Raw genomic sequence first — 576,716 nt, forward strand, 5'->3', positions numbered from 1 at the left:
TTCTTGCAAATAAGTTGTATCCTTCTAGTCTTGTATTCCAATCATGTGTATTGTCCCACCAAGTTTCAGTGATTCCAATGACATCATATTTCTTTTCCTGTGTTAGTAGTTCCAATTCTCCTTGTTTGTTGCCCATGCTTTGTGCATTAGTATAGAAACATTTTAGTTTGTGATTGGTTTCTCTTTCTCCAATATTTGTATTAATTAGATTCTTTCGTCTTTGTTCTTCCTTTCCACTTCTAATAGCAGAGTTCTCAATAGCATTTGTCAGGAGTATGGCTTTTTCTGGTCTTTTGCTTCCCTTCCCATGTTGTTCTAGTTTAAAGCTCTCCTTACAAGTGTAGCAAGGCGACTTCCAAATACCTGCTTTCCAGTCTTCGTAAGGTGCACCCCATCTCTAGCAAGTAGTCCATCGTATAAGTGGGACTTGCTCCCGGTCTAAACCTTGTTCTCGCTCTAGTGGCTTGTTGATGCCTTTGCCGGTGCCCAGGAGGCCATGGACTCATATTTCAATGGATTTTATCTCTGATATGCCTGTCTCTCAGAGAATGACTGTTATTTGGGTCATTTGTGATAGATTCTCTAAGATGGTCCATCTTGTACCACTCCCTAAGTTGCCATCTTCCTCTGAGTTGGTGCCCTTGTTTTTGCAACAGGTGGTTCGCTTGCACGGGATTCCTGAGAACATTGTATCTGACAGAGGAGTTCAGTTTGTGTCTAGATTTTGGAGGACTTTCTGTTTCAAGCTGGGAATTCAGTTGTCCTTCTCCTCTGCGTTTCACCCTCAGACCAATGGGCAGACGGAGAGAACAAACCAGACTTTGGAGTCGTATTTGAGATGTTTTATTTCTGCCGATCAGGATGATTGGGTTTCATTTTTGCCCTTAGCCGAATTTGCTTTAAATAATAGAGCTAGTTCTGCCACTTTGATGTCACCTTTTTTTTTGTAACTTTGGGTTTCACCCTCGATTTTCTTCAGGGCAGGTGGAGCCTTCTGCCTGCCCAGGTGTTGACACTGTGGTGGAGAGAATGCACCAGATCTGGGACCAAGTAGTGGATAAGTTGTCTCTCTCCCAGGAAAAGGCCCAGCGGTTTTCTAACCGGCGTAGGACCGTTGGTCCCCAGTTTAAGGTGGGTGATATGGTTTGGTTGTCATCAAAAAATATCGCTATGAAGGTGGCTTCTCCTAAGTTTAAGCCTAGATTTATTGGACCTTACAAGATTTTGGAGATTATTAATCCGGTCTCTTTTCGGTTGGCTCTTCCTGTCACATTTAAAATTCATAATGTGTTTCATAAGTTCTTGTTGAAGAGGTTTGTTGAACCAGTAGTTCCTGTGTTGGCACCTCCTGACCCTGTATTGGTTGAAGGTAACATGGAATATGAGGTAGAGAAGATACTGGATTCCCGTCTGGCTAGACGGAGACTCCAGTATTTGGTTAAGTGGAAGGGTTATGGTCAGGAGGATAATTCCTGGGTCTCTGCCTCTGATATTCATGCCGAAAGATTGGTGCGTGCCTTTCATCAGGCTCACCCGGATTGCCCTGGTGGCATGGATGAGGGTTCGGTGACCCCTCCTCAAGGGGGAGGTACAGTTGTGAGTTCATTTTTCCCTTCACCGTTGAGGTCTGATGAACTCCCTCCTCTGGTGAAGGAAGGTAGTGAGGCTGATTACCAAACACCTGGGCAGCTAGATGATGACTGGGTGGCTGGAATTGAGGACTGGATATAAGGCAGCCGACGCCCTTCTGCCTTGCTGGTGACCCTGCTGGATTCTTGGAGACCAGTCTGATTCCTGCGTCTCAAAGCTAAGTTTTTCTGCTCTGCTTTGTACACTTCAGTTTTGTTTTTGTTTTGCCTTGTTTTTTGGGAGTTCTGCCATCCCCGGTCGGGGTTGAGCTGAACTCCATTTTTGTCTCTGATCTGTTGATATTTTGCTCTGTCTTCAGAATATACCTGAGTGCTGATATAGTCTTTTGAAGCCTAGCGACTTCAGGGCCTGTTTTTCCTATCATTCGGTTGGCTCATTTTGATAGGGTTTTTGCGGATGGCAGACAGCAGCTTTCCTATCCAGGCCTATGTAGTTAGCTTGGGCCCCATCATTTGCTCAACCTATCTTTCTATCTGTGTTAGTGTTTTCATCTTGCTTCACCGTCATTATATGTTGGGGGCTGTCTATTGCTTTGGGGTCTGCTCTGGGGCAGTTTAGTTTTTCCCCTTTCTGTCTTTAGGCTATATAGTTCTCCGGCTGTGATTTAGGGGTCTAGGGCACCGTAGAAACCCCCCACGGCTACTGCTAGTTGTTGTGGATAGGTTCAGGGGTCTGCAATCCGATAGCTGCCAACCTCTCTGGTTTTTCTGGACTTAGCTGGTATTTTGTTTTTTCCTCCTTCGGTGACTAATCATAACAGAATCACCAGCCATACCGCAGATCCTAGGGTACTCAATAGCAGGAGAGAATTGTAAAAAAAAAAAGGAAAAAAAAGTGTCAGAATTTTTTTTTTTTTTGTGTGCATATTTTTTCCTCTATATCTCTGAGGCCGTAGGGGGAATTTTTCTCTCAATAGAGATGAAGCAATTGTCTGATCGTGTGGAGCAGCTCGCTGCTGAAGTGCGGGGAGTTTCCGCCTATCTTGCTTATTCACATGCTGCTGAACCAAAGATTCCTACTCGTGATGTATTTTTGGGGGATCGGTCTAAATTCTTGAATTTCAAGAATAATTGTAAATAATTTTTTGCCTTGAAGCCTAACTCGTCGGGGAACTCCGCGCAGCAGGTTAAAATTGTCATCTCTTTGCTGCGTGGCGATCCCCAGGATTGGGCGTTTTCTTTAAACCTGATGATCCTATTCTGAATAATGTGAACGCATTTTTTCAAGCCTTGGGGTTGTTGTATGATGAACCTAATGCTATTGATCAGGCTGAAAAGACCCTGTTGGCATTAAGCCAGGGTCGGGATTCGGCAGAGTTGTACTGTCAAAAATTCCGAAAGTGGGCGGTCATTACTACCTGGAATGATGGTGCCTTGGCAGCCCTCTTTCGGAAGGGTTTGTCAGAAACTGTAAAAGATACTATGGTGGGATTTCCTGTTCCCTCTGGTCTTGACGATTCTATGTCAGTAGCCATTCAGGTGGATCGGCGTTTACGTGAACGCAAAACTACACGAGAGATGTTACCACCTGTTGAACAAATGTCTGAACCTATGCAATGTGATAGAGTTTTGTCTAGGGCGCAACATCAGGAGTTCAGAAGGCGTAATAAGCTGTGTTTTTTTTGTGGCGATGCCTCGCATATTATTTCTGTCTGCCCTAAACGAGAGAAACGTTGTGCACACACGTTTTCTGTGGGTGGTGTGCAACCTAAGTTTCTTCTGGCAATTACTCTGATCTGCTCCCTGTCCACATTTTCCGCTAAGGCTTTTGTGGATTCGTGAGCAGCTCTGAACCTGATGGACTTGGATTTTGCTAAATGTTGTGGATTTCCTATGACACCTCTGCGGATGCCTATCCCTTTGAGGGGTATTGATGCTACTCTTTTGGCGAAAAATAAACCTCAGTTTTGGACCCAGGTGGTAATGCGGGTCGCCCCAGACCATCAAGAAAATTGCAGATTTTTGGTGTTGCATAATTTGCATGATACCATTGTTCTGGGGTTTCCCTGGTTGCAAATCCATAATCCAGTTCTGGATTAGAAATCTTTGTCTGTGGTGAGTTGGGGTTGTCGGTGTGCCCTTAGTGATGCTCCTGTTTTCTCCACCTCTCCCCAGTCGCATGATGTTCCTGACTATTTGGCAGACTTTTATGATGTATTTAGTGAGAATGAGTCTGCGTCTTTGCCTCCTCATAGGAGTTATGACTGTGCAATTGAGCTGAACCCGGGGTGTAAATTCCACAAGGGTCGGCTTTTCAATTTATCTGTACCCGAGCACGAGGCTATGCGATCCTATATTAAGGAGGCATTGGAGAAGGGTCATATTAGACCATCCTCTTCACCCTTAGGTGCTGGGTTTTTTTTCGTGGCTAAAAAGGATGGTTCATTAAGGCCTTGTATTGACTATCGTGCCCTCAACAAAATTACTGTTAAATATCAGTATCCGTTACCCCTTATTTCTGATCTATTCTCCAGAGTTAAAGGTGCTTGCTGGTTTACCAAGCTTGACCTCAGGGGGGCGTATAATCTTATTCGCATTAAGCATGGGGATGAATGGAAGACGGCGTTTAATACTCCGGAGGGACATTTTGAGTACCTGGTGATGCCTTTTGGGCTCACTAATGCCCCTTCTGTCTTCCAGTGCTTCATGAATGATATATTCTGAGACTTTGTGGATACATTTTTGATTATCTATCTGAATGATATTTTGACCTTCTCCAAGAATAGGGACTCTCATGTGGAACATGTTCGTACTGTGTTCCGGATTATGAGGGAGAATTCCTTGTATGTCAAGGGATCGAAATGCCTTTTTGGGGTACAGAGGATTTCATTTTTGGGATTTATTTTGTCTCCGTCAACTATTGAAATGGACCCGGCCAAGGTACAGGCCATTTATGATTGGGTTCAGCCCACTTCTTTGAAGGCCCTCCAGAAGTTTTTGGGTTTTGCTAATTTTTATCGGAAATTTATAGCTAATTTTTCTGGTAATGCCAAGCCATTGACGGATTTGACTAGGAAGGGTGCTGATGTGCTGAATTGGTCTCCGGAGGCTGTTTCTTCCTTTCAGGAGCTGAAGCGAAGATTCACTTCTGTTCCGGTTTTGCGGCAACCTGATGTCTCACTCCCGTTTCAGGTGGAGGTGGACGCTTCTGAGATTGGTGCAGGAGTGGTGTTGTCCCAAAAAGATCCTGTGACATCTAAAATGAATCCTTGTGCTTTCTTTTCCCGAAAGTTCTCCCCATCCGAACGTAACTATGATGTGGGGAATCGGGAACTGTTGGCCATGAAATGGGCATTTGAGGAGTGGAAACATTGGTTGGAGGGAGCCAAACACCAAGTCGTGGTCCTTACTGACCACAAGAATTTGATTTACCTGGAGTCGGCCAAGCGCTTGAATCCTAGACAGGCTAGGTGGGCCTTGTTTTTCACACGTTTTGATTTTGTGGTCTCTTTTCTTCCGGGCACTAAGAATGTCAAGGCAGACGCCCTCTCTAGGAGTTTCCTTGCTGATTCTCCTGTTGTGACTAAGCCTGCTACCATCTTAGGCGAGGGGGTAGTTCTTTCTGCCATCTCGCCCGATTTGAGACGTGCTCTGGAAGAGTTTCAGGAGGACAAACCTGAGCGTTGTCCCAGTGGAAAGTTGTATGTTCCTGACCAGTGGAGGAAGAGAGTGATGTCTGAAGTTCATTGCTCTGCATTGGCTGGTCATCCAGGTATTTTTGGTATTTTTAGAGATCTGGTGAGTCGGTCTTTTTGGTGGCCCGCCTTGTCTCATGATGTCAGGAATTTTGTGCAGTCCTGTGGGACTTGCTCCAGGTCTAAACCTTGTTCTCGCTCTAGTGGCTTGTTGATGCCTTTGCCGCTGCCCAGGAGGCCATGGACCCATATTTCAATGGATTTTATCTCTGATATGCCTGTCTCTCAGAGAATGACTGTTATTTGGGTGATTTGTGATAGATTCTCTAAGATGGTCCATCTTGTACCACTCCCTAAGTTGCCATCTTCCTCTGAGTTGGTGTCCTTGTTTTTGCAACAGGTGGTTCGCTTGCACGGGATTCCTGAGAACATTGTATCTGACAGAGGAGTTCAGTTTGTGTCTAGATTTTGGAGGACTTTCTGTTCCAAGCTGGGAATTCAGTTGTCCTTCTCCTCTGCGTTTTACCCTCAGTCCAATGGGCAGACGGAGAGAACAAACCAGACTTTGGAGTCGTATTTGAGATGTGTTATTTCTGCCGATCAGGATGATTGGGTTTCATTTTTGCCCTTAGCCGAATTTGCTTTAAATAATAGAGCTAGTTCTGCCACTCTGATGTCACCTCTTTTTTGTAACTTTGGTTTTCACCCTCGATTTTCTTCAGGGCAGGTGGAGCCTTCTGCCTGCCCAGGTGTTGACACTGTGGTGGAGAGAATGCAGCAGATCTGGGACCAAGTAGTGGATAAGTTGTCTCTCTCCCAGGAAAAGGCCCAGCAGTTTTCCAACCTGCGTAGGACCATTGGTCCCCAGTTTAAGGTGGGTGATATGGTTTGGTTGTCATTAAAAAATATCGCTATGAAGGTGGCTTCTCCTAAGTTTAAGCCTAGATTTATTGGACCTTACAAGATTTTGGAGATTATTAATCCGGTCTCTTTTCGGTTGGCTCTTCCTGTCACATTTAAAATTCATAATGTGTTTCATAAGTCCTTGTTGAAGAGGTTTGTTGAACCAGTAGTTCCTGTGGTGGCACCTCCTGACCCTATATTGGTTGAAGGTAACATGGAATATGAGGTAGAGAAGATACTGGATTCCCGTCTGGCTAGACGGAGACTCCAGTATTTGGTTAAGTGGAAGGGTTATGGTCAGGAGGATAATTCCTGGGTCTCTGCCTCTGATATTCATGCCGAAAGATTGGTGCGTGCCTTTCATCGGGCTCACCCGGATCGCCCTGGTGGCATGGATGAGGGTTCGGTGACCCCTCCTCAAGGGGGAGGTACTGTTGTGAGTTCATTTTTCCCTTCACCATTGAGGTCTGATGAACTCCCTCCTCTGGTGAAGGAAGGTAGTGAGGCTGATTACCAAACACCTGGGCAGCTAGATGATGACTGGGTGGCTGGAATTGAGGACTGGATATAAGGCTGCCGACGCCCTTCTTCCTGGCTGGTGATTTTCCTGCTGGATTCTTGGAGACCAGTCTGATTCCTGCATCTCAAAGCTAAGTTTTTCTGCTCTTCTTTGTACTCTTCAGTTTTGTTTTTGTTTTGCCTTGTTTTTTGGGAGTTCTGCCATCCCCGGCCGGGGGTGAGCTGAACTCCATTTTTGTCTCTGATCTGTTGATATTTTGCTCTGACTTCAGAATATACCTGAGTGCTGATATAGTCTTTTGAAGCCTAGCGACTTCAGGGCCTGTTTTTCCTATCATTCGGTTGGCTCATTTTGATAGGGTTTTTGCGGATGGCAGACAGCAGCTTTCCTATCCTGTCCTATGTAGTTAGCTTGGGCCCCATCATTTGCTCAACCTATCTTTCTATCTGTGTTAGTGTTTTCATCTTGCTTCACCGTCATTATATGTTGGGGGCTGCCTATTGCTTTGGGGTCTGCTCTGGGGCAGTTTAGTTTTTCCCCTTTCTGTCTTTTGGCTATATAGTTCTCCGGCTGTGATCGAGGGGTCTAGGGCACCGTAGGAACCCCCCACGGCTACTGCTAGTTGTTGTGGATAGGTTCAGGGGTCTGCAATCCGATAGCTGCCAACCTCTCTGGTTTTTCTGGACTTAGCTGGTATTTTGTTTTTTCCTCCTTCGGTGACTCATCATAACAAAGACCGGGCTGTGGGCACCTGTACTGCACTGGGTCCATAACCATCAAGGTTTTGTCTCAAGTTGTCCTGGGGAAGGAATAGGGGACTGGACAGACCCTTTCACCCGGAAGCAGGGGGCGTGGCAAAGGGAAAAGTGCGCAAAGTGACGAGAAGTTTCCCTCCTGCAGACACAGGGCAGATGTGTGCACAGCATACTCCGTTGGATGTGCGACAGCCCCGCAACGTATCGCAGTCGGCTGTGCATGAGTGCGTTGCTGAGCCCAGTAGCATAGGAAGAGCCGTGGGCTCTGCAAAGCTCAGTGACACACATGCATGCATAGGAACGGGGACCGTGTTCAGGACTGTTCATTGTGGCCCACTTTTGCTGGACAGCACACCGCAGACCCCCCTTGTTGCTAGACTGTACGCAGCTCCCTTGACTTTGACTACACAAGTTTTCGGAGACCGAGTGTTCCCATCGGAAGATGTACCGGAAACTGTGGAATTCCCCCTGAGGACTCTCTACCGGCCGCTGCTGGGAATACGATTCTCATCGGATCATCCATGGCTGAAGAAACCCTGGACACGATAAGTTGATTGCGTGGACTGTTGTCACATTGTGGATGTCTATTTTTTTTCAATCATCTCTTTAACCATTCATGTCTCTGAGAGGAGTATCTTTACTGTTAAATTAAATTGTTAACCCTTGCTTTGCCTTTCTTGCGTCACTGCATCCCACAACCTGCTTACACTCCATCGGATACTTCATGAATGGAGATACTTTCCTTATGTTCACCCTAAGGATTTTTCCTGTTGAATAATCTGTACTATATTTGCCGAACAATCTGTAGTTGTAATCCAAGGCTGATTTTTTTATTTCTGCCACAGATTTGCAATTTGAACTGCTGCGGTTCCACACAAGGATTAACTTCATCTAATCTTCATTCAAGTGTGCAGACAAATGAATTGCAAGGGAGATTTACGATTGAATCAAATTTAAGTCATTTGTGGGTTTTGCTTTGTTTGAACATACCCTTAGAAACAATGCTTCTCGTGGGGAATATCTACACATACAGTATATGATGCCCAACAACACGTACAGGTGCTTCTCACAAATTTAGAATATTATCAAAAAGTTAATTTATTTCAGTTCTTCAATACAAAAAGTGAAACTCATATTATATAGAGTCAGTACAAACAGAGTGATCTATTTCACGTGCTTATTTCTGTTAATGTTGATGATGGCTTACAGCCAATGAAAACCCAAAAGTCATTATCTCAGTAAATAAACACTTGAAATAGATCCCTCTGTTTGTAATGACTCTATATATGTGTTTCACTTTTTGTATTGAAGAACTGAAATAAATGAACTTTTTGATAATATTCTAATTTTGTGAGAAGCACCTGTATATTGCAGCACACCAAGACCTTGCTGCTCTATACTGGAGTATACAATCTAATCAAATTGTATACTACAATCTCTAATCACAAATACAATGAGTTCTGCAGTGGTACTAGCATTATTGTATTTTTCTTATTATTATTATTATTATTATTATTATTATTATTATTATTAAGGGGGATCTGTTATCAGCTTATACACAAACTGCATTTACTATGAAATTGTACTTTTAGCCCTGATGAGGTCGGCTGTTTCCTTTTAAAAACCTTTGAAGTGTGGCTTCCATACCTAGTATTAAAAGAGGCTCTTTTGAATTTAAAAATCAGACAGTCATTCTGACTTTGATTTTCAAAATAAGTTCACCAGCTTCACCCTGTCTAAGGCTAGTTTCACACTTGCTTTTTTTTGCAGCGCATTTTTCCCGCAAAAAAACGCATTGAAAAAACGCATACAAATGCATACAAACGCTGCGTTTTTTTCAAGCATTTTTATGCGCATGCAGGAAAAAAACGCAGCGTTTTTGCGCGTTTGTATGCGTTTTTTGTGCGTTTGTGTTTTTTTACAGATTTTGGAAAAACCCCACAAAAAAGAAAAAACAACCATTCAACAACACACAAGACCAATGGGACTTCATTGTGGGTGTGGTATGTTAATATATAGACCCTGTCTACAGTATTCTTCACATTTGCTTGATTCTTCTCGTGACCATGGATCTGCGCTGGAAGAGTTTTCACTTCAACTTGGATTTGGACATCGCGATGGCTCAGGCGTATGCAGTTGCTTGCCATGAACAAAGGAAGAGAGAGAGGCAGCGAAGACGGCGGCGTATGTGGATACATCCGATTGTTGAACTCCGGGAGAGCCGTGGGGCATACCACACCCTCTACAGCGAGCTCCAGTCAAACCCGGAGAAATTTACAGATTATATCCGGATGTCCCACGAAAGTTTCATGGATTTGCTTGCTCGTGTCCAACAATCCATCCGGAGACAGGACACACAGCTCCGTCGTGCGATTCCTCCTGAGGAACGGCTACTGGTGACATTACGGTATGTTTTAAAAACCAAGGGGTGCGGTCTGATGTTTTTTTTTTAAATTTAGTATTCAAAACCTTGGGTAATTAGTTTTCGTGAATGTACTAATATTTTATTTTATAGTTTTTTAAAATAATATACATAAATATTAATTTTACTTCTTTGTCTGTTCACAGATTCCTGGCGACTGGAGAAACCCTATCTTCACTACACTTCCAGTACCGTATTGGAATCTCTACCTTGTCTGGAATTGTTGCTGACACCTGCCGGGCTCTCTGGAATGTTCTTTGTCCAGAATTTATGTCCCTGCCCACCGCTGAAAAGTGGATGGAAATTGCTGACAAATTCTGGACAGTATGCAATTTTCCCAACTGTTTGGGAGCTGTTGATGGTAAACACATACGGATCATCAAACCCCAAAGAACGGGATCTGAGTACTATAATTACAAAAAGTACTTTTCAATAGTACTCATTGCGATTGCGGATGCCGGATGTATGTTTGTAGCAGTGGACATTGGAGCATTTGGCCGTGGTAATGACTCACAGGCTTTTAAAAACTCAGACATGGGCCGGAGGTTGTATGGCAACCAATTTAATTTCCCTATGCCACGGCCTCTTCCTCACACCGAAGCTCCGCCACTGCCCTTTGTAATGGTTGGCGATGAGGCTTTTCAAATGTGCGGAAACTTACTGAAACCCTACTCCAGCCGGGACTTGGACCACACCAAAAAAATATTTAATTACAGGCTGACCAGGGCCAGAAGAACTGTCGAGTGTGCTTTTGGGATTCTTGTCTCCAGATGGCGAATTCTGGGCACGGCCATTAATCTTAAACTTGAAACAGTCGATGAGGTGGTGAAGGCCTGTGTGGTTCTACATAACTTTGTGATGGCTAAAGAGCACCCGACCTTTGAACTGGACGATGATGCTCCTAACCCATTGCCTGAATTCACTCAGCACACTCTCAGGTCATCCATTGAAGTTGGCCAAATGAGGGACCAATTTGCGGCCTACTTTATTTCTGATGTAGGACGGGTGCACTGGCAAGATGAAATGGTGTAATGTTTTTGTTTGTTTATGGTAATAAAAAACCTTATTTGATACCATTACTGAGTGCACTATATTTTTTAAACTCCAATTAAATAAAAAACTTCCCATGTATAACTGAATTTTTTGATGTTCACACACCTGGGCAGGTAAATACACATATGAGTTAAAATGCAGCATTGCTAGTCTGCGTGAAATATATTGGAACGAGCAAAGCTGCAGGCCATGAATCAGGAAACCAATTTTTTTCAAGAGAAAATTGTGCAACTAGTTGAAAAAAAAGTATGTGATTTTCTCAAAACACAACCCTCAAAACCCAACCCCAATGAAAGTCCATGGGGAATACAAGTCAGCATTGAGTGGATGAATGTAATCTGCTCCATTCTAACTTACAAGTTATTACACTAGGCCTTGGAATGACTATACTAGGCCGTGGTATTTCAAATATGAGTATAGTAGGCCTTGGGCCTACTAGTATAGTCATATGTGAAATACCACAGCCTAGTATAGTCATAACAAGGCCTACTCGATTTTTGCCAACTAGGATCTTGTTTCACGAAAAACAAACTGGTGAAACTTGACAAGTTTCAACAGTTTGTTTTTCATGAAACCAGATTCTAGTTGGTAAAACTAGAGTTATTACGCTAGGCCTTGTAATGACTACACTAGGCCGTGGTATTTCAAATATGAGTATAGTAGGCCTTGGGGCTAGTAGTATAGTAATATGTGAAATACCACGGCCTAGTATAGTCATACCAAGGCCTACTGTAATAACTCGATTTTTAACAACTAGCATCTTGTTTCACAAAAAACAAACTGGTGAAACTAGAAAGAAACTTATTTTTTAGACAAGTTTCAACAGTTTGTTTTTCATGAAACCAGATTCTAGTTGGTAAAACTAGAGTTATTACACTAGGCCTTGTAATGACTACACTAGGCCGTGGTATTTCAAATATGAGTATAGTAGGCCTTGGGGCTAGTAGTATAGTAATATGTGAAATACCACGGCCTAGTATAGTCATACCAAGGCCTACTGTAATAACTCGATTTTTAACAACTAGCATCTTGTTTCACAAAAAACAAACTGGTGAAACTAGAAAGAAACTTATTTTTAAGACAAGTTTCAACAGTTTGTTTTTCATGAAACCAGATCCAAGTTGGTAAAACTCGAGTTATTACACTAGGCCTTGGTATGACTATACTAGTCCGTGTTATTTCACATATGACTATACTAGGCCTTGGGTTGGTTTTTAACATGTATTTACCCATCAGTGTGTGTGAGCGGCGCAAACAACATTAATGAAACTTTGTAATGGTGAACCACAAATGTAAATTTATTTTTAATCACAAAAATAAACCAAAAAATTATTTTTTCCGGCGTTTGGGGGCAGATGGTTTCAATTTGGGGGTGTGCAGGGAATATGCAACACTTGCAGTTGAAGACGGTGTTTGAGGGGAAGGGGCAACAAAACTTGTGGGGGAAGGTAGTCCAGTTAAGGGAATTAAACTAGGAACACTTGGAGGAGAGGAAATCTGTTCAGGTACATTAGTTGTAATGGCATGTCGCCGTAGGCTTGTGTGCCTGGACCGACTTTGGCCCAATGCCCGCCTTGATAGATTTCGCCTTGAACTAGGGGCAAATATTGAATGTAGGTCCCCCGTCTGCTGGTGTGGCAGCTGCTGCTGCTGAGGTGGTTGCTGCTGCTGCTGAGGTGGCGGCTACTGCTGAGGTGGCTGCTGCTGCTGCTGAGGTGGCTGCTGCTGCTGCTGAGGTGGTTGCTGCTGCTGCTGAGGTGGCTGCTGCTGCTGCTGAGGTGGCTGCTGCTGAGGTGGCTGCTGCTGCTGAGGTGGCTGCTGCTGCTGCTCTTTGTTGGCAGTGCTCGTCCTTGCAGGAGGACTGGTGGCGGCAGTGATGGTCCAGGTTTGCAGAGTGGTGGTGGCAGGGCTACTACATGTTGTTGTAGCGGCAGGGCTGTTCCATGTTTGCCTAGTGGTGGCTGAGCTCCACGCATGCATGGGAGTGGCGGTGGTGCTCCAGACAGGAGCAGCGCTTGCCATGGTGGTGTCGGTGAAGTGACCAGCTGCACTCAGACTTGTGGTGGTGTAACGGTGGGTGTCCTGGCTTTGAATAGAGGTGTCCGTGCAGTGGTATGCAGCACAAGTCGGTAGTGAGGTGAAGCGAGTCAATGGTGTCAATGACTGCTGACCGTACCGATTATGCTGCATAGCCTGCAAGAAAGCATTGTTGCAGGCCTGCAGCACATTCAGCTGTTGCTCAGGACTAAGGTGTTCCGCCATGCCCTTTTCAATCTTACTAAAAAAATGGTGTGCTGGTCTGTTGAGGTCGGCCTCCAGACGGTCAAGGCGCTGTTCTACAGAATTGAAGCGGTGTTCAAAGTGGTTAAAACCACGTTCCATGAGTGCAAAACCGCTTTCAACTCTGTCGGACAGTGACTTGAGGCTGGAATTAAAGGCCTCACTCAAATGCATAAACTCGGGCAAGACATTCCTGTCCAAGGCCCTCTGCCGCTGGCGGGTAGTGCCCGCATAACCAGTGGCAGAGACCTGGGACAGGGGAACACCTGATGGCCCAGCTTCCTGGTCACCAGCTGTGTGTGTGGTTGACCTGCAAGGTGCTTCCTGGCTGTCGGATGGCTGGGACGGGTCAGAGGACGTCCGAGGAAGGACCGCTCCAGGGCCAGGTTGCAGGGTGCTGCTCCAGGTGCTGTGGAAGAAAGGAAAATCATTACTACCATGCCTTTACAAGAAGCATCAGCTGTGGATTAGAAAAACACAGATTAATAAAAATAAAAACCCAAAATTTATAATACTTACGATCTCGTGGCAAGGACCGGTCTTAGGAACTGCAACGCGTGATAGTGACGGTATCTAGTTCTGGTCCTTGACGCAGATCCACTGCGAACCTGGCCCTCAGCACGAACATCACTGTTGAAGCGGTCCTTGATCGAACGCCAACGTGTTCGGACTTTGTCCACTGTTGTTAAAAAAAAAACAGTGCCGTCAAGGACAACAGTCACTGCGGCACAATATAGCAATACAATACTCAAAGCAGTCACTGTAGACCTCGATGACACTGTTGGGTTTCCTGCTAGAATACACCTAGCACGAAACCCAACAGTGCCGTCAAGGACAACAGTCACTGCGGCACAATGTAGCAATACAATACTCAAAGCAGTCACTGTAGACCCCGATGACACTGTTGGGTTTCCTGCTAGAATACACCTAGCACGAAACCCAACAGTGCCGTCAAGGACAACAGTCACTGCGGCACAATGTAGCAATACAATACTCAAAGCAGTCACTGTAGACCCCGATGACACTGTTGGGTTTCCTGCTAGAATACACCTAGCACGAAACCCAACAGTGCCGTCAAGGACAACAGTCACTGCGGCACAATGTAGCAATACAATACTCAAAGCAGTCACTGTAGACCCCGATGACACTGTTGGGTTTCCTGCTAGAATACACCTAGCACGAAACCCAACAGTGCCATCAAGGACAACAGTCACTGCGGCACAATGTAGCAATACAATACTCAAAGCAGTCACTGTAGACCCCGATGACACTGTTGGGTTTCCTGCTAGAATATGCCTAGCACGAAACCCAACAGTGCCGTCAAGGACAACAGTCACTGCGGCACAATACAGAGCAGGGAAATACTCACTAAACGCCTTTTTGGAGGATGCTGTGGCGCTGTCCCAGCCATCCATCAACGCTGCGGCCACCTCATTCCATAGCCGCCGGGTCACCACAATGTCCTTGTGCAGCCGGTCACGGCTGTCCCACAACGGCGAACGCTCCTGGACCAGGCTGATGAGCTGCTCATTATCCAGGTAGACGTCTTCATCCCGTTGTGGAACCTAGACAAAACACATTCATTAGAATAATCAAATTTAAATTGAATAAAAAGTTACAAAAAAAGAAACATAAAAAAGAGTAAAAATAGAAGATAAAAAATAAAGAACATTACAAATCATTTGATACATACATTCCGTATCACCACCGGGACTTGGCTTCGCTGCTCCTGCTCTTCGCCCTCACTAGTCCCGTCCGCAGAAGATGATGATGACGATGTCTTAAAAAAGTTGAAAAAAACGTAAGAGATTTGGAGAAGCAGCAGATATACTTACCAGATGCACGAAAATAATCACCTCACGGTCTGCTTGCGCCAATTCCTGCCGCGATGGGGAATACTCGGATTCTGAAGACATACTGCATGTAAAAATAATAAAAATCATTAGTACATACATAATTTAAAAGGACAGGCATATAATGTAATATACTCACATTCTTCGCTGATAGAAGATGGGTTCCTTGTTGACTGTCTGCTCTCCAATCTGTCAGTGTAGTAGTGGCAGAGTTTTGGCAGGCACCTCCTTTATATAGACTTTTTTTTTTTACTTTAGAAGATTATAACTAGTACAACAAGTGGACACCACCAAAAAAACGCAGCGCTAAAAAAACGCTTACATGCGCATGCCAGTGCGCACGTATGCACATCCATAGACTATAATGGCCATTTTTAGCGCAAAACGTGCGCATACGTGCGCATGCGCTTTTTTGCAGGGCCAAAAAATGCAACATGCTGCGTCTGGAAAATACAAACGCACACCCCAAAAAAACGCAGCGCATGAAAATCGCATACGTGCGCATGCCAGCGCGCAGGTATGCGCACCCATGTTAAATATAGGGGAAAAAACGCATGCGCACGTATGCGTTTTTTTCCAGCGCAAAAAAACGCAAATGTGAAACCAGCCTAAGAGATAAATTAAAGGGGTGGTCTGAAAGATATAATGTCCTTTTTGTAATCTGCATTGTTTTAAAATTGCCTTCCATTTTCCCCATCCTGCTAATCCCTAAATGTGTTTTAATACTTCACTTCTTTTGATGTTTTGTTCAAGGAGAGTCTCAAACGAGACATCACAGGAGGATGGCCCTGCATTCACTTTACCACAACTTTCATCCTCACACGAAACAGGACATCATAATAGTGTCACTCTCCCTGATTCTGTCACCAACCCTGATGCTCGTTTCAGTGAAATAGACTCAATTTTCCATTCCCGCTACTGAAACAGGACAACATCAGGGGACAGCGGTGACAAAGCTAAGGTAGGGACCAAGATGTTGCCCCATGATACCATCCTGTTTCAGGGGGTGAAACAGATACAGGGAATAGTAGGATAGGGAAAATAGTAAGGGCATTTAAAGAAAATTACAAAAATGGTTAGGGCTTAAAGATAGATATTTATAAACTAGATGGTGGCCCAATTCTAAAGCATCGGGTATTCTAGAATATGTATGTAGTTTATTTAGGAAGATTTAAGAATAATGCAATGAATACACAGGATTTTCCAGGTAAAATATATACATGAGTGAACTACGTCGTGCTGTGAGTGAGGGTTAAATTCCACGCCAATATAGATGAGTGAACTACGTCGTGCTGTAAGTGAGGGTTAAATTCTGCGCCAATATCGCTGATTGGTCGCCGGGCGCAACCAATCAGGAAAGCGTGGTTCAAATCCCGCAGCAATTCACTGGCGGACTGCACCTGCCGCTGATTGGTCGCGCTCAGCCAGCCGCGACCAATCAGGCTAGCGCTGATCATCTCCCGGCTGCGTCGCCGCTGACCTCCGTGCAGCAGGAGATGACCCGCAGCAACCATCGGGAGATCAGCGGCTAGCACCGCAGATCTCCCGACGGTAGGGGTGGCGTGCATCGTTCGAATTCTGCGCCAATTCGCAGCCGGCCGGCCACGACCAATCAGCGACACGGGATTTCCATTACAAACAGAGAGACAGACAGAATTAGACGATTATATAGTTGATGGTATTATATCTATCGGACAACCACTGTAAATCTGGGAACAGATACCCTCTAGAGTCTTCTTAAAAAAAAAAAAAAAACACTAGATAAGACTAGAATTAAAAGTGCTGTTTTCTAGATTTTGTTGATAAAAAATTGAAAATATTTTACCTTAGTCTTTTTGAGTTTCTTCTTGTAGAAGTAAAAAAAGCCAACGGCCAGTGCAATTATCAGAGCTACACCACATGGAATTCCTACTGAGAGACCAATTATTAAGCCCTAAAGGTTAAAAAAATAAATAAATAAAACGTGAAAAAGGTACAATATATGGAACATAAAATGCTAAAAATATAAAACAAATATGTTTTCATCCACTGGTAAAATCACAGACATTTAGGATTATTTTTGGAGAGCTGCAATATTCTACATGGAGTAAACAGTATCGCAGTTAGTTCTGTTAAAGGGAACCTGTCAGCAGGATTGTGCTCAGTAAGCTACAGACACTGTCAGGTTGACACTGTTATACAGATTAAAATGATAAATGTTTAATGGAGTTTTCAGTTAATGAGATTCTTGTGATTCGGGGCAGACTGTGAGGGGGGTTATGTGGTGCTCTGCTTAGGTATTTATCCTTATTGCTAAAGACAGGTTACTAATTCCTCAGTGACTTGTCCCTTATTTTAGATACTGCATCAAAATGACGCCGGAGGCCAGTCGCATCTATCGATAGATCCTACTGCGTAGGTGCCATCACCTGTGCCATTTTGCAAGAGAAAAAAAATTGGTTCCTTCAAATTGAGGCTGGCAGCGGCAATGGCGCAGAATCATCTGTCACAAAAGATGCTACTGCAAAGGCGCCATTTTGATGCAGCCAATTTTTTTTCCCTCCAGCAAAATGGTGCCATCGGCAGAGCTTGCAGAGTAGCATCAAAACGCAATAGATTCAACTGTGTAGGCGCCGCTGCCAGGGTCATTTTGATGAAGATATTTTTTTCACCCCAAGATACTATAGGAATAAAGAATAACTGCATATAGGCATATTAGGCATGTGTCATGCTACAGTGCACGCGCCATTTTGATGAAGTTGGATTTTTTTTGTAACCTCACAATAGTATATGCAGTATGTAAATTAGGGGGCAGGTCACTGATCCTTCAGAAGCTCATAAGGATGCATATGTAAGCAAAGCACCACATAAAGCCCCACACACAGCCCCACCCTCAGGTTGTCCCGAAGCATGAGAATTTCATTAACTGAAAACTAAAAATAAAGATTAAACAACAACCACAAGACGGATTTCAGCAACCAGAGTATAATTTTAGTCAGTATAACGGTGCCTTCCTGACACTGTCTGTAGGTTGCTGAGCACTGTAAACAGCCAAAAATATCCCTTAAAAGTTAATATGCGAGACACACATACACACTACGTATAAAAAGAGATCTTTAATAAATTACAAATCAATAAACAAAGCTACTGTAAACACATGTACTCCAAATATATTAACCCCTTTCCGACGTTAGGCGTAAATGTACACCGATGTCGGACTCCCTCCCTTTGATGTTGGCTCTGGCAATGAGCCCCTATCTTTCCCCGGACATGTTAGCTGTTTTGAACAGCTGACATGTGCCCGGAATAGCCGTGGGTGGAATCACGATCCATCCACTGCTATTAACCAATTAAATGCCACTGTCAAACGCTGACAGTGTCATTTAACTTGTGCTTCCGGCCATTGGGCCAGAAATCCACTCACCGGTGACCCCATCATGTGATCGCAGCTCACCGGTGGATTAGCAGGACAACCAGAGGTCTCCTGGAGACCTCTATGATTGTCACTGCCGGCTAGCTGTGAGCGCCACCCGGTGGTTGGCGCTCATGGCAAGTGAGTAATTCTACTACATAGAGGTGATGTGATCATCGCCTCTATGTAGCAGAGCCAATTGGGTTAGGGCAGCTTCTAGTCTCCCATGGAGACTATTGAAGCATGCAAAAAGTAAAAAAAAAATGCTTTTAAAAATATTAAAAAAAAAATGTATATAAAATTTCAAATCACCCCTCTTTTGCCCCATTCAAAATAAAGCAATAAAAAAAATCAAATATAATCATAGTGGTATCACCGAGTACAGAATCACCCGATCTATCAATAAAAAAAGGATTCACCTGATCGCTAAACGGCATAGTGAGAAAAAAAAGTCAAAAAGCCAGAATTACGTTTTTTTGGTCGCTGAGAAATTGCATTAAGGCCGGTTTCACATTTGCATTACAGGCCGCAGCTCCGGCCTGCGCACGGCCGCCGCTAAGCCCCGCCCCCTGTCGCGCCTCCGGCGGTAGCTCCGCCTCCGGGCGCATGACGCTGCATGCGTCTTGCGTCCCCTAGCTTTATCACTGAAGACGCAGGCCGTGCGCAGTATGCGTTTGGCGGCGCCTGCGTCCTGTAACGCAAATGTGAAACCGGCCTTAAATGCAATAACAGGCAATCAAAAGATCGTATCTGCACCAAAATGGTATCAACAAAAACGTCAGCTCGGGGCACAAAAAATAAGCCTTCACCGAATCCGAGATCATGAAAAATGTCGACGCTACAGATATCAGAATATGGCTCAATTTTTTTTAATTTTTTTTAACCACTTAGATAAAAAAGAACCTAAACATGTTTGGTGTCTATGAACTCGTAATGACCTGGGAATCATAATGGCAGGTCAGTTGTAGCATTTAGTGAACCTAGTAAAAAAGCCAAACAAAAAACCACTGTGGATTGCAATTTCAGCGCAATTTTTTATACACTGTTAGTTAATCAACACTGCTTTAAAAGTAGAAAGCTATATACATAGTAGTAAAGATACGAAACTAGGAGAAAACTGAGTCCAAACATGCCAAAAACTATAAAAGTTTATTAATATACACAAAATGATAACAATCCCAACAATTACAAAAAATTAATACATGGGTAAATTTAATCTGGGTAAAATGTGATTAAATTCGTGGGTGAAAAGAATGACTGGAGTGTAGGTCAGGACTAAATAGTAGAGTGCAAACAAACAAGGATTTTATCCCTTTTTAGAACTTCATGAGAGACATTCATATAAAATTGGGACTCCTACTTTCAACTGTAATTTAATATAGATTGGTAGTAAAGAGGTTATAAATTGTGAGGGCAATACTCCAATGTCTAATACAACATGTCTATGGGTTTGTTATACACTGTATATGTTCAGAAGGTATAATTGATACAGGGAATAGTTACCCATTTTATTAGTCAGTCCTACCTAGACCACAGCTACATTCCCCAATGCACGTTTTACGTTAATGTCACTTCCTCAGGGGTGGTAGAAAAGATAATTGCATAGGAGAAAAAGATACCAAGCATACCTACAAGTATATCGACAATGGCTTCATCTGTGGTGTTTGTAGGTCCCTAAAATTCGCTGGCCACTCATGCCCAAAGAGAACATGTGTTTTTCTATATCCCCTGTACCTAAAAACTGCTTCTGTGGTTTAAATTCAGACCTGTGATGCTTTGGCATTAAATGGTAAAACTATGTGATGTATCACAGGACTGACATGTGGTTCCACTTGAGGAGTATCTCCACAATGCGGAGCACAAAGATGTAGTCGGTGTCAATACAATGGTGACAGAGAACCTATGCAAGCACTATATTATAACCATGTGAGGTATCCCATGATAATCAACTAACATAAGGCCCAGCATGATGGGTGGCCTCATCGCACCACCAATATTGTCAACATTAAAATTTGTCAACAAAATTATTGGATTGGATTGTCCACCTTTAGCAACATAGCAACATAAATTACCAAAAAAGGCTAATCATTATAGATGGCCACAACTTGGCTTCAAGACAAGGGTGCTCATACCACAAACACAAGGATACTAGGATGCGGCTACGAAGACCATCAGGGATTGTTTCCTATTTCTTTGCCAGAAGACATATCTTAGGAGGGGCTAACAAACAATAAAGCCACATTAACCCACAATAGATGCAAATGTTCATATAGTAAGCACTGGTTATCTGTTTTGTGTATAATTTTTCAATGTCACTTTGAAAAGAAACCTTTAGGTTAGGCATATTTATTTAAAAAAGCTGCCAAAATTATGGTTGCCCACAGACATGAATAGAATGCCAGTGCTTTCCTTGCGTCATTTCACCTCTTGTCAACAAAGCAACTCTTCCTCTTCTTGTCTACTCTGTTGATGAGGCGTCAATGCAGACATCATGTTGATCAACAGCAGACCTTGCCACAGCATGACATTGGCAGAGAGGACCCTTCAACAGAGAAGAGCGGAAGAGAAGATGCTCCTCTGTCGACATGATATCACTGGATACAGAATTTTCCAGCAGGAGTGATTTTTGACTGTCATGAGCCGCCATAGATTGGCACTGGACAGAACAGGCAGGTAGTGAGCAACTACCTGCCTGTTAGTTTTTTAGCCCCATAAGCAAGAGTAATAAAAGTCTGGGATAACCCCTTTACATAGTAGCGATAAGCTCCAGTTGCAACATCAGTAATTTGTGGCTGCCAGATGAAAGCCATATAAACCATCTCCTTCCTGTCGGCATTACTGGCTCCTCATTTGAATAGCTTGCCTGGCAAACTCCTTGTTATAGCGTGATGAACACATGATGTCAAGCTAGGCGAGCTAATGTAAAGAAGAACTGACAATGCCAGCAGGTAAAAGTGATTTTAAGGACTCCTGGCAGTCAAGGCAGTAGTCCTGCAGCCTCAATATACTGCAAATTGATTTTCTCATTTCTATTAAATAACTAATATACAGCTTTAAAGCTATGCTCGCTACAGGTGTCTTCGAATAGTAATGGATGAACAATGTTGTTAAAAGAGAAAAATACCAGGTTTTGCTGATCTTTCGATGCTGGAGGGCTGGTAGTGATCTGAAGATAAGAAAAGACACAGTTTCATAAAACAAATTCCGAAGCATAAATTCTGTAATGAATATAACACAGGAAAAACAAACTTCTGTCTGAAACTTTAATGTAAAAAAAAATTCATATTTTTTTTATTGCTGTTTGAGATGATAAAACTTTGGTATAATTATATTATGTAACATGTGAATGATGCATGCTTCTATTACTTTTTTATTTTATTTGCTCAATGGTTTATAAAACATGAATTAAAGAGGTTATACATTTTCTAAAGAAGAAAATTAAAAAAACAGAAGACATCTAAAAAATTAGTCAAAGGAAGGTAATGCTGCAACCCAATTTATGTCTCAAAACGATTGTGGTTGCCATGATAACTGGCCTTCCAGGACTTTTATGGCCATATCTGTATTTTCTATATGTCTATTAGTAGATACCTAGAAAGCTACAGAATATCTTAATAGACCTAGCAATGGATCACTGTTAGGCCACATTCACATGTTCAGTATTTTACATCAGTATCTGTAAGTCAAAAAACTACATCCATAGAGAACAGAAAGTTGTGGCTCTCTGAGAGTGGCAAATTAAAGTGTCGCACTACGGTCTTCATAGTTTAGCGCTGATTTAGTGGTGCTTCCCTGTGAATAGGTGATAAACATTTATTGTTTCATGGGCCAACACTTTTAACAAAAAGAAAAAAATAAACCATGAAATTCTGTCCCAGTGCTGGCGATCACTAGGCCTTCTTCCTCCTTCCATTACTGAGAGTTTAAGTTATTGATGAGCATCTCTGGTTGCAAAGCAACAGCTTGATAAACCTGCAATATGGAGTTTGGGCAAACTATAGTACAGCGGGAAAATATTAGTCAGGGGTGGAAAACATGTTGCAAAGGAAGAATATTTTAAAAAATATAAGTGTTAATTGCTTATTTTTATAAATTAGCAAAATGAATTAAAAGTTAAATCTAAATCACATCAATATTTGTTATAACTGCACTTTAACAGCATCAATTTTTCTTGCATGCAGTTTTCAAAGGAACTTGCCAGGGATGTTGTTCCAAACATCTTGGAGATCTAACCACAGATCTGTAGATGTTGGCTTGTGCAAATCCTTCTGTCTCTTTATTTAATGACATATAGACTCAACAATGCTTGGTCCAGGGTTCTGTGGTGGCCATATTATCACTTCCAGAACTCCTTGTTATTTACGCTGAAAATAGATCTTAATGACATTGGTTGTACAGTATGTTTGGGGTCGTTGTCCTGCAACAGAATAAATTTGGAGGCAGACGCCTCCCTAATGGTCTTGCATGATGGATAAGTATCTGTCATTCTTAGCATTGATACATCATATATCTTAACCAAATTCTCAACTCCATTTGCTGAAATGTAGCCCCAAACTTGAAAGGAACCTCCACCATGCTTCACTGCTGCATTTTGTTAATTGATACAAATAAACTATTACACTCCTATTTTTCCATATCTGCCTAAAACTTGCGTAGTACTGAATGTGATTGTGAGTTTATGCATGTAAAGTATGTATGGTACAGGAAAAATTGTAGCACTCCTGACGTGAGATAGTGGAAAGAACTGTGTTTTTTTATTCACCCATGTATGCTCTTCAAACTGCGAGCCTATAATATCAATACTGAGATAAAATTCTGGAAATATGTAGAAAGGAAAATGTGTACTTACATGAACTGTAGTTTTCAAGGTCTTTGTAACCTAGAAAATAATAATAATTAATAATAAGAATAAGAATGAGAATAAAAGAGTGACACAAAAATAAAAAGAGACATAATAAATGTCAGATAATTATATACTTATATAGCTTGGTGGACTTTATGAGATTAGAAATTAGATCTGCTTTCTCTATAGAAATATTGCATTTTCAGATACGTAGCTAAGCGCTTATCAAGTGGTTGCTGGCAACTTCTGAGAAAATAGTGCAATACTCACAGCTTCTGATATCGCTTTTGTAGTTTTCTGAAAGTAAAATTATTAAAATAAATACATACAAATAAATATAAGTGAATGCACATCACAAAATGTAACCCAACTCAATCTCAATCAAAATGTAATGTAAAAAAAGAACATATAACATCAGCTAAGGCCTCTTTCACACTTCAGTTTTTTGTGTCAGTTAAAATCCGCCAAAAAGGCGGAAAAGCGGATCCGTTCCTAACTGATGTGAACGGATGCCACAGGATCCGTTTTGCGACGGATCCGCAAAATGAAGAATTTTAAAGGAACCGCTGGCCGGGAAGAGGAGAGAGAGAGAGAATTTTTTTTTCCTCCGCCAGAAAGGATTTCAGGGTTAATGTTCTCCCTGACTTCCTTTCCCCGGGCATGCGCAATGGAAAATGCAGATCCAACAACATAAAAAACGTTGCAAGGTCCGTCCAGGCATGCCGGCGGACGCAAAAAATTTGGCGGATCCTCACAAAAACGGATCCAACGGATGGCCATCCGTCAAGATCCGCCAGTAATGCAAGTCAATGGGGAAAAAAACGGATCCGCAAAAAAAAATGGCGGATCCGTTTTTTTCAAAACCTGGCGGATTTTGACTGATGGTCAAAAACGGAAGTGTGAAAGAGGCTTAAGCAGCAGAATGACAACTGAATGATGATTAACATTAAAAGGGAATTCCACACTTCTTCATCTTCTAAAACATACACAGTTAAGAAAAAACAGAGATTAAAGTCCAGGTATCGGGACCCTACTGATTTCCAAAATAAAATGTGCCTGATATGCCCAGAAACACAACAAGGATATTTTGCCGCCAGTCCCTGGTTTTCTAACTCAAAACCTGTATTATGAGACTTTTTCTCCAAAAACATCAAGCCATTGCCTAAATCTTTTCTAGGACATTAATGGGATTGTTGTGGATGGACAAACCTATGCCACTGCTGCTGCTCTTTACAGCAAGTCTTCTCTATGGGTGGTAGATGATGCTTCGGAACAGAAAATTTATTTTCCTTCTAAAGGGTTAGGATTCTCCTTGCGAAGATTGACAAGCCAGGTCTTGCATGCCAGTATGAGGAGACTTAAATGCCTTGCATGAATCTAAATATGTAAATTGTCTCCTTCGAATTCATCCACAAATCCATATGGATATGGATGATCTAAAACTGTTTATACAGATAAATACAGATGACACTTCATATAAAAAATAAAAAATATAACTTTTGTTTACTTATTTAATTTATTTACCTGCATTTTCCATATAGTCAAAGGCCACCCTTGAAATCTCGTCAGTTTTGCTCTTCTTCTTTTTCCTTCTCCCGCATTTGCTTTTACTCTTTTTCTTACTGCTGATCTTTGCTTTGATTTATGGTAGATTTCTTTTTTCTCTTTTCTTTACCTAATTTCTTTGTTTAAAACTGCTCATATTGTATCCATAAAGCTTTTCTCCTATCACACAGTGCTCAGTCGACTACTGAACAAGTCTCGGTCGTATTCATTTTTTGCTTTATGTTGATTATTAACTCTGAGCTCTGACATTTGGAACATGTATTTTTTTAACCATTAGGAGCGGCCTTGTGGTTTTGGTTGTGAGTGATTGCTTAATTAAATAAATATCACGGAACTAAAGAATTAGTAAATGTAACCCATTGTTCTTTATTAAATGATGATGAATACTCTATGGGTATGTACATATGTTGAATGTTTGGATGCAGAAATTTCTGCACTATTTCTGTATCTCTTGTCATCTCTTGGCAGGAAAAAACAAGCGTACAATGCACAAATTGTGTATGCAATTTTGCATGCAGTTTTGGACAGCAATTAATGCTATAGAGGTAGCCAATAGATATACAAGGTAAGCCATTTATATGGATACACCTAAATAAAATGGGAATGGTTGGTGATATCAACTTCCTGTTTGTGACATATTAGTATATGGGAGGGGAGATACTTTTCAAGATGGGTGGTGATCATGGTGGCCATTTTGAAGTTGGCCATTTTGGATCCAACTTTATTTTTCTCAATGGGAGGAGGGTCATGTGACACATCAAACTTATTGAGAATTTCACAAGAAAAACAATGGTGTGCTTGGTTTTAATATAACTTTATTCTTTCATGAGTTATTTGCAAGTTTATGACCACTTATAAAATGTGTTCAAAGTGCTGCCCGTTGTGTTGGATTGTCAATGCAACCCTCTTCTCCCACTGTCATGATCCATGCTGGATCATGACAGACAAAAAGCACAGGTAACCATTTTTTTTCCTAAGCTGTGTTTAGGTGGTTTTTGCCCCCGGTGGCCATTAGGATTATTGCACTGTGGTGTCGTTTGTTCTAAGTTTCCCCCCCGGTGGTGGTGAGCGTGATTGCACTCTGTTTCTTTAGTTAAGTGCACATGTTTATAATGCCGGTGTGATTGCTGGCTCTGCTATAAAAGAGTCTCAGGTGTTGCAATCAGCGTTGGTGATAGTTTTCATTTCCAACCATCCTTGGTGGAGAAAGGAGCTGGAGAGAGCTCCATGCAGCACAGTCAGAGCCCTGGTGTGGAAGGAGTCAGAGGGGATTTCCTTGTAGCTTTGACAGAGCTTGGTGGCAGCGATTCAGGAGGAGAGCTGCATTCTGGTGGTGGTCTCTGCTGCCAGGAGCAAGTGCAGCAGAGTAAAGCTACGTGGTGTTTCTCCATTTGTGTTTTTCCTTCGTGTGTATTAGTACAGCGGTGGGGCCAGTGCCTGCGCCACCCAGCTCCCTAGCAAGGGATAGGTGTAGGGTGTGCTAGGGCGACAGGTATCCTGAGCGCTGCCCGTTAGGAGCGTTAGGGACACTGACTCAGGGGAGTGCAGGAGGTCTCCACGTCCCCTGTCCCTTTCGCAGGGCCCACCGTTGTAACTATTTCCCTACCCCTTGTCTTGTTGTTTTTAGTTACCGGCCTGCGAGCCATGTCACACAGGACAGTTTCATGTGCCGCGCCATGTCGTTTTAGTTACCGGCCTGCTGGTCGCGTCACACAGTATGGGTCCACGTGACACCCACTCTTGACACACTGATAGCAACACAGCAGGTAAAAATGCTAGCACAGGCTTCTAGTATCCGTTGTTTCAGATGCTGCACATCTCGTATATTCACAGCTTAGACAATTGCATTCAAATGACCCCAAAGATAAAAATCTAAGGGAGTCAGATCGGGAGACCTTGGTGGCCATTCAACTGGCCCACGACTACCAATCCACTTTCCAGGAAACTGTTCATGTAGGACTGCTCGGAAATGACACCCATAATTGATGGTATGCAGGGCTGCCACTAGGAATTTCGGGGCCCCATACTGGCAAAATTTTCGAGGCCCCCTTTAGACTCCGCCCAGGCTCCATCCAGCCCCGCCTCCACCCCTCGAACTGTCCACAGTCCCACCGCTCTCTCTTGGAGAAACTCCACTTCTCACCTATCACACATTAACAGTTCCCATCACCAGGTCACACATATAGCCAGCAGCTTTTGCTTTGGCCAAAAGATTGTTTTAAGTCGCCACCATAACAGGGTAGACACTTTTGGCCAGGCCCTACTCTACTGTAACCTATTAAATATTTGTTAAAATATGCAATACTGTACAATTTAGGTATATTTTTATTTATTTTTCAATTTTTTAAAATGACCAATAATATCACATATAAGGAACAAATACCACCGCACCATGTCCAGACCACAACTTACCACCACATACAAGGAACAAATACCGCTACACCATGTCCAGACCACATATTACCACCACATAGTGACCTATAATAAGACATACAAGGAACAAATACCGCCATACCATGACCAGACCACATATTACTACCATAGTGACCGAATAATATCACATACAAGGAACAAATACCACCGCACCATGAACAGACCGCAAATTACCACCACAAAGTGACCAAATAATAAAATATACAAGGGACAAATACCACTGCACCACGCCCAGACCACATATTACCACCACATGGAGACTGAATACTACAATACTGACATTAATAAAAAAAACATAATACTATGACCATAAGAGACATTATACACACAAGATCTGTACTTAGTATGCAGTGTCTGTGTACAGGTAATATAGTGATCAATGACATTATACACAGGAGCTCTGTATATAATGTACAGGTAACACAGTGATCACCGGTGACATTATACACAGGACCTCTGCATATAGTGTCAGTGTACAGGTAACACACAAACTCACCAGTGATGCCTCTAGGTGAAGTCCTTCATCTTTGGTTTTCATCTTTCATCCAGCACAGATCGCCATCACGTCTTCCAGCCAGGACTTGTGTCTGCAGGAAATAACACAGTTATCTAGAGCTCCGCTTGCAGAACACATTACTTATTTTTTCCCAACTTCTACATTACACCACATGAAGAAAAAAAGGCGACATAGTATCACTCTACACAGTAACAGGACCGCCCTCCCATTTACAACAGTATCCTCAAGAAAATAAAATAAATACATCACTGCAGTAATAATATCCCTTAATTAGCCCCTATGGTAATAATATCCCCCATCCTGACCCCCGTGTGTCTCATTCCTGGCTTCAGCCATATGTTCTCCCATCCCACCCTCATCAGTATCCATTCTGCCCCATATGATCTCCCCTCCTGACCCATCTGTCTAAATCGTATCCATCCTGCCCCATGACCCTGCCCCATCTGTCTCCAATCATGCCTGGTGTCTCACACTCTGCCCCCTCCTGTGTCTCACTGTCACATTCTGCCCCCTCCTGTGTCTCACTGTCACATTCTGCCCCCTCCTGGGTCTCACTGTCACATTCTGCCCCCTCCTGTGTCTCACTGTCACATTCTGCCCCCATGTCCAGCATTCTGCCCCAGTGTCTTGCATTCTACCCCCAGCATCCAGCATTCTGCCCGCAGCATCCAGCATTCTGCCCCAGCTCACAGCCTGCCCCCATGTCCAGCATTCTGCCCCCAGCATCCAGCATTCTGCCCCAGTCTCCAGCATTCTGCCCCAGCTTCGAGCATTCTGCCCCATGTCCAGAATTCTGCCCCAGCGTCCAGCATTCTTCTGCCCCATGTCCAGCATTCTGCCCCATCTCACAGTCTGCCCTCATATCCAGCATTCTGCCCCCAGCGTCCAGCATTCTGCCCCCAGCGTCCAGCATTCTGCCCCATGTCCATTCTGCCCCCAGTGTCCAGCATTATGCCCCATGTCCAGCATTCTGCCCCCAGCGTCCAGCATTCTGCCCCATATCCATTCTGCCCCCAGTGTCCAGCATTCTGCCCCAGCGTCCAGCATTCTGCCCCATTTCCATTCTGCCCCCAGCATTCTGCCCCATGTCCAGCATTCTGCCCCCAGCATCCAGCATTCGGCCCCCAGCGTCCAGCATTCTGCCCCCAGCATTCTGCCCCCAGCGTCCAGCATTCTGCCCCCAGCGTCCAGCATTCTGCCACCAGCATTCTGCCCCCAGCGTCCAGCATTCTGCCCCCAGCATTCTGCCCCCAGCGTCCAGCATTCTGCCCCCAGCATTCTGCCCCCAGTGTCCAGCATTCTGCCCCCAGTGTCCAGCATTCTGCCCCCAGTGTCCAGCATTCTGCCCCCAGCGTCCAGCATTCTGCCCCCAACATTCTGCCCCCAGCGTCCAGCATTCTGCCCCAGCATTCTGTCCCCAGCGTCCAGCATTCTGCCCCCAGCATTCTGCCCCCAGCGTCCAGCATTCTGCCCCCAGCATCCAGCATTCTGCCCCTAGCATTCTGCCCCAGCATCCAGCATTCTGCCCCATGTCCATTCTGCCCCCAGCATTCTGCCCCATGTCCAGCATTCTGCCCCCAGCATTCTGCCCCCAGCATCCAGCATTCTGCCCCCAGCATTCTGCCCCCAGCGTCCAGCATTCTGCCCCCAGCATTCTGCCCCCAGCATCCAGCATTCTGCCCCCAGCATTCTGCCCCCAGCATCCAGCATTCTGCCCCAAGCATTCTGCCCCCAGCATTCTGCCCCCAGCGTCCAGCATTCTGCCCCCAGTGTCCAGCATTCTGCCCCAGCATTCTGCCCCCAGCGTCCAGCATTCTGCCCCCAGTGTCCAGCATTCTGCCCCCAGCATTCTGTCCCCAGCATCCAGCATTCTTCCCCCAGCGTCCTGCATTCTGCCTCCAGCATTCTGCCCCCAGCATCCAGCATTCTGCCCCCAGCATTCTGCCCCCAGCGTCCAGCATTCTGCCCCCAGCATTCTCCCCCAGTGTCCAGCATTCTGCCCCCAGCATTCTGCCCCCAGCATTCTGCCCCGGGCCCCCTGGATAGCCGCTCTCAAAAAAAAATAAAAAATTCTTCTTACCTTGCTATCTGGCTGTGCTCCAGCGGCGAGGCTCCCTCCCTCTCCCAGTCCCACGTGGCACACTGACTGAATGAGGAAGTGGAGGAGCAGAGCAGTGTGTGACGTCAGGTGAGGGCGGAGCTGTGGCTGGACCATTGTGCAGGGGGGGATTTTGGCGCGGGCTGGACCATGGTGCGGGGGGGCCTGCCGAGGGGCCCGGGGGGCCCGGCAGGCGCTGAGTCTGAATTTAAAATAAAGCTGCAGAAGCCTGAATAAAATGTAGGGGGGCCCAAGCGCAGATCGGGCTGCCAGCGTGGTCGGGCCCCCATAATCACCGGGCCCCATACACATGTAAGGCCTGTCATGCCCTGATGGCGGCCCTGATGGTATGGTGTGGTATATGGGGTACAAAGATAGTGGGGCCATTCTTCATCAATGGAAACCTCAATGCCACTGGATATCTGAAATTGCTACATGATGATGTGTTGCCCTCTTTATGCACTGAAGATGGCATGTTCCCTGAGTTTTTCCAGCAAGATGGTGCACCACCACATTATGGGTGTCAGGTCTGAGCATTCCTACAAGGAATCTGACCCCCTTAGACTAGCATTTCTTCTGCGGTGTTGCTATCAGTGTGTCAAGAGTTGGAGAAGAGGGTTGCATTGACAATCGAACACAATGGGCAGCACTTTGAACACATTTTATAAGTGATCATAAACTTGTAAATAACTCATGAAAGAATAAAGTTACATTAAAACCAAGCACACCACTGTTTTTCTTGTGAAATTCTCAATATGTTTGATTTGTCACATGACCCTCTTCGCTATGGAAAAAATAAAGTTGGATCCAAAATGGCAGACTTCAAAATGGCTGCCATGGTCACACCCATTTTGAAAAGTTTCCCCCCTCCCATATACTAATGTGCTACAAACAGGAAGATGATGTCACCAACCATTCCCATTTTATTTAGGTGTATACTATGAAGCACTTCACCTTCATAGTAAATGGTGCAGATATCTTTTAGCTCTGCATTAAGGCCCAGCTTTTCACTGTTGGCTGCTTCCATCTCCTATGTAATCTGGGCCCTGGCAAGCACTCATTGTCAGAGTAGCTTTTGCGGCATTGCTAGAGGTTGTTGGTTGGTGGTTGTTATTTGAGAAGGTGTTTAGTAGATTTATCTGTGACTGTTGATGGGTTTTGAGTGTGTGCTAATTCCCATACTTCACCTATTTTGGTTTTAGGGCGCCCCTAGCGTTAGGGACAGGGAAGGAGCCTCTGGTCCCAGGACACCTGACACTGAGTTGTTGACACATACAGTCAGACATATAATTGCACAACCCAACATATTATAAAATTGCACACTGTGGAGCTTATTGGACAGCTTTTCATGATCAAATAAATAAGGCTGGTTTCACATTTGCGTTTTTTAGCGCTGGAAAAAAACGCTAACCTGCGCATGCGTTTTTTCCCCTATCTTTAACATGGGTGCGCATACTTGCGCGCTTGTAAGCGCATGTATGCGATTTTCATGCGCTGCGTTTTTTTGGGGTGTGCGATTGGATTTTCCAGACGCATCATGTTGCATTTTTTGGCCCTGCAAAAAAGCGCATGCGCACATATGCGCACGTTTTGCGCTAAAAAGGGCCATTATAGCCTATGGATGCGCATATGTGCGCACTGGCATGCTCATGTAAGCGTTTTTTTGCATATGCGTTTTTTTTTTTTAACCATGGAATTTAGGGGTTTGAGTTAGAGTTAGGGTTAGTTAAGGGGGTTTAGGGTTAGGGTTAGGGTCAGGGTCAGGGTTAGGGTTGGGTTTTGGGTCAGGGTTAGGGTTTAGTATGGTTTGGTTAAGGGTTAGGGTCAGGGTTAGGGTCAGGATTAGGGTTAAGTATGGTTTTGTTAAGGGTTAGGGTCAGGGTTAGGGTTAGGGTTAGGGTCAGGGTTAGGGTTAGGGTCAGGGTTAGGGTTAGGGTCAGGGTTAGGGTTAAGTATGGTTTTGTTAAGGATTAGGGTCAGGGTTAGGGTCAGGATTAGGGTTAAGTATGGTTTTGTTAAGGGTTAGGGTCAGGGTTAGGGTTAGGGTTAGGGTTAGGGTCAGGGTTAGGGTTAGGGTTAGGGTCAGGGTTAGGGTTAGGGTTAGGGTCAGGGTTAGGGTTAGGGTCAGGGTTAGGGTTAAGTATGGTTTTGTTAAGGATTAGGGTCAGGGTTAGGGTCAGGATTAGGGTTAAGTATGGTTTTGTTAAGGGTTAGGGTCAGGGTTAGGGTTAGGGTTAGGGTTAGGGTTAGGGTTAGGGTCAGGGTTAGGGTTAGGGTTAGGGTCAGGGTTAGGGTTAGGGTTAGGGTTAGGGTCAGGGTTAGGGTCAGGGTTAGGGTTAGGGTCAGGGTTAGGGTTAGGGTTAGTTAGGGTTTAGGGTTTGGGTTAGGGTTAAGTATGATTTGGTTAAGGGTTAGGGTCAGGGTTAGGGTTAGGGTTAGGGTCAGGGTTAGGGTTAGGGTTAGGGTCAGGGTTAGGGTTAGTAAAGTCATGGTTTGGGTAGTGTGAGGGGCCACCTAAAAATGTTGGAAAAAAACGCAAACGCGGTAAAAACGCGCTAAAAACGCATACAAACGCATAAAAACGCTGCGTTTTTTTCATGCATGCTCATAAAAATGCTTGAAAAAAACGCAGCAGTTGTATGCTTATGTATGCGTTTTTTCAATGCGTTTTTTTGCGGGAAAAACGCGCTGCAAAAAAAAGCAAGTGTGAAACTAGCCTAAATGAAAAAAATTACAAAAAATGATGTGGGGTCCACCCCCAATTTTTTGTAACCAGTAAAGATAAATCAGACAGCTGAGAGCTGATATTATCAAGCTGGGAAGGTCTCTGGTTATTGGGCCTTCCCAGCCTAAAAATGCCAACCCTCAGTCACCCCAGAAGTGACACATCACATTAGATTTGCCAATTTTGGTGCTTGCCTTGACTCTTCCCAATTACCCTAGTGCATTGGCTATCGGGGTAATAGGGCTAGTCGTTCATGCCAGTTGTGAATTGTCCAAAAACACAGCTGACATCAAGCACTATTGCTAGTAATGGAGAAGTATCTATCAGATACACACATTACTAGCCCAATAAGAAAAAAGAAAAATATTCCACCACACTATACCTCGTTCATCATTTTATTAAAAAAAAGTTCCAACACAGGTTCACCATAGTGCCCTGAATCCGATGTAGTCCAGCGTGCACAGTGACCAGAAACGTTTCAAGAACAGTGACATTACTGAAGCTACTACGGCGGACCTGCGTTGGAAAATTTTTTAATAAATTGGTGAATGAGGCATAGTGTCTTGTTAAGGCCGGTTTCACATTAGCGCATTTTCAGCGCGCGCATGGCCGGGGGTAGCTCTGCCCCCGATCCGGCTCTCTGCCCGGCGTGCCCGCCCCTTGCTTGTAGCGCCGCCTACTAGCGGACAGCGGCGACTGCGATCGGCGCACCCTATCTTTAGCATAGGGTGCGCAGATCGTGCGCAGGCCGTGCGCTAGTTGCGCTTTGACCTGTGCTGCGCACTTTTGACGGTGCGCCGTGCGCGCCAAAATCAAACTTTTCGGATTTTGGCGCGCACGGCGCACCGTCAAAAGTGCGCAGCGCAGGTCAAAGCGCAACTAGCGCACGGCCTGCGCACGATCTGCGCACCCTATGCTAAAGATAGGGTGCGCCGATCGCAGGCGCCGCTGTCCGCTAGTAGGCGGCGCTACAAGCAAGGGGCGGGCACGCCGGGCAGAGAGCCGGATCGGGGGCGGAGCTACCCCCGGCCGTGCGCGCGCTGAAAATGCGCTAATGTGAAACCGGCCTTACAGGTTTCCATTGGTGGACTACGTCGAACCTGCGTGGGAACCTTTTTTTTAATTAATTGGTGTATGAGGGATAGTGTGAGGGATTGTATATTTCAATAAAGTATTTATTTTGTGTAATTTTTGTCTTTTTTTGGGCGGAGATTACTTGTTTTGTCTACAGTGCATGTCTAGAGTTGAGCGAAACGGGTCGAAAAATTTCAAAAGTCGGGTTTCATGAAACGAAACCCAACCCTAGGATGAGGTCTGCCACGAGGTCGGCGACTTACGCGCCAAAGTCGCGTTTCAAAAGTTTGTTTTGCGCTCTTTTTCAGCCAATCAGGATCCACGGACACTGTGGGCAACGTGATGACATAGCCAGGGGTCACCACCATCTTTCAGAAGGGCATGCAAGTGATTGGCTTGCTTTGGTGGGCGTCACAGGGGTTATAAAAGGGCGTGCACGCCGACCGCCATCTTACTTCTGCCGATCTTAGCATAGGGAGAGGTTGCTGCTGCTGATTCTGTAGGGAGAGCGTTAGGCAGGGAAGAAGAAAAAAAAACTGCTTCTGCTGCTAGCGATTTTGCCTGTACAACACACCAGTCACTGTGTGTGCAGTGCAAGGGGAGGCTATATTGTGGTGGATCAGCGGTGTTGGTTGTTAGGCTGCCATCTAAGGCTTCCTGACAGCTGCATTGCTGTTTACCCACTGCTCTGCAAACTGCTTTTTTAAAAGCAATTCCAATTTTTTTTTTTGTCCTGCTGAGGTACTGAGCGTGCATTTTTTCACACCATACAGCGGAGTACGCTCCTCACACAGTACCGTGTAACGGCTGTTATCACAGCCACAGTGAAGCTATCTGTGTGTCACTCTGTGAGAATAAGTCGAGGACATGTTCCGTTCTTACAGACCTGCACCTACTAGTTTTGTCTAGCTTTCAAACAGTTAAATATATTTGCTGTTTGATCACATTCAAAACTATAGAGAGACAGCGTGTGTCAGTCCGTATACTTAAAAAACACGGAGCTTGACAATTTTACGTACACCGGACAGTCGTGTACGTGCACGCTCCTCTCAGTACCGTGTAACGGCTGTTATCACGGCCACAGTGAAGCTATCTGTGTGTCACTCTGTGAGAATAAGTCGAGGACATGTTCCGTTCTTACAGACCTGCACCTACTAGTTTTGTCTAGCTTTCAAACAGTTAAATATATTTGCTGTTTGATCACAGTCAAAACTATAGAGAGACAGCGTGTGTCAGTCCGCATACTTAAAAAACACGGAGCTTGACAATTTTACGTACACCGGACAGCCGTGTACGTGCACGCTCCTCTCAGTACCGTGTAACGGCTGTTATCACGGCCACAGTGAAGCTATCTGTGTGTCACTGTGGAAGGATAAGTGGAGGACTTGTTCCGTTCTTACAGACCTACACTCTAGGGAGATTCCTATTCTGTCCAATTCTACATACACCTTGTAGTTTGTGATACACTAGCCAATTTCTGCCTGTGACATAGCGCTCTGATATTCAGTGGGCCTCACACAATCCAAAAGTGTCCAGTGTCCACTAGTGTGTGCAGAAATTCAAAATCTCCCTTATCCTGTAGTCACTTTTTTCACACCTGTGCCATCGAGCCTGTGACATAGCGCTGTGATATTCAGTGGGCCTCACACAATCCATAAGTGTCCAGTGTCCACAAGTGTGTGCAGAAATTCAAAATCTCTGTGATCCTGTAGTCACTTTTTTCACACCTGTGCCATCGAGCCTGTGACATAGCGCTCTGATATTCAGTGGGCCTCACACAATCCAAAAGTGTCCAGTGTCCACTAGTGTGTGCAGAAATTCAAAATCTCCCTTATTCTGTAGTCACTTTTTTCACACCTGTGCCATCGAGCCTGTGAAATAGCGCTCTGATATTCAGTGGGCCTCACACAATCCAAAAGTGTCCAGTGTCCACTAGTGTGTGCAGAAATTCAAAATCTCTGTGATCCTGTAGTCACTTTTTTCACACCTGTGCCATCGAGCCTGTGACATAGCGCTCTGATATTCAGTGAGCCTCACACAATCCAAAAGTGTGCAGTGTCCACTAGTGTGTGCAGAAATTCAAAATCTCTGTGATCCTGTAGTCACTTTTTTCACACCTGTGCCATCGAGCCTGTGACATAGCGCTCTGATATTCAGTGGGCCTCACACAATCCAAAAGTGTCCAGTGTCCACTAGTGTGTGCAGAAATTCAAAATCTCCCTTATCCTGTAGTCACTTTTTTCACACCTGTGCCATCGAGCCTGTGACATAGCGCTGTGATATTCAGTGGGCCTCACACAATCCATAAGTGTCCAGTGTCCACAAGTGTGTGCAGAAATTCAAAATCTCCCCTGTCCTATAGACACCTTGTACCTTGTTTTACATTACTATATAGTTTGTTGGATTTTGTCTACATTTCTACAAAAAATGAGGAAGGCTGGTGGAAGAGGCCGTGGAATTGGGCGGGAGTTGGCAGCTGGTAATGATGGTGTTGGTGGTGGATCTGATGGTAGTGGCAAGAGCAAAATAGGACCGAATACAGGAGGTGTTGAGCCTGCGTCATCGTCTGGCTCCATAAGGCTTCGAAGGCTTAGTTTTCTAGGAGTTGGCAAACCGCTTTTAAAGCCAGAGCATCAGGAAAAAGTTTTGTCTTACATTGCTGACTCAGCCTCCAGCTCTATCGCCTCCTCTTCTGAAGTTGTAAAAAGTAAAAGCACTGAGTCGTCATTGGAGGCTCATGTTCATGAACCACACCTTTCCTTGTGTCCTTCACCCCAACCAAGATTGAAGGATGACGCAGGCCATACTACTGATTACTCCATGGAGCTGTTTTCACATACCATGCCTGGATTATCAAGTGAAATGGTGAATTACCCAGACCAAGATGAATCTGACATGGAGTGCACTGATGCACAGCCGCTGATAGATGATTCTGCTGGTACATTCACTCAGAGCACTACATTGTCCTCACAGTGTACAGAGCCAGATTCTGACCCTGATGAGACTCAGGTGCCCCTTCCCGCACACTATACCACCATACACGGTGACACAGAGGAAGGTGCACATGACATTGAAGAGGAGGTGATGGATGACCCAGTTGTTGACCCAGATTGGCATCCATTGGGGGAAGAGGGTGCTGCTTCCAATAGCTCAGATGAGGAGCATCCACAGCAGACATCGACATTGCAACAGCTGTTATCTGGCAGGCCCGGAGCACTCCAAAGACAGGTTCCAAAAATCAAAAGAGTTGCTGGACAGCTTGTCCAGAGAGTCAAAAGATCACAGCATGCTAGGCCGCAAAATGTCTGCCAAAGTAGGAAGAGTGCAGTGTGGCACTTTTTTGAACAAAATCCTCATGATCAGGCCAAGGTTATCTGTAAGAAGTGCGCAAAGACCTTTAGCCGAGGGAAAAATCTGAAAAATTTGAATACCAGTTGCATGCTTAGACATTTAACCACCATGCACTTGCAAGCGTGGACACAACACCAAACCTCAAGTGCCACATGTGCAACTGATCACAAAGAAGGTAGTCAGCAATGCTACATTGTTTCCCCCACTGTAAGCCCACCGGTTAGCACAGCAGCAAATGTTGAGGTGTCGTTGCAAGGCCACAGCAGTCAGGGAATCCCACTGTTATATCAACGAAATACTGAATCTAGGCCATCAGAAAGAACACCAACTCCATCACCATCATCAACCCTCTCTCAGTCCGCCCTGTCCACCGCTACTTCCACCATATGCAGCTCTCAAGTCCAGCTCACCCTCCCAGACACTATGAGTAGGTCAAGAAAGTACTCAGTCTCTCATCCGCGTACACTGGGTTTGAACGCCCACATTGCCAAACTAATCTCGTTTGAGATGATGCCCTATCGGTTGGTGGAAAGCGCAGCTTTCCGCGAACTCATGGCCTATGCAGTACCACGCTACCTACCCAGTCGCCACTTCTCTCGCAAAGCCATCCCAGCCCTCCACCATCATGTAAAAGACCGCATTGTCCATGCACTCAAGCAGTCAGTGAGTGGAAAGGTGCACCTCACAACTGATGCATGGTCCAGTCGGCATGGCCAGGGCCGTTACGTGTCCATCACTGCGCACTGGGTTAATGTGGTGGATGCAGAGTCCACAGGGGACAGCGGTGGTGGGACAGTGCTGCCTAGCCCACGGTATAGGAAACAGTTGGCTGTAGGCGTTCGACCCTCCTCCTCCTCCTCCTCCAGAAGCGAAAGCTCGTCCACAGAGCGCAGTCGTACGAGCACTCCATCTGCAGCTGCCACTGTTGTACACGAGGTGTCCCCCTATCGAGCAGCTAGTGGAAAGCGTCAGCAGGCTGTGTTGCAGATGATGTGTTTGGGCGACAGACACACCGCCGAGGTGCTGGCTGAGTACTTGAAGCGACAAACTGAGTCATGGCTGGGCAGTGTACATCTTGAGGCAGGCAAGGTAGTTAGTGATAACGGCCGTAATTTTGTGGCAGCCATAGCCCTTTCAAAACTCAGCCACATACCTTGCTTGGCTCACACCTTGAACCTGGTGGTGCAGTGCTTCCTCAAAAATTATCCGGAGTTAACAGCCCTGCTCCAGAAGGTGCGAAGACTGTGCGCGCACATCCGCCGGTCGCCTGTACACTCCGTTCGTATGCAGAAGCTGCAGCGATTGCTCCACCTTCCCAACCACTGCCTCATTATCGACATTGCAACAAGGTGGAACTCCACCCTGCACATGGTGGAGCGGCTGTGCGAGCAGAGGCAGGCCATAATGCATTTGTGGGAGGATACATGGCCAGGCACTTTGAGAGCAGACATGGAGTTGACAGGTGTGCAGTGGTCGAAGCTGAAAGACCTCTGTAAAGTCCTTCAGTGTTTTGAGGAATGCACACGGCTGGTAAGCGCAGACGACGCCATCCTAAGCATGAGCATCCCAATTATGCGTCTGCTCATGCAAACTTTGACGCACCTTAAGGAGCAGGCGTCTGCAGCCAATGTTGATGAGGAGTAAGAGGAGGAGGGAATCCTTGATGACATTCAGCCATTGTCTGCTCAGGGACCTCTCCTGGACGAGGTGGAGGAAGAAGAGGAGGAGGAGGATGATGATGGGGATGATTACTTAGGGGAGGAGGATGCATCTCGTGGGGCAAGTGAAAATGTTGGCGTGGCAAGGTCTGGTACAGGGTTTGTGCGTGACTGGAGGGATGTGGATTTGCCAGAAAGTGCTCCTCCAACCAGCACTCGCAGTGCATCATTGACACCGGGAACATTGGCCCACATGTCAGATTATGCCTTGCAGATCCTAAAAAGGGACCCCCGCATTGCCAAAATGATGAACGATGACGACTACTGGTTGGCCAGCATCCTGGATCCACGCTATAAAGGCAAATTACAAAACATCATGCCACAGGAGAACCTTGACCTAATATTGGCTAATAAACAAGCAACTCTGGTAAATCGGTTGCTTGAGGCATTCCCAGCACACAGCAGCGGTGATGGTTCTCACACGAGCCGTACGGGCCGGGGGCAGCTTGGCAGAGGTATTCATGGTGCACACAGCAGAAGTGTCGTTGGAGACAGGGGTTTCATGACAATGTTGTGGACTGATTTTTCAAGTACCGCTCACACAACTGGTAATACTGCATCGATGGAAAGTGACAGGAGACAGCAGTTGTCAACTATGGTTACAAACTACTTTTCCTCCCATATCGATGTTCTCCCACACAGGTCATTCCCCTTTGACTATTGGGCCGCTAAACTGGACACCTGGCCTGAATTGGCACAATATGCCTTACAGGAGCTCGCTTGCCCAGCTGCAAGTGTGCTATCGAAAAGAGTCTTCAGTGCAGCTGGATCAATCCTGACAGAAAAAAGGACCCGTCTGTCAACCCAAAATGTGGATGATCTAACCTTCATTAAAATGAACCATGCATGGGTTTCCAAGGATTTTGTCCCACCTTCCCCTGATGACACATAGGGTGACAGAAAAATGGCTTGTTTTGGTCCACCTCTTCCTGGGACTTGACCTATTTCGCCTTTTGCATCAGCTGAATGTCCAACATCAACATATGCCACTTTCTAAAACTCCCTAACTGTGCTGCCTCCCCCCCCCATGGCCGGGGTCACCACCTAGCGCACGACACCGTGCGAGTGCCGTTGCCCTGGACAGGTGGGTAGGCCGACTCTTGGGAGCGGGCACTGGCACAGGGTCCCTCATAGTGCAATCAAGTGTCTCTGATGGTGGTGGTGCACACCCGCCGTCAGACACACCGCCGTACTATGAGGGGCCCAGTGCCAGTACCGACGCCCACGAGTGGGCCCCCCTTGCTTGGGCAGGGCCCCAGCATTTGCAGTCTTTACCTCTCCCTGCTCCTCCGCTGTGTAGTCTGGGCCGTCAAATCCATACTGTGCCTGACACCGTCTGAGCCTGCCTCCTGATGTATAGACATATATTTTGAATGTGTACGCTATCCATACATGTTATCCGGGGATACGGTACCCTTTCTCACCTTTGTGCAATCACGTGCAATCCATACTGGGCCTAACACCGTCTGAGCCTGCCTCCTGATGTATAGACATATATTTTGAATGTGTACGCTATCCATACATGTTATCCGGGGATACGGTACCCTTTCTCACCTTTGTGCAATCACGTGCAAGCCATACTGAGCCTAACACCGTCTGAGCCTGCCTCCTGATGTATTGACATATATTTTGAATGTGTACGCTATCCATACATGTTATCCGGGGATACGGTACCCTTTCTCACCTTTGTGCAATCACGTGTAATCCATACTGGGCGTGAGAAAGGCTGGCGAGCTGTTAAGCAAGCTACAGCACCTGTGGTTTGCACACGTAAGTTTTCCTTTTTTTCAGGAATGACGGTTAGGCCTAATTCCGGAACTGCGGTTGACCTGCCCTTACTGGGAAATCATCGTTCGCGGGTAATAATTGTAATCAGTGATCCCCATCACTAACATTGTTCAGCGGGTTATCTGCACCTGTAAGTGACAAACGCTGGCTTTTTCAGTGTAGCGCACATGCAGCCATGGACATGTAAGGGCATGACACACCAGTTATTGGCCAATCTCATGTGCCAGAGCCTCACGTGTCCCTCTAGTAAGCCGGACTCGGACAGCGGGGCATGACGGAGTCTCGTTCGTTAACGGAATTAAGCTTGCAATGTGTGCATCTTTTCTGTAGTTGGCATGGTTGAGGTTTCCCAGGTGGAGTCGAATTTAACCGTAGGCTCCACTCCTGGTGGTGCCCTTCTGGACATTCCTTTAAGGTTCAGCTTTGCAACCATACTGCCCACGTAAAACAAACACTTTGCCTTCATGAACGCTGTTTGGAGGGTCATGACTCATGGGAATAACGCCGCCCAATCAGTTAACCTGCTAGAGGGATCCTTCGTTGCTCCCAAGCATGACATCACACTCCCTAGGAGGAAGGTAATGCCACTGTGGCGACCGTACTCCGGGGGGCGACACAAGTGCACTGATGCCCAGCCACTGCTCGATGAATCTGCTGGTACATTGACCCAGACCACTACAATCCCCTCGCACGCTACACGGCCTGAATCTGACCCTGATGAAACTCAAGTTACCCTTCCCATATACAGTTCCATCTTACACGGTGACAAAGAGGAAGCTGCAGATGAAAGTGCAGGTTCGGCCCACCCGCCATCAGACACACCACCGTACTATCAGGGGCCCTGTGCCAGTGCCGTCGCCAACGAGTGGGCCCCCCCTGCTTGCTCAGGATCACAGCACTTGCAAGGTTGAAATACTGTGCAGTGAGATGGAAGATGGGGACGATGAGGAGTCCAGACTAGTACAGGGATTCCCTAGCGAGGAGACTTATTTGATTGTTTTCAATGTTGGGACAGCAATTTTTGGGGAGCACTATACTCTGGAAAATGATAGATGGGGCCCACCATACACTGGAACATTCCAAAGGTGGACATCAGACACTGGAGCAGCATTTACAGGGCCCATTATACACTAGAGCATTAGAAATACGGCCCATTATGTTTGGAGCATTATTTGGGCCCATAAGACAGTGGAGCTTCATCCATGGGGACCAACATATACTGTAGCATTATGTGGAGCTCATCATATACTGTTTCAAACATTATATGGGACCAATGATTCTGTATGGAGAAATAGATGGGTCTCGTCATGAGATGTAAAAAGTGAAGTATTTTTCATTGTACTATACCGCTATTTCTCTGCCGTATCGGAGCATGATGAGTTGTGGTATGTGTTAAAGGGGCGCTCTTTCACCCAGGGCACATGAAAACCTGGAGCCAGCCCTACCCCCCCACAACTTTAGCCAAATAACCCCCATTTTTCAGTGCGTAACTTGTATTATGAAGTTAATTAAGGTTGACAAGCTTAAGTAAGAAGAATTGATGCTTTTGGCATTCAAATGGGCACTGTAGGTGTGTTTCCTGTCCTCCTCTCACTGCTGACTTTTATTCCCCATTGACTTACATTGGGTTTCGTGTTTCGGGACGACCCCGACTTTTCCCTATAATCGGCCGATCTTGCTCGACCCGACTTTTGGAAAAGTCGGGTTTCACGAAACGAAACTCGACCCTAAAAAACCAAAAGTCGCTCAACTCTATGCATGTCTAATAAAATTAGTTTTAGTCACCAAAAATGCTGTAAAAAGGCAAATACACTTAGTTGCATTACTTATCAAAAGTCATGGCTGGTCTAGTGCCTGGGATCAATCAGATTTCTTAACGATAAATTGACTACAAATAAAGTGGTGAATCCTAATAAATGTGATGAAACAGGCATTCTTTTTCTTGATCCTGCAAAGGCTTTTAATTGGGTTGAATCAGAGTTTTTATGGGAGGACATAAGATTCATGAGGGTGGAGCAAAACTTCGAATTCAAGTGGGGTTAAATTGCTTTACAACTAACAATAAATGCTAAACTAAATGATATCATAATTTTTCTTTTATACATCCAAAAGAAATACTAAGCATGCATATCCCCACTCTCTATTATTTTTTGACCTGTTGATAAAACTATTAGCAAACTTTATAGAGAATGACTTTCAGGCCGGAGTCACACTATCACATAACATGGCCGAGTGCTATGCGATAAAACATCACATAGCACTCTGCCCAGTGTTATTCTGAGGGGCAAATCAGATCTGCGATTATTTTCTCATAAATAAAAAACTGGAGTCTGAACTAAGAAAGTAAGTTAATGTGTATGCACAATGTAAGTGTATGTTAACACATGACCATTACACAGAGAAAACAAAAAACAAAAAACACAAATATCCTAAAATAAAAAATTAAAAAATAAACTGCAAATAACGCATAAAGTTAATAATAAAAATAATGATTATTACCTTTATGCATTATTTGCAGTTTATTTTTTAATTTTTTATTTTAGGATATTTGTGTTTTTTGTTTTTTGATTATTTTCTCATGCTGATTTGGCATGAGAGAACAAACGCACTTTGCTGAGAATCTCGGCTCGGCTCACTCACACCCACACTCACACTGCCTCCTACTACAGATCCTCTCCTCCCTTGGCATCAAAGACCTTGCCCTATCCTGGTTCTCCTCATATCTTTCAAACTGCACATTCAGCGTCTCCCACTCCCCCACTACCTCCTCATCCCACCCTCTCTCTGTTAGAGTCCCCCAAGGCTCTGTTCTAGGACCCCTACTCTTCTCAATTTATACCCTTGGCCTGGGTCAACTCATAAAGTCCCATGGATTCCAGTACCACCTTTAAGCTGACGACACTCAGATCTACCTCTCTGGCCCAGACGTCACCTCTCTGCTGCCCAGTATCCCGGAGTGTCTGTCAGCCATATCCTCCTTCTTCTCCTCTCGCTTCCTCAAGCTCAATGTGGACAAATCTGAACTCATCATTTTTCCTCCATCTCACAGATCTTCCTTACCTGACCTATCACAATTAATGACATCACGCTTTCCCCAGTACCGGAAGTCCGCTGCCTCGGAGTAAACCCTTGGCTCTGCCCTGTCCTTCAAACCACACATCCAAGCTCTTTCTACCTCCTGTCGCCCCCAACTCAAAAATATTTCCATAATCCGTCCTTTCCTCAACCCTCAATCCACTAAAATGCTTGTGCACGCCCTCATCATCTGCCGCCTCGACTGCTGCAACATCCTTTTCTGTGGTCTCCCTGCTAACAACCTCGCACCTCTCCAGTCCATCCTTAACTCTGCTGCCTGACTAATTAATCTCTCTCCTCGCAACTCCTCCGCTTCTCCCCTCTGCAAATCTCTTCACTGGCTTCCATTCCCTCAGCGTATCCAGTTCAAATTACTAATACTGACCTACAAGGCCATCTATAACCTGTCTCATCCATATGTCTCTGAACTAATCTCCCGATACCTTCCCTCACGTAATCTCCGGTCATCGCAAGACCTCCTTCTCTCCTCCACACTTATTTGTTCCTCACCCAAACGCCTCCAAGACTTCTCCTGAATAGCCCCCATCCTCTGGAATTCTTTGCCCCAACATGTCCGCCTATCAACCACATTCGGATCCTTCAGACGGAACCTGAAAACCCACCTCTTCAAGAAAGCCTACAGCCTGCAATGACCCCGCTGCCTCCTCACCACTACCGGAGATATCACCTCATCCAACACCGGAACTGCTGCAACCCATCAACCTACTGTCTCCTTTCCCACCATCCTGTAGCATGTAAGCCCGAAAGGGCAGGGTCCTCTCCCCTCTGTATCAGTCTGTCATTGTAAGTTTGTTTACTGTAAGTGATATCTGTAATTTGTATGTAACCCCTTCTTATGTACAGCACCATGGAATCAATGGTGCTATATAAATAATAATAATACATGTCTATGGGTGGAAGTGAAACATCGCACTACACTCAGATATCACCTGAGTGTAGTGCGAATCCTGCTGAAGCCAGCAACAGAGGAGATGGAGAGATTACTTTCTCTGTCTCCTCTGCAGCTGTGCTCCTATCTGGTCATGCGAGAGGATCGGAGCACAGAGCGCTGACACTCAGCTGACGCTTGCAGCAGAGCAGGAGCTGAGGATCATTTGCATATCGCATCCTATGCTCTCACATCAGATGTTATATGCTGGTGTATCTCCATTACCTCATTCTACAGCCAGCAGCAGACAGTGCAACACAGATGCTATAGAAGACAAAACAGTGCAACTTTTTTAATGGGAATGAAGTGCAAAAAAAATATACTGTTATTTTTTTTGCCCCAATTACATGCAGTTAAGTAAAACTAAACAAATTAAATAAAATTATCCTCAAGGGTAGTCAAATCCCCTTCACAATTTTCATTTATGCATGACCATTTTAACAAGCAAAATTATAAAGTATGTGTAAAAAATGGTTAGATAAAGTAAAAAAAATAATTTCTTTGCAAAATCATACCCAAATATAGAAGATGCATAAATGTATAGTCACAACTTGTCATAAACTTGAAATTGAGTTTTATATGAAATACGGTAATTTAAAAAATGTGACTTCTACAAATCTTCACGCCCTCACAAGCTCTACATCACCCAGGAAAAATTAGTGAATGATAAAAAACATTTACCTCATGAGATATCTTGCTGAGAAAATATGCACTTGTCTACAAAGCAAAACATCAGACAAAATTACTAAATTTTGTTACAGCTTCACAAAGCAGGAAAGAGAATTGAAGGAACAGTAAGGATAAGACTACACTGCGACTTTAGCCACAATACAAGTGTATGGGTGCATTGCAGGACCTAGGGTACAGCGACCCTGGCTACAAAGCTGCAAAAAATCCAACTAAGCTCCTTATTCTCTCTGATAACAACTGAAGATGCATACATATTAGGCCTCATTAACACTTTCAATATTTAGTCGGTATTTTACCTCAGTATCTGTAAGCCAAAACCAGGAGAGGAACAATCAGAGGAAAAGTATAATAGAAACGCGTCACCACTTCTGGATTTATCACCCACAGCATGTTTTGGCTTACAGAGAGAGGTAAAATACTGACCAAATACTGATAGTGTGAATGTGGCCTTAAAGAGGTTAAATGTGAATGTGGCCTTAAAGAGATTAAATTAATTGCATGAAATGTAAAAAAAAATTTGTTTGTGTCTGGTATTGCAGCTCGGGTCCATGACAGCAATTAAGACGCAGCCACAATACCAGGAACAGCCTATGGATAAAAGGAGCACTGATGTAATATTATCTTAGCGTTATATTATAAAAGAGAAAGGAAGCTGAAACAAAGGTAATTAATTATTACAATAATCGTTACCTCATATGTTTTGATTGGAGTAGTCTGATAAGAAAACAAAGGAGATAGAGTTAGTATGCCGTTTTTTATATTAATGTATTAATGAATTTTCTCCAGTTATCTGCCATAATTTTCTGTGGTGTTTAGCAAGAATATGTATTAAATGGGTTGTCCAGGTTTGTGAGGAAAGTCTGTAGTCTATGTGACTGTAAACTTGTGATTCCTCACGGAGTGTGCAGCACACACTGTCATGACTCTTCATTATTGCTGCTCAGAGTGGCTGGTCACATGACCACAAGTATGCGATTTGCATATTTCGGCCACATTCCAACCAGACGACTGCGGCCTCAGTTAATTCATTAGTATTGAGTGAGACCGCTCACGGCTAGTCTGAATGTGGATGGAAATATTCAAAAATCACGGACAATCAAGACTAGTTTGTTGTCAATAACTCTCAGCTGCACAGTAGTTGTGGAGCGGCTGCATTAGAGAGGCAAGATTTGTGTCCATACAAAGTCCAATAACTCTGACAGGGGGTGAGCACTGGCACCAGCTTTCTCTTGAGACAGTGCTGGCATCTGGGCAAGCCAGCGAAATTCATTACCAGTGAGGGAGATGAGCATATCTAAATTCAGGGGGTGCACTGAAGCTGCTCAGCCACTCCAAAGATAAAGAAAGCACCCTGACTAGTAAATGGATTAAGCATAATTTTTTGCACTGCAAAATGAAAGATTTACATAGTACAGGTATGACTTATATGGGTTATGTCTGTCATAAGTTTGTGCTCAGATAGGAGATGGTAGCTGCTACTGATAAGATCCAGATAGGGGAGTGAGGAGGAGCTCTGCATCTAGGTCCTCTGTACTCCCGTCTACATAGAATTTTATTATACTACCCATAGATGTGTATAAACACAACATCTAAATGATGTTCAATAAAAACATATCTTTATTAATGCCCAAGACATAAAACTATTAAAATATAATATGCAGAGAGAACAGATCATGCACAGGGTACATCACAAGGAAACGTAATAGGAAGTGGGTATAAGAAACGTACATATCCCAAAATACAAAAATTTTGGTAGCATGACTTTGGTCTTGATAAAACATAGTGGACCTACACCAGCAGATGACATGGCTCCCCAAACCATCACTGATTGTGGAAACTTCACACTAGATCTCCAGCAGCTTGGATTGTGGCCTCTCCACTCTTCCTCCAGACTCTGGGACATTGATTTCCAAGGTCTAGTGTGAAGTACCAATAATCAATGATGGTTTTGGAAGCCATGTCATCTGCTGGTGTAGGTCCATTGTGTTTTATAAAGACTACCGCAAGATACCGCAAGTATCGTGTATCGGACGATATTCTCAGTATCGGAATTCCGATACTTAGTTCCGATACTTTTTTCGTATCGAATACCGGAATCGGAAGTTCCCATAATGCTAGGAGCCCGCTCGATTTGATTCAGCCAGTGGGGATCCTCAGAAGTGTGGGCACATCCTGTTAGGCATGTAGGCATGTTGACTACTGGCATGGCTGTGATTGGCTGCTGAAATGATGTCATGATGCACTATAAAAAACGCAGCAGCCGCCATTTCGGGTTCACTCTGCTGTGAATTCAGTTAGAGACAGGCTGCTGTTGAAGACTGTGAGGGACAGTTAGAAATAGCGATCATCAAACATATCTATTGCTCTACCCAGGCTACATAATCCACCACTGTAGCATTTTTTTAGCCCAGCAGCGCTGTTTTAATTGCTGTCTGCAAGGGCTGTGTGAGTGCCGACCCACGCTGTGTAGTGTGTCCTGCAGGCACGTCTGCTTGTAGGCCGCCCAGCGTGTGTCTCTGCCTCATACACATTTTTCTTTTATTGCTGCTTTTTTTTTCTCCTGTATAGTGTGCTTCCATACGCATCCATATACGTTGGTTGCAAACACTAAAGGAGTGGACAGTGGAGCCTTTCAGCAGCCTTTCAGTGCTATAGCCCATTTCTCTGCACTGTTTTTGGCTGTCTGCTAGGTCTCTCTGTGTGTGAGTGCAGCTCATGTTGCAGTGTGTTCTACAGCCACTGCTGGTTGTAGTCCGCTCAGCGTGCGTCACTGCCTCATACATAGTCCTTTTTTTGCAGCTAATTTGTCCAGATTTTTGCACCTATATTAGTGTGCTTCCATCCGCATCCATTGTCATTGGTTGGTTGCAAACACTATATAGGATTAGATAGAGGAGCCTTTTTGCTGGCTTCTGCCCTTCAGGGCCAGCCAGACTAGTATCACCCTATTTTTTGGAGCCTCATCAATTGCATTGTAGGTTAGCTTCCTGCATTGTAATCGCTCCAAAAAGTTTGTGATACTATAGCTTTCAAACTTTGGTCACATCCTTTTATTCCCCCCCCCAAAAAAAAAAAGGAAATAAAGTTCACCAAACACTCCACTTTAGAGTTGTGTAGGCCACATTAGATCATATTAAAGTGTAGTACACACACTCTTAGCAAAATTAGTGTTTCTTATACTGGTTAGCAGGTGTTCAAGAATAAGAACACTAAGCCCCCCCCTTTTTTACTTTTCTGCCTATCTTTATCAGTCTACCAAGATGAAGAAGGCAGGGAGTAAGGCACGTGGTCGTGGCCGTGGAGTTTCAGTTGGGAGAGGACCTGGGGATTCAGCAGGGAGAGGACGTGGGAATTCGGTGTCTGCTGCGGCCACCAGTGACCCGGCATCCCCCACTTTTACCAGGCAACAGTCCTTCATGCGCAGCTTTGTAGGACCTCGCCGTACCCCACTGCTGTGTGACGAACAAATTGAAGCCGTTGTCGGATGGATAGCAGCTAACGCATCCAGTTCAATGACTTCCGCATCCTCCCAGGGCCAGAGCACTGAAGAGCAACCATCTGTCTCTTCACCACCTGCCAAATTGCCCAGGCAGTCTGAGAGCCCTGGACAGGAGCCATCTCAATCTTTACTTCTGTTCTCAGAATCTGTTGGCTTGGAAAGAGGTGGCCAGCCAAGCAGCATTCTAGAGCGTGAAGAAGAGGGAGTATGCAGTGATGCGCAACTGCTTTGTCCCTCTGAATCTGAAGAGGCGGGTGGGCCAGTGCCTATTGTCAGCACACCTCAGTACTCATCTGAAGATGATGAGACTCAGTTGCCAATTTCTGGTGCGTACAGTGCTGGCGAGACAACCCAGGACCAGCCGGTGCTTGAAGAGGGGAGTGGAGATGATGAGGTCCTTGACCTATCATGGCGTCAGCCACAGGAAGGTGGTGGGAGCAGCTCTGAGGAAGAGATTCCCCGAACGGCCAAAAGAGGAGGGAGAGGGCGGGGGCAGACTTGGTTGCCTGTAGCCTCCACTTTGGCACCCGTGAGGAGCAATCCTCTTCCAAAACACAAAACCGGCGCTCCCAGGACTTGCAGTGCGTGGTCTTTTTTTGACACAGTTGCAGATGACATTTGCTTTGTCAAATGCAAGCTGTGTCATCAGAAAGTTAAACGAGGGAAAAATGTGAGCAACCTCAATACCACAAATATGTGGAAACATGTGCGTACCAAGCACGAGGTGGAGTTACACAGACACACTGAAGATGTAGGCCAACCTTCAGCAGCACCTACCACCTCTTCAGCTCGTGTTGGGGCCCCTTCCTCCAGCTCACACACAGCTGGTTCGGTTTCCTCACTGGAACGCCATGGAAGAACCTCTGCCACTGTTGTCCAGAGACCCAGTGAAATTCCACCCACTGAACCACGTTCTCAGTCATCAGCACACTCCCAGGCCACTCACCAGCAATCGGTAGCACAGGCATGGGAGAAAAAGCGGCCATACTCGGCAAACCATCCCCGAGCACTGGCTCTGAATGCCGGCATTGCCAAACTACTGGCCCTTGAGATGCTGTCATTCAGGCTGGTGGAGACTGACACCTTCCGGAACTTGATGTCATTGGCAGTTCCACAATACAATGTGCCCAGACGCTTTTATTTCAGCAGGCAAGCCGTCCCTGCCCTGCAAAAGCATGTGGAGGGAAAAATTAAAAATGCGCTACTAAACGCCGTCAGTAGCAAGGTCCACCTGACCACCAATGCGTGGACCAGTAGCCATGGACAGGGACGATACCTTTCCCTCACTGCCCATTGGGTCAATGTTGTGGAGCCGGGTACAGATCTGGAGAGTGGCTCTGTACGTATTCTGCCAACTCCAAGGATTGCAGGAATGCAGTCTGTACATATTGAGTCCTCCTCCTACTCTAGTTCCTCGGAATCAGCACTGCATGAGCCTGTTAGGCCAGATATGAGCACAGGTGTGGCCAAACGTCAACAGGCCATCCTTAAATTAATTTATTTGGGGAATCGGAGCCACACAGCACATGAGCTCTGGAATGCCATCAAGCAGGAGAGCGATGTGTGGTTTGTGCCAGCGAATCTCCAGCCAGGTTTGGTAGTGAGTGACAATGGTCGAAATCTAGTGGCAGCTCTGGGCCTAGGCAACCTCACTCACATACCATGTCTGGCACACGTGCTCAATTTGGTCGTGCAGAGCTTTCTGAGTGACTATCCGGATCTTGATGCACTGCTGCACAAGGTTCGCCTAGAGTGTGCTCACTTGCGGCGTTCCAGCATGGCAAGATCACGCATTGCATCTCTGCAACGCCGATTCCGCCTGCCAGAACATCACATCATATGTGACCTCCCCACCAGGTGGAATTCAACGTTACATATGTTGGAGCGGTTGTGTGAGCAGCAGGCAGCATTAATGGAGTACCAGCTGCATCAGGCGCAAACAAGTTGCACTGTGCGCCTGACACACTTCACCACCACTGAGTGGGCCACTATGAGGGACATCTGCCAAGTTTTGCGTGCCTTCGATGACTCCATGCGGATGGCCAGTGCAGATGATGCACTAGTCAGCATGACTGTCCCCCTTATATGTCTGCTTCAAAAAACCTTACAAGCACTAAGTGAGGAGGTTTTTGAAGAGGTCGAGGATGAGGAGTCAGTAATGCCATCTGCTTCTGGCAAGTCTGCGCAACGTGCTTCCACACAAAGGCCCAGGCAGGGGACACTTAGTGAGGAGGATGACGAGGAGTCAATGGAGGAGGAGGAACACATCTCTCCAGAGGAGGGAGGTACACAAGGCTCTAGTAGTCAGTGTGTACAGCGAGGGTGGGGTGATGCTGAGCAGGCTGAGATGCTGCCTCAAGCTGGGGACAGCGTTTCCGGTCCAGTTGGCAGTCTGCAGCACATGGCTGATTTCATGCTGCAGTGCTTGTTAAATGACCGCCGCATCACCAACATTCTCCACACGGCTGATTATTGGGTGTACACCCTCTTAGATCCTCGCTACCGGGACAACTTACAAAGCCGCATACCACAGTTGAACCGGGAGCGTAAAATGCGGGAGTACAAAGAAACACTTGTGCAGGCCATCATGTTCTCCATTCCCCCCGCAAGTGTTGCTGGTAGTGCTTTTCAAAGCAGCCATGTGGGTAGAGGCAGTGGAGGAAGCTCTGCACAAAGAAGTAGCAGAGGCAGTGCCGCAGGACAAGGCAAGGCCAGTATGGCCCAAATGTGGAAAAGTTTTGTGGGACCGCCACAGATGGCTACACCATCACAGACGGCTCCAGTCAGCAGGAGGCAACGTTTCCGTCAGATGGTGACAGACTACTTGTCTTGCCCTGTTAGTGTACTCCCAGACGGCTCTTCCCCGTTCAAGTTTTGGGTCTCTAAGCTGGATACATGGCCAGAGCTTAGCCAGTATGCATTGGAGGTGCTGGCTTGCCCTGCTGCCAGTGTATTATCGGAACGTGTCTTTAGTGCTGCAGGTGGTGTGGTAACAGACCGTCGCACGCGACTATCCGCCGATAATGTTGACCGGCTTACTTTTGTGAAAATGAACAAGGCCTGGATCTCACCTGAATTTGCCAGTCCTCTTCCAGAATAAATAATTGCCTGGCAACAGGATCCAGGTCTCCTGTTGTGTTCATGTTTCTATGACCTGAACTTTATTTCCTGGGCTACAGCAACGCCCCTTGTTGCTCAGTAGTGCTGTCCGCACAGACAAAACACTCGCTCATGTGTAAGTGGGGTTTGGTAACATCAGCTGATCCCCTGCTGTTTGTATGGCAAAGTGTCCTGCTCCCTCCAAACTCAAAGTACCTCAGATTTACACCTGGCTCCAAGTAGGCCTCGGCCTACTACCTGATTTTCCCTGGGCTCCGACACCGCCAGTTGGTGCTCAGGAGTGCTGTACACACAGACAAAACACTCGCTCATGTGTAAGTGGGGTTCGGTAACGTCTGCTGATCCCCTGCTGTGTGTATGGCAAAGTGTCCTGCTCCCTCCAAACTCAAAGTACCTCAGATTTACACCTGGCTCCAAGTAGGCCTCGGCCTACTACCTGATTTTCCCTGGGCTCCGACAACGCCAGTTGGTGCTCAGAAGTGCTGTCCACACAGAAAAAACACTTGTTCATGTGTAAGTGGGGTTTGGTAACGTCAGCTGATCCCCTGCTGTGTGTACGGCAAGCTCTCCTGCTGCCTACAACTTCTGACTACCTCTGATTTAATATGTTCTCTGATTTGCCCTCTGTCTCCACTCTGTTTTGAGTATTTCCTCCGGCCTACAACACCGCCTGTTTCTGCTCTCAAGTGCCGTCTGCACAATCAACACTTGTTCCTGTGTTACCTGGGTCCTGTAACATCTGCTCATCTCCAGAGGTAAGTCCGGCAATGTCCCCTGCTTTGTCTACATTCCCACTACTTGTAGTGGAAAAGTGGACAGAGCAGGAGACATTGCCAGACTCACCTCTAGGGAGAAGCTGCTCTTACAGAACCCAGTAACACAGGAACAAGTGTTGGTTGTGCAGACGGCATTTCAGAGCAGCAACTGGCGTGGTTGGAAGCCAGAGGAAATAGTCGAAACAGAGTGAAGCCAGAGGCCTAATTGAAGTACGTTGACAGTTAGTAGTAGTGTAGAAACAATCTAAAACTGCCACCAAGTAGGCCTCAGCCTACTACCTGATTTTCCCTGGGCTCCGACACCGCCAGTTGGTGCTCAGAAGTGCTGTACGCACAGGCAAAACACTTGTTCATGTGTAAGTGGGGTTCGGTAACGTCTGCTGATCCCCTGCTGTTTGTATGGCAAAGTGTCCTGCTCCCTCCAAACTCAAAGTACCTCAGATTTACACCTGGCTCCAAGTAGGCCTCGGCCTACTACCTGATTTTCCCTGGGCTCCGACACCGCCAGTTGGTGCTCAGAAGTGCTGTACACACAGACAAAACACTCGCTCATGTGTAAGTGGGGTTCGGTAACGTCTGCTGATCCCCTGCTGTGTGTATGGCAAAGTGTCCTGCTCCCTCCAAACTCAAAGTACCTCAGATTTACACCTGGCTCCAAGTAGACCTCGGCCTACTACCTGATTTTCCCTGGGCTCCGACACCGCCAGTTGGTGCTCAGAAGTGCTGTACGCACAGACAAAACACTCGCTCATGTGTAAGTGGGGTTCGGTAACGTCAGCTGATCCCCTGCTGTGTGTACGGCAAGCTCTTTTGCTGCCTACAACTTCTGACTACCTCTGATTTAATATGTTCTCTGATTTGCCCTCTGTCTCCACTCTGTTTTGAGTATTTCCTCCGGCCTACAACACCGCCTGTTTCTGCTCTCAAGTGCCGTCTGCACAATCAACACTTGTTCCTGTGTTACCTGGGTCCTGTAACATCTGCTCATCTCCAGAGGTGAGTCCGGCAATGTCTCCTGCTTTGTCTACATTCCCACTACTTGTAGTGAAAAAGTGGACAGAGCAGGAGACATTGCCTGACTCACCTCTAGGGAGAAGCTGCTGTTACAGAACCCCAGTAACACAGGAACAAGTGTTGGTTGTGCAGACGGCATTTCAGAGCAGCAACTGGCGTGGTTGGAAGCCAGAGGAAATATTCGAAACAGAGTGAAGCCAGAGGCCTAATTGGAGTACGTTGACAGTTAGTAGTAGTGTAGAAACAATCTAAAACTGCCACCAAGTAGGCCTCAGCCTACTACCTGATTTTCCCTGGGCTCCGACACCGCCAGTTGGTGCTCAGAAGTGCTGTCCACACAGAAAAAACACTTGTTCATGTGTAAGTGGGGTTCGGTAATGACTGCTGATCCCCTGCTGTGTGTACGGCAAACTCTCCTGCTGCCTCCAAATTCAAATAACGTCTTATCTTAAATTGCCTCCAAGTAGGCCTCAGCCTACAAAATGACTATCCCTGGGCTCCAACATCGTCAGTTGTTGCTCGGAAGTGCTGTCCACACAGAAAAAAACACTCGTTCATGTGAAAGTGGGGGTCAGTAACGTCAGCTGATCCCCTGCTGTGTGGAGGGCAAACTGCTGCTGCCTCCAAATTTTAACTACTTCTGATTTAAACATTCTCTGATTTGGCCTCTGTCTCCAATCTGTCTCTTTTATTTCCCCTGACCTCCAACACCGCAAGTTTCTGCTCACAGTTGCCGTCCACGCATTCCACACTTGTTCCTGTGTTCCTGGTGTTCTGTTATGTGAGCTGATCCCCCAATGTGTGTCCGGCACTGTCTCCTGCGCTGTCCACCTTCCCACTACAAGTGGTGGGAATGTGGACAGAGCAGGAAACATTGGCAGACACACATCAGGGGATCTGCTGACATTACAGAACCACAGTAACACAGGAACACGTGTGGATTGGGCAGACGGCTACTGTACGCATAAACTGGCGGTGTTGGTGGTCACGTGAAATCCTGGAAACAGAGTGGAGACAGATGCCTAATTGGAGCACGTTGACAGTCTGTTGTAGCCTACAAACAATCTAAAACTGCCACCAAGTAGGCCTCGGCCTACACCATGATTGTCCCTGGGCTCCAACACCGCCAGTTGGTGCTCGGAAGTGCTGTCCACACAGAAAAAAAACACTTGTTCATGTGAAAGTGGGGTTCGGTAACGTCAGCTGATCCCCTGCTGTGTGGAGGGCAAAGTGTCCTGCTCCCTCCAAAGTCAAAATACCTCCGATTTACACCTGGCTCCTAGTAGGCCTCAGCCTACACCATGATTGTCCCTGGGCTCCAACAACGCCAGTTGGTGCTCGGAAGTGCTGTCCGCACAGAAAAAAACACTCGTTCATTTGAAAGTGGGGATCGGTAACGTCAGCTGATCCCCTGCTGTGTGGAGGGAAAACTGCTGCTGCCTCCAAATTGTAACTACTTCTGATTTAAACATTCTCTGATTTGGCCTCTGTCTCCACTCTGTCTCTAGTATTTCCCCTGACCTCCAACACCGCCAGTTCCTGCTCACAGTTGCCGTCCACGCATTCCACACTTGTTCCTGGTGTTCTGTTACGTGAGCTGATCCCCCAATGTGTGTCCGGCACTGTCTCCTGCGCTGTCCACCTTCCCACTACAAGTGGTGGGAATGTGGACAGAGCAGGAGTCATTGGCAGACACACATCAGGGGATCTGCTGACATTACAGAACCCCAGGAACACGTGTGGATTGGGCAGACGGCTACTGTATGCATAAACTGGCGGTGTTGGTGGTCACGTGAAATCCTGGAAACAGAGTGGAGACAGATGCCTAATTGGAGCACGTTGACAGTCTGTTGTAGCCTACAAACAATCTAAAACTGCCACCAAGTAGGCCTCGGCCTACACCATGATTGTCCCCGGGCTCCAACACCGCCAGTTGGTGCTCAGAAGTACTCCCTGTTGCCCAGCCTGGTTCCAGCACGCCAGCTGTTTCCAGGTAGTGTCAATTTCACTTTGCCACCAATCCGTTGTCCTGTCGTCTTGCGGCCGGGTTAGCCGACTCTACGGTGCCTGCAGTTTAGGTGACTCCTATGTGGACTGCGGGATCTGGCAATGAAGGCTGGATCCGTAGTGCCAATGGGACATGGACCCCCTGTAGGACTGTGGGTTTCGGTAACTGCGGCCGGCTTGCGGCCTGGCTACTTTGCTTTGGATGGGTACCTTCTGCTACCCACCCGGGTTCCAGCACTGTCAGCTGGTTCTCGCCAGAGCCTTTGGCCTAGGTGCCTCCATCTCGGTATCCGAAGGTCCAGCACCGTCAGCTGGTCCTTGGTAGTGCTTTAAGGCACAGGTACCTCCTGCCTAGTAACCGTGGTTCAGCACCGTCAGCTGTTCCTCGGTAGTGCCATTGGCTCTTGTAGCTTTTGTTACCCATCCGGGTTCCGGCACCATCAGCTGGTTCTCGGCAGTGTCTTTGGCACGGGTACTCCCTGTTGCCCAGCCTGTTTTCAGCACGCCTGCTGTGTCCGGGTAGTGTCAAGGTCACTATGCCACCAATCTGTTGTCCTGTCGTCTTGCGGCCGGGTTAGCCGACTCTACGGTGCCTGCAGTTTAGGTGACTCCTATGTGGGCTGCGGGAACTGGCACTGAAGGCTGGATCCGTAGTGCCAATCGGACATGGACCCCCTGTAGGACTGTGGGTTTCGGTAGCTGCGGCCGGCTTGCGGCCTGGCTACTTTGCTTTGGATGGGTACCTTCTGCTACTCATCTGGGTGCCAGCACTGTCAGCTGGTTCTCGCCAGAGCCTTTGGCCTAGGTGCCTCCATCTCGGTATCCGAGGTCCTGCAACGTCAGCTGGTCCTTGGTAGTGCTTTTTAGCATAGGTACCTTCTGCTTAGTAACCGTGGTCCAGCACCATCAGTTGGTCCTCGGTAGTGCCATTGGCTCTTGTTCCTTCTGCTACCCACCCGGGTTCCAGCACTGTCAGCTGGTTCTCGCCAGAGCCTTTGGCCTAGGTGCCTCCATCTCGGTATCCGAAGGTCCAGCACCGTCAGCTGGTCCTTGGTAGTGCTTTTTAGCATAGGTACCTTCTGTTTAGTAACCGTGGTCCAGCACCATCAGTTGGTCCTCGGTAGTGCCATTGGCTCTTGTTCCTTCTGCTACCCATCCGGGTTCCAGCACTGCCAGCTGGTTCTCGCCAGAGCCTTTGGCCTAGGTGCCTCCATCTCGGTATCCAAGGTCCAGCACCGTCAGCTGGTCCTTGGTAGTGCTTTTTAGCACAGGTACCTTCTGCTTAGTAATCGTGGTCCAGCACCGTCAGTTGGTCCTCGGTAGTGCCATTGGCTCTTGTTCCTTCTGCTACCCATCCAGGTGCCAGCACTTTCAGCTGGTTCTCGCCAGAGCCTTTGGCCTAGGTGCCTCCATCTCGGTATCCGAGGTCCAGCAACATCAGCTGGTCCTTGGTAGTGGTTTCTAGCTCAGGTACCTCCTGCATAGTATCCGGGGTCCAGCACCGTCAGCTGTTCCTCAGTAGTGCCATTGGCTCTTGTTCCTTCTGCTGCCACTACGGGTTCCAGTACTGTCAGCTGGTTCTCGACAGATTCTCAGCCTTCTTGTACCTTCTGCTACATTTCCAAGATCAAGCTTTTTGAAATTGTCTTTGGTAATCCTTATTGATCTCCATGACGACGACCCTGATGACGATGACCCTGAAGACCACACCAAAGAAGACCAGAAATATGACCCTAAATAATATGACCAAGAGGACAAAGAACATGAAGACAACCACCAAGATACAGAACAAAAGACAGAAGAACAAGAAGCAGAAGAAGCAAAAGCAGAAGAACAGAAAGCAGAAGAACATTAAGCATAAGACTAAAAATCAGCATAGAAGAAATCAAAATTATAAGCAGAAGAAGACTAAGCAGTAAATGAGGGTGAGTCCGTTCCTCCTCGTGGTGCCCCTGGAAAATGCCTGCTGCTGCAGGCCAAACTGAACGCGGACAAATCCTGTTGTAAATCTTTTGTGACAGGCAGAACGTATGGTGTAATCTTATAACTTTTATAGATAAGTACTACAGGAATGCCTGTCACCATAAGAAAATTAAAAAAAAGAAGAATAGGAAGAAGATGAAGAAATAGCATATGAAAATTAATAATAGCTGAATAAGAAGAATATGAAGAATGGAAAAAAAAAATTAATGCGAAGAAGGTGAAGAAGAAGAAGATGAATAAGGTGAAGAAAAAGTTGATGAAAAAAATGCTACTGCTGCAGATCATGAAGGAGAAAGTGTGGGAGAAGTACAAAAGAAGGTGAAGAGCATGGAAGTTGTGAAACATACATATCTGACAAAATATAAAAAAGTTAACATAGTCAATATCTTTTTAACTCCGAACGTCTTGAAAAAAAAATTGGAATTAATGCTATGCCATGTGATTTGAATAAACCACTATGCCTTTAATGTCTCCTCCACCTCCCACAATACATTCTACATGATTCTTATTTGTTTTCAATTATGTAGAATTAGCTAACTAGGAAATAAAGGGCTTTTTTTAATTCCGATACCGGAAGTCCTATTGACTTGAATGGGACTTCCGGTATCGGAATCGGCGATACCCGATATTTTTTTCGTATCGGGCGATACCATTCGATACGATATTTTTGGGTATCGAACGGTATCGCTCAACACTAATAAAGACCAAAGTCAGCGCAGCCATATACCAGGAAATTTTCGAGCACTTCATGCTTCCCTCTGCCAACAAGCTTTTTGGAGATGGAAGTTTAATTCTCTAGCAGGACTTGTCACCTGTCCACACTGCCAAAAGTACCAATACCTGGTTTAAAAACAACAGTATCACTATGCTTGATTGGCCAGCAAACTCGCCTGACCTTAACCCCATTGAGAATCTATGGGGTATTGTCAAGAGGAAGATGAGAGACACCAGACACAACAATGCAGATGAAGTGAAGGCTGCTATCAAAGCAACCTGAGCTTCCATAACACCTCAGCAGTGCCACAGGCTGATCACCTCCATGCCACGTCACATTGATGCAGTAATTGATGCAAAAGGAGCCCCGACCAAGTATTAAGTGCATTTACTGAATATATATTTCAGTAGGCCAACATTTTGGATTTTAATATCATGTTTTCAAGCTGGTGTTATAAAGTATTCTAATTTACTGAGATAATGACTTTTGGGTTTTCATTGGCTGTAAGCCATAATCATCAACATTAACAGAAATAAACACTTGAAATAGATCACTCTGTATGTAATGACTCTATATAATATAGGAGTTTCACTTTTTGTATTGAAGAACTGAAATAAATTAACTTTTTGATGATATTCTAATTTTGTGAGATGCACCTGTATGTGGGAATGGAATGGCACTAGAAAACTAGGAAAATGGCTATCTGTAAGTATTTAAGTTTTTTAATGCTCCACCATTACATACACATATAAAATGGTTAATGGAATAAAAATGTGGCTGGGAGTGCATCTTTAACCACTTTGCCCCCAAGCCTCATTTCACCTTCATGACCAGGTCAAATTTTAAAATTCTAACCAGAGTCATTTTATGTGGGAATGTATCTAGATGTGTGGTGAGCACCTTGAGCCCCCAGGTGCTTCACAAACGTTTATAACATAGAGCCGTGAAAAAAAATCTAATTTTTCCTACAAAAATCTTCTTTTAACACCAATTTTTTTATTTTCAAAAGGTTAACAGAAGAAAATGGAACAAAAAATTTGTTGTGCAATTTTTCCTGATTACGCAGATAACCCATATGTGGGGGAAAACTACTAACAGTGGAAACCACCCACATGTGACCCCATTTTAGAAACTAGACCACTCTAGGAATTTATCTAGATGTGTGGGGAGTACTTTGAATTCACATGTGCTTCACAAACTTTTACAACATTGATCTGTGAACATGAAAAAAAAAAAATTTTCCTCAAAAAATGTTTTATTGTAAGGGGTTACAGAGACTGACCCTTGTCCCAAACACGTCCCGGTTAACTAAGGTTCTAATCTGTATAAATATATATATATATATATATATAGTAATGTAGTACTGTACCTGATGCTGCTGTCAGGAACACCACACTGCACTTGCTCATTGAGCCAGTGCGCGTGTCCTGAGTACAAAAACAGTGCTCAAAGATACCTGTGGAGCGGGGCAGCAGCGGTGATGATGCATGCTTCTGACTATCAGGACCTGAAGCACGTGACTGCTAGGGGCATGAGCTAAGCTCCACAGAGCTAGGAGCTGCAGGGAAACTCCTAGAAAGGTAACTACTGGACAAGTTACCAAGGGGCATAGACGGGGACATAAACCAGATCAAGCCGGGTCAAAGCACAAGATAGCAGGACAGTACCAAAGGGTTAGACAGAGCGAATAGTCAGGACGTAGCAATAGATCAGAAAACCAGAACGGGCAATGGACGGTACAATAGGGACAATGTCCTAACCATGACAGTACCCCCCTCTTCATGGGGGGGCCACTGGACCCCCAGGTTTCTCAAGGTATCTGGCATGAAAAGCCCACACCAGTCGATCAGCGTGCATCGAACTGGCCAGAACCCATGACCGATCCTCAACGGAATATCTCTTCCAATGAATAAGGTACTGAAGTCTCCGGCGCACCCTCCGTGAATCAATGATGCGCCCTACCTCGTACTCCAGTTGACCCTCTACCAACAATGGTGGAGCCACAGATGAGGGATCATCTCTAACTGTCCCCACAGGTTCTAATAGGGACCTGTGGAAGACGTTAGATATTTTGAAGCAGTAGTGCAATTGTAATCTGTATGCCACCAGGTTGATTACCTCTACAATCTTGTATGCGCCAATAAATTCGCCAATAAATGCAATCGAACAATGTGCTGTATAAACAAGCGGGCAAAGGTTTCAGCAGATGGTAATGCAGGTAATGGCACAAAGTGGGCTTGCTTAGAAAATCTATCAACCACTACCCATACCACTGAGTTGCCCTTGGAAGATGGAAGATTAGTGATAAAGTCCATGGATAGGTGTGTCCATGGTTTATCCGGAATTGGCAAAGGCACCAATTCCCTGGCCGGCCGGACCAGAGAGCTTTTAGAGCGCGCGCACACCCCACAAGTATTTACAAACCTTTTTATATCAGTACCCATAGAGGGCCACCAAAAACCCCTAGCTACTGCCCCTCGGGTAGCTGCAATACCAGGGTGTGCACTTAACACAGAAACATGAAATTCTTGAAGGAGTGTGAGACGGAATTGTTCGGGTACAAACAATTTACCTGGGGGTTTATTCCTGGGAGCTTGTGCTTCCAGAATCTCTCTCTGTAACTCAGAGGAGATTTTGGCTACAACCACTCCCGGCTGAAAAATGGAAGAAGGAGGTTCTGTAGGGGATACAGAATCAAAACTTCGGGATAAGGCATTTCCCTTTACATTTTTAGACCATGGTCGGAACGTGATGGTAAAATGAAATTGAGAAAAAAAGTGCCCACCGAGCCTGTCTGGGGGTCAATCTCTTAGCAGACTCGATATAGGCCAGGTTTTTATGATCAGTGATGACCGTAATGGGATGAGCGACCCCCTCCAAAAAATGCCTCCATTCTTCGAAGGCCAATTTAACCGCTAACAATTCCCTGTTACCGACATCATAGTTTCTCTCGGCCGAAGAGAACTTCTTAGAGAAAAAGGCACAGGGTTTGAGGTTAGTCAGGGTAGAGGGGCCCTGTGACAATACTGCCCCCACCCCCACCTCCGAAGCATCGACCTCGACAATAAAAGGTCTTGACGAATCGGGTTGTACCAACATGGGGCTGTGATAAAACACTTCTTTAATGTAAGGAAGGAATTTTATGTGGCCACGGACCAATTTTTTACATCTGCCCCATTAAGAGTGAGGTCCGTCAAGGGTTTCACCACCTGCGTGAACCCTTTAATGAACTTCCTATAATAATTAGCGAAGCCCAGAAATCGCTGCAACCCCTTCAGGTCATGAGGCTGCACCCAATCGGTAATGGCCTGAACCTTCCCTGGATCCATGCGGAATCCCTCCCCGGATGCAATTACACCCAGAAAAGACAGTTCTTGCATAAAAAATGAGCACTTCTCCAGCTTAGCATACTAATGGTTCTCCCAGAGTCTCATAAGAACTGTACGTAAATGGTGTAAGTGTGACTGACTGTCCTCAGACTATATCAAGATGTCATCCAAGTAGATGACTACATAACGCCCAATCATTCAGAAAAAACAACATTAATGAAGTTCTGAAAAACAGCAGGAGCGTTTAGTGAGGCCGAAGGGCATAACCAGGTTTTCAAAAAGCCCCTCAGTTGTCAGGAACGCTGTTTTCCATTCGTCCCCCTCCCGGATCCTTATAAGGTTATAAGCCCCTCGTAGATCGAGCTTAGAAAACCATTTGGCCCCGTGAGTTGGTTGCATAGATCAGGAATCAACGGGAGAGGGTACGTGTTCTTAACAGTAATTTTGTTCAGTTCCCGAGAGTCGAGGCACGGTCGCAACCCACCATCTTTTTTCTTTACAAAGAAAAACCCCGCTGCCACGCGTGAGACCGAGGGCCGAATATGCCCCTTGCGAAAGCTCTCTTTGATGTACTCTTTCATAGCTTGGCGCTCAGGCCCGGACAAATTAAACAAACGAGCCTTGAGTAATTTGGCTCCAGGTACTAAATCGATAGCACAATCAAATGGTCTATGTGGTGGGAGCGCCTCAGCCTCGCTTTCGGAAAACATGTCTTCAAAGTCTCTCAGGTACTCCGGAATACCCTCCAGACCGACGGACGACACAGATACAGATCTTATCGGATTGACAAAAGACTTACATCCCCATCAAATGATCTCCCCCTTCACCCAATCAATGAGAGGATTGTGGCGTTGCAATCAGGGCATCCCCAATACCTGTCCTGCAGGCATATTATTCATAATGAAACAACTTAACTTTTCCACATGAGTGGAACCCATTTTCATAGAAAAATCTTCAGACATAAAGCAAATTCCATCCCGGGTAAGAGGGGATGAATCCACAGCCATAATTTTAACAGGGTCTTTTAACCTGACTGTCCCTATCTTATTAAGAGTCACAACTTGGGCATCAATCAGATTAATGGAGGAACCACAGTCAATAAAGGCGGTGGTCATAACAGGACCACCAGCAAGCTCCAATTCAACCTGGAGCACCATACAGAAAAAATGTACCTGGGACTCTGGACAACCTCCTCGATTGTTGCCCAGACTCAGTTGTTTCTCTGATGGTTTCACTGAAGAAGGGCAGGAGGGGCAATTCCTTTTCCAATGTCCAGAGGCTCCACAGTAAAAGCATAGTAGATTGTCTCTATGGTGCCTTCTCTCTTTCTCCTTAACCGAGACTGACCCAACCTCCGTGGGCTCAGATACAGGTGCAGTGTCACACAATTTGGGGTACAAGGGAGACTCTTGTTGCATCATTCCTCTAGCAAGGAGTACGGACCGCCTGCATCATGGCATCCTCCAGGGTATCAGGGCAAGGATGTAATGCCAGAGCGTCCTGCAGACGGTCAGACAGGCCCCTGCAGAACAAGCCCCTCAGGGCAGCATCGTTCCAGGATACTTTGGTGGTCCAACGTCTAAACTCTGAGCAGAACCATTCAGCAGAGTGCCTCCCCTGTGTCACACTCATCACCATATCCTCTGCCAGACCTACTCTATCAGGCTCATCATAAATGTGCCCCAGAGCCTCAAAGAACAAATTCACAGACATACATTCAGGAGCAGAGGAAGAGAGAGAGAAAGCCCATGCCTGTGGAGCCCCCGAAGTAAGGAAATGATGACGCCCACCCTCTGGAACTCATCCCCGGAGGAGAGGGGCCTCAGAGAAAAAAAAGCTTGCATCCTTCTCTGAACGACCTGAACTCCCTTTTATCCCCTGAGAAAGGGTCTGGTAATTGGACCAGAGATTCGGGAGATGCCAATGAAACATCTCTATCCCCAGCACTAGGAGCCCCTGCAGTGACAGCCCCCTGCACAGTATCCACCAACTGTTGCTGGGTCTGGGCCATCATGCGTTGTTCCACATTAAGTTTGTGGAACATTTGGGACAGGTGCTTGACCTGATCAGCCAAAGCTTGTATGGGATCCTTGAGGATGACACACTTTTTTTTTTTTTTTCCTTCAGAGGAAAAAAAACTGAAAAGGTCAGCTATAATGTCAGGAACACCGCACTGCACTTGCTCAGTGAGCCAGTGCGTATGTCCCGAGTACAAAAACAGTGCTCAAAGATACCTGTGGAGCGGGGCAGCAGCGGTGACGATGCATGCTTCTGACTATCAGGACCTGAAGCACGTGACTGCTGGGGTTGTGACCTAAGCTCCACAGAGCTAGGAGCTGCAGGGAAACTCCTAGAAAGGTAACTACTTGACAAGTTACCAAGGGGAATAGACAGGGATGTAAACCAGATCAAGACAGGTCAATGCACGAGATAGCAGGATAGTACCAAAGGGTTAGACAGAGCGAATAGTCAGGATGTAGCAATAGATCAGAAAACCAGAATGGGCAATGGATGGTACAATTGGGACAAACTGTAACGGAGTAACAATAGCCAAGCCAGGAGGTCAGAACCGGAGAAGACAATAGTACCAAAACGAGAGACGGAGTACAGAGTGAGGGGACAGACCAGGTCATACATGGGAATCAAACAAGCAATGCAGTATACACGCACACCAGGGGGGTCAGACACACAGCCAGAATAACAGTATAGCTGACAGGGAATCCTAGTCTGGAGTGAGTATAAATACCCCTCCCAAATCCAAAGAGATGCCAGCAAAAGATAACCCTGTGAGAACAGGACATTAACCATGTCCTAACCATGACAGCTGCTATGTATATATATGTTGTGTAGATAGGGAATGTGAAGTTATAGAGTTGGGCCACTAGAGGGGGCATTTTGAGCACACTTAGTTTACGATAGACAACAGTTAACTTAGGAGGGGCCAACTGTGGGTAAGACAGGAGCATTTTCCTGAATGTAGTCCAGTAGGGCCAGGGAGCCCAGATAGCCCAGTAGGGTCAGAGAGCCCAGGCAGTCCAGTAGGGCCTTAGAGCTCAGGCAAAGTGGACGCCGCAAAATTTTCAAGCTAGGAGCCCAGTCGTCTAGGGCTTGGGAACTGAAGGACACAGCAGCAGAGGAATGCAGGGCAGCAGCAAGATGTGGCAGCCGACTACGTGGGCAGATGCCCTTATGTCTGGGGCACAACAGACAGGGGAACTCCTGAAGGTAGTTAAGCTGGACAGAAGGGACGCTGCGGTACCGGATGATCCGATATGACCCGGGAGCATTCTAGAAGAAGTGGGGAAAAGCACAGGAATAGACAAAGATGTTCCCTGTGATGTTGCTGTAACTGAGCTGGCGTACTGAGAATGGATTCAAGTAAAGATGTTTGTTACAAGTTGAAACTGGACTCTGTCTCTATTTGTGTGAAACCAGCAGGAGTGAACCTACAGCAGATTAGAGGGAACCCTGATGGTACAGAAGGCATTAAAGAAGGTGCGCTGCAAAGGGGACATTGTATGTGTATGTGGCGGGAGACCAGGGCGATATTGAGCAATCTATGTCAGCCACGACTACGGTCCTGGCACCCCTCACACTATCCCCAATTTTTTTTATTTTCACAGTCTCAACACAGGGCACAGTCTCATCACAAGGCACAGTCTCAGTACGGGCCATGATCTCTGCACTGGCCTCAGTCTCTATACAGACCTCCGCCTCTGCATGGGTCTCAGTCTTTCCACAGGAATCAGGATGCACCTTTGCTGTCACTGCAGTACCTGGCCTCACGTACTCACGGTCTGCAGTCTCTGTGCGCGGTACCCCAGTCATTGCCCTGTAAACGGGAGCTCTGTCTCTCTCCCAGTCTGCGTCAGCGTCCTCTCCTAACTGCTGCCCAGGCTGCTCTGAGGTAAGCGCGTGCACTTTTCCCGCTTTCTGCTTGGCTCTCTTCCTGTACCCGGCTCCTTTTCTGTCCCCGGGGAACCTGCTGCCCTGCTCAATGGTTCCAGGCATGGAGCAGAGAATGTAACCCTCCCCTGGCTCTTCCAGTACTTCACCCCCTTACATAGAAATACCCCATATGTGGCTATACTGTACTTCTTAGCCATACAGCAAGATTCGGGAGAGAGGGAGCACTATTTTGCCTTATGGAGCACACATTCTCCTAGTATAGTTTGCCATCTCCATATCCAGAGCCCCTAGGTGCTAGAGAAACAGAATCCCACCATCAGATCAGGTCTGTCATTTCCGTTAACAGATGATGGACCCGAGTGGGAACTTTCTCTTTTTGTGGAGTGATTTGAAGCTTTTGAAGGGAACATTTTACATATCATTTTGAATCATATTTATCCTGTGCTCTAGGCTGAGCACTTACTTTGTTGCGTGCATCTAAATCTCTGAGTGACATGATTAAGATGAAATCCTCGAGGGATCTATTCACTATAGTGAAGCAGCTGAGCTGCTATGGACTCCATAAGGCCTCTGTTCAGCGGTGTCCTTTTCAAAAGTGCATAAAATTGTGTCAGATCGCCCTTATTTTATGCACACCTAAAAAGACCGGATTATAGGCCAGATGGCGTCCACAGTGCCTCCATCTGCTATATTATAGGAAATCTTCTGCCTGGGGATTCCACCTGAATCATGTATTCCAGAGATGTACACAGAAACCTGCTCACTCTAGAACACAGGATAAATATGCACCGAGCCTTACTGCGAACTTTGGGAGGCAGAATAAACAAATCAACAGCAGGTGAAGAATAGGTTTTATTTATTTTTTACGCTGTTCCTCACGTTTAGACAACTTAGAGATTAGACAACTTTATTCTTTGGGTCAGAGCGATTGCAGTTATTCTAGATTTATATCTTTTTTTCTGTTTAGCTGCTGTCACACACTAAAAAATACTTTTTATTGCAAAAAAATCATCATATTTTGAGAGCTATAATTTTTCCATATTTCGACAAAGTCATCTGAAGGCATGTTTTTTGCGGGATGAATTGATGTTTTTATTGGTATCATTTTCGGGGATACAAAGTTTTTTGATCGCTTTCTATTCCAATTTTTGGAAGGCAGAATGAACGAAAGCCAGCAATTCAGGAAGTTTTTTGGGGGGCTTTTTATGTCGTGGTAAAGTTGATAAGGCAGCTTTATTCTTAGGTTCAGTACAATTACAGCGAAACCACATTTATTTCATTTTTTTTATGTTTTTTGGCACTTTTACACAATAAAGACTATGTTATGGAAAAAATAATTATTTTTGCATCTCTGTATTCTGAGAGCTATAGCTTTTCTTATTTTTCCACATACTGCTGCTTGTTTTTTTGGGGAAAATTCTTGTCTTTTTATTGCGCTAAATTCTACTTTTTGTTTGCTAATATGATGAAAAAGTATCCTTTTTTGCCCATATTTTATTTATTTTACTGTGTTCACTGAAGGGGCAGCTTTATGGAGCAGGTCGTTCCAGATGTAGTGGTACCAAACGTGTACTTTTTTTGTTTTTGTTTTTTACACAAAAATACAAATTTATGGGTACTATATATACATATTCATATAACAAATATTATATGAATTTAGACCAGTTTTCTATAATTCAATGTATTACGGAAAGTACCGTCAAAGGTGTCTGTTCAAATCACAGACCAATATAAAAGTCTTTGGCATACAAGTGATAAAACTACTTATGTCATTTTGAAGGAACTAGTGATTATAATTGATTGCAATATGGGTTATAGAAATAGAACAATATTATTTTATTTGCATGGTGTATCACCATCAGACTGTCTATTAATGACCTAAAGGGATTTCCCTAACCTTTCCCCATCCAACCTTCCCGTAAGTCATAATCTCATTAGTTCCTTTCTGGACTTATGCCACCTACCCACTCTTTCTACGGTGGTAACTACAGCTCTGAATGCTCATATTACAGAGGAAGAAATCAAAGATATAATGCAATATCTGTCAAATAGGAAAAGCACTGGGGCCTGGTTTACCCTACTTATATTACAAAACCTTTGAAGATGAACTACTACCCACTCTGACGCCCCTCTTTTTAATTCTTTCCTAAGGGGATCACCTGTTCCTTAATCTTTGCTTCATTCCTATATAACTTAAATCCCTAACCCAGATAACGATAGACTGGTTTGTGTAAAGATTCTGCCGGCGCCCCTGCATGATGTCCCCTTCTTCCTCCATGCAGGGACGCCGGCTTACTCACCACCACAGCCCCGCGGCAGTCTCCCAGTGTGTCCCTTCCTGCATCTTGTGTGCACACCGCAGTCCTGGTGGCATGCCTAGTACGTACGCTCCCCTGTTCTTAAAGGGGCAGTGCACACATATATCAAAGGCCCTCAGCTTGTTAATAAGAGGCATTTAGTGTAATGTAGTGCACCTGCAAGAGGGCTAACAGCGACGATGCATTCTTCTTCGCAGGGCCACCATTGTAATTGCTTTCCCCTTTATTCTGAAATTCGCCCTGCTGGAGGCGGTGTATCCAGACATACGTGTACTACTGAAATTCGACTGCTGGAGGCGGTGTATCCGGCTGCACGTTCTATTATTTAAATTCGCCCTGCTGGAGGCGGTGTATCCAGGGTCACGCGTGTCATATAAATGCACCCTGCTGGAGGCGGTGTGTCCAGTCACACGTGACCATGACAGTCACCAGTTTGAGAGTGATAATACCAAAATTAAGACACCTGCTCCCCATTCACACCTGAGACCTTGGAAGACCAGGGAGTGAAAATGGCTAATTGTGCACTATTTGGCAATTTTGTATGAGGGGTGTACTCACTTTGATTGCCAGCAGTTTAGACATTAATGGCTGTGTGTTGTTATTTAGAGGACACCAAACTTACACTGTTATACAAGCTTTACACTGACTATTTTACATTGCATTAAAGTGTCACATCTTCAGTGTTGTCACATGAAAAGATATAATAAATATTTACAGAAATGTGAGGGGTGTACTCACTTTTTTATATACTGTACCACTTTACCTCCTGATGTCTCAGCAAATCTTTTTCCAGATTGCTATGTGGTGCATGTCACAATGCAGCTCTTCTAAGGCTGGATTCATACTTCCATTGCACAGACCTGCATTGGTCTGCACACGGCCGCCGCTAAGCTCTGCCCCCTGCCGCGCCTCCTCCTGTTAGCTCCGCCTATGGGCGCGTGTTGCATTTTGGTGTGCTCGGCGCACCGTCAAAAGGACGTATGCACCGGCAAACGCATACCTGTGCACGGCCTGCTGTTATGAATGAGACACCGAGGAGGAAAAACAAAAACAAGCTAAACCAGAGAAGTTGTAACTAAGCGGATTGCAGACCCCTGATCCTATCCACACAACTAGCAGTAGCTGTGGAGCGTACCTACGATGATCCTAGACGCCTTGTTACAGCCAGAGAACTAAATAAGCCTAAAGCAAGAAAATGGGAAATCTAAACTGCCCCAGAGCAGACCCCAAAGCTATAGACAGCCCCCAAACATGTATTGTCGGTGAGACAAGATGAAAACACAAACACAGATAGAAAAATAGGCTGAGCAAACGATGGGGCCCACACTAACTAGAAAGGGCAGGAAAGGAAAGATGCTGTCTGCAATCACGCACAAAACCCTGCCAAAAAATGTCCAACACTTTCTGATAACAAAAACCCTGAAGTCGCTAGACTTCAATTCCCTATATCAGCACTCTGGTATATTCTGAAGACAGAGCGAAAAGAGACCAATCTGATCAGGGACAAAAAGCAAACTGGCATAAACAGAGACATAAGAATGGAAATTCAGCACAGCCCCAGCAGGGGCTGGCTGACCACAAAAACTGAGTAAACCAGACCAAATCTCATGTGAAAAAATAGCAGAGCACACTTGCTTGCTGCTGTCTGTGTCTGTCATCGGTCAGTGACTTCAGACAGAAGAGGGCGCGGTGACGTGGTTAATGCGTGCCGCGCCCCCTGCAGTCTGAACGTCACTGACTGATGACGTGGCAGATAGCGGTGAGCAGCCATGGACGCAGGACAGGTGAGAATCTGACACCCAGCGACGGAGAGGTGAGTATGTCATTTTTTTTATTTTTACATAGAATCATAGAATCATAGAATCGTAGAATCGTAGGGTTGGAAGGGACCTCCTGGGCCATCTGGTCCAACCCCCTGCTCAAAGCAGGATTCGCTAAATCATCCCAGTCAGATGTCTGTCCAGCCTCTGTTTGAAGACTTCCATTGAAGGAGAACTCACCACTTCTCGTGGCAGCCTGTTCCACTCATTGATCACTCTAACTGTCAAAAAGTTTTTTCTAATATCTAATCTGTGTCTCCTCCCATTCAGTTTCATCCCATTGCTTCTAGTCTTTCCTTGTGCAAATGAGAATAAAGTTGATCCTTCTACAATGTGACAGCCCTTTAGATATTTGTAGACAGCTATTAAGTCTCCTCTCAGTCTTCTCTTTTGCAAACTAAACATTCCCAAATCCTGCAACCTTTCCTCATAAGACAGGGTTTGCAGACCGGTCACCATTCTGGTCGCTCTTTTCTGAACTTGCTCCAGTTTGTTGATGTCTTTTTTAAAATGTGGTGCCCAAAACTGGACACAATATTCCAGATGAGGTCTGACCAAAGAGGAGTAGAGGGAAATAATGACTTCACGTGATCTAGACTGTATGCTTCTGTTAATACATCCTAGAATTGCATTTGCCTTTTTTGCTGCTGCATCACACTGTTGACTCATATTCAGTCTGTGATCTATTAGTATACCCAAGTCTTTTTCACATGTGCTGTCACTTAGCCCTATTCCTCCCATTCTATATATGCTTTTTCCATTTTTATTGCCCAGATGTAGTACTTTGCATTTCTCCCTGTTAAAAACCATTCTGTTAGTTGCTGCCCACTTCTCCAGTTTATTTAAATCTTTTTGAATCCTCTCTCTCTCTTCTCTAGTATTAGCTATCCCTCCTAGCTTTGTGTCATCAGCAAATTTAATCAGTTTACCCTCAATTCCTTCATCTAAATCGTTGATAAAGATGTTGAACAATACAGGGCCCAGGACAGAGCCCTGTGGTACCCCACTTGAGACATTCTTCCAACTGGATGTGCAGCCATTTACGACCACTCTTTGGGTCCGATCACTAAGCCAGTTATGAATCCACCTAACAGTTGCCTTGTCCATTCCATACTTAATCATTTTTTCAATAAGGATTGTATGAGAGACTTTGTCAAATGCTTTGCTGAAGTCAAGATATACTATATCTACAGCATTTCCTTGATCCACCCAATCAGTGATACCGTCATAGAAGGAAATTAAGTTAGTCTGACATGACTTATTAGTTACAAACCCATGCTGACTCTGTTTAATCACTTCATTCTTATCCAGGTATTGACATACATGTTGTTTAATAATTTGTTCAAGGATCTTTCCTGGTATAGAAGTCAGACTCACCGGCCTATAGTTACCTGGGTCCACCTTCTTCCCCTTTTTGAAGATAGGAACAACATTTGCTCTTCTCCAGTCTTCTGGCACTTCTCCTGTTCTCCAAGAATTTTCAAAGATTATAGAGAGGGGTTCAAAAATTTCTTCTGCTATCTCCTTCAGTACTCTGGGGTGTAATTCATCTGGACCTGGAGACTTGAATTCATTTAGGCTAGCTAAGTGTTTCCTCACTATCTTTCTGTTTATAGATATCCTGGATTCTTCTATTCCCTTAATAGGACAGTGAATAACAGTTGATGTTACATTTCCTTTCTGAGAGAAAACAGATGCAAAATAGGAATTTAAAAGTTCAGCCTTCTCAACATCCTGTCTTACCATTTCATCATTTTCATCCTGTAAAAATCCTATAGCATCTTTAACTTTTCTTTTACTTTTGACATATCCCCAAAATCCTTTATTATTGCTTTTGACATCTCTTGCAAGCCTCAATTCATTTTCAGCTTTAGATAATCTGATTTGTGCCCTGCAGGTTCTGCAGACAGCATTATATTCTTCTTTAGATATGCCTCCCTCTTTCCATTTTATAAACATTTTTTTCTTCCTTTTTAGCATGTGCTTAAGTTCTGTGTTCATCCATCCTGGTTTCCTTAACTGCTTCCTATTCTTCCCTCTTTTCGGAATTGTTAACAACTGTGCATTGAGAATTTCATTTTTCAAGATTTTCCATCCTTCCTGGACATTTTTGTCTTTAAGGATATCCAGCCATTGGATCCCTCCAATTCTCTTTCTGAATCCCTTAAAATCTGCCTTTCTGAAATCTAACCTTGACGTCTGAGTCTTCACAGGTCTTCCGCCTCTAGTTATCCAAAATTCTAAAATAGCATGGTCGCTACCTCCTAGGGTCCCAGCCACTTTTACCTCCTCAACCATTTCCTCCCTGTTTATAAGGATTAGATCCAAGGTAGTAGTTCCCCTTGTTTTCTCCCTTACCTTTTGGAAGATAAAGTTGTCAGCAAGAGAGGATAAGAATTTCCTTGACCTGTTAGTTTTGCCTGAGAGAGATTCCCAACAAATGTCTGGATAGTTGAAATCTCCCATGACAACTATGTCATATTTTTTGGAGAACTTGGCCATTTGATGCATAAAGAGTTCATCCATAGCTTCAGCTTGCACAGGCGGCCTGTAGTAAATGCCTACAATGGTGTCCTTTCCATTGTTCTGTCCTTGTATTCTTACCCAAACAGTTTCCACAGAACTCCCAGTCTCTGAAGCTTCAATCTCTGTGCAGATATACGCGTTTCTAACATACAATGCGACACCCCCTCCTCGTTTATCAAGTCTGTTTCTTGCAAATAAGTTGTATCCTTCTAGTCTTGTATTCCAATCATGTGTATTGTCCCACCAAGTTTCAGTGATTCCAATGACATCATATTTCTTTTCCTGTGTTAGTAGTTCCAATTCTCCTTGTTTGTTGCCCATGCTTTGTGCATTAGTATAGAAACATTTTAGTTTGTGATTGGTTTCTCTTTCTCCAATATTTTTATTAATTAGATTCTTTCGTCTTTGTTCTTCCTTTCCACTTCTAATAGCAGAGTTCTCAATAGCATTTGTCAGGTGTATGGCTTTTTCTGGTCTTTTGCTTCCCTTCCCATGTTGTTCTAGTTTAAAGCTCTCCTTACAAGTGTAGCAAGGCGACTTCCAAATACCTGCTTTCCAGTCTTCGTAAGGTGCACCCCATCTCTAGCAAGTAGTCCATCGTATAAGTAGTTCACTCCGTGATCCAGAAATCCAAATCGTTGCTGACGGCACCATCGACGTAGCCAGTTGTTCACCTGCAGAATCTTATTCCACCTCCTTGTTCCATGGCCATCCACTGGGAGGATGGAAGAGAAGACCACCTGCGCTCCCAGTTCTTTCACTTTCTTGCCTAAGTCTTCAAAGTCTCTGCAGATGGTTTCCAGGTCGTTTCTTGCAGTGTCATTTGTCCCCACATGTAGTAGCAGGAATGGGTAGTCATCTGTAGGTCTGAAGAGTCCTGATATCCTGTCAGACACATCTTTAATTTTTGCACCTGGAAGACAACACATTTCTCTTGAAGTGATATCCGGTCTGCAGATAGCGGCCTCTGTTCCTCTCAACAGGGAATCCCCCATGACCACCACTCTCCGTTTCTTCTTCACAACATTTTTCTTTCTCCATCCAGGAGGACTCTGAAGGCGTACAAGGTTGCTGCTTGTTGGCAAAGTCTTACCCTGATGTATTTCTTCATCGTTTTCCTGCGTGAGAGCCTGGTACTGGTTTCTGAGCAGTATGGGTGCTGACTGCCTCCTGATCCTCCTGCTTCTCTGGGTCACATGTCTCCAATCCTCTGTTTCTTCAGGTGCACTTCGAATTTCTTCTCTTTCTGTAACATGAAGAGATAATTCTGCTCTGTCCAAGAACTCTTCACCTTCCTTAATGATCTTCAACGTAGCTAACCTCTCTTCGAGATTTTGCAACTTTTCCTCCAACAGGGACACAAGCTTGCATTTGTGGCATGTGAAGTTTGGCTTTTCCACTGGTAAGTCTGTGAACATGTAGCAAGAAATGCAGCTCACCAAATGGCTCCTGGCCTCTTCCATCTTGAGATTTCTTAAAAACGATGAAAGACGAGCCCAAATTCTCTTCCTCTTTTCAGCTGCAACGGCCAAAACCCAGTGATCATTGAGCTCGCGGAGACTCTTCACTTATCCCAGAAGGCACTGGGAATATGCAAATGATCTCCTCAAGACTCTTCCCCTGGTTTTCCGATTTCCGCTTTTCAGCTGCAACGGCCAAAACCCAGTGATCGTTGAGCTCGCGGAGACTCTTCACTTATCCCAGAAGGCACTGGGAATATGCAAATGATCTCCTCAAGACTCTTCCCCTGGTTTGCAGCAGCGGCAGCACATGGGGAAATAATCTTAAGGAGCTTCTAATGGGGGCAGTATATGGGGGAACAATCTATGGAGCTTCTAATGGGGGCAGTATATGGGGGAATAATCTATGGAGCTTCTAATGGGGGCAGTATATGGGGGAACAATATGGAGCTTCTAATGGGGGCAGTATATGGGGGAACAATATGGAGCTTCTAATGGGGCAGTATATGGGGGAACAATATGGAGCTTCTAATGGGGGCAGCATATGGGGGAACAATCTATGGAGCTTCTTATGGGGGCAGCATATGGGGGAATAATCTATGGAGCATTTCCCACCCTAGGCTTATACTCGAGTCAATAAGTTTTCCCAGTTTTTTGTGGCAAAATTAGGGGGGTCGGCTTATACTCGGGTCAGCTTATACTCGAGTATATACGGTATTTAGAATTAAAATATTTGCACTACAGGTTATACACTCCAAATTCTTAAATAAGTGCCGTGCGGCACACTGCCCACTCCGTAGTAGGAAATCCAACACATTCAATATTATTAATTGTATATGTGGAGTTAAGGTGAATATCCCTAGATTCTAGCTTAAAAATTCCCTACCTTGACGTGGAAATTGGCAACCTAATCTGTACAAGATGGCGACCCAGCTCATCGTCAACTGTCCCTATAATGCCCTCTTACTCACCCTGCTGCCAATAATGTGCAAAATAACATGTGCAAACAAACAATAGTATAAAAGCAATGACAAGCAATAATATAAATGTTATATTGCAATCCCCTGAAGCCCAAACAATATATAGTATCAGCCCCCTTATTCAAATTCTAATACACAACCTTAAAGCACATGAGGGAAGCAATAGTCACATGTAGGAGGAATTTCATGCAATATACATGCGCTATCAATATATATACTGTACATTTGTTATATGTACTTATCCCATCGAGGAGCATTGTCCCAATGCATTTCTCCCCACTGGTTCTTGAAATTCATCATGGAACTTCAAGAGATCCAGAGTTTTACAGCAGGTACCATCAATGTGGAATTTCCTATGGCTGCTGGATTAATGCCATGCACCTGACAGTGTGGAACATGGCACCCCTTCCACATACAGCAGTGGTCACATGCCAAAACAAAAAACACTATTCTGTGTTGTGCACAGAACCGGAAGTGGAGCTACTGATCCTGGAACGAGAGCAGATACCGAAAGACAGTGGCAAGGGCTATAATTTATTTATAATAATACATTATATGATTTACTTTATCTAAGCTTATTTAGTCATACTTTATTAACTGGATAAATCCTTAGACAGCTATAGTATGCCATAATTGAGATTCAATACACGATTCACCCCCCCCCACAAAAAAAATGGCATAATTTCCCACAATGCTGAAGCATCAGAGCGAAGGCAAACTTCATTTTGCATTGCCACATGGACCTCCCCATAATGCCCTGTAGCTGTGACATCTTATGGATTATAATACTTTCTACAGTAGTGGCCAGGACCTGGGATATCATAGATCAGCGGTTCCAAGAGTAGCACAGTTTGTACAACAGAGGCGTTTTCCACCTCCATAGTCACTGGGTAATAAGTCTCTCTGTTCTGCAGATTGTAAACTTGTATGGCCATTTTACAATCTCTCTCTCACCTATAAAGTGTAAGCTCTTATGATCAGCTGAGTACTCTTTCCCCTGTAGAGTGTAAGCTCTTACGGTTAGCAGGGACCTCTCTTTCCATCTCTCTCACCTGTAAAGTATAAGATCCTCTCTCTTCTTAAGAGTGTAATCTCTTATGGTCAGCGGGTCCTCTCTCACTCCTATAGAGTGTAAGCTCTTACTCTCTCTCACCTGTAAAGTATAAGCTCTTATGATCAGTGAGGTCCTCTCTCTGACTGTCTCTCCTGTAGAGTGCAAGCTGCTATGGTCAACGAAGTTGTCCCTCTCTCCTATATCTCTCACATGTACTGTATTTTATGAGCACTTACAAACTTTCCAAAATGAAAAGTCGCACAAATTTATTTTCTGCAAATCAAATTTTTGGGGAAAATCAGGGTAGGCAGCAAATTAGAATTTCCAAAGACTTGCTCTTCTCTAATATTTATTGATGATGACGTCATTTTCTAAACATGTCCAGACAGCAAATCTTTATTTTTCTAGATGTAAATTATGCAAACAGAAACTATAAAACTAAAAGTGAGCTCCACAAGCATCTGTGTGCTCTTATGTAGTATGTGGGCTTTTCTGTAATGTAAAGACCCATTAACTAATTTATCGTTGCTGGACAATTGACATCTGTAAGTGGGGGCAGAATTAGTAAAAAAATATTCCTGAGTTACTTGTGAAAAGCATGAGTATATGTGTCTATCCTCTTGGATAGGATAGATCTGTCACGATCCTGGTTGGATGATGACAGTTAAAAGCACATGTAACCTTTTTTTTTTCCTTAAGCTGTGTGCTTAAGTTTGGTTTTTCCCCGGTGGCCATTAGGATTATTACACAGTGGTGTCTTTTGTTCTAGTTTGCCCCCGGTGGTGGTTAGCATTATTACACGGGAATCACTAACAGGTGTGATTCCTCTGGCTTAACTGTAAAGGTGTGTCATGTGCTCTCACTGGTGTTGGTGATAGTGTTCATTTCTAACCATCCTTGGTAGAGAAAGGAGTTAGAGAGAGTTCCTTGCAGCACAGTCAGAGTCCTGGTGTGGAACGAGTCAGAGGTGATTTCCTTGCAGCTCTGACGGAGCTTGGTGGCAACTATTCAGGAGGAAAGCTACATTCTGGTGGTGGACTCTGTTGCTGGGAGCAAGAGCAACAGAGCAAAGCTAAGTGGTGTTTCCCTGTTTGTGCCTTTCCTTTATGTGTGTTTCAGTGCAGTGCTGGGATTAGTCTCTGCAATGGCCATTTCACTAGAAGGGGGTAGGTGCAGGGCGAGCTAGGGTTTAAAGGTATCCTGATCGGCGCCCGGTGCGGAACCGGCCTAGGGATCGTTAGGAGTGTAGACACTGACTCAGGGGAGTGCAGGAGGTCTCCACGTCCCCGTTCTCTATCGCAGGGCCCACCATTGTAATTGTTTTCCTAGTGTTTCCCCTTATTATTTAAATTCGCCCTGCTGGAGGCGGTGTATCAAGTTTCCCGTGTATTTCTGAAATTCGCCTGCTGGAGGCGGAGTATCCGGCTGCACGTCTTATTATTTAAATTCGCCCTACTGGAGGCAGTGTATTCAGGGTCGCGTGTGTCATGTAAATTCTCCCTGCTGGAGTCACACGTTGACCATTACATTATCACCAACCGTAACATTTTTCTCTGGTGGGCCATGGGCCAAGTGCAGACTGGTGAGCAGTTGTTGCTGGCCCTGACTGAGATTAGTGAGGAGCTGAATGATGCGGTTCAGCAGCACCTGCAGCGGAATTATGGGTCTGAGGCCTGCCCTCTGCCTCAACTAGAGGGCCCATATACGGCTTTGGCCAGGATGTGCTGTGGAGTCCCTGCTGAGGAGCAGGACTTACTTATACAGGCGGACGTACCCAGGCAGTTGGGTGGAGTTGGTGTCCCCATGGTGCTGCCTGATGTTCCCCAAGGTGAAGAGGTACGTCCCTGTAGTGAGCAGACTAATGATTTAGTCCTTGGCACTCACGTTGAAACTTCGGTTATATCAGAGAAGCCATGTCCCCCTGGTCGTGTGGAGGAAGACGACCTGGGAGTGTATATTTCCTCCTCACCCTCAGAAGGTACTATGTCAGCAGAGGTGATGGTTGGCGAGATACCTGAACCTGAGGGCATACCTGTGCTTGTTAACAGTGGAGCAGAAGTCAGTCTGGTGGATGCTCAGTTTGTCCAGACTCATGGTCTGAGGTCTGAGATGCCGGACAAACCCATAAGCGTCCAGGCCATTAACTCTGTCCCACTGAGCCAGGGGGGTTAAACCAAGTTGTAGAAGACATTGTGCTGTATAGTGAACATCCTGATGAGTCCCAGTCATACTACGTCTTGGAGGGAAATCCAGCACCTATCGTTGTGGGCCCCCCTTGGTCTAAAAAACACAACCCGGTTTTAGATTGGTGGACTAGGGAAGTAGTCAGCTGGGAGCAGTCGTGTGAGGGCTGCTGCCTAGGGGCTACTATCCCTGCCGTCTCTCTACAATTGTTCCCTTCCTCTCCAGTGAGAGCAGCGGAGATGCTGCAGGAGAGTATGGGCAAGGCTCAACCCTCGCCATTAGCCAACCCTGAGAGGCGCAGACCTCGTAGTAGGAGGGGTTGGAGGGTGGTGTTTCCCTTGGTGAATTGCAGGGGTGTGAGTGTGGTGACACAGGGGGGACGCCTCTGTTGTCAGTTCCAGAAAGAGTTCGCCCTATTTTGACAAATGAATTTGTGGCAATAAACGTTCAGGTCCGGGCCTGTGTGTGAACGAGCATGTATGGGTGGCCACCAAAAACATCCAGTGGAAGTATGTTGCGGGGGTCTGGAATTCTCAGGTGATCGGGCCGTATCTGGTGTCGGCTATCAAGGGCCCGGAGCCTTGCCAGCTCAAGTTACTCCCAAACATGCACATACACAACTCGTTCCCCAGGTCGGTGCTTTGGAGATGTGTGGTGTCTCCAGAACATACATTGCCAATACCAGTGGTGCTCGTTTGTCATAAATCTGAAGTGCAGGTAGTTGCAGGTGTGAACTCTGGATCTGGGCGTCCCCGTTCCGGCTCCGTACTGTCATGATCCAAGGTGGATCTGACAAGTAAATGGACAAAGTGAACTTTTTCTTCCTTTGGCTTGGTGCCAAAGTGGGTTGATTGCCCCGGTGGCCATTAGAATTTTTACACGTGGTGTCGCTTGTTCTAAGTTGCCCCGGTGGTGGTGAGTGGTATCGCACTTTAGTTCTTTGTTTTAATGTGCACGTAATTATAAAACAGGTGTGATGCTCTATGAAAGTGTCAGGTGTGTTTGATCACGGTTGGTGATAGTTAGTTATTCACAAGTAAGCCTGGGTGAAAGATGGAGCTGAACAGGAGTCCTGGGCAGCCCAGCCAGAGGGGACGAGTGCCAGCTATGGAGTCTGCAGGGAGTGCTGGCATGAATTGGTGGAGTCCAAGGTGGTCTGCAAGAAGGTCTGGCATGGCGTGGTGGAGTCGCAGTTTATGGTGTCAGCAGGAAATGCTTGCATGGCTTGGTGGAGTGGCGACTATGGTGAGAGTTGCACTCAGCATGCTGGACTTGGTTGCTGAAAACTGGACTCAAGCATGCTTGACTTCTTGGCAGAAAAGTTGGATTCAAGCATGCGGGACTTTTTGGCAGAAGCTGGACTCATCTTTGGGACTCTGTTTACTGGGCAGCTGCAACTGGTGGTGGACTCTGCTCCAAGGCTGCACTATGGTGATGGATCCGGTTATGGTGATGGATCCTGTTGGAGGGGAAGATGCATGCAGGTGGTGGGCTCTGTTGTTGGGAGCGTAAGCAACAGAGCAAAGCTAAGTGGTGTTCCCCCTGTATTGTCATTTTCCCTTATGTGTGTTTAGTGCAGTGGTGGGATTAGTTTCCGCATCGATCAATTCCCTAGTGAGGGTTTAGGTGCAGGGCGAGTCAGGGTTTGAGGTACTCGTGCGTCGCCCGGTGCGGAACCGGCATAGTGAACGTTAGGAGTGCAGGGACACTGGCTCAAGGGAGTACAGGAGCTCTCCACGTCCCTATTCCCTATCGCAGGGCCCACCATTGTTATTGTTACCCTGGTTTCCCCTTTATTATTTAAATTCGCCTTACTGGAGGCGGGGTTTCCAGAGTACTGTATATATAACATGTATTACCGAAATTCGCCAGTTGGAGGCGGTGTATCCAGCTGCACATTTTATTATTTAAATTCGCCCTACTGTAGGCGGTGTATCCAGGGTCACGCGTGTCATGGGTTCGCCTTGCGGTACTCGCTGCGTCCAGACACACGTGACCGTGACATTATCACCAACCTTACATTTTTTTTTTCTGGTGAGCCTTGGCCATGTGGAGACTGCTGAGTAATTACTGCCGGGCCTCACTGAGGTGAGTGAGGAGCAGCATGGTGTGTTAGAGCTGCTGCAGCAGTAGTTATCAGGGTCTGGGGCCTTCCCCTTGGCTTCACCAGAAAATCAAATGGCAGCTGCGGTCTGGCAAAAAGCCCCTAGAGTCGCTGCTGGGGAGCGGGACTTGCTCATGCATGCGGAGGCACCCAGGCAGGTGGGAAGAGTTGGTGCCCCATGGAGCTGCCTAGTATTCCCCAAGGTGAAGGGGTACATCCCTGTGGTGAGCAGACTGGTGTATAGTCCGTGGGGCTCAAGCCAAATCTTCCATACCATTGAAGAAGCCGCCCCCTCCTGGTCGTGCGGAGGCAACCAGAGAGTGTATTTTTCCTCCATATTCCTGCGGCTCTGGCAAAGTGCCCCCTAGAGTCACTGCTGGGGAGCGGGACTTGTTCATACAGGCGGATGCACCCATACAGGTGGGTGGAGTTGGTGATCCCCATGGTGCTGTCTGGGGTTCCCCGAGGTGAAGGGGTACATCCCTGTAGTGAGCAGACTGGTGTTATAGTCCGCGGGGCTGACGCCAAATCTTCTTTACCACCGAAGAGGCCGCCCCCTCCTGGTCGTTTGGAGGAAGGCAACCAGCGAGTGTATATTTCCTCCATATTCCTGTCCCCTTCTCCTTCAGGTGTGTGCGGCAGGTGTGCTGCGGGGGAGTAGGGACAAATCTCACCCCTCGCCATTAACCAACCCTGGGAGGCACAGACCTCATGGTGAAAGGGTTGGAGGGTCGTGTCCCTTGGTGAATAGCGGTGGGTGTGAGTGTGGTGACACAGGGGGACGCCTCTGTTGGTGAGTCCAGAATTAGTTCACCAAAATATGACAAACGAATGCGTGGCAATAAACGTTCAGGTCCGGACCTGTGTGTGAACGAGCATGTATGGGTGGCCACCAAAAACATCTTGTGGAAGTGTGTAGTGGAGTCTGATCAGCTCATAGCAAACATACACATACATAAACTCATTCCCCAGGTCGGGGCTGTGGAGATGAGTGGTGCCTCCAGAACATGTATTGCCAATAACAGCGGTGCGTTTGTCATAAACCTGAAGTTTCAGGTGGTGGTGGGGTGAACCCAGGATCTGGGCATCCCCGCTGTAGGTGTTTCCCTTATGAGGAGTGGTCTTGAGGGTCCAGAGGCCCCTCATTAAGGAGGGGGTACTGTCATGATCCAAGGTGGATCTGACAAGTAAATGGACAAAGTGAACTTTTTCTTCCTTTGGCTTGGTGCCAAAGTGGGTTGATTGCCCCCGGTGGCCATTAGAATTATTACACGTGGTGTCGTTTCTTCTAAGTTGCCCCGGTGGTGGTGAGTGGTATCACACTTTAGTTCTTTGGTTTAATGTTCACGTAATTATAAAACAGGTGTGATGCTCTATAAAAGAGTGTCAGGTGTGTTTGATCACGGTTGGTGATAGTTAGTTATTCACAAGTAAGCCTGGGTGAAAGATGGAGCAGAACAGGAGTCCTGGGCAGCCCAGCCAGAGAGGACGAGTGCCAGCTATGGAGTCTGCAGGGAGTGCTGGCATGAATTGGTGGAGTCCGAGGGGGTCTGCAAGAAGGTCTGGCATGGCGTGGTGGAGTCGCAGTTTATGGTGTCAGCAGGAAATGCTTGCATGGCGGAGTGGCGACTATGGTGAGAGTTGCACTCAGCATGCTGGACTTGGTTGCTGAAAACTGGACTCAAGCATGCTTGACTTCTTGCAGGGACACTGGCTCAGGGGAGTAAAGGAGGTCTCCACGTCCCTATTCCCTATCGCAGGGCCCACCATTGTTATTGTTACCCAGGTTTCCCATTTATTATTTAAATTCGCCTTACTGGAGGCAGGGTTTCCAGAGTACTGTATATATAACGTGTATTACCTAAATTCGCCAGTTGGAGGCGGTGTATCCAGCTTCACGTTTTATTATTTAAATTCGCCCTACTGTAGGCGGTGTATCCAGGGTTACGCCTGTCATGGGTTCGCCTTGCGGTACTCGCTGCGTCCAGACACACGTGACCGTGACACGTACATTGCTTTCATCCAGCCACTGCCGGTCCTGATATTAGCTGATCAGTGAATATGCCTGGTGTGGGACCCCCAATGATCACATATTAATGACTATTCTATCAAATAGGTCATCAATAGCTCAGTACCAAACAATCCCTTTTAGCATATTATATTGTAAACAAGGACTTTACGCATTTAATTTTACAAGTCTATCAATATAGATGGCATTTGCTAATGAAATTTTAATCATATTTGTTAAGTTTATAATGTAAAGCACAATTCTTCAAACGTCTGATACCTATTCCACAAGGAAGTTACAAAGTTTAGTTGTCAGTAAGATAACAGTATTCTTGGCACGAAAAAAAAAGTACACACCCATACTTGCTATTTTAACGAAAACACTAACAGAATGCACTTAGTGTTCATTCACGGAGGCAGCGGGGCATTAGCTCTGTACACAATGAAGTATCTGTCCAGGCTTTGTTATTTGTAAAGACTTTAAGCAACCATACAGGCTGTAGTGGAAACACTGCGTATAGTCAGCTCACTTCATTTCAAATCAGACACAATCTGTCTCTCTTTCGGTAATGTTAAGGTCCCGTTACATTTAGCGATACACCAGAGATCCCGACAACGATACAACCCCGTCAGCATCGCTGGTGCATCGCAAAATGGTCGCTAGTGAGCTGCCAAACAGGCAGATCTCACCAGCGATGCAGCAGCGGTCGGCGGTCGTCACTTACCTGTCAGACGCAGCGAGGGTGACGTCTTCCGCCCGCGTCCATGGAGTTGCTCGTCGGCACCAGCAGGAAGCCGACGACAAGAAATGGACCAGGACGATCTCGCGCGATCAGCGATATCCTTCGGGGAGCCGGGTCAGAGGTAAGTGTCACATGTAGCGAGATTGCTAGCGATAACGCTGTTGTGTCACAAAATCGGTGACGCTTTAGCGATATCGCTAGCGATCTCACAATGTGTGGAGGGGGCTTTAGTATCTACTGACTACGTAAGGCTATGTTCACATGTCTAGTAATCAGCAGTTAGAATGGATCTAGCAGCAAAATGTTGACAAAAAAAAAAGTTGGGCAGATACAACTTTTTTGTTCGGCTAAAAAAAAAATCAATTTTTTTCTAATCTAATGTTTTTCACTTGTACTAAATCTTACCAATTTGGCATTTATTGCCCACTAAGATTTAGTACAACTAAAAAACATATGATTATAAAAAATACAGTTCTGCCTGCTTATAAGAATACTTTTGTGAGTATGGTAATTAAACTATATGTTGAAAATTTTATGGGATAACGAAATAGTATATGTGAAAAAAAAACGGGAAGGTGAGAGGATTATTCATCTCACCAAATGTGGAACTGTAGCCTCCATCACAATATGCGGTGCACGGACTACAGCCCAGAAGCAGAGCAATAGACAAGGAAGGAAAGGGGTTCCAGTATCCGCCTTGCACAATAGGGTTAAAACATGACTTTTAATAATAAATTTAAAATAGAAGAATCATGGTGAGAGATTAAAAATATTTGTAATCTCTCAGCATGATTCTTCTATTTTAAATTTATTATTATTAAGTCATATTTTAACTCTATTATACAAGGCGGATGCTGGAACCCCCTTCCTATCAAATTTATGTACGGTTATCTAGAACTTCTAGTAAAAATGATCTACGTAAAACTTAGGCCAGCCTCTGCCCCTTCCTGAAATTAAGAGTCATTAGTGACACTAATTTTAAAAGCTGGGCTGGTCCTTGTGCACTGTGCAATGTGCACAATGACAGCGTTGTAAGGGGGTGAAGCATAAGAAGGACAAGAAAGGGTTTACCTCCTCTGCTCCATGCCTGGAACCATATAGCTGCGCAGTAGGGTTGCCAGGGAGAAAACTCTTGGACCTGGACTGACTGCATCATGGACCTGTCAGTAGCAGTGGGGAGGAGGAAATTGTGCTGCACAGGAAGGAAGCAGGTCAGAAAGCGGGAAGACAGGGCACGCTGAGGCGAGAGCAGCTTTAGCAGCTGTCAGGACAGGACACAGCCACGCTCTGGGGAGGAGAGAGGACTCCCATTCAGAAGGCAAAGACCTGGGGACTGCACATAAAGACTTCAGCTTGTGACTGCGTGAAGCCGGAGTTTGCAGTGACAGCAGAGGTGTGTCCTGACTCCTGTGCTAAGACAGTGCCCTGTGTAGAGACTGTGACTCGGGCTGAGACAGTGCCCTGTGTAAAGACTGTGCCCTGTACAGAGACTGTGGCCCGTGCCGAGATCGTGCCTCATGCAGAGACAGTAACCCATGCAGAGATAGTGACCCCCGCGCGAAGCCCCGGTACCTGCGGTGTTAGTGCAGAGCCCCTGATTCCTATGGAGAGACTTAACTGTCGTGTTAGAGAGGACTCAAAGCAGAGCAGATCCCGTTTGTCTCGTACCCCCTCTGACTCCCGCAGTAACCCCTGAGACCCCTGCTGGGGATTATTAAAGACCACAGAGTACAGAGAGACTTTAGACGACAAATGCCGCTGGTGATTCGGCACCAACGTGGGAGAAGTTCGACCCTTCAAGCAAGTCCCCTTCAGACTGCTAAGTTCTTTCAGAGAACACTGTCTTATACTGTTTAATACTGTTTATGCATTTTGCCTGTTTTAGAACGTTTTCACATTGACAATACTCACAACACTGTTATATTGCCCGTGTTAATCCCTGTAAATAAACCCCCCCTTTAACTGTTGGTCCGTCTGTTCCATGGTGACATACCCAACACCTGCACTTTGTTACATTTGGGGTAGTCGGCAGGATGTCACACGGCAGCGCGGAAAGGGCAGGCCAAGTAGTTAGGGAAGGCTCCAGGTCTAGCATTCCCCTGGGAGCCATGTTGAATAATTTGCCCAGGTTTACTGGGAGCAATGTGATGTTGTGGGGTTGGACGGAGCGCATCCAGGGACTGATGCGGATGCATCCCATGACATCAACCCTGGAGGCAGAGATTGCATTGATGGTCCTGGATGGGGAGGCATGGGATTCTGTCATGCATAGGTCCATCTGGGAGAGATAACCTGGACAAAGTATTACAGATACTTGAGGAGACGCATGGGGACCCCACTGATGTAGGGGAGTTGCGCATGTGACTGTTTTGCCGGGTACAAAGAAAGGGGGAGACCGTGACACAGTTTATGAATACCCTGCAAGAACTCCATTATGCCATCATACGGAAGGACAGCGTAAGTGTAGGGCCAATTGACATTGTGTTGCGAGACCAACTGGTGACGGGCTTGGGAGATGTGTTGATGAAGCAGGCCCTGCGAGAGCGAATGCTGGTAAAGCCAGACATGACTTTCTCTCAGGTTGGGAGTGCACGCGCAAGCAGGAGCAGGGAGTGATAGCATTGGTGGGGAAGGTATGGAGTGGGGAAGTAGCTGCCCCTCAATGGGTAGAAGACTTGAAGGAGATTAAGCGGGTTCGGGAGGAAATGGCTGAAATATAGGAGGGATCCTGCTGTAGAGACCGCCCCCCAATGTGAGACTAGTGCCACTTGGCAAAGAAGACCATCTACATGCTACAACTACGGAGTACTCAGCCCGAATGAAGAAGAGACGGCATGGACCCGGGATTCCCGGCTGAAGATAAGAAGAATCTGGGAGGAGATTGAGAGTCTGGGGAAGCCCTGACTGCTGTCTTGTGGACCAGCAGCATGTCCCGAGGTAACATGTGGAAGCAGACAGGGAGGGATAGAGGAGAATTGCAGACCATGAGGAAGACTTCAGCGGTGGCTCCAGAGCGTAACCATGTATCCATGGAATGAAGAGCAAATACCGATGAAAGATGCTTCCCACCGAGGCCAATGATCCAGACCAAAGCGCCTACCAGACAGATGCAGATGTGAGTGCTGGGCGCGCAGAAGAGTGGGACACCTGTCCAGAAATTGCCCTACCCGAGAAAGGCGGTGGCAGAGATCCGCTCACCCCTCTGAGGGTCCTGCTATTTGGAGGGCTCTTCGCCCCTGGAAGGAATGGTATGGCGGAAGGAGAGCTCCACTCAGAGCAAGACAGTGTTATGGTGTCGGACACTGAGAAGAGGTGGATTGGATGTCGACTGTCCACAAACAAATGTCTGTACCGTCCCGGCATGTGGAGGTGGGATTAGTAGAACCCCAACCTGGGTCTAGAGTTCACGACGGTGAAGTTCGACCCGAAGAGGAGGAAGAGACGATTGCCCGTGTGGCCCATCGAGAGACAAGAGTGGATCATCAGCTCATCCTCACTATGCGCCGTTCCATTGGTCTCAAGGACACCATTCTCTCCTGGTTCTCCTCCTATCTCTCTGAACGCTCCTTTGCTGTATCTTTTGCCGGTTCCTCCTCCTCACCTTCCCCTTACTATTCCTCAAGGATCGGTTCTAGGCCCCCTCCTCTTCTCCTTGTACACTGCCCCTATTGGTCAAACAATCAATAGATTTGGTTTCCAGTACCATCTCTATGCTGATGACACCCAATTATACGATTCTTCTCCTGACATTACGCCAGCCTTTCTAGAAAACACCGGCGATTGTCTAAACGCTGTGTCTAACATCATGTCCTCACTATATCTGAAACTGAACCTGTCAAAGACTGAACTCCTTGTGTTTCCTCCCTCTACTAATGTACCTATACCCGACATTGCCATTTCTGTGTGTGGTTCCACTATTACTCCCCAGCAACATGCCTGCTGTCTTGGGGTCATACTTGATTCCGAGCTTTCCTTTGCCCCCCACATTCGATCACTGACTCGCTCTTGTCACCTGCACCTCAAAAACATTTCTAGAATTCGACCGTTTCTTACTTTTGAGTCTGCAAAAACTCTTACTGTTTCTCTTATTCATTCTTGTCTCGACTATTGTAACTCTCTTTTAATCGGTCTCCCTCTTACCAAACTCTCCCCTCTCCAATCTGTCTTGAATGCTGCAGCCAGGATCATATTCCTCACCAATCGTTACACCGATGCCTCTACCTTGTGCCAGTCATTACACTGGCTACCCATCCACTCCAGAATTCAGTATAAACTTATTACCCTCACCCACAAAGCCCTCCATGGCTCAGCACTACACTACATCTCCTCCCTTGTTTCTGTATACCACCCTACCCGCGCCCTCCGTTCTGCTGACGACCTGAGGTTAGCATCCTCAATAATCAGAACCTCCCACTCCCGTCTCCAAGACTTTAGACGTGCTGCGCCAATTCTTTGGATTGCACATCCCAGGTCAATACGATTAGTCCCCAATCCCCACAATTTTAAGCATGCCCTGAAAACGCATTTATTCAGACTGGCCTATCGCTTCAACATATTAACCTAATCAATCTGTGTGGCACAGCCAAAAGTTTTACTATAACCAGGTTCCCCGCATCATGTTCCCACATGTTTTTTGCATCCATTAGCCCTCTGTGTCTGTACTGATACACACTTAACATTATGGCTGGTCCATACAATCAGGGCAACTGTTACCACCCACCTTTCGTGTCTCCTTTTTTTCCTCATAGATTGTAAGCTTGCGAGCAGGGCCCTCACTCCTCTTGGTATTTGTTATAATCTATGTGATTATTGTTATGCTGTAATGTCTATTGTCTGTACAAATCCCCACCGAAATGTAAAGTGCAGCGGAATATATCGGCGCTATAGAAATAAAATTTATTATTATTATTATTATTAAGAGTTTCTGAGATACATGTTCCTGCGGTTCTGGTCAATGAGAAGAAAGAGCCACTAGTGGCATCCTTTGATGTGAGCATGTGCCAGCTGTCGGCTCACAAGATTCCGACTGGACAGAGAAGATAGAACAGTTGTGTGACACAGGGAGTGTGGCTGAGAAGTCCTGGGAAGTGACGCCCACAGAGTCCAGCGCAGATGATGAAGGTTCCACCTTGCATGGTCTTATCCCGTCCGGTCCTAGTTTGGACAAGAGTGCCCCTGTCAAAGAGGGGAGGAGCTGTGTAGAAGAATCACTCGTACTAAGCTTCCAGACCAAGGGACCCGAGCAAGGAACCCCTGAGGTTGTTAATAACGACAGAGGAAGGGACGAATCATCTACTCAAGCAGCTGTCAGCAGCAAGGCAAAAAAGAAGAAGCCCCTGGTACCTGCGGTGTTAGTGTAGAGCCCCTGATTCCTGTGGAGAGACTTAACTGTAGTGTTGGAAAGAAGGACTCGAAGCAGAACGGACCCTGTTTGTCTCGTACCCCCTCTGATTCCCGCAGTAACCCCTGAGACCTCTGCTGGGGATTATTAAAGACTACAGAGTACAGAGAGACTTTAGACTACTAGTGCCACAGGTGATTTGGCGCCAACGTGGGAGAAGTTCAACCCTTCAAGCAAGTCCCCTTCAGACTGATAAGTTCTTTCACAGAAAACACTGTTTAATACTGTTTATGCCTTTTGCCTGTTTTAGAACTTGTTTTCACATTGCCAATACCCGCAATGTTATATTGCCAGTGTTAATCCCTGTAAATAAACCTCCCCTTTAACTGTTGGTCCATCTGTTCCGTGGTGACATACCCAACACCTGCACTTTGTTACAGCATGCTCTGTTCTCAGCGCAGAGCAGCAGTAAAGAGCCAGGAGCAAAGCAGTGTCAGAATACCCAGCATGCATAGATCAGTGCCGTCACTTGTGGGGGCAGCATTGAGCTCTGCATGCCAGGTATTCTGACTCCGCTATGTTGCCAGCTCGTTACTGCTGATCTGATTCATCAACAGAGTGCACTGTCAATGTGCACATCGCACAATGCACATCATGTAGGGACTAGCAGAGCCTCTGAAACAAGTATCACTGAAGACACTGCTTTACGGAGGGAGTAGAGGTTGCATTAGTTAACAGACCCTCTAACCCTTGATGACGCTTTGTTTGAGTATCCCAGCATGCACTGGGATTCTCAAAGTGTCATCAAAAAGGAAGTAGGGGTAAAAAAGCAAAAGCAGATAGATAGTGTAGTTAAGGAAGGATAAGGAATTTTTAATGCAAGTATATCAGGAAATAGTTTAGATTATAGCATTAAATAGATAGGGATTGAGGATGAAAATTACTTTGACCTTCGTACTATCCCTTTAACCCTGTATCTGCAGGTAAATATCGCTTCTGATCATGCCAGGTTCCCTCTAAGTCACTAAGTCAATAAATTTCATTGCTTATAATCACTGGTGGATTGTTATGAAGGCACTGAGCTATTTTACATCATATGCTCTACTTCCACAGACACCCCTCTAATGTTTCTTTCCACCTGTGTATACTTAGTTTATGTAGGAGAAGATAAAAAAGTCAGAAAGTGGCACGACTTTATATTAGATGGTTCATTGTTGTCAGAGAAGAAATAATAATTCTTCTACCAGCACGGATGTCTATGCCTGATAATGTAAAGGTTAATCCTGTAAAAGCTGGGCAATTTAAATTGTAATCAAAACTTTTCTGAGCAGGAGCCAACAAAATCATTAATTGTGTTGGCATTTAAATTGCTGATAACACTGCGGAAATCAATAAGCACACAATGACATATATGTATTGCTCTAAGCTGTGCCAGGATCCAACTGGCTATTATGAGAGGAACTACGAAAATAAATAATATGGCAATAAGGGCACAAAGATTAGAGCCTCAATCACGCACACGAAAAAGTACAAACAGATCTTTCTAATCAAATATTAACCCTAGGCATCAGATTCTCGTTACTCATCTATATTATTTTCATATAAAAAAACAAAGCTTAGACCAATTTTTTTTAAAAATGTTACCTTTAGTGTATATGCCATGAAATGTTTCTAACAAGAATGGAGCAAAAAGATTCAAGTTGCCCTGGTCTGGTGTCCAGTCAAGTCATCCATGGCAGCTGGCTTGGAACAGCCTTAACTTCTGCTGCCAGCATTCTTGGCCCAGCATTCTGGGCGCCTCTGGTGTTGACTGCGATGATGTGAAGCCCCGGCACTAGACCTTGCATGACGTTATGCCATAGCAGGGCCTGGTGAATGCCATATGAGCCCAAATATCCAGGCCAAGAATGACTGCTGCAGAAGTGAAAATTCCCCAGTTTCTGCTGCTACAGAGGATCAGACTGGACGCTGGACCAAAGCAGTCAGAATCTAATTTATCAACTTTATTCTCAGCATATTAATTAAAAAGAGGCTGTAATGGATACCACACAGTAGGGCACTCATCACAGGTATTTATCAAGCATGTTATGGCTTTTAATGTGTATGACATAAAAAGCTATTGAAAACCTCATTATGCTTAGTTCACACCTCATAGTGGGTCCCTATCGCCCTAACGGAGCGGAGGCGTGCATCGGTCACCGCCACAGCGACAATGCACCAGCAGGGAAGATGGCCTTGGGCCTCAAAGCGCCCATGCTGCAAGACTGAGTTGTACTTTTGAACGACACCATTGGTTTTAACATATCATGTACTGGAAAATGGGAAAAAATTCCAAGTGTGGTGAAATTGCAAAAAAAAGTGCAATTCTACAGTTGTTTTTTTACCATGTTCACTAAATGCTAAAACTGACCTGCCATTATGATTTTCCAGGTCATTACGAGTTCATAAACACCAAACATGTCTAGGTTCTTTTTTATTTAAGTGGTGAACAATAATTCCAAAGTTTGTTTAAAAAAAAAAAAAATTGTGCCATTTTCCGATACCATTTTGATGCAGATACAATCTTTTGGTCGCCCATTATTGCATTTTAATGCAATGTTGCGGCAACCAAAAAAATATAATTCTGACGTTTTGATTTTTTTTCTCGATCGGGTTAATTCTTTTTTATATTAATAGATTGAGCGATTCTGAACACTGTGATACCAAATATGTGTATACTTCTTTATTTTATTGTTTTGTTTTTAATGGAGCAAAAGGGTGGTGATTTGAACTTGTATAAATTATTTTTAAAAACTTTTTTTTTAACTTTTTGCATGCTTCTTCAATAGTCTCCATGGGAGACTAGAAGCTGTACTACTTCGATTGCCTCTGCTACACACAGGCGATGATCAGATTGCCTGTGTGTAGCAGAAATGCTCACTTGCTATGAGCTCCGATCACCGGGCGGTGCTCATAGCAATCTGGCTATGACAACCATACAGTTCTGCTAGAGACCTCTGTTTGTCATGCCGACCCAACGGTGACATGCGATCATATGACGGGGTCACCTATCGGCGGGATAAAGGACGCGCCTTCGGTAAGTGCAAGTTAAATGCTGCTCTCAAAGATTGAGAGCAGCATTTAACTAGTTAACAGCCGTGGGTGGATCGTGATTCCACCCCCGGCTGTGGCGGGCACATGTCAGCTGTATAAATCAACTGACATGTGCCGAGAAAGGTGCGGGCTCAGTGCTGCAGCCGGCACCAAACAGGGGGAGTCCGATGTGGGTGTACTATCACGCCCAAAGTCGGAAAGGGATTATTGATTTAATTGTCACACAGTTCTCCTATTAATTGCTAAGGCTAGTTTCACACTAGCGTTTTTTGCCAGCAGCACACGCCGCCACTAAGTCCCGCCCCTGCCCGCCCCCTCCGATCATCTCCGCCTAGTATCACTCACGGCTGCATGCGATCTGCCCACCCTATCTTTAGCATAGGGAGCGCAGTACATGCTCTGACCGTGCGCTAGTAGAATTTAGCGTGCGCTGCGCCCTTTCGACAGTGCTCCGAGCGCACCAAAATGCAACATGGTGCGCTTGGCGCACCGTCAAAAGGGCGCAGTGCACGCTAAATTCTACTAGCGCACGGTCAGCGCACCCTATGCTAAAGATAGGGTGTGCAGATCGCATGCAGCCGTGTGCGATACTAGGCGGAGGTGACCGGAGGGGGCGGGCAGGGGCCGGGCTTAGCGACGGCGTGCGCTGCTGGCAAAAAACGCCAGTGTGAACCTAGCCTAAGATACTATTGATGCTTGTTCTACTTTACAAAGTCAATGACTGAAAAATATACCAACAATTTTATTGCTCCCGCACTGATACCAGCACCGACCTTCTGTAATGTTATCACAGCTTCTGCAAAGCAAACAGTTACTCTCCTGTTAGAAAGCCCTACTCTTTAAATAAAGCCCTATTCTTCTCTTAGTGTAGATACAATTAACATGCTGTCATCTAGTTTATTACACCTGGATAATTTGTTCTCTATAGTACTAGAATGAATTACATGAATATGCTGGAAGGTTGACATTTCATACTGGCTTGAACCACCAGAGGTGTACGCCAAGTGGTGTACGCCTCTTAATGAATTCCGCACATCGTAATCCAGCGAGCCCTTCATTAAGACTGGCATGTACCATGCTAACTATTGAGCTACCCTGCTTCCCATATTACATTTGAAATGTTCCTTTATGCATGGTAAAAAATCTAAAAAAAAAGTCTCAGCAATCATCAGTATTATACATATCTTGTAGCATTCTACTTGGCAAATTTAAGTGCTTTTAAACATAACACCAGATTCTTGGTCTGAGATTGGAGCATTAAATGGTGATTCTCATCATCTAAACTTAACACCTAGCCAAATGTTCGGACTAAAGGTACTGTCACACTTAGCGATGTACCAGCGATCCCGACCAGCTATATGACGCTGTCAGGATCGCTGGTACATCACTAAGTGGTCGCTAGTGAGCTGCCACATAGGCAGATCTCACCAGCGACATCGCTGGGGACGGGGGTCGCTACTTACCTGTCACACCAGGCGATCCTGACGTCCTTCCGCCCGGCTCCACGCGTCGCTCGTCGTCACAGCAGGAAGCGCCGCAGGAAGCTGACGACGAGAAACAGTCCTGAACGTTCTCGCGCGATCAGCGATAACCAGCGGGGGAGCCGGTCGTAGGTAAGTATCACACACAGAGATATCGCTAGCAATATCGCTATAACGTCACTAGTTATAGCGATATTGCTAGCCATATCTCTTAGTGTGACTGGCCCTTAATTTGCTAAGTTGATGATTCCTAGAATTGAGCTTTGAAATGACCCATTGGAATTGAGTGATGTTCGCAGATATGTGTCACAGCTCTATTTGTTCTTTATGAGACTAATGGAAAAAACAGAGCACTGTACTCAACTCTCTCTGGCCTTCACATATACCATGAATGAGCAATGCAAAATGGTCTCCACTCCATTCTGACAGAGCATCTCAATGGTTAAACACCCATCTGTCCACAGATTATCACCTATTCTTTAGATAGGTGCTAACTTTTAAGGATAGGAATAACCAATAAGTCAATGCAGCTCAATGAGTGCCAATGGTGTCAGCGATGCAATGCAACAGAACAACCTATTGTTAGCAGAGCCGATCTTTAATTGGCTCAGCTATAGACCCACATGGAACTGTATCATGCCTTCTCTTCTCCCTCTAGTCAGGTCTCCGACCCATCACAAGGTACTTATCTGCTTTAGGCATGATGATAATGGTGTTATTTTTCAGCTGGGGAACATACAAGATCAACTGCTACTATAATAGCAATATAGTGAGGTCTGTACGATCTAGTGCAAGGTGTTATTTTAGGCCACATTCCCACAATGAGCTTTTGATGTTATTTTGGTGTCTTATAGTATCAGCAAAGTTGATGGGATTTATAGAAGTCTCCTGCCCGCTGTGCTTTTTTTCATCATAAACTGACCTGCGGAGCATGTTACCAATCTGCATATTGTCAATTTCTCTTAGGCTATGTGCACATAATGCATTTTTTATGCATTTTTGTGGCTTTTTTTATGCGCATAAATGCTCCAATAAATCAATGAAAAACTAAAGCAGGGTAACGCAATGACAATCCTGAAGTGTTGTGCACATGATCTGTAAATTTTCATCCAAATTTGCAACGTTTTATTTTCTGCAGCATGCCAATTCTTTTTGCATTTCTGCAGCGTTTTTGACTCATTGATTTAAATTGAGTCAGTCAAATCTGCAACAAAAACGCAGGTGTAAAAAGGTTTGCGTCTTTGCTGCATATTTACTGATTCTTTGCTGCAGATTTGCTGCCAAAAACGCTGCAAAGTGTCAAAGGAAATGATGCCAGAAGGAGAAAGTGTGTGTGGGTGGAGAATATGTGCGTCTGTCTGTGTCTGTCTGTGTGCCTCTCTGTCTGTTGTGTGTCTGTGTTTGTCTGTGTGTGGCGTCATCTGATGGGACTACTACTTCCATCCGGCTATGTCTGCTGTCACATATCACAAAGACAGCATGAGTTGATGATGGGAGAATAGTCGTGTTCAATTGTAAAACAAAAAATCAAAACATTTACATACTTACATGCAGTACAGACCAAAAGTTTGGACACACCTTCTCATTCAAAGAGTTTTCTTTATTTTCATGACTATGAAAATTGTAGATTCACTCTGAAGGCATCAAACCTATGAATTTACACATGTGGAATTACATAATTAACAAAAAAGTGTGAAACAACTGAAAATACGTCTTATATTCTAGGTTCTTCAAAGTAGCCACCTTTTGCTTTGATTACTGCTTTGCACACTCTTGGCATTCTCTTGGTGAGCTTCAAGAGGTAGTCACCAGAAATTGTTAGGCATCGGGTTTCTGCATCTGCTCTGCAGGAATCCAGAGCCTCACATTCTGCGGTCTCCTACTGTTTATCTACCACAGAGGAGATTGCTTTGCAGCAAATCTCTCCAGAGACTAAGTCTCTCTGTCCTCCTACTGGGCATGCTCATGAGACGATCTTCCATTGGAGATCGGGAGTCATGTGCCCAGGTCCTTCTCCAGATCTCATTGGTCCATCTCAGAGATCTGGAAGCCTCCGGAAGGTCCCGCCTATAAAAAGCGTGCATGACCGTTCGGCCAGGTGCTAGTATAGTCTCTAGTTTCTACTGTGTGAATGATGATGGATGTATGAACCTGCGAATGACTCATTAAGATCCCCTCCCTCTGATATTCCGAATGTGTACAGGGACTTAGAGTCAGCGCCAGCGCGTGGCAAGCCTCCACACCATCATCCACAGTGCTAGCGTCCGACATTGCGCCTGCTTCTTTGCTTTTTCGACTAGCGGCAGTGTCCTACGCTGCGCTGCAGTTGCAGTCCTCCTTGGCGTCCACAGTAGCGACGCCGCACGCACAGTAGGTCTAGACGGACACAGCTCCTCTGCCTTGGGTCCTGCTTCTGTGACCAGATACCATGTGTGCATTTACCTGAGGCCTGTGACACTAACAGGCTCAGCTTTTTGTATGTTTATGTTACAACACCTCTGTGAGTTAACAGAGTCCACTTTGCGCACTGCGGGTGAAGTTGAACCCGTGCGCATTATACCGCCATATAGCACGTCTGCCATTACTCAGCAGCAGTTATAACACCTTCTGCACGGTGGACCCTGATTGGCAAACGCACTTTATTATTTATTTTATTTAGTGCGTTCCGCCGTTCCTAACAGGAAATGGTCTTCCAACAGTCTTGAAGGAGTTCCCAGAGATGCTTAGCATTTGTGGGCCCTTTTGCCTTCACTCTGCGGTCCAGCTCACCCCAAACCATCTCGATTGGGTTCAGGTCTTGTGACTGTGGAGGCCAGGTCATCTGGCGTAGCACCCCATCCCATCAATCTCCTTCTTGGTCAAATAGCCCTTACACAGCCTGGAGGTGTGTTTGGGGTCATTGTCCTGCTGAAAAATAAATGATGGTCCAACTAAACGCAAATTGGATGGAATAGCATGCTGCTACAAGATGCTGTGGTAGCCATGCTGGTTCAGTATGCCTTCAATTTTAAATAAATTCTCAACAGTGTCACCAGCAAAGCACCCCCACACCATCACTCCTCCTCCTCCATGCTTCACGGTGGGAACCAGGCATGTAGAGTCCATCAGTTCACCTTTTCTGCATTGCACAAAGACACAGTGGTTGGAACCAAATATCTCAAATTTGGACTCATCAGACCAAAGCACAGATTTCCACTGGTCTAATGTCCATTCCTTGTGTTCTTTAGCCCAAACAAGTCTCTTCTGCTTGTTGCCTGTCCTTAGCAGTGGTTTCCGAGCAGCTATTTTACCATGAAGGCCTGCTGCACAAAGTCTCCTCTTAACAGTTGTTGTAGAGATGTGTCTGCTGCTAGAACTCTGTGTGGCATTGACCTGGTCTCTAATCTGAGCTGCTGTTAACCTGCAATTTCTGAGGCTGGTGACTCGGATGAACTTATCCTCCGCAGCAGAGGTGACTCTTGGTCTTCCTTTCCTGGGGCGGTCCTCATGTGAGTCAGTTTCTTTGTAGCGCTTGATGGTTTTTGCCACTGCACTTGCGGACACTTTCAAATTTTTCCCAATTTTTCGGACTGACTGACCTTCATTTCTTAAAGTAATGATGGCCACTCGTTTTTCTTTACTTAGCTGCTTTTTTCTTGCCATAATGCAAATTCTAACAGTGTATTCAGTAGGAAAGTGTATCGACCAGACTTCTGCACAGCACACCTGATGATCCCAACCCCATTTATAAGGTAAGAAATCCCACTTATTAAACCTGACAGGGCACACCTGTGAAGTGAAAACCATTTCCGGTGACTACCTCTTGAAGCTCATCAAGAAAATGCCTAGAGTGTGCAAAGCAGTAATCAAAGCAAAAGGTGGCTACTTTGAAGAACCTAGAATATAAGACATACAGTATTTTCAGCTGTTTCAAACTTTTTTGTTAATTATATAATTCCACATGTGTTAATTCATAGTTTTGATACCTTCAGAGTGGATCTACAATTTTCATAGTAATGAAAATAAAGAAAACTCTTTGAATGAGAAGGTGTGTCCAAACTTTTCGCCTGTACTGTACATATTCACATACACAATACACACTCACCGAACACCTAATCCCCGATGCCGCGTCTCCTGCAAACAATCAAAAATAATAAACCAACATATACTCCCTGTCCGCCGTAGTCCATTTAAGGGCTCATACCCACTTGCGAGAAAAAAACGATCCGATTTCCGGACTGAAAAAACGGTCGAGTCATACGAGTGTCATGCGAGTACAAAGAGATTTTTCTCACATAGCATCCGTATGACATCCATATGACATCCGTATGGCATACATATGCAATTCATTTTTTTCTCTGCAACTATTTTTCTACAGTCATTTACAGGACCATTTACAGTGTTATATGACACAGAATGGTAATGTATCCGTAAAAAACATACGGATGATCCGTATGCGCTGCGATTTTTTTTATCGCACCCATTGACTTTCATTGGCGAGTCTCATCTGAGATACGCAGCAAATCATGGCATGCTGCGATTTTTTTCTCAGCTGAGAAAAAGATCGCAAATGAGATGTCACCCATTGACTAACATTGGTCCGATTGCAATCAATTTTTTTCACGGATTGCACTCATCTGTATTTCTCGCAAGTGGGTATGAGCCCTAATACTGAGTGTCTCATGGCGATCTCACCCTGCCGCCAGCAATACACTGACAGGAGGTAATCGCTCCCGCAGTGCATCACTGAGCTGCCATGAAAGTTCACCGGCACATGGGTTTTGGTGCATTTCTGCTGTACAAACGCATCAAAAATGCATGTAATCCGCACCTAAGTATATCAATAAAGTTTTGTCAAAGCCAAATACCAGGAAGTATCAAAAACAAAATAGCATTATATAAAACATGACATCCCGAAAAAAGACAAAAAAATGCAAAAAAAATAGAGTAAAAAAAGTGATAAATATGCATGTAAAAAACGCAATGAAAAACCACAAGTAATATAATTTAAACAATAAGTGCAGAAATAGTACAGAAATTCTGCAGCGTGAAAAACTCAACAGAAGCTTATTGTGGGAAGGTAGCCTCAGGCATCTGTTAATGGCACAGTTGGAAACCTATTGCTGAGGTACCTAAATCTGACCGTTATGAGGACAGATGTGGCTGACACACTATTCAGGAGACATCAATGATCGATATACTGTTATTGAGACATCTGTGGGTGACACACTTTAATTTCCTCTCTAAGACTGACTGTCAGGGCTCATTCCCAAGACCGTATTTTCAATCCGAGTGCTGTCTGTGGACTAAATCACTCTTGGACCAATAACATTCGTTGGGTCAGTGCGTACAAGCCTTTGTTTTCACGGACCGAATCTATGTGTGAAAAAAATCTCAGCATGCACCAGTTTCTTCCATAAATCGGATGAGATTCGTCCATTCAAGTCTATGAGTGCGCAAAAAAAAAATTGGGCGCCTTATGGAGCTACAGTACAGCATTGGATTTTTATGGATACACTGCAGTTCTGTAACATAGGAAACTGTAAACGGTTGTGTAAATGATTAAAAACTGCTGCTATAAAAAAACGGATTGAAAAAATGTGCCTGGGAGTCTGGACAACCTCCTCGATTGTTGCCCAGACTCAGTCGTTTCTCTGATGGTTTCTCTGAAGAAGGGCAGGAGGGGCAATTCCTTTTCCAATGTCCAGAGGCTCCACAGTAAAAGCATAGTAGGTTGTCTCTACGGTGCCTTCTCTCTTTCTCCTTAACCGAGACTGACCCAACCTTCATGGGCTCAGATACAGGTGCAGTGTCACTCAATTTCAGGTACAAGGGAGACTCTTGCTGCATCATTCCTCTAGCACAGAGTCTCCGGTCCATACGGACAGCCTGCATCATGGCGTCATCCAGGGTATCAGGAGGAGGATGTAATGCCAGAGCGTCCTGCAGATGGTCAGAAAGGCCCCTGCAAAACAACCCCCTCAGGGCGGCGTCATTCCAGGATACTTCGGCGGTCCAACGTCTAAACTCTGAGCAGAACCATTAGGCAGTGTGCCTCCCCTGTGTCACACTCATCACCATATCCTCAGCCAGACGCACTCTATCAGGCTCGTCATAGATGTGCCCCAGAGCCTCAAAGAACAAGTTCACTGACATACGTTCAGGAGCAGAGGAAGACAGAGAGAAAGTCCATGCTTGTGGAGCCCCCCGAAGTAGGGAAATAATGACCCCCGCCCTCTGGAACTCACCCCCGGAGGAGCGGGGCCTTAGAGAACAAAAAGCTTGCATTCTTCTCTGAAAGACCTGAACTCCTTTTTATCCCCTGAGAAAGGGTCGGGCAATTTGACCGGAGATTCGGGGGACGCTAATGACACATCCCTACCCCCAGAACTAGAAGCCCCTGCATCGACAGCCCCCTGCACAGTAACCAACAACTGTTGCTGGGTATGGGCCATCGTGCGCTGTTCAACATTGAGTTTATGGAACATTTGGGTCAGGTGCTTGACCTGATCAGCCAAGGCTTGTATGGCATCCATGAGGATAACACACACTTTTTTTTTCTCTTCAGAGGAAAAAAAAACTGAAACGGTCAGAGATAATGTCAGGAACACCGCGCTGCACTTGCTCATTGAGCCTGTGCGCATGTCCTGAGTACAATGACTGTACACAAAGATACCTGCGGAGCGGGCAGCAGTGGTGACAATGCATGCTCCAGGACCTAAAGCATGTGACTGCTGGGGGCATGGCCTAAGCTCCACGGAGCTAGGAGCTGCAGGGAAACTCCTAGAAAGGTAACTACAGGACAATGTTACCAAGGGGCATAGACAGAGACAGAAACCAGATCAAGCCGAGGTCAAAGCACGAGATAGCAATACAGTACCAAAAGATTAGACAGAATGGATAGTCAGGACATAGCAATAGATCAGAAAACCAGAACGGGCATTAGACGGTACAATAGGGGTAAACTGTAACGGAGTAACGATAGCCAAGCCAGGAGGTCAGAACCAGAAAAGACAATGGTACCAAAACGAGAGACTGAGTACAGAGTGAAGGAACAAGCCGGGTCATACACGGGAAGCAAACAAACAACGCAGAGTACACACACACCACAGGTCAGACACACCAGAACAGCAGTATAACTGACAGAGAATGCTAGTTTGGAGTGAGTATAAATACCCCTCCCAGATCCAAAGAGAGGCCGGCAAAAGTTAACCCTGTGAGAACAGGACATTAACCATGTCCTAACCATGACACCCAGGTCCGGCAGACCCCGTAAGACAACTGCTCAGGAGGAACATTAGAAAATCCAAAGCAAGCCCCTCTTCCACTGCATAAGAGCTCCAACAGGCCTGGTCACCTCAAGTCCCTGTGTCAACTAGAACAGTTTGTAGGATTCTGTCTCAAAATGGCCTCCATGGTTGAATCAGTGCCCAGAAGCCAGCACTAAACAATAGGAAAATAAAAAACCGTATGGCATTTGCAAAGTCTCACAGCCTGCTAAACAGATGGACGCTGGAAAAGTGGCAGAAGGTGGATTTCTCTGATGTATCTTCAGTAGAATTACACCACAGCCGCCGCAAATACTGCAGGAGACCTACTGGAGCCCGTATGGATCCAAAATACACCCAGAAAACAGTTAAATTTGGTGGTGGATAGATCATGGTCTGGGGTTACATTCAGTATGGGGGTGTGCGAAACATTTGCAAGGTTGAATGCAATATCAATAGCCTAAAATATCAAGAAGTATTAGCTACCTCATATTCCAAATCATAAAAGGGGTCAAATTCTGCAGCAGGATGGTGCTCCATCTCATACATCCAACTCTACAACAAAGTTCCTCCAGGAAATAAAGATCAAGGTGCTCAAGGACAGGCCAGTCAAGTCACCAGACATGAACATCATTGAGCATGTTTGGGGTAGGATGAAAGCGGAAGCTTGGAAGACAAAACCAAAGAATCTAGATGAACTCTGGGAGACATGTAAGACTGCATTCTTTGCTATTCCTGATGACTTAATTAATAAATTGTATGCATCATTGTTGAACCGCATGGATGCAGTCCTTCAAGCTCATGGAAGTCACACAAAATATTAAATATGACTCTAATAGCACCACAACTTCATTCACCAATGTTATGCAACATATATTTGTATTTTAAGTTAATTATTTGATTGCATATCACATTACTTTCTGTGGGCGACAAAACTTTTGTCTTGCCAAAATCTGACCATTCTGTGTCCATTAAATGATGTACAGTGGGGCAAAAAAGTATTTAGTCAGCCTGGTGCAGGGCTACAATTTTGTTTCTGGTGTCCTTTGACAGCTCTTTGGTCTTCACCATAGTGGAGTTTGGAGTCAGACTGTTTGAGGGTGTGCACAGGTGTCTTTTTATACTGATAACAAGTTTAAACAGGTGCCATTACTACAGGTAATGAGTGGAGGAAAGAGGAGACTCTTAAAGAAGAAGTTACAGGTCTGTGAGAGCCAGAAATATTGATTGCTTGTTTCTGACCAAATACTTATTTTCCACCATAATATGCAAATAAAATGAAAAAAAAACAGACAATGTGATTTTCTGGATTTTTTTTTCTCAGTTTGTCTCCCATAGTTGAGGTCTACCTATGATGTAAATTACAGACGCCTCTCATCTTTTTAAGTGGTGGAACTTGCACTATTGCTGACTGACTAAATACTTTTTTGCCCCACTGTATATTTCTGCATTGATGCCAATTTATTTTCTTAACCTAAACCACATTTCGGAGGGTTTCAGCTTTCAAAAGAATAATTTATACAACCAATGGATGAATTTAACGTCAGGTTATAATCTTTTATTTACATAACATGGATAAGTGACAACTTCTGTCAGGGAGTGTATGCTTACAGACAAGACACCTTAGTATGTACCTAGGTGGACCGGAGTGCATTGTCATAAAAGTTTACAGACATAAGCTACCTGTTTTATTGCCAATCAAATTATGAAAAATGAAATCTTATACTCATTACATGTAACCCCTATGCTAATAAATATTATATATATAATAAACAGGAACATGAAGAGCCATGGCAAGACAAGCCACTGCATGGGATGTACCATCGACAGATAATGGAGATGGCTGACATGGAGAAATCCTACCAATGGCTAGAGAAAGCTGGACTCCGAGACAGCACAGAGGCACTAATCATAGCGGCACAAGAGAAAGCACTAAGTACCAGATCCATAGAAGCAGGAATCTACCACACAAGACAAGACCCAAGGTGCAGGCTATTCAAAGAAACCTCAGAAACTGTCCAACACAGTGTCAGGATGCAAAATGCAAGCAGGAACAGCGTATACCGAACGCCACAACCAAGTAGCGGGAATTGTATACAGGAACATCTGCACAGCATATGGGCTAAGTCCCCCTAAGTCCAGGTGGGAGACCCCAGAAAAAGTGGTAGAGAATGAAAGGGCTAAAATCCTGTGGGACTTCAAGATCCAGACGGATAAGCAGGTGTTGGCTAACCAACCAGACATTGTCATAGTAGACAAGGTTCAGAAGACAGCAATGATAATAGATGTGGCAGTGCCAAGTGACAGCAACATCAGAAAGGAATATGAGAAGCTGGAGAAATACCAGGGTCTCAAAGGAGAACTGGAGAAGATGTGGAAGGTGAAGGCAAAAGTGATTCCAGTGGTGATAGGAGCACACTTGGAGGAGTGACCACTAAGTTGGGAACATGGCTACAACATATATACAGTGGAGCAAAAAAGTATTTAGTCAGTCAGCAATAGTGCAAGTTCCACCACTTAAAAAGATGAGAGGCGTCTGTAATTTACATCATAGGTAGACCTCAACTATGGGAGACAAACTGAGAAAAAAAAATCCAGAAAATCACATTGTCTGTTTTTTTTTCATTTTATTTGCATATTATGGTGGAAAATAAGTATTTGGTCAGAAACAAAATTTCATCTCAATACTTTGTGATATATCCTTTGTTGGCAATGACAGAGGTCAAACGTTTTCTGTAAGTCTTCACAAGGTTGCCACACACTGTTGTTGGTATGTTGGCCCATTCCTCCATGCAGATCTCCTCTAGAGCAGTGATGTTTTTGGCTTTTCGCTTGGCAACACGGACTTTCAACTCCCTCCAAAGGTTTTCTATAGGGTTGAGATCTGGAGACTGGCTAGGCCACTCCAGGACCTTAAAATGCTTCTTACGAAGCCACTCCTTCGTTGCCCTGGCGGTGTGCTTTGGATCATTGTCATGTTGAAAGACCCAGCCACGTTTCATCTGCAATGCCCTTGCTGATGGAAGGAGGTTTGCACTCAAAATCTCACAATACATGGCCCCATTCATTCTTTCATGTACCCGGATCAGTCGTCCTGGCCCCTTTGCAGAGAAACAGCCCCAAAGCATGATGTTTCCACCACCATGCTTTACAGTAGGTATGGTGTTTGATGGATGCAACTCAGTATTCTTTTTCCTCCAAACATGACAAGTTGTGTTTCTACCAAACAGTTCCAGTTTGGTTTCATCAGACCATAGGACATTCTCCCAAAACTCCTCTGGATCATCCAAATGCTCTCTAGCAAACTTCAGACGGGCCCGGACATGTACAGGCTTAAGCAGTGGGACACGTCTGGCACTGTAGGATCTGAGTCCATGGTGGCATAGTGTGTTACTTATGGTAGGCCTTGTTACATTGGTCCCAGCTCTCTGCAGTTCATTCACTAGGTCCCCCCGCGTGGTTCTGGGATTTTTGCTCACCGTTCTTGTGATCATTCTGACCCCACGGGGAGGGATTTTGCGTGGAGCACCAGATCGAGGGAGATTATCAGTGGTCTTGTATGTCTTCCATTTTCTAATTATTGCTCCCACAGTTGATTTCTTCACTCCAAGCTGGTTGGCTATTGCAGATTCAGTCTTCCCAGCCTGTTGCAGGGCTACAATTTTGTTTCTGGTGTCCTTTGACAGCTCTTTGGTCTTCACCATAGTGGAGTTTGGAGTCAGACTGTTTGAGGGTGTGCACAGGTGTCTTTTTATACTGATAACAAGTTTAAACAGGTGCCATTACTACAGGTAATGAGTGGAGGAAAGAGGAGACTCTTAAAGAAGAAGTTACAGGTCTGTGAGAGCCAGAAATCTTGTTTGCTTGTTTCTGACCAAATACTTATTTTCCACCATAATATGCAAATAAAATGAAAAAAAAACAGACAATGTGATTTTCTGGATTTTTTTTTCTCAGTTTGTCTCCCATAGTTGAGGTCTACCTATGATGTAAATTACAGACGCCTCTCATCTTTTTAAGTGGTGGAACTTGCACTATTGCTGACTGACTAAATACTTTTTTGCCCCACTGTATATATATATATATATATATATATATACACGCACACTGTATATAATTTATTTTACTTATTTATATAGCGCTATTAATTCCACAGCGCTTTGCATACATTATCATCGCTGTCCCCGATGGGGCTCACAATCTAGAATTACTATCAGTATATCTTTGGAATGTGGGATGAAGCTGGAGAATCCAGAGGAAACCCAGGCTAACAAGGTGAGAACATACAAACTCCTATATATACAGCCCTGGCAAAAATTAACAGACCAATGCACAGTTTTATAAAAATCAACTTCTCTACATGTCTGGCAGCCATTCCATTCCAGTGTCAGTTGAATTCCAGAGTACACCTCATTCTACTTAATGTGCTTCTGATTAGGTCATCACCTGAGCCAAACCTTATTTAACAAAGGAAAGTATAAAAAACCCTGCTGTGGTCTTCACAATCCTCTTGCAATAGGACAAGCTGGTTGGCAAAACAAGTGCTAGAAATATCCCAAAAGTAATAAGAATGAAAAAATAATTAATTAATCATGCCAAAGGAGTTGAAAAGAAAAGTCTTGAGTGAGGAAAAGGAGGGCTCAATTCTGGCTTTACTAGTAGAGGGATACAGTGAGCGTCATGTTGCTTTCCTTTCATCCTTAAAATTTCTAAGACGGCAGTGCATTACAGCAAGGTCAAGCAGCAGACCAGCAGAGGGCGAAAATGACTCTCCACTGACTGGGATGACCGTCACTTATTCGTATGTCAGTCAGCAACCGCAGTATGACATCAAGTGACCTACAAAACGAATGGCAAAAGGCAGCTGGGGTGAAGTGCATGGGAAGAACAGTTCATAACAGGCTCTTAGAGGCAGGGCTCAAGTCATGTAAAGCTAGAAAAAGCCTTTCATCAATGAGAAACAAAGGAGAGGAGAGCTAGGCTGAAGTTTGCCAAAGACCATAAGGATTGGACCATAGAGGACTGGTGTACGGTAGTCTTCTCTGATGAGTTTAATTTTCAGCTTTGCCCAACACCTGGTCATCTAATGGATAGACGGAGATCTGGAGAGGCGTACAAGCCGCAGTGTCTTGCACCCACTGTGAAATTTGGTGGTGGATCGGTGATGATCTGCTTCAGCAAGGCTGGAATTGGGCAGGCTAATCTTTGCGAAGGACATACAGTGCCTTGCAAAAGTATTCAGTCCCCTGGAACTTTTCAACCTTTTCCCACATATCATGCTTCAAAGATAAAGATGCCAAATGTAAATTTTTGGTGAAGAATCAACAAGTGGAACACAATTGTGAAGTTGAACGAAATTTATTGGTTATTTAAATTTTTGTGGAAATTCAAAAACTGAAAAGTGGGGCGTGCAATATTATTTGGCCCCTTTACTTTCAGTGCAGCAAACTCACTCCAGAAGTTCATTGTGGATCTCTGAATGAACCAATGTTGTCTTAAATGACTAATGATAATAAATATAATCCACCTGTGTGTAATCAAGTCTCCGTATAAATGCACCTGCTCTGTGATAGTCTCAGGGTTCTGTTTGATGCACAGAGAGCATCATGAAGACCAAGGAACACAACAGTCAGGTCCGTGATACTGTTGTGGAGAAGTATAAAGCCGGATTTGGATACAAAATGATTTCCAAAACTTTAAACATCCCAAGGAGCACTGTGCAAGCGATCATATTGAAATGGAAGGAGTATCATATCACTGCAAATCTACCAAGACACAGCCGTCCCTATAAACCAGGGGTGGGGAATCTTTTTTCTGCCAAGGGCCATTTGGATATTTATACCATCCTTCGGGAGCCATACAAACTCCACCCACAAAGTACATCCTGACTCTGGCACTGGTGTCAGGACGTAATCTTTCATTGCATGCCCTTCAGTGGTCAGTAGTGAACACTGCATGTGCGTGCTCACAAGCAAGAAGAAATTAATGAGCTGGTGGCAATCAAAATATAACTCCCTGCCAAAGTACTGTGGTTCCTGAGAATCTGCCCGGGGGCCGGATTAAAGGTCATGAAGGGCCGTATATGGCCCTGGGGCCTGAGGTTTCCCACCCCTGCTATAAACTTTCATCTCAAACAAGGAAAAGACTGATCAGAGATGCAGCCAAGAGTCCCATGATCACTCTGGATGAACTGCAGAGATCTACAGCTGAGGTGGGACAGTCTGTCCATAGGACAACAATCAGTCGTACACTGCACAAATCTGGCCTTTATGGAAGAATGGCAAGAAGAAAGACATTTCTCAAAGATATCCATAAAAAGTGTTGTTTAAAGTTTGCAACAAGCCACCTGGGAGACACACCAAACATGTGGAAGAAGGTGCTCTGGTCAGATGAAACCAAAATCGAACTTTTTGGCAACAATGCCAAACGATATGTTTGGCGTAAAGGCAACACAGCTCATCACCCTGAACACACTATCCCCACTGTCAAACATGGTGGTGGCAGCATCATGGTTTGGGCCTGCTTTTCTTCAGCAGGGACAGGGAAGATGGTTAAAATTGATGGGGAGCCAAATACAGGACCATTCTTGAAGAAAGCCTGTTGGAGTCTGCAAAAGACCTGAGACTGGGACAGAGATTTGTCTTCAAACAAGACAATTATCCCAAACATAAAGCAAAATCTACAATGGAATGGTTCACAAATAAATGTATCCAGGTTTTAGAATGGCCAAGTCAAAATCCAGACTTGAATCCAATTGAGAATCTGTGGAAAGAGCTGAAAACTGCTGTTCACAAACGATCTCCATCAAACCTCACTGAGCTCGAGCTGTTTGCCAAGGAAGAATGGGCAAGAATTTCAGTCTCTCCATGTACAAAACTGATAGAGACATACACCAAGCAACTTGCAGCTGTAATCGCAGCAAAAGGTGGCGCAACAAAGTATTAAGTTAAAGGGACCGAATAATATTGCACGCCCCACTTTTCAGTTTTTGAATTTCCACAAAAATTTAAAATAACCAATAAATTTCTTTCAACTTCACAATTGTGTTCCACTTGTTGTTGATTCTTCACCAAAAATTTACATTTGGTTTCTTTATGTTTAAAGCATGATATGTGGGAAAAGGTTGAAAAGTTCCAGGGGGCCGAATACTTTCGCAAGGCACTGTATGAATCAAGCTGCATACAAAGTTATCCTGGAAAAACAGTTGATTCCTTCTGCTCAGGCAATGTTCCCCAACACTGAGGACTGGTTTTTCCAGCAGGACAATGCACCATGCCACACAGCTAGGTCAATCAATGAAGGACCACCACATCAAATCCCTGTCATGACCAGCCCAATCTCCATACCTGAACGCCATTGAAAACCTCTGGAATGTAATCAAGAGGAAGATGGATAGTCACAAGCCATCAAACAAAGAAGAACTGCTTAAATTTTTGTACCAGGAGAGGCATAAGGTCACCCAAAAGCAGTGTGAAAGACTGGTGGAAAGCAAGCTAAAACGCATGAAAACTGTGATTAAAAATCATGGTTATTCCACAAAATATTGATTTCTGAACTCTTCCTGAGTTAAAATATTAGTATTGTTGTTTCTAAATGATTATGAACTTGTTTTCTTTGCATTATTACTGCATTTTTTTGGTTATTTTGACCATTTCTCATTTATTGAAAATAAATACAAAATTTAGTGCTTGGAAATTCAAAGACATGTTGTCAGTAGTTTATAGAATAAAAGAACAATTTACATTTTCCTCAAAAATATATCTATAAAGAGAAAAATCAGGCATACTGAAAATTTTGCAGTGGTCTCTTAATTTTTGCCAGAACTGTATATATATATACATGTCGCTATGTCCACATATACATTATAGTAATGCGTTATATACTTTTGGTTGTGTATTGTACCACAGAAGCGGAGGGGAAAATTGTTGCGTTTGATTGCTTGTATGAAAATCACTTTGAACAGTGAATTGATGACGGCCAGGTGTGTGTGGAACGGAGCACAATCCTAACTGAGCATGATGAGTAAACAATACTATGTTAAGATTCAGCATGTCAGATTCCCTCCCTAGTTTTAGACATTGCTGCGACAACCCCTTAAAGTGTAAAAATTACATGAAGACATTTTATTATAGTGAAAGGAAATCTATTACACTTTTCTTAAAATGATTGACTCTTGTTGATTAGGAGGGCAGCATAGGATTCGTTTTTAGGAATCTTATTATTAAAAGGTAAATTAGAAACACTTTAATAATGACATGCCTTAAATGTGAATCAAAGAGACATTAATTATCTGAAATCCACATGAAAACAAATGTAAAAACTCTATAAAAATACAAACAAGAATAGGAAATAATCATTTACCTTCAATTATGTTGGTTTCTAGTTATATTCCCAAAACCATGTAAAGCAAATCATAGACTCCAAACAGGTGATCCAGCAACATCCCCATGTCACATATAGGAACAGCTGGTAATACTGCATCATTACACAGATATCATAGAAAACATACCATGTCTGAAGAAGGCTGGAGAGTGAGGAAGATACTGTATATGTAACATTACATTCCGGTAGCTCCAAGTTTTCTTACAGTCTTCTCTTATCAGTGAAAGAAATGTTTGCTCCTGTATGAAGCTAAAAAGTGATTTCCTTGTGAGTCGCTTTGTCTTGAATTTTTTTTATCGCTTTAGAACGTAATATCAGACTTATTCAAGAGAGTTCAGTTCTCTGTAAGCTGCACGTGAGGAAAGTGTGCGCAAAGTTACATTCAGATTGTTCTTGGCTGGCTGCAAGTTTTATGTCAAACACTTTTCTTCCCCTTACATGGTTACTCCACCCATAATGAGAAAATTTCCAAGTATAATGTTCCTAATAATATTATAGGGAGCACACAAAAAGTATACAGACCCCCATTCACATTTTCCACATTTTGCTCTTATAGCCTTATACATACCAGTAAATGGATGATACTCAAAATCGGGTGTATAGCAATTTTTGCAAATCCGATAAAAAAAAGTAACCTATTTGTATGAATATCCACCTCCTTTGCCCCTATGAGCACTCAAAGTCTCGCTCAGGTGCATCATATTTGCGTTGCCTGTCCTTGAGATGCTTACAGGGCTTATTGGTCAGGATCTAAGTATTCACAAATCATAATACACTATAAATTACTCTTAACCAAAATAATTTAATGATTCCTATCAATAGCCATAACTACACTATAGGATTGTGCAAAATACTGTATCAAACTTTATTCATATAAAGGAAGTTACACAAACTGCCAAAGGAAATAGGTTAAAAACACCCCATTAAAAACCCATTGGGGCAGTGTGCTCACATACCAAAGTACAACAATTGCATAATATAGTAAATATCACACTTAATTAATACAACGTACTACACAAAAAATGATGATAATGGTTGAATTATGAAACTATGATTACACTTGTCACATTTCAAATATTACACTCTATAAGGGTACGTGCACACGCTGCAGATTCTGCTGTGGATTGATCCGTGCGGATTTTTTGCAAAATCCGCAGGTAAATCGGCAGGTCAAAAGACCTGCGGTTTATCTGCGGATTAGCCTGCGGTTTATCATCTCTACAATGGAGCAGATGGTAAACCGCTGCGGAATCCGCAGAAAAGAATGACCTGTCAATTCTTTCTGCGGATTGGATTTTTCCATAGGATATAATGGTACTGTACAACGCAGCTATTTCTGCTGCGGATCCGCAGGGCCAAAACTGCTGCGGATCCGCAGCAGAATCCGCAGCGTGTGCACACACCCTATCACAAGAAAAATGATGGTGTGCTTGGTTTTAACGTAACTTTATTCTTTCATGAGTTATTTACAAGTTTCTCTTTGTTTACAGCCATCGACATGTCGCAGAGGTTAACACGTGAGTAGTGGATAGAAATTATAGAAATTGTGTTGATGTCTGGTGAACGCAGTACCCGGGTCATTGCAGCGGATTTCAATGCAAGACACCCTACGCAAGAAAACTATCACCATTCCCATTTTATTTAGGTGTATCCATATAAGTGGCCCACCCAAAAAGTTTGCCTCATCACTGAACATAATGTTCTGTGTAAACTGAGGGTTCTGTTCCAATTTTTGTCTTGCCCATTCTGCAAATAAAGCGTGCCGATCTGGCATCAGTCAAACAACACTTCGGTGGATATTAGCTACTCACAAATGGCACCCTTACAAAATCCAGCTGTTGCAGCATCTCTATGAAGATGACCCAGATCGGCACGCTGAATTTGCAGAATGGGCGTAACAAAAACTTTATTGAACCACAACACCCAAGAGCAAACAGAACAAGCCCTGCAATTACCCCAAGATGGTGCAGATTACAGGGTCTCACCCTTCCCTTCTGCTGACTTGCCGGATAATGGTAGATGTTATGTCCGAGCTCCCAGGGTCGCTATTCCACCTGTGATACGCACACAGAGAGGAGGTAACAACAAGCATAGGGAGATAACCGAGAGCAGTCCTGTGTTCTTTCAGCTGAGTCCGAAGTACCCTGAACTGAGATCCTGAAGAGTAACCCCAACCAGAAGAAAAGAAGTCTCTTTTATACCCAAGGCAGGTGATCAATTTTTAGGTTTACCCAGTGTCCTACAGTCCACCCTCACAGCCTTTCCCTATCTACCGTCGAAGTCAACAAACTGGTTGTAGAATAAAATACACAATTAGCATATCAGCACACAACAAACAAAGATAAACACACAATATGTATAAGTCACTATTAGGCTGGGTTCACATTGCGTTAATGGCCCTGCGTTCAACGGGATCCGTTACACAGTGGCACTAACGCTATGTAACGTGTTATGAATGGGTCACCGAGGAGTATAGCAGGCCCAGGCTAAGCCACAGAAAACCAGCGAGGTTGGTAACTAAGCGGATGCAGACCCCTGATCCTGTCCACACAACTAGCAGTAGCCGTGGAGCGTACCTACGATGATCCTAGACGCCTCGGCACAGCCGGAGAGCTAACTAAGCCTAAAGCAAGAAAGGGGAAATATAAACTGCCTCGGAGCAGACCCCAAAGGAATAGATAGCCCCCAAACATATATTGTCGGTGAGACAAGATGAAAACACAAAAGCAGGCAGAAAAATAGACTGAGCAAACGATGGGGCCCACACTGACTAGGCAGGACAGGAAAGACACTGTCTGCAATCACGCAAAAAACCCTGCAAAAAAGTCCAACACGTCTGATGCACAAAAACACTGAAATCGCACGACTTTGCCCCCACTATTCAGCACTCTGGTATATACTGAAAGCAAAGCAAAAAGAGACCAATATAAAAGGGGACAAAACAAACTGGCACATGCAGTAACATATGGGTGGTGATTCAGCATAGCCCCAGCCTGAGCTAGCTGACCCACACAAAGCAGAGATAAACAAAACCAGATAAAATGCAAACAGAATAGCAAATGAACCACTTAGTTGAACATGCAGGGAAAGAGCAGGAGACATCAGACCTCAGGAGGCACAAGAAGAAAATCACCAGCAGAGATAGAGGGAGTCAGCTGTCTTAAATCCCAATCAGAAACCCCAGATCTCCAAACCTCATTATCAGGTGGCAAGCCTCTGTCAATCAGATCAGCTCCACTACCTCCAGTAACCACCAGAGGGAGGCCAGAGAGAGAATTCACAACAGTAACGGATGCGTTAACGCACCCATTGGCCGCAATGATACTAACGCATCCAAACGCATGACAAAATCATCATGATGCGTTACTTCATGACGCACCCCCGGTCTACAGTGTTCTATCTATCTCTCTATCTATCTGTTCCATATCTACAGTTGTGGCCAAAAGTATTGACACCCCTGCAATTCTGTCAGATAATACTCAGTTTCTTCCTGAAAATGATTGCAAACACAAATTCTTAGGTATTATTATCTTCATTTAATTTGTCTTAAATGAAAAAACACTAAAAGAATTGTCCTAAAGCCAAATTGGATAGAATTCCACACCAAACATAAAAAAGAGGGTGGACAAAAGTATTGGCACTGTTCGAAAAATCATGTGATGCTTCTCTAATTTGTGTAATTAACAGCACCTGTAACTTACCTGTGGCACCTAACAGGTGTTGGCAATAACTAAATCACACTTGCAGCCAGTTGACATGGATTAAAGTTGACTCAACCTGTCCTGTGTCCTTGTGTGTACCACATTGAGCATGGAGAAAAGAAAGAAGACCAAAGAACTGTCTGAGGACCTGAGAAACCAAATTGTGAGGAAGCATGAGCAATCTCAAGGCTACAAGTCCATCTCAAAAGACCTGAATGTTCCTGTGTCTACCGTGCGCAGTGTCATCAAGAAGTTTAAAGCCCATGGCACTGTGGCTAACCTCCCTAGATGGAGACGGAAAAGAAAAATTGACAAGAGATTTCAACGCAAGATTGTGCGGATGCTGGATAAAGAACCTCGACTAACATCCAAGCAAGTTCAAGCTGCCCTGCAGGCCGAGGGTACAACAGTGTCAACCCGTACTATCCGTCGGCGTCTGAATAAAAAGGGACTGTATGGTAGGAGACCCAGGAAGACCCCACTTCTTACCCCGAGACATAAAAAAGCGCGGCTGGAGTTTTCCAAAGCTTATCTGAAAAAGCCTAAAACGTTTTGGAAGAATGTTCTCTGGTCAAATGAGACAAAAATAGAGCTTTTTGGGCAAAAGCATCAACATAGTTTACAGGAGAATAAAAGAGGCATTCAAAGAAAAGAACACGGTCACTACGGTCAAACAACTGTATCTACAGTCGTGGCCAAAAGTATTGACACCCCTGCAATTCTGTCAGCTAATACTCAGTTTCTTCCTGAAAATGATTGCAAACACAAATACTTTGGTATTATCTTTATTTAATTTGTCTTAAATCAAAAAACACAAAAGAGAATGAAGCAAAACATTGATCATTTCACACAAAACTCCAAAAATGGACCAGACAAAAGTATTTGCACCCTCAGCCTAATACTTGGTTGCACAACCTTTAGCCAAAATAACTGCGACCAACCATTTCCGGTAACCATCAATGAGTTTCTTACAATGCTCTGCTGGAATTTTAGACCATTCTTCTTTGGCAAACTGCTCCAGGTCCCTGATATTTGAAGAGTGCCTTCTCCAAACTGCCATTTTTAGATCTCTCCACAGGTGTTCTATGGGATTCAGGTCTGGACTCATTGCTGGCCCCCTTAGGAGTCTCCAGTGCTTTCTCTCAAACCATTTTCTAGTGCTTTTTGAAGTGTGTTTTGGGTCATTGTCCTGCTGGAAGACCCATGACCTCTGAGGGAGACCCAGCTTTCTCACACTGGGCCCTACATTATGCTGCAAAATTTGTTGGTAGTCTTCAGACTTCATAATGCCATGCACACGGTCAAGCAGTCCAGTGCCAGAGGCAGCAAAGCAACCCCAAAACATCAGGGAACCTCCGCCATGTTTGACTGTAGGGTACCGTGTTCTTTTCTTTGAATGCCTCTTGTTTTATCCTGTAAACTCTATGTTGATGCCTTTGCCCAAAAAGCTCTACTTTTGTCTCATCTGACCAGAGAACATTCTTCCAAAACGTTTTAGGCTTTTTCAGGTAAGTTTTGGCAAACTCCAGCCTGGCTTTTTTATGTCTCGGGGTAAGAAGTGTGGTCTTCCTGGGTCTCCTACCATACAGTCCCTTTTTATTCAGACGCCGACGGATAGTACGGGTTGACACTTGTACCCTTGGACTGCAGGGCAGCTTGAACTTGTTTGGATGTTAGTCGAGGTTCTTTATCCAACATCCGCACAATCTTGCGTTGAAATCTCTTGTCAATTTTTCTTTTTCGTCCACATCTAGGGAGGTTAGCCACAGTGCCATGGGCTTTAAACTTCTTGATGACACTGCGCACGGTAGACACAGGAACATTCAGGTCTTTGGAGATGGACTTGTAGCCTTGAGATTGCTCATGCTTCCTCACAATTTGGTTTCTCAGGTCCTCAGACAGTTCTTTGGTTTTCTTTTTCTCCATGCTCAATGTGGTACACACAAGGACATAGGACAGAGGTTGAGTCAACTTTAATCCATGTCAACTGGCTGCAAGTGATTTAGTTATTGCCAACACCTGTTAGGTGCCACAGGTAAGTTACAGGTGCTGTTAATTACACAAATTAGAGAAGCATCACATGATTTTTCGAACAGTACCAATACTTTTGTCCACCCTCTTTTTTATGTTTGGTGTGGAATTCTATCCAATTTGGCTTTAGGACAATTCTTTTTGTGTTTTTTCATTTAAGACAAATTAAATGAAGATAATAATAACAAAGAATTTGTGTTTGCAATCATTTTCAGGAAGAAACTGAGTATTATCTGACAGAATTGCAGGGGTGTCAATACTTTTGGCCACAACTGTATCTATCTATCCCATATCTATCTATCTATCTATCTATATATCCCATATCTATCCCATATCTAACTACCTATCTATCCCATATCTATCTATCTATCTATGTACAGTATCTATCTATCTATCCCATATCTATCTATCCATCCCATATCTATCTTTCTATCTATCCATCCCATATCTATCTTTCTATCTATGCCATATCTGTCTATCTATCTAGCTGTCTGTCTACTGTCTATCTGTCTATGTCTGTCTATCTGACTATCTACTGTCTATCTGTGCGTAATGGAGTGTGGGTTGGACAAATGTAAAAGAAGAGGTTGGACAGAAATGATATCACAAATCTTTTTTTTTTGTTAAATAACATATCTTTATTTAGCTTAAAAAAACCATAAAATCGGCATGAAAAAACGCATGAAAAACGCGTGGAGTTTTACCTGCGTTTTCTGCCAAGAGATGCAGATTCTGTGCAGAAAAATCTGCAGGCAAATCCGCGACGTGTGCACATACACTTATGAAGGTTCTTAACTTCTTCTTGATCAATAGGAAGGAATTCATTTTGAAGAATTATCCCTAATCTTCTTGTCCACTCTCATCCAAGTGGTTGCACTTCATGGCCATTCGTCTTTTTTACAGCTATACTATAGAACTATATGTTTTATTCTCATATTTCGCATACCTGCACTATACTAGTAGTGATTCCAGTTTCCAGACAAATCAATTATAATAATGACACCATATGAAATAATTTTTCTATATGCAATTCTCTCAACTGGAGATATCAACTTTAACGGTCATTAAATCCTTCTGGCACTTAGTTCAATTTATTATCAATCTGTTAAAGACATGGCAAGACATGGCAGATACATAGTAATAAAATCCCATTACAGTTCCCTTTGGGACAAATAAAGTGGAAACCAGGTCTAGCAACATAAAAAAGATTTAATACCATAAAAATACAAGTTTGTATTTCCCAGTGATAATTTTCAGTCTAAAATAGATTTTATTAACCAAAAGATTCACTTCTTCCCCCTCTTACATTAAGTAGTAAAAACCAAAAACTCAAGTGAAACACATGTAGGAAAGGGGATGAGAAGCTTATTAGTCTTAGGTATTGCACTGGCTATGATCAGATCATTTACAATATCATATTTACATTTTGCAGGAGACAACAGCTACATAATTTAAGTACAAAACAATACTAAAACAGCATGTAAATTACAAAAAAAAACAAAAACAAAAAAGGGCATCTATACAGTACTTTTTCCATTTTTTGGTGAGGAAATTCAATGTACTACTGATACCTCACCAGTAGAGGGCGACATACACATCTATATTTACACAATTGTCAGTTAGGTACTTGTGGTGCTACAGATTGAGCCATTTAAATACACAAGCTGTAATGTTTTTAGAAAAAAAAATCCCATTTTAATAAGTGGTATGGTGTGGTCGTGTACCTGGTGCTGTTGAAAAAATAATATTGTGAAAGCAGAGACTTCAACTAGAGATCTGAATATGATTCCTTCAGTGATATCGATTTCCCATATGTTTTTCGAGTGGGGACCAATCACCTGGTTTTCCCTCATTAATTCATTTTGAACAGTTTTATTACATCCCTTATATTAAATAAATTTGGTTTTCAGTGAGGGAGGCCTTAACTCAAATATGTGATTGTGTCATGTTTACCTTAAAAATGTCACTAGTGACCCAACAACCCCTCACCTGTTTTAGTGAGTGATATTTTGTGAGAGAAAATTTTTGTCTTACTAGTGTTAAAGGGACTGTCAGCACAGTATGACTGTTCAAACCAAGTACAGGATCTCTGTACATCATGGCGGGGCCAATCATTTATATACACCTTCCCACCTTGTTTTCCAACTATCTCTGCCCTTCTCTTAGGCTATGAAACCAGAGCTGTCAATCAAAGAAAAGGGGGTGGAGACTGAGGGAGAACGAGCACGTAAATGTTTGGAAGCCGTGAGGCATCAAGTGGCGGGACAGTCATTTTATTTTTACTGAGTCCCTTTTAAAAGGGTTCAGACGGTCATATTTCACGATCCTTATATGGGGCACTTGTAACCTGACTCATCTCAGCAATCTCATAAGCATATACGAGGGGGTACCCTAAAAAAATGAGAATTACTTATTTTACATTTTTTTTATTCAAGATAACATCTTCTACACGTCCTGAAAAACTCTTTCCCTTTAGGTTTTTCTTCATTCTTGGGAATAAGAATAAGTCGCAGGGGGCTAGGTCACGGGAGTGAGAGGGTTGATAAACCGATGTCAAGCCGTTTTTCAACCAAAAAGTGATTTTCAACGCTGTGTGGGTAGGAGCATTGTCATGATGAAGCTGCCAGTCCCCCGATCGCCAAAACTCAGGTCGTTTTTTTCTAACCGCCTCACACAATCGCATCAGCATTTGAAGGTAGCAATGTTGCTTCACTGTGGCGCCCTGAAGAGCAAATTCAATGTGAACAGCTCCTGTGATGAAGAAAAAGAAAACCATCATGGACTTGAAATTTGATTTCACTTGTGCTTTTTTTGGTTTAGGTGATGAAGCTGTCCACAACTGGCTGGGCTGTTTTGTTTCACGATCATAGGCTCAACACCAAGATTCATCCCCTGTGATGACCTTATACAAAAGTCAGGGTCACCCCCCATACCCCACTTGCCTGACTTAGCCTCCTGTGACGACTTCTTATTCCCAAGAATGGAAGAATTTTCAAGACGTTGAAGAGGTTAAGAAAAAATAGCTGGAGGCACTTACCAGAATTAATTCATAAATATTTTAAAAATGTTTTGAACAGTGGAAAAACCATTGGGACAAAAGTATCTCATGTAATGGACAGCATTTTCAAGGGGATTAATGTTTTCAAGATGTTATCTTGAATACAAAATTTTAAATAATTCTCCTTTTTTCTGGGTACCCCCTCGTATAAGGTTACCGAGTTCAGGTAAGGGGACCAGTGACCCATTCATGCATCATAGTCTAAGTACACACAAAACACGGATTATAGCTATACATCACACCATATCGGGACACATGGTATCTTTGCATCTAGCCTCCTGATGAGCCAGCAAGGGGCGAAACGCGCTGAGGCATTCAATTGTTAATGGCAAGTGACGGCTGAAAAGATGAGTATTGTTTCTCAATATGCCACTATGATATCATATGCTTCATGTGCCTAATCTATTGTATTCCCGGGTTATTATTGGTACCATGTGATACATGGTCTTTGACTGGGAACATACGCGCTAATTTGAGACACTATCTAATAGGCTTGTTCCCTGTATGTTATAATAATTGCTATTGGTTATGATCAGTCTCATTAGCATTCAGGCATAGGTGTTAATGGTGGCAATTTGCATTCTTTTTCCACTAGGCTGTCTATCTGTGTGGCCATTATCATTTACCACCAACATTGTGTATCATTAATGGTGGAAAATTGCCTTGGATCTTATATGCGCCACTGCTTGCCGTATGTGTTCTTCATCTGCTGATTTTAACATAGTTTTGGGGTCTAGAGTTTCTTAGACATAGGATCGGTCTATGTATATTGTTAGGGGTCCCTCTAGAGGATTGGGTAGAGGGTTTCCCTAGTGGCTGCAGGGCTTTGCAGGGTCCCTAGGGACAGACATTGTGGAGCGGGGGCGCCACAACATTCCCCCCTAGGGTGCCAACCTCCGCAGTCAGGAAGGAGTGAGCCTAGTTTGCTTACTGGGGACTTCTAGAATTTCCCCAAACTTCAAACTTTTTATCTGTCTGGGTTGTTTTTGAGAACGTTTTTGTCTGCTTTTTGTTGTTTGTCACAAATCTGGTGTGATCCAGCTATTCTGGTCATTTTAATCAATAAAGTATTGTTTAGATAGGGTATTTATATGATTTTTGATTTGCGGCACTAACATATCTCATTGTCAAGTGATTTTTTTCCTGTAGCCACTCACTCCCAGTCATCAGGGCGCAGAAGTGAGCAGTTATAGGCACTATATATTATACAGTAACTGTGCGGTAATCACTCCCTGGAATTTTGACAGCCTGCTCAGCAGTGTAAGTATGTAGCGTATGTGCAGAGTAGGCTGTCTATCAATGCGCAAAAGAGTAATTACAGCACGGTCACTGTATAGTATATAGTCACTGTAACCTCTCCTTGCACCGCTTCAATAATTGGAAACGAGTGGCTGAAGGAAGGATATAACTTCCTTTTCTCCCTGTAGCCGCTGCTCCAGGAAGCTGGCCAGGCAAGATTTAAAGGCTATTTACCTGCATATTGACCCCGTATCTCCAGATAAACCACTTTTTTTTTTCAGGTTCCAGGAGACATAATGCTCTCATAAATAAATTAAAAATAACTGTCAAATATACACTTTATATTGTGTTTCTCTCCGCCTGATGTACTAAGGTAATGTTCACAAGGTCTGGATTTCAATCAATGAGATAACATTTTGCATGGAATACAATATTATAGCCAAGTCACATGCCTCAGAAAAACATTCATTCAAAAAAAAACAAAAATTCAACAAGTATAACCAGTTTTACCATTGTGGTAGATTCCACACAGAAAATCTGCAGATAATTCCTACTCAACATCATCTAACACGTCTGCTGAACATCTACAGAAATGTACTGGGACTTTAAACATTGTTTGTCGTACTGATTGCTCTTTAGTTGCCGTGGAAGAAGCAGACTAATGTAGGCCGTACATTTTAGATAATGATTGGCGAAGGCTTATCCTCCCTGAGAACAAAGTACAAGTCATATTAAAATCCACTAAACCCAAATCTAAACTTTGGCCACCTTAACTCCACCATGCATGGACAAGCTGTTGGGCCATACAACAATATCCATAAGTCGACCTACTTAGGCTATGTTCCCACGTAACGAAAATGAACAGGAGTCTCTGATGCGTATACACTTGTGGAAAATTTGCTGTGTTTTACAGTGACAGCATAATACATGAGATTTCAAAAATTCTCATGCACACTGCAAAAAAAATATCTACAATATGAATTAAGAAGAGCAGTGGAATTGACATCTGCAGTGTGTGAATTTATGCTGCACATGTCAGCGCAAATTTTACCCTTTGCAATTCAAAAGTTGAAATGTGCGGCTTCTCGGCAGTTGCTTCACAATGATATCCACAGTGGTAAATGTCACTGCAAGTGTTACTGAAGGACCGCCACAGTACGTCTAATTCTCCCAAAGTCTAATACTTTCATGGCAACCCCAGAGGAAGCAGTAATGTAAAACACAAGAAAAAAAAGAATGCGAGTGTGTGCATATATGCACCCTAAGAAGAACCAAAGAAAAATGTGTATGTGTGTAAGGATAATATATATATATATATTTATATATATATATATATATATATATATATATATATATATATATTCAGGAGAACAGGAGTGATTGAATCCAAAAGGATTTATTTAATATCAGGCAAATTGCCAATTTATTAGTACAAAAACACATAAAAATATGTAACAATCATAGCACAGTTGCACATAATATATGACATCAAAAGCCAGGAGGGATATGCGGGGATAATTAACAAGGCACCGTCATGCGGCGCCGGTGACCCTGAGTCCCTGTGCCTGCGGCCGGTGCTGTGCGCTTATCTTCATGTGTGTGAGCCGGTTGACGTCACGACGCATGCGCCGCTATGGCCACTGACGATTGGTGTATTCACGTCACATGGGCAGACATGTGACTATCACCATGGATACAAAAGGTCCTGCGCCAGTACCAGATACAGCTCCTTGATAAAGCGCTATTGGGAAGCGCGAAACGCGCGTCGGAGCGTTCGTGTCACCACCTGAGGGACTTGTGCACCATTAGGTAAACGTTCCTGTCTTTTGGCTACCTCTCCATTTGGGTATAATGACGTACTGTGGAACGTGTTACATTGTTACCATCTTCTATGCGCACTGAGCTTTTGTGTGAGGCCCTACCGCTACTATTGATTTATTATGATTCTGACAATACTCTATAGAGATAGCGGGTGTATATTCAGGGGCCATACCCTCACAATGAGCTTCAGCATGACGGTGCCTTGTTAATTATCCCCACATATCCCTCCTGGCTTTTGATGTCATATATTATGTGCAACTGTGCTATGATTGTTACATATTTTTATGTGTTTTTGTACTAATAAATTGGCAATTTGCTTGATATTAAATAAATCCTTTTGGATTCAATCACTCCTGTTCTCCTGAATATATATGTATGTATGGAGTGGAACCATATATTATGGCAGATTATCAATACAAGATACTGCCATTTATTCTCTGTAAGGTATTGGGCTATTCTGTTATACTATATATATATATATATATATATATATATATATATATATATATATATACACAGTGGGGGGAAAAAAGTATTTCGTCAGTCACCAATTGTGCAAGTTCTCCCACTTAAAAAGATGAGAAAGGCCTGTAATTGACATCATAGGTAGACCACAACTATGAGAGTCAAAATGAGAAAACAAATCCATAAAATCACATTGTCCGATTTGACAAGATTTATTTTGCAAATTATGGTGGGAATACGTATTTGGTCATTAACAAAAGTTAATCTCAACATTTTATTATATATCCCTTGTTGGCAATGACAAAGGTCAAACGTTTTCTGTAAGTCTCCACAAGGCTGGGACACACTGTTGGTGGGATGTTGGCCCATTCCTCCATGCAGATCGTCTGTAGAGCAGTGATGTTTTGGGTGTCGCTGGGCAACACGGACATTCAACTCCCTCCAAATGTTTTCTATGGGGTTGAGATCTGGAGACTGGCTAGGCCACTCCAGGACCTTTATATGCTTTTACAAAGCCACTCCTTCATTGCCCTGGCGGTGTGTTTGGGATCATTATCATGCTGAAAGAGCCATCCACGTTTCATCTTTAATGCCCTTGCTGATGGAAGTAGGTTTGCACTCAAAATCTCACGATACATGGCCCCATTCATTCTTTCATGCACACGGATCAGTCGTCCTGGTCCCTTTGCAGAGAAACAGCCCCAAAGCATGATGTTGCCACCCCCATGCTTTACAATAGGTATGGTGTTCTTTGGATGCAACTCAGCATTCTGTCTCCTCCAAACACAACGAGTTTTGTTTCTACTAAACAGTTCTACTTTGATTTCATCAGACCTTATGACATTCTCCCAATACTCTTCTGGATAATCCAAATGCTCTCTAGCAAACTTCAGACGGGCCCGGCCAAGTACTGGCTTAAGCAGGGGGACACATCTGGCACTGCAGGATCTGAGTCCCTGGCGGCGTAGTGTGTTACTGATGGTAGCCTTTTTTAAGTTGGTCCCAGCTCTATGCAGGTCATTCACTAGGTCTCCCTGTGTGGTTCTGGGATTTTTGCTCACCATTCTTGTGATCATTTTGATCCCTTGGGGTAAGATCTTGCATGGAGCCCCAGATCGAGGGTGATTATCAGTGGACTTGTATGTCTTCCATTTTCTTATTATTGCTCCCACGGTTGATTTCATCACACCAAGCTGCTTGCCTATTGCCAATTCAGTCTTCCCAGCCTGGTGCAGGGCTACAATTTTGTTTCCGGTGTCCATTGACAGCTCTTTGGTCTTCACCATAGTGGAGTTTGGAGTGTGACAGTTTGAGGTTGTAGACAGGTGTCTTCTATACTGATAACAAGTTCAAACAGGTGCCATTACTACAGGTAATGAGTGGAGGACAGAGAAGCCTCTTAAAGAAGTTACAGGTCTGTGAGAGCCAGAAATCTTGCATGTTTTTAGGTGACCAAACACTTGTTTTCCACCATAATTTGCAAAATAAGTCTTGCCAAATCAGACAAGGTGATTTTCTGTATTTGTTTTTTCATTTTTACTCTCACAGCTGTGGTCTACCTAAGATGTCAATTACAAGCATCTCTCATCTTTTTAAGTGGGAGAACTTGCACAATTGGACAAATGGTGGCTGACTAAATACTTTTTTCTCCACTGTGTATCATATATATATATATATATATATATATCTATATATACACACACACGCACACATACATTACATACACACACAGGTGCTTCTCACAAAATTAAAATATCATCAAAACGTTAATTTGTTTCAGTTCTTTAATACAAAACTTGAAACTCATATTATATAGAGTCATTACAGAGTGATCCATTTCAAATGTTTATTTCTGTTAATGTTGATGATTATGGCTTACAGCCAATGAAAACCCAAAAGTCATTATCTCAGTAAATTAGAATAATTAACAAAAACACCTGCAAAGGCTTCCTAAGTGTTTATAAAGGTCCCTTAGTTTGTTTCAGTAAGCTCCACAATCATGGGGAAGACTGCTGACTTGACAGATGTCCAGAAAGCAGTCACTGACACACTCCACAAGGAGGATAAGCCACAAAAGGTCATTTCTAAAGAAGCTGGCTGTCCACGGAGTGCTGTATCCAAACATATTAATGGAAAGTTGAGTGGAAGGAAAAAGTATGGTAGAAAAAGGTGCACAAGCAACCATGATAACCGCAGCTTTGAAAGGATTGTTAAGAAAAGACCATTCAAAAACTTGGGGGAGATTCACAAGGACTGGACTGCTGCTGGAGTCATTGCTTCAAGAGCCACCACACACAGACGTATCCAGGACATGGGCTACAAGTGTCACATTCCTTGTGTCAAGCCACTCATGACCAATAGACAACGCCAGAAGCATCTTACCTGGGCCAAGGAGAAAAAGAACTGGACTGTTGCTCAGTGGTTCAAGGTGTTTTCAGATGAAAGTAAAGTTTGCATTTCATTTGGAAATCAAGGTCCCAGAGTCTGGAGGAAGAGTGCAGAGGCCACAATCCAAGCTGCTTGAGGTCTAGTGTGAAGTTTCCACAGTGATGGTTTTGGGGAGCCATGTCATCTGCTGGTGTAGGTCCATTATGATTTATCAAGACCAAAATCAGTGCAGCCATCTACCAGGAAATTTTAGACACTTCATGCTTCCCTCTGCTGACAAGCTTTTTGGAGATGGAAATTTCATTCTCCAGCAGGACTTGGTACCTGTCCACACTGCCAAAAGTACCAATACCTGGTTTAAAAACAACAGTATCACTGTGCTTGATTGGCCAGCAAACTCACCTGACCTTAACTCCATAGAGAGTCTATGGGGTATTGTCAAGAGGAAGATGAGAGACACCAGACCCAACTTTGCAGAAGAGCTGAAGGCTGCTATCAAAGCAACCTGGGCTTCCATAACACCTCAGCAGTGCCACAGGCTGATCGCCTCCATGCCACGCCACATTGATGTAGCAATTGATGCAAAAGTATTGCCAAGTACGGCCAAGTATTTAGTGCATTTACTGAACATACATTTCAGTAGGCCTACATTTCAGATTTTAAAATCATTTTTCAAGCTGGTGTTTTAAAGTATTCTAATTTACTGAGAAAATGACTTTTGAGTTTTCATTGGTTGTAAACCAAAATCATCAACATTAACAGAAATAAACACTTGAAATTGATCACTCTGTAATGACTCTATATAATATATGAGTTTCACTTTTTGTGTTGAAGAACTGAAATAAATTAACTTTTTGATGATATTCTAATTTTGTGAGAAGCACCTGTATATACATACACAAATAAACACACAATGGCATGCATGTTAAAGTTTGGGCACCCCTGGTACCTACTGCTTCAGGGAATATTTCATGGGTAGAAAGAAGACTGGATTTAAAGAAATTTCAACAAATTCTTCATGCAAACATAACATAATCTGGAAACAAAAAGCTGAAGTTTCACACCAAAATCCACAACAGACTACCTCAAGAGGTGCAACCTGAAGGTTTTACAATGGCCCTCACAGTCCCCTGATCTGAACATCATTGAAAATCTGTGGCTAGACCTCAAAATAGCAGTGCATGCAGGACAACCCAGGAATCTCACTGGAGCAATTATCCAAGGAAAAATGGATGAAAACCCTCAAATGAGAATTGAAAGACTCTTGGCTGGCTACAAATAGTGCTTACAGGCTGTAATACTTTCAAAAGGACTGCTACTAGGTACTAACCATGCAGGGTCCTCAAACTTTTGCTTCGGCCCGTATACCTTTTTGTAATTTTTAAATTGTAAAAAATGACTATATATATTTTTTGGCCTAAAATACAAAGGAAATTTATCATCTTTAACTTTAGACCTTTTAGCATTTCACCTTCAACTTGCTTAACTGTTCCGAATAACAGTAATTTTGACCAGGGGTGCCCAAACTTTTACATGCCAATGTATACAGTGGATATAAAAGTCTATATGCCTCTGTAAATAAGTCAATTTTTTGTCGTAAGAAAAATCATGCTAAGAGGAATCATTTCAGAACTTTTTCCACCTTTAATTTGACCCATAACCTGTACAATTCAATTGAGAAGAAAGCTAAAATAAATTGAGAGCGAAGGGGGAAATAAAAATAAAATGTGAACACCTCTTGTAATTGGGGATATGGTCCTGTTCATCTACTTATGTACAAGAGAGGCAGTCAGCTCAGTTTATCTTTCTGTTCATTTACTTAGCTGCATTTTACAGCAAAAGCCATGGCCCATTAACAGCTTACAACATAGCAAAGGGAACTCTGTTAAAAGTTATCACTCAGGTGAAGGGTACACAAAATTTCAAAGGCTTTAGATATACCATAGGTCACTGTGAAGACGGTCATCTGGAAGTGGCTTAAATTTGGCACAACAGTGACATTACCTAGATATGGACATTCCCCCAAAATGAATGAAAAGACAAGAAAATTGATCCAGGAGTCCTACAGCAATACTAAAGGAACTTCAGGAATGTCTAGCAAGTACAGGTTGTGCACTGCATATGACAATTTTTTGCATTCTTCATATGTCTGGCCTGTGAGGCATGGTAGCAAGATGAAAAACTTTTCTTACAAAGAAAAACATATGATCCTTGCTATTTTTTGCCAAAGCCTTCTTCAAGTCTGCTAAAAGCATGTGGGAAATGTGTTATGGTCCGACGAGGCCAAGATTGAACTTTTTGGTCATAATTCCAAAATACATGTATGGAACAAAGCCATCACCAAAAGAACACAATGCATACAGTGAATCATGAGGGAGGCAAAATTATGCTTTAGGGCTGTTTCAGTAGCTGGTACTAGGCTTTTCTTCAAGGTGGTCAACCAACAAAATATTCAAGTTTCTGCTGAAAAGTTGAAGATGAAAACGAATTTCACCATTCAGCTAAACAACTCTAATTTATACCTCCAAATCAACAAAAGAATGGATTCACCAAAAGAATTTCAGAGTTTTGGAATGGCCAATCCAGAGTCCAGACCTTAATCCAATTGAAAATCTGTGGGTGACCTGAAGAGGCCGCTGCACACAGGAGATACCACCACAATCTGACAGATTTGGAGCGCTACTGCAAGGAACAATAGACCAAGCTTGCCAACTATAAATGTGACGTGCCGATAGGCTCCAACCGAAAAAGACTGAATGCTGTCATAAATTCAAAAGGGTACTCAACAAAGTATTAGTTTTCTTATTCCCACCCGGAAAAAATTCAGTTTTTTTAAAATTAATTATACAGATAATGCGTGAGATAAAAAGTGGAACATTTTTAAAATAATTCTTCCTCATGTGATTTTTTTACATGACAAAACCTAGGTATTTTAATAGGGGTGTGTATACTTTTTATATTCCCTAAACATTTCTGATATACACACAAATTTGTACGCATACACTCATATTACTGTAACAGTTTCATGGGAGATAAAAGAAAAAATTACAAAGTGTTCATTACACTGTGTCATTTCCAATTCGCAATACGTCACACAAAATGTTTGCATGTACAAAACACATTTCCATACCTGAAACTTACTCCTACATATTAGGAGTAGTTATATTTTCACCAATAGAAGCTTTGACGACTTGACGTGCCATGGTGATTAGTCAGCCAGTCAGACATTTTGGACAAAAAGTTCCGGTGCAAATATATGGGGCAACATAAACCTCCCATTCAACCAGCGGGGGTTTGAGTTGAGATGTAGAATAGGCTTTTGGGTTGAGCATACCATGAGAAGGCCCTTTATTAACCATTTCAGCTTAAAAGAAAGTAAACCAAGCTGGCCTATTATATGCAGATATTTGGTCCCTGGTACAGTACAACAGCATGCTAATAAAATTTGGATCCTTAATCGTACATGTATCTTACAGACTGTATTCAGCCATTGATCTCAGAGACATGCACAGCATTTAGTGTAATCTCCCAAAGTTCCAAAACTTTAATATTTTAAATGCCTGGCGTCTAAATGGTGTACAGTCATTTCCGCATATGAAGTGCATCCTGAAATTTGGTACTGGTGTATCGAGCATGGAATCCTTTTTTATTGATGGTATCGTCTGTGTGGAAGCGAATCATAATAGAGTCCCCGGCTGAATATATTTCTTCAGGGGGCTAAAAAAAAGGGGAAAGAAAAACCTTCATGTAAAAGTAGACACTATACAACATACAAGGTAATCAACATTTTATTATACCCCTTTACCAGCCTCTTATGTCTAGACTTGACATACATACAGCAGCTAAACGGTTTAAAAAAAAAAAAACATCTGCTTTTCAAACTTTGGTTTACTATATTTATACACATTTAAAAGTGACAAATATAGTTTCCTTTATATAGCATGCACTAAGATTACAAAGGACTGGGCATGTTTGATTTCAACATGCCCAGTCCTTTGTAATCTTCATTTTTCTCCCAATATCTACTGTTAGATGGTCCCATGTACATTAGTTGTTGGTGGATCCTAGCGATACTGGCAGAAGGGCTTTGTGCTCCCGTGCTCTTTATGCCTATATGGACCTAGTCATAAATTTTAGCTTGCCCATAGAATAAGCCAGTGCAATATTCATGCTGCTGTCAATTTCAAAATAGACCCACAAAGTTAAAACTAAGTTTTAGACCCAATATATGAACCTAAATGATACCATCCAGAATGCTTCCATTTTCATTACTATAACAGCTTGTATATATGGTTGCCCAGTGATTGTTTGTGCCCTACTGGTAATTAAATAAAATAAGGTGCCTGGGTGTTTGCCTCCAAGCTCTTGCTTTCCAGTCTGTGAAACTGCATCCAGGCATAACAGGCCCGAGAATCTTATCAGTGAAGGATGGCCATTGGGCAATTGCAGGTGCAATAAATGCTGTGAAGTGAGAGAAGAAAATTCCAGCACCTATAGTGCTGGCAGAATGCTAGTGACAGTGGACGACAAGTTGTTTTTATCTTACACATTCTGTATGAGAGTTCAGGTACACTTTACAGCTACACTGCTGGATGATGTATTCACTCTCAGCCTATGTTTGGCTTTCCATTTGGTTGATTTGTATTCTTTTGGTAAATATGGATGTATTGTTAAACGGGTTGTCCAGTCCAAATTGATAAGTCTGCACTCTGTGTCACTGCAGACTTATGAATCCCCCCAGCGCATGCACTCTGCGCTGCGGGGATTCGCCAGTTTCTATGCCAGGACCAAAGGATATGTATGCGATATACAGTGGGGGAAATAAGTATTTGATCCCTTGCTTTGTAAGTTTGCCCACTGACAAAGCCATAAACAGTCTATAATTTTAAGGGCAGGTTAATTTTAATATTGAGAGATAGAACATCGAAAATAAAATCCATAAAATCACATTGTATAAATTATATAAAATTTATTTGCATTTTGCAGTAAGAAATAAGTAATAATAATAATATATATATATATATATATATATATATATATATAGAGAGAGAGAGAGAGAGAGAGAGCAAACATATTCTGCAGCGCTTTACAGTTTAACAGTTTCAAACACAACAGTCATAAGTAATAACGTTAACAATAATACAATAATTAAAGCAAAATAAAACAAACTTACTCGTGAGAGCTTACAATCTACAATGAGGTGGGGGAGATACAAAGTACAAATGTGTATTTACAATGGTGTATTTACAATAATGGTCCAGCCATCTTGAGGGATAGATAGAGACAGTGAATGGGCTACACATGCACACTTACACATAAAATGACTTTGATTAGGGAACGTGATAGGAAGCTCTGAACAAATGTGTTTTGAGGGAGCGCCTAAAACTGTGCAAGCTGTGGCTGGTCCTAATTTTTTGGGGTAGAGCATTCCAGAGGATAGACGCAATGCGGGAGAAGTCTTGGAGTCGGGAGTGGGAGGAGCGGATTAGTGCAGAGTTTAGTCGTAAGTCGTGTGCAGAACGCAGCGGTCGATTAGGCTGATAGACTGAAATGAGGGAGGAGATGTAAGGGAGTGTTGCACTGTGGAGAGCTTTGTGGTTGAGAACAAGTATTTTAAATTGGACCCTATAATGAATGGGCAGCCAGTGTAACAACTGGCGAAGAAAGGATGTGTCTGAGTACAGATTAGCCAGATGGACGACCCTGGCTGCTGCATTAAGGATGGACTGTAGAGGAGAAAGTCGATTGAGGGGGAGGCCAATTAACAGAGCATTTCAGTAGTCCAGGTGGGAGTGGATCAGGACGACAGTGAGGGTTTTTGTTGTCTCCATGGTGAGAAAAGGGTGGATTTTTGAGATGTTCTTTAGGTGTAAGAGGCAAGAGCGGACAAGAGATTGTATTTGGGAATCATAGAATCATAGAATCATAGAATCGTAGAGTTGGAAGGGACCTCCTGGGCCATCTGGTCCAACCCCCTGCTCAAAGCAGGATTCGCTAAATCATCCCTGTCAGATGTCTGTCCAGCCTCTGTTTGAAGACTTCCATTGAAGGAGAACTCACCACTTCTCGTGGCAGCCTGTTCCACTCATTGATCACTCTAACTGTCAAAAAGTTTTTTCTAATATCTAATCTGTGTCTCTTCCCATTCAGTTTCATCCCATTGCTTCTAGTCTTTCCTTGTGCAAATGAGAATAAAGTTGATCCTTCTACAATGTGACAGCCCTTTAGATATTTGTAGACAGCTATTAAGTCTCCTCTCAGTCTTCTCTTTTGCAAACTAAACATTCCCAAATCCTGCAACCTTTCCTCATAAGACAGGGTTTGCAGACCGGTCACCATTCTGGTCGCTCTTTTCTGAACTTGCTCCAGTTTGTTGATGTCTTTTTTAAAATGTGGTGCCCAAAACTGGACACAATATTCCAGATGAGGTCTGACCAAAGAGGAGTAGAGGGAAATAATGACTTCACGTGATCTAGACTGTATGCTTCTGTTAATACATCCTAGAATTGCATTTGCCTTTTTTGCTGCTGCATCACACTGTTGACTCATATTCAGTCTGTGATCTATTAGTATACCCAAGTCTTTTTCACATGTGCTGTCACTTAGCCCTATTCCTCCCATTCTATATATGCTTTTTTCATTTTTATTGCCCAGATGTAGTACTTTGCATTTCTCCCTGTTAAAAACCATTCTGTTAGTTGCTGCCCACTTCTCCAGTTTATTTAAATCTTTTTGAATCCTCTCTCTCTCTTCTCTAGTATTAGCTATCCCTCCTAGCTTTGTGTCATCAGCAAATTTAATCAGTTTACCCTCAATTCCTTCATCTAAATCGTTGATAAAGATGTTGAACAATACAGGGCCCAGGACAGAGCCCTGTGGTACCCCACTTGAGACATTCTTCCAACTGGATGTACAGCCATTTACGACCACTCTTTGGGTCCGATCACTAAGCCAGTTATGAATCCACCTAACAGTTGCCTTGTCCATTCCATACTTAGTCATTTTTTCAATAAGGATTGTATGAGAGACTTTGTCAAATGCTTTGCTGAAGTCAAGATATACTATATCTACAGCATTTCCTTGATCCACCCAATCAGTGATACCGTCATAGAAGGAAATTAAGTTAGTCTGACATGACTTATTAGTTAGAAACCCATGCTGACTCTGTTTAATCACTTCATTCTTATCCAGGTATTGACATACATGTTGTTTAATAATTTGTTCAAAGATCTTTCCTGGTATAGAAGTCAGACTCACCGGCCTATAGTTGCCTGGGTCCACCTTCTTCCCCTTTTTGAAGATAGGAACAACATTTGCTCTTCTCCAGTCTTCTGGCACTTCTCCTGTTCTCCAAGAATTTTCAAAGATTATGGAGAGGGGTTCAGAAATTTCTTCTGCTATCTCCTTCAGTACTCTGGGGTGTAATTCATCTGGACCTGGAGACTTGAATTCATTTAGGTTAGCTAAGTGTTTCCTCACTATCTTTCTGTTTATAGATATCCTGGATTCTTCTATTCCCTTAATAGGACAGTGAATAACAGTTGATGTTGCATTTCCTTTCTGAGAGAAAACAGATGCAAAATAGGAATTTAAAAGTTCAGCCTTCTCAACATCCTGTCTTACCATTTCATCATTTTCATCCTGTAAAAATCCTATAGCATCTTTGACTTTTCTTTTACTTTTGACATATCCCCAAAATCCTTTATTATTGCTTTTGACATCTCTTGCAAGCCTCAGTTCATTTTCAGCTTTAGCTAATCTGATTTGTGCCCTGCAGGTTCTGCAGACAGCATTATATTCTTCTTTAGATATGCCTCCCTCTTTCCATTTTATAAACATTTTTTTCTTCCTTTTTAGCATGTGCTTAAGTTCTGTGTTCATCCATCCTGGTTTCCTTAAATGCTTCCTATTCTTCCCTCTTTTCGGAATTGTTAACAACTGTGCTTTGAGAATTTCATTTTTCAAGATTTCCCATCCTTCCTGGACATTTTTGTCTTTAAGGATATCCAGCCATTGGATCCCTCCAATTCTCTTTCTGAATCCCTTAAAATCTGCCTTTCTGAAATCTAACCTTGACGTCTGAGTCTTCACAGGTCTTCCACCTCTAGTAATCCAAAATTCTAAAATAGCATGGTCGCTACCTCCTAGGGTCCCAGCCACTTTTACCTCCTCAACCATTTCCTCCCTGTTTATAAGGATTAGATCCAAGGTAGCAGTTCCCCTTGTTTTCTCCCTTACCTTTTGGAAGATAAAGTTGTCAGCAAGAGAGGATAAGAATTTCCTTGACCTGTTAGTTTTGCCTGAGAGAGATTCCCAACAAATGTCTGGATAGTTGAAATCTCCCATGACAACTATGTCATATTTTTTGGAGAACTTGGCCATCTGATGCATAAAGAGTTCATCTATATATTCGGCTTGCACAGGCGGCCTGTAGTAAATGCCTACAATGGTGTCCTTTCCATTGTTCTGTCCTTGTATTCTTACCCAAACAGTTTCCACAGAACTCCCAGTCTCTGAAGCTTCAATCTCTGTGCAGATATACGCATTTCGAACATACAATGCGACACCCCCTCCTCGTTTATCAAGTCTGTTTCTTGCAAATAAGTTGTATCCTTCTAGTCTTGTATTCCAATCATGTGTATTGTCCCACCAAGTTTCAGTGATTCCAATTACATCATATTTCTGTTCCTGTGTTAGTAGTTCCAATTCTCCTTGTTTGTTGCCCATGCTTTGTGCATTAGTATAGAAACATTTTAGTTTGTGATTGGTTTCTCTTTCTCCAATATTTTTATTAATTAGATTCTTTCGTCTTTGTTCTTCCTTTCCACTTCTAATAGCAGAGTTCTCAATAGCATTTGTCAGGTGTATGGCTTTTTCTGGTCTTTTGCTTCCCTTCCCATGTTGTTCTAGTTTAAAGCTCTCCTTACAAGTGTAGCAAGGCGACTTCCAAATACATGCTTTCCAGTCTTCGTAAGGTGCACCCCATCTCTAGCAAGTAGTCCATCGTATAAGTAGTTCACTCCGTGATCCAGAAATCCAAATCCTTGCTGACGGCACCATCGACGTAGCCAGTTGTTCACCTGCAGAATCTTATTCCACCTCCTTGTTCCATGGCCATCCACTGGGAGGATGGAAGAGAAGACCACCTGCGCTCCCAGTTCTTTCACTTTCTTGCCTAAGTCTTCAAAGTCTCTGCAGATGATTTCCAGGTCGTTTCTTGCGGTGTCATTTGTCCCCACATGTAGTAGCAGGAATGGGTAGTCATCTGTAGGTCTGAAGAGTCCTGATATCCTGTCAGACACATCTTTAATTTTTGCACCTGGAAGACAGCACATTTCTCTTGTAGTTATATCCGGTCTGCAGATAGCGGCCTCTGTTCCTCTCAGCAGGGAATCCCCCATGACCACCACTCTCCGTTTCTTCTTCACAACATTTTTCTTTCTCCATCCAGGAGGACTCTGAAGGCGTACAAGGTTGCTGTTTGTTGGCAAAGTCTTATCCTGATGTATTTCTTCATCGTTTTCCTGCGTGAGAGCCTGGTACTGGTTTCTGAGCAGTATGGGTGCTGACTGCCTCCTGATCCTCCTGCTTCTCTGGGTCACATGTCTCCATTCCTCTGTTTCTTCAGGTGTACTTCGAATTTCTTCTCTTTCTGTAACATGAAGAGATAATTCTGCTCTGTCCAAGAACTCTTCACCTTCCTTAATGATCTTCAACGTAGCTAACCTCTCTTCGAGATTTTGCAACTTTTCCTCCAACAGGGACACAAGCTTGCATTTGTGGCATGTGAAGTTTGGCTTTTCCACTGGTAAATCTGTGAACATGTAGCAAGAAATGCAGCTCACCAAATGGCTCCTGGCCTCTTCCATCTTGAGATTTCTTAACAACGATGAAAGATGAGCCAAATTTCGCGCACCGATAGGCGCGCGGTTTTTCCGATTTCCTCTTTTCAGCTGCAACCCAGTGATCGTTGAGCTCGCGGAGACTCTTCACTTATCCCAGAAGGCACTGGGAATATGCAAATGATCTCCTCAAGACTCTTCCCCTGGTTTTCCGATTTCCTCTTTTCAGCTGCAACCGCCAAAACCCAGTGATCGTTGAGCTCGCGGAGACTCTTCACTTATCCCAGAAGGCACTGGGAATATGCAAATGATCTCCTCAAGACTCTTCCCCTGGTTTTCCGATTTCCTCTTTTCAGCTGCAACCGCCAAAACCCAGTGATCGTTGAGCTCGCGGAGACTCTTCACTTATCCCAGAAGGCACTGGGAATATGCAAATGATCTCCTCAAGACTCTTCCCCTGGTTTTCCGATTTCCTCTTTTCAGCTGCAACTGCCAAAACCCAGTGATCGTTGAGCTCGCGGAGACTCTTCACTTATCCCAGAAGGCACTGGGAATATGCAAATGATCTCCTCAAGACTCTTCCCCTGGTTTTCCGATTTCCTCTTTTCAGCTGCAACCGCCAAAACCCAGTGATCGTTGAGCTCGCGGAGACTCTTCACTTATCCCAGAAGGCACTGGGAATATGCAAATGATCTCCTCAAGACTCTTCCCCTGGTTTACCGATTTCCTCTTTTCAGCTGCAACCGCCAAAACCCAGTGATCGTTGAGCTCGCGGAGACTCTTCACTTATCCCAGAAGGCACTGGGAATATGCAAATGATCTCCTCAAGACTCTTCCCCTGGTTTTTGAAGAGGTGAAGGAGAGATTGGTGTCAAACATAACACCCAGACAGCGCACCTGCTGCCGGGGTGTAATTATGGGGCCACCCACAGAGAGGGAAATGTTAGATTCAGGGAGGCTAGTAGACGGCGGGAGCAGAAGTTCATTTTTGGAAAGGTTGAGTTTCAGATAGAGAGCAGACATGATGTTGGAGACTGTGGACAGACAGTCACTGGGGTTACCTAGTACAGCGGGGGTACGTTGTGTGTCATCAGCATAAAGATAGTACTGAAATCCAAATCTGCTGATGGTCTGTCCAATTGGGGCTGTGTAGAGAGAGAAGAGAAGGGGGCCAAGTATTTAATCCCCTGCGAATCATTAAAAGTTCTGGCTCCTACACACCATTTAGACACTCCTGATCAACTCGTTACCTGCATTAAAGACACCTGTCTTTCATAGTCACCTTTATAAAAGACTCCTGTCCACAGACTCAATTAATCAGTCAGACTCTAACCTCTACAATGTGGGCAAGACCAAATAGCTTTCTAAGGATGTCAGGGACAAGATCATAGACCTGCACAAAGCTGGAATGGGCTACAAAACTATAAGTAAGATGCTGGGTGAGGAGACAACTGTTGGTGCAATAGTAAGAAAATGGAAGAAATACAAAATGACTGTCAATCGACATCAATCTGGGGCACCATGCAAAATCTCACCTCGCGGGGTATCCTTGATCATGAGGAAGGTGAGAAATCAGCCTAAAACTACAAGGGGGAACTTGTTAGTGATCTCAAGGCAGCTGGGACCACAGTCACCAAGAAAACCATTGGTGACACATTACGCCGTAAAGGTTTAAAATCCTGCAGTGCCCGCAAGGTCCTCCTGCTCAAGACGGAACATGTGCAGGCCCGTCTGAAGTTTGCCAATGAACACCTGGATGATTAGGCGCTGTGGTCAGGTGAGACGAAAATTGAGGTATTTGGCATTAACTCAACTCGCCGTGTTTGGAGGAAGAGAAATGCTGCCTATAACCCAAAGATCACCGTCCCCACTATTAAGCATGGAGGTGGAAACATTATGTTTTGGGGGTGTTTCTTTGCTAAGGGCACAGGACTACATCACTGCATCAATGGGAGAATGGATGGAGCCATGTACCATAAAATCCTGAGTGACAACCTCCTTCCCTCCTCCAAGACATTAAAAATGGGTTGTGGCTGGTTCTTCCTGCAAGACAATGACTCAGAACATACAGCCAAGGCAACAAAGGAGTGGCTCAAAAAGAAAGGTCATAGAGTGAAAAGTTGCCAAGCGATAGCCTCAAAATCTTAATGATTTAGAGATGATCTACAAAGTGGAGTGGACCAAAATTCCTCCTGACATGTGCGCAAACCTCATCAGCTACAAAAAACATCTGACTGCTGTGCTTGCCTACAAGGATTTTGCCACCAAGTATTAAGTCTTGTTTGCCAGAGGGATCAAATACTTATTTCTCACTGCAAAATGCAAATACATTTATATAATTTATACAATGTGATTTTCTGGATTTTATTTTTGATATTCTACGTATCTCTCAATGTTAATATTAACCTACCCTTAAAATTATAGACTGTTCATGTCTTTGTCAGTGGTCAAACTTACAAAATCAGCAAGGGATCAAATACTTATTTCCCCAACTGTACATACTGCAGGCCAGAGCCCGTTTAGTGAACATGGCCTCGCTCCATACACTTGTATGTATAGAGCAATGCCAAGCCCGGCATATTGAAGCGGCCATCCAGTGGGCGTGACAGACTAGAGGGTGACGCCTTGCTCAATACAAGTGTATGGAGAGCGAGGCTGTGCCCACTGGCCGGGACTATATATAAACCATACATATCCTCTGGTAATGGGTCTGAAACCTGCGAATCCCCCCAGTACATAGTGCGTGTGCTGGGGGGATTCATAAGTCTGCAGTCACACATACTTATCGATTTGGACCAGACAACCCCTTTAATGCAATGGTGGTGTCGTCTTCCTATCTGATTCTTCTAACTAAAGAATTATAGAAAAAAAAAATACAACTTGTTCTGATTGCTAGCGACAAAGTCCATCTTATTGTAGCCAAAGAAATGAATGGGTCAGATCTGTAAACGCCTGAATACGTGGTGCGAACTACTGTTCTGGGAAAATTCGAGTACTGAGCATTATATAAAAATCTAAGTGGCCCAAGAATAATAGCTCCAATGCATTGAGACCGGTGTTGTGTACAAAGGCATGCTGGAATCAGAAGCGCCTGATTCAATAAGAGTTACATGCTTCTTGAATCATGTGCATCTGAAAGTTTGCTTGCACCTCGCCACAAATTTTACTCTAGTTAGCGACTGGAGTAAGATTTCTAGTGTATGGCAGACCAGTCATGAATTTGTGGAGTGTACGTCGTCACGTCCCTCCAAAAAGGCCAGAACTGGCCTGAAAATGCCAAAGTTGCAATTTTTTGTGAAATTGCGCTTTAAGCAAAAATTTTGAAATGTTTCAAATTAATTTACACCAGAATTTTGGCGTAATTGCTTTGATGAAACAGGGCCAATATGAACAGTCTATCTTATTTGTTTCTTAAGGTTTCAAAGAAAAGTAAAGCAAATAGCACATAAAAAAGATCCAAAAGATCATAATCTGTTTCATCAATTCGGAGCACAACATTAGGTTGTACGGTCTGCAGTTTGAGTTATGGCCTGTGCACTTTCATATACGCTAATCTAAGATGAGAGTGATCAGAATGCTTTACATAATAAAAAAAAAGAGGAAAACTTACCCCAGAGCCACAGTATCTAGCTAGTCGTGGAGCAGTACTGTCATAGCCATCATATATCTCCATGTAGTCATAACCACAGTCTGATTCATCTTCCATTTCAAATGTCTCAAATATTAATTCTACTCCATAGCCATCTTCTGCTACAATGACCCAATCACAATTGGCTTGCACTGGGTAATTATTATCACCATACTGGGCATGTGAATAGAGATCTTTTGTCTGAACTTCGGCTTTCAATCGTCCTCCGCATTCTAAAGAACAGAACAAAATATGAAAAAATGGTTTGTCATTATTACAACTTACACAGAGTTATTAATTTGTATAGAATAGAAAATGGTCTGTTCGACATTCAGAATATCTACCTTCCGTGTGTTGGTCCCTTCTAACCTGACATAGAGAAGTTGGACAACTTCTTGTCATAGAATCATAGAATCATAGAATCGTAGAGTTGGAAGGGACCTCCTGGGCCATCTGGTCCAACCCCCTGCTCAAAGCAGGATTCGCTAAATCATCCCAGTCAGATATCTGTCCAGCCTCTGTTTGAAGACTTCCATTGAAGGAGAACTCACCACTTCTTGTGGCAGCCTGTTCCACTCATTGATCACTCTAACTCTCATACCCCTTCGCTTGTAGTGAGGAGGTAAACAGGATAGTACAGATGCCGGATGCCATGATGATACTTCACATGTCTATCTGTTTCATTTCTACCCTTTACTATCTTGTTTTCCCACCTATATTTGATAGGGCAATCATAGGGGAGTGAGGGACAGTCCACATTGAGTGGAAAAAAATTGTTTCTTAGGGTGGCAACCTCCACAGTCAGGAAGGGGTTAAGAATAGGTTTATTGTAGGGTCTTTACAGGCAAGTTTGCTTGGTTTATTGTTATTGGTTTTGTATCATTTGGTATACTACCGTTTTTTACACTGGGTAGGTGTTTTTTTAAATGATATAATTATTAAAGTCTCCTTTTAGAGGGAATATATGTTCAATACATGAATTTGGATTTCCTTGGATTATTTTGTTTGATACCAATACCCCTCGCTTGGCCTCCGTAAAATAATAAAGCTTATATGTACCTCCTGTGCTGGCGCCATTCCCGCGGTGTCGACACTTGCTCTCCTCGGGGCTCCAGTGCTGTTGTTGTGACATGTGGTGCCCTCCGCCCAGTCAGCGCTGGGGTCACTGCCTCCTGCTGAGTTGAGCATGAAGAGTAAGTCAGAGGATCAGACTTCCACTTCATGCTCAATTTGTCCAAAGGTAGAAACAGTGACGCCAGTGGTGACTAGGCACCAGGGTCACATGTCACAACAAGCACACGAGAGGCCCTGGAGAGTGAGTGCCAACACCGCAGGAACGTTGCCGGCACGTGAGGCGAGTATAAGCTTTATTATTATATGGGGCCAAACATTTTGATCAAGAAGGAGTTGCCCTGGTAGGGGACAACCCTTTCACAAAAAGTTCATAATGTTCTAGACAACACATCACCACAAATACATTTTTTGGTCTTTTATTTAACTTAATCTTTATAAGATAACTTTATAAGATTACTTTCATAAGACATGTACAGCTTTACATATATACTCAGCCAAACTGCCTATTTGTATGTTAGATGCACCATGGACTAAAAAAAAACATAGGTAAGAAGATTGTCAAAGAGGAATCTGCAAACCAATGTAACGCCACTCATTTAGGAACCTTTAAATGACATTTACTCTGCAAAATAAAAACTAAACAGTAAACAAGTGTTAAAACTGCTCATTTCATGATTATTTTGCAGTGTAAATAAGCTACCGATCGCCTAATGAAAAAGCAAAACGCTTGTGCGTCGGGTGAAATGATCTTTTATGCAGCATAAATGAGAATTGTTCTCTGCGGTGCATTGACAGTGTAAACAGGACTATGCGCACTGAGTAATCCAGTACTTTGACCCATGTAAAAAGTCACTGAAATGACCACCGATGTGCGACCACTGCCAGGTGGTCTGTGTAATCAGAGCCTTAGAAATACCCAGTCTCCAACTATTCATTTAAAGAGGTTGTCCGCTTTTGACAATTCCAACTTGTATTACTTTTTGTTTTTGGACAATCCCTAATTCTAATGGAAGGCAAATGTATACAGCAAAGACTAGACAGCGACACAAGTCCCTGCGGCTTTGTACTACGTAGCGCTAGGCCCTATGGTGCTTTCTTATAGTACCATATTACAGGAATATTCTCCCAAAAAGGCAATGATAGCAGAATAGAATTCCACTTCTATAAATAGATAGATAATTCCATCATTTTAAGTGTCACATTACAAGTCTGTAAAAATGGTGCTTGTATACCATACTACAGCCCTGATGCCTGTGACTCAACGGTTACTCCATTCTTCGCAGCTCAATACAACACACATCCATTATATGTAACCACATACCTGTGCTGTACTTGGCTTGAAATCCTTTCCTCTGCACTGAAGCATCAGAATAAAAGCGCAGAAACATATGATTTGTGGATGCAAGAATAGGTTCAGGTTTACTGCCGCCACAAAAGCGGCCTAGAATTGGGGACTTGCTGTTTGGCCCATCGTACAGCTCAAGGTGATCGTAGGCACACTCCTGGTGCAATTCAATTTCAAAGTCATTAAACACCTAGAAATGTAAAAATTATTTGGAAGTAAAATTACGTGACTATTGGAACTAAAGTCATGTCAGTCCTTATTGTACAGAGAAATGTATATGCAACATCCAGGGTATCAAGAATGAAGGTTTGCACTGTGGGATTTATAAGAACAAGAACAGTCTGTTGGTCCCTTGTCTTCTCAAGATTGGTGTAATCAATTTTGATTTCATTCTTCTCTGAAAGACTCTCTAGCCAATTCTTTCTTGATATACCAACTTCTCTCTGTGCACAGTGTGGCAATGTGTCTCCTTAAGGAGACCGCCAAGCCGGTCTAGGAAGAATAGGGCATGCACTGCTCCCTGGGAAATAAAATATGCAAATAGCCTCTTCACAGAGGAAGGGAACAGGGTCTCAAGTGCCGCCTCCTGGAAGCGGCAATCCAGAAAGTAAATATCAACCCTTTAAAAAGCCTTGTCAAACAACTTTGGATATAAAGACAAACCAGAATCTCCTTTTGGAAGAATCAATACTGAATTATAGGTTTAGTACTCCCAATAGGTGGCACCCTTTTCTCTTTGTCTGTTTAAAAGGCTATTTGCATATCTTATTTCTCAAGGAACATGACATATAGCCTATTAGTCACCATATGCATGTGGTCATCTAAAGAAGAAAATTTACTACCTATAGCCTCACTGTAGGCCTCTCACTCAGTCAACCAAATATCCAACTATTCACTAATGAGGAGCAGGAACCCTGAAACAGATGTATACAATCAGAGGTACTGGCTTGGTTTTGTATCCTAAGTCATGTAACAAGGCTCCTTAAAGAGTCCATATTGGCGTAGTGCTCCATTGAAGGTGACACTGTAGACCTTGTTCTCTGTAAAGAGGCTATCTGGACACTAACATACAGAATTGGATAAGTAGAGGGCAGGGATAGTGAGATCCTAGGACAGCATGCATCATAAGTTGCTTGCTCGCATCCATCACCCTGAACCGTATATATATCATAAGATCAGTCCGAAAGAAAATTGGAGGCATGCATACAGTATTTGGCTGTCCCTCACATGTTGCAGTCCACTGTGAACAGAATAATAGGTAATCCTATTTCCAATATGTCACTCATTCTTCTAAAAAGACAAATCTAAAGCGCCTATTGCATATACCTATACAATTTACATAGTTTTAAAAAAAAATTACTACTTGGTGCCCAACACTCCGCTCAACTACATCTAGAAGGCCATTGCTTAACCCCTTCATGACAGCCAATACTTATATTTCATGACCTGAGATATAAGGGAATATCATCCCCACACAGGTGACAATCCAGCAGCTGTCGGCTGTCCACTATATCTGACAACTTGCTCTATCAGGAATGATCAGTGTTGGCACCATCCATATCTGTTTAACCCCTTAGTTGCTACTGTAAAAAATGACTACATCCAATAAATGGTTAATAGATTGTGGGGGCTTGCACTTTAATCTAATTGACAAACCGAGATCATGATTGTGTGGTCCTGATGTTTGCCATAGCATTTCATGGCCAAATAGCGGCCTTAGAGTCTCCCAGCTATAGCGGTCAGTTCAGAAGTCAGCGACATTTAGGTGGTAAACAAACATTTTTTCATTCCGGCTATACCACTTTGCATTAATTCCTGAAAATCACCTGAAGGGTTAATAAACTACCTGACAGCAGTTTTCAATATGTCAGGGTTTGCAGTTTTTAAAATGGTATCATGTTTGGGGTTTTCCAATATATAGCACCCCTAAAGTCACTTCAAACTTGGATAGGTCCCACAAAAAAAAATACATATTGTAAATTTCCTTGAAAAAATGAAAAAATTACTGCTACATTTTTAAACCTCCAAAAAGGCTAACAAAATAAAATAGCGTTTTAAAAATGGTGCTGATGTAAAGCAGACATGTGGGAAATGGTATTTATTAATGTTTTTGTGTGGTATGACTATCTGGATTAAAGGGATTATCATTCAAAGTTTGAAAATTGCAATTTTTTTTACATTTTTGTCAAGTTTCTGATATTTCTTATAAATAAACACAAAATATATCAATCTAAATTTACCACTATCATAAATTATAATGTATTTACCACTATCATAAATTAAAATGTGCCACGAAAAAACAGTCTCAAAATCACTGGGATTTGATGAAGCATTCCAGAGTTATGACCACATAAAGTGACATTGGTCAGAATTTAAAAAATTGGCCAGGTCACGAAGGGGTTAATAAAAGGCAAATTAAAGCAATAAGAAGACAAAAAATTGTAAAGTTTGCACTTTCTGGTTTTCAGCTTATTTAGGTTGTCACTTTGTAACAATGGGTTAAAAGAGACATTTATTAAAATCCATACAAGTTAAATATTTTTAGTTTAATCAATTCAAGGCCTCAATTAAAATAAAAACAGTGTATACTCAACTTCCCAAAATAGTACCGATCCAACGCCGGCGCCACTGTTCCTAGGGAATGACGTGATATATTATTGTGTCATTTGCAGGCCTCAGATGCAGCTCATCAATATTGTGTCAGATTAGACATCAGGTCTGACCAAATAATAAAGCCAGCAGCCTGCACTTACACAGCAAGTCACCTGCCACCAACATCAGTGGAAGAGGGCGCCAATGCAGGAAGTGAGTATACACAGTTTTAATGTTATACAAGGTCCTGAATTGACTGAACAAGTGTTATCCACTACTGAACGACTACCTAAAATGGGTTCCTTGAGATAATATCATATGCTCTGCAGTGGCCAAAACTTCCTTAGGTGGTTGCGACCCTTCACAACCACATCAGGTGAGTGGATTACCTTTGTTAAACACGCTGGTGTCCCTCATTTACCGCCTTAGTGCGCTCCCCCTCTTTTTATTTTTTGCATGCTCAAAGATTGCAATATACATCACTTGTTTCAACGATTTGTACTCCAAAGAGCAGAACATTCAGCCATACTCTTTAAGATTTCTTATAATACACCCAATAATGGCAAACATCAGCTTCAGAAGGGTCAACTTTAAAACATTTTCAAACTAAAAAAAATATATAAAACTACATCAATAAATGCTGCTCAGGACTTGTACTTACAAGTTTAACTCTGTGACCATCTGTAGTAGAGATCTCCCAGGTGCATTCTTTACGACTTGGGTACTTATCAGGGTAGTTGGGGCTTGAAACTGTTCCTTCTGCACTTACAAATTTGTTTTCACAACCAGCTAGATGTAAATTGTTGAAGAGTTACAAATTGTAAAAATAGAAATAGAATATCATTATGAAAAATAAAAAAAACACATTAAAACGAGATGGTCCATGACCACAACCCTTCTCCAAATGCCCTATGATCTAAAATTGGTGGCATCTCTTGTTCAATTATTCAGGTATAATCAAAATACATTCCTATTTTAGAGTTCTCATGCACAACTCCTATTACCCCATGTTTTGTTGGGGTGACTCTCCAATTGACGCAACTCTCAAATATACAAATATCATGTACTTCTCCCGGAAATAATTTTCCTACTATCTCATAGAGAAAACAGGAGCGTTCGAGCAAGCTCGAGTTCCTGTATATGGGAGAGTCCACTGAGATGGCTGCTGGCCAAAAGATTGTCACTCTATGTGTATGGCCCGCTTTACTTTTAAAGAAAGTAATGGTACCTTTAAACATACATGTACAGATATTAAACTAATACCTGTCCCATCAGACTGATGTTAGAATGTGTATATAAAGATCTGGCAAAAATTAAGAGACCACTGCATAGTTTTAAAAAATCAGCTTCTCTACATGTCTGACAGCCATTCCATTCCAGTGTCAGTTGAATTCCAACCAGAGTACACCTCATTCTACTTAATGTGCTTCTGAATAGGTGATCGCCTGAACCAAATCTTATTTAACGAAGGACAGTATAAAAAAAAACACTGCTGTGGTGTTCACAATCCTCTTGCAATAGGACAAGCTGGATGGCAAAACAAGTGCTAGTAATATCCCAAAAGTAATAGGAATGAAAAATAACTTTTAACTATGCCAAAGGAGTTGATAAGAAAAGTCTTGAGTGAGGAAAAGAAGGGATCAATTCTGGCTTTACTAGCAGAGGGATACAGTGAGCGTCATGTTGCCTCCATCCTTAGAAGTTCTAAGACGGCAGTCCATTACAACAAGGACAAGCAGCTGACATTGGGGACAACAAAGCTACAGACTGGCAAAGGATGAAAACGACTCTCCACTGACCGGGATGACCATCATCTTATTAGAATATCACTGAGCAACCACAGAATGACATCAAGTGACCTACAAAAGGAATGGCAAATGGCAGCTGGGGTGAAGGGCACGGCAAGAATAGTTTGTAACAAGCTCCTAGAGTCAGGGCTCAAGTCATGTAAAGCTAGAAAACAGCCTTTCATCAATGAGAAGCAAAGGAGAGCCAGGCTGAAGTTTGCCATAGGCCATAACGATTGAACCGTAGAGGACTGGAGTAAGGTAATCTTCTCTGATGAGTCTAATTTTCAGCTTTGCCCAACACCTGGTCATCTAATGGTTAGATGGAGACCTGGAGAGGCTAAGAAGCCACAGTGTCTTTCACCCCCTATGGAATTTGGTGCAGGATCGGTGATGATCTGGGGATGCTTCAGCAAGGCTGGAATTGGGCAGGTTAATCTTGGCAAAGGATGTATGAATCATGAAGCATACTAGGTTATCCTAGAAAAACAGTTGATTCCTTCTGTTCAGGCAATGTTCCCCAACTCTGAGGACTGGTTTTTCCAGCAGGACAATGCACTATGCCACACAACTACCATATATACTCGTGTATAAGACAACCTGTGTATAAGCCGATCCCCCTAATTTTGCCACAAAAAACTGGGAAAACGTATTGACTCGCGTATAAGCCTAGGGTGGAAAATGCAGCAGCTACTGGTAGATTTCAAAGATAAAAATAGATACCAATAAAAGTAAAATTAATTGAGACATCAGTAGGTTAAATGTTTTTGAATATCCATATTGAATCATGAGCCCCATATAATGCTCCAAACATTTCATGATGGCCCCATAAGATGCTCCATACAAAATACACCCCATGTAATGCTGAACAAAGGTTAATAATGCCCCCACAAGATGCTCCATAGAATAATATGTCCCATATAATGCTCCATAAAGGTTATGACTCCATAAGATGGTCCATAGATTATGCCAGCATAAGATGCTCCATACGATGCTCCATAGATTATTCCCCCATAAAATGCTCCATAGATTATTCCCCATAAGATCCTCCATAGATTATGCCCCCATAAGATGCTCCATAGATTATGCCCCCATAAAATGCTCCATAGATTATGCCCCCATAAGATGATCCATAGACTATGCCCCCATATGCTGCCCCATAGAATATGCCCCATATGCTGCCCCATAGAATATGCCCCCATATGCTGCTCCATAGAATATGCCTCCATATGCTGCCCCATAGAATATGCCCCCATATGCTGCCCCATAGAATATGCCCCCATATGCTGCCCCACAGACTATGTCCCCATATGTCGCCCCATAGACTATGCCCCCATATGCTGCCCCATAGACTATGCTGCCCCATAGGATATGCCCCCATATGCTGCTTCATAGAATATGCCCCCATATGCTGCTCCATAGGATATGCCCCATATGCTGCCCCATAGACTATGCCCCCATATGCTGCCCCACAGACTATGCCCCGATATGCTGCCCCACAGACTATTCCCCCATATGCTACCTCATAGACTATGCCCCCATATGCTGCCCCATAGGATATTCCCCCATATGCTGCTCCATAGAATATGCCCCCATATGCTGCTCCATAGGATATGCCCCCATAGGCTGCCCCATAGGATATGCCCCCATAGGCTGCTCCATAGAATATGCCCCCATATGCTGCCCCATAGAATATGCTCCCATATGATGCTCCATAGAATATGCCCCTATATGCTGCCCCACCGACTATGCCCCCATATGCTGCCCCATAGGATATGCCCCAATATGCTGCTCCATAGAATATGCCCCCATATGCTGCCCCATAGGATATGCCCCCATATGCTGCTCCATAGAATATGCCCCATATATTATGCCCCCATATGCTGCTGCTGCAAAAAAAAATGCCATACTCACCTCTCCTGCTCAGGACCTCACCTGTCTGGGGCCATCGCTGTTCACCGCTGTTTGCCATGTCGTCTGTCAGTGACGTTCAGGCAGCAGAGGGCACGGCACGCACTAACCACGTCACCGCGCCTCCTGCTGCCTTAACGTCACAGAGGATGCAGCAGACAGTGGTGAGCAGCGATGGACGGGAGGACAGGTGAATATAGCTATACTTACCTCCCCTGGCGCGGTCTCTGCAGCGGCAGCACCGCTTCTCCATGGTCTCCCTTCCTGCCTTCAGCGGTCACGTGGTACCGCTCATTACACTCATGAATATGCGCATATTCATGAGTTTAATGAGCGGTACCATGTGACCGCTGAAGACAGGAAGGGAAACCGTGGAGAAGCAGGGGGCTGTAGAGACCACGCCAGGGGAGGTAAGTATGATCTCTGTCACCCCCGCTCCCCCTCCCCCGCCGACCCCCAGGTATATGACACATGTATAAGCCGAGAGGGGGACTTTCAGCCCAAAAAAATGGACTGAAAATCTCGGCTTATACACGAGTATATATGGTAGGTCGATCAATGTGCAGATGAAAGACCACCACGTCAAATTCCTGTCATGGACAGCCCAATCTCCAGACCTAAACCACATTGAAAACCTCTGGCATGTAATCAAGAGGAAGATGGATAGTCACAAGCCATCAAACAAACAAGAACTGCTTACATTTTTGCACCAGGAGAGGCATAAGGTCACCCAAATGCAGAGTGAAAGACTGGTGGAAAGCATGCCAAGATGCATGAAAGCTGTGATTAAAAATCATGGTTATTCCACAAAATATTGATTTCTGAACTCTTCCTGAGTTAAAAGATTAGTAGTGTTGTTTCTAAATGATTATGAACTTGTTTTCTTAGCATTATTTGAGGTCTCCAAGCACTGCATTTTTTTGTTATTTTGACCATTTCTCATTTTCTGAAAATAAATACAAAATTTAGTGCTTGGAAATTCGAAGACATGTCAGTAGTTTATAGAATAAAACAGCAATTTACATTTTACTCAAAAATATACCTATAAAGAGAAAAATCAGACAAACTGAAAATTTTGCAGTGGTCTCTTAATTTTTGCCAGAGTTGTACCAATGCCTGTAGTTATATCCTGATGAAGACGTCGATGGACTTAAAAACAATATATTAACAATATTAAAAACAACATATTTATTGAGTCCCCTGGATCATTCCTGGGGATTTTCACCAGCAGCACAGAGGAACCACTCTCTTTCCCTTGGCATTACTGGCTTTACTGGTGGATCTGCAGCAGCTAATTATTGCCAAGCTTTAATATTTTTATGTAATACATGACTGTACCAGGTGAGCAAAGTTTTTGTGGAACTTACCATTGCTAACCCCCAGATAAGACCCTATTGCGCTTTCTTTGCCTCCCAGTATACTCTTTACTATATACCCATTTGACCTGAGTGGAATCTGCCTCATCTGTCAGAAAATTGATCTGACTGCTTAAACGAATACGTACCACCAATCTGGGGCTTCCCTTTTTGTTAAATAAGAGAGTGAGCAGCCCCGGATTAATGACTTTTCTGAATAGCATCTGTTAACAAAAGCACATAAAAGTGTGACTACTGTCCTGAACTATCGGGCTGTAGGATTGCGGCATGTAGAGCAGAAGTCTACAACTTCCATGGCGGCTCTCACAGGAAACAGCGAGCTCCTGCTCTCTGAACTACCCAAGCGCTGCGCCATACTTTACTAAGCAGTTATTGAACGGTAACATCATTAGAGTAATTTCAGGTAGGTGAAAGTACGCTTAGTATAATATGAGAGAGTGCTCAGTTAGTGCAAAGAAAAAGCGCTTACGAGATCTCACTCTTTCACTGCAAAAACAGGGATGCCCTGTGTGCCAGGATCCCACAACCCGGAAATTTGGGGCAACTTTTGCTAGAAAGTGGGGCCCTTAGGGGCTCCTGTGTCTGCCAAGCACAATGATTGTACAGTGTAAACAGATATCTGTAAGATAATTCCATTACAAGGAATAGCAAGGTTTTATATTAGGATGATTGCAACAGATGAGGAAGCCAAGAATATCGGCTGGTGGATATGGCCAACTGAGACAAATTTTACTATGTGTAAGATTGGCCTGACTGGTCAGAAATCTGGGTCTATAACTGAAGTTTAAATTCTGTTGAAGCCTGGTAAACAAGTTAGGACATAGCGCTGTCTTGTAGAAACAATGCATTTGTGGTGCAGGTAATTTATACAATTTTCAGTAAAAATTGGAACTAAAGCCAGCATACACATTAGATGACTGTCAGACTAAAGATGCTGTCGTTCAGCCGACAGCCATCTCAACTGACTCTCCCATCTACAGGAGCGTTAAGCTCAGAGCTCCTCTGTTCTCTATGAGGAAGTCACCAAAAGACATCTCTGCCAGCAGCTTATCTCCGGGAGAACAATATAATCGGCAATCCAATTTTGGACATCCTTGATCAAGATCTTCCCCGACAATCAGTCGGCCAACAACCCCATGCACATTAGACCGTCAGCCAAACCTGTTGATATTCAAAATATACACCGGCTCACCAAAATAGCTTGTTTTTCATGAATGTGGCCGGAGCACCGACTCCGAGTAACCTCACTGTTTAACTGGCTACGACTAAGGACAGTGCGAAATGTGGTGATGGGTCTTTCTCTTACAATAGGTTTTAATAGTCTGTAATAATTAAGTTTTATTACACAGACTTTATACTCCTCCATTGGATAACTCTTAAACAGGAGATCTATGAATCTATTCTCCTCATAACTTCTTTTTGTAAGACTCCATTCTGCTTCCCGTATGCAAAACGTGATTGAAAACAGCAATGTGGGTGATTAAAGGGGTTTTCTACACTTTTAAAAAAGTGGTCTCCAAATGATAATAATCACCCTGCCTGGGTCCAACACCAAATCTGTGCTCCTTTCTCATGATGATGATGCATCTGTAGCTGCAGCCAATTACGGAGCTCAGCAGCTCTATTTGTTGATACATGGGCACTGGACATAGGGAGAGAGTACTGTTTGCGTTATGTTACACAATTTCTATCATTTGGGGACCACCATTTTAAAAGTGGAAAACTTTGCCAATTTCCAGGGTCAATACTGCATGCTGCATAGACACTGCTGAAATCTGAAGCGCGTTATGTCAGTAAATTCCAATTATGAGACTTTTTAAATGCAATCTAATGATAAAAGTGATAACGTCTGTATAAGTAAGTTGGCCAGTCTCACCTTCTTTACAGTCGTGTCCATTTTCATGGAGCGTGTAGCCATTCTTGCACTGGCACACATAGCTGCCTAATGTATTGACGCATTCATGCTGACAGCCGCCATTCTCCTTAGAGCACTCATCCTTATCTGTAATGGAAAGCAGTTGGAGCTGAGCTTAGCAATTTTACAAGTTTCCCAGTGGGAATGTGTTTCTAAACCACAGCCAGCGATGAAGTACATGATATACCGTATTTTTCGCTTTATAAGACGCACCTGATTATAAGACGCACCCCCAAATGTGGTGAAGGAATAGAGAATTTTTTAATAAATGGGGTCCGTCTTATAATGCCAGTGTCCGTCTAACAAATCATATAGGGTATATGTCCCTCATAGTCCCCCCATCCTAAAATTAGCCCCCTTAATCTGGATATGGCCACCTTATATTGAATATAGCCCCCTTGTGCTGGCACACTGGCCCCCCTGTGGCTGGCACACATCACCCTGTGTTAGATATCGCCTCCATGCTGCTGCTTTTAGTAAAATAATCTCTTTCCTTACCTTCTCAGCACTGTCCCTCCTCATGTCTCCCTCAGTGTGGTTGAGCTCCTCCTCCACTTCCTGGTTCTCAGAGCCGGTCATGTGATCAGCACAGCAGAGTGATATCATCTCTGCGTGCCTGATGACAGCGGCAGCAGAGACACCGGGAGATCAGCGCTGGAGGAGGTAAGGAAAGAGTTTTTTATTTTACTATGGGCAGCAGCATGGGGGGTGATATCTAACACAGGGGATCATGTGCGATCAAAGGAGGGCGCAGGCAGCTATAATATGCGCCGTTCCCCAAGTCAGTCACCGTAGTGCGGTTTCAGCACCATGGTGATGGACAGCGGCAGTGCATATTATATGAGCGGGAGCAGGAGATCAAAGGCTCCCTTCGGCAGCTTTTACCAGCTCACAGCACCGCTCCAAAGCTGCCCCCACCTCCCCTGGACCCTGCAGTATATATATATATATATATATATATATACACCCCCTCCCCCGTATATTCGGATTATAAGACGCACCCCCTACTTTCCCCCAAAATTTGGGGGAACAAAAGTGCGTCTTATAAAGCGAAAAATACGGTAGATGAAAACAGTCTTATTACCAGAGAAGAAGTTCACTTTAAATCCTTTTTTCGACACAGTGTTGTCAGATTTAAATTCCAGTCGGATAGTATTTCCCTGCGATGTGATCACTTCTGGTTTCTCGGATCCACAATATCTTCCATGAAGTTTCGTATCTGTCTTAAGTATACTGCGAACTTCAACAAAATCGTATTTACAGACCTGTAAAAGCAACGCATTATCACTGTTCTCTTAGATGGAATTGCACAAAAAAAATAGCACAAAAGAATGTCGAACGCGAGGGTCTGACGTGTTACATGCTGGTGCTATGTGCAGTAGTCAACGTTACATGTAATGGTCCATTAACACTGCATTAAACGACCAATGATCAGCAACATGTCTGCCGACCACCGGTCATTTTATGGCCTATTACACGGGCTGTGCCCTCTTCAGATATGCACTGAACGGGCTGCAATAGATCGATTAGTGCACGTACGCTGCCCTTGTTCTCGGCAGCGCAGGTGCTGTTTATGTGCTGCCGAGAACAATGATACTTTGTGTAGATCATTTCAAGTGATGGATGAGCATTCTGCTTGGTCAATAGGTGATCAGACATTATAAAATTGCACGATCTGAAGTGTTTCTAGGAAAGCTCGTTAACGATAATCTTGCAGAGTAAATTTAATTTTATTTGTTTTTTTACTTACTTATACACTCACTGGCCACTTTATTAGGTACACCATGCTAGTAAGGGGTTGGACCCCCTTTTGCCTTCAGAACTGCCTCAATTCTTCGTGGCAGAGATTCAACAAGGTGCTGGAAGCATTCCTCAGAGATTTTGGACCATATTGACATGATGGCATCACACAGTTGGCGCAGATTTGTCGGCTGCACATCCCTGATGCGAATCTCCCGTTCCACCACATCCCAAAGGTGCTCTATTGGATTGAGATCTGGTGACTGAGGAGGCCATTTGAGTACAGTAAACTCATTGTCATGTTCAAGAAACCAATCTGAGATGATTCGAGCTTTATGACATGGCGCATTATCCTGCTGAAAGTAGCCATCAGATGTTGGGTACATTGTGGTCATAAAGGGATGGACATGGTCAGCAACAATACTCAGGTAGGCTGTGGCGTTGCAACGATGCTCAATTGGTACCAAGGGGCCCAAAGAGTGCCCAGAAAAAATTCCCCACACCATGACACCACCACCACCAGCCTGAACCGTTGATACAAGGCAGGATGGATCCATGCTTTCATGTTGTTTACGCCAAATTCTGACCCTACCATCCGAATGTCGCAGCAGAAATCGAGACTCATCAGACCAGGCAACGTTTTTCCAATCTTCTACTGTCCAATTTCGATGAGCTTGTGCAAATTGTAGCCTCAGTTTCCTGTTCTTAGCTGAGAGGAGTGGTACCCAGTGTGGTCTTCTGCTGCTGTAGCCCATCTGCCTCAAAGTTCGACGCACTGTGCGTTCAGAGATGCTCTTCTGCCTACCTTGGTTGTAACGGGTGGCAATTTGAGTCACTGTTGCCTTTCTATCAGCTCGAACCAGTCTGCCCATTCTCCTCTGACCTCTGGCATCAACATGGCATTTCCGGCCACAGAACTGCCACTCACTGGATTTTTTTTCTTTTTCGGACCATTCTCTGTAAACCCTAGAGATGGTTGTGCGTGAAAATCCCAGTAGATCAGCAGTTTCTGAAATTCTCAGACCAGCCCTTCTGGCACCAACAATCATGCCACGTTCAAAGGCACTCAAATCACCTTTCTTCCCCATACTGATGCTCGGTTTGAACTGCAGGAGATTGTCTTGACCATGTCTACATGCCTAAATGCACTGAGTTGCCGCCATGTGATTGGCTGATTAGAAATTAAGTCTTAACACACAGTTGGACAGGTGTACCTAATAAAGTGGCCAGTGAGTGTATATAGCTTCATTTCTTCCAAAGCACTTTACACATATTATCACTGGCCCCATTGGGCTCACAATCTATATTCCCTATCTGTATGTCTTTGAAGTGTGGGAGGAAACCGGAGAACCCGGAGGAAACCCACGCCAACACGGGGAGAACATATAAACTCCTTGCAAATGTTGTCCTTGGTGGGAAATGAACACAGGTCCCTAGCGCTGCAAGGCAACAGAGCTAACTGCTGCATTCCAAGTGCCATAACACTATGCCAGTGTTTTGTTTTTTTAGAGTGTCCGCTGTACACTATAAAAAACATCATGATTACATTGGGTCAATGTGTCATTCCAACGTTTTTCTTATATTTTCATTTTCACTCACAAGCTAGACAAATGAAGCACATTTCTGTATATAGCAGCATGGACGTCACTCACATATTAGACACATACAACAGCTGCATGGACGGCACTCACATACTATATGACCCAAAGCTAAAGAAACACATGATGAAAGACTTTGCACACACACAACATAAACTGAACTATGAACAATCTTTATTAGTACAGGTGCTTATCACAAAATTAGAATGTCATAAAAAGTTAATTTATTTCTGTTCTTAATACAAAAAGTGAAACTCATATATTATATAGAGTCATGACAAACAGAGTGATCTATTTCAAGTGTTTATTTCTGTTAATGTTGATCATTATGGCTTACAGCTAATGAATACCCAAAAGTCATTATCTCAGTACATTAGAATAATCAACAAAAAACACCTGCAAAGGCTTCCTAAGCAGTTATAAAGGTCCTTTAGTCTGTTTCAGTAGGCTCCACAATCATGGGGAAGACTGTGGACTTGATAGATGTCCAAAAAGCAGTCATTGACACACTCCACAAGGAGGGTAAGCCACAAAAGGTCATTCCTAAAGAAGCCGGATGTTCACAGAGTGCTGTATCCAAGCATACTAATGGAAAGTTGAGTGGAAGGAAAAAGTGTGGTAGAAAAAGGTGCACAAGCCACCGGGATAACCGCAACCTTGAAAGGATTGTTAAGAAAAGGCCATTCAAAAATTTGGGAGAGATTCACAAGGAGTGGACTGCGGCTGGAGTCATTGCTTCAAGTACCACCACACACAGACGTATCCAGGACATGGGCTACAAGTGTCGCATTCCTTGTGTCAAGCCACTCATGACCAATAGACAACGCTAGAAGCGTCTTACCTGGGCCAAGGAGAGAAAGAACTGGACTGTTGCTTAGGCCTCTTTCACACTTCAGTTATTTGCATCAGTTAAAATCCGCCAAAAAGGCAGACAAGCGGATCCGTTCTCAACTGATGTGAACGGATGGCACAGGATCCGTTTTTAGATGGATCCTGAAAATGAGGAAATTTAAAGGAACCGCTGGCCGGGAAGAGGAGAGAGAGAGAGAGAGAGAGAATTTTTTTTGTCCGGCACCCAGACAGAATTTGGGGTTAATTCAGTGTCTGGAGGATCCGCCGGCCAAAAAAACGTTGCAAGCTCCGTTTGGAAATCTTTGAGGATGTTGACGGACACTAACATTGTGGTGGATCCTCACAAAAACGGATGCAACGGACGGCAATCAGTCAGGATCCGCCAATAATGAAAGTCAATGGGGAAAAAAACGTATCCGCAAAGAAAAATGGCGGATCCGTTTTTTTTCAGAATTGGCGGATCTTGACTGATTGTCAAAAACGGAAGTGTGAAAGAGGCCTTAGTGGTCCAAGGTGTTGTTTTCAGATGAATGTAAATTTTTCATTTCTTTTGCAATTCAAGGTCCCATAGTCTAGAGGAAGAGTGGAGAGGCCACAATCCAAGCTGCTTGAGGTCTAGTGTGAAGTTTCCACAATCAGTGATGGTTTGGGGAGCCATGTCATTTGCTGTTGTAAGTTCACTGTGTTTTATCAAGACTAAAGTCAGCGCAGCCATCTACCAGGAAATTTTAGAGCACTTCATGCTTCCCTCTGCCGACAAGCTTATTGGAGATGGAAATTTCATTCTCCAGCAGGACTTGGCACCTGTCTACACTGCCAAAAGTACCAATACCTGGTTTAAAAACAACAGTATCACTGTGCTTGATTGGCCAGCAAACTTGCCTGACCTTGTCCCCATAGAGCAGTGTTCTCCAACTCCAGTCCTCAAGAGCCACCAACAGGTCATGTTTTCAGGATTTCCTTAGTATTGCCCAGGTGATGAACTTGTTGCCTGTGTAGGTTCTGCAATTATCACCTGAGCAATACTAAGGAAATCCTGAAAACCTGACCTGTTGGTGGCTCTTGAGGACGGGAGTAGGGGAACACTGCCATAGAGAATCTATGGTGCATTGTCAAGAGGAAGATGAGAGACGCCAGACCCAACAATGCAAAAGAGCTGAAGGCTGCTATCAAAGCAATCTGGGCTTCCATAACACCTCAGCAGTGCCACAGGCTGATCGCCTCCATGCCACCCCACATTGATGCAGTAATTGATGCAAAAGGAGCCCCGACCAAGTATTGAGTGCATTTACTAAACATACATTTCAGTAGGCCAACATTGTGGATTTTAAAATCAGTTTTTCAATCTGGTGTTATAAAGTATTCTAATTTCCTGAGATAATTACTTTTGGGTTTTCATTGGCTGTGAGCCATAATCATTAACATTAACAGAAATAAACACCTGAAATAGATCACTCAGTAATGACTATATAATAGGAGTTTCACCGTTTGTATTGAACTTTTTGATGATATTCTAATTTTACGAGAAGCAACTGTACATGCAAAGACAAACAAATATTAAAACTTAAAAACTGCTGCTCTGCCTGCAATCTAGTGAGTAAAATAAACTTGTATGCTAACTCCTTTAACTTTGCTCCCGAGCATGCAATGGAATTATAGAAAGACAAAGAGTAGGGAAAACATCTCTCATCTGCTGCAGTAGCACCTTTACATACTGACGCACTTACAAAAAGACGTACTTTCTTCACTGCACTGCCATCCCTGCTGAGCAGAAGGCATTTCGGAAGCTGTGTGACCAAGCGGCCATGCAGTTTATAGGGAAAATATGGAAAAGACGGGCCAGCTCAAAAGGGTAAAACCCAAAATATTTTATTTAGATATCCATAAAATAGGTATACAAAATACAAAAAATGCATATACCCGACCGGAAACCGGAGGGAAGGTTGAGGAGACACTGTACGCGTTTCGAACGAAAAGTTCTTAAACTCAGTATAGTTCCAAGGGAAGGGGTGTGAGAATATAACCAGTACACACAGGTGGCACTAATTAACATGTGATGCATATTTAACCCCTTAATGACAGCCAATATGTCTTTTTACTGACCTGAGATATAAGAGAATATCATCCCCACACAGGTGACAATCCAGCAGCTGTTGGCGGTCCACTATAGCTGACAACTTGCTGTAAACGATCAGTGATGGCACCGTCCATATCTGTTTAACCCCTTAGTTGCTGCTGTCAAAAGTAACTACATCGGAATAATGGTTAAAAGATTGTGGGGGCTTCCGTTTTAATCTAATTGACACACCGAGATCATGATTGTGTTGTCCTGATGTTTGCCATAGCAGTTCATGGCCAAATAGCGGCCTTAGAGTCTCCCGGCTATAGTGGTCAGTTCAGAAGTTAGCGACATTTAGGTGGTAAACAAACATTTTTTCATTCCTGCTATACCACTTTGCATTAATTCCTGAAGATCACCTGAAGGGTTAATAAACTATTTGACAGAAGTTTTCAATATGTTGGGGGGTGCTGTTTTAAAAATGGTATCACTTTTTTGGTGTTTTCCAATATATAGCACCCCCAAAGTCACTTCAAACCTGGATAGGTCCCTCAAAAAATAAATTTTGTAACTTTCCTTATAAAAATGAAAAATTACTGCTACATTTTCAAACCTCCTAAAAGCCTAACAAAATAAATTAGCATTTTAAAAATGGTGCTGATGTAAAGCTGACATGTGGTAATTGTTATTTATTAATGTTTTGCTGTGGTATGACTATCTGGATTAAACGGATAATCATTCAAAGTTTGAAAATTGCAAATTTTTTTACATTTTTGTCAAGTTTCTGATATTTTTTTATAAATAAACACAAAACATATCAACCTAAATTTACCATTATCATAAGTTATAATGTGCCACGAAAAAAAATCAGTGGGATTTGTTGAAGCGTTCCAGCGTTATCACCGCATTAAGTGATATTGGTCAGAATTTTAAAAATTGGCTTAGTCACTAAGGAGTTAAAACCACCAAATAAAACGAACACAATCAATAAGGCAACATGAGTTCTTTCCGTAAATTCAATCCAGTGGGAACACATGCATCTAGGAGAAGAATCCATAAGGCTTCTTTATCCCGTAGTTGTTTTTCTCTATTTCCTCCACGAATGTGTCTCTTCACCTGTTCAATAGCAAAAACATTGAAAAACGACATAATAAAGACCAAATGGTCTCTCCATAGAGCGCATAAAATTGTGGAAAAAAACCCGCGTGATTCCCTTTTAATTGTTGAACCAAGTTCACATGATGCATCTTTGTCTCATGAAGGAAACAGATCTGACTCTGGATCTAACTCTAGGTCTAAGAATAACAGCCCCACTCTAGTGCTTTCCTACAGCACTTTTTTTTAAGTCCATTTCAGATATAGTATCTCGCAATTTAAATTTACTCAGAAGTGATGACACTATGGACAAAATTTTAGCAAATGGGATTCAAATTGTTTCCAGAAGGGCTCCCACACTCGGTAATTTTCTGTCGCCTAGTCTCCTCAGATCCAATAAGTGCACTAAAACATATTGGCTGACAACCAAGGGTTTTTTCAGATGCGGTTTTTTTCCATGTAAAACCTGTTCACACTCGAAAAAAAAGGCTGTCTGTTTCTAACTATTTAACTAATAAAGTTTTTTTATTAATGATTATTTGAATTGTAGCACAGATCATGTAGTGTATATTATAGAATGCAAACAATGCAATTTACAATATGTAGGTTCCACCATCAGAAAATTAAAGGAATGTGTCCGAGAACACATCTATGATGTTATTAACCCTACGGTGCGCAGCATATCTAATGCTTCCAAACACTTTATTATGTCACACAATAGAGATTTGTCGTTTTTCAATGTTTTTGCTATTGAACAGGTAAAGAGACACATTCGTGGAGGAAATAGAGAAAAACAACTACGGGATAAAGAAGCCTTATGGATTCTTCTCTTAGATACATGTGTTCCCACTGGATTGAATTTACGGAAAGAACTCATGTTGCATTATTGATTGTGTTTATTTTATTTGGTGATTTTAAATATGCATCACATGTTAATTAGTGCCACCTGTGTGTACTAGTTATATTCTCACACCCCTTCCCTTGGAGCTATACTGAGTTTAAGAACTTTTCGTTCGAAACGCGTACAGTGTCTCCTCAACCTTCCCTCCGATTTTCCGGTCTGGTATATGCATTTTTTGTATTTTGTATACCTATTTTATGGATATCTAAATAAAATATTTTGGATTTTACCCTTTTGAGGTGGCCCGTCTTTTCCATATTTTGTCTACTGCCTGACAGAGCTGTGGCCCGTGCCTGAAAGCAACATGGAAGTACAAAGGGTAAGCTGAACACTTTTTTTTTCTTGCACCAGTTTATAGGGAACACTGTTGGCTGAACTTACATCATTTCCTTCAAGTTCAAAAAATTCAAATTGTAGAGATATTCTGTACTGTGCTGGAGCCACCACTTGCCACACACAGTTTTTATTAGTGGGATATTCATTAGGCCAACCAGGACTAGTTATCGTGCCATCCAGCTTTGTGATAACACCTCCACATGCAACTAAGAAAGAGAGAAAAATCTCTGGACAATGAGATGAATTATAGGAAATGGGCTATTTGTAAAAAGTACATTTCAACATTTCTTGGTTATGTGCATTCAAGAAATACTAAACAATCTCTTTATAGGGAACCTGTCACTCTTTTGAGCTTTTTGAGTTATGAATATGGACATACAGATTGTATACCAGTGAGATTAGTCATACCTGTACGCCTCCTGGATGTGGCATTGTTTAGTAAAAATCATCTTTTATACCTTCAATCTTCCAGGCTATGGGGCGTAGGCTGCCCGGAAGATAAGACTGCCTTCGGTCCTCATTATACAAATTTGGGAAGCAGGGTAATCCGATCGCAGGGGAGCGTAAAGGAAAGGGAGAATCTTGAAAGGTTTTCTTCTTTATTAAGTTCCACTACGCGTTTCAACGGATAACCTCCATCTTCATCAGGTGGTAAGGTGCCACCTGATGAAGACGGAGGTTATCCGTTGAAACGCATAGTGGAACTTAATAAAGAAGAAAACCTTTCAAGCTTCTCCCTTTCCTTTGTGCTCCCCTGCGATCGGATTACCCTGCTTCCCATGTTTATATCCTCTCTAGAGGCACCCGACAGGAGCAACATCGGATTACTATTACCAGCGCCTAGAGACCTGTCAGCCTGGCGCGCCATATATCTGTCTCACTCTATTTCATTATACAAATTATCTCCTGCCCTCCCCTTCAGATGTTCCCATGACATCATGTGCGCTACCAGGAATCCTGTGCATGTGCATTCAGCCTGTCGTCGCTCCTCTACACTGTTCCCCTCTTCTATGGGCACTGTCTTCAATTTGGATGTGTGCAGGTGCTGGAGAGTCACTGTATTTTAAAGTCCCAGAGATCTCCAGTGCACAGTGAATGTGAATTCCCCACAGTGCAGAGAGCGATGGCAGGCAGAGTGCACAGGCGCAGGAATTCCAGCCACGCACATGATGTTAAAGGGGAGGAGAAAATTTGTATAATGAAGACAGGAGGCAGTCTTATTTTCCGGGCAGGCTACGCCCCATAGCCTGGAAGATCGAAGGTATAAAAAATGATTTTTTACTAAACAAGACCACATCCAGGAGGCATACATGTATAACTAATTTCACCTGTATACAACCTGTATGGCCATATTAGCTGAAAACGTTCAAAAGGATGACAGATTCCCTTTATGGTGACCTGCGATAAGTATGTATCTTTTATTTGCTGAGTGTTCTCCTGAATCTGATGCTGGGTTCCTTCTATTCCTGTCTTTTGATTCCGGAGTTATAGCCCTCTCTTCCCTGTATGTATATCTAGCCTTTTAAGCCAACTGGGCTTGGTCCTCAAGAAGGCTGCCATAGAGAAGAACTGAGGACTTCACCCATATGGCTAAAAAGACCAACCTTATATCTGGTGAAGAGGAGGCTAAATCTCAGGAATGGCGAGCTGCAGGAACAAAACAATGCTATATTCAGGAGAACAGCGGCATTAACACCAGGTACAAAATATATATATTTATGGCAAGTGATAGGTCCTCCTTAAGTTTCTTGAAGACCTTTGGAAATATGCTTACCTTCACAGCTTTTCTTATCTGGAGTCAGTTCATAACCCGGGTCACAGACACATTTGTAACTTCCCAATGTATTAACACATTGCTGGGCACATCCTCCATTATCAGGTCGGGCACACTCATCAATCTCTTCAAAAACACAAGCACAACACAGGCTTATAGCATGAAAAGAAAGTAACATTTGTCCATACTACAAAGAAATAGCCATATTAAAGGGGGCGTCAACAACAGGACAATCCCAGTTCAATTATTTCAGGAAACAATTAAAATAAAAACAAACAGTGGATACTCACCTCCCACTGCGGCGCCGTTCCAGCAATGTCGGTGTCTCTGTTCCTGGAGAGTGACGAGAAATGATCTCATGTGCCAACTGCAGCCAATTAGCGGCCATTGTTTAGGTGAAGCCCTTACTATTTAATTAGAGCAGATGTCCACCCTGATGGCTGTTTGGCTGCTGCTCATCAATATTCCATCTTTTACAGTGGTTTGTGAAAGTATTCACCCCCTTGGCTTTTTACCCATTTTTTTACATTACAACCTTTGTTTAAATATTTTTTGTAATCTGATTTGTGTGTGATGCATCAGCATTACATAGTCTAAAGGGCCTGTCACACTAAGCGATATCGCTAGCAATATCGCTATAACGTCACTGGTTTTTGTGACGTTATAGCGATATCGCTATGTCTAATACTTACCTCCGACCGCTCCCCCGCTGGTTATCGCTGATCGCGCGAGAATGTCCTGGACCGTTTCTCGTCGTCAGCTTCCTGCTGGGGCTTCCTGCTATGGAGACGAGCGTCGCGTGGACGCGGGCGGGAGGACGTCAGGATCGCCTCATCTGACAGGTGTGACGACTCCTGGAGTGGACACTCTGGGTCGTGACACCAACCCTCCCAGGGCGAGCTGACCTAGTGAAGACCACCCCCTATACAGGGAGTGTCAGGGGCAAGCCCCAGGGGGTGAGGCACCACGACTGCTGGCACCAGGCGGCCGGCTCACAGGAGACACGAGTGGGTGAGTGTGTCTGCAGGAACGTGTAAAGTGTGGACACGGGAACACGTGGTATACAGAGACTTCGTTCGCCCGGGTGTGAGTGAAGCAGGATGCGTGCAAGGAGCACGTCAGAGCACTGAGTCAGGCAGCAGGTGTGCCAGGAGGTGTAACAGAGTACAGGAGCAGGGTGTGTGCCAGAGGGCACAACTGAGCATAAGACAGAGCGCAGGATTGGTATGTGTGCCAGGAGGCACAACAAAGTAAGAGACTGAGTACAGGATCAGAGCATGTGCCAGGAGGCACAACTGAGTATGAGACAAAGCACAGGGTCCGAGTGTGTGCCCGGAGGCACAACTGAGTATAAGACAGAGCACGGAATCAGAGTGTGTGCCAGGAGGCACAACTGAGTATAAGACAGAGCACGGAATCAGAGTGTGTGCCAGGAGGCACAACAGAGGATGAGACAGAGTACAGGGTAAGAGCGTGTGCCAGGAGGCACAACCGAGTATGAGACAGAACACAGGGTCAGAGCGTGTGCCAGGAGGCACAACAGAGGATGAGACAGAGTACAGTGTCAGAGCATGTGCCAGGAGGCACAACCGAGTACGAGACAGAACACAGGGTCAGAGCGTGTGCCAGGAGGCACAACAGAGTGCAAGGCAGGGGACCTGAATACAGCGCACAGCCAGGCAGGGACACGGCAGACCAAGCCAGGAAGCACAACAATAATCAGGCACCTCCCCTAGGGGGAGGTCGTCTGATATAGCACATGACTACTACTGGTTCCGGGTCAGGACCTAGCCAGAAAGCACATGACCACTACAGCGCAAACGTGACATGTAGGAGGAGACCCGGGGACGAGAGCTGCGCGTGCGCACACGACGGGACCCCCTGAGTGACCGCAGCTCCGGAAGAGATGACGTCGGGACCGAGGTCCCGCCCCCAGGTGAGCACGGCGTGACAACAGGTAAGTAGCGACCCCCGACCCCTGTGATGTTGCTGGTGAGATCTGCCTGTGTGGCAGCTCACTAGCGACCACTTAGCGATGCACCAGCGATCCTGACCGCGTCATATCGCTGGTCTGGATCGCTGGTGCATCGCTAAGTGTGACAGTACCTTTAGTTGGGGAAGTGAAGTGAGAAAAATATAGACATAAATTAAATTTATGGGATCTGTAAGGCAGCGGTAGCTCCGTACACAGTGACACAGTGATGAGGCAGTGACCCACAAAGCTCAAACATAAAAGTCTCTTTAATGTGTTATCTTCATAGAATCATAGAATCGTAGAGTTGGAAGGGACCTCCTGGGCCATCTGGTCCAACCCCCTGCTCAAAGCAGGATTCGCTAAATCATCCCAGTCAGATGTCTGTCCAGCCTCTGTTTGAAGACTTCCATTGAAGGAGAACTCACCACTTCTCGTGGCAGCCTGTTCCACTCATTGATCACTCTAACTGTCAAAAAGTTTTTTCTAATATCTAATCTGTGTCTCCTCCCATTCAGTTTCATCCCATTGCTTCTAGTCTTTCCTTGTGCAAATGAGAATAAAGATGATCCTTCTACAATGTGACAGCCCTTTAGATATTTGTAGACAGCTATTAAGTCTCCTCTCAGTCTTCTCTTTTGCAAACTAAACATTCCCAAATCCTGCAACCTTTCCTCATAAGACAGGGTTTGCAGACCGGTCACCATTCTGGTCGCTCTTTTCTGAACTTGCTCCAGTTTGTTGATGTCTTTTTTAAAATGTGGTGCCCAAAACTGGACACAATTTTCTTCACACAGAAAAGGTTCCAATCCACGCAAATGCATATAACTTCAGTGCATATTATCAGTGTTCAATTCACACCAGTTGATAGCACTAAATAGTACCCGGCATCCTTAAGATTGCAGTCACTACTCATGCTAGTCCTCCTCTGACTAGTTCCCGTGGGTGTCTTGCACCGCTGCATAACAGTCTCTTTACTCACTCAGCCATACACAGTCCAGGATATCCTCTGGATCGCAGATGGGCACCATATCCACCTGTTTTGCAATAGTTGCATGCCAGTCCTCTTTCGGGCACAAGACATCCACCTCTGGTTCACCTCCGGGCACAGGACTGTCCACATCCAAGACCAGTCACCGTGGACGACTTGCATCATTGTGTACACTGTGGGTTGCCAGGCCTCACTCTGGCCCAGACACACCTGAGACTCACTCAGCCCTCACTCACACTTACTAATACCTCTCTAACCCTTTGATGCATGGCTTTTATCACAAAAACCTGTGGCTTTCAGCCACATGTAAAACCTGTATCGGGAATGGAACAGACTGCAACACTATCATACTGCAATCTGTTTCAAACACAACATCCAGAGCAGGTTTTCCCTACCTTTGTCTTGGACACTAACATGTCCAAGACTAACACTTTTATTATCAATCTGCATTTCAGTCACAGCTATGCCCGTGATTGCCATGCACACCTATGGTCTTCATGCACCCCCATGCATATCCTGGGGAGACTACACAGCGACCCCTACCTGTGACAACGGTCACTGCTTCCCCATTGCAATCCCAGCTATGCCTGTGACTGCAATGCATTCCCATAGCCTTAATATGCCTCTGTGCGTATCCTTGGAAGAACACACTGCGCACCCTAGCTGTAAAAGGGGTCACTGCCTCACAGATCAAATTACTAAAAATTGGCATGTGCATATGTAAGAAAGTGGACAAGGGTGAAGATAAGTAAAGATGATGCTTAGCTGAGTAACTGCAAGCGAATACCACCATCTGCTGATAAACAGCAAATGTAAAGGAAGAAATACAGTAGTAGGAGCCTAATAGTGGGAACCTACCTTCTAACCTATTTTCAAACACGAAGAGTTTGAATACGACACCAAGTCAGGTGACACCTGTGTCACATTTACTAATTTTAAAAAGGCCTACACAGGTCAAGAAGGGAGGAGTTGATGCCAGAGCCTGGACAAGGCAGGTCATGTGACTGCAGAGTGGGTTTACAGCCACCACTGCCATAGAAGGGTCCAAGAGCAATCAGATGTTGGAGAAAATCTGAGCTGTGAGGAAGATTTTTAACCTATTCCAGATATGAATCAGGCTCGAGAGACAACCCAGCTGTAGCAGAGGACCGTTCCTGAGAGCCGTTACTTCCAGTGCAGGCGTAAAGTACAGAAAGTGGGATGGGGCCGTGCTTCAGGTAATGGAGACGGCCAGTGCAACAAGCACACTGCATACCCAGTGTCTCGCATATCAAGGACCTGCGGCCTAGTGGGAAGTACCGGTCACCCTGCTAGGCCAGTGTAACGATCAGAGGTGTTTACAGAAACTACGACGGGGACAGTGACGCCCATGATAGTGAGAGCGACGCCCAAGAAGTTGAGAGATAATGACATTAACAGACGTTTAACTGCAAGATAACAGGAACAGTATATGTAATAGAATGTTGCATATATATTGTATTTGGTTGTATTGCGGTTTCAAAAGATGCTGTGTTAACCTTTTTACTGTATCGGCAACATAGTGCTATATATAGATAAAAAAAATATCCCAAACCCTGATGATCCCCTAGTGCACCATCAAATCCATTATCTTCAAATAGAAAGAGCATGGTACCACAACAAACCTATCAAGAGAGGGCCGCCAACCAAAACTCTCAGCCTGCGCAATGAGGTCATCAATCAGAGAAGTAGCAAAGAGACCAAAAGTAACACTGAAGGAGCTGCAGAGTTTCCAAGCAGATGTTTTAATATCTTTACATATGACCACAAATAGTCACACACTCCATAGAGGTGGCATTTATGGAAGATTGGGCAGAAAAAAGCATTTACTTACACACAAAAATTGTAAGGCTCTTTTTGAGTTTGCAAAAGACATGTGTGGAACTCCCCAAATGTATGGAGAAGGCCATCTGGTGTGATCATATGAGACCAAAATTGAGGTTTTAGGTCACCAAGGTAAACGCTATGTCTGGCGCCAAACCAACACAGCTCATCACCCAAAGAATACGATCCCAACATTGAAACATGGTGGTGGCAGCATCATGCTGAAGGGAAGTTTTTTTGGCAGCAGGGACAGGGGAAATCGTCCGAGTCAAGGAGAAGATGGATGGCGCAAACACAGTGATATTCTTGAGCAAAACCTGTTTCAGTCTGTCAGTGATTTGAGAATGGGACGGAGGTTCACCTTCCAACAAGATGACCCAAAGCATACTGCTAAAGCAACACTCAAGTGGTTTAAGGGGAAACGTGTAAATATTTGGAATAACCTAGTCAAAGCCCAGTACTTAATCCAATTGAGAATTTGTGGTCAGACTGAAAGATTGCTGTTCACCAGTGAAAACCATCTAACTTGAAGGAGCTAGAGCAGTTATGCCTTGAGGAATGGGCCAAAATCTCAGTGGCAAGATGAGGAAAGCTCACAGAGACTTATCCAAAGCGACTTGCAGCTGTAATTGGCACATAAGGAGTCTCTACAAAGTACTGACTTTAGGGGGTGAAGTTTTCAGTTAGTTTGTCCCTTTTGTTGTTTGCTTCACAATAAAAAGAAACCCAAATGTTCACAGTTGGAGGCATGTTCTTTACATGAACGGATTCAAATCCTCAAAAAAAGTGAAATTCCAAGCTGTAAAATAGCAAAAGCATGAAAAATGCCAATGGTGAAGGAATGGGGGGGGACTTTTGCAAGCTACTTTATTGGCTGTAAATGTCTCGTGATATAACAATGTCACATCATGCTCCAGCAATAGCGGTCCTGACATTGGTGAAAATATCCAGTATCCAGTCAAGAGTATCCCCTGTTTTTATTTCAGTTGGGGTCCTGAAATAATTAGGCAGGCTTTTAATTAATGCCCCTTTAAGGTTATTTATGCACAGCAAAGTAGCTGCAGAAATGCAACTGAAAATTAGTTACATTCCAGGTGGGGTAGTTTTAGCAGGAGGCACACAGATTTCTGCAATTGCTATTCAGATGAATATGATAGTTGTAGAAATGTCTGCACCAAAAACTTCACATCAAAACCAACAACAATCCACATCTCATGTTTGTCAACGAGGTTTCCTCAACCCTGTACATATGCCACAGAAAATGAACTGAACGATATTGGGGCAAATCACAAACTGATGGCACATTCAATGCAGAAATCAGAGACCGCTTCAATGTCACGGGTTTACCGTGATAGAGATGGGCCAGAAGACTACGGTGTTGGATTTCACGTACGCCTGCACTGATTAAAAGTACTTTCACCATTGTATTAAACAGTGCAGGTTTCTACTGGCAGTGCGAGGCTTAATCTGTTGAGTTGAGAACTCCTGGATCTTTTTGCTTTGATGGTCTCAGCTGTTCAGTGTTGGCCACTCCCCTCTTCTATATATACTCGCCTCTAGCAATCAGAGATTGCCAGTGTTAGTTTCATAATAGAAAAAAAGAAAAAATTTCAACTACTATAAGATCCATTTTTTGAGTGAAAAGTAAGACAGAGTTCACATGATAGTCTCTATTACGCGTTTCGAACACCCACACTGCGCTCTTTATCAAAAAGCCGACGACAATGCTGGCAAATGCCTTTTTGTACACAGCTATAGCCAATAGAAAATGATGATACACGTGTTACATACAATTAATTAAAATTACCCCATATGGGTAAGAATTACTAAGACATGTAGAAAAGCATGTATCAGTTACCAAAACATGTAAAAAAAGCATTAAACAGTTAACCACCAAGAAAAAAAAAAAAAAAAAAAAAAAGGCACAAGGAAAAAAAACAAACAAACAAACAAAAAAACACAATGATTTTTTGCATAATTTAGCAATTCAATGTACACACATTAATAATGATATAAAATCTCCTTTCGTGCATTTAAACCGCTCGGTGTGCATGTTCCCAAACAGAAGATCCAATAAGCTTCTCTTGTCAATAAGCGTTTTCTGACATTTCCTCCTCGCGGTTGCTTCATGATTCTTTCAATGCCTGTTACTGTGAGAGATGAAATGTTTCTCTGATAGTGAGAAATAAAATGTTTAGAAGCTGAAGAGACATTGCGGTTAAAGCTCCCTACCGAAATGATATCCGTAATATGTTCGGAAATGCGAGTTTTTAAATGTCTGGTAGTACAACCAACATAACTAAGATTACATATCATGCAATTAATCAAATGCACAACATTCCTGGAGTTGCAATTAATGTATTGAGAAATCCTGTATTGTTTAGAATTGTCATAGTTGGAAAACTCATGAATCACCATGAAGGAGAATGTTTGCCATCCTTCGGTGGCTAATTTGGTAATGTCCTATTAGGAGGAACTTTTTCTCTACTCCTCGTACAACCCTTTTGTGTCCTCGATATTCTGGTATGGCAGATATATCGATGATACCCTCCTTATTTGGAGGGGTGATGTATCTGCCATACCGGAGTTTGTCAATTACCTGAACAGTAATGAATTCAATCTGAGGTTTACCTGTGAATCTGATAGTTTTTCAATCTCTTTTTTAGATCTTATATTGCGGGGTCATGTTGGTATGTGCATTTCTACTACTACCTACTCCAAACCTATGTCTGGGAATAGTATTCTACATGCCCGCAGTAGCCATCCACATCATACAACCAAATCCATCCCTGTGGGAGAATTAATTAGAGTATCCAGAAATTGCAATAATTCATTAGAAACTAAGAAACAGATGGAATTGTGTTGCAATAAATTAAGAAAGAGAGGATATCCTGAATGGTCTTTAAATAGAGCTACTAATATTGTGCGGAAGAAAAACAGGTGCGACTTTTTTGCTCCCAAGTGTAATAAACTAAGTGATTATTTACATAAAAAAATGGTGTTATCTGTACAATATAGTCCTCAATTTAATTCAATTAAATCGATTATACAACAGCATCTTCCCATTTTATACGAAGATGAAATTTTATCATCCATTTTGTCACCAGGTTGTCATATAGTAGCCAAAAAGGCAATTACCATTGGTAACATCATTTCACCCAGTTTATTTTCTCCAGATAAAACTCAAAAAACATGGCTTAATTATTCTGTTTTTATCAAGTGCGGTTCTATACGTTGTAGAACATGCGCTCATTCTGTGGTGATTCATGAGTTTTCCAACTGTGACAATTCTAAACAATACAGGATTTCTCAATACATTAATTGCAACTCCAGGAATGTTGTGTATTTGATTAATTGCATGATATGTAATCTTAGTTATGTTGGTTGTACTACCAGACATTTAAAAACTCGCATTTCCGAACATATTACGGATATCATTTCGGTAGGGAGCTTTAACCGCAATGTCTCTTCAGCTTCTAAACATTTTATTTCTCACCATCAGAGAAACATTTCATCTCTCAGAGTAACAGGCATTGAAAGAATCACGAAGCAACCGCGAGGAAGAAATGTCAGAAAACGCTTATTGACAAGAGAAGCTTATTGGATCTTCTGTTTGGGAACATGCACACCTAGCGGTTTAAATGCACGAAAGGAGATTTTATATCATTATTAATGTGCGTACATTGAATTGCTAAATTATGCAAAAAATCATTGTTTTTTTGTTTTTGTTTTTTTCTTTGTGCCTTTTTTTTTTTTTCTTGGTGGTTAACTGTTTAATGCTTTTTTACATGTTTTGGTAACTGATACATGCTTTTCTACATGTCTTAGTAATTCTTACCCATATGGGGTAATTTTAATTAATTGTATGTGACACATGTGTATCATCATTTTCTATTGGCTATAGCTGTGTACAAAAAGGCATTTGCCAGCATTGTCGTCAGCTTTTTGATAAAGAACGCAGTGTGGGTGTTCGAAACGCGTAATAGAGACTATCATGTGAACTCTATCTTACTTTTCACTCAATAAATGGATCTTATAGTAGCTGGAATTTTTTCTTTTTTTCTGGAGTAACTATACGCTGGACGACGTGATTCCTTGCTCCCACACACCACAGGCTGTTTTCAAGTGAGCTGGTAAGCCCCTTTTTTTTTCTCTTAGTTTCATAATGCCTGGTTCCGGAGTTGGAGGTGTTGGTTGTTCGAGAAAGAGTTTGGAGTGTTGTTCATAAGACTGTTGCTTGGTGATTTGTCTGTGTGCATATCCTCATCCTCTCCTATTTAGTTTTTCCTTACTTTACTTCTCAGTGTTCCACTCTGTTGTTTGTGAGTGCATATTTGTATGATTTGTATTTTCATTTATCCCTGTAGGTCTTCCTTTGTTAGTCTGATTTGTGTATTCTTCTATACTACAACTCCCCATTTTCCTGGGTGGGGGAGGGGACAGATAAGGGCTGATTTGGGAGCTCAGCAAGGCACGTGGCCCCAGAATCTTCACCATCAGAAGTAATCCGGGGAGCAGGGATAGCTAGGGCGCCCCTAGCTATAGCGGTAGGTAAAGAGCACATAGTCCAGGGATATCCTGCAACAGCGCCGTGACATTCACATTTTTTTTGCAGCAGAAAATACACTTTTAATCTTCTATCGGATGTGAACACAGCCTTCAAAACGAATGCTAATTAGGCAACATTTTCTATAAGTGACTTCTGATATAGATGTATGGAATTGTGTACTGGTGTTTGACAACTTCTGGTAGATTTCTGGAAGATCTTTAATTCTCCTCATTGTCCTTACTTCCTTCCTGTATCTAGAAGCTCCAGGACTCCCAATTCACTGCACATTCTTGCCTCCTGGGGCTTTGGTTGGACGCTGCCCATGGTGCTGAACTGTACAGCGTCAGAGACAGTTTCTGGTAATGTTCTTACAGTGGGTTGTAAGTGCTTAATTTTCACAGGCACCGTCAGATCACCTGATATCAGCTCTCAGTGCAGAGGGCAATGACATTACCAGGGTCATATCTGTGCCACTGGTTAACCAGAAAATACAGTATACTATGAGTGGCGACTGTAAGAACCCCCGGCACTTTGACAACTCGGTGGTACTTACAGATGTGCTTCAAGAGAGAATATGAAAGTATAATGAACAGGGGGAAAGGACTTAGCTGGGGGTTGACGACAAAGCAGGGCGACTGATAAATGAATGGTGGGAAAAGCAGAATGGCTAATTAATATTTTTATTGGGTGGTGGAAAAGGGGCTAATTCTATGTAAGGGGGGGGCAAAGCGCTGGCTTATCAATTTATTATGTATTAATGGTGTGGTTCACATTTTTAATGAGTGGCGCAGTGCTGGGGATTTGTTATTCTGGAAACAAATGCATATACAGTGCTCAGCATAAATGAGAACACCCCTTTTGAAAAGTAAGATTTTAATCAATAGCTCACTGAACATGAAATTTTGACAAGACTGAGTTTCATAGAACATTTTTATCTCATAACATGAAAGTAAGGTTAATAATATATGTTTTATTACAACATCTTCGGTTTTACTCAAATTAGTTGATGCAAAAATGAATACACCTCAGATCAAAAACTACTACATCTAGTATTTTGTAAGACCTCCATGATTTTTAAAGACAGCATCAAGTCTCCTAGGTATGAAATGAACAAGTTGGTGACATATTCCAACATCTAGCTTTTCTTATTCTTCAAGAACGACCTCTTTTACAGCCTGGATGCTGGATGGAGAGTGATGATCCATTTGTCTCTTCAGAATTGCCCATAGGTCTTTGGTTGAGTTCAGATCAGCAGAAACCTTCAGAAATGCAACAGTGGCCATGTGTGTTTTGGATTTTTTTCATGTTGGAAAACTGCACATCTACCAAGGGCATGAAGTGATGGTACCATCTTCTCAATATAAAGCATTACATCTGCAAATTCATGATACCCTCAATGAAATATCGATCCCAGACACCAGCAGCACTGATGCAGCCCCAGATGGCCACCATCATGTTTCACTGTAGAGACCATGAATTTCTCTTTGTCATCCTGACCTTTGTGACGCTATATAGTTTTGAAGCCATCAGTTCTAAAAACATTTATTTTGATCTCATCACTTCAGAGTAGAGTGTAGCAGTACATTCAGCCTGGGAACAGAAAAATTGTAGGTGGGCATTTTTTTGTGCATGGGCTTTAGGAGAGGCTTTCTTGGTGGACAACACCTTAACATGCCACTCCTCTGCAGTGTATGATGGACGCATTGTGTCATGGAAAACACTAACACTGCTTTGGCTTTCTACTTCTTTAGCTAATTACAGTGAACTTGCATGTCAATTTTTATTGCACCCTTCTCATCAGAAGGTATTACTGTTTAGTTGTTAAAGGGAATCTGTCACCTATTTTTTGCATATAAGATGCAGCCACTGCCATCAGGGGCTTATACTACAGCATTCTGTAATGCTGGAGATAAGTCCCCGATGTAACCTGAAAGTAAGAGAAACAAGATACAGTGGGGCAAAAAAGTATTTAGTCAGTCAGCAATAGTGCAAGTTCCACCACTTAAAAAGATGAGAGGCGTCTGTAATTTACATCATAGGTAGACCTCAACTATGGGAGACAAACTGAGAAAAAAAAAACCAGAAAATCACATTGTCTGTTTTTTTTTCCTTTTATTTGCATATTATGGTGGAAAATAAGTATTTGGTCAGAAACAAGCAATCAAGATTTCTGGCTCTCACAGACCTGTAACTTCTTCTTTAAGAGTCTCCTCTTTCCTCCACTCATTACCTGTAGTAATGGCACCTGTTTAAACTTGTTATCAGCATAAAAAGACACCTGTGCACACCCTCAAACAGTCTGACTCCAAACTCCACTATGGTGAAGACCAAAGAGCTGTCAAAGGACACCAGAAACAAAATTGTAGCCCTGCACCAGGCTGGGAAGACTGAATCTGCAATAGCCAACCAGCTTGGAGTGAAGAAATCAACTGTGGGAGCAATAATTAGAAAATGGAAGACATACAAGACCACTGATAATCTCCCTCGATCTGGTGCTCCACGCAAAATCCCACCCCGTGGGGTCAGAATGATCACAAGAACGGTGAGCAAAAATCCCAGAACCACGCGGGGGGACCTAGTGAATGAACTGCAGAGAGCTGGGACCAATGTAACAAGGCCTACCATAAGTAACACACTACGCCACCATGGACTCAGATCCTGCAGTGCCAGACGTGTCCCACTGCTTAAGCCTGTACATGTCCGGGCCCGTCTGAAGTTTGCTAGAGAGCATTTGGATGATCCAGAGGAGTTTTGGGAGAATGTCCTATGGTCTGATGAAACCAAACTGGAACTGTTTGGTAGAAACACAACTTGTCGTGTTTGGAGGAAAAAGAATACTGAGTTGCATCCATCAAACACCATACCTACTGTAAAGCATGGTGGTGGAAACATCATGCTTTGGGGCTGTTTCTCTGCAAAGGGGCCAGGACGACTGATCCGGGTACATGAAAGAATGAATGGGGCCATGTATCGTGAGATTTTGAGTGCAAACCCCCTTCCATCAGCAAGGGCATTGATGATGAAACGTGGCTGGGTCTTTCAACATGACAATGATCCAAAGCACACCGCCAGGGCAACGAAGGAGTGGCTTCGTAAGAAGCATTTCAACGTCCTGGAGTGGCCTAGCCAGTCTCCAGATCTCAACCCTATAGAAAACCTTTGGAGGGAGTTGAAAGTCCGTGTTGCCAAGCGAAAAGCCAAAAACATCACTGCTCTAGAGGAGATCTGCATGGTGGAATGGGCCAACATACCAACAACAGTGTGTGGCAACCTTGTGAAGACTTACAGAAAACGTTTGACCTCTGTCATTGCCAACAAAGGATATATCACAAAGTATTGAGATGAAATTTTGTTTCTGACCAAATACTTATTTTCCACCATAATATGCAAATAAAAGGAAAAAAAAATAGACAATGTGATTTTCTGGATTTTTTTTTCTCAGTTTGTCTCCCATAGTTGAGGTCTACCTATGATGTAAATTACAGACGCCTCTCATCTTTTTAAGTGGTGGAACTTGCACTATTGCTGACTGACTAAATACTTTTTTGCCCCACTGTATATTATATTCAACGGGGGGGGTCCTATCCGGGTCCGATGGGTGTCGCAGTCTGGGTCCGGCACCTCCCATCTTCTGGCGATGACGTCCTCTTCTTTGCTTCCCATCACGGCGCAGGCGTGCTGCTCTGCCCTGCTGAGGGCAGAGCAAAGTACTGCAGTGCGCAGGCGCCGGGAGAGGTCAGAGGGGTCCGGTGCCTGCGCACTGCAGTACTCTGCTCTACCCTCAACAGGGCAGATAAAGTACGCCTGCGCCAGAGCCGCGATGGGAAGCAAAGAAGAGGACGTCATTGCTAGAAGATGGGTGACGCTGGACTCAGACTGCGACACCCATGGGACCCGGACCGGACCGTCCCCCCCGGTGAGTATAATACAACTTGTTATTCTTATCTTTCAGGTTACATCGGGGGCTTATCTACAGCATTACAGAATGCTGTAGATAAGCCCCTGATGGCGGTGGCCGCATCTTATGTGCAAAAAAATAGATTACAGATTCCCTTTAACATCCGTGAACAGCCTGCACATCTCTGTGAGATGGTTGCAGTTCTATCTTTCTTTTTCCTTGGGTCTCGTGACATTTCTCTTCCTTGTGGTGCCATTGCTGACAGCATAAAATGAGAAGGGGTTTTCTTTGTTAAGTAACATCCTTTTATATTCAACTGTCGGCTGGACACCTGTTTAATGAATAATCAGACTTACCAGTGGTTGAATTTTTATTAATTAGAATCTTGTAGTCTAAACTTCAGCTTTGACTAAGACTTTAATTGGGGTGTAATCATTTTTGCAACATGGTCTTGAATGAAATTGTTAAGAAACTTACATTTTTCTTTAAGTGTGAAAAATAACAAATCTTGTTTGCAATCAATGGCCCACATTTGTTGGGAGTATTTTCTAGTATGGTAGACAATAGAAAATGTTGATTCTGAAATAAAACTAAAGGTTTTCTGACAAATCTGCTTGGGTGTACTCATTTATGTTGAGCATTGTATATATGTGACTTTTTTATTTTCAGGGTCACGGTGATCAGTGCAGAAATCAGAGCCCTCTCAGCCGACTCTCCCATTAGCAGCAGCGCTCGTTTGGATGAAGGCTCCTGTGTAGAGTTGAGTGAAACAGGTCGGTCAGATTCAAAAGTCGCTGAATTTCGCCAAAGTCGGGTTTCATGAAACGAAACCCGACCACAGTGTGAAGTTGGCCATGCGGTCGGCGACCCAAGCGTCAAAGACGGGTTTCGCTGAATGCTTGCACGTGACTTTTTTCAGCCAATGAGAGAAGCGGAGCATAGCGTAACTGGAGTGGGAGTGGGAGGGAGAGAGAGAGGGAGAGGGAGAGAGAGAGAAGAGAGAGATTTTGCCGCCTCTGGGGTTAAAATTCATGCCAGGTGTGTTTACAGTCCTCCACTCACTGTCGACTTTTCTCCCCATTGACTTGCATTGGGTTTCGTGTTTCAAGATTTTTCCTGACTTTTCCCTATAGTCGGCCGATTTCGTTCGACTCGACTTTTGAGAAAGTCGGGTTTCATGAAACCGACTCGACCCTAAAAAAGGCAAAGTCGCTCATCTCTACTCCTGTGTTCTCTGTGAGAAATGTGCCTTGCTTCACATCACCCGGTGGCTTATTTCTGTGAGACCTCCATCTAACATTAGTTGACCATTGCCTGAACATGTCGATATCCGCAGGTTCTGCCGACATTAATGTAATGTGTATGAGGGGCTTAATAGAGGATCAGAGGTAGGAGTCATGACTTACAGTGCCTTGCAAAAGTATTTGGCTCCCTGGAACTTTTTAACCTTTCCCACATATCATGTTTCAAACATAAAGATACCAAATGTAAATTTTTGGTGAAGAATCAACAACAAGTGGGACACAATTGTGAAGATGAATGAAATTTATTGGTTATTTTAAATTTTTGTGGAAATTCAAAAACTGAAAAGTGGGGAGTGCAATATTATTCGGCCCCTTTTACTTAATACTTTGTTGCGCCACCTTTTGCTGTGATTACAGCTGCAAGTTGCTTGGGGTATGTCTCTATCAGCTTTGTACATCGAGAGACTGAAATTCTTGCCATTCTTCCTTGGCAAACAGCTCGAGTTCAGTAAGGTTGGATGAGATCGTTTGTGAACAGCAATTTTCAGCTCTTTCCACAGATTCTTGATTGGATTCAGATCTGGACTTTGACTTGGCCATTCTAACACCTGAATATGTTTATTTATGAATCATTCCATTGTAGATTTTGCTTTACGTTTGGAATCATTGTCTTGTTGGAAGACAAATCTCCGTCCCAGTCTCAGGTCTTTTACAGACTCCAACAGGTTTTCTTCAAGAATGGTCCTGTATTTGGCTCCATCCAACTTCACATCAATTTTAATCAGCTTCCCTGTCCCTGCTGAAGAAAAGCAGCCCCAAACCATAACGCTGTCACCACCATGTTTGACAGTGGGGATGGTGTATTCAGAGTGATGAGCTGTGTTGCCTTTATGCCAAACATATCGTTTGGCATTGTTACCAAAAAGTTCGATTTTGGTTTCATCTGACCAGAGCACCTTCTTCCACATGTTTGGTGTGTCTCCCAGGTGTCTTGTTGCAAACTTTAAATGACACTTTCTATTAATATCTTTGAAAAATGGCTTTCTTCTTGCCACTCTTCCATAAAGGCCAGATTTGTGCAGTGTACAACTGATTGTTGCCCTATGGACAGACTGTCCCACCTCAGCTGTAGATCTCTGCAGTTGATCCAGAGTGATCATGGGCCTCTTGGCTGCATCTCTGATCAGTCTTCTCCTTGTTTGAGATGAAACTTTAGAGGGACGGCCGGGTCTTGGTAGATTTGCAGTGGTATGATACTCCTTACATTTCAATATGATCGCTTGCACAGTGCTCCTTGGGATGTTTAAATCTTTGGAAATCATTTTGTATCCAAATCCAGCTTTAAACTTCTCCACAACAGTATCACAGACCAGCCTGTTGTGTTCCTTGGTCTTCATGATGCTCTCTGTGCTGCAAACAGAACCCTGAGACTATCACAAAGCAGGTGCATTTATAAGGAGACTTGATTACACACAGGTGGATTATATTTATCATCATTAGTCATTTAGGACAACATTGGATCATTCAGAGATCCACAGTGAACTTCTGGAGTGAGTTTGCTGCACTGAAAGTAAAGGGGACGAATAATATTGCACGCTCCACTTTTCAGTTTTTGAATTTTCACAAAAATTTAAAATAACCAATAAATTTCGTTCAACTTCACAATTGTGTTCCACTTGTTGTTGATTCTTCACCAAAAATTTACATTTGGTATCTTTATGTTTGAAGCATGATACGTGGGAAAAAGTTGAAAAGTTCCAAGGGGGCCGAATTCTTTTGCAACGCACTGTATGTCATCCTCACTGTTTTCCAAGCCTCCTATACTGGTATTCAGGCTTATACACTCACTCAGACTAATAGAAGCAGTCATTAGTTGATGAGGAGGCAGGTACACATAGACACTGCTAAAAAATAAAAAAAACAAAAAATAGAAAAAAAAAACATTTTGTGGTGAGGATGCTCCCTGAGCTGTCGTCTACCTTCCATCACGCCTTATCCGGCAGACATGATATTAAGCCTATGTATAAATGATGAATTATTTTGAATGGTAGCTTTATGGAAACTGAGCTGATTGCAATTCTTAATCAACACTGCCATTTACTGGATAACACAAGCAATTCAATTTATTTCCTTGCACCATTACTACAACTGCAGTGTCAAATAATCTTTTTAAGTAGAATTCTTATTGAGAATTATTGTGCATTCACACAAATTCATTCAGCTATGTATCACTGTGGAACCACCACAAATCTCAGGGCCTGAACGTCTCCATTTGGATTAGAACTCAACAGCCTGCTCCTCTTTTTAATAATATCCACTCCTGATCAATTCTCAACTATATACAGTATAATGTCCTCCTGGTGCGACTAATACAATAATATGTAACCCTATAAACAGCTTGAGGAAAAAGCTCGCTATGCTTTTCACTGTGTAGCTAGTCTGAATTCTTGACCCTGTCCATGGACACAGTGTTCGCCATCACCTGTCAGAGGTCTGTGACATTCTCGTCCAGGAGTAATTCAAGCTGTTGCTAGAATAGAAATGTTGGACAATGAATAAATGTTCAACACGCTTTAAAAACAAAAACAAAACACGTCATGTATTGTGCAAATAACGAGCAACGTGCAAAGGACCCTCAAGCTAAACACCCCAGATTAGTCAGCAATTACCAGCTGAAGAAGTCAGAGAACAACAATGCCACAAAAGGAGAAGAAAGACTGCAGGAAAAACTAAGGAACCAAGAAAACAGGGTCCAGCGCAGAGGCCTCAGATTTGGGGGATAGTGGAACAAACTTATCATCTACCAGACTGCACCCTTCACCTCCCAGCCTTTTTTCACCTTCATGACCAGCCTAAATTTTAAAATTCTGACAGTGTCACTTTAAGAGTTAATAACTGGACCGCTTCAACGGATCCCACTGATTCTGAAAAGTTTAGGTCGATATTTTCTGTGCTTATTTGTGAAAATATTGGAATTTTGCATAAATTTCGCAATTTTCCATTTTTAGGCCCTTAACCCCTTACTGACATGTGTTGTATATGTCTGGAACTATGGGAGCTGCGTTCCCACAAACCGCCGTACTTATACTTCTTCACGATCGCGCGTAATCACATATACCCACGCTATATGAAAGCTGACACCCTGCAGCAATGCCCCACAATCAGTGCTTGAACCCCTCTGACAGCGACATCACGGGGCATCGCAGAGGGAGGGAGCTCCCTTTCTGCTCCCTTCGGCACGACGCGACTGCGATTGCGCTGTGCCAATGGTATCCATGGTGACCCAGTGCCGAAAGATGGCAGAGGGGTCACCCAAGGACACTGGCCTGTAATCCCCTGCTCAGTGCACAAGTGGACATGCCTCCTCCCTGCCTCCGATGCATAGATCTAAGGCCGGGATCACACACAGCGAGATACGGCTGAGTCTCGCAGGTTAAAACCAAGCTCTAGGCGCCGGCACTCTGGAGCGGAGCGTGCAGCTCCATGTATTGCTGTGCGGCTGCACACTCCGCTCCGGAGTGCCGGTGCCAGAGCTTGGTTTTAACCTGCGAGACTCGGCCGTATCTCGCTGTAGTATGACTAAAGCATTGCAGAGTATTAGACCAGCAATTAGGTCAGGGAAAGTTGAAGTTCCATCCTGAGACAAAAAATGTAAAAAATTTAAAAAAAAATAATTGTAAAATATTTTTTTTTAAAATCACAAAATAAAAAAATGAAAAATATTAATCCAATAAATACATTTATGTAAAAACAAAAATAAAAAAAGTACACATTTGAAATCGTCTGGAACGAGCCGAACTATAAAGTTATCCCACTATTTAAAGGGAATCTGTCACCCCATTTTCGGCCTATAAGCTGTGGCCACCGCCAAGAGAGAGAGAATTTCTCAGCCGCCAGAACGGGATTTAGGGTTAAATTTCCGGCAAAGGCAATTCTCCCGGGCAAATGCGGATCCGGCCAGCAAAAAAACGTTTCAGTGTCCATTAAGTCATGTCAGCGAACGCCAAAATTTTGGCGGATCCGTGAAAAAACGGATCCTACGGATGACCATCCGTCAAGATTCGCCGATAATGCAAGTCAATGGGAAGAAAAACGGATCCGCCAACAAAAATGGCGGATCCGTTTTTTTGCAAAACGGCGGATTTTGCCTGATGGTGACAGATGGTTGTGTGAAAGAGGCCTAAGCCCCAGATGAAACCTGAAAGATAAGAAAAACACGTTAGATTATACTCACCGGGGGGGCAGAGTCGGGGGCAGTGGGTGTCGCAGTTCGGCGCCTCCCATCTTCTAGCGATGACGTCCTCCTCCTTGCTTCTCCCTTGGCTCCTGGTGAGGGCAGAGAAAAGTACTGCAGTGCGCAGGCGCCGGACCTCTCTGATCTTTCCCGGCGCCTGCGCACTGCAGTACTCTGCTCTGCCCTCAACAGGGCAGATAAAGTACGCCTGCGCAGGAGCCAAGGGAGAAGCAAGGAGGAGGACATCATCGTATGAAGATGGGAGGCACCGCACGGGACGGCGACACCCATCGGACCAGACCGAACGCCAGGGTGAGTATAATCTAACTCTTTTTTTCTTATCTTTCAGGTTTCATCAGGGGCTTATCTACAGCATTACAGAATGCTGTAGATAAGCCCCTGGTGGCGGTGGCTGCAGCTGATAGGGCTAAAATGGGGTGAAAGATCCCCTTTAACCTCTTCAGTGAACATCGTATAAAAAGAAATAAACAAGACAAAAAACTATGCTTTATAATTACACCAGAGAACAAAAAGTGGAATAAGACGTGATAAAAAAGGCAAATGTAAATAAAAATGGTTTAGCTGAAAACATCATCTTGTCCCGCGAAAAACAAGCCACCATACAGTTCCATCAGCAGAAAAATAAAAAGTATAGCTCTCAGAATAAAAAATAATCATTTTTTTCTATAAAATAGGTTTTATTGTGTATAAGTCATGCATAAAAACGTCAACAGATGACTCTGTTGGCCGAAATATGGAAAAATTATAGCTGTATACCGCACGAGGAACGGCAAAGACAACAATTGTTCAAATGCCTTTAATATTTTCATTCTGAGCGCTTACCCTGGGGTTTCCGTGTAAATCTCTGAAATACGTGATTCAGACGGAATCCCCCGGTGGAAGTTTCCTTATGTGGCATGCATAAAAGTGTCGTCGCCCACAGTTTTGTGCACTTCTGAAAGAAGGACACCGCTGAACAAAGGCCAGACGGAGTCCAGAGTAACGCTGCTGCCTCATTATAGTGAATGGATCCCTCGAAGGTTTCATCAGAATGATGTCACTTGGAGATTTAGAGGTAAACACCCATGTAAATGCTCAGCGTAGAGTGCCGGATAAATGACATACCAAACATTATGTAAAATGTCCCAATAAAAGCTTCAACTCAATCCACAAAAAAGCAAGTCCCCACTCAGGTCCGTCATCTGTTAAAGGGAATCTGTCACCTAATTTTCTACTATCAGCTGCGGCCACAGCCATCAGGGGCTTATCTACAGCATTTTGTAATGCTGTAGATAAGCCCCCGATGAAACCTGAAAGATAAGAAAAACACGTTAGATTATACTCACCGGGGGGCGGTGGGTGTCACGGTCCGGTCCGGCGCCTCTCATCTTCATACGATGATGTCCTCCTCCTTGCTTCTCCCTCAGCTCCTGCGCAGGTGTACTTTATCTGACCTGTTGAGGGCAGAGTAAATTACTACATTGTGCAGGCGCCGGGAAAGGTCAGAGAGCTCCGACGCCAACGCACTGCAGTACTCTGCTCTGCCCTCAATAGGACAGAGAAAGTACGCCTGCGCAGGAGCCGAGGGAGAAGCAAGGAGGAGGACAGCATCGTATGAAGATGGGAGGCGCCGAATCGGACAGCAACAGCCATCAGACCAGACCGAATGCCGGGGTGAGTATAATCTAACTCTTTTTTCTTATCTTTCAGGTTATACCGGGGGCTTATCTACAGCATTACAGAATGCTGGAGATAAGCCCTGTTGGCGGTGGCCGCAGTTGATAGTCCAAAAATGGGGTGATAGATCCCCTTTAACGGAAATATAGGGAGCTTCAATGTTATTGGTACTACAAAGGCTCCGGAAAAGCAAAATGAATCCTCGCCCCTCTAATGAAATTGAGCAAATTATGCACTCACAAATCCAAATGCCCCCTCCATTCTGAACTCCAGTGTACCTAAACCTCATATAGCGCCAACATGTTTGGCATTTCTAAAGTGATGACAGCCCGCCTAATTTACAGGTGCGTGTCTCCAGAAGCACAAGTTGGGCATAACTTACTAGTCTCTATAACGACAGTTTGCAATTTTCACTCTGCAACAATTACTGCTGCTTGTTTCTGTAAAACACCCATGGAGCCAAAATTGTTACTACACCTCCAGGGGCTCTGTATATGGAGTACGCAAACTATTCTAGGAGGCAAATAGCTCTCCGTCCATCCCGAGTCTCGCTATGTGGCTAGGCAGTACTGTACAGCCACTTCAGCAGAAATTGTGGGACAAATTTTGATGCCATTTTTTACCAATTTCCCAGTGTGAAAATGTAAAATCTAGGACTAAAGTAACATTTTGGTGGAAAACATGTATTTTTTTCTTCACTGCCCAATTGTATAAAATTCTGTAACACACCTGTGGTGTCCATATGATCACTGCACTACTAGATGAATTCATTGAGGTATAGCTTGTAAAAAGGGGTCACTTATGGTAGGTTCTGCTGTTCTTGCACCTTAAGGGCTCTGCCAATTTGACATGGCACCCTCAAACCAGTCCAGCATAATCTGAACTCCAAAATGGCGCTTCTGCCCTACTGTGCCTAAAAAGTAGTTTTCCCCTACATATAGGGTATTGGTGTACTTAGGAGAAATTGCCAACAAATTTTGTGATCAATTTTATCCTGCTATCCTTGTGAACATGAAAAAATCTGGGCCTAAAACAACATTTTTATGAGAAAAATATTTTTTTTCATGTTACATTGCAAAATTTTGTGTAGCACCTGTGGATTCAAGGAGATCACCACACATCTAGATACATTTCTTGAGGGTTCTAGTTTCCAAAATGGAGGAATTCCACTGTTTAGGCACATCAGGGGCTCTCCAAATGTTTTCTCCTGTTACCCTTGTAAAAATAAAAAAAAAATTGGGCTTAAAGTAAACTTTTTGTGAAAAAAAGTTAAATGTTAATTTAACAGGTATTGCTTCAATTCCTGTGAAGCACCTGAAGGGTTAATAAACATCTTGAATGTGGTTTTGAGCTTCTTGAGGAGTGCAGTGAAAATTGCAAATCTGAGGCTGAGGTTGAGCTCTACGCTGAGATCTTGCATCAGGGTTTCCATCTAAATCTCTGTGATTCAGATGAAACCCTTGAGGGATCCATTCACTATAATGAGGCAGCAGAGATACTGTGGACAAACCCACTTTTATGAATGCCGAAAAAGTTGGACAATGATGGATCATAGGCCAGACGGCATCCACAGTGTCTCCATCTGCCTCATTAATGGGAATCTTCCTCATTAAAGGGAATATTCCGTCGATGGTTCGATCTGCATCATGTATTTAAGAGATTTACATGCTAACCCAGGTGTAAGCGCTCAGCGTAGAGTGCAGGATAAATGTGAGTCTAGCATTAATGTGATATTTTGAAGGCAGAAAAAAACAATTCAGCAACAGGTAAAGAATTAGTTTTATTTTTTACGTCGTACCTCGTGCGGTATAAGTAATTAGATGGATTTATTCTTTGGGTTGGTGCGACTCTTTTTATGCTTGGCTGCTATTACCCACTAAAAGTTTTTGCATCAACATATTCTGAGAGCTATAATTTTTCAAGATTTCTGCTCATAGAGTCATGTGACAGCTTGTTTTTTGCGAGACGAGTTGACTTTTTTATTTTTACCATTTTCAGTCATACTTTTTTATTTATTTTTCTATTCCGATTTTTGGAAGGCAGAAGCAACCAAAACCATTCAGGAATTGTTTTGAGGTTTTTTTTATTCATGCGGTTGACTGTATAGTCAAAGTGTTAAGAAAAATGTATTCTCCGGGTCAGTACAATTTCAGTGATACCATATTGATATTTTTTTTTATGTTTTGGCGCTTTTTTAATTATTTTTGCAGTGTTGTATACTGAAAGCTATAACTTTTTTATTTATCTGCTCATATAGCTGTAAAGTGGCTTTTTTTTTGCAAGACAAAATGTTATTTCCAGCTATATTATTTTTATTTCCATTCAACCTTTTGATTACGTTTTATTACATTTTTTGTGTCATAATGCAAAAGCATTGTTTATTGCCTTGCTTTTTATTTTTTTGATGGTATTTACTGAAGGGTTAACTAGTGAGACAGTTTTATAGTTCGGGTTGTCACTTACGGGCAATACTAAATATGGGTCCTTTGTTTATTTTTGTTTTTACATAAATATACATATTAGTTGGTGCAATATTTTTATCACTTTTTGTGATTCTTTTTCATAAATATTTTTTAAACTTTTTAGAACTTTTTTTTAACTTTTTTACTTAGTCCATCAAAGGGACTTTAACTTTCACTGCCGTGATCGCTGATATCATACAGTGCAATGCATCAGCAAGGCTTTATACCTGTCAGTGCTGCACTGACAGAAGCATTTTAGACCATGCTCCTGGCATGGTCTTAACTAGGCCAAGTAGCTGGCAGACCCAGGGGCGCCAATTGACGCCTCCTAAACGTTGTTTTCTATATCAATCGTCGCATTTAGGTGGCTAAATGGCCAGGGGCGGTGCGGTCACTGCTCCTGGCAAAGACAGCGGGGTCTCACCTATTACTTACGCCGAGCTCCTTTGCCCACACAATCGCCATGAGGTAATTTTACGTCATAAGTCGTGAACCACTTCCAGACCATGACGTAAACTTATGTCAAAGGTCGCGAAGGGGCTACAGACTTGACCATGGTCCCGAATTTTGATTTACCTACTGACATCACAGCACACTAATTGGTGCCAGAAAAAGTTAAGAACATAAGAGATAGCAAACAATGTTGATTACTACAAAATCTCTTCACTGAGGATGTCAAGAGTAGATATTAAAGCCTACTAACAGGAGAGAGACCTAATAACCCATGATAACAAAGTCCTATTCTTACAAGATTTCTCACCAGCAGTGTCTCTATAAAGAAAAGCAATTACATCTATTATCCGAACCCTCTAGAAAAGGAACGCCAAATTCCAGTTGTTATACCCAGCTAAACTGTAGATCCAGGAGTCTGCTTTTTACCAAACACTGTCATTTAGAAGAAGAAAGACTCAGCCCTGAGTCAGCTATGATGAAAATGTACATCATGGGTCGTCGTGAGATTAAGGTGCTATGTAACCTCCACTTCATGTGTAGGATACACCCAAAACTGAATCAGTCTCTAAAGCCCTCAGAAATAAATAATTGAAAAAATATAGACTTCTGAAAATGTCTTGAATTACCGTATATGAAAAATTGCTGGTTAATTTACAAAATATCTACTAATCCACAAAAAAAATGAACATCTAAAATAAAAATGATGCCATACCAAAGTGGGCATACGGTAAAGTTTAATCATTAAACTATTTTGTGTAATATCACCAATTGTTTTAAGGGCAGAAAAATCACAGGGTCCATGACAGATGACATACATGCAGCCTGATCCCCGGGTTTTTTTCTTTTCAACTACATTCTAAACATATTGAGCTAAATGTACTAATGCTATAAAGTACAATGTGTTACCCCCCAATTTTTTTTAGAATGAGTTGGATAATTAAAACATTCCAAAATTATTGCCATGCAGGTTTTAAAAATGGACAGTGTCATTAAGAGGGTAATAAAAACAAGTGTAAAAAGAAAAAAAAAAAGAATGACCATCATGCCTCCCAACATAGCCACTTTTTGGAAAGAATGTTACTCATTTTGACCCAAACCTCAATGTCGGCATTGCTCTCCTTACCTCCTATTGATTATTGTGATTATTATGTCTATTTAGACTATTTTTGTGCTGATATGCAAATAAAGTATTAACATTAAACAACTGAAGAAAATTGGATCAAACAAAAAACCACCACAAAAAATATAAAATGCAAATGCTATATTGAATCAAGCTAAAAAAAACATTTTTGCAATAAAATACTATGAGGAGGTCACAACAAATAATACCACAAGTGAAAAATGAGAACGGTTTGATCCTTAGAGCAAAAGGAATATGTTGATTACTATGCTTATAGTGCCAGTATACACTACAATGTGGGGATTGTATATAATGTATACAGCATAGTTAGATCACAAGCATGTATAGAAAAACACTAAGTAAAAAATTCAGCATACTGCTTCCAATAGAAAAACAATAAATGAAGCATACATACATAGTCCTCCAATAAAGTGTTAGTGCATTGCAGGTGCAGAGGGAAACCAGACAGTGTAATACTTATGAAAATATAAACTCAGGCATAGAGCATTTATATAGACCGAACCATACAAAGCCAGATAGCAAGAGGCGAAACGCGCTTCGGGGTAGGGGTGGGTAATCTCCCTCCTCCTTTATCAATAAATCATAAAATAAATAAATCAATAAAGCATTTACATTTTAATATATTCTACTTTTGGAGGTTTCAGTTTACTCCCATCTTCTTCAGTCGTACAATGAATATACATGGGTACATCGCCATCCATACTGTTATGACTTAATGTGGAGGAACAACACACAAGAGAGATATGTTTCCGTTCTATACACATTTGTGCTTGTCTTTTCTTTGTTATTCAAAGTATTAACAGTATAAATATGAATGAAAAAGTGGATCTTCTTATTAAAAACAATCTGTCCTTCTGTCCATTAAAAAAGTGGTCAGTGGCCGCAAGAGGATTTATCCCAATCTCACCAGAAGACCCTCACTTAAAAAGCCCCAGTAAAGCCTCGGGATGCAAAATGGAAGTTACCTTTAAAGAAGTTTGCAGAAAATCCAGCTTTATTAACTGAGGAATCAGAAAAAAACTTTATCCAAAGAGTATTAGAGGTAGATTTAATGTCATCAGGCTTCTCGTAGCCACAGAACTGCCCAACAAGTGGACTATCTTCTGATGGACCATCACGTATTTGCAGGTGGTCATACAAGCAGTTGTCATGCACTTCAAACTATGGGATAGACATAACAGTGATTAACATAATTATATGTTACAGGCACTTTCATTGTTTGAGTGTGTTGTTCAAATGGGTAACAAATGGATTTAATTTTTTTTTAATACAAAACCAAATCATCATTGCATCTTCATGTATTTGTATGGAAATATGTTTATGAGCAGTTGGGGCCTGAAGAACTCAACAAATATATAGAGCGGTCAACTCATGATGATGACTCCTAATAACAATATTTGTATAAAGAGGCATAAGGACCTCAGATGGCGGTGTCCTTCTGCAGTGAGGTGGGCTCACCACGTCCAAGAATTACAAATCATTTACTTGAATGGACTTAATGAAATACTATATTTCTAAACATGTAGCCTGCCATTGGATTGTCTTAGGAAACTTTAAGAAAATTAACGCAGAGAACAACTGCAGAAGACAAGACGTGCATCTTCTCCTCATCCCTGTGAAAACAGCACATCGCTGAGATGACGGCGGTCTAGGACTAGTCGATGAATGGTGCATACGAGGGTAAAACTTCAGTTTTATATTAAGAGCAGCAACACTTATTTATAATATAGGGGGATTCCTAGAAGTATTAGTAGGAGGTTGATAAGGGCTACTAATATATTATAGAGGTAAACACTCCAGAGAGGTTTCCAGGCTTCTTCCGACACCGCTCTAGTTGATTGACAGGTCTGTCCTCATGTACATGTAATTAGGGTGGTGCAGGAAGAAACTGGCCAGTGTGGCATGAAACAAGTCCAGTCTCTTCCTACAATCCTCGGGCAGTTCTGCAAACACTGGAGCGTTTCAGACAAAAACATACCGAGCAGCAATCGTACACAGCCAGGCTGTGAATCATGCTGCTCATGGTCTTGGAAGCCAGATAAAAGTGTCAGGTTTCCTTTAAATGTGATTTCATTAGAATGAGAAATGTAGGAGTGGAACTTAAAACTAAGAATAAAAAAACACATCATGCACACACCAGAAGAGCATTACCTCAAAAGTTTGGAAAGAAAGACCAACCACAAATCCTTCTGAGACTGTAATTATCCATTCACATTGCCTGTCCGGTCGATAATCATCTGGGTAATTAGGAGACTGAATCTGACCAATATCTTTTTTTATATTGCCTCCACATTTAGCTAGAAGATATAAATGAAGTTACAATATTTTTAGATCTTGAAGCAATGTAATATTTTCGTTGCAGAGAAGCCAGAGGTTGTACATCTGATCCTGTTTGATGAGCTGAACAAGATTTGTAAACAGTTTTATTATAGTTCAAGGTATAGAAGAAGCAAAATATATATTTGTTATCACAATTGCCCCAGACAACACCTTTAATCCCTGGATGTGCACACTTACTATACAGGTTCAGAAGATCAGCAAAACTGTCATAAAAAAGTATTTACCTGCAGCCATTAGTGGTAATCTTGAAATAAATACCATTTTTATATGTATGCCTTTCTAACTAGAAGTACAGCTGCAGGGAGAACAGTACGGTAAGTTATATTCTCCCTGTAGCCACCCACTTATAGCCCATGGAGCATATGTAGGTGGAAGTTCTTCTGCATTGACGTGGAGATACACCGGTGAATAGCAGTGTGAGCTGTCATTCTTACCTCAACGCCCCTTATTTCTCAAGTATTAGATCAGATAGACATGCTGGACAGCAGTGTGAACGGCCTGTTTTTACCTCAGCACCTCTGGTATCTCAGAATTAGATCAGATAGACATGGCAGTCAGCCATGTAAGCAGCCTCGTCTTACCTCAGCATCCCTGATATCTCCAGAACTAGACCAGATAGACATGGTACACAGAAGTGAGAGTGGCCTCTTCTTACCTGAGCACCCCTGGTATCTCCGGCATTAGACCAGATAGACAGGGTGTACAGCAGTGTGAGCTGCCTCTCCTTACCTCAGCACCCCTGGTATCTCCAGCATTAGACCAGATAGACAAGGTAGACAGCAGTGTGGGCAGCCTCTTCTTACCTCAGCACCCCTTATATCTCCAGAGTTAGGTCAGATAGACCGGGTGGACAGCAGTGTGAGCGGCCTCTTCTTACCTCAGTACCCCTGGTATCTCCAGTGTTAGATCAGCTATACAGGGTGGACAGCAGTGTGAGCTGCTTCTTATCTCAGTATCCCTGGTATCTCCATTATTAGCTCAGAATAGACAGGGAGGACAGTAGTGTGAGCATGCTCTGCTTACGTCACCACCACTGATATTTCCAGTATTAGCTCCTTTTCCACGTTGGGCATAATAGTACGCCCACGTCAGACTCCCTCGCTTTGATGTGGGCTCCGCTGCTAAGCACACATCTTTTCTGGCACACGTCAGCTGTTTTGAACAGCTGACATGTGCATGGAACAGCCGCGGGTGGAATCGCGATCCATCCGCGCTTATTAACCCGTTAAATGCTGTTGTCAAACGCTGACAGCGGCATTTAACATGCGATTCCGGCAATCCCGCCCTAAATCCCGCTCATCGGTGACTTCCGTCACGTGATTGCGGGTCACGGATGGGTTGGCATGACAACCAGAAGTCTCCTGGAAACCTCTATGGTTGTCACTGCCGGCTTGCTATGAGCACCGCCCGATGGTCGGCACTCATAGCACGTGAGTAATTCTGCTACATAGAGAAGATCTGATCATCACCTGTATGTAGTAGAGCCGATCGGGTTATGGCAGCTTCTAGTTTCCCATGGAGACTATTGAAGTATGACAAAAGTAAAAGAAAAATAGGTTTTTAAAAATATAAAAAAAATACAAAAGTTCAAATCACCCCCCTTTCACCCCATTCAAAATAAAAAAAAAAATCAAACATACACATATTTGGTATCGCTGCATTCAGAATGGCCCGATCTATCAATAAAAAAAATGAATAACCTGATCGCTAAATGGCATAGCGAGAAAAAAAGTCGAAACGCCAGAATTACGTTTTTTTGGTTGCCATAACATTGCTTTAAAATGCAATAACTGGTAATCAAAAGATCGTATCTGCACCAAACGTCAGCTCGGCATGCAAAAAATAAGCCCTTGCCCAACCCGAGATCAAGAAAAATAGAGACGCTACGGGTAGGGATGAGCGAATATACTCGTTAGGATTCGGTACTCGGCGAGTAATGAGGTACTCGCATCCTAGCGAGTAAATTTCACTACTCGCCTCGCAATATTCGGATCTCCCGCCGGCATGTGTTAGCCAATCACAGTAAAGCCGCTGCCTTCTTTGTTGTGGCATTACTGTTATTGGTTGGCCATGCAGCGTCACTGTATCGCTGGAGCCCCTGGAGAGCGGTCGCATCAGCTGATGCGGTTGCTCTCCACGGGAGATGTGGGACCCTCGTTATTAATAGGATTACGGTGGAAAGGTGAGTATAGGTTGCTTTATTATTTTAATTTTTTTACAGGTGATCAATGGCTTCAGGGAATTAGGTGTGTGCGGTGAGTACGTACTCTATGTTATGTGTTGTATATTATGTATATATACTGTATGTTATGTGTTGTATGTTCTGTGTGTCTTTTTTTTACATTCACCACATTAGCTGGATGATGGGAATACTACTTTCCCATCATCCGCTAATGCTGTCACTGTAGCGGGCATAGCCGGATGGGACAAGTAATCCCATCGGACGATGCCGGCACAGCCACCACACAGGCCCGCACAGCCACCACACAGGCCCCGCACAGCCACCGCATAGGACCCGCACAGAGCCAGCACAGCCCACACAGGCCCCGCACATAGCCAGCACAGCCCGCACAGGCTCCGCACAGCACCAGCACAGCCCGCACAGCACCGGCAGAGCCCAGCACACATACACACAGCCCCACAGACCCCCGCACAAATTCTCCATGCGCACATAGTCTCTGTTAACACACATTCTCTGCCCATTACTCGCATTTCCCATAGACTTACATTGGACTTGCTACTCGTTACGAGTACCCGAGTATTAGGAGCTACTCGTAACGAGTACAGTGAGTCCGAGTATTTCACTACTCGCTCATCCCTAGCTACAGGTATCGGAAAATGGAGCAATTTTTATTTTTTTTTTACAAAGTTTGGAATTTTTTTTCACCACTTAGATAAAAAAGAACCTACACATGTTTGGTATCTATGTGGGATTGCACTTTTTTGCAATTTCCCTGCACTTTGAATTTTTCTCCCCTTTTCCAGGACACGATATGTTAAAAGCAATGGTGCTGTTCAAAAGCACAACTTGTTCTGCAAAAAACAAGCCCTCACATGGCCATATTGGCAGAAAAATAAAAAAGTTATGGCTCTGGGAAGAAAGGGAGCAAAAAACGAAACTGCAAAGCCGAAATTACCTCCTGTCATAATTCAAAATATTCTAGGAAAACATCTCCCTACACTTAAAGTAGAGTTTCCTACTGTATATGTTTTCGGACCCGTGTCCTATTCAAACTTTATGACAGGTCTCTGTTATTGTAACAAGACAGCGGCCATTTAAATTCTATCGTGATTAACTCACTAGACACAGCTATTGTGATTTGCTAATTAAAAGTGTTTAGGAATTTATTTATAACTATTTTCCTTTATTTTTTTCTATTCGCGGAGAAACCCCTTTAAGTACCAGTTCTTTTTCTGCATTAGGCCGGGGTCACAGTGGCGAGGAATACGGACGAGTGAGAGGCGTTAAAAGCACGCATTACACACGGACAAATTATTCTCTATGGGGCAGCTTCCATCAGCCGAATATTTCTCATCTGTATTCTACGGTCCGTGCCAATCGCAGCATGCTGCGATTGTCAGCGTACTACGCCCGTAGAACGCCAATGAAAGTCTATGGGTGCGCCAAAAATACGCATTACACACGGACCACATGTGTGACTTGCGAGAAATACGCACCCGGTGTCTTTTAGAAAAGCCGGCAATTCAGTGCGCTATACAGTAAACTCATACTGACAGGTTTAATAAAGAAACGAAAGAATAGATATATACACATAGAATACATATATATATATATATACATACATGTCATTGTGACAAACATATATATTTATACTTCACAGAGTTCTTCATAGCAGAATAGCCGCTAATTAAATTGCCGGCTTCTATCAAATAATTCCCCAACCCGACATGAAATGACACATGGTTTACATTCAGTAAAGCATTTCATTTCATGTTTTTCTTTATATGTCCCTGACTAATAATTAGATGAGGGTTTGTGTGCAAAATTTGGGAGTTGTAGTTGTTATTTTAAGGGGTTAATTCGATGTTAAAAAATGCGTGGGCTTCCCATTGCCCTATAGTGGTGGCGAGTGGGTTAATCTAACAAAGGGTTAATGTCACCATTCGATTGTAAGATGACATTAACCCTTTGTTAGATTAACCCATTCGCCACCGCTACAGGGCAATGGAAAGCCCACGCATTTTTTAACAAGGAATTAACTCCTTAAAATAACAACTACATCTCCCAAATTTTGCACACAAACCCACATCTAATTATTAGTCAGGGACATATAAAAATACATGAAATGAAATGGTTTACTGTATGTAAACCATGTGTCATTTCATGTCGGGTTGGGGAATGATTTCACAAAAGCCGGCAATTGAAATAGCGGCCATTCTATGAAGAACTCTGTGAAATATAAATATATGTGTCTCAATTACATGTGTATGTATATATATATATATATATATATATATATATATATATATACCGTATATACTCGTGTATAAGCCGAGATTTTCAGCCTATTTTTTTGGGCTGAAAGTCCCCCTCTCGGCTTATACACGAGTCATATAAAGGGGGGGATCGGCAGGGGAGGGGGAGCGGGGGTGTCAGAGCATACTCACCCTTCTCTGCAGCTCCCCTGCTTGTTCTATGTTGTTGGCGCTGCTCTCTTCCTGTTTCAGCTGTCAAATGGTACCCGCTCATTAAATATGCGCATATTTAATGAGCGGGTACCACGTGACCGCTGAACCAGGAAGAGAGCAGCGCCGAAAACATGGAACAACAAGCAGGGGAGCTGCAGAGACAAGCGCCAGGACCCGGTGAGTATGAACGCGGGGGGTTGGGAGGCATATCACCTGTCCCTGCGCTCTGCTGTCTTGCGTCCTCTGCAGTGACAATCAGGTCAGAGGGCGTCATCGCTCTCTGCCTGTACAGTCACTGCAGAGCGCAACGCTGATGAGCAGGGGGCAGCGACTGAGGTGAGTATGCAGGTTTTTATTTTTTTTTTTGTAAGGGAGGCAGCGGCAGCAGCAACATGATGGGGCCACTCACTGTGCAGAAAAGCTGGGGCCACTCAGTGTGCAGAAAAGCTGGGGCCACTCACTGTGCAGAAAAGCTGGGGCCACTCACTGTGCAGGAAAGCTGGGGCCACTCACTGTGCAGAAAAGCTGGGGCCACTCACTGTGCAGAAAAGCTGGGGCCACTCACTGTGCAGAAAAGCTGGGGCCACTCACTGTGCAGAAATGCTGGGGCCACTCACTGTGCAGAAATGCTGGGGCCACTCACTGTGCAGCAAAGCTGGGGCCACTCACTGTGCAGCAAAGCTGGGGCCACTCACTGTGCAGCAAAGCTGGGGCCACTCACTGTGCAGCAAAGCTGGGGCCACTCACTGTGCAGCAAAGCTGGGGCCACTCACTGTGCAGCAAAGCTGGGGCCACTCACTGTGCATAACTGGGGCCACTCACTGTGCAGATAACTGGGGCCACTCACTGTGCAGCAAAGCTGGGGCCACTCACTGTGCATAACTGGGGCCACTCACTGTGCATAACTGGGGCCACTCACTGTGCATCATAACTGGGGCCACTCACTGTGCATCATAACTGGGGCCACACACTGCAGATAACTGAGGCCACTCACTGTGCACCCTCGGCTTATACTCGAGTATATACGGTATATGTATTCTATGTGTCTATAACTATTCTTTCTTTTGTGTTATAAAACCTGTCATAGGGCTCCATTATATGTCCATTTTGCAAGCCGGCGAGAAAATCTCAGCATACGGATGGCATACGGATGCTTACATGCGCAAAATACGCGACCACACCTTGCTTACGGATGACATACGGAGCACTGTTTAGGGGTCATTCATCCGTATTACGCCTGTAAACTACGGACCGTATTTTGCGTCGGTTAGTGTGACCCCGGCCTTACGCTAACACACCTGAAACTGTAACAAACCTTCATAAACTGCGTGGAATCCTTTACCCAGGATATTACTGCTACTTCGAAATTCAATCCATAGTCTGCTATCAGATGACTCGATTGGCTCTGGTATACGATCCCCACATAATCTACCTAATGAAAAAATATACATACATATTAGAAATAATAATTATCTTTCTTTTTATATAGCGCTAACATATTCCACAGCACTTTACAGTTTGCACACATTATTATCACTGTCCCTGATGGGGGCTCACAATCTAAATCACCTATCAGTATGTCTTTGGAATGTGGGAGGAAACCGGAGTACCCGAAGGAAACCCACGCAAACAAAGGGAAACTCCTTGCAGATGTTGTCCTTGGTGGGATTCAAACCCAGGACTCCAGCGCTGCAATGCTAACCACTGAGCCACCGTGCTGCCATGAACACTTGGAACGCAAACATTCAGCTAAATATTGGTTAGCTATGAAATCTATGGAAAATCGTAAATATAATATACAAATCAGTACCGTATATATCTAGGTTTCAAAATACATGAATATTTACATATTGGATTCATTTTTTTTTAAACTGTTTTTGCTAACCAGTGGCTCAACACTCATTTGTCACTTCTCAGTTGTTGGACTCCTAGATTATAATATCCACTAGTAGCACCAGGATTGTCAACTTGAAAAGAGGGAAAAAATTATATAAAACAAATATATCATCTCTAAAGAGTATTCTTTGTGTAATGAAATGGTGTGGTCAATAGCCACAAAGATAGAGGCCTTCCTCCATCGGCCTATTTGCTGAAACAGTAATTGCAAGTTGCCAAATGATTGCTATAGGAGCTGGAGATCTAAAAATTGCCACCAATAGAATACCGACATGCAGGCATAATACTCTGCACTAACATGGAGGAGAAGTTAAACCTGTTACAGGGGACTGATATTCCGTTTGAGAGCAACATAAATTACAGACAGAGACCCTGATTCCAGCAATGTGTCACTGGGCTAATTGGTGGAATTTTGCTAAAATCACTGTTTTCTCTGCTGCAGATCTAGCAGTTCTCTGAATGCTGAGCAGAAAGCTGCCAATGAGTGCTAGGGGTGGAATACCTGGCAGCCAGGCTAAGTAGTCCTCTAGTGATAATCTCCTGCAGAAAAAACAATGATTTTTTATGAAAATTACACTAAGCAGCCCAGCATATGACAAATAGTTGGAAACAGGGTATCTGCCCCTACATTATGCTGATCTCTGATTAGGTAGCTACAACCTGGAGACAGATTCCTATTAAGTCTTCCATTTTTTAATATATTCTACCTCCCTAATTTTGCAGCCATAAAACAAAGCCCAATAAGCAATTTCTGTTTTTATGTGCTTATTTTTATTTATTTATTTAAAATAAAACTTTTTCCCCAAAAAACAATCATGCAGTTACAGTTGTGGCCAAAAGCATTGACACCCCTGCAATTCTGTCAGATAATACTCAGTTTCTTCCTGAAAATGATTGCAAACACAAATTCTTTGGTATTATTATCTTCAAGTGCCACAGACCATAATGGAAGGTATCTGTATAAATCTCTGCAACAGATCACCACCAATATATACATGTGGCTATTCCATGTCCAAAAATTTGAAAAGATTGGACCAACAAATACTTGGTTTAAATCGTTCAGAAGACCAAGTAAAAAAAAATGAACAGTTTCCTTATCAGAGGAACAGAAAAAACCCTCTACCCTGTACAGGTTATCAAGGAATATGCCTATTCATGTATATAATAAAGACATCAAAATAATAAATCCATCAGCATAATGTGAAAAGGAAAGATCTCACCACATGAAAATGGAGGATGTCCACGGTCAGATGTCCCATCAGAGTCATGTCAGGTCAGGAAAAAAGGTATTCACCCTATTCAAGCCCTAAAAGAGCTACCATTTCTGACACCCATGACTCCCGCCCTGACAAGGGCAATCCACATCTGACCCCTACAAAAAATGGCCCTACAAAGTCCCTGTGCATCCGACGCGTTTCGTCACTTATTGACTCTTCAGGGGACCTATTAGCACATATTGGGCATCATCACAGAGTATACAGGCTGCCTCCTAAGATGACAATGGAGTGAGGCAGACTGATAAGGAGGGCGCTTAAATAAACTGCCAATCAAATAGAATACATCCACCTGAGGTTTCTTGGGACGCACGCCGTCCACCATTACCCCTTATGGAACGCAGGCACGTGATGAGTGTATTGGTAAGAAACGCCCACCTCCTTTACCTCATTCAGTTCCAGGCAATAGTGTACATAGGCCGGCGTGTCCCGCGGCAAGAGCCGCCTTATTTCCGGTTGAGTCATACTGCCCAAAAGTAAAATGGCCGCCACACTTCCGGTCATGCGCACTCATATTCCATCAGTGCCAACAGGGCGGAAGTAAAACATGCGACAAAGGTCGCAATACTTCCGATTAACAATACTGCCAGTAGGCAATATGGCCCCCAAACTTCCGGTCATGCGCGCATTAATCAGTCCGTGCGCCGATATTTACAAGCGGACGGACAGGCCGTACAGCTCTAATAGGCCTCCCCCCAAAACAACGATTGTGACAAGTAGTGCCAAACAACCAAAGTCATGGGAACATAATGAAGGGAATACAGCAAAATGTCTCAATCAAGAAGCCTCAAAAGAGCAATAACAAAATCAAAATAAATAAAAGGGCAGAAAAACCATATAATAAACAAAACAAAAGATGGAAAAAATAACAAAAATTCAAACTCAGAATATAAAGGTAGCAAACAAAATATATAAAGAAGGGTATTTTACAGTATATACAAAGGAAATAAAAGCATAAAGTTCACACATATATCCAATCCCTAAATATAGCAGCCATAATTGAGTTGGTCATTAACCCCTTACCTACAATTGACGTAATATTCCGTCCATGTGTCCATGGACCTAATTACCATGGACGGAATATTACGTCATCGCGATCAGCGGCGCCCACGTGGTGAGCGCCGCTGATCGCGGCCGAGTGTCAGCTAATTATCATAGCTGACACCCGGCACAATGTGTCAGGGGCGGTCACGGACCGCCCCCGACACGTTAACCCCTTGCACACCGCGATCAAACGCGATCGCGGTGTACCGGGGGTTAAAGGGAAGCATCGGCAGGGAGGGGGCTCCCTCCGTGCTTCCCTGAGCCCCCCACGGCAGCGCAATGTGCAGCGCTGCTGCGGGGGGCTCTTTCCCTACAGGCCCCCGGATCCAAGATGGCGACGGGGGCCTGCAGGGAGCTGACTTCCTCACTGCCTGCAAAGCGCAGGCATGAGGAAGTCTGCAGCAGTGCCTGTGACAGATCGCTGATCTGTCACAGTGATCTGTGATGTGACAGATCAGCGATCTGTCACAGGACAGTGATGTCCCACCTGGGACAAGGTAATAAAGTAAAAAAAAAAAAAAAAAAAGTGTTAAAAATAATTAAAAAAAAAATCGCTAAATAAATCAGTAAAAAAAAAAAAAATATTCCCCAATAAATCCATTTTTTCAAAATAAAAAAAAACAAAAACAATAAAAGTACACATATTTGGTATCGCCGAGTCCGTAATGACCTGCCCTATAAAACTGTCCCATTAGTTAACCCCTTTAGCGAACCCCTTAAAAAATAAAAATAAAAAACGAAGCAAAAAATAATGATTTATTATCATACCACCGAACAAAAAGTGCAATAACGCGCGATCAAAAAGACGCATATAAATATGCATGGTACCGCTGAAAACGTCATCTTGTCCCGCAAAAAACGATCCACCATACAGCATCATCTGCAAAAAAATAAAAAAGTTATAGCTCGCAGAATAAAGTGATACAAAAATAATTATTTTTTATATAAAATAGTTTTCATTGCAAAAAACCGACAAAACATAAAAAAACGACCTAAATGAGGTATCGCTGTAACCGTACTGACCCGAAGAATAAAACCGCTTTATCAATTTTACTGCACGCGGAACGGTGTAAACGCACCCCCCCAAAAGAAATTCATGAAACGCTGGTTTTTGTTCATTCTGCGTCCCAAAAATCGGAATAAAAAGCGATCAAAAAATGTCACGTGCCCGAAAATGGTACCAATAAAAACGTCAACTCGTCCCGCAAAAAATAAGACCTCACATGACTCGGTGGGTCAAAATACGGAAAAATTATAGCTCACAATATGTGGTGATGCAAAAACTATTTTTACAATAAAAAGCGTCTTTTAGCGTGCGACAGCCGCCAAACATAAAAACCGCCATAAATCGTAAATCAAACCCCCCGTTATCACCCCCTTAGTTAGGGAAAAATAATAAAACTAAAAGAAAATGTATTTATTTCCATTTTCCCGGTAGGGTTAGGGCTAGGGTTAGGGTTAGGGCTAGGGTTAGGGCTAGGGTTAGGGCTAGGGCTAGGGCTCAGATTAGGGTTAGGGGTGTGTTGAGGTTCGGGTTGGAGTTATAATTGGGGGTTTCCACTGTTTGGGCACATCAGGTGCTCTCCAAAGGCAACATGGCGTCTGATCTCAATTCCAGCCAATTCTGCGTTGAAAAAGTCAAATGGTGCTCCTTCCCTTCCAAGCTCTGCCATGTGCCCAAACAGTGTTTTACCCCCACATGTAGGGTATCAGCCTACTCAGGACAAATTACAAAACAACTTTTGGGGTCCAATTTCTCCTGTTACCCTTAGGAAAATAAAAAATTGGGGGCAAAAATATAATTTTGCGGAAAAAAATGTTTTTTTTATTTTCACGCCCAGGCGTTATAAACTTCTGTGAAGCACTTGGGGGTTCAAAGTGCTCTCCACACATCTAGATAAGCTCGGTGGGGGGTCTAGTTTCCAAAATGGGGTCACTTGTGGGGAGTTTCAATAGTTTAGGTACATTAGGGGCTCTCCAAACGCATATGACACCCGCATACCAATCCATCAAAGTCTGCATTCCAAAACGTCACTACTTCCCTTCCGAGCCCCGACGTGTGCCCATACAGTAGTTTTGTCCCACATATGAGGTATCAGCGTACTCAGGACAAATTGGACAACAACTTTTGGGGTCCAATTTCTCCTGTTACCCTTGGGAAAATAAAAAAAATGGGGACTAAAAGATGATGTTTGTTGAAAAAATACGATATTTTTATTTTCACGCCCGGTCGTTATAAACTTCTGTGAAGCACTGGGGGGTTCAAAGTGCTCACCACACATCTAGATAAGTTCATTAGGGGGTCTAGTTTCCAAAATGGGGTCACTTGTGGGGGGTTTCCACTGTTTAGGTACATCAGGGGCTCTCCAAACGCAACATGACACCCGCAGACCATTCCATCAAAGTCTGCATTCCAAAACGTCACTACTTCCCTTCCGAGCCCCGACGTGTGCCCATACAGTAGTTTTCTCCCACATATGAGGTATCAGCGTACTCAGGACAAATTGGACAACAACTTTTGGGGTCCAATTTCTCCTGTTACCCTTGGGAAAATAAAAAATGGGGACTAAAAAATGATGTTTGTTGAAAAAATACGATATTTTTATTTTCACGCCCGGTCGTTATAAACTTCTGTGAAGCACTGGGGGGTTCAAAGTGCTCACCACACATCTAGATAAGTTCATTAGGGGGTCTAGTTTCCAAAATGGTTGTCACTTGTGGGGGGTTTCCACTATTTAGGTACATCAGGGGCTCTCCAAACGCAACATGACACCCGCAGACCATTCCATCAAAGTCTGCATTCCAAAACGTCACTACTTCCCTTCCGAGCCCCGACGTGTGCCCATACAGTAGTTTTGTCCCACATATGAGGTATCAGCGTACTCAGGACAAATTGGACAACAACTTTTGGGGTCCAATTTCTCCTGTTACCCTTGGGAAAATAAAAAAATGGGGACTAAAAGATCATGTTTGTGGAAAAAATACGATTTTTTTATTTTCACGCCCGGACGTTATAAACTTCAGTGAAGCACTGGGGGGTTCAAAGTGCTCACCACACATCTAGATAAGTTCCTTGGGGGGTCTAGTTTCCAAAATGGTGTCATTTGTGGGGGGTTTCTACTGTTTTGGTACATCAGGGGCTTTCCTAACGCGACATGGTGTCCGAACTCAATTCCAGCCAAAAACGTCAAATGGCGCTGCTTCCCTTCCGAGCTCTGCCATACGCCCAAATAGTGGTTTACCCCCACATGTGGGGTATCAGCGTACTCAGGATAAATTGCACAATATCTTTTAGGGTCCTGTTACTTTTGGAAAAATAAGAATTGAGGGTGAAAAGATCATTTTTGTGGAAAAAATATGATTTTTTAATTGTACTGCTGTACGTTATAAACTTCTGTGAAGCCCTTGGGGGTTCAAAGTTCTCACCACACATCTAGATAAGTTCCTTGGGGGGTCTAGATTCCAAAATGGTGTCATTTGTGGGGGGTTTCCACTGTTTTGGTACATCAGGGGTTTTCCAATCGCGACATGGTGTCCGATCTCAATTCTAGCCAAAAACGTCAAATGGCGCTGCTTCCCTTCCGAGCTCTGCTATGCGCCCAAATAGTCATTTACACCCACATATGGGGTATCAGCGTACTCAGGACAAATTGCACAATAACTTTTAGGGTCCTGTTACCCTTGGAAAAATAAAAATTGGGGGTGAAAAGATCATTTTTGTGGAAAAAATATGATTTTTTAATTGTACCGCTGTACGTTATAAACTTCTGTGAAGCCCTTGTGGGTTCAAAGTTCTCACCACATATCTAGATAAGTTCCTTGGGGGGTCTAGTTTCCAAAATGGGGTCACTTGGGGGGGTTTCCACTGTTTAGGTACATCAGGGGCTCGCCAAACGTGACATGGCGTCCGATCTGAATTCCAGCCAATTTTGCATTGAAAAAGTCAAACGGCGCTCCTTCCATTCTGAGCTCTGCCATGCGCCGAAACAGTGGTTCCCCCCCACATATCAGGTATCAGCGTACTCAGGACAAATTGCACAATAAGTCTTGCAGTCCAATTTCTCCTGTTACCCTTGGTAAAATAAAGAAAATTGAACCTGAAGTATTTTTTTTGTGAAAAAAAGTTAAATGTTCATTTTTTTTTTAATATTCAAAAAATTCCTGTGACGCACCTAAAGGGTTAATAAACTTCTTGAATGTGGTTTTAAGCACCTTAAGGGGTGCAGTTTTTAGAATGGTGTCACTTTTGGGTATTTTCTATCATATAGACCCCTCAAAGTGGCTTCAAATGTGAAGTGGTCCCTAAAAATAAAATGGTGTTGCAAAAATGAGAAATCGCTGGTCAATTTTTAACCCTTATAACTTCCTAACAAAAAAAAATTTTGGTTCCAAAACTGTGCTGATGTAAAGTAAACATGTGGGAAATGTTATGTATTAAGTTTTTTGTGTGCCGTATCGCTGTGATTTAAGGGCATAAAAATTCAAAGTTGGAAAATTGCGAAATTTTCAAAATTTTCGCCAAATTTCCGTTTTTTTCACAAATAAACGCAAGTTATTTGAATGCAATTTTACCACTAACATGAAGTACAATATGTCACGAGAAAACACTGGGATCCATAGAAGCGTTCCAGAGTTATGACCTCATAAAGGTACAGTGGTCAGAATTGTAAAAATTGGCCCGGTAGTTAACGTGCAAACCACCCTTGGTAGTGAAGGGGTTAAGCCCTCCTGGGGTCATGGTATTCAGACAAAAAATCCACTTAGTCTCTTTTTGTAGAATGGTGCGATCCCAATTGCCACCTCTTGGTGGTTTTTTTACCCTTTCAATCCCCAAAAATTGGATAGAATTGACATTCCCTCCTTGACACTGATTAATGTGGCGTGAAATGGGGGTGTCTCTCTTATGGGTGATGTCTCCAATATGTTCCTCCACCCTGCGTTTGAATTCCCTAATAGTTTAGCCCACATATTCCTTACCACATAAACACGTGGCCTTGTAAATCACTCCCTTGCTACTACAGTTGATGAATTCTCTAATTTGATATACTTGTCCTGTGACATTACTAACAAAGCCAATGCCAGGAGAAATGTGGGGACAAACAACGCAGTGGCCACATCTAAAACAACCCTTCACGTTAGTGGGCAACCAAGTAGTGTAGGAGGGTCTGGTGAAATGGCTGTTGACCAACCGATCCTTCAATGAACGGCCTTTCTTGTACGTGATCAGAGGTCGTATCGGTAGTTCTCCTCCAATATCTTTATCCATTAACAAAACAGGCCAATGTTTGGCCAAGATAGCACGTACATCACTTGCTCCATTATCAAAAGTGGTAATTAATCTCATATCACCTTTATTCTCGATTCTGGGTTTGGGTTTAAGGAGTTCCATTCTATTTTTACCCTTAGCATGTTTATAAGCACGTTTCAAGACATCATGAGGATAACCCCTGTCCAAAAATCAGTCTCTAAGTTCCTTAGCCTGTCTCTCAAAAGATTCCTCTGTAGAACAATTTCTGCGTATCCTAAGGTATTGACCCTTAGGTACTCCACGTTTTAAATGTACAGGATGACTGCTGTCCCACCTCAACAAGGAGTTAGTAGCCGTGGGTTTCCTGTAAGTACAAGTGGTGATAGTACCATCATTGTTCCTCTCAATCAAAATGTCAAGAAAGGACAATGAAGACGGGACAATCACGGAGGTAAAGAATAGGCCACACTCAATATGATTCAGTGTATCTACAAATTCAGAAAAACTGTCCATAGAGCCCTTCCACAGTATCAGGATGTCGTCTATATAACGAACCCACAGCTCAATTCGTCCCATAGCGTCCATACCACTCCTGAAGACCTGGGTCTCCTCCCACCAGCCCAGGAACAAATTAGCATATGCCGGGGCACATGGACTCCCCATAGCAGTGCCCCTGAGCTGGTGGTAGATCTTATGGTCAAACAAAAAGAAGTTCTTAGTAAGACAGAACCGAAGTAGTTTGATAACAAACTCGCTGTGGGCCCGGTATTGACATCCTCTGGTGTTCAGGAAATATAACACTGCTTCTAGCCCCTTGTCATGAGGTATAGAAGTGTAAAGAGCTTCCACATCAATACTGCCCAAACTAACCTCAGGATCAACACTTAATCCCTCTATTCTCCGAAGAAGATCAGGGGTGTCCTGTACAAAGGATTGTAGAGAGGCAGCAAAGGGTTTTAAGACACGATCTAGGTAAATGCCAATATTGTGGCTAACACTGCCCATACCTGACACAATTGTTCTCCCCTTTAAGGGGGAGAGACCTTTGTGTAATTTCGGCAGGCAGTAAAAGGTAGCCACTGTTGAATCTTTTGGCATTAAGAAATCAAATTCATATTTATCAATGACCCTCATGAATAAACCTTCATCCAAAATGTTTTTGAGTTCAATCAAATAATCAGAAGTAGGGTTATGAGCCAAAACCTCATAGCTCACTCTATCCTCGAGGAGGGTCTCACACATTTTAGAATATTGTATGGAGTCAAGGATGACCACATTGCCACCCTTATCTGAGGGCTTGATGACAATGTGGTCATCCTGCTCAAGCCTATTGATAACTGCCATTTCTGTTTTAGTACAATTGTACCTGGAAAAGATCTTTTTTCCTTGTAAGGATTTCAAATCTTGTGTAACCAAGTTTTCAAAGATATCTATTGCAGAAACATCTCCAGTGGGAGGGGGCATTTTAATACTCCTGTTTTTTAAAACAGTAAAAGGACCTCTTCCAAGATCATTGGGATTCACTTCTCCAATACTTGTCAACAGGCGTACATCTGGTAACAAATCAACAGGAATCCCCATATCCATACAGGTACGATTATCCTGTTGAAGAAAAAACTTTCTCCAATGTACCTTACGTAAAAACAGACTTAGATCTTTTATAGACCGAAACAGATCAAAGTCTGTACTAGGGACAAATGTAAGACCCTTTTTCAAAACCTGTAGTTCTTCTCGGTTAAGAACCCTAGAGGACAGGTTCACTACTTGTATATCGTTAGAAACAGATAAAGATACTGAACTAGAGACACAACTAAGAGGTACAATAGTATTGGGGTTGTTATCCTCAGGAACGATTCCTATTTCCGTACCGGATGTTGACGGTTCCTTAAAGGATAACTCTGATCTAAAAAATGCGACCCCCACAGTAGTATCGGATCTATCAAGAGGACCACGATTACCACGGCCTTTGCCTCAACCTCTGTTTCTCCCCCTATTGCTTCTACCCCTTCCCTCAGTATCAGAGAAGTCTGTATCAGTAGAAGACAAATCAGTTTCAAGGTCAATATTATTGATACGAGTACTTATAACCAAATACGCCTTATTATCTTTGAAATCTTGTGCATCCCTCAAGTATTGGCGATGTTTACGCTCCTTGAGATGATATTGAAAGCGCTCAAGATTAGTTTCTAACTTACTTTCCTTTAGGGAAAAATCAGTCTCTGTAGAGAATTTTTTAGTGACTTCAATTTGATCTTTCAAACGGTCATTCAAAAGACTCAAAGTTTTCTTTTCTTCCTCTAAAAGAAGTTGCATAAGGCGAAGGGAACTACTTGTAGCCTCTTTTTCCCATTTGGCAATAAAACTGGGGTTCTTATGTCGTGCTCCTGCAGAGATATTAATTCTTAATCCTCGTGGGACGATACCAGCCTTCAGATAATTTTCGAGGCTCTGTACCTCCCACCAGGATGTAATCTGATCACGATATATCTTAGTGAGTTCTTTGAAGGCAACACTATATGTAGGGAGATACTTTTTCTGTGTGAACGTGTGTTCCGAAAATACCTCCTTTGCTTCAGCTAGCCATTGGTCCGTATTTAGACCAGTTGACAGAAAACCTGCCATACCCAGAGACAAAATAGAGATACAGCACCCAGTGGATTAAATATCCACAAATTCTCACGATACAAAGTAGCAAATCAGCAATAGAGAAAAATCATAAAACATAACCTTTAATGGATAGGATAAAAGCTACCAAAGATTATAGTGCAAGTAAAAATACACTAGATCAAGTGCCACAGACCATAATGGAAGGTATCTGTATAAATCTCTGCAACAGATCACCACCAATATATACATGTGGCTATTCCATGTCCAAAAATTTGAAAAGATTGGACCAACAAATACTTGGTCTAAATCGTTCAGAAGACCAAGTAAAAAAAAATCAACAGTTTCCTTATCAGAGGAACAGAAAAAACCCTCTACCCTGTACAGGTTATCAAGGAATATGCCTATTCATGTATATAATAAAGACATCAAAATAATAAATCCATCAGCATAATGTGAAAAGGAAAGATCTCACCACATGAAAATGGAGGATGTCCACGGTCAGATGTCCCATCAGAGTCATGTCAGGTCAGGAAAAAAGGTATTCACCCTATTCAAGCCCTAAAAGAGCTACCATTTCTGACACCCATGACTCCCGCCCTGACAAGGGCAGTCCACATCTGACCCCTACAAAAAATGGCCCTACAAAGTCCCTGTGCATCCGACGCGTTTCGTCACTTATTGACTCTTCAGGGGACCTATTAGCACATATTGGGCATCATCACAGAGTATACAGGCTGCCTCCTAAGATGACAATGGAGTGAGGCAGACTGATAAGGAGGGCGCTTAAATAAACTGCCAATCAAATAGAATACATCCACCTGAGGTTTCTTGGGACGCACCCCGTCCACCATTACCCCTTATGGAACGCAGGCACGTGATGAGTGTATTGGTAAGAAACGCCCACCTCCTTTACCTCATTCAGTTCCAGGCAATAGTGTACATAGGCCGGCGTGTCCCGCGGCAAGAGCCGCCTTATTTCCGGTTGAGTCATACTGCCCAAAAGTAAAATGGCCGCCACACTTCCGGTCATGCGCACTCATATTCCATCAGTGCCAACAGGGCGGAAGTAAAACATGCGACAAAGGTCGCAATTAGTGTTGAGCATTCCGATACCGCAAGTATCGGGTATCGGCCGATACTTGCTGTATCGGAATTCCGATACCGACTTCCGATATTTTTTCAATATCGGAAGTCGGCATCGGAATCGGAAGTTAAAAGTTGATTGACAGCCTGACGTCATCATGATGCGCGGTGTGTGCGCATCATGATGCGCCGTCATTTCGGGCCTTCCGGGGGTCTCTGCCGGCCTGCCGGGGGGCTGTGTGGACTGCCCGGGGTCTGTACCGGCCTGCCGGGGGGCTGTGCCAGCCTGCCGATGGTCTGTGCACCCTGTGGGGGTCTGTACCGGCCTGCCGGGGGGCTGTGCTGATGTCCGGGGGTCTGTGCAAGCATCGTCCGATGGGACTATAAGTCCCATCTGGCGATGCCTGCTACCATGACAGTGATTGACACATTAGCCAATGATGGGACAGTAGTAGTCCCATCATCCGACTAATGTGTTAAATGTTAAAAAAAAAAAAAAAAATACTACATACATACTACATGCATGCTACATACATACTACATGCTACATACATACTACATATATACTACATGCATGCTACATACATACTACATGCTACATACATACTACATATATACTACATGCATGCTACATACATACTGCATGCTACATACATACTACATAAATACCACATATATACTACATACATACTACATGCATGCTACATACATACTACATACATACTACATACATACTACATGCATGCTACATACATAACACATATATACTACATGCATGCTACATACATACTACATGCTACATACATACCACATACATACTACATACATACTACATACATACCACATATATACTACATACATACTACATGCATGCTACATACATACTACATGCATGCTACATACATAACACATATATACTACATGCATGCTACATACATACTACATGCTACATACATACCACATACATACTACATACATACTACATACATACTACATGCATGCTACATACATACTACATGCTACATACATACTACATACATACTACATACATACTACATGCATGCTACATACATACTACATACATAATACATACATACTACATGCATGCTACATACATAACATATATATACTACATGCATGCTACATACATACTACATGCTACATACATACCACATACATACTACATACATACTACATGCATGCTACATACATACTACATGCTACATACATACTACATATATACTACATGCATGCTACATACATACTACATGCTACATACATACTACATATATACTACATGCATGCTACATACATACTGCATGCTACATGCATGCTACATACTTACTACATACATACTACATGCTACATACATACCACATATATACTACATACATACTACATACAATATATTCATACAATACATACATAGACATACAGTACATATAACATAGAGTAACATACTTACCAATACTTGTCACATTGTTCCCCGAAGCCATTGTCTTTTACGGAATAAATATTAACATAACAAACCACAAAAATACTCACCCACGATCCGAAGCAGTCCACGAGTGTGTCCCACGACGATCTTGGGTAGAGAACTGCAGCATCAGCTGATGCTGCCGTTCTCTACGGGCTGCAGGAATCCAATGACGGAAGGTAGGTATCCTTCCGCACTGTATTCCTCCGCCACTTAAAAAAAAAAAAGTCCCTAGTCTCACTTTATGCCATTGCTGCGTGGGAAATTCCCACACAGCAATGGCATAAAGTGAGACTAGGGACTTTTTTTTTTTTAAGTGGCGGAGGAATACAGTGCGGAAGGATACCTACCTTCCGTCATTGGATTCCTGCAGCCCGTAGAGAACGGCAGCATCAGCTGATGTTGCAGTTCTCTACCCAAGATCGTCGTGGGACACACTCGTGGACTGCTTCGGATCGTGGGTGAGTATTTTTGTGGTTTGTTATGTTAATATTTATTCCGTAAAAGACAATGGCTTCGGGGAACAATGTGACAAGTATTGGTAAGTATGTTACTCTGTTATATGTACTGTATGTCTATGTATGTATTGTATGAATGTATTGTATGTAGTATGTATGTAGTATATATGTAGTATGTATGTAGCATGTAGTATGTATGTAGCATGCATGTAGTATGTATGTAGTATGTATGTAGTATGTATGTGGTATGTATGTAGCATGCATGTAGTATGTATGTAGTATATATGTAGCATGTAGTATGTATGTAGCATGCAGTATGTATGTAGCATGCATGTAGTATATATGTAGTATGTATGTAGCATATATGTAGTATGTATGTAGCATGTAGTATGTATGTAGCATGCAGTATGTATGTAGCATGCAGTATGTATGTAGCATGCATGTAGTATATATGTAGCATATATGTAGTATGTATGTAGCATGTAGTATATATGTAGTATGCATGTTGCATGCATGTAGTATATATGTTGTATGTATGTTGCATGTAGTATATATGTAGTATGCATGTAGCATGCATGTAGTATATATGTAGTATGTATGTTGCATGTAGTATATATGTAGTATGAATGTAGCATGTATGTAGTATGTAGTATGAATGTAGCATGTAATTTTTTTTTTTTTTTTTACATTCAACACATTAGCCGGATGATGGGACTACTACTGTCCCATCATTGGCTAATGTGTCAATCACTGTCATGGTAGCAGGCATCGCCAGATGGGACTTGTAGTCCCATCGGACGATGCCTGCACAGACCCCCGAAGCCTGCACAGACCCCCGGCAGGCCGGCACAGCCCCCCGGCAGGCCGGCACAGCCCACCGGAGCCTGCACAGACCACCGGCAGGCCGGCACAGCCCACCGGAGCCTGCACAGACCACTGGCAGGCCGGCACAGCCCCCCGGCAGGCCGGCACAGACCACCGGAGCCTGCACTGACCCCCTCGCAGGCCGGCACAGCCCCCCGAAAGGGCCGTACAGACCCCAGAGAGGCTGTACAAGGCAAAAACAGGGTTTTTCTTATTCCGATACCGGAAGTCCCATAGACTTGAATGGGACTTCCGGTATCGGAATCGGCGATACCGATACTTTTTTTTAAGATCGGCCGATCCATTCCGATCCGATACTTTGAAGTATCGGACGGTATCGCTCAACTCTAGTCGCAATACTTCCGATTAACAATACTGCCAGTAGGCAATATGGCCCCCAAACTTCCGGTCATGCGCGCATTAATCAGTCCGTGCGCCGATATTTACAAGCGGACGGACAGGCCGTACAGCTCTAATAGGCCTCCCCCCAAAACAACGATTGTGACAAGTAGTGCCAAACAACCAAAGTCATGGGAACATAATGAAGGGAATACAGCAAAATGTCTCAATCAAGAAGCCTCAAAAGAGCAATAACAAAATCAAAATAAATAAAAGGGCAGAAAAACCATATTTTTGGGGGATTGAAAGGGTAAAAAACCACCAAGAGGTGGCAATTGGGATCGCACCATTCTACAAAAAGAGACTAAGTGGATTTTTTGTCTGAATACCATGACCCAAGGAGGGCTTAATGACCAACTCAATTATGGCTGCTATATTTAGGGATTGGATATATGTGTGAACTTTATGCTTTTATTTCCTTTGTATATACTGTAAAATACCCTTCTTTATATATTTTGTTTGCTACCTTTATATTCTGAGTTTGAATTTTTGTTATTTTTTCCACCTTTTGTTTTCGTTTTTCTGCCCTTTTATTTATTTTGATTTTGTTATTGCTCTTTTGAGGCTTCTTGATTGAGACATTTTGCTGTATTCCCTTCATTATGTTCCCATGACTTTGGTTGTTTGGCACTACTTGTCACAATCGTTGTTTTGGGGGGAGGCCTATTAGAGCTGTACGGCCTGTCCGTCCGCTTGTAAATATCGGCGCACGGACTGATTAATGCGCGCATGACCGGAAGTTTGGGGGCCATATTGCCTACTGGCAGTATTGTTAATCGGAAGTATTGCGACCTTTGTCGCATGTTTTACTTCCGCCCTGTTGGCACTGATGGAATATGAGTGCGCATGACCGGAAGTGTGGCGGCCATTTTACTTTTGGGCAGTATGACTCAACCGGAAATAAGGCGGCTCTTGCCGCGGGACACGCCGGCCTATGTACACTATTGCCTGGAACTGAATGAGGTAAAGGAGGTGGGCGTTTCTTACCAATACACTCATCACGTGCCTGCGTTCCATAAGGGGTAATGGTGGACGGCGTGCGTCCCAAGAAACCTCAGGTGGATGTATTCTATTTGATTGGCAGTTTATTTAAGCGCCCTCCTTATCAGTCTGCCTCACTCCATTGTCATCTTAGGAGGCAGCCTGTATACTCTGTGATGATGCCCAATATGTGCTAATAGGTCCTGAAGAGTCAATAAGTGACAAAACGCGTCGGGATGCACAGGGACTTTGTAGGGCCATTTTTTGTAGGGGTCAGATGTGGACTGCCCTTGTCAGGGCGGGAGTCATGGGTGTCAGAAATGGTAGCTCTTTTAGGGCTTGAATAGGGTGAATACCTTTTTTCCTGACCTGACATGACTCTGATGGGACATCTGACCGTGGACATCCTCCATTTTCATGTGGTGAGATCTTTCCTTTTCACATTATGCTGATGGATTTATTATTTTGATGTCTTCATTATATACATGAATAGGCATATTCCTTGATAACCTGTACAGGGTAGAGGGTTTTTTCTGTTCCTCTGATAAGGAAACTGTTGATTTTTTTTTACTTGGTCTTCTGAACGATTTAGACCAAGTATTTGTTGGTCCAATCTTTTCAAATTTTTGGACATGGAATAGCCACATGTATATATTGGTGGTGATCTGTTGCAGAGATTTATACAGATACCTTCCATTATGGTCTGTGGCACTTGATCTAGTGTATTTTTACTTCCACTATAATCTTTGGTAGCTTTTATCCTATCCATTAAAGGTTATGTTTTATGATTTTTCTCTATTGCTGATTTGCTACTTTGTATCGTGAGAATTTGTGGATATTTAATCCACTTGGTGCTGTATCTGTATTATTATCTTCATTTAATTTGTCTTAAATGAAGAAACACAAAAGAGAATAAAGCAAAAAGCAAAACATTGATCATTTCACACAAAACTCCAAAAATGGGCCAAACAAAAGTATTGGCACCCTCAGCCTAATACTTGGTTGCACAACCTTTAGCCAAAATAACTGCGACCAAGCGCTTCCAGTAACCATCAATGAGTTTCTTACAATGCTCTGCTGGAATTTTAGACCATTCTTCTTTGGCAAGCTGCTCCAGGTCCCTGATATTTGAAGGGTGCCTTCTCCAAACTGCCATTTTTAGATCTCTCCACAGGTGTTCTATGGGATTCAGGTCTGGACTCATTGCTGACCACCTTAGAAGTCTCCAGTGCTTTCTCTCAAACCATTTTCTAGTGCTTTTTGAAGTGTGTTTTGGGTCATTGTCCTGCTGGAAGACCCATGACCTCTGAGGGAGACCCAGCTTTCTCACACTGGGCCCTACATTATGCTGCACAATTTGTTGGTAGTCTTCAGACTTCATAATGCCATGCACACGGTCAAGCAGTCCAGTGCCAAAGGCAGCAAAGCAACCCCAAAACATCAGGGAACCTCCGCCATGTTTGACTGTAGGGACCGTGTTCTTTTCTTTGAATGCCTCTTTTTTTCTCCTGTAAACTCTATGTTGATGCCTTTGCCCAAAAAGCTCTACTTTTCTCTCATCTGACCAGAGAACATTCTTCCAAAACGTTTTAGGCTTTTTCAGGTACGTTTTGGCAAACTCCAGCCTGGCTTTTTTATGTCTCGGGGTAAGAAGTGGGGTCTTCCTGGGTCTCCTACCATACAGTCCCTTTTCATTCAGACGCCGACGGATAGTACGGGTTGACACTGTTGTACCCTCGGACTGCAGGGCAGCTTGAACTTGTTTGGATGTTAGTCGAGGTTCTTTATCCAACATCCGCACAATCTTGTGTTGAAATCTCTTGTCAATTTTTCTTTTCCGTCCACATCTAGAGAGGTTAGCCACAGTGCCACGGGCTTTAAACTTCTTGATGACACTGCGCACGGTAGACACAGGAACATTCAGGTCTTTGGAGATGGACTTGTAGCCTTGAGGTTGCTCATGCTTCCTCACAATTTGGTTTCTCAAGTACTCAGACAGTTCTTTGGTCTTCTTTCTTTTCTCCATGCTCAATGTGGTACACACAAGGACACAGGACAGAGGTTGAGTCAACTTTAATCCATGTCAATTGGCTGCAAGTGTGATTTAGTTATTGCCAACACCTGTTAGGTGCCACAGGTAAGTTACAGGTGCTGTTAATTACACAAATTAGAGAAGCATCACATGATTTTTCGAACAGTGCCAATACTTTTGTCCACCCTCTTTTTTATGTTTGGTGTGGAATTATGTCCAATTTGGCTTTAGGACAATTCTTTTTGTGTTTTTTCATTTAAGACAAATTAAATGAAGATAATAATACCAAAGAATTTGTGTTTGCAATCATTTTCAGGAAGAAAATGAGTATTATCTGACAAAATTGCAGGGGTGGCAATACTTTTGGCCACAACTGTATATAGATTGAATAATTAAAAAGTTACGCTGCTTAAGTGCAACAAGAAAAAAAAAAATAGTCTGTCTTTGTCACGTGATGGACACACATTTGCTTGATTAATAGTGGGAAAAATTGCCAGCAGCCGTCATCTTGGATAGGTATAGATCCAGGTGTGATGCATTTTCCAAAATCCTAAGGATTTGGAAACAACATGAAAGTAAACTACAGTAGACAGCATCCATACCTGGGTGATACTAAAAATAATAGCTGGTCTCATTCTACCATTCAAAATGCAATGTTTCGACCTACAGTCATACAGGTATTTTTCAAGCATACAAAATGCAGCACAACACCCAAGAACACACTGACCATAAGTCCTGAATGTAAAAATATATATACTTTATTATTTAATAAATAAAGGTACTTGAGATATTTTAAAAGTAGAAAGCATCAGTGTTTTATAATATAAAAATATACATAAGAGGGCAGTACTATCCATTTCATAAGGGAATATTATTGCAGTAAATGGTGCTAACAAATATATATCTCAAAAATATACAGTGACAAAAATTTAAAAACAAAATAATAATATATATTCATAAGTAAGGTGCGTACAAATTAGTGAAAATTGTATATTAATTCCCTATGTACATCATAATTATATAAATAAAAATAAGAAAACGTATATAAAGTGCAAAAAATATATAGATACACCACATGAATAATGGGAATAATACCCAATAGCACCAATAGGTGTCAGTTTATGCATAGCGTATGTCATGGACCAGGAAAATTTATGAAAACAGCGTTGGACATCAAAGAGTATGGAAAGTATAAGGTATAACTTACAAGTCACCTGGTCTGGACAGCCGCCCTCCCCAACACGTTTCGGCTTCGTCAGGGCTTTGAGATGGCCACTCCAAAACATTGACTTTGTTATCATTAAGCCACTTTGCTACCATTTTGGCAGTATGCTTCGGGTCATTGTTCATTCATGATACCATCTATTTTGTGTGAAATGCACCAGTCCCTCCTGCACCAAAACAACCCCAAAACATGATGCTCTCACTCCCATGTTTCGCAGTTGAGATGGTGTTCTTAGGCTTCCAAGATTCTCCCTCTTTCCTCCAAACGAAACAATGGTCATTATGGCCAAAAAGTTCAATTTCAGTTTCATCAAACCACTGGACATGTCTCCAAAAATTAAGGTCTTTGTTCCTGTGTGCATTTGTAAACATTAATCTGGCTTTTTTACGTTTCTTTTGGAATAATGGCTTCTTCCTGGCAGAGTGGACTTTCAGTCCATGTTTATACAGTACTCATTTCACTGTGGATATTTACACAATCTTACCAGCTTCCCCATTATCTTCACAGGGTCTTTTGCTCTTGTCCTTGGATTGATATGCACATGTTGGACCAAAGCATGTTCATCTCTGGGACACAGAACCCATCTCCTTCCTGAGCGGTATGATGGCTGGACATTCCTATCTTGTTTATACTTGCGTATAATTTTTTGTACAGATGAACGTGGCACTTTCAGGTATCTTGAAATTGTACCCAAGGATGAGCTAGACTTGTGCAAGTCTACAATTCCCTTCCTGATATCTTGGCTGATTTCTTGAGACTTTCCCATGATATTACACAAAGAAGCAGTGTTTTTTAGGTGTGCATTAAAATACATCCACAGATGTGTAACTCAGATGTTGCCGAAAAATCTCAAAAGCTTCCAAACACATGACATCATCATATAGGCAGTCCATAATTCTTTAAAAGCATAGTAGTCTTAGTGTATGTAAACTTTTGATTTTGCAGTAAGGCAGGAATTCCCAACCTGTAGCTCAATGATTCACATGTGGCTCGTGGTCCAAGGAATTGTGGCTCGCAACTGTCTGCAAGCTTGGTGCATTAGGTCTAGGTCTAGGAAACAGGTATGAAGAGTAAATCTCAAAATGGTGAATTTTGGGGGTAGCCCTGCACAGAAGAGCAGATCTGGATGCACATTTACTGGTCTTAGATGTTTTAGGCATGGTACGCTGGAGGATGGTACTACCTGTTAGAGGAGGTGCTCAAAGCTGGATGTGACAGTGTGTTTGGAGTCCTTGATGGGAGAATACTGAATGGGGGTATTGTGGGGACCCCTGGATCTCAGTGTACTGCTTTGGAGTGATTTCTGTGGATAAGCTTTGGTTATCATTATACCTGTAAAGGGGGCTTTGATTGACACTACTTTGAAGGGGATGGGAGCTGGATGTGGCTCGCGCCACTCTCTCAGTGCTGAATGTCGCTTGCGACCCTCTGTCTAAGCTGAATGTGGCTCTCAAGATCAGAAAGGTTGGGGACCACTGTAGTAAGGAATAAAAATGCCTTCAAATATTCTCTCTCTCATTCTGGCATTTGGCAAATATTAATAATTATGGACATGCTAATTGACCTAAAACAGGAAAGATTTATTCTGATTTCATGTCAGATATTGAAAAAAACATGCATATATGTCATTTTATATAGTGTATGCAAACTTCTGGTTTCAACTATATATTCATGTTCATCAAGTTTTTTAACCTAATATCTTGCCATGTGGGTTACTCAATGTGGGTGAGACCACTGTGGAAATATGGGCGCATGCATTTTAGTAAACATAAGAGTGCGTTTAGTTGACCTACCAATTTCAAAACATTTTATAGATAATAGACATTCTGTGAATCAAGTTAGATTTAGGGGGACAGATAATGTACCTATACCAAGAAGAGGTGGCTGACGGATTAAGAATGTTGAAGAAAAAGGAGTTACAGTACGTTGGATATACGAGTTGGATTGTTTATATCTGAAAGAGATTAATACTGAATATAATATTTTTGGATGTATTTGATATCGAATTGTTCATATCCTGTTTGCTTCATACTGCAGTTTGTTTTAACTTGTTTCCTTATTTTAGGTTATCTATTTCAAGAAAACAAAGCATGGGGTCGACTTGAAGATAGTATTTGCAGGCAGATCAGAATGGCTTATTTTATATATTGTGTTTTGCCCTTTTTATCCGCCTCTCTTTTTTCTGTGGATTCTTTTTGTTCCCCTTTTTTTTTTTTTTTTTTTTTTTTACAGTTTTTCTATTGTTTTCTTTTTTTGCCCTAGAACTTGTAGTTTTATTTTTTCCCATGTTCAATATTGCTGTGAGGCCATGTGACCACTATTTCTATGGTGACAGATCACCATGATTAAGCAATAATGTGATCGCAGTTTCTATGGTGCTGAAATCAAGTTGATTCATTGCAGATCTGAGACCATGTTATCTTGGCGAAATGATGATGCGGGGCCTAGTCCACGATTGGATGACACTCACACATGTGTGGTGGGCAGTGTATTATTTGCACAACCTGGAACATGTGACCGCGGCTTGAGAACATTACACGGCCTAGTCCAGGATTGGACAACGCTCGAGCATGCGCTTTGGGCTGCAGCACATAGAGTTTTTTCAATTGGGTATATGGTTCTGAGATGACGAGGATGCTTATACACCATTCCATCACAGGGACACAGCCCACTTTCTGATATTTCGGCTTTATGAAATATTTATTGATATAGTGATTCATTGTGCGTCATGCACTTATGTTATTATTGTCACAACTCTGTTGTTGGGTGTCCCAGGACCAAGGCTTCCTTTCTTGTCCCTAATGCTAGGGGCTCCCTCCTTTGCCCTGTAAACCGGAAGACACTGGGGCCATGTATCTTGCCTTAGCTCCTGAATCCGCCACAGTCTGTACCCTTCCCCCACCCAGGGAAGAGGGGAGTAGTAGTGTACTGTAATACATCTACCATTCTAACAAGGTAATAGGAACAGGGATAAAGGGAAACACCAATCATACAAATATACTCACACAGACAACAGAAGAATACACCGCGAAGTGGAGGATGAGGTTAAACCAAAGTAGGAGAAGAAGGGGAATTAGCACACACCTGAAACCTAACAACAGTCAAATTTAAATCCACCAAACGTCTTCTCCAATAACAACCAACAACCTCCAGCTATGCAGCAAAAGCTAGCTCTGGCAATGAGTGCTTGACAGGCCCCCGATTATATAGGAGATGGGAGTGGCTAACAGTGAACAGCTGAGCCTTAATGCAGGAAATCTTCCAGGAGCGCTCAACTGAGATTAACTCCTGCACTGCTAAAATAAACCTGAACCGTTTAATATGAAGGTGAAGTACTTCTAATCAATGCAGGAGTATGAGAAATCAGATGTTGTGGACTACAGGCTCCTCTGGGTCACAGTAAACAATGTGTATTGTGACAATTGTGTATTGTGCGCGTATTTTTGATAAATATGACAGGTGGTGTTTTAGATAGGGGTGGAACCTAGAGTCCTGATTGAAGTCCTCTTGATTATCTATCCTATTTAAACCTGTTGTTTGCACCATTTCGTATGCTTGAAAAAGACATGTATTAGGTCGAAACGTTGCATTTTGTATGACAGAATAAAAAGCTAATTTTTTTTGCATCACACACGTTTGGGCAGTCTACTAGCTTTTACACACAATTGCTTGGTTAGTCACAGGACACAGCTCTGATAGATGGATTTGAATTTTTTGCTAGTACACTTGTGGGGACTGAACGAAAACAATGACCGCTCCAATTAAATGACTGCAAGGAAATCTTGAAAATCTAGAGAAATCAATGCGGAAGGCATAATGGTAAAAACTTTTAGAAATAACACTTCTTTGCCACGGAAAACTTCTGTAACAGCTTTTTTCCCACTATTAATATTTAATATTGCTAATCAACATTTCTTGCTGCTCACAACCTGCAGAAACCTCCACATAGTGTACCTAACAGAAAACAATTCTACTAGACCTGTCATAGATTATACATTAAATACTGTTAAGGAGCAAAATCAATTCTGTTATCAAGCTTTAAGATATCAGATAGAAAAATAACGTGTGCTATGTCATAGCCACACAATTTATAAAAAAAATAATTTGTTCACATCCTATAGGGGGCAGCAGCAGTACACTTTATAATTGTACGCTGTACAAACCCTGTGTCACAATTTTGGTTGACTGATTTGCAAAATTAAAAGAATCAGGGATGAGAGACCCCATTATAACAAGAGCTTTCAAAAAGAACCCATAAATCCCAATTTACCTTCCCCGCATAGGTGGACAAGATTTAACAAGTGACTTTTACTTCTGATTCTTTAAGTTTGTTCCCAGGGGGCTAATACCCGATGTATGAAATCCACAGTATGATAATCTATGCTGCATATAGAATTTAGGATTTCAACCGCTGCAATGCAAAGTGGTAAATCCACACCTTTTCTGCAATAAAACCCCACAGCAGTAAATACTATTTTCATGTGTTTTGTTTCTGCTGCTGAAGTTCCCGTGAGAACATACGTAAAAGGTGAAAAAATCCAAAGTAAAATGAGCTTTTATAGTCGACTAATTCTACTATAAATAGTTTTATATTCGGGATATAAATGTTGTACGGCTTACCTCAGTAGTAAGCTGTGAATTATTAAAACAGGTCAGCCTTAAAAATAAATAGGGCCTTCCAGTATTTTGGCATAAAAAAACTTAATAAGTGACATTTTTTTTGTGAAGCTTGAAAGTTGTGAATAAATATTATGACAATTGGAGTTTGTAAGCCAGTCTCGGCCATGGGTCTGGAAAGGACGTGCCTACGCCCACCCATCAAATTAATCAAAAGATAAACTAATGGTAACTTACTCCAGTCCCCAACTGGAGTACATTTCTTGCAGTGGTGCATGCCACTTAACTGGTGCTCCAGAATGGTTAGACACATTGTACTCTAATGAGCCCCTTAATTAAGACCAGCAACTCCAGTCTTAATGAATAGGCTCCATAGTGCATTCATGGCACATAATGCATTACATTGTATATGGCTGTCATGTCGGACGCTATTCACACCACAGCGTCCGGCAGGCAGAGGTAGTTCCACCTCCGTCCACTATAGCCTCAGTGGTGTCGGCTTGATTTTCTCAGGCTATCGGGGGTTAATCTAGCTGGAGATCAGGTTGGATATTTGGTCACGCCCACGGTCTTTAAATAGTCGTCTTGGCCTATGGGCGTCGCCGATTATAGCTTGTGTTTCATACCAAGTGGTTCCGGTCTGGAGTGGAGGTGTTGGAGAGAGAGAGATTCGTATCTGGTGGCGTATGATCCATTGTTACCTTTTCACCTTCCCATATTTGTGTTTTGTTGTGCCCTGTTCACATTACTGTATAGTCCTGTGTGTATGCGGCGCGGTGCAGTTTAAGTTCTCCCTGTCTGTCATTATTGTGTGGGGCTTTGGTGGTTTGTCTTCTCACTGGGTGGAGGGTGGAGGGTTAAGCTTAGGGCTGAGCAGGAGATGAGGAAAGGTTGGAGGCTCAGGCATTTGCACCATCAGCAAAAACCCTGGGTTGAAGGTCAGACAGGGTTTCCCCTAGTTAAAGGGACACCACAGGGGCCCTGGGTATTTCAGCCTTAGTTGACCTAAGCCCCGCGTGACATTATAATCGGCCTACATTTTTCTGGAGTCCATGGATCCCATGGATTCCATAACCCGCCAGTTGGCGGCGCTGTCCTTACAGGTCTCCGAGTTGAAAGGGGCAGTTCAGCAGCAGGGCCTGGTAGTAGCGAAGGTGCAAACGGCATCTGCAGGTATCGGTGCAGAGCCGAAGATCCCGCTGCCAGAACGATTCTCAGGGGAACGCAGCAAATTTGTCATATTTCGGGAGGCCTGCAAGTTATACTTCCGCATGCGCCCGGTCTCCTCAGGTAATGAGGCTCAGCGGGTGGGTCTGGTGTTATCATTACTGAGTGGTGACCCCCAAGCATGGGCATTTTCCTTACCAGCTGACTCTGCTACATTTCATTCTGTCGATAATGTTTTTTCTGCACTCGGGCTCATTTAGGATGATCCTGACAGATTGGCTCTAGCGGAATCTAAAATCCGCGCCCTCCGCCAGGGGGAGCGCTTGGCGGAGGACTATTGTTCAGAATTTCGCCGTTGGGCAGTAGACACACAGTGGAACGACCCAGCGCTGCGGAGCCAGTTTATTCATGGGGTATCAGGGAACGTTAAACAGGCCCTCCTGATGTATGAGACTCCTGCATCGTTGGAGTCTGCCATGAGTTTGGTTATACGTATTGATCGCTGTTTGCGTCAGGGGGCACAGGAGACGCTACCCCTGGGGGAAAGCAGAGGTGCAAGTGTGTTTGCTGCAGGTGAGCCCACTGAACCTATGCAAATTGCGGGGGTGTCACAGGTTAAGCGTCGTGTTCCTGGGTTCAGGAAGCCCGGAGCATGTTTTTACTGTGGTAAAAGAAATCATTATGTTAACGTTTGTCCTGTGCTACCGAAGAAGGTCACACCGGCGGAAAACTGTTAAGCTCAGAGGGTATGGAGGAGGCCCAACTGAGCGTATGCATATCCTCCATGATGGTATCTCAATGTATGCTCCCTGCCAAGGTTATTATCGCGGGCAGAGAGCTACCCATATCAGTGTTTGTGGATAGCGGTTCCGCCACCAATCTCATAGATGAGGAGTTTGCACGCACTGCCGGGTTTAAGATCGAAAAACTCCCTCATCCCATTCAGGTGGTTACCATTAATGCCGCTCCCCTCCCACAAGGGGAGATTACGGAGTTTGAGGCTGAGGTGAAACTCCACATTGGGGTCCTACATTCTGAGTCGGTTACATGTAGGGTTCTCCGTAATCTCCCAGCACAAATGGTCCTGGGTTTTCCATGGTTGTCCAGGCACAACCCGGTGATTGATTGGAAAACTCAGGACATAGTCCAATGGAGTGGTTTCTGCCAGGACAATTGCTTGGCCACATGTGTGTCCGCCGTGACGCCCAGCCTTCCGGAGGCTTTGCAGGATTTCGCGGATGTATTCTCTGAGAGGGGTTGCTCAGAACTGCCGCCACATCGAGCCTATGACTGTGTGATTAGGTTAAAACCCGATGCCAAATTACCTAAGGCCAGGATGTTTAATATTTCTGGTCCAGAGAGACAAGCTCTGAAAGACTACATCGCGGAGAGTCTGAGCAAAGGACACATCCGGCCTTCGTCCACGCCTGTAGCAGCGGGGTTTTTCTTTATTAAGAAGAAAGATGGGGGTTACGCCCGTGTCTGGATTTCCGGGAGTTAAACCAGATTACGATCCGTGATCCCTACCCGATGCCTTTGATCCCTGATTTGTTCAACCAGGTGGCGGGGGCGAAGTGGTTTTCCAAGCTTGATCTCAGGGGTGCGTATAACCTCATAAGGGTCCGTCAGGGGGATGAGTGGAAGACGGCGTTTAACACTCCTGAGGGTCATTTTGAGAGCCTGGTTATGCCATTTGGGTTGACAACCGCGCCTGCTGTTTTCCAACATTTTATTAATGATGTATTTGCTCATGTCCTGGGGAAATTTGTGATTGTATACCTGGATGATATCCTCATTTATTCGAGCGACCGGGACACTCATTTAGAGCATGTCAGGCAGGTGTTACAGTTGCTCCGGGAGAATAAGCTCTATGCTAAGCTGGAAAAATGCTTATTTTTTGTTCAGGAGTTGCCTTTTTTGGGATATATTGTGTCCGCTGCAGGGTTTAAAATGGACACCGCGAAGGTGCAAGCGGTGCTGCAATGGGAAAGGCCTGATAATCTGAAAGCGCTCCAGCGGTTCCTTGGGTTTGCTAATTATTATAGGAAATTTATAAAACACTTTTCTACTATAGCCAAACCGCTCACGGACATGACAAAAAAAGGTACCGATCTGGCTAGCTGGTCTGAGGTCGCGATACGTGCATTTGAGCGTCTGAAGAACAGTTTTGCTTCAGCCCCCATTCTGGTGCAACCGGACGTGTCTAAACCTTTTGTGGTGGAGGTTGATGCGTCTGAGGTGGGAGTGGGGGCAGTACTGTCACAAGGCTCGTCCTTGAGCGATATGCATCCATGCGCCTACTTCTCCAAGAAGCTGTCGCCGGCCGAACGGAATTATGATATCGGCAACAGGGAGTTGTTGGCCATCAAATTGGCTTTTGAGGAATGGCGACACTTCTTGGAGGGGGCGGCTCACCAGGTCACAGTCATCACCGACCATAAGAACCTGCTCTATCTGGAGTCGGCCAAGCGTCTGTCTCCTAGGCAGGCTCGCTGGGCATTGTTTTTTACACGTTTCAATTTTCTGGTGACTTACCGTCCCGGGGCTAAAAACACCAAGGCGGATGCCTTGTCTAGGTGTTTTCTGGGGGGAGAACCTCGGGAAGAGCCGGTACCCATCCTCCAGGAAGGTGTAGTGGTCTCGGCTCTCACGACTGAGGTAGAGGCGGAGATTGCCGAGGCCCAAGAGGAGGTACCGCCAGGACTTCCCACCAACAAATCATTTGTACCCCTTCATCTTCGTCTTAAGGTGTTGAGGGAACACCACGACTCAGTACTGGCTGGTCATCCAGGGGTTAAGGGCACCTTAGAGCTGGTATCGCGTCGTTTCTGGTGGCCCAAAATCCGGCAGGACGTGGTCTCGTACGTGGCAACTTGCATCACGTGCGCTAGGGCCAAGTCGCCCCGAGCCCGTCCTGCTGGCACGCTACAGCCTCTGGGGGTACCTAATAGGCCATGGACAGAAATCTCCATGGATTTTATCACTGACTTGCCAGCCTCGGCGGGGAACACGGTCATCCTGGTGGTGGTTGACCGATTTTCAAAGATGGCGCATTTTGTGTCGTTGCCTTCCTTGCCCAATGCTAAGACGTTGGCTCAGGTGTTTGTGCAGGAGGTGGTCAGACTCCACTGAGTTCCGTCGGACATAGTATCTGATAGGGGAACTCAATTTGTGGCGAGGTTTTGGAAAGCTTTTTGCTCACGTTTGGGGATCAAGTTGTCACATTCATCGGCGTTTCATCCACCGTCAAATGGTCAAATCTGGAGCAGTATTTACGATGCTTTGTGTCCGACAACCAAGAGGAGTGGTCTACTTTCCTTCCTCTGGCCGAGTTCGCCTTAAATAATCACCGCCAACAGTCATCGGGAGAGTCTCCGTTCTTTTGTGTTTACGGTCAACATCCTCAATTTTGTACCTTACGTCAGGGTGACTCGGGGGGCATCCCGGAGGAGGACCAGCTAGGAGCTCAATTATCATCGGTCTGGAGGAGGGTGAAACAGCGATTGTTGAGCATGAGTGCAAGGTACAAACGGGTGGCTGACAGTAGACGCGTGCCAGGTCCGGACCTGTGTGTGGGTGAATGGGTGTGGTTAGCGACTAAAAACATAAAACTCAAAATTCCATCTTTAAAATTGGGTCCAAGGTTTATTGGGCCTTTTAAGATTGCTGCCATCATTAACCCAGTTGCTTATCGGTTGGAACTTCCTGCGGTATACAAGATACACAACGTGTTTAACAGGGCTTTATTGAAAAAGGTGGTAGGCTCTGTGGACATGACGCCGATGCCACCTCCGGTCATGGTGGATGGCGATTTAGAGTTTGAGGTCTCCAAGGTAGTGGACTCTCGAGTAGTGCGCCGTACTCTTCAGTATTTGGTACACTGGCGGGGGTATGGTCCGGAGGAGAGGTCTTGGGTACCAGCCTCGGACATACATGCGGATCGGCTGGTCAGTTCTTTTCACCGTCGTCATCCGGACAAGCCGGGTCCTATGAGTCTTGAGGGCCCTGGGGTCCCTCGTAGAAGACGGGGTACTGTCATGTCGGACGCTATTCACACCACAGCGTCCGGCAGGCAGAGGTAGTTCCACCTCCGTCCACTATAGCCTCAGTGGCGCCGGCTTGATTTTCTCAGGCTGTCGGGGGTTAATCTAGCTGGAGATCAGGTTGGATGTTTGGTCACGCCCACGGTCTTTAAATAGTCGTCCTGGCCTATGGGCGTCACCGATTATAGCTTGTGTTTCATACCAAGTGGTTCCGGTCTGGAGTGGAGGTGTTGGAGAGAGAGAGATTCATATCTGGTGGCGTATGATCCGTTGTAACCTTTTCACCTTCCCATATTTGTGTTTTATTGTGCCCTGTTCACATTACTGTATAGTCCTGTGTGTATGCGGCGCGGTGCAGTTTAAGTTCTCCCTGTCTGTCATTATTGTGTGGGGCTTTGGTGGTTTGTCTTCTCACTGGGTGGAGGGTGGAGGGTTAAGCTTAGGGCTGAGCAGGAGATAAGGAAAGGTTGGAGGCTCAGGCATTTGCACCATCAGCAAAAACCCTGGGTTGAGGGTCAGACAGGGTTTCCCCTAGTTAAAGGGACACCACAGGGGCCCTGGGTATTTCAGCCTTAGTTGACCTAAGCCCCGCGTGACATTGGCATATTATCTTAGGTCTATGTCCATACGAGTAACTTACCTAATAATGGCGCCTTTCTCCAATATCCATCTCGTATTTCAATATAATCATACCAGCATAAACGACTTTTGAAAAGGTCCATCTCTGTGAAATTTAGGACTATCTAAAACCACATATAAATAATAAATAGCATTAAAAATATTTTAAAAAATAAGGTTTACAATTTTAAGGACTCATACAACAAGTTTATGACTTCCAGTCTGAGAGCAGCATGAAACAGGGACAGAATTGCTAATCTCAAATATACATTGGGTACGGAAAGTATTCAGACCCCTTTACATTTTTCACTTTTTGTTTCATTGCAGCCATTTAGTAAATTCAAAAAAAGTTCATTTTTTCTCATTAATGTACACTCTACACCCCACCTTGACTGAATAAAAATAGAAATGTAGAAATTTTTGCAGATTTATTAAAAAAGAAAATCTGAAATCTCACAAGTATTCAGACCCTTTGCTCAGTATTGAGTAGAAGCACGCCTTTTGAGCTAGTACAGCCATGAGTTGTCTTGGGAATGATGCAACAAGTTTTTTCACACCTGGATTTGGGGATCCTCTGCCATTCTTCCTTGCAGATCCTCTCCAGTTCCGTCAAACAAAGAGTGAAAAATTTAAAGGGGTCTGAATACTTTCCGTACCTACTGTATGTCACTTACTGCGCTTTTAGCTGTTGTTTCAACAATATCACTGACTTATCTGCTAGTCCTCGCCAATGATGAGCTTCCTAACCCTACTTGCACCATTGAGAAACAGATTACCTACACTGTGCATAGTAAGAAAGCTGGAAATCAATAGTGGAGGACAAGAATAGCCAAAGCTCATGGATATCGAGGACAATAGGGCAGAAACTCATCAATGAGAGGACTAGCAGAGCTGCAGCAGATAGGAAGGTTTTATTAAAGAAGAAACTCTGCTTCTGCCTCCACTTTATGTTGTCCTCATATAGAACAGAATAAATCTGATGGCAATTTATTATAGTGTTGACTACAGTTATTATTGTTTTTCAATCTCCTTATAGGAGAAGGATGTATGGCCAATTATATTCAGGAGAAAAAGGAAAGATCCAGCTTAAGATACAGGTATACAGTATATAAAACAAATTCCTTTATTGCAGAAAGTTAAAAATATTTGAAAAGAAGATGAACAATTGTACACCAACAATTTAAGATGTGAGTAGAAGGACTTGGGGGTCTCATCACTAGATGCCTTTTGAGCACTACCTGCGCTCTTAGACTTAGTTTGAACCCAGGTATCGCTCAAAACGCGTCTGGTGATGAGACCTCCAAGTCCCCCCTCACATCTTAGATTCTTGGTGTGCAATTGTTCGTCTTCTCCTGAATATACTGGGCGCTGAGTAGTGGCGTCGATCACAGACTTCCGTGCTGATTGCTCCTCAAATAATTTTGTTCCCTACTTGCTGTTTGATGACTCTTAGTTTGAGTTTCCCAGTGCATGCTAGGATGCTCAAACGAAGCCCCATCAGATGGCAGAGGCTGCGGTCAGTGCCACAGCCTTGGCACTCTCCCTGAAACGAAGCATCATCAGTCACGCTAGTTTCAGGAGCTGGGCTAGTCTCTGTGCGATGTTATTGTGCGATGTGCCCAGTGGAAGCACGCGCTCTGTGCTGTCAGCTCTAGTCAGTAGTAATGAACCAGCAGCACAGAGCAATGAGCACTGTCAGTGCATGTTGTCAAAGCATCCAGCATTCAAAGACAAGTGACGTCACTTGGGGGGGCGCCACAATAACAGTGTGCAGGGACACAGCAATGACTAGCCCCGCCCCTGAAATGAGCACCACTGATGTTTCGTTTCAGGGAGGCGGCAGAGGCTGTGGCAGTAACCGGAGCCTCTGCCCCCCGATAACGCTTTGTTTGATACTCAAACGAAGAGTCATAACATAAGAAGTAGGGGACAAAAAGACAATAGCTGTTAGCTTAGTTAGGGAACAGTAGGGAATTTTTAATGTAATCATATTAGAAATTAGTTTAGATTAGGGCACTAAATAGACCGGGATTTAGAATAAAATGTATTTGACCTTCGGACCACCCCTTTAATCCTTCTTTCCTCTACATTGTTTCCTACCATCAATGGGAGAAAACTCATCCTCCTCCTTACAAATGTTAATAGAGCAATGACAGCAGTTATTCTACTGGAGGTTGGAAAACTGTAGCTGTCTCTTTACGGGAACAGCAGGATTGATCTACTACATGACATAGCTGCTGCCACAATTTATCACATATACATACAGTGGGATATAAAGGTTTAGACATCCTTGGTCAAAATGACTGTTATTGTGAAAAGTTAATCAAGTTGAAGATGAAATGCTCTCTAAAAAAGCCTAAAGTTAACCCCTTAACACCCGAAGGTATTTTTCTTTTTGCGTTTTCGTTTTTTGCTCCCCTTCTTCCCAGAGCCATAACTTTTTTAGTTTTTGGTCAATATGGCCATGTGAGGGCTTGTTTTTTGCGGGACAAATTGTACTTTTGAACAACACCATTTGGTTTTAACATATCGTGTACTGGAAAATGGGAAAAAAATTCAAGTGCGGTGAAATTGCCAAAAAAGTGCAATTCCACAATTGTTTTTTGTTTTGCATTTTTACTATTTTCACTAAACGCTAAAACTGACCTGCCATTATGATTCTCCAGGTCATTACAAGTTCATAGACACTGAACATGTCTAGGTTCTTTTTATCTAAGTGATTAAAAAAAAATTCCAAAGTTTGTTAAAAAAAATAAATAAAATTGCACCATTTTCCGACACCCATAGCATCTCCATTTCTCGTGATCTCGGGTTGGGTGAGGGATTATTTTTTGTGCGCTGAGACGTTTTTAAAGATACCATTTTGGTGCAGATACGATCTTTTGATCGCCTGTTACTTCTTTTTAATTCAGCGTTGCAGGTACCAAAAAAATTTAATTCTGGCGTTTTGACTTTTTTTCCCCTTACGCCATTTAGCGATCAGGTTAATCCTTTTTTTTATATTGACAGATTGGACGATTCTGAACACGGCGATGCCAAATATGTATGTTTGATTTCTTTATGGTTTTATTTTGAATGGCGCATAAGGGGGGCAACTTTTATATTTCTTTTTTTTTTTTAATATTTTTTTTTACTTTTGGCATGCTTCAATAGTCTCCATGGGAGACTAGAAGCTGTCATAACCCGATCGGCTCAGCTAAATACAAGCGATGATCAATTTGCCTATATGTAGCAGAATTGCTTACTTGCGCTGTGCGCCGACCACAGAGTTTGACAGCAACATTTAACTAGTTAACAACTAGATTCCACCCACGGCTGTTAGAGGCACATGGCAGCAGTTCAAAACAGCTGACATGTGCCGGAAAAGATGTGGGCTCAGTGCTGGAGCCCATATCAAAGGGAGGGAGTCCAACATTGGGGTTGTTAGGTGTCGGATTTCTGTCGCTGCACAGCGAGAATCCCGAGCCTTGCCTCCGACGGTCTGCCATTCCTCTCCAGCCGCAGAGGAGGTTGCTCAGCAAACTCGTCGGTCCCGGCGCTCTGCCCAGACCAGCTCCGTGGGTTTGCTTGCTGCTGCCACCTCTGGCACAGCTATGGCAATGCAGGCTGCTCAGCAGCGAGATTCTCCAGGGACTAAGTCCTCATGTCGGGCCACTGAGCATGCCCGTGGAGTGATCTCCCATTGGAGATCGAAGGTCACGTGCTCAGGTCCTGCTCGTGTTCGGATTGGCCCATCCGAGAAGCAAGGAAAGTCCCGTACGCTCGCGGCTATAAAAGGTTCTCATGGCCGCTCGGCCATGCGCTAAGATAGACTGTAATTTCAGACTATGAGGAGTGAGTGGTGTATGCACGTATGAATGTCTCTGGTGACTGACTCATTAAGAAACCCCTACCCTTGGTACGCATGTGTTGTGCAGCCTAGCCTGCTAACGCCCAGGCTTAGGTGTAGGTAGGTCAGAGTTGGAGTCAGGCTTTAGTCCACCCCAGTGACTCGGCACGCCTCAGTGCGAGTGCTCCACACTCCATAACCAGTGTCTTTAGCAGCGCTCGTGGCAGTGACGCCGTGCGCTCAGTGTGCCTAGAGGGACTCTAACCCCATGTCCTTGGGGTAGAGTTCTGTGGCCGTTCACTGTGCGCTCTTTTGGCCGGGCTCTGTGAGCTAAACAGGCTCCGGCATTTACGTTCAGCGGTGGTGCGGCTCTGTGAGTTAACAGAGTTCGCTACTGTTCACATTGGGTGACGTAACCCATGTGTGACTGTTTTCACACCGCTTAAGTCTCCCGCCATTATCTAGCAGCAACGTACCACCTCTGCACGGTGGACCCCGGGCTGCGAACGCACCTACTACTATTTTATAAGTTGGTGCGTTCCGCCAGCCGTAACAGGCGTACTATTATGCCCGATGTCGGAAAGGGGTTAAAAATGACACATTTCCTTTGCATTTTAGGCAAAAAAAAATATATTACCATTTTTTACATTTTAAATATTACAAAAAGGAAAATGGGCCAATGCAAAAGTTTGGGCCCAATTGGAGATTTGTGTACACAGATAACTTTGACCAAGATTTCAGACCTTAAATAGCCTGTTAGAGTTATGGCTTGTTTAAAATCATCGTTAGGAAAAGCCAGGTGGTGCAAATTTCCCAGCTTTATAAAAGCCCAGCCTCTTCTAATTTTGTGCTATAACCTTGTGCCAAAAAAACAGCAGCCCAAGTTCTTTTAAGCAGCTGCTTAGCACTCTGAAAATGAAAATGGTGGAGGCCCAAAAAGCAGGAATAGGCTATTGGAAGATAGTAAAGCGCTTTCAAGTTGTCCTTTCTTCAGATCGAAATGTAATTAAGGAGTGGCAGTTAACAGGAACAGTGGCGGTCAAGATAAGGTCTGGAAGACCAAGCAAACGTTCAGTGAGAGCTGCTCATAGGATTGCAAGAGGCAAATCAAAACCACTGCTTGACTGCAAAAGACCTTCAGAAAGATTTAGCAGACTCTGGGGTTGTGGTACATTGTTCTACTGTTCAAAGACACCTAGAGAAATATGGCCTTCATAAAAAGTCATCAGAAGAAAACCTCTCCTGCATCCTCTCCATAAAATTCAGTGTCACAAGTATGCAAAAGAACATCTAGATAAGCCTGATACATTTAGAAAATAAGTCATGTGGACTGATGAGATTGAAATAGAACTCTTTGGCAACAATGCTCAAAGGTATGTGTGGAGAAAAAAAGCGCACATGCTTTGGGGTTGTGTTGCGCCAAATGGCACAGGGAATATTTCACGGATAGAGGGAAGAATGGATTCAAAGAAATTTCAACAAATTATTGATGCAAACATAACACAATCTGTAAAAAAAGCTGGAGTTGAAAAGAGGATGGTTTCTACAAATGGATAATTATCCTAAACACACGTTATAATCCACAATAGTCTACCTCAAAAGACGCAAGCTGAAGGTTTTACAATGACCCTCACAGTCCCCTGATCTGAACATCATTGAAAATCTGAGGTTAAACCTCAAAATAGCAGTGCATGCAAGACGACTCAGGAATCTCACAGAAAGGGAAGAATTTTTCAAGAAAGAATGGATGAAAATCCCTCTAACAAGAATTGAAAGATTCATGGCTGGCTACAAAAAGCATTAAAAAGCTGTAATAGTTGCAAAATGGGGTATTACTAGGTACTAACCATGCAGGGTGACCAAACATTTGAAAAAAAGACATTTTTTCTTTTGTAAGTTTTTAAATATAAAAGATGAAAATATGTATGTATTTTTTGCTTAAAATACAAAGGAAATGTGTCAGCTTTAACTTTAGGCATTTTAGAGATTTTAGAGTAATACTGACCAGGGGTGCCCAAACTTTTACATGCCACTGTATATGCTTCAAATACAACACAGGTAACATCTTCATTATACGCTTCTGTACCTTTTCTCCAGGTGTTACAGATATTCTCCATACACAATGTGTGTAAGATGGATAACCACTTGGATAACCAGGAGCGGAGAAATTGCCACTTGATTCCATTAAAGTTTCTCCACATGCTTTAAAAAAATAAAAGAAGAAATTTAAAAAATGATGTGTTGTGGCATACACATGCAAGTATGCTAGAAACATTTTGGGGTCCAGTAATCCTTTTTAGGTGGATTAAGGAGTCTTAATCTAAAGTGGAGTTTATTCACTAGTCTTGATTAAAAGTCCGATGGAGTGAGAAAAATTTAATAAAGAGACACAACTCTAGTTGCTCAAGACTCAGAAAATGTACTCCAGTCATGAGTCTGGATCAGCATGTTAGGATAGGATCTGGGTTGAACTAGATGGACTTAAAGTCTTCCTTCAACCTTAATTACTATGTTACTATGTTACATCTCTGCTACAATCAGAGGAAAAGTAAGGCCACATTCACACATTCAGTATTTGATCAGTATTTGTAAGCCAAAACCAGAAGTGGGTGATAAATGCAGAAGTGGTGATGTGTTTCTATTATAGGCCGGGATCACACATGCGAGGAATACTGCCGAGTCTTGCATGTTAATACCCGGCACTGCCGCCTGCACTCAGGAGCAGAGCGTGCTGCTTCATGTATTGCTATACGGCCGCACGCTCCGCTCCTGAGTGCCAGCGGCAGTGATGGGTATTAACATGCAAGACTCGGCAGTATTCCTTGTATGTGTGATCCCGGCCTTATACTTTTCCTCTCCATTCCTGATTTTGTTGAACAAATACTGATGTAAAATACTGAAAGTGTGAACACGGCCTGATAGAAACACGTCACCACTTTTGCATTTTTTACCCACTCCTGGGCTTATAAATACTGATGTAAAATCCTGACCTACTGAATGTGTGAATGTGGCCTTAAAAATGGTTCCGTGAAAATCTAAGCAATTCCTATTCTTAGCTGTTTCTGTTGATCAGACTTAGCCATTACATTCTATGGGGATCCCTACAAAACGGTTGAAACACAGAAGTCAGAATTTGTACTTCAGAGTTCGATCTCTTGTTAACTAATGTATTGCTAAGAAACAATGGGGAAAAAAAAAATTTCAGGCAGTCTACCTGCTTCAGTGAAAAAAAAGAAAATAGGAGCAACTAGGATGCATCTATGCTGAGAACAGAGATGATAATCCATCCATTTCTCTTGGATAGATAGACCAAAGTGCAGAAAAAGCTTATAAATCAAAAATACAAAAAGAGAAAAAAAAAAAATAATGGATCATTACCTGGACATTTGTACAGTTTCTTTGCTTGCGCTATGTCTCCCCGACTGAGCCGCATGCGTTGCCCAATAGTCTGAATATGGCTGAGAGGCTGTCGAGGACGTATTGTGTCATAGTATAAACCCCTATTGACAGAAAAAAAATATGTTGCAGAATATGTTCTTAATAAAATTTCCACAATATAAAACAGTTTTCTCTCTTGATCTTTTTTTATTTTTTCAGAACACAAACTTTACGGACACCTCTGAGCTCTATTTCAACAGCTCTATTTCAACACAAAAAGGTCTTTCCTGGCCTAAATTACATTTTATAGTGTATAGCGGGGCTGGAAAAAATATTTTTAGATTAACTATAAATACGGGTGAAAATCAAGATATTAAAAAAATGGTGAAAAGTGTAAAGCAGAAGCCTATGGCAAACAATCAGGCAGATGCTTTAATTTTTCACAGCACCTAAGATAAAAAATCAGATGAATATATGTGATTCACCCGGGCAACTAGGCTTAATAAACGAGCGCTACTGAATCACTTCTAGCTTTGTTTAGGCTTGCAGGTGATTGGAAGAAAAAAATGTTAGAAGGATTGCTCAGGACTGCAGTATCGATTACCGTACTTGTCCTTAGAATAAGTTGTTAATATCAGATCACGGGGGAGTAAATATCTGCTTGTCAGGCCAAGTGCTCAGTGCTTGAAAAGAGAAGCATTTTGATAAGCCATATATGTGTTCAAGACATTAGTCCATTCAATTCTATCGCTATTCCCTTGCCTTAATTTATCAAGGAATGGACGGAAGAGAAAACACCATTTTACTGGGGAACAAGCGCCTATACAGCCATATAGCCATACCATTACTCCCATGTGTAAATCTGTGCTGATACGACGCTCTCTGTAAATCTAAAAGTACCTAGAAACAAATGCAGTTTTTTCTGGTGCAACTTTGGACTGGAGTTTTATATTAAAGGTTATAACCAATTTTCAAACCACTGTATATACTGCCTATTTATAATGAGTTAATTAATGCAGTAACACTGCATTTACGGATGGACACCTTTGGGGACAGTTTTTATTCTCTTACTTCAATGCATATATTTTTGGCTAAAACTAAATTTTTTTGATAGATTTCATAAAAAAATTTTTTTTCCACCTTTTACCTTTTATAGATTATATATGGATGGCTTCAGAATGAGTTAAAGGGGTTGTCCAGGACTTTAACACTGATGGCCTATCTTTAGGATATGTGTGATATTTGAGGTGATCAGGTGTTCCCAGTGTCGGCGGAGGACGGAACTGCTCAGTTACGGAGCTGCACAGCTCTGGCAATTGTATGGGGGCCACGGATGGGTACTGCACATCGGCCAACTTTTCAAATCAATTGGGGGGGTGGATGTGCAGTATCTGGCAGCGGCAACTATTCCTTCAACAGCGCTGTGATGTGCTACATGCCCGAGTTTGATCTGATATTCATGCTGCGCTCAGTCATGCAAGTCAATGAGTTCATGGATAACATTGAACCGCACTTGGATGACACTGGTGCGCAGTCTGATTTCCATCTCGGACAGAATGGAGAAGATGGAGAAAATTTTAAGACTTTTTATCCTATCTTCTTTTACAGCGTTTTATCCATATTCTGTTCCTGATCTTCTGTTCTGTTCTTTATCTTCTCATCTGAGAGAATTGTATCACAGTCTGATCGCACACTGATCAATCTCTGATCAGAGTGTGATTTGCACAATCAACAAGATTCTCTGGGATGAGAGAATCTATGGTTTGCATCCGCCTGTACAATGGCTGTATAATGACAGTTTTCCAGATTGACATTTTATGTTTAATACCCTATTCAGTTCATATTGTTTCTTGCAGTATAAACTAAATACTAATCAACAAACCAGTGGCAATTTCTCACACATGCCACATACAGCACTTGCAAAAGTGATGGCATTTTTGCCTCATTCCTTCAGCTTTTTAATTCCTACGCATCATGTCTGCCCCCATACAATGGCTTATTCATGGCCAACTCTGACATACTTGTCATTCCGGGAGATGATTCTTTTATCTCCAACAGCTCTTTTCAAATTGTAGGAAGATTAATATCTTTAATTCTTAGAAGTCCTTCAGGTGATGGGTGATGAATTGCTAATTACTAAAGACTATAGACAACACAGGGCTTGGATGCTAGGTAAACTCTACAAGTAGATGGGGGTTTCGGAAGAGGCAACTCCTTTTAAAATAGTCTTATTTGAACAAAGATTAGGTTTTACACTCTCTGAGAAGCAAAAAAAAAAAAGATCCCTAATATCAGAAGTGGTTTATACAAATTTGACCTTGTCCTCCATCGTAATACTCTTTAGTGATATGAAGGCACCGACATGGGGTTTACGTTTTTGGAATGGTTGCAATCCTAAACTTACAATATTTGATTTGTTGACCAGGGTTTTAGTGGTAAAGAACAGTAGATTCATGTCTTTTTGAAAGAAAAAAAAACCCTCAACCGTAATCAAATTATAAAATTAGCTCAAATAAGTTCTTTGAAGGGAAAGACAAGTATTTCATTATAACCAGAATCCAGAAACTCTTTGAAGAAATGTTGTACAAATGCTCCAATCTGAAGTCTTTGGGCAAAAAAAAGTCCAAATAATGATTATCTCAAAGCGTTCTCATAAAAAATATGGCTTAAATCGAGTGGTGACAGTGCCGGGGGTATGCGGCAAATTCCCATCTCAGCATTTAGCAAGCAATGCAGCTACCCATGAGAGCAGCCATACAATCACATGGCTACATCGATCACTGTCAGACATTCCACTAAGCGAGGCTATTCCATGGCAGGTAATGTTGTCATGTTGACCAGCAGAAACACAGTATATGAAATCTACACTCAATCTAGATTCTTCAAGGTGATTTCTAAAGATTTATACCACAACAATCCTGGTCTTTGTGGACAGGCTGCAGCTCAAGTGACTGCTGCAGCCAATCACTGGGCTCAGTGGAGATGTAAATGTAGTTTGCACAAGACAGACGGAGCCAGTGATTAGCGGCAGCATTCAAGGGCACTGTAGTGTCTGGTGCAGGTCATCAAGAAATGCAGGAGGCAGTAATGGAGAGCTGACATTAGAGCAAGTGATGAAGAATAAAAAGTTTGAAATAGTTGACACTTATATGATATAAAAAGAACAATGGTCTAGAAGCCCCTTTAAATAATAGTGGATAAATACTGAGACAAGCAGTGACAATAGCTCCATTGCAATTGTTGTCTAAAGAGTAACTGTCATTTTAATCTTTATATCATAAATCAATAGTACACATGAAGAAAAGCAACTGTGTAATATGTCTTATCAGAGAAATCTGCTTCTTTCCCCTCCTGGATGAACCTTTCACTCTTGATCAATGGGTAAAATCTGTATGCAGTAATGCAGATTTTCCCCATTACTAAAATAGGAGATGACAGTTAGTGCTTTTAACATTCTATGGAGAGGGGAGGAGCTAAAGAGAGACGCAGACTCTGCTGCAAGGTCTCCAGAAACGACAGTTACAGTTCACCATACAACTTTTTCAGCACCAACTACCATCTCAGTAATGGAACGATTGGGCACCACGGTGGCTCAGTGGTTAGCACTGCAGCCTGCAGCGTTGGGGTCCTGGCTTCAAATCCCACCAAGGACAACATCTGCAAGGAGTTTGTATGTTCTCCCCATGTTTGCGTGGGTTTCCTCCCGGTACTCCGGTTTCCTCCCACATTCCAAAGACATACTGGTAGGGATTCTAGATTGTGTGCCCCAAAGGGGACAGTGCCAATAATGTTTGTAAAGCGCTGTGGAATTAATGGCGCTATATATGAGTAAAATAAATAAATTCTATATTCACTGGATATAGGAGGCGCTCCTGATGAAGAGTTAACGAAACGTGCGTTGGGGCAGTGAGAACGCTGCTGGCAGCAGGTGATATCTGCATGTAAGTTTTAATATTGCTATTTAAAGTCTCCCCTTTGCTATACACATGTTATGGAAAGTTTAACCATGTGATTCCAGCTCTCCTTTGGGGATTACCATTTATTTATACTGCTGTTTTTTCACCTCCTGCACTTGCCTATGGTCCCTGCATGTTCATCTAGTAGCATCCGGTTTTTAGATTTCTTTTTTCATGTATGTCTCAAATTTCAATAATATAAATATTTTGTTAATGGGCATATATAATCTGTAGGATATCCTACTTTCTGTGTAGTTCCATGTGTTTATGAGTTCAGCCCTTGAATACTATTAGCCGTGGGTTTTGTGTAGCCAATTACCTCTGGTAGCAGCTCATCTTGTATGGGAACCAAAGATGAAGCATATTAAAGGGAATCTTTACAAAAAAAGTATCAATTATGCAGTCATACCACTACTTGTGCTGGCAGATTCCCTTTAGAGTTATACGTGTCCAATCCTTTTACCCCAAAATCTGCCATTAGAGAAGAGTCAGGACACCCTCATACATATTTAGCCGGTTCTGGGCCAAATCACCATTGACTTATGTACATTTAATAGGTATGAACAACTTTAATCTCCTAGCAAGGTAGAGGGAGCGTCCCAGGGTAGGGACAATTTGCCATTTCTCATGGTCCTTTCATTGCAGTATTAATACAAAAAACCTTTGGAATACAAGTATAAATCATTTTTGGGGTATAATGGAAAAGACTGGCCCAATGCTTGAATGTACAGAAAAGCTCGTGGCCCAGCAACAGTATGAAACAAACCAGACGGAAATGACTGTAAGGAAGCAACTGCGCTGGTAGTTTCTATCTAACAAACATCCATTGTATGTCTGTAGTTAACAGGCCATTACTCCCGGAAAATGAGAAGGATGAATTATGTGTTATGTTACTTTTTCTTACACCGTACAGCTTGTAAATATTTCTTAAATACACTACCAGGTGGTTATAGATCACATTTAACATGGGTACCAAGACGGCTTATGTTTACTTGTGTGAAACAGAATAACTCAATGCCAACAACAGCAATGAAGCAACCTCTTATAAAGGTCATAAGAACATCCGAGATTAAGAATTTATTATGCAGCTTTGGGTGGAATTCTTCATAAAAAAACAGTTACCAGATAGCAGCCTTATGTCAACTTAAGTTGGTTGGTTGCAAATGATAGACGCGAAGAATATGGCTTAGGACCAGGGAGATTTGTGCTCTTGCATTCATTTTCGGAATTACGTTCAGCCTGACCACAGCTGCCCCTTGGGATCAGTTTACAGTTTCCGCTTCTATATTTGTGGCTATTTAACAATCGACTCCAGTATGAGACAAGACCAATGTTAGTTTACACTCACTGAAAATTACACAGCTGTATTTCCAAAGCCTCGGAAGCTTATCCTCTACATTTTAACAAGGCAAAAAGGGAGTGTTGGACCAGTTGTCTTGTATTCCATTCAATTGGGTAAGACCTGACCTTAGTCCTGCCATTTAAAAGGATTCCTATATTTTCTAGGAGAAGATATCCCTTGTATTTTATAATGACGCTTATGCATTGGTCCATGAGCAGAGAATGCTCAGAGATGTACAAGCCTCTCCTCTGGACAAATATCAAAATCTGGGTCTGATTTATCCAAAATATATTTTTCTAAAATCAATAATAAGCAGCAAGTGGCTGTGTAAATCGGATCACGTGCACCCATACAAGTGTCACGGGGTTTACCAAAGAGTAGTCAGAAGACCGTGGCGTCTGATTGCTCCTACTCCTGCGCTGAGAAGAAGCACTTCTCATTCATTTTAATGGTGTTTATTCCTTTTGGCAAATCAGGAGTTAATCGGCCATGTTGGAAAACCCTGAGCTCTCAGCTGAGCTCAGTTAGCCACTCCCGCTCCTTTTATAATCTGGCTCCCAATTCAAATTCTTGTCAGAGCTAGCATTTGCTGCATGGCTTAGGAGGAGAGTTCATATGAGGAGTTTTGGAGGAGTTATCTGTGACAGTTGCGTTGTTTGTAAGTGTGGTAATTCCCTTCCCTCCTCTACTCTGATTTATTCCCATCCTCCACTCCCAGGTGCATTACTCTGTTATATGTGAGTGAATATTTTGTATGCCTGGTGTTTTCTGTTAACCCTCATTTGCGTTGCCTTGTTTGTCGGGTTGGTGTACTGCGGTGCACAGTAGCGTCCCTCTTCCCTGGGTGGGGGAAGAGAACAGACAGAGGGCTAACTGAGGACATAAGGCAAGAGTGGCGACCCTAGCATCTTCACCTTCAGAAGTAGGGCAATAGGGCAAGGGGAATAGGGCAAGCTAGGGCGCCCCCTAGTGTCAGGGTCAAGGAAGGAGCCCCTGGACCTGGGTCACCCGACAACTATGTCGTGACAACAAGTCTATCAGAGTGCAGCCCAATCCACGTGGATACTGACAATGGAAAATATAGAGAAATTAAGCTCTCTGTCTTCTCCGCACCTGTGATATAATTCTCTCATCCAAGAGAATCAGATCACCGTAAAGTGACACTGATCTATTCGGATTAGAATTTGAGCAGAGTGCAATTACCATGATCAATCCGATACTCTTTGCTCAAGTGACCATAGCCAAAGAGTGATACTGACTATAGTGAAATCTGGTTTGTCACATTATCTATGGGAATGGAAAAGATGTGAAACATACATTAAAATATTACAAAAGTTCTGAAAACAAAAAATAGTACATAACCCATAGAGATTTGGGAAAACAACACGTCAAAATAAAGAACCAAAACACTTAATAGGGCAAATAGAAAAATAACAAATTCTATGAAGAACTTAAGAGACATAACCTTAGATTCCAACCTTGAGAATGTGTTCCGGGCATAATGCATGATACTGTCAAAGTCATATGTCTCTCCTAAAGAATTTACTTCCCCTGGCTCCATTTTCAGAAAGTTGTATTCCTGACCTTAAAAAAATAATAACAAAGGGTTAAGAGTGGACCTCAGCCATGTGTAAAGATGCTTTCTAAACTAAAACTTCTTCACTGAGAAACATCACTTTTCCTTTGAAGTGGTCTCCAACCTGACTGTGGAAGTCATGGGGGAGTTTTAACGTTTTGTGACATTTGGAGAGCAACATGCTGGAGACTACTGTCTTAACATCCAATAGATGCAGAAGATTTTCCTGAGACACAGTAATATTTTTAAGATCAAAAAAGTCAAGGTACATTGTGACCATTTTATTACCTGAAAGCACATGTATGGACATGCTAAGGGTATGTGCACACAATGTCTTTTTCAGGTAGATTCCACCTGGAAATCCACCTGAAAAGGCACTGCAAAAACTGGACATAATGCACAGCAATGTCACCACATTTCTGTGCACATGTCTCTTTCAGGCTGATTTCACCATGATAACCGTCTGAAAAATCAGAAAATGCTCAAAAGAATAAACATATGCATTTCTATGTTAAAACGACTTGATGTGCATAAGTTCAGGCTTTTGAATGTCTTAACCACAACAGGTTTGTAAAAAGGCCAAGTGGTTAAAAGCAGTTATATGTCCATTAAAATAGCGGTTTCTGCTCAGAAAATGTTCTGTACCTTACCATACAAGTCAATGAGAAACCATTAAAGGACACATGGAAAACACCCAGATGTGAAGCGTTGTGCCATTATCATTGCTTTAAAAAATATGAGCATCTCCTTCTTTAGTCCATGGAGTGAAAAAAAAAACATCAGAAAAACAGACATCACAAAAAAAACAAGAAAAGAATGCCAGTGCCAAAGCTGTTAGAAAAATGACCAGGAAACCCCATCTTCTGCTTCAAAAACTCATTGGGTTCACCTGAGGTTAAAAGACTTTGTGTGCACATAGCCAACTTCTACTCAAAACCTAAATATTTATGCAAAAATGTATTGTAATTGTCCTCCACTAAACTTTATAGTTGTCACTATGCCTTTCATCTGCCATAACAGCATCACTCATCAGAGTTATGAGTTATGAGTAAAAGAATTATACATCGTAACATAGCCTATTCTTTACATAAAGTTTTTATGTTAAACATATTTTTGAAGAATATATTTGTGTTAATCTTCCACAGATACCCACACATATACAGTCATGGCCAAAAGTGTTGGCACCCTTTATATTGTTCCACAAAATGAAGTATTTCTCCCAGAAAATTATTGCAATTACACATTTTGTTTTACAAATGTTTATTTCTTTGTGCGTAGGTGAGCAGGTTGCAGGATGCAGTGAAGCACGAGAGGCAGAACAAGGGTTAACAATTTAATTTCACAATGGGATACTCCACACAGGGAGGCAAAGAGTTAAATGAGGAAATAAACAGTTAAATTGTAACGGATATGCAGGGTTAATGAATGAGGTAACGGCAGTTCTTTCAAACACTTATCGGGTTAGATGTTCCTCCGGCTACAGATGATGCTTGAGAGTCAGCAGCGCCAACAACGGCCGACGCGGTGTTTGTCCAATGAGGTCCTGCAGGCAACGGTAGTCCATCTTCTGGCGGTGGTGGTCGGTCTCCGGTACCTTCCGCTGAGCCCCTAGTCCATATTTGAATGCGGCAAAGGCAAACAAGGCCACAGTACTGTCTGGGTCCCGGTCGAGCAGCATGGCAATGTCCGGCAATGAGAGCAGCGCGTACAGTCCTACATCCTGCCCTGGCCCTCAGGCTTATGTGCGGTGCTCAGCTGTACAGGGCTCTCGGCTCTCTCCCTGCTACTGCGGTGGGCTCCGGCAGTGTCCTGGCGTCGGTTCAGCCGTGTTGCATTACAGCCCAGCTGCGTATACCACGGAGCACGCTGTGCACGCACCTTGCTTCTGTCAATGCTGGCGGGAAACTGGCTGACGCTGCATGCGCTTTCACTTTTAACCGCGCCCCTGGCTTCCGGGTCAAGGCCTCTGTCCGGGCCTTTCTGCCTTCGCCTAGACAACATGGGACGCAGCCTCGACAGTTCCGGACCCGGTTTAGTACAGGTACCCGCGGTCTGGTCTTCCCCCTTACACGTATTTGAACAACACAAAAAAAATGGGAAAAAAAGACAAATTGGACATAATTTCACATGAAATTTTCACACTCAACCCCACAAATAGGCCAGACAAAATTGTTGGCACCTTTCCAAAATTGTGGGTAAACAACTTTGTTCAAACTTATCTGTGGCAAGTAAAAGGTGTGGGCAATATGATAATCACACCTGAAACCAGATAAAAAGGGAAGACGTTGACTCAATTTTTGAATTGTGTGTATGTCTGTGCCACACAAAGCATGGAGAACAGAACAAGAAGAGAACTGTCTGAGGACTTGAGATCCAAAGTTGTTGAAAAATATCAACAAGCTCAAGGTTGCAAGTCCATCTCCAGGGATCTTCATGTTCCTTTGTCCATGATGCGCAACATAATCAAGAATCTACAACTCATGGCACTGTAGCTAATCTCCCTGGATGTGGATGGAAGAGAAAAAGAGAAAAATTAATGAACGGTGGCAATGCAGGATAGTCCGGATGGTGGATAAGCAGCCCCAATCATGTTCCAAAGAATTTTAACTCCTTTAACACCTTGGTTTTTTTATGGTTTCGTTTTTTTTCCTCCCCTTCTTCCCAAAGCCATAACTTTTTCATTTTTCAGTCAATATAGCCATGTGAGGGCTTGTTTTTCTGCGTGACAAGTTTTACTTTTGAACAACAACATTGATTTTACTATATAGTGTACTGGAAAAAAAAGAGGCTAAGCTGCCCTGCAGGCTCCTGGTGCATCAGTGTCAGCACAAACTATCCATCAACATTTGAATGAAATGAAACGATATAGCAGAAGACCAAGAAGGACCTCCCTGTTGACACAGACATAACAAAGCTAGGTTGCAGATTGCCAAAATGTACATGAGGAAGCCAAAATACTTCTAGGAAAGCGCCTGGTGGACAGATGAGACCAAGATAGAGCTTTTTGGTAAAGCACATCATTGTACTGTTTACCGAAAACAAAATGAAAACTACATAGAAACTACAGTTAAATACGGTGGAGGTTCAAATATGTTTTGGAGTTGTTTTGCTGCCTCTGGCAATGGGTGCCTTGACTGTGTGCAAGGCATCATAAAATATGAAGATTGCCAAAGGATTTTAGGGTCAATACATAGTGTTTCCGTGTCAGAATGCTGGGTTTGCGTCCTAGGTCATGGGTCTTCCAGCAGGACAATGACACCAAACATACTTCAAGATGCACCCAGAAATGGATGGAAACAAAGCGCTGGAGAATTCTGAAGTGGCCAGTAATGAGTTTGGATCAAAATCCCATTGAACACTTGTAGAGAGTTCTTAAAATTGCTGTTAGGAGAAGGAACCCATCAAATATGAAAGACCTGGAGCAGTTTGCAAACGAAAAGTGGTCCAAAATTCCAGTTAAGAGGTGTAAGACGATTATTGTTGGTTTAAGTAAGTGACTGCTTGCAGTTATTTATTCCAAAGAGTGTGCAGCCAAATATTAATTTGAGAGTGCCAACAATTTTGTCCGGCCCATTTTGGGGGTTTTATGTGAAATTATATCCAATTTGTCTTTTGTTCTCAGTTTTTTTGTTTTCTTCCAATACACACGAAGGAAATAAAAATGTGTATAACAAAACATGTGTAATTGCAATAATTTTCAGGGAGAAATACTTCCTTTTCTGGAACAATTTCAAGGGTGTCAACACTTTTGGCTATGACTGTATATCGATAACACAAGATCCACCATTCACAATAGCTCATTATGTGCCCCTTCACATCTCCAGACTATTATGGTCCACGGTGTAAATGGCTCTTGAAAACATCTCTAAATGCAATTCACAGCTATTCCCCAAAAAATGGCTGCCTTATAAGCATTAACAGAAAATAACATCATTTTTTTTTGTTTTTCGTACTGTTTTTTATTTTGAAAAATTGATATAGGCAAAACATTCCTTTTATTTATACCAGCGTCTGTCTTGGTGTGCTCTACACCTATGCATCCAATGCTCAGCAGTACCTGGCTTGTATGGAGCTTCCCCAGCCATAAAAACTAAACTCACAAAGCTTTAAAAGAACAATTCTGGTGATGACTTTGTAAAGGCTAACAGGCAAATGTGACATCCTTCAAGGCCTTGGTGATAAGTTTGTATCCTTGTGTAGCCCCCCACTTGGCAGTTGAGCTTTTGATGCCCCTTGATGCTTCCACTTCAAACCAAACCTGTATTTTCTACAGCGAGGATAAGTACATGGACCACATTTCTCAGAATATTCTTATGTTCTCTCACCTTGCTGTATATTTTCCCTTACAATTGTCACATGTTCATCTCTGTCGGGACGAGTATGTTCATGCCAAAATCCAATCACATGTCCCAGCTCATGGACCACAATGCCAAACTTATCACAGTTCTTTCCTATTGATATAGCCTGAGGACCTCCTCCTCGTCGACCTACATATGAACAGCAGCTTAAAAAATTTTAAAAACAATTATACAATGAAACTAAAGCACAAAATGTAGAAAATTATGTATGTCTTGTCCTGTATAACTGACAATATATCACAGAAAACCGGTAGCGGCACAAAACTGTAACCAAAATACAACCATTAAAATAGTCCAATGTTGTTACAAGGAAGTCAACAACGACTAATTAACTAACTGTGAATTTAGTTTTGTCTTTCTTTCTTTGCCGATTGAACATGTTGATAATTCCCGGCAACAAGATTGATTAGTGACAACAATATTGTTGTTCATAATTTTCTGGAGAAGGGATTATGAGTTTTTAAAGCCTTATGAATGCAGGTGATGACAAATGAGGAACAGCTGTGCCAGCAGGACAGCACCAAAAGTGTATGGTTAATGCAGCGTTTCCCAAACTCCAGTCCTCACGGGCCCCATCAGATTATGCTGTAAGGATTTTATTAGTATTTCACAGGTGAGAGAACCTGTGGGAATTTCTGAAGCCTTGTTAATAATTCCATCACTTGTGCAATACTAAGAAAATCCTGAAAGCATGATCTGTTTGGGGCCCTGAGGACTGGAGTTTGGGAAACACTTGGTTAATGAATATGGATGAAGGGAACATGGCAGCATGTTCTAGAGCTGGAGAAGCTGAATAGACTTGTATTAATAGGGACTAGTCTTTCACGCCCCAAACTCAATTTAAACTCCTTATTTAGTCTTATAAAGGGACTTAGCTGCTATTAAAACCAAGTAGTGTGGTTTTCATTTGCTTAGTTTTTTTCAGAAAAAGCTTCTTTTTTTTTCTTATACAAATGAGGGAGCAATGATGAATCCTTGATGAGGGCCAAGGTCTTGGTGCACTCCTCCGCCCTCTCAATCATGCCACCGCCAACCTCCCCTTATATTGATTGACAGACAGCACTCGCTTGCCCAGTGCGAGAGCTGCCTGAATTGAACTGTCAGCCCTACCCGTGTACATTGACAATGCCCGTGCCAAAAGGTTATGCAACGACCACTCGGGACAAAGATACAGGAAGTTTAACGAGTGGCCACTGCACACAGAGAGGGATGGGAACATACCTGCACTATCACTGTGTGGGCCAACTTATGGGCTCCTGCAGTGCTAGTGTGCAAACTAATTGTTTCAATTTAAGCGAGTACGGTGTGCCAATCAACAAATCAGCATAAGGGGGAGTAACTGAGATGGCAGAATAGTGCAACTTGGTGCAGCAGCGCTCCTTCATTTGCACAGGGATTAAATTTTTTTTTTTCTAATAAACTAAGTAAGTGAAAACTATACTACATAGATGATTTTTATTCTGACCAAGTCCCTTATATGACTGTAGAAGTAGTTTCAATTGTGTTTTGAGGGTGAAAGACTCCCTTCAAGTTTTGTAGGCCTATTTATTCTGGCCTTATGGAGTTAGTAGGCTGGAAACGTGATACACAGAGAACACTGTCAATCACTGATAGGACCTCCTTCAAACTCTTAAAGCCAGAATGAGCACAAGTTTTAACAAATCAATTACAAGTTCTATGAATTATTTTCCTAGAAAACTGTACATGAACCTATGATGGTAGGCAAATTCATGAATCATGTTCAATATGACAATAATATGACATACTGCATGACATAATTCGGTTCAATCCCTCCATTAAAAAAATGTATATTTGCTTCAAGTATTTTGACTATGAAAAATTGTTTCTATTATGAGACAGGAACTGGATCACCTTATAGATCAGATTTAATAAACCATACATATTTTTAATATGAAAAAAATATTTCCATCTAATATTATTTCCAATTAAAATTGCTAAATTATGGGAATGCTGAAAAACAAAGATTTTATGAACTTTACATGGCATTTTACTGCAAAATACAGACATGAACAAAATTGTTGGCACCCTTCAGTTATAGTAAGAAAAACCCACAAAATCATTTAAAACTGATAAAAATAATTTCAATTTACATTTACTAAGTATCAACTAATGAGAATCCGACATTGCTTTTGAATTGTGGTTCAACAGAAAAAAAATAACGAAAATGGCCAGGACAAAAATGATTGTTCCCTTAAAGGGGTTGTCCGGGCTTTTCACATAATCTCAGTGCATATCTGGGCTGCAGAATGCTGACAATAAGTAATTTACCTTCTGTGGCCAGTTTCCAGCGTTTGCTAGATATCATCTCTTGCTTGTAAGAAAAACGTCCGGGGGGGTGTGTTCTGGCATTGAAATGAGAACTGGTTGTTTCCTCCTCAATAGTTTCACTTTCCATAGATCACTGTCCAGTGTGTGTCTGGGGGAGGAGCAGCTGCTCTCTGCACTGAGGCTGCTAGAGGGTGAGGATTTGTTACTGTGTGAGAAGGGATAGGCTTGTTCATGTGGTCGGGGAGGGCCTGTTGCTATGGAGGGTGGGGTTGTTAATAGAGGGCAGGTTTTTAGTAGAGTAGGAGGAAACGACCAGTTCTCATTTCAATGCCAGAACACACCCCCCTGGACGTTTTTCTTACAAGCAAGAGCTGATATCTAGCAAACCCTGCAAACTGGCCACAGAAGGTAAATTACTTATTGTCAGCATTCTGCAGCCCAGATTTGCACTGAGATTATGTGAAAAGCCCGGACAACCCCTTTAATATTTTATACCACCAAATTTTGATGCAATTGCCCCAAACAATCGATTTCTGTAAAGCCCCCATCTCACATAAAGAGATCATTAGCGAGATCGCTGAAACATCACAGATTTTGTGACGCAACAGCGACTTTGCCAGCGATCTTGCTACATGTGACACATATAGGCGACCGGCCCCCCCACTGGATATTGCTGATCGTGCTCGAATGTTCTGGGCCATTTTTTGATCGTTGGCATCCCGCTGGCCAGCATGCATCGCTGTGTTTGACGCAGACGAGCGACCTCGTTGGTGACGCAGAACTCATGGACGCAGGTGAGAGTCGTCAGAATAGTTGCTGTGTGACAAGGTACCAACGACCACCGAGGTCGTTATATGGATCGCTAAATCGTTGCTGCGTCGTTGAGTAAATCTGCCAGTTTGACAGCTTACTAGCGACCATGTAGCGATGCAGCAGTGATCCTGACCAGGTTGTATTGTTGTCGGGATCGCTGGAGCGACGCTTAGTGTAACGGGACCCTAACTATCAGTGAAACATCTGCACCTGCCCCCAAGTACTTTGGCCCACTCTTCTTGAGCAAACTGCTCCAGCTGTCTCAGATGTGAAGGTGCCTTTTTCAGACAGAAGGGTTTAGCTCCTTCTGCAGATATTAAATTGGATTTAGATAAGGACTCGTAGAAGCTACTTCAGAATAGCCCAATGCTTCACTCTTAGCCATTCTTGGGTGTTTTTAACAGTGTTTTATGTGATTATACTTTTGGAGAACCGATGACCTGCAACTCAGACCAAGCTTTGAGACGCTGGACAGCACATTTCAGAATCCCTTGATAGTCTTGAGATTTCATTGCACATTGCAGATTCCAGACACTCTGTGCCAGATGCAGCAAAGTAGCTCCAAAAGATAACCGAGCCTCCTCCATGTTTCACAGTCTGTATAATGTTCTTTTCTTTTTATGCTTCAGTTTTAAATCTGTGAACATAGAACTGATGTGACATGCCAAAAAGCCACAGCTTTGCCTCATCTGTCCAAAGAAAATTCTCCCAGAAGTTTTGTGGCTTGTCAATATGCATTTTGGCAAATTCCATTCTCACTTTTTTTATCATTTGCTTTTAACAATGGTTTCATCCTCCAACGTCTTCCATCAAGTCCACTTTGGCAAAGACAGCATCAACTAATGTGATCTCACACTGATATACCTTGACCTTGGAGTTCACCTTTAATCCTCTTGGAAGTTGTTCTGGGCTCTTTGGTACATTTGTATCGTCCATCTCTATAATTTACCATCAATTTTGCTCTTGAGGTTAGCTACAGTCCCATAGATGTTAAATGTCTGAATAATGTGTACAATTGTAGTAACTAACATCAAACAGTTTGGAGATTGTCTTATAGCTTTTACCTTTAACTTGTTTGTCTATTTTGATCCATGTTCAGTGTGTGTACATATTAGGATGCTAAACAGCACAGTGACTACTTTTCACCTTGTAAATAGGCAGATGGACTGATTACATGTTTGTAGACATCTGTGATGCTAAATACAGGACACACCTTAATTTATTAGATACAGGTCACACCATAATTTGGCCATAGGGACATGTTGAACGATTTTCAATCTTTTTTAGAGGTACCAACATTTTTGTCCAGACCATTTTGAGTAGGTAGTTTTTTTTTTGTTTGCTTTTTTTTCTTCAGTTGAGCCACAATTCATAAACAATGTCTAAAGAGTAACATTTTTCATAAATCAATACTTCAGGTGAAAATAAGAAACTTTGTAATATATCTGGTTTCTGGGAAATCTGTTTCTTTTTAATCCTTAACTGATCATTTATAGTCGAAATTCTAAATTCATGGGTAAAATCTATCTTCAGTGAACACAGATTTTCCCATTACTGAGATAAATGACAGTTGGTACTCATAATATTCTATGGAGAATTGTAACTGTTGTTTCAGGAGAACATGCAACAGAATGTGTGTGTCTGCATCTAGCTCCTCCCCCTCTCTTTATAAAATCTTATGAACGCCAACTGACATCTCATATATTAGTAATGTGAACATCTGTCTTCACAGAACACGATTTTCCACTTTCACCCATGTATTGAGAATGAAAGAACAATCCAAGTGGAGAAAGAACCAAATTCTCTGTAACATTAGAGATGTTACAAAGTTTCTTAATATCATATGTACAATAAATTACATTTTCTGATGGAGCTATCAAAAATATTGTACCATTGTCATAAAGCTGCTTGTTTTATTATGTATTAGGAGAACACTAACAATGAAGATATTCTTCCAGCCCTTGCTCCTATAACGCAGGAGGTGGAAATGAGACGGTTTTAGAACTTTCGGTGTCTTTCAGCCCTTATACTTACCCACATGTTCTGTAAGTAAAGACAATATAACTTTCCTCATCTGTTCTTTCTATGAATGTAACACAGGTATATCTTTCCCAGTGCCTCATAGCTTGCTTAAATATTGCTCTCTGATGGCCTGTAACAGAAAACCATTAAACAAGTGAAATATAAATGTATCACTAAAAAAAATATTCAATATTGATTTGTGTTAAAGGGAATCTGTCAGCAGGTTGTTAATATTTAATCTGAGACCACCATAATATAGGGCATAGGAGCCTGATTCCAGGGATGTGTTACTGATTGGGCTGAGTGTTGTAGTTTCAATACAATCAGTCATTTATCAGTAGTAGATTATCACTGCTGGACTACATCTCAGGTACCAAGCAGTCAGGCTAATTTGAGTAACCTCGCACCCCATTACCGATTGGCAGCTCGGTGACAATTCATGGTGCACACAAAAAGCTGCCTATCAGGGGTGTGGGCGGGGTTATACAAAGCCTAGAAGACTTAGCCCTGCTAAATCTATGTAAGACAAACAAGGATTCTATCAAAACTACATCAAGCAGCCTAATAAATGATACATCCCTGGAATCAAGCTAACTTGAGCAATATTATGCTCACCTTAGACTATATAGCAAAAACCTGCTGACAAATTTTCTTTAAGGCTACATCCCCACGATCTGAAATAGAATCGTTTTGGATGCAAGGTATTTTCGCTGAGTCCAAAACACTGAGTTCTACATTACACACTTGTGTTTTGGAACTATGCGGATTAATTGCATCTAATGACAGTCTATTGGGGAGAATACACACAGGAGACTTAAGCCCCCGTCACACATAGCGATCTCGCTAGCAAGATCGCTGCTGAGTCACAAGTTCTGTGACGCAACAGCGATCTCACCAGCGAGATCGCTATGTGTGACACTTACCAGCGACCGGCCCCCCTGCCAGGTATCGCTGATCGTCCTGGAATGGCCAGGACATTTTTTTGATTGCTGGTCTCCCGCTGGCCAGCACGCATCGCTGCGTGTGGCAGGCGGGAGACCAGCGAGCTGGCGCTGGTAACTAAGGTACACATTGGGTTTCTAAGTGCCGTGCGCCGCTTAGAAACCCGATGTGTACCTTAGTTACCAGCGCGCTGGTGCAGGGATATGGTAACCAAGGTACACACCGGGTTTCTAAGTGCTGCGCGCTGCTTAGAAACCTGATGTGTACCTTGGTTACCAGCTCCCTGCACCAGCACGCTGGTAACTAAGGTACACAGTGGGTAACTAAGCGACGTGCGTCGCTTGTTACCCTCCTGTCGCTGGTGCTGATCGCTGGTGAAGAGGCCTGTTTGGCAGCTCACCAGCGATCATGTAGCGACACATCAGCGATCCTGACAAGGTCATATCGTTGTCGGGATCGCTGGTGCGTCGCTATGTGTGACGGGGCCCTAAGTGTCTCCGCTACAGAAATTGACATGCTGTGGCTCGAAAACCCACACAGCGGGCGAGTTTACATAGCTTTAGAAAGAAGCCCATTAGGTATGGGATGTCTATAAATCCCATCCACTGTGCTTGTAATGTGGAACACGCTGCGTCCAAACTGCTACTATTCCTGATCGTAGGCACACAGCCTAAGCCTACTCATGGTCTACAATTCTACCCTTCCAATTTATCGACATGCAGAAATAAATATGAAATGCAATTATTATCAAAACAGGGCTAAATGGATATAATTTTCAAGGTGGAAATTCCACAAACCAGTAAAATTGCCTTGTATAATATAAGGGATGATTCCACCAGGCCAGATTCTTTCTGTCCTTGAAGTTGCAGCTCTCTTTACTCGTTCACCATGTGGATCAGAACTTTCAATTATGGATTCATTTGCAGTCACAGCATCCAAGCTACCTTGTGGAGAAATTAGGAACAAAGTTTAAGAATTTCAGTAAATGCTATGTACATAGTAATATACATAGTAATAATAAAAAAAACACAACTTATAAGCATTGAATATCATGAAGTAAGGCCACCAATTGTCATCCAAATGACCAACAAGGTTATGCTTCAGCTCAGCTGAGAGTGAAGCTGCTTAATGCCAGTTTCACACTTCCGTTTTTTGACGTCAGACAAAATCCGCCATTTTTCAAAAAAAAAAACGGGGCGGATCCGTTTTTTTCCCCCATAGACTTACATTAGCGGCGGATCTTGACTGACGGTCGTCCGTTCCACCCGTTTTTTGACGGATCCGTCAAAATTTTAGCATCTCCCGGGCGGATGAGACGGACTCTGCAACATTTTTTCTGAGCGACGGTCCGCTAATTTACATTGAGCATTACCGGCAGATTCGCTGTAGCAGGGCTCTTAGTAACGTTCCGGAACAGACAACTCTCTCTCTTTTCCCCAGACTCGTTTTCTTTTAAATTTTAGTCACTACCTGCTAAAGCGGATCCGTCCAAAAAACGGATTCGGTGACATCCGTTTGTGTCACAATGCTGACAGATCCGTTTTTTCACAACCTGGCGGATTTTGACTGAGGTCAAATAACTGAAATGTGAAACAGGCCTAAAGGGAATCTGTCACCTCGTTTTTCAGCTATAAACTGTGGCCACTGCCTTTCGCGGCTTATCTACAGCATTCTAGAATGCAGTAGATAAGCCCCCGATCTAACCTGAAAGATAAGAAAAACAAGTTTTATTATACTCACCGGGGGGGGGGGGGGCGTTCCTGTCCGATGGGCGTCGCAGGTCCTGGTCCGGCACCTCCCATCTTCATACGATGTTGTAATCTTCCTTGCTTCATGTCGCAACTCCTGCACAGGCGTACTGATCAGTACTGTAGTGCGCAGGCGCTGGGCCTCTCTGACCTTTCCCGATGCCTGTGCACTGCAGTGCTTTACTCTGCCCTCAATAGGGCAGATCAGTACACCTGCGCAGGAGCTGCGACATGAAGCAAGGAAGATTACGACATCGTATGAAGATGAGAGGTGCCGGATCCGGACCTGCGACGCCCAATGGACCGGACTGCCCCCGAGTGAGTATAATAAAACTTGTTTGTCTTATCTTTCAGGTCAGATCGGGGGCTTTTCTACAGCATTCTAGAATGCTGTAGATAAGCCCCGAAAGGCAGTGGCCGCAGCTTATAGCTGAAAAACGAGGTGACAGGTTCTTTTTAACCCCCAAGGTTATGCTCCCACGATGGACAGGGTGATGTAAGCACGGTCAGAAAGGAGCGCCAGCAGTGTGTGGATTAGGGTAAACTGCAGCTCCAGCCGGGCACCTCAGGAGAGGAAAAAGTTTAGAGCAGTGCAATAAAGCCGGACAAAAAGGAGCACAAAAAATGGAAAGGGGGAGTTAAAAAGCTTCTTTATTATCCACAACGTGTTTCAACAGAATAATCCGTCTTCATCAGGTGGCAGTACAAATCACAGGGGGAAGGGGAAGTATTTAAAGGAACAATAGCCAATGAGAATGGCTATTAATTAAAAACCACAATCACATTATAAATAAAATAAAAGTTATAAAAACCAAGTATAAACAAAAAATCAAACATAACAATTACAATAGACAATCAATAATATTATCAAAAGCATTAAAAAAGCAATAAAAAGGCCAGCATAGGCGGTTCCTCAGAATGGTTTCTCAATAGTGATATTTAACCCCTCGGGTGTTAATGTCCCTAATTTAAAGATCCAGAAACTTTCCTTCCTGACTAGATTCTCATAACGGTTGATGACGTCATCCTTGATATGTTCTATAATCGTCAATTTCAACGCACCAGGATCCTTATTATCTGTGAGTAAAAAATGCTTGGACAGGCTGGGCCACTCTGACCTTTCCCGATGCCTGTGCACTGCAGTACTTTTCTCTGCCCTCAACAGGGCAGATCAGTACACCTGCGCAGGAGCTGCGACATGAAGGAAGATTACGACATCGTATGAAGATGAGAGGTGCCGGATCCGGACCTGCGACGCCCATCGGACCGGACTGCCCCCGAGTGAGTATAATAAAACTTGTTTGTCTTATCTTTCAGGTCAGATCGGGGGCTTAGCTACAGCATTCTAGAATGCTGTAAATAAGCCCCGAAAGGCAGTGGCCACAGCTTATAGCTGAAAAACGAGGTGACAAGTTCCTTTTAACCCCCAAGGTTATGTTCCCACGATGAGCTTTTTGGCGAGTTATAAATATTGTGGATTTTCGGTACCTTTTCTGCACTTATATAGTTGTGCTCAAAAGTTTACATACCCCGGCAGAATTTTTGCTTTCTTGGCCTTTTTTCAGAGAATATGAATGATAACACCAAAACTTTTTCTCCACTCATGGTTATTCTCTGAAATGGTTATTCTACCTTGAACTGTCCTCCCATCTCTCTTCTTGCTCCCTCTTCGACCGCTTACACTCTGGCTTCCGGTCACACCACTTCACTGAAACTGCCCTTACTAAGGTCACCAATGACCTCTTAACTGCCAAGAGCAAGCGACACTACTCTGTTCTCCTCCTCCTGGACCTGTCGGCTGCCTTTGACACAGTGGACCATTCCCTATTATTACAGACCCTCTCATCCCTTGGCATCACAGACTTGGCCCTATCCTGGATCTCATCATACCTAACAGACCGGACATTCAGCGTCTCCCACTCACACACCACCTCCTCACCTCGCCCCCTATCTGTCGGAGTCCCACAAGGTTCAGTCCTAGGACCCCTGCTCATCTCCATTTACACCTTTGGCCCGGGACAGCTCATAGAATCTCATGGCTTTCAGTATAATCTCTATGCTGACGACACACAGATCTACATCTCTGGACCAGATATCACCTCCCTACTAACCAGAATCCCTCAATGTCTGTCCACTATTTCATCCTTCCTCTCCGCTAGCTTTCTGAAACTTAACATGGACAAAACAGAATTCATCATCTTTCCCCATCTCACGTGACCCCCCCAACGAACCTATCCATTAAAGTAAATGGCTGCCCACTCTCCCCAGTCCCACAAGCTCGCTGCCTTGGGGTAATCTTTGATGCTGATCTCTCCTTCAAACCACATATCCAAGCCCTTTCCACTTCATGCCGACTTCAACTCAAAAATATTTCACGAATCCGTTCATTCCTCAACCAAAAATCTGCAAAAACCCTAGTTCATGCCCTCATTATCTCTCGCCTTGACTACTGCAACCTCCTGCTCTGTGGCCTCCCCTCGAACACTCTCGCACCCCTCCAATCTATTCTAAACTCTGCTGCCCGACTAATCCACCTGTCCCCCCGCTATTCCCCAGCTTCTCCCCTCTGTCAATCCCTTCACTGGCTCCCCATTGCCCAGAGACTCCAGTACAAAACCCTAACCATGACATACAAAGCCATCCACAACCTGTCTCCTCCATACATCTGTGACCTCGTCTCCCGGTACTTTCCTGCACACAACCTCCGATCATCACAAGATCTCCTTCTCTACTCCCCTCTCTTCCCACAATCGCATACAAGATTTCTCTCGTGCATCACCCCTACTCTGGAACTCTCTACCACAACAGATCAGACTCTCACCTACCATCAAAACCTTCAAAAAGAGCCTGAAGACTCACCTCTTCCGACAAGCCTATAACCTGCAGTAACCACCGATCGACCAAACCGCTGCACGACCAGCTCTACCCTCGCCTACTGTATTCTCAACCATCCCTTGTAGATTGTGAGCCTTCTCGGGCAGGGTCCTCTCTCCTCCTGTACCAGTTATGACTTGTATTGTTTAAGATTATTGTACTTGTTTTTATTATGTATACCCCTCCTCACATGTAAAGCGCCATGGAATAAATGGCGCTATAACAATAAATAATAATAATAAAAAAAAGGCCAAGAAAGCAAAAATTCTGCAGGGGTATGTAAACTTTTGAGCACAACTGTAGTAGCCCAGCTCCAGAAACGAGCGTCAATGATAACGCTTCCTTGCAATGAGGGGCAGGGGCTGGAGCAAGCTATGGGCCCTAAATCAGTTATGACCTTATAGGTGATATAGAGCTTTCCATAACAAGTCAATAGACGTGGAAAGTCAGAAAACATTATCTTTCTATACTAATAAAGTCATATCTGAATATGGTCCCCACATCCCCCATCTCTATCCCTAAGGGTTTTTTCACAATCAGATTGTTTGATAAGTGTGCGATTCATCCTTTTTGGAGATACAGTAGATCACGGACATATTACAGTGAATGTGCTTTTTGCTCTGTCTTATTTATGCAGAAATGAAACTTGAGACATATCCTACTTTGATCCGCGTTTCCAACATCCACACTTATTACATGCAGATTTTACAGTGCATTTTACCCAATGCAATGCAAAGGGTTAAATCCACAGGAAAAAATATCACAAGGAATTTACGTGACGTGGTATTTCCACATTGCAAGGTAATTATTAGAAACTAAATGGTGGCCCGATTCTAACGCATCGGGTATTCTAGAATATTTACAGGACTGTGCCTGTGTAATGAGCGACGCAGCAGTGATGCCTTTAACGGCTGTAATGTGCCTGTACAATAAGCGATGCGGCCGTGTTGCCGCGACGACTAAGCGACTGTCGCTGATTGGTCGCGGCCTAACTGCCGCGACCAATCAGCGAGGCGGGATTTCCGTTACAGACAGACAGACAGAATTAGACAATTATATAGTAGATACTGTATGTGACGGGAATCTAGCGCTTGTGCTGTACCTGCTTTTTAGCACTGATTTCATGGGCTGTTCACCTTGAGACGATCCTATACTAGGTGAGGGAAATTAAAAAATTGTGTAAATTATTACCATGTCCATATCCATTATTTAAGGTCAAATCTTCAGTGTCAAAAGACAGCGTGAGCGCACAGCTGTGATCGGAGATATAAAGTTTACCTCCGGTCACTGGTGTCAGCTGATGGAACTACTGCTCCTGCGCCTGCGCTGTAAATAAATAATTTAAAAAAAAACAGAGTGGGGTCCCCTGTATTTTTGATAACCAGCCAGGTAAAACTCACAGCTGGCGGCTGCAACCCTCAGCTGTTAGCTTCAGCAAGACTGGTTGTCAAAAATAAAGGGGTCACCACTCCGTATTTTTTATTTATATAATTTTTGACAACCAGTCAAGCTAAAGCAGACAGGTGGAGCTGGTATTCTTAGGCTGGTAAGAGGCCCCTTCCAGCCTAAAAATATAAGCCCGCAGCCGCCCAGAAACTATTACATGCGTCAATTCTGGCACTTTACCCAGCTCTTCGAACCTGCCCTGTAGTGGTTGCAACAGGGGTTCATATTTGTGGAGTTGATGTCCCCTTTGTATTGCCAGGTAACATCAAGCCCACGGATTACTAATGGAGAGGCATCTATAAGACACCTATCCATTACTAATCCTATAGTTATATGGTAAATAAAGACACAACCAGAATAAAGTCTTTTATTTGAAATAAAACAAAACACTTTTACTTTTTTATTTAAAAATGACAAACACAGTTATACTCACCTAATGCCTAATTCCACTGAATCCCTCGTCTCCTGTGTTAAAACAAAAATAAAAACAACAATATCTCTCGCCATTCCATTGTTCTGTCCCACGCCGTAATCCATGTCTAGGGAATAAACTATTTTCGGCCTGGACGGTGCCAAGATGCGACCATCCAGGCTGAGAACCACTGGTGTATGAGTTGCTGCGAGGCAGCATCATTGACCAGCGGTAACGTCATCAAGGTTACTACAGGTCACTGAGGCTGTTTTCCCAGCTGGACTGAACTGCGGTGACCTTGGTGAGATCCCCGCTAGCCCCGTGAGAAACTCTCATGATGCATACGCGAATTCACCGCAGTTCAAATTCACCGCAGTGAAATTCTCCTGGTGGCAATATGATTCCCCAGGTCAGTATGATTATGCAGATACCAAGCATGTAGTTTTTTTATTAATTAAATGGTGAAAAAAATGTGAAATTTGTAAAAAGAAAAAAAAATTTGCCTTTGTGACTATTTTCTAAATCTGTAACATTTAATTTTTCCAGATATGGGTCTGTGTGAGTATTTATTTTTTGCACCCTGAGCTGATGTTTTTACTGCTGATACCATTTTGGGGTAGATGTGATGTTTTGATCACCTCTTATTGCGTTTTATTACAATGCTGTGGTAGCCATTGAAATGTAATTCTGGTGTTTCAATTTTTCTTCTCATTATGCCGTTTACCGATCATATTAATTTACCGTATATTTATATAGATTGGACTTTTACAAACGCTGCAATACCAAATATGAGTATTTTTTTTTCAATGGTGCAAATGGAGGTGATTTGAACTTGTGTTCTTTAATTTCTTCAGCAGATTCTCAGCTGTCAAGACATGTGGAATGAGGCCCCCCTCCCCTGCAGGTGTGCGTTATATGCTGCAGTCATATTTTTTCAAATGGGTAAAAAATTGATCTAAAAAAAAACAAAACAGAAAACAGTGACAGAAACCAGATTTTTTTTTTACAAATTTTCAAGAATTATTAAAAACAATAAAAAAGTATGCATGTATGTATATATTTATTGAAACAAAATTTGAACATTATAAAAAAAAATTGCTTTCTGATATGATTTTTCTTATTGTTTTTTGGCTATTTGATTCTTTTATGTTGTTTATCATATCATAAATATGTTTTGTATTTTTTAAAGAATTTGCTCCAGCAGTATGCAAGTGGCAAACTGTGTTCTCCACTGGCACGTCAATGCCAAAGCGTGTGCTGAGGTAGCACCCCAACAATAAAACGTGTGCTCCGGTGACATGTCAACAGCAAAGGTGTGCTCTGGTCGAACGCCAATGGCAAAGATGGGCTCCGATGGCAAGCCAACGACAAAGGTGTGTTCCAGTGGCACGCCAATGGCAAATGAGTGGTATGCTATAAAACCCAAGAATGCGCCTCGATGTTAAGCAAAAATTTCAAAGAGCCAACGCAGTGGCAGTCTAAAAAGCCCAAGAGAGCACCTCGATGCAAAGCAAAAAAGCCAAAGAGTGCAACACGGTGGCAGGCTAAAAAGCCTAAGAGTGCGCCCTGTTGGTACGCGAAAAGGTCAAAAAGTGCACCAAAGACACAAGATAAAAAACCTGAGAGTGCGCCCCGAGGCTATGCAAAAAGGGCAAAGGGAATTAATTCCAATTTTAAGTTTTTCTTTCATTTAATTTTTTTTAAAACTTTTTTGTACCTTTTACTGTCTTTGTTAGTTCCCTTTCCCTTCCCTGCAATCATCTGATTGCCTATACTATATACTGCAATACAACTGTATTAAAGGGAATCTGTAACCTCGATTTTACGTTCTGAGCTGTGGCCACCTCCTTTCGGGGCTTATCTACAGCATTACAGAATGCTATAGATAAGCCCCTGATCCGACCTGAGAGAGAAGATAAAACAAGTACAGGTATACTCACCCGGGGGGCGGTCCGGTCCGATGGGTATCGCAGGTCCGGGTCTGGCTTTGGCGCAGGCGTACTTCTCTGCCCTGTTGAGAGCAGAGCAAATTACTGAAGTGCACAGGCCCTGGAGCGATGAAGAAGCAGGAGGACTGCATCGCATGAAGATGGAAGGCGCCGAACCCGGACCAGTGACACCCATCGGAACGGACAACCCCCTGGGTGAGTATAATAAAATCTGTTTTATCTTCTCTTTCAGGTTAGATCGGGGGCTTATCTACAGCATTACAGAATGTAGATGGCTGCAGCTCAGAACGTAAAATGACAGATTCCCTTTAAGTAAAAATCACTGTCCTCTACTAAGCCCAGCTTGTTTTCAAGTCTTGCTCAGTTTTCAGTTTTTTGCTTCCCCTCAGTATTTTTATACTCAGTACAAATAGGGTGTGGCACCCTTTTCACTGAGCTGGGCAATTTATATATAGTCCCTCCAAAGCTGGGTGCCCGGTTGGGACCTGGTTACTCTCTGCCACTGCTCACGCTAGGTAGGTTTTAACATTAGGGAGTGTAGTTACTGTCCCAATTGGGTACACCTTGTCGCGGTGGGACAGCTTTATGCTTTTTTTTTATCAAAAATAGTGTTTATTAAATACCCTATCTTAATTATTTAATGCACTTGTTTTTTTACTATGTATTTTCATTAGGGTATATCACACATTGTCTTTTTTGGTTTTGTTAAGCCTAGCTACATGTTGGGCGTCAAACGAGTATGGTTATGGCAGTCAGTCAATGAGGTATTGAACAGACTCCCAGCTACTATGGCAACCCATCGGTGCCCTATGATGGGCTCTCAGAACAGCGCACCACATGTGGCAAGGTGTAAATAACGGAACTTCCTTGGCAGCACTGTCAATCATCATGGAACAGTGCACTGAGCTATTCAGGCACGCCAAGGTTGCATCAAGCACCCAAATTGGCATATTTGATAAAGCTTCAATTTCTGCAAAACAGAGCCAGTGATTAGAACAGTAAAGATGCGATATCTACAAGGTCTATATGCCTTACAAATCTGTGAGCTTTAAAGGAACCTGTCATGTTAAAAAATGCTATTAACCTGCTGGTATTGGGTTAATCTGCACGTCAATAGCATTCTGAAGCCATGCAGTCAATGTACTGGAAGCGGGGCTGCCTGGAGAAAAAGAGCTTTATTTCTCCTGGCAGGGTCAGGCTATCATAGAGGTGCGACCGGTGCCGCTTCAGTCACCACTCTGTCCATAGTTTGCTGCAGCTGTAACCACACACCGGCACTGAATAACAGCCGTCTCTACAATGCATCAGTGCAGTAACTGTAACATTATTAGCAGAAATAAAGATATACCTAAAGTTATACCTCTAAATAAAATGCAGAAGAAAATTAAACAGTTTATAAAAAAAATAAATAAAAAGATACCCAAAGGTCTGGGCAGGGTACCACATTACCCTTTATAACTGTTTGGGATGTTAGATTTGACATTGTAGCATTCAAACTTGAAGTAAAATTGCCAAGTGGGTCATCTGAAAGAGAAAATAATGCTTGATTAGTAGAATGAAAAAAAGAAAAAAGCAGCAAGCCCAAAGCAATTGGGAACACCCAAGTGATTCAATAAAAAATATCAATGCTTTATTAGTCAAACACACATATGTGAAAAGAAAAAACACAACACAAGCAGAATAAAAACATTTAAAAACAAACAATGGAAAATGTTCCAGTCGTGCCCATGAATGAATCATAAGAACCCCCCAGGAAGAAGCTTACGCAAAACGCGCGTCGGGGCTCCGTGCAGCAACCCCAGGTTATGTATCGCTTACTCTATTAAGCCTTTATCCTGTTTACACCATTCGTTGCACTGTGCAATATTACCTGTTCTCATTTAACATGTAGCACTAGGCACTTTGGCTATTTATATTAAACAAGTTCATTGGTCCTTTGGACACTGCAGTATATACTATATATATGATATATATTCTCCATATTGTGGCATTTTGCAATTTTACTAGCCAACTTTGTTTGGAACAAAAGGACTTACTATATATATATATATATATATATATATACTGTATATTTCTTGTGTGACTTAATTCAGCTATGGCAGCTACACACTTTGGTTATTATTGTTAGCATTTTTTGCAACTTTATTCTTGTCATTGAATTTTGCACTAAGCACTTTAATATTATTTGAGAGACTGTATTACTTATAGTTGCACTTGCTATATTTACAACTGTATGCACTTTGGCACTTGTTCTATTTGCACTTTACATTTACTAGCTGAATTGAGAAGTTCAGTGCTATATATACTGTATATTTCTTTACAGGATGGCTTTAGATTTGTTCAGGGTTTTCTATGGGTTTAGCCATTTTGATGATGACACTTGTTGATTTATCCCCTTGGAATTACCCTAAGCAAAACATTTTTCATTTGTAATTTATTTTCTACATAGAGTTCAACTACTACACTAATCTTAGACTATATTGCAATACCCAGTGCTTGCAGCTTTTCTATTTGTATCTCCACCAATTTTAAATGTATTGTCTTATTTAATAAAATTTACTATGTTTTTTTTTTTAATTGCTTGGCATATGCTTCCTTTATTTTTTGGATTTTGCTGATTGGAAGTGCCATTTATCTAGGCCTATTAATTGGTTAGTGCTTAGTAGCAACGTGTGGTGACTTTAGAGCCCATTTTATCAGCTATACATGCTCTTCTCTCAAACTATAGTGTAGTGCAGGGATCCTTGTATATATACCATTTCAGCAGCACCACCAGTCAGCTGAACACTACATTCGATATCCCATTGATCCTCCATGCACACTGCATCACCTACGGTAATACAAGTAAGTACAACCTAAAAAGGCTTGATAACATTTGTGGGCACGCTAGATCCTGATACCCTGCTTTTATCTCAGTATATAGCGTGGTGATTATATATTTTTTATACACATTCAGTAATTATTGTACAGATTATGACTGCCCCCTGGACTATCATCCAGAAGATGAATTAGGATTTTAGTAAATAAAATACATATTGCACTAATATATTTCAGATGTGAATACATTTGGACACTTGAGCACAGACTGGGTTAGAGGAGCGCCTGTCAGCCCCTGCCCTAACATACACTCTATGTGACTGCAGACTTGTGAATCCTCACCCTTCAAGCTGTGAGGAGTCTCTGGTATGAGCTTCAGGAGTCTACAAATATTTGAAGGGATGTCACAGTGTAGAGGGATCATCATTACTTTCATTTGCATATGGAAATATGAGAAGTAATGGAATAAAACTGAAAGGGAGATGCAGATTAGACATTAGAAAAGTTTTAGACAATCAGGGCAATCAATGAGTGGAACAGGCTGCCATGAGAGGTGGTGAGTTCTCCTTCAATGGAAGTCTTCAAACAGAAGCTGAGCAGACATCTGTCTGAGATGGTTTAGTGAATCCTGCATTGAGCAGGAGGTCCCTTCTAACTCTAACATTCTATGATTCTATATTGTTATTGGGCATTACCATGATTCTTTTATTTTTAAGGCATCATGTCAGTAAGTGCAGCGGATGGTAGGAGAGATGACTTCTGGGCATGACATGACATCTCATTATGGCAGACAAAGGGATGGTAATGATTTCAATCAGAGAAGATGTCATCTATAAGTTACCTGGATGTAAATGTTTATTTGTAATAGAGCTTGTATCTCATCAGCGCTGTGGTTTCTGTGTGGTTCACTGTCTGATGATGGCTGGTAAGAACAACTCCCAGTATCGCCTTACAATTGTTAAGGACATACTGGGAGTTGTAGGTTCATGCGATACAATTGCTTATGGGGATGACTTGACATTGTAATGAATCTCTATACTACTCTTGGTGATTTATTCATAATTTACTCCTTTACTGACGGTTGTTCTGGTGCTGCAATCATGGCAGCACGGTGGCTCAGTGGTTAGCACTGCAGCCTTGCAGCGCTGGAGTCCTGGGTTCAAATCCCACCCATGACAACATCTGCAAGGAGTTTGTATGTTCTCCCCGTGTTTGCGTGGGTTTCCTCCGGGTACTCTGGTTTCCTCCCACATTCCAAAAGACATACAGTTAGGGAATTTAGATTGTGATCCCCATCGGGGACAGTGATGATAATGTGTGCAAACAGTAAAGCGCTGCGGAATATGTTAGCGCTATATAAAGATTATTTATTTATTCATGCACTGACGATGGTTCTGGCACTACTCTCATGTACTGACTGTGGTTCTGGAGCTACATTCATATACTAACAGTGGTTCTTGTGCTACATACATGTATTGCTGTTGGTTCTTTGGATTGGTTCGCAAGGGCAATGCGACCCTTGAACCACAACTGTTGTGCACCCCTCATCTATAGCTTTGATCTTCATAACCAGAGTTCTCAAATACTTTCTTCCCATCTCTACCATGGCCAAACACATGTACATTTTAATATATTATACATCCAAAATCCTACTCTCCTCCAATACCTGCCATTGTGAAAATGTAGAGCTGGAGCGAGATCCCTTCTGACATTAGATTATCTGTTCATGCCAAAATTGACTGGTTTGAATGCTTTTCATGGAGTATATAACCAGTTCTACTGCCTGGCATGTACGATAAAAGCCACGAGCCTGAGGTGGACTGAAAGATGTACATCATTGAATTCTTAGAACCAATTTTGGTTGTCGTATATATTTGCATTTAGGGATATGTGAAAATTGCACATGCAATTACTGTGCACACAAATACAAATGAGAGAAGATCAGGACAGTTCACTCCTAAATGTATTCCCTTAATGCCTTTTTCATCATGGTATCGGGGGCATCGTAGAGTACATCCAGCATCTGTGTTACTGGGCCTCCTGATGAACCGTTACACTGGGGAAACGCGTCAAGGCGATATTCTATAATAAGTAACCACCATGTGGTGTATATAATTTTTTTCAGCAATCGGAGTCTATGTTTTCAAAATAAGGTTATCTTCTATCAGCACCGTTCTTTGGTGCATTTGTTTATTGCTGCATGGGGCTATCCTGGCCATCCATTGTGGCTATGTACATTCAGTACTCTTTTTTGATTATATCCCTTTGAATTCATGTAAAGTGGTCTTTTGTTGGTTAGCATACACTGTTTAGTTTTTTCAGGCTTGACAGCCTATGCTGCCTCTTATATTTGGGATTATCTGCCTATTATAAGGTTTAGTCTGCAATAATCTTTCCTTCATTTTCCCTTACTTCATCCCCTTCTCTATTGAAAATTGTTTTCCCACCTTTTCATCTAGGGTGAGATAGGGGAGATAGGGATAGACGACGTTGAGTGGGGGCGCCAAACAATCGTTTCTTTTAGGGTGCCAACCTCCACAGTTAGGAATGTTTGCAGATAGGTTATTGTAGTCCTTATATAGGGCTTTTTGTGATTTTTTTGTATACGGTATATTTTTGTGGACTTTTAATCCATGTTTTTTCACGGGAACAGGGTGTTTTTAATTTTAATTATCAATAAAGTGTTTTAAGGGAATACATGTACACAAATTAATATGATTATATTCCTTTGGTGATTTAATGAGTCTGTTACAGTTCACTCCTAAACACATCGATTCCCTTTATGTGCAGATACATCTATATAGTTTTTCTTCTTATAAATCAAACAGAATGAACTTGTTGTAAGATGAATTACATAGTCAATTAAAAATGGTTTGCATGTATCAGATTGTGACATAAAATGAAGTGAGAGATTGAATTGCAAATTACCCCGTAGTGCACATTGCAAGCCTGACCTTTGTGCTATTGTCTTAACAAGCAGAAAAGATCTTTTCAGGCCTGCAGTTACATTCTTTCCCAGGGACCAGAATAAACTCTCTGGCTGGCTAACAGCTAGGGACAGATACCATGCAATGATTAAATGTTTGGGTTTATTTTTATTAATTTACACTACAACTTTGCAATATTTCTGTAAGTACTTTTCAGCATTTTTTTTGATTGCCTTTACTCAAATACTGATGAAGCAAACCTTGACTAGCATAAGCACAAGCTTCTTTTCTCAGTAAGGGTTGGCAGTGCACTCATTTTGCTGGACAAAGTTTCTGAACGCTACAGACACCAATGTCTTTTAATCAGGATCCAACACCATGAGACGAGGCAAACAACCCAAGACATCAGACTACAGCAGAACAATTCTTATTTAATATTTTGTGTGATGTGTACATATATTGGCCATATCTTGTTTTCAAATGTTTCTTATTTAAACTACAAACAAAAATAATATCAGCTAAGCACATTCTCAGACATTGAGGACGGATTGTGAATCTTTTACTCTGATTTTGTAGCAGCACACAATTGTAACCAAAGTTGAATGTGGTTTTGTAAAGCACCAGTCACTGCTGCTAGACTTCTCTGTTGAATCCGCACCAAAAAGCTGCGACAAACCCACCATATGATAATATGGGTTATGTTTGCTCACAATTCACCAATAATGTGCATACTCATACAGAAGTATTATGCTTGTGTTATCGTTCTATAAAACCACTACTGGAATACTGTCTGTATGGTGTTTTCTGTTTGTTTTTATTTTACATCTGGAATAAGTGCCCCATCTAAGGCTTCTGTACAACTATGTGCTGCCCCATCTAAGGCTTCTGTACAACTATGTGCTGCCCCATCTAAGGCTACAGTATAACTATGTGTGTCCTATCTAAGGCTACCGTACAACTTCTTATGGTCTTCTTATAATCAGATTGGTATACAAAAATGTTTTAATCAAAGGTCCTAAGGCTCATTAACCCCCCCCCCCACACACACACACACACACACTATCCATTAATTTACCTTTTGTGTCCAATTCTGGCAGCCTTTCCTTCTGTGTGATTCTTTTTTTCCCTCCCCTCTCCTATAATATCCAATTTGGAATTAGTTTATACTAGTGGTGATAATTTGGACATGACTAGTATATTGATATAATCGTGTAAACACTTTTTTCTGTTATTATAAGATTTTTTTTTAATAAAAAATTTATTGTTACAAAAAAAAAAAAGACTAACTTACTGCTCCATCTAAAGCTACGGTATAACAATGTGCTGCCCCATCTAAGGCTACTATACCACCATGTGCTGCTCCATCTAAGGCTACGGTATAACTATGTGTGTCCCATCTAAGGCTAATGTAGAATTACAGTGAAGGAAATAATTATTTGATCCCTTGCTGATTTTGTAAGTTTGCCCACTGACAAACACATGAACAGTCTATAATTTTAAGGGTAGGTTAATTTTAACATCGAGAGATGGAATATCAAAAATAAAATCCAGAAAATCACATTGTATAAATTATATAAATTTATTTGCATTTTGCAGTGAGAAATTATTTGCTCCTTTTGGCAAACAAGGCTTAATACTTGGTGGCAAAACCCTTGTTGGCAAGCACAGCTGTCAGATGTTTTTTGTAGTTAATAATAATCTTTATTTTTATATAGCGCTAACATATTCCGCAGCGCTTTACAGTTTGCACACATTATCATCACTGTCCCCGATGAGGCTCACAATCTAAATTCCCTATCAGTATGTCTTTAGGGTGTGGGAGGAAGCCAGAGCACCCGGAGGAAACCCACGCAAACACGGGGAGAACATACAAACTCCTTGCAGATGTTGTCCTTGGTGGGATTCGAACCCAAGACCCCAGCGCTGCAAGGCTGCAGCGCTAACCACTGAGCCACCGTGCTGCCCCATAGTTAATGATGAGGTTTGCGCACATGTCAGGAATTATTTTGGTCCACTCCTCTTTGCAGATCATCTCAAAATCATTAAGATTTTGAGGCTGTCGCGTGGAAACTCGGAGCTTTAACTACCTCCATACGTTTTCTAAGGGATTAAGGTCTGGAGACTGGCTAGGCCACTCCATGACCTTAATATGCTTCCTTTTGACCCACTCATTTGTTCCCTGTGTATGTTTTGGGTCATTTTCTTGCTGGAAGACCCAGTCATGACCAATTTTTAATGTCCTGGCGGAGGGATGAGGTTGCCACTCAGGATTTTACGGTACATGGCTCCATCCATTCTCCCATTGATGCAGTGAAGTAGTCCTGTGCCCTTAGCAGAGAAACACCCCCAAAACATAATGTTTCCACCTACATGCTTGACAGTGGGGACAGTGTTCTATGGGTCATAGGCAGCATTTCTCTTCCTCCAATCACGGCGAGTTGAGTTAATGCAAAAGACCCCAGTCACTCACAGAATCATCCAGGTGTTCATTGGCACACTTCAGACGGGCCTGCACATGTGCCTTCTTGAGCAGGGGGACCTTGCGGGCACTGCAGGATTGTTAACCTTTACGGTGTAATGTGTTACCAATGATTTTCTTGGTGATTGTGGTCCCAGCTGCCTTGAGATCATTAACAAGTTCCCCCCATTGTGGTTTTAGGCTGATCTCTCACCTTCCTCAAGATCAAGAATAGCCCACAAGGTGAGATTTTGCATGGTTCCCCAAAAAAGCAATTTTCTATTTCTTCCATTTTCCTACTACTGCACCAACAGTTGTCTCCTTCTCACCCAGCATCTTACAGTTTTGTAGCGCATTCCAGCCTTCTGCAGGTATGATCTTGTCCCAGACATCCTTAAAAAGCTCTTTGGTCTTGCCCATGTTGTAGTGGTTAGAGTCTGACTATGTAAGACAGCTGTCTTTAATGCAGGTAACGGGCTGATTAGGAGCGTCTAACCGTTCTGTATGAGCCAAAACTCTTAATGAATGGTAGGGGATCAAATACTTATTTCTCACTTCAAAATGCAAATAAATTTATATAATTTATACAATGTGATTTTTCTGGATTTTATTTTTGATATTCTACCTCTCAATGTTAAAATTAACCTACCCATAAAATTATAGACTGTTCATGTCTTTGTCAGGGTCAGTGGGCAAACTTACAAAATCAGAATCAGCAAGGGATCAAATACTTATTTTTCCCACTGTAAGCAGCTGGTAAAGGGGTATAATATAATCAGCACGGGATCAAATAACTATTTCCTTCACTGTACAGTATGGTACAAGAATTTTCAAAACGAACATAATTATCATAAGTGGCCAGGAACCAGTTAAAAAACAATAGTAGTTCCCCCACCCACAGTAAGGACTAACCAGTAATAGTGGAGTACTCCCAACAGCATGCAAAAATAGAAAGAAATTGGAGTAACCATAAACCACAAGACAGAATTGTAGAATAAAAACAAATCTTTATTATCTCACATTAAAAAAGTATCAAACATTTATAAATATGTATGAGGTGAAAAAGGAAGAATAATATTAATGCACAAAAGCGCACCAAAGTGTATTATATTAGGATGCCAAGACTATATCTCTATATAGAACACAAAGGTGCTGCATGCAGACAGTGCCAATATCTTGCAACAAAGTGCATGCAGCACCTTTGTGTTCTATATAGAGATATAGACTTGGCATACTAATATAATACACTTTGGTGCGCTTTTGTGCATTAATATTATTCATGTAGGCGGTGATTTTTTGCTATTTGTCCTACCTATCACTTGCAGGGGTGATTTCTCGCTCTGCATCTGGAATGCTTCTTCCTATTTCACCTCATACATATTTATAAATGTTTGATACTTTTTTAATGTGAGATAATAAAGATTTGTTTTTATTCTACAATTCTGTCTTGTGGTTTATGGTTACTCCAATTTCTTACTGTACAGTATGTGCTGCCCCAACTAAGGCTACCATAGAACTATCTGCTGCCCCATCTAAGGCTAAAGTAGAACTATGTGCTGCCCCATCTAAGGCTACCATAGAACTATGTGTGCCCTATCTAAGGCGACCAGAGAACTATGTGTGCCCCAAACTAAGGCTAACGTAGAACTATGTGCTGACCCCATTTAAGGCTTTGGTATAACCATGTGCTGACCCATCTAAGGCTACAGCATAACTATGTGTGCCCCATCTATGTCTACCGGAGAACTATGTGTTGACCCATCTAAGTCTACGGTATAACTATGTGTGCCACATCTAAGGCTAGCGTAGAACTATGTGCTACCCCAACTAAGGCTACCATAGAACTATGTGCTGCCCCATCAAAGGCTACCGTAGAACTATCTGCTGCCCCATCTAAGACTAGCGTAGAACTATGTGCTGCCCCTTCTAAGGCTACCGGAGAACTATGTGCTGTCCCCATTTAAGGCTTTGGTATAACCATGTGCTGACCCATCTAAGGCTACAGTATAACTATGTGTTCCCCATATAGTCTACTGGAGAACTATGTATTGACCCATCTAAGGCTACTGTATAACTATGTGTGCCCCATCCAAGGCTACCGTACAACTATGTGCTGCTCGATCTTAGGCTACCGTAGAACTATGTGCTACCCCAACTAAGGCTACCATAGAACTATGTACTTCCCCATCTAAGGCTAATGTAGAACTATGTGCTGCCCCATCTAAGGCTACCGAAGAACTATGTGCTGTTTCATCTAAGGCTATGGTATAAATATGTGTGCTTCATCAAAGGCTACATAGTAACATAGCTATTAAGGTTGAAGGAAGACTTTAAGTCCATCTAGTTCAACCCATATCCTATCCTAACTTGCCCTAACATGTTGATCCAGAGGAAGGCAAAAAAAACCCATGTGGCAAACAGTAAGCTTCACATTGGGGAAAAAAAATTCCTTCCCGACTCCACATACAGCAATCAGACTAGCTCCCTGGATCAACGCAATATTAAGGAAACTAGTGTATATACCCTGTAATATTATACTTTTCAAGAAAGGCATCCAGTCCCTTCTTAAATTTTATTAGGGAATCACTCATTACAACATCATATGGCAGAGAGTTCCATAGTCTCACTGCTCTTACAGTAAAGAATCCGCGTCTGTGAGTATGCTTAAACCTTCTTTCCTCCAGACGTAGAGGATGCCCCCTTGTCCCCGTCACAGGTCTAAGAGTAAAAAGATCATTAGAGTGGTCTTTGTATTGTCCCCGCATATATTTATACATTGTAATAAGATCACCCCTAAGCCTTCGATTTTCCAAACTAAATAACCCCAAGTGTAATAACCTGTCTTGGTATTGCAGACCCCCCCTAGTTCCCTAATAACCTTGGTCGCTCTTCTCTGCACCCGCTCCAGTTCAGCTATGTCTTTCTTATACACCGGAGATCAGAACTGTACACAGTATTCTAAGTGTGGTCGCACTAGTGACTTATATAGAGGTAAAATTATGTTCTCCTCATGAGCATCTATGCCTCTTTTAATGCATCCCATTATTTTATTTGCCTTTGCAGCAGCTGCCTGACACTGGCCACTAAATGTGAGTTTGTCGTCCACCCATACACCCAGGTCTTTTTCAATGACAGTTTTGCCCAGTGTTTTACAATTAAGCACATAATCATACATCTTGTTCGTTCTACCCAAGTGCATGACCTTACATTTATCCCAATTAAAGCTCATTTGCCATTTATCAGCCCAAGCTTCTAGTTTACATAAATCCTCCTGTAATATAAAATTGTCCTCCTCTGTATTGATTACCCTGCAGAGTTTAGTGTCATCTTCAAATATTGAAATTCTACTCTCTATGCCCCCTACAAGGTCATTAATAAATATGTTAAAAAGCGGGCCCAAAACTGACCCCTGTGGTACCCCACTACTAACTGTGACCCAGTCCGAGTGTGCTCTATTAATAACCACCCTTTGTTTCCTATCCCTGAGCCAGCTCTTAACCCACCTACACAAATTTTCCCCTATCCCCATTGTTCTCATTTTATGTATCAACCTTTTGTGTGGCACCGTATCAAAAGCTTTTGAAAAGTCCATGTACACCACGTCTACTGCATTCCCTTGGTCCAGTCCAGAACTTACCTCTTCATAAAAGCTTATCAGATTAGTCTGACAGGAACGGTCCCTCGTAAACCCTTGTTGATATTGGGTCATGAGGTTATTCTTCTCCAGATACTCCAGTATAGTATCTCTTAGAAAACTCTCCAGGATTTTACCCACAGTTGAGGTTAAACTTACTGGCCTATAATTTCCAAGTTCAGTTTTTGTCCCCTTTTTGAATATTGGCACCACATTTGCTATACGCCGGTCTTGTGGTACAGACCCTGTTATTATGGAATCTTTAAAGATTAAAAATAATGGTCTATCTATGACTGTGCTTAATTCCTGCAGTACTCAGGGGTGTATCCCATCCGGGCCCGGGGATTTGTCAATTTTAGTGATTTGTAAAAGACGCCGCCGTACTTCCTGCTGGGTTAAGCAGGTGACATTTAATGGAGAATTTTTATCCCTGATCATGTTATCCGTCATGGGATTTTATTGTGTAAATACTATTGAAAAAAAGTCATTTAGCATATTGGCTTTTTCCTCATCCTCATCCACCATTTCACCCAGACTATTTTTAAGGGGGCCAACACTATCATTTTTTTAGCTTCTTACTATTTATGTAGTTAAAGAATATTTTGGGATTATTTTTACTTTCTCTGGCAATGAGTCTCTCTGTCTCAATCTTTGCTGTCTTTACTTGCTTTTTACAGAATTTATTTAATTTTCTGTATTTAGTTAATGCCTCATCACTACCTTCTTGCTTTAATTCTCTAAATGCTTTATTTTTATCTCTTATTGCACCCCTTACAGTTCTATTTAGCCATAGTGGTTTCCTCCTATTTCTAGCATGTTTATTCCCATACGGTATATATTCTGCACAGGTCCTATTCAGGATGCTAATAAACGTCTCCCATTTTCTTTGTGTATTTTTATGTCTCAGGATATCGTCCCAGTTAATTGCAACAAGATCATCTCTCATCCGTTGGAAATTTGCCTTCCTGAAGTTTAGTGTCCTTGTAACCCCTCTACTACACATCTTATTAAAGGATACATGAAAACTTATTATTTTGTGATCACTATTACCCAAGTGACCCTCAACCCTTACATTTGACATGCGGTCTAGCCTGTTGGTTAATATTAGGTCTAGCAGTGCCCCCCCTCTTGTTGGGTCCTGAACCAGTTGGTAATTGTCTCTCATAGTTGTCAAAAACCTATTACCTTTGCTGGAACTGCAGGTTTCGGTTCCCCAATGTATTTCAGGGTAGTTGAAGTCCCCCATAATAATGACTTCTCCTTGAGTCGCAGCTTCATCTATTTGCTTGATGAGGCCATTCTCTGTTGCTTCCATTATTTTTGGAGACTTATAACAAACCCCTATCAGTAATTTATTATTTTTCCCCCCTCCCCTTATCTCTACCCACAGGGACTCTACATTTTCATTAGATTCATATATATTATCATGAAGGATGGGTTTTAAGGATGATTTTACATATAAACACACGCCTCCCCCCTCGCTTATTTGTTCGGTCATTTCTGAACAGACTATAGCTCTGTAAATTAACCGCCCAGTCATGGCTCTTTTCCAGCCATGTCTCAGATATCCCCACCATGTCATAATTATGTTCCAACAACATTAACTCCAATTCCTCTATCTCGTTGGTGAGGCTTCTGGCATTAGTATACATGCACTTTATGTATCTCTCTGTACCTCTATTCTTTCTTAAATTATTAACTGTTCTAATCCCACCCCCCATGCCACCCCACCCCCCATTTCATTATTTGTGCCCAGGTCTCTATCTGCACTGTCTTCCCCTCCTATAAAAGGAATACCCTCCCCCCGTCCCTAGTTTAAACACTCCTCCAACCTTCTAGCCATTTTCTCCCCCAGCACTACGGTATAACTATGTGCTGCCCATCTAATGCTACCATAGAACTATGTGCTGCCTCATTTAAGGCTACCGTAGAACTATGTGTTGCATCGTCTAAGGCTATTGTAGAACAAAGCACAGTTTAAGAAATTGAAGAGTGTCACTCACTATTCCATAAACACACTTTTATTCTAAATATTCAAAACTTGTGTGAAGCAGTGATTAATGTTACATGTAGGGGTCACTGTATGTTCCCCCAAGGATGCGCACAGAGGCATGTTGAGGCCATAAGAGTGCATTGCAGACACAGGCGTAGCTGTGGTTGCAATGCAGACTAAAGTGAGTATAAGTCTTAAACATGCTGGTTGTCCAAAGCAGATTTAGGGAAGAACTTTTCTGGGCTTTTGTGTATTGAAACAGACTACAGATGGTAGCGATGCAGTCCGTTTCATTTCTGGACAGATTTTCCATGTGGCTGAAGGCCACACATGCTAGTTAAAAGCCCTTCAGTAAAGGGTTTGGGTGTGTCAGGTTGTCCAAGGCAGATTTAGGGAAAACCTGCGTTGGGCTTTTGTGTATTGAAACGAACTACAGATAGTAGTGTTGCAGTCCGTTTCATTCCTGGACAGATTTTCCATGTGGCTGAAGGCCACAGATGCTAGTTAAAAGCCCTGCAGTAAAGGGTTTGGGTGTGTCAGGTTTAGAGTCATAGAGTCATAGAATCATAGAATCATAGAATCGTAGAGTTGGAAGGGACCTCCTGGGCCATCTGGTCCAACCCCCTGCTCAAAGCAGGATTCGCTAAATCATCCCAGTCAGATGTCTGTCCAGCCTCTGTTTGAAGACTTCCATTGAAGGAGAACTCACCACTTCTCGTGGCAGCCTGTTCCACTCATTGATCACTCTAACTGTCAAAAAGTTTTTTCTAATATCTAATCTGTGTCTCCTCCCATTCAGTTTCATCCCATTGCTTCTAGTCTTTCCTTGTGCAAATGAGAATAAAGTTGATCCTTCTACAATGTGACAGCCCTTTAGATATTTGTAGACAGCTATTAAGTCTCCTCTCAGTCTTCTCTTTTGCAAACTAAACATTCCCAAATCCTGCAACCTTTCCTCATAAGTCAGGGTTTGCAGAGTCTGTGACAATCTGTTGTTGGCAGGAGTACAGAGCAGAAGGCTCTGCAAAGCTCCACCTGTGTAAGGCGACACAAGCCAGTTGAGACAAACAGCCAAGGCAGCTGAACAGCCTGGCACCAGCAGTGCACATAGTGGTGCAGTCACCCCTGGCAACAGGTCAGAGGAGGACTGGCGTGTTTAGTGACTGTAAACTGGAGGATATGGTTCCCGGCTGCGATCCAAAGGATATCGTGTACTGTGTAATGCTGTGAGTAGAACATTAACATGGTGGTGCAGTCGCCCACGGCAACAGGTCTCAAGAGGAGGACTGGGGGTTTAGTGACTGTAATCCAGAGGATATGTGCCTGGCTGCAAACCGTAAGTGGTCTGTCTTGTTCTGGACTGCGATCCGGAGGTGGACTGTCCTGTTTCAAGGCTTCAAACCGGAGGATATCGTGTGCTGTGTTTTGCTGAGTTGAACATTAAAGAGACGTTTTGCTTTGAACTTTGCTGGGTCACTGCTTCGTCACTGCATAGAGTGCTACCGCTGCATTACACTTGGTAAAAACATGGATGCAGGAGGAAACGGGCAGTGTGGTGGACGATGTCCATTATGCATATCAGAATGCTTCAATGGGTCCACATAAGGATTTTTTGGTGCATGCCATGTTCCAAAATTGTTGTGACATCAATTGGGAACCTAAAGTTCTATTTTTAAAAGGAAGATATTTACGTAAAAAGCTACTGGCAGGGGCACCATCCACATACTTTCTGTGGACTTGTATTGTATATTTTGGATTTTTAGGTCCTACGTAGACTTATGTGTCTCCACAGTAACAGACAACAAACACAATGTAGTCTGTTGTGAGTTCATTTTCCCCTTCACTACTGAGGCCCAAGGAACTCCCTCTTCTGGTGAAGAAAGGTAGTGAGCCTGATTGTCAAACACCTGGGGCTGATGATGATGACTGGCTGAGTGGAGTTAATGACTGGATATAAGGCTGCCGACGCCCTTCTGGCCTGCGGGTGATTTCTCTGTGGACTTCTAGGAAACCAGTCTGATTCCTGCTCATCTAAAGCTAAGATTTCTGCTTTGCCTTTTTGCATTAGTGTTTTGTTTTCCTTGCTTTTCTGGATTCTGCCATTCCCTGCTGGGGTGAGCTGAATCTCCTTTTGCCTGTTGCTCTGTCTTCAGAATATTCCTGAGTACTGACATAGCCTTTTTGAAGCCTAGCGTCTTCAGGGCCTTTTTTACTGTCAGTTTGTTGGCTCTTATTTTCATAGGGTTTTTCACGAATTGCAGACAGCAGCCTTCCTGTCCTTTCCTATCTAAGCTAGCTTGGGCCCCATCTTTGCTCAGTCTATCTTTCTGTCTGTGTTTTGTTCTTTCTTCTTGCTTCACCGTCATTATATGTTGGGGGCTGCCTTTTGCTTTGGGGTCTGCTCTGGGGCAGTTTAGATTTCCCTTTCTGTCTTTAGGCTAGGTAGTCCTCCGGCTGTGATCGAGGGGCCTAGGGCATCGTAGGAGCCCCCCACGGCTACTGCTAGTTGTGTGCTGATAGGTTCAGGGGTCTGCAATCCGGTAGCTGCCAACTTCTCTGGTTTTCTGGACTTAGCTAGCGTTTCTATTTTTGCCTCCTACGGTGACTCAATCATAACAGTAGTCTTTTCCAGCATTTTTACTGTCTTTCATCCGTCATTTACCTCTTCGAAGTCTAACCACCCAAACTTGCATGAAAAAGTGGCCTTTTCTCTGATCTGTCATAGCAGATTTCCCCTTCTAACTATTGATGGGGCATTACCATGTATGTGAATCATCTTTTAAAATATGTCCTTTGTTGCTGGCAGAGCTAAAAGTCAGAAAATTATGTTAGATCCCTGCTGCTCTGGTCTAGTCATCTGGGCGGGGCCACAGAATTGAACAGTCTAGGTTGTGCCTGGGCTGGAATTATACCCACTCTCACCTGATGTCACGCTCACTTTACTACCATGTTTTTATAGCCTTTGCAGTTTTAAAAAAAATACAGCTTAAGTACACTGACTTCTTTGGACTACTGAAGATTTTGTAAGTCCATTTACAAGCAGTGTGTGTGTGTGTGTGTGTGTGTGTGTGTGTGTGTGAGTGTGTGTAGCCCAGAGCCTTTTAAGGGGTAGTCCACTTTATACATGTCCCCTTCATGAATGGCAGTTCAAAAAGGGGCATGTGACCAGACATGTCTATGGCCTCCTCCACTTGAAATATTTTTTCTTACAGTATGTGTAGTATTTCTTTTAACTGGAGGGGGCTGATGAACTAGTCTAGTCACACATTCCTCCATCTGCGCTTTTGAAAACTTGCAGCAGTTATTGGTAAATGCCACTAAATCATGTCCCCTACACACTTGATTAAATTAACATTAAAGAGGCCAACTTCTTTGAAGGACACCCTATGGCAAATAGAAGCCAGCCAGGTCATCGCATTATTGCCATGGGTTGGCCTGTTCGTACTGTCAGTGATCTACTCTTAATACTGCTAAACAATGAATATGGTTATGGGGGGGGGTTACATCTAGAATTTGTTTTTAACTCAAAAACAATATTATCTATAGACTTTTTTAATGAAGTCTGTAGTGTCTGTCAGTAGGGATTTTTTTTTCTTCTTCCTCTGTACAATAAAAAAAAAAATATATAAAAAATTATTCAGTTCTATTTTTGGTGCGGCATAAAATCCTGAGCTATTGTACAAGCAGCAATGTCACCTTAACTGCACTGTATTAACTTCAAATAAAGAATGGTTATCCAAACTTGTAAAGGGGCGATGACATAGATTTATGGAGGGTTTTACTGTGCGTTCTAATAAACCAACCCAATTAAATTCTACGAGGCCATGTTAAGCCCCAGTGGTTATGATTAAAAGATCCTGTTGTCAGATTGGTTAAAGTAATGAAACTTTTCATCAGCTTTTAATTTGCTTTATCTAAACAAGTAACGTTAGTACTGTAAATTAGCTGAATCATTTATAAATCTCCGAGTTTCAAGAAACAATCAAAAACAGTAAAGATTAACTATGGGGAAAAATATACTGACTTGCTTTAGGGATGGACAAAATAAACACATTTAAAAATAAAATATCAGAATTTTTTTTTTTGTTGTTCACATGATTGTTCAGATCAAGCACAGGCGCTCGGCGCACCCTTGGTGTTGCTTAAGGCTACGTTGCCATGATAAGCTTTTGGGGAATTTTAGACATTCCAGAATTTCTGCACTCATTATTTAAATTCGGTTACTTATGTTCTCTCATTGAGTTTTAAGGGTATTTTTTTAACATGTGTTTTTATTGTGTTTTTGACACTATGAATTTTTGTGTCTTGTTGGTGCGTAATGCTTTAACCCCTTAGTGACAGAGCCATTTTGCAGCTTAATGACCAGGCCAATGTTTACAATTCTGACCACTGTCACTTTCTGAGGTAATAACTCTGGAACGCTTCCATGGATCCCGGTGATTCTGAGTTTGTTATTCGTGACATATTGTAGTTCATGCTTGTGGTAAAATTTATTCTATATGACTTGTGTTTAGTTATGAAAAAAACAGAAATATGGTATGGCGAAAATTTTGAAAATGTTGCAATTTTCAAACTTTACATTTTTATGCCCTTAAATCAGAGAGATATGTCACACAAATTTCTTAATAAATAACATTTCCCACATGTCTACTTTACATCAGCACAATTTTGGAAACAATTTTTTTTCTTGTTAGGAAGTTAGGGAAGAAGCGCCATTTTGGAATGCAGACTTTAATGGAATGTTCTGTGGGCGTCATGTTGCGTTTGCAGAGTCCCTGATGTGCCTAAACAGTAGAAACCCCCCACAAGTGAACCCAATTTGGAAACTAGAACCCTGAAGGAGCTTATCTCCATGTGTGGTGAGCACTTTGAACCCCCAAGTGCTTCACAGAAGTTTATAACGCAGAGCCGTGAAAATAAAAAATCTTTTTTCCACAAAAGTGATTTTTTAGCCCCCAATTTTTTTTATTTTCCCAAAGGTAACAGGAGAAATTATACCCTCAAAGCTGGTAAATAGTGGAAACTCTTCAAATCTAGCTCCAACCCTAACCTCAACACACCACTAACCCTAATCATAGCCCTAATCCCAACCCTAACTCCAACCCTAACCCTAACCCTAATCTTAACCCTAATTCCAACACTAATCCTAATTCCAACCCTAACCCTAACCCTAACTCTAACCCTAACCCTAATTCTAACCCTAACCCTAATTCTAGCCCTAACGTAAAAATGAAAATAAATATATTTTCTTTATTTCATTATATTTCCCTAACTAAGGCTGGTTTCACATTTGCGCTTTTGTGCGCTGCGCATCGTGCGCACCCGTGCGCATGCGCACTGCGCACCTATGTTTAACATGACGTGCGCATGGTCTTGCGCACACTTGCATTTTCGTGCGCATGCGTTTTTTTGTCTTTTGCGCCAGGCGCGCCAGACGCAACATGTTGGATTTTTTGGTGCGCCCTGTCTCGGCAAAAAAACGCATGCGCACGCTTGCCCACGGAATGCGCAAAAACAACACATTGAAGTCTATGGGAACGCATGCGTGCGCATGGTCTTGCGCACGGTTGCGTTTTTTTGCGCATGTGTTTTTGAGTGAAACAAGTCTAGAATGTTCTCTAGACAATGGAAAAAATGTCACACCTAAAAACGCATGTGCATAAAAAAACGCAAACACATGCAAAAACGCATGTAAAACGCAAGCAACGCTGCGTTTTTTTGACGCATCAGCGTGCGCATGATGTTAAAAAAACGCGCGTTTGTTTTGCGTTTTTCTTTGCATTTTTTATGCGCACGATGCGCTGCGCAAAAAAACGCTAATGTGAAACTAGCCTTAGGGGGTGATAAAGGGGGGTATTTACTATTTTTTTTATTTTGATCACTGTGATAGGGTTTATTACAGTGATCAAAATGCACATTGAATGAATGAATGGAATCTGCTAGCCGGCAGATTCGAAGGGCGCATGCGCAGTTCATTTTCTTCCCGGACCAGGATGGCGGCGCCCAACGGAGGAGGAAGCAGGGCCCGAGGACCACCGGGAGGTACAGGGGCAGATCACGGACCCTATTTCTCTCTCCTCTGATGTGCGATCACATGAGAGGAGAGAGAAATTAAATGCAATATCGCGGCTTATTTTTGCGATCGCCATTATATGATTAAGGCCGGAGTCACACTAGCAATTAAATCGGACGAATGCAATGCGATAAAAAAATCGCATTGCATTCGTCCCAATGTCATTCTATGAGGCAGCTCCCATCATCCGATTTTTTTTCTGAACGTTTCCTCGGACCAAGACATTCGCAGCATGCTGAGATTGTCACCGATTTTCGGATCAGACTCGCCAATGCAAGTCTATGGGGGCGATAAAAAATCGGATTACAAACGGACCAGATATGTGAGTTGCGATAAAATCGCACCCCGTGTCCTTTACAAAAAGCCGGCAATTCATTTAGCAATACAGTAAAATCACACTGACAGGTTAAATAAAGAAACGAAAGAATAGATATTGACACAAATAATACAATATATATATATATATATCTCTATATATATATCTATATATATATATATATATACACTCACTGGCCACTTTATTAGGTACACCATGCTAGTAAGGGGTTGGACCCCCTTTTGCCTTCAGAACTGCCTCAATTCTTCGTGGCAGAGATTCAACAAGGTGCTGGAAGCATTCCTCAGAGATTTTGGACCATATTGACATGATGGCATCACACAGTTGGCGCAGATTTGTCGGCTGCACATCCCTGATGCGAATCTCCCGTTCCACCACATCCCAAAGATGCTCTATTGGATTGAGATCTGGTGACTGAGGAGGCCATTTGAGTACAGTAAACTCATTGTCATGTTCAAGAAACCAATCTGAGATGATTCGAGCTTTATGACATGGCGCATTATCCTGCTGAAAGTAGCCATCAGATGTTGGGTACATAGTTGTCATAAAGGGATGGACATGGTCAGCAACAATACTCAGGTAGGCTGTGGCGTTGCAACGATGCTCAATTGGTACCAAGGGGCCCAAAGAGTGCCCAGAAAAAATTCCCCACACCATGACACCACCACCACCAGCCTGAACCGTTGATACAAGGCAGGATGGATCCATGCTTTCATGTTGTTTACGCCAAATTCTGACCCTACCATCCGAATGTCGCAGCAGAAATCGAGACTCATCAGACCAGGCAACGTTTTACCAATCTTCTACTGTCCAATTTCGATGAGCTTGTGCAAATTGTAGCCTCAGTTTCCTGTTCTTAGCTGAGAAGAGTGGTACCCGGTGTGGTCTTCTGCTGCTGTAGCCCATCTGCCTCAAAGTTCGACGCACTGTGCGTTCAGAGATGCTCTTCTGCCTACCTTGGTTGTAACGGGTGGCAATTTGAGTCACTGTTGCCTTTCTATCAGCTCGAACCAGTCTGCCCATTCTCCTCTGACCTCTGGCATCAACATGGCATTTCCGGCCACAGAACTGCCGCTCACTGGATTTTTTTTCTTTTTCGGACCATTCTCTGTAAACCCTAGAGATGGTTGTGCGTGAAAATCCCAGTAGATCAGCAGTTTCTGAAATTCTCAGACCAGCCCTTCTGGCATCAACAATCATGCCACGTTCAAAGGCACTCAAATCACCTTTCTTCCCCATACTGATGCTCGGTTTGAACTGCAGGAGATTGTCTTGACCATGTCTACATGCCTAAATGCACTGAGTTGCCGCCATGTGATTGGCTGATTAGAAATTAAGTCTTAACACACAGTTGGACAGGTGTACCTAATAAAGTGGCCAGTGAGTGTATATATATATATATAATTCATGCAGTTCTTCATAGCTGAATAGTCACTGTAACATTTGCCGGCTTCTGTAAATTCATTCCCCTACCCGACATGAAATGACACATGGTTTACATATAGTTAACCATTTCATTTCATGGTTTTTTTTATGTCTATCACTAGTAATTACAGTCATATGTTAAAGTTTGGGCACCCCTATTAATGTTAACCTTTTTTCTTTATAACAGTTTTGGTTTTTGCAACAGCTATTTCAGTTTCATATATCTAATAACTGATGGACTATTTCTGGATTCAAATGAGGTTTATTGTACTAAAAGAAAATGTGCAATCTGCATTTAAACAAAATTTGACCGGTGCAAAAGTATGGACACCCTTATCATTTTCTTGATTTGAACACTCCTAACTACTTTTTACTGACTTCTTGAAGCACTAAATTGGTTTTGTAACCTCATTGAGCTTTGAACTTCATAGCCAGGTGTATCAAATCATGAGAAAAGGTATTTAAGGTGGCCACTTGCAAGTAGTTCTCCTATTTGATTCTCCTATGAAGAGTGGCATCATGGGCTCCTCAAAACAACTCTCAAATAATCTGAAAACAAAGATTATTCAACATAGCTTTTCAGGGGAAGGATACAAAAAGTTGTCTCAGAGATTTAACCTGTCAGTTTCCACTGTGAGGAACATAGTAAGAAAATGGAAGAATACAGGTACAGTTCTTGTTAAGCCCAGAAGTGGCAGGCCAAGAAAAATATCAGAAAGGCAGAGAAGAAGAATGGTGAGAACAGTCAAGGACAATCCACAGACCACCTCCAAAGACCTGCAGCATCATCTTGCTGCAGATGGTGTCACTGTGCATCGGTCAACAATACAGCGCACTTTGCACAAGGAGAAGCTGTATGGGAGAGTGATGCGAAAGAAGCCGTTTCTGCAAGCACGCCACAAACAGAGTCGCCAGAGGTATGCAAAAGCACATTTGGACAAGCCAGTTACATTTTGGAAGAAGGTCCTGTGGACTGATGAAATAAAGATTGAGTTGTTTGGTCATACAAAAAGGCGTTATGCTTGGAGGCTAAAAAACACAGCATTCCAAGAAAAACACTTGCTACCCACAGTAAAATTTGGTGGAGGTTCCATCATGCTTTGGGGCTGTGTGGCCAATGCGGGCACCGGAAATCTTGTTAAAGTTGAGGGTCGCATGGATTCAACTCAGTATCAGCAGATTCTTGACAATAATGTGCAAGAATCAGTGACGAAGATGAAGTTACGCAGGGGATGGATATTTCAGCAAGACAATGATCCAAAACACCCCTCCAAATCTACTCAGGCATTCATGCAGAGGAACAATTACAATGTTCTGGAATGGCCATCCCAGTCCCCAGACCTGAATATCATTGAACATCTGTGGGATGATTTGAAGCGGGCTGTCCATGCTCGGCGACCATCAAACTTAACTGAACTGGAATTGCTTTGTAAACAGGAATGGTCACAAATACCTTCATCCAGGATCCAGGAACTCATTAATAGCTACAGGAAGCGACTAGAGGCTGTTATTTTTGCAAAAGGAGGATCTACGAAATATTAATGTCACTTTTATGTTGAGGTGCCCATACTTTTGCACCAAATTTTGTTTAAATGCAGATTGCACGTTTTCTGTTAGTACAATAAACCTCATTTGAATCCAGAAATATAACTGAGTCCATCACTTATTCGATATATGAAACTGAAATAGCTGCTGCAAAAACCAAAATTGTTATAAAGAAAAAAGGTTAACATTAATAGGGGTGCCCAAGCTTTAACATATGACTGTAGATGAGGGTTTTTGTGTAAAATTGTGGAGCTGTAGGTGTTAATTTATGGGGTTAATTCGTTGTCAAAAATTGCGGGGAATTCCGCTGACGTCACTGAGGCTGCAGGGAGTCCCCGCAATTTTTTACAACAAATTAACCCCTTAAATTAACACCTACAACTCCAAAATTTTACACAAAAACCCTCATCTAATTACTAGTGATAAACATAAAAAAAACCATGAAATGAAATGGTTAACTATATGTAAATCATGTGTCATTTCATGTCGGGTAGGGGAATGAATTTACAGAAGCCGGCAAATGTTACAGTGGCTATTCTGCTATGAAGAACTGCATGAATTATATATATATATATATATATATATATATATATTTTCTATGTGTCTATATCTATTCTTTCCTTTGTGTTTGAAAACCTGTCATAGGGCTCCATTAGATGTCCATTTTGCAAGTCTGCGAGAAAATCTCGCCAGACGGATGTCAGACGGATGGTTACATGCGATTAAAATCGGATGAATGAAGAAAAATTGCATCAAAAGGGGGTGATAAAGGGGGGTATTTACTATTTTTTTTTATTTTGATCACTGTGATAGGGTTTATTACAGTGATCAAAATGCACATTGAATGAATGAATGGAATCTGCTAGCCGGCAGATTCGAAGGGCGCATGCGCAGTTCATTTTCTTCCCGGACCAGGATGGCGGCGCCCAACGGAGGAGGAAGCAGGGCCCGAGGACCACCGGGAGGTACAGGGGCAGATCACGGACCCTATTTCTCTCTCCTCTGATGTGCGATCACATGAGAGGAGAGAGAAATTAAATGCAATATCGCGGCTTATTTTTGCGATCGCCATTATATGATTAAGGCCGGAGTCACACTAGCAATTAAATCGGACGAATGCAATGCGATAAAAAAATCGCATTGCATTCGTCCCAATGTCATTCTATGAGGCAGCTCCCATCATCCGATTTTTTTTCTGAACGTTTCCTCGGACCAAGACATTCGCAGCATGCTGAGATTGTCACCGATTTTCGGATCAGACTCGCCAATGCAACTCTATGGGGGCGATAAAAAATCGGATTACAAACGGACCAGATATGTGAGTTGCGATAAAATCGCACCCCGTGTCCTTTACAAAAAGCCGGCAATTCATTTAGCAATACAGTAAAATCACACTGACAGGTTAAATAAAGAAACGAAAGAATAGATATTGACACAAATAATACAATATATATATATATATATCTCTATATATATATATATATATATATATATAATTCATGCAGTTCTTCATAGCTGAATAGTCACTGTAACATTTGCCGGCTTCTGTAAATTCATTCCCCTACCCGACATGAAATGACACATGGTTTACATATAGTTAACCATTTCATTTCATGGTTTTTTTTATGTCTATCACTAGTAATTACAGTCATATGTTAAAGTTTGGGCACCCCTATTAATGTTAACCTTTTTTCTTTATAACAGTTTTGGTTTTTGCAACAGCTATTTCAGTTTCATATATCTAATAACTGATGGACTATTTCTGGATTCAAATGAGGTTTATTGTACTAAAAGAAAATGTGCAATCTGCATTTAAACAAAATTTGACCGGTGCAAAAGTATGGACACCCTTATCATTTTCTTGATTTGAACACTCCTAACTACTTTTTACTGACTTCTTGAAGCACTAAATTGGTTTTGTAACCTCATTGAGCTTTGAACTTCATAGCCAGGTGTATCAAATCATGAGAAAAGGTATTTAAGGTGGCCACTTGCAAGTAGTTCTCCTATTTGATTCTCCTATGAAGAGTGGCATCATGGGCTCCTCAAAACAACTCTCAAATGATCTGAAAACAAAGATTATTCAACATAGCTTTTCAGGGGAAGGATACAAAAAGTTGTCTCAGAGATTTAACCTGTCAGTTTCCACTGTGAGGAACATAGTAAGAAAATGGAAGAACACAGGTACAGTTCTTGTTAAGCCCAGAAGTGGCAGGCCAAGAAAAATATCAGAAAGGCAGAGAAGAAGAATGGTGAGAACAGTCAAGGACAATCCACAGACCACCTCCAAAGACCTGCAGCATCATCTTGCTGCAGATGGTGTCACTGTGCATCGGTCAACAATACAGCGCACTTTGCACAAGGAGAAGCTGTATGGGAGAGTGATGCGAAAGAAGCCGTTTCTGCAAGCACGCCACAAACAGAGTCGCCTGAGGTATGCAAAAGCACATTTGGACAAGCCAGTTACATTTTGGAAGAAGGTCCTGTGGACTGATGAAACAAAGATTGAGTTGTTTGGTCATACAAAAAGGCGTTATGCTTGGAGGCTAAAAAACACAGCATTCCAAGAAAAACACTTGCTACCCACAGTAAAATTTGGTGGAGGTTCCATCATGCTTTGGGGCTGTGTGGCCAATGCGGGCACCGGGAATCTTGTTAAAGTTGAGGGTCGCATGGATTCAACTCAGTATCAGCAGATTCTTGACAATAATGTGCAAGAATCAGTGACGAAGATGAAGTTACGCAGGGGATGGATATTTCAGCAAGACAATGATCCAAAACACCGCTCCAAATCTACTCAGGCATTCATGCAGAGGAACAATTACAATGTTCTGGAATGGCCATCCCAGTCCCCAGACCTGAATATCATTGAACATCTGTGGGATGATTTGAAGCGGGCTGTCCATGCTCGGCGACCATCAAACTTAACTGAACTGGAATTGCTTTGTAAACAGGAATGGTCACAAATACCTTCATCCAGGATCCAGGAACTCATTAATAGCTACAGGAAGCGACTAGAGGCTGTTATTTTTGCAAAAGGAGGATCTACGAAATATTAATGTCACTTTTATGTTGAGGTGCCCATACTTTTGCACCAAATTTTGTTTAAATGCAGATTGCACGTTTTCTGTTAGTACAATAAACCTCATTTGAATCCAGAAATATAACTGAGTCCATCACTTATTCGATATATGAAACTGAAATAGCTGCTGCAAAAACCAAAATTGTTATAAAGAAAAAAGGTTAACATTAATAGGGGTGCCCAAGCTTTAACATATGACTGTAGATGAGGGTTTTTGTGTAAAATTGTGGAGCTGTAGGTGTTAATTTATGGGGTTAATTCGTTGTCAAAAATTGCGGGGAAGTCCGCTGACGTCACTGAGGCTGCAGGGAGTCCCCGCAATTTTTTACAACAAATTAACCCCTTAAATTAACACCTACAACTCCAAAATTTTACACAAAAACCCTCATCTAATTACTAGTGATAAACATAAAAAAAACCATGAAATGAAATGGTTAACTATATGTAAATCATGTGTCATTTCATGTCGGGTAGGGGAATGAATTTACAGAAGCCGGCAAATGTTACAGTGGCTATTCTGCTATGAAGAACTGCATGAATTATATATATATATATATATATATATATATATATATATATATATATATATTTTCTATGTGTCTATATCTATTCTTTCCTTTGTGTTTGAAAACCTGTCATAGGGCTCCATTAGATGTCCATTTTGCAAGTCTGCGAGAAAATCTCGCCAGACGGATGTCAGACGGATGGTTACATGCGATTAAAATCGGATGAAGAAAAATTGCATCAAAAACGGATCACTGGTCAAGAAACATTTGTGCGATTTCGGACCGTTAAAATCGGACCGATTTTTTATTCTTGTGTGTGACTCCAGCCTAATAACAGCGATCGCAAAAGTGGGGTTGGTAAAAACCGACCCAAATCATGTTCTCTTGGGTCTCGGCTACCCCGGCAGCCGAGACCCCGAGGAAAATCCAACTTACTTTCTCCACAGTGCCGTGAATTAACGGCGCTGTGGTTTAAGTACCCTTAACTACCGCCGTTAAAAGGCGTATTGGCGGTTGTTAAGGGGTTAAATAAAGCTGTTTTGTTTTTAATAATTCCTGTTTTTTTACTTTGACAAAACTTTATTGATACACTTAGGTGTGGACTACTTGCATTTTTCACCTGCCGAATTTTCGCATCTAATGCAAGTCTAGGGGGAAGATCCACACATGAAAACTCAGCGTACCAGCAGGAGAAATTGACATGTTGCGGATATGAAACGCGCACCGCAGGTCAGTTTACGCACAGAAGCACAGTGGGCAGGAGATTTCAAGAAATCCAATCCACTTTGCTGGAACTGTAAGACATTGCATTTTTGACGCAGCAAAAATATGCAGCATCAAAAAACGCAACAAATCTCATCGTGGGAATGTAACCTAAGGTATCAGGTGAGTTTCTGATGGTGTGGATTTTCTGCAGCATTTTTACATCTATTAGGTAAATTAGGTTCAATGCGCTTTTGAGTATGTTTTTTCGCAAGTGTTTTTATGGTGTTTTTGACGCTGCAACTTACTGGTACAGTCATGTGCGGATGTAGATTACATTTTTTTTTTAATTGCGGATTTTCCACATCTGATTCAATTCTATGAGAAAAATTCTGGACATGAAACTCAGCGTACACACAAGAACTTATCATGTTGTAGATCTGAAACACGCACCACAGGTCAGATTACACTATGTAAAAAAAGGACAGTGGGTATGAGATTTCTATAAAACCCATCCACTTTTCTGGAACTGAGAGATGCTGTATTTTTGCCACAGCAGAAATATGCTGCATCAAAAACTCACCAAAAACCTACTGTGGGCATTCAGCCCATGGCTATGTTCACATGTTGAGTTTTTGCAGTGGTTTTTGCATTTTACAGTGGCAGCAGAGTCTATGACATTTCAGAAATCTCATGGACACGCTGGGTTTTCTTCCGGACTGATTTGGAAAACTGCTGCATTATTGAAACCTGCAAAATGTCTCTTATTTCAGAGTTTTTACAGCTTTTTTTCACCCAAACAAAACAAGAAGTGCAAAAACACAACAAATCTCAGGTATCAGGTCCTACTGCCTTTTTGGTGCAAAAACCTAAGGAAGTTATATAATGCTTTTTTTTTCGACCATTAAACTTTATCAACATGCACAAGAGACAACAAAAACGTAGCAATAAAAATGCTGCAAAAACTAAGCAAACCTGATTTTAGAAAGCAACTTAAACGCAGCCTAAAATTTGCATTTAAAAACGGAGCAAAAAAACGCAATGTGTATATATAGCCTAATAGTTCAGTATATCAGCCCATCTACATGTTTTCCAATTCAGTCTAGAGGAGTGGGAAAAAGTCCCCTGGTTCTCGTTCAACTTTTCAAAGATGTTTCAGAGCAAAAGACACATTGCTGCAATATGCCATACGATAAATAAAACAAACTAGACTGCAAGAATAGCTTCACTTTCAATGAAGGCTTTATGCTAAACATACCGTATTTTTTGCTTTATAAGACGCACCTGGTTATAAGACGCATCCCCAAATTTGGTGAAGAAAAGGAGAATCTTTTTTTATGTTAAATGGAGGTGTGTCTTATAATGCTAGTGTCCGTCTTTCAAATCGTATATACTGAATGTCCCTCATCCTGGTATCTATATAACCCCCATCCTGGCACATGGCTCCCTTGTGCTGGCACATGGCCCCCCTGTGCTTCTGGTACATTGGCACACTGCCCCCTTGTGCTGGCACATAGCCCCCCGAACCGATCCTGGATATGGCTCCCCCAGTCACTATATGCCCCCCTGCTGGCACTCACATGCCCCCCCTCTCTCTATATGCCCCCCTGCTGGCATGCACATGGCCCCTCGTCCCTATATTCCCCCCTGCTGGCATGCACACGGCCCCCCGTCCCTATATTCCCCCCTGCTAGCATTCACACGGGCTCCCCGTCCCTATTTCCCCCCCTGCTGGCATTCACACGGCCCCCGTCCCTATATTCCCCTCTGCTGGCATGCACACGGCCCCCTCGTCCCTATATTCCCCCCGTTGGCATGCACACGGGCTCCCCATACCTATATTCCCCTCTGCTGGCATGCACACGGCCCCCGTCCGTATATTCCCCCTGCTGGCATGCACATGATAAAATAACAAACACTTAACTCATCTTACGATGATGGCTCCGTGCTCCCAGCTCCCCCATGGCACGGCTCTTCCTGTGTCTGTGCTGACATCCTCCTCCAGCGAGGGCGCGCGGCAGGAGCTGCTCATTCAGGCACTTCATCGTAGCTTCAGGACCTTCCATCAAGTGACTGCAGTGCACCCTGGGAGTCATGTGACCGCAGGTCCTAGTGGTCATGTGACGGAAGGTCCTGAAGCTTCGAAGAAGTGCCTGAATGAGCAGCTCCTGTCGTGCACCCTCGCAGGAGGAGGATGTCGGAACAGACACAGGAAGAGCCACGGGGGAGCTGGGAGCACGGAGCTATCATCGGAAGGTGAATATAGAGACGAGGCGGGGGGGAGAGTGCAGGCACATGCAATATGCACTGCTCCCCTGTCTACCAACTCGGCGCGGCTTCAGCCCCGAGGTGATGGACAGCGGGTGCAATGAATATTACAGGAGACTAATGAGCAGGAGCACATGACCACCCGCTGTCTCTGTCAAAGTCAAAGATGCTATAGGATTTTTACAGGATGAAAATGATGAAATGGTAAGACAGGATGTTGAGAAGGCCTAACTTTTAAATTCCTATTTTGCATCTGTTTTCTCTCAGAAAGGAAATATAACACCAACTGTTCTTCACTGTCCTATTAAGGGAATAGAAGAATCCAGGATATCTATAAACAGAAAGATAGTGAGGAAACACTAAATGAATTCAAGTCTCCAGGTCCAGATGAATTACACCCCAGAGTACTGAAGGAGATAGCAGAAGAAATTTTTGAACCCCTCTCCATAATTTTTGAAAATTCTTGAAGTACAGGAGAAGTCCCAGAAGACTGGAGAAGAGCAAATGTTTTTCCTATCTTCAAAAAGGGGAAGAAGGCTGACCCAGGCAACTATAGGCCAGAGAGTCTGACTTCTATACCAGGAAAGATCTGTACAAATTATTAAACAACATGTATGTAAGTACCTGGATAAGAATGAAGTTATTAAACAGAGTCAGCATGGGTTTGTAACTAATAAGTCCAGTCAGACTAACTTAGTTTCCTTCTATGACAGAATCACTGATTGGGTGCATCAGGGAAATGCTGTAGATATAGTATATCTTGACTTCAGCAAAGCATTTGACAAAGTACCTCACACAATCCTTATTGAAAAAATGGCTAAGTATGGAATGGACAAGGCAACTGTTAGGTGGATTCATAACTGGTTTACTGATCGAACCCAAAGAGTGGTCGTAAATGGCTGCACATCCAGTTGGAAGAATGTCTCAAGTGGGGTACCACAGGGCTCTGTCCTGGGCCCTGTATTGTTAAACATCTTTATCAACGATTTAGATGAAGGAATTGAGGGTAAACTGATTAAATTTTCTGATGACACAAAGCTAGGAGGGATAGTTAATACTAGAGAAGAGAGAGAGGATTCAAACAGATATAAATAAACTGGAGCAGTGGGCCTCAACTAACAGAATGGTTTTTAACAGGGAAAAATGCAAAGTACTACATCTGGGCAATAAAAAATGGGAGGAATAGGGCTAAGCAACAGCACATGTGAAAAAGACGGGTATACTAATAGATCACAGACTGAATATGAGTCAACAGTGTGATGCAGCAGCAAAAAAGGCAAGTGCAATTCTAGGATGTATTAACAGGAGCATACAGTCTAGATCACGTGAAGTCATTATTGCCCTCTACTCCTATTTGGTCAGACCTCATCTGGAATACTGTGTCCAGTTTCGGGCGCCACATTTTTAAAAAAAAAATAACAAACTGGAGCAGGTCCAGAAAATAACGACCAGAATGGTGACCGGTCTGCAAACCCTGTCTTATGAGGAAAGGTTGCAGGATTTGGGAATGTTTAGCTTGCAAAAGAGAAGACTGAGAGGAGACTTAATAGCGGTCTACAAATATCTCAAGGGCTGTCACATTGTAGAAGGATCATCTTTATTCTCATTTGCACAAGGAAAGACTAGACGCAATGGGATGAAACTGAATGGGAGGAGACACAGATTAGATATTAGAAAAAACTTTTTGACAGTTAGAATGATCAATGAGTGGAACAGGCTGCCACGAGAGGTTCTGAGTTCTCCTTCAATAGAAGTCTTCAAACAGAGGCTGGACAGACATCTGTCTGGGATGATTTAGCGAAACCTGCTTTGAGCAGGGGGTTGGACCAGATGGCCCAGGAGGTCCCTTCCAACTCAACGATTCTATGATTCTATAACACTGGGGCAAGTGGTGTCCGATAAAGCAAAGCATAGCACTCAGTCGTGTTATACGCTAGAGTGAGAGAGCCCTTACACCTCCTGTACTGTGAGAGTGGTTGTGGCTCGCTGACTTGTAGAGGAGAGTTGTCTAGGGATGCCCTCATCAGAGCAACGATCATTGTTAGGGTTCATGCATACAACTGTATAACTCGGATGAGTGCTATCTGTTGTTTTGACTGATACCACTCGTCCCTTTGTTATTCTTTGTGGTTGTGCACATTTCCGATTTTTCCTTAGACTAACTTGGATTACGTCAGATTTTCACAGACAGACTGAATGAAGAAGATGAAAAAACGTTTTGCTGTTTTTTTAAAATTCTCCACATCCCAAAAAATGGATCACAGTCTGATCAGAGTCTGATTAGCATAATATGACCGATATTCTCAGATGGGGAGAAAACGGTCTTGTAACCCAAGCCTTACAGGGAATTGATAAGTGATCATCGCCTATTGGGAATAGTGGATCCTGTGTTACCTTCTGTACAGATACACTACCGTTCAAAAGTTTAGGGTCACTTAGAAATTTCCTTATTTTTTAAAGAAAAGCACAGTTTTTTCCAATGAAGCTAACATTAAATAATTCAGAAATACACTCTATACATTGTTAATGTGGTAAATGACTATTCTAGCTGCAAACGTCTGGTTTGTAATGCAATATCTTCATAGGTGTATAGAGGCCCATTTCCAACAACCATCACTCAAGTGTTCTTATGGTACTTTTTGTTTGCTGTGTAAGAAGGCTAATGGATGGTTAGAATACCCTTGAAAACCCTTGTGCAAGTATGTAAGGCTGGTTTCACATTTGCGTTTTTTTGCGCTGTAAAAAAACGCATACGTGCGCATGCGTTTTTTCCCCTATATTTAACATGGGTGCGCATACCTGCGCGCTGGCATGCGCATGTATGCGATTTTCATGCGCTGCGTTTTTTTGGGGTGTGCGTTTGTATTTTCCAGACGCAGCATGTTGCATTTTTTGGCCCTGCAAAAAAGCGCATGCGCACGTATGCGCACGTTTTGCGCTAAAAATGGCCATTATAGCCTATGGATGCGCATACGTGCGCACTGGCATGCGCATGTAAGCGTTTTTTTAGCGCTGCGTTTTTTTGACCACTTGTTGTACTAGTTATAATCTTCTAAAGTCAAAAAAAAAAAGTCTATATAAAGGAGGTGCCTGCCAAAACTCTGCCACTACTACACTGACAGATTGGAGAGCAGACAGTCAACAAGGAACCCATCTTATATCAGCGAAGAATGTGAGTATATTACATTATATGCCTGTCCTTTTAAATTATGTATGTACTAATGATTTTTATTATTTTTACATGCAGTATGTCTTCAGAATCCGAGTATTCCCCATCGCGGCAGGAATTGGCGCAAGCAGACCGTGAGGTGATTATTTTCGTGCATCTGGTAAGTATATCTGCTGCTTCTCCAAATCTCTTACGTTTTTTTCTACTTTTTTAAGACATCGTCATCATCATCTTCTGCGGACGGGACTAGTGAGGGCGAAGAGCAGGAGCAGCGAAGCCAAGTCCCGGTGGTGATACGGAATGTATGTATCAAATGATTTGTAATGTTCTTTATTTTTTATCTTCTATTTTTACTCTTTTTTATGTTTCTTTTTTTGTAACTTTTTATTCAATTTAAATTTGATTATTCTAATGAATGTGTTTTGTCTAGGTTCCACAACGGGATGAAGACGTCTACCTGGATAATGAGCAGCTCATCAGCCTGGTCCAGGAGCGTTCGCCGTTGTGGGACAGCCGTGACCGGCTGCACAAGGACATTGTGGTGACCCGGCGGCTATGGAATGAGGTGGCCGCAGCGTTGATGGATGGCTGGGACAGCGCCACAGCATCCTCCAAAAAGGCGTTTAGTGAGTATTTCCCTGCTCTGTATTGTGCCGCAGTGACTGTTGTCCTTGACGGCACTGTTGGGTTTCGTGCTAGGCATATTCTAGCAGGAAACCCAACAGTGTCATTGGGGTCTACAGTGACTGCTTTGAGTACTGTATTGCTACATTGTGCTGCAGTGACTGTTGTCCTTGACGGCACTGTTGGGTTTCGTGCTAGGCATATTCTAGCAGGAAACCCAACAGTGTCATCGGGGTCTACAGTGACTGCTTTGAGTATTGTATTGCTACATTGTGCCGCAGTGACTGTTGTCCTTGACGGCACTGTTGGGTTTCGTGCTAGGTGTATTCTAGCAGGAAACCCAACAGTGTCATCGGGGTCTACAGTGACTGCTTTGAGTATTGTATTGCTACATTGTGCCTCAGTGACTGTTGTCCTTGACGGCACTGTTGGGTTTCGTGCTAGGTGTATTCTAGCAGGAAACCCAACAGTGTCATCGGGGTCTACAGTGACTGCTTTGAGTATTGTATTGCTACATTGTGCCGCAGTGACTGTTGTCCTTGACGGCACTGTTTTTTTTTTTAACAACAGTGGACAAAGTCCGAACACGTTGGCGTTCGATCAAGGACCGCTTCAACAGTGATGTTCGTGCTGAGGGCCAGGTTCGCAGTGGATCTGCGTCAAGGACCAGAACTAGATACCGTCACTATCACGCGTTGCAGTTCCTAAGACCGGTCCTTGCCACGAGATCGTAAGTATTATAAATTTTGGGTTTTTATTTTTATTAATCTGTGTTTTTCTAATCCACAGCTGATGCTTCTTGTAAAGGCATGGTAGTAATGATTTTCCTTTATTCCACAGCACCTGGAGCAGCACCCTGCAACCTGGCCCTGGAGCGGTCCTTCCTCGGACGTCCTCTGACCCGTCCCAGCCATCCGACAGCCAGGAAGCACCTTGCAGGTCAGCCACACACACAGCTGGTGACCAGGAAGCTGGGCCATCAGGTGTTCCCCTGTCCCAGGTCTCTGCCACTGGTTATGCGGGCACTACCCGCCAGCGGCAGAGGGCCTTGGACAGGAATGTCTTGCCCGAGTTTATGCATTTGAGCGAGGCCTTTAATTCCAGCCTCAAGTCACTGTCCGACAGAGTTGAAAGCGGTTTTGCACTCATGGAACGTGGTTTTAACCACTTTGAACACCGCTTCAATTCTGTAGAACAGCGCCTTGACCGTCTGGAGGCCGACCTCAACAGACCAGCACATCATTTTTTTAGTAAGATTGAAAAGGGCATGGCGGAACACCTTAGTCCTGAGCAACAGCTGAATGTGCTGCAGGCCTGCAACAATGCTTTCTTGCAGGCTATGCAGCATAATCGGTACGGTCAGCAGTCAGTGGTGTCATTTCCACCTGTGCCACCATTGACTCGCTTCACCTCACTACCGACTTGAGCTGCATACCACTGCACGGACACCTCTATTCAAAGCCAGGACACCCACCGTTACACCACCACAAGTCTGAGTGCAGCTGGTCACTTCACCGACACCACCATGGCAAGCGCTGCTCCTGTCTGGAGCACCACCGCCACTCCCATGCATGCGTGGAGCTCAGCCACCACTAGGCAAACATGGAACAGCCCTGCCGCTACAACAACATGTAGTAGCCCTGCCACCACCACTCTGCAAACCTGGACCATCACTGCCGCCACCAGTCCTCCTGCAAGGACGAGCACTGCCAACGAAGAGCAGCAGCAGCAGCCACCTCAGCAGCAGCCACCTCAGCAGCAGCAGCAGCCACCTCAGCAGCAGCAGCCACCTCAGCAGCAGCAACAACCACCTCAGCAGCAGCAGCAGCCACCTCAGCAGCAGCAGCAGCCACCTCAGCAGCAGCAGCAGCCACCTCAGCAGCAGCAGCAGCCACCTCAGCAGCAGCCGCCACCTCAGCAGCAGCAGCAGCCACCTCAGCAGCAGCAGCCACACCTGCAGACGGGGGACCTACACTCAATATTTGCCCCTAGTTCAAGGCGAAATCTATCAAGGCGGGCATTGGGCCAAAGTCGGTCCAGGCACACAAGCCTACGGCGACATGCCATTACAACTAATGTACCTGAACAGATTTCCTCTCCTCCAAGTGTTCCTACTTTAATTCCCTTAACTGGACTACCTTCCCCCACAAGTTTTGTTGCCCCTTCCCCTCAAACACCGTCTTCAACTGCAAGTGTTGCATATTCCCTGCACACCCCCAAATTGAAACCATCTGCCCCCAAACGCCGGAAAAAATAATTTTTTGGTTTACTTTTTTTGATTAAAAATAAATTTACATTTGTGGTTCACCATTAAAAAGTTTCATTAATGTTGTTTGCGCCGCTCACACACACTGATGGGTAAATACATGTTAAAAACCAACCCAAGGCCTAGTATAGTCATATGTGAAATACCACGGCCTAGTATAGTCATACCAAGGCCTAGTGTAATAACTCTAGTTTTACCAACTTGGATCTGGTTTCATGAAAAACAAACTGTTGAAACTTGTCTAAAAAATAAGTTTCTTTCTAGTTTCACCAGTTTGTTTTTTGTGAAACAAGATGCTAGTTGTTAAAAATCGAGTTATTACAGTAGGCCTTGGTATGACTATACTAGGCCGTGGTATTTCACATATTACTATACTACTAGCCCCAAGGCCTACTATACTCATATTTGAAATACCACGGCCTAGTGTAGTCATTCCAAGGCCTAGTGTAATAACTCTAGTTTTACCAACTAGAATCTGGTTTCATGAAAAACAAACTGTTGAAACTTGTCTAAAAAATAAGTTTCTTTCTAGTTTCACCAGTTTGTTTTTTGTGAAACAAGATGCTAGTTGTTAAAAATCGAGTTATTACAGTAGGCCTTGGTATGACTATACTAGGCCGTGGTATTTCACATATTACTATACTACTAGCCCCAAGGCCTACTATACTCATATTTGAAATACCACGGCCTAGTGTAGTCATTCCAAGGCCTAGTGTAATAACTCTAGTTTTACCAACTAGAATCTGGTTTCATGAAAAACAAACTGTTGAAACTTGTCAAGTTTCAACAGTTTGTTTTTCGTGAAACAAGATCCTAGTTGGTAAAAATCGAGTAGGCCTTGGTATGACTATACTAGGCCGTGGTATTTCACATATGACTATACTAGTAGGCCCAAGGCCTACTATACTCATATTTGAAATACCACGGCCTAGTATAGTTATTCCAAGGCCTAGTGTAATAACTTGTAAGTTGGAATGGAGCAGATTACATTCATCCACTCAATGCTGACTTGTATTCACCATTGACTTTCATTGGGGTTGGGTTTTGAGGGTTGTGTTTTGAGAAAATCACATACTTTTTTTTCAACTAGTTGCACAATTTTCTCTTGAAAAAATTTGGTTTCCTGATTCATGGCCTGCAGCTTTGCTCGTTCCAATATATTTCACGCAGACTAGCAATGCTGCATTTTAACTCGTATGTGTATTTACCTGCCCAGGTGTGTGAACATCAAAAAATTCAGTTATACATGGGAAGTTTTTTATTTAATTGGAGTTTAAAAAATATAGTGCACTCAGTAATGGTATCAAATAAGGTTTTTTATTACCATAAACAAACAAAAACATTACACCATTTCATCTTGCCAGTGCACCCGTCCTACATCAGAAATAAAGTAGGCCGCAAATTGGTCCCTCATTTGGCCAACTTCAACGGATGACCTGAGAGTGTGCTGAGTGAATTCAGGCAATGGGTTAGGAGCATCATCGTCCAGTTCAAAGGTCGGGTGCTCTTTAGCCATCACAAAGTTATGTAGAACCACACAGGCCTTCACCACCTCATCGACTGTTTCAAGTTTAAGATTAATGGCCGTGCCCAGAATTCGCCATCTGGAGACAAGAATCCCAAAAGCACACTCGACAGTTCTTCTGGCCCTGGTCAGCCTGTAATTAAATATTTTTTTGGTGTGGTCCAAGTCCCGGCTGGAGTAGGGTTTCAGTAAGTTTCCGCACATTTGAAAAGCCTCATCGCCAACCATTACAAAGGGCAGTGGCGGAGCTTCGGTGTGAGGAAGAGGCCGTGGCATAGGGAAATTAAATTGGTTGCCATACAACCTCCGGCCCATGTCTGAGTTTTTAAAAGCCTGTGAGTCATTACCACGGCCAAATGCTCCAATGTCCACTGCTACAAACATACATCCGGCATCCGCAATCGCCATGAGTACTATTGAAAAGTACTTTTTGTAATTACAGTACTCAGATCCCGTTCTTTGGGGTTTGATGATCCGTATGTGTTTACCATCAACAGCTCCCAAACAGTTGGGAAAATTGCATACTGTCAAGAATTTGTCAGCAATTTCCATCCACTTTTCAGCTGTGGGCAGGGGCATAAATTCTGGACAAAGAACATTCCAGAGAGCCCGGCAGGTGTCAGCAACAATTCCAGACAAGGTAGAGATTCCAATACGGTACTGGAAGTGTAGTGAAGATAGGGTTTCTCCAGTCGCCAGGAATCTGTGAACAGACAAAGAAGTAAAATTAATATTTATGTATATTATTTTAAAAAACTATAAAATAAAATATTAGTACATTCACGAAAACTAATTACCCAAGGTTTTGAATACTAAATTTAAAAAAAAAACATCAGACCGCACCCCTTGGTTTTTAAAACATACCGTAATGTCACCAGTAGCCGTTCCTCAGGAGGAATCGCACGACGGAGCTGTGTGTCCTGTCTCCGGATGGATTGTTGGACACGAGCAAGCAAATCCATGAAACTTTCGTGGGACATCCGGATATAATCTGTAAATTTCTCCGGGTTTGACTGGAGCTCGCTGTAGAGGGTGTGGTATGCCCCACGGCTATCCCGGAGTTCAACAATCGGATGTATCCACATACGCCACCGTCTTCGCTGCCTCTCTCTCTTCCTTTGTTCATGGCAAGCAACTGCATACGCCTGAGCCATCGCGATGTCCAAATCCAAGTTGAAGTGAAAACTCTTCCAGCGCAGATCCATGGTCACGAGAAGAATCAAGCAAATGTGAAGAATACTGTAGACAGGGTCTATATATTAACATACCACACCCACAATGCAGTCCCATTGGTCTTGTGTGTTGTTGAATGGTTGTTTTTTCTTTTTTGTGGGGTTTTTCCAAAATCTGTAAAAAAAACGCAAACGCACAAAAAACGCATACAAACGCACAAAAACGCTGCGTTTTTTTCCTGCATGCGCATTAAAATGCTTGAAAAAAACGCAGCGTTTGTATGCATTTGTATGCGTTTTTTTATGCGTTTTTTTGCGGGAAAAACGCGCTGCAAAAAGAAGCAAGTGTAAAACTAGCCTTAGTACAGCTGAAAACAGTTTGGCTGATTAGAGAAGTTATAAACCTGACCTTCCTTTGAGCTAGTTGAGAATCTGGAGCATTAGATCTGTTGGTTCCATTAAACTCTCAAAATGGCCAGGAAAAAAAGAACTTTCATGTGAAACTTGACAGTCTATTCTTGTTCTTAGAAATGAAGGATAGTCCATGCGAGAAATTGACAAGAAACTGAAGATTTCCTACAACGGTGTGTATTACTCCCTTCAGAGGAGCGCACAAACAGGCTCTAACCAGAGTAGAAAGAGAAGTGGGAGGCCCCGCTGCACAACTGAGCAACAAGACAAGTACATTAGAGTTTGTAGCTTGAGAAATCGACGCCTCACAGGTCCTCAACTAGCAGCTTCATTAAATAGTACACGCAAAACGCCAGTGTCAACGTCTACAGTGACGAGGCGACTCCTGGATTCTGGCCTTCAGGGCAGAGTGGCAAAGAAAAAGCCATATCTGAGACTGGCTAATAAAAGGAAAAGATTAATATGGGCAAAAGAACACAGACATTGGACAGAGGAAGATTGTAAAAAAGTGTTATGGACAGACGAATCCAAGTTTGAGGTGTTTGGATCACACAGAAGAACATTTGTGAGACGCAGTACAACTGAAAAGATGCTGGAAGAGTGTCTGACATCATCTGTCAAGCATGGTGGAGGTAATGTGATGGTCTGGGGTTGCTTTGGTGCTGGTAAAGTTGGAGATTTGTATAAGCTAAAAGTTTTTTTGAATAAGGAAGGCTATCATTCCATTTTGCAATGCCATATCCTGTGGACAGCGCTTGATTGGAGCCAATTTCATCCTACAACAGGATAATGAAACAAAGCACACCTCCAAATTATGGAAGAACTATTTAGGGAAGAAGCAGTCAGCTGGTATTCTATCTGTAATGGAGTGGCCAGCGCAGTCACCAGATCTCAACCCCATTGAGCTGTTCTGGGAGCAGCTTGACCATATGGTACGCAAAAAGTGCCTATCAAGCCAAACCAACTTGTGGAAGGGGCTTCAGGAAGCATGGGGGTGAAATTTCTCCAGATTACCTCAGCAAATTAACTGCTATTGTGCCAAAGGTCTGCAATGCTGTAATTGCTGCAAAGGGAGCATTCTTTGACGAAAGCAAAGTTTGAAGGAGAAAATTATTATTTCAAATAAAAATCTTTTTTTCGAACCTTGTCAATGTCTGGACTAGATTTTAAATTCATTTGACAACTCATTTGATTAATAAAAGTATGAGTTTTCATGGAAAACACAAAATTGTCTGGGTGACCCAAACTTTTGAACGGTAGCGAATATATCGGTCATGGTAATCCTGTCTGTAATGATAATGATTGCTGAAGGCTGATCTCTACAGTACAGGGTGTATTAGTCTAGTGCTTGGCTTAGTTGCCAGTGTAAAAATTGCAAGATTATTTTTTACTAATGTAGATAGTGATATAGAAAATTAAAAGGTAAACATTATCAGACATTCAAAATACATTTAAAACACTAAAGAAATAGTTAAATAATCGGTAATTTAATGATAACACATACCCTTTAATATGATATTTACGGTTCACCTGTTTCCTTTATAATGTACAGAACTTATTAGGATATTGGTCACCATTCGAACTATATATATATATATATATATATATATATATATATATATATATATATACACAATGTGCCTTCCAGTATTGCTGACCACTTACGGTATATTTGATATATCTTCAATCATGTGATATATTGAACAGAAATAGAATTGAATAAAAAACCTTCTTTGACGGGTCAAAATTTTCCAATCCTTCCTTTCTATAAAACTTTCCCTGACAGATTTGATGAAGTGTTTTTTTTACCAATAGTGAGATGTGCTCAGAATCAAAACCTCTATTTCTTTTCTGGTTAAATCACAAGAGCTTTCCTTCATTTCCAACATAAAAGGATACAAAGGTGCAAAGACCCCCAGTAGGGAAACAAACAAAATCCTAAGGATCACAAAACATTAAGATCTAGAGGGGGTTTAAAAGAAGAAGAAAAACTCTTCAGAACACAAAACTCTAAACAGGAAGATTTTGTACACTTTCCACAAAGGCCAAAGTGCAAAAACTTGACAGTTCGAAAGGCCATGTCACACTTTAGCACTTCATAAACAAGTTACGTAGAAAGAGGCACATTGAGGGCTCATAATAGCCCCAAAAATACCAATGATGTGTTTAATCTCAAGGTCAGAAACAGCTCAAATAAGAACTATACCATGCTGAAAAGAAAAGAGGAAAGCTCTAATTAGGACAACATTCCTGCCCCAATATGAGCCCTGCCTGCTTATAGCCAACCGCTACTTAAGAACATTGAATGACTACTTGAGGACAAAAAAGGCATTCATCGTATGGTGATGCAGTGAACGCTGTGTCAGGAACAATTAAAAGTAAAGCTATAAAATGTTTCAAAGTTTGGATCTTGGGAAAAAAAAGTAATCGCTTCACCATATATCAGTTTCTAATCTAAATGTACAAAGATAAAATGATTGTTATAATATTAACTGTTGATAGCAACTGAACTGAATTGAAATGGTGTTCTCTTGTAATAAACAATGAAAATACTAATAGGATATTGATAAAATCAAACTATCCTTTGCAGCTGCTTAATACAATCATTTTGTTCTTGAAAGGGATTATCTGGTCTCTTAAAAATAAATATTAATAACAACATAATAGAATAATGAAACTATAATAGTAAAACAGTAATAAAACAATAAAGGTAGTATTACCTTACTAATACCAAAGCAAACTTTCTGGGTCCCCTACCACAGACATGCCATGATTCGTAAATACATATATTACATAAATTTTCTTCAGGTGTATCATTATCAGGTATCCCTTCCAGTCCCTGATTCAACTTCCGCTAGTGTTTGACAATGTATACAATACGTTCCAAATTATTATGCAAATGCTATTTTTCGTTGATTTTTACTAAAATGTGCCCGTCCTTGCCTGCATGGCTCCTCATCCCCATCCTGATCTGCATGGCTCCTCATCCCCATCCTGATCTGCATGGCTCTTCATCCCCATCCTGGTCTGCATGGCTCCTCATCCCCATCCTGGTCTGCATGGCTCTTCATCCCCATCCTGGTCTGCATGGCTCTTCATCCCCATCCTGGTCTGCATGGCTCCTCATCTCCATCCTGATCTGCATGGCTCCTCATCCCCATCCTGGTCTGCAAGGCTCCTTATCCCCATCCTTGTCTGCATGGCTCCTTATCCCCATCCTTGTCTGCATGGCTCCTTATCCCCATCCTTGTCTGCATGGCTCCTTATCCCCATCATTGTCTGCATGGCTCCTTATCCCCATCATTGTCTGCATGGCTCCTTATCCCCATCTTTGTCTGCATGGCTCCTTATCAACATCCTTGTCTGCATGGCTCCTTATCCTCATCCTTGTCTGCGTGGCTCCTTATCCCCACCCTTGTCTGCATGGCTCCTTATCCCTAACCTTGTATGCATTAATTTCTCTTTAGCAGCAGGCACAGGCTCCTGCCTCTGTGAACCACTGCTGCTCTCTCTCCGTCCTCTGGACCCTCACTCGAGTATAAGCCATGGGGTAAGTTTTCAGCACAAAAAAATGTGCTGAAAATCTCAGCTTATTGTCCAGTATATACGGTACTTTACTGAGGTAATTTTCACACCTTCAGGGACCCTAAAAGGACCCATGACTCCGGCCCAAAACATGACTCTGTCAACTCCTTGCTGACATCACAGCCTTGTTGAACATGATAGCCCTCCACCAACCATCCACTACTACTCAATCTGGACCATCCAGGATTGCACAGTACTCAACAGTAAACAATACATTTTTAAAATTAGTCTTCATGTATGTCTTGGCCCAAGCTTAAACCATTTCTGCTTGTGAGCAATGTTTAGGGGTGGCCGAATAGTAGGTTTAAACACAATTGCAAGCCTTTGGACGAGCCTAAACCTTGAGGTTTGTAGGACTCCAGAGGCTCCAGGAGCTTCAAATACTTGTTGGCTGCTTTATAATGGAATTTTAGCAGCTTAATTTGTCTGGCAGAAGGCTTCCTCATAATGCCTTTATCTGCATAAACCAGTCTGTGGTTTACATCAGCTATAATTCTCTTCACAGTACGATGATCACACTTAAGTTTTTGTGAAATATCTAATGTTTCTGTATTCCCCCTACTCTGGAACGCTCTACCCCAACATACCAGATTCTCGCCTATAGTGGAAACCTTCAAAAGGAACCTGAAGACCTACCTCTCCAAATAAACCTACAACCAGCAAGAAACCCTAGTCCACCAAGTTGCTGCACGACCATGTCGACCCTCACCTATTGTATCCTCACCCATCCCTTGTAGATTGTGAGCCTTCACGGGCAGGGCCCTCTCTCCTCCTGTACCAATTGGTGACTCATTTTGTTCAAGATTGTTGTCTTTGTTTTTTATTATGTATACCCCTTTTCACATGTAAAGCGCCATGGAATAAATGGCGCTATAATAATAAATCATAATACCTTGGCCATGGCAGGGCACTATTTGGAGCTTTGTGGCAGCAGAGAGATTCTTTTTCTCTCTCATATTGCTTGAAACCTGTGGCCTGCTTAGTAGTGTGGAACCAGGAATCTATCAGCAGGATTGTGCGCAGTGACCTACAGACAGTGTCAGGTCGGAACCCATTATACTGATTACAATGATACCTTGGGTGATGAAATCTGTCTTGTGGTTGTTGTTTAATCTTTATTTTCAGTTTTTAGTTAATGATATGCTCATACCACGGGGCGGTCTGTGGGGGTCTTCATATGGTGCTCTGATTAGGTATTCATAATGCAGACTGCTGACAGGTCATTCATCCCTCACTGAGCTGCCACCTAATTTGCATAATGAATATTATATATACATACTAAAATTTTAAAAATGCTCTGCAGGCAGGCGCCAGCCGTGACACCTGCGCTGCAGCGTAATCGCATGTTTAGTGTCTTAGTAATAACTGTTCTTGATGATATAGCGCAAGTACAAAAAAATCAGTTTGGCAGTAGCAGCTTTTGGGGTGTATAGATATATCCGATAGCTGCTATTGCACAGGTGGCATCTTGCTGGAAAAGGAAAAAAAAAATTCCTCCTCCAAGATGGCCCCGCCAGCGCCTGCGCAGCAGCAAACTGTGTGTAGGTTACTGTGCACAATCCTGCTGACAGGTTCCCTTTAAGTAGTTTTAATTGGGCTCACCTATCAAACTAGTTATCACAGGTGTTTGATATTTATGTCAATGATCCAAAAAGCTCTGAGACACAATACCGTCCACAAGTTTATTTGAAAAACAAAAAAATTACATCTTTATGACATTTAACTCCAATTAATAATTTGGAATGAGTTGTGGTTCCTTCCCTGTGACACAAAACTAATGCTATATGTGAAGGAGGCTTCTCCTCTGAAAAAGCCAAATCTCTTCTTTGTCCATGCATTTGCTGTCACTGAAAAGGGGGCTGTATTGGCTACTGAAAAAAGCTGTTAGAAGCCCTCGTTCCACAAAGAGCTGGTCTCCTGCACACACTTAGGAAACACTTTTGCATGTTAAGTACAAGACCGGAAGTAGAGCCGATGATCTAGGGACAGCAGAGGATTCTTGATTATAGAAGCCTCTAAGCAGAATTGAAGTATATTGGTTAGTGATAAAACATCGTTCTTTTCAGCACGTGCATATTTTTTTATAGAAAAAATCTTTAACTATTTCAACTATCAACATAAATCAGGACACAATATACATTTTTGTAAACTATTGACAGATTCTTAGAATTTGTATAAGAATAGAATTTGTATTTTTCGCTTTATAAGATGCGCCTGATTATAAGATGCACCTAGATTTTAGAGAGGAAAGTAAGAAAAAAATATTTTGAGACAAATAGTGTGCAAAAACCTTTAATACCATCCAAAAACATTATCTGTGGATGACGCTTGGTTATGGGGGATCTGTGAATTACAGTACAGTGCCTGCAGTACCGTATATTGTGACTACCACCCCCCTTCATCTTAAGGAATACACCCACTTACTGTATACATGGATGTATTCTGAAAGATGAGGGAGGTGGTAGTCACATTTGCAATAAACACTTTGGCCACTAAATTATAGTGTATATTTACACTAAATATGGCTAGAACCCCTATCATCCTTCAGAATATACCCATTGATTCAGTATACTCTGAAGGATGATGGGGGTTGCTTGCTCATCTTTCCTAAAAGGATATCGGACTTGTGAGTACCATAGCTCTAGCTGTAAATAGTGTGCAGGGACAGGTACTTTATGTGATTGGTGGAGGCAGCTCAGCAACAGTTCCCTCCACCAATCACTATCCATCCCTGCAGAGGAGGAGGAGAATCACTCTTCTCTCCCTCCTCAGCTTTAGGGCTCTGTCTGCAGCGGAGCATTGCCTGGACCCTGCCGCCAGATGCAGCGCATGCGCAGATTGAGAGCTCAGTAAGCCGAGAGCTCCAACTGCACCTGCGCCGCATCCACAGCCATTTTCCAACGGACATCGCGTAGATGCAGGCGTGGATGGAGATCTCTGCTTTCCTCCATCTGCGCCTGCGCTAAGTGAGAAGCCGGACCCCGGAAGAAGAATGGCGGTCGCCACAGGGTCACCGCTCGCCTCCGTACCACCACCGCAGGACCACCGCAGGACCATCACTGCGCACCGCAGGATCGCTGCACCACTACTGCAACTCCCCCAGCTCCGGGCCCGCAGCATTGACCCCTTGGTAAGAACAGCATTTTGGGGATCAGAAAAGTGCATCTTATAATCCGAAAAAGACGGTACTTTAGTCGATACTAAATTTCTCCTTATCCTTAGTCAGATTTCAGGAGAGGTCAGCAACTTTATTTAACCCCTTAGTGACAAAGCCAATTTTGACCTTAAAGACCAGGCCAATTTTTACAATTCTGACCACTGTCACTTTATGAAGTTATAACTCTGGAACACTTTAACAGATACCACTGATTCTGAGATTCTTTTTTTTCTGACACATTGTACTTCATGACAGTGGTAACATTTCTTCGATATTACTTGTATTTATTTATGAATAAAAATGGAAATTTGGAAAAAAATATTGAAAATTTTGCATTTTTCAAACTTTACATTTTTGTGCCCTTACATCAAACAGTTATGTCACACAAAATAGTTCTAAAATAACATTTCCCACATGACTACTTTACATCAGCACAATGTTTCAAACACAATTTTTTTTGTTAGGACGTTATAAGGGTTAAAAGTTGACCAGTGATTTCTCATTTTTCTAACAGAATTTACGAAACCATTTTTCTAGGTAACACATCACATTTGGAGTTTAAGGGGGACTATATGACAGAAAGTACCCAAAAGTGACACCATTATAGAATCTGCACCCCTCAAGGTGCTAAAAACCACATTCTAGAAGTTCATTAAGTCTTCAGTTCCTTCATGACAACTGAAGCAGAAAATTTGCATTAGACCCAAACTTTTTTATTTTTACAAGGGTAACAGGAGAAATTCACAACAAGTTTTGATGTCCATTTTTTCTTGAGTATACCGATACCTCATATGTAGGGGAAATCCACTATTTGGGCACACGACAGAACTTGGAAGGAAAGCCGCACCGTTTGAGCTTTTGAACGCAAAATTGGCTGGATTCAAAGGCGACCGCCATGTCACGTTTGGAGAGACATTGATGTGCTTAAACAGTGGAAACCCCCAGAAGTGACCCCATTTTAGAAAACACACCGCTCAAGGATTTTATTCAGGGCATGACAAGGTCACTGGTGCCGTACATGAGGGGAGATATGTGTCGCAAAAGTTGCTTTCCTGCGCGATGTGAAAGCAATAAATGTTTACTCCAGCATGATATGTGCTGAGAGCAATTCAGTCGCTATATGGGCCTGGCATTCATGGTGGGTAGGTCAGGATGCCTGGGTATAAAAAAAACATGTGGGGATCTGCGATACTCTGTGCATACCCGAGCACCTGATGCAAATTCGAGTAGCGAGCATTTGCGCTCAAAACTAGCCATCATATCGCCATCATTTTTTTTTTTTACTAGATGATATCAGAGGCAAGAGAAATGAATTATAAATCAGACTCTCTTTTTGTGATCGCTGTTATTCAGTGAAAAACCGTTTGCTGTTTATTACATTGCTTACCAATTGTAATGGCAGCTGCCAGCAGCGGATCTTGAGATTTGCCCAAGTGCATTCAGCGTGGCAGAACATTTTTTAGACAATCATCAATAACCTCAATGACAGCAGCCAAGATGTACCAGTGCGGGAATTTCTGCACGTCGCACACTCGATACTGAATAAATTGAGATGTTTAGAAAATGATGTAGTTTCTATTTTTTCCCCTTCAGTTGAATATCATCAACATGTTTATCCGTCCTGTGAGTCTAATAATTGCATGAATGTTCCTTCTTACTATTGTAATTTCAATGTTGATGAGTGCATAATCTTCTTTTACAACTGAGCCCTATGGATGACTAATATCACGCAATGGCATGCGTCAGAGCCTTCCGTTAAATGCAAACATCAGGATCTTACTACATGAAGAATGGGGGTATTTTGGATGCGTTTACATGATGCATTGGGAGATTATCATCAGCAATTAATAAGCATCACCAATCATAATCAATGATAGCAACTCTACAAATACACCAAAACTTTGTCTATTTTTTTTAATAGCAGACTTATAAACCAATAGTATAGAGTGCTATATATTTCCTGTCACCCTTGGCCTCTAGAAGAATAGCCGACTTCCATCAGGTTGTATTAGTCTATTGACAATTTTTGCCAATTAAAGACCAATGCCACCTTTGAATGTTTTTTATTATTGCATTCATTATGTAATTATGTGAAACATTACAGTCCTTTTTTTACATATAAAATATACAATTGGTCTTGATTGTGAATATTTAACTATTTTTAATTTGGCAGCCTGCACATATTATAGCACACTGCAAGCTGCTTTGTTCATTCATTCTCAATCTCAAAAGCAAGCTACCTGTCAGATCAATCTCCATCCGTGGCTCTCCCCCTCATTGCTCAAATAAATCAGTTTGGAAATTAAATAAAAGAAATAAATTATATATCTCCTCTATGGCTGTGATTGTGGAAATTTTGAACAATAAAAAAGAAACATTTCAACATTTTAAAACAATTATTTCTATTCTATAGGGGAATATCTGATCTGATAATGAACAAGACATTCCTTTTTAACGTAAACACATCACCCGCCCAATTGTTTAGCGCCCTGAGTCTGTATATGCAAGCCATGCTTCGATTGCTTTTTTATTTAAAAAAAACTTTCTAAAATCTTTGCATTTTGTAAGTGCATGTTTGGTAATATTGGCAGCTGGTCACACTCCTGGCTGACAGAATGCCTACCATTGCTGGATTAGCTCCATGCAAACACATTCCTCTAACACCCACAGAACAACAAATTGAAATAGCAGCTATTCATTACGTAGGCATCCTTTTCCTTTCTTTTGAACATTGATAAAAGTGGACATTTAATTTAATATTGCAAATCTTAGATATTTGGATTTCAGCTATAGGATAGTTAAAGAAGCGCTCCTTCCATCAAAGTTTTTATCCACTTAACCCCTTTACTCCAAAGGGTGGTTTGCACGTTCATGACCGGGCCAATTTTACAATTCTGACCACTGTCCCTTTATGAGGTAATAACTCCGGAACGCTTCCATGGATCCCAGTGATTCTGACAATGTTTTCTCGTGACATATTGTACTTCATGTTAGTGGTAAAATTTCAATCAAATAACTTGCGTTTATTTGTGAAAAAAATGGAAATTTTGCGAAAATTTTGAAAATGTTGCAATTTTCCAACTTTGAATTTTTATGTCCTTAAATCACAGAGATATGGCACACAAAAAACTAGTAACATTTCACATACATTTACTTTACATCAGCACAATTTTGGAACCAAATTTTTTTTTGTTAGGAAGTTATAAGGGTTAAAAGTCGACCAGCTATTTCTCATTTTTGCAACACCATTTTCTTTTAGGGACCACATCACATTTGAAGTCACTTTGAGGGGTCTATATGATAGAAAATACCCAAAAGTGACACCATTCCAAAAACTGCACCCCTCAAGGTGCTCAAAACCACATTCAAGAAGTTTATTAACCCTTCAGGTGCTTCACAGGAATTTTTTGAATGTTTAAAAAAAAATGAACATTTAACTTTTTTTCACAAAAAAATTACTTCAGGTCCAATTTTACCAAGGGTAACAGGAGAAATTGGACTGCAAAAGTTATTGTGCAATTTCTCTTGAGTACGCTGATACCTGATATGTGGGGGGGAACCACTGTTTCGGCGCATGGCAGAGCTCAGGTTTTGACCTGCATGTCAGGGGTTAATGTCTTTAGCTCAAGGCAGGCTTTGACCTGCACACCTGGGGTTAATTATTGTGGCCTCTCTTTGGTTCAGGCAGAGCTTTTTATAGCCCTGAGAAACTCCAATCCCTATCAGTTACACTTTTGCCTTTGGCCGAGAGTGGTGACCCCTGTGTGCCTGTGCCTGTTCGTTGTCTTATAGCTTGCTTATATGGTTCTAATCCGGTTCTGTCCCCCGTTGTGAGTTTGCCTGTTGATTCTGTACTGTATATCTTCTTCTCTGGTTTCTGACTTCATGGCTATGTCTTGACTATCCGTTCTGTCTTGCCCTTTGGTAATTGTCGTGCTATCTCGTGCTTTGACCCCGGCCTGATCTGGTTTATGTCCCTGTCTATGCCAATTAGTAACTTTGTTCCGTAGTTACCATTCTAGGAGTTTTCCTGCAGCTCCTAGCTCTATGGAGTTTAGGCCATGCCCCCAGCAGTCACGTGCTTCAGGTCCTGTGGGTCTTAAGCACGCATCTTCTCTGCTGCTGCCCGCTCCACAGGTATCTCTGAGCACAGTTTGTCTTACTCAGGACACATGCACTGGCTCAGTGAACAAGTGCAGTGCGGTGTTCCTGACATTATAACTGACCGTGAACTTTTTTTTTCTCTCCTCACTTCTGCAGCATGGACCCAAAGCATGCCTTATCTGAGCAGGTGAAATGCTTGACTCAGTCGCTGCAGAAGCTAAGTTTGGAACACCAAGCTCTGGCCCAGTCCCAACGGCAGGTTGCGGACTTGGTTCAGGGGGTGCTTTCCGCAGACTTTCAGCAGGTGGGGAATAGAGATGTCATTTTAGTCCCACCCGAATCCCCGGTTAAGTTACCAGATACGTTTGCTGGTGACAAAAATGAATTTAGAGCGTTTAAAGAGGGCTGTAAGCTCTTTTTCTCCTTGAGACCCCGCTTCTCTGTGGATGAGAAACAGAGGGTGGGGGTGGTTATGTCTCTGCTTAAAAGCCTGGGCATTTTCTCTTTCCTGTTCTGCCCCAGAGAGAATGACTGTGGATGCGTTTTTTGAGGCCTTAGGGCTTATTTACGATGAGCCAGATAGAGTACGTTTGGCTGAGGACAAGGTGATGAGTGTCTGTCAGGGGAAGCACTCGGCCGAGTGGTTCTGTTCTGAATTTAGGCGTTGGGCAGCTGAGGTTTCTTGGAGTGATACCGCCCTTCGGGGGCTGTTCCGTAGAGGCCTCTGTGAACGTTTGAAGGATGCCCTGGCACTCCATCCTCCACCTGACTCCCTGGAGGATGCCATGACCCAAGCGGTTCGCATGGATCGCAGACTGCGGGCAAGAGGTGTTATGCAACTTGAAACATCATTATTCTCCAGTGGAGTTGAGACCTGGACTCCTCCGATGGCTATGGAGGTGAGCGCTGTCACCTGTGATGAGAAGGAAAGAAGACGCCGCCGGGAGAAGCAGTTGTGCTTCTATTGTGGGGAATCTGGACATTGGAAGCAGGACTGCCCCTCCTGTCCTTCATCCTCTAAGGTGGCGGGAAATGACTAGGTCTGGGTAGTAGTCGAAGAGGCTACCCAGACCTTCAGGTACCTTTTTCCTCACTTGCAAAAATTGTGCTTCGGGTGGAACTGGAAGTTGGTGATGGTCCTGTTCAGACTACCGCCTTTGCTGACTGTGGCTCTGCTGTTAACTAGATTGATGCCCGGATTATGACTCTTAATAAGATAGGGACAGTCAGGCTTCAGGATCCTGTTAAACTTGTGGCAATTAACTCGTCCTCTCATACCCGGGACGGTATCTGTTTCAGGTCTGAACTTTTTTCTCTGAAAGTAGGTTCCACTCATGTGGAAAAATTAACTTGTCTTGTGTTAGATAACTTGCCTGCAGGACTGGTACTGGGGATGCCTTGGCTACAATGCCATAATCCTACCATTGATTGGGTGACGGGGGAGATCACTTAATGGGGATGTAAAGATAAATACTGTAACCTGGGGCCTCTTGTTAACTCTGTTAAAACCGTATCTGTGTCGTCTGTTGGACTGGAAGGTATTCCGGAGTAACTGAAGGATTTCGAAGACGTATTTTCCAAAAGTGAGGCTGAGGTGCTGCCACCACATAGACCCTACAATTGTGCCATTGATTTAGTGCTCGGAGCCAAGTAACCTAAGGCTCGATTGTTCAATTTGTCCGGGCCTGAGCGCCAAGCCATGAAGAAGTACATAGCTGAGAGTCTCCGCAAAGGGCATATCAGGCCTTCTGTGTCACCCGTGGCAGCAGGATTCTTCTTTGTGAAGAAGAAAGATGGTGGTTTGCGGCCGTGCCTCGACTTTCGGGAACTTAACAAGATAATGGTTAGGAACCCTTATCCACTTCCCCTCATCCCAGACCTATATAACAAGTTATCTGGGGCCCAATGGTTCTCCAAATTAGATCTCCGGGGGGCCTACAATCTGATAAGGGTTCGGGAAGGGGACGAGTGGTAAACTGCACTCCTCACATCAGAAGGACTCTTTGAAAACCTGGTTACGCCCTTTGGGTTAACTAATGCCTCCGCTATTTTCCAGAACTTTATCCATGTTGTGTTTTCTGACCTGATAGGCCATTTTGTTGTCATTTATTTGGATGACATTTTGGTGTATTCCCCGGACAGTCAGTCTCACTTACAACATCTACAGACAGTTCTCCAGAGACTCAGGGAGAACCACCTGTTTGCTAAATTAGAAAAATGTTAGTTTTTCGTACAGGAACTGTCTTTTTTGGGGCTGATTGTATCTTTTGGGGGGTTTCGTATGGACCCTAAGAAGGTGCTGGCGATCGCAGACTGGGTTCAGCCTCATGATCTCAAGGGGCTCCAGCGCTTCTTGGGATTTGCAAACTATTACCGGAGATTCATTAAAGGTTTCTCTCAAGTGGTTAAACCACTCACAGATCTTACCCAGAAGGGGGCTGATGTAAAAAATTGGTCGGAACTCGCTAAGGAGTCCTTCTCAGCTCTTAAAAAATGTTTCATGTCCACCCCGGTGTTGGTCCAGCCAGACCCGTCCAAACCATTTATTGTGGAGGTGGATGCTTCTGAAGTAGGGGTGGGGGCAGTGTTGTCCCAAGGTTCGGCCACCCTTACTAATCTCAAACCCTGTGCCTTCTTCTCCTAGAAGTTCTCATCCGCCGAGAGAAACTATGATGTAGGCAATAGAGAACTTCTTGCGGTCAAGCTGGCATTCGAAGAATGGAGGCACTTTTTGGAAGGGGCGGCTCACCCTATCACTGTTATCATGGATCACAAAAATTTGTCATACCTTGAATCTGCTAAGAGGCTTACTCCTAGACAAGCCCGTTGGTCACTTTTTTCACGCTTTCAATTCTCCATTACTTTTCAACCAGGGTCCAAAAATATTAAAGCGGATGCCCTGTCCAGAAGTTTTGACCCGGAGTCTCCCCCCGAGCAGCCGTCCTCCATTCTTCCCCCAGGGGTGGTAGTGGCGGGGGTCTCATCAGAGTTGGAACAAGAAATTTTGAGGGCTCAGTTCCTAGCTCCGACGACCAGGCTAGGGGATAAATTGTTTGTTTCAGATTTATTGCAGCCTAGACTTCTGCAGGAGTTTCATTAGACTAGGCTGAGTGCTCATCCCGGTATCACGGCCACTAGAGAGGCAGTAGCCAGGGTTTTTTGGTGGCCTTCACTGGGGTCCAATGTCAAGAAACTCACTGCCGCTTGTGGAGTTTGTGCCCGTTCCAAAAGCTCGCATAACCGGCCGGCTGGGGAACTCATACCTTTACCAGTTCCTGATAGGCCATGGACTCATCTCTCCATGGATTTTATTACTGGTCTTCCACCTTCCAGGGGCAATACCGTAATCTGGGTGGTGGTGGAGAGGTTTTCAAAACAGGCCCATTTCATTCCCTTGGCAGCACTACCCTCAGCAGAAACATTGTCAAGGTTGTTCGTGCAGCAAGTGGTCCAATTGCATGGGGTACCCCTGAATGTGGTGTCTGACAGAGATGTGCAGTTTGTGGCCAAATTTTGGAGGGCATTCTGTATGAAATTGGGCATCTCACTCTCCTTCTCGTCGGCATATCACCCGGAGAGTAATGGTCAGACGGAACGTACCAATCAATCCCTGGAACAAATTCTCAGGTGTCTGACCTCCGCCAGACAGGAGTATTGGTGTGATGCGTTACCGTTGGCGGAATTCGCTTTTAACAACCGGGTGAGTCAGTCCACCAACATGTCCCCACTCCTAATCAATTATGGGTTTAATCCTCATTTTGGGGAGTTTTCACGGGTGGATTCCGGTTGTCCAGGTGCAGAGGGGTCCGTCCAAAGGTTAAAAAACCTCTGGGTTGAAGTCCAGCGTAATATCTCTCGGGCCCAGGGGAGGTACAAATATTTTGCTGACAAAAAGAGGGCCCTGAGACACATGTTTCAGGTGGGGGAGAAGGTTTGGCTTTCCACACGTAATATCAACTTGAAGGTACCGACAGCTAAATTGGGACCAAAGTTCATTGGTCCATACGAAATTGTGGAGATAGTCAACCCGGTGGCATATAGGTTGCGTCTCCCCGCCTCCTTAAAGATATCCAATGTGTTCCATAAATCTCTGTTGAAACCCGTGGGGTCTGTCAAGGAGGACTCCGAGTCTGTTGTTCCTCCAGTGTTGGTGGAGGGTCACTTGGAGTATGAGGTTGGACATATTGTGGACTCTCGGCGGGTGCGCCGCTCTTTGCAGTACCTGGTCCACTGGAAGGGATATGGACCGGAGGATCACTCATGGGTCCCTGCTCACTCTGTTCATGCAGATCGCCTGGTTCGGGCTTTCCATGCCAAGTACCTGGGGAAGCCTGGTGTCCAGAGGCCCCCCGTTGAGAGGGGGGTACTGTCATAATCCCAGTGCAGGTTTTGACCTGCACGTCAGGGGTTAATGTCTTGAGCTCAGTGCAGGCTTTGATCTGCACACCTAGGATTAATTATTGTGGCCTCTCTTTGGTTCAGGCAGAGCTTTTTATAGCCCTGAGAAACTCCAATCCCTGTCAGTTATACTTTTGCCTTTGGCCGAGTGTTGTGACCCGTGTGCCTGTTCGTTGTCTTATAGCTTGCTTATATGGTTCTAATCCGGTTCTGTCCACCATTGTGAGTTTGCCTGTTGACTCTGTACTGTATATCTGCTTCTCTGGTTTCTGACTTCTTGGCTATGTCTTGACTATCCGTTCTGTCTTGCCCTTTGGTAATTGTCGTGCTATCTCGTGCTTTAACCCCGACCTGATCTGGTTTATGTCCCTGTCTATGCCTATTAGTAACTTTGTTCCGTAGTTACCATTCTAGTAGTTTTCCTGCAGCTCTTAGCTCTCTGGTATTTAGGCCACGCCCCCAGCAGTCACGTGCTTCAGGTCCTGTGGGTCTGAAGCACGCATCTTTGCTGCTGACCGCTCCACAGGTATCTCTGAGCACAGTTTGTCTTACTCAGGACACGCTCACTTGCTCAGTGAGCAAGTGCAGTGCGGTGTTCCTGACAGGAAGCAGCGCCATTTGACTTTTATGGCTGGAATTGAGATCGGACCCCATGTCGCGTTTGAAAAGCCCCTGATGTGCCAAAACAGTGGAAACCCCCACAAATGACACCATTTTGGAAACTAGACCCTCCCAAGGAACTTATCTAGATGTGTGGTGAGCACTTTGAACCCCCAAGGGCTTCACAGAAGTTTATAACGCCCGGGCGTGAAAATAAAAATATCATATTTTTTTTCCACAAAAATGATATTTTTGCCCCCAATTTTTTATATTCCTAAGAGTAACAGGAGAAATTGGACCCCAACAGTTGTTGTCCAATTTGTCCTGAGTACGCTGATACCCCATATGTGGGAGAAAACTACTGTATGGGCACACATCAGGGCTCGGAAGGGAAGTAGTGATGTTTTGGAATGCAGACTTTGATGGAATGGTCTGCGGGTGTCATGTTCACTTTTGGAGAGCCTCTGATGTGCCTAAACTGTTGAAACTCCCCACAAGTGACCCCATTTTGGAAACTAGACCCTCCAGGGAACTTATCTAGATGTATGGTGAGCACTTTGAACCCCCAAGTGCTTCACAGAAGTGTATAACGCCCGGGCGTGAAAATAAATAAATCATATTTTTTCCACAAAAATGATATTTTTGCCCCCAATTTTTTATTTTCCTAAGGGTAACAGGAGAAATTGGACCCTAAAAGTTGTTTTGCAATTTGTCCTGAGTAGGTTGATACCCCATATGTGGGGGTAGAACACTGTTTGGGCGCATGGCAGAGCTTGGAAGGGAAGGAGCACCGTTTAACTTTTTCAACGCAGAATTGGCTGGAATTGAGATCAGACACCATGTTGCGTTTGGAGAGCACCTGATGTGCCCAAACAGTGGAAACCCCCAATTCTAACTCCAACCCTAACCCCAACACACCCCTAACCCTAATCTCAGCCCTAGCCCTAACTCTAACAGGAAAATGGAAATAAATACATTTTTTTAATTTTATTATTTTTCCCTAACTAAGGGGGGTGATAACGGGGGGTTTGATTTACTACTTATAGCGGGTTTTTATATTTGGCAGCTGTCGCACGCTACAAGACGCTTTTTATTGTAAAAATAGATTTTGCATCACCACATTTTGAGAGCTATAATTTTTCCATATTTTGACCCACCGAGTCATGTGAGGTCTTATTTTTTGTGGGACAAGTTGACGTTTTTATTGGTATCATGTTCGGGCACGTGACATTTTTTGAACGCTTTTTATTTCGATTTTTAGGATGCAGAATGAACAAAAACCAGCATTTCAAGAATTTCTTTTGGGGGGTGCGCTTACACCGTTTCGCGTGCGGTAAAATTGATAAGGCGGTTTTATTCTTTGGGTCAGTACAATTACAGAAATACCTCATTTATGTCTTTTTTTAATGTTTTGGCGCTTTTATGCAATGAAAATAATTTTCTATAAAAAATAAATTTTTGCATCGCTTTATTCTGCGAGCTATAACTTTTTTATTTTTTCACTGATGACGCTGTATGGCAGCTCGTTTTTTGCGGGACAAGGTGACGTTTTCAGCGGTACCATGGGTATTTATATCCATCTTTTTGATTGCGCGTTATTGCACTTTTTGTTCGGCGGTATGATAATAAAGCATTATTTTTTGATTTGTTCTTTATTTTTATTTTTTAAGGGGTTCGCTAAAGGGGTTAACTAATGGGACAGTTTTAAAGGGCGGGTCGTTTCGGACACGGCGATACTAAATATGTGTACTTTTATTGTTTTGGGGTTTTTTTATTTCCAAAAAATGAATTTATTAGGGAATATTTTTTTTTTTAATTTATTTAGCGATTTTTTTATAAATTATTTTTACACTTTTTTTTTAACTTTATTTTACTGTCCCAGGGGGGACATCACTGTCATGTGACAGATCGCTGATCTGTCACATCACAGATTGCTGTGACAGATCAGCGATCTGTCACAGGCAGTGCTGGAGGCTTCCTCATGCCGGCGCTTTGCAGGCACTGAGGAAGCTGGCTCCCTGCAGGCCCCCTGAAGGTCCCCACCGCCATTTTGGATCCAGGGACCTGCAGGGAAGGAGGCCCCCGCAGCAGCGCTGCACATCGCGCTGCTGCGGGGGTCTCAGGGAAGCACGGAGGGAACCCCCTTCCCGGCTGATGCGTCCTTAAACCCCCGGTACACTGCGATCGTGTTTGATCGCAGTGTGCCAGGGGTTAACGTGTCGGGGGCGGTTCATGACCACCCCTGACACATAGTGCCGGGTGTCAGCTGTGATAATCAGCTGACACCCGGCCGCGATCAGCGGCGCTCCCCCCGTGAGCGCCGCTGATCGCGCTAGACGTACTATCCCGTCCATGGGCATAGGGGCCCGGGTCCCATGGACGGGATAGTACGTCAGATGGCAGAAAGAGGTTAATATATTGCAATCATCATATTATATGGCATTGTGTACTTACAATTACTCATTTTGCCTTTCTACCCAGTTAATTCTTCTCATTTCTATTAGGGTTGTGACATCACATGATTAAAAACTGACTAGCTGAATCGATGTAAAATCTATGTATGCATAATCATTAGAACTACAATTCTACATCTTTGCAATGTCCCTGCCAGCCCAGCTCCACCACCTCTTCAACTCCTGACCCTGCTGCTCCACTCCTCCCCCGCCGGGGACTTTACAGTGAGGTAGAATTGTAGTTCTAATGAGGACTCATGCAGGGAAAAGAGACTTCCTGTTTTTGCATAGATATGGGAGTGCTTCTTTAAAAAGGGGTGGGGTTAGGTCTCTCCATGTAAAATACCATTGTTAGTGCAAATGTGAGTCCCAAATTGGACATTAACTGGGAGTCAGTGCAAAGTACTATGTAACACACGGAGCTCACAGAACAGTTACTGCTACAACAGTGTCCAAAGGTTATTGGAGAAAAATAGCCCATCTATACCACTGGCCATCAAAATGTGCTAGCCAGAACAGGCCACATGGGACTGGCTCTATCAGCTATAGCGCCACTATTTTACAAAAATCCTGTCTTTTTCCTACTCTTGCATTGCACACAACATAGCCACCAGGATTTTACATGCAAAATATGCACTATTTGCTCATCATTCTACCAGACACAGAATGGATAGATCACACTTCGGTGGCCAGATTCTAGGACTGTCGGACTAGTGGACACTTCTCATCAGAGTTAATAGTTAAGAGCTGAAGCAAGATCGATGCCAACCTAGCACCAGAAGGATCTACATATGTATTCTCAGCACAGCTGTGAAATTTAGCAAATCACGGGCTGGATTACCGCAATAACTGAGTGGCCTTGGGCTCCCATAGATAACGAGAAGTCATTGTACATAAATATTGTACACTGAAAATAAAAGTTGCATAGTGTATCTTTTATTATGTAAAAAGGGAAATGTTTTGTGCATCGCTTTATGGACGTCATCATATCACAAAGATATTCTCCAATAACAGCAATGCTATTACTGCAGTAGATCCCTATAATCCCTATGTTATTTGAATGCACTTTTGCTTTTTTACTTATTTAGTTACAGCAGGGCATATGATTATTTTGTTTCTAATAGGTTTTCTCTGTTTAATGGTGAAAGAACATGTGTTTATGTGCTGCATGTCCACAAACTTTAAACCCAAGCTCAATTATTTTGTGTTTTTTTCTGGGTTTTTTTGCATTTTGTGCAAGCCATGGCGTGGCCTCCCTTCCTTGAGCTGGATATTACACTAAATAGCTTCCCAAGGCTGGTGTCCACAGTTTGGGACACGGTCCTTTGTCTGCACTTATTCACAACACGCTGAGGGCAATTCTGACACATGGTAAGGTTTTTTAATATTAGACAATGTAGGACAGTCCCGAGCAGGGTCACTTTGCTGGTGGTGGGATGGCTTTTATGCTTTTTTAATCAAAAACAGTATTTACTAAAAATCCTATGTTATTTAAATGCACTTTTGCTTTTTTTTTACTTAGGTAGTAACAGCAGGGTATAGGATTTTGTTTCTTGTAGGTTTAGATCTCTGTAATGTAGCTTTCAATGCAACATGTCACGACTGCTGCGTCATCATTTAGCCCAATAAAATGTTAAAGAAATACCCTAAATTGTCAAGAAAAAGAATGGTACCAAAGTATTATAACAAGTGCTTGATCAAGTCATAAACGTAGGCTAACAGTATCTAAAGGATAACTGTTTTTTTTTTTTTTGTTCCCAGAAAATCATTTAAATGTCAAGTTGTTCCTGTAGTGAGAACCCAAAATACTCTATTACCTTTATTTTGATTTTTTAGCTCACCTTTAATCACCCACATTCATCCTAGTGCTTTGTCTTCCCTTCCAGAGCTCTATCTGTCCCGCAGCTCACATAGACGCACCCTCTGTGCTCATTGACTCCACCTACAAAGCACCATCCTGAGACTTCTATACAGTTTCATGATGGATAAATTGCTGCCTAAATAGTTTCTCCCTCCTAACATTCAGGATTTACAACTGTCCAGAAATTCCTCAACAGTCCATAAAAATAAGGCAGATTTTTCCCCTGTCCATAAAAAGAAAGAAATTACGCATCTGTAAGTTTTTTTTGAAGCTGGAGAAACTTGTACGGCTTATTATGACTGTAATTATCATCGTCTTACAGTTCAAAGTGAATGAAACTAATGTGTTCACATCAGAATTATGGGCTGCAGACTTGTATCATTTACATTGTTAAAGATTTATTATTTATTTTGGTTTTCTTATGTATTGGTACAAAAAAGTTGGCTGTTTGTGATTTTTGAGAAACGGTCAAAAAATAATAAAAATGTTGGTAACCCTGGTAACATTTCTCCCACTTAACTTCGCATGTACCATTCTGAGAATCGAATCTCCTGGTATCCATAATGTTGCAGACACTACTGTTACATGCTGACACTGGCACTACGAAGGCTCAGGGTATTGTAAGGGAGATAGGAGTCACATAATGTATTAATTTATTACAAATAAATTAGCACCCTGACAAATTCAGCACCATCCGCTCTGGCCAAAGTCACCAGTTCATATTCTTCCCTGTGCTGCCTGTGCACTAACTGTAGGCTCATCCTCCCTGTAGACATCACTTGTCACTCACTACTAGCCTAGGATAACTGGACACAACCCCGTGAAATCACTGTTCAGAGCACACTTGTCTAAGAGCTGCCGGCTGAGTCGTCTTTTACATGTATGTCTGGGTCTGTTTTCTAGCTGGATTTTTTTTTGTGGGGTATTCAAAAAGGCATCACTTTAGCCTCTGAGGTCAGAAATCTAATTCTAAGTAATCACAAGTCTTTGTAGGAAACCTTGCACTAAGGAACCATAAGAGCCATACCTTTAGTTAAAAAAATCTAGTTTTGGAGAAAAAAAAAGTTTCGTTCAACTGCAAATTTCTATGATCAGAGCACCATGGGCAGGGTTAGGCATTCAAGAGCACATACCCTCCGACATTTCGGCCCTCCAACCACATTGTATTGATTGAGGACACAGAATTGCACCTGCCCATAATGTTGCACCTCATTTCCATGTGAACCTAAAGAACGTTTTCTCCAAAACATTCCCACAGATAGTTAAACTAAAATTATAGCTTGTAAGGTAAAATCTCCTACAAAGGCATGCGCTTCATAGAAGGCCAATTTTTGACCTGACAGATTCACTTAAAAAAAAATACTGCACACATTATAAGCCATTGTGTTTCACTAAACAAGCGAACATTATTATGTGAAACAATTAAAATTGATGAACTGAAAATAAAGAGATTTTTATTACCACTAACCTGCAGTAACTCCCGTATAGTTATTTCTTGGTTCTCCTGAATTAATAGATTTGTTTACTTGAAACCATTTCAAGTCTTCTTCATCCAAGGCAATATCACCCCAGAAAGCAGCTGTGGAGACCATGACAAAATAATGATAATTATCTTAGTTACATGTTGGAGAACATACCATGACTGCGATAAAGCTAAAATATGCCACTAAAACACATGCTGAATAGCTGTATGCACAGCTTAGAGATAATATATGTAAATTAGGCACATTCAATACAAAGACGACATAAATATTAGACACAGCTAACACAAGTAATCACAAAATGCAGTTTTTCAATGAAGGTCTTTATTATTAAGTGAAAAAGAAATACAAACCTACAGGGCCCTGTGTGAAAAAGTGATTGCCCCTAAACCTAATATCTGGTTGGGCCACTCTTAGCAGTAATAACTACAATCAAGCGTTTGCGATAACTGGCAATGAGTCTTTTACAACGCTCTGGAGGAATTTTGGCCTACCGTATATACTCGAATATAAGCCGAGATTTTCAGCCCATTTTTTTGGGCTGAAAGTCCCCCTCTCGGAGGGGGAGGGGGGACAGGGGTGTCAGGTCATACTTACCCATCCTGACGCTGTCTCTTGAGCCCCCAGCTTCTCCGCGCTCTCTCTTCCTGCCTTCAGCGGTCACGTGGTACCGCTTATTAAAACTCATGAATATGCGCATATTCATGAGTTTTAATGAGCGGTATCACATAACCGCTGAACGCAGGAAGAGAGAGCGCGGAAAAGCTGGGGGCTCAAGCGACAGCATCAGTACGGGTAAGTATAGCGATACTCACCTGTCATGCGTCCATGGCTGCATGCTGCTGTCTGTCATCGGTCAGTGACTTCAGACAGCAGAGGGCGCGGTGACGTGATTAGTGCGCGCCGTGCCCCCTGCAGTCTGAACGTCACTGACCGATGACGTGGCAGATAGCGGTGAGCAGCCATGGACGCAGGACAGGTATCTGACACCCAGCGACGGAGAGGTGAGTATGTCATTTTTTTTATTTTTATATGCAGCAGCAGCAGCAGCACATGGGGGGAATAATCTAAGGAGCTTCTTATGGGGGCAGTATATGGGGGAACAATCTAAGGAGCTTCTTATGGGGGCAGCATATCGGGGAATAATCTATGGAGCTTCTTATGGGGGCAGTATATGGGGGAACAATATGGCGCTTCTTATGGGGGCAGCATAAGGGGGAATAATCTATGGAGCTTCTTATGGGGGCAGTATATGGGGGAACGATCTATGGAACTTCTTATGGGGGTAGCATATGGGGGAATAATCTATGGAGCTTCTTATGGGGCAGTATATGGGGGAACAATCTATGGAGCTTCTTCTGGGGGCAGCATATGGGGGAATAATCTATGGAGCTTCTTCTGGGGACACCATATGGGGGAATAATCTATGGAGCATTTCCCACCCTAGGCTTATACTCGAGTCATTAAGTTTTCCCAGTTTTTTGTGGCAAAATTAGAGGGGTCGGCTTATACTCGGGTTGGCTTATACTCGAGTATATACGGTACTTATCTTTGCAGAATTGTTGTAATTCAGCCACGTTGGTGGGTTTCCAAGCATGAAACACCTTTAAGGCCGTGCCACAGCATCTCAATCAGATTAAGGTCAGGACTTTGACAAGCCCACTCCAAAGTCTTAATTTTGTTTTTTGTGTTTTGGATCATTGTCCTGCTTCTTAACCCAAGTGCGCTTCCGCTTGAGGTCACAAACAGATGAATGTGAAAAATGAGGATGAATGAACTCATGGAGATCAACATCCAACACTGCACAGACACCATCATATGTTTCTCAACGCTGTGATTCTAGAGCAATGCCCACATCCCTCATGGGAAATATGCAAAAACATGCAAAACACAAGCCGCGGAGACACCATCACATGTTTCTCAATGCAAGCAATGACTAGCCAGGTCTTTCCCCGGGAAGGAACAACCACAGGAAGGGCAGTCACCAATGAAGGAAACCACCTATGCCAAAACATGGTATCCATCCACAGACAGCTGTTTCGGAGAACAAACAGATGAATGGACATTCTCCTTCAGGATTTTTTTTAGACAGCAGAATTCATGGCTCCATTTACCACAGCAAGTCTTCCAGGTCCTGAAGCAGAAAAATAGCCCCAGACCATCACACTAACACCATCATATTTTACTGTTGGTATGATGTTCCTTTTCTGAAATGCTGTGTTACTTCTACGCTAGATGTAATGGGACTTTCACCTTCCAAAAAGTTCAACTTTTGTTTTATGGAAAAACTGAAAGAATCCTTTATGTTCTTATTGTTCAGCAGTGGTATTCATCTTGGAACTCTGCCATATAGGCCATTTTTCCCAGTCTCTTTCTTATGGTGGAATCACTAACACTGTCCTTAGCTGAGGCAAGTGAGGTTTGCAGTTCTTTGGATGTTGTTGTGGAGTCTTTTGTGATCTCTTAGATGAGTCGTCGCTGCACTCTTGGGGTAATTTTGATTGGCCAGTCACTGCTGGGAAGGTTCACCACTGTTCCATGTTTTCGCTATTTGTGGATAATGACTCTCACTGTGATTCGCTGGAGTGCCAAAGCTTGAGAAATGGCTTTATAACTTTTTCCAGACTGATGGATTTCAATTACTTTGCTTATCATTTATTCCAGAATTTCTTTGGATCTGGGCATGACATCTAGCTTTTGAGGAACTTTTGCTCTATTTCACTGTCAGGCAGGTCCGATTTCTTGATTATGAACAGGTGTGGCAGTAATTAGGCCAGCATGTGGCTAGAGAATTTGAACTCAGCTTCCCAAACATGTGATAAACCTCAGTTATGGGGGTAATCACTTTTTTACTCAGGGCTCTGTGGGTTTGGATTTCTTTTTCGCTTAATAATAAAGACCTTCGTTTAAAAACTGCATTCAGTGTTTACTTGTGTTATCTTTGTCTAATATTTAAATTTGTTCGGTAATCTTAAACATTTAAGTGTGACAATTTTTCACGCAATTGTACTTAAGAAAATATGTGTGCACATATATACACGCACGGGATGGTCTCAATATTAAAACAATTGATATCTATCAATCAACATTTATATGTACACAAATAATAAAGGGAAAGTACCACCAAATCTTGGAATGATTGAGTTGCTTCAGTAAAGAAGATCGCCTTTTTCATGACACAGATCCCTTCAGTATTCTAATTAAATCCGGCGAGGAAGAGCACTGTCACTCAGCACTGAGATGAATATTGCACAGTAAGAAGGGAGCTCATACTGAGCATACAACAACCAACACTTTCTCACTAGCCAAGCCCCTGTAATGGACGTTACTGATGACTATGCATTTTTAGGGTGTGGAAAAAGGCTGTGGCACTGACCACAGACTCTGGCCACTGATGACGTCCCATTTGAGTATTCCAGCATGTATAGGGATTCTCAAACATAGTGTTCTCAAAATGGAAATAGGTAAAAATAAATAAATAAGATCAGAGAGGGAAGAGTAGGAACTTTTTAACGAAACCAAACTAGAAACACTACTTTACTATTAAAATAAATAATGAGAGAATTTTAGAAAGTCAGTATTGGTTTTGGACCACCCCTTTAACCCCTTAGTGACAGTGCCAATTTTGTACTTAATGACCAAGCCAATTTTTACAATTCTGATCACTGTCACTTTATGAAGTTATAGCCCTGGAACGCTTCAACGTATCTCACTGATTCTGAGAATGTTTTTTTGTGACATATTGTACTTCATGTTAGTGGTAAAATTTCTTTGATAGGACCTGCATCTATTTATGAAAAAAAAGGAAATTTGTCAAAAATTTTGAAAATTTTCAAACTTTTAATTTTTGTGCCCTCAAATCTGAAAGTCATATCGCACAAATAGTTAATAAATAACATTTCCCACATGTCTACTTCACATCACCACAATTTAGGAAACATTTTTTTTTGTTAGAACGTTATAAGAGTTAAAAGTTGTCCAGCAATTTCTCATTTTTCCAACAAAATTTACAAAACCATTTTTTTAGGGACCACCTCACATTTGAAGTGAGTTTTGGGGGTCAATATGACATAAAATACCCAAAACTTACACTATTCTAAAAACTGCACCCCTCAAGGTTCTCAAAACCCACATTCAAGAAGTTTATTAACACTTCAGATGCTTCACGAGAACTAAAGCTATGTGGAAGGAAAAAATTAACATTTTACTTTTTTCACAAAAAAATAACTTTAGACCCAAACTTTATTTCCACAAGGGTAACACGAGAACATGGACCACAAAATTTGTTGTGCAATTTCTCTTGAGTACACCGGGAAAGCCAATATTTGTGCACATGGCAAGGCTCAGAAGGAAGGGAACACTGTTTGACTTTTTGAACCCAAAATTCTCTGGAATCAATAGCAGGCGCCATGTCACGTTTGGAGACCCCCTAATGTACCTAAACATTGACAACCCCCTAATTCTAAATCCAACTATAACACAGCCCTACCCCTGACCCAATCCCAACCCTAACCCTAATCCCAACCCCAACACAACCCTAACTCCAACACAACAAGTCTAACTCCAACACCACAACCCTAACCCCAACCGTAACCCCAACACCAAACCAGAACCCCAACACAACCCTAACCCTAGGCCCAACCCTACCCCTAGCTCAACCCTAACCTTACCCCCAACCCTAACCCTAGCCCCAACCCTAACCCTAATCCCAACCCTAATGGAAAAATGGAAATAAATTTTTTTTATTTTATTTTTAGCTAACTAAGGGGGTGATAAAAGAGGTTTGATTTACATTTTTTTTATTTTGATCACCGTGATGGGGTCCATCACAGTGATGTGATCAAAAAGAACAAATAGGAGAAATCTTGTATTGTTGCCGGGTGACGGACGGCAGATCTCAGCGTGCGCACCATTTTCTTCCGGGAAGAGTCGGAGGGACCGAAGGACACCGGAGGTCCTTGGGGGGGTGCTCGGGGTACCCCATTTCTCTATCTTCTGATGTGCTAGATCATATCAGAGGAGAGAGAAATAAATGGAAAATAGGACTTCTTTTTTTGCAGTCACAACATTGGGGACGCTAAAAAAACCAACAGAGTCATGGCGTATCAGCGGTCAGTAAGGGGTTAATACAGAAGAAAAACAATCACACGTTTTCCATCAGTACATATGCCAAGGTCCATTATTGGCTGTGACTGGTGTGTATATCAGTGGTACATGTACACTTTGCACATACCTTGTGGTACCAATACATACAGTAGGAAGGGTTTCTACATACAGTCATGGACGAAAGTGTTGACACTCTTGAAATTGTTCCAGATAAGGAAGTTTGTCTCCTACAAAATTATTGCAATTACATATGATTTGTTGTCCACATTTATTTCCTTTGTGTGTACTGGAAGAACACTAAAAAACGGGAAAAAAGTAAAATTGGACATAATTTCACACAAAACCCCCAAAACGGGCCAAACATAATTGTTGGCAACCTCAACTTAATATTTAATTGCACACTCTTTGAAATAAAATAGCGGCAATCAAATCGCTTCCTATCTGCCAACTGCAATTTTACGATCTCTCCACAGGTGTTCAATAGGATTTAGATCCGGACTTATTTCTGCCACTTCAGGACTGTCCAGTGCTTTGTTTCCATCCATTTTTGGGTGCTTTTTGAAGTATGTTTGGGATCATTGTCCTGCTGGAAAATCCATGACCTACGACACAAGCCCAACTTGACACTGGGCACTAAATTTCGACCCAAAACAAGTTGGCAATCTCCAGACTTCAGATTTCATGATGCCTTGTACAAAGTCAAAGCACCTAGTACCAAAGGCAGCAAAACAACCCCAAAACGTATTTGAACCTCCAATATTTGACTGTAGGTAGTGTTTTTTTCTTTGTAGGCCTCATTCTCTTTTCGGTAAACAGTAAAAATGATGTGCTTTACCAAAAAGCTCTATCTTGGTGACATCTGTCCACAAGACACTTTCCCTGAAGGATTTTGGCTTACATACATATATTTTGACAAACTACAGTCTAAATTTTTTAGGTCTCTGTCAGCAGTGGGGCCTTCCTGGGTCTTCTTCCATAGATTTTCATTTAATTCAAATGTCAACAGATAGTTTGTGCTGATACTGATGCACCATAAGCTTGCAGGACACTCTGAATTTCTTTGGAGCTTAAGTGAGGTTGCTTATCCACCATCTGACTATGCTGCGTTGCAACCTTTCAGCAATTTTTCTCTGTTGTCCATGTCCAGGGAGATTAGCTACCATGGGTTGTAAACTTCTTGACTATGTTGCGCACCGTGGACAAAGAAACATCAAGAACTCTGGAGATGGACTTATAACTTTCAGATTGTTGATATTTTTCAACAATTTTGGTTCCCAAGTCCTCAGACAGTTCTCTTGTCAACTTTCTGTTCTCCGTGGTTAGTGTTACAGAGACACACAATGCAAAGATTGAGTCAACTTTTCCCCTTTTTATTTGGGTTCAAATGTGATCTTCATATTGTTCACAACTCTTACTTGCAACAGGTGAGATTAAAAGAGCATCGCGTGCTTTAAACAGTTGTTTACTCTTAATTTTGAAAGGTGTCAACAATTTTGTCCAGTCCATTTTTTGGGTTGTTCCAATTCACAAAAGGAAATCGATATGTATATATCAAAAGATGTGTAATTGCAATAATTTTCTGGGAGAAACACCGTACTTCATTTTCTGGGACAATTTCAAAGGTGCCAACACATTCAGTCATAAATGTACTTGATTGTAGTGTAGACTACTATGAATGCTTGAATTATCACGGTTGTTTCTCTACAAGGAAATGAGTAGAGACAGAGGTAGTGCCAAATTATTGGACCATCATAATAATAATTTTATTTTTATAGAGCTAACATATTCAAAAGCACTTTACAATTAAACTGGGACATCTACTGACAAAAAAAAACATTACAAAGTAACAATAGTTACAGGCGGAGTGAGGACCGGGGGGGACACAATAAGTAGAAGGTACTTGTCATGTATGGTCCTGTATGGTCCTGTATGGTCCAGCCATTTTTACATTAAATAGGGGTTTGTCAAATAAGCTGCATGATCCAGTCACCAGCCAGTATGTGTCTAAGTACAGATACCAAGTGATATTGGGTGCATGGAGGCAATGGAGACAGATGAATAAGAGGGACCAGATTCTGAGGAAAATTTAGAAAATGGGAACACGGAAGAGTTATATTAGTGAAGTGAGGTGATAGGCCTGCCAGAAGGCATGTTTTTAAAACATGTTTAAAAATGTGGGGGGCGGGGTATTATTCATATCCGGGGTAGTGCATTCCAGAAAAATGACGCAGGACGAGACAAATTTTTTTAACCTTTGTAAAGATGCTGTGCTTCTGAATTCCTTTTGGTATTTTATGGCCCCAATACATCAAAGTTTTTTAAGTCTAGCGTTAAAAAAAAAAACATGCAATGAGGCTGTGCAAAAAAATGTGTATTTTATCTTGTCTTTACCCCATCTTCTCCCAGCTACGACAAAGTGGGCAAAGATTAGGTGGGATGGTGTATGGTGACTCCTACTCAGCAAATTCATGATGAGCTGTGGAGTTTATTACACCACAAATCTTACTCCAGTCTCAGATTTGTAGCAAGGTGAACACTGAGGAGAATGCCGCGCCTGAATCATTAAGAGGTGTGCGCCTCTTAATGAATCGGGAGTTCGCACTTCATCCCACCCCCTCATCAACCAGGGTGTGAAGAATGCTTGTCTTAAAGAGGGGGTGTGTTGGGAGTCAGATGATCCTTTTTAAGAGTGTGGTGCATCTTAATAAATCAGGAGTGTCTGACAAGTGGTATGCACGGCCGTTCGTCTCGTAACCAATCCTACTTCAGTCAGGGACTGGAGAAAGATGTCTGGAGTGAGGAACACCAGTGCTCGTCAAGAATTAGATGAGCTATGGCATTACATCCCTGTCGCGCCCCCATCCCGCCCCAACTTCAACCATTTTTATGGAGCTAAATGAAACTGAACAGGCCAAAAGCCACAAAATTTTTGCGCAACTCTGTTGCACAAAAAATCTATGACTTTCAAAAAGATTTATGCCAGAATTCTGCCATAATTGCTTTGCTGAATTTGGCCTATAAGTACAATATATTTATACATACACTAACAATGTATTTTGGCTACTTTAACAGATACATGCTTTTGTGCTATATCAAAGTCATCTACAGCTGTAATCATAATTCCTTAGCCTACCTAGTTCTATCAGCCTAGCATTCACTGCTTGCTTATTGACCACATACAGTTAATTAGGGCAACTTGTGTTCTGAGAGGTTTAGCCTTTACACTAGAAATAGTACAGAAGAGCTCTCCCAGAACGCAGAAAAGCATGCAGAGCCAACCAATCATAACAGAACTACATGATGACTTAATGCATTAGTCAGTATGGAAATCAGGACCACAAAAGCAAAATATAAATACATACAATTATTAAAAAAAAGTTGTTGCAATAAGGTGAATATTAACAAATTAATCATTTTAGCTCTTGCAGAGAGCCTTGAAACTTTGCTTGTATACATCGCAGTGGCCCTTCTGTCAGGGAGACCATAAATAAATCTGCAAGTAGTTATAATAAGCTTTCTAGAATCATAAGAAATTATAGTTTTATTATTTTATGCAGATCTCCAAACTGTGACCAATTTTGTTAACATTTTCACCCTGTAATTCCGCATTTGTTTACATTGGATACAAACACAAATTTCTCCAAATACTAAATTTTATTTGGAATGAAATGTACTGGAGCAGTGTTATTTCAGCTGATACTACAGCTGGAGTTAACCCAAATAGTTTCTGGAAAAACTTTCACATAAAACTTAATTCAACTCATTCATTCAAAACCATGGAAATAAATGGGACAACGGAATCTTCGCCACTACTTATGCCCCTACTGCCAAAGTCAACATCTCAATAAAGTACCTTGTAATGCTGTCATGCCGTTTACATTGACCTTATTTAGTAATCATTAAACGGAATTTACCAGGGGGTCCACAGTGACCCACATGCTATTAAGAAAAGGTTTTATCCTGATCTACAGAAACAGCTATAATGTACAAGGTATAAGGATTATATGGTATACTTGTCAGATGGCATTTAATTCTACATTATCTTATGACAGTAACAAAATAACTAGTGATTGGCAGACCTGTGGAAATTTGGATTCTGGTACCAGACCTGAACTTTAGTGTAAAGTTCGGTTCAGGTACCAGAACTTTACCCAAACTTGAACCAGGATCCGAATCACTTTCAAAACAATGGAGACCCAAACTTTGCATCCAGAAAAAAAATCTCTCTCTCTCTGCAACAGACTTCCCCTGACTTTAAAATGGACTTCCAGGAAAAGTCTGTGTTCGGCATTTAGCGCCAGACACTGACCTTTAAGTTTTGGGATCGCTCATCTCAAAAATAATGTATAGGATTTTTTTAATCCAATAAAGCTTGAATAGTGATTTCATCAAATTAAAGGGGTTGTTTGGGCTTTTCACATAATCTCAGTACATATCTGGGCTGCAGAATTATGACAATAAGTAATTTACTTTCTGTCACTAGTTTGCACGGTTTTCTAGATATTCTGAACAGAACGTCCAAGGGGGGGGGTGTTATGGCATTGAAATGAGAACTAGTCGTAACCTCCTACTCTACTCCAAACATGCCCTCTATAGCAACAACCCCACCCTCCATAGCTACAGGCCCTCCCCGTCCACATGAAGAAGCCTATCCCTCCTCACACAGTAATGAATTCTTCCCCTCCAGCAGCCTCAGTGCAGAGAGCAGAGAGCAGCTCCTCCCCCAGACACACACAGTTATCTATGGAAAGTGAAACCAGTGAGGAGGAGGGAAAATCGTCCTGTATTCTAATCTGCACAGGGGATGGCAGTCACTGATGTAATCTGTTTTGTGACAAAGCCTCTGCTGTATGAATGAGACAGCTCTGTGTCACTGATGTCTTCACACAGCAGCAGATTTGGTGCAGTGTATGTGTGAAGCTCCACCAAAGTCCCAGCAAGCTCCAGTGACCAGCACCGCCTACTGCCCACTCATTGGCTTGCAGTAAACTGCACCAGCACTCATCTTTATCATCATTCCAGCACTGGAAACACAGGAGTGATCCTGTATTTGTGAAAGCAGCACAATACATACATACATACACCCCCCAACACTTCACAGTTACAGCTGCTGATTGGACAGGCTGCTCCCATCAGTATTTGTGTCATTAGAGACACAGTTCTCACACATACACTGCACCAAATCTGCTGCTGTGTGAAGACATCAGTGACACAGAGCTGTCTCTTTCACACAGCAGAGGCTTTGTCACACAACAGATTACATCAGTGACTGCCATCCCCTGTGCAGATTAGAATCCAGGACGATTTTCCCTCCTCCTCACTGGTTTCACTTTCCATAGATATAGATCACTGTTCAGTGTGTGTCTGGGGAAGGAGCAGCTGCTCTCTGCACTGAGGCTGCTGGAGGGGGAGGATTTGTTACTGTGTGAGGAGGGATAGGCTTCTTCATGTGGACGGGGAGGGCCTGTAGCTATGGAGGGTGGGGTTGTTGCTATAGAGGGCATGTTTGGAGTAGAGTAGGAGGTTATGACCAGTTCTCATTTCAATGCCATAACACACCCCCCTTGGACGTTCTGTTCAGAATATCTAGAAAACCGTGCAAACTAGTGACAGAAAGTAAATTACTTATTGTCATAATTCTGCAGCCCAGATATGTACTGATGATGTGAAAAGCGCGGACAACCCCTTTAAGGAAATGAAGATCACTAAACTAAGGATGAATTCACAAATTACATATTTGTTGTGAAATTTTGCTCGTGAAATCAGCATTGAAATTCTGCAACAAAGTACAGTAAAATGTTAGTGAATTAACGGGGATCCAAAAAAAAACAACCTATTTACTCGCAGCATGCACAATTTCTTGTGAAAAAGCTGCAGATGTCATTAATTACAAATGGAGATAAGCAGAACAATCCGCACAGATCCCTGCCAATTCGAACACGGATTTGAGTTGCCATTTCACACATTGCTGAAGTGTATGGTGATACATAGGAAGGTGCTGTAGCTGTATAGTCACTCATTGTCTGTGAATTGATCTGTGATATACGGAAAGTAACAGCACCTTAGTAACAAACATTTATTTATTCTTCACACCTTGCATTGGAAGATGAGTAAGCCATACATAATTATTGTTTTGTTTTTTTTAATAAAAGTCAAAAGAAAAATCTCCCATCATCTAGAAATTTAGACATGGCTCACAAAGCATGCATGTTCTAAAAACACACACACACATATATATATATATATATATATATATATATTTGTGCAATAGTTTGTGAAAACAGAAGCTTAATTCTACACCCACAAGATCCATTTTTACACCTGTAAATTTCATTTTTGATTCGAGATTTTCAGGCCAGATTCACAAAGTATTTTTTTTATGTTGTGTGGCAAGGCTAAGTTCTGATGAGTGTATGAAAAATTGTCCATTTTCACTTGTAAAATAAAAAAAAATAGATTGACCTTTGTAATGCTTTGTGTATATATTGGTCATGTATTTAGGTAATCAATTTTTTACATCCAGATGACATCCATTCTTTTACAAAATTAAAAATAAAGAAAAAAATAAAAGGCACAATTCATTTTTCTTTGAAATGTTTGCAATTGTACTGTAAGGGCGTGTGCACACACTGCGGATTGTCCTGTGGAATTTTCTGCATGGATTTGTGCAAATCCGCAGGTAAAACCGCAGGTCAAAAGACCTGCGGTTTATCTGCAGATTTTCTGCGGTTTGACACCTGCCATGGAGCATGTGCCAAACCGCAGCGGAATCCACTCACAAAGAATTGACATGCTGCGGTTTTGAAACCGCAGCAAATCCGCGTGGAAAATTCCACAGTGTGCACTGCGGATTTCTATTTCCATTGATTATAATGGCACTGTACATCGCAGCAGGAACTGCTGTGGATCTACAGGACCAAAACTGCTGCGTATCTGCAGCAGAATCCGCAGCGTGTGCACACAACCTTAAATACAGATGCAATACTGATGGTGTAAATATTGCACACTTTTTTTTGCATCATTGAACTGTATAGGCGAGTCTCATCTGAAAGATGAATGATAACTAGCACATGCTCCCATTTTCTTCCTGTCACAGACAGCAAGACCATGAGGATCACTCCACTTTCTCCCAGTTCAGTTTAGATTCATCTTCTGACGAAGAAAATTTGATGAAGGGCCCGCTGCATCTCTCTATACTCAATTAATACCTTCATATATAGTTATCAGCTTTTTTTAAATGTTGTTATTTATTTTTTTTATGTGTTTTGTCTCACGATTCAACCTCTAGCACGTAAGGCAGGATTTTTATGACTTTGTGGTATACTTCCTTACAGGCATATTGTACATCTTTATATACCAGGACATCTCTCTCTCTCTCTGTATATATATATATATATATATATATATATATATATAATTCTTACAGACTTACTAAAAGCAATGTTTTTTTCTCCATTATCCATAAACAAAATGTGAATACAATTGTAACTTTGTGTTGGGAAAATAGCACTCAATAAAATTACAGCTTGACTAGCAAAAAGGAACTATGAAAACATTCTCATCACAATTCTGATGAAAAAGCTTTGAAAAGTCACAACATTTTGGCACAACTCAATGCCAAGCCAAAATTTTGCAGTTTTTCACGCCGGTTTCTCCCAGCTTTGCCAAAATTGGATGAGACACCACAGCTTGTCTAATTCATGATGAGAAATCTCACTCAGCAGACGATCCAGATTCATGCAGAGGCGTGCCGTTCTTCATGAATAAGGAGCGCCTGACTCCCAGTTCGCTCATTCATCAAGGTATGGACAACGCCGATCTTGATGAATCGGGCTCAAAGTCTAAATAGAGAAGCTTACGTAAAAAGAAGGCGTGGCTGTTACAACTATAAATGAATGAACAAAAGTATTGTATTTATTCTAGTCTGCATACTTTGAACTACATTGCTCTAAACGCATACTTTTCAACGTTTTGCTGAATAGGTCACTGTAGTCCATGATTTGTTTTTGTCCTATTTTAACCAATTAATAAGGAATTTTTACTCACACATGTGCTGGATTGAGTTTTGGTGTCTCCCAGGATTCTGGATTCTTCTTCCTTCTTTCTAGTTTCACCTACGGGCTGGCAGGTTCCTTGCACTGTGCACGAGTGGGACGCCTAATGAATTATATTGGTGAGCTACATCCTTTTTTTTGTTGGGCATATTTGTACTAAGTTTGTGAGGACAAAAAGTGTAAGATGCACATTTTATTATATTGTGTCTAATGTGAATATGTATGTAAATGTGCATTAGTTTATATAGGTGAGGTGTGACGGATGGGGGCCCAGACACAAGCTCTGCACAGAGGCCCTTCACTGTCAATATTGGTCTCAGAACCAGGCGCACGGGATTTCACCATTTTCACATAAACCAAACAAACAGTTATAGAGTTGGCGCTCATGCAGATGTCAGTTTTTCTTGTACGAGTGCCATCAGTGTTTTTCACAAATAACACTTGTACCTATTATAGTCTATGGCAGAGCTGGGCAAACTGCAGCCCTCAGGTCACATCCGAAATTCTGGCTGTTCCAGTCCAGCACGTAAACTGAGATAGCTGGAGGACTGAAACAGTGGCCCATGGTCTGCCACTGCCCACTACCACTGCTATCCTCATCCTCGGGATGCAGACAGCAGTGAATACATTGATGGATGATGGAGCTGCTGGCTCTGTCTTCCACCAATCAGCATGAGACAGCAGTCACGATGACTTCATTTCATTGCGTCAACTGTGCACTGTGGCGAGACAATGTATCACATCGGAGAGAGCAGAGCATCGGGGGCACTGCAGTGAGGCAAGTGTGTTGTTCCTTTATTTTTATGTGTATGGGATGTTTGCTTGTATATAGGAAGCTATGAGGGGTCTGATGTTGTATATTAATTAGAGGATATGTGGGGGCTGATGCTGTGGGCGCTCATGCTGTATATAGGAGGTTATGTGGGAGCTCATACTATATATGGGAGGCTAAGTTGTGGCTCATACCGTATACAGGGAGCTATGCAATGGCTCATATTGTTTATAGAGAAGTTATGTGGGGCTCATGCTCTATACAGGGGGCTATGTTGGGGTTCACACTGTATATAGAAGGGTTATGTGGGGCCCATATTGTATATAGGATGCTATGTGGGAGGCTCATACTGTATATATAACATTTGTGAGCTCTGCATTTTTCACCAACTGTTTGATAGAAGCAAATCTGAGCAATCTTTGACACTAAAGACTGACCCTCTGACACTCTGCTCAAAAACACTGATGAACCTAAAACCATTTTAATGCGTACAAGAAAAAATCGCTGACATGTGAAGGAGCCCATACTGTGTGCTCCCCATACGCTATCGAAACTGCAGTATGCCCTATTTCCAGATGATTTGTGGCTTCGCCAACTACCCACCAAAAGCATAAGGGTACGCGCACACGTTGCAGATTCACCTATGGAATTTTCTGCAAAGAATCTGAATCTCTTGGCAGAAAACGCAGGTAAAAATCCGCACGGATTTGATGAGGATTTTCATGCGTTTTTTTCATGTGGATTTGTATGCATTTTTGTAAGCTAAATAAAGATATGGTTTTTAACAAAAAAAAAAATTGTGATGTCATTTCTTTGTCCAACCTCTTCTCTATCTATATATCTATAGATATATCTATCTGTCTATCAATATATCTATCTACTGTATATATCTATAGATATATCTATCTATCGATAGATAGATACATCTATAGATAGATAGATATATCGATAGACAGATATATCTATAGATAAATACAGTAAGGTCCATATATATTTGGACAGAGACATTTTTCTAATTTTGGTTCTACAGTAGACATTACCACAATGAATTTTAAACAAAACAATTCAGATGCAGTTGAAGTACAGACTTTCAGCTTTCATTTGAGGATATCCACATTAAAATTGGATGAAGGGTTTAGGAGTTTCAGCTCCTTAACATGTGCCACCCTGTTTTTAAAGGGACCAAAAGTAATAGGACAGATTAAATAATAGTAAATAAAAAGTTCATTTCTAGTACTTGGTTGAAAACCCTTTGTTGGCAATGACTGCCTGAAGTCTTCAACTCATGGACATCACCAGACGCTTTGTTTCCTCCTTTTTGATGCTCTGCCAGGCCTTCACTGCGGTGGTTTTCAGTTGCTGTTTGTTTGTGGGCCTTTCTGTCTGAAGTTTAGTCTTTAACAAGTGAAATGCATGCTCAATTGGGTTGAGATCAGGTGACTGACTTGGCCATTCAAGAATATTCCACTTCTTTGCTTTAATAAACTCCTGGGTTGCTTTGGCTTTATGTCTTGGGTCATTGTCCATCTGTAGTATGAAACGACGACCAATCAGTTTGGCTGCATTTGGCTGGATCTGAGCACACAGTATGGCTCTGAATACCTCAGAATTCATTCGGCTGCTCTGTCCTGTGTCACATCATCAATAAACACTAGTGACCCAATGCCACTGGCAGCCATGCATGCCCAAGCCATCACACTGCCTTCGCCGTGTTTTACAGATGATGTGGTATGCTTTGGATCATGAGCTGTACCACTCCTTCGCCATACTTTTCTCTTTCCATCATTCTGGTAGAGGTTGATCTTGGTTTCATATGTCCAAAGAATGTTCTTCCAGAACTATGGTGGCTTTTTTAGATGTTTTCTAGCAAAGTCCAGTCTAGACTTTTGATTCTTGATGCTTATGAGTGGCTTGCACTGTGCAGTGAAACCTCTGTATTTATTTTCATGCAGTCTTCTCTTTATGGTAGATTTGGATATTGATACACCTACCTCCTGGAGAGTGTTGTTCACTTGGTTGGCTGTTGTGAATGGGTTTCTCTTCACCATGGAGATTATTCTGCGATCATCCACCACTGTTGTCTTCCGTGGCGCCCAGGTCTTTTTGCATTGAAGAGTTCACCAGTGCCTTCTTTCTTTTTCAGGATGCACCAAACTATAGATTTTGCCACTCCTAGTGTTGTAGCAATTTCTCGGATGGGTTTTTTCTGTTTTTGCAGCTTAACCCCTTCACGACCTTTGACGCCACGTAGGCGTCATGTAAAGTCGTGTCAGAACGACCCATGACGCCTATGTGGCGTCATGACTTTAAAGCCCCCCTGCGGGTCGGGGGACCTAGGTCACTGAAAGGTCACCCGACCCGCAGATACAGGGGGCTTTGTTCTTCGCCACAGGGGGCGTGGCTTCGCCCCCACGTGGCTACGATCGCTCTGATTGGCTGTTAAAAGTGAAACAGCCAATCAGAGCGATAGTAATATTTCATCAATGAAAATTGATGAAATATTACAATCCAGCCATGGCCGATGCTGCTGTATCATCGGACATGGCTGGAGACACCGATTCCACCCCCCCCCCACCGGCGATCGCCCCCCCGCAACTGAATGACGGCGGCGATCTGCCGCCGCTGTCATCATCTGCCCCCCTCCCATTCCCTCTGCTCCCCGCCAGATTCCGATAACCCCATCACCCCCTCTCACCTCCCCCGGCACCTTCTATGTCCCCCTGTCGCTCCCGGTGTCCGGCGGGTCCGGTTCATGGGCGCCGCCATCTTAGAAAATGGCGGGCGCATGCGCAGTGCGCCCGCCCGAATTTGCCGGCTGCAGATTCCATTCTTTCATTTTGATCACTCTCACAGTGATCAAAATGAAAGAAAAAGTAAATAAACCCCCCCGATTATCACCCCCATAGGTAGGCAGAACTAATAAAATAAAGAAAATATTTTTATTTTTCCATTAGGGTTAGGGTTAGGGTTGAAAAGGGGGTTAGGGTTAGGGTTGAAAAGAGGGTTAGGGTTAGGGTTGAAGAGAGGGTTAGGGTTGAAAAGAGGGTTAGGGTTGAAAAGAGGGTTAGGGCTAGGGTTGGAAAGAGGGTTAGGGTTGGAAAGAGGGTTAGGGTTGGAAAGAGGGTTAGGGTTAGGGTTGGAAAGAGGGTTAGGGTTGGAAAGAGGGTTAGGGTTAGGGTTGGAAAGAGGGTTAGGGTTAGGATTGGAAAGAGGGTTAGGGTTGAATTAGGGTTAGGGTTGGAATTAGGGTTAGGGTTGGAATTAGGGTTAGAATTAGGGTTAGGGTTGGAATTAGGGTTAGCGTTGGAATTAGGGTTAGGCTTGTGGTTAGGGATGTGTTAGGGTTAGGGCTGTGGTTAGGGGTGTGTTGGGGTTAGGGTTGGAGTTAGAATTGAGGGGTTTCCACTGTTTAGGCACATCAGGGGGGTCGCCAAACGCGACATGGTGCAACCATTGATTCCAGCCAATTTTGCGCTCAAAAAGTCAAACGGTGCTCCCTCCCTTCCAAGCCCTGACGTGTGCCCAAACAGTGGTTTACCCCAACATATGAGGTATCAGCGTACTCAGGAAAAATTGCACAACAACTTTTGGGGACTAATTTCTCGTGTTACCCTTGGGAAAATAAAAAATTGGGGGCTAAAAAATTATTTTTGTGGAAAAAAATGATTTTTTCATTTTCACGTCTCTGCATTATAAACTTCTGTGAAGCACTTGGGGGGTTCAAAGTGCTCACAACACATCTTACATACGTTCCTTGGAAGGTCTAGCTTCCAAAATGGGGTCACTTGTGGGGGGTTTCCACTGTTTAGGCACATCAGGGGCTCTGCAAACGTAATGACGACCGCAGACTATTCCATCAAAGTCTGTATTTCAAAACGTCACTACTTCCATTCCGAGCCTTGACGTGTGCCCAAACAATGGTTCCCCCCCACATATGGGGTACCAGCGTACTCAGGACAAACTGGACAACAACTTTTGGGGTCCAATTTCTCCTGTTACCCTTGTGAAAATAAAAAATTGCGGGCTAAAAAAATCATTTTTTGAGGAAAAAAAAGATTTTTTATTTTCACGGTTCTGCGTTATAAACTTCTGTGAAGCACTTGGGGGTTCAGAGTGCTGCTCACCACACATCTAGATAAGTTCCTTGGTGGTCTAGTTTCCAAAATGGGGTCACTTGTGGGGGGTTTCCACTGTTTAGGCACATCAGAGGCTCTGCAAACGTAACATGATGCCCGCAGACCATTCGATCAAGTCGGTATTTCAAAACGTCACTACTTCACTTCCGAGCCCCGACGTGTGCCCAAACAATGGTCCCTCCCCACATATGGGGTATCAGCATACTCAGGACAAACTGGACAACAACTTTTGGGGTCCAATTTCTCCTGTTACCCTTGTGAAAATAAAAAATTGCGAGCTAAAAATTCATTTTTTGAGGAAAAAAAAAGTTTTTTATTTTCATGGCTCTGCGTTACAATCTTCTGTGAAGCACTTCGGGGTTCAAGGTGCTCACCACACATCTAGATAAGTTCCTTGGGGGGTCTAGTTTCCAGAATGGGGTCACTTGTGGGGGGTTTCCACAGTTTAGGTACATCAAGGGCTCTGCAAATGTAACATGATGCCCGCAGACCATTCCATCAAAGTCTGCATACCAAAACATCACTACTTCCCTTCCGAGCCCTGACGTGTGCCCATACAGTGGTCATCCCCCACATATGGGGTATCAGCGTACTCAGGACAAACTGGACAACAACTTTTGGGGTCCAATTTCTCCTGTTACCCTTGTGAAAAAAAAATTGCGTGCTAAAATTCATTTTTTTTTAAGGGAAAAAAAATGATTTTTTATTTTCACGGCTCTGCATTATAAACTTCTGTGAAGCACTTGGGGGTTCAAGGTGCTCACCACACATCTAGATAAGTTCCTTGGGGGGTCTAGTTTCCAAAATGGGGTCACTTGTGGGGGGTTTCTACTGTTTAGGCACACAGGGGCTCAGCAAATGTAACATGACGCCCGCAGACCATTCCATCAAAGTCAGCATTTCAAAATGTTACTACTTCCCTGCTGAGCCCCAACGTGTGCCCAAACAGTGGTTCCCCCACACATATGGGGTACCAGCGTACTCAGGACAAACTGGACAACAACTTTTGGGGTCCAATTTATCCTAGTACCCTTGTGAAAATAAAAAATTGCCAACTACAAAATTTTTTTTTAGGAAAAAAAAAGATTTTTTATTTTCACTGCTCTGCATTATAAACTTCTGTGAATCACCTGGGGGTTCAAAGTGCTCACTATGCATCTAGATAAGTTCCTTAGGGGGTCTAGTTTCCAAAATGGGGTCATTTGTGGGGGAGCTCCAAAGTTTAGGCACACAGGGGCTCTCCAAACACGACATGGTGTCCGCTAACGATTGGAGCTAATTTTCATTTCAAAAAGTCAAATGGCGCTCATTCCCTTCTGCGCCCTGCCGTGCACCCAAACAGTGCCCCCCCCCCACATATGGGGTACCAGCATACTCAGGACAAACTGGACAACAAATTTTGGGGTCCAATTTCTCCTGTTGCCCTTGTGAAAATAAAAAATAGCGTGCTAAAAAATCATTTTTGAGGCAAAAAAATGATTTTTTATTTTCACTGCTCTATGTTATAAACTTTTGTGAAGCACTTGGGGGTTCAAAGTGCTCACTACACATCTAGATAAGTTCCTTAAGGGGTCTAGTTTCCAAAATGGTGTCACTTGTGGGGGAGCTCCAATGTTTAGGCACACAGGGGATCTCCAAACGCGACACGGTGTCCGATAACGATTGGAGCTAATTTTCCATTCAAAAAGTCAAATGGCGCTCCTTCCCTTCCGGGCCCTGCCGTGCACCCAAACAGTGGTTTATGACCACATATGAGGTATCGGTGTACTCAGGAGAAATTGCCCAACAAATTTTAGGATCCATTTTATCCTGTTGCCCATGTGAAAATGAAAAAACTGAGGCTAAAAGATAATTTTTGTGAAAAAAAGTACTTTTTTTTTTTACGGATCAATTTGAGAAGCACCTGGGGGTTCAAAGTGATCACTATGCATCTAGATAAGTTCCTTGGGGGGTCTAGTTTCCAAAATGGGGTCACTTGTGGGGGAGCTCCAGTGTTTAGGCACACAGCGACTCTCCAAACGCGACATGGCAAGCGCTAAATATTCCAGCATATTTTCTATTCAAAAAGTCAAATGGCACTCCTTCCCTTCTGATCCCTGCCGTGCGCCCAAACAGTGGTTTTTGACCACATATGAGGTATCGGTGTACTCAGGGGAAATTGCCCAACAAATTTTAGGATCCATTTTATCCTGTTGCCCATGTGAAAATGAAAAAATTGATGCTGAAAGAAAATTTTTGTTGGAAAAATTAAAATGTCCTTTTTTTCCTTCCATGTTGCTTTAGTTCCTGTGAAACACCTAAAGGGTTAATAATCTTCTTGAATGTAGTTTTGGGTAGCTTGAGGGGTGCAGTTTTTAGAATGGTGTCACTTTTGGGTATTTTCTGCCATATAGACCCCTCAAAGTGACTTCAAATGTGAGGTGGTCCCTAAAAAAAATGGTTTTGTAAATTTTGTTGTAAAAATGAGAAATCACTGGTCAACTTTTAACCCTTATAACTTCCTAACAAAAAAATATTTTGCTTCCACAATTGTGCTGATGTAAAGTAGACATGTGGGAAATGTTATTTAGTAACTATTTTGTGTCACATAACTCTCTAGTTTAACAGAATAAAAATTCAAAATTTGAAAATTGCGAAATTTTCAAAATTTTCGCCAAATTTCTGATTTTTTCACAAATAAACGCAAAAATTATCGATCTAAGTTTACCACTAACATGAAGCCCAATATGTCACGAAAAAACAATCTCAGAATCGCTAGGATGCGTTGAAGCGTTCCAGAGTTATTACCTCATAAAGGGACACTGGTCAGAATTGCAAAAAATGGCCAGGTCATTAAGGTCAAAATAGGCTGGGTCATGAAGGGGTTAAGGATGGCTTGTTTCACCTGCATGGAGAGCTCCTTTGACAGCATGTTTCCTTCACAGCAAAACCTAAGTTCCAAATGCAAGCACCACACCTCAAATCAACTCCAGGCCTTTTATCTGCTTAATTGAGAATGATATAACGAAGAGATTGCCCACACCTGTCCATGAAATAGCCTTGGAGTCAATTGTCCAATTACTTTTGGTCCCTTTAAAAACAGGGTGGCACATGTTAAGGAGCTGAAACTCCTAAACCCTTCATCCAATTTTAATGTGGATATCCTCAAATGAAAGCTGAAAGTCTGAACTTCAACTGCATCTGAATTGTTTGGTTTAAAATTCATTGTGGTAATAATGTCTAGAACCAAAATTAGAAAAATGTTGTCTCTGTCCAAATATATATGGACCTAACTGTAGATATATCTATATTTCTATAGATTTCTATAGATAGAAAAAATCTACGTTAGGCCGGGGTCACACTTGCGAGAAACTCGCATGAGTCTCGCACCTCAATACCCGGCACTGCCACCGGCACTCGGACCGAATCATTTAGCTGAATAGAAATACATGCAGCTGCACACTCCGGTACCAACTCCAGCGCTTAGCCTCTCTCCTCCCACTGCCGTGTAGCGGTGGCATATGGGGTAATAATGGGATAATGTCACCTTTGTATTGTAAGGTGACATCAAGCCTGGTTAGTAATTGAGAGGTGTCAATAAGATGCCTATTCATTACTAATCCTATAGTAATGAAAGAGTTAAATAAAGACACACACAGCAAGAAAAAGTATTTTAATATTTTTAATTTCACCATACTTACAACCACGTCTAATTCCCCGAAGCCATCAATCACTTGCAAAAAATAAAAAATAATAAACCAATGGTATACTCACTGTTCCAACGTAGTCCAATTAATAATGTGTGTCCCATGATGATCTCCCCTATAGAACAGTGACATCGGGAGATGTCACTGCTCTATAGGGCCTCCCACGATGCACTGACAGGAGATAATCCTCCTGCAGTGCATCACTGAAGGGGTTAACTGTTGTGAGCTCATTTTCGGGCTTGCCTCTGGCTTCAGGTGAGGGTTATGGAGCTGGCTGTGCTGACAGAGGAGTAGTGAGTTCTCTATCTGGACTCCCTCTGTTGATGAAGGTAGGTAATGAAGTTGATCTAAATGGCAGAGACCGGCCTCCTGAGGAAGAGGACTGCGATTGGACATCAGGAGTTTCTGATTGGATTTAAGGCAGCCGACTCCCTAGTTTCTTACTGGTGATTTTTCCTGACTGTGGCTCCTGGTTTCCAGTTTGGTTCCCGCCTTCCTAAAGCTAAGTTTTCTCTGCTATTGTTCATATGAGTTTTTGTCTGGTTTACTTCGTTTTTGTGTTCAGCCAGCCCTGGCTGGGACTGGGCTGAATCCCCATTTTGTCTCTGATCAGTTGATCTCTTTTGCTCTGTCTTCAGAATATACCTGAGTGCTGATATAGTGATTTGAAGTCTAGCGACTTCAGGGCCTTTTTCTATCAGACGTGTTGGACATTCTTGTTGGCAGGGTTTTTTGTGTGATTGCAGACAGCAGCGTTTCTTTCCTGTCCTTTCTAGTTAGCGAGGGCCCCATCGTTTACTCAGCATATCTTTCTACCTGTGTCTGTGTTTTCATCTTGTTTCACCGACAATACATGCTGGGGGCTGTCTATTGCTTTGGGGTTTGCTCTGGGGCAGTTTAGATTTTCCCTTTCTTTCTTTAGGCTTATTTAGTTCTCCGGCCGTGACGAGGCGTCTAGGACCACCGTAGGCATGCTCCACGGCTACTGCTAGTTGTTGTGGATAGGATCAGGGGTCTGCAATCCGCTAGTTGCCAACCTCTCCGGTTTTTTGGGCTTAGCTTGCTTTTTGTTTTTTCCTCCTCGGTGACTCATTCATAAGAGAATCACCAGCCATACCGCAGATTCTAGGGTACTCAAAAGCAGGAGAGAATTGTAAGAAAAAAAAAAAAAAAAAGTGTCAGAATTTTTTTTTTATATGTATATTTTCTCCTCTTTTTCTCTGGGGCTGTAGGAGGATTCTTTTTTTTTTTTTCTCCTTGATGGAGATTAAGCAATTGTCTGATCGTGTGGAGAAGCTCGTTGCTGAAGTGCGGGGAATTTCCGCCTATCTCACTCATTCACTTGCTGCTGAACCAAGGATCCCTGCTCCTGATGTATTTTCTGGGGACCGGTATAAATTTTTGAATTTTAAGAATAATTGTAAATTATTTCTTACCTTGAAGCCTAACTCATCGGGGAGCTCTGCGCAGCAGGTTAAAATTGTCATCTCCTTGCTGAGCGGCGATCCCCAGGATTGGGCGTTTTCTTTGACACCTGAAGATCCTGTTTTGACTAATGTGGATGCATTTTTTCAAGCCTTGGGGTTGTTATATGATGAACCTAATGCTATTGATCAAGCTGAGAGAGCCCAATTGGCATTGAACCAGGGTCAGGATCCTGCAGAGTTATACTGTCAGAAATCCCAAAAGTGGGAGGTCCTTACTACATGGAAAGATAGTGTATTGGCAGCTCTCTTTTGGAAGGGTTTGTCTGAGACTTTAAAAGATACTATAGTGGGATTTCCTGCTCCCTCTGGTCTTGACAATTCTATGTCATTAGCCATTCAAGTTGATCGGCGTTTACGTGATCGCAAGACTACACAGGAGGCTCTGCCACATTTTGAACAAATGTCTGAACCTATGCAATGTGATGGAGTTTTGTCTAGGGCGCAACGTCAGGAGTTTAGAAGGCGTAATAAGCTGTGTTTTTTCTGTGGAGATGCCTCTCATGTTATTTCTGTCTGCCCTAAACGAGAGAAACGTTTTGCACACACGTTTTGCTGTGGGTGGTGTACAACCTAAGTTTCTTTTGGCAATTACTCTGATCTGCTTCTTATCCACATTTTCCGTGAAGGCTTTTGTGGATTCAGGAGCGGCCTTAAATCTAATGGACTTTGATTTTGCTTAACGTTGTGGTTTTCCTATGACACCTCTGCGGATGCCTATTCCTTTGAGGGGTATTGATGCTACTCCTTCGGCGAAGAATAAACCTCAGTTTTGGACTCAGGTGATAATGCGGGTCGCCCCAGACCACCAAGAAAATTGCAGATTTTTGGTGTTGCATAATCTACATGATTCCATTGTTCTGGGTTTTCCCTGGTTGCAAATCCATAATCCAGTTTTGGATTGGAAATCTGTGTCTGTGGTGAGTTGGGGTTGTCGGTGTGCTCTTGGTGACACTCCTGTTTTCTCCACCTCTCCCCAGTCACATGATGTTCCTGACTATTTGGCTGATTTTTATCATGTATTTAGTGAGAGCAAGTCTGCGTCTTAGCCTCCTCATAGGAGTTATGACTGTGCAATTGAGTTGAGACCTGGGTGTAAATTTCACAAGGGTCGACTTTTCAATTTATCTGTACCCGAACACGAGGCTATGCGATCTTATATTAAGGAGTCGTTGGAGAAGGGTCATATTAGACCATCCTCTTCGCCCTTAGGTGCTGGGGTTTTTTTCGTGGCCAAGAAGGATGGTTCATTAAGGCCTTGTATTGACTATCGTTCCCTCAACAAAATTACGGTTAAATTTCAGTATCCGTTACCCCTGATTTCTGATTTATTCTCCAGAGTTAAAGGCGCTTGCTGGTTTACTAAGCTTGACCTCAGGCGGGCGTATAATCTTATTCGCATCAAGCATGTGGATGAATGGAAGACGGCGTTTAATAATCCGGAGGGACATTTTGAGTACCTGGTGATGCCTTTTGGGCTCACTAATGCCCCTTCTGTCTTCCAATCCTTCATGAATGATATTTTCTGAGACTTTGTGGATAAGTTTTTGATCATCTATCTGGATGATATTTTGATCTTTTCCAGGGATTGAGATTCTCATGTGGAACATGTTCGGACTGTGTTCCGGATTTTGAGGGAGAATTCCTTGTATGTTAAGGGATCGAAGTGCCTTTTTGGTGTACAGAGGATTTCATTTTTGGGATTTATTTTGTCTCCGTCAACTACTGAAATGAACCCGGCCAAGGTACAGGCCATTTATGATTGAGTTCAACCCACTTCTTTGAAGGCTCTCCAGAAGTTTTTGGGTTTTGCTAATTTTTATCGTAAATTTATAGCTAATTTTTCTGGTATTGCTAAACCACTGACTGATTTAACTAAGAAGGGTGCTGATGTGCTGAATTGGTCTTCAGAGGCTGTTTCGGCCTTTCAGGAGCTGAAGCAGAGGTTCACTTCTGCTCCGGTTTTCCGGCAACCTGATGTCTCACTTCCTTTTCAGGTGGAGATAGACGCTTCAGAGATTGGTGCAGGAGCTGTTTTGTCCCAAAAAGATCCGGTGACGTCTAAAATGAATCCCTGTGCCTTCTTTTCCCGAAAGTTCTCCCCATCTGAGCGCAACTATGATGTGGGGAATCGGGAATTGTTAGCCATGAAATGGGCATTTGAGGAGTGGAGACATTGGTTGGAGGGAGCTAGACATCAAGTTGTGGTCCTCACTGACCACAAGAATTTGATTTACCCTGAGTCGGCCAAACGCTTGAATCCTAGACAGGCTAGGTGGGCCTTGTTTTTTACACGTTTTGATTTTGTGGTCTCCTTTCTTCCAGGCACTAAGAATGTTAAGGCAGACGCCCTTTCTAGGAGTTTCTTTGCTGATTCTCCTATTGTGACCAAGCCTACTACCATCCTAGGTGAGGGGGTAGATCTTTCTGCCATCTCGCCCGATTTGAGACGTGCTCTGGAAGAATTCCAGGAGGACAAACCTGAGCGTTGTCCTATGGGAAAATTGTATGTTCCTGACCAGTGGAGGAAGAGAGTGATGTCTGGAGTTCATTGCTCCGCATTGGCTGGTCATCCAGGTATTTTTGGAACCAGAGATTTGGTGAGTCGGTCTTTTTGGTAGCCCGCCTTATCACGTGATGTCAGGAATTTGGTGCAGTCCTGTGGGACTTGTTCCCGGTCTAAACCCTGTTCTCACTCTAGTGGGTTGTTTATGCCCTTGCCGGTGCCTAAGAGGCCATGGACCCATATTTCAATGGATTTTATTTCTGATCTTCCTGTCTCTCAGAGAATGACTGTTATCTGGGTGATTTGTGATAGATTCTCTAAGATGGACCATCTTGTACCACTCCCAAAGTTGCCATCTTCCTCAGAGTTGGTACCCTTCTTTTTACAACAGGTGGTTCGGTTGCATGGGATTCCTGAGAGCATTGTATCGGACAGAGGAGTTCAGTTTGTTTCCAGATTCTGGAAAGCCTTTTGTTCCAAACTGGGAATTCAGTTGTCCTTCTCCTCTGTGTTTCACCCTCAGACCAATGGGCAGACGGAGAGAACAAACCAGACTTTGGAGTCCTATTTGAGATGTTTTATATCTGCTGATCAGGATGATTGGGTTTCATTTTTGCTCTTGGCCAAATTCACTTTAAATAATAGAGCTAGTTCTGCCACCTTGATGTTGCCCTTTTTCTGTAACTTTGCGTTTCATCCTCGATTTTCTTCAGGGCAAGTGGAATCTCCAGTCTGCCCAGGTGTTGACACTGTGGTAGAGAGAATGCAGCAGATTTGGGACCAAGTAGTGGATAAGTTGTCTCTCTCCCAGGAAAAGGCCCAGCGGTTTTCTAACCGGCATAGGACCATTGGTCCCCGGTTTAAAGTGGATGATATGGTTTGGTTGTCATCAAAGAATATCTCTATGAAGGTGGCTTCTCCAAAGTTCAAGCCAAGATTTATTGGACCTTACAAGATTACAAGATTTTGGAGATTCTTAATCCGGTTTCTTTTCGATTGGCTCTTCCTGTTACGTTTAAGATCCATAACGTGTTTCATAAGTCGCTGTTGAAGAGATATGTTGAGCCAGTAGTTCCTAAGGCTGCACCTCCTGACCCTGTATTGGTTGAAAGTAATGTGGAATATGAGGTAGAGAAAATACTGGATTCTCATCTGGCTAGACGGAGACTCCAGTATTTGGTCAAGTGGAAGGGTTATGGCCAGGAGGACAATTCTTGGGTCTCTGCCTCTGATATTCATGCTGATAGATTGGTTCGTGCTTTTCATCGGGCCCATCCTGATCGGCCCGGTGGCGTGGATGAGGGTTCGGTGACCCCTCCTCAAGGAGGGGGTACTGTTGTGAGCTCATTTTCGTGTTTGCCTCTGGCTTCTGGTGAGGGTTATGGAGCTGGCTGTGCTGACAGAGGAGTAGTGAGTTCTCAATCTGGTCTCCCTCTGTTGGTGAAGGGAGGTAATGAAGCTGATCTAAATGGCAGAGACCGGCCACCTGAGGAAGAGGACTGCGATTGGACATCAGGAGTTTCTGATTGGATTTAAGGCAGCCGACTCCCTAGTTTCTAGCTGGTGATTTTTCCTGACTGTGGCTCCTGGTTTCCAGTTTGGTTCCTGCCTTCCTAAAGCTAAGTTTTCTCTGCTATTGTTCATATGAGTTTTTGTCTGGTTTACTTAGTTTTTGTGTTCAGCCAGCCCTGGCTGGGACTGGGCTGAATCCCCATTTTGTCTCTGATCAGTTGATCTCTTTTGCTCTGTCTTCAGAATTACATGTTACAGAAAGAGAAGAAATTCGAAGTGCACCTGAAGAAACAGAGGAATGGAGACATGTGACCCAGAGAAGCAGGAGGATCAGGAGGCAGTCAGCACCCATACTGCTCAGAAACCAGTACCAGGCTCTCACGCAGGAAAACGATGAAGAAATACATCAGGATAAGACTTTGCCAACAAACAGCAACCTTGTACGCCTTCAGAGTCCTCCTGAATGGAGAAAGAAAAATGTTGTGAAGAAGAAACGGAGAGTGGTGGTCATGGGGGATTCCCTGTTGAGAGGAACAGAGGCCGCTATCTGCAGACCGGATATAACTTCAAGAGAAATGTGCTGTCTTCCAGGTGCAAAAATTAAAGATGTGTCTGACAGGATATCAGGACTCTTCAGACCTACAGATGACTACCCATTCCTGCTACTACATGTGGGGACAAATGACACCGCAAGAAACGACCTGGAAACCATCTGCAGAGACTTTGAAGACTTAGGCAAGAAAGTGAAAGAACTGGGAGCGCAGGTGGTCTTCTCTTCCATCCTCCCAGTGGATGGCCATGGAACAAGGAGGTGGAATAAGATTCTGCAGGTGAACAACTGGCTACGTCGATGGTGCCGTCAGCAACGATTTGGATTTCTGGATCACGGAGTGAACTACTTATACGATGGACTACTTGCTAGAGATGGGGTGCACCTTACGAAGACTGGAAAGCATGTATTTGGAAGTCGCCTTGCTATACTTGTAAGGAGAGCTTTAAACTAGAACAACATGGGAAGGGAAGCAAAAGACCAGAAAAAGCCATACACCTGACAAATGCTATTGAGAACTCTGCTATTAGAAGTGGAAAGAAGAACAAAGACAAAAGAATCTAATTAATAAAAATATTGGAGAAAGAGAAACCAATCACAAACTAAAATGTTTCTATACTAATGCACAAAGCATGGGCAACAAACAAGGAGAATTGGAACTACTAACACAGGAAAAGAAATATGATGTCATTGGAATCACTGAAACTTGGTGGGACAAAACACATGATTGGAATACAAGACTAGAAGGATACAACTTATTTGCAAGAAACAGACTTGATAAACGAGGAGGGGGTGTCACATTGTATGTTAGAAACACGTATATCTGCACAGAGATTGAAGCTTCAGAGACTGGGAGTTCTGTGGAAACTGTTTGGGTAAGAATACAAGGACAGAACAATGGAAAGGACACCATTGTAGGCATTTACTACAGGCCGCCTGTGCAAGCTGAAGATATGGATGAACTCTTTATGCATCAAATGGCCAAGTTCTCCAAAAAATATGACATAGTTGTCATGGGAGATTTCAACTATCCAGACATTTGTTGGGAATCTCTCTCAGGCAAAACTAACAGGTCAAGGAAATTCTTATCCTCTCTTGCTGACAACTTTATCTTCCAAAAGGTAAGGGAGAAAACAAGGGGAACTGCTACCTTGGATCTAATCCTTATAAACAGGGAGGAAATGGTTGAGGAGGTAAAAGTGGCTGGGACCCTAGGAGGTAGCGACCATGCTATTTTAGAATTTTGGATAACTAGAGGCGGAAGACCTGTGAAGACTCAGACGTCAAGGTTAGATTTCAGAAAGGCAGATTTTAAGGGATTCAGAAAGAGAATTGGAGGGATCCAATGGCTGGATATCCTTAAAGACAAAAATGTCCAGGAAGGATGGGAAATCTTGAAAAATGAAATTCTCAAAGCACAGTTGTTAACAATTCCGAAAAGAGGGAAGAATAGGAAGCATTTAAGGAAACCAGGATGGATGAACACAGAACTTAAGCACATGCTAAAAAGGAAGAAAAAAATGTTTATAAAATGGAAAGAGGGAGGCATATCTAAAGAAGAATATAATGCTGTCTGCAGAACCTGCAGGGCACAAATCAGATTATCTAAAGCTGAAAATGAATTGAGGCTTGCAAGAGATGTCAAAAGCAATAATAAAGGATTTTGGGGATATGTCAAAAGTAAAAGAAAAGTCAAAGATGCTATAGGATTTTTACAGGATGAAAATGATGAAATGGTAAGACAGGATGTTGAGAAGGCTGAACTTTTAAATTCCAATTTTGCATCTGTTTTCTCTCAGAAAGGAAATGCAACATCAACTGTTATTCACTGTCCTATTAAGGGAATAGAAGAATCCAGGATATCTATAAACAGAAAGATAGTGAGGAAACACTTAGCTAACCTAAATGAATTCAAGTCTCCAGGTCCAGATGAATTACACCCCAGAGTACTGAAGGAGATAGCAGAAGAAATTTTTGAACCCCTCTCCATAATCTTTGAAAATTCTTGGAGAACAGGAGAAGTGCCAGAAGACTGGAGAAGAGCAAATGTTGTTCCTATCTTCAAAAAGGGGAAGAAGGTGGACCCAGGCAACTATAGGCCGGTGAGTCTGACTTCTATACCAGGAAAGATCTTTGAACAAATTATTAAACAACATGTATGTCAATACCTGGATAAGAATGAAGTGATTAAACAGAGTCAGCATGGGTTTGTAACTAATAAGTCATGTCAGACTAACTTAATTTCCTTCTATGACTGTATCACTGATTGGGTGGATCAAGGAAATGCTGTAGATATAGTATATCTTGACTTCAGCAAAGCATTTGACAAAGTCTCTCATACAATCCTTATTGAAAAAATGACTAAGTATGGAATGGACAAGGCAACTGTTAGGTGGATTCATAACTGGCTTAGTGATCGGACCCAAAGAGTGGTCGTAAATGGCTGCACATCCAGTTGGAAGAATGTCTCAAGTGGGGTACCACAGGGCTCTGTCCTGGGCCCTGTATTGTTCAACATCTTTATCAATGATTTAGATGAAGGAATTGAGGGTAAACTGATTAAATTTGCTGATGACACAAAGCTAGGAGGGATAGCTAATACTAGAGAAGAGAGAGAGAGGATTCAAAAAGATTTAAATAAACTGGAGAAGTGGGCAGCAACTAACAGAATGGTTTTTAACAGGGAGAAATGCAAAGTACTACATCTGGGCAATAAAAATGAAAAAAGCATATATAGAATGGGAAAAATAGGGCTAAGTGACAGCACATGTGAAAAAGACTTGGGTATACTAATAGATAACAGACTGAATATGAGTCAACAGTGTGATGCAGCAGCAAAAAAGGCAAATGCAATTCTAGGATGTATTAATAGAAGCATACAGTCTAGATCACGTGAAGTCATTATTTCCCTCTACTCCTCTTTGGTCAGACCTCATCTGGAATATTGTGTCCAGTTTTGGGCACCACATTTTAAAAAAGACATCAACAAACTGGAGCAAGTTCAGAAAAGAGCGACCAGAATGGTGACCGGTCTGCAAACCCTGTCTTATGAGGAAAGGTTGCAGGATTTGGGAATGTTTAGTTTGCAAAAGAGAAGACTGAGAGGAGACTTAATAGCTGTCTACAAATATCTAAAGGGCTGTCACATTGTAGAAGGATCAACTTTATTCTCATTTGCACAAGGAAAGACTAGAAGCAATGGGATGAAACTGAATGGGAGGAGACACAGATTAGATATTAGAAAAAACTTTTTGACAGTTAGAGTGATCAATGAGTGGAACAGGCTGCCACGAGAAGTGGTGAGTTCTCCTTCAATGGAAGTCTTCAAACAGAGGCTGGACAGACATCTGACTGGGATGATTTAGCGAATCCTGCTTTGAGCAGGGGGTTGGACCAGATGGCCCAGGAGGTCCCTTCCAACTCTACGATTCTATGATTCTATGAATATACCTGAGTGCTGATATAGTGATTTGAAGTCTAGCGACTTCAGGGCCTTTTTCTATCAGACGTGTTGGACATTCATTTTGGCAGGGTTTTTTGCGTGATTGCAGACAGCAGCTTTTCTTTCCTGTCCTTTCTAGTTAGCGAGGGCCCCATCATTTGCTCAGTCTATCTTTCTACCTGCGTCTGTGGTTTCATCTTGTTTCACCGACAATACATGTTGGGGGCTGTCTATTGCTTTGCGGTCTGCTGTGGGGCAGTTTAGATTTTCCCTTTCTTTCTTTAGGCTTATTTAGTTCTCCGGCCGTGACGAGGCATCTAGGACCACCGTAGGCACGCTCCACGGCTACTGCTAGTTGTTGTGGATAGGATCAGGGGTCTGCAATCCGCTAGTTACCAACCTCTCCGGTTTTCTGGGCTTAGCTTGCTTTTTGTTTTTTCCTCCTCGGTGACTCATTTGTTATGATTGAGTCACCGTAGGAGGCAAAAACAGAAATGCTAGCTAAGTCCAGAAAACCAGAGAAGTTGGCAGCTATCGGATTGCAGACCCCTGAACCTATCAACACAACTAGCAGTAGCCGTGGGGGGTTCCTACGATGCCCTAGACCCCTCGATCACAGCCGGAGAAATAGCTAGGCCTAAAGAAAGAAAGAGGAAAACTAAACTGCCCCAGAGCAGACCCCAAAGCAATAGGCAGCCCCCAACATATAATGACGGTGAAGCAAGATGAAAACACTAACACAGGCAGAAAGATAGACTGAGCAAAGACGGGGCCCAATCTAGCTAGATAGAAAAGGACAGGAAGGCTGCTGTCTGCAATCCGTGAAAAACCCTATGAAAATAAGAGCCAACAGACTGACAGTGAAAAAGGCCCTGAAGACGCTAGGCTTCAAAAAAGCTATGTCAGTACTCAGGAATATTCTGAAGACAGAGCTACAGGCAAAAGGAGATTCAGCTCACCCCAGCAGGGAATGGCAGAATCCAGAAAAGCAAGGAAAACAAAAACAAAACACTAATGCAAACAGGCAAAGCAGAAAAACTTAGCTTAGAGGAGCAGGAATCAGACTGGTGTCCTAGAAGTCCACAGAGAAATCACCCGCAGGGCAGAAGGGCATTGGCAGCCTTATATCCAGTCCGTGACTCCACTCAGCCAGTCATCCTCATCAGGTTCAGGTGCCTGATAATCAGGCTCATTACCTTCCTTCATCAGAATAGGGAGTTCACCAGACCTCAGTGACGAAGGGGAAAATGAACTCACAACACTCATTCATAACAGTTACCTGAGTTCAGGCTCTCACTTCCGGTGAGAGAATGAACTCAGGTGACCTCTCTCCTGACAGCGATGGAGGGATACATCGCGGAGGATTACCTTCGCCTGTCAGTTCATCACGGAAGCCCCTGTAGAGCACTGACATCACCTGATGTCAGTGTTCTACATGGGAGATCATCGTGGGACATTCGTAATTAACTGGACTACGGCTGAAAGGTACTGTAAGTATAGGTTGGTTTATTATTTTTATTTTTATTACAGGAGATTGAGGGCTTCGGGGACTAGGTGATTGGTATGTACTCTAAGTTACATGTTGTATGTACTGTCTGTAATGTATGTTATACGTATGTATTGTATGTTCTGTATGTTTTGTGTTGTTGTTTTTTACTACTGAACACATGCATTGTCTGATGGGACTACTTTCCCATCATCGGCAATGCTATCACTGTGAGCATTCATAGCCGGATGGGAGCAGTAGTCCCATCAGGTAATGGCTGCACACAGACACGCACATACACAGGGACTCACACACACACACACAGACACACACAAACACAGTGCTCCGCACACAGACACGCGCAGTCTCCGCCCACACACGTGCAGTCTCCGCCCACACACGTTCCTCCTCCCGATCTGCAGCATTTCTCGTACCCACATCTGCAGCAAATCTGCATATTTTTTTACACCTGCGGTTTTGCTGCGGATGTGCCTGACTCAATGGAAGTCAATGGGTGCAGAAATGCTGCAGATTCACAAAAAGAATTGACATGCTGTGGAAAATAAAAAGCTGCAAATCTGCATGGATTTTTCCGCAACATGTGCACAACAATTCTTAAATTCACATAGATTAACATTGGCTGTACACTATGCTGCAGATTTGATGCAATTCCGCACGTCCAAAACCTCTGCGCAAACGCATCTAAATCTGCACATACAGATATGCACATAGCCTAAGAGACACTTTAGAGAGATTTGAACACTACAGAGCTCCACTGCTAACATAGAATTAGTCAGGTATTCATCTCTAAACCTATAAATTCAGTATGATTCTCAGGTAAGAAGTTATATCAAAGGTAAGTGTCTCTTGTATCTAAAAGTCTAAACAGAAATCCTAATACTTAACATTTTGTCAATGAGGCAGATCTCTCTTTAGTTGGATTCATCTGGCTGCATTTCATGGCCTGTTAATGGTACGCAATACACAGACTGAATGCGTGTCTCCCGACACGAACTTGCAGCCTTATATATGCCTATGAGGCTTTAACTCTGGGTTGGGAGACTTACATTCAACCTGTGCATTGTGGCCCATAATTGGGCCATAAGATATGAATGTCTGAAACTGGCCTTACACTGGTTTATGATATTCCATACAACCTAAACCAGTGACTAAAATTGGACCCCTGAATAAAAATTAAAAAGAATTGCTTACCCTTCTCCCCAAAAACTATGGATAGCCCTGTTCTTGTTTTGTTTTTTTACAAATAAAGGAGCGTTATTTAAATTTTCTGTGCTCCACGGAATAGCTAGAAAACAATAAAAGGCATGCAACTGTGTATGGTTTTAATTGGAACACTATCACGATAATCAGAAAATGTCCAATTGTTTAAAATAGAGGTGTCAATCTCAATACCTGCTGGCCGAATCGGCCTGCCATGTCATTCTCTGTGGCCCACGAGGTCAGGACACAGAAGGACCAGCTCTCCACTTTCCCCTGTACAGAGAGCAGGTTGAAGTGTGCGCCATAGTTCAAAATCTAAGATGGCACGTGCCTCTTGTGCCAGCTCCGCCCCCTCTTCTAAGTACTAGATGCCTTTTACAGAGAGGGCGAACCCGGCATAGGGAGCTGATGCCATCTTGGAATCTGACATGATGCAGTGACCGGTAAATAGAGGCGGCGGCGCTAGCACAAAGAGTGGATGTCATCTTCGTGAACAATGCGTTCAGTGATAGCAGTCAGCCTGCACAAACAGTGAACGCAGTGATATGAGTCAGGCAGCACAAACGGTGAATGCAGTGATCGGAGTCAGGCAGCACAAACAGTGATCACAATGATAGCAGTCAGCCTGCACAAACAGTGATCGCAGTGATAGCAGTCAGCCTGCACAAACAGTGATCAAGGTGGTAGCAATGAGCCTGCAGAAACAGTGATCGCAGTGACAGCAGTCAGCCTGCACAAACAGTGATCAAGGTGGTAGCAGTCAGCCTGCAGAAATGGTGAATGCAGTGACTGTAGTCAGATTGCACAAAAAGTGAACGTAGGCAGCTATCACAAAAAGGTGAACACAGCCAACCAGCACAAAAAAGGAATGACACGAATGCTGCCAGTGCAGTGAACGTCAACGCAGTTAGGCTAGTTTCACATTAGCGTTTTTGTGCACAGCGCATCGTGCGCAAGTAGAAATGCATGCAAGAACGCATCATGCGTTTTTGCATGCGTTTGCGTTTTTTATGCGCATTCGTTCTCTAGGTGTTAAACCAGTGTCTACACATGTTTACTCGTAAAACGCATGCGTATGCAAACGCAGGTGTACGAATGTCCATGCGCACGCCTGCGTTCCCATAGACTGTAATGCGTTGTTTTGACACATTCCGTGTGCAAGCATACGCATGCCTTTTTTTACGCCTTTGGGCGGACCCAAAAATGCAACAGGTTGCGTCTGGCGCGTCAAGACGCACACCTTGAAAAAACGCATGTGCATGAAAATGCAGATGAACACAAAACCATGCGTACGCCATGTTAAACATAGGTATGCATGACGCATGCGCACGATACGCTGCGCACGGATGCGTACGATGCACTGCGCACAAAAACGCTAATGTGAAACCAGCCTTAGCCAGCACAGTGAATGCAGTGAACTCAGTCAACCAGAATGTTTATGTGGATCAATCCTTGAATCAGAGCAGACGCAGCCAGTACTTAGCATAGGGAATGTCAGGAACAACGCACTGAACTTGCTCACTGAGCAAATGCACGTGTCCTGATTTAAGCGAACTGTGCTCAAAGATACCTGTGGAGCGGGCAGCAGCCGAATAGATGCGTACTTCAGAGCCGCAGGACCTGAAGTACATGACTGCTAGGGGCGTGGCCTAAACTCCAGAGAGCTAGGAGCTGCAAGATAACTCCTAGCAGGGCAAGTGCGAGACAAAGTTACCAAGGGGCATAGACAGGGAGGATAGTCAGGACGTAGCCAATGAGTCATACACAGAGATAGCTGCAAGGTACAAGAGGGGCAAGCAGAGAGTAGTCAGATCACAGGCAATGAGTCATACACAGAGAGGATAGCGCAATACAGAATCAACAGGCAAACTCACAACGGGGAACAGAACCGGGTCAGAACCATATAAACAAGCTATAACAACGAACAGGCACAGGCACACAGAGGTCAGCACACTCGGCCAAAGGCAAAAGTATAACTGGCAGGGATTGGAGCTTCCCAGGGGTTTAAGAAGCTCTCCCAGAACCAGAAAGAGGCCACAATCATTAACCCCAGGTGTGCAGGTCAAAACCTGCACTGAGCTCCAGACATTAACCCCTGACGTGCAGCTCAAAAACCTGCACTGGGATCATAACAGGGAACAGTCTATCTTGGACTCTTGAGGTTTGGTACAGCTTTCTTAACCACATTACCCAGAGACAGCTTACCTAGCATTACTACCCAGGAACAGTTCTCTTTGCCCTACTACCCAGGGACAGCTCTCAAAGCTCTACTACCCAAGCAACAGCCTTTTAGCCCTGCTACCCAGGGACAAGTTTCACAGTCATACTACCCATGAACAGCACACTTAGCTGTTATGAATGGGTCACCGAGGAGGAAAAAACCTAAACATGCTAAGCCCAGAAAAACCAGAGAGTTTGGTAACTATGCAGATTCCAGATCCCTGATCCTAACCACACAACTAGCAGCAGCCGTGGAGCGTACCTACGATGAACCTAGACGCTTCATCACGGCCGGAGGACTAAATAAGCCTAAAGCAAGAAAAGGGGAAAACTAACTGCCCCAGAGCAGACCCCAAAGGAATAGACAGCCCCCACACATGTATTGACGGTGAAATAAGATGAAAACACAAACACAGGCAGGAAAGTAGGCTGAGCAAATGATGGGGCCCAAACTAACTAGAAAGGAGAGGAAAGGAAAGACACTGTCTGCAATTTGCCCAAAACCCTACAAAATAATGTCCAACACTTCTGATAACAAAATTAACCCTTAAGTCACTAGACTTCTCCCACTATATCAGCACTCGGAAATATTCTGAGACAGAGCAAAAAGAGGCCAATCTAATAAGGGACAAAAAGCAAATTGGCAAATACAGATAAATAAGAGTGGAAATTCAGCACAGCCCCAGCCGGGGCTGGCTGACCACACAAAAAACTGAATAGAACAACAAAATCATGTGTAAACATTAGCAGAGAAACTTAGCTTGAGCTGACTGGAACAGAGCTGAGAACCAAAACCTGACAAGCAGAAGGAATCACCAGCACCAGAGTAGGGCGTCGGCTGTCTTAAATCCAATCTGAGATTCTTGAGGTCCAATCGTCATCCTCATTATCAGGTGGCAGATCTCTACTGATTAAATCAGCCTCACTACCTCCTGTTACCATCAGAGGGAGCCTGGAAGAACTCACAACTGGTAGACCAGAAAATGAACTCACAACACTTAGCCATACTACTCAGGGGCAGCCTCTTATAGCCCTACTACTAGGGACAACCCTATTAGCTCTACTACCTAGGGACAGCTCTCTTAGGCCTACTGTGCGGGTACAGCTCTCTTATGGACCCTGGCCAGTCTGTGTATTGCAGTTCAAGAATAAAAAAAATTGAGTTCTTGCAATTTTCACACTGGACACTGGGGCTCTAACTTCGAGATGTTTCAAGAAACAACACATTTACATTAGCTACATTGAGTGTAACCTATATTATCCAAGAAAAAGTGGTATAATTTGTGGATAAAGTGCTAAGCACTATCTAGCAAGTTATAAATAAGAGCTATCTAGAATCTAGAGAAACTTATGTGTGAAAATTATACAGACAGAAGTATCATGAAATATACATTTTTATTAATGAAATTAAATAAAAGGAAGTAAACATGAAGAAATAATAATGAGCAAGCTATGGTGACAGTAATCAGACCCCCAAACCTATCTTTTGAAAAGAAACTTCTAATGAATGTACACAAAGGTCTTTGTGAAGGTGTAGCCGGGTCAGCTATGACATCACCTATTGAGATTGGTGACTCATGTGTGTACAGGTGTTACCTATCATTGTAATTCTACCTACGATGATAATGAAACTGCTGGAAACTCTTATTGAAAGGACAGGAAATAGGAGTCTAAAATAGCTCTAGTGGCTAGTGTAAAAATTGCAAGATTTATATTTATATTTTTAATACACATTGTGATGTGTAAAATAAAATTTTGCCAATTTTTTTTTTTTACAAAAATACATTTAACAGAAAAACATGATTTAGATGGTAGGTCTTTTTCTGATGAAAGCATCTCTACCCAGAAAAGAGAAGAATTAACTGGGTAGAAAGGCAAAATGAGCAGTTGTAAGTACACAGCGCCATCTAATACGATGACTCAAATATATTAAAGGGAACCGGTCACCAGAAAAAAACACTATTAACCTGCACAGATGTGGGGTTAATCTGCAGGATAATAGTGTTACTAACACTGCTGGCCGCCTGCACTTAGTCAAACACTGCGGGCAGAAAATGAACTTTATTCCACCCGGCAGCGTTTGGATTTCAGTCACGAGGGCAGCTTTCAGCTAAGTGCGGGCACCAGGCAGGTTAGTAACGTTATTAACCTGCAGATTAACCCCATATCTACAGGTTGTGTTTTTTTTCTGGTGACAGGTTCCCTTTAAGAGACTAAAACTTTGATTGGAGTGCTTAGATAAGAACAAATTAATAGTCTATGGGAGTTATGATGACAGCCAAGTCGTATATCTTTGTAAGTGCCATAAACCTTGAATGGAGAGACAGGGCACACGCACAATCGCCCGCTCGATACAACTCCTCTTGGCCACCGCCTTGAGGCCAGTGGTGAACAGGGCACATATGCCCACTGCATATAAATGTCATGGAGATATAAATTTCATAGAGCTCATTCTAACAGTCTATTAATTGCTGGAGTAACCCAAAATGAGATATAATGATGTACGAGTTTTCTTGCCAGCTTGGAAGAAGGGGAGGAAAAAAACACAAACAAGTCCAGAAATGCCGTACGTTTAAAATTAGAGTGGTATTTTTTACATTCATACCGATTTCATGGAAAGAACAAAGCTGTCATGCTGCCATCCACTGTAATCTCCATGCAAAATGTTCAATTTTCAACAGTACAACATTATATCCGGCTTGCTGCATATGGATAACAGTGATTGAGGAATCCTTCATGCTGAATTACACAGGCAGCAGTTATCCAACATGTAACAAATGGCATTGAATTGTAACAGACTTGTAAACAAGTGGTAAAAAGTTTCATTGAAACATTACTTAATTACTACTTTATGGGTCAGATACAGCTGCTGAGGGATAGATGCGAAGTGCATAGCACCGAATAATTAACTGTAAGAAAATTCTAACATGTAATTTCAGGCACACTGATTCAAGAAGATTCAAGTTCGTCAGTATGCAAGTTATGACTGATAAAGGAGTTGTCAAGGACTTTTATATTGATGGACTGTCCGTATGATAGGTCATCTACAGTATATCAGATCCGTGGAGGTGTGACACTGAACTTATCTGAACTTTTTCAAGTTAAACCCCCAGACTTTAGGCTATGTGCCCACGCTAGCGTTTTTAAACGCTCAGGAAAAGGATCCCCCTACCAGAAATCGCGCGTCTTTTCCCGCGCGGTTTTTGCGCGATTTATGACGCGTTTTTGATGCGTTTTTTGACACACGATTTCTGGGATCATTGGGGATGGCTAAAAATGCTCAGCAATGCGGGAATTAATGAGCATGCTGCGTTTTTAGCCGCTAAGCGATTCCTGAGTGGTTAAAAACGCATGCATTGGCACAAAAAGCCAAAAACGCATGCTAATTAATTTGATGCATCTTTTAAGCATTTCTGCAGCGTCTGAGCAGGCTCAAACGCTGCGGAAACGCTTAACAAAACGCATCGTGGGCACACAGCCTAAATGTACAGTATTTTGTTGATATACCAAAAAAAAACAGCAAGTATTTGTGAAGTGTAAAAGAAATGATACGTTGTTTTCTAAATTATTTTAAAAATCTAAATCTGAAACTTGTGAGGTGCATTTGTATTTATCCTCCTGTTAGTCTAACACAGCTAAATATATTCCTGAGTGACCAATTGCCCACAGAAGTCACATATTTACGGAATTAAGTCCTCCTGTGTGTAATTTATTCTTAGTAAAACTACAATTCTTCTGTGAAGTCCTCAGAAGTTTGCTTGAGAATATTAGGGATCAAACAGATTTATGAAAACAAAGGAACACACCAGACAGGTCAAGGATAAAGTTGTGGAGAAGAGGAAAACAGGGATAAGTTATTAAACAAAATAGCCCAACTTCTCAACATCTCACAGGGCAGTGTTCAATTCATCGTCCAAAAATGGAAGGAATATGGCACAACTGCAAACTTACCAAGACATGGCCGCCCACCTATGTAGATCTGCAGCACCCCACTGCAGCCACTATACAATGAATGAAGCTGTGTAATTTTGCTCTGCAACTGAGCACATCTGGCCACCATTGGCACCGGAAACAGTTGACCAATGTAGGGGTTCAGAGTGTCTCACCACCAGTTCTCTCATATTGATGATCTATCCTAAGAATAGACCATCAATATAAAGTACAGGACAACCACTTTAGTAGGATAAGCTAAGCAATAATTTCTTAGTACTGTATCTGGAGCTTTAGGTTTTTTTTTCACATATAACACTCTTGTTGCATTTGTTTCCATCGCTTTTTCTTAGGGTTGAGGATTTTACTGCGTGTTTTCCTTGTTTTAATGTGGACTTGTCTCTGTGTTTTTTCCCACCAACGAAGATGAAGAAGAAAAAATAAATCAATAAAACGCATATTTTATTACAGAATTTTGAGTTCCAATATACCCAATAGCAATCTACTCCATTCAGAGTTTTCAGGGTTTTTTTTTGTTTGTTTGAGAGGGTTATTCCTTTTCTCTAATTTGATGCTTTTATGGTGTGGATTTCATTTGTTATTTTAATGTAAAAATATTAAGCTTTAACTTTTAGACGTCCAATAGAGATTTTACATGGATTTTGGAGACTCAATAAAAGTTTAGGGAATGTTTTTAATTGTAAAATTGTTGGGGTGATCTCTTAAGGTGAGATCTTAGTGACTGCCTGTCCCTGACCTGATAAATATGAGCCAAGTGCATGATAGAGGAAATACATTGGACTCAATGTCAGATGTGGGCGCCTCTCTTGGCAAGAGCTGGAACCTAACCGAACTTTATTAGTACAAACAAAAGATCATGCAGCAGGGAGGAAGAGGGCGTTGCACAGCTTCAGCCTTGTTTGATTCTGTGTTAGGTCCGTGCTAAGTCTATTCCATATATGGTCTTCAGTGTATCCACCTCACATTCCAAGGATTCCAAGGCGTAGCTCCAGGATGTAGACGCCATCTTGCCACACCACATTTAAATTAGCCTATGGAAGGTTAATAATTGATTTCATTAGCCATTCTCTCCTTCACACAATGAGTGGGAGTTTTCATGAAATAACTTCCATTTTGCTTGAAATGTTAAATGCAGATTTTCTGCACAACTAAAACACAGCGGAAAAACAACAAGTGTTTACACTACACTATTTTTCAGGGTTATTTTGTGATGTGGGGTGAAGGAGGGAATGTCAGTTTGCTTTTCAACCTATTTCTAAGACTCAGGCCTCATCCAGAAATCCGTTTTTAATGTGCATGTTTGATCAGTGGTTTTCATGGATAGAACATGAGCCCATTAAAATTTATTTTGTTATTCAAATATCCATGTTTTTTTTTTCAGAACCATGGGGTCGATATAGAAAAGTGTTTATGCCGGTTCAACAGTTTACGCAATCGCAAAATTTTAGTATAACACAAATTTGGGCAAAGATTTTGCAACTTTTGGCATTTTCACACATATCAAGCAGCTCCTCCAAAACAGGTAGAGCTGGGGAAACGTTGGGGCTACGCTATTTATGCAAAGCGTTGGCGTTTCTTATGCCACAAATGTTACTCCAGTCCCAGAAAAAAAATAAAAGTTACTCCCACACTGGAGTAATATTTCTAGCAAGGCGCACGCCACTGATAAAATGCTTTGAATTCTTTATGTGGCATGCGGCTCTTCTATTCCTAAATTGCTGCTCATGTGTAAAAAATAAATAAATCACAGAAATGTGTCCGTTTAGTCACGGATCAGAATTACTAATACAAGTCTATGGATCATTGAAAATCACAGACAGCACACGGAAGGCATTGGCGTACACAATCTATGTGCTGTCCATGATTAACACTATAATGGATAAGAGAAACTGCTATTTCTTATATGTGAAAATCACTGATGAAACACATGCTAAATCAAATACACTGGCAACTTGTGAACATAGCCTAAGGGTACAGTATATACCGCAGAAGGCACTGTTGCAGAAATCATTCAAAGGAGGTGCAGGTAGTTGGCCAAGTTCACTGTAAGGCTGCAGTCACAAGTTGCGTATTTCGTCAGTATTTTACCTATGCTTTCGTAAGCCAAAACCAGGAGTGGGTGATAAATACAGAAGTGGTGACGCGTTTCTATTATACTTTTCCTCGGATTGTTCCTCTCATGGTTTCAGCTTACAAATACTGAGGTAAAATACTGACCAAATACTCATCATGTACAGGGTAACATATGCCCTGATATCTAGATATCTATAGGACAAGTTTACATGCTGCTGATTTAAAAATAAGGCCGGGGTCACACTTGCGAGTGCAATGCGAGAAACTTGCGAGAGTCTCTTGCCTCAATACCTGGCACTGCCGCCGGCACTCGGCTGCATGTCTTTCTATGCAGCTGAACGCTCCGGTCCTAGCCGCCGGTGACGGCCGGGTATTGAGGAGAGACTCGCGCGAGTTTCTCGCATTGCACTTGCAAGTGTGACCTAGGCCTTACAGTTAGGGTCTGTGACAAAGATCCAGAACTGATAGTCTGCACAAACCCTAAGGGCTCGCTCTCACTTGCAATGCAATCAGATGAGTGCCACACGATAAAAAAAAAAATCAGATTGCACTTGGCCGAATGCTAACCTATAGTGCAGCTCACATCTGCAATTATTTTCTCATGCTGATTAGGCATGTGAAAACAAATCGCAGCATGCTGAAATTGCATTTGAGAATCTGATCGCACTCACCCATACAAAGTCTATGGGTGTGGGTGAAACACCGCACTGCACTACAATATTTCTGAGTGCAGTGCAATTTCTGCAAATGCTGGCAATGGGGGATATGGAGAAATTAATTTCTGTCTCCTCCAAAGCTGTACTTTGATTCTCTCAAGCGAGAGGATTGGAGCGCAGAGCACTCTCAGCTCATGCTCACAGCAGAGGTGGAACCGAGGGTCATTAGCATATCGAATGTGATGCTCTCACATCAGAAGCTATACGCTAATGTGACTACGACCTTAATATTGCTGCAGATATTTCTGGAGATTGAGATTTAAACGTTTTACAACCTATGAGGTCGCCTCCCTCCCTTTGATGAAGGCTCCAGCCCTGAGCCCGCATCTTTTCAGGCACAAGACAGCTGATTTGATCAACTGTCATGTGCCCCTAACAGCCGCTTAGGTCTAGAACTTGACATTATGTGCCAAATTGTAGCACATTTTCTACCAATTTCTATGCAGAAACCCATTAGTACGTTTCCCCAATGTCATTACATATAGGTGAATACATGCAGAAGCTTTAAATTCAAAGTTATCCTTACCACCAGGGCTGTGGAGTTGGTAAGCCAAACCACCAACTCCAAATCTGACTCCTCAATTTTCCTGACTCTGACTCCACAGCACGACCTCACTACTGAGCATGTGCATAAAGTGCAGCACAGATTCATCTCCACTAAAAGCCGAGATCCTTAGATCAGGAACAGAAAAGACATTTATAGGACATTGCATAACTTTCCCAAATTCTTATGAAAACATTTCTAGCACATCCAGCATTGAACTACTATACCCAATTTATTGTATATTTTAGTAGTCAAAGTCGGTTCATTTTATACCGATTCCAACTCAGACTCTGACTTCACCAAAATGGACACTGACTCTGACTCCACAGCATTGCTTACCACACTAAAATATTTAATCAGGACTATGGGCTGGACACTAATATGCATGTGAATCTGCCTCCAGAGATCCTAATAAAGGAAAGAAGGCATTACTAGTGTGAGACGTAATTAACACAGAACAGTAGAACTGAACTTTGATTTTTCTTTACAACAGGGTTTGTGGAGTCGGAGTTGTGTAGTGTGAGTCGTTGTCCATTTTGATGGAGTCTGTATAAAATGGACCAACTCCGACAATATATAATAAATTGGGTACAGTAATACAATGCAGGATGTGCTGTAAATTTTTTCCTAAGAATTTGAGGAAGTTATGAAATGTCATATAAATGTGTGAAGGAAGCTGAGAGGAACCTGCAGATGTGTCAGGTATAATCACACACAGCTCTGCAGTGAGTGGCCATCACATATCACACTGGTAACACTCACTTCTATATATAATAATCTCTGGAGGCAGATTCTCATGCAGATCAGTGTCTGGTCCATAATCATGAACAGATCATTTACATAAAAGAAAAACATGGATTTCTCTGGAATATGATATCGGATCGTAAATATCAAGGTATCATTTTATTATTATTCAACTTCCTATGACCTACATGCCCATAGACGGTTTAGGAGGGTTCATCGTACTGGCAAATTCCCTTTAGGCTGTGTGCCCACGTAGCGATTTTTAAGCGTTTTCGCCGCGATTTTCGGTGCGAAAACGCAGCGAAAACGTTTAAAAACGTGTACAGAACGCCCCCCATGCATTCCTATGGCATTCCGCACATGCTGTGCTAATGCTGCGCTTTTTTCCGCGGCGGAATCGCATCGCGGAAAAAATCGCAGCATGATCATTCTTTTGTGCGGAATCGCAAAGAATTGCCGCGATTCCGCACCCATAGGAATGCATGAGAATCGCTTACTTCCCGCATGTGGCAATGCCCACCATGCGGGAAGTTAAGCGTCTCATGTGCGGTTGGTACCCACGGTGTGGAGGAGAGGAGACTGTCCTCCAGGCCCTGGGTACCATACCCCTGTAAAAAAAAGAATAAAAAAATCGGGGTATATTTACCTTCCGGCGTCCGGCGCTGCATTCCCGGCCTAAGCATTCCCAGTAATGCCTTGCGGCACGGTCCAGTGATGACATAGTCTCGCGTGACTCTAGCGGTCTCGCGAGATCGCTATAGCAACGCGAGACTACGTCATCACAGGTCTCGCAAGGCATTACTGGGAACGCTGTGGATCGGGAATGCAGCGCGGGACGCCGGAAGGTAAATATACCCCGATTTTTTGATTTTTTTTTAGCATTTTAACATTCTATCTTTTACTATTGAGGCCGCATAGGCAGCCTCAATAGTAAAAACCTGGTCACACTTGTCAAACACTATGTTTGACGAGTGTGACCAACCTGTCAATCACTTTCCAAGCGATGCTTCAAATCGCTTGGAAAGTGCTTGAATATCGCACACGAAAATCGCGGCAAAATCGCGATCATAATCGCGGTGAAATCGCACGGGAAAAAAACGCGCGATTTCTGGGAAGGAGTCCGGTTTTTGGTGTGCGTTTTAACACGCACCGTGGTCACATAGCCTTAAAGGCTTGGTACCAAGATTGAAATTTAAAATTGTTCTTTGAAAAGAGTGGAAGTCAAACATGGATACTGCAGCGGTACTCAAAGTCTTTGGGAATGATGGAGGTAGCCGGATGCACAGAGGCAGAGACAAATGAATGGTGAGGTGGCATACATGCTCACCCATCATCGTTCCATGCAAACAGGGCACTTGGGATCCGTGTTTACATGACTGGTGGTATCCCGGAGGTGTTAAGTTGCAATCTTAGTACAAAAGGAGTGAATATAAGTCTGCAATTTGAACCCTTTTGGCCACATTCTGAGTAGAGGTATTTGGCCTCACCCAATTCTCTTGTACTGAGCGAGGTCATACATGTTCAATAGGGAAGTGTGCAAATCGCAGCAATAAAGGATAATCCAGACAGCGTGTGGTTTGCACACTGTAAGGATGCAGACATCTACAGTCACAGAGTTGTCAGGGCAACCCTTTTAAGCTTATCACTAGAACTTGTCAGGGCATTGACCTTAACCAATTATTTTTCACTTTTCTACCTTTTTTATTTTTTAAGCCATCAGCAAGCCCAGAATAAAAACAAGCTCAGGATGATTTTTAATAAACAACCCCCTGCACCTTTAAGCAGCATTCATATAGAGAGGTTAAGTTGTGGTTAAAAATGGCAAAAGCCATGTACTGCTGGGGTCTTTCCATAATATTACTGCATCATCACTTAAACAGGTAAACAGCTGTTTGCCTTGTGCCCTAACATAATTGCCCCGCAATTTTCCAGGTGAAAACCCCTCCTCTGTAAGATTAAGGGATTATGCAGGGAAACAGTAGAAAAACTGCAGTGATACATGGTTGTATTGAATGCAGTCTTAGTGCAAGATTGGATGGCCAAGTTTTAATGTAACTTTCCTTTTTTTCCATCAATACTTCTTATTTATGCTTTGAAACTCTGATTGGTCAAAAATTTAAAGACACTGGACAATGGGGCCCTAGGCCTAATTTGCCTACCGCTCATCCCAACCCTGAATAAAGGTACTGTCACACTTAGGCCTCTTTCACACATCAGGTTTTCGCAGTCAGGAGCGATCCGGCGCTTTTGACAAAAACCGGATCCGGCGAAATGCAATGCCGGATCCGGTTTCCCCCCCATTGACTTGCATTTGCGCCGGATCGCACCGGATGGCCATGCGTTTCATCCGGTTTTCGCCGGATCCGGCAATGTGTCTCAATCCGGCGTCTGGAAAAAACGGCTACTGTAACGTTTTTTGTCTCCGGCGAAAAAGCCGGACACGCCGGATCCGGCGCGTCCGGCTTTTTCACACAATGAAAGCCTATGAGCGCCGCAATGCGCCGGATCCGGTTTTTTTGGTCTGAGCATGCTCAGTAGCTCTGCCCACAAGACACATATATAAAAGCAAGACAGTGGGACCCTCAGCCACACCCAACATGCCACCCAAGACAGCAACCAGGCACAGGAGAAGGCAGGAGACCACTGCAGCACCATCAGCACCACCACCACGCCAAATGGAGCAGCAAATGGAACATGCTGAGGAGGGGAGTCCAGCAGCAGATGAGAGACGGTAATTATCAAATCCCCCATTCCTCCATACTAGGGCCATGGAATATCAAGATATTCATTGGCCCTTTGTTTCTCTTTATTCAACAGCCGCCCAAGAGATGCAGCAGCAGCAGCACTGGCAGCACTGGCAGCAGCTGTAACACCACCGACAGGCATGGAGTCTGGCCAGCAGGAAGACAGCACATCTTCTTCTGGGAGCCCTCCCTCTCATCGTCAGCGTTTGACGGTAAGTTTTTATTTCCAAAATCCATCATCTCTGTAATATATGTCTATTCATTGCCTTTTATTTCAAAACAGGAATCACAAGATGAAGAGGAGATCCCAGAAGAAGAAAGAAGGGGTGGACAGACACCTGGAGTGGGCTCACAATTGGTAAGTTTTTGGCATCAAACGCAGAAACACAACATCACACTACACACAACACATAGAAAACAATGTTCTGCAGACCACACACAGCAAACAAATGCCTACATCCAAAGACATAACATTTTTTGTTTTCTTCTCTAGTCTTCCCAATCTGGTGCTCGGCCAAGAGGTCCTCGCAGTGCCTCCCAGGGTCGTCGGCGACAGCAATGCGGCGGTCACCAGCGTGTAAGTATAAATATTTTTGCTTTATTTTTTTGCACTTTTTATTTCATTTCTTTTGTGGAGGCTAATTATGTTATTTTTGTCTTTTTCTTTAACAGCCTTCACAGCGTGCTCCCGACTCTGACGGTGAGGATGGAGGAATCGATGTGGACCACCTCATCGATCTCGTCAGAGAAAGGGAGCCGCTCTGGAATATGGCTGACCGCCGCCACGCTGACCTGATCGTTACCCGACGACTCTGGGAGGAAATCTGTTCGCTCCTTGTGGACCGCTGGGAGGACCTCGATGCTCGGGCCCAGATTAAAGAGCGTAAGTATATACAGTACCGGTTGCTTGATGTAAACCAGTGTTTCCCGAACAACAGTCCTCGTGGTCCCCACGGATCATGTGTTCAGGATTTCTATTTACTATGGAAATCCTGAAAACATGACCCCTGGGGACCATGAGGACTGGAGTTTGGGAAACACTGATGTTGTATACTAACCACTCCTTTCTCGTTTCAGGGGACAGAATTGTGAAGCGGTGGCGGTCTGTGAGGGATCGTTTCAAGAAGGAGTTCAATAAAGAGATGCGGGCCCCGAGTGGATCTGGAGGACGCAGGAGCAAGTACAAGTACGCACAAGCCCTGTCGTTCCTCCGGGATACAATGGTCACCAGAAGGTAAATATTACACACCACATGTGAAAAAAAAATGTTTAGATGTAACAATTTTTTTTCAGCCAGGGCCATGCCATGTCACTTTTTTAATTGTTTTTTGTTTCTCTTTATTCCACAGCACGGTGAGCAGCACTCGGGAGCCTGCACGGTTGGACCCTTCTGAGGCGATCCCTGAGGAGACCGGCACCGAGGGACACTTCGACCGCCCCGGTACATCTGCACCTACACAGCCTTCCCACACATTCGACCCCTCTGTCCCATCCACCAGCACAGGAGCATCGTGGCCGCCTACATTACATGAAGCTGCTGGTGAGGAGATCGCTTTCCCTTAACCCCACCCTTCTGCTCGTGCCACCTCTAGTACACCTGCGGGTACTGGGCGGCAGCGGCAGAGGGGTCAGGAAAAGACTTATGCGCCAGAGTTCTTGCATCTGAATGCATCTTTCCAGAACTGTCTAAAAGTCTTGTCAGAGCAAATCTCCGCAGGCTTTCAGCAGATCAACTCCAGCAGTCTGGAGGTGAAGACACTTCTGCAAACCATGCATTCAGAAGCAAGATCTTCGCCAAACCACACCTTTTTCAGGTCTGTTGTGGAGCGCATGGAAACGCTATCTCCTACCCAGCAGATGCATGTAATGCATTCATGCCACGGTGCTCTCCAGCACGTTACCTCCCAACCTCCTCTTCCCACCCCAGTAGTTCCTCCACCTGCACCCCCTCCAGCCACTTTCCATCCTCCCCCTCCTATTACATACCATCCACCTCCCCAGTACCAGCAACCTCCCCAGTACCAGCAACCTCCCCAGTACCAGCAACCTCCCCAGTACCAGACATCTCCCCACTTCCAGCAACCTGCCCCATACCAAACTCCTTCCCCATACAACTTGCCATCAACATCATCTGCTCCTACAGTCCCTGCCCAACCCTCCACTCCACCGCCCACCACCTCTTCTGCCTCCCACATGTCCACCCATTCTGTAGCTTTTTCCACACCTTCACCTCTAACTGTTCCTTCCCCACCACGATCCCAGTCCTCTCTCCACACTCCCAGTGTCGAAGTGTCCCGCAGCCCCTCCAGCAGTATTTCCACCCCACACTACACAGATTTATAATATGTGTGTATTTTAATAAAAATGACCAGTTTTATGGTTTCAAAGCTTTATTAAAAAAGTTTATTAAAATTTAAAAACTGTTTACTAAAAAAAACATTTTTCAATAAAAGTTAAATTATTTTACACTGGTTGTCTGTCATTTCTTTCTGCGGCCAAAAAGGTTAAATACAGGGTATTTAAAAGGTAAAATGGTATTCAAAACTAGGTATATAACTATGGGTAAATTTTAGCTTTTTGCCACATTTGTGTTCCTGGTTGTGTTTGAAGCAAAGTATTTCACCTAAAATGTTGTGTTTATTGTTGGTGATTTCCTAACAATGTACACAACTTTTGTTAAAAGGTGAAATACTTTGCATAAAACACAACCGGGTACACACCTGTGGCCTAAAGCTAAAAATAGTAAGACCATGACAAGATAGCCAACTTTGGTTGGCAAAGGTATATACTGTTGGTACAGAAGGTACACAATTTTGGTTAAGGGCACAAATCTTTCACACTCTGTCATCCTGCCAGTGTACTCTGCCTTGAGGTGACATAAAGTATAGTGCAAAATTGTCCCTCATTACTGAAACCGTCACAGAACTTCTAGTGGTAATGTCATGGTAATCTTGCAAGGTGGCTTCTTCAGAGGTGTCCTCAATGGAAATGGGTTCCTTGCAGATAACAAAATTGTGGAGTACCACGCAAGCTTTGATCACCTCGTCCACAGTTTCTGTCTTGAGGTTGATCGCAGTCAATAGGACCCGCCATTTGGCTGTCAGAATACCAAAGGTACATTCAACCATTCTTCTTGCTCTTGTGAGGCGGTAATTAAAAATGCGTTTTGTTCTTGACAATCCTCTGCTACCGTACGGTTTCAAAAGGTGTTCTGACAGCTGGAAGGCTTCATCCCCTACACAGACAAATGGCATAGGTGGACCAGATGTTTGCGGCAGCGGTCTAGGGGGTGGGAACTGGAAGGTGTTTCCATACAGTTTACGCCCCATGGCAGACAGTTTGAAAACTTGAGAGTCATTGGAGCGGCCATAGGCCCCAATATCAACAGCAATAAATTTGTATTCCGCGTCAGCGATGGCCATGAGGACAATTGAAAAATATTTCTTGTAATTGAAATATTCCGATCCCGATCCGGCTGGCTTTACAATGCGGATATGTTTCCCGTCCACAGCGCCCAAGCAGTTGGGAAACTGACATATCTGTTGAAACTTTTCTGAAATTTCAATCCACCTCTCTGTTGTGGGCTCTGGTAAAAACTCTTCAGCTAAGGAGTCCCACAGTGCACGGCATGTGTACTTCACTATTCCAGATATGGTGGAAATCCCGAGTCTGTACTGGAAATGCAGTGACGAAAGGGATTCTCCAGTTGCAAGAAATCTGTGGGGAATTAAAAAACAATCAATTAGTTTTAAATCACAGCATTACATACCAAAACTCAGCTATAACACTTGGAGATACAAACTACCACCAACAAGATTGCAGTGAAAGTGTGCTCTGATGCGAGCATATCCAATAAATGTGGCTTACCTTAAAGTCACCATCAGACGCTCTGCGGGTGAAACAGAGAAGCGGCAATAGGTGTCTGCTTTTCTTATGAGGTGTGCAATGCGCTCCACCAAGTAATCAAAATTCTCCATTTTCATCCGAACATATCCAAAAAATGTATCCGGGTTTCGTCGAAGGTCCATGCAGAGTGTAGAATAGACCCCACGCGTCATTCTCTTGGCTGTGATGGGGTGGATCCACAAACGTCGTCTACGATGCCTGATGTGCTGCTGTCTCGCTCTCTCCTTCTCCAGAGACAATCACCCTCAAACGATTCGCCTCCGCTGTAAAATTCGCCAAATTCTTCAAAATATTTCCAATGACAACATCCATCTTCGCCAGTAACTTGCTCTTCTCTCCAACCTGCACTTTCTCCTCTACAACCTGTCAAAGAAGGGCTGTAGGAACACGCTATATATAGTTTTCCAGTAGCCAATCCCGTTCGGAAGGCCACAAGGGGTGTTTTTAAAAACCGGATCCGGCGTAATCCGTCGAAAAACGGATCGAAAAACGGATGAACCGGATGAGACGGATCCGGTTTTTGTCTGTCAAGAACAAGACGGATCCGGCAGAAAAACGGATCCGTCACATCCGGTTTTATGAAATATTTGCCGGATCCGGCGCTCCGGCACGACGCCAGATCGCGCCTGACGCCGAAAACCTGATGTGTGAAAGTAGCCTTAGCGATGCACCAGCGATCCCGAACAGCGATATGACGCGGTCAGGATCGCTGGTGCATCGCTAAGTGGTCGCTAGTGAGCTGCCACACAGGCAGATCTCACCAGCGACATAGCAGGGGTTGGGGGCCGTTACTTACCTATCAGACGCGGCGATCCTGACGTCCTCCCGCCCGCGTCCACGCATCGCTCGTCGGCGCCACAGGAAGCCCAGCAGGAAGCTGACGACGAGAAACGGCCCAGGACGTTCTCACGCGATCAGCAATAACCAGCGGGGGGAGCCGGTTGGAGGTAAGTATCAGACATAGCGATATCGCTAGCAATATCGCTATAACGTCACAAAAACCAGTGACGTTACAGCGATATTGCTAGCGATATCGCTTAGTGTGACAGGCCCTTAAGGCCCTCTCCTTTATTAATTTAATTTGTTATAGCTTGGAACAAAAAAAAATCCTTTTCAAATAAGAAAGGAGTAGCACCATTAACGTAAAAAGTTTACTTATCGTTTTATATTCCCAGTAATAACGAGTAAAAATTTCCGAAATGCTCTCTACTGCCCGGCATGACGGCTTCCTGTTTGTTCCTCCATTGCTGCTTATATAAGACACAGCTGCTTTATATCTGGAATGATTTCTTATTGGCACACGCTCCACGTTTCAATGGGAATTTATCATTGCCAATCTTACGGCCATTAGCGCTTAGAGATTAGAGGATAATTGCTGCTCTCATTGGGGTCGCTATCCTCGACAGGACTTTGTAACAAATATACCATTCCGTAGTTCCAAGATTACATCTGTGGTTACTACAGGCCAAACTAGGTCGTGAAGCAAATATCCTCTGGCAAGATCAGATTTTTGTTTTCGCCATTACAGTGACAGATGTGCAATATCATCTAATTTTATCTCATATAACACATTCCTTGCATCCTTCTTACACTAGGACACTATTCTTTGACAGAAAACATTACAAAACTTTCTATCCAACAATGTAAGAGCATTCTGGAATATGAAATATGACGGAAGAGAATGATTGATGGAGAATTACACTTGTCCTTATTACAGCTGTCAAATGGATCTTATTTTTATCTTCATTTTTGCCTACTTTTTTGGCACACCGCAATGTTGACGGCCAACTCATTCATGAACCGTCAGCTGGGAAAAATCCAGTTAATGTGTTACTTCCATATTGTTCCAAATTTGGCGAATGGTGGAATGCATTCCTGTATACCCATGTTGAGTCCATTTCCGCATACATTAGATCACAATGGATTATTACAAATTATCTGTGTCAAAATGCATTGCAGCTGGCATTTGCATTTTAAAACAGCCATGGGCCCAACAAATCCCTTTCCCAGCTGATGGAATTAGGAAAATTCCAATGAACAGTTTCTTATCCATTGTGTTAGTAAATGAGCAAAAAAAAAATTGATCTAATGCTTTACATAAGAAAGATTCATATGAGGTAATGATAAAGTAATGATTAGTGTCTTTGCAGCTGGTCTCACAATTAACTTGTGGGAGAGGTTTTAGGACTATGCGCCCCTCTTATCTCCTCTTCCCACAATCGCATACAAGATTTCTCCCGCGCATCCCCTCTACTCTGGAACTCTCTACCACAATATATCAGTCTTTCGCCTACCATGGAAACCTTCAAAAGGAACCTGAAGACCTACTTCTTACGACAAGCCTACAACCTGCAGTAACCACCGATCCACCAAACTGCTGCACGACCAGCTCTACCCTCGCCTACTGTATCCTCACCCATCCCTTGTAGATTGTGAGCCCTCGCGGGCAGGGTCCCCTCTCCTTCTGTACCAGTCGTGACTTGTATTAAGATTACTGTACTTGTTTTTTATTATGTACACGCCTCCTCACATGTAAAGCTCCATGGAATTAATGGCGCTATAATAATAAATAATAATAATAATACATCAGACTCGGACTGGCCCATAGGGGAACAAGGGAATTCCCTATGGGCCCCTTGCAGATCTGTGCACCTAACCCCACTGGATGGGCAGTACTTGGCATAATTCACTTGATTCAGTGTGTAGAGAAAACAACAATATTTCAATTCATTAGTCAAACTACCCAGTTTACTATTATATTGTACTATAGGTACATTTGTGAACGGGGGTAGTGTAATATTTGTATGCAAGTGAAAAATGGGCTCCCCCAAAGTCAATGTTACTGGTGGGCCCGTGGCACCCCAGTCTGACATTAGTATACATGGACCTATAAATCCAAGCAAGAATACATATAAAGGGCTTATATGGGCCTTAAGGATGACATTTGTCTGCATTTTTTAAGTTAAAGGGGGTTGTCTAGGTTTTTCTCAAAAGTCTGCGACAGCAAGTGAATTGCGTGAGGTCGTGAACGTTTAGTCGGAATTCAATTTTTATCATCAGTGTTTTTACAGTGATTTTCACGTAGAAAAAAAATGAATTGCAAAGCTTCTCCTATCCATTAAATATTAATCAAGCATTGCCATCCATGTGCGACCCTTTATTTTCAGAAGCTCACAGCCATACTAGAGTACCATATTTCGGATTATAAGATGAACTTTTTTCCCCCAAAATTTGGGGGGAAAATGGGGGTGTGTCTTATAATGTGGATATACCTTAGGGTCCCAGTGTTACGGCGGCGGAGCACGCTTAAAAAAATATAAATAAACGTGTTTGCCGCCCGGGGTCCACCGTGCGGCAGGTGATATGACCGCTGCTAGAGAGGCAGAGCACTGTACGGTAATGTGCACGGGGTTCACTGCACCCAGTGCACTAAAGCAAGCTCTGTTAAGGTCACAGAGCTGCACGCTTAAAGCATACAAAACTGCTGAGTCTGTTCTAGGTCACAGACTCCAGCGGAGCAGACACGGTATAAATAGTCACAGGAGTAGCCTTAGACGTCAGGAGAACTCTGTCTAGACCTACCGTGAGAGAGAGGTGCGAGACGTCGCAACTGCGAACGCTCGAGGAACTGCAAACGCAGCGTGGTGAGAACGGAGCCTCAGCGGAGACACCGCGATATAGCTGGCGCAGATTCCTAACATTACCCCCCTCCTAAGGCCCCCTCCTCCCCGAGCCCTCCGGGCGAATACCCTGTGCCCTACGGTGGCATAGGGCTCAAACTCGTCCGAGGGCGAGCTTGGTGTCCAGGTAGGGGTTACAGTAACCCGAGACACCTGGCAGGCATCAGAGGAACCGAGGTCACCAGGTTTCAAGAGGGACACTTGGGAGATAGTAGGAGCGGGAGTGACAGAGGCACACTGCCGCGTGTCGGCAGATGTCACCGGCCTCTGTCTAGGAGGGTTAGGCTGAGCACATAAGGTGCAAGCCTGAATAAATTTCTTTATGTCCCGAGCTCTATGGGGCCACCAATACGCACCAGCCAACAGTTTTGAGACCTGCATATAGCCCGATGGAGGTGTGTGTTAGGCGCATGTGCCCAGGCGAGCAACTGAGCCCTGAGATGAGGAGGGACAAAGGTCTCGATAGCCGGTTCAGACTCCGACCTTTGCAGGGAGCCGGCTTCCGGAGAAACCGCACAGACATGGTGACAACCGCAGATGGATTCCCGGTCAGAGTCTGTATTAAAGTTAGTGCGAGACACCTCCATGGGCTCAGGAGGTAGAACCTCCGGCTTGTCTAGCTCAAGGGGTACAAAAAATTTGGGAGCAGAAACGGATTTGCGCTTGGAGTGAGCTCGCTCCATACCGCGCTCCGAAAAACGGAGATCGATGTGTGATGAGACTAAGATTAGCTCTTCCAAGCTAGTGGGAATCTCTCTAGTAGAGAGAGCATCCTTCACATGCTCCGCTAGACCTCGCCAAAAAACGGGGATTAGGGCCTTGTCGGACCATTCCAACTCGGACGCCAGTGTCCAAAAACGGACGGCATACTGGCTAACCGAGAGTGACCCCTGAGTAAGGGCGAGTAGCTGCAGGGACGTATCATGCGTGACCCGAGGACCGAGAAAAACTTGCCTGATGGCAGTCAGCAAGTTAGCCGCGGACCGAATCTCGGGGTCACCATGCTCCCACAGAGGCGTAGCCCATTCCAGCGCCTTCACCGACAGTAGGGAGATGACAAAAGCCACCTTAGCCCGCTCCGTAGGGAATTGCGCAGCCAGCAGCTCTAGGTGTATCGAGCACTGGCTGATAAAACCCCTACATGAGGCGCCATCCCCAGCATATTTATCGGGCAACGGGAGGCGGGTAACTGTCGGCGCAAGGGCGGACATGGACATACTCCCTACCGCGTCCGTAAGTGCCTGGACGACAGCATCTGTAGCCTGCGCAGCTGCGAGAGACCTCTCAAGGGTAGCAAGACGAGCCTCGAGCTGACGCACAAGCTGTAACAGCTGCTGCTGATCTGCCATCTCTAGCCAGACCCTGGCGCTAGTATTATGTTATGGCGGCGGAACTCGCTTAAAAAAATATAAATAAACGTGTTTGCCGCCCGGGGTCCACCGTGCGGCAAGTGATATGACCGCTGCTAGAGAGGCAGAGCACTGTACGGTAATGTGCACGGGGTTCACTGCACCCAGTGCACTAAAGCAAGCTCTGTTAAGGTCACAGAGCTGCCTGTTCTAGGTCACAGACTCCAGCGGAGCAGACACGGTATAAATAGTCACAGGAGTAGCCTTAGACATCAGGACAACTCCGTCTAGACCTACCGTGAGAGAGAGGTGCGAGACGTCGCAACTGCGAACGCTCGAGGAACTGCAAACGCAGCGTGGTGAGAACGGAGCCTCAGCGGAGACACTGCGATATCGCTGGCGCAATGCAGGACGCTAGCTGCTGAGACAGAAATAGCTGGAGCACGCTGACGCTAGCGCTGCTACTGGCGGCTGCCCAATCACTCACACAGTCGTAATATCAGAGGGAAGGGGTTTCATAATAAGTCAGCCACCAGTCCAAGCATCCATCACCATACATACAGCAGCAGTATGAAAATACTAGCGCATGGCATAGCGGCCATGCACACTTTTTATAGCGTACGGGACCTGCCAGAAATCTCCAGAGCTCTGAGCTAAGCAAATGGAATCAGGAGCAAGAACTGAGCACCTGACTCCTGAACTCCAATGGGAGCTCATTTTAGGAGCATGCTCAGAAGCTGGCTGAAAGGACTTAGCCTCTGGAGACAAAAGTGAGGATCTGGATCTCTGCATAAGTATGGCAGGACACAGATTCCTAACACCCAGGGTCGCTGCTGGAAGACAAAAGAGTGGCGCGTTGCTGCAGGCGGCGCATGCTCAGATTGAGATCTCGTCAATGAGATCTCATCCCGCGCATCCATTACTGTGATGCGGTGGCCTCCTGGAAAATGGCCGCCGGGGCGGCTCATGCTCAGATTGAGAACTCGGCAACGAGATCTCATCCCGAGAACTTGGGAGACAAGATCTCAATCTGAGCATGCGCCGCCCCAGAAGCCATTTTGCCGGAGACCTCCGCATCGCAGTAATGGATGTGCAGGGGGCTCCAGGCTTTCACAAGATGCCAGCAGAGCCCCCCCTGCACCACAATGCACCACAGCCATTTTCACCCACAGCGGAGCACATCGGAACACCCCCTCATCCCAGCCTGCAGCGCCACTCTTGCCTCCTCCAGCAGCAACCCTGGGACCCCGCTTCACCACAGCCACCACCCCCGGTAAGCAATAAGATGCATAGATTATAAGAGGCACCACTATTTTTCTCCTCAAAATTAGGGGTGCATCCTATAATCCGGTGCATCTTGTAATCCAAAAAATACAGTAATTTTGATAGCAGCCTTCAATAGAAAACGGACATATCTCTGTCCTTTTTTTGCAGACACAAGATCCTCAAAATACATGGACATGTGAAAAGCACCATAGACTATAAAGGGCATGTATTCTATCCATGAAAATCATATTAGACAGATTAGGTAGAACATGACTCACAGATGTCTGAATGAGGCCTTACCGTGCCTTTATAAATATGCGCTGATTTTACTAGCAGTTTATCTTTATTACTTTTGTCTAATTGCCACATCAGGGAGGCATGTGATTGGCTCCAAATGTATTCTATAGCAGGACAATGATCTTTAAATATACATTGTCATTAAGAAAAACCTGCAGCATAAAGAACAAGGTGTAGTGGAAGTGATGATCTGGCCTCCACATAGCCCTTAATCTCAACATTATTGGGTCTGTCTGGGATTACGTGAAGAGACAGAAGGATTTGCGCAAGCAAGCGACATCCAGAGAAGGTCAAGTTCCTTTAAACTCTGTGTGCAAGTGTACTTCGAATAAATGATGCTTTGATACGGTTTTAAGGCAAAGGGCAGTTACACCAAATATTGACTTTAGATTTCTCTTTTCACTTACCTTGCATTTTGCTAACTGACCGGAATAAACAAATATTTTTTAAAACATTTTTACTGTGTAGCATTTTTCCCACACCAGCTTAAAACCTTCGGTCAGTACTGTACATTTGTGAATATTAAAAGGGTAATCATACTTTTAAAAATCTTTTCAGAAAACACCATCTTGTGTGTACTCGAGGAATAACACAATTTTTGGCCATTTTATGACTTGTATTTTCACCCAGTTTTCCCCCCTGCCTACTCTATTTCTTGATTTGCAATTGACTCAGAGCTTGTGGGAGAAGACTAGCTGCTATAATGTCTCCTATACACAGAACAGCACACAGAGAGCGATCCCTACCCCTCATTTTTTTTTAGCAGAGAAGCTGCAGCATGGAGGACATTATGCTGCAATACTGAGCTGTCTGGATGCGAATCAAGCTCTGATGTGAGATATAAGACTAGCACGCTCTTTCTGTGTCTCACTGCTCATTTTTTCACTCTGCTCCTCTTTCCTCCTCCCTTCTCCATAGAGTACAATAAAAAGGTGAAACCTGACTAATCACTGTGCTGGCTATCTGCCTTGCTTTTACAAAGTATTTTTTTCAAGGTGAATCATAAATTCAGGAGGCAGTGCGAGAAGAAGTCCATGATAAGTGGGGAAAATTTCTCTGGTAAGCTAGATTACAAAGGTTTCTTACATCCACCTATACTATTGAGTTGTGCAAAGTTTATTGCTACTGATCTCATTTGTTTATTTAATTGTTCTCTTAATATGGTTTCCAATTTCCAACACTTGTTCTTTCACCCTGCACTGTGTACATGTGAGCTTCCCAGGCAGTTCATCAACCTATGAACCGCTTTATAACTGGGTGTAAGGATAATGCCATGCTACGAATCTGTGCACATTCAGTATAATGCCAGTATACTCACAGGCATACCAAGGGCAAATTTTTCATTTTTTTAGGTGTGATTTTTCACACACATACTGTACATTTATAGATCCATTTCTATTTACAACCTTAACTGTCAGAAATGACATTCTGCCAGTAACTTAAAGTACATACACTCAGTAGGTGGATGTCAAGGCCAAAATAAATTAGTGGCAAGGATGTGAATGGAAAAATTGCTGGGAAATGAATCATTGCGGAATTGAATTCAATTTAGAGACTTTAAAAGCAGAACTAACCCTTCACTGGGAGTAGATTTCCATATTACTGTACTGTCAGGGCAAGTGGATGGAGGTTCATGCACTGTGTGCTGTCAATAGTTCACAGGGCTCGCAATCAGATTTTTTGGTTAATATTGTATGTGATATCAAACAAATTTAGCACAAGAGGAAGAGTTGGAGAATAACAATTTAGAGTGGCAATATATAATCCTTATCTATGGATAATAAATGTTAAGCTCTGATGAACATATAATTTTGTGTATTAAAGGGAACCTGTCAATAGTTTTGGCCGCTATAAGATACGGCCACCGCCTTTCAAGGCTCATCTACAGCATTCTATAATGATGTAGATAAGCCCCTGATCTGACCTGAAAGATAAAAAAAATAAGTTTTATTATACTTACCGGGGGGGATGGGCAGTCTGGTCCGATGAGTGTCGCTGGTCCGGGTCGGGCGCCTCCCATCTTCTTGCGACGCCGCCCTCCTGCGTACTTCATCGCACCCCGGCATCGCACTCCTGCGCAGGTGCACTTATCTGCCCTGTTGAGGGCAGAGTAAAATACTGCAGGGCGCAGGCCCTGGGTCTCTCTGACATTTCCCTGCGCCTGCGCACTGCAGTACTTTGGTCTGCCCTCAAGAGGGCAGATAAGTGCACCTGCGCAGGAGTGCGATGCCGGGAGCGATGAAGCAAGCAGGAGGGCAGCATCACAAGAAGAAGGGAGGCACGGGACTAAGACATGCGACACCCATCAGACCGGACCGCACTGGACTGCCTACCCGGGTGAGTATAATAAAACTTATTTTTCTTATCTTGCAGGTCAGAGCAGGGGCTTATCTACATCATTATAGAATGCTGTAGATGAGCCCTCAAAGGCAGTGGCCGTATCTTGTAGCGACCAAACCTGGTGACAGGTTCCCTTAAACACTGAACACACTAAGGTAGCCATGTTCACACTAATCTTCTCCATTCTCTTGACAGGTACAGTTTTTTCTTTAAAAGGGAATCTTTCAGCAGGATCAACTCTCCTAAACCATGTAAATTGTCATAGAAAGTTGAATAAAATGATACCTTGATATCTGAGATACAATTTCTTATTCCAGAGACACTATGTTTCTCTTATATGCAAATGAACTGTTAAGATCTATGGGCTGGACACTGATTTTCTGAGAATCTGCCTCCAGAGCTTATTTTATATGAATGGCAGTATATCCGGTGTGAGACAAGTAATGACTGACACTTTATTCTCATAATTACACACAGCTCTGCAGTGAGATCAGAGCTAACACAGTACAGCAAAAATGAACTGTTCATTGCAAACATGTGAAGAATCATTTGTCCTCTCACAGTGCTGGCAGCTCTGCTGCAAATCTGTTCCGAATTATAATTAACACAGTAAAGCAGAAGTGAACTTTGTCTCATTACAAACACATTTGCATCCACTGTTGTCCACTCATAGTGCTGTCATCTCTGCTGCAGAGCTGTGACTCATTTTAACCAATAAAGCACTGCAGAGTTGATCCTTGCCTCATTCCAAACACATTTTCAGTGTTGGTTTTCACAGTTTGGTGCTTCAGTGCTTTTAGACCTTGTAGTCGGACGTTTCTATGGTTACTGAAGTACAACTATAAGTGTTTCATAAGGTTTTAAACTTATATTGAAGTCTAAGGCCTCTTTCACACTTCAGTTTTTTGACAACAGTCAAAATCCGCCACTTTTAGAAAACAACGGATCCGCCCATTTTTGGGCGGATCACTTTTTTTCCCCCATTGATTTGCATTAGTGGCGGATTTTGACTGATGGTCGTCCGTTGGGTCCGTTTTTTGACGGATCCATGAGAATTTTAGCGGCTCTCGGGCGGACCAGACGGACACTGCAATGTTTTTTTTTTTGGTTGACGGTCCGCTATTTTTAACTGTGCATGCCCGAAAGGTGAAAGCCGGGAGCAGTTTTAACCCTGAAATGCCGTCCCGGGAGCCGCTAAAATTCTGTCTCTCTCTCCCGATCTCACCTGAGCTCCCTCGATTCCAATTATGTCCTCAAGACTGCCGGGAGATCGCGGCCATGAAGATTGCCGCGATGATTGCCGCGAGATTGCGGCCATGAAGATTGCCGCGAAATCGCGGCCATGAAGACTGCCGCGACGATTGCCGCAAGATCGCGGCCATGAGGATCGCCGCAAGATCGTGGACATGAGGATCGCCGCGAAATCGCGGCCGGCCATGAGATATCACGGCGATGGGCAATGCCGTGAGATCGCGGCGAACTTCCAGCCCGCGGTCCCTTTAAATCACGCCGCTTTACATCTTCCATGGATCCGTACTGCAACGTGGTCCACTGTCATCCGTACGTCACGAAACGGAGACGGATCAGTTCTTTGGAACCTTTGGTGGATTTCAACTGACCGCCGACGACGGAGGTATGAACCAGGCCTAAGGGGTAACGATTCCCCTTGTGAATTGTGACATGCCAGCCCTGGCATGACTTATGTCTTTTATCCTAAGTTAAAAGGGTCGATAGTGACTTGTAGGATCGCTGCTTCCAACAGGTGGCGCTATAGAGTTCTAGTGCTCTTCCCCTCTGAACAGACAATTTGTATTAAACTTTTACTGACAAATACACAAAGTTTATGTGAAGACTAAATATTTACAGTGTTGACCCTTATTTAAAAGAAAAAAAAAAAAAAATAGATTTCTGCAATTCACCCTGGTTTGATGGATAGCAGCTTCTGGGCCCAATCTTCACCAACAACTCATTCTGGTCTAATTAATGTTTGCAGTTTATCACACATGTGGGGATTATCTGTTTGCTCGGGAATCCCCACATGTGTTCAGGCTGTCTAACATCCGCAAATCATGTAGCAACAGGGACTTGACCATAATATACAAGCAACCCCAGATGCTTGGATAACACCAGAGCGTGGTCGGATAGGACGTTATCTGTGCACGTCCACTCATCACTAGTAAGCATAATAGTAAATAATTTATACTACCAAGTCAGTGTTTGCAGAAAAAATTTGAGAAACTGGTTAGCGACAACAAATAAAATCCAAATTATGTTTTTTGTTTTTCTTTTTTTTCTATCATGCAGACAAACAACCATCACCAAGCAGAAAGAAAGAGAATATGAAGAGTGCTATCATGGGCTACTGAATAACAAAAAAAAAAATTTTGCGCATGGATACTATGGATTATATAATAGCTCTGATATACTGTATGAGCGTTACTATTTTTATCACTTTATTGTTGCACCAACACTTTATATATATATTAATAAATTTCTTCATGTGCCTTCTCATGTGCTATATTTAATGTAGTTTTATATCAACTACCAATTTTTTCACCCAGTGCTTTTGCTATTCCAGTTTCTGTATGGTTTGACGTATCTGTTTTATGTCATATTATGTTTTTTCATCAAATAAAATATAATTTTATTAAGTTTCTTTGGAGGACCTTTCTCTTCATGGTGTTTTATACCAGTAAGTAATTATCATTTTTCCTTTTGCCCATGATAGCACCAAGAAAGACTTTCAGCCATAATGATCAGTGTAGACAACAGCTTGAAAAACCTTACACCAAAAGGACAAGTTAGAAGCGGATAGTAAATTAAGCCTATAATGGCAAAAGAAAGTAGAAGGTTACAATCATGCAGCAGCTTTACATATATCCTCAAATGAAGCATATGCTCTTTCAGCTCAAAATGTAGATAGAGCTTCTTATAAAATGGTCACTAAAGTCCTTCTGAGTCTGTTGACCTGTGGAGTTATAAACTAAAATAGCATTGTTTAATCCAACAATCAATAGTCATCTTACTAGTCAGGCAACCTTTGAAATCCCCTCAAAAATGAATAAAGATCTGCTTTTTCTAAGAGGCTTAGTATATTCTAAATATTAAAAAGAGGCATCTCCTGACATTAAAGGGAATCTGTCACCCTTTTTTTGGCTTGCAGCTGCCGGCATAGACATCGGTGGCTTATCTACAGCATTCTGTAATGCTGTAGATAAGCCTCCGATGTAACTTGAAAGAAAAACGAGTTAGATTATACTCACTGGGGTGTTGCGGTCCGGTCCGACGCCTCACTTCTTCATGCGATGACGTCCTCTTCTCCCGTCCTGTAATGGCTGCGGTGCAAGCGCACTGCTCTGCCCTGTTGAGGGCAGACAGAATTCTGCAGTGCACAGGCGCCGGACCTCTCATCGCATGAAGAAGGGAGGTGTCGGACCGGACCGCAACACCCATCGGACCGGACCACCCACCCCGGTGAGTATAATATAACGTGTTTTTCTTATCTTTCAGGTTACATCGGAGGCTTATCTACAGCATTACAGAATGCTGTAGATAAGCCCCCGATGACTATGCCGGCAGCTGCAAGCCAAAAAAAAGGGTGACAGATTCCCTTTAAGCAATGAAAACCTAATAAACCCAAAAGACCTGGGGAAATCACAAAAAGAGGGTAGGAAGATTTCCTGAGATCTGTGGGAATTAGAAACAATGTTAGGAAGAAAAACTGGATCAGGTTTAAGAATAACCCCATAATCCAGAAACCTAGTATATGAAAAATTTACTGACAAGGCTTGGAGTTCCCCAATCCTCCTAGAAGAGGTTATAGCTAGATAGCTACTAGAAAAATAGTTTTAATAGTCAACACTTAAGGATGCTTGACCAAGGGGCTCAACTCTAAGCGCCTGAATGACATGGATTTGAGAAGAAGGCTTTTTTTTTCTTGGGGGATGAGGGGGACCAGAAGCGCTCTAAACTGACCTACGCATTCTAACAATCCAGGAATTATAAGCAATTTTTACAGTAAACAGAACGCTAAATGTAGAAATCTGGACTTTACAAGTGCAAACACAAGATTTCCATAATTCCTTAACTGAAGAAATTCCAGAGTTTTTAACTAAGTTATGTAGAGGAGGGAAAAAGAGTGGACAAAAAAGTTTTCCATATTCTGATATAAATATTAAAAGGTGATTAACTTCCTATTATTATCAGTGTGTCAATGACAAAAAAAAGCTCCCATACTCAGAAAAAGCGCCAAATATTGTTTGGACTTTGGGTGCAATACTGGAGTCTATAACAGAAGATTGTCCACCTTTGGACCCAGAAATTCGATTCAGATAAGATCTTGAGCCAGCTAACCTAGGCTGCTTTGAGTCAAATAGGGACTTATAAAGGATGACCATTGCTCCAGAATCTCTTATCTTCTGAATAATTTTTGTAAGGAGATAAAAGAGGAAGAAAGGCATAAAGAAGGCCCTGGCTCTAAGAACGGAAATAAGAGTCTATAGATGGAGGTTGAACTTTCTGGACTAGAGAATAAAATGTTTCTACCTTGCTGCTCTAGAAGGTTGAAAATAAATCAATAACTAGTTGACCCTGGAGACAGACTATTTTTTTTTAATTTCCGTACTTAATACCATTCATTCACTCGGTCTCAATTTAGGTCTGCACAAAAAAAATCAATTTTGCCTTCAAATTCTCCTACCCCTTCTGGTGGGCTGCAAAAAGAAACCGTGCATAAGCCTTTACTAAAAGAGAATCTGTCAGATTTTTTTAAAATTGAAAATCTGAAACTTCACTCCCATTAACCATGTAGAACGCTTATTCTCTGAAGAGATCTTAGCGTGATGATTCATCACAAACGGAGGAAAGGTTTCTAAAACTTTTTTTTAGACCGATGATAACTTTTTTAGATTTCAAGAAGTCAAGAGTTGCGTGAACTTGCTTGGTGATACTCTGATATCACTCGACAATCTGGGTGCTCATAAGTGCTCGGCACTCAGTGAGCATTAGCCAGTGCTTAAATTTGAAGCTTGAATCCCCACCCCGCAAGTTTGACGCCTGTTACACAGCCAATAAACATGTGGGGATTGGCTGCCATTCACTGTAATGCCGTAGCTAACTTGTAAGCAGCATTACTGAGACTGGCTGGCCATATTACCTCATCAGGGTTATAAAAGAAAAAGCACCACCACACACGGCACACTGACGTCATTGCAAAGCTCAGGGACAATTCTTATTGGAGGGAGAGAGTGGTTGTCCAAGCCTTTGTGTGCACAGTTTAATGAATCAGAGTAGTCTAGTATTGATACTGGTGCTGACGCTGAACCAACATACCAACAGTTTTAAGGGTTAATCTTGTGCTTTGCTGTATGCATCACATACATTCTGCATTTCGCCTAGGGAGGGATAGAGAATGGCAGAATACAGCCTCTATGCAGGGCTTAGGGCTTTGCAGTCCGTTGCTAAATATATATCTGCTGCATGTGACCACATTCTCTTTTTTTTTTGGGGGGGGGATGGAAAAATTGATAATACTGTCATACATAGAGTATAACGCACTTTGTGTTACATCTCAGTGATATATAACATTCCAAAAAAGCATTGAAAAATGTTTCCAGATTCAATTAGTCATCCATATAGTGTAATTTGCCTAATGGGCGACAAAAATGGCAGAATTTCGCAAGGCTCCCAAAGCAGCGCCCAGAGAAATATCAGAGCCAGACCAAGCTGGCGCGACAGCGAAGGTGGCAGGAGCCTGTGGTCAGAAACCGGACTCTTTCCCGGTACCATCAAGGTCAGAACCCAGTATGCAGCCTTCACTGCTGGGGTTCTTGCGAACTGCAGATGGGAGAACCAATATGTGTACTGCAGGACCTAAGCTGGTTCGAAGAGAGGAGGAGACAAGCCAGGAACAGGGCTGGAGATATGGTAGCAAGTAGAGTTGAGCAAATTTTTCAAAATTCGGTTCCGATTACAATAGGCAGCGAACATTGTTTTTGCAAAATTTGCCGACTGTCATTGGAGTCAATGGGAGTAGAAATTAACTACACTGTTCTAAAAAATTAAGGAAATACTTAAACTACAGAATCTAACTCCAAGTAAATCAAACTTCTGTGAAATCAAACTGTCCACTTAGGAAGCAACACTGTGACAATTTATTTCACATGCTGTTGTGCAAATGGAATAGACAACAGATGGAAATTATTGGCAATTATCAAGACACCCTCAATAAAGGAGTGGTTCTGCAGGTGGGGACCACAGACCACATCTCAGGACCAATGCTTTCTGGCTGATGTTTTGGTCATTTTTGAATGTTGGTTGTGCTTTCACACTCGTGGTAGCATGAGACGGACTCTGCAACCCACACAAGTGGCTCAGATAGTGCAGCTCATCGAGGATGGCACATCAATGCGAGCTGTGGCAAGAAGGTTTGCTGTGTCACGTTGCACCACAGACTGTCCAGGAGTTGGCGGATGCTTTAGTCCAGGTCTTGGAGGAGATCCCTCAGGAGACCATCCGCCGCCTCATCAGGAGCATGCCCAGGCGTTGTACAGTAGGGAGGTCATACAGGCATGTGGAGGCCACACACAATACTGAGCAACTTTTCCTTGTCATGAGGCATTTCCACTGAAGTTGGATCAGCCTGTAATTTGATTTTCTACTTTGATTTTGAGTATCATTCCAAATCCAGACCTCCATGGGATATTAATTTTGATTTACATTGATAATTGTTATGTTTTATGTTTTATTGTTCTGAATGCATTCCACTATGCAATGAATAAAAATTTGCAACTGGAATATTTCATTCAGAGATATCTAGGATGTGGTATTTTAGTGTTCCCTTAATTTTTTTGAGCAGTGTAATATGTTCGGAACTGATCATCAAACATAAATTCGGCACAAATAGGGTACCAATATGGCATGAATATGGCAAATTCAGTCTGATTCTGAACATATTCGCTCAACTTTACTAGCAAGATCACTAGCCGCAAGGTCCTGAGAGTTGGCATCCCGTGGAAGGTTGTTACGTATGACCGGCAGCAGAGATGGCGTCCATAGAAGAGTTTGGGACCCGTCATCACATCTCGTTCAATCAGCGGGCAGTAGAGATGGAACACTTGCCTCAAAGGCTGCAATAGCTGACAGCTGGAATCAGGGTCACCTTCCTCAAAATGGAAGGGCAACATCGTTGGTATGCAGTGGGCGTGTTCCGAGAAGAAATGGAGCGAGTTGAACCCTTCTTGCAAAATGGAAGAGGCATCCTCGAGGCGGTTCGATATGGGGCTACCACCCCCAAAGAGATCCCCTCAGCCTCCCGAGGAAGGCGAAGAAGCGGACACCTGAAGAAAATTACTGTATTACCCTCCTTATAATTTTTTCTCCTGGCTTTGCACTTCATGCAGTCTTTATGAATGTAGGACAACATGAACTACAGTTTCAAAATATTTATTTTAAAAAAATTTCTGGATTGAATTTGTCATCCATAGAGTATTACGTGCTTTTGTGTTACATTACGGTGGTATCTAAAACTAAAAAAAAGTTCATAATTTTTCCTGGATTCAATAAGTCACCCATAAAATTTAAAGGGAATCTGTCACCCCATTTTTGCCCCATAAGCTGGGGCCACCACCATCAGGGGCTTATCTACAGCATTTAACATGCTTTGTGTAAAATTACGGCTGTTTAAAATTTTAAAAAATTGCTTGACCTGGTACAATTCACAAAATATTTTTTTCCAAAAATTGACTATTGTCATGCATACCATATAACCTGCTTTGTGTGAAACTTCATTGGTTTGAAGTAAGAACAAAAATTGGCCTGCTACAGATGTAAAAATTTGGTCCCTCGGTACTCGGTCCCCAGCTGCCACTATTTCTCCTGGTGTGGCGTAACCGCCTTGTACCCACACGTATCCAAGGATCAGCTGTGCCTTTACCAACGCAGTAACTGGGATTGTCCACTTAACGACCGACACGTGGACACGTGCTTATGGACAGGGATGCTACATTTAGTTGGATTGCTGGCCCCATTTCCATCAGGGCTTACTCCACCTCCTGCATCTTCAGTGTGTTATCTCAGACAATGTTGTCCACATCAACTGAAAGCTTTGCAACACTGCCTCAGCGAAGCGGCAACAGGCTCTGAGGAAGCTAATTTGTCTAGGAGAAAAACCGCACTCCGCGGCAGAGTTATTGAAAGGAATAACAGACCAGACAGATCTGTGGCTCTCACAGCAGATCTTACAACCAGGTGGTGTGTGATAATGGCCGCAACCTGGTGGCAGCTGTGAAGCTTGGAAAGCTCACACATGTACCATACTTGGCCCACGTGCTCAACTTGGTAGTTCAGTGGTTTCTGAAGGAAAAAAAACATTTTCCAGAGCTTCTGATCAAGGTACACCATGTCAGAGTCTACTTCCGCAAGTCAGCTACAGCTGCCGCCCCTCTGGCAGTGCTGCAGCAGCACATGCAAGTGCCAGCTCACCAACTGGTGTGTGATGTCACCACACACTGTATCTCCGCACTGCACATGCTGACAAGGCTTTGCAAGCAGAAGAGGACAGTGGTACCAGCTCCAACATACCTGTCAGCATTCTGGTCAGCCTCTGCACATAACTGAAAAGTGGGCACAGTTGTCTGACAGTTATCCAAGACTTTGAGGACTCCACAAGGATGGTGAGCGGCCATGATGCCATCATCAGCTCAACATTCCCGCTTCTGTGCCTACTTAAACAGTAGCTGCTGACAATTAAACATGAAGCTTTGCATGCAGACCAGGTAGAGATGGAGGAAGACATGAGACAGGGAGCTACTACCCAGCCCAACCTCATCTCATCTGCTCTGCGTGGATTGGGTAACAATGAGGAGGTGGAGGCTGAGGTAGAGAAGGAGGAACAAAAGCTGTACCCACACAAGCTTTGTACTGTTTCTTCAACATGGATAGGCTGAAGAAGGGAATGAGGATTAAGAGATGGAGGAGGAAGAGATTGAGAGTAGTCATCATGGTGGAGACAGGGGAGGTGTTGGCTCTAGGGACCTTGGCACATATGGCAGACTGTATGTACCACTGCCTTTGCCGTGACCCTTAAGTTCCATTCATCTTGGCCAAAATAATAGTACTGGTTGTTCATCCTGCTAGACCCACACTACAAGAAGAACCTTGCATCTTTCCTAGCTAAGGCAAAGAGGTCTACTAAAATGATGCTATACCAGAAGGTCATTGTAGAAAACATATTGAAAAAATTGCAATCAGACAATGCTAGCGGCAAGGGGCAAGCTTCCTTGTCCAACCAATTAGGAGAGGCAAGCCTCCAGCATTCTAGGGTATATGGATGACCCTACTTATATTTTTTTCTTGGATTTGCACTTTGTGCAAAGCCTTTATGAGTGTTGGAGTACCACAACTATACATTCACAATATTTGAATGAATTTCTACATTTGGTGCCTTGAAAGTTGTATAGATGACCCTGCTTATATTTTTTGGCAGGCTTTGCACTTAGTGGAATACCACTACATGACAATTTGAACAGAACGTGTATGTGGCCCTCCTTTATAACAATAATAATAATAATAATTTCATTTCTAGAGTGCCAACATACCCCACAACACTTTACAATTTAGAGGGGACTTGTACAGGCAATAAAAGACGTTACAGAAAAACAATAAATCACATACATAATACATAATTCAAACATATGTACATCTTTTTTTAAATCCTTTTTAAATTTTGCCTTATACAAGAGTTTCTTTTTCTGTAAGCTTCAAGTTCTCTTTGATTTTGAATGCTTTATTGTCAGCATTTACTGTATGCCTGATCATACCACCATAGATATGAAGTTACTGGTATTGAAAAGTAATGATGACCTTTAACACTTTCATGCTGGAATGAATGTGTCGCATGGATTTATGTCTTTTTACATCAATTAAGGAATTTGCTCCTAAGACCTTGTGGGGGCATCACAACACATTAGGAGACCCCAATCGGAGGACAATAAAACATCCAGACTCCTTATCTATGAACTGGTCCAATACTTATGTTTCTCCCTCTCCCACAATGATAGTTCTGCTTCGAGTCACTTGTCTTGTCTATTGCATTTTTTCTGTGCTGTGTTGTGTATAAATATGTGATTCTTCAGAATTGTATTAGTCAATGCCTGATGTAGAGACCTGAGTAGTCTCGAAAGCTTGCAATGTGTCACCATCTTTTCAGTTAGCCATTAAAAGGTATCAACCACTGAGGACTCTCAATTCTGAATATTTTTCTATCTACTGGCTAACATGGTACAAAGATATACATCTTTCCTGTATTGTCAGTCCTTAACCCCTTTACCCCCAAGGGTGGTTTGCATGTTAATGACCAAGCCAATGTTTACAATTCTGACCACTGTCCCTTTATGAGGTAATTACACTGGAATGCTTAAATGGATCCGAGTGATTCTGACATTGTTTTTTCGTGACATATCGTACTTCACGATAGTGGTAAAATTTCTTTGATCTTACTTGCATTTATTTGTGGGAAAAAAACGAAATTTGGCGAAAATTTCACAATTTTCCAACTTTGAATTTTCATGCCCTTAAATCTCAGAGATAGGTCACATAAAATACTTAATAAGTAACATTTCCCATATGTTTACTTTACATCAGCACAAGTTAAAAGTTGACCAGCGATTTCTCATTTTTACATCATCATTTTTTTTAGGGACCACATCACATTTGAAGTCACTTTGCGGGGTCTATATGATAGAAAATACCCAAAGCGACACCATTCTAAAAACTGCACCCCTCAAGGTGCTCTAAACCACATTCAAGAAGTTTATTAACCCTTCAGGTGCTTCACAGGAATTTTTGGAATGTTAAAAAAACAGAACATTTAACTTTTTTTCACAAAAAAATTACATTAGATCCAATTTGTTTTATTTTACCAATTGTAACAGGAGAAATTGGACCCCAAAAGTTGTTGTGCAATTTCTCCTGAGTACGCTGATACCCCATATATGCAGGTAAACCACTGTTTGAGTGCATGGCAGAGCTCAAAAGGAAAGGAGCGCCGTTTGACTTTTTAAAGCAAAATTGGTTGGAATTGTGATCGGACGCCATGTCGTGTTTGGAGAGCCCCTGATGTGCCTAAACTGTGGAAACCCCCCACAAATGACACCATTTTGGAAAGTAGACCCCCTAAGGAACTTATCTAGATGTGTGGTGAGCACTCTGAACCCCAAAGTGCTTCACAGAAGTTTATAACGTAGAGCCGTAAAATTAAAAAATCATATTTTTTCCACAAAAATGATCTTTTTGCCCCCAAATTTTTTATTTTCCCAAGGGTAACAGAAGAAACTGGACCCCAAGAGTTATTGTGCATTTGTCGTGAGTACACTGATACCCCATATGTGAGGATAAACCATTGTTTGGGCACATGGCAGGGCTCAGAAGGGAAGGAGCACCAGATTATACTGTTATAGTTTGCATGTGCCATGACCCACTAGTAAAACCCATGAGGTGCCAAAACAGGGTAAGCAACATAGCTTATCAGAAGAACTATACTACTTTTCTAATTGGAGGGATTTGCTAATATTATAGCTACTACATATAGGGATAGGATCTTGGAGATGGGAATACCCCTTTAACTGAAAAGGAACAACCCCTTTATACCAACAAAGATGCGAAGGTCTTTGGCAGATTTGTAGAAGACTGGTCATTTCAGGATACAGCAGATCATGTTTTGTACACCAGTAAACCAGCACTTTCTGTTTTAGAACTCATTCATTTTTAGGTTTAGTGTCCCTTAAAGGGAACAAAAAAATCCTTTACATTTTGATAAATCACTCTGCCAGCCACCTGCCGTGCATAATATATTATTGTCGTGGCCTTGCACACTTTGTCCTGTGCAGATGTACTGTATGCCTCCATATGACGTATTACGGCAGTAATCCCGCTAATGGTAAAATTTGGTCCAGTTCTGTATAGAGGCATACAGACTAATACTTAGCAGTCATGGTAACTCCAGTGTACCAGAAAAGACATTCGTTTGGGGGGGACGCAGTAGATGCATCTGAATCAGGTTATTGTGAGGAAAAAAATACATTGCATCGGGGGCCTAATAAGTCACAAAACTTCAAAATTAGATTTTAACTCAAGCTAAACAAACAAATATCCAAAATATGCTATAAGAAATGGTAATCAAAAACAAACTAAACAAAGCTAAAGCACTGAGATCAGTGGGAAAGGGGCGATAAAGGCCTTTCTGTGAGATTCAGCATGGTCAGCACTGCACAGCAAGGTCAAAGGGTCAATTACAGTATATAGGGCATAGAATAGGTGACACTAACTAATCCAAGTATAATATATGGGAAAGGATCTGGCTGACGGGGCAAAGAAAAGTACAGAAAAGTACAGAAAAGTAAGGAAAATACCGTGGCTGCATTTTGTTTTATAAAACGAGACTCAAAAACTACAGCGAGGCAAGGTTTTTGCAATTTGCAGCATATATTGTATATATTAAACCAGATTTAAATTACATACCTAGTAATTTCTGCTATATTTTTTTTTTTACACACCCCTTTTCTATACAAAGAGTGGAATTAATTGGGGGTAATGATTTACTGTGCCTGTATCTATCAATGGAGAAGGGAAAGTTTGTCCATAGGGTCTGAATAGCCAGTCCGAAGTTTGAAAGCAGCAACGCTCAGTTTATCAGGAGTACTATGATGTCATCCTGCCTTTACTACTACTTTTGTCTATTATAAAAAGGAAAAAGAGGGTAATGCTTTAGCAGCCAGAAATAAAAGCAATAAGGAAGAAGAATAAGAAAAAGAAGAAGAACCCTTTTGATATTTTTGTTAATAAATTAGTTCAAGAGAAGACAGGATATTGCGTAATATGTCTCATCAACGAAATATGAATTTTTCTTCCTTCTGGATTGATCATTCACTCTCAATTCACAGGCAAAATTTGTTTTCAGTAAAGACAGATTGTTACATCACTGAGATAGGAGGTAATGGTTACTACCTGTAAGAATCTAAGGAGTGGTGGGAAGAGGAAGACACAGATTACTAGAAATGACAGTTCCACTTTAAATGAGTCCATTCTATGTAAATAAGCACTCCTCCTCCTCCTCCCACCAAAATTGTTATCCTCTTAATATTTTGCAGTCATCATATTATTTAGCACCGTGTACTTACAATTGCTCATGTTGCCTTTTTACGCAGTTAATTCTCCTCTTTTTCATTAGGTCTATGGCATGGCATGATTAAAAACGGACTTAAGTTCTATATATAAACAGGAGATCAATTTTCCCTGTACGACTCATGAGTCACTGCAAAAGTCCCTGGCAGAGGGAAGGAGCTGAGCAGCTGACTCAGGTGCTGAAAAGGGGAATGATGAATGCAGGGACAAGGCACTATCTACATAGAGTGAAGAAAAGAGAAGAATTAGATGGGTAGAAAGGTAAAATGAGCAATTCTAAGCACACAGTGCTACATATATATGATGACTGCAATATATTAAGAGGATAAAAACTTTGATATTGGTGCTTCTTTAAATCTCTACATGCACACTTAAAGGGAACTTGTCACATTGTACTATACATGCAGTCCGATCTGTGGACAGCACAGTATAGCGAGGGAGAAGGTAAGCAGAATGATATATAGATTTGTTGGAAAAGATTCAGTAAAACTTGCATTTTATTCATTGAAATCCCTGGTGTTTGTATGCATGAGTCCAGTGGCTGGTCCTATTCAGTGATCGACAACTATCTCTGCATGCACAGTAATATAGAAAAGACTGTCAATCATCGAATAAGACCGCCTACTGGCCTTATATGCATAAAAACATTGCGGATTTCAATTATTAAAATGGAAGTTTTATTGAAAATTTTCCCAAAAAAAAATCTATGGCTCGTATTGCACATTGAAAAGAACACAACTACATGCATGAGACCTAATGTTGTGTTCAAACCTATTTGTTGCCCCTTATGGGCCAGATGTTTATTGTATCAGATCCGTAAGTTTAGGACTTCATTTTGATTTTATGCATGGCCATCATCAAACTTTGCTGTTAAAGTAGATTAAAGGGCTACATCTAACAATATGATGCCAAATAATGATAATCTAGAGGGAAAGGAATAAAAGAAAAAACCTGTAAGCCTCTGTAAGCACCTTATAGGGTAACATCAGCATAATGATTTAATGAGGTGCAGAGGGCGCTCTGAGGGGCCCACCCAGAGCTATGCTACTGTTAACTGTAGCACGCTCATAAAGTTAAACTCTCCAGCACAGCTGGGAGACACAGTCACTCTGCACTGCCACGCGGCCGCTAGGGGGCCCATGAGTCGGGGGCAAGTTCAATTGTATTCACTGATAAGGTTGAAAGCAACTGATCGAAGAGGGAGCATCAGCTGACCCTCCCTTTCCCATAATTTCCGTCTTACAGCAGTAAACGCAATGACATCACTACATGGGGCTCACTGAGATGTTCAGAGGTTCAGAGTGTGCGCTGCAGAGACCTGAGCAGTGGTGGAACAAGCAGGAGAGGTATTGTATTCTTTAATGGGGAGTGCATTTGGGTCGCCCTCCCAGGGCCATGGGGTTCTCGATACCGGGCCGGTGTCAGGGGGATGTGTCACAGCAGCGGTGACCTGGTCTGTGGCCCTGGGCACCCAAAAATCAGTGGAATTTGTAATGTAATAGTTCGTGACGCCACCTGTGGTGCTCGGCAAGGGAGGTGTTAAGCCGATGCTGCAGACAGATCCTCTGGGACAGATGGTATGGTGCAGCAGTGATAGTATAGCCCTCCACAGGCAGGGCTGATGTCCCAGGGCAGTGTAGTTGTAATGGTTGTGGAAAGGCGCAGGCAGTGTAAAGGATGGTACCCAGATGTAGCGGTGCTGAGCGGGTTAGCGCAAGAATGAATGGAGGACACCGAGGCTTGCTGTTCCAAGGCTTTACTCACAGTCTGCGGTACACAAGGGTGCCTGCCTCCGAGCGGTGTCCTCCGGGTCAGTGACTCAGCCAACCTCCAGGCCAGATGGAAAGCTCCTCTCCAACACTTCGCCAACATGTACCTTTCCTGAGCGACTCCTCTATTGCGCCTTAAAGTGTGAAGATCTCCAGTACCGTGGTACTCTGGAGTTCCTCCTGTCAGATGTTCCCAAGAACTCTACTCGTATTGCAGACAGCAGTAGCCTGCTTCGGGGACTCCCTTCTCCGGAGCCCCGGCTCTCTATTCAGTTGCTGTTGTGCTCCAAGTCTTAGATGGGAGTAGTGCATTTACAGCCAACTACTCCACCGGTGTCTGCTGCAGAACCATAAGTGTCAATACAACCTCGGGGAACGGGCCCCGGCCTTGTGCTGAGAACCTATAGGCAGGGTTCCTCTTCCAACCCACGTCCTCTCTTCTCCTTACTCCTTCGTTCCGTACTGGTCTTTCTCTCTCTTATGGAAGCTTAGGTTGCAGTTCTACGTCTTTCTCCTTCTTTTCCTTTCCCGTGCCAGCTGGCTTAGATCACTGGGGCAGCTGCAGCACTCCTTCCTCCATCCCTCCTTCCAGGGATCCCCACTCCTCCCGAGTGGCTTCCTTCCCGACTGACCTTCTGTCAGACTAACTTTCTGTCAGACTGCCCTGTAATCCTACACTTTCCGACTCTTTTATATCTCTCAACTCCACCCACCTCCCAGCACATCCAGTGTTCCAAGCAGGGAACCACCAGATGTGCTCTGCTACTCTCTAAGCACTGAGCCGCAATGTGGTTGTGCAGAACTACCCTGCTGTGTGGGGTGCGAGTGTTGGAGCGTGGAAAGGAGTTCCCACCTTACCTGGATGGTGGGGCACTACACCTTAGGAGAAGGTGCAGTATCTCTGTGGCGACTGAGCCTCAGGGGCGCCACACATTATACTGTATGGAGGACTATGGGGAGTGTAGTAAACTGTATAGAAGACTATGGGGTGAGCATTATAGTATATGGAGGACTATGGGCAGTAAATTATACGGTATGGAGGACTATAGGGAGTGTATTATACTGTATAGAGGACTATGGGGAGGGCATTATACTATATTGAGGACTATGGGGAGTGCACTGTACTATATGGAGGACTATGAGGAGTGCATTATACCTACATTGAGGACTATGGGGAGTGCATTACACTATATGGAGGACCATGGGGTGCATTATATTGCATGGAGCACTATGAAGTGCATTATACTATATGGAGGACTACGGGGGCTGCACTATACCATATAGAGGACTATAGGGAGAGCATTATACTACAGTTATGTGGAAAAGTGTTTGTCCCCTTCCTGATTTCTTATCTTAATTACAAAAATTTTGCAAAGATGAATGGGCAAAACTTCCTCCAGAGCATTGTAAAAAACTCATTGCCAGTTATTATCTTTGTCTCATATTAAAATTTGGTGATCTGAAACATTTATGTGCGACAAACATGCCAAAGAATAGGAAATCAGGAAGGGGGGGGGAATAGTTTTTCATACAACTGTACTGTATATGGAGGACTATGGGGAGTGCATTATACTTACTATATGGAGGACTATGAGGAGTGCACTATACTGTATAGAGGAATATGGGGTGCATTATAGTATATGTAGTTTACTTGGGGGCCATCATACTGTGTGGGGACAACTGTAAGGTGAGCCGTCATACAGAGAGGGGGACCATCACATAGTGTGGTAGCTAATGTGGGATCTTTGTACAGTGTGGGGGTCATCCGTTTGAGGGCTACTAAGTGGTCAGTATACTGTGTGGGGGCATAATACTGTGCATAGAAGAGCATCATACTGTGTAGAGGGGAGCTGTACAGGGGGGAGACTTGGGACATTATAAAATTGGCACTTATTGTATTAGGGGAACTCAGGTTATTGCGACTGCCAAAGGGGCACACAGGGCATTATTACATTCTAGGAGGAAAAATGTGGGCACTGTTTTCTAGGGCAATTGCACAAGGCATTAACATATTCCCAAGGTTTGCTTTACCATTTAGAGGGCACACAGTAACACACAGTAGGTGCTGTAACAGGGACACAAATGGCAGCAGTGGTCCAGCATTTGGTGTATCAGCAGGATAAAGAGTTTGTGCAGGTTGGGAAAAGATGGGAACAGTGCTCGAAATGTGAGAAGTCATATGTGTCTTTGTTGTAATCTCTGCAGCAGTCCTGTCTTGAAGAAGTTGTTATGACAGTCTGGGCCAGATGAAAAAGACAGGAAAAGTGAATGACTCCACCAAAAAAAGTGTCAGGTGTAAGTCAACATCTGTACTTGTACTGTGATCTCTTATATGACCTGCAGGATGGATATCTACCACTATATGGTCAACATATGGCAGTAACAATAGTGTTTGTCTTTGTATAGAGATTAATTTTAGCAACAGCACTGTCATCTGCTGCGGTTCTCCTACATCCGCTATTAGGGTGCGCCACCATATTTGTAATCAGGATTACCTGGTTAGGGGCCACTCAGTAGTTTTGCCCCCCCCAACCAAACTCTAGCCACGCCTCTATGCAACACCTCTAGCATGGAGTCAAACTTTTGACTTCCAAAATCAATCTTGACTCCAGATGCACTACATAGTACCCAACCGTGGTCAGTGTTCTCTGTCACGAGAGAAAAAGGAAAGAACAGGTGACCAGATAATTGGTATTACAGAGTAGGTGTAAGGAGGAAGACCAGGCTGCAAGTACCTGTATTGAGCCAGGTCCGGAACTACTGAGGCTGAATCCCCTTGTTTCCTGGGGGAATGAATAGGGGGCCGGACAGGCCCCATGACCCAGGAAGAGGGGGAGTGTTTAGAGAGGGAACCCAGCCGGAAGCTAAGGTAGAAAGCATGCGAAGCTGCAGAGAGGCCCCCGCCATCAGCATGTGAGCAGCAGGACAGGCAGCTCGTTCCGCACCCGACTCGCTGGCGCTGCGACAGACTGCAGCAGACAGACCCAGTGGCCTAGAGAGAGACTTGGCAGGAGCAGACAGCGTGCAGCAGGGACCAGTGAGTGCTCCGGCCCAGGAGCATCCATACAGCGCAGGCCCGCTCCCAAGCACCGCCACCGCTGACAGAGATTGTGAGGAGAGATGTGCAGTGTGCCTGTTGGTCACTACGGAGCAATGTGTTGATCGTTCCGGGCTAGTGAGTACTGCGTGCGTGCTGCCAGCGAGAGATCGGGTGCAGGATTGCCATCTGTGCCCCGATTTACCAGGGTACATCTTCTGGGCCACGTTGGGCTCAGACAGTGCCGTGGCCCATGCTCCTCCGGCCACATCAGTATATAGACTAGGGGCCCAGTGGAAGGTACCGGGCACCGACCACTGCCGCCAGAAGACAGACCACTGTTGCCAGCAGGACCTTCTTGGACAAGCACCGCACCAGCTGTTGTCGGCACTAAAGACTTTCAAGGAGCATCTACAGTCGGAGAAACTTCTGACACGATAAGTGTACAACAGAACTGCCGTTACCTTATTCATTTCTCTGCATATTATTTACACCTGAACTATTTATTCCCAAGTTTAACCATTTATCTCCCTGCGAGGAGTAAATGCCCTGTTTAAATAAAACTGTTAAAATTGTTAACCCTTGCTATACCTCCTGTCACTGCGTCCCGCAAGTGGCTTACACTGGAGGAGTATCCCACCAAAGGGTCCATTGACTGATCATGTACGAGGGTAACATGAGCGCTGTTTGATTGGAGGAGTGGTCTTGTGTGAGCAACAGCGCTTCAATCATGGTCTATACAAGGGCTCATAGCCGAGGTGACAAATGTTCAATGTGGGCCATTCCCTTTAAGATTAAGTACAATTTAAGGCAGATTTACATAATGATGAAGCAATATGCCATAATGTAACAGGTAATGTTTGAAACAAATGGGTCAGTATTAAAACTACTGGAAAATATTACCGTGTCCATAGTGACTGAATATATTGCAGCAATCAAATTGCAGATTTCATTTGTTATGGGCAACTTTTATTAGTTTTTATAAATCTCTAATATAATCTTCAAAGCGAAAAGTTCAAACATTTTAATTAAAAAAAAAAGATATAAAATATTAGATATATCAGGAGCACATACATTACCTAACCAAAAAACAGTGGAGAAATGTGACTGATTATTTCGAACTGCCATCAATATCTACTCGAGGTCTGTTTGCAGCGTTGAACATGTTCTAGTTTTACTAATTTTCTTCTATACGCTGCTTTGTTTTGATTACTTTAGCGACCATCCTGCTGGATTCTTTTATTTTCCTGTCTCCACTCTAATCCATTGAGTTCATTGCCAAGCTCATTCACCCTGAGGGCCAGCCCTTTCCAAAGTCCTATGCAAATCCATATCACGCAGTTTGTCAAGGAAAGCTCAGTGGTTTTAGCCAGGCAGAGCTTTGCAAAGCTGGTCATTTGTGCACCAAATAAAAGAGAAAAATCACATACACATGGGTGTTATAGAAAGAGAATGAAAAGAGGCCAGGTTTGTGTAATAGTAAATCCATGGCCATAAGATGAAATAATTCTCTACACCAAGCTCTTTCTCCAGCTAAAGCAGATGATTAGGAGGATGAGCTGATAATTATTAACATTCAGATGGACCAAAGCCACCAATACCTTTCATCATTGCCAAATATAAAATAATCGTTACACTTCTCATGAACCCTTTGTAAAAAGAAGCTGGCGTCTTTTATTCCAGGCAGTTGCTAAAGCCATCAAAAGCCCTTGTAGTGGCCATTGGAGTAAAAAACAAGATTTAAATGTTGGAAGAAAGGTGGTCCATGTATTTCATAAGATGTGAGGTTTGCCAGAATGGGAGGCTGCCCATACAGAATGGTGCTCTGTACTGGGAGGTGAAGTGGGCCCAAATGGGCATCTGGATAGATGTTAGCATGGTGTGATAATCTCTTCAATGGAAAGTCAAACACAATAGGTTTTCTACATCTTCAGATCAGGCTTAGGCAAATACCACCTAAGGCTTCATCCAGTGCACCTCTATTCTGACATGGTAAGGAGCCCCTGCAGAAAGCATCCTTTTTTGGGGCCAAGTTGTCATGAGTAGAGAGGAATAAGAGATGGGTGAAGCCGAACAGTAAAGTTCGACATTCGTACCGAACACCTACTGTTCAGGCACGGACTTCACCAGGGATTTTATTTTTAAATTATCTCTTTTGAGAGCAGGTGCCAGCTCCCATCAACCTTTGCCTGCTCTCACTGTTATTAGCGGCAGCAGACAGCGTGGGAACCACGGTTGTCTGACTGGCGGTATTGATTTTACCGCCAATCAGAAGTAGTGTTTGCCACGCTGTCATGCACATGACAGCGTGGCAAACACTGGATGTACGAGTCCCCATTCAAGTGAATGGGGTCTGGGTACTTGTCTGGTACCCGAATCCAAACTTTTTTTTAACTGTTCGACTAAACCTGCCTGACCCAAGCATCCAGGGGTCCGCCCATCTATAGAGATGAGCAAATTTATTTTAGGGAAATGGAATTCTTGTCAAATTTAGCAAAAATTAGTATTCTGCAGATCAATTTTTTTTACAGTTCTATTAGCAAAAATTCAACAAAATGGTAACCAGCTGCAGCCATAGGAGGCTAGACAGATTGTAATATGAAATAAATAATACCAATAATAATACAATACAATAATACTTACCCCACTGATTACCTGTCCCGCAGTCCCTGCATCACACTCTCTGATCCTCTGCATCTTTCTACCCTTTCCTTGTTGCACACATCCTCTTTAGCCTCTGACACCACTGTGTGCTGTGCCGTTGCAGCGAACCTCAAGATGTCACAACGTGCATTGAGTGAAGGGAATGGCACACGGGGACGTCAGAGGCCTAGCTGAACAGAAAGCCCCAGCCTGGAGGGAAGAGGCCAAAGTGGATGTGCACAACAAGGAAAGGTGCGAAGGACAGGATGGCAAACTTTTATACAGTTTTTTGGACATTTATCTTCTACAAGTTTTCAATGGCTAGTAGCAGAATTCTGAATGCAGCTCTTGGCTATAATAAAAGTTTTATGTAAATCAAATCTATATAAATAAAAATTAAATTCTTGTAGAAAGGTGGACATGAATGAAAGAAAAATAGGCCTAGTAAGTAGATGTGCTTTGACAGGACATTAATTGGACAATTCATACATATAATTGAAAAAAGGTTTCTTCAAAATACACATTTAAAACCAGGATAAACAATAGTAAAACTCACAGCAGCAGGGCTGATAAAAATCATGAATACCACACTTGCTCAGACATGATTTTGTGTTGTGTAAAAAAAATTAGGAGTACAGTCCTTAGATTGTGTATTTTTTTCCACTAATCAAAAATTGTACACTCAGCAAATACTGCAGCTGCAATAAAATCTTTGTTAAAGAGAACTTGTCATGTTGAAAATGGAATCTGATCCGCAGGCAGGATATTAGAGCAGGAGGAGCTGATCAGATTGATATAAATTATTGAGGTTAACGTTTCAGCAGAACTAACATTTTATTAATTAAAATCCCTGGAGTTATTATGTAGAGGAGCCCAGTGGACGGTCTTAGCCAGTGGACGGTGTCAATCGCGCAAAGGACCGCCCACTGGACTCCTATACACTGAGGAGCAAGGGGTAACAATGTTTAGAACTTTTGACTTTCAGGCTCCATATCTCACCATCCATTACTGGTTCGAACGTGAAAATACCATGTCATACACAATCATATTGGGTATCTCATAGATAAATTTGACTTACAACTATTTAGCATATGACTAGTTATGCAGATTCTTGTCAGGTCACTGCATTTTTACCCTTTTTGCTTTTGATGGTGGTAGAAAAATCTTTTTCGTCCTGTATACTACAAAATACAACCTGTTCTCACATTCCCTAATAGCTCAGTGTGTGATTAGGCTGATTTCCCAGCGAAAGGTCATTGGACTGAACGAGCAGCCATGAAGAACATTTCCCAAGAAAAGAGAAACAGCATCATCCAGCTCATCGATAGCCGTCTCTCGGCCAAGAATATTGCCGAACTGTATCATGTGAGTGCCATGACATTACCCTTTTGCTCATCATTGTACATACAAACATCAGAGATTTCAATGAATAAAATACAAGTTATACTGAAACTATGTACCATTCTGTTCAGCTTCTTCTCACAGATCAGCCTGCATATACAATGTGACCGGTTCCCTTTAAATGCAAACAATAAATTTTCCACTTCACTGTTGTGGTTAGTAATTGTGGTAACTTTGGGCAGCACAGTGGCTCAGTGGTTAGCACCGCAGCCTTGCACCACTGGGGTCCTGGGTTTAAATCCCACCAAGAACAACATCTACAGCTCAATAGATACGGGGGGGATGGATAAGACGACAGTCTCTAAATGAAGGCAAGGTGTGAGGTTTTTAGACGATTGTTAGAGCTTGATTTTCTTGTTTATGTGCAGTATACAAGAGTGGCATGGCCGAAGGTCTAAAACCAGATTGTTTTTCATAACAAAAAGTCTCGCAACGCTAGCAACTCTGAAAAGAGCGGTAAAAGGGTAGGCCCTCTTTGAAAGGCCTTTTTCTGTTCTCCTCAACTGTTGAAGTTCTTGATTTTAACCAAAGATTTTCCAAACGGATCTCACATTCAACATTTTATATTTTTATCACATTTTAAGTGCTCTCTTAATCAGTCATCAGGAAATTAACAGATGGCTTGCACACAGAGAAGTAATACCGTACATTTCTTTGAGCAAAGTATCCGAGGGGTATCGGTATCTGTATCTAAGTGATTTATGGCGTATTCACAAGAAATAAAAAATGTTATGCTCAGTAAAGTTTTCACCTCCGAATAAACTTTTATGGCTCTGGTAATTGACAGATGAAGGGAGCGGTCATGTAACTGCGCTCTGCATATTTGCAGTCACTTCCTGACTAGATTCTCATTTGTTTCTCTCAACAGAAGACTGAGACAGAACACTGAGAGAAGCGGATGAGAATCTAGTCAGCCTGTGACCGCTCACTCAATCATAAATCTGCAGTCACAAAAAGTCGCTGCAGAAAATTACCTCATGTTAACCCATTGAATCTTGTAATACGCTATAGTTTATCTTGAAGGGGGCTATCTACTACTGGAGAACATCAGTTTAATTAATTCAGGATCCCAGTTAGAATAAAAACAGTGTATACTCACTTCCTGCGGCAGTTCCGATCCAGCGATGTCAGCACTGAGGGTGACATTGACAATGCTAGTTACTCATAAAAGTAACAAAAATATAGAATACTAAAAAATTAATGAAAAGTTAATGGAAATTCCCCATTGAATCGCAGCAGAGATAACAACCAGTATGTATATATATATATATATATATATATATTCACATACATATATATATACATTTATACAGTTCTGGCAAAAATTAAGAGACCACTGCACAGTTTTATAAAAAGCAGCTTCTTTACATGTCTGACAGCCATTCCATTCCAGTGTCAGTTGAATTCCAACCAGAGTACACCTCATTCTACTTAATGTCCTTCTGATTAGGTGATCACCTGAACCAAATCTCATTTAACTAAGGAAAGTATAAAAAAACCCTGCTGTGGTGTTCACAATCCTCTTGCAATAGGACAAGCTGGATGGCAAAAAAAAGTGCTAGCAATATTCCAAAAGTAATAAGAATGAAAAAATTACTTTTAACCATGCCAAGGGAGTTGAAAAGAAGAGTCTTGAGTGAGTAAAAAAAAAGGGCTCAATTCTGGCTTTATTAGCATAGGGATACAGTGAGTGTCATGTTGCCTCCATCCATAAAATTCCTTAGACTGCAGTCCATTACAACAAGGTCAAGCATCAGACATTGGGGAAAACAAAGCTACAGACCGGCAGAGGGCGAAAATGACTCTCCACTGACCAGGATGACCGTCATCTTATTCGAATGTCACTCATCAACTGCAGGATGACATCAAGTGACCTATAAAAGGAATGGCAAATGGCAGCTTGCACGGCAAGAACAGTTCGTAACAGGCTCCAAAAGGCAGGGCTCAAGTCATGTAAAGCTAGAAAATAACCTTTCATCAATGAGAAGCAAAGGAGAGCCAGGCTGCAGTTTGCCAAAGACCATAAGGATAGGACCATAGAGGACTGGAGTAAGGTAATCTTCTCTGATGAGTCTAATTTTCTGCGTTGCCCAACACCTGGTCGTCTAATGGTTAGACGGAGACCTGGAGAGGCGTACAAGCCACAGTGTCTTGCACCAACTGAGAAATTTGGTGGAGGATCGGTGATGATCTGGGGATGCTTCAGCAAGGTTCAAATTGGGCAGGTTAATCTTTGCGAATAGTTGAATCCTTCTGCTCAAGCAATGTTCCCCAACTCTGAGGACTGGTTTTTCCAGCAGGACAATGCGCCATGCCACACAGCTAGGTCAATCAACCCCATTGAAAACCTCTGGAATGTAATCAAGAGGAAGATTGTTAGTCACAAGCCATCAAACAAAGAACTGCTTAAATTTTTGTACCAGGAGTGGCATAAGATCAGCCAAAAGCTGTGTGAAAGACTGGTGGAAAGCATGCCAAGACGCATGAAAGCTGTGATTAAAAATCATGGTTATTCCACAAAATATTGATTTCTGAACTCTTCCTGAGTTAAAAAATCAGTATTGTTGTTTCTAAATGATCATGAACTTGTTTTCTTAGCATTATTTGAGGTCTGCAAGCACTGCATTTTTTGTTATTTTGAACATTTCTCATTTTCTGAAAATAAATACAAAATTTAGTGCTTGGAAATTCGAAGACATGTCAGTAGTTTATAGAATAAAAGAGCAACTTACATTTTACTCAAAAATATACCTATACAGAGAAAAATCAGACAAACTAAAAATTTTGCAGTGGTCTCCCTTAATTTTTGCTAGAGCTGTCTTTATAATATTATATAAAATATATACCAGTATATATATATATATATATATATATGAATGTACCCTCTTTTCCAGGGAAGATATAATATTTTTCCACAGTGTTGTCTAGAGTTAAATAATGAAACCCCTGGAATGTACTCAGCAGGGTTGAAAATCAGGGTTTCCTGGTCTCCAGGCTTTTTAGCGGAGCCAGTAGAATGTTAGCAGCTGCTACTAGATTGTTCACAGCTGCTGATTCTGTACAAAAGGGGTATAAACTAAATCTATATATTGTAATCCGAGTCCTACACTGGATAGAATTTTAAGCACCTAGCACAAGCAAATATCGCCTAGAGTGGGAGTCAGCAACTACTCCTCCTGCTGTGGAGATTAACAGTAAAAATTCTCCATTTTACAGAGCGGTAAAACATGTTGTAACATTGATTTAGAAATCACGTTAAACATCCATTAGTTCAAAAACAGCATAAAAAAGTGTAAATTCAATAGGAAGTTAGAAAAACATACAGAAAAGGCTACCAAAAAGGTGTTTTTAATGGAAATATTTTATGTATGTATATTATTATTGGAAATTGGCATAATGAAACATTTCTAAACTGTACATAACAAAACAGGCATTTCCCTTGTAACTCCCGAATAATGTATAATTAAAGCATAAAATATATTTTCCATAGTTGTCTAGAGCTGATATCCAGAGTTCGTTCATTATTAATGAATCCATACATTGAAGATCTGGGAGATTCCTTTCATGATAATAATGGCTTGCTTTAGTCAACTGCCGCCTAATGTGAGAATACCAATCCAGTGAGCTGTCGTCAACCGAGCTATTTCTGCTAAGCACAACCAGCAACTCAAACCAGCAACCGAAGCACCAATAGCACCTGGTTGGCTATTATGGGTTAGGGTGGTTTCACATTAGGGTGTCAGGACGCAGCGTCGGCCTGCGCACGGCCGCCGCTAAGCCCCGCCCCACCTCCTCCGGTAGCTCCGCCTACGGGCGCATGACACTGCATGCGACCTGCGTCCCCTATCTTTAGCACTGGGGACGCAGGTCGTGCGCAGGTATGCATTTGGCGGCACATGCGTCCTTTTGACGGTGCGCCGACCAGCGCCAAACGCAACCTGTCAAAAGGACGCATGCGCCGCCAAACGCAAACCTGCCCACGGCCTGCGTCCCCAGTGCTAAAGATAGGGGAAGCAAGTCGCATGCAGCGTCATGCACCCGTAGGTGGAGCTACTGGAGGAGGCGCGGCAGGGGGCGGGGTTTAGCGGCGGCCGTGCGCAGGCCGAAGCTGCGGCCTGAAACGCTAATGTGAAAGCACCCTTAGACAAAATTTCACATAAATCAAGACTATATGTATATACATGCACAGCTGCTGCAAGTTTTATGGTACTGGCCAAAAGTTTTGGGACACACAAATTTTGGCATTTATAAAGTTTTTAGATGTACCAACATGGTGGAAGAAAAGCATTTTTCATCAAATTGTTCCTGAATCATTAGTAAAAGCAGCTTTTGGATGATTTTTAGATACCATTCTTTATTCATGGCAGGGCTCAGAGACAAAATTGTGGTGACTGAGCCAACTCCCTTTGATGACATGCCACCCCACACATAAATGGTCTCAGTATGCTTTACTGTTGGTAGGACACAGGTTTGTATTGATGGTCGTGCTCATCTTTTCTTCTGCAGACAATAATTGTTCCAGATGTCCTACACAGTTTGAAGACCACTTCAGAGAAAATAACTTTACCTCAATCCTCTACAGTTCAATTCGTCTAAGTCCTACAAAGTTACTTTCTATGGTGACGCCGCCTTCAGACTGTTTGGGGCATCTGAAAGAATGACTGTCCGAAGAAGGTGAACACAACCAAGAGTTTTGTGCCATGCCAACATTATAGCCAACTGAAACCATTCCTATGTGGGGTTTATTTTCATCCAAGGGACTGGGATAACTAAGACTTCGTCTAAGAACATTGCAGCAGACTTTATGAAAACCAAAATTTGTATCAGCCTCAAAACTTTTGACCGAACTGTAGAAACATTTTCTTTGATTAGGATAGGAAGTTCATCAGTGTCCTATATAATAAAAGGGAATTATCGTTACATGGTATCCATTGGAGAAGCTATTCCCCCCGGGAGATAGTAAAGAACATGCAGCCCTTTCTATTTCAAGACAGCCACTAGAAAACTAATTAGCACCTGTTGATTGACTACTTGCCACTAAAATAGGATCTAGCAGACACTGGCAGTGGCACACGTAATGTGCGACATTGGAAATCCCTAGCCTAATATAGGATGAATGTGGTTTAAGTTACAATGGTCAAGGAAAGGCTAAGTAAATTGGAAATATTGTAATCTTAAACCATTGTACTACATTGAAAGTGGCCACCTTCTTCTATTGACCATTTATAGCTATGATGTGTGATTGAGCAAATTCTGACCAAATGGTTAAAAAGGCTCCAAAGGGTTTGTGACCCTATAATAGCTAAATATTTACACACCATACTATTGTTATTGGAACCCAAAACATAAAAAGGGAAATTTATCATCAGGGGAGTTTTGAAGTCAATTTGATGAAGGATGTGTTGCCTTTATTTGCAACAGATTTATCATAGTTTCACGTTACAGAAATTTTGTGCATTTTTTATCTATAACACTTCGACTTCAAAGTAAAAAGGTTTTCGTACTTTATAAGCCAAACTCCTACTGGAGATCTTTCACGTACATTAAAAGGAAAAAAAAACATAAAAAATCAGTGATAGGTACACTTTAGTCCCTTTCTGCCACTGGACGTACTATCCCTTCCATGTGCCCTGGGACTTACTGCTCATGGACGGGATAGTATGTCATGGGCGATCAGCCTCGCTCATGGGAGGGGAGCACAGCTGACATCCAGCACAAAGTGCCAGGAGTGGTCACGGACTGCTCCCGGCGCTTTAACCCCTGGAACACTGTGATCAAACATGATTGCAGCATTCCGGAGCCGACAGAGGAGCTGATAGCCCCTCTGCCTTTGGATCAGAGATGCCGCGGCATGACGATCGCTGCCATGGAGACCAGATGTCATGCGCAGTGCATGATCAGGAAGTCTCTCAGGTTAGTGTATAGAAGCTGCAGCGGTGACAGCTTCTATAAGAATGCAGATCTGAAGCAATCAGCCTGCACAAAATGAGTTTCCCATAGTGGGACAAAGTGTAAAAGTAAAAATGAAATAAAAAAAAAATTATATTTTAAAAAATAATAAAAAATCAATATTTAATCCATCAATAAATAAAAATGTAATTAAAAATCTAAAACAATAAAAGTACACATATTTGGTATCGCCGCGTCCGTAACAACCCATCCTATAAAACTGTCCCACTAGTTAACCCCATTAGTGAACACAATTTAAAAAAAGGCAAAAAAAAATGCTTTATCATCATACTGCCAAACAAAAAGTGGAATAGCACGCAATTAAAAAGACGGATATAAATAAACATGGTACCCCTGAAAACGTCATCTTGTCCCGCAAAAAACAAGCACCATGTAGCTCCATCACTGGAAAAAATAAAAAAGTTATAGCTCTTAGAATAAACCGATGTAAAAATAATAATTTTTTATATAAAATAGTTTTTATCGTATAAAAGCACCAAAACATAAAAAAAGATATAAATGAGGTATCGCTGTAATCGTACTGACCTGAAGAATAAAACTGCTTTATCAATTTTACCACACGTGGAACGGTATAAACGCACCCCCAAAAGAAATTCATGAATTGCAGGCTTTTGTTCATTCTGTCTCCCAAAAATTGGAATAAAAAGTGATCAAAAAATGACATGTGTCCGAAAATGGTACCAATAAAACGTCAACTCGTCCCACAAAAAACAAGACCTCGCATGACTATGTGGGCCAAAATATGGAAAAATTATAGCTCTCAAAATGTGGTGATGCAAAAACTATATTTGCAACAAAAAGCGTCTTTTAGTGTGTGACAGCTGCCAAACATAAAAACTCGCTATAAAAACCAACTATAAATAGTAAATCAAATCCCTCTTTATCACCCCCTTAGTTAGGAAAAAAATGATAAAATAAAAAATGTATTTATTTCCATTTTCCCATTAGGGTTAGGGCTGGGGTTAGGGTTGGGGCTAAAGTTAGGGTTAGGTTTTTGGCTAAAGTTAGGGTTAGATTTGGGGCTAAAGTTAGGATTACAGATACAATTGGGATTAGTGTTATGGTTGGGATTGGGGTTAGGATTGGGATTAGGGTTAGAGGTGTTAGGGTTAGGGTTGGAGTTAGAATCAAGGGGTTTCCACTGTTTAGGCACATCAGGGGCTCTCCAAAAGCGACATGGCTTCTGATCTCAATTCCAGACAATTTTGCATTGAAAATTCAAACGGTGCTCCTTCCTTTCTGAGCTCTGCCATGCACCCAAACAATGGTATACCCCCACATATGGGGTATCAGCATACTCAGGACAAATTGCACAACAACTTTTGGGGTCCAATTTCTCCTGTTACCCTTGGGAAAATAAAAAATTGGGGGGAAAGTTGATTTTTTATTCTTACGGCTCTACATTATAAACTTTTGTGAAGCACTTGGGGGTTCAAAGTGCTCACCACACATCTAGATAAGTTCCTTAGAGTTTCTATGTTCCAAAATGGTGTCACTTGTGGGGAGTTTCCACTGTTTAGGCACATCAGGGGCTCTCCAAATGCGACATGGCATCCAAACTCAATTCACCATACTCAGGACAAATTGTACAACAACTTTTGGGGTCCAATTTCTCCTGTTACCCTTGGTAAAATAAGACAAATTGGATCTGAAGTAAATTTTTGGTGAAAAAAAGTTCAATGTTCATTTTTTTTTAAACATTCAAAAAATTCCTGTGAAGCACCTGAAGTAAACTTCTTGAATGTAGTTTTGAGCACCTTGAGGGGTGCAGTTTTTAGAATGGTGTCACTTTTGGATATTTTCTCTCATACAGCCCCTCAAAGTGACTTCAAATGTGATGTGATCCCTAAAAAAAAAATGGTGTTGTAAAAATGAGAAATTGCTGGTCAACTTTTAACCCTTATAACTTCCTAACACAAAAAAAATTGGTTCCAAAATTTTGTTGATGTAAAGTAAACATGTGGGAAATGTTTCTTATTAAGTATTTTGTGTGACATATCTCTGTGATTTAAGGGCATGAAAATTCAAAGTTGGAAAATTGCAAAATTTTCAAAATTTTCGCTAAATTTCCGTTTTTTTTTTTTAAATAAATGCAAGTAATATTATAGAAATGTTACCACTATCATGAAGTACAATATATCATGAGAAAACAGTGTCAGAATCACCAGGATCCAAGCGTTCCAAAGTTATTACCTCATAAAGGGACAGTGGTCAGAATTGTAAAGATTGGCCTGGTCATTAACATGCAAATCACTCTTGGGGGTAAAGGGATTAAACTTTATTTGCCTGTCTAACTACAACAACTTGTCCACCCACTTTTTAAAAGTGGGGAGAGCAACTTAAAATTGCAAAAACTTGCAAATTTCTCCACAAAGAACACTGACAAAATCTGAAATTTTGTTGATGCCAAAACATGACACAAAAAGTCTAAAACAATTGTCCCACTCGTTTGTGTTCCAGTATGAACGCTTTAATAAATCTCTATATATAAAACTGAATATGTGTGTGTGCGTATCACCAAGCAATCACGAAGCATCTTTCATTTCAACAGAGCTGTTCAAAAGAAGCTGAGCTATGATTGGTTGCTATGAGCAACAGTTTTCCTTGCAACCAATCACTAAACATCTCTCATTTCACCAGAGCTGGTTAAAAGAAGCTGAGCTGTGATGGTTGCTATGAGCAAGTTTTCCCACTTGACAACACCTCAGCAGACACTGACATGGTGGGAGAAATCTAGCATCCCTGGGAACATAAGCTCCTAGCTATTGTCTGCCCCCCCAAAAGGAGCACATAGCACATGAGAGAAATGAATCCCCCCTCCTGTGCCCATATACACATCCTCCATCATATAGGCACATCTTCCCTCTTAAAGGGATCATTGGTATGGAAGTCAGAGCAAATGGAAGTTAGGACCGTTCCACTCAGCTCTGTGGTTCTGACCCCAGTTTCTCTTAAAGGGATCATTGGAATGGAATTTGGGGCAAATCCACTCTGCGCTTTGGTACTAACCCCAGGCCTTTCTTAAAGGGATCTCCGGTATGGAAGTCAGGGCAATTGCCTTCAAATGCTCTGGTACTGACCCCAGGCCTCTCTTCAAGGGATCTCCTGTATGGAAGTTATGGCAAATCCCTCAGCGCTCTGATTCTGACCCCAGGGTTCTATTAAAGGGATCATTGGTATGCAAGTCAGGGCAAATCCACTCAGCACTCTGGTTCTGATCCCAGGCTTTCTTAAAGGGATCCCTGGTATGGAAGTTAGGGCAAATCCACTCAGTGCTCTGGTTCTGCTGGTTCTGACCCAAGGCCCCTCTTAAAGGGATCCCCGGTATGGAAGTGAGGGCAAATCCACTCTGCGCTTTGGTACTGACCCCAGGCCTCTCTTAAAGGGATCTCCGGTATGGAAGTTATGGTAAATCCCTCAGCACTCTGATTCTCACCCCAGGCTTCTATTAAAGGGATCATTGGTATGGAAGTTAGGGCAAATCCACTCAGCACTCTGGATCTGACACCAGGCCTCTCTTAAAGGGATCCCTGGTATGGAAGTTAGGACCGTTCCACTTAGCGCTCTGGTTCTGACCCCAGGCTGCCGGGATGATGTGGGATATTAGGGGTAGTTGTCCGGTGGCTCTGGCTGACGGAATGATGTGGGATATTAGGGTTAGTAGTCCGGTGGCTCTGGCTGATGGGGCGATGTGGGATATTAGAGGTAGTAGTCCGGTGGCTCTGGCTGACGGGATGATGTGGGATATTAGTGGTAGTTGTCCAGTGGCTCTGGCTGACAGGATGATGTGGGATATTAGGGGTAGTAGTCCGGTGGCTCTGGCTGATGGGATAATGTGGGATATTAGGGGTAGTAGCCCGGTGGCTCTGACTGATGGGACGATGTAGGATATTAGGGGTTGTTGCCCAGTAGCTCTGGCTGACGGGATGATGTGGGATATTATAGTGAATGTGGCTATGCGGAGTGGGCGGGGCTCTACACTCAGCTTTATATATATATATATATATAGATAGATAGATATATATATATAGATATAATCATTATAATTTGTTATAACTAACCGTAGTTAGTTACTATGCCCGGGCAGCGCCGGGCTCTTCAGCTAGTGTTATATATTTTTAACAATTATCTTTTTTCACTCATCAACAACAATAAATCGAAATTGGAATATGTCACATGTATTACTAATTAAAATCATATTTATTTTTTTATTATATTTTCTGTACATGATATTGGGGGCTGCCATTTAGCCTGTGCAGTATTTTAACAGCATTTAGAAATATGCTTTGGGGCTGGAAGCTAGAAGCATAGTCTCAAATATTACCGTTAGTAACACACTATGCCGTCATGGATTAAAATAATAATAATAATAATAAATTTTATTTTTATAGCGCCGACATATTCCGCAGCACTTTACATTTCAGAGGGGATTTGTACAGACAATAGACATTACAGCATAACAATAATCACATGCAGTAGATTATAACAAATACCAAGAGGAGTGAGGGCCCTGCTTGCAAGCTTACAGTCTATGAGGATAAAATAATGCAAGGCACACAAAAGTCCCCCTGCTCACACCAGCAAATGTCTTGGCCCATTTGAAGTTCGACAATGATCATCTGAATGATCCAGTGGAGGCATGGGTTAAGTTCCTGTGGTCACATGAGACTAAAATAGAACTTTTAAGTATCAACTCCACTCCATATTTGGAGGAAGAAGAAAGATGAGTACAACCTCAAGAACACCATTCCAACCATGAAATGGTGGGTGAAAAAAAATCATACTTTGGGGGTGTTTTTCTCCAAAGGGGACAGGAAGACTGCACCATATTGAAGGGAGGATGGATGGGGTCATGTATAGCGAGATTTTGATCAACAACGTCTTTCCCTCAGTAAGAGCATTGAAGATGGGTCGTAGCTGGGTTTGCCAGCATAAAAATGACCCAAAACACACAGGACAACTAATGAGTGGCTCCTTAAGAAGAATTTCAAGGTCCTGGAGTGGCCTAGCCAGTCTCCAGACCTGAACCCAATAGAAAATCTTTGGAGGGAGATGAAACTCAATGTTGCCCAGCAACAAGCCTGAAACCTGAAATATCTTGAGAAGATCTGTATGGAGGGGGCCAAAATCCCTGCTGCTGTGTGTGTAAACTGTGGAAACCTCTGACCTTTGTAATTGCAAACAAAGGTTTCTGTACCAAATATTAGGTTCTATTTTTCTATTGTATCAAATTCTTATTTCATGCAATAAAATGCAAATGAATTATGTAAAAATCATACAATCTAATTTTCTGGACTTTTTTTTTTTAAGATTCTGTCTCTCACAGTTGAAGAAGTGCACTGACAAAAATTACAGACCTCTCCATTCTTTGTAGGTGGAAAAAATTTCTAAATCGGAAGTGCATAAAATATGGTACTTAATTTCCCCACTGTACATTGTTCAAAAAATGACAGCAGCATACCACTTAGAGAAAAACCAAGAAAAAGTGGTTTAATAGCCCATTGGGGCTCAGCTCAGCAAGACCCAGTGGGTCTCATGAGTGTTGTTGTCAGTACTTGGCGCCTGTGAATAGCAGTCACTTAACTGCTATTCACAGTCGCTGGAGCCAGATTAGGGTTAGGGCAACATGGACTACACCAGAGCTTCATGAGAAAATATTTGGTTATAAATTGGTGAACGAGGGACAGGGAATCTTTATTCAGGTGAAAAAGAAATAGTGTTGGGGAATCTTTATTCAAATAAAGTTTTTCTGTGTTTGTGTTTTATATTGAATTACTGACTTAGTTTTGGGGGTGTCTGATAGACACCTCTCCACAAGATCTCGTTGCCGAAATTTGAATCTGAGCATGTGCCGCCCCCGGCCCAGAGGCTGTCTTCCCGGCGGCCATGTTTCCGGAGGCCACCGCAACATGACACAGGATGTGCGGGGGCCTCCGGGCTTTGACGAAATGCCAGAGGAGCTCCCCACGGAGCACAGAGAGCCGCTGCCACTGCACCGGAGCACAGCCGCTGCCCTGGAGTACTGCCCCCCTACCCTAGCACAGCCCCCCATGGAGCACAGAGAGCTGCTGCCACTGCACCGAAGCACAGCCCCTGCCCCGGAGGACAGCCCCCCTGTCCCAGCACAGCGCCCCTGCCCCAGCAGAGCCCCTGCCCCAGCACAGAGCCCCTGCCCCAGCATAGAGCACCGCCACTGCACCAGCTTGGGATGGGATTTCCCAGAGGCCACCAGACTGGACCACAGAACGACCCCTGTGACCACTCCTCCACCTGTGTCGATCCCTTCCCTGGTAAGCTGAATTCGGACTGTAAGACGGACCCCCATTTGACACATTTTTTTTCTTCCCTATTTTCCTTCTGAAAATTTGGGGTGCGTCTTATGGTCCGGCACGTCTTATAGTCCGAAAAATACGGTATTTAACCCCCAGGCCATTTTCCGTTTTTGAGTTTTCGTTGTTTGCTCCCTCCTTCCCAGATCCATAACTTTTTTATTTTTTGGTCAAAATGGCCATGTGAGGGCTTGTTTTTTGCAAGACAAGGTGTACTTTTGGACAACAACATTGGTTTTATCATAGTGTGTACTGGAAAACGGGAACAGAATTCCAAGTGCGGTGAAATTGCAAAAAAAGTGCAATTCCACAGTTGCTTCTTTGCTGTTTTGTTTTTTTTTTCTTACCATGTTCACTAAGTGCTAAAACTGACCTGCGATTATGATTGTCCAGGTCATTACAAGTTCATATACACCAAACATGTCTAGGTTCTTTTTTATTTAAGTGGTGAAAAAAAAAAAATACAAGCATTGGTAAAAAAAAAAAAATGGCAACATTTTCCATGTCCTGTAGCATCTCCATTTTTTGTGATTTGGGGCTGGGTGAAGGCTTATTTTTTTGCGTACCGAGCTGAAGTTTTCATTGATACAATTGTGGTGTATATACAATTTTTTGATCGCCTGTTATTGAATTTTATTGCAATGAAGCGGAGAACAAAAAAACGTAATTATGCCGTTTTTTGTTTTTTTTCTCATTATGCCATTTACCGATCGGATTAATTCTTTTTTTATTGCTAGATCAGGCGATTCTGAACGCGACAATACCAAATATGTGTACGTTTGATTTTTCCTTATTGTTTTATTTTGAAAGGAGAGTGATTTTAACTTGTATATTTTTTTTATATTTTTAAAAACTTTTTTTTTTACATGCTTCAATAGTCTCCATTGGAGACTAGAAGCTGCAGTACTTTGATCTGCTCTCCTACACACAGGCAATGATCAGATCGCCTGTGTGTAGCAGAAATGCTCACTTGCTACGAGCGCTGACCACAGGGCTGTGCTCATAGCAATCTGGCTGTGACAACCATAGAGGTCTGCTGGATGGTTGGGATCTCCGGAGAGCTTATCAGAAGCGCGAGTTAAGTGCCGCTGTCAGAGATTGACAGTGGCATTTAACGGGCTAACACCTGCGGGTGGCTCGCAATTCCACCTGCGGCTGTTAGAGGTACATGTTAGGGTATGTGCACACGTAGTGAAATCTGCTGCGTTTCCGCAGCGGTTTTGGCTCTGCGGAAACGCAGCAGATTCTGCTGCGTTGTACAGTACCTTTATTTTCAATGGAAAAAAAAACGCAGTGCACATGCTGTGGATTTTTCCGCGCGGTATTGCTGCGGTTTACAATCCGCAGCATGTCAATTGTTTGGTGCAGAAACGCTGCAGTTTTACAAAACCGCAGATAAACCGCAGGACTTTTGTCCTGCGGATTTACCTGCGGTTTTCACTCCAAAATCCGCACACCCAAAAAACTACGTGTGCACATAGCCTGAGGCTGGTTTCACATTAGCGCTTTTTAAGCGCACGCACGGCCGGGGGTGGCTCCGCCCCCGAGCCGGCTCTCTGCCCGGCGTGCCCGCCCCTTGCTTGTAGCGCCGCCTCCTAGCGCACAGCGGCGCCTGCGATCGGCGCACCCTATCTTTAGCATAGGGTGCGCAGATCGTGCGCAGGCCGTGCGCTAGTTGCGCTTTGACCTGCGCTGCGCACTTTTGACGGTGCGCCGTGCGCGCCAAAATCCGAAAAGTTTGATTTTGGCGCGCACGGCGCACCGTCAAAAGTGCGCAGCGCAGGTCAAAGCGCAACTAGCGCACGGCCTGCGCATGATCTGCGCACCCTATGCTAAAGATAGGGTGCGCCGATCGCAGGCGCCGCTGTGCGCTAGGAGGCGGCGCTACAAGCAAGGGGCGGGCACGCCGGACAGAGAGCCGGCTCGGGGGCGGAGCTACCCCCGGCCGTGCGTGCGCTTAAAAAGCGCTAATGTGAAACCACCCTTAGCTGTTCAAGGCTATGTGCACACGGAGTTTTTTGGATCTGCGGATTTTGTAGTAAAATCCGCAGATAAATCCGCAGGACTAATGTCCTGCGGTTTATCTGCGGTTTTGCCCTGCGGTTTTACACCTCATAATGGATGAGGTGTGAAACCGCAGCGTTTCTGCACAAAAGAATTGACATGCTGCGGATTGTAAACCACAGCAAAACCGCGCGGAAAAATCTACAGCATGTGCACAGCGTTTTCCAGTTTACCATTGAAAACAATGGTACTGTACAACGCACCTAAATCTGCGGACCCGCAGCTGCAGAAACGCTGCGGATCCGCAGCAGAATCCGCACCGTGTGCACATACCACAAAACATTTATGAGGCTTGGAATGCTTTGAGTATATTATGTTGATTTAGTGATACCACTGTGCCATATATCTTTGAGGAACTTTTGCCTTCTATGATTTATGAAATTTGTATTTGAAATGTTTTTTCAAATAAATTTTGATAATTCACCTTGGAGTCGTATTGCACTTTTGGGGCCATCCGTTCTGAGGACCTAATGCTTTTTGTTGGTATTGTAAACTGCATTTTTGCACAGAGTTTTAGGTGCTAAAATGCCAAATCAATTAAGAAACAATATGAAATCATTTTAAAGGGGGGAAAAAAATAAACTAAAATAATGTGCTTGCATATGAACACCCCTCTTACAATTGGGGATGTGGCTGTTTTCAGAATTAGCCAATCACATTAAAATTCATGGTAAATACACTGTGTTCCAAATTATTATGCAAATTGGATTTAAGTGTCATAAAGATGTTATTTTTTGTTTTTCAAATAAACTCATAGATGGTATTGTGTATCAGGGCTCTTTGGATCACTGAAATCAATCTCAAATGCCTGTGATAATTAGTTTACCAGGTGAGCTCAATTAAAGGAAAACTACTTAAGAATGATGTTCCACATTATTAAGCAGGTCACAGGTTTCAAGGAATTTAGGAAATAAAAAGGATCTCTCTGCTGCTGAAAAGCATCAAATAGTGCAATGCCTTGGACAAGAGATGAAAACATTAGATATTTCTCAAAAATGTAAACGTGATCATTGTACTATTAAGAGATTTGTGGTTGATTCTGAGCACAGACATGTTTGTGCTGATAAAGGCAGAATGAGGAAGGTTTCTGCCAGGCAAGTTCATTGGATTAAGAGAGTGGCTGCTAAAAAGCCATTACAAACCAGCAAACAGATATTTAAAGCTGATGGTGCCTCTGGAGTCCCTCGAACCTCAAGGTGTAGGATCCTTCAAAGGCTTGCTGTGGTGCATAAACCTACTATTCGGCCACCCCTAAACAGTGCTCACAAGCAGAAACGGTTGCAGTGGGCCCAGACATACATGAAGACTAATTTTCAAACAGTCTTGTTTACTGATGAGTGTGGAGCAACCCTGGATGGTCCAGATGGATGGAGTAGTGGATGGTTGGTGGATGGCCACTATGTCCCAAAAAGGCTGCGACGTCAGCAAGGAGGTGGAGGAGTCATGTTTTGGGCCGGAATCATGGGGAAACAGCTGGTAGGGCTCTTTAAGGTTCCTGAAGGTGTGAAAATGACCTCTGCAAAGTATATAGAGTTTCTGACTGACAGCTGTCTTCCATGGTATAAAAAGCAGAAACGTGCCTTCAGGAGCAAAATCCTCTTCATGCATGACAATGCACCATCTCATGCTGCAAAGAATACCTCTGAGTCATTGACTGCTATAGGCATAAAAGGAGATAAACTCATGGTGTGGCCACCATCTTCCCCTGACCTCAACCCTATAGAGAACCTTTGGAGTACCATCAAGCAAAAGATCTATGAGGGTGGGAGGCAGTTCACATCAAAACAGCAGCTCTGGGAGGCTATTCTGACTTCATGCAAATAAATACAAGCAGAAACTCTCCAAAAACTCACAATTTCAATGGACGCAAGAATTGTGAAGGTGATATCAAAGAAGGGTTCCTATGTTAACATGTAACTTGGCCTGTTAAGCTATTTAACTCCAAAACATCCTTTTTGTTTAGTGAATGTGACCTCCTAATGCTGCAAATTCCACAAATGAGCATTTTCAGTTCTTTAAAACATATCAAATGTTTAGAAATTCTACTGTGCCTAATAATTTGGAACAGTGCAATTTGAGTTTTTATTCATTTTGGAGATTATACTGTTATTATTGGGAGGTTTCTTCAATAAAATTTGATGTATACTCTAACCGGTGATGACTTTTATTAGACTGACTGTCATTTGTACCGACTATTTAGGAAAATCAGAGAAAAATATCATTTGCATAATAATTTGGAACACAGTGTAGTAGTCCTTACACAGATGCCATTATTTACAGTGATGCAAATCTTAACTGCACTTGTAGAATTTGCCTGACATTTTCTTAGTTGCATTTTACACTTTTACAGCAAAAGACATGGTCCATAAACTGCTTACAACACAGCAGATGGATCTGAATTTTGAAAGTTATCAATCAGGAGAAGGGTTCAAAACATGTCCATTTGCATTAGATATTTTTTTTTTTACACTGTGAAGATGGTGATACGAACTGGCTTAAATTTGGCACAACAGGGACATTAAACAATAACTGGACAAGCCTCAAAAATTGATGAAAAGACAAGAAGAAAATTGGACTGCGGAGCTGCCAGGAGATCTACAACATAATTAAAAGGAGGTGCAGAAATTTCTGGCAAGTGCCGATTGTGTACTGCGTATGGCAACAATATTCCTATATTCCGGATATGTCTGGCCGGTGAACAGAGGTATCTGGGGGTGGAGGGGCCGGTGGGACATCTGACCCTGTCACTGCAGTTAGGGGGGACGTCATCAAGCCGCCTAATGCGCTGGTCCGAAGTGTCTCCCTGGTGGCTGCAAACTGTCGCCCCATGGACTGGGAGTTGGCCATTCTCTGAGCCGGCTGTCAAGCTAACAGACAGCTCACAGAAAGTGCAGTGCGCCTGCTCCCAGTGAACACAGCCTACTCAGACATGAGTACAACTGAATCTCTGACCACAGGCTCAAAGGACGTCAGCAGAGTGATCAGGTCATGTGATCATGCTGCTGATATCCGGTGGAGCTTGAGGCTGGTTTCACACTTGCGTTTTTTTTGCACTGCGTTTTTGCGCATCCATGCGCATGCGTTTTTTCCCTATATTTAATATGGGTGCGCATTGTCATGCGTTTGTACGAGTTTGTTTGCGAATGCGTTTTTTGTAGTGTGCGCCCCGGCGCACAAAATGCAACCTGTTGCATTTTTAGTGCGTCCAACCTGTCTCAAAAAAACGCATGCGCACGGAATTCACCCAAACACATATTAAAGTCTATGGGAATGCAACGTTTTTGTAAAAACCATGCGCAAAAAACAAGGAAACGCATTAAAAATGCATGATGCGCTTTTTATGCGCGTTTGCACTGTGCACACAGCGCAGCGCAAAAATCGCAAGTGTGAAAGTAGCCTAAGACATTGAAGATTCAGTGTAACAAGGGACATTAAGTTTCAGTGTATTTAGTGGGTGGGGATATTAATTTAGTGTGTGTGGGAGATTCAGTGTGTGGGGAAGATTTTGTGTAACGGGGTGGGGAAGTTTTGAGAACACACGTTTGGGGAGCAAGGAAGGAACAGGTGCAGACACAATATGGGGAGCGGGAGAAATTTGAAGACACTGTCTGAGGAGCAAAGGGGAAAATGGGGGGTCATGAGGAAACAGTATGGAGATGGGTGCATACACAGTATGATGAGTTGGGGATGCTGCGGACACAGTATGATGAGTTGGGGATGGTGCAGACACAGTATTATGAGTTTGGGAAGGTGCGGACACAGTATGATGAGTGGGGGGATTGGTGAGGATGCAGAATGGGGAGGATGGGAGTAAACATGGAATGGGGAGCGAGTGTTAGTATGGGTGCAGACACAGTAAGGTGAGTGGGGGATAGGTACAAACAGTATGAATGATGAGAGGAAAAATGTATGCGGACACAGTATGGGGAGAGATGGCTGTGGTATGTGTGCAGACATAGTGTGAGGAGTCAGGGATGTGTGAGGAGGAAGTATAGAGAGTGAGGGGGAAAATATACGAGAAGACCATATCATTAGCAGGGGAGATGTGAGAGAAGACAGTATGAGGAAGGAGGAGGAAATGTGTGAGGAGACTGTTAAGGGGAAGAGTGTGAGGAGATAGTATGGGGAGAAAAAGTGTGAGTAGGCACAGAATAGAGACTGAGTAGTGTTGGGAAGTAGAATAGGGGGACAGTGTAAGGGCACAGCCTGGAGAAGACCATATGCCAAGGAGGGGGAGAGTGATGAGGGGACACATAATAGAAATTGGGCCCTATAGTGGGGACACATTGTGAGAGGATAGTGTTCCCAGCATGAAAAGGAGAGTGCAGTGTGGAGAGCATGTACCATAGGAGGGACAGTGTATGTACCATCCCTCGACCAAAACTGTGCTGCTAACTATGGACCTGTCTCTAATCTTCCCTTCATTGCTAAACTCCTGGAACGCCTGGTTCATGCCAGACTATCTGCTATCTCTCAGATAACTGTCTTCTCGACCCTCTACCATCCGGTTTCCACTCTCTACACTCTACTGAAACAGCCCTCACTAACGTCTCTAATTATCTTCTAACAGCTAAATTTAATGGTCACTACTCCATGCTAATTCTCTTGGATCTCTCCGCAGCATTCGACACTGTGGATCATCAGCTCCTCCTCACTATGCTCCGCTCCATCGGCCTCAAGGATACCGTTCTCTCCTGGTTCTCTTCCTATCTCTCTGACCGTTGCTTTACTGTATCTTTTGCTGGCTCCTCCTCCTCTCATCTTCCCATTACTGTTGGGGTTCCTAAAGGATCGGTTTCTAGGCCCCCTCCTCTTCTCTTTGTATACTGCCCCTATTGGTCAAGCAATCAGTAGATTTGGGTTCCAGTACCATCTCTATGCTGATGACACCCAATTATACACTTCTTCTCCTGATATCACGCCTGCTTTTTTGGAAAACAACAGTGATTGTCTTACCGCTGTCTCTAACATCATGTCCTCCCTCTATCTGAAACTGAACCTGTCAAAAACTGAACTCCTCATGTTTCCTCCCTCTACTTACCTACCTATGCCTGACATTGCCATTTCTGTGTGTGGTTCCACCATTACTCCCCAGCAACATGCCCGCTGTCTTGGGGTCATACTTGATTCCGAGCTTTCATTTGCCCCCTACATCTGATCACTGGCTCACTCTTGTTATCTGCACCTCAAAAACATTTCTAGAATTCGACTCTTTCTTACTTTCGACTCTGCAAAAATTCTTACTGTTTCTTTTATCCATTCTTGTCTGGACTATTTTAACTCTCTACTAATCGGTCTCCCTCTTACCAAACTCTCCCCATTCCAATCTGTCCTGAATGCTGCAGCTAGGATCATATTCCTCACCAATCGTTATACAAATGCCTCTACCTTGTGCCAGTCCTTTCACTGGTTACCCATCCACTCCAGAATTCAGTATAAATTTATTACCTTCACCCACAAAGCACTCCATGGCTCAGCACCACCCTACATCTCCTCCCTCCTCTCAGCCTACTACCCTACCTGCCCTCCATTCTGCCAATGGTCTGAGGTTAACATCCTCAATAATCAGAACCTCCCACTCCCATCTCCAAGACTTTTCACGTGCTGCGCCAATTCTTTGGAATGCACTACCCAGGTTAATACGATTAATCCCCAATCCCCACAATTTTAAGCGTGCCCTAAAAACACATTTGTTCAGACTGGCCTATCGCCTCAACGCACTAACCTAAATATCCCTGTGTGGCTCATTCAAAATTTTTTTTACCATAACCAGGTTCCTCGCATCATGTTCTCACATGCTTTATGCATTTAATAGCCCTCTGTGTCTGTACTGTTACATATTTAGACTGTTAACTAGTTCATGCAGCATCACAGGAACACCCGATTCTTACGCTATGGCTGGTCCGAACAATAAAAGCAAGTGTTACCATCCACCTTTCGTGTCTCCCCTTTTCCCTTATAGATTATAAGCTTGTGAGCAGGGCCCTCATTCCTCTTGGTATCTGTTGGGATCTATGTGTTTATTGGTATGCTGCAATGTTTATTGTCTTTAGAAGTCCCCTCTATAATGTAAAGTGCTGCGGAATATGTTGGCGCTATAGAAATAAAATAATTATTATTCTTATTATTAAAAAAGTTGTTTAAGTTTGTGATGTGCCTGCAGTCATTCCAAGCAGTTGCAGACTTCTGAATTCTCACAGTGCACACTTCACGCGGTCAGGAATCTCTGATGCTGGTGATTAACATACATGAGGTCACGTGCCAACAAGACATTTATTGCCTAACTCAATGAAAATGAATTCAGCGAGGCTGGTGTAGGTCCACTGCATTTTATTGGGACCTAAGTCAGCGAAGCCATCTACCAGGATGTTTTAGAGCACTTTATGCTTCCCTCTGCTGACAAGCTTTTTGGAGATGGAAATTTCATTCTCCAGCAGGACTTGACACCTGTACACACTGCCAAAAGTACCAATACCTGGTTTAAAAACAACAGCATCACTGTGCTTGATTGGCTAGCAAACTCTTTATTAATTCTCTATTGTATGTTAAATTGTCCTTTCTGTTATACAATAAACCTAATGTTATTATTAATACTCTGAATGTCTTTTGTTTGGGATATATGGTATAGTAGATATTCTTAATCTTCTTTGAGAAAATTAAAGAATTTATTGTAGAGTATGCTGTTGGTATTTATTTTCCATATAGGTACAGTATCTGGCCAGCAAACTCGCCTGATCTTAACCCCACAGAGATTCTATGGGGTATTGTAAAGAGAAAGATGAGAGACCCCAGATCCAACAATGCAGACGAGCTGAAGGGCTTATACTCACTTGCGAGAGACTCGCACGATTCTCGCGCGAGTCTCTCACATGAAAACCCGGCACTGCCACCGGCACTCGGACAGGCGCATCCGGTCCGAGTGCCAGTGGCAGTGCCAGGTTTTCATGCAAGAGACTCGTAGGATGGCAAGACAGAAGCCTTTTCTTACAAAGAAAAACGTTCAAGCCCAGCTGTTTTGCCGAAACCTACATCAAGTCTGCCAAAAGTAAGTGGGACACCATGGTGTGGACTCAAAATTGACTCCCAAACCTAAAACCAGGGCTGTGGAGTCGGAGTCGGAGTCGTGGAGTCGGAGTCGGAGTTAGTTTTGGTTGGAGTCGGAGTCGGTAGAAATGTACCGACTCCGACTCCAGCTTTAAAAAAAATGTATTAATATTTCATAATTGAACTTTCATATGAATTTTATAAATGTTACTCAAATATATATGTTCTATCAAACTATGAACAACAGTGATAAGCAGTTCTGCTGGAGATAGAGACATTTCTTACTTCTTGTGTGTCACTGTTCTCCACTGCCCTTATCTAATCTTATACTTGGTTAACCTCATGCTGCCCCAACCCCCCTACTTACAATGTATGAAACTGAAAGTGAAAATGTGTTGCAAATTCTTAGTAGTAAAGCTCCTGCTCTAGACTAGATCATACTAGGTGTGTGTCTTCCAAGCATCTCACAGCTGCCTGCTACTCAGAAGAGGAAGACTGTAAGAAGTATTATCCTTTCAACAAACTTTGCATCAGTTAACTGTGAGTACATGAGGAATAATAACAGTATTACTGACCACTATATCAGTTGTACGACCTGGCAATAATTTTGTACAATTGTTTTTAGGAAAAACAATTGTCATTTGGATTGTGAATGCAGAATTAAAAACCTGAGAATGTCAAAGAAGCATCACATTAAATCAGCTGTATTTGAACATTTCACCATCACTCAAGATAGAAAACATTATGTCTGTCAGTGTATGACAAATGATCCAGACGAAAACAAATGCTGTGAAGCCAAGATGAGTGCATATTCAGGCAAAGATAAAAACGCTCCTACCAGAGATTCTAATCTAAAGAGACATTTACAGCGCTTTCATCCAGAAGTACTGAAAGCAGTGGATGAGAAAGACTGCATCCAAACCAATGAACCAGTGCCCAGCTCTTCCAGCCAAACAAAGGAGCAGAGAACTTTGCAGCCATCAGTTGCAAGATATTTTGTCAGTGACAAAGTTACTGTGACAATGACAGTAGATACATTTAAAAAACAGATCATAGAGCTTGTTGTAAAGGATAGTGTGCCTATTTCATTATTTTCACGACCAGCTTTTATGTGTTTGAATGGGGAAATGGCCCGCAAGCTTGGTGTTTCTCTGGAGAGAGAGAGTATTAGAAAATTAGTAATCGAAGAAGCTTTTAAACAAAAGGAAGAACTTAAAAAGGGACGCTTTCTGTTTCTTAAAATGGATGCCTGCACACGTCACAGAGTGAACTATTTTGCCATCAATGTCCGATTTGTTTGTGACAAAAATGAAATAGTTACCAAGACATTGGCAGTAAAAGACACCAAAGCTCATCACACCAGTGAGTTTCTCCAGGTCTTGGTGGAAAAGGTTCTGCAAGACTATGAACTTAAAAAAGAGCAAGTTCTTTCTGTCGTAACTGACAATGCTTCAAATATGATAAGTACTATTAAGCTAATGAATGAGAGTAATGATGGTGACCAGCAGCTAGAAGAACATTCTGGGTCCACAGACACAGAAATGTTTGAAATAGAGGAACACAGTATTGTAACTGAAGAGCAAACTGAAGTTGCTTCAGATGAACAGCAACATGATAGTTTAGATGATCTTGTTGAAACTGTGTCAATATGTTCTTTCATTCATCACATGCGCTGTGTTGTGCATACGCTACAGCTGGCTATAAGAGACAGTCTGCAAGAAGGACATGCTGCTGCACTGATTGGCAAGGTGAGAAAATTGGCTACTGTTGCCAGAACCCCTAAAGTTGACTCAATTTTGAAGAGACGTGCTGGAAAAGGGGCAATTATTGATCAAGCCACACGATGGGGCAGTACTTACTTAATGATTCAGCGCTTGGTTGAACCGAAAACCTTTCTTGTAGACATGGCTAACCCTCAACTGACGCTAAATGAAAGTCAGTGGAATCAGGTGACTGAGCTGGAAAAATTGCTAGAGCACCCATTTACAGTGACTAAAAAATTACAAGCAGAGGACTTAACTCCAGGTATTTTCTTAAAGGAGTGGAAGAACCTGATGTTTCGCCTGTCCCAAAGAGGAGGGTTAATTGCAAGTGGCATTGCTACATCAATGAAACGGAGAGAGGAGCTACTATTACAAAATAACATTCTTTTGGCAGCTGTTTATGTAGACCCAATGCATCGGATTCTTCTAGATGATCAACAGCTAAGTAAAGGAAAAGAAGCTCTGTTTGAAATAGCAGTAAGGATGAAAGGGTTGCAGAACAGTCAGGAGGAACAAGAAGAATTTGGTCGTCCTGCCACATCTTCACCCTCATCATCAACTGATGAAGAATTTAATTTCGAAAAATATTTGGATCACAAGGACCGTGCAAAGCGTTCCCGCATAGAAGAAGAGTCATCCCCATCAAGGAACACAGCCAGTACATTTCAGCAGAATTTTTCATGTGCACTAAAAGAAATTGAGAAATTTGACCGTTCCATCAAAAATAACAGTGCAACAAGCGATTCCTCTTTATCCTGACATTGTCAGAGATGTTGCCCGAGTGGTTACTGCTTTGCCACCAACACAAGTTAGTGTAGAGAGGTTGTTCTCTGCTCTAAAAATAATTAGATCAGATTTGAGGGCATCCATGAAGGAGGATCTGACAGAGGCAATACTTTTTCTGAGGACAAATTTATAGATTTCTTCTTATTAACTGCATAAAAGTGTTTATTGCATATTTACTTACAGTTTAGAAAAGTTTATAAAAGTTATTTTCTATATTCTAATTGTATTCTAATAAATGTAGTTTTTGCTCTAAGTGGTCTGATTACTTATATGATGGTGAGAAACTGAATAAGCACGATGTTTAATATTTTACAACAGTAAATTTGTTGTTATGAATTGGCCATTTATGAAGGAGTCGGAGTCGGAGCCGGAGTCGGAGTCGGAGTCGGAGCCTGATAAAATCCAGGAGTCGGAGTCGGAGTCGCAACTGTGGCTTACCGACTCCACAGCCCTGCCTAAAACTAATTTTTAGAAGACACTTTATTAAAGGAGTGGCACAGGAAATAGTCTGCATCTTTCAAGAAAACCATGGTAGTATCAAAGTCTCCACTGCCTGGCTAGCCAGTAATGGCTTTCACCCCTTTCTGACATCAGACGTACTATCCCGTCCATGGTACCCGGGCCCGTATGACCGGGGATGGGATAGTACGTCTAAGCAATCAGCGGCACCCCCGGGGGGGAGCGCCGCTGATCGCGACCGGGTGTCAGCTGATTATCACAGCTGACACCCGCCACTATGTGTCAGGGGTGGCCCCCAGCACACTGCGATCAAACATGATGTCCCACACTGGGACAAAATAATAAAGTAAAAAAAACCTGTAAAAATAATTTATGAAAAATCTCTAAATACATTTAAAAAAAAAAAATATTCCCTAATAAATTCATTTTTTGGAAATAAAAAAAAAAAGTACACATATTTAGTATTGCCGCGTCCATAACGACCCGCCCTATAAAATTGTCCCACTAGTTAACACCTTTAGTGAATCAATTAAAAAATAAAAATAAAAACAAAGCAAACAACGTATTATCATCATATCGCCGAACAAAAAGTGCAATAATGCGCAATCAAAAAAAGTATATAAATAAACATGGTACCGCTGAAAACGTCATCTTGTCCCGCAGAAAGCGAGCTGCCATACATCGTCATCAGCAAAAAAATAAAAAAGTTATAGCTCGCAGAATAAAGCGATGCAAAGATAATTATTTTTTATATAAAATTGTTTTTATTGCATAAAAGAACCAAACCATGGAAAACATAAATGAGGTGTCGCTGCAATTGTACAGACCCGAATAATAAAACCGCTTTATCAATTTTACCGCACGCGGAACGGTGTAAACGCCCCCCCAAAAGAAATTCATGAAATGCTGTTTTTTTTTATTCATTCTGCGTCCAAAAAATCGAAATAAAAAGCGATCAAAAAATGTCACGTGCCCGAAAATAGTACCAATAAAAACGTCAACTTGTCATGCAAAAAATAAGACCCCACATGACTCGGTGGGTCAAAATGTGGAAAAATTATAGCTCTCAAAATGTGGTGACGCAAAAACTATTTTTACACTAAAAAGCGTCTTTTAGCGTGTGACAGCTGCCAAACATAAAAACCCGCCATAAATAGTAAATCAAACCCCCCTTCATCACCCCCTAAGTTAGGGAAAAATAATAAAATTAAAAAAATGCATTTATTTCCATTTTCCCATTAGGGTTAGGGCTAGGGTTAGGATTAGGGCTAGGGTTAGGGCTAAGATTAGGGTTAGGGGTGTGTTGGGGTTAGGGTTGGAAATAGAATTGGGGGTTTCCACTGTTTAGGCACATCAGGTGCTCTCCAAATGCCACATGGCGTCTGATCTCAATTCCAGCCAATTCTGCGTTGAAAAAGTCAAACGGTGCTCCTTCCATTCCAAGCTCTGCCATGTGCCCAAACAGTGGTTTACCCCCACATATAGGGTATCAGCCTACTCAGGACAAATTGCACAACAACTTTTGGGGTCCAATTTCTCCTGTTAAACTTGAGAAAATATAAAATTGGGGGCAAAAATATAAATTTTGTGGAAAAAAATGTTTTTTTTATTTTTATGGCTCTACATTATAAACTTCTGTGAAGCACTTGGGGGTTCAAAGTGCTCACCACACATCTAGAAGAGTTCTGTCATGATCCTTGCTGGATCATGGCAGATAAAATGCACTTGTAACCTTTTTTTTTCCTTAAGCTGTGTGCTTAAGTTTGGTTTTGCCCCCCGGTGGCCATTAGGATTATTACACAGTGGTGTCTTATGTTCTAGTTTGCCCCCGGTGGTGGTGAGCGTTATTGCACATGATTATAAAGCAGGTGTGATTGCTGACTCTTACCTATAAAAGAGTGTCAGGTGTTGCAATCACTGTTGGTGATAGTGTTCATGTCAACCATCCATGATGGAGGAAGGATCTAGAGAGAGGTCCTGGCAGCTCAGTCAGAGCCCTGGTGTGGAAGGAGTCAGAGGGGATTTCCTTGCAGCTCTGACAGAGCTTGGTGGCAGCTATTCAGGAGGAAAGCTGCATTCTGGTGGTGGCATCTGTTGCTGGGAGCAAGAGCAACAGAGCAAAGCTAAGTGGTGTTTCCCTGCCTGTATTTTTCCCTGGTGTGCATTAGTACAGCGATGGGGCCAGTGCCTGCATCACCCAGCTCCCTAGCAAGGGATAGGTGTAGGGTGTGCTAGGGTGACAGGCATCCTGATCGGCGCCTGGTGCGGAACCGGCCTAGGGAACGTTAGGAGTGTGAGGGACACTAACTCAGGGGAGTGCAGAAGGTCTCCACGCTCCCGTTCCCTATCGCAAGGCCCATGTTGTAACTGTTTCCCCTTCCCCCGTGTCTTGTTATTTTAGTTACCGGCCTGCGGGTCGTGTCACACAGGACAGTTTCACGTGCCATGTCTTGTTGTTTCAGTTACCGGCCTGCGGGTCGTGTCACACAGGACGGGTCCACGTGACAAGTTCCTTGGGGGGGTCTAGTTTCTAAAAATGGGGTCACTTGTGGGGGGTTTCCACAGTTTAGGCACATCAAGGGCTCTCCAAAGGCAACATGACACCCGCAGACCATTCCATCAAAGTCTGCATTCCAAAACGTCACTACTTCCCTTCCGAGCCCCAACGTGTGCCCATACAGTAGTTTTTTCACAGATATGGGGTATCAGCGTACTCAGGACAAATTGAACAACAACATTTGGGGTCCAATTTCTCCTGTTACCCTTGGGAAAAAAATTGGGGATTAAAAGATCATGTTTGTGGAAAAAAATCTGATTTTTTTTATTTTCACGCCCGGGCGTTATAAACTTCTGTGAAGCACTTGGGGGTTCAAAGTGCTCACCACACATCTATATAAGTTCATTGGGGGGGTCTAGTTTCCAAAATGAGGTCACTTGTGGGGGGTTTCCACAGTTTAGGCACATCAGGGACTCTCCAAAGGCAACATGACACCCGCAGACCATTCCATCAAAGTCTGCATTCCAAAACGTCACTACTTCCCTTCCAAGCCCCGACGTGTGCCCATACAGTAGTTTTCTCCCACATATGGGATATCAGCGTACTGAGGACAAATTGGCCAACAACTTTTGGGGTCTAATTTCTTCTGTTACTCTTGGGAAAAAAAAAAAATTGGGGGAGAAAATATAATTTTTGTGGAAAAAATATGATTTTTTTATTTTCACGCCCGGGCGTTATAAACTTCTGTGAAGCCCTTGGGGGTTCAAAGTGCTCACCGAACATCTAGATAAGTTCCTTGGTGGGTCTAGTTTCCAAAATGGTATCAATTGTGGGGGGATTTCAAATATTTGGCCACATCAGAGGCTCTCCAAATGCGATATGGCGTCAAGCCTATTCTGTGTTGAAAAAGTCAAACGGCGCTCATTCCCTTCCGAGCTCTGCCATGCGCCCACAAAGTGGTTTACCCCCACATATGGGGTATCAGCATACTCAGGACAAATTGCACAATAACTTTTGGGGTCCTATTTCCATTGGGAAAATAAAAATTGGGGGTGAAAAGATCATTTTTGTTGGAAAAAATATGATTTTTTAATTGTACGGCTGTACGCAATAAACTTCTGTGAAGCCCTTGGGGGTTCAAAGCTCTCACCACATATCTAGATATGTTCCTTGGGGGGTCTAGTTTCCAAAATGGGGTTACTTGTGGGGGGTTTCCACTGTTTAGGCACATCAGGGGCTCTCCAAATGTGACATGGCATCCAATCTGAATTCCAGCCAATTTTGCATTGAAAAAGTCAAACGGTGCTTCTTCCTTTCTGTGCTCTGCCATGCGCCGAAACAGTTGTTCCCCCCACATATCAGGTATCAGCGTACTCAGGACAAATTGCACAATAACCAAATTGCACAATAACTTTTGCAGTCCAATTTCTCCTGTTACCCTTGGTAAAATAAAAAAATTGGACCTGAAGTAATTTTTTTGTGAAAAAAAGTTAAATGTTCATTTTTTTAAACATTCAAAAAATTCCTGTGAAGCACCTGAAGGGTTAATAAACTTCTTGAATGTGGTTTGAGCACCTTGAAGGGTGCAGTTTTTAGAATGGTGTCACTTTTGGGTATTTTCTATCATATAGACCCCTCAAAGTCACTTCAAATGTGATGTGGTCCCTAAAAGAAAATGGTGTTGTAAAAATGAGAAATCACTGGTCAACTTTTAATCCTTATAACTTCCTAAAAAAAAAAAAATTTGGTTACAAAATTGTGCTGATGTAAAGTAAACATGTGGGAAATGTTAATTATTAAGTTTTTTGTGTGCCAGATCGCTGTGATTTAAGGGCATAAAAATTCAAAGTCTAATAATTGCGAAATTTTCAAAATTTTCGCCAAATTTCCATTTGTTTCACAAATAAACGCAAGTTATATGAATGAAATTTTACCACTAACATGAAGTACAATATGTCACGAGAAAACATTGTCAGAATCACCGAGATCCATGGAAGCGTTTCAGAGTTATTACCTCACAAAGGGACAGTGGTCAGAATTGTAAAAATTGGCCCGGTCATGAACGTGCAAACCACCCTTGGGAGTAAAGGTGTTAAAGATGAATGAATCATGACATGGACCCCTTCCCCATCTGACCTAAACCCTATTGAGAATTTGTACATTTTTAAATGGGATACTTGATTGATGGAAAATAGTACACCCCTCTGAACAGTGTCTGGGAGGCTGCGGTTGATGCTGGTCAAAAAGTTGCTGGTCAACAGATTAAGAAACTGCCAAAACTCCATGGATGGATGGCTTATGACTGTTATTGAAAAAAAGGAATTTATTTGGGAAAAATCCACACATAAACCTCAGCGTATTCGCAAGAGAAATTGACATGTTGTAGATTTGAAACACAATCCGCAGGTCGGTTTATGCTGAATAAAAAAAAACACACACTGGGCTTGAGACTTCTAGAACTCACATCCACTTTTCTGAAACTGTGACTGCTGCATTTATATATATAAAAAATAGTAATGAGTGAACGTACTCGGATAAGCTTGTATGTCCTACGAGGAAAGGTTAAGGCTATGTGCACACGTAGCGGATTCTGCTGCGGATTCGCAGTGTTTTTGGCTCTGCGGACCCGCAGCTGATTTAACTGCGTTGTACTGTACCATTGTTTTCAACGATAAACTGAAAAACGCTGTGCACATGCTGCAGATTTCTCCGCGCGGATTTGCTGCGGATTCAAATCCGCAGCATGTCAATTCTTTGTGCGGAATCCGCAGCGGTTTCACACCTTCTCCATTGTACAGGTGTGAAACCGCAGGGCTAAACCGCAGGCTAATCCGCAGGTAAACCGCAGGATTTTTGACCTGAGAATTTACCTGCGGATTTTTCCAAATCTGCGCGGAAAAATCTGCTGCACCTTTCACTACGTGTGCACATAGCCTAAAGGATCTGGGAATCTTTAGCTTGCAAAAAAGGAGCAGTCTTCAATTGTCTGGAGGGCGATCACAGTGTAGAGGGATCATCCTTTTAGGCCGGGGTCACACTGGTGAGGAATACGGCCGAGTGAGAGGCGCTAAAAGCACGCATTAGACACGGACCAATGATTCTCTATGGGATCCCTCGCACCAGCCGTATATTTCTCATCAGTATTCTACGCTCCGTGCCAATCGCAGCATGCTGCGATTGTCAGCGTACTACGGCCGTAGTACGCCAATGCAAGTCTATGGGTGCGCAAAAAATACGGATTACACACGGACCAGACGTGTGACCTGCGAGCAATACGCAGGTCTTTTGGCTGGTGACAGGAAATGGACCAATCCATCATCAGGAAGCCTAGACATGCAAATGAGCTCAAAAAGCGCTCCAGACATCCAGGAAGTACGCCTCCACGGAGTACAGCAGCATCATGGTGTCCACTTACATAAATGTGGAGATATTAATAGTCCTGGTGCAGGAGCGTCCCGAAATCTGGGACCAACGCGATGCCAATTATTCCAACCGGGCAAGAAAGGAGGCGTCATGGAGGCGAATCTGTCGCCAGATGTACCATGACTTTGGTGATCGACCACGTGAGGAGCAGCATAAAATTCGTAAGTACAAGCCAAAAGATGAGTAACCTTAGCGCACAACAAAAAAGGAATATAGAATCAGCACCCCCCCTTCCTGTGCATGTACTTTTTTCCTCATGAGGCCGTTAGATTTGGATGTGACACGTGGATTCACACAGCCATAATTTGGGTTTAGGCCACAAGCTCCTCATCCTCCTAGACAAACCAATTATTAAGTGTAGCTAAAGAGACCCTGTGTATCTGCCCAATTAGATATGCCACCATGGGTAGAAAGCACACCCCAGAAGGCCCCATGCCTAGACTACTGGTAGCAAATGTGACCTATCAAATATGTGAATTTGACAATATTTCCTGTCACATTGCAGTGGAAGATGTGATGAGACGCTGGCGAAGCATCCGGGACCAATACCGCCGGGAACGCCAGCAGCGGTCCAGGAGTGGGGATGCGGGATACGTAAAACGAAAATATATCTATTACGACCGCTTCTCCTTCCTCGCCCCAATTCTGGATCTGAGACCGTAAGTAGATACCTCACACCACATTACACAGATACTTTACAGGGCCAAAAATATTGATGTATTTTTGCCTCTGTTCTATTTCATAACAGAACTCAATCCAACCTTACGGATCGAGGAACGGGCTCAAAGACAGAGCCCATAATTGATCCTGTAGGGGATGAGGTGGCTGGCCCATCTTCTCCCCCTACAAGAAGCATGGGTGAAGATGAGTCATCACAGCAGAACCCATTGGCTGCCCAACAAACCACACCACCAGGACGGTCTGCTGCTGCCCCATCACCCATCCTGGAAGAGCCGGGCAACTTGAGCAGCAGCCCAACTGGCCAGATCTGGGGATCCCCACAGGCTGCTGTTACATCCCGGCGAGGCCGAAGAAGGCGCCAGGTCGCTGTTCAAGAGAGCAGGACCAATGTGGACACAGGGGTGCTAAATTATTTATCTAGAGTCACTACAGATGATGGGGAGGAGGCCTACTCACGTAGCCTGACCCTTTATCTCCGTGCCCTTTCCCGTGAGGTTAGGCTCCGTATTAGGGGATGTTTTCAGATCCTGCTTGATGCAAGTACCCCCCCAATACCCCATATGAGCTTTTCGAATATCTGGAGAGGTGGCAGCTTTCCCCCCGAAATCTAATGCGCATGAGACCACCCACACAGATGCTTGCTCAAGCAGGGTCTGAACATCCTCTAATACGTGGGCCTACACCTCACCCCCTTCCTCCCCCACCTTCCCAACAGCAGCAACAGATTTCTGGCTCTAGCCAACCTCACCAATATGGCCACTTATTCCCACCCAGTGTTGGAGGCTGGTCCCAACCTGGTTGGGGACATGGCTATATTGGTGGGTATGAGACACGGGCCTACCCGCCCCAACAAGATGCCCCTCAGCAGTATTACTATGGCCACTACCCCCAACAATCACAGGAGGAAGGTCAGTACCAACAGCATGGGCAACAGTATGCACCCACACAGGGCGATGTTGCTCAAAGTAGTCAGCAGCAACCACAGGCTGCTCCTCCGCCTTTTCCTTCCCCAACATTCCACAATTTATAAGTGGCTTAAAACATGGAATTAGTAAACCCATACTGTACATGACTGTTCTTAATCGGTCTGATGGGAGGAGATGTCCAGTATGTTTGAATTGGTGGTCAAAATCCCAAGGCAAAGTAAAAAAGAGGTTTTATCCAGCAGCAAAATGAGCTAAAACAGATAATACTAACATTTCTTATGACGGTTTTCAAATCATATGATTAAGATACCATGACAGGCAAGGCTACCTTACGCGTTTCTGAGACATATTACATGTCTGTAAAAAATACAATATTTCACGGGGCTATACTGGCAAAGTCAAAGGATCAAAATAGAGTACTCACTTGATAATGCATAGAAAAGGTGTGCTGTCCATATTCTCTTAGTCCAATTTAGGCCAGCGAACTATATTCCAAAATCAAGGCAAACAGCCTCAAGACCATCACGCTCTCTCTATGTATTATCAAGTCAGTCTTCTAATTTGATCCTTTGACTTTCCCAGTATAGTGCGGTGAAATATTGTGTTTATTACAGACATGTAATATGTGTCAGAAACGCGTAAGGTAGCCTTGCCTGTCATGGTGGCTTATTAATATGATTTGAAAACCTTCAGAATAAATTTTAGTATTATCTTGTGTAGCTCATTTTGATGATGGATAACTCCTCTTTTTTACTTTAGATTCCAAATGTGTACAGTTGCAATGTTGTTATTGCACTATGTATGTTGTAGGATATGTTTGTAATTTTGTTTGAACAACAATGTTGAAATATGCCAAAAGCCCAATTTGGGCCATTGCCCAAGTTTTTCATAGGGCAAGAATATGTTTGCCTTACAAACTAAAAAAAACCCACAAAAAAGCCAAAAGTAAAAATTGGCCAACTACACTTTACGTCTCTGTCTTAATTGTCCAAACCCATATCAAAATACGCTTACCAAATCAAAGCAACAGTCATAGATTCAGAAGGGGTAGAAATATATATATTTTGACACACATCAAACCAACATTGCCAACATAGATCCAGCATGCTCTTGCCAAGAAGGTTCCCCCTGAGGTGCCATAAAGTAATTAGTGAAATGATCACGCACATTGAGGCCAGAGATTGGTCTACGTTGATGGTTGATAGGTGGTCTCACCCTACGCACATGGTCCGGCCTACGCACAACACCAGTAGAGGAGGAACAATCATGTATCCTGGTGAAGTTTTGAAGTACCACACAGGCTTTCACTACTTCATTAACATTTTGTTTACTCAGCTGAATGGCAGACTGGAGTATCCGCCATTTGGCACAAAGAATGCCAAAGGAACACTCCACCAGTCGCCGAGCACGTGATAGGCGCAAGTTATATATCCTGCGCCTGTGGTGAAGGTTGCGCCGGGGATATGGCCTCATGACATTGCGCGTTAACTGAAAGGCCTCATCTGCCACAAGAACATAAGGGACAGATTCTTGAGTGGAGCCTGGTAGCTGGCGTGGTGGTGGTAGATCCAACTGGTTGGTGCGTAGCCGCTGAGCCATAATGGAAGCATTGAAGACTCTAGAGTCTCCCGTCCTTCCATAGGCCCCAATGTCAACAATTATAAACTTGTATTGAGGGTCGGCCAGAGCCAACAATACGACAGAAAAGTATTGTTTATAATAGAAGAATTGGGAGCCAGAGTTCGGCGGCTTACGCCCCCGGATACGTTTGCCATCAAGGGCCCCAATACAATTTGGAAACTGGCATTCTTCCTCAAAGTCCCTTGATATCCTCAACCAGTCTTCCATCCTGGCCTAGGGCATGACGACTTGATATAGTCTTGTCCATATTTCAATACATGTTGACCTGACTATGCCAGATATGGTTGATCTTCCAATCAGAAACTCATGGTGGAGGGCGGCATAAGACAGGCCAGTGGACAGGAAGCTGAAGAACAACAGAAAAGGATGATTGTCGAATGCACATATTTACAAAACAAACAGGTCCATACATACCAAACTTGGTAAGATTTCAGAGCAAATAACACACACATCTTGCTTTGCACAATGAGTAAGTGATATTCAGTACATATTCCACACAACATTCGGGTCTGTAAGTTGAAACATATGTGGACTAAGATGAGGGCCTAAAACTTACTCCAAGAAGGCAAAAATTCAAACTTTTCCCAACACATCATGAACATAGAGAATGTGGTTGTGTAGTACATACCGTATTATGAGTACAAGTCGCTCCTCTGCAGATATAGCTTTGCGCATCCTTGTATCCTGAAAGGTTATCCAAGGGCGCACTGTCTCCAAGAGTGTAGCAAATGTTGCAAGGCTCATGCGACAGTATTGGTAGAATTTGACAGGATGCTCCCGCAGAGAATAGAGGCGGTGAAAATGACCTCTTGTGAGTTGTTGCCTCAAAAGTGGATGTACCCACATGCGTCTCCTCCTCCGCGGATCCACTATCACTGGGTATGGTTGGCCAAAGCACCATGACAAAAGCCAGTTGAAGAGAACCTGCTCAGTTGTGTTGAAAGTCAGACTGTCTGCCATGTTGCACATACCACAGCAACACACCTAGTGAAGGCAAGGTGACAAATGGACAGAATGGAGGCTGCCACCTGTTCATGAGCCAATAAATACAGTGCAGGCTAATGATTTAAATAGTTAGTAGGCCTCAAAACCGTTAAATGTCTATTTTGCAAGGCTGCAAGAAAATCTCGCCATACGGATTGCATACGGATTACATACGGATGCTGACATGCGCAAAATACGCGACCGCACCTTGCTTACGGATGACCTACGGAGCACTATTTAGGGGTCATTCATCAGTATTTCTGTACCACAGGACTGGCGTATAGCAAATGTGGTGCCAATATTCAAAAAGGGGACAAAAACTGAACTTGGAAATTATAGGCCAGTGAGTTTAACTTCAACTGTGGGTAAAATCCTGGAGGGTTTTCTAAGAGATACTATACTGGAGTATCTGGAGAAGAATAAACTTATGACCCAATATCAACATGGGTTTACAAGGGACCGTTTCTGTCAGACTAATCTGATAAGCTTTTATGAAGAAGTAAGTTCCGGACTAGACCAAGGGAATGCAGTGGACGTGGTGTACATGGACTTTTTAAAAGCTTTTGATACGGTGCCACACAAAAGGTTGATACATAATATGAGAACAATGGGGATAGGGGAAAATATGTGTAGGTGGGTTAAGAGCTGGCTCAGGGATAGGAAACAAAGGGTGGTTATTAATGGAGCACACTCGGACTGGGTCACGGTTAGCAGTGGGGTACCACAGGGGTCAGTTTTGGGCCTGCTTCTTTTTAACATATTTATTAATGACCTTGTAGGGGGCATAGAGAGTAGAATTTCAATATTTGCAGATGACACTAAACTCTGCAGGGTAATCAATACAGAGGAGGACAATTTTATATTACAGGAGGATTTATGTAAACTAGAAGCTTGGGCTGATAAATGGCAAATGAGCTTTAATGGGGATAAATGTAAGGTCATGCACTTGGGTAGAACGAACAAGATGTATAATTATGTGCTTAATTGTAAAACACTGGGCAAAACTGTCACTGAAAAAGACCTGGGTGTATGGGTGGACGACAAACTCTCATTTAGTGGCCAGTGTCAGGCAGCTGCTGCAAAGGCAAATAAAATAATGGGATGCATTAAAAGAGGCATAGATGCTCAGGAGGAGAACATAATTTTACCTCTACAGTGCCTACAAGTAGTATTCAACCCCCTGCAGATTTAGCAGGTTTACACATTCGGAATTAACTTGGCATTGTGACATTTGGACTGTAGATCAGCCTGGAAGTGTGAAATGCACTGCAGCAAAAAAGAATGTTATTTCTTTGTTTATTTTTTTTTTAAATTGTGAAAAGTTTATTCAGAGGGTCATTTATTATTCAACCCCTCAAACCACCAGAATTCTGTTTGGTTCCCCTAAAGTATTAAGAAGTATTTCAGGCACAAAGAACAATGAGCTTCACATGTTTGGATTAATTATCTCTTTTTCCAGCCTTTTCTGACTATTTAAGACCCTCCCCAAACTTGTGAACAGCACTCATACATGGTCAACATGGGAAAGACAAAGGAGCATTCCAAGGCCATCAGAGACAAGATCGTGGAGGGTCACAAGGCTGGCAAGGGGTACAAAACCCTTTCCAAGGAGTTGGGCCTACCTGTCTCCACTGTTGGGAGCATCATCCGGAAGAGGAAGGCTTATGGAACTACTGTTAGCCTTCCACGGCCTGGACAGCCTTTGAAAGTTTCCTCCCATGCCGAGGCCAGGCTTGTCCGAAGAGTCAAGGCTAACCCAAGGACAACAAGGAAGGAGCTCCGGGAAGATCTCATGGCAGTGGGGACATTGGTTTCAGTCAATGCCATAAGTAACGTACTCCACCGCAATGGTCTCCGTTCCAGACGAGTCCATAAGGTACCTTTACTTTCAAAGTGTCATGTCAAGGCTCGTCTACAGTTTGCTCATGATCACTTGGAGGACTCTGAGACAGACTGGTTCAAGGTTCTCTGGTCTGATGAGACCAAGATCGAGATCTTTGGTGCCAACCACACACGTGACGTTTGGAGACTGGATGGCACTGCATACGACCCCAAGAATACCATCCCTACAGCCAAGCATGGTGGTGGCAGCATCATGCTGTGGGGCTGTTTCTCAGCCAAGGGGCCTGGCCATCTGGTCCGCATCCATGGGAAGATGGATAGCACGGCCTTCCTGGAGATTTTGGCCAAGAACCTCCGCTCCTCCATCAAGGATCTTAAGATGGGTCGTCATTTCATCTTCCAACAAGACAATGACCCAAAGCACACAGCCAACAAAACCAAGGCCTGGTTCAAGAGGCAAAAAATCAAGGTGTTTGAGTGGCCAAGTCAGTCTCCTGACCTTAACCCAATTGAAAACTTGTGGAAGGAGCTCAAGATTAAAGTCCACATGAGACACCCAAAGAACCTAGATAACTTGGAGAAGATCTGCATGGAGGAGTGGGCCAAGATAACTCCAGAGACCTGTGCCGGCCTGATCAGGTCTTATAAAAGACGATTATTAGCTGTAATTGCAAACAAGGGTTATTCCACAAAATATTAAACCTAGGGGTTGAATAATAATTGACCCACACTTTTATGTTTAAAATTTATTAAAATTTAACAGAGCAACATAACTTTTTGGTTTGTAAGATTTATGCATCTGTTAATAAATCCTGCTCTTGTGTGAAGTTTGAAGGCTCTAACTTATTTGCATCTTATCAAACCTGCTAAATCTGCAGGGGGTTGAATACTACTTGTAGGCACTGTATATAATCACTAGTGCGACCACACTTATAATACTGTGTACAGTTCTGGTCTCAGGTGTATAAGGAAGACATAGCTGAACTGGAGCGGGTGCAGAGAAGAGCGGCCAAGGTTATTAGGGAACTGGGGGGTCTGCAATACCAAGACAGGTTATTACACTTGGGGTGATTTAGTTTGGAGAATCGAAGGCTTAGGGGTGATCTTATTACAATGTATAAATATATGCGGGGACAATACCAAGACCTTTCTAATGATCTTTTTACTCTTAGACCTGTGACGGGGACAAGGGGGCATCATCTACGTCTGAGGAAAGAAGGTTTAAGCATACTCACAGACGCGGATTCTTTACTGTAAGAGCAGTGAGACAATGGAACTCTCTGCTATATGATGTTGTAATGAGTGATTCCCTACTAAAATTTAAGAGGGGACTGGATGCCTTTCTTGAAAAGTATAATATTACAGGGTATATACACTAGCTTCCTTAGTGTTGCGTTGATCCAGGGAGCTAGTCTGATTGCCGTATGTGGAGTCGGGAAGGAATTTTTTTCCCCAATGTGAAGCTTACTGTTTGCCACATGGGGTTTTTTTGCCTTCCTCTGGATCAACATGTTAGGGCAAGTTAGGATAGGATATGGGTTGAACTAGATGGACTTAAAGTCTCCCTTCAACCTTAATTACTATGTTACTATGTAGTATTACGCCTGTAAACTACGGACCGTATTTTGCGCAGGTTTGTGTGACTCCGGCCTTATACTCATTTGCACATGAGAAGCAATGGAATAAAACTGATAGCAAAACACAGATTAGAGATCAGAAAAAACTTTTTGAGAGTGACGGTGATCAATGAGTGGAACAGGCTGCCATGAGAGGTGGCAAGTTCTCCTTCAATGGAAGTCTTCAGAGGCTGGACAGACACCTGTCTGAGATGATTTAGTGAATCCTGCTTTGAGCAGGGGGTTGGACACGATGACCCTGGAGGTCCCTTCCAACTCTAACATTCTATGATACCATGATAAGGTGTTATCCGAGCATGCTCGGGTGCTAACCAAATGTCTTCGGCGTGCTTGAATAATATGATTGAGTCCCCGTGGCTACTAGACAGCCACAACACATTTAGGGATTGTCTAAAAAACGGCAATCCCCTCATGTATTGCGACTAACAGCCGCGAGACATGCAGCCGCGGGAACTTGAACATATTATTTGAACACGTCGAAGACACTCGGTTAGCATTCGAGCATGCTTGGATAACTCCTTATCAGAACATACTTGCTCATCACTAATACATAGACTCAATTACAAAGCTTCTTCTACCCTTTGAAATGTTAAATACGGGCAGCACATGGATTTTATTTGGATGCCATCTGTGTACTGAATGTGTTTTTCATGGACCTATAGACTTTTATTGCCACTTTTCAGCCGTGATACACAGATTGCACAGACACACGATCCATGAAAAAAAAAAAAAAAAACTACATGTGAACAGCTCCATAGATTTGTAGTCACCGTATGCTGTACAATGCCAAGCTTAAAATAACGCTTCACTACATTCAAATATGTAATAAAAAAAAAATCAAATATTGCCATCATATTCTGCTTCCAGCAGTAATTTTCCATTAATAATTGGTGAAAAGTAAATGGGAAAAGAACTGGTAAATATTAGAAGTAGGACGGGTGAGAGTTCAACTGAACACAGGTGAGGAGTTGTGAACAGAAACAAATCTTTAGGAGTAACTGAAGAATACTGCAGGAATAACGTCTCTTTAAAGGGAAAAGGTCACCAGGTTTTTGCCACAAAATCTGAAAGCAGCATAATGTTGGAAAAGAGACCCCAATTCCAGCAGATTTTTAATCGCATCCATAGACTTGCATTGGCAAATCCGATCCGAAAATCGGTGACAATCGCAGCATGCTGCGATTGTTTCGGTCCGAGGAACGGATCCGATAAAAAAACGGATGATGGGAGCAGCACCATAGAATAACATAGGGACGACTGCAATGCGATTTTTTACCGCATTGCATTCGTCCGATTTAATTGCTACTGTGACTCCGGCCTATATGCAAAAATAGGATTCACATGTGCCCCCTTTACGTGTCCAGTGACTGATGAACTGGGGTACCCAGCCTGACCTCCTTTCCATTAGTGTCTCTCTAGTTTGCTTGAAACAGTTGTGTAACCTACTACACAATTGTGTCCCACAAAAAAAAGCCAAACTGAGCCCGAACATTCATCTTTCTTCCGGTTGCCACTGGGAATTATTGGAAACCTGCAGTAGAGATGACAAGTCAATGGCCTAAACAGCGGATATGCCTGAATCCTGTTTTTCAAGCCTTCAGACGAAAACCCCAACATGTGGCAAAAATATGATGTGAACACAGCCTTACTTACTTGTGTCATTGTTTTTTTTTACAAGGTGTATTTCATTAGACGTTGAGATTCTTTAATAACGCTGATTAATCTAAATCCTACTGAATTATGAATGCAGCCCTGGACTAGAAAACAGAATGTCAATTATCACCAATTTAAGATAAGCAATATATTTTACTAGTTTACAAAACTTTTGATTCCAATTAAAGCTATATGCAATTTGTTGCTAAAAGGAGAACTTACGATTTACTAAAATCCCATGAACTGTTATTTGCCATTGTTGCAGTTTATGTTCCTGTAGAATTACTTGGCATTGGCAATTTGCAGCAAATAAAGCTAGCAAGAGGAAAGCGCTACCATTCATAAAGGCACCATTAAAGGATAATTGATTAACAACCTCCATCATCATCAATGAGTAGTCTTTGTAGCTCCTTTCAACCTAGGCGCGTGATGTCATGGTGAATTCATGATTCCTGCATTGTGGCCATAAAGGTAGCAAGCATTCGAGAAGCAGTCTGTCCTTCTCAAGTCCCTTCACAGCTGGACAGGTGATAAAATACCATCATTAGTGACAGTTCAAGGACAAAAGATTTGATATTCCAACATACCGTCCCCTTCCTGCTCCAAAGTGCCCTTAAAGATTCTATTCTACTCACGTAAAAGCAGAGTGAGGGCCTCTTCAGACAGGCCAATAATCCCACAAAACGCTTGCCCCTCAGGTGATATGATTCTTCAACTTGCTTAAAAATAATCGCTCTCGACAGCACATTGCCCCAAGCAAACAGGACATGTGCTGCCGAGAACAATGATATTCTATGTGCACAGAACGATCATATTAACCAACGCTCTGTGTGCACAGAAGCCTGGTGATCGTTTTATGGCCTATTTAGACAGGCCAACCAGCTTGTATGTCGCTAGAGTAAACGAGACCTAACCTCATTCCAAGCCCAACTCCCTTTAATATTGGACTACAACAAACAGGCCATTCATCACAAAAAAAAAAATGCAAAAGATATTTAATTTTGTATTTTCCAAGCTTAGGATGTCCTAAGCCTGTCGCTCCACAATCTGCCATATAGTCTCCTGGGGGTGTCATATGGGTGTTAATTCTCCTTTAGAAGCAAAACTTCTAGTAAAAAAACAAAAAAAAAATCCAAAGCGCCATATGGAATTGGAGTATTATTTATTTTACTCATTTATTTAGCACCATTAATTCCACAGCGCTTTACATCATAATCACTGTCCCCATTGGGGCTCACAATCTAATTTCCCTATCAGTATGTCTTTGGAATGTGGGAGGAAACTGGAGAACTCAGAGAGAAACCACGAGGGAGGACATGGTGGGATGTGAACCAGGACCCCAGCTCTGCAAAGCTACAGTGTAACCAATGAGCCACCACGCTGACCTAGTTCATGCCACATGCACCTCTATGTGTACGCATAAGGCCCAACATCAATTCGCGGATATAGGATTGTACTTTAACAAACTTATGTTTCTCTGTGATTCTTTCTGTAAATCCTGTCATTAAATGAACAGGGGTTGTTCACATCAATAGGGCACGCCTCTACAGAGTTTGATTACAACGTGTAGGGTAATCTAGAATTATTGCACTAGAAAAGATGCCCTCCACTTGTTATTAAATGGAAATTAAATTTTCTCTCTTTTTTTTTTACTATGGAAATGTCTTTTGAGCTGACAAATCCTATTCATTTTATTATTTATTTTTGAAGGGGGCATTAAAGGGCAATTTCTGAAAATATTGGTCATAAATTGGCTTTGCCGCATGAGGGTTCAAACGCGCCTATGACGACAATCACTGTACAGTACTGTGGAATATTCTGAAACTATACAAATAGTTATAGTGCAAACAGAGGGGTATTAAAGGGTGTTGTACAACGTCATTTTCAATTTTTCTAAAAGGGTTTTGACCATTTTAAACACTGCCACAAAGCCAATAACATTTCAGTTTTATTATTACACTTCCCCAAAGATACTGTGTCCACCAGTTCATGCCCATTTCAATTCTGCTCTTCCAGGTCCACCTAGCACACCTCATTACTCTTGCTAGTCCATGCACGCCACCTGCCAGCGCCATTCTGATCCAGCCCCCCCATATACATGACATCACTAGTGACTCCCTGTAAAGTCAGGGAATCGGCAGAGCTTTGGGAAAGGGTGTACAGATTAACTACTTTCATCAGATTTTTAGGACTGAACTTATGGGGGTAGAATCACTAATCTCAATGAGCCCCAAAGGGTAAAAATCTCCTGTAAAAAATCCACAGAATAACATGTGGATTAAAAATCCGCACAGTAAGGCAATTTCCGGCGTAAAAACGTACACAAAGCAAAAAAATTAATTGTTACAATTTAATCCACCTTTTTGCTACTGAAATATACAGAGAATTTTCCACACGCAGAGGAGAAAATCTATAGAATGTACTCTATGTGTGAACATGCCCGAAAAAGCAGTCATGTGGGTCGTTACCTGGATTTATACAGTTTCCCCGGCTCTTCAATATAATAATACGCAGCTCAGATGCTGAAGTCGCAAATGCAGTTTTCATTCCCTTCTTCTTCCTCCAACTCCGGGAACGTTGAAAAGAAATGGGAAATATATTGTAAGACCGTATACTTTCCTGCTCGATACACTTCTGGATTTGTCTCAAAAAACTTCATCAAAAATAGTAGGTTTAGTTCCAGCCTCATACACCAGATGCTGCAGAACATCTTTTTTTTTTTTTTTAAAGAGAAGAGCATAAAAATAATAACCAGTACCCTACCAGTCGATCTCTGCCGCTCGCTCGTCCCACTGTTTTTTCACCACCATGGCCGCTGATGAGTCGCAGCACATTGGTAACGACAATGCTAGAAGAGAGCGAGAGGAAACTGACGGGGTAGCCTACTCGCAGGATGGAGAAGAGGCACGGACTCGGCAGGCGAGTAGGTGCTATTTGCTCAGTTGATAGCATATTCACGCCATACCTAAAATAAGAGAGAAAACTAACCCCCAAAAATGAGGCAGCACATTCAAAAGAGTCAAAAAGTAGGGATCTCGCATTCACCTACACCAACTACGTTTCAGCGCTCTCAAGCTTGGAATTTTAAAAGAAAAGACATGTGGAAAACCCCTTAAGGCCGGGGTCACACTAACCGACGCAAAATACGGTCCGTAGTTTACATGCGTAATACGGATGAATGACCCCTAAATAGCGCTCCGTATGTCATCCGTAAGCAAGGTGTGGTCGCGTATTTTGCGCATGTCAGCATCCGTATGTGATCCGTATGGAATCCGTATTGCCAGATTTTCTCGCAGGCTTGCAAAATAGACATTTAACGGTTTTGAGGCCTGCTAACCATTTAAATCATTGGCCTGCACCCTATTTATTGCCTCAGGAACAGGTGGCAGCCTCCATTCTGTCCATTTGTGACCTTGCCTTCACTAGGTGTGTTGGTGTTGTATGTGCAACATGGCAGACAGTCTGAGTTTCAACACAACTGAGAAGGTTCTCTTCAACTGGCTTTTGTCACGCCGCTTTGGTCAACCAAACCCAGTGATAGTGGATCCGCGGAGGAGGAGACGCATGTGGGTACATCCACTTTTGAGGCAACGACTCACAAGAGGTCATTTTCACCGCCTCTATTCTTCTATGCGGGAGCATCCTGCAAAATTCTACCAATACTGTCGCATGAGCCTTGCAACATTTGCTCGACTCTTGGAGACAGTGCGCCCTGGGATAACCTTTCAGGACACAAGGATGCACAAAGCTATATCTGCAGAGGAGCGACTTGTACTCACAATACGGTATGTACTACACAACCACATTCTCTATGTTAATGATGTGTTGCACAAAGTATGTATTTATTGCTTCATGGACTAATTTTAATGCCCTCATCTTATTCCAGATATGTTGAAACTTACAGACCAGAATGTTATGTGTAATATGTACTGAATATCACTTAGTAATTGTGCAACCAAATATGTGTGTGTTAGTAGATCTGAAATCCTAACAGGTTTGGTATGTATGTACCTGTTTTTTGGTTAATTTGTGCATTCTAACATGTTCATTTTCTGTTGTTTTTCAGCTTCCTGTCCACTGGCCTGTCTTATGCCGCCCTCCACCATGAGTTTCTGATTGGAAGAGCTACCATTTCTGGCATAGTCAGGTCGACATGTAGTGAAATATGGTCAAGACTACATCAACTCGTCATGCCCGAGCCCAGGATGGAAGACTGGTTGAGGATATCAAGGGACTTTGAGGAGGAATGCCAGTTTCCTAATTGTATTGGGGCCCTTGATGGCAAACATATCCGGGTGCGTAAGCAGCCAAACTCTGGCTCCCAATTCTTCAATTATAAACAATACTTTTCTGTTGTATTGTTGGCTCTGGTCGACCCTCAATACAAGTTTATAATTGTTGACATTGGGGCCTATGGAAGGACGGGAGACTCTCGAGTCTTCAATACTTCCATTATGGCTCGGCGGCTACGCACCAACCAGTTGGATCTACCACCACCACGCCAGCTACCAGGCTCCACTCAAGAATCTGTCCCTTATGTCCTTGTGGCAGATGAGGCTTTTCAGTTAACGCGCAATGTCATGAGGCCATATCCCCGGCGCAACCTTGACCACCGGCGCAGAATTTTTAACTTGCACCTATCACGTGCTCGGCGACTGGTGGAGTGTTCCTTTGGCATTCTTTGTGCCAAATGGCGGGTACTCCAGTCTGCCATTCAGCTGAGTGAACAAAATGTTAATGAAGTAGTTAAAGCCTGTGTGGTTCTTCATAACTTCACCAGGATACATGAGTGTTCCTCCTCTGCTGGTGTTGTGCGTGGGTTGGACAATGTGCGTAGGGCGAGACCACCTATCAACCCTCAACGTAGACCGCTCTCTGGCCTCAAAGTGCGTGATATTTTCACAAATTACTTTATGTCACCTGAGGGGGAAACTTCTTGGCAAGAGCATGCTGTGTCTATGTTATAATATTTTGGTTTCTGTGTGTCTAAATATATATATTTCTTCCCCTTCTGATTCTATGACTGTTGAATTGCATTGGTAAGCGTATGTTAGTATGCTGACACGGTTTTTTTAGAATTGAGACAGAGACGTAAAATGTAGTAGACAAATGTTTACTTTTGCCTTTTTTTTTGTTTTTTTTAAAGCAAAACATATTCTTGCCATATCAAAAATGTGGCAATGTGCCAAATTGGCCTTTTTGCAGATGTGAACATGGTGTGACAATAAAATTTTCACACGTAGAAAACAACAAAAATAACATTAGGCAATAACAAAATGGAAATATTATAAATTTTGGTACGTTGGGGGAGGAGAAGGCGGAAGACCAGCCTGTGTTTGCTGCTGGCTACTTTGCCCAACTTGCCCATCGCCCTGTGTGGGGGCATACTGTTGCCCATGATGTGGGTAGTGTACTGCCTCCTGGGATTGGGCTTGTACTGGCCAGAGTGATAATGAACAGGGGCATCTTGTAGGGTCGGGTAGTCCCGTGTCTCATACCCACCAATATAGCCATGTCGTCCCCAACCAGGTTGGGACCAGCCTCCAACACTGGGTGGGAAAAAGTGGCCATATTGGTGAGGTTGGCTAGAGCCAGACATATGTGGCTGCTGTTGTAAAGGATGGGTGGGGGGGGAAGGGGGTGAGGTGTAGGCCCACGTATTTGAGGATCCTCAGAGCCTGCTTGAGCAAGCATGTGTGTGGGTGGTCTAAGGCGCATTAGATTTCTGGGTGAAAGCTTCCACCTCTCCAGATATTCAAATAACTCATATGGGGTATTGGGGTGTGTGCTTGCATCAAGCAGGATCTGAAAACATCCTCGAATACAGAGCCTCACCTCACGGGAAAGGGCACGAAGATAAAGGGCCAGGCTGCTTGAGTATGCCTCCTCGCCATCATCATTATTGACTCTAGACAGATAGTTGAGGACCCCTGTGTCCACATTGGTACGGGTATCTTGGGCAGGGATATGGCGCCTTCTTCTTCCTCGCCGGGATGGTCCAGCACGCTGTGGGGAGCTCCGGATCTGGGAAGTTGGGCTGCTGCTCATGTTGCCCTGCTCCTCCTGTATGGCTGATGGTGCAGCAGCAGACGGTCCTGGTTGTGGATGTGGTCCTGGTGGTGGGGTTTGTGGCGCAGGCACTGGGTTTTCCTGAGAGGATTCTTCACCCATGCTTCTTGTAGGGGGAGAAGATGGGCCAGCCACCTCATCCCCTACAGGATCAATGATGGGCTCTGTATCTGAGCCAGTTCCTCTCTCCGTAAGGTTGGACTAGTTCTGTTATGAAATAGAACAGAGCCAAAAATAAATCAATATTTTTGGCCCTGTAAAATATCTGTGTAATGTGGTGTGAGGTATCTACTTACGGTCTCAGATCCAGAATAGGGGCGAGGAAGGAGAGGCGGTCATAATAAATATATTTTCTCTTTGTGTGGCCCGCATCACCACTCCTGGACCGCTGCTGACGTTCCCGCATGTATTGGTCACAGATGCTGCGCCAGCGTCTAATCACATCTTCCACTGCAATGTGACAGGAAATATTCTCAATTTCACATATTTGATAGGTCAAATTTGCTACCAGTAGACTAGGCATGTGGCCTTCTGGGGTGTGCTTTCTACCCAGGTAGGCATATCTAATTGGGCCATCCAGGCCAGATACACAGGGTCACAATAGTTCATGTATCAAGTAACTACACTTAATAACTTGGTTGGCTAGGAGGATGAGGAGCTTGTGGCCTGTGCCACATGATGGCAGTGTAAAACCATGGGTCACATCAAAATCTACCCGCCTCATGAGGAAAAAAGTACAAGCACAGGAAGGGGGGGGGGGCTGATTCTATATGCATTTTTTGATGTGAGGTATTTTTAAACAGTTTTTGGGTTGTACTTACTCAGTTGCTGCTGCTCCTCACGTGGCCGATCACCAAAATCATGGAACATCTGGCGACATATGCGCCTTCATGACGCCTCCTTTCTTGCCCGGTTGGCATAATGGGCATCACGTTGGTCCCAGAGTTCTGGCCGCTCCTGCACTAACACAATCAACATCTCCACATTCAAAAAATATGGCGCCATGACGCTGATGTACTCCGTGGAGGCGTACTTCCTGGATGTCTGGAGCGCTTTTTGAGTTCATTTGCATGTCTAAGCTTCCTGATGATGGATTGGCCCATTTCCTGTCACCAGCCAAAAGACCTGCGTATTTCTCGTAAGTCACACGTGTGGTCCTTGTGTAATTCGTAATTTTTGCGCACCCATAGACTTGCATTGGCGTACTACGGGCGTAGTACGCTGACAATCGCCGCATGCTGCGATTGGAATGGTCTGTAGAATACGGGCGAGAATTATACGGCTGTTGGGAGCTGCCCCATAGAGAATCATTGGTCTGTGTGTAACGCGTGCTTTCAACGCCTCACACTCGTCCGTATTCCTCTCTAGTGTGACCCCGGCCTAAAGGACATATAGATCATGCACTAAATAATGCATTACAACAGTGAACAAGTCAGTGAATCCCCGGTTATGACCCACCTATAGTTGACCCTATAAAAAGAAATTAATTAGGAACTCGCTATGATCCAACAAAGAAAATTATTGGAGCATTAGACATACTCAAGGATTTCCTTTCCAAATTATCCTCTACATTTCACAGATCTCAAAGATGCAAGGTTTTAAAGCCGCGTTCTCTCCACGGGGAGTACTTTGCCAGAGGCTTCAATGAAAACTAAATGCAGGAAATTCACCATCCCCTATATAACAGCTGGAAATTCACCAGGACAAGCTATATATAATGGGTGTCCTCCTATGACTCGTAAGGAGCTGAATGGTGCGGCCACCTGTCCTGTATCCTCACCAAGGTGCGGAACGGTGTCACCTATCCAGAGTTCTTCCAGCATTCCCACAAATTCTTTAGATTTCCAAAACTTACTAGATAACTACATTTAGATTTGCATAATTACATAAAAAAATGAAAAACAAAAATAGCAGTGTTACTTGTCCGCTTCTATCACAGGTGTTTTTAAGATTTTCACTATTTTTAAATTAAGTCTGAGTTTTTGTTTTTCGTTTATGGAAAAACTAATTTTTTTGGAAAAAGACCACATTTGTTGTCACTCAGCTTTTCTAGACCCCGAGGACATGTCCCAACACACCTATATGCAGCATGTTTACTGCTGTGTTTTTGTTTTTTTAATTTAAAGCCAATGTGTTGAACATTGTTTTTTTTCTTTTTTTTTTTTTTGGGGTGGGGGAAGTATATTTTCTCCCTAAGGTTCCGACGATGAGTTTTTGATGTTGAAGCATTTCTGCACCTAATAGCTAAGTAAGGTTACTTGCTTTTTTCATTGCGTTCTTATCACATTTTTGATGCTGACGCTTTTGTCTCTTTTTCATTTGTCATGTTTTAAATAAGCTGCTTAGTTTTTCATACTTCCTGGCATTTGGCTTTGACAACACTTTATTGATACAGCCATTGTGGATTACATGCCTTTTTAGTGAATTTCCACAACGCAAACATATTAAAAATGCATATACGGTTTTTACTAGCAGATTTTCTGCATCTAATGCAATTCTATGGGGGAAATCCACACATAAAACTCAGCGCACCCACAAGAGAAAATTACATCTTGTGGATTTGAAACACGCACCGCAGGTCAGTTTACACTGCGTAAAAATGACACAGTGGGAAAGAAATTTCTATAAATGGTACTCACTATGCTAAAACTGTAAGACGCTACATTATTTGTGCAGTGGAAACATGCAACGTCAAAAACTCACCAAAAATTCACTAAGGGAGCCACAAAAAATGGAATTGCAATTTAAAGTGCAAAATCCCAGCCTTTCTGTATTTCTGTATTCTAAGAAAAAAAAAAAAATCTGCATTAAAAACAAAAAAAAGGAGACATGCAGAATGAAAAAAATGCAATAATCAGATCATATTGTTGTTACGCATTTTCACATGCAGTGGGTATGTAGGTAAGTATTCCGACCCCTTTAAATTTTTCACGCTTTGTTTCATTGCAGCCATTTGGTAAATTCAAAAAAGTTCATTTTTTTCTCTCATTAATGTGCACTCTGCACCCCATATTGACTGAAAAAAAAACAGAAATGTAGAAACTTTTGAAAATTTATTAAAAAAAGACAAACCAAAATATCACATGGTCATAAGTATTCAAACCCTTTGCTCAGACACTCATATTTAAGTCACATGCTGTCCATTTCCTTGTGATCCTCCTTGAGATGTTTCTACTCCATCATTGGAGTCAAGCTGTGTTTAATTAAACTGATAGGACTTGATTTGGAAAGGCACACACCTGTCTATATAAGACCACACAGCTCACAGTGCATGTCAGACCAAATGAGAATCATGAGGTCAAAGGAACTGCCCAAGGAGCTCAGAGACAGAATTGTGGCAAGGCACACAACTGGCCAAGGTTACAAAAGTATTTCTACAGTACTCAAGGTTCCTAAAAGCACAGTGGCCTCAGTAATCCTTAAATGGATGAAGTTTGGGCCCACCAGAAGTCTTCCTAGACCTGGCCGTCCAGCCAAACTGAGCAATTGTGGGGGCATTTATGCACATTTAATCGAAGTACATTTGATCAAAGTATGAGGCAGTTATAACATGAATGAATGTGACACGCATCTCTATTCTCTTCATACAGGTAACCAGCTTTTTCAATCTCTGCTCTGAATCAACTCCTGTGTGTGTCCACTCCATTCACTGCCAGCAAGCAGTTAATCCTGAATGCTACATATGTCTTTTCAACTATGCAAGCTTATCTCTGGTAACCAGCTTTTTCAATCTCTGCTCTGAATCAACTCCTGTGTGTCTCCACTCCATTCAATGTCAGCAAGCAGTTAATCCTGAATGCTGCATATGTCTTTTCACCTATGCAAGCTTATATCTGGTATATAGTTATTTCAACTTACTCTGCTTGTCCCCTTATGCTGTGAGGTCAAGAAACTTTTCAAAGTGGGTTATGATGCATGTAGGCCTGGACATTGGTTTATCTGAGCCCAACATTTATTGTGCCCTGCTGTCTTAGTTTAGTTTGATTGATTAAGGAGAAGAGAGAGCAAAAAAAAAAAGGAGATCTAAGCCCTAGCCTCCTATATATTCAGACATAGCTTGGGGAAGGCATTCATGCAGGGGGCATTTATGCACATTTAATCGAAGTACATTTGATCAAAGTATGAGGCAGTTATAACATGGCAGACAGGGCAGGAGACAGGTAAGACATTTATATACATCTTATTCATGTACATTTGGATTACAACAAATATATACCATATGCATTTGTATAATTTATATCCTCGCCACTGCATTCACACACATCCACCGCCCTGACATTAACTTTCTACACTCCATCCATATCGGCCCCTCACTGCTTTCCTCTCCTATGTATAGCATTCATGCTCTTTTCATATTGCTAAAATGCACAGATCCAGTCAGTCCCACCATTCAACATAAGAGACGCTCCCACAAATCACTTAACCATCTGCTCACTCTTTCTATCCTCATAGTCGCAGGAGACACTGCTCCCAACCCTGGTGTTATAGGAAGTCAAACCCCCCCAACTGCTACACACAGAAACCCCTCTAATCTTATTAGCGTTCCCTGCATGCCATCTGTCTTTCTTAATTGTGCCCTTTAGAATTGACTACACTTCTCTCATACCCCAAGATCAAACTATAGAGGCGTTGGTCTGCTCCTATCACCAAAATGTACCTTTCAGGTTATCCCTCAAGAACCCCCACTTGTCTTCCCTTCTTTTGAGGTCCATGCCATCAGACTCTACACCCCCTTCTCCATGTGAGTGGCGGTGGTATATCGTCCTCCCGGCCCCTCCCATCAGTTCCTGGATCATTTTGCCACTTGGCTTCCACATTTTCTCTCCTGTGACATCCCTACCCTCATCATGGGCAATTTCATCATCCCCATTGCTCTTCCCCTCTCCCCATCTGCTACTCATCTTTTATCTCTAACCTCCTTGTTTGGCCTTTCGCAGGTTACTAATTCTCCAATGCATGAAGACGGAAACTCCCTCAACTTGGTCTTCTCTTGGCTATGTGCAGTGGATGATTTTGCAAATTCCCCTCTCCCGCTCTCTGACCACAACCTTCTTTCATTCTCTATCAAGAATTGCCAGGCCGCTCAGGTCACCCCCACTGTCCATATTTATAGAAACATACAGGCCATTAACACCCAGAAACTTATCAAGATCTTGCAGTCTTGATTGGCCCCTATCTCCTCCCTCTCATGTCCTGATTCTGCATTGAAGCATTACAATGAAACACTTCAAAGTGCCCTGGATGAATTTGCACCTCCAATACATAGAACACCACAACACAGATGGTGACAACCCTGGCACACCCTGCAAACACGTTTTCTGCAGTGGTGCTCCAGATGTGCCGAACGTCTGAGGAGAAAATCCAATCTACACGAAGATTTCATCCATTATAAGTTTATGCTTACAACATACAACACTGCCCTTCACCTCTCAAAACACACCTATTTCAACACCCTCATCACCTCACTGCCCAATAACCCTAAATGTATCTTTGACACTTTTCATTCTCTACTCAACCCAAGAGTACAGGCCCCAACCACGGAGCTTCAAGCTGATGATCTGGCCAAAAGAAAAAACTGGCCAGATCCGACAGGAAATTATCTCCCAATCACCTCATACCATGCACTGTCCTCCCTCCCCCACTGCATCTAGCTCACTCTCTGATTTTGAACCAGTCACAGAAAAAGAAGTAAGCAGGCTCCTTGCATCTTCTTGCCCAACCACTTGCACCAGTGACCCATTTCCGTCACATCTCCTCCAGTCCCTTTCCTCTGCTGTCACCACTCACCTAACTAAAATATTTAACCTCTCTCTCTCTTCTGGTATCTTTCCCTCCTCATTTAAGCATGCCATCATACATCCACTACTTAAAAAACATCCCTCGACCAAAACTGTGCCGCTAACTATAGACCTGTCTCTAATCTTCCCTTCATCTCTAAACTCCTGGAACGCCTGGTCCACGCCCGTCTTATCCGCTATCACTTTGATAACTCTCTTCTCGACCCTCTCCAATCCGGTTTCCGCTCTTTACACTCTACTGAAACTGCCCTCACTATAAAGTAATGATCTACTAACAGCTAAATCAAATGGTCATTACTCCATGCTAATTCTCCTGGATCTTTCTGCAGCATTCGACACTGTGGATCATCAGCTCCTCCTCACTATGCTCCGTTCCATTGGCCTCAAGGACACCGTTCTCTCCTGGCTCTCCTCCTATGTCTCTGACTGCTCCTTTACTGTATCTTTTGCTGGTTCCTCCTCTCTCACCTTCCCCTTACTGTTGAGGTTCCTCAAGAATCAATCCTAGGCCCCCTCCTCTTCTCTTTGTACACTGCCCCTATTGGTCAAACAATCAGTAGATTTGGTTTCCAGTAGCATCTCTATGCTGATGACACCCAATTATACGCTTCTTCTCCTGACATCACGCCTGCCTTTCTAGAAAACACCAGCGACTGTCTAAACGCTGTGTCTAACATCATGTCCTCACTATATCTGAAACTGAACCTGTCAAAGACTGAACTCCTTGTGTTTCCTCCCAGTACTAATGTACCTATACCCGACATTGCCATTTCCGTGTGTGGTTCCACTATTACTCCCCAGCAACATGCGCGCTGTCTTGGAGTCATACTTGACTCCGAGCTTTCCTTTGCCCCCCACATCGGATCATTGGCTCGCCCTTGTTATCTGCACCTCAAAAACATTTCTAGAATTCAACCTTTTCTTACTTTTGACTCCGCAAAAACTTTTACTGTTTCTCTTATTCATTTTCATCTCGACTATTGTAACTCTCTTGTAATCGGTTTCCCTCTTACCAAACTCTCCCCCCTCCAATCTGTCTTGAATGCTGCAGCCAGGATCATATTCCTCGCGAATCGTTACACCGATGCCTCTACCTTGTGCCAGTCATTACATTGGCTACCCATCCACTCCAGAATCCAGTACAAACTTATTACCCTCACCCACAAAGCTCTCCATGGCTCAGCACCACCCTACATCTCCTCCCTTGTTTCATTATACCACCCTACCCGTGCCCTCTGTTCTGCTGATGACCTGAGGTTAGCATCCTCAATAATCAGAACCTCCCACTCCAATCTCCAAGACTATACACGTGCTGTGCCAATTCTTTGGAATGCACTTCCCAGGTCAATACAATTAGTCCCCAATCCCCACAATTTTAAGCGTGCCCTGAGAACGCATTTATTCAGACTGGCCTACCGCCTCAACACATTAACCTAATCTATCCTTGTGTGGCACAGTCAAAAGTTTTACCATAACGAGGTTCCCCGCATCATGTTCCCACATGCTTTATGCATCTATTAGCCCTCTGTGTCTGTACTGTTACACACTTAACATTATGGCTGGTCCACACAATCAGGGCAATTGTTACCACCCACCTTTCATGTTTACCTTTTTCCTCATACATTGTAAGCTTGCGAGCAGGGCCCTCATTCCTCTTGGTATCTGTTATGATCTATGTGATTATTGTTATGCTGTAATGTCTATCGTCTGTACAAGTCCCCTCTAAAATGTAAAGTGCTGCGAAATATGTCAGCGCTATAAAATTTATTATTATTATAGAAGAGCCTTGGTGAGAAAGGTAAAGAAAAACCCCAAGATCACTGTGGCTGAGCTCCACAGATGCAGTAGGAAGATGGGAGAAAGTTCCATAAAGTCAACTATCACTGCAGCCCTCCACCAGTCGGGCCTTTATGGCAGAGTGGCCCAATGGAAGCCTCTCCTCAGTGCAAGACATATGAAAGTCTGCAAAGTTTGCTAAAAAAAAAAAAAAAAAACACATGAAGGACTCCCAGACTTTGAGAAATAAGATTCTCTGGTTTGATGAAATGAAGATAGACCTTTTTGGTGATAATTCTAAGCGGTATGTGTGCAGAAAACCAGACACTGCGCATCACCTACCCAATACAATCCCAACAGTGAAACATGGTGGTGGCAGCATCATGCTATGTGGTTGATTTTCAGCTGCAGGGACAGGACGACTGGATGCCATTGAAGGAAACATGAATGCGGCCAAGTACAGAGATTTACTAGATGAAAACATCTTGCAGAGTGCTCTGTACCTCAGACTTGGCCGAAGGTTCACCTTCCAACAAGACAATGACTCTAAGCACACAGCTAAAATAACAAAAGGAGTGGCTTCAGAACAACTCTGTTCATTGGAGTCCAGCTGTGTTTAATTAAACTGATAGGACTTGATTTAGAAAGGCACACACCTGTCTATAGGAGACCTCACAGCTCACAGTGCATGTCAGACCACATGAGAATCATGATGTCAAAGGAACTGGCCAGGGAGCTCAGAGACAGAATTGTGGCAAAGTACACATCTGGCCAAGGTTACAAAAGAATTTCTGCAGTACTCAAGGTTCCTAAGAGCACAGTGGCCTCAATAATCCTAAATCGAAGAGGTTTGGGACCACCAGAAGTCTTCCTAGACCAGGCCGTACAGCCAAACTGAGCAATCGTGGGAGAAGAGACTTGGTGAGAAAGGTAAAGAAGAACCCCAAGATCACTATGGCTGACCTTCAGAGATGCAGTAGGGAGATGGGAGAAAGTTCCACAAAGTCAACTATCACTGCAGCCCTCCACCAGTCAGGTCTTTATGGCAGAGTTGCCCGACGGAAACCTCTCCTCAATGCAAGACATATGAAAGCCCGCATAGTTTGCTAAAAAACACATGAAAGACTCCCAGACTATGAGAAATAAGATTCTCTGGTCTCTGATGAGACAAAGATAGACCTTTTTGGTGATAATTCTAAGCGGTATGTGTGGAGAAAACCAAGCACTGCTCATCAACTGCCCAATACAATCCCAACAGTGAAACATGGTGGTGGCAGCAACATGCTATGTGGTTGTTTTTCAGCTGCAGGGACAGGACGACTGGATGCCATTGAAGGAAACATGAATGCGGCCAAGTACAGAGATATCCTGGATGAAAACCTCTTCCAGAGTGCTCTGTACCTCAGACTTGGCCGAAGGTTCACCTTCCAACAAGACAATGACTCTAAACACACAGCTAAAATAACATAGGAGTGGCTTCGGAACAACTCTGTGACCATTCTTGACTGGCCCAACCAGAGCTTTGATCTAAACCCAATTGGGCATCTCTGGAGAGACCTTAAAATGGCTGCCCACCAAAGTTCACTATCCAACCTGACAGAACTGGAGAGGATCTGCAAGGAAGAATTGCAGAGGATCCCCAAATCCAGGTGTGAAAAACTTGTTGCATCATTCCCAAGAAGACTCATGGCTGTACTAGCTCAAAAGGGTGCTTCTACTCAATACTGAGCAAAGGGTCTGAGTACTTATGACCATGTGCTATTTAAGTTTTTAATTTTTAATAAATTTGCAAAAATTTCTACATTTCTGCTTTTTTTTCAGTCAAGATGGGGTGCAGAGTGTACATTATTGAGAAAAAAAGAACTTTTTTGAATTTACCAAATGGCTGAAACAAAGAGTGCTTTCAGATGAAAGTAAATTTTGCATTTCATTTGGAAATCAAGGTCTCAGTTCTTCAATGCAAAAAGTGAATCTCATATATTCTATAGAGTCATTACAGAGTGATCTCTTTCAGGTGTTTATTTCTGTTAATGTTGATGTGTGGTGCCCCTGACGCTCAGTCTCCACAGAGGTACTGCACCTTCTCCTAAGGTGTAGTGCCCCACCAACTAGGTAAGTTGGGAACTCCTTTCCACACTCCAACACCTGCACCCACACACAGGATAGTTCAGCAATGGACCGGATTGCGGCTCCATGCTTAGAGGATAGCAGAGCACCTTTCGTGGGTCCTTGCTTCGTAACGCGAGATGTGCTGGGAGGTGGGTGGAGTTAGATATAAAAGAGTGGGAAGGTTTAGAATTGGAGTCAGTTCAGTCTGGAGGAGAGGCTGAGAGCAGGCAGACAGGAGGTCAGCCTGAGGGGAGCTCAAGGCGGAGGAAGGCAGTCAGTCAGGCGAGGCTGAGGACTGGTCTTAGTGGAACGAGCTCCCTGGGAAAGGAACAGAAGGAGAAAGATGTAGAACTGCAACCTAAGCTTCCATAAGAGAGAGAAGGAACAGCGCGGAATGAAGGAGTAGGAGAACAGAGAGGAGTTGTGGGTTGGAAGAGGAACCCTGCCTATAGGTTCTCAGCGCAAGGCCGGGGCCCGGTCCCCGAGGTTGTATGGACACTTATGGTTCTGCAGCAGACACCGGTGGAGTAGTTGGCTGTAAATACATTACTCCCATCTAAGACTTGGGACACAACAGCAACCGAATAGAGAGCCAGGACTCTGGAGAAAGGAGTACCCAAGAGAGGCTACAGCTGTCTGTCATACAAGTAGAGTTGCTAGGAACATCTGACAGGAGGAACTTCGGAGTACCACGGTACTGGAGCTCTTCACACTAAAGGCGCAATAGAGGAGTCGTTCAGGAAAGGTACATGTTGGCGGAGTGTTGGAGAGGAGAAGCCTAACTTGCCCGGGAGGTTGATTGAGTCTCTGCCCCGGAGGACACGGCATGGAAGCGGGCACCAGTGGTTACCAAGAACTGTGAGTAAAGCGTTGAAACTGCAAGCCCTGGTGTCCTCCATTCCTTCTTGCGTCCGCCAGCACTGCTACATTCCCTGCGCCGGACACTACACAATCAAGGTATCCCCACATCTACACTGCCCTGGGACAATAGCCCTGCCTGTGGAGGGCTATACCACCATTGCTGCATACCACCATCTGTCCCAGAGGATCTGTCTGCAGCGTCGGCTTAACATCTCCCTTGCCGAACACCACAGGTGGCGTCACGAACAATTCAATTCCATTAACCACACACCACCATTGACATTGGGTGCCCAGGGCCACGGACCGGGTCACAGCTGCCGTGATACTTTCCCCCTGACACCGGCCCGGTACCGAGTACCCCACTGCCCTGGGACTGGAGGGCGACCCAGATGATTATTGGCTTACAGCCAATGAAAACCCAAAAGTCATTATCTCAGTAAATTAAAATACTTTACAACATCAGAGGGAAGCATGAAGTGCTCTAAAATTTCCTGGTAGACGGCTGTGCCGACTTTGGTCTTGATAAAACACAGTGGACCTACACCAGCAGATGACATGGCTCCCCAAACCATTACTGATTGTGGAAACTTCACACTAGACCTCAAGCAGCTTGGATTGTGGCCTCTCCACTCTTCCTCCAGACTCTGGGACCTTGATTTCCAAATGAAATGCAAAATTTACTTTCATCTGAAAACACCTTGAACCACTGAGCTACAGTCCAGTTCTTTTTCTCCTTGGCCCAGGTAAGACACTTCTGGTGTTGACTATTGGTCATGAGTGGCTTGACACAAGGAATGTGACACTTGTAGCCCATGTCCTGGATACGTCTGTGTGTGGTGGCTCTTGAAGCAATGACTCCAGCAGCAGTCCACTCCTTGTGAATCTCCCCAAATTTGTGAATGGCCTTTTCTTAACAATCCTTTCAAGTCTGCGGTTATCCCGGATGCTTGTGCACTTTTTTTACCACACTTTTTCCTTCCACTCAACCTTCCATTAATATGCTTGGATACAGCGCTCTGTGAACAGCCAGCTTCTTTAGCAATGACCTTTTGTAGTTTTCCCTCCTTGTGGAGCGTGTCAATGACTGACTTCTGGACATCTGTCAAGTCAGCAGTCTTCCCCATGATTGTGGAACCTACTGAAATGCTTAGGAAGCCTTTGCAGGTGTTTTTGCTAATTATTCTAATTTACTGAGATAATAACTTTTGGGTTTTCATTGGCTGCAAGCCATAATCATCAACATTAATAGAAATAAGCACTTGAAATAGATCACTCTGTTTGTAATGACTCTATAGAATATATGAGATTCAGTTTTTGTATTGAAGAACAGAAATAAATTAACTTTTTGATGATATTCTAATTTAGTAAGAAGCAATTGTATGTAACAACAGAATAAGAGGTGATCAAAAGATAGTATCTACCCCAGTACTATGCAAAAGTTTTAGGCAAGTGTGGGAAGATATGCTGCTAGTGTTAGTAGTTTATTTTCATCTGTTAACAAAATGCAAAGTGAATGAGCAAAAATCTAAATCAAATCCATATTTGGTCTGACCGCCCTTTGCTTTCATCAATTTACCTACACAGAATTTGAAGGAATTCAGTAGGGAGGTTGTTCCATATATCTTGGAGAACTAACCGCAGATCTTCTGTGGATGTCGCTTGTGCAAATCCTTCTATTTCTTTATGTTGTCTCAGGCAGACACAATGCTGAGATGAGGACTCTGTGGGAGCCGCCACATCATCATTTGCAGGACTCCTTTATGCTGAAAATAGTTCTTAATCATACAGTCAATGTCATTAAGAACCATCTTCAGTGTAAAATGCTGTGGGATCGTAGCCGGATGGTGAGACTCATTTTGGACATTTCAGGGTTTTTTAATACTAGAGTTTTCAAGCAGAAACAGTTTCAGGAACATTTTCTTTCCCTTTTTGGGGGAGGCTTAGAAGAGTTTTTCTTTTTGAAATCTTTCCTGAAGCTATTTTGATGAATTTTAGAAAATTTTTTTGTTCCCCTGAAAAGATTTTTCCAGCCTTCTGATTAGACAGTGACTGGTTTGGAAAGGTTTTCATTACGATCCACTGCAAAGAAATGACATGCACTTTCTGTTTTCCCCCACAAGTCTATCAAAACCTCTTTAGGGGAAAAAAAGGCTCCAAAAATTCATTATATGAACAGCAAAGTGGATTTTCTATAGAAATAAATTGGAAGAATCTTACAAGAGTTTTTGAAGCAGTTTTTGAGTAGGATTTTGGGAAGTAAACACTCCAAAAGCTTCTGAAGAAAACTGAATATTGCCATAGAGTGGCTTCTGAAACAGTTTGTTTTCGGGGAAAATCATCAAACTCAACAGTCAGTGATTACACAGTAAATTATCAGTTTTGCACTCCCCCCTCATCCCCAATTCATAGAGAAAACAGGAACGCTTGACTGAATATACCTGTGTATAGAGGAGTCGGGAGATTTAATGGAGACTCGTTTCACACGGTCATCCGACGATAATCTAATGCTAGGCTCACACATATCCAGTGGTCTGCACTGAGCACGGCATCTGGGTGTCTGTCGGATCCCCGAGAAACAGAATTCCAATGTGGTCATTCTCTATTATGAGGCCGGATATTAGGTGTCACTTTATATTCGGACTTTGTCTGGTGTCTGTCAGGGTAGTCCTCCTCTCTCAGATGTGAACACAAGCTTAGTCTTCCATGCTTTCGTGCACATCTGTAGACGAACACTGCCAGGATGGAAGTCAAAGAAACAAAACAGGGCGCATCCACTGTGTGAAACCTTTAAAATACAATTGTAATGGTGAGGCAAGGAGAGGCTCACCTGATAGGGTTGTGAAACTTCGGTCACAACACCTACAAACGCATGAAACAGCTGCTGCAGTCTGCACTGGGTCCAAGGACTTGTAAGTGAAGATGGCTTTAAGGTGCAATGATACACTGCGCTGCTGTAGGTATAATTCAAGGAAATTTATATACAATCCAAAGTGGAAAAAAAAAAATGGGGGGGGGCAGGACAAGTAACTGCCACATCAGCAAAGCAATGGTATCAAACACACTAAAATAATTGTATTTTAGTAGAATATATTAAAACCGCATATAATAAGAATACATACTCAAGAACAATAAAAAAGAAAATATATTATAAACTTATAAACACTTGTATCATGCCCTGCTAAAGTGAGGCACCAATAAAGTTCCTTGAATTATACCTACAGCAGCGCAGTGTATCATTGCACCTTAAAGCCATCTTCACTTACAAGGATGGAAGTCAGAAAGAGTCCAAAGTGACTCATAATAATTGACCTCATAATAGTGAATGGATCGGTCATGGGACTCAGGGTTTCCAATGAAACCCCCATGCAGTGCTCAGCATGCAGCTCTGGATATGTGTGAACTTTGTCTAACATGTATGGCCAAGCTTTGCACTTGCTTATGAACTGTGCTTGAGAAGTACAATGCAGACACATCAAGCAAGGGCAAGGCGGTTAATTATTCACAGATTACAGCTATTTACCTGTCAATTAGAGCTGAACGATGTTTGCCATCGATTATAAACTTGTATAGACATAAGGCTTAGTGTATAATGGTTTATGTACCTAGCATACAAGCCCAGTATATACCGTATGTTCTATTCTAAATAATGCTACAGCTAAGTTCTCCATACAATTCAAAGTTCTATTTCTATATTTCTAATAGATCCATCATACAATTAAAGGGATTATCCAGGACTATTTTCTTGTTTCTTATGGGGCTAAGATCTAGCAGGCAGGTAGCTGCTAACTACCTTGAAAACCGAAAGACAAAAGTAGACCCCTAAAAATTAACTCTTAATAAAATGTTAAAAGCATGACCCACAGCAAACATTAACAGACAAATGTCAATGTATAATAGAAACACGGCATGAGGGTATATATCAAAATGTGTCAATATATATTCGATAGGGTATATAAACAATTAATAATACCCTGGTACTCCCTGGCAGTGAGCTTGCCTAACTGTGGAGGTTGGCACCCTAATGTTTAATGGTATGGTGCACCTGCTGAACGCTGGTTCCCCTGAATGCCCTAATAAGCCCTCTAACAATACTTCAATAGACTTGGGTAAAGAGAAGAGGTATGTCAACATTAGTAGTCATCAAGAAGGCTAGCAAAGCCCTAACATACTCACCCTGTCTCTTACCCTACCTTGCTGCGGACGTTGGCACCCTAATGTTAAAACAGTATGGCACCCCTGCTTGACGACAGTAACCCTGAATGCCCTAATGTTAATCCTAACTATGATTAACCGTTAATTGGACGTGTATAGCAAGTGTCAATCAAAAAGTGATCATAAAGATGACTATAAAGAAAGCTCCTCCAAATGGACAGAGAGCTGAGCTAACTAAAGGTATGTATAGTACCAATCAAATATTATATTCAGAACACTTCTCCAGAAGGAAAAAGATCTACAACAATCACATAAATATGGATTTCATATTACTCTGCCTGACAAGTTCAAACATCACAAACATATATACAAAAAAAAAGTCTAGGCAGTAACAATGATCAAAATAAAGGAGATTGACACCTTCGCAATCCCCCAATATGGACCTCATATATAATCTGTACAAAATATATACCGTCATAAGAAAATTTAGCTGGTGATTCAGCTGCTCCACATTAATAGGGCACCTCTTCTTCTTCTGGGCTGCTCTGTTGATGGGCTTGACTGCTGACATCATGCTGATTGACAGCTAGTTCCCCGCAGTTACACATCGGGGAGCCGGCTGTCAATCAGCACGACATCAGTAGAGACATGTCATCAACACAGCAGAGCGATAGAAGAAGCTTCTCTGTCAACGTGACATCACTGGAAGCCGCAGAATTGCTACCAGGAACAGTCCATGACCGCTCTCAGAGCCCGCAGATATCAGTGCCAGGCACAACAGGCAGGTGGTTCACCAATACCTACCTGTAAGTTCTTAGCGCCATAAGAAAAAGAATTCAGTATCTTTAATCATAATCTATGGAAAAGATTCTGGAACTGCTGCAGACTAAGATCAGGTGCAGATCAGCATATGAAGAATTGTCCCATTTTCATCCGGAAAAAAATATAGAGAGAATTTCCTTCCATATTGAATCTGCACGTTATCCGTGTGTTATTCATGTGCCTGTTTTTTACATCTGTGTGTCATCCATGCGGCATCCGTTTTCATAAGTCAGCGGTAAAATTTACAAGACCAAATAGTTTCCTATACTACCAATTGCAATGTATCCATAAACAACGATTGCAATTATGACCCATATGAGCATTCTGTCCTTGTGCAAAAAACCCGACATCTGAACAGACCTATTCAATAACGCTGGTCAGTGTGCTGACGTCTGAACAAGTCCTAAAGGCTGTATTTTCAGTCTGTGTACTGTTCCTGTGCCCAACTGACAATTTGCAGACATGACTGCCATGTTTTAGTACGTCCGCCTAAACATCCGCATGACACATTCTGTGAACAGTGGATGAATCAGGAAATCCCTGCATGGATAGCGGCTGTGGATCAGCGGCGAGACATGCAGATCCGGGGACTCGAACATATTTTTTGAGCACACTGAAGACACTCTGCTAGCACATGAGTAGGCTCGGATAATTCCTTATCTGAGGACTTTCTCTCATCACTAGTGGTCACCTATTCATTTCACTAATCTTCATGTAAAATCACATTTCCACTGCCAGACCTGTGGCGATCAGCTGGTCAGCAGTAGCTCCTTCACAGAACAGATTGCCCCGATGCCATTCTACTGTCAGCACTATCTGGCTTCCATCATTACTTGTCGAAGTAATTACCACCTGTTTTTGTGATGTCATATTGATGAGTGATGGTTGGCCACATCATGTATCACCATCATATCACAGAAGAGTAAAACCGACAGCAGTGGGGAAGAAATGAAGCAGAAAAGGAAAGAACATGCAAAGTTCATGGCTTTCGGAATTTTCGTAGTTGAAAGTACAAGGATAAGACACAGCCACAAAAAGCAACGGCAAAACAGCCAGTGAAGGCGCTTCAGGAAATAGACCACCGGCTTGTGCCTGAAGCGAATTCGCAACAAAACATCGGCACCTCCCTCATAATTAAGCCGTTATGCGCACATACCCTTAACACTCATTCAGACGGCCATTGCTCTTGTCACACTTAAAAATAAACAACCAAAGAACAACAGACTGATTTTCATTACTGCGCTGGATCAGATAGTCAACAGATCTTGCATGGTTACATACAGTGGGTACGGAAAGTATTCAGACCCCTTTACATTTTTCACTCTTTGTTTCATTGCAGCCATTTGGTAAATTCAAAAAAGTTCAGTTTTTTCTCATTAACGTGCACTCTGCACCCCATCTTGACTGAAAAAAAACAGAAATGTAGAAATTTTTGCTAATTTATTAAGAAAAATTGGTCATAAGTATTTACACCATTGCTCAGACACTCATATTTAAGTCACATGCTGTCCATTTCCTTGTGATCCTCCTTGAGATGGTTCTACGCCTTCATTGGAGTCCAGCTGTGTTTAATTAAACTGATAGGACTTGATTTAGAAAGGCACACACCTGTCTATATAAGACCCCACAGCTCACAGTGCATGTCAGACCAAATGAAAATCATGAGGTCAAAGGAACTGGCCAAGGAGCTCAGAGACAGAATTGTGGCACAGATCTGGCCAAGGATACAAAAGAATTTCTCCAGTACTCAAGGTTCCTAAGAGCACAGTGGCCTCCATAATCCCTAAATGGAAGAAGTTTGGGACCACCAGAAGTCTTCCTAGACCTGGAAGTACAGCCAAACTGAGCAATCGTGGGAGAAGAGCCTTGGTGAGAGAGGTAGAGAAGAAACCCAAGATCACTGTGGCTGAGCTCCACAGATGCAGTAGGGAGATGGGAGAAAGTTCCACAAAGTCAACTATCACTGCAGCCCTCCACCAGTCGGGCCTTTATGGCAGAGTGGCCCGACGGAAGCCTCTCCTCAGTGCAAGACATATGAAAGCCTGCACAGAGTTTGCTAAAAAAACACATGAAGGACTCCCAGACTATGAGAAATAAGATTCTCTGGTCTGATGAGGCGAAGATAGACCTTTTTGGTGATAATTCTAAGCGGTATGTGTGGAGAAAACCAGGCACTGCTCATCACCTGCCCATTACAATCCCAACAGTGAAACATGGTGGTGGCAGCATCATGCTATGGGAATGTTTTTCAGCTGCAGAGACAGGACGACTGGTTGCAATTGAAGGAAACATGAATGCAGCCAAGTACAGAGATATCCTGGATGAAACCTCTTCCAGAGTGCTCTGGACCTCAGCGTGGCTTCAGAACAACTCTGTGACCATTCTTGACTGGCCCAGCCAGAGCTCTGACCTAAAACCAATTGAGCATCTCTGAAGAGACCTGAAAATGGCTGTCCACCAGCGTTCACCATCCAACCTGACGGAACTGGAGAGGATCTGCAAGGAAGAATGGCAGAGGATCCCCAAATCCAGGTGTGAAAAGCTTGTTGCATCATTCCCAAGAAGACTCATGGCTGTACTAGCTCAAAAGGGTGCTTCTACTCAATACCGAGGAAAGGGTCTGAGTACTTATGACCATGTGATATTCAGTTTTTCTTTTTTAATAAATTTGCAAAAATTTCTACATTTCTTTTTTTTTTCCGTCAAGATGGGGCGCAGAGTGCACATTAATGAGAAAAAAAAGAACTTTTTTGAATTTACCAAATGGCTGCAATGAAACAAAGAGCGAAAAAGCCCAACTTGTAATAATCTAGCTGCCGTCTTTGAACTGACTCAAACTTTTAAATATCTTTTTCAAAATGTGGAGCCCAAAACTGGATCCCATATTATAGATGTGGTCTCACCAGTGATTTTCTCTGTCTTTTTATACACCCTAAAATCTTATTTGCTTTTGCAGCTTCTGCCTGACATTGAGTGCTGCTGCTCAGCTTACTTGTAACCGGAATACCCGAGTCCTTCTGTTCTGTGGTCCGGAGTGCACTCCCATCTAATGTATATGCAGCAATAGGATTACTCCGTCCTAGGTGAATTACTCCACATTTTTTGCATTAAATTCCATTTTCCAAGTGTTTGCCCAAAAAAAAAAAAATAGATAAATGATGAGAGGTTTCCCCAAGCTTCTCCTTGCAGTCAATGAAAAACTTGCACTAGGATGCAACTATAAGATGTCGTCAGTGTGCTGTCAGGCTTTTTCATGGACCCATAGATTTGAATTGGCGAATTCGTGTTGGATCGAAACCAAACATGCCCACCCCTTCTTGTGGACCCTGTGTGCAGAAACAAATGGAAAAAACCCACAGACATGTGATCAGAGCTAGATCTACAGAGCTGCTGGTAGCCCTTTGCTGTAATTTAGATGCAGCCATGCCCCCCCCCCCCCCAATTTTCCATAGCAGACAACCCCTTTAAGGCCGGGGTCACACTTGCGAGTGCAGCGCGAGTCTCTCGCATCAATACCCGGCATCATTCATCTGCATAGAAATACATGCAGCCGCACGCTCCGGTGCAAAATGCCGGCGTCAGTGCCGGGTACTGGTGCGCGAGACTTGCATCGCACTCGCAAGTGTGACCCCGGCCTAAGGGTCTGAGTCGTTTTTTTTGTCCACTGGATATTCTCTTCCACTTCTCATTCAGACGGAATGAGAAGTGGAAGAGAATGTTGTATACGAGTTCTATTCGGGTTTTTCATGGATAGCGCTCTTACTTATGAAATCGGACAGCACTTGTATGCCATCGGAGTGCAGTCACTTTTTCATGGATTGATAGATAGGACATAGTGGAGAAACACTTTTTTCTCTTAAACTTGTACCAAAATGGCTGATGAAACTAGGACCGTTATTCTCGCACGTGAAAAAAATGGATATCTGAATGAGCCCCTCTATTTTTTGCTTTCCAAAGCTCCTGCTTAGTCGGTAAATTTGCCTAGATGTAAGGTAGCACAGGGTTTAGAGTTTATGCACACGGCCAGTCCGAGGGCGGTCTGAGAAATCATCCCTGGACCGAGTCAGATCCGATATTTGGATCGCACTCGGCCATGCAAGTCAATGAGTCCGTGGAAACCATTGGACTGCGCTTGGAGGACATCAAAGTGCAGTCGGATTTCTACAAACTGACAGAATGGAGAAGATGGAGAACTTTTTTTTCTCCAACTTCTCCTCATCCAAGAGAATTGGATCACACTCAGATCAAACAAGAGAATAGACGGTCATCTGCACCTAGCCTTACACTGATTTATCAGCCAAATTTTCCATTCAGGGCCGTAAGCAATCTGGGTGGGTGACCCCTGAAAGGGGAGTATAGTGGCCCATTATTACTCACCACTCAAGTTTCACTGAAATCTAGAAAGAAGAAAGGGTTAATAAAATATAATAGGCATAAGAGGACGGATGGGAATATAACTTTGAAGCAAAATAAATAAATAATACCGTACATTGCCCCAAATATTGAGCGCCTGGATAATTAGTTGATTTTATTCAATCCAAACTTCGACACCGAATTTCTACAATAAGTGAACAGATTGGTCAGAGAGTCACTATAATCCCAAAATCTGACGGCGCTGGACTAACAGCAGATGCCGGGGCGCAGAACGACGCGAGCGCTGCGCTCAGCTACCTGCACGTGAATGGCGCCTGCTGAGCAGGTGATTGACGGTCACACGATGCCACCGAGGACAGCAGACACCAGGAACTAGTGGGGTGCGGTGACATTAGGGAGAACTTTGCCATTTTTTGGACATATTGGATGCATCAATATAATCAGTGATGATATTCACTGTAAGATCCCAGGAATCATTGTGCGCAAAGAGGAAGGTTTCCATAAGTGACACCTAGCGCGGATCAGATCCCAGGGCCACTAGTGATGAGCGGAAAGTCGGCACCTACCAGCCTTGCACGGGTCCCGGTACTCCGGCTCCTCTGGGCTCTCTTCCAGTAAGTATTCCAAGCCGAGCTGGTAATCCTGCCCCATGGCCAGGCGGACGCCCCACAGCAGGGTCAGGGCTACAGATGTCAGGGTGCACCGCCGCCTCACACGGGCTCCGCGGCCACTCATTGCTGGACACACGCGACAAGTTTGGAGGGAGGACACAGGACTGGCGTGTGGTGGGAGTGAGGCTGCAGGTGGGCTGCTATGTGGCTGCAGTACAGCGCCGAGCGGCAGATGCTACTTGTGGGGGGACCGTGGCTGCAGGCGGCGTATAAGGGGTGCAGGGGGCAGTGCGGCCGGGGGCGGGCTCTGGGCTCACTAGTCCCCGGCCGGGGTGTTCCTCATGACTGCCTCGTCCAATCAGCCGCTCGCTGCACTCGGCTCATTATAAAGCAGCAGCGCTCACCCGGGGCCGCCCTCAACCGTCCCCGCAGCGCGCCGGCCACTGTGTGGTGGCGACTGGCGAGTACGGTGCAGAGCCGTGTGTGCGACTCTACAGAGCCGTGTATATTACCGAGTCCGCTGCAGAGCCGTGTGTGCGACTGTACAGAGCCGTGTATAGTACCGAGTCCAGTACAGAGCCGTGTATAGTACCGAGTCCGGTGCAGAACCGTGTATAGTGCCGAGTCCGGTGCAGAGCCGTGTATAGTACCGAGTCCGGTGCAGAACCGTGTGATACTGTACAGAGCCGTGTATAGTACCGAGTCCAGTACAGAGCCGTGTATAGTACCGAGTCCGGTGCAGAACCGTGTATAGTGCCGAGTCCGGTACAGAACCGTGTATAGTACCGAGTCCAGTGCAGAACCGTGTGATACTGTACAGAGCCGTGTATAGTACCGAGTCCAGTGCAGAACCGTGTATAGTGCCGAGTCCGGTGCAGAGCCGTGTATAGTACCGAGTCCGGTGCAGAACCGTGTGATACTGTACAGAGCCGTGTATAGTACCGAGTCCAGTACAGAGCCGTGTATAGTACCGAGTCCGGTGCAGAACCGTGTATAGTGCCGAGTCCGGTACAGAACCGTGTATAGTACCGAGTCCAGTGCAGAACCGTGTGATACTGTACAGAGCCGTGTATAGTACCGAGTCCAGTGCAGAACCGTGTGTGATACTGTACAGAGCCGTGTATATTACCGAGTCCGGTGCAGAACCGTGTATAGTGCCGAGTCCGGTGCAGAGCCGTGTGTGCGACTCTACAGAGCCGTGTATATTACCGAGTCCGGTGCTGAACCGTGTGTGCGACTGTACAGAGCCGTGTATAGTGCCGAGTCCGGTGCAGAGCCGTGTGTGCGACTCTACAGAGCCGTGTATATTACCAAGTCCGGTGCAGAACCGTGTATAGTGCCGAGTCCGGTGCAGAGCCGTGTGTGCGACTGTACAGAGCCGTGTATAGTACCGAGTCCAGTGCAGAACCGTGTGTGCGACTGTACAGAGCCGTGTATAGTACCGAGTCCGGTGCAGAACCGTGTATAGTACCGAGTCCGGTGCAGAACCGTGTGATACTGTACAGAGCCGTGTATAGTACCGAGTCCAGTGCAGAACCGTGTGTGATACTGTACAGAGCCGTGTATATTACCGAGTCCGGTGCAGAACCGTGTATAGTGCCGAGTCCGGTGCAGAGCCGTGTGTGCGACTCTACAGAGCCGTGTATATTACCGAGTCCGGTGCTGAACCGTGTGTGCGACTGTACAGAGCCGTGTATAGTGCCGAGTCCGGTGCAGAGCCGTGTGTGCGACTCTACAGAGCCGTGTATATTACCGAGTCCGGTGCAGAACCGTGTATAGTGCCGAGTCCGGTGCAGAGCCGTGTGTGCGACTGTACAGAGCCGTGTATAGTACCGAGTCCAGTGCAGAACCGTGTGTGCGACTGTACAGAGCCGTGTATAGTACCGAGTCCGGTGCAGAACCGTGTGTGCGACTGTACAGAGCCGTGTATATTACCGAGTCCGGTGCAGAACCGTGTATAGTGCCGAGTCCGGTGCAGAGCCGTGTGTGCGACTCTACAGAGCCGTGTATATTACCGAGTCCGGTGCTGAACCGTGTGTGCGACTGTACAGAGCCGTGTATAGTGCCGAGTCCGGTGCAGAGCCGTGTGTGCGACTCTACAGAGCCGTGTATATTACCGAGTCCGGTGCAGAACCGTGTATAGTGCCGAGTCCGGTGCAGAGCCGTGTGTGCGACTGTACAGAGCCGTGTATAGTGCCGAGTCCAGTGCAGAACCGTGTGATACTGTACAGAGCCGTGTATAGTACCGAGTCCGGTGCAGAACCGTGTATAGTGCCGAGTCCGGTGCAGAGCCGTGTGTGCGACTGTACAGAGCAGTGTATAGTACCGAGTCCAGTGCAGAACCGTGTGATACTGTACAGAGCCGTGTATAGTACCGAGTCCGGTGCAGAACCGTGTATAGTGCCGAGTCTGGTGCAGAGCCGTGTGTGCGACTGTACAGAGCCGTGTATAGTGCCGAGTCCAGTGCAGAACCGTGTGATACTGTACAGAGCCGTGTATAGTACCGAGTCCGGTGCAGAACCGTGTGTGCGACTGTACAGAGCCGTGTATATTACCGAGTCCGGTGCAGAACCGTGTATAGTGCCGAGTCCGGTGCAGAGCCGTGTGTGCGACTGTACAGAGCCGTGTATAGTGCCGAGTCCGGTGCAGAACCGTGTGTGCGACTGTACAGAGCCGTGTATAGTACCGAGTCCGGTGCAGAACCGTGTGTGCGACTGTACAGAGCCGTGTATATTACCGAGTCCGGTGCAGAACCGTGTATAGTGCCGAGTCCGGTGCAGAGCCGTGTGTGCGACTCTACAGAGCCGTGTATATTACCGAGTCCGGTGCTGAACCGTGTGTGCGACTGTACAGAGCCGTGTATAGTGCCGAGTCCGGTGCAGAGCCGTGTGTGCGACTCTACAGAGCCGTGTATATTACCGAGTCCGGTGCAGAACCGTGTATAGTGCCGAGTCCGGTGCAGAGCCGTGTGTGCGACTGTACAGAGCCGTGTATAGTGCCTGTCATGATTTGCAGTCTTGCCCTGTCCTGTATTTTGTATAATATGTCATTTAACTTTCCTCTGGTTCATTTGCTGTAAATTAACCATGTCTCCTTCCCCCAATACTTGCAATGTCTTGTGATGTACCTGGACCATAATCTAATTTAGGCTTGTGTCAACAGCTAGTGGAACTTTGGCTATTGTTTTCCTAAGCAGAAGATAACCTACAATACACATCCTGTAGACTAAGTGGAGCCCTTACATTTCTAGAATCTTCTGATGGACCAAACCATTGAATAGTAGGTGTGACCCCTACCCCCCTTCAGATGGACTGATCCCAGGAGCCCTGACAATACATTCTTGCTTTAAGATCAGATGTGAGTTGGACTAAAAGAGAAGGGCGAGGCTGTCTGAGGAAGCTTCGGCCTCTGTGTGATCGTGGTGGATTTCTGGGACTCTTAAAGGACTATGGTTTTGTGATCTGGCACAAGGATTGTCGGGAGGTGCCCCCGAATCAGTTTCCTGTGGACTTATTTTGGGACTCTGCAAATTACCTTCGTGTTGTTCCTGTTTTTTGGTCAATAAATCTGTTGGATTATTCCCAGGCCTGTTGTCCCTCCTTGCTCTGGAGAGTACTCCCGTCACAAACTGGTGGCAGCAGTGGGATCAGAGCAGAAGGAATGGAGGACAACGGCCCATCAACATCTGGAACCAGCACCGCAGAGTACAAGAACTGGACTGCGGTGAACCTACAAACAAAGGCCCGTGAACTGGGAGTCAGCTACAAGGGACTCTCCAAGGAGCAGCTGATTGAGGCTTTGGAAGCAGTTCACCTGCAAGATGATGCTGAGGAAGGATCCTCACAGCAAAGAGAGGAAAGGCGGCAGTCGGAGGTAAATACCCAAAAAAGTCAGTGGGTTGTGTGGTACGAGGAGGAGATGGCCTTGCTGGGAGAAGAGGCTACCATAGAAGATAAGAGGGAGGTCATGCGCACAGCCAAGGAGAGGCAGCGCAGGATGGAGGAGAGGGCAATGCTGGAGAGGGAGATCACTTTGGAGGCAGCGAGAAGCTCCAGACAGACTGTACCCACAGCATCCCCCATGAGGGAACTCCCCAGAGTGTCCCGCAAAGACTTCAAGCCGTTTAATGAGGCTTCCGGTGACATTGAGGGCTTCTTCCTGGACTTTGAGCATCAGTGTCGATTAATGGAAGTCCCGGAATGGGAGCGCGTCCGACATCTTGTGGGGCTCTTAGAGGGTGGAGCTGCCGCAGCCTATAGAGCTATGGACCCTCGGTTGAACTGTGAGTATGCGGAGATTAAACAGACTATTCTAGAACATTATGCTGTGACCCCAGACACTTACAGGACTCAGTTCCGTACTTTAGCCTGTGATGAGGAAGTGTCCTTCAAGATGTATGCTCACAAACTCAAACATATATGTCATCGCTGGCTGGAGGCAGAGGAGGCAATAACCTGGGAAACGTTCCTGCAGGTCATCCTAAAAGAGCAGTTTTATTTTAAGTGCCCCGCTGAGATCCGGGAATGGGTGCGTGAAAGGAGACCAGCAACAGTGGAGGAAGCTGCAGCTCTAGCTGATGAGGCTCTCACCATCAAGCCTCAGTGGAAAAAATTACTACTCAGGGAGAAAAACACTACCAGCCCCCCAACGCTGGCGGCCCCTGGTCCTTCTGCCTCCAATATTCACCATCCCACTAGACCATCAACTCATGGTGACCTTCGTGTGACTGTGCCTCGCATTACTCCTGCTCCACCTTTGGGACTACGACGTGGAGGAAGAATCCCAGAGCGCAGATGCTATGGATGTGGGCAGCCCGGGCATATGCAATTCCAATGTCCAGGTGTACGGAGGCAGAACACCTACAGACCGCCTTTGCCTGTTCATTATCTACAGACCCCCTCACCTGGAGAAGAGATGGATTCAGTGCCTGATGACTTGCCAAGTGACTCTGATATCCTGGCTTCCCTACCAGGAGTCTATGGGGTGCGAGCCCCAGCCACCTGTTCTTCTGATCTTCAGCACAAACATCTACAGGAGGTCGTGCTGGATGGTCAAAAAGTTGTTGGCTTCCGTGACACTGGGGCTTTTCTCACCATAGCCGATCCCCGAGTAATTCAACCAGAAGCAATTCAAAAGGGACCAGGAATTGCCATTGAATTGGCTGGAGGTACCCAGAGATATATTCCAAGAGCGAGTGTGACCCTGGATTATGGCTTTGGGGCCAAACAATGCATGGTCGGTGTGATGAGCGGCCTCCCTGCAGACGTTCTTCTAGGAAATGATGTGGGGAATCTTCATTGCCACTTTGTCGGTGCGGTAACCCGAAGTCAAGCCAAGAGAGCAGCAAATGTGGACGTGTACAACCCATCCATGGAAATGAGGCCACCAGAACTGCCGTCACAGCCGGTGAGTGATTCTTCTTGTGGGGATAATATGAATGTTACCTGGGATAAAGTTCAGTTTAGACAAGAAGTGGAGACTGACCCCACCCTAGCTAGTTTTAGAGCTCGAGCTGAAATAGGGCAGCTAGGGGAGAATGGAGAAAGAATTATCAGAGAAAATGGACTTCTGTATCGGGTTACCAATGCCGACTCCCTAGATAAGCCCTGGACTTATAGCAAACAGCTGATTGTTCCTCAGAAATACAGAATTCCCCTATTACACCTTGCTCATGATATTCCTACTGCTGGCCATCAAGGCAAAACCCGCACCGAGAGGCGATTGACTCAATCTTTCTATTGGCCTGGGATTTCCCAAGCAGTGGCGCATTTCTGCCGAACTTGCGACATATGTCAGCGTAGAGGGCGACCCGGAGATCACCCAAAGGCACCCCTGCAACCGCTCCCTATAATAGAAGAACCCTTTCAAAGAGTAGCTGTTGATATCATTGGACCTCTGGCTAAACCAAGTAAATCTGGAAAGCAGTACATTCTCACTGTTGTGGACTATGCCACCCGATATCCAGAAGCGGTGGCCTTGTCAAGTATTTCTGCAGCCAAGGTGGCCGAGGCCCTGGTTACCATTTTCACCAGAGTAGGATTTCCCAGTGAGATCTTGTCGGACCAAGGCTCCCAGTTCATGTCAGAGCTGGTCCAGTGTCTGTGGCGCACCTGTGGAGTACGAGCGATCCGCACGACCCCGTATCATCCCCAAACAAATGGACTTTGTGAACGATTTAATGGCACTCTGAAGAATATGCTGAGGGCCTTCACTGACAGAGATTCAAACTGGGAGAAGTACCTACCCCATCTCTTGTTTGCCTATCGGGAAGTTCCCCAGGAGTCCACTGGGTTCTCCCCCTTTGAACTACTCTTTGGAAGAAAGGTCCGAGGACCCTTAACCCTGCTCAAGGAATACTGGGAGGGGCAAGTTGAAGATACAGGGGCCCCTGTTGTCCCTTATGTCCTAAAGCTGCGAGAAACCCTGGCCCAACTTGCTAGTTTTGCCCAGAGTCATGTGCGGATGGCTCAAACCAGACAGAAGACATGGTATGACCGTAAAGCACGCTACCGGGAGTTTGTAGAAGGACAACAGGTCTTAATGATTGTTCCCCATCGGCAGAATAAACTGCAGACAACATGGGAGGGTCCCTTCCGGGTTCTCAGAAAACTGAAAGACACCAATTACCTTCTTGCTTTAGATGATCAGGGGCTAAGACAAAAGACTGTCCATGTGAATATGATTAAGGAGTACCATGACCGGACCCTTCCAATGATAGCAAGCTGTCGGCTAGCTTCAGAGGACGGTCAAGAGGATGAGGACTCCCTACCTGATCTTGTGGAAGCAGCGAGAGCCCCATCCACTGTGGAACAGGTTCCTCTGGGAGATCACCTGGATTCCTTACAGAAAAACCAGATGCTGGGAGTGCTTCAACAGAGACGTGCTGCTTTCTCATCCCAACCAGGTCGAACCACCGTCACCCAACATCATGTGGACACTCAGGGCATCCGTCCCATACAACAGGCTCCTTACCGGGTACCTGAATCAGTTCGAAACACCATGCAGCACGAACTGGAGGAGATGCTACAGCTTGGGGTAATCCAGGCCTCCCATAGCCCTTGGGCCTCTCCTGTGGTGTTAGTACCCAAGAAGGATGGGAGTACTCGATTTTGTGTGGACTATCGACGACTAAACGACCATACCGTCAGTGATCCTTACCCAATGCCTCGTATTGACGAACTTCTAGACCGACTGGCTGGATCCCGATATGTCACTATCTTTGATCTCAGTAAGGGATACTGGCAAATCCCTCTGACGGAGGAGGGGAGAGAACGGTCCGCTTTTATAACCCCCTTTGGTCTGTATGAATTCCTAAATATGCCCTTTGGAATGAAGAATGCCCCGGCCACCTTCCAGAGAATGGTGGACCAGATCCTCCGGGGATGTGGTGACTTTGCTTGTGCCTACTTGGATGATATCGCTATCTTCAGCCAGACGTGGGAGGAACATCTGAACCAAGTAGCCGTTATTCTTGACCTGCTTCTTGCAGCAGGCCTAACCATTCGACCAGATAAATGCCAATTGGGGATGGGTGAAGTCCAGTACCTAGGGCATAGAGTAGGAGGAGGGAAGCTCCGTCCCGAACCTGCCAAAATCCAGGCTATTAGAGACTGGCCTGTACCCCAAACTAAGAAACAAGTTATGGCTTTTTTGGGCACTGCCAGTTATTACCGAAAATTTGTTTCGCATTTCAGCACTGTGGCCAAGCCTCTTACCGACCTGACCAAGAAAACGATGCCCCGGCTGGTGATCTGGACTCCAGCCTGTGATGAGGCTTTTAACCAGCTGAAGGACGCTCTGGTCTGTGACCCTGTTCTGGCTGCTCCAGACTACAAGAGGAGATTCATTGTGCAGACGGACGCCTCTGCTTATGGACTGGGAGCTGTCCTCAGCCAGGTGAATGCAGCTGGGGACGAGCACCCCATTGCCTACCTCAGCCGGAAACTGCTGGACCGAGAAGTGGCCTATGCAACTGTTGAAAAAGAATGTCTGGCTGTAGTGTGGGCCCTTAGGAAACTAAGGCCGTATCTGTATGGACGAGAATTCACTGTCATTACTGATCACAATCCCCTCACCTGGCTGAACAGAGTCTCTGGGGACAATGGACGCTTACTACGATGGAGCCTGGCACTGCAGCCCTATAACTTTACCATACAGTATAGAAGAGGCAGCCAACACCAAAATGCAGATGGACTGTCCAGGCAAGAGGAGCCCTGAGTCCTGTCAGCCATGCCTGTGTGTACTTAACCAGTGACCTGTAGAGGTCCCTAGTACGTACACAAATTGGGAGGGGAAGGGATTGTCATGATTTGCAGTCTTGCCCTGTCCTGTATTTTGTATAATATGTCATTTAACTTTCCTCTGGTTCATTTGCTGTAAATTAACCATGTCTCCTTCCCCCAATACTTGCAATGTCTTGTGATGTACCTGGACCATAATCTAATTTAGGCTTGTGTCAACAGCTAGTGGAACTTTGGCTATTGTTTTCCTAAGCAGAAGATAACCTACAATACACATCCTGTAGACTAAGTGGAGCCCTTACATTTCTAGAATCTTCTGATGGACCAAACCATTGAATAGTAGGTGTGACCCCTACCCCCCTTCAGATGGACTGATCCCAGGAGCCCTGACAATACATTCTTGCTTTAAGATCAGATGTGAGTTGGACTAAAAGAGAAGGGCGAGGCTGTCTGAGGAAGCTTCGGCCTCTGTGTGATCGTGGTGGATTTCTGGGACTCTTAAAGGACTATGGTTTTGTGATCTGGCACAAGGATTGTCGGGAGGTGCCCCCGAATCAGTTTCCTGTGGACTTATTTTGGGACTCTGCAAATTACCTTCGTGTTGTTCCTGTTTTTTGGTCAATAAATCTGTTGGATTATTCCCAGGCCTGTTGTCCCTCCTTGCTCTGGAGAGTACTCCCGTCACAGTGCCGAGTCCAGTGCAGAACCGTGTGATACTGTACAGAGCCGTGTATAGTACCGAGTCCGGTGCAGAACCGTGTATAGTGCCGAGTCCGGTGCAGAGCCGTGTGTGCGACTGTACAGAGCCGTGTATAGTGCCGAGTCCAGTGCAGAACCGTGTGATACTGTACAGAGCCGTGTATAGTACCGAGTCCGGTGCAGAACCGTGTGTGCGACTGTACAGAGCCGTGTATATTACCGAGTCCGGTGCAGAACCGTGTATAGTGCCGAGTCCGGTGCAGAGCCGTGTGTGCGACTGTACAGAGCCGTGTATAGTGCCGAGTCCGGTGCACAACCGTGTGTGCGACTGTACAGAGCCGTGTATAGTACCGAGTCCGGTGCAGAACCGTGTGTGCGACTGTACAGAGCCGTGTATATTACCGAGTCCGGTGCAGAACCGTGTATAGTGCCGAGTCCGGTGCAGAGCCGTGTGTGCGACTCTACAGAGCCGTGTATATTACCGAGTCCGGTGCTGAACCGTGTGTGCGACTGTACAGAGCCGTGTATAGTGCCGAGTCCGGTGCAGAGCCGTGTGTGCGACTCTACAGAGCCGTGTATATTACCGAGTCCGGTGCAGAGCCGTGTGTGCGACTGTACAGAGCCGTGTATAGTGCCGAATCCGGTGCAGAGCCGTGTATAGTGCCGAGTCCGGTGCAGAGCCGTGTGTGCGACTGTACAGAGCCGTGTATATTACCGAGTCCGGTGCAGAGCCGTGTGTGCGACTGTACAGAGCCGTGTATATTACCGAATCCGATGCAGAGCCGTGTGTGCGACTGTACAGAGCCGTGTATAGTACCGGGTCCGGTGCAGAGCCGTGTGTGCGACTGTACAGAGCCGTGTATATTACCGAGTCCGGTGCAGAACCGTGTGTGCGACTGTACAGAGCCGTGTATAGTGCCGAATCCGCTGCAGAACCGTGTGTGATACTGTACAGAGCCGTGTATAGTGCCGAATCCGGTGCAGAACCGTGTGTGCGACTGTACAGAGCCGTGTATAGTGCCGAATCCGGTGCAGAGCCGTGTGTGCGACTCTACAGAGCCGTGTATATTACCGAGTCCGGTGCTGAACCGTGTGTGCGACTGTACAGAGCCGTGTATAGTGCCGAGTCCGGTGCAGAGCCGTGTGTGCGACTCTACAGAGCCGTGTATATTACCGAGTCCGGTGCAGAGCCGTGTGTGCGACTGTACAGAGCCGTGTATAGTACCGAGTCCGGTGCAGAGCCGTGTGTGCGACTCTACAGAGCCGTGTATATTACCGAGTCCGGTGCTGAACCGTGTGTGCGACTGTACAGAGCCGTGTATAGTGCCGAGTCCGGTGCAGAGCCGTGTGTGCGACTCTACAGAGCCGTGTATATTACCGAGTCCGGTGCAGAGCCGTGTGTGCGACTGTACAGAGCCGTGTATAGTGCCGAATCCGGTGCAGAGCCGTGTATAGTGCCGAGTCCGGTGCAGAGCCGTGTGTGCGACTGTACAGAGCCGTGTATATTACCGAGTCCGGTGCAGAGCCGTGTGTGCGACTGTACAGAGCCGTGTATATTACCGAATCCGATGCAGAGCCGTGTGTGCGACTGTACAGAGCCGTGTATAGTACCGGGTCCGGTGCAGAGCCGTGTGTGCGACTGTACAGAGCCGTGTATATTACCGAATCCGGTGCAGAACCGTGTGTGCGACTGTACAGAGCCGTGTATATTACCGAATCCGATGCAGAGCCGTGTGTGCGACTGTACAGAGCCGTGTATAGTACCGGGTCCGGTGCAGAGCCGTGTGTGCGACTGTACAGAGCCGTGTATATTACCGAGTCCGGTGCAGAACCGTGTGTGCGACTGTACAGAGCCGTGTATAGTGCCGAATCCGCTGCAGAACCGTGTGTGATACTGTACAGAGCCGTGTATAGTGCCGAGTCCGGTGCAGAACCGTGTGTGCGACTGTACAGAGCCGTGTATAGTGCCGAATCCGGTGCAGAGCCGTGTGTGCGACTCTACAGAGCCGTGTATATTACCGAGTCCGGTGCTGAACCGTGTGTGCGACTGTACAGAGCCGTGTATAGTGCCGAGTCCGGTGCAGAGCCGTGTGTGCGACTCTACAGAGCCATGTATATTACCGAGTCCGGTGCAGAGCCGTGTGTGCGACTGTACAGAGCCGTGTATAGTACCGAGTCCGGTGCAGAGCCGTGTGTGCGACTCTACAGAGCCGTGTATATTACCGAGTCCGGTGCTGAACCGTGTGTGCGACTGTACAGAGCCGTGTATAGTGCCGAGTCCGCTGCAGAGCCGTGTGTGCGACTCTACAGAGCCGTGTATATTACCGAGTCCGGTGCAGAGCCGTGTGTGCGACTGTACAGAGCCGTGTATAGTGCCGAATCCGGTGCAGAGCCGTGTATAGTGCCGAGTCCGGTGCAGAGCCGTGTGTGCGACTGTACAGAGCCGTGTATATTACCGAGTCCAGTGCAGAGCCGTGTGTGCGACTGTACAGAGCCGTGTATATTACCGAATCCGATGCAGAGCCGTGTGTGCGACTGTACAGAGCCGTGTATAGTACCGGGTCCGGTGCAGAGCCGTGTGTGCGACTGTACAGAGCCGTGTATATTACCGAGTCCGGTGCAGAACCGTGTGTGCGACTGTACAGAGCCGTGTATAGTGCCGAATCCGCTGCAGAACCATGTGTGATACTGTACAGAGCCGTGTATAGTGCCGAGTCCGGTGCAGAACCGTGTGTGCGACTGTACAGAGCCGTGTATAGTGCCGAATCCGGTGCAGAGCCGTGTGTGCGACTGTACAGAGCCGTGTATAGTGCCGAGTCCGGTGCAGAGCCGTGTGATACTGTACAGAGCCGTGTATAGTACCGAGTCCGGTGCAGAACCGTGTGTGCGACTGTACAGAGCCGTGTATAGTACCGAGTCCGGTGCAGAACCGTGTGTGCGACTCTACAGAGCCGTGTATATTACCGAGTCCGGTGCTGAACCGTGTGTGCGACTGTACAGAGCCGTGTATAGTGCCGAGTCCGGTGCAGAGCCGTGTGTGCGACTCTACAGAGCCGTGTATATTACCGAGTCCGGTGCAGAGCCGTGTGTGCGACTGTACAGAGCCGTGTATAGTGCCGAATCCGGTGCAGAGCCGTGTATAGTGCCGATTCCGGTGCAGAGCCGTGTGTGCGACTGTACAGAGCCGTGTATATTACCGAGTCCGGTGCAGAGCCGTGTGTGCGACTGTACAGAGCCGTGTATATTACCGAATCCGATGCAGAGCCGTGTGTGCGACTGTACAGAGCCGTGTATAGTACCGGGTCCGGTGCAGAGCCGTGTGTGCGACTGTACAGAGCCGTGTATATTACCGAGTCCGGTGCAGAACCGTGTGTGCGACTGTACAGAGCCGTGTATAGTGCCGAATCCGCTGCAGAACCGTGTGTGATACTGTACAGAGCCGTGTATAGTGCCGAGTCCGGTGCAGAACCGTGTGTGCGACTGTACAGAGCCGTGTATAGTGCCGAATCCGGTGCAGAGCCGTGTGTGCGACTCTACAGAGCCGTGTATATTACCGAGTCCGGTGCTGAACCGTGTGTGCGACTGTACAGAGCCGTGTATAGTGCCGAGTCCGGTGCAGAGCCGTGTGTGCGACTCTACAGAGCCGTGTATATTACCGAGTCCGGTGCAGAGCCGTGTGTGCGACTGTACAGAGCCGTGTATAGTACCGAGTCCGGTGCAGAGCCGTGTGTGCGACTCTACAGAGCCGTGTATATTACCGAGTCCGGTGCTGAACCGTGTGTGCGACTGTACAGAGCCGTGTATAGTGCCGAGTCCGGTGCAGAGCCGTGTGTGCGACTCTACAGAGCCGTGTATATTACCGAGTCCGGTGCAGAGCCGTGTGTGCGACTGTACAGAGCCGTGTATAGTGCCGAATCCGGTGCAGAGCCGTGTATAGTGCCGAGTCCGGTGCAGAGCCGTGTGTGCGACTGTACAGAGCCGTGTATATTACCGAGTCCGGTGCAGAGCCGTGTGTGCGACTGTACAGAGCCGTGTATATTACCGAATCCGATGCAGAGCCGTGTGTGCGACTGTACAGAGCCGTGTATAGTACCGGGTCCGGTGCAGAGCCGTGTGTGCGACTGTACAGAGCCGTGTATATTACCGAGTCCGGTGCAGAACCGTGTGTGCGACTGTACAGAGCCGTGTATAGTGCCGAATCCGCTGCAGAACCATGTGTGATACTGTACAGAGCCGTGTATAGTGCCGAGTCCGGTGCAGAACCGTGTGTGCGACTGTACAGAGCCGTGTATAGTGCCGAATCCGGTGCAGAGCCGTGTGTGCGACTGTACAGAGCCGTGTATAGTGCCGAGTCCGGTGCAGAGCCGTGTGATACTGTACAGAGCCGTGTATAGTACCGAGTCCGGTGCAGAACCGTGTGTGCGACTATACAGAGCCGTGTATAGTACCGAGTCCGGTGCAGAACCGTGTGTGCGACTGTACAGAGCCGTGTATAGTACCGAGTCCGGTGCAGAGCCGTGTGATACTGTACAGAGCCGTGTATAGTACCGAGTCCGGTGCAGAACCGTGTGTGCGACTGTACAGAGCCGTGTATAGTACCGAGTCCGGTGCAGAACCGTGTGTGCGACTGTACAGAGCCGTGTATATTACCGAGTCCGGTGCAGAACCGTGTATAGTGCCGAGTCCGGTGCAGAGCCGTGTGTGCGACTCTACAGAGCCGTGTATAGTACCGAGTCCGGTGCAGAGCCGTGTGTGCGACTGTACAGAGCCGTGTATATTACCGAGTCCGGTGCAGAACCGTGTGTGCGACTGTACAGAGCCGTGTATAGTGCCGAGTCCGGTGCAGAGCCGTGTGTGCGACTCTACAGAGCCGTGTATATTACCGAGTCCGGTGCAGAGCCGTGTGTGCGACTGTACAGAGCCGTGTATAGTGCCGAATCCGGTGCAGAGCCGTGTATAGTGCCGAGTCCGGTGCAGAGCCGTGTGTGCGACTGTACAGAGCCGTGTATATTACCGAGTCCGGTGCAGAGCCATGTGTGCGACTGTACAGAGCCGTGTATATTACCGAATCCGATGCAGAGCCGTGTGTGCGACTGTACAGAGCCGTGTATAGTACCGGGTCCGGTGCAGAGCCGTGTGTGCGACTGTACAGAGCCGTGTATATTACCGAGTCCGGTGCAGAACCGTGTGTGCGACTGTACAGAGCCGTGTATAGTGCCGAATCCGCTGCAGAACCATGTGTGATACTGTACAGAGCCGTGTATAGTGCCGAGTCCGGTGCAGAACCGTGTGTGCGACTGTACAGAGCCGTGTATAGTGCCGAATCCGGTGCAGAGCCGTGTGTGCGACTGTACAGAGCCGTGTATAGTGCCGAGTCCGGTGCAGAACCGTGTGATACTGTATAGTGCCGAATCCGCTGCAGAACCATGTGTGATACTGTACAGAGCCGTGTATAGTGCCGAGTCCGGTGCAGAGCCGTGTGTGATACTGTACAGAGCCGTGTATAGTGCCGAATCCGGTGCAAAACCGTGTGTGATACTGTACAGAGCCGTGTATAGTACCGAGTCCGGTGCAGAACCATGTGTGATACTGTACAGAGCCGTGTATAGTGCCGAGTCCAGGGCAGAGCCGTGTGTGACACTGTACAGAGCCGTGTATAGTGCCGAGTCCAGTGCAGAACCGTGTGTGATACTGTACAGAGCCGTGTATAGTGCCGAGTCCGGTGCAGAACCGTGTGTGCGACTGTACAGAGCCGTGTATAGTGCCGAATCCGGTGCAGAGCCGTGTGTGCGACTGTACAGAGCCGTGTATAGTGCCGAGTCCGGTGCAGAGCCGTGTGATACTGTACAGAGCCGTGTATAGTACCGAGTCCGGTGCAGAACCGTGTGTGCGACTGTACAGAGCCGTGTATAGTACCGAGTCCGGTGCAGAACCGTGTGTGCGACTCTACAGAGCCGTGTATATTACCGAGTCCGGTGCTGAACCGTGTGTGCGACTGTACAGAGCCGTGTATAGTGCCGAGTCCGGTGCAGAGCCGTGTGTGCGACTCTACAGAGCCGTGTATATTACCGAGTCCGGTGCAGAGCCGTGTGTGCGACTGTACAGAGCCGTGTATAGTGCCGAATCCGGTGCAGAGCCGTGTATAGTGCCGATTCCGGTGCAGAGCCGTGTGTGCGACTGTACAGAGCCGTGTATATTACCGAGTCCGGTGCAGAGCCGTGTGTGCGACTGTACAGAGCCGTGTATATTACCGAATCCGATGCAGAGCCGTGTGTGCGACTGTACAGAGCCGTGTATAGTACCGGGTCCGGTGCAGAGCCGTGTGTGCGACTGTACAGAGCCGTGTATATTACCGAGTCCGGTGCAGAACCGTGTGTGCGACTGTACAGAGCCGTGTATAGTGCCGAATCCGCTGCAGAACCGTGTGTGATACTGTACAGAGCCGTGTATAGTGCCGAGTCCGGTGCAGAACCGTGTGTGCGACTGTACAGAGCCGTGTATAGTGCCGAATCCGGTGCAGAGCCGTGTGTGCGACTCTACAGAGCCGTGTATATTACCGAGTCCGGTGCTGAACCGTGTGTGCGACTGTACAGAGCCGTGTATAGTGCCGAGTCCGGTGCAGAGCCGTGTGTGCGACTCTACAGAGCCGTGTATATTACCGAGTCCGGTGCAGAGCCGTGGGTGCGACTGTACAGAGCCGTGTATAGTACCGAGTCCGGTGCAGAGCCGTGTGTGCGACTCTACAGAGCCGTGTATATTACCGAGTCCGGTGCTGAACCGTGTGTGCGACTGTACAGAGCCGTGTATAGTGCCGAGTCCGGTGCAGAGCCGTGTGTGCGACTCTACAGAGCCGTGTATATTACCGAGTCCGGTGCAGAGCCGTGTGTGCGACTGTACAGAGCCGTGTATAGTGCCGAATCCGGTGCAGAGCCGTGTATAGTGCCGAGTCCGGTGCAGAGCCGTGTGTGCGACTGTACAGAGCCGTGTATATTACCGAGTCCGGTGCAGAGCCGTGTGTGCGACTGTACAGAGCCGTGTATATTACCGAATCCGATGCAGAGCCGTGTGTGCGACTGTACAGAGCCGTGTATAGTACCGGGTCCGGTGCAGAGCCGTGTGTGCGACTGTACAGAGCCGTGTATATTACCGAGTCCGGTGCAGAACCGTGTGTGCGACTGTACAGAGCCGTGTATAGTGCCGAATCCGCTGCAGAACCATGTGTGATACTGTACAGAGCCGTGTATAGTGCCGAGTCCGGTGCAGAACCGTGTGTGCGACTGTACAGAGCCGTGTATAGTGCCGAATCCGGTGCAGAGCCGTGTGTGCGACTGTACAGAGCCGTGTATAGTGCCGAGTCCGGTGCAGAGCCGTGTGATACTGTACAGAGCCGTGTATAGTACCGAGTCCGGTGCAGAACCGTGTGTGCGACTATACAGAGCCGTGTATAGTACCGAGTCCGGTGCAGAACCGTGTGTGCGACTGTACAGAGCCGTGTATAGTACCGAGTCCGGTGCAGAGCCGTGTGATACTGTACAGAGCCGTGTATAGTACCGAGTCCGGTGCAGAACCGTGTGTGCGACTGTACAGAGCCGTGTATAGTACCGAGTCCGGTGCAGAACCGTGTGTGCGACTGTACAGAGCCGTGTATATTACCGAGTCCGGTGCAGAACCGTGTATAGTGCCGAGTCCGGTGCAGAGCCGTGTGTGCGACTCTACAGAGCCGTGTATAGTACCGAGTCCGGTGCAGAGCCGTGTGTGCGACTGTACAGAGCCGTGTATATTACCGAGTCCGGTGCAGAACCGTGTGTGCGACTGTACAGAGCCGTGTATAGTGCCGAGTCCGGTGCAGAGCCGTGTGTGCGACTCTACAGAGCCGTGTATATTACCGAGTCCGGTGCAGAGCCGTGTGTGCGACTGTACAGAGCCGTGTATAGTGCCGAATCCGGTGCAGAGCCGTGTATAGTGCCGAGTCCGGTGCAGAGCCGTGTGTGCGACTGTACAGAGCCGTGTATATTACCGAGTCCGGTGCAGAGCCATGTGTGCGACTGTACAGAGCCGTGTATATTACCGAATCCGATGCAGAGCCGTGTGTGCGACTGTACAGAGCCGTGTATAGTACCGGGTCCGGTGCAGAGCCGTGTGTGCGACTGTACAGAGCCGTGTATATTACCGAGTCCGGTGCAGAACCGTGTGTGCGACTGTACAGAGCCGTGTATAGTGCCGAATCCGCTGCAGAACCATGTGTGATACTGTACAGAGCCGTGTATAGTGCCGAGTCCGGTGCAGAACCGTGTGTGCGACTGTACAGAGCCGTGTATAGTGCCGAATCCGGTGCAGAGCCGTGTGTGCGACTGTACAGAGCCGTGTATAGTGCCGAGTCCGGTGCAGAACCGTGTGATACTGTATAGTGCCGAATCCGCTGCAGAACCATGTGTGATACTGTACAGAGCCGTGTATAGTGCCGAGTCCGGTGCAGAGCCGTGTGTGATACTGTACAGAGCCGTGTATAGTGCCGAATCCGGTGCAAAACCGTGTGTGATACTGTACAGAGCCGTGTATAGTACCGAGTCCGGTGCAGAACCATGTGTGATACTGTACAGAGCCGTGTATAGTGCCGAGTCCGGTGCAGAGCCGTGTGTGATACTGTACAGAGCCGTGTATAGTGCCGAGTCCGGTGCAGAACCGTGTGTGCGACTGTACAGAGCCGTGTATAGTGCCGAATCCGGTGCAAAAACGTGTGTGATACTGTACAGAGCCGTGTATAGTACCGAGTCCGGTGCAGAACCATGTGTGATACTGTACAGAGCCGTGTATAGTGCCGAGTCCAGTGCAGAACCGTGTGTGATACTGTACAGAGCCGTGTATAGTGCCGAGTCCGGTGCAAAGCCGTGTGTGCTACTGTACAGAGCCGTGTATAGTGCCGAGTCCAGTGCAGAACCGTGTGTGATACTGTACAGAGCCGTGTATAGTGCCGAGTCCGGTGCAGAGCCGTGTGTGATACTGTACAGAGCCGTGTATAGTGCCGAGTCCGGTGCAGAACCGTGTGTGCGACTGTACAGAGCCGTGTATAGTGCCGAATCCGCTGCAGAACCATGTGTGATACTGTACAGAGCCGTGTATAGTGCCGAGTCCGGTGCAGAACCGTGTGTGCGACTGTACAGAGCCGTGTATAGTGCCGAATCCGATGCAGAGCCGTGTGTGCGACTGTACAGAGCCGTGTATAGTGCCGAGTCCGGTGCTGAACCGTGTGATACTGTACAGAGCCGTGTATAGTGCCGAATCCGCTGCAGAACCATGTGTGATACTGTACAGAGCCGTGTATAGTGCCGAGTCCGGTGCAGAGCCGTGTGTGATACTGTACAGAGCCGTGTATAGTGCCGAGTCCGGTGCAGAACCGTGTGTGCGACTGTACAGAGCCGTGTATAGTGCCGAATCCGGTGCAAAAACGTGTGTGATACTGTACAGAGCCGTGTATAGTACCGAGTCCGGTGCAGAACCATGTGTGATACTGTACAGAGCCGTGTATAGTGCCGAGTCCAGTGCAGAACCGTGTGTGATACTGTACAGAGCCGTGTATAGTGCCGAGTCCGGTGCAAAGCCGTGTGTGCTACTGTACAGAGCCGTGTATAGTGCCGAGTCCAGGGCAGAGCCGTGTGTGATACTGTACAGAGCCGTGTATAGTGCCGAGTCCGGTGCAGAACCGTGTGTGCGACTGTACAGAGCCGTGTATAGTGCCGAATCCGGTGCAGAGCCGTGTGTGCGACTGTACAGAGCCGTGTAGAGTGCCGAGTCCGGTGCAGAGCCGTGTGTGATACTGTACAGAGCCGTGTATAGTGCCGAGTCCGGTGCAGAACCGTGTGTGCGACTCTACAGAGCCGTGTATATTACCGAATCCGGTGCAGAGCCGTGTGTGCGACTGTACAGAGCCGTGTATATTACCGAGTCCGGTGCAGAACCGTGTGATACTGTACAGAGCCGTGTATAGTGCCGAGTCCGGTGCAGAGCCGTGTGTGATACTGTACAGAGCCGTGTATAGTGCCGAATCCGCTGCAGAACCATGTGTGATACTGTACAGAGCCGTGTATAGTGCCGAGTCCGGTGCAGAACCGTGTGTGCGACTGAACAGAGCCGTGTATAGTGCCGAATCCGGTGCAGAGCCGTGTGTGCGACTGTACAGAGCCGTGTAGAGTGCCGAGTCCGGTGCAGAGCCATGTGTGATACTGTACAGAGCCGTGTATAGTGCCGAGTCCGGTGCAGAACCGTGTGTGCGACTCTACAGAGCCGTGTATATTACCGAATCCGGTGCAGAGCCGTGTGTGCGACTGTACAGAGCCGTGTATATTACCGAATCCGGTGCAGAGCCGTGTGTGCGACTGTACAGAGCCATGTATATTACCGAGTCCGGTGCAGAACCGTGTGATACTGTACAGAGCCGTGTATAGTGCCGAGTCCGGTGCAGAACCGTGTGATACTGTACAGAGCCGTGTATAGTGCCGAATCCGCTGCAGAACCATGTGTGCGACTGTACAGAGCCGTGTATAGTGCCGAATCCGTTGCAAAACCGTGTGTGATACTGTACAGAGCCGTGTATAGTACCGAGTCCGGTGCAGAACCATGTGTGATACTGTACAGAGCCGTGTATAGTGCCGAGTCCAGGGCAGAGCCGTGTGTGACACTGTACAGAGCCGTGTATAGTGCCGAGTCCAGTGCAGAACCGTGTGTGATACTGTACAGAGCCGTGTATAGTGCCAAATCCGCTGCAGAACCATGTGTGATACTGTACAGAGCCGTGTATAGTGCCGAGTCCGGTGCAGAGCCGTGTGTGATACTGTACAGAGCCGTGTATAGTGCCGAGTCCGGTGCAGAACCGTGTGTGCGACTGTACAGAGCCGTGTATAGTGCCGAATCCGGTGCAAAACCATGTGTGATACTGTACAGAGCCGTGTATAGTACCGAGTCCGGTGCAGAACCATGTGTGATACTGTACAGAGCCGTGTATAGTGCCGAGTCCAGGGCAGAGCCGTGTGTGACACTGTACAGAGCCGTGTATAGTGCCGAGTCCAGTGCAGAACCGTGTGTGATACTGTACAGAGCCGTGTATAGTGCCGAGTCCGGTGCAAAGCCGTGTGTGCTACTGTACAGAGCCGTGTATAGTGCCGAGTCCAGGGCAGAGCCGTGTGTGATACTGTACAGAGCCGTGTATAGTGCCGAGTCCGGTGCAGAACCGTGTGTGCGACTGTACAGAGCCGTGTATAGTGCCGAATCCGGTGCAGAGCCGTGTGTGCGACTGTACAGAGCCGTGTAGAGTGCCGAGTCCGGTGCAGAGCCGTGTGTGATACTGTACAGAGCCGTGTATAGTGCCGAGTCCGGTGCAGAACCGTGTGTGCGACTCTACAGAGCCGTGTATATTACCGAATCCGGTGCAGAGCCGTGTGTGCGACTGTACAGAGCCGTGTATATTACCGAATCCGGTGCAGAGCCGTGTGTGCGACTGTACAGAGCCGTGTATATTACCGAGTCCGGTGCAGAACCGTGTGATACTGTACAGAGCCGTGTATAGTGCCGAGTCCGGTGCAGAACCGTGTGATACTGTACAGAGCCGTGTATAGTGCCGAATCCGCTGCAGAACCATGTGTGATACTGTACAGAGCCGTGTATAGTGCCGAGTCCGGTGCAGAGCCGTGTGTGATACTGTACAGAGCCGTGTATAGTGCCGAGTCCGGTGCAGAACCGTGTGTGCGACTGTACAGAGCCGTGTATAGTGCCGAATCCGGTGCAAAACCGTGTGTGATACTGTACAGAGCCGTGTATAGTACCGAGTCCGGTGCAGAACCATGTGTGATACTGTACAGAGCCGTGTATAGTGCCGAGTCCAGGGCAGAGCCGTGTGTGACACTGTACAGAGCCGTGTATAGTGCCGAGTCCAGTGCAGAACCATGTGTGATACTGTACAGAGCCGTGTATAGTGCCGAATCCGCTGCAGAACCATGTGTGATACTGTACAGAGCCGTGTATAGTGCCGAGTCCGGTGCAGAGCCGTGTGTGATACTGTACAGAGCCGTGTATAGTGCCGAGTCCGGTGCAGAACCGTGTGTGCGACTGTACAGAGCCGTGTATAGTGCCGAATCCGGTGCAAAACCGTGTGTGATACTGTACAGAGCCGTGTATAGTACCGAGTCCGGTGCAGAACCATGTGTGATACTGTACAGAGCCGTGTATAGTGCCGAGTCCAGGGCAGAGCCGTGTGTGACACTGTACAGAGCCGTGTATAGTGCCGAGTCCAGTGCAGAACCGTGTGTGATACTGTACAGAGCCGTGTATAGTGCCGAATCCGCTGCAGAACCATGTGTGGTACTGTACAGAGCCGTGTATAGTGCCGAGTCCGGTGCAGAGCCGTGTGTGATACTGTACAGAGCCGTGTATAGTGCCGAGTCCAGTGCAGAACCGTGTGTGCGACTGTACAGAGCCGTGTATAGTGCCGAGTCCAGTGCAGAACCATGTGTGTTACTGTACAGATCCGTGTATAGTGCCGAGTCCGGTGCAGAACCATGTGTGATACTGTACAGAGCCGTGTATAGTGCCGAGTCCAGGGTAGAGCCATGTGTGATACTGTACAGAGCCGTGTATAGTGCCGAGTCCAGTGCAGAGCCGTGTGATACTGTACAGAGCCGTGTATAGTGCCGAGTCCAGTGCAGAACCATGTGTGTTACTGTACAGATCCGTGTATAGCACCGAGTCCGGTGCAGAACCATGTGTGATACTGTACAGAGCCGTGTATAGTGCCGAGTCCAGTGCAGAGCCGTGTGATACTGTACAGAGCCGTGTATAGTGCCGAGTCCGGTGCAGAACCGTGTGTGCGATTGTACAGAGCTGTGTATAGTGCTGAGTCCAGTGCAGAACCGTGTGATACTGTACAGAGCCGTGTATAGTGCCGAGTCCAGGGCAGAGCCGTGTGTGATACTGTACAGAGCCGTGTATAGTGCCGAGTCCAGTGCAGAGCCGTGTGATACTGTACAGAGCCGTGTATAGTGCCGAGTCCAGTGCAGAACCATGTGTGTTACTGTACAGATCCGTGTATAGCACCGAGTCCGGTGCAGAACCATGTGTGATACTGTACAGAGCCGTGTATAGTGCCGAGTCCAGTGCAGAGCCGTGTGATACTGTACAGAGCCGTGTATAGTGCCGAGTCCGGTGCAGAACCGTGTGTGCGATAGTACAGAGCTGTGTATAGTGCTGAGTCCAGTGCAGAACCGTGTGATACTGTACAGAGCCGTGTATAGTGCCGAGTCCAGGGCAGAGCCGTGTGTGATACTGTACAGAGCCGTGTATAGTGCCGAGTCCGGTGCAGAACCGTGTGATACTGTACAGAGCCGTGTATAGTGCCGAGTCCGGTGCAGAACCGTGTGTGCGACTGTACAGAGCTTTGTATAGTGCCGAGTCCAGTGCAGAACCGTGTGTGTTACTGTACAGAGCCGTATATAGTGCCGAGTCCAGTGCAGAACCATGTGTGATACTGTACAGAGCCGTGTATAGTGCCGAGTCCAGTGCAGAGCCGTGTGTGATACTGTACAGAGCCGTGTATAGTGCCGAGTCCGGTGCAGAACCGTGTGTGATACTATACAGAGCCGTGTATAGTGCCGAGTCCAGTGCAGAACCATGTGTGATACTGTACAGAGCCGTGTATAGTGCCGAGTCCAGTGCAGAACCGTGTGTGCGACTGTACAGAGCCGTGTATAGTGCCGAGTCCGGTGCAGAGCCGTATGTGATACTGTACAGAGCCATGTATAGTGCCGAGTCCGGTGCAGAGCCATGTGTGCGACTGTACAGAGCCGTGTATAGTGCCGAGTCCGGTGCAGAACCGTGTGATACTGTACAGAGCCATGTATAGTGCCGAGTCCGGTGCAGAGCCGTGTGTGCGACTGTACAGAGCCGTGTATAGTGCCGAGACCAGTGCAGAGCCGTGTATAGTGCCGAGTCCGGTGCAGAGTCATGTGTGCGACTGTACAGAGCCGTGTATAGTACCGAGTCCGGTGCAGAACCGTGTGTGCGACTGTACAGAGCCGTGTATATTACCGAATCCGGTGCAGAACCGTGTGTGCGACTGTACAGAGCCGTGTATATTACCGAGTCCGGTGCAGAACCGTGTGATACTGTACAGAGCCATGTATAGTGCCGAGTCCGGTGCAGAGCCGTGTGTGATACTGTACAGAGCCATGTATAGTGCCGAGTCCAGTGCAGAACCATGTGTGATACTGTGCAGAGCCGTGTATAGTGCCGAGTCCGGTGCAGAACCGTGTGTGATACTGTACAGAGCCGTGTATAGTGCCGAGTCCGGTGCAGAACCGTGTGTGCGACTGTACAGAGCCGTGTATATTACCGAATCCGGTGCAGAACCATGTGTGCGACTGTACAGAGCCGTGTATATTACCGAGTCCGGTGCAGAACCGTGTGATACTGTACAGAGCCGTGTATAGTGCCGAGTCCGGTGCAGAGCCGTGTGTGATACTGTACAGAGCCATGTATAGTGCCGAGTCCAGTGCAGAACCATGTGTGATACTGTACACAGCCGTGTATAGTGCCGAGTCCGGTGCAGAGCCGTGTGTGATACTGTACAGAGCCGTGTATAGTGCCGAGTCCAGTGCAGAACCATGTGTGATACTGTACAGAGCCGTGTATAGTGCCGAGTCCAGGGCAGAGCCGTGTGTGATACTGTACAGAGCCATGTATAGTGCCGAGTCCAGGGCAGAGCCGTGTCTGATACTGTACAGAGCCGTGTATAGTGCCGAGTCCAGTGCAGAACCATGTGTGATACTGTACAGAGCCGTGTATAGTGCCGAGTCCAGGGCAGAGCAGTGTGTGATACTGTACAGAGCCGTGTATAGTGCCGAGTCCGGTGCAGAACCGTGTGATACTGTACAGAGCCATGTATAGTGCCGAGTCCAGTGCAGAACCATGTGTGCGACTGTACAGAGCCGTGTATAGTGCCGAGTCCGGTGCAGAACCGTGTGTGCGACTGTACAGAGCCGTGTATAGTGCCGAGTCCAGTGCAGAACCATGTGTGATACTGTGCAGAGCCGTGTATAGTGCCGAGTCCAGTGCAGAACCGTGTGTGCGACTGTACAGAGCCGTGTATAGTGCCGAGTCCGGTGCAGAACCGTGTGTGATACTATACAGAGCCGTGTATAGTGCCGAGTCCAGTGCAGAACCATGTGTGATACTGTACAGAGCCGTGTATAGTGCCGAGTCCAGTGCAGAACCGTGTGATACTGTACAGAGCCGTGTATAGTGCCGAGTCCAGTGCAGAACCATGTGTGTTACTGTACAGAGCCGTGTATAGTGCCGAGTCCAGTGCAGAACCATGTGTGATACTGTACAGAGCCGTGTATAGTGCCGAGTCCGGTGCAGAGCCGTGTGTGCTACTGTACAGAGCCGTGTATAGTGCCGAGTCAAGGGCAGAACCATGTGTGATACTGTACAGAGCCGTGTATAGTGCCGAGTCCAGGGCAGAGCCGTGTGTGATACTGTACAGAGCCGTGTATAGTGCCGAGTCCATTGCAGAACCGTGTGATACTGTACAGAGTCGTGTATAGTGCCGAGTCCAGTGCAGAACCATGTGTGATACTGTACAGAGCCGTGTATAGTGCCGAGTCCAGGGCAGAGCCGTGTGTGATATTGTACAGAGCCGTGTATAGTGCCGAGTCCGGTGCAGAACCATGTGATACTGTACAGAGCCGTGTATAGTGCCGAGTCCAGTGCAGAACCATGTGTGCGACTGTACAGAGCCGTGTATAGTGCCGAGTCCAGTGCAGAACCGTGTGTGCGACTGTACAGAGCCGTGTATAGTGCCGAGTCCAGTGCGGAACCGTGTGTGCTACTGTACAGAGCCGTGTAGAGTTCCGAGTCCAGTGCGGAACCGTGTGTGCTACTGTACAGAGCCCTGTATAGTACCGAGTCCGGTGCAGAGCCGTGTGTGCTACCGTACAGACCTGTGAATGTGACACCCCAGAGTCCGGTTGTCATAGTGACATTGCCTCCCTCTAAGAGGTGAAGTCATGCTTGGAGGCAGAAAGGGAAACCCCATGCCAGGTAACATAGATTGAATCACAATTCGTGCTGCAGGTCAGAAAAGGGAGCTGCCTTATAAATTCTGGCCAGCAGAGTGGGTTGGTGAGTCAGCTAGAAGTGAGCTGAGGGAGTTGTCATGGAAACGAGAGCAGCTGTGAGCAAATGACAAGACAGTTCAACGTGAGGTAAAAAGATCTTTCTGGAAGATCCAGTCAGTTCAAGACGGGGAGCTGATCTGTGAGGAGGGAAAGGACAAGAGCAGAGACAGAGAGGCTCTGGGAAAGCTAAAAACTGCGTATAGCAGACCCCAGAATGAAGCACTAATAGAGAGAAAGAGGACGCCAGAGTCCTAGGCTGACAGGAGCTGTACGCCCTGATAGCCAAATCTGAAAGTACAGTTGATTGTAAATTCCTGTGCGACATTGAGCACCTGAGGGCACGGCAGCAGATAAGGAGCCCGGGGCTGATGGTGAGAAGGACGGTACCCATGGAATAGGCTCACGCTGACAGCCGTAGAGGTTAGTGAAATCATCACGCAATTGAGGGTCTCAACTTAGTTACAAACAGCAGAGACCCACACAAAAAGCGCGGAAGGAAGGTCCTAAACCCCCACCTGGCAAGGTGGATCCCCTGAATGCCTCCTGGTCAGCAGGACTCAAGCCATCACCTGTATGTGGTACTCCGGATTGCAACCAATTGCCAGTAAAAGGTAAAGAAACTGAACCTCTCTGTCCTTCTCTCATTTCTCTGCACCCCAACGTTCACAGCCATTTTGGCTATCAATCTAACATCTTTGCTCTGGGACTATTGCTCTACCTGTGGAGAGCTATTTTCACCTCAGCTGCGCCACATCAACAGTCTCAGGGGAACAACACCGCAGCACTGGTCACCTCTGAGCAGAATACCACAGGTGGCGTCACGTATTTAACCAACTATAAACTTTATCTTCATTTCTACCACATCTAACAACATCACAAACAACTTTCCCCCCTATTTTATTTAATGGACGCCCCAGGGCCATGGACCGGGTCACCGCCGCCGTGACACCATCCCCCAGTGAAGTTGACAGGCCCGGTACCGAGTCCCCCACGGTCCTGCGCCGAGCGCCGAGGGCGCTCCAACTGTCGTCACGAACAGGATTTAGCGAGACTAGCAAAGCTGGGTAAAGGAGCCTGGCAAAGCTGGGTACAGTATGCCATAGACTTTATTAAATTGAGTGCTAAAGACTTTAATGAGCTTTCAAATAACCGCCATAACTGCGTCACACAGTGCGTGCGAGCAGAGAGGGCCGTGCCAGTGAAGCTGGAGCTGCGCTCTATTGTGAACAAGTCAAAAACAGGAAGAAAATGCCCAACGCGGGTGAAGATTCAGCGGCAGTCGCAGCCGCAGCCTCCATAATGCCGCTATCAATGCCATATATAACTGGAGCAGCCTGGTTACCACAGTACTCAGGGGAGTCGCACACCCTGAGCGATTTTAAAAAGAGACTATGTAGTATGTTCAAAGTGTACCCCCTGTCAGAAAGTCAAAAAGTCAGTATCCTCATTGGCCAGTTAACTGGTGCAGCCCAGAGGGAAGTAAACTTACATATTAAATTAGAAAATGGTAGCACACCAAATATGAAATAGGAATAGCAAAATGGCTTTAGTAATACATTTCATAATGGCTCTTATAAGGCATATCAAATATGAAATAAGTGAAATATGAATAGCATAATGGCTTTTGTAATCTAGAAAAACATATGAGATACTTAGCACAAAATTTTGCCAAAAGATGTGAGCCCATTCACCAACGACAAGGTGATCTCAGATTGAATGGGTCCCTATACTGACTGCCTGGTGTGAACTGACCTCTGGCTAGTAACATGATAAAGCCTGTATATATAGGACGATAAGAACCAAACGTGATTGAATGCGATTAAAATCACCACTTGATGAAGGGCAGAGTGCTCAGTCAGAAAACTAGTTGTTAGTTGCCTTTTGGTATGCACCTATTCAGACTAGTTCTAGATGTGCCGTCAGTTTTTTCTATAACTTGTATACTAGTTTTCTGACTGAGCACTCCGCCCTTCATCAAGTGGTGATTTTAATCGCATTCAATCACATGTTTGGTTCCTATCGTCCTATATATACAGGCTTTATCATGTTACTAGCCAGAGGTCAGTTCACACCAGGCAGTCAGTATAGGGACCCATTCAATCTGAGATCACCTTGTCGCTGGTGAATGGGCTCACATCTTTTGGCCAAATTTTGTGCTAAGTATCTCATATGTTTTTCTAGATTACAAAAGCCATTATGCTATTCATATTTCACTTATTTCATATTTGATATGCCTTATAAGAGCCATTATGAAATGTATTACTAAAGCCATTTTGCTATTCCTATTTCATATTTGGTGTGCTACCATTTTCTAATTTAATACAGAGGGAAGTAAAGTCCTGGCCAGACACTGATAAAGGGACTGTCCAACAAATCCTGGCCAGACTGAAGAACACTTGATACCCGCACTGCAACAGAGATAAAAATGAGATTCTTTGGGTGCAAACAAAGAGTGCAAGACAGTATACGGGACTATGCCCTTAATCTTCAGGAGGCACTACGGGCCGTAAAGCAGGTTGACCCTGAGAGCGTGCAAGATGAAGATAGATTACTAACAGAGCAGTTTATAGAAAGACTCCAGTCTAAAGGGCCTGTCACACTAAGCGATATCGCTAGCAATATCGCTATAACGTCACTGGTTTTTGTGACATAGCAGCGATATTGCTAGCGATATCGCTATGTCTGATACTTACCTCCGACCGCTCCCCCCTGGTTATCGCTGATCGCGCGAGAACGTCCTGGACCGTTTCTCGTTGTCAGCTTCCTGCTGGGCTTCCTGCTGTGGAGACGAGCGACGCGTGGACGCGGGCAGGAGGACGTCAGGATCGCCTCGTCTAACAGGTAAGTAGCGACCCCCGACCCCTGCGATGTCGCTGGTGAGATCTGCCTGTGTGGCAGCTCACTAGCGACCACTTAGCGATGCACCAGCGATCCTGACTGCGTCATATCGCTGGCCAGGATCGCTGGTACATTGCTAAGTGTGACAGTACCTTAACAATGAAAGGACACAGCTGCTCATAATGGCCCTACAAAATCCTGAATTGGACTTTGCACACTTTAAGGAGAGAGCCATACGGGTGCTATGTGAACCAAATCCTAGCAGCACAGAGCCCTCTAAGCATCCAGCAATTACCAGCAGGAGGCAGCATCCTTTCCAAAGACCTCTATTGAGACTGACAAGCCGTCCCAAGATGATGACTCTGCTGCAGACTTTCGTCTCCAAGTCAAGGAACTACCAAAAGTGTGGCTGCACTCACAAAAACTGTGCAATCCCTACAAGTGACTCCGAAGAAGAAGATCCAGCTGGCCTCTAGTCCAGATGACGTCCCGTGGTAACAGCAGAGGAGAATCCCACCGACCAGAGGGAGAGACAGCGATCGTTACCACGAGGACGGACAGCCCATCTGTCGCCGCTGCAACAAGGCGGGACACCTAGCCAGATCCTGTCATTTAAACAAGCAACCCCTGGGGCAAAGGGCCAACCCTCAGGAGTAAGATGTCCAGGCCCACCAAATTGGCGCGACAAGTACGTAGTAGGATGACCAGTCTTGCGTGTCGCGATTGACGGTTTTCCGATGAGCGCTTTACTGGACACCGACTCCCAGGTGACAACGATGCCATATGTTCTTTTTAAGCAGTACTGGGCGGATTCAGACATTACTCATAGCCCAGATAAAGACCTTGCCATTTTTGCCAGCCATGGTCAGCCCTTGCCTCAGATGGGGTATAAAGAGGTGACCATCAAGACTGGCCGAGTAGAATTGCAATCGCAAGGTTTGATTATAGTAGATATTGACAAACGAGAATGCCATCCTTTGATCACTTTAGGCACTAATGTAATTGAAAATTGTCTTGGAGAAATTATTGCTTTGTTACAACAGGTAGCCTCACTTTAGGCACTAATGTAATTGAAAATTGTCTTGGAGAAATTATTGCTTTATTTCAACAGGTAGCCGAGCCCTGATGCAGAGACAACAGGTAGAGCTGTCTGGCGGAGAAGTCGGCAGTGTCAGAGTAAGTGATCCTTTCCCCATTGCAGTACCTCCCAGAAGTGAAATGTTAATTTGGTGTCGGGCAGCAATAGGCCTAAGGGGTCAAGATTACCAAGCCATGGTAGAACCCATGTACTTTGATAGTAGGCCCACTATCCTGACAGCCAGAGAGGTAGTTGATGTCCGCAAGGGGAGAGTACCAATACGCACCTTAAATTGTGGGGAGAGAGAGGTCCAGATACCCCGGTATGCCACTTTTGCTAAGCTGTTCACTGTCAGCAACAATGCAATAGATGCATTAGAACCCTTGCTTCCGTTTGACAAGGTAGAAGAGAATGGCTCTGAAGGGCAGCAGGAGGATGTCAGCAGCTACACGTAGGCACTGACTCCACCTCTTCGCACCAAAAACATGGGGCTTACCGGGTGGCTCGAGAATTTGAACGGGTCTTCAGCAAGCATCCTCTAGACCAGGGGTCCCCAACCGCCGGTCCGCGGCCCAGCACCGGGCCGCTGCAGTGCCCTTGCCGGTCCGCGGACACAAGGGGAGCCAGGGGCGGTCAGTGGCATAGCGGGGGCTGGGGCGGCGTGTGTAGCGGCGGCCAGGGAGCGATCAAGCAGCTCCGCTGCCTGCAAGAGGGAATAGCAGGAGCGGAGCTGCAAGGACCCGTCCAGCTTCCTGCCCACCGCCCGCGCTTCCTGTCTCTGACTGACACAGAGAGGAGCGCGCCGCTGCTGTGTCAGAGCAAGGAAGCGCGGGCGGCGGGCAGGTGAGAGGAGAGAGGTGGTGTCTGTGTGTGTGTACGTATAATATGTATGTGTGTGTGTGTGTGTGTGTGTGTGTGTGTGTGTGTTGGTCTGTGTTTGTGTAGCCTGGCCCTGGAAGAGATGGGGACATGAGGAGAAGGCCATGAGGGAAGTGATGGAGAGACAGCAGTGATGGGGTGAAGGCAATGATGGGGAGAGGGGAGTGATGGGCTGAAGGCAATGATGGGGAGAAGGGAGTAATGGGGTGAAGACAATGATGGGGAGAAGGGAGTGATGGGGTGAAGGTAATGATGGGGAGAGGGGAGTGATGGGGTGAAGGCAATGATGGGGAGAGGGGAGTGATGGGCTGAAGGCAATGATGGGGAGAAGGGAGTGATGGGGTGAAGGCAATGATGGGGAGAGGGGAGTGATGGGCTGAAGGCAATGATGGAGAGACGGCAGTGATGGGGTGAAGGCAATGATGGGGAGAAGGGAGTGATGGGGTGAAGGCAATGATGGGGAGAAGGGAGTGATGGGGTGAAGGCAATGATGGGGAGAAGGGAGTGATGGGGTGAAGGCAATGATGGGGAGAGGGGAGTGATGGGCTGAAGGCAATGATGGGGAGAAGGGAGTGATGGGGTGAAGGCAATGATGGGGAGAGGGGAGTGATGGGGTGAAGGCAATGATGGGGAGACGGCAGTGATGGGGTGAAGGCAATGATGGGGAGAAGGGAGTGATGGGGTGAAGGCAATGATGGGGAGAAGGGAGTGATGGGGTGAAGGCAATGATGGGGAGAAGGGAGTGATGGGGTGAAGGCAATGATGGGGAGAAGGGAGTGATGGGGTGAAGGCAATGATGGGGTGAAGGCAATGATGGGGAGAGGGGAGTGATGGGGTGAAGGCAATGATGGGGAGAGGGGAGTGATGGGGTGAAGGCAATGATGGGGAGAAGGGGGTGATGGAGCACTCATTCAAAACCTATGGTGAGTTGAGTCACATTATAAATGTTATTTAATTATAAGTATGCACTGCTACACTACAACCATGTCCATAGCCCCGCCCCCTTATGACCAAAGCCCCACCCCTGCCACACCTCCATCCCCGCCCTGCCGGGCCATGGAAGAATGGTCTTGCTTGAAACCGGTCCCTGGTGCAAAAAAGGTTGGGGACCACTGCTCTAGACTATGGGCAGGCAAAAGGGGTTCAACATCATATCCCCACCGGAGATCATCCACCCATTAAAGAGAGACACCGGCCTGTACCCCCAGCACACTATCAATGTGCCAAGAGTATGTTACGGGAGATGAAGGAGGCTGGGGTAATCAGAGATAGTTGTAGCCAATGGGCAGCTCCATTAGTCCTCGTTAAGAAGAAAGATGGTACTATGAGAATGTGTGTAGACTACAGGCGAATTAACAGCATAACACATAAAGACGCTTACCCATTGCCTAGAATTGAGGAATCACTAGCTGCACTGAGAACCGCTAATTATTTCTCTACCTTAGATCTCACCAGTGGGTATTGGCAGGTTCCTGTGGCAGAGGCAGACAAAGAGAAGACAGCGTTTACAACACCAATGGGCCTCTGTAAGTTTAACTACATGCCGTTTGGGCTCAGCAATGTGCCAGGAACATTTCAGCGTTTAATGGAATGCTGCCTTGGACATAAAAACTTTGAAACCGTTCTGCTGTACCTGGATGACATCATCGTCTTCTCCAAAACTTACGAAGACCATTTGAAGCACCTAGCCGAGGTATTCGAAGCCCTGTCAAACTTTGGCCTGAAAATAAAGCCGTCCAAATGTCACCTTTTGAAACCCAAGGTGCAGTACCTAGGCCATATGGTGAGCGCGGAAGGTGTGGCACCCGACCATGACAAAGTCACCATTATCCGGGACTGGAAAAGACCCAGCACTATTCATGAAGTGAGGCAATTTCTTGTGTTATTAGGCTACTACCAAAGATTTATCAAGGACTTCACCAAAATACCATCACCGCTGCAAGATCTAGTGGGCCAATCCAAGAAGGCCAAGAACAAGAGTCTTCCGTTCGAGTGGAACAAAAGGATAGAAGAGTCCTTCACCAAGTTGAAACTGGCCCTCACTGGAGATGAGGTTCTGGCCTACCCTGACTATGACCAACTATTTGTACTTTACACCGACACTAGCAACGTTGGATTGGGAGCAGTGCTTTCACAAGTGCAGAAAGGCAGAGAGAGAGTGATTGCCTACGCCAGCAGGAAGCTTCGTCCCACTGGGAGGAACCCCGACAACTACAGTTCCTTTAAACTGGAGTTCCTCGCCATAGTCTGGGCGGTAACAGAGCGCTTCAAGCACTACTTGGCTTCAGCAAAGTTCACCATCTACATGGACAATAATCCGCTAACCCACCTTTGGATCGGCAAAGCTTGGGGAACTTGAGCAGCGATGGATGGCCCGGCTGTCCAATTATGAGTTCACTGTTATGATTGAGTCACCGTAGGAGGCAAAAACAGAAATGCTAGCTAAGTCCAGAAAACCAGAGAAGTTGGCAGCTATCGGATTGCAGACCCCTGAACCTATCAACACAACTAGCAGTAGCCGTGGGGGGTTCCTACGATGCCCTAGACCCCTCGATCACAGCCGGAGGACTATATAGCCTAAAGACAGAAAGGGAAATCTAAACTGCCCCAGAGCAGACCCCAAAGCAAAAGGCAGCCCCCAACATATAATGACGGTGAAGCAAGAAGAAAGAACACTAACACAGACAGAAAGATAGACTGAGCAAAGACGGGGCCCAAGCTAACTAGATAGGAAAGGACAGGAAGGCTGCTGTCTGCAATCCGTGAAAAACCCTATGAAAATAAGACCCAACAGACTGACAGTGAAAAAGGCCCTGAAGACGCTAGGCTTCAAAAAAGCTATGTCAGTACTCAGGAATATTCTGAAGACAGAGCAACAGGCAAAAGGAGATTCAGCTCACCCCATCAGGGAATGGCAGAATCCAGAAAAGCAAGGAAAACAAAAACAAAGCACAAATGCTAACAGGCAAAGCAGAACACTTAGCTTTAGAGGAGCAGGAATCAGACTGGTCTCCTAGAAGTCCACAGAGAAAAACCCGCAGGGCAGAAGGGCGTCGGCAGCCTTATATCCAGTCCGTGACTCCACTCAGCCAGTCATCATCATTAGGCTCAGGTGCCTGATAATCAGGCTCATTACCTTCCTATACCAGAATAGGGAGTTCACCAGACCTCAGTGACGAAGGGGAAAATGAACTCACAGCAGTACCTCCCCCTTGAGGAGGGGTCACCGAACCCTCAACCACGCCACCAGGGCGATCAGGGTGAGCCCGATGAAAGGCACGCACCAATCTTTTGGCATGAATATCAGAGGCAGAGACCCAGGAATTATCCTCCTGACCATAACCCTTCCACTTAACCAAATACTGGAGTCTCCGTCTAGCCAGACGGGAATCCAGTATTTTCTCTACCTCATATTCCATGTTACCTTCAACCAATACAGGGTCCGGAGGTGCCACCCCAGGAACAACTGGTTCAACAAACCTCTTCAACAAGGACTTATGGAACACATTATGGATTTTAAATGTGACAGGAAGAGCCAAACGAAAAGAGACCGGATTAATAATCTCCAAAATCTTGTAAGGTCCAATAAATCTAGGCTTAAACTTAGGAGAAGCCACCTTCATAGCAATATTTTTTGATGATAACCACACCATATCACCAATCTTAAACTGGGGACCAATGGTCCTATGTCAATTGGAAAACCGCTGGGCCTTTTCCTGGGAGAGAGATAACTTATCCACCACTTGGTCCCAGATCTGGTGCATTCTCTCCACCACAGTGTCAACACCTGGGCAGGCAGAAGGCTCCACCTGCCCTGAAGAAAATCGAGGATGAAACCCAAAGTTACAAAAAAAAGGTGACATCAAAGTGGCAGAACTAGCTCTATTATTTAAAGCAAATTCGGCCAAGGGCAAAAATGAAACCCAATCATCCTGATCAGCGGAAATAAAACATCTCAAATACGACTCCAAGATCTGGTTTGTTCTCTCTGTCTGCCCATTGGTCTGAGGGTGAAAAGGAGAGGAGAAGGACAACTGAATTCCCAGCTTGGAACAGAAAGTCCTCCAAAATCTAGACACAAACTCCTCTGTCAGATACAATGTTCTCAGGAATCCCGTGCAAGCGAACCACCTGTTGCAAAAACAGGGGCACCAATTCAGAGGAAGACGGCAACTTAGGGAGTGGTACAAGATGAACCATCTTAGAGAACCTATCACAAATCACCCAGATAACAGTCATTCTTTGAGAGACCGGCATATCAGAGATGAAATCCAATGAAATATGGGTCCATGGCCTCCTGGGGACCGGCAAAGGCATCAACAACCCACTAGAGCGAGAACAAGATTTAGACCGGGAGCAAGTCCCACAGGACTGCACAAAATTCCTGACATCATGAGACAAGGTGGGCCACCAAAAAGAGCGACTCACCAGATCTCTAGTACCAAAAATACCTGGATGACAAGCCAATGCAGAGCAATGAACTTCAGACATCACTCTCTTCTTCCACTGGTCAGGAACATACAACTTTCCACTGGGACAACGCTCAGGTTTGTCCTCCTGGAACTCTTGCAGAGCAAGTCTCAAATCGGGTGAGATGGCAGAAAGAACTACCCCTTCGCCTAAGATGGTAGCAGGCTTGGTCACCACAGGAGAATCAGCAAAGAAGCTCCTAGAGAGGGCGTCTGCCTTGACATTCTTAGTTCCAGGAAGAAAAGAGACCACAAAATCAAAACGTGTAAAAAACAAGGCCCACCTAGCCTGTCTAGGGTTCAAGCGTTTAGCCGACTCTAGGTAAATCAAATTCTTGTGGTCAGTGAGGACCACAGCTTGATGTTTAGCTCCCTCCAACCAATGTCTCCACTCCTCAAATGCCCATTTCATGGCCAACAGTTCCTGATTCCCCACATCATAGTTACGTTCAGATGGAGAGAACTTTCGGGAAAAGAAAGCACAGGGATTCATTTTAGATGTTACAGGATCCTTTTGGGACAAAACAGCTCCTGCACCAATCTCAGAAGCATCCACCTCTGCCTGGAACGGGAGTGAGACATCAGGTTGCCGCAAAACCGGGGCGGAGGTAAATCTTCGCTTCAGCTCCTGAAAGGAAGCAACAGCCTCCAGAGACCAATTCAACACATCAGCACTAGAGTTGAGCGATACCGTCCGATACTTCAAAGTATCGGATCGGAATGGATCGGCCGATCTTAAAAAAAAGTATCGGTATCGCCGATTCCGATACTGGAAGTCCCATTCAAGTCTATGGGACTTCCGGTATCGGAATAAGAAAAATCCTGTTTTTCCCTTGTACAGCCTCTCTGGGGTCTGTACAGGCCTTTCGGGGGGCTGTGCCGGCCTGCCAGGGGGGCTGTGCAGGCTCCGGTGGGCTGTGCCGGCCTGCCGGGGGGCTGTGCCGGCCTGCCGGGGGGCTGTGCAGGCTCCGGGGGGCTGTGCCGGCCTGCCGGGGGGCTGTGCAGGCTTCGGGGGTCTGTGCAGGCATCGTCCGATGGGACTACAAGTCCCATCGGGCGATGCCTGCTACCATGACAGTGATTGACACATTAGCCAATGATGGGACAGTAGTAGTCCCATCATCCGGCTAATGTGTTGAATGTAAAAAAAAATAAAAAATTACATGCTACATACATACAACATGCATACTACATACATGCTACATTCATACTACATACTACATACATGCTACATTCATACTACATATATACTACATGCAACATACATACTACATACATACTACATGCAACATACATACTACATATATACTACATGCAACATGCATACTACATATATACTACATGCTACATACATACTACATATATGCTACATACATACTACATATATACTACATGCATGCTACATACATACTACATACATACTACATATATGCTACATACATACTACATGCTACATACATACTACATATATACTACATGCATGCTACATACATGCTACATACATACTACATATATACTACATACATACCACATACATACTACATACATACTACATACATACTACATGCTACATACATACTACATATATACTACATGCATGCTACATACATACTACATGCTACATACATACTACATATATACTACATACATACTACATACATACTACATGCATGCTACATACATACTACATGCTACATACATACTACGTATATACTACATGCATGCTACATACATACTACATGCTACATACATACTACATTTATACTACATGCATGCTACATACATACTGCATGCTACATGCATGCTACATACATACTACATACATACTACATGCTACATACATACCACATATATACTACATACATACTACATATAATACATTCATACAATACATACATAGACATACAGTACATATAACATAGAGTAACATACTTACCAATACTTGTCACATTGTTCCCCGAAGCCATTGTCTTTTACGGAATAAATATTAACATAACAAACCACAAAAATACTCACCCACGATCCGAAGCAGTCCACGAGTGTGTCCCACGACGATCTTGGGTAGAGAACTGCAGCATCAGCTGTTGCTGCCGTTCTCTACGGGCTGCAGGAATCCAATGACGGAAGGTAGGTATCCTTCCGCACTGTATTCCTCCGCCACTTAAAAAAAAAAAAAGTCCCTAGTCTCACTTTATGCCATTGCTGTGTGGGAAATTCCCACGCAGCAATGGCATAAAGTGAGACTAGGGACTTTTTTTTTTTTTTAAGTGGCGGAGGAATACAGTGCGGAAGGATACCTACCTTCCGTCATTGGATTCCTGCAGCCCGTAGAGAACGGCAGCAACAGCTGATGCTGCAGTTCTCTACCCAAGATCGTCGTGGGACACACTCGTGGACTGCTTCGGATCATGGGTGAGTATTTTTGTGGTTTGCTATGTTAATATTTATTCCGTAAAAGACAATGGCTTCGGGGAACAATGTGACAAGTATTGGTAAGTATGTTACTCTATGTTATATGTACTGTATGTCTATGTATGTATTGTATGAATGTATTGTATGTAGTATGTATGTAGTATATATGTGGTATGTATGTATGTAGTATGTATGTAGCATGCATGTAGCATGCAGTATGTATGTAGCATGCATGTAGTATATATGTAGTATGTATGTAGCATGTAGTATGTATGTAGCATGCATGTAGTATATATGTAGCATGCATGTAGTATATATGTAGTATGTATGTAGCATGTAGTATGTATGTAGCATGCATGTAGTATGTATGTAGTATGTATGTAGTATATATGTAGTATGTATGTAGCATGTAGTATGTATGTAGCATGCATGTAGTATGTATGTAGCATGTAGTATGTATGTAGCATGCATGTAGTATGTATGTAGCATGTAGTATGTATGTAGCATGCATGTAGTATGTATGTAGTATGTATGTAGTATATATGTAGTATGTATGTAGCATGTAGTATGTATGTAGCATGCATGTAGTATATATGTAGTATGTATGTAGCATGCATATAGTATGTATGTAGTATGTATGTAGTATGTATGTAGCATGTAGTATGTATGTAGCATGCATGTAGTATATATGTAGTATGTATGTAGCATGTAGTATGTATGTAGCATGCATGTAGTATGTATGTAGTATGTATGTAGCATGTAGTATGTATGTAGCATGCATGTAGTATATATGTAGTATGTATGTAGTATGTATGTAGTATATATGTGTTATGTATGTAGTATGTATGTAGTATATATGTGGTATGTATGTAGTATGTATGTAGCATGTAGTATGTATGTAGCATGCATGTAGTATGTATGTAGTATTTTTTTTTTTTTTTTTTTACATTTAACACATTAGCCGGATGATGGGACTACTACTGTCCCATCATTGGCTAATGTGTCAATCACTGTCATGGTAGCAGGCATCGCCAGATGGGACTTGTAGTCCCATCGGACGATGCTTGCACAGACCCCCGGACATCAGCACAGCCCCCCGGCAGGCCGGCACAGCCCCCCGGCAGGCCGGTACAGACCCCCACAGGGTGCACAGACCACCGGCAGGCTGGCACAGCCCCCCGGCAGGCCGGTACAGACCCCCACAGGGTGCACAGACCACCGGCAGGCCGGCACAGCCCCCCGGCAGGCCGGTACAGACCCCGGGCAGTCCACACAGCCCCCCGGCAGGCCGGCACAGCCCCCCGGCAGGCCGGCAGAGACCCCCGGAAGGCCCGAAATGACGGCGCATCATGATGCGCACACACCGTGCATCATGATGACGTCAGGCTGTCAATCAACTTTGAACTTCCGATTCCGATGCCGACTTCCGATATTGAAAAAATATCGGAAGTCGGTATCGGAATTCCGATACAGCAAGTATCGGCCGATACCCGATACTTGCGGTATCGGAATGCTCAACACTACTTATGAGTGGCTTGCACCGTGCAGTGAACCCTCTGTATTTACTTTCATGCAGTCTTCTCTTTATGGTAGATTTGGATATTGATATGCCTACCTCCTGGAGAGTGTTGTTCACTTGGTTGGCTGTTGTGAAGGGGTTTCTCTTCACCATGGAGATTATTCTGCGATCATCCACCACTGTTGTCTTCCGTGGGCGCCCAGGTCTTTTTGCATTGATGAGTTCACCAGTGTTTTCTTTCTTTCTCAGGATGTACCAAACTGTAGATTTTGCCACTCCTAATGTTGTAGCAATTTCTCAGATGGGTTTTTCCTGTTTTTGCAGCTTAAGGATGGCTTGTTTCACCTGCATGGAGAGCTCCTTTGACCGCTGTTTCCTTCACAGCAAAACCTTCCAAATGCAAGCACCACACCTCAAATCAACTCCAGGCCTTTTATCTGCTTAATTGAGAATGACATAACAAAGGGATTGCCCACACCTGTCCATGAAATAGCCTTGGAGTCAATTGTCCTATTACTTTTGGTCCCATTAAAAACAGGGTGGCACATGTTAAGGAGCTGAAACTCCTAAACCCTTCATCCAATTTGAATGTGGATACCCTCAAATGAAAGCTGAAAGTCTGAACTTCAACTGCACCTGAATTGTTTTGTTTAAAATTCATTGTGGTAATGTCTAGAACCAAAATTAGAAAAATGTTGTCTCTGTCCAAATATATATGGACCTAACTGTATATGATGGACTACTTGCTACAGATGGGGTTGATCTTGGTTTCATCTGTCCAAAGAATGTTCTTCCAGAACTGTGCTGGCTTTTTTAGATGTTTTTTAGCAAAGTCCAGTCTAGCCTTTTGATTCTTGATGCTTATGAGTGGCTTGCACCGTGCAGTGAACCCTCTGTATTTACTTTCATGCAGTCTTCTCTTTATGGTAGATTTGGATATTGATACGCCTACCTCTAGGAGAGTGTTGTTCACTTGGTTGGCTGTTGTGAAGGGGTTTCTCTTCACAATGGAGATTATTCTGCGATCATCCACCACTGTTGTCTTCCGTGGGCGCCCAGGTCTTTCTGCATTGATGAGTTCACCAGTGCTTTCTTTCTTTCTTTCTTTCTCAGGATGTACCAAACTGTAGATTTTGCCACTCTCAATGTTGTAGCAATTTCTCGGATGGGTTTTTTCTATTTTTGCAGCTTAAGGATGGCTTGTTTCACCAGCATGGAGAGCTCCTTTGACCGCATGTTTCCTTCACAGCAAAACCTTCCAAATGCAAGCACCACACCTCAAATCAACTCCAGGCCTTTTATCTGCTTAACTGAGAATGACATAACGAAGGGATTGCCCACACCTGTCCATGAAATAGCCTTGGAGTCAATTGTCCAATTACTTTTGGTCCCTTTAAAAACAGGGTGGCACATGTTAAGGAGCTGAAACTCCTAAACCCTTATCCAATTTTAATGTGGATACCCTCAAATGAAAGCTGAAAGTCTGAACTTCAACTGCATCTGAATTGTTTTGTTTAAAATTCATTGTGGTAATGTCTAGAACCAAAATTAGAAAAATGTTGTCTCTGTCCAAATATATATGGACCTAACTGTATATATCAGAGGTGATGCTGGCTGCGGCATATACACATCACTGGAATAGCTGTGGCTTATATACATAGCTGGAGGGGCTAGGGCATATATACATCATTGGAGGGGGTGGGACATACAGTATATATATTACAGGAAACGCTGTGACATATATACATCACAGGAGATGCTGGGGCCAGGTCTGATTTTAAACAAAGTGGGGCCCTGGGTAAAAGTTTAAAGTGGGGCTCCAAATGCTCAAATATTGCATCATCATACAAAAACACTTAGGTTATATTTACATGTGCCAAGTGCAGGATGCTAAAGGAGCGCTACTGACAATATTAAAGTCATTCAATGCTTGTTTCACAGCCTCAATGTGTCCCCATATAGTATAATCAGCAGTATATCTCCAGGTTTCACATGTGATGTGCTGCTGAGAACAATGATTATTGTTCTGGCATAAACATTCCAATCAATCGATGAATAGGCAGCATCTTGCTTGTTTAGTATAATGCAAGCCATAGTCCTCCATATAGTCTAATGCACACCCCATAGTCCTCCATATAGTATAATGCATTTCAGAGACCTCCATATAGTATAATGCACCCCATACACAGCGATATAGTATAATGTGCCTCATAGTCCTCCATATAGTAAAATGTACTTTCCATAGTCCTCCATATAGTATAATGCACTTTCCTTAGTCCTCCATATAGTATAATGCACACCATAGTCCTCCATATCGTATATTGCAAACCTGAAGGTCCTTCATATAGTATAATGCACTCCTCATAGTATAATTCACCCTACAGTCCTTCATATAATATAATGCATTCCCCATAGTCCTCCATACAGAATAATGCACCCCATAGTCCTCAACAGAGTATAATGCAGACCTCATACAGTACATAGTATAATGCACAACACATAGTCCCTGATAGAGTATAATACAGCCCCCATATAGAAAAATGCTGTTACAGTTCTGCAGCACAGGACTAGGGTAGGAGGGGGAAAAACTGACCCTACACTGCGACTAGGCTGATGCCCTACGATGGAATGGGCGACCCATTCCTTGTGAATAGACCCACCGACGATCCTAGGCTAATCTCAAGCAAAGACCTATAGATAGGGGGAAGGGGGTCCCTGAAAGATATAAGGACTGGGTACAAAAACGGGTCACCTCCTAGCAGAAAGCACAAAGCAGGCTGCAGAAACAAACTGAAAACAGAAACTAAGACTAGCAGAACCAGAGGTCCCAGAACTGCACTAATTAAACACACAGAAAGCAAAGCAAGGCTCCAAGCCAGACTTAAAGCGGATTAACACTGTTATCCAGCAAGGAATGGGAGACTGGTGCAGGCTAATAAAGGGTGATACAATCACCTGACCAAAGGCAATCCCAGCACCAGGGGAAAAAGCCCAGCAGCCAGAACACTACAAGAAAATGGCGGATAGTCACAAACTGACCAGATTCTAACAGTACCTCCCCTATAACAAGGATCCCAGGATCCTCTAGGCCGAGCCTTATTCGGAAATCTCCTGTGAAACGCCTTAATTAATCTTGAGGCTGAGATGTCCACAGCTTTCACCCAGAAATTGTCCTCAGGAATGAAACCCTTCCAGGACATGAGATACTGAATCAAGAATGCGTGAAATCTCGAACTCACAGTCCTCATCAATTGGAGGAGCAGACGGCATAGCCATCTTATCAGGCGTGTCAACTTTCTTCAGCAAAGATACATAAAAAACTGAATTAATTTTCCAGGACGAAGTAATGTCCTATCTGACCGCTGCCGAGTTGACAATCTGAACCATTTTGCAGGGTCCTACAAACTTAGGCCCCAATTTTTTGGAAGGGATTTTTAAACGCAGATTCTTAGAGGACAACCAAACCATGTCCCCAACAACAAACCTCACCTCCCTTCTTTTCTTGTCAAAATAAGACCTCCTATTCGCCTGATTCAGATTATGGCTTACACTGGTCCAAACCCTTTCCAAATTTCCAGAAAAACTCTCCTCCTCAGGCACTGCTGCCCCAATCCTAGAAAAAGGAACGAAAGATGGATGCTTCCCAGTGCAACAGAAAAAAGGAGAACACCCAGCCGAAGAAGACATATGATTATTGAGAGCAAACTCAGCTAATGGTAGATATTCCGACCACATCTCCTGATTGTCTGCTACAAAATATCTCAAAAACTGCTCAACGTCCTGGTTCTTCCTCTCGGTCTGTCCATTGGACTCCTGATGATAACCTGACGAAAATGACAAATGAACCTTAAGTCTGTCACAAAAGGCCCGCCAAAATCGAGTCACAAACTGTGGCCCCTATCAGAGACAATGTCCGTGGGGACACCATGGAGTCTGACAATCTCTTTCATGAATGCCTTGGCAAGTGTCTTAGCGCAGGGTAATTTATTGAACGGGACCAGATGACACATCTTACTAAACCGGTCTACCACAACCCAGATGACAGAAAAACCCTCAGAGACTGGCAGGTCCATGATAAAATCCATTGCAAGATGCGTCCATGGGGAACTAGGAACCTCTAATGGCAACAGCAACCCTGCCGCTGGAGCATGAGAAGCTTTAGACCTAGCGCACACTGTACACTGACGCACCCACTTGACGATTTCTCTTAGCTACCCCAGCCACCAGAAATTCCGATCGATCAACTTTCTAGTTTTGGCAATCCCTGGATGACCCCCCAGACTAGACACATGACATTCCGTAAACAAAGCTCTCCTCAGGGCTTTAGGCACAATTAATTTCCCATACGGAGGGTTGGTTGGTGCTGCATCCTGGGCTTAAAGAATGCTATTTTCCAACTCAGAACCTAAAGCTGCCACCACCACCCCTTTCTGCAGAACAGATTCCTCCTTTTCAGTATTAACTGCTGGGGAGAAACTTCGAGACAAAGCATCAGCTTTAACATTCTTTGTCCCAGGGATATGTGTCACAGAAAAATGGAACCGGGCAAAAAACAATGCCCACCTGGCTTGACGAGCATTCAAACATTAGGCAGCATCCAGATAGATCAGATTCTTGTGATCAGTAAAGACTTGTATAGGATGTCTAGCGTCCTCCAAAAAATTTCGCCAATGCTCAAACGCAAGCTTAATAGCCAGCAATTCTAGGTTCCCAACATCGTAGTTGAGCTCCGCCTTCGAAAATTTCTTAGAGAAAAACGCACAGGGATGTACCTCATCCTCTCCCTCCTGTGACAGAACAGCCCCCACTTCTACTGATGAGGCATCCACCTCTACCAGAAAGGGCTTAGTCTTATCTGTCTGGATCAAGAGAGGAGCAGAGCTAAACTTCTCCTTGAGATGCTCAAAGGCCTTGACAGCCTCAGGGGACCATTGGACAGTATTAGCACCCTTCTTTGTCAGATCACTAAGGGGTTTGGCGATAACAGAAAAAAATCTTTATGAATTTTCTGTAATAATTAGCAAACCCCAAGAATTTCTAAATTACTTTCATCATTCAGGTCTTGGCCACTCCAATACCGCCTGAATCTTCAACGGGTCCATCTCAAACCCATCACTGGAAACAATGTACCCCAAAAAGCTAATTTTCTGTACAGCAAACTCGCATTTCTCCAGTTTAGCAAAGAGTGAGTTTTCTCTCAGAATCTGCAGAACCTCGTGGACTCTGTTATGAGCTCATTTTCTCCTTCACCTTTGATGTCCGATGAACTCCCTCTGCTGGTGAAAGGAGGTAGTGAAATTGATTTGGATGGGAAAAACCTGTCACCTGAACAGGTGGAGTGTGAGTGGACATCCGGAATCTCTGAGTGGATATAAGGCCGCCGACGCCATGCTGGGTTGCTTGTGATCCTCTCTGCTCTGAGCTCTGGCCTCCAGTTTAGTCCTGTCTACTAAAGCTAAGTTTTTGCTCTGCTATTGTTCCATGAGATTTTGTCTGGTTTACTTAGTGTTTGTGTTCAGTCAGCCCTGGTTGGGACTGGCTGAACTCCATTTTTGTCTCTGATCAGTTGATCTCTTTGCTCTGTTTTCAGAATATACCTGAGTGCTGATATAGTGATTTTGAAGTCTAGTGACTTCAGGGCCTTTTCTATCAGACGTGTTGGACATTATTTTTGGCAGGGTTTTTGCGTGATTGCAGACAGTTGCTTTTCTTTCCTGTCCTATCTAGTTAGTGAGGGCCCCATCGTTTGCTCAGCCTGTCTTTTTGTCTGTGTTTGTGTTTTCATCTGTTTTCACCGTCAATACATGTTGAGGGCTGTCTATTGCTTTGGGGTCTGCTCTGGGGCAGTTTAGATTTCCCCTTTCTTTCTTTAGGTTTATTTAGTTCTCCGGCTGTGAACGAGGTGTCTAGGACCACCGTAGGAACACCCCACGGCTACTGTTAGTTGTTGTGAATAGGACCAGGGGTCTGCAATCCGCTAGCTACCAACCTCTCCGGTTTTCTGGACTTAGCTTGTATTTTTGTTTTTTCCTCCTCCGGTGACTCATTCATAACAGGACTCTCTGCCAATGCGACTCCAGATCGGGCAAGTAGATCAAAATATCATCCAAATAAACGATAACACTCCTACCGATCAACAGTCTCAGAATGTTGTTGATGAAATTTTGAAAGAACGCTGGAGCATTTGTAAGGCCGAAAGGCATTACTAGACACTCAAAATGACCTTCTGGGGTATTAAAGGCTGCCTTCCATTCATCGCCTTCTTTGATTCGCAGCAAATTATATGCCCCACGGAGATCAATCTTAGAGAACCACTTGGCTCCAACCAACTGGTTAAACAAATCCGGAATTAGCGGTAAGGGGTAAGGATTGCGTACAGTAATCTTGTTAATCTCCCTGAAATTCAAACACGGCCTAAGACCCTCATCTTTCTTTTTGACAAAAAAGAATCCCACAGCCACAGGGGACTTGGAGTGTCTTATATGACCTGCAGGAAGACTAGTCTGCAGGTATTCCTTTAAGGCCTCCCTCTCAGGGATCGTCAGATTAAATAAACAACTCTTAGGGAGAGTAGCACCTGGGACGAACTCAATAGCGCAATCGTAATCTCTATGTGGTGACAGAGCTTGTGACTCAACCTCAGAAAATACTTTCCAGAATTCCTGAATGGGTTCAGGTAGCTCATTTTTCACCACAGCAGTGATGTGTACATCACAACATTTCCCATAACACCCCTGACCCCAGGATCTTATAGTATTTGATGACCAGTCCAGTACAGGATTGTGCACTTTTAACCAGGGTAACCCCAGAACAACTGGAAAAGGCAATTTATCAAGTACAAACAAAGCTAAAGATTCCTGGTGCTCCATATTCACAGTGAGTGGAAACCCAGTGACCATTCGGGAAACGCACCCATGCTCTAGCAGAGTGTTATCAATCGCCACTATAGGAAAAGGGAATGACAAAGGTACAGACTCATTCTTATACTTGTCAAGAAATTGTTGATCGCTCAAATTCAGTCCAGACCCACAGTCCACCATCACTTGAAAATCCATAGTATGACCATGACAGATAGAACTACCAGAAAAAGAAACTCTTGCAGACCGTAAAAATGCAATACGAATGGGAGGGTTACGCTGAGCCCCTTTTTTTTTTTTCCTGATTTATGCGACCTTCACATTGCTTGATAAAATGGCCAGTCTTACCACAATAAAGGCAGAGCCCCTCAGAGAACCTTCTCCCCCTTTCCTGGGAACGAGAGGACATCGCACCAAGTTGCATTGGTTCTCCATAGTCCACGGGGGTCTCTTGAGGGACAGGACCCAGCAGAAATGAATCCTCATTCTGCCTTTCTCTCAATCTTCTATCCACCCTGATGGCTAACTGCATTGCAGCCTCAAGTGTATCAGGTGCAGGGTATGCAATGAGCAAATCTTTAACCCTGTCATTCAGACCTGCCAAAAACTGATTGCTGAGTGCAGGGTCATTCCAGCTGATTTCTGCAGACCATCGTCTGAACTGGGTGCAATATCCCTCAGCGTCACCAGAACCCTGTTTCAACCATCTGAGTTTTGCCTCAGCTGTAGTGACCCGATCCAGATCGTCATAAATTAACCCCATAGCAGAAAAAAACGCTTCTACTGACATCAAACAAGGGTCATCTGGACGCAATGAAAATGCCCATACTTGCGGCTCCCCTCGCAATAAGGACATAATAATCCCCACACGTTGTAATTCAGCTCCTGAAAACCTGGGTCTAAGCCGAAAATAAAGTAAACATGCATTTTTGAACGAAAAAAATTCTTGCTGCTTACCAGAAAAACATTCAGGCAAGCCCACCTTAGGCTCTTCGGGGTGGACCCCTGGGCAGTTACTCACGTGCTGTTGTAAGCCAGAAACTTCCAATGTTAACTGTTGCAGGCGTTGAGCGAGATCTTGAATGCTGTTCATATTGCAGAAATCCGGGAGGGGTTTTTTTTTATGCTTTCTCGGGCTGGACAAACTGTTACGGTTCTACACACAGGACTAGGGTAGGAGGGGGAAAACTGACCCTGCACTGCAACTAGGCTGATGCCCTACGATGGAGTGGGTGACCCATTCCTTGTGAAAAGACCCACCGACGATCCTAGGCTAATCTTAAGCGAAGAACTATAGATAGGGGGAAGGGGATCCCTGAAAGATATAAGGACTGGGTACAAAAACTGGTCACCTCCTAACAGAAAAGACAAAGCAGGCTGCAGAAACAAACTGAAAACAGAAACTAAGACTAGCAGAACCAGAGGTCCCAGAACTGCACTAATTAAACACACAGAAAGCAAAGCAAGGCTCCAAGCCAGACTTAAAGCGGATTAACACTGTTATCCAGCAAGGAATGGGAGACAGGTGCAGGCTAATAAAGGGTGATACAATCACCTGACCAAAGGCAATCCCAGCACCAGGGGAAAAAGCCCAGCAGCCAGAACACTACAAGAAAATGGCGGATAGTCACAAACTGACCAGATTCTAACAGTACCTCCCCTATAACAAGGATCCCAGGATCCTCTAGGCCGAGCCTTAATCGGAAATCTCCTGTGAAACGCCTTAATTAATCTTGAGGCTGAGATGTCCACAGCTTTCACCCAGAAATTGTCCTCAGGAATGAAACCCTTCCAGGACATGAGATACTGAATCAAGAATGCGTGAAATCTCGAACTCACAGTCCTCATCAATTGGAGGAGCAGACGGCATAGCCATCTTATCAGGCGTGTCAACTTTCTTCAGCAAAGATACATAAAAAACTGAATTAATTTTCCAGGACGAAGTAATGTCCTATCTGACCGCTGCCGAGTTGACAATCTGAACCATTTTGCAGGGTCCTACAAACTTAGGCCCCAATTTTTTGGAAGGGATTTTTAAACGCAGATTCTTAGAGGACAACCAAACCATGTCCCCAACAACAAACCTCACCTCCCTTCTTTTCTTGTCAAAATAAGACCTCCTATTCGCCTGATTCAGATTATGGCTTACACTGGTCCAAACCCTTTCCAAATTTCCAGAAAAACTCTCCTCCTCAGGCACTGCTGCCCCAATCCTAGAAAAAGGAACGAAAGATGGATGCTTCCCAGTGCAACAGAAAAAAGGAGAACACCCAGCCGAAGAAGACATATGATTATTGAGAGCAAACTCAGCTAATGGTAGATATTCCGACCACATCTCCTGATTGTCTGCTACAAACTATCTCAAAAACTGCTCAACGTCCTGGTTCTTCCTCTCGGTCTGTCCATTGGACTCCTGATGATAACCTGACGAAAATGACAAATGAACCTTAAGTCTGTCACAAAAGGCCCGCCAAAATCGAGTCACAAACTGTGGCCCCTATCAGAGACAATGTCCGTGGGGACACCATGGAGTCTGACAATCTCTTTCACGAATGCCTTGGCAAGTGTCTTAGCGCAGGGTAATTTATTGAACGGGACCAGATGACACATCTTACTAAACCGGTCTACCACAACCCAGATGACAGAAAAACCCTCAGAGACTGGCAGGTCGGTGATAAAATCCATTGCAAGATGCATCCATGGGGAACTAGGAACCTCTAATGGCAACAGCAACCCTGCCGCTGGAGCATGAGAAGCTTTAGACCTAGCGCACACTGTACACTGACGCACCCACTTGACGATTTCTCTTAGCTACCCCAGCCACCAGAAATTCCGATCGATCAACTTTCTAGTTTTGGCAATCCCTGGATGACCCCCCAGACTAGACACATGACATTCCGTAAACAAAGCTCTCCTCAGGGCTTTAGGCACAATTAATTTCCCATACGGAGGGTTGGTTGGTGCTGCAAAAAATGCTATTTTCCAACTCAGAACCTAAAGCTGCCACCACCACCCCTTTCTGCAGAATAGATTCCTCCTTTTCAGTATTAACTGCTGGGGAGAAACTTCGAGACAAAGCATCAGCTTTAACATTCTTTGTCCCAGGGATATGTGTCACAGAAAAATGGAACCGGGCAAAAAACAATGCCCACCTGGCTTGACGAGCATTCAAACATTAGGCAGCATCCAGATAGATCAGATTCTTGTGATCAGTAAAGACTTGTATAGGATGTCTAGCGTCCTCCAAAAAATTTCGCCAATGCTCAAACGCAAGCTTAATAGCCAGCAATTCTAGGTTCCCAACATCGTAGTTGAGCTCCGCCTTCGAAAATTTCTTAGAGAAAAACGCACAGGGATGTACCTCATCCTCTCCCTCCTGTGACAGAACAGCCCCCACTTCTACTGATGAGGCATCCACCTCTACCAGAAAGGGCTTAGTCTTATCTGTCTGGATCAAGAGAGGAGCAGAGCTAAACTTCTCCTTGAGATGCTCAAAGGCCTTGACAGCCTCAGGGGACCATTGGACAGTATTATCACCCTTCTTTGTCAGATCACTAAGGGGTTTGGCGATAACAGAAAAAAATCTTTATGAATTTTCTGTAATAATTAGCAAACCCCAAGAATTTCTAAATTACTTTCATCATTCAGGTCTTGGCCACTCCAATACCGCCTGAATCTTCACCGGGTCCATCTCAAACCCATCACTGGAAACAATGTACCCCAAAAAGCTAATTTTCTGTACAGCAAACTCGCATTTCTCCAGTTTAGCAAAGAGTGAGTTTTCTCTCAGAATCTGCAGAACCTCGTGGACTCTGTTATGAGCTCATTTTCTCCTTCACCTTTGATGTCCAATGAACTCCCTCTGCTGGTGAAAGGAGGTAGTGAAATTGATTTGGATGGGAAAAACCTGTCACCTGAACAGGTGGAGTGTGAGTGGACATCCGGAATCTCTGAGTGGATATAAGGCCGCCGACGCCATGCTGGGTTGCTTGTGATCCTCTCTGCTCTGAGCTCTGGCCTCCAGTTTAGTCCTGTCTACTAAAGCTAAGTTTTTGCTCTGCTATTGTTCCATGAGATTTTGTCTGGTTTACTTAGTGTTTGTGTTCAGTCAGCCCTGGTTGGGACTGGCTGAACTCCATTTTTGTCTCTGATCAGTTGATCTCTTTGCTCTGTTTTCAGAATATACCTGAGTGCTGATATAGTGATTTTGAAGTCTAGTGACTTCAGGGCCTTTTCTATCAGACGTGTTGGACATTATTTTTGGCAGGGTTTTTGCGTGATTGCAGACAGTTGCTTTTCTTTCCTGTCCTATCTAGTTAGTGAGGGCCCCATCGTTTGCTCAGCCTGTCTTTTTGTCTGTGTTTGTGTTTTCATCTGTTTTCACCGTCAATACATGTTGAGGGCTGTCTATTGCTTTCGGGTCTGCTCTGGGGCAGTTTAGATTTCCCCTTTCTTTCTTTAGGTTTATTTAGTTCTCCGGCTGTGAACGAGGTGTCTAGGACCACCGTAGGAACACCCCACGGCTACTGTTAGTTGTTGTGAATAGGACCAGGGGTCTGCAATCCGCTAGCTACCAACCTCTCCGGTTTTCTGGACTTAGCTTGTATTTTTGTTTTTTCCTCCTCCGGTGACTCATTCATAACAGGACTCTCTGCCAATGCGACTCCAGATCGGGCAAGTAGATCAAAATATCATCCAAATAAACGATAACACTCCTACCGATCAACAGTCTCAGAATGTTGTTGATGAAATTTTGAAAGAACGCTGGAGCATTTGTAAGGCCGAAAGGCATTACTAGACACTCAAAATGACCTTCTGGGGTATTAAAGGCTGCCTTCCATTCATCGCCTTCTTTGATTCGCAGCAAATTATATGCCCCACGGAGATCAATCTTAGAGAACCACTTGGCTCCAACCAACTGGTTAAACAAATCCGGAATTAGCGGTAAGGGGTAAGGATTGCGTACAGTAATCTTGTTAATCTCCCTGAAATTCAAACACGGCCTAAGACCCTCATCTTTCTTTTTGACAAAAAAGAATCCCACAGCCACAGGGGACTTGGAGTGTCTTATATGACCTGCAGGAAGACTAGTCTGCAGGTATTCCTTTAAGGCCTCCCTCTCAGGGATCGTCAGATTAAATAAACAACTCTTAGGGAGAGTAGCACCTGGGACGAACTCAATAGCGCAATCGTAATCTCTATGTGGTGACAGAGCTTGTGACTCAACCTCAGAAAATACTTTCCAGAATTCCTGAATGGGTTCAGGTAGCTCATTTTTCACCACAGCAGTGATGTGTACATCACAACATTTCCCATAACACCCCTGACCCCAGGATCTTATAGTATTTGATGACCAGTCCAGTACAGGATTGTGCACTTTTAACCAGGGTAACCCCAGAACAACTGGAAAAGGCAATTTATCAAGTACAAACAAAGCTAAAGATTCCTGGTGCTCCATATTCACAGTGAGTGGAAACCCAGTGACCATTCGGGAAACGCACCCATGCTCTAGCAGAGTGTTATCAATCGCCACTATAGGAAAAGGGAATGACAAAGGTACAGACTCATTCTTATACTTGTCAAGAAATTGTTGATCGCTCAAATTCAGTCCAGACCCACAGTCCACCATCACTTGAAAATCCATAGTATGACCATGACAGATAGAACTACCAGAAAAAGAAACTCTTGCAGACCGTAAAAATGCAATACGAATGGGAGGGTTACGCTGAGCCCCTTTTTTTTTTTTCCTGATTTATGCGACCTTCACATTGCTTGATAAAATGGCCAGTCTTACCACAATAAAGGCAGAGCCCCTCAGAGAACCTTCTCCCCCTTTCCTGGGAACGAGAGGACATCGCACCAAGTTGCATTGGTTCTCCATAGTCCACGGGGGTCTCTTGAGGGACAGGACCCAGCAGAAATGAATCCTCATTCTGCCTTTCTCTCAATCTTCTATCCACCCTGATGGCTAACTGCATTGCAGCCTCAAGTGTATCAGGTGCAGGGTATGCAATGAGCAAATCTTTAACCCTGTCATTCAGACCTGCCAAAAACTGATTGCTGAGTGCAGGGTCATTCCAGCTGATTTCTGCAGACCATCGTCTGAACTGGGTGCAATATCCCTCAGCGTCACCAGAACCCTGTTTCAACCATCTGAGTTTTGCCTCAGCTGTAGTGACCCGATCCAGATCGTCATAAATTAACCCCATAGCAGAAAAAAACGCTTCTACTGACATCAAACAAGGGTCATCTGGACGCAATGAAAATGCCCATACTTGCGGCTCCCCTCGCAATAAGGACATAATAATCCCCACACGTTGTAATTCAGCTCCTGAAGACCTGGGTCTAAGCCGAAAATAAAGTAAACATGCATTTTTGAACGAAAAAAATTCTTGCTGCTTACCAGAAAAACATTCAGGCAAGCCCACCTTAGGCTCTTCGGGGTGGACCCCTGGGCAGTTACTCACATGCTGTTGTAAGCCAGAAACTTCCAATGTTAACTGTTGCAGGCGTTGAGCGAGATCTTGAATGCTGTTCATATTGCAGAAATCCGGGAGGGGTTTTTTTTATGCTTTCTCGGGCTGGACAAACTGTTACGGTTCTACACACAGGACTAGGGTAGGAGGGGGAAAACTGACCCTGCACTGCAACTAGGCTGATGCCCTACGATGGAGTGGGTGACCCATTCCTTGTGAAAAGACCCACCGACGATCCTAGGCTAATCTTAAGCGAAGAACTATAGATAGGGGGAAGGGGATCCCTGAAAGATATAAGGACTGGGTACAAAAACTGGTCACCTCCTAACAGAAAAGACAAAGCAGGCTGCAGAAACAAACTGAAATCAGAAACTAAGACTAGCAGAACCAGAGGTCGCAGAACTGCACTAATTAAACACACAGAAAGCAAAGCAAGGCTCCAAGCCAGACTTCAAGCGGATTAACACTGTTGTCCAGCAAGGAATGGGAGACAGGTGCAGGCTAATAAAGGGTGATACAATCACCTGACCAAAGGCAAACCCAGCACCAGGGGAAAAAGCCCAGCAGCCAGAACACTACAAGAAAATGGCGGATAGTCACAAACTGAACAGTACAGCCCCATATAGTACATATAGAATAATGCACAGCACATAGTCCTTGATACATTATATAGCAGCCCCCATAGAGTATCTATAGGATAATGCACTCCCCATAGTCCTTTATAGAGTGTAACTGTAACAACTCTGCTGGCATCGCTGCATGCCCTCCCATTCCCCACTCACCAACTTGCTCACTGCTCCAGGCCTTGCTGTGATTTCTGTATACTGCCAGCTCCATGCTCTGTCCCTCTTATCTCCTCTCTGCTGTGTTCATGTTTCCTGACTGTGTGCATAGGGGGCGGCGCCTGAACTCTCTGCTTCTTATGGAGTCAGGGTGCACCTGTCTAATGTGTCCCTGACCAATTACCTAGAGCCCTCTACTATATAGGCCTGCCCCACCCACTGGAACATTGCCTGTGCAATGTCTAAACTCATTTAGTATCTTGCTACTGAGCCTGCCAGGTCCTCTCCTGTGTATCTCCTCCTTCTCTGGAGGAATACTCCTAGCCTTGCTTAGTATTCTCTGTCTGCCCACCAGGAGGCAGAGTATCCGGGCCTCTGTGTCTCCGTCCTAGCTTTGTCTTATACCTAACCTTCTGCCTCCAGGAGGCAGCATTTCCTGGACCATGTACCTTGTCTCGTGCTGTCTCCCTGTCTGAACTCTGTCCTACCTTTGTCTCCCTGTCTGTGGCTTCTTTCCTTGCTGTGTCTTTCCTGGTGTCCTCCCTGTCTGTACTCTGCACTCTTGCAGGCTCTGCCTACTCTGCACTATTGCAGGCTCCGCCTACTCGGCACTCCTGTGGCTCCTCCTTCTCCGCACTCCTGCCTGTATCCGTACCTGCATATCCTGTGTGAACAGGCCTCTACCTGTTCCTTCGTATACCACACCTGCCTGTCCTGTGTCTCCAAGCTGTGCCTGCCTGCCCTGTGTCTCTAGCCGTGCCTGTCTGCCCTGTGTCTCCAAGCTGTGCCTGCTTGCCCTGCGTCTCCAAGATGTGCCTGCTTGCCCTGTGTCTCCAAGCCGTGCTTGCTTGCCCTGTGTCTCAGCCGTACCAGCCTGCCCTGTATCTCAGCCGTGCCTGCCTGGATACCAGCCGTGCCTGCCGTGCTTACCTGCCTGCCTGTCACTCGCACCTGACCAAGTGTCCTGTCCCCAAGTGGGATCAGCAGTCACAGCCAGACACCACCCTGGAGTGGCACCTGGCAGCTGCCTGTCGCACAACCCTGACCTCACTTTTGGAGGCTCCAGAGAAGACCAAGGCAGCTGTCTTAGTCACCCCCCTTCCAGGGTAGTCTGGTTTGTGGCACAGTGGGGCCACAACCCCCGGCTCGCGCCAATCAGCCAAGGCATGAGCGTGACAGTAATGCATCTTCCATATAGTAAAATACAGCCCCATTAAGTATAATGCAGTCCCCATATACTATAATGCAGCCCCCATATAGTACATATAGTATAATGCACTCCCCATAGTTCTTGATAGAGAATAATGCAGCCCTTATATAGTGCATATAGTATAATGCATAGCCCATAGTACTTCATAGAGTATATTGCAGCCCCAATATAGTATAATGCAGCCAGCATATAGTACATATAGTATAATGCGCAGCAAATAGTGCTTGATAAAGTATAATGCAGCCCCCATATAGTATAATGCAGCCCCATATAGTATAATGCAGCCCCCATATTATATATATAGTATAATGCAGCACATAGTCCTTGATAGATTATAATGCAGCCCCCATAAAGAATAATCTGGCCCCCATATGGTATAATGCAGCCCGCTAGTGACTGTGGGCATCTACCTGATTCCTTGAACTAGGGGACACCGAAGGCTATCCCTGTCCCCCGGACCATAGGTGGCAATGTAGGGGCCAGGCTCATTTCTTAACCGTTATCTGTTCCCTCCCCCGCTCAGGGAGGTGTGAGGCCGAAGTGTATAGGATTACCTAAATCAGACTGACAGGGGTAGACAGACAGGAATAAAAGAAAACTACTATTATACAAGACAAAACAAAATGGAAGATGATGAGGAAACTTGCAAACCAACAATAAGCAGACATCTCAACAACTCTCCAATTGCCTACTCCAAATACTGAACTTCTCCTTCAACGCCAAACCAGGAAGTGTGAACTATCAATGGCAATTCCCAAGTGCCAGTGGCCAGCATATATACCTGAGGGAAGTGGCTAAAGCACAACAGAAATAATTAAGGATGGAGAGCTCCAGGAGATCAACTGAACTGATTAACCCTTGCAATGACAGAGCAAGGAAAAATCTGCATATAATGCAGCCCCAATGTAGTATAATGCAGACCCCATATGGTGTAATGCAGCCCCAACATAGTATAATGCAGCCCACATGTAGTATGATGCAGCCCCCATATGTTAAAATACAGCCCCCATATAGTATAATTCAGCCTCATATAGTATAATGCAGCCCCCAAATAGTATAATTCAGCCCCATATGGTATAACGCAGCCCCCATAGTACTCCACTATTATGGCCACCCCATGGTATAATGCAGCCTCCATAGTCCTATTATGCTCACCATGTACTCGCTGATTTTATAAAAACAAAAACACATTACTCACTTCTCACCATTCCCCTGCTGCTCTGGTCTCTGCAGCGTGTCTCCTCAAGAGCTCCACTGCCTGACACACAGTGTGATGTGATGATGTGGCATCTAGGATGCCGATACAATTGAATATGCGATGCTGGGTATGAGGAAGCCCTAAGTCTGTGATGGCCCAGTCTCCCCTGACTCACAGGCCCCATAGCAGCCACGTGGTCTGCCGCTATTAGGTGCACACTACTGGATTGAGGCCCCTTGGGGAGTGGGGACCCTAGGCAAATGCTTAGTTTGCCCTGCCCTAATGCTGGCCCTGTCCCCACATCACAGAAGTCGCAGGGCTTATATACATCATTGGAGATGCTGGAGGGATGGAGCACATATACATCACTTGAGGGTCTGGGGCTTATATACATCACAGGAGATGCTGGGGCTTATATACATCACTGGCGGGGCTGGGGCTTACATACATCACTGGAGGGGCTGGAGCACATATACATCACAGGAGGGGATGGGTTTATGTACATCACTGGAGGGTCTGGGGCTTATATACATCACAGGAGATGCTAGGTTATGTACAGTGCATACAGAAAGTATTCAGGCCCCTTTCAATTTTTCACTCTTTGTTTTATTGCAGCCATTTGGTAAATTTATTGGTTATTTTACATTTTTGTGGAAAGTCAAAAACTGAAAAATTGGGGCGTGCAATATTATTCAGCCCCTTTAACTTAATACTTTGCTGCGGCACCTTTTGCTGCGATTACAAATTTCGTTCAACTTCACAATTGTGTTCCACTTGTTGTTGATTCTTCACCAAAAATTTACATTTGGTATCTTTATGTCTGAAGCATGAAAAGGTTGAAAAGTTCCAGGGGGCCGAATACTTTCGAAAGGCACTGTATACATCACAGTAGACACTTGGGCATATATACTGTTCATCACATGAGACGCCTAGGCTTATATACATTACAGGAGATGCTGGGGCTTATATACATCACTGGAGGGGCTGGGGACTCCACCCACAAAGTATGTCACTGGTTGTGACTGGAGCAATTAAAGGACGGCAAAATGCAGTTGCTGACCCGAGCACTATTGAAATCTGGTGCGGGTCGAAGAAAAGAACATTGCAGACTGCAAATGGCCCACGGAATGCGTTAAAGTCAAGTGGCTTCATATATAAATCTGATTTTATAGTCAAATGTTATCTAATAAATGGGAATTTCAGTGGGATTATTACGTAATAGAGACAAATGCATAGCATTAATAATGCAATACAGTTCTTGCAGTGGATCTTGGGTAAAATGCACATGAAAATTACATCATCCATAATTATAAAATCCAATGGAGCTTTTTTTTGGACTCCGTGCGCTGCTTTAATAATATACAAGATTACAGTTGAGATGAAAGATCAATGTTTTTATTCCCAATGTGTTTCAAAGTATGAGCTACTTCTTCCTCAGGGGATGACAGACATGAAAAAATAGCGCTGCTTCCAGACTAAATACACTCCACATTTGAAATTTGTGACTATTGGCGCCAAATTTCAAATGTGGAGTGTATTTAGTCTGGAAACAGGGCTATTTGGACGTGCAGCAGCTTATCATCAATCCTATGTGCCTTTTCTCTCCGACAACTATGAGACTATGTACAGATGCATCTCACAAAATTAGAATATCATCAAAAAGTTAATTTATTTCAGTTCTTCAATAAAGAAAGTGAAACTCATATATTATATAAAGCAAACCTGGGCAAAGTGCGGCCCGAGGACCACATCCGGTCCTCTGGCTGTTCCCAAGGGGTTGAAAACAGTGGCCTACGGGCTGCACCTTGTTCTTCCTAGCCTGTCCACTGCTGCCCACTGTCACCGCTATCTATCTGCATCCTCGGGAACAGGCAGCAGGGAAAGCATTGGTGGAGAGACCGCTGCCCTCTTGTTCCACCAATCAGTGTGTGAGACAGCTAACACATCATTTTATCGCATCAGCTGTGCACTGCAGAGAGTCAGTGCATCTGAGAGAGCAGAGGTAGAGCACCAAGGGACAGGAGCGAGGTGCAAATGTGGTGGTTTTTTTCATGATTATGGGATGTTTTACTGCACATGGGGAGGTTATGAAGGTCTCACGCCGTACATCAGAAGACTATGGGGGTCTCATGGTATACATGCAGAAGCTATAGGGTTTCATGCTGAACATGGGAAATGGGGGTCTCAGAGGCTGGACATGGGGAAGCTATGGAGCGCTCATGCTGGATATGGGGAGGTTATGGGAGTCTCATGCTGGACATGGGAAGCTATGGAGTTCCCATGCTGGACATGGGGAGTCTATGGGGCTCTGAAGCTGGCCATGGGGACTCTATGGGGGTCTCATACTGGACATGGGGAGGCTATGGGGTTCTCATGTTGAACATGGGAAGGCTTTGGGGCTCTCAAGCTAGACATGGGGAGGTCATGGGGCTCTCACACTGGACTTGGGAAAGCTGTGGGGGAGTCTCATGCTGGACATGGGGAGACGACGTAAATCTCATGCTGGACAAGAAGAGGCTAAGGGGTTCTCATGCGGAACATGAGAAGCTATGGGGTTCTCATGCTGGACATAGGGAGTCTATGGGGCTGCTCTCATGCTGGACATAGGGAGGCTATGGGGCTCTCATGCTGGACATGGGGAGGCTATGGGGCTCACACGCTGGACATTAGGAGGCTATGGGGCTCTCACGCTGGATTTGGGGAAGCTGTGGGGGAGTCTCATGCTGGACATGGGGAGACGATGTAGGTCTCATGCTGGACAAGAAGAGGCTTAGGGGTTCTCATGCGGGACATGAGAAGCTATGGGTTTCTCATGCTGGACAAAGGGAGGATATGGGGCACTCATGCTGGACATGGGGAGGCTATGGGACTCTCATGCTGGACATGGGGAGGCTATGGGGCTCTCATGCTGAACATGGGGAGGCTCTGGGGCTCTCATGCTGGACATGGGGAGGCTATGAGGCCCTCATGCTGGACATGGGGAGGCTATGGGGCTCTCATGCTGGACATGGGGAGGCCATGGGGCTCTCATGATGGACATGGGGAGGGTATGGGGCTCTCAAGCTGGGCATGTGGAGGCTATGGGGCTCTAATGCTGGACATGGGGAGGCTATGGGGCTATATGTTAATATTAATATTGAGCAGAATTTCAGCCTATTTGTTCAGCCCTCCACAAAAGTCATAGTCTCTCTTGTGGCCCCTTGGGTAAATTAATTGCCCACCTCTGATATAGAGTCATTACAAACACAGTGATCTATGTCAAGTGTTTATCTTTGTTAATGTTGATGATTATGGCTCACAGCCACTGAAAACCCGAAAGTCATTTTCTCAGTAAATTAGAATACTTTATAACACCAGCTTGAAAAAATGATTTTAAAATCCGAACTGTTGGCCTACTGAAATGTATATTCCGTAAATGCACTCAATACTTGGTCAAAGCTCCTTTGTCATCAATTACTGCATCAATATGACGTGGTATGGATGCGATCAGCCTGAGGCACTGCTGAAGTGTTGTGGAAGCCCATGTTGCTTTAATAGCAGCGTTCAGTTCGTCTGCATTGTTGAGTCTAGTGTCTCTCATTTTCCGCTTGACAATACCCCATAGACTCTCTATGTGGTTAAGGTCAGGCGAGTTTGTTGGCCAATCAAGCACAGTGACACTGTTGCTTTTAAACCAGGTATTGGTACTTTTGGCAGTGTGGACAGGTGCTAAGTCCTGCTGGAGAATGAAATTTCCATCTCCAATTTGAGATTCTCCGGTGGGCCAGTCCGACCCTGCATATTAGTGCATACAACACTTTATTATTGTATAGTATTCACTGTTTGTAGTCTCCATATGCGACAATAACATTTTACTTACATTAATATGAAAAAAATTGATTTGGGGATAAATGTGTCATTTTGAAATGCGTTGGCATAAAAATGGCAATTCTATCATTGCGATTTTTTTTTTCTTTGCCCTGCATTTAACATAAGTTTTAACTAATTTTATATTTGATGGATTGGATTTTTTTTGTCATCTTATTACTACAGCTCTTGCAAGAAGGGTGAGGAATAACCAAAAAAAGGAAAATCACCCAGTGGTGAAGGGGTTAAACCAGTTAGTCATGCTGTATAAAATAATTAATAAATAACATTTTCTATATGACTACATTACACCAGCATAATTTTTTAAACTTTTTTTTTTCCAGGAAGTTAGCAGGGTTGAAACTTTATCAGCAATTTCTCATTTCGCCAACAAAATTTACAAAACCATCCAGGCATTATAAATATCCCCTATCCTTGTTTGTATGTTCCCCATCCTGGTACATACAGTGCCTTGTGAAAGTATTCAGCTCCCTGGAACTTTTCAACCTTTTCCCACATATCATGCTTCAAACATAAAGAAACCAAATGTATATTTTTGGTGAAGAATCAACAGAAAGTGGAACACAATTGTGAAGTTGAATGAAATTTATTGGTTATTTTAAATTTTTGTGGAAAGTCAAAAACTGAAAAGTGGGGAGTGCAATATTATTCGTCCCCTTTACTTTCAGTGCAGCAAACTCACTCCAGAAGTTCATTGTGGATCTCTGAATGATCCAATGTTGTCCTAAATGACTTATGATGATAAATATAATCCACCTGTGTGTAATCAAGTCTCCGTATAAATGCACCTGCTCTGTGATAGTCTCAGGGTTCTGTTTGAAGCACAGAGAGCATCATGAAGACCAAGGAACACAACAGGCAGGTCCGTGATACTGTTGTGGTGAAGTTTAAAGCTGGATTTGGATACAAAATGATTTCCAAAACTTTAAACATCCCAAAGAGCACTGTGCAAGCGATCATATTCAAATGGAAGGAGTATCATACCACTGCAAATCTACCAAGACCCATCCGTCCTTCTAAACTTTCATCTCAAACAAGGAGAAGACTGATCAGAGATGCAGCCAAGAGACCCATGATCACTCTGGATGAACTGCAGAGGTGGGACAGTCTGTCCATAGGACAACAATCAGTCGTACACTGCACAAATCTGGCCTTTATGGAAGAGTGGCAGGAAGAGAGCCATTTCTCAAAGATATCCATAAAAGTGTCATTTATAGTTTGCAACAAGCCACCTGGGAGACACACCAAACATGTGGAAGAAGGTGCTCTGGTCAGATGAAACCAAAATTAAACTTTTTAGCAGCAATGCCAAACGATATGTTTGGCGTAAAGGCAACACAGCTCCTCACCCTGAACACACTATCCCCACTGTCAAACTTGGTGGTGACAGCATCATGGTTTGGGCCTGCTTTTCTTCAGCAGGGACAGGGAAGATGGTTAAAATTCAAGGGAAGATGGATGGAGCCAAATACAGGACCATTCTTGAAGAAAACCTGTTGGAGTCTGCGAAAGACCTGAGACTGGGACGGAGATTTGTTTTCTTCAAGACAATGATCCCAAACGTAAAGCAAAATCTACGATCAGAGGCGTAGCTAGGTTTTCGGTTCAGGGGGGGCGAAACTTCTGAGTGGGCCCCTAACTAGGTAACTTTGATTACAACTCGGTGGCGCACCCTAATAGTGGATGTAGGAGATGACTGCGCTGTTACTGAAAATAATCCCTATATAAAGACCAATATGGATATTACCGCCATATGGTCAGTGGTAGATTCCAGTCCTACAAAACATACAAGTGATTACTGCACAGTTATAGTTGGTGTCTTACCGCTGATGAGCTTTCTGATGTAATCGTTATTTTTCCCATCTTTTCCATCTGGGCCAGACCAACATGACAACTCCTCCAGCCAGGACTCTGCTACAGAGAATGCAACAAAGACACATTTCACTTCTCATATTCCAGCCCCATCACCAACTATCCCCAACCTGCACAAACCTCTCATCCTGCTGATGCCCCAATGCTGAGCCGCTGCTGCTGTATGTGTCCCTATTACTGCACCTGATACCCCAATGCTGAGCCGCTGCTGCCGTATGTGTCCCTATTACTGCACCTGATAACCCCAATGCTGAGCCGCTGCAGCCGTATGTGTCCCTATTACTGCACCTGATACCCCAATGCTGAGCCGCTGCAGCAGTATGTGTCCCTATTACTGCACCTGATACCCCAATGCTGAGCCGCTGCTGCCGTATGTGTCCCTATTACTGCACCTGATACCCCAATGCTGAGCCGCTGCTGCCGTATATGTCCACATTACTGCACCTGATACCCCAATGCTGAGCCGCTGCTGCCGTATGTGTTCCCATTACTGCACCTGATACCCCAATGCTGAGCCGCTGTTGCCGTATGTCCTCATTACTGCTCCTGATACTCCAATGCTGAGCCGCTGCTGCCGTGTGTGTCCCCATTACTGCACCTGATACCCCAATGCTGAGCCACTGCTGCCGTATGTGTCCCCATTACTGCACCTGATACCCTAATACTGAGCCGCTGCTGCCGTAAGTGTCCCCATTACTGCACCTCATACCCCAATGCTGAGCTGCTGCTGCTGTATGTGTCACTATTACTGCATCTGATACCCCAATGCTGAGCCGCTGCTGCCGTATGTGTCACTATTACTGCACCTGATACCCCCTATACACACGTGGCTCCGCTCCGTACACCTTGTACACACATGGCTTCGTGCCGTACACACTTGGCTCGGCTCCGTACACCCTGTACACACGCGGCTCTGCTCCGTGCACCTTGTACACACGCAGCTGTGCTCCATGCACCCCATACACACACGGCTCTGCTGCGTGCACCCCGTACACACACGGCTCTGCTCCGTGCACCCCGCACACACACGGCTCTGCTCCGTACACCCCGTACACACACGGCTCTGCTCTGTACACACACGGCTCCGCTCCGAACACCTTGTACACAAACGGCACCGCTGCGTACACCTTGTACACAAACTGCTCCGCTCACCCCATATACACACACGGCTCCGCTCCTCTGTACACCTCATACAATGCATATCTCTGCGCCGTACACCTTCTACACACACGGCTCCATTCTGTACACCACTTACACACACAGCTCTGCTACATTCACCCTGTAAACCCCTCCTGACCCCACACAGAAACTTCACCTCATCCAGCCAGCACCATGACAACCAGCACAGCAGGGTCCTGCAGCCACTGAAGACCCCTGATCATGTGACCGCTGACTCCGCCCCTCCTGTGACCTCATCACAGGTCCTGTGTGCACAGAATAGCCCAGGACATTACTGGCTGAGAGGTGGGGGGCCCACAGCTGGCACTAGGGCCCCCCACCGCCTTCTCAGGGGCCCATAGCAGCCGGGCAGCAGAGTAGGGAGATCGATCCTCCCTGCTCTGCCGCAGAATAGTGGTGTAGTGTAGTGTAGCTCCGGTGGGCCCCCTCAGAGCACGGGGCCAGGGCCACCGCCCCCCCTGCCTCCTGGTAGCTACGCTACTGTCTACGATGGAATGGTCCACAAATAAATGTATCTAGTTGTTAGAATGGACAAGTCAAAGTCCAGACCTGAATCCAATCGAGAATCTGTGGAAAGAGCTGAAAACTGCTGTTCACAAACGATCTCCATCAAACCTCACTGAGCTCGAGCTGTTTGCCAAGGAGAATTTCAGTCTCTCGATGTACAAAACTGATAGAGACATACCCTAAGAGACTTGCAGCTGTAATCACAGCAAAAGCTGACACAAGTATTAAGTTAAAGGGGCCGAATAATATTGCACGCCCCAATTTTCAGTTTTTGACTTTCCACAAAAATTTTAAATAGCCAATAAATTTCGTTCAATTGTGTTCCACTTGTTGTTGATTCTTCACCAAATATTTACATTTGGTATCTTTATGTTTGAAGCATGATATGTGGGAAAAGGTTGAAAACTTCCAGGGAGTCGAATACTTTCGCAAGGCACTGTACATGCCCCCCATTGTGCCACTGTTCTTTAATGCATAGAATAAAAATAAACCATTATACTAACTTTCAACTCCACCTACCACGCGGCGTCCTCTTCTGAAGCTGGCACCTGACTTCAGAGTACAAGTGACGGAAGCGCCTAATGTCACTGCCATGCGCCTCCAGTCACATGCACAAGGACATCAGCTGCTGGCCTCTAATTGGCTGGCAGTGTGTATTGCCGCTCACGTACTCTACAAGTCTCTGCATCGCAACACACTTCAGCTGAATTTGTGTCCAAGGACGCACATCCAGTTGAAGATTGTGCTGGCATTGGCAGGTCCCTCACCTGCACAGGCCCGGTCGCGGTCACGACCTTTGTGACTGTGGTCGTTACGCCTCTAGATGGCCCCCCATTTGACTTAAGAATATTTTGGTATATAGAGGAATGCATGGTTGATTCAATAACTTAAATATGCCCAGGCCCTGTGTCTGCAAAACAAGCCCAAATCATTGCCCCTGCACCCCCAAGATTGACAGTTGGTATGAGTTGTTTGTGCTTTTGTGCTGATATTCCGTATTTTCACCACATAGAGCACATTGGAAAAACATTTCCACTTTGATCTTGACATTGTTCCAGAAGACTCATGTGTTGTTCAGATGCAACTTTGCAAAGTTTAGCCACGCTGCCATATTATTTTTAGAAAAAAGAGGCTTTCATCTGGAATTGTACTGTGCTGAACTTGACCATTTAGCATGCTAACTGAGGCCTTTAGGCACTGAGATATAGCTCTTGGTTTTTTTACAATTTCTCTGAGCTTTACATGATCTGACCTTAAGGGCCTGTCACACTAAGCGATATCGCTAGCAATATCGCTGCTACGTCACTGGCTTTTGTGACGTAGCAGCGATATTGCTAGCGATATCGCTATGTCTGATACTTACCTCCGACCGGCTCCCCGCTGGTTATCGCTGGTCACGTGAGAACGTCCTGGTCCGTTTCTCGTCATCAGCTTCCTGCTGGGCTTCCTGTGGCGCCGATGAGCGACGCGTGGACGCGGGCGGGAGGACGTCAGGATCACCTCGTCTGACAGTCTGACAGGTAAGTAGCGACCCCCGACCCCTGCTATGTCGCTGGTGAGATCTGCCTGTGTGGCAGCTCACTAGCGACCACTTAGTGATGCACCAGCGATCCTGACCGCGTCATATCGCTGGTCGGGATCACTGGTGCATTGCTAAGTGTGACAGCACCTTTAAGTTCAATTTGAAGTTTGTCTACTTTCTTGAGTGTTTTCCGCTTGTGAATAATCTTTATCACTATAGAAGGATGGACTTCAAAATTTTTTTTCTCTAAAATCATTGCTGATGTCTTTCCTCCTTGGCATTGTGTTAGCACACCTCTGAATGGTTCAAATTAGAGATGAGCGACTTTGCCTTTTTTCGGGTCGAGTCGGGTTTCACGAAACCCGACTTTCGCAAAAGTCGGGTCAAACGAAATCAGCCGATTATCGTGAAAAGTCGAAGGCCGACTGAAACACGAAACCCAATGTAAGTCAATGGGGAAGAAAAGTCGGCAGTGAGTGGAGGACAGGAAACACACCTACAGTGCCCATTTTAATGCCAAAAACATCAATTCTTATTCCTTAAGCTTGTCAACCTTAATTTACTTTATAATAATAGTTAGGCATTGAAAACTGGGTGTTATTTGGCTAAAGTGGGGGGGTAGGGCTGGCTCCAGATTTTTGTGGGCCCAGGGCCAAAGAGTGTCACTGGGCTCCTTTAACACATGACACAATTCATGATCCTTTGATACGGCAGAGAAATAAGCGGTACAGTACAATGAAAAATACTTCAATTCTTACATCACATGACTGATATCCATTTTAAATTCTCCAATAGCTCCAAAAACAGACAGTATATTCTTCCATACAGTATTATGGCCACCGCATTGTGCGCCATACAGAGTAATGAGGCCCATATATTTCTCCATACAGAATCAATGGTCCCATATAATGTTCCATACAGTATATGATGAACTCCACATAATGCTAAAGTATATGTTGTTCACCATGGATGAAGCTCCAGTGTCTTATGGGCCCAAATAATGCTCCATATATAATGGGCCCTATTTCTAATGCTCCAGTGTATAATGGGCCCTGTAAATGCTGCTCCAGTGACTGATGTCCACCTTTGGAATGCTCCAGTGTATGGTGGGCCCCAGATATCATTCTTCAGAGTATCGTGCTCCCCAAAAATTGCTCCCAACCTTTAAAACAAATAAATAAGTCTCCTCACTAGGGAATTCCTGTACTAGTCTGGACTCCTCGTCGCCCCCATCTTCCATCTCACTGCACTTGGACTGTTTAGGCAGATGGCGTACAGACGTGATGTCATCGCGCTCTTTGACCAGAATGTCACTGTCAGTAAAAGTGTTTGGTTTCCGGGGGCAGTATGGTTGCAAAGCTGAACCTTAAAGGAATGTCCAGAAGGGCACCACCAGGAGTGGAGCCTGCAGCTTAATTGGACTCAACACGGGCAACCTCAACCATGCCATCCACAAAAAAGCTGCACAGATTGCAAGCTTAATTCCGTTAATGAACGAGACTCAGGCATGCCCCCGCGGTCCGCGTCCAGCTTACTAGAGGGACACGCGAGGCTCTGGCACGCGAGATCGGCCAATAACAGGTCTGTCATGCCCTTACATGTCCGGGGCTGCACGCGTGCTACAATGAAAGGACCAGCGTGTATCGCTTACAGGTGCGGATAACACGCTGAACCCCGTTAGTGATGGGGATATGGGATTACAATTCTTCCCCGCGAACAAGCATTTCCCAGTAAGTGCAGGTCAACCGTAATTCCGGAATTAGGCCTAAACGGCATTCCAGAAAGAATGTGAAAAAATTAAGTGTCCAAACCACAGGTGCTGTAGCTTGCTTAACAGCTGGGCTCCTCTGCTGAGTAGCACACAGTTCTTACATAAACAGGCGGCATAGCTTGGTTCACGGGTGGCCAACTCTGCTGAGTAGCATGCACAGTTACTAGGCCCAAAGTATTAAGTGGTGTAAATGCAGTCAAAAACTGGTTCTTTTATAAACAGGCAGCATAGCTCGGTTCACGGGTGGGCTCCTCTTCTGAGTAGCAGACACAGTTACTAGGCCGAAAAGGATTTTCAGGACAATATGCGGGAAAAAATTATTAGAAACACACACGGTGTAGCTCCTTCACAGGTGTACTACACCGCTGGCTACCAGACACCGCTACTATGCCCTAAAACTGTCTATTATCATTGAAAACCATTATTAATGTGAAAAAAAGATACGCTTTTGTTTAACAAAACGTTCTCAAACGGAAACTCGAACAGTTGAATTTTAATCAATGTGTGGTAGTTCGACGAATGGATCTAACACCGCCCAAAACAGCTAGAATTTGAACTTGGCCAACAGTTCCACTCAAACACCACTCATCTGTAATCAGGAGGCAGACTCAGACGGTCTCAGGCACAGTATGGATTCGACAAGATTGCAGAAAGTTGAGAAAGGGTACAGTATCACCGGATAACAGGTATATATAGCATAGTTTAAACATTTAAAATCTCCGTGTTTATTTCCGGAGTCCGACAAAGTTACTCACAGCCTCAGTATGGATTAGACAACAATCTAAAAAGTAGAAAAAAGGAAATGTTTTTGAAGCGTACACCAGTATACACTGTTGGGGTATTTTTAAACCTTCATATATATTTCTGCCTCAGTAAGACAGTCCAGACTCTCCGCAAGAGGAAACGAGATGGATAAAAGTACAGACATAAAGTCGAGTGATTGCAGAAATTTAGGAATTACTAACCAGGGGAAAAACTCCCGGGAGAATTCTCAGAGGCGATGCTGACCCTCAATTACTTTGTGTGTGGAGACAGCGAAAACAGTTCTTTGTGAAGAAAGGGTTGCTGTATTGCAGTACCGTTGATCCCATCACCGTTACTTATCTCCATCAAATTTTGATCACAGGGAGAGCTGTAGACATGGTCCTCACTGCCTATCATGATCTGTCAGGTAACTTTGGAGTGCAAAAGACAGAAGCCACAGGCTGTAGGCGATTCTATTGGATTGGCATGAGAGGGCACATTTAAAAATCTGGGCAGGAATGTCACACGTCTGTGAGTAGGAAAACTGTGAAAGCTGGTGATAAAGCACCACTGCATCTCATTGTGAGTCGACGTCCATAAGAAATGGAAGCCATTGATCATGTGAAGCTAGAGCCCGGCCAGCAGGACAGGGCATAGCTACGTCTTAACCATCATCTATCAGTTCACCAAATTTGTAGTGGCAGTCCCAGGGAAGGATTTGACAGCCCAGACTACACAGCGGAGGAGCAGGGAGAGGTAAATATTGCAAATGCTGGGGCCCTGCCCAAGCAAGGGGGGCCCACTCATGGTCGTCGGTACTGGCACTGGGCCCCTCGGTGTGTCTGACGGCGGGTGTGCACCCCCACCATCAGAAACACTTGATTGCACTATGAGGGACCCTGTGCCAGTGTCGGCGCCCAAGAGTCGGCCCACCCACCTGTCCAGGGCAATGGCACTCGCACGGCTGCATGCGCTAGGTGGTGACACCGGCCATGGGGGGGGAGGCAGCCCAGTTAGGAAGGTTTAAAAAATGGCATATGTTGATGTTGGACATTCAGCAGCTGCAAATGGAGGAATTGGAGAAGTCCGAGGAAGAGGAGGACAAAAGTGAGCCATTTTTCTGGCAACCTATGTGTCATCAGGGGAAGGTGGGACAAAATCCTTTGAAACCCATGCATGGTTCATTTTAATGAAGGTTAGATCATCAACATTTTGGGTCGACAGACGGGTCCTTTTTTCTGTCAGGATTGAGCCTGCAGCACTGAAGACTATTTCCGATAGCACACTTGCAGCAGGGCAAGCAAGCTCCTGTAAGGCATATTGTGCCAATTCAGGCCAGGCGTCCAGTTTAGAGGCCCAATAGTCAAAGGGGAATGACATGTGAGGGAGAACATCGATATGGGACGAGAAGTAGTTTGTAACCATAGTTGACAACTGCTGTCTTCTGTCACTTTCAATCGATGCAGTATTACCAGTCGTGTAAGTGGGACTTGAAAAATCAGTCCACAACATGGTCATGAAACCCCTGTCTCCAACGCCACTTCTGATGTTGCCCCCTACGGCTCGTTGGAGAACCATCACAACCCACCGCTGTGTGCTGGGAATGCCTCAAAGAAACGGTTTACCAGAGTTGCTTGTTTGTTAGCCAATACTAGGTCAAGGTTCTCCTGTGGCATGATGTTTTGGAATTTGCCTTTATAACATGGATCCAGGATGCTGGCCAACCAGTAGTCATCATCGTTCATCATTTTGGCAATGCAGGGGTCCCTTTTTAGGATCTGCAAGGCATAATCTGACATGTGAGCCAATGTTCCAGGTGTCAATGATGCACTGTGAGTGCTGGGTGGAGGAGCACTTTCTGGCAAATCCACATCCCTCCAGTCACGCACAAACCCTGTATCAGACCTTGCCACGCCAACATTTTCTCTTGCCCCACGAGAAGCATCCTCCTCCCCTAAATAATCATCCCCATCATCATCCTCCTCCTCCTCTTCTTCCTCCACCTCGTCCAGGAGAGGTCCCGGAGCAGACAATGGCTGACTGTCATCAAGGCTTCCCTCCTCCTCTTCCTCATCCTCCTCAGCTGCAGACACCTGCTCCTTAATGTGCGTCAAAGTTTGCATGAGCAGACGCATAAGTGGGATGCTCATGCTTATGATGGCGTCGTCTGCGCTTACCAGTCGTGTGCATTCCTCAAAATACTGAAGGACTTTACAGAGGTCTTTCAGCTTCGACCACTGCACACCCGACAACTCAATGTCTGCCCTCAAAGTGCCTGGCCGTGTATCCTCCCACAAATGCATTACAGCCTGCCTCTGTTCGCACAGCCTCTCAACCATGTGCAGGGTGGAGTTCCACCTTGTTGCAACGTCGATAATTAGGCGGTGCTTGGGAAGTTGGAACAATCGCTGCAGCTTCTGCATACGACTGGAGTGTACGGGCGACCGACGGATGTGCGAGCACAGTCTTCGGACCTTCTGGAGCAGGCCTGTTAACTCCGGATAATTATTGAGGAAGCACTGCACCACCAGGTTCAAGGTGTGAGCCAGGCAAGGTATGTGTCGGAGTTTTGAAAGGGCTAAGGCTGCCACAAAATTCCGGCCATTATCACTAACTACCTTGCCTGCCTCAAGATGTAGACTGCCCAACCATGACTCAGTTTGTCGCTGCAAGTAATCGACCAGTACCTCCGCAGTGTGTCTGTCGCCCAAACACATCACCTTCAACACAACCTGCTGACGCTTACCACTAGCTGTTCGATAGTGGGACACCTCGTGTGCAACACTGGCAGCTACGGATGGAATGTTCTGCGACTGCGCTCTGTGGACGAGCTTTCGCTTCTGGAGGAGGAGGGTCGAACACCTATACCCAACTGTTTCCTATACCGTGGGCTAGGCAGCACTGTCCCACTGCCGCTGTCCCCTGTGGACCCTGCATCCACCACATTAACCCAGTGCGCAGTGATGGACACGTAACGGCCCTGGCCATGCCTACTGGACCATGCATCTGTTGTGAGGTGCACCTTTCCACTCACTGATTGCTTGAGTGCATGGACAATGCGTTCTTTCACATGAAAGTGGAGGGCTAGGATGGCTTTGCGAGAAAAGAAGTGCCGACTGGGTAGGTCATAGCGTGGTACTGCGTAGGCCATGAGTTCGCGGAAAGCTTCGCTTTCAACCAACCGGTAGGGCATCATCTCTAACGAGATTAGTTTGGCAATGTGGGCATTCAAACCCAGTGTACGCGGATGAGAGGATGAGTACTTTCTTGTCCTACTCATAGTCTCTGGTAGGGTGAGCTGGACTTGAGAGCTGCATATGGTGGAACTAGCGGTGGACATGGCGGACTGAGAGAGGGTTGATGATAGTGATGGAGTTGGTGTTCTTTCTGATGGCCTAGATTCAGTCTTTCGTAGCAATAACATTGTGATTCCCTGACTGCTTTGGCCTTGCGACGACACCTCAACATTTGCTGCTGGTGGTGTGCTAACCAGTGGGCTTACAGTGGGGGAAATGATGTAGCATTGCTGACTACCTTCATTGGGAGCAGTTGCACATGTGGTACGTGAGGTTTGGTAGTCCGTCCATGCTTGCAAGTGCATGGTGGTTAAATGTCTAAGCATGCAACTGGTATTCAAATTTCTCAGATTTTTCCCTCGGCTAAAGGTCTTTGCGCACTTCTTACAGATAACCTTTGTCTGATCATTAAGATTTTGTTCAAAAAGTGCCACACTGCACTCTTCCTACTATGGAAGACATTTTGAGGCCTTGCACGCTGTGCTAATTTGACCGTCTGGCCTAGTTGTCCTGCAACTCTTTTGGTTTTTGTAACCCGTTTTTGGACTGCTCCGGGCCTGCCAGATAACAGCTGTTGCGATGTCAATACCTGCTGCAGATGCGCCTCCTCCTCGTCTGAGCTATTGGCAGCGGTACCCTCTTCCCCCAATGGATGCCGATCTGGGTCAACAACTGGGTCATCCATCACCTCCTCTTCAGTGTCATGTGCACCTTCCTCTGTGTCACCATGTAAGGTGGTATAGTATGCGGGAAGGGGCACCTGAGTTTCATCAGGGTCAGATTCTGGCTCAGTACACTGCGAGGACAATGTAGTGCTCTGAGTGAATGTTCCAGCAGATAAATCTAGCAGTGGCTGTGCATCAGTGCACTCCATGTCAGATTCATCTTGGCCTGGGTAATTCACGATTTAACTTGATAACCCAGGCATGGTATGTGAAAACAGCTCCATGGAGTAATCTATAGTGTGGCCTGCCGCATCCTTCAATTTTGGTTGGGGTGAAGGACACAAGGAAAGGTGTGGTTCATGACCATGAGCCTCCAATGACGAGTGCTTTTATTTTTTGAAAGTTCAGAAGAGGAGGCTATTGAGCTGGAGGCTGTGTCAGCAATGTAAGCCAAAACTTGTTCCTGAAGCTCCGGCTTTAAAAGCGGTTTACCTACTCCCAGAAAAGGGAGCCTTTGAGGCCTTGTGGAGCCAGAAGATGACACAGGCTCAACACCTCCTGCATTAGGTGCTATTGTGCTTTTGCCACATCCAGCAGATCCACCACCAACACCATCATTACCAGCTGGCAACCCCCGCCCACTTTCATGGCCTCTTCCAACACACTTCCTCATGTTTGGGAAAATGTACCCAAAATACCACCAGCAATATGGTACTGTAAAACAAGGTACAAGGTGTATATAGTATTGGGGAGAATTTGAATCTCCCTACAGACTTGAGGACACTGAACTATTATCTCAGGCCCAGTGTAGATTACACCTCAATATAAAAGGCTGAAATTGGATGGTGTATAAAATGTCTATATAGGACTGGGGAGAATTTGAATCTCCCTACAGACTTGAGGACACTGAACTATTATCTCAGGCCCAGTGTAGATTACACCTCAATATAACAGGCTGAAATTGGATGGTGTATAAAATGTCTACATAGTACTGGGGAGAATTTGAATCTCCCTACAGACTTGAGTACACTGAACTAATATCTCAGGCCCAGTGTAGATTACATCTCAATATAACAGGCTGAAATTGGATGGTGTATAAAATGTCTATATAGGACTGGGGAGAATTTGAATCTCCCTACAGTCTTGAGGACACTGAACTATTATCTCAGGCCCAGTGTAGATTACACCTCAGTATAACAGGCTGAAATTGGATGGTGTATAAAATGTCTATATAGGACTGGGGAGAATTTGAATCTCCCCACAGTCTTGAGGACACTGAACTATTATCTCAGGCCCAGTGTAGATTACACCTCAGTATAACAGGCTGAAATTGGATGGTGTATAAAATGTCTATATAGGACTGGGGAGAATTTGAATCTCCCTACAGACTTGAGGACACTGAACTAATATCTCAGGCCCAGTGTAGATTACACCTCAATATAACAGGCTGAAATTGGATGGTGTATAAAATGTCTATATAGTACTGGGGAGAATTTGAATCTCCCTACAGACTTGAGGACACTGAACTATTATCTCAGGCCCAGTGTAGATTACACCTCAATATAACAGGCTGAAATTGGATGGTGTATGAAATGTCTATATAGTACTGGGGAGAATTTGAATCTCCCTACAGACTTGAGGACACTGATCTAATATCTCAGGCCCAGTGTAGATTACACCTCAATATAACAGGCTGAAATTGGATGGTGTATAAAATGTCTATATAGGACTGGGGAGAATTTGAATCTCCCTAGAGATTTTAGCAAGCTGGCAATGATGCTCTCAGTCCCAAGTATGGCAGCAGGCAGCCTATTAAGCAGGACTGCTGCACACAAAAGTGTGGAAAAATGAACGCTTGGTAACTGGGCAAAAAAGAGGATGAAAAGTATTTTTGCTTTTAAAAAAGCAGTTTGCACAGCAGTGTGAAAACAGCAATGCAGCTATCAGGGAGCCTTATAAGGCAGCCTAATAACCAACAGAGCTGATGCACCAAAATATAGCCTCCCCTTACACTGCACACTAACTGGTGTGTTGTACAGCAAAATCGCTAGCAGCAGAAGCAGTTTTTTGTATCTTCCCTGCCTAACGCTCTCCCTACAGAATCAGCAGCAGCAGCAGCTCTCCCTATTCTGAGATCAGCAGAAGTAAGATGGCTGTCGGCGTGCACGCCTTTTTATAGCCCCTGTGACGCCACACAAAGCAAGCCAATCACTTGCATGCCCTTCTCAAAGATGGTGGTGACCGCTGCCTATGTCATCGCATTGCCCACAGTGTGCGTCCTCCATCAGTGGCTGAAAAAGGGCGCTGGAAGCATCTTTTGAAACGCGACTTTGGCGCTCTCGTCGCTGACCTCGTGGCCGACCTCACGCTATGGTCGGGTTTCGTTTCATGAAACCCGACTTTTGCGAAAGTCGGCGACTTTTGAAATTGACCGACCCGTTTCGCTCAACTCTAGTTCAAATAAGAAAACTGACCAAACTTCTGCTTCTAAAAAGGTGATCACAATTGCTAATGAACAATTAATCAAAGGTATTTGGTTAGCAGCACCTGGCTACTACTTACCCTCTTAATAATTTGAAGCAAGAAATGTGAACTTAAAGTTCAACTGTCATTTTGTTAAACTTTTTATATATTACAGGCACTGGATACTTTTGCTGATCGGTGAGGGTTCAGGTCCTTAGGCCCCCACTGATCACTCAAAACACTGCTCTGAAATCCACAGCTCCTGCATGAGCTCCACGCACAGAGTGGAGTCTGTGGGTCTGTACATCACTCTCACATAGCTGTGTGCAGACCCATATATTTACTATTGAGCCTGTACACGGCTCTGTCCACGCTCCTATTGCAAAAGCTGCGGACTTCAGAGTGGTGTTTTAAGCGATTGGTGGGGTCTCAGGACCTGGACCTCCACCGAACTGAAAAACTATGCAGCACCTCTAATATATAAAAACTTTTATAAAGTGACAGCTACACTTTAATTTTCCACTCACTGCTTCTCATTATAGCCAAGTTTTTGTTAAATAAGTAATTACAGTGTAATTGTCATGTGTTGTTCATCTAAAGTTGTTTTTACCTGATTTAAAGACCCTTTAAGGACGAGCATTTATTTTATGTCACAATATTTAAAATCCAAGCATTCAGAGAGAGTATTTTTTGTTTTCTCATGACTGTATATAACCTCTACAAAAATCTAAAAAAACACTTAATACTATGGTTCTTACACTTCATTTTTCAGATGTAGCTTAGTCCTATGTACTTGGTTCTCTTCCCTTCCCCTTACATATTAGGTATACTCAAATGTAAGGTAAGATAATCCCCTTCCCATAGGCAAATCAGCATACCCCACCCTACTCCTGGCTGGGATCCAGGACTTGCACTTCAAATTGTGTTTCCTCCAGTCGGGCTCAAGTAATGGACCATAAAAGTACAAAGGGCTATTTGTTTGAACAGTGGAAAAACTTCAATAGCTGCAATTCTCACAGCCAAGACTTGGTTCAAATAAGGTGATAGCCCGACTCTCCACTTCTCTCATTGACATTTCATTTATCTAATTTTTAGCTAGTTTGTCTCCTAAATCTGTCCATTTTTATTCAAAACATCAAATAAATAGAAATAAAAACAATGAACAGATAATTTATATACCAATTACTGTAGACAACTGGTAATAGGTTCTTTAGATTAACTTCCAATAAACATTGCCCTCTAGGAGAACTCTCGCATGTATGAGGATTGCTGGGGATAGGGATTTTATAGGGGAAAATATAAAGGTAAATCCGTTCAACTAATGGTAATTATTTTTACGGGAACAAATGATTCACTTTTATTCTATTCTCCGTGTGTAAAGATATTGTTAATTAGGTATTACATAATTGTTATGTTTTGTAACTAAAACAAAGCTGAAACAGTTTTGCTGAAAAATAAAGTGGCTGTGTGGTTGAGGGTGAAGATGACCAATGTTCATTTTTAAGTTGGTTATGCATTTTATATTAATGTCTGCCAAATCCACCAATTTGGGAGGGAACAGTTGACCATCTAATCCCAAGGATTTTTTCGTCTGTTTCTCTACTGGCCAAAAAATCATGGCCAAGAGAAGTTGTATAGAGCGGAAGGTCATGCATGCGCCCTGCATTCCATTTAAGTCTATAACATTGATGAAGATATCTGTGTACTGTGCAACGCTGGACTTGCTTTGGTTAACTTTACAGATATAGACATAAAGACGCAATCCCTTGAAACACACTTCAGTTCTTCTTGGTTGCAGTCTTGCTGAAACGGGATGAGAAAGACTCAAGTCCACCATTCTGGAGATCAGTCCAAAATTTGAACCCACACCTTTCTAACCTATTCAGTTGATAAATTTGGCTGGAATACTCTTTTAACATAAAATCAGTCATAAAAAATATATAAAATAAAAGATCCTGTATAAGAAAATAAACATGTGGTCATGTTCATGCAATATCCTCGGCCATCAAAATTGCTGGAAAATAAATGCAAAAATGTATTAGATTACATTAAAAAAAGTGCATTGCCCATTTACATGACTCATCTGTTTTCTGCAACTTTAAAATGAATTGAAGTTATTGGAAGCATGAATGAAAATAAAAAGAATAGAAAGCAGAAATGTTGGTGGAAAAAATGAGGTTCTGCGTTTTAGAGGAATTTTCATTGGCTCGTCTTTGCAGGTCAGTGCGAGTTATTTACCTTTCAGAGCTGGACATAAAGTATATCTTGCATGTGGAATTTCTACACTATGCATGCACATGGAATATGATGATTTCCTTCTTGACTCTTTACTGCTGCTGAACTTACCAATTCAATGGTAAAAAGTCATTTTATTTCTAATGTGTTCCTCCTGTAAAAAAATAATCTGTAAAATGTCATAATTGGTGCACAAAATGGAACCTATAATACAAAAAATAAGCAATGTGTTTTTTATTGTGTTTTGAGATGTGGAGAGTGACAGCATATGGCTAGGATGTCCCATGACTTGCTGAGGCTGATCTTTCAATGTCTGACTGCAGGATGCCCTAACCAATTTAACCCCCTGTTACACACTGCGATATCGCTAGCAATATCGCTGTAAAGTCACCGATTTTGTGACACAGCAGCAATATCGCTGCATGTGATACTTACCTCCGACCGGCTCCCCCGCTGGTTATCGCTGATCACGCGAGAAGCTCCTGGACCATTCCTCGTCGGTCACTTCCTGCGGCGCCGACGAGCGACGCGTGGAGCCGGGCGGGAGGACGCAGGATCGCCGCGTCTGACAGGTAAGTAGCGATCCCCGACCCCAGCGATGTCGCTGGTGAGATCTGCCTGTGTGGCAGCTCACTAGCGACCACCTAGCGATGCACCAGCGATCCTGACCGCGTCATATCGCTGGTCGGGATCGCTGGTGCATCGCTAGGTGTAACGGTACCCTTAATGTTGCAGATCTTCACAGCGACACAGTCTCTTCGCTCTAGCTACTTGTGAGATTCCCAACAATCAAGCTGATATCATCTGCACTTGACAAAATAATTTAAGACCCCCATATCGTTTACACCTGACCTATGCAAAGTGTTGCCCACAGGCCACTGGCGGCCCTTTTGCCTTTCTGGTGCGGTCCGCTGAATGGGACAACCAAAGGGCTGAATGCAGTGACGTTACACACCACGCGGCCGCCCCGTCCGGTGTCACACTTTCACCTGTGTCTACATCCTCAGGATGACAAAAGCGCTCAAGAGGTGCGATGGCATGACCAGTACACACTGTACAGAGAGTTGCAGCAGATCAGAGGGAACAGGGGGAGGCGAGTGGTTTTATTTTAATTATTGATCAGTACTTGTGTGGGTAAAATGTGGGGGGTCATAATGCTGTGTGAAGAGTCATGGAGACATCACACTTGTGATGTGGTAATGTCCTGCTGTGCGAGGGGCCATAATACTGTGTGATGTGCTATGGGAACATCACTGTGTGAGGGGCATTGGGGGCATCATACTGTTTGAGGGGCTGTGTGGACATCATACTTGTATGGGGGGACATAATAATGTGTGGGAGGATGTGAGTAACTAATACTATATGAGGGGCTGTGGGAAACAATATACTGTGTCTGGTAGACTGTAGGGGCATCATACTTGTGTGTTGGCACATCATATTGTGTGATGGTCTGCGGTGACAACATATTGTGCAGAGGGCTGTGGGGTATCATATTATGTATGTGGTTGAGTGGGCATACTATGTGGGGTATGCTGTTGATCAAGATTCATCTATGCTATTAAATATGCATAAGGCTTTATCACAGGACATGAATCATTTACAAACTTTATAAAAAGGAATAAATCATATAGTTTTGATAAACTGCTGCAAATAAGAAAACATTTTACTGTAAGCCGGGCTTATAACATGTGTTAACAATAGCTGCTTCTCAGCAGACTTAATTCTGGTCTGGCCCTCCACAACAGTCAGGGTTTCTCATGTGGCCCCCCTTGGGGAGATTAATTACCCACTCCTGCCTTAGGCTAATGTTGGGCGCCCATATTGGCGAGTTCAGCCGACAGTCTAATGTGTAGAGGGGCACTTCAGATCAGTCATTCGATGATAAAAAGGAAGGTCCACCATTCTTTTGAAAAAAGTGTTTAAAGGGGTTGTCCTGTCTAAAGCTACGAGTCTTCAGTAACTGCGTAATTGCAGACTTGTGAATCCTCACATGCGCGCACTGTGCACTATGAAGATTCTCCGTTGTTGGCAGCGGGCGGTCATGTGACCTCACGTATGTGATTTGCATACTCCTCGACACATTCCGACTAGATGGGCATGGCATTGCTCAGTGCAAGTGTATTAAACAAGCCATAAAGAGTCTAGTCGAAATGTAGCTACTAGCTAGGAGTATGTAAATCACGTACTTGAGGTGACATAACCGCCCTCTCATGGCGCTCGAGAATCCTCGCAGTGCGCATTATGTGAGGATTCACAAGTCTACAGTCACATATGCAGTCTACACTGCAGACTTGCAGCTTTTGTAGTACTTTACAACTGCTGCAAGACAATGCCACAATTCAAATAGTCCTATATACCATAGAAAATATCCCCATGCAGCTATGACGCCTCCTAATAGTGGGTTCAAAACGTGCAATCACCAGAAAGTAACAGCTACTGTACAATGTGACCCAGAAATAAAGCCAGCTGCTTGTACTGCCCTCCTCTATGCAGCTCTCCCTGCCTTCATACACTTTAGCAGACAATTTCCTTCTCTGTGTGAGAGAACTTGGCACACGAGAACAAACTTCGGCAAATCACCTCTGCAGCAAAAGATGAGTGGAGCCAACGTAGCCATTTGACCGATATTGCACATATTTCAACCTAGTCAACCATGATCTATGCAGAATTGATGTTTTTATGATGGTTTGAGATTTCTGAATTCCTACAGAATTGTATTGTTTGTTTGCCCTTGGGAAAATGTACTTAGTTCCAGATGGGGTGTGCCCTACTACTATATGTAAAGCTGGCTGACTCACCATGCCCATGGGTGCCCTTACACCGTAATATTTATAAAATGTATCAACTTGTGCCTGACATATTAATAATGTCTATGTTTAATGAAGTAACTATGGAACCTGAAAAACTTATTTACTCAGTAGTGTTATGCAAAGAAGAAAGGTTTCCTTCCAGTTCTCCTAGGCTTCCCGTCTATCGGTGAGGTTGTCTGAAGACACATCAGTCATAGCTAAATTATATCAACTAAAGGGACTGAATGAGGCTGTGTTCATAGCCACTTTTGGAGCCTCCATGGCTGATATTGCCTAAAATAATGCAGAATGATGCCAGACAACATGATGGAAGCCCATATAATTAACCCCTTGGTGACAGAGCGATTTTCCTTTTTTGTGCTTTCACTTTTTCTTACAAGTTTTTTTTTAATTTTCCGTCGATATAGCCATCTGAGAGCTTGTTTTTTTTTTTATCCAGGACAAGTTGTACTTTTGAAGGACACCATTTATTTCATCAAGCAGGAAAAAAATGAAAAGTGTAAAGAAATTGTGAAGAAAGCATTATTTTGAAATTGGTTTTGGGATTTTTTTATTTACCATGTTCAATATACAATGAAACTGATCTGTCAGTGTGATTCTCCAGGTCAGTTCGATTATGTCGATACCAAACATGCATAGTTTATTTTTTTACTTTAGTGGTGAAAAAAATCTAAAATTTGTAAAGAAATCAATTCATGTGTGTTGTCATTTTCTGAGACCCGCAATGTTTTACATTTTTCATCAATTTGGCGCCCTGAGCTGATGTTTTTATTGATAGCATTTTGGGATTTTATTCCAGTTTTGTCGGTGGCCATTAAACCATAATTCTGATGTTTCATTTTTTCTCTCATTACACTGTTTACCGATCGGAATAATTTATTTTATATTTTGATAGATTATACTTGAATAGACTTTTATGATTTTCTAATCCTTTTTTTCACTGTCTACTGTATTCATTAGTCCCCTTAGGGGACTTGAACTGCAAGTATCTGATTTCTTGCAGTACTGTGTACACATCAGTGCTACAGCATTGCTGTGTATAGCTAAAATCACAGTCTCCTATGAACACCAGCTACAGACTGGGGACAGACTTGCAAGAAACTCGCACGAGTCTCACAGCTCAATACCCACCACTGCCGCCGACACTCGGGACCGGAGTGTGCGGCTACATGTATTTCTATGTAGTTGAGCGCTACGGTCCCAAGTGCCGGGTATTGAGATGCGAGACTCGTGCGACTTTCTCGCAAGTGTGACCCCGGCCACAGACTGGCTTTCACAGGAAGACCATCATGAAATGCACAGAGATCTTTGGCAGACCACCGGCTGTCATGGCAACCCATCGGTGCCCAACGATCATGTCACGGACACGTTGATGGGCACATAGAATGACGCACCCCCCACCAACGCTCACTAGATGTTGCTGTCACAGATTAGAAGCGGCATGTAACAGGTTAAATTCCCTCCACCCACAGCTGTTAGAGGCAGATGATGGCATTAAAGTCAGGGAATGGGTATACAGCTCTGGAAAAAATTAAGAGACCACTTCAAAATGTTGAGTTTGTCTGATTTTTCTCTTTATAGATCTATTTTTGAGTAAAATGTAAATTGTTCTTTTAGTCTACAAACTTCTGACAACATGTCTCCTAATTTCCAAGCAATACATTTTGTTTTGTTTTTCTTCTGAAAAGGAGAAATGGTCAAAATAAAAAAACAGCATTTTCAGACCTCAAATAATGCAAAGAAAACAAGTTCATAATCATTTAGCAACAATAATACTAATGTTTTAACTCAGGAAGAATTCTGAAATCAATATTTTGCGAAATAACCATGATTTTTAAAAACTGCTTTCATAGAATCATAGAATCGTAGAGTTGGAAAGGACCTCCTGGGCCATCTGATCCAACCCCCTGCTCAAAGCAGGATTCACTAAATCATCCCAGACAGATGTCTGTCCAGCCTCTGTTTGAAGACTTCTATTGAAGGAGAACTCACCACTTCTCGTGGCAGCCTGTTCCACGCATTGATCACTCTAACTGTCAAAAAGTTTTTTCTGATATCTAATCTGTGTCTCCTCCCATTCAGTTTCATCCCATTGCTTCTAGTCTTTCCTTGTGCAAATGAGAATAAAGATGATCCTTCTACAATGTGACAGCCCTTGAGATATTTGTAGACAGCTATTAAGTCTCCTCTCAGTCTTCTCTTTTGCAAGCTAAACATTCCCAAATCCTGCAACCTTTCCTCATAAGACAGGGTTTGCAGACCGGTCACCATTCTGGTCGCTCTTTTCTGAACTTGCTCCAGTTTGTTGATGTCTTTTTTAAAATGTGGTGCCCAAAACTGGACACAGTATTCCAGAAGAGGTCTGACCAAAGAGGAGTAGAGGGCAATAATGACTTCACGTGATCTAGACTGTATGCTTCCGTTAATTGGAGAAAAAAAGGATTTAGTTCAGCTCACCCCTCGCATATACCACTCGAAACGCGTACAGAACCTCCTGGGCACTTTTTGTGCGGCTATCCCATGTCAGGGTAAAAACCACAATGATGACTATAGCAGCCATGCCTGCATTTTAATGAAATAAATAAAGAAAATTCTGGATTTTACTCCTTGAGCTGGACTTTCCTTTTTCTATGAAATGCTTCCATTAATACATCCTAGAATTGCATTTGCCTTTTTTGCTGCTGCATCACACTGTTGACTCATATTCAGTCTGTGATCTATTAGTATACCCAAGTCTTTTTCACATGTGCTGTTGCTTAGCCCTATTCCTCTCATTCTGTATATGCTTTTTTCATTTTTATTGCCCAGATGTAGTACTTTGTATTTTTCCCTGTTAAAAACCATTCTGTTAGTTGCTGCCCACTGCTCCAGTTTATTTATATCCTTTTGAATCCTCTTTCTCTCTTCTCTAGTATTAGCTATCCCTCCTAGCTTTGTGTCATCAGCAAATTTAATCAGTTTACCCTCAATTCCTTCATCTAAATCGTTCATAAAGATGTTGAACAATACATGGCCCAGGACAGAGCCCTGTGGTACCCCACTTGAGACATTCTTCCAACTGGATGTGCAGCCATTTACGACCACTCTTTGGGTCCGATCACTAAGTCAGTTATGAATCCACCTAACAGTGGCCTTGTCCATTCCATACTTAGTCATTTTTTCAATAAGGATTGTATGAGATACTTTGTCAAATGCTTTGCTGAAGTCAAGATATACTATATCTACAGCATTTCCCTGATCCACCCAATCAGTGATTCTGTCATAGAAGGAAATTAAGTTAGACTGACATGACTTATTAGTTACAAACCCATGCTGACTCTGTTTATCACTTCATTCTTATCCAGGTACTTACATACATGTTGCTTAATAATTTGTTCAAATATCTTTCCTGGTATAGAAGTCAGACTCACCGACCTATAGTTGCCTGGGTCCACTTTCTTCCCCTTTCTGAAGATAGGAGCAACATTTGCTCTTCTCCAGTCTTCTGGGACTTCTCCTGTTCTCCAAGAATTTTCAAAGATTATGGAGAGGGGTTCAAAAATTTCTTCTGCTATCTCCTTCAGTACTATGGGGTGTAATTCATCTGGACCTGGAGACTTGAATTCATTCATTTAGGTTAGCTAAGTGTTTCTTCACTATCTTTCTGTTTATAGATATCCTGGATTCTTCTATTCCCTTAATAGGACAGTGAAGAATAGTTGATGTTACAGTTCCTGTCTGAGTGAAAACAGATGCAAAATAGGAATTTAAAAGTTCGGCCTTCTAAACATCCTGTCTTACCATTTCATCATTTTCATCCTGTAAAAATCCCATAGCATCTTTGACTTTTCTTTTACTTTTGACATATCCCAAAAATCCTTTATTATTGCTTTTGATGTCTCTTGCAAGTCTCAATTCATTGACAGCATTATATTCTTCTTTAGATATGCCTCCCTCTTTCCATTTTATAAACATTTATTTTTTTCCTTTTTTGCATGTGCTTAAGTTCTGTGTTCATCCATCCTGGTTTCCTTAAACGCTTCCTATTCTTCCCTCTTTTCAGAATTGTTAACAATTGTGCTTTGAGAATTTCATTTTTCAAGATTTCCCATCCTTCCTGGACATTTTTGTCCTTAAGAATATCCAGCCAATGGATCCCTCCAATTCTCTTTCTGAATCCCTTCAAATCTGCCTTTCTGAAATCTAACCTTGACGTCTGAGTCTTCACAGGTCTTCTGCCTCTAGTTATCCAAAATTCTAAAATAGCATGGTCGCTACCTCCTAGGGTCCCAGCCACTTTTACCTCCTTGTTTATATGGATTAGATCCAAGGTAACAGTTCCCCTTGTTTTCTCCCCTACCTTTTGGAAGATAAAGTTGTCAGCAAGAGAGGATAACAATTTCATTGACCTGTTAGTTTTGCCTGAGAGAGATTCCCAACAAATGTCAGGATAGTTGAAATCTACCATGACAACTATGTCATAGTTTTTGGAGAACTTGGCCATTTGATGCATTAAGAGTTCATCCATATCTTCAGCTTGCACCGGCGGTCTGTAGTAAATACAACAAAAAATCCAAGGCACATGTGCAATCACACAAAGGTATATATAAAGTAGAATATAGTCAATGACTATCAAAATAAGATGCACAATTGGACTAAAGGAGAAGGAGGACACATCGGAGCTTAAATCATCTGGCAACGAAAAAAAAAATCGAACAACAGACGTCCAATATTAAAAATAAAATAAATATTTTATTAACAAAATTAATAATACACCAAAAAATGATGGGGAACCAATACCAAATGGAAAGGGCAAAAACTAGGAACCCATATAGCACCACAAAATAATACAAAAAATGATCAATAATTAATGCTTCTCCTTAACAGATAATATTCCACCAGTGGTATAACTTATATTTTAGAGCTGTATAAGCCTACATATGTTGCCTTATAGTACACATTTCTTGTGGCACAACATTCATTTGATAGGCGCTTCAAGCGGCCATTGTGCCTATACTTTATATGCCGGTATATGTACTTTTTACCACTGCTATAATAGCACTTTATTAGTGGTTTTCTCATAAATTCAATTTTTAATTTATGCACTTTGCACTTTATGTATATATTGCTGTGTATTGATTTTTTTCACATACCTGGTCAATATTTATTAATATTTTTTTTTTTTTTTGTACAATTTATTTTGCAACACCGTGGTACTTTTGTCATATTGGCACTTTTAATTATTGATAATTTTTTGTATTATTTTGTGGTGCTATATGGGTTCCTTTTTGCCCTTTCCATTTGGTATTTGTTCCCCATCATTTTTTTGTGTATTATTAATTTTGTGAATAAAATATTTATTTTATTTTTAATATTGGACGTCTGTTGTTCGGATTTTCTTTTTCGTTGCCAGATGGTCTGTAGTAAATGCCTACAATGGTGTCCTTCCCATTGTTCTGTCCTTGTATTCTTACCCAAACAGTTTCCACAGAACTCCCAGTCTGTGAAGCTTCAATCCCTGTGCAGATATACACATTTCTAACATACAATGCGACACCTCCTCCTCGTTTATCAAGTCTGTTTCTTGCAAATAAGTTGTATTCTTCTAGCCTTGTATTCCAATCATGTGTATTGTCCCACCAAGTTTCAGTGATTCCAATTACATCTTATTTCTTTTTCTGCGTTAGTAGTTCCAATTCTCCTTGTTTGTTGCCCATGCTTTGTGCATTAGTATAGAAACATTTTAGTTTGTGATTGGTTTCTCTTTCTCCAATATTTTTATTATTTAGATTCTTTTGTGTTTGTTCTTCCTTTCCACTTCTAATAGCAGAGTTCTCAATAGCATTTGTCAGGTGTATGGCTTTTTCTGGCCTTTTGCTTCCCTTCCCACATTGTTCTAGTTTAAGCTCTCCTGTTGAGTGTAGCAAGGCGACTTCCAAATACATGTTTTCCAGTCTTCGTAAGGTGCACCCCATCTCTAGCAAGTAGTCCATCATATACAGTTAGGTCCATATATATTTGGACAGAGACAACATTTTTCTAATTTTGGTTCTAGACATTACCACAATGAATTTTAAACAAAACAATTCAGATGCAGTTGAAGTTCAGACTTTCAGATTTCATTTGAAGGTATCCACATTAAAATTGGATGAAGGGTTTAGGAGTTTCAGCTCCTTAACATGTGCCACCCTGTTTTTAAAGGGACCAAAAGTAATTGGACAATTGACTCCAAGGCTATTTCATGGACAGGTGTGGGCAATCCCTTCGTTATGTCATTCTCAGTTAAGAAGATAAAAGGCCTGGACTTGATTTGAGGTGTGGCGCTTGCATTTGGAAGGTTTTGCTGTGAAGGAAACAGAGGTCAAAGGAGCTCTCCATGAAGGTGAAACAAGCCATCCTTAAGCTGCAAAAACAGAAAAAACCCATCCGAGAAATTGCTACAACATTAGGAGTGGCAAAATCTACAGTTTGGTACATCCTGAGAAAGAAAGAAAGAAAGCACTGGTGAACTCATCAATGCAAAAAGACCTGGGCGCCCACGGAAGACAACAGTGGTGGATGATCGCAGAATAATCTCCATGGTGAAGAGAAACCCCTTCACAACAGCCAACCAAGTGAACAACACTCTCCAGGAGGTAGGTGTATCAATATCCAAATCTACCATAAAGAGAAGACTGCATGAAAGTAAATACAGAGGGTTCATTGCACAGTGCAAGCCACTCATAAGCATCAAGAAACAAAAGGCTAGACTGGACTTTGCTAAAAAAAACATCTAAAAAAGCCAGCACAGTTCTGGAATAACATTCTTTGGACATATGAAACCAAGATCAACCTCTACCAGAATGATGGAAAGAGAAAAGTATGGCGAAGGCGTGGTACAGCTCATGATCCAAAGCATACCACATCATCTGTAAAACACGGAGGAGGCAGTGTGATGGCTTGGGCATGCATGGCTGCCAGTGGCACTTAGTCACTAGTGTTTATTGATGATGTGACACAGGACAGAAGCAGCCGAATGAATTCTGTGGTATTCAGAGCCAAACTGTGTGCTCAGATCCAGTCAAATGCAGCCAAGCTGATTGGTCGTCGTTTCATACTACAGATGGACAATGACCCAAAACATAAAGCCAAAGCAACCCAGTTTATTAAAGCAAAGAAGTGGAATATTCTTGAATGGCCAAGTCAGTCACCTGATCTCAACCCAATTGAGCATGCATTTCACTTGTTAAAGACTAAACTTCAGACAGAAAGGCCCACAAACAAACAGCAGCTGAAAACCACCGCAGTGAAGGCCTGGCAGAGCATCAAAAAGGAGGATACCCAGCGTCTGGTGATGTCCATGACTTCAAGACTTCAGGCAGTCATTGCCAACAAAGGGTTTTCAACCAAGTACTAGAAATGAACATTTTATTTACAATTATTTAATCTGTCCAATTACTTTTGGTCCCTTTAAAAACAGGGTGGCGCATGTTGAGGAGCTGAAACTCCCAAACCCTTCATCCAATTTTAATGTGGATACCCTCAAATAAAAGCTGAAAGTCTGAACTTCAACTGCATCTGAATTGTTTTGTTTAAAATTCATTGTGGTAATGTCTAGAACCAAAATTAGAAAAATGTTGTCTCTGTCCAAATATATATGGACCTAACTGTAGGTAATTCACTCCGTGATCCAGAAATCCAAATCCTTGCTGACGGCACCATCGACGTAGCCAGTTGTTCACCTGCAGAATCTTATCACACCTCCTTGTTCCATGGCCATCCACTGGGAGGATGGAAGAGAAGACCACCTGCGCTCCCAGTTCTTTCACTTTCTTTCCTAAGTTTTCAAAGTCACTGCAGATGGTTTCCAGGTCATTTCTTGCTGTGTCATGTGTTGTCACGTCGCTGTCAGAATCGGGGGCTGCTGTTCCTGCCTCGGCCATTGGGAGGCGCCGGACTGTCACGTCGCCGTCAGACTCGAAGGCTGCTGTTCCTGCCTCGGCCACTGGGAGGCGGCGGACTCCTACAACTGGTGGTGTCGGCAATAGGAGGGCTATGTCCTCATGTGGGTCCGCTCCTTTGACGCATGTCTCTGTCGTTGGGCATCGCCGTGGTTCTCCTGTGGGTGATGGTGGTGACAGAGAAGGGGCTCCTGCGCAGGCATCTGGTGGTCGCAGGCTCCACTCCTCTGTCAAAGGTGAAGGGGTTGATGCATCACCATCTGGCCTGGTTCTGGGGGCGGTCCAGATAAGGTCATCAGACTATGAGCCTGTGAGGAATAGCCTTATCCTTCACATACTTTGGGGCCTGTCCTGCAGGCCGCCAGATATAGTCTTGGTTTCCCCAGTGTGCCAGTGTTTAATTTGCTATTCTTGACTCCGACCTTTGCCTGGATTTCTGACCCCTCTCCAGCCTGCCGATTTTGTACCTCTGCTGCTCTCCCGGTGACTCTGACCTTGGCCTGGATTTTGACTCTGCCTTAGCCTGCTGATTTTGTACCTCTGCTCCTCTCCCAGTGACTCTGACCTTGGCCTGGATTTTAACTCTGCCTCAGCCTGCCAATTTTGTACCTCTGCTGCCCGCCTCGTTTAGACTTGGACTCCTGACTACGCTTTCGGTCCCATTTATTAATCCCTTTCTGGCGACCATCCTGCTCTGGTCCGCTGCTCTTATACAGACAGCTACCTCCTGGGCTCTGCTGTAATTCCAGATCCCTGTATAGGGATAAAGGGTCTTGGGGTTGCTCGGGATGCGGTCTTACTTGCAGCCCAGACACGCACCAGACGGACGTCACATTTGTCCCCACATGTATTAGCAGGAATGGGTAGTCATCTGTAGGTCTGAAGAGTCCTGATATCCTGTCAGACACATCTTTAATTTTGCACCTGGAAGACAGCACATTTCTCTTGAGGTTATATCCGGTTTGCAAATAGCGGCCTCTGTTCCTCGCAACAGGGGATCCCCCATGACCACCACTCTCCGTTTCTTCTTCACAACATTTTTCTTTCTCCATCCAGGACGACTCTGAGGGCGTACAAGGTTGCTGTTTGTGGGCAAAGTCTTATCCTGATGTATTTCTTCATCGTTCTCCTGTGTAAGAGCCTAGTACTGGTTCCTTAACAGTATAGGTGCTGACTTCCTCCGGATCCTCCTGCTTCTCTGGGTCACATGTTTCCATTCTTCTGTTTCTTCAGGTGCACTTCCAATTTCTTTTCTAACTGTAACATGAAGAGATAATTCTGCTCTGTCTAAGAACTCTTCACCTTCCTTAACCCCTTAAGCCCCAAGGGTGGTTTGCACGTTCATGACCGGTCCAATTTTTACAATTCTGACCACTGTCCCTTTATGAGGTAATAACTCTGAAACGCTTCCATGGATCCCGGTGATTCTGACAATGTTTTCTCGTGATATATTGTACTTCATGTTAGTGGTAAAATTTCATTCAAATAACTTGCATTTATTTGTGAAAAAAATGGAAATTTGGTGAAAATTTTGAAAATTTTGCAATTTTCCAACTTTGAATTTTTATGCCCTTAAACCACAGAGATACGGCACACAAAAAACTTGATAAGTAACATTTCCCACATGTTTACTTTACATCAGCACAATTTTGGAACCAAAATTTCTTTTGTTAGGAAGTTATAAGGGTTAAAAATTGACCAGCGAATTCTCATTTTTGCAACACCATTTTATTTTTACGGATCACATCACATTTGAAGCCACTTTGAGGGGTCTATATGATAGAAAATACCCAAAAGTGACACCATTCTAAAAACTGCACCCCTTAAGGTGCTCAAAACCACATTCAAGAAGTTTATTAACCCTTTAGGTGCATCACAGGAATTTTTTGAATATTTAAAAAAATGAACATTTAATTTTTTTCACAAAAAAAATACTTCAGGTTCAATTTTTTTTATTTTACCAAGGGTAACAGGAGAAATTGGACTGCAAAATTTATTGTGCAATTTGTCCTGAGTACACTGATACCTGATATGTGGGGGGAACCACTGTTTCGGCTCATGACTGAGCTCAGAAGTGAAGGAGCGCCGTTTGACTTTTTCAATGCAAAATTGGCTGGAATTCAGATCAGACGCCATGTCACGTTTGGAGAGCCCCTGATGTGCCTAAACAGTGGAAACCCCCCACAAGTGACCCCATTTTTGAAACTAGACCCCCCAAGGAACTTATCTAGATATGTGGTGAGAACTTTGAACCCACAAGGGCTTCACAGAAGTTTATAACGTACAGCGGTACAATTAAAAAAACATATTTTTTCCACAAAAATGATCTTTTCACCCCCAATTTTTATTTTTCCAAGGGTAACAGGACCCTAAAAGTTATTGTGCAATTTGTCCTGAGTATGCTGATACCCCACATGTGGGTGTAAACCACTATTTGGGCGCATGGCAGAGCTCGGAAAGGATGCAGCGCCATTTGACGTTTTTAGCTGGAATTGAGATCGGACACTATGTCGCGATTGGAAAACCCCTGATGTACCAAAACAGTGGAAACCCCCCACAAATGACACCATTTTGGAAACTAGACCCCCCAAGGAACTTATCTAGATGTGTGGTGAGAACTTTGAACCCCCAGGGGCTTCACAGAAGTTTATAACATACAGCCATACAATTAAAAAATCATATTTTTTCCAAAAAAATGATCTTTTCACCCTCAATTCTTATTTTTCCAAGGGTAGCAGGACCCTAAAAGTTATTGTGCAATTTGTCCTGAGTACGCTGATACCCCATATGTGGGGGTAGACCACTATTTGGGCGCATGGCAGAGCTCGGAAGGGAAGCAGCGCCATTTGACGTTTTTAGCTGGAATTGAGATCGGACACTATGTCGCGATTGGAAAACCCCTGATGTACCAAAACAGTGGAAACCCCCCACAAATGACACCATTTTGGAAACTAGACCCCCCAAGGAACTTATCTAGATGTATGGTGAGCACTTTGACCCCTCAAGTGCTTCTCAGAAGTTTATAACGCCGGGCGTGAAAATAAAAAAATTGTATTTTTTCCACAAACATGATCAATTAGTCCCCAATTTTTTTATTTTCCCAAGGGTAACAGGAGAAATTGGACCCCAAAAGTTGTTGTCCAATTTGTCCTGAGAACGCTGATACCCCTTATGTGGGAGATAACTACTGTATGGGCACACGTCGGGGCTCGGAAGGGAAGTAATGACGTTTTGGAATGCAGATTTTGATGGAATGGTCTGCGGGTGTCATGTGCGTTTGGAGAGCCTCTGATGTACCTAAACTATTGAAACTCCCCACAAGTGACCCCATTTTGGAAACTAGACCCCCCACGGAACTTATATAGATGTGCGGTGAGCACTTTGAACCCCCAAGTGCTTCACAGAAGTTTATAACGCCCGGGCATGAAAATAAAAAATCATTTTTTTCCACAAAAATGATATTTTTGCCCCCAATTTTTTATTTTCCTAAGGGTAACAGGAGAAATTGGACCCCAAAAGTTGTTTTGCAATTTGTCCTGAGTACGCTGATACCCCATATGTGAGGGTAAAACACTGTTTGGGTGCATGACAGAGCTTGGAAGGGAAGGGCCACCATTTGACTTTTTCAATTCAGAATTGGCTGGAATTGAGATCAGACGCCATGTTGCATTTGGAGAGCACCTGATGTGCCCAAACAGTGGAAACCCTCAATTCTAACTCCAACCCTAACCCCAACACACCCCTAACCGTAATCTCAGCCCTAACCCTAGCCCTAACCCTAGCTCTAGCCCTAACCCTAACCCTAATGAGAAAATGGAAATAAATACATTTTCTTTTAATCTTATTATTTTTCCCTAACTAAGGGGGTGATAACACGGGGTTTGTTTTACTATTTATGCGGGTTTTTATGTTTGGCAGCTGTCACACGCTAAAAGACGGTTTTTATTGTAAAAATAGTTTTTGCATTACCACATATTGAGAGCTATAATTTTTCCGTATTTTGACCCACCGAGTCATGTGAGGTCTTATTTTTTGGCAGGACGAGTTGACGTTTTTATTGGTACCATTTTCGGGCACATGACGTTTTTTGATCGCTTTTTATTCCGATTTTTGGGACGCAGAATGAACAAAAGCCAGCGTTTCATGAATTTCTTTTGGGGGGGTGGGTTTACACCGTTCCGCGTGCGATAAAATTGATAAAGCGGCTTTATTCTTCAGGTCAGTACGGTTACAGCGATACCTCATTTAGGTCTTTTTTTATGTTTTGTCGGTTTTATGTAATGAAAACTATTTTATATTAAAAATAAATATTTTTGCATCGCTTTATTCTGTGAGCTATAACTTTTTAATTTTTTCACTGATGATGCTGCCGGTGGCTCGTTTTTTGCGGGACAAGATGACGTTTTCAGCGGTACCATGCATATTTATATGCGTCTTTTTGATCGCGCGTTATGGCACTTTTTGTTCGGCGGTATGATAATATATCATTATTTTTTGCTTGTTTTTTATTTTTATTTTTTAAGGGGTTCGCTAAAGGGTTTAACTAATGGGACAGTTTTATAGGGCAGATCGTTACGGACGCGGCGATACCAAATATGCGTACTTTTATTGTTTTGGGGGGTTTTTTATTTCCAAAAAATGGATTTATTGGGGGAATATTTTTTTTTTTCTAATTTATTTAAAATTATTTTAACACTTTTTTTTTTAACTTTATTACATTGTCCCAGGTGGGACATCACTGTCCTGTGACAGATCGCTGATCTGTCACATCACAGATCACTGTGACAGATCAGCGATCTGTCACAGGCAGTACAGCAGGCTTCCTCATGCCTGCGCTTTGGAGGCACTGAGGAAGCCGGCTCCCTGCAGGCCCCCGAAGGTCCCCGTCGCCATCTTGGATTCGGGGGCCTGCAGGGAAGGAGCCCCCTGCAGCAGCACTGAACATTGCGCTGCCGTGGGGGGCGCAGGGAAGCACGGAGGGAGCCCCCTCCCTGCTGATGCTTCCCTTTAACCCCCGGTACACCGTGATCGTGTTTGATCGCGGTGTGCAAGGGGTTAACGTGTCGGGGGCGGTCCGTGACCGCCCCTGACACATTGTGCCAGGTGTCAGCTGTGATAATCAGCTGACACCCGGCCGCGATAAGCGGCGCTCACCACGTGGGCACCGCTGATCGCTATGATGTACTATCCTGTCCCTGGGAATTAAGTCCCAGGGCACATGGACGGGATAGTACGTCATATGGGATTAAGGGGTTAATGATCTTCAATGTAGCTCACCTCTCTTCGAGATTTTGCAACTTTTCCTCTAACAGGGACACAGGCTTGCATTTGTGGCATGTGAAGTTTGGCTCTTCCACTGGTAAGTCTGTGAACATGTAGCAAGAAATGCAGCTCACCAAATGGCTCCTGGCCTCTTCCATCTTGTTATTGTTACAGAGATTTCAAAGCGATGAAAAATGAGCGAAAATTCGGTCTTGGCATGCTTTCCATTAGTCTTTCACACTGCTTCTGGTTCAAAAATGTAATCAGTTCTCCTTTGTTTGATGGCTTGTGACTATCCATCATGCTCTTGATTACATTCCAGAGGTATTCAATGGGGTTCAGGTCTGGAGAATGGGCCGACCATGACAGGGTTTTGATGTGGTGGTCGCTTAAGTTTTGCCAGAGCTGTATATAGTACCAGTATGTCATATGTCAGTAAGGGGTTAAATGAGTCAATATTGCAGCACAGTAGAGTGCTTCTTGCTATGGATTCAGCATAGTTATTAATGTTGTTGCATTATTTGAAAAGAAATGTAAAAAAAATCCTTCAGATTCACACGTTCAGTATTTGGTCAACTTTTTACCTCAGTATTTATAAGGCAAAGCCAGGAGAGGAACAATCAGAGGAAAAGTATAATAGAAACACATCAGCACTTCTGCATTTATCCCCCACTACTGGTTTTGGCTTACAAATACTGAAGTAAAAAACTGATCAAATACCGAAGGTGTGAATGTGGCCTTAACAGATTTCCACTAAAATCGCTCAGATCTGAAATACAGACTGATAACCACTCTATGTGCTGATATAAAAAGTCCATGCACACGGCATTGCTAAGTTTATCAAGGTTAAATCGAATGTGAACACAGACCCCAATTCATCAAACATTTTTCACCAAAATTCTGATGAAAAACTGTTTGAAATGTCAGAAAATTTTTGTGCAATTTGTTGTCGTGTAAAAATGTTGCAACTTTTTCACGCTTTTTGAAAAGTAGGTGAAGCTTACCTGGAGGGGGAGTGGCCAATTATGGGAGGCAAATGCACCTTAATGCGCACCACAAAAGTGGTGTACATTAAGGCTGTGTGCACATGCTGCGGATTGTCCTGCGGATTTTTCCTCGTGGATTTGTCAAATCTGCAGTTTTTCTGAAGTTTAGCCTGCGGTTTTCCCTTGCGGTTTGACACCTGCTATGGAGCAGGTGCCAAACCGCAGCAGAATCCGCACAAAGAATTGACATGCTGCGGTTTCAAAACGGCAGCAAATCCGCGTGGAAAAATCCACACTGTCTGCACAGTGGTTTTCATTTTGCATTGATTTTAATGGTACTGTACCCCGCAGCAGAAACTGCTGTGGACCCACAGGACCAAAACCACTGCGGATCCATGGCAGAATCCGCAGCGTGTGCACACACCCTAAGGCTGAAAAATCCTTCTATGGAGCTCTCTTGGTGGAACACAGTGGAAAATACCAGTCTTAGAATCATAGAATCATAGAATGGTAGAGTTGGAAGGGACCTCCAGGGTCAACGTGCCCAACCCCCTGCTCAATGCAGGATACACTAAACCATGTCAAACGGATGTCTGTCCAACCTCTGTTTGAAGACTTCCATTGAAGAACTCATCACCTTTCGTGGCAGCCTGTTCCACTCATTGCTCACCCTCACTGTCAAAAAGTTTTTTCTAATTTCTAATCTGTATCTTCTCCCTTTCAGTTTCATTCCATTGCTTTTCGTGTTTCTATGTGGAAATGAAAATAAGCATGGTCCCTCTATACTGTGATATTCCTTAACATATTTGTAGACAGTATTAAGTCTCCTCTTTAATTGATCCTCGTAGGACATACTTTGCAGTCCACTCACCATCCTGGTAGCTTTTCTCTGAACTTGCTCCAGTTTTTCAATGTCTTTTTTTAGATGTGGTGCCCAGAACTGGACACAGTATTGAAGATGAGGCCTGACCAAGGAGGAGTAGAAGGAGATAATTACTTCACGTGATCAAGACTCTTTGCTTCTCTCAATACATCCTAGAACTGTGTATGCATTTTTGCAGCTGCATCCCACTGTTGACTCATGTGCAATATGGGATCTATTAGTATACCCAAGTCTTTTTCACACGTGCTGTTGCTTAGTTCTATTCCTCCCATTCTATAGATGTAATTTTCGTTCTTCTTACCCACATGTAAAATCTTGCATTTCTCCCTGTTGAATGCCATTCTATTAGTCGCTATCCATTGCTCAAGCTTATCTAGATCTTTCTGAATCCTTTCTCTGTCTTCTTTAGTTTTAGCTATCCCTCTTAGCTTTGCATTGTCTCTAAATTTTATTAGTTTCCCTTCAGTTTCCTTATTTAAATAATTTATAAAAATGTTGAACAACACTAGTGCCAGGACAGAGCCCCACTTGAAACACCCTTCCAATTGGATGTGCAACTATTAATTACCACTCTTTAAGTACGATCACTGAGTCAGTTATGAATACACCTATCCGTAGCATTGTTAATCCCATACTTGGTCTTTTTTTTCAATAAGGATAGTATTAGATATTATGTCAAATGCTTTGATGAAGTCGAGACATACTATATCTACCTCACTTCTCTAATCAACCCAGTCAGTGATTCCATCATCGAAGGAAATTAGATTAGTCTGGCATGACTTGTTTACTACAAACCCATGCTGCTCTGGTTACTTAAGCCCCCGTCACACACAGCGATCTTGCTAGCGAGATCGCTGCTGAGTCACAAGTTTTGTGATGCAACAGCGATCTCACCAGCGAGATCGCTGTGTGTGACACTTGTCAACGACCGGCCCCCCTGCCGGGTATCGCTGATCGTCCTGGAATGGCTGGGACATTTTTTTGATCGCTGGTCTCCCGCTGGCCTGCACGCATCGCTGCGTGTGGCAGGCGGGAGACCAGTGATCAGCGAGCTGGAGCTGGTAACCAAGGTACACATCGGGTTTCTAAGCGCCGGGCGGCGCTTAGAAACCCAATGTGTACCTTAGTTACCAGCGCGCTGGTGAAGGGAGCTGGTAACCAAGGTACACATCGGGTTTCTAAGCGCCGTGCGGCGCTTAGAAACCCGATGTGTACCTTGGTTAACAGCTCCCTGCACCAGCGCGCTGGTAACTAAGGTACACAGTGGGTAACTAAGCGACGTGCGTCCCTTGTTACCCACGTGTCGCTGTCCTGATCACTGGTGAAGCTGCCTGCTTGGCAGTTCAGCAGCGATCATGTAGCGACACACCAGCGATCCTGACAAGTTCATATTGTTGTCGGGCTCACCGGTGAGTCGCTATGTGTGGCGGGCCCTTACTGTATTCTTATCCCAGTACTTAAATGCATGCTGTTTAAGAATTTGTTCAAAGATCTTTTCTTGATTAACCCCTTCATGACCCAGCCTATTTTGACCTTAATGACCTGGCCATTTTTTGCAATTCTGACCAGTGTCCTTTTATGAGGTAATAACTCTGGAACGCTTCAACGCATCCTAGCGATTCTGAGATTGTTTTTTCGTGACATATTGGGCTTCATGTTAGTGGTAAATTTAGATCGATAATTTTTGCGTTTATTTGTGAAAAAATCAGAAATTTGGCGAAAATTGTGAAAATTTCGCAATTTTCAAATTTTGAATTTTTATTCTGTTAAACTAGAGAGTTATGTGACACAAAATAGTTACTAAATAACATTTCCCACATGTCTACTTTACATCAGCACAATTTTGGAAGCAAAATATTTTTTTGTTAGGAAGTTATAAGGGTTAAAAGTTGACCAGCGATTTCTCATTTTTACAACAAAATTTACAAAACCATTTTTTTTAGGGACCACCTCACATTTGAAGTTATTTTGAGGGGTCTATATGGTAGAAAATACCCAAAAGTGACACCATTCTAAAAACTGCACCCCTCAAGCTACTCAAAACTACATTCAAGAAGATTATTAACCCTTTAGGTGTTTCACAGGAACTAAAGCAACATGGAAGGAAAAAAAGGACATTTTAATTTTTCCAACAAAAATTTTCTTTCAGCATCAATTTTTTCATTTTTCACATGGGCAACAGGATAAAATGGATCCTAAAATTTGTTGGGCAATTTCCCCTGAGTACACCGATACCTCATATGTGGTCAAAAACCACTGTTTGGGCGCACGGCAGGGCTCAGAAGGGAAGGAGCGCCATTTGACTTTTTGAATGGAAAATATGCTGGAATATTTAGCGCTTGCCATGTCGCGTTTGGAGAGTCGCTGTGTGCCTAAACACTGGAGCTCCCCCACAAGTGACCCCATTTTGGAAACTAGACCCCCCAAGGAACTTAGCTAGATGCATAGTGATCACTTTGAACCCCCAGGTGCTTCTCAAATTGATCCGTAAAAAAAAAAAAGTACTTTTTTTCACAAAAATTATCTTTTAGCCTCAGTTTTTTCATTTTCACATGGGCAACAGGATAAAATGGATCCTAAAATTTGTTGGGCAATTTCTCCTGAGTACACCGATACCTCATATGTGGTCATAAACCACTGTTTGGGTGCACGGCAGGGCCCGGAAGGGAAGGAGCGCCATTTGACTTTTTGAATGGAAAATTAGCTCCAATCGTTATCGGACACCATGTCGCGTTTGGAGATCCCCTGTGTACCTAAACATTGGAGCTCCCCCACAAGTGACACAATTTTGGAACCTAGACCCCTTAAGGAACTTATCTAGATGTGTAGTGAGCACTTTGAACCCCCAAGTGCTTCACAAAAGTTTATAACATAGAGCAGTGAAAATAAAAAATCATTTTTTTTCCTCAAAAATGATTTTTTAGCACGCTATTTTTTATTTTCACAAGGGTAACAGGAGAAATTGAACCAAAAAAGTTGTTGTCCAGATTGTCCTGAGTACGCTGGTACCCCATATGTGGGGGGGGCCACTGTTTGGGTGCACGGCAGGGCGCAGAAGGGAATGAGCGCCATTTGACTTTTTGAAATGAAAATTAGCTCCAATCGTTAGCGGACACCATGTCGTGTTTGGAGAGCCCCTGTGTGCCTAAACTTTGGAGCTCCCCCACAAATGACCCCATTTTGGAAACTAGAACCCCTAAGGAACTTATCTAGATGCATAGTGAGCACTTTGAACCCCCAGGTGATTCACAGAAGTTTATAATGCAGAGCAGTGAAAATAAAAAATCTTTTTTTTTCCCTAAAAAAATTTTTTTTAGTTGGCAATTTTTTATTTTCACAAGGGTACTAGGATAAATTGGACCCCAAAAGTTGTTGTCCAGTTTGTCCTGAGTACGCTGGTACCCCATATGTTGGGGGGAACCACTGTTTGGGCACACGTTGGGGCTCAGCAGGGAAGTAGTGACATTTTGAAATGCTGACTTTGATGGAATGGTCTGCGGGCGTCATGTTACATTTGCTGAGCCCCTGTGTGCCTAAACAGTAGAAACCCCCCACAAGTGACCCCATTTTGGAAACTAGACCCCCCAAGGAACTTATCTAGATGTGTGGTGAGCACCTTGAACCCCCAAGTGCTTCACAGAAGTTTATAATGCAGAGCCGTGAAAATAAAAAATCATTTTTTTTCCCTAAAAAAAAATGAATTTTAGCACGCAATTTTTTTTTCACAAGGGTAACAGGAGAAATTGGAACCCAAAAGTTGTTGTCCAGTTTGTCCTGAGTACGCTGATACCCCATATGTGGGGGATGACCACTGTATGGGCACACGTCAGGGCTCGGAAGGGAAGTAGTGACGTTTTGGTATGCAGACTTTGATGGAATGGTCTGCGGGCATCATGTTACATTTGCAGAGCCCTTGATGTACCTAAACTGTGGAAACCCCCCACAAGTGACCCCATTTTGGAAACTAGACCGCCCAAGGAACTTATCTAGATGTGTGGTGAGCACCTTGAACCCCGAAGAGCTTCACAGAAGATTGTAACGCAGAGCCATGAAAATAAAAAATCTTTTTTTTTCCTCAAAAAATGAATTTTTAGCTCGCAATTTTTTATTTTCACAAGGGTAACAGGAGAAATTGGACCCCAAAAGTTGTTGTCCAGTTTGCCCTGAGTATGCTGATACCCCATATGTGGGGAGGGACCATTGTTTGGGCACACGTCGGGGCTCGGAAGGGAAGTAGTGACGTTTTGAAATACCGACTTGATCGAATGGTCTGCGGGCATCATGTTACGTCTGCAGAGCCTCTGATGTGCCTAAACAGTGGAAACCCCCCACAAGTGACCCCATTTTGAAAACTAGACCACCAAGGAACTTATCTAGATGTGTGGTGAGCAGCACTTTGAACCCCCAAGTGCTTCACAGAAGTTTATAATGCAGAACCGTGAAAATAAAAAATCTTTTTTTTACTCAAAAAATGATTTTTTAGCCCGCAATTTTTTATTTTCACAAGGGTAACAGGAGAAATTGGACCCCAAAAGTTGTTGTCCAGTTTGTCCTGAGTACGCTGATACCCCATATGTGGGGGGGAACCATTGTTTGGGCACACGTCAAGGCTCGGAATGGAAGTAGTGACGTTTTGAAATGCAGACATTGATGGAATAGTCTGCGGTCGTCATTATGTTTGCAGAGCCCCTGATGTGCCTAAACAGTGGAAACCCCCCACAAGTGACCCCATTTTGGAAACTAGACCTTCCAAGGAACGTATGTAAGATATGTTGTGAGCACTTTGAACCCCCAAGTGCTTCACAGAAGTTTATAATGCAGAGACGTGAAAATGAAAAAATCATTTTTTTCCACAAAAATAATTTTTTAGCCCCCAATTTTTTATTTTCCCAAGGGTAACACGAGAAATTAGTCCCCAAAAGTTGTTGTGCAATTTTTCCTGAGTACGCTGATACCTCATATGTTGGGGTAAACCACTGTTTGGGCACACGTCAGGGCTTGGAAGGGAGGGAGCACCGTTTGACTTTTTGAACTCAAAATTGGCTGGAATCAATGGTTGCACCATGTCGCGTTTGGCGACCCCCGATGTGCCTAAACAGTGGAAACCCCTCAATTCTAACTCCAACCCTAACCCCAACACACCCCTAACCACAGCCCTAACCCTAACACATCCCTAACCACAAGCCTAACCCTAATTCCAACGCTAACCCTAATTCCAACCCTAACCCTAACCCTCTTTCCAACCCTAACCCTCTTTCCAATCCTAACCCTAACCCTCTTTCCAACCCTAACCCTCTTTCCAACCCTAACCCTCTTTCCAACCCTAACCCTCTTTCCAACCCTAACCCTAACCCTCTTTCCAACCCTAACCCTAACCCTCTTTCCAACCCTAACCCTCTTTCCAACCCTAACCCTAACCCTCTTTCCAGCCCTAACCCTCTTTCCAACCCTAACCCTAACCCTCTTTTCAACCCTAACCCTAACCCTCTTTTCAACCCTAACCCTAACCCTCTTTTCAACCCTAACCCTAACCCTAATGGAAAAATAAAAATAAAAATATTTTCTTTATTTTATTAGTTGTGCCTACCTATGGGGGTGATAATCGGGGGGTTTATTTACTTTTTCTTTCATTTTGATCACTGTGAGAGTGATCAAAATGAAAGAATTGAATCTGCAGCCGGCAGATTCGGGCGGGCGCACTGCGCATGCGCCCGCCATTTTCTAAGATGGCGGCGCCCATGAACCGGACCCGCCGGACACCGGGAGCGACGGGGGGACTTAGAAGGTGCCGGGGGAGGTGAGATGGGGTGAGGGGGGGATCGGAAGCTGGCGGGGAGCGAAGGGAATGGGAGGGGGGCAGATCATGACAGCGGCGGCAGATCGCTGCTGTCATTCAGTTGCGGGGGGGGGCGATCGCCGGTGGGGGGGTGGAATCGGTGTCTCCAGCCATGTCCGATGCTACAGCAGCATCGGCCATGGCTGGATTGTAATATTTCATCAATTTTCATTGATGAAATATTACTATCGCTCTGATTGGCTGTTTCACTTTTAACAGCCAATCAGAGCGATCGTAGCCACGTGGGGGCGAAGCCACACCCCCTGTGGTGATGAACAAAGCCCCCTGTATCTGCGGGTCGGGTGACCTTTCAGTGACCTAGGTCACCTGACCCGCAGGGGGGCTTTAAAGTCATGACGCCACATAGGCGTCATGGGTCGTTCTGGCACGACTTTTCATGACGCCTACGGGGCGTCAAAGGTCGTGAAGTGGTTAAAGAGCATCTAAGTGTGTAGAGAAGGTGGACTGATGGACAGATCTGTCTGCAGTAGGAGGCAAAGGGTGTAGTGCATTGTAGGTGAGAGATGGGAAAACAGCTGGAGATAAAGAGGAAGAGTGTAATATTGGAGTTTGACCATTAGAGGGCAGTGGAGAGTATGAGGATGGGACTGAACAACTACCATTGGCTGAAGAAACTGTCAAGTCATGGGGGCGGGGTTACAGAAACGTGATGGATAAAAGGCTGAGAGAAGGTTCTGGAAAGGTCAGTCAGTTATAGGAGTGTTGCGCCCCTGAGGGTTCAGTCACCACAGAGGTACTGTACCTCCTCCTGAGGTGTGGTACCCCACCATTCAGGTAAGGTGGAGATACCTGACCACACTCCAACACCTGCATCCCACACAACATAGTAGTGTAGCAAAGCACCCTTTGGTGGCTCCCTGCTTGCAACACAAAGCGTGCTGGGAGGCGGGTGGAGTTTGGTTTGCACTAAAAGAGCGGGAATAGGATAGGATTTAGGCAGTTAGTCACAGGAGTCTGACGAGGTCAGTCTGTGAAAGGAGATCCCCTGAGTGGGATGGATGAAGGAAGTGCTGCAGCCGACCTCAGTGATCTGGGTCCGCTGGCACAAGAAAGGAACATTGATAGAAAGCCTGACTCAACATAAGAAAGAAAGGATTGATACGGAGCGTGAGGAGAATAAGAGAACAAGGACCAGGGTTAGAGGAGAACCCTTCCCGAGTTATAAGCGCAAGGCCGGGGTCCGGTCCCCGAGGTTGTATGGATACTAACGGTCCTGCAGCAGACACCGGAGGAATAGAAGTAGTGACCACTTTATTCCCACACCAGACTTAGGGGCACAACAGCAACGTGTGTGAGCCGGGACTAAGTAGAAGGAGTCCCCGAAGCAGGCTACAGCTGTCTGCCGTACAAGTAGAATTCTTAGGAACATCTGACAGGAGGAACTCCAGTGTAACTCAGTACTGTGCGTACTTCACTAAAAGGCGCTAAGAGGGAGACGTTCAGAAAAGGCACATATGTTGGTGGAGTGTTGGAAAGGAGTACTTCATCTTGCCTGGAAGTTGGCTGAGCTCCTGACCCGGAGGACACGGCACGGATGCAGGCACCTGTACCACAACAGAGTGTGAGTAAAGCTTTGGAACTACATGCCCTGGTGTCCTCCACTTATTCCTGCGCCTGCCTGCCCGACACCTCTACATCTCTCCTGCGCCCGACACTACACCATCTAAGTGTCACTTCACCTACACTGCCCTGGGACTACAGCCCTGCCTTTGGAGGGCTATAACATCATTGCTGCACTACACCATCTGTCCCAGAGGATCTGTCTGCAGCGTGGCTTAATATTTGCCAAACACCACAGGTGGCGTCACGAATCACTTATAAACTTTCACCACCATAAGCACACTGAACCAACCCCTTTTGCAATGGAGCCCCAGGGCCATGGACCGGGTCACTGCTGCAGTGACAACTCCCGTTGAGAAGATCAACCGGCCTGGTACCGAGTACCCCACGGCCCTGGCGAGTGAGGGCGCTCCAGGAGCGCAGGAGTCAGAAAGGTCTGCTGAAGAGAGAGGGCAGAAAAGAAGCTCCTGTGGGGTACTGACAGCTGAAATAGGTCACGGGGGGTGGCCTTGACAGGGGGGTGGCCCTGACAGGAGGGGCAGCAGACAGAGACGGACTGGGGTACCATAAAACGAACGGACTCGGACTGGTAAAACGCTGTGGTGGTAGGCCTAGAGCAGCCACAGTGGAAGAGCCGCGAGGGACATTAATTCGCTATAGGAAGAAAGTGAAGGTACCCGGGCCTGTGTGCGGAGTCAAGCAGCTGTTGTGTGATGCTGCGGAGTCTGTCGAGCAGCTGCTGTGTGAAGCTGCGGAGTCTGTCGAGCTGCTGCTGTGTGGAGCTGCAGAGTTGTTGAGCAGCTGCTGTGTGGAGCTGTGGGTCGTGGAAAGTATGATCAATAAAGAAGACCTGTTGGACATGATCCTGTCTCTGTCTCGAATCTGTCTGTGGCCAGTAATGGACCACCCCTCTGTCGGTCACCCTACCTACAAGTGCACAGCATCATCAGACAACTTGGATGAAAGGCCTTATTCAGAGGGCAATTTATTTGTTTTCATGAGGAAAAAAAAGCTCTCTAAAATGTGCCGGATCCAATTTTCCTCCATGTCTGGTCTGAGTGTTCGTTTTTACCATCAGTGCGGCATCTATTATTTTAGTATGGCCGGAGTAGTAGGGCAGAATGGTGTCTCAGTGTTTATCACAGTTGCTTTGCAGCACTGAAATCCTACCAAGGACAACATCTAGAAGGATGTTCTCATGATTGCGTGGTTTTCCTCACCCAACCCAAAGACATACTGATAGGGAATTTAGATTGTGTGTCCCATTGGGGACAGTGATGATAATGTCTATAAAGCGCTGTGTAATATGATAGTACTATATAAGCAAATCTTACTAAATATTTTTTTAATGTTCTTTTACCCATCAAAAAAGAGTAAAAAACACAGCACTTAAATGACTAAATATCTGAGCGCTATTGCTTTTGCACAGACCAATGGGCAAGTTAGATCCGCAAATGGGATTAAAATCGGAGATTGCCAGGCCATCAATCTGCAAAAAAAGACATACATGGGAACATGGCTGCAATGTATAATGTGTATGTGCTGAATCTGTGAAAGACACAAATAGTACTCGGACAGGTGAGATACGGATGTGTGACTGAGGCCTAATACTGCAGTGTGTATTCACCAATTATAGGTTCCTCTTTGACAATATTATCTCCTCCAGGTAATGACAGAGCTTCGGCCATAGACAGAAACCACTATTTCTCTCCTGACAGTGGTAGAGATTTGTGAATTGCTGGCTTGTCAGTGTTCAGGACAGATTGGTAGTGAATCATCGCACTGACAGCATACAGATCACAGACACCGCTCTGGAGGCTTTGATCTCCCAAATATCAATTAATTGCCCTTACTATTTATAGCAGCATGCTAATTTTTCCTGATTCATTACTGCTCAAATATTTTCTTGAAATTCTCCAAAAGAAATTGTCCTCATCTGTACATGTTATATCTATGCAAATCTTTATACTCGAGCTAATGATATTTTCAGATGCAACACTATTTTTTATTGCACTAATACTATATTTTTTTCCCCCATTTTAAAACAATTCTCAAGCAGCTTTTATATAAGTCTGCTTTCAGGTGATATTTAGTGATTCCTCTTGTTAAAGAATTAACCCCTTCATGACCTTAGACCAGGGGTCTCAAACTCAATTTACCCGGGGGCCGCTGGAGGTAGAATCTGGGTGAGGCTGGGCCGCATCAGGTTTTCCACAAGAAAAGCTCTTACAAAAGCATTCCAATATTATCAAATGTCTTTATTTTTTCATAGCTTTTTTTTCTGTCCCGCTGAGCAGCAATTTCCGCGGCCGCCTCCGCTTCTGAGCCCGGGGTAATGGCGCAAGTTCGCAATAAGGCCGGCTGATGTCCCACCTCCGAGAGCAATATACTGCACCGCCCCACCGCTCATTCTGAACCCGGCGCACCTGAGTCTGTAGCGCGGTCCGGTCCCTGCTCGGCTGCTCCTGCTGCATGTGTTGTGAGTGTGACAGCAGGCTGCTGTGACTGTCAAGCCATCATCATACTCACCTCCTCCTGCTGCAGCTCCGATGGCCCAGCGCCGACATCTTCCTGTATGAGCGCGCGGTCACACGTCACGTGGTACCGCTCATTAAGCTCATGAATATGGGCGCTACGCCTATGAGAGTGGAGTGGCGTTCATATTCATGACCTTAATGAGCGGTACTACGTGTGACTGGGATTTCACATGTGAGACTCGGCCGTGTTTCTCGCATGTGTGATCCCGGCCGAGGTGAGGGCCACAAACTATTGTCCCGAGGGCCCATGAGGTGAGGGCCGCAAACTATTGTCCTGAGGGCTGCAGTTGGCCCGCGGGCCGCGAGTTTGAGACCCCTGCCTTAGACTAACCATACATCCAGGTTGGAAGGACTTCCCGACCTTGGGCGAATGGATGCGTCCTGGCACTCTGTGCGCACACGATCGCCGCCGGATGCACCGCAAACATCACAGCTTACAAGCGGCTCTCAATGCCAGGAACGGTTCTCGGCTGTTCGAACCCCTAAATGTTGTGATCGATATCGATCGCAGCATTTAGAAGGCAGAGAGAGGGAGGGGGCTCCTTCTTCCCTTCGATTGGTGCCCCGCCTTCATTGCAAGGGGCCAATCGTTGGCATAGTGATACAATGTCGTCATGATGATATCTGGGTCACCAGGGCTAGCTAGCTTGCTAGATCAAGCGCAGTAAATGGTCTAACAAGCTTGTGTCTGTGCAGCACTGACAGTCATAAACCATTGAAACGCTCATGCATTGCAATGGTTTATAATAGTGATCAGACTGCAAAAAGTGAAAGTCCAATAGAGAGACTAAGTAAAAAAAATGTAAAAATATATTTTTTTTAAATCACAAAATAATAAAAATACATTGTACCCATAAATAAATATTTTTATGAAAGGAAAAAATATAATAATATGATTACTTATGCCATGTACTAATACATACCTTTGGTTTAAGGTGCTTTCATACCAAGTCTTGACTGGGAGTTTATCGCTATACTGATAATAGTAGTTACTGATTATTATTTAACTATACTACTCATACAACTATGTTGCTATAGACTGTACAATATGGTCATTCTCCTTAATCTTTACAGTTTATACCAAATATATTTTACAATATATTGATTCAGCCATTGCTGGCATATGGTGCCAAAATTTTGGCTAACTTTGTATATACCTTTCTTAATTGTGTTCAATGAAGTTCATTTGATTACGGTAATTTTCCTAAAGATTGTGTGGTTTTTCTATATTGTTTTTTCTATATAATATAAACTTTATAGTTGGCACAATCCAGTAAAGCAGATGATGTTCTCCTGGTATTCACCAAACCCAGACATCCACTTCGCCAGATAGAGAAGTGTGATCTGTCACGATGCAGAACACATTTCCACTGCTCCAGCGTCCACTGGCTGAGTGCTTCACACCACTCTATCTGATGCTTGCCATGCTATGTAAGGCTAGCTTCACACTAGCATTTTGGGACGCAGCGCACGGCTGCCGCTAAGCCCCACCCCCTGCGCGCCCCCTCCTGTCATCGCCGCCTAGTATCGCACACGACTGCATGCGATCTGCACACCCTATCTTTAGAATAGGGTGCACAGACCGTGCGCTAGTAGAATTCTGCGTGCACTGCGCACTTTGGACTGTGCGCCGGTGTGCGCCGAACGCACCATGCTGCATTTTGGTGCACTCGGAGCACCGTCAAAAGGGCGCAGCGCACGCAAAATTCTACTAGCGCACGGTCAGCGCATGGTCTGCACACCCTATGCTAAAGATAGGGTGTGCAGATCGCATGCAGCCATGTGCGATACTAGGTGGAGATGACCGCAGGGGGTGGGGCTTAGCGGCGGCCGTGTGCTGTGGCCCAAAACGCTAGTGTGAAACTAGCCTAATACTGTGGTATTGCAGTATATACAGTTGTGCTCAAAAGTTTACATACCCCGGCAGAAAGTTTTCTTTCCTGGCCTTTTTCAGAGAATATGACTGATAACACCAGAATGTTTTCTCCACTCATGGTTAGTGGTAGGGTGAAGCCATTTATTATCAAACTACTGTGTTTTCTCTTTTTAAATCATAGTGACAACCCCAAACATCCAAATGGCCCTGATAAAAAGTTCACATACCCTGGTGATTTTGGCCTGATAACATGCACAGAAGTTGACACAAATGGGTTTGAAAAAAGCAAAAACCAGCAAATAATTCCAGTGGATGCTTCCTACTTGGCCATAAAATCCATTTTATTTTTATCTTTTAAAATAGTTCCATGTGGCAGAAACCCAAATATATACAGGGGGTCAGAAGAAAAAAAGGGCACACTGCTGCTTTATGCGTGCAGACTACGTGTTTCGACCTTACTAGGTCTTCTTCTAGGTCTTAAATGTGAGCAGTGTTCAAGATAGTAATATACCCTGCTTCCAGGAACTTGATCCAATTACAAAATTTGGCTTAATTAAAATAGGGTGTATACCCTTACACAGGGATAAAACTTTGTTAAATACAAAATGTACTACATATTTAAAGCATATCGCTGCAAAGTGCCCTTATTTTTATCCAATACATTATTATTCACATCGTATATTTATTCTTAGATATCACAAAATTTACCATATGAACAAAAAACACAAAAAAAAAAAAAAAAAAAAAAATTTTTATAAAAAATCCCAAAAAAAAAAAAAAGAAACATAAAAAAAAAAAAAAGAGGAAAAAGGAAGGAAAATTCAAGTGTTTTTATATATATATATATATATATATATATATATATGTATATTTACCACTGGAAAACCAGCCATTTAGAATTGACTGATTAAATCTAACCTATTATTCAGTCCAATAGGTATACGGCTTTCCAGTGTAAAAATCCAATAACTTTCACGATTTAATAAAGTCCTTCTATTATTACCTCCCCGTAAAGATTTCTTTACTTTCTCTAAACCATAAAAGGACAAATCATTCAAATTTCCTTTATGTTCATACCAGAAATGTCTTGAAACTGCAGAGCCTCCTATCATATTCTCTTTTACTGCATCAGATAAATGCCTACGGATTCTTTTTTTCAAAGAGCCCATAGTACATCCAATATATTGTAATTTACAACTATTACATACAACAGAATAAACTACATTAGTAGTATTGCAATTGATAAAACTATTAATATTATATTCTTTACCATTTTTTACTGAAACTATTTTTTCCGTTTTATTTACAAATCTGCAACATTTACATTTTTTAGCTCCACATTTATAAAAGCCCTTTAAATCAAGCCAAGTATGAGATTTTTGTTGGTCAACAATGTTATATTCACTAGGTGACAAAATAGACTGAATCGAACGCACTTTTTTAGCGACAAATCTGATTTTATTTCTTTTTAAAATTTTATCCAAATCTTTGTCTTGTTTTAGGATAGGTAGATATTTCTTTATTATTTTAATTATATCTGTATATTGTGGTGTATATTCAGTACTAAAAGTAATATTTTGTTCACTGTTTCTATTAGAAAATTTTTTATTCTTATTTTTACTTTTATTTTGCAATAATTTTTTCCTATCCACATTATCCACTATTGATATTGCTCTTGTTAAACTCCAATCTGGATAATGTCTATCATGTAATCTCTGACATGTTTTAACTTTTTCACTTTCATAAATCTGCTTATTTGAGCTATTTCTATGTATTCTAATTAGCTCTCCCACTGGTATATTTTTGATAGTGTGTGCTGGATGACATGAATCAGCATGTAAAATTGTATTTGATGCAGTCTGTTTCCTAAATGGAGCAATATCTACTTTCTTAGTTTCTGCATTTCCTGAAAGAGTGATATCCAAAAAATCTATTTTATGACTATCATAAATACAGGTAAATTTTAGATTAAATTCATTACAGTTAATATATTCGTTGAAATCATCTAATGATTTTTTATCCCCATTCCATACAAATAACAGGTCATCTATATAACGCCCCATCCAAATGATGCGATTTTTAAAAGGATTTTGTTCATTATATAGGTGTTTTTCTTCCCATGACTAAATTAGCCAGGGATGGTGAGAACTTCGCACCCATACTAACTCCTTTTGTTTGGAGAAAATATCTGTCACAAAATCTGAAATAATTATGTTCCAATAAAAATTTAACTGCATCCAACAAAAAATCTTTTATCTCTTTTCTATAATTACTATAGGTTTCCAAATAGTAATGTAAACTTGCCATTGCTACATTAAATGGTATCGAAGGGTATAAACCGATGACATCACAGGTGACCCAAGAATAAGTAGGTTGCCATTCAAATGATTCCATCATACCTACAACTGCTTTAGTATCCCGCATAAAGCTGGGAATATTTTTTACCAAAGATTGCAAATAAAAATCCACCCACTCACCTAATCTTTCCCCTAAACTTCTTATACCTGCCACTATGGGCCTTAGTGGTGGGGGAAAAATGTTTTTATGAACTTTCGGGAGTGAATGATATATAGGTATTATAGGAAACTCAATATACATATATTCTTTTAATTTATTACTAATGGCACCAGTGTATACCCCTTCGTCTAGTAATTTTTTTATTAACAAATTAAATTTATTCGTTGGATCTTGTTTTAATTCAATAAAGGAATCCTCATTCTGTAATACCATTAAATTCAGTTTTTCATATAAACCTGCATTAATCAGGACTATCCCTCCTCCCTTGTCTGCTTTTCTTATTAATAAATCTTGATTTTTTTCTAACTCCTCCAAACCTATCCTTTCTTTATAAGTCAAATTATCTCTTTTCTTGATTTTTCCAATACCATTATTTAAATTGATCAACTCTTTCTCTATCAGTTCTTGAAAAATATCCAAAATAGGCGGCCGGGATTTCAGAGGGTAAAAGGAGGGAATAGATATAGGAAAGTCCTGATTAAGTGTTATTTCTTCTAAATTCCCACTTTTTTTCATCGCACTCATATTCATTAAGGCAATCTGTTCATCAAATAGGAACAAATTATCTGCTTCTATATCCTCTTCAATGGAGATATTCTGTTCTACCATCTCCTGTTCTTTGAAATGGCATTTCAAGGTAAGGGATCTTGCTAAACGATTAACATCCAGTATTGTTCTGAAGACATTAAACTGATTAGTGGGAGCAAAACTGAGACCTTTGGAAAGCACTGAGATTTGGGCCTCTGTTAGCAAATAACTGGATAAATTCCAGATTGGTTTCATTGTTTCATACGATTTTTCTTCCGTGTGTTGTAGCCCTTTCTTGCAGTGCTTCCTCCCTCCCCGCTTCCTCCGTTTTTTGGAAATGCCGCCTTAGAAGAATTTTCCAGCATAGTCCTTCTTTCTTCTCCGGATTCATCAGAAGATTCCATGTTTTCCTCTGAGGAGTACACAGTGGTTTCCAATGTGGTATTTAACTCTCGAAAGGTAACTCTTGGTTCCTTCAATATGGTTTTTTTCTTTCCTTTTAAATTTTTATAACTACCATATGAAGATCGCATTGGTTTAGCCCATGTGTAAACCTTATTATTTTTATAATCCTCTAAATCTCTTTCATATTTTTTCTTTTTCAAATCCGTAATTTTGGTTTCCAATTTCATCAGATTGTTTTTAAGTTTATTATTTAATAATTTAAATTCCTCAGTAGCTGTAAATCTTTGCATGCTGTTCTGTAAAGTTTTAATCTCTTTTTTTACTATTTCCAACTGTTTATTTTCTTCCTTAATTATTAGTTGTATCAACTTTAACCCCTTCACGACCTTTGACGCCACGTAGGCGTCATGAAAAGTAGGCCAGAACGACCCATGACGCCTATGTGGCGTCATGACTTTAAAGCCCCCCTGCGGGTCGGGTGACCTAGGTCACTGAAACGTCACCCGACCCGCAGATACAGGGGCTTTGTTCTTCGCCACAGGGGGCGTGGCTTCGCCCCCACGTGGCTACGATCGCTCTGATTGGCTGTTAAAAGTGAAACAGCCAATCAGAGCGATAGTAATATTTCATCAATGAAAATTGATGAAATATTACAATCCAGCCATGGCCGATGCTTCTGTAGCATCGGACATGGCTGGAGACACCGATTCCACCCCCCCACCGGCGATCATACCCCCCGCAACTGAATGACAGCGGCGATCTGCCGCTGCTGTCATCATCTGCCCCCCTCCCATTCCCTCTGCTCCCCGTCAGATTCCGATAACCCCCTCACCCCCTCTCACCTCCCCCGGCACCTTCTAAGTCCCCCTGTCGCTCCCGGTGTCCGGCGGGTCCGGTTCATGGGCGCCACCATCTTAGAAAATGGCGGGCGCATGCGCAGTGCGCCCGCCCGAATCTGCCGGCTGCAGATTCCATTCTTTCATTTTGATCACTCTCACAGTGATCAAAATGAAAGAAAAAGTAAATAAACCCCCCGATTATCACCCCCATAGGTAGGCACAACTAATAAAATAAAGAAAATATTTTTATTTTTATTTTTCCATTAGGGTTAGGGTTAGGGTTGAAAAGAGGGTTAGGGTTAGAGTTGAAAAGAGGGTTAGGGTTAGGGTTGAAAAGAGGGTTAGGGTTAGGGTTGAAAAGAGGGTTAGGGTTAGGGTTGGAAAGAGGGTTAGGGTTGGAAAGAGGGTTAGGGTTAGGGTTGGAAAGAGGGTTAGGGTTAGGGTTGGAAAGAGGGTTAGGGTTGGAAAGAGGGTTAGGGTTGGAAAGAGGGTTAGGGTTAGGGTTGGAAAGAGGGTTAGGGTTGGAAAGAGGGTTAGGAGTGGAAAGAGGGTTAGGGTTGGAAAGAGGGTTAGGTTTGGAAAGAGGGTTAGGGTTGGAATTAGGGTTAGGGTTGGAATTAGGGTTAGAATTAGGGTTAGGGTTGGAATTAGGGTTAGCGTTGGAATTAGGGTTAGGCTTGTGGTTAGGGATGTGTTAGGGTTAGGGCTGTGGTTAGGGGTGTGTTGGGGTTAGGGTTGGAGTTAGAATTGAGGGGTTTCCACTGTTTAGGCACATCAGGGGGTCGCCAAACGCGACATGGTGCAACCATTGATTCCAGCCAATTTTGCGTTCAAAAAGTCAAACGGTGCTCCCAACCTTCCAAGCCTTGACGTGTGCCCAAACAGTGGTTTACCCCAACATATGAGGTATCAGCGTACTCAGGATAAATTGCACAACAACATTTGGGGACTAATTTCTCGTGTTACCCTTGGGAAAATAAAAAATTGGGGTAAAAAATTATTTTTGTGGAAAAAAATGATTTTTTCACGTCTCTGCATTATAAACTTCTGTGAAGCACTTGGGGGTTCAAAGTGCTCACAACACACCTTACATACGTTCCTTGGAAGGTCTAGTTTCCAAAATGGGGTCACTTGTGGGGGGTTTCCACTGTTTAGGCACATCAGGGGCTCTGCAAACGTAATGACGACCGCAGACTATTCCATCAAAGTCTGCATTTCAAAACGTCACTACTTCCATTCCGAGCCTTGACGTGTGCCCAAACAATGGTTCCCCCCCCACATATGGGGTACCAGCGTACTCAGGACAAACTGGACAACAACTTTTGGGGTTCAATTTCTCCTGTTACCCTTGTGAAAATAAAAAATTGCGGGCTAAAACATCATTTTTTGAGGAAAAAAAAGATTTTTTATTTTCACGGTTCTGCGTTATAAACTTCTGTGAAGCACTTGGGGGTTCAAAGTGCTGCTCACCACACATCTAGATAAGTTCCTTGGTGGTCTAGTTTCCAAAATGGGGTCACTTGTGGGGGGTTTCCACTGTTTAGGCACATCAGAGGCTCTGCAAACGTAACATGATGCCCGCAGACCATTCGATGAAGTCGGTATTTCAAAATGTCACTACTTCCCTTCCGAGCCCCGACGTGTGCCCAAACAATGGTCCCTCCCCACATATGGGGTATCAGCGTACTCAGGACAAACTGGACAACAACTTTTGGGGTCCAATTTCTCCTGTTACCCTTGTGAAAATAAAAAATTGCGAGCTAAAAATTCATTTTTTGAGGAAAAAAAAGATTTTTTATTTTCATGGCTCTGCGTTACAATCTTCTGTGAAGCACTTCGGGGTTCAAGGTGCTCACTACACATCTAGATAAGTTCCTTGGGGGGTCTAGTTTCCAAAATGGGGTCACTTGTGGGGGGTTTCCACAGTTTAGGTACATCAAGGGCTCTGCAAATGTAACATGATGCCCGCAGACCATTCCATCAAAGTCTGCATACCAACACGTCACTACTTCCCTTCCGAGCCCTGACGTGTGCCCATACAGTGGTCATCCCCCACATATGGGGTATCAGCGTACTCAGGACAAACTGGACAACAACTTTTGGGGTCCAATTTCTCCTGTTACCCTTGTGAAAAAAAAATTGCGTGCTAAAATTCATTTTTTTTGAGGGAAAAAAATGATTTTTTATTTTCACGGCACTGCATTATAAACTTCTGTGAAGCACTTGGGGGTTCAAGGTGCTCACCACACATCTAGATAAGTTCCTTGGGGGGTCTAGTTTCCAAAATGGGGTTAATAGTGGGGTGTTTCTACTGTTTAGGCACACCGGGGCTCAGCAAATGTAACATGACGCCCGCAGACCATTCCATCAAAGTCAGCATTTCAAAATGTCACTACTTCCCTGCTGAGCCCCAATGTGTGCCCAAACAGTGGTTCCCCCCCACATATGGGGTACCAGCGTACTCAGGACAAACTGGACAACAACTTTTGGGGTCCAATTTATCCTAGTACCCTTGTGAAAATAAAAAATTGCCAACTAAAAAAATTTTTTTTAGGAAAAAAAAAGATTTTTTATTTTCACTGCTCTGTATTATAAACTTCTGTGAATCACCTGGGGGTTCAAAGTGCTCACTATGCATCTAGATAAGTTCCTTAGGGGGTCTAGTTTCCAAAATGGGGTCATTTGTGGGGGAGCTCCAAAGTTTAGGCACACAGGGGCTCTCCAAACACGACATGGTGTCCGCTAACGATTGGAGCTAATTTTCATTTCAAAAAGTCAAATGGCGCTCATTCCCTTCTGCGCCCTGCTGTGCACCCAAACAGTGCCCCCCCCACATATGGGGTACCAGCATACTCAGGACAATCTGGACAACAACTTTTTTGGTTCAATTTCTCCTGTTACCCTTGTGAAAATAAAAAATAGTGTGCTAAAACATCATTTTTGAGGAAAAAAAATGATTTTTTATTTTCACTGCTCTATGTTATAAACTTTTGTGAAGCACTTGGGGGTTCAAAGTGCTCACTACACATCTAGATAAGTTCCTTAAGGGGTCTAGTTTCCAAAATGGTGTCACTTGTGGGGGAGCTCCAATGTTTAGGCACACAGGGGATCTCCAAACGTGACATGGTGTCCGATAACGATTGGAGCTAATTTTCCATTCAAAAAGTCAAATGGCGCTCCTTCCCTTCCGGGCCCTGCAGTGCACCCAAACAGTGGTTTATGACCACATATGAGGTATCAGTGTACTCAGGAGAAATTGCCCAACAAATTTTAGGATCCATTTTATCCTGTTGCCCATGTGAAAATGAAAAAACTGAGGCTAAAAGATAATTTTTGTGAAAAAAAGTACTTTTTTTTTTTTTACGGATCAATTTGAGAAGCACCTGGGGGTTCAAAGTGATCACTATGCATCTAGATAAGTTCCTTGGGGGATCTAATTTCCAAAATGGGGTCACTTGTGGGGGAGCTCCAGTGTTTAGGCAAACAGCGACTCTCCAAACGCGACATGGCAAGCGTTAAATATTCCAGCATATTTTCCATTCAAAAAGTCAAATGGCACTCCTTACCTTCTGAGCCCTGCCGTGCGCCCAAACAGTGGTTTTTGACCACATATGAGGTATTGGTGTACTCAGAGGAAATTGCCCAACAAATTTTAGGATCCATTTTATCCTGTTGCCCATGTGAAAATGAAAATATTGATGCTGAAAGAAAATTTTTGTTGGAAAAATTAAAATGTCCTTTTTTTCCTTCCATGTTTCTTTAGTTCCTGTGAAACACCTAAAGGGTTAATAATCTTCTTGAATGTAGTTTTGAGTAGCTTGAGGAGTGCAGTTTTTAGAATGGTGTCACTTTTGGGTATTTTCTGCCATATAGACCCCTCAAAGTGACTTCAAATGTGAGGTGGTCCCTAAAAAAAATGGTTTTGTAAATTTTGTTGTAAAAATGAGAAATCACTGGTCAACTTTTAACCCTTATAACTTCCTAACAAAAAAATATTTTGCTTCCAAAATTGTGCTGATGTAAAGTAGACATGTGGGAAATGTTATTTAGTAACTATTTTGTGTCACATAACTCTCTAGTTTAACAGAATAAAAATTCAAAATTTGAAAATTGCGTAATTTTCAAAATTTTCGCCAAATTTCTGATTTTTTCACAAATAAACGCAAAAATTATTCATCTAAATTTACCACTAACATGAAGCCCAATATGTCACGAAAAAACAATCTCAGAATCGCTAGGATGCGTTGAAGCGTTCCAGAGTTATTACCTCATAAAGGGACACTGGTCAGAATTGCAAAAAATGGCCAGGTCATTCAGGTCAAAATAGGCTGGGTCATGAAGGGGTTAAGGAACAGTCACTGAGTATTCCATCCCAGTCTTTGTGAAAGTTTTCATCATATTGCTGTGTAACTCTTTTTTATACGGAGGCCTCTGGGGATCATATTTTTATCATAATAGGTTTGTAAGGTATTTTGATCCCACCAAATCTTTAATTCCTTACACATTTTCAATTCCAAATCTTTCATTAAAGTGGTCAATTCCACTGATGTACTCATTAGATGTCCTGGGTTCGATTTAGACCCCTGGAATATAGAGGCAGATTTGTTCAACCTTGCCTTGTAATCTTCAATGTCTTCAAAACTTTGACCTGTATTTTCAGTCATTTTGGTTTAATAAGATGTGAGTCCAAAAAACTTTACCCCCTGTAAAAAAGCTGGGATTTATGTGCACGGCTAAATGCCTCAAAATACAAATTCAAACAAGAAAAATTATAGCCAGCTCACCCAGTTAGACGTCCTTAGTGGTTCTG

At 43.7% G+C, this 576,716-nt stretch overlaps 1 protein-coding gene across 1 annotated transcript; it reads right to left on the reverse strand.

Moving 5' to 3' along the window:
• Positions 1-125,722: 125,722 nt before the first annotated feature.
• Positions 125,723-463,267, reverse strand: TLL2 (tolloid like 2). The gene is made up of 21 exons (XM_073585855.1): positions 462,942-463,267; positions 314,889-314,999; positions 255,778-255,852; positions 246,697-246,843; positions 244,970-245,087; positions 239,801-239,979; positions 235,378-235,483; positions 228,602-228,723; positions 227,310-227,425; positions 221,417-221,519; positions 191,677-191,793; positions 185,523-185,668; positions 184,337-184,532; positions 158,909-159,034; positions 157,180-157,340; positions 149,638-149,818; positions 148,515-148,640; positions 142,226-142,353; positions 138,949-139,162; positions 136,536-136,786; positions 125,723-126,800 (listed from the first exon to the last, which is right to left on the reverse strand). Exons 1-21 carry the CDS (start codon positions 463,108-463,110, stop codon positions 126,666-126,668), a joined length of 3,027 nt encoding a protein of 1,008 aa, XP_073441956.1. The 5' UTR covers positions 463,111-463,267; the 3' UTR covers positions 125,723-126,665.
• Positions 463,268-576,716: the final 113,449 nt, after the last annotated feature.

The sequence above is a fragment of the Dendrobates tinctorius genome, unplaced genomic scaffold (assembly GCF_039654945.1).
Source record: "Dendrobates tinctorius isolate UK_male_01 unplaced genomic scaffold, ASM3965494v1 ptg000089l, whole genome shotgun sequence".
NCBI classification, from domain to species: Eukaryota; Metazoa; Chordata; class Amphibia; order Anura; family Dendrobatidae; genus Dendrobates; species Dendrobates tinctorius.

Coding starts and splice junctions, on each gene's coding strand:
- TLL2 (XM_073585855.1), bottom strand. CDS start 463,110: ATGAGTGGCCGCGGAGCCCGTGTGAGGCGGCGGTGCACCCTGACATCT. Junction 191,794..221,416: donor GAGAAAGGCGCCATTATTAG/GTAAGTTACTCG, acceptor TTTTTTCATTAG/GTAGATTATGTGGGGATCGT. Junction 148,641..149,637: donor TAAAGTGAACTTCTTCTCTG/GTAATAAGACTG, acceptor TTTCCATTACAG/ATAAGGATGAGTGCTCTAAG.